The sequence below is a fragment of the Cydia fagiglandana genome, chromosome 12 (genome assembly GCF_963556715.1).
Source record: "Cydia fagiglandana chromosome 12, ilCydFagi1.1, whole genome shotgun sequence".
Lineage (NCBI taxonomy): Eukaryota > Metazoa > Arthropoda > Insecta > Lepidoptera > Tortricidae > Cydia > Cydia fagiglandana.
This window is the reverse complement of record NC_085943.1, coordinates 13,551,431-14,128,146: the sequence shown is the minus strand read 5'-3', so window position 1 is coordinate 14,128,146 and position 576,716 is coordinate 13,551,431. Positions and strand designations below refer to the sequence as shown.

The window sequence follows — 576,716 nt, the reverse complement described above, 5'->3', positions numbered from 1 at the left end:
TCTGTGCGGAAAGTAAAGAGTCTTGAAATGTATGGGGTTCAATACATTCTACGACTCTTCTCTTTTCGCACAGACTCTAGAAGATCTAAAGGTTTTGTAATACGTGATACATGTCTGTACCTATGTATGATAATGATAACGGATCCTGACAGAATGTTTGTCTTCGTTTTGCATATTTTTCGAAAATTTATTTTTCTGCCAGGTCTAGGTAAGTATAGCACTATGTAAGGTAGAAGTACTAGTGCTCGACGCTGCACATGGGCACTTTATGTCAAAGTAATATAGGTTAAATTTGAACGGCGAAGATTTTTCTGTATTCAAATTTAATCCTTGTCATTTTGACATAAAGTGCCCATGTCGAATACTAGTGCAGCGTCGAGCTCTAGTACTTCTACCTTACAGCACAACCGAGATTTAAAGCCACCATTTTTGGACACACACTAATAAATTTAGCTATGACAAACCGGTATTCGACTTGGTGAAACTTGAACCTTGGTCTTGAGTCTCGGTCCCAATTAATTCGGATAAATGAGGTTCTAGGTACTGCAGCTGTAGTCTGTAGACGATGGTAGAATATAAACTTTTATGTACCTATTACCAAAACGGACAATAATAATTCTCCGATTCCCCCTTCAACCACGATCGAGATAAATTGAGTCACGATTTATGACAAATCTTTCATTTAACAAATTGCTGAATAGTGATTTGCAAGAAAAATAAGACACCGTGAAACCTCGGTAGCACGAATCATAAGGGAAATGACAAAAGTTTTCATTAGGTACTTATTGACTATTTGTCATAATTTAGAATTTTAAATCCTAAATCGCAAAGCGCCACTGCGTTTTTGACTGCACTAAACAGGAACAATGTTTTTAGAGTCATAATAGGTAGGTAGTAAGGATGCCAGTTAGGACGACTGAATTAAGTACCTAAGGGAGACCTAAGGCTTCGAGCAACACCGGCTTCCGACACGTCGGAAGGGAGGGGCCCAAGCGACATCTCGCCGTACAAATCTTTCTGTCATTTTTCGCGGGGGGAAAGGTGCACACAGTCGCATTTTTCACACACTTACATACAAAATCCAATCTGTAATGACGACACAAATACATAGAAAATGACACACGTCAAAGACAAATCTTGCAAACCTCGATCTCTTTTTGTGTACGGACGAGTGACTTAGTGTCACAACACGCACACTAACACATTTTCGTTGAAGTATGTCATTGTATTCTGAGAGATGAGAAGTCGGATTTGTCGCTCGACCGATCCGCAATTTGTAGCGAGCAAAATCGATAAATCCAACAATTACTTGAGACTAAAATATAATAATTGTATTTAAATGTAATTTAACGTATGATATGTAAAAAAATATTACATGTGAAATGTAATACTTTCTTTTTGTAAATTTGATGTCCCCGACCTCTTTTTATAACAAAAAACCGAGCAAACAGGCATTTTTGTGCAGCAGTGTTCACGCGCGCGTCTGGACTCGGTCTAGTGAAAAATCCAAGTGCAACTAGTTTTATTACCCGCGCTAGATTAGATTGACGCGCTAATCTTGTACCTCGGCAGAGGGGAAATAGTGCGAATGCCGCCTCCCTTCCGTGTTGCTCGAAGACCTAAGGTGTGTGAAGCGTTTTAGATTTATCCCATTTTTTTAGACATGGCGTCTCCATTGGTTATATCCTCCAAGTTACCTACCGTCGAAAACGAAAAGTAGGTATAGGTCACTACTATAGGTATACTGCATCATAAAGAGAGGCCAGGAGGGAGGCCATGGGGAGGCCACACTGGTGTACCACAACTGAATGAAACCATATGAAAGTTAATAAAGGCCAGTCCAGACAGAAAAAGTAATGCGCATAATCTGATTAAATTGTCAATTTAATCGTAAAGAGTTTATTTATTGATAAAAACAAAGAAAGGAATAAACAAACATTAAACAACTGTACCGCTATTCGGAACCTAATAATAATATTGAGAGTGGCAACACTGTTGTCGGTCGTATTGTCCTTTTCTAGCATATACGTCCCTCTCTCTCCCACACTCCCACCACAGCAGTTTGCTTTTTGGCGGTTGTCGCAAAAACAAATTTCCAACTCATTGGCTTGCTGTTTTTCCATCTGGAAGGTCGTGAAGCTAAACTGCTGGTGAGTTTTTGAATTTGTACCCCAGTTTAGCTGACTATATTGAAAAACAGTTTCTAACGGCTTTTGCCGTTCGAAATAAATATTTAAATTTAGTGTCCGTTAAACTATCTAGCAAATAAAAACGATCCGGAATAGTAATGTGTAAGTTTTCAAAGGCTGCCTGCGCGCACCGTGGCTATGCTAATGAAAATACTAAAACACATAATGTTAGAAAACACATCGAGCTGGTAAAGCGTGCACTTGTCACCATTAGAATTTAATTAATATTATACCTACATTAAGTCTCTTCTGAGTCTTATTACTTATTTACTTTAAATCTTTGTGTGTCTATAATAACGGTTGAAATTAGGTATAACACTTAACTAAATGGTGATGTGTGGAGGCATACCCTTCAGTTTTCAAGTGATTTGTGTTTTCGAATACGAAAGGATCGGATAGTTAATACGTGTTACGTAGAACCTACGTATTAAGGTAGAAGCTTATAGACGTGTAGGGTTTATCTGTCCAAGTATCTATCAGCAACTTGTCGGTTTATCCCGTTCCGGGTTAAATATAATATTGCAAAATATTTTTTTTGGTAATATACTTGCTGATAAATAACGTGTACCCGCTTAGGAGTCGATGAAGCCCCGCTTCGCGGGGCTTCTATTTCCGCTCTGAGGGACACAAGGTAACGAACAAACCTACATCGCAAGCATTGCATTTATTTTTGTGGAAAGTGAGTACTTCGGCAGTACGTAAACTTAAGTCTGACTAGATAAAGAGAGAGATTAGCATGGCTCTGCGCAAGAATGACATGGAAATCCTTAAGTATTTCACTCCTTATCTACCAATTTATATCTCTCCAACTAGATCTTTGAATAAAAAAAAAAAAAAAAAAGATGGTTAAAATGTAGGTAGATAGGTATCTCTTTAAAAAAATAACAGGTACTAACAGCTTAAAAGAACTCTTGCATGTAGTTGCTATATGTGCTTGTATTATTTTGGATTTGAATAACTTGATTATTCATTCTATATGTAACTATAGGTACATACAAGACGGTCAATCTTTAAGCCTACCTACCTACCTACATAAATAGTACCTACACTTGTAAACGTTTTAAATAAAATCGGAAGCCTGTGACTTGAAAGGGCATTAACGATATGGGAATGTTTAGATTGATTCATTGACGAAGACGCATGGTTTGCTTCATAATTTCAAATTATTTTCGCTAACTGTAGAGTTAAAGTTTAGTTATGGCAAATCTCGTCACCGTGAATGACACTTTCTAAAAGTGCCTATTAAAGTAAATCCTTTCCCCTTGTCGAGCGAAGAACTCTCAACTAAGGGAATATTACCCATAAACTTCATTTGAATGATATTCTTAAGCTATGTCTGTTATGTTTCCACCTGCGTAAGGTGTGCCTAAGAGAATCTTTTATTCAGGCACAAACTAACGTCAAGTTATTTGTGATGAAACCAATATGTTGTGTACCTATTTAAGCCTGCGCAAGGCTGCCATGTTTCCACCTGCGTAAGGTGTGCCAAATAATCTTTGATTCATTCACAAACTGATATCAAGTTATTGATGATGATATTACAACCTATAAATATAAGCCTGCGCAAGGCATGTCAGAAATTAAATGATATGGTCATAACACAGGCGAGCGAGTAGGCCACAATCATAAAAATATAACAAAGATGAATATGTAAATACATCCTTTTGGACAAAGGACAAGTGAAAAGGGTTCTAACAAAATAATGTTCTGGGTAAAAATCAGTCGAAATAGGCTTCGTTATTCGAGGTTTCATTTTTGTTTACCAATCTATTTTAAGGGTCCCGGACACCCTATTGGCTAAACCCAAAATTGGACTAATTAACATTTCTAAAATTATAATATAATAGGTATAAAATAACCTAAGATTCCAGGCCTATCTCGACTCATTTTTATTTTAAAGATGAAAAAATCTTTGCACCCTAATATAAAATTGTGGTCTGGAGACGCTAAGCCTCATAACGTGGGTGGCATGGATAATACTAAGAGATTTAGTCACCTAAATTCGACCATAAGCCCAGGCAGAATATTGATATTTAGAATAAGGTGTGGTCAATCCTCCAAGGTCCAGATAATCTGTGGACTCTAATTAAATCAGGCTCACTTAAGCTCACGACACAACATAGCTTACGGTTCAATTCTGAAATAAGCTATGTTTAATATCACTCATGGTGTGAAAATAAAATTACAAGAGCACAAACAGCCTGCTCAAGGTGTACAAAGGGTTCCGTTTAGCGGCCCTATGAATATCTAAAAACCTTTGAAGTCTATGCCTGCTATGACAGACTCGAAATTAATATAAATTATATTTGCCTCGAGAGCACTAGTCTTTCAGTTAACATTTTTACGAGTACCTACCTATGTAGGTACACGACATAACCAAGGTTACCTATTTAATTATTATATCCCTGACTGGCATGGTATAGGAAAATTGTCATGTGCTGCACAAGCATGTTGGAAATAAAAATATACAAAACTGACCAAACTGGGCGTTTATGAATGCTTTATTTTACACCCTTATGTCTGCCTTGTGAACCTTGAGGATTCGAATCACCTTGATCGTAAGTGCTCCTATGCACAGATTAAGTTTATTTTAAACTACCCATGCACTAATCTCAAGGGCACGTGCTTCTATGCACGGACCAAATATTGTTATCACTTAATTCACTTATCATTATTCGTCATAGTTTGATACTATACGTTTAACAAATGTACCCACCGTAGAATGTAATGTACCCAGTCATAAGGTTTTTAATAAACAGTGACTTAATGGTTTGCACGAACGATTCTAGTATAACTTCTGGGCGGTCACGTCTAGGGCATGACCCTCTAGTTCTCAATTTATACAAAATTATAGCATTGCGATACTGTTTGCTTTGCACAATGTGAAACAGCAGCAAGCCTTGCGAAAAGGCGAAGCTATTTTGAAAGGCGAGTACTTTTCAAAAATACATTGTAATATATATAAATATGTTTTTGTCGTGGAACAAGTACACCCAAACAAATGCAGTCATTTATTATAATATGTTAGCAAAACTCTGCAAAAGAGTTATATAGTCTGTCTGTACAGTGTAACTTGAAGGCATCAATGCACATGAATCTCTTGAAACATGGTGGATCAATTAATTTACACCCCGTCTGTGTCTTGCTCCTATTACCAAATCCACAAGTTAAGGACCTCAACCTATATATAGGTACCCTTCTTGCTCGAGACCTGTAAAAAATGTACACAATAATTTCATGCAGTCAAGTGTCGGAAAACTAGGTCCACACACTTAGCGATATCGTGAATATATATCCAAGAACTCTGTATATTGCCTCCCAGGACGCGGGATGTTATTAGACTAACCTATAGTAGGTAGTAGGCCAGAGATATAGTATACAAAAGTACACTGGCCCAAATTAAGTAATATTATATTTCAGAATATAAAATAATTTACAATCTTGCTATTATTGAAATATAAACAAGTAACAATTATCCTTAGTTCATAAGGAGGATAAGTATACCTAAATATCTAATAGATTCGACAAAGTGTTGATTCTAGCATTGAATAGCATAAAATAGCTCCCTCTTAAAGGGCCTCTGCGCTGTTGGCTTTGGGGCCACAGGCGCCCGGCAAATGGTAATAGGGAACCCCCTGGTTTCCCACAGCAAATAATGTAAAATCACGAAATAAGCACATAAATTTGTATTTCGGTTAAAAGCACCTATGCGATGAGCTAGGGTTTCGAATTAAGTATCTGATTCCTTATAATTTACACACTGAATAGAGAAAACTGAATATTCAAAATTAAGCAATGTCTATGAATAGTTTACAGAAAATTAGCCACTTTAGCGGTCAGAACCAATAAAGTTTTAAGGCTTATGTCTACCAGTAGGCACCAGATAAAGTAAACCACTAAGAAACTACTCTTACTATATATATACAAATTATTGAGTAAAATTAAGGTTATGATAGCTAAACATGAATTTAATTAGAATGACTCTGCAAATATTATTGATAAAGTTCTGTAGCAATTCTACACAAGAACACCACAAAGCGTCATAACTAGTGCCACAGCGCAGTGAACACATGAGTGTTGTGGCTTAAGCTCTCATAGTAACCTTCACACTTTTAAGCAAGGTTTATTTATGTACACTGACTTGCGTTCTCGTTAGTAAAGCGTTTAAAAGGGTTAAATGCATTTTATAGCTATAACTATAACCTATAACCAAGTATATGGCTTACAGTCATTAAATAAATTTAGTGATTCCCTATGACATTTCAATAAGTACCTAATTTTATTAACTCTGTTTGTGGTGATAGTGATATAACGAATAATTAAAATATTCGTCTACTTAATCCCGAGGGATTCTGGAAATAAGAAATGTCCTGTCCTTGTTATATTCCTGCAACTGCTTACTTTACTATTATAGATAATTATTATCAAATTTGATAATAATTGCGACTTATAAATAAAAACTACTCTAGTACTTTATTATTTTTATCTTTTCATACTTGAATTACATTACTCCTTATAACAGATGTGTATGCTCCTTGAAGAGTAGACTGACTTATCACATCTTCTTTTACCTAGTTTTCACATACATTTAAGTAATTAAGTATAGCACCCTTGTGGTGACTCACTTATTCTTTTTGAACATTTATAAGTACATTAAGTACGTATATAAAATGTTAAGTTAGTATCATAATATAATGGAATATCAAATTGTATGCTTTACTAAATACCTCTCTCCTCACAGGTGTTAAAATAAAGGGTGTACTGCATAATTAATTAAACACTCATAATATAATAATATTACATATACATAATAAGTACATGTATAATCACATTGGCTTGGCGTCTTCCCACCACCAGGCGATAACAAACACGTCTCAATATTATTATTAGGTTCCGAATAGCGGTACAGTTGTTTAATGACAGCGTTTTACACAAAAATAAAACGCTAATTAAATAACTTACCCTATTCGGAACCTAAAGTTTTAATCCTGCCTGGTGTAAATATGTATAATTTTGAGACAATGAGTTGGAAATTTGTTTTTGCGACAACCGCCAAAAAGCAAACTGCTGTGGTGGGAGTGTGGGAGAGAGAGGGACGTATATGCTAGAAAAGGACAATACGACCGACAACAGTGTTGCCACTCTCAATATTATTATTAGGTTCCGAATAGGGTAAGTTATTTAATTAGCGTTTTATTTTTGTGTAAAACGCTGTCATAGTAAAACTTACAAAACTATAGATAAAAAATTTAATTCAATTTAATTGTGTGATGGGGACGCCAATATTCAAATCTTCCGGGCCATAAAATAAGGTCGCCGATCTCACTATTGTTCTGTGTCCTTTCTAAACGTCACCGATACTGAAATTGCCAATTTGATCATAAATTAATTAGCAATTTCATTGTCCCGTATGGAATTCTTTGGTATGGAATGCCATTAAGAGCGATAAAAATACGCCTCTGAAACGTCAACGTCTATTGGCTTAAAGATCTCGCATCCAGGCCATAATTGTTAAAAAAAAACTTCAACGTCAAAATGAAAACGTCAAATGTCGGCGTAGCGTGTAAAGGATAAAATAATACCGGGCTTGAATTAAGAATTTAGCCAATTTTATAAGTGAAATCCTTTTTTTTGTAAAACTACATCTTATTTTCTTGATAATCTATAAAGCTCAATTCTGTTTACTAAGAATTAACTTGTAAAACATGAATAAAAACAATGGTCATAATGCTAACACAAAATCGAATACGAAATGTGACAAAAAGATTAAAACCGAGAAAAAACGGGATAGTATCAATTCAGAGGGCTCCAATTTAGATTCAGAAGATCAAGAGGTGGAAAAATTAAATTCGGGAAAGAGAAAGCACGAAATTCTTCCTCTGCTAGTATCAAATTTCCCAGAAAATTATGGTTTGGTAAGGATGACTGATTTCTTGGTGAAAAAGGTAAGTGCTATAATCCTATTACAATTTACTACTACAAATTTGACTGTATGTGAGTTTTAGTTATAATCAAATCCCATTATCAATGTTATTAGTTTGAGAAAATATGTAAGTACCAAATTCGCCTTCATATTTGCATGTTGATTAGTTTATAAATATCTTTGCCACTAAACACAAGTAATGTATTAACTCGCAATAAACACTAATCAATGTGTAAACAGGCCCAAATGTGAAGGCCATCCATACTTTTCCAGCAGCTAGACTTATCCATATTTATGTTACATTTTCTTCAACTAATTGTTGAGGGAATGTTTTTTTTGTAATTTCTTTAACAGTGCGGGCCATGTGAAGTCAGCTTATCGGAGAATGGTGACAAGAAGGTGGTCGAGGCAATATTTGGAAGTGCAGCTCTAAGAGAGAAAGCCAAGAAGATCCTGGGTTCGCAGTCTATTGATAAAGTCCAAATACGGGTGGAATCACCAATAGCACAAGGTAACCCTTAAGTTAAGTCTTATGGCTGAGATGATGATGATGATGATGAACCCTTAAGTTTAGACTTGCTAAAAATATTCAATATTCATATTATTTAACATGTATAGGAGTAACTTTTAAATAGGGTAATTTTTTAAATAACTAATATATAGTTCGTTTTTTTTAGCATTAGAAAGAACTTGCAAGAAGTTAAGCGATCTTGACATGTCTTTTAATTGAAAAATGCTTTATAAAAATATATGTAACTATTACTTATGAAAGCAGAAGTATATAAATGATCGTATTATATTCATAATTGTTACATATTTGCCGTAACTTATTTTTAAAATGTGTTTTTCAATTAAAAGACACATCAAGATTGTTTACCTAATTTCTAATGCTAAAAAAAACGAAGTATAGTTGGTCAAACTAAATTGTCAGTAAATAAGAACAAAAAAAACTATACTCATCCTTTTCTGTTCGATGCTAGTACTAGTGTAAGACAAAGATAGTATGATTCTCTCTGTCTATGTTTGAAATGAGACAGTCCTTTGACAAATTATATCTACTGAACTAAGCGTCGCAGTAGCATACGTGTTCCCAAAGTGATTATTAAAATTACTCTACCCTACTTTGTTTAGTTTATTCAAACTGGTATATATTTATTTATTGTGTTATCCATCTTATCTCAGATATTTTTAGCGTTCCGTACAAAACTTTGTTTTGTATATGTTCACATGTTCTTATTTATACTGATACTTGTGATTTTTATTTAGTTTATGACTCAGATCTGGAAGAAAATGAGGAACCACAAGCTAAAAGGTTAGTTTAATTTTTTACTAACATTCAAAAAAAGAGGTAAGATGCAGCGGGCCAATTTTGACTGTGGTGTAATTTCACCTAATTAAAATATCTTCCAAGTTTTACATTATTAACTAGTCTCACACAACACATCTTTTTTGCTATCTGGACATATATGTCACTCTGGGTAATAATGTAAGACATGGCAGATATTTCGATTATTTGAAATTGTCCCGCTGTACAATATATATTTTTTTGGATTAGGTACAGATTTGCTGTGCTGTGCAACATCAGGCAGCCAGTGGAAATCATGCTACTGATAAACATCACCCACCGTCATTAACAGCCCAATATCAACCTTCGTGCATTCTCACAAGGTTCACATTGACGCGCCGCGCACGATAGCCGTTTTACTTATTTTACTCCCCCAGTTTTACTTTGAATTTTTTTTGTATTTCACTCTGAAGACTGATCCAATTTTTAAACAAGCATATACAGTCAAGGAATTTAAATTCCGACCCATTTCGTACTTTGTCACAGTGACAATCAATATGAAAGCCGCTAGAGACCTCATACGGTTGTCACTGTGACAAAGTACGAAATGGGTCGGAATTTAAATTCCTTGACTGTACATCTGCGAGCGATCCGCAATCCGTGCGTTAGCTCTTACCAATTGAGCTACGGAAGCCTACCAGAAACTCGCGAATCTTTCCATTCCTTCCCTTATACCGGACCCGTAAATTTTTACATTTATTCTTTTAATATAAAATTTTTGAAGACTGATAATTATTTTGATCGTAACTTTTTAATTGTCAGCAACTTTTTGTATACTTAAATAAATACAATTTTGTACAGGAAAAAAGAAGCAGATGAAAAACCATGGGGTCTTGATATGGATGTCTGGAGGCCGGACCCCAAAGGCTATTATGGGGTTAGGCCCCAGTACTTAGCTTCTTTAGGTATAGAGGGCTCACTTCAAAATTGGGTTTTGGTAAAAAATGTAAGTACCTTTGTTAGTTACCTATATTTTAGGCTTTTTCTTTTTCGAAATTTTGCATCTTTGTGGTACATTACTATTACTCAAAATTGTTCATTATGACATTTATGACTTATGACCGGACACGGCATGAAATTTAGCAAATATTTTTTTAGGGTTCCGTACCTCAAAAGGAAAAAACGGAACCCTTATAGGATCACTCGTGCGTCTGTCTGTCTGTCTGTCCGTCTATCACAGCCGATTTTCTCTGGAACTACTGGACCAATCAAGTTGAAATTTGGTACACATATGTAAGTTTGTGACCCAAATACGGACATGTAACGTAAACAAATGAATTTTAAACATGGGGGCCACTTTTGGGGGGTAAATGAAAAAATGAAAAAATTAAAATTTTCAAACTATATCATGTTACATATCAAATGAAAGAGCTTATTGTAAGGATCTTAAATATATTTTTTTTTATAATTTTCGGATAAACAGTTTAGAAGTTATTCAAGAAAACAGGCAAAAAATGACCATTCCCCCCCCTATATCTCCGAAACTACTAGGTCTAAAATTTAGAAAAAAATACATAAAATAAGTCTATACCTATAGATGACAGGAAAACCTATTAGAAATGTACAGTCAAGCGTGAGTCGGACTTAATTACAGTTTTTGATACGACCCCTACGGATTTTTTAAAGAGATTTCACTCATGTTTCACATAAAAAATACATTGTTAAAAATTGTGTAATATACGGAACCCTTGGAACGCGAGTCCAACTCGCACTTGGCCGGTTTTTTGTCATTAATGCGTGCACATTCCATTTGTTTCAGTTCCGGTGCTCCAAAGAAGACCTAAAGGAGGTTTTGACTCTGGCTGGCGAGGTAGTAGTGTGCGTGGTTACCTTTGCTAGCCCCAATTCGTATGCTCGAGTCATGTACCGGCACCCGCTCGAAGCCTTACAGGTATTTTTTTATTGCTATAGTATCAAACAAGTTTACGGTCCGATTAATGGACAAACATAACAAACATTGTAGCCAACAGCGTTGGTATGAATTGAATGACGAAAGTTATCAGACCAGCGAAATGATATACATGGAAGTATTCTGTCCGCTCAATTATGACCCAACGCAAACTACCCCGCGATAGGCGGTACTTACAAACTGCTCGATTGGCAATCTCAGTACGCGACCGAGATGACAGTCAGTGACAAATGGCTAAATTGATTTATAAAAACAACGTTTTTGTAATAAAAATATATTCATGTGTCGTGAAGTGGTGCAGAAGTTATTTTAGTTCATACCAAGGACAATGGAATCACTTTTCACTTGTAGTAAACAGATAACTCCAGTAAAATTTGGAAAAAACATGACGATTTGTTTTCAATACTACCGTGCTAAGCTAAAACGTAACAACTGCATACGACTTTCATAACAATATACGACTTTTTAAATTGCGAGGATAATAGGGATGGTGTTATGCCAAATGAAGTAGACTATTTTATTAACTTGTGTTTGGTTTAGGTATTTTCTATATAATTATAAATAAATTCCTTCTTACAGATTTGTATTTTCCTTTTTTATTTCATGAGATGGAGCTATAAAAAAACTACCTAGTTATTTCAAATTAATAATCAAATTTGGTATTGCCATTTTACATTACTTTCCATTCAGATTCCCACAAGATGCTATTCGCAGAGAACTATGGAAAAAAGCGTCCAATTAGAGAGACATGAAATTGAGTGGATGCCTGGCAAGATATCTAGAATGGTGTACTTTCGTTTGGGCCAAATACATTTCGCCAAATTTCACTTCCCAACAAACTTATCGCAATAGTTTCAGTTCCCAAAGACACCTTTAGCAAAGTTACACTTCGCATATAATTTATTTGGTCAAATTATCATTTGGCATGATTTTACTTTGTCAAATGTTATTAGGACAAAAACTTATTTAGCAAACGTTTTTTATTGTCTAATATTATATTCCAAAAAGACATTCTGCGCCGACCCCAAGTGAATGGAACAAGGGCAAGAGAATGATGATTATATTACAATGAAGTATTTGAACAAATTAAATTATAATTATAATTATTTATTATTTTTCAGTTGATGATTATATTCCAAAAAGATGTTTGGTCAAAATTGTCACTTCGCAAATTTGACAAATAAGCAAGTATTTAAAGTAATTTTTGTTATGTTAATATAGGTACGTTAAATTCTACGTAATTTGGGTGGGTTGGGTTAGGTTTGAACTGCGATCCTCACAAAACGGAACCACTATCAGAAAAGTGGGTTAGGTTAGGTTAGAACTGTGACCCTCACAGAATCGAAATGCTATTAGAAAAGTGTTTTAGGTTAGAACTGCCGTCCATACAGAAACGAAATACTGTGTACTAGAAAAAGGTCATCGAAGTGGATTAATTAATTTAATAGAATAACGAGATGTAAAAAAAATTGCATGTCATTTTAGACTAAAATGTGGTTTAAAAATTGGTAGTTATTTACAATTTTTGGGTTACAATTATTACTTTGGTGTTATTTGCTTTAATAGAATAGCAAGATGTAACAAATTTGGTTATCATTTTATATTAAAATGGAGTTTTAATTTTAGTGATCATTTACTACATATTTTTGAGGAATGTTTTTGGGAAACATAGTTTGGGATGTGATACTTTGGGAAACGTTTTTGGGCCATTCGTTAGTAAACCATCTAGAATATGTTCTATTCATGAGATATAACCCGTGAGATAATCATACCCGGTCTCCTATATGTAGAAACATTTTTCCTATCATGCTTTCACTGAATTAATTTAACAAATGCACACAGAAAAGAGCGGCAAATTTAGAAAATGTAAGCGCGCGAACGGCTGTGGTCCCATACAAAATTTTCATTTTGCACCTTTTTCTACTGACAAACTTGCTTGACCGGCTATATACATATAAAATATTCTGAACTGAAAGTGGGGATTTATTGTGACTCCGCCTGTTCAAATATTTTTGACCCGATTCTTGTACCCATGTAAATTTTGCAGACTGTATAGCCAGTCCGATTTCTAAGATCAAGTTCGCCATACATTTACTGTGGCGTACTTGATCTTAGAAAAACGGACAGACTATACCTGAACGTGACTTCGCACTGCCATACAGATAGATAATAAAATATACAAAATACTTATTATAGCGGAATACATTTATACAACAATGATATATATTTACTTATGTTGAGTTAGTCTGTCATGTCATAACAACATTTTAACTAGTTATCTTTTAATCTGCATTAAATTATTATACGTGAATTATTTGACTGGTTCTTCACTGTATGGCATAAACCTATCCCTGTCCAAGTCATATTCTAATCAAATATGAACCGCGAACTCTAAGCGGCCAGTACGTACAGCAAGAAGGTTATTAGCGGATTAATGTCGCTGATTGGTAGTTATTGACATTATATGCATTTCATCTACACTTAGCTATGTACCATTAGAGTAATAAAGATGACTCTTATTTTGTTTACCAGCTTTGATTACAGGCTCTGTAAACGCGTCGTCCTATTTGAATGTAGGCGTAATTGTGTGTGTGTGCTAATTTGGCCCGAGAATTTGAACGGTAATGTTCCTAAAGGCGGTTTCCATACTAAATATATGCGTTCACTGTATCAGACCGAACCGTTCGAATTTAATCTAATTGTCAATCGCGATAATTCAAGATGGCGGACATGTACTTCAAGATGGAGCCAGAAAAGTTCAAGGTGTCTACTGACTGAGATTTTCTGGAATGCGGCCGTGACTTTTTTGTAAAAGTCATTAAGGCAGGCGATTTCGAAGTTATTAGGGTTGCTGAGTAAGAAAATATCTGCTTCGTTATGTTCATTGTCCTACTCGTAAATAACTCAAGCTTTACTATATTTCAAAGGCACTATTATTAATTTATTATATTTTTGGTTTCAGGCTGTTTCCATGTTAAATAATCAAAAATTCCATGGTGTCCCTCTAATAGTCCGAATAATAAAAACTAGTTGCAACGGCATCTTACCAAAAGGCCTCAACAGCATCGGACCAGGTTTGGCTAAAAACGGGACACCGTTAAGAGACATCGTCAGACATTACGAAAGATTTGTCAAGGACCAAGACACTGAATTAAATAGCAGCTTATTTAGAACCCCCAAAGAACAATGCCTTCATGATGAAGGCACTTATTCAAAGATTGAAGATGATAAGAGAAAAGCGAAAGAAGCTTTAGAAACACTGGTTTCTTTGGTCGCTCAAGGAATGAAAGTAGATGATATAATGACGGTACTGAAATCAATACAAGGCAACCAAAACGTTAATTCTATAGTTGAGAGTCTGAAAGAAATTGACACGAAACCGTCCACACCTGATTCTCAAACTAGTAAAAAGGATAAACCGTTTTCGTCTTTAGAAAAGAAAAGGAATACCCAGCCCAGTCCTGTAAGCTCCAGTGAAAGCGGTTCAAGGTCACCAAGTCCAGACGCTAAAACTACTAAAAAACCGACAGAAAACGCTAAGAAATCGCAGCAAATTTCTACGATCACGAATCGATCGACAAATGCTGTTAGACCACCTGCTCCTAAACCTACGCCTCCGAAATTTACGCCTGTTAAACCTTGGTCAAAACCTGCACAGCCTCCTGCTCCAGGGACAACTTCTTTTAAAGGCGGACAGAATAAGCCGGGGCCTCGGGGACCTATGTCGGGGCCGGTGCGTCCACAGGGTCCCATGTTTAATGCGGGAATGCCGGGCCCGATAGGTCCAATGTCTGGCCCAATGTCGGGCCCCATGTCTGGTCCGATGCCTGGTCCGATGGGTCCAATGATGGGGCCCATGTCTGGCCCGATGGCTGGTCCCATGTCTGGCCCAATGCCAGGGCCTATGTCTGGGCCCATGCCTGGGCCAATGCCTGGGCCAATGCCTGGACCAATGTCTGGTCCAATGTCCGGTCCAATGTCTGGTCCCATGATTGGCCCTAATTTCTCCATGCCCGGACCCACCCAGAATTCATTTGGACCGAATGGACCGATGGGTTCTAATGGACCATCAACAGGATCAGAAGCGAAATTGCAGTTTAGTAACGTAAGTATTAGACATTTACCTAGCTTCGCTTTGCATTTATGAATTTGCTAGACTTATATGAACCCGTCAACAAGATGCATGTAACTACGTCGAAATATCGGGAGCCCAAAACAATACAAAAGGTAATCACGGTTCATATTTCGGTCGATATAAGTCTAGTGAAACTAACCGTGAATCATTTAAAACTGTTATTGTATGAATTTTATTCAAATCTAAAATAACCATAAACCTAAAGTAATAAGATAGTAATCTAAAAAAAAAGTAATTCTAATGATAATGCATTTATATTCTGACGAGCTGATCTGATGATGCAGTCGGAACTTCTCGATAGAAAAACACTCATCACATTAAGTTTAGACTTCAGGCCAGAAAAGTCTCAAGAAATCTACCATAAACAGAAGAGCAAGTACAAACAGCAACACTCTTAACCATACGTCGGACTCCAGCGGGCATTTTCGTGGCATGTCAGAATGATAGGTAAGGTTGGCAAATCAATCAATTCACTTTCGAGTATTTGTACTTAGTATTTGGTACCTAGTATTTATAATGTGAAATTCCAAATATCATAGCAACTAACTGCGTTATTTATAAACGTACTTGGACTACACATAAGTCAAAATGGCGAAAAAGTTCGTTTGGCTTTATCCGTCACTCAGACAATTGCAGCTGTGAGAAAGGAACAAAACAAATGAGTTAACTGGGCATGTCAAGTTCAATGAACACGGCTATGTTACAAATACTAGGTACATTATGATACTCGTAAGTTAAGATTTTTTTGTAAACCTTACCTTGCCCTCAAACTGCCCCCTATAGTCCGACGTATGCTCTTAACTGTCGAGTGAACGATCGGTGAACTGTATTCCTTTTGTAATAAGGTTTACGAACTGTCAGTGAACAGTGTCGGCGATGGGACAGTCAGCAATATAAGAGTATTTTTTGCTGAGATTTACTTGTTTTGCTTCAGTTGCCCCCGTCGACCACGTTCGCGCTGCTAAGTGAGAAGCTGTCTCAAGTCGGTCAGCTGTTGTCCATACAGTTCACGACGCCCGGCTGCGTGGTCGCAATGTTCGCTCACAGGGAGCACGCGGAGAGGTGTCGACGTATCCTTTATAAAAAAAAATATATATACAGTGGAAATTTTAATCCATACTCTGCATAGTGACTTTATAGGCAGGGCCCGGAACCGGTTTTGTTTAGAAAACCCGATATGGCCCAATTTTTTAAATAATTTTATGCTCTATACGTAGGATTGAATCATATTCATGTATTTAGGTAACAACTTCGTATTATTAAATTGTTCAATTGAAAATTAAATAAACCAAAGAACGAAAAAGAACATAATAATACCGGTATTTTTTGTATGAAGGAAAAACCGGTTCCGAGCCTTGTTTATAGGTCATAGGTACTGAACAACTTTTACTATGAGACCAAAGCCGAAATCGAGAATCATAATTTGGCTGTTTCATACATACCGACTAGTGGAGGCAGATCTCCGTGAGCACGGCGTCGACGAAAGCTAGACCGGCCAAAGTGGCGTGCTTTTATGTAGGAGGACAAGACTCATTTTGGGTCATCCCGCCAGCCTAATAAGTATACCTACCGGCTGATGTGATACCGCTGATTTCTATGGGACAGCCAAATTTTTTGACTGACATGACATATTTTAAATTTCACCAAACTTAACCCTTTGAACGCCACGCCTATCGTGTGCGGTGCATTATCGTTAATAACTTGATAGGTATTGGGCTGTAGCTGCGCGTGTGAGTTGACGTCGTTAAAGGGTTAATAAGAAAGTAGGACTTTAGGTGGTTATGTAAGTAGAAAAAAAAGGTTTAAACGTATATTATTAAATTCCTTAACATATTATCACAGAGCAATTCGACCAATCGCGATTGGAAGGAAACCTTATCGATGTCAGATTCATCTAAAAAATGTAAGTATGTTGTTGACGTAACGTTTTCGTCTTATACCTCTAAAAAACAAACTAATTTCAAAGTAGGACACTGACAATTCGCCGTAAGTTTTTGGATCGATACTACACAACTTCAAATAAGTAGGAATCTATCTTTTAACGGCAGGACGCCGGAGGTCTTGGGCTCCAAATCCGGTAAGCAGGTAATCGGTATTGTGTTATGGGTATTTAAGTAAGTGTATTGTGTAGCGTCGTTTAATACCTACCAAATGTAAGCATAATATGCACAGAACAATCTGTGCTCAGTTTAGGGATAGATCGATTTATAAATAAATATTAAAAATATATTTAATTCAGACTGAAAGTCGATACATGGTTAGTAAACATTATAATCTTATTACTAGTGTTAGTACGAAAAAGAATGAGAGACATAACTAAAACAAAAAAAATGTGTGTGAATGTGATTATATTCCATATTTATATTTAAATCTATTTATTAGGAGTGGCACAGACAGATAAATTATTTTGTATTTTTTCGTACACTTTTGTTTTTAAGACCGCGGACCAGAAACAGAGTTGTTAAAATTATCAGAAGTGGTTAAGAACGATGAGTTTTGACATGAACCTTCGTGGACGTCAGCTGCTGGTCCATTGGTGGCTTGAGGAACGGCTGCCATATAAACACGTAAAAATAGTCATCGCAGCGGCGGTCCGGTTTAGATCCATACGTCATTACAAGCTTTTATTTTACTCGTATCATTTTGTTATATATGTATGTGTGGGATAAAACTTGGAGGCTAGATTAGAACTCATATTAACTCACATTTATAGACGAGTGTATCGCGAATTTATTTTATTACCATTATTTACCGACCTAGCTAAAATTAGCCGCGACCTGTGTCGAAACGTCGGTAAATAAATGTAATAAAATAAATTCGCGATAGACCCGTTTATAAATGTGAGTTAATATAGATTAGAACTGCTTCAGAACGTTCGATAAAGCTGTGACAATGCAATACAGAGCTGATTGATGATGGAGACGGAAACTGGCCATCGGAAATAGGTGATAAAATACCCCAGTTTAATCAAGTTTAAGGTTAGCATACGTAGATTTCAGGATTTCCCCTGACATTCATGTAGGATTTTTGGTCCTTAGTCAGGATTGTGGTCCGAAGCTTTTGTTTGAAATCTCAACCACTAGATAGGGAAGGTTTTACTGTAATTATAGTTCGTTTTTTTTAGCATTAGAAAGAACTCCACAGAAGTAAGCGTACAGTTTTTATCAGGCTCTTTAATTGTTAATAATTATTGAATTATCTAATGTAGCACGGTCAATACATATAATTTACTTCAAATTATTACCGCTAAAAGTGCCGGATTTGGAACCACAAGCTTACTTCTGCGAAGTTCTTTCTAATGCTAAAAAAAACGAACTATAATACGAGTAGCTATAGCACATGGTGGCAAGTTAAGGGCCCACGTGACAACTACCAGCAGGCCCCGTTTTATTAGCTTCGTAAATATGCCTAAAAGTTTTATTGGCAAAAAGAAAGCTTAATAAACAACTTCAATATATGGATATCTAATTAATTAAACTGTCTAATAGGAGAGTGGTGTATTTTTGAAAAAATTACCATCCAGGAAATGTCTGAATTTTTAGGATGACGTTCGAGGGTTTTATCAATTGTATTTATTTATAATATGGCAACCCAAATTGCGTATAAAGTAGTTAAATCAATTAAAGTACAGTCAGTGATAACTTGTATTAAGTTTGCACTTAGTTGATATTATTTTTAATAAAAAAACTAAGTGCACAGTAATTTTCTGAGTCCTGTGTTAGTTGTTTTGAGGGTCTGGGTGAATTAGGTACTGAGTCGACACATTATAAATTTTCGGCGAATTGTCAGTGTAAATAGGTTGATATTTTTTTAATTGGGATATTGGCAGGATTTAATCTTGATAAGATAAGATTACTTATACATATACTTACAGATGTTTTGATGTAGAATTTTTGTTGCTAATTAATACAGTCTTTTTAATAATTTATTTTAATGTAATAAGTAAATTACATTGGTTGATTTGATACTTATGAGTGAATAAGTTTTTAAGTTGCATTAAGGTTAGCATATGGTTAAAATACCAATTAATAATATTTTAAGATATCTCTTCTAAAATTAAGAGTTTATGGTGATGATGATACCTGACATGGTACATTGAGATTTTTTTAAACCTTGATTTAACATATGCGTTATTAGTTTTTATTTAGTTTTAAGTTATACTTGAAAATGTTTTCAATAATGTTAATTTTATACAGTATCCAATCTATGGACCTGGTTATCTTAGGTTTTTTTTTATTTGATTCACATTACAATCATCATCGATTGTAACTTAACAAATAATTTTCAGATGCAGATGTTTTTGACTTTATCAACCATGGTGGAAAGCTGAGTTTATTACTTTGAACCTTTAATGAATAGATATAAAGTCGAAAGTGTATTGTGTTTCTATTAGATTGGTATAACTATCTGAGTTATAAGATTCGAAATTAAGTAGATTACCCACAATAATACATATAGTAGGTACGTTTTACACACTACAATATTTTTTTCCTAAGTTCGTCAGTGGTTCGACTATATAATATAGGTACATAAATTACATAATATACATGATATATAAGTTTTGCATAAATGTGTTTAGTGCTATTAGGTATTCTTTATTCAGGCAAACACTAAGTATAAGTTTACAGCTCCTGCCAAGACACTTATATTGTTAATAGGTAGGTACATATGTTGTCAGTATCATAAAATTAGTACCTACACTATTGTTTTACTTAGTTTATAATTTGTGTGGAATGATGGATGCTTGAAATTAGTCTTTAGTTTTGATCTAGGTAATTACTATAGGTAAGTACATACCTATAATTATTAATAACATATTGATTATAAGTTGGTTAGAGCTCGTTTGAACTTCTTATATCCTTACCTAAGTGTTTAGTTAAGGGAAAATTTATTTAATACAAGTCGATACATTTTACAATATTATGTATTTACAAAACTGTAAGTGTTTAGTGCTTAGTATTACTATGAGTTAAATATTTAGTTTTTGTGTTTAAGGCCTTCTGACACTAACCTTTTTGATCAGCGATTTTATATCGATTTTTTGAGCTGCGAATGACGAAATAGGTACCCATAATAATATGAAATGCATAATAATTTCATTGAAAGATTATCGGTAAAAAAATCGAGATTTTACTTAAATAAAGTGAATTAGAATAAATCAAAGTGGTTTCATTAAAAATACCCTCACCTAAATACCCTATTACTAAAAAATACGTAATTAGCAAAATATTATAGTCACCCAATTTGTCATGCGTAGTAGGTAGGTGACGCTGTATGACTGCCGTAACACTGATACAGTCAGCAGCAGAAGTTGCTAAGCGGACGAGGTGTTCAGAATGATGTTGACGCGACTTTATTGTTAAGAGAATAAGAGCGTGTCAAGGTAATTTTGAACACCTCACCCGCTTAGCAACTTCTGCTGCTGACTGTACCACATAATAAATAAAAATACTAGGTAAGGTTCACTCTAACAAAACGCGTCTGTTACGAGTACGACAGATATGACCGCAAGGTGGCGCAAGCGCGAGCAGGCGTCCGTTCCGTAGCGGTGCGTGGCAAACTACTGTGGCTAGACACCAAAATTGGTGCGGGCCGCATGTACTTGTAGCGACGCGATCAAATCACGTAATGAGCCACATCTGCTGAGACCTGAGATGGAGAACAGATGAGAGGTTGTAATCTAGCGGCGCTGTTATTGTAAAATAGAAAACACTAGGTATGTATTATTGAGGAGCTACGTTGTAATGTAATAAGCTTTCCATTTAAACGGGTTAAAAGGGTTCGATCCGACGGCAAATACAGACGTCGTTCGATTTTAGACCTTACTCTCCTTATATTAAAGTTTACAAGTGTAATTCGCAGTTTCGTGTTTACAAATTTACGGTTTAATTGGGAAAATGGTTAATCCAGGGACGGAGATATCTGCCAATAGTATCGGGTTTGATATCCCTTCAAATGGAAGGTACGGTATAAGATAGCGGGTTCGAACCCCGGCTCGTACTTACCTATTAATAACTTTATCTGTTAACTGTCCATCGATGGACCTTATGCCTTTTGTAATTAGGTCCACCGATGGACAGTTAAGGGTGCTGTTGTTTGTACGAAGTATTATTTAATATTTAATAATTCGGTTAAATAATAATGCTTAGTTTGTCCTCTGGGTTGGAAGACCAGATAGCAGTCACTTTTGCAAAAACTAGTGCCTACGCCAATTCTTGGGTTAAAATTTGAGATGCACCGGATATCCGGTTACTATCCGGTATCCGACCTATCCGGCCATTATTTTACTATCCGGCCGGCTACCGGATAGTGAGCTACTATCCGGCCGGATAGCGGATAGTAACTGTGCTTGATTTCGGAGTAAACAAATTGGATTTAAGAAACAGACACGGTCATAATCGTACTAGTTTATTATTTTAAAACAATGTAAACATTCCACTGACTTGCACGCGCACTCATTTCGAACCTAGAAATGAGTCCGCGCGAACGTTTACTAGGAAACAGGTCAAACCTGCAAAATGCGCACCTGAACAACCGAAATATAGGTATGGTTCCGCTGGCCGAATTTCCGGTATCCGGCCAAACAACTATCCGTTGCATCTCTAGTTAAAATACCAAAGCGGCACATTCTTTGTAATTTATGTCATAGTGATTTTCACACAATAGGCGCTTTTCATCTCAGCATGTATATTTTCGACTATTCAGGCTTCATACGTGGTACTTAAATAAATAAATGCACAGAATGATATATTATGTACAAAGTAGGCACATAGTGCTCTGAGAGAGCTCATTAGTCTCTGTCGCATCTATCTCGGCACTTAATTCTCTACTAAGATAACTGAATTAATAAATCTCACTACACACGTCATACCCTACCTATTTACTTTTTTTGCCATTTCAATTTTACTGGATTCCACTTTATGTGATTGATTTCAAGTCTATTTGTTCCAACGCACACTGACGAGATTTTTACAAGGAAGCTATATTTTATAACGCTACTACTCGCTTTCCTTACTAGCATCAAGGAACAGCACGAGTGTGATCTGTGATATAACAGCATTTTTATAGAAATCGAGGCCATACATGTAACTGGTTTGTATGAGACGAGTGCTTGGTCAACTACAATAACAGCATTTCGGATCCGGTAGCGGAATTACAACAAAAAATCTGTTCCTAATTTGATATTGATTTGATATTATTCTCGGTTTGTTAGGGTAAGTGATCCCATGGTACAGTCAGCAGCAGTACCTATATAAGTGTATGAAACAATGTGCCAAAAGTAGGTATCTCCCATCCTCGGTAACTTTTCCGAATAAAAATATAGATCGTGTCATTCACGAAGACGCGTGCCTTATTGACTCGTATTGTCATGTTATTAACCTTTTGGTACCTACGCCAATGACCGAAATATCCGCACCGCAGGTCCAACGCCTAAGACGGATTAATCGGTCACAGACCACAGAGCAGCATAGACCTACTTGCATTATGCATAAAGTTCAATTTCAGTTTTGACACTTCGGTGACGTGGCGTCCGAGTGACAGCTTTTGTGTTTGACACGGCGTCGAAAAGGTTTGACAAATCTGCGCGTTATCGTGAATGATACGAAATAAGTACCTATATATCTTTAAAGTTCTAAAGTATCTGTCGCGGTCTAATTTTTCTACATCCCCAAGATTCCAAACTTACAAATGCAATATCAAATCAAAACCACATTTTTAAAGTTCGAATGCCGCAGTGGTTTGAGAGAAAAATGGCCGACATGGCGGCTTGTTAATGTTAGCCATCAGGGAAGATTCCGCGTATCTCGCATCTAATGTCGGGAACACGTGCGAACTGTTTTCAAATACTGATGGAAACGTTGAGATAGATAAAAAGCAAGGAAAGGAAACTACACGGAATATTATAGAGCTTTTAGAAAAGGCGAGGCAGATGTTACATTTTATATTTATAAAATTACTTGTAGTTTGTATTGCTCGCAGCGCATCTCTCGCGCCATGTGGGGTAATTTGTCAATGTAGGTATATAATTTATGAAATATATCTAATACGATCATTGGAAAATATTAACGTTCACCATCTGTGTACCAAAAACGGCAACTACCACGAAAATACGCAAACAAACTTAATTATTTCTAAAATCGATCTCACAACTCCGACAAACAAAATTCCGCACCTGTCTATTATAGTTTCAAAATTTTCTTGTTCAGTCAGCAGCAGAAGTTGCTAAGCGGGCTAGGTGTTCAAAATGATCTTGACGCGACTTTATTGCTAAGAGAATAAGAGCGTGACAAGCTAATTTTGAACACCTCGCCTGCTTAGCAACTTCTGCTGCAGACTGTTTCATTTGAATGAAACACCCTGTAAACTGATCTTGATAGTTGATACTGTTCCCTTTCAATTGTTTCGCTTGTCTGCCAGTAATTGTCACTTCTGTTTTATAGATAGATCTTCCCGAAACCGATACCTATCCAAGAAGGTCACGCTATCGTTTTCACTGGACAAATTGTTGGAACATTAATCAAGTTTTTGCGAGCTGCTTATCTGAATAGAATGATCGATAGCGGGGATTGGGCTGTAGATACTGTTGTATATTAGGCCTAAAATAGGGCCAAAGGAGACAGAATTTAAACAAAATTTCAGGGGTTCAAAACTTTTACTTGCCGATTGAAAATGTAACGGAAAGAGATAATACAGTAATTTTATACATTAACCCCCTTATTCATAAACGTTTACTAAAGTTGACAAGCCGATAATAATCGTTTGTCCCTTTCCATCATACCAATACGTCGGAAAGGGACAAACGATTATTATAGGCATCGGCTTGTCAACTTTACTAAACGTTTATGAATAAGGGGGTAAACGTTTGCGTCAAATACGGTCGTTCTGATTTTTTGCAGACTTGTTTATGATGTTGGCCCAATGAATTGCATCTCGGTTTGCTCGGGAGAAACGACGTTATTTGACAATAATATGTCAACATCACAATAAGTCAATATTGTAACTTATGATATTGGGTTTGATGCTCTATATTGAACCTCTTCTAGTCTCATGTAATCATTACAATAGTGCTCAGTGATATGCTCAAATTTTTCTCGGTAAAAAAGTAGTAATGTAAAGTACCTAGTAGTAGTGTTTTGGTAGGTACTCCCGTGATGAATCTCTATAAAATTACAGAACCAGTATTTTTGCATATCAAAGTCAATTGATATGTATAAATTATATGATTTATGGGCATCAAATCAATTCAACATCATTATCCAGATACTTAGCCAAACAAGCCTATTAGAACGATAGGGCTTCTATCAATAGTAGATAATCACGAAAAACCAATATACTTTGACCTTCGATTACATATAGCTGTTAAGGATCTACAGGTCAAAGTATATTGGATAAGCTGAAAATTTTACTAGTATACCAGCGGAATAGTACCTACCACTGCATGTCATGAACGATCTAATTTACTAACGAAAGTTGATCCCAAAACGACACAACTCCAAAAGGAAAGATAATGGAAATTTCGACCGAACACTCTTGGTTTAAGGTTTATATTTAAGCAGCACTGAAAATGAATAATCAGTTGGGTCTATAGGAAGCCCGCATCCAATCAAGTAGTTAGAGTAGTGACTGGATGTTAAAATGATCGAATATATTTGAAGGCAACTCTGCAATTATTTTTAGTTGATTTAGTAAAATTGGTGCTTTTGATAGCTTGTTTCAAAACATTTTCGAACTACTACCTAGTATTTGTAAGTTTTGTAACTATTAAATGAAATTAATAACTAGCTTAAATCTAAAATAGGCCCTTGACGAGGCATTGTACCAAGGATGCTGGCGGCATTTTTATGGCGGTATTCAGTGCCGGATTTAGACATTTGGTGCCCGTAGGCTACGCAGATTTGCCGCCCCTATTCACCTCGCTTATCGCTTTTTAAAGTACTTTCCAATCTTCTTCTTCTTCTTTGTCGGTTCCTCAAGGCTGAGGGTCGTGACCATCACGAGTGCAGTTCTTCACCACCGCTCTCCAAACCCCCCTGTATTGGGCCAGCTGTATTGCCCCCTGGATGTTGACGCCCGTAGCGTCGCGTATGGCATCAGACCACCGAGTTAGAGCCCTGCCTCTACTTCTTCTCCCTTCGACGCACCCAACCAGAACAAGCTTTTCAAAACTGGACGGGTCTTGGCGGGCCACGTGGCCAAAGTAGGTCAACATTCTCTGGAAGCATGTACTTGAAAGCCGGGTGGTAATATGTAGCTCTTCGAGAATAGACGCGTTGGTGCGGCGTTGCGTCCAGGATATGCCCAACATTTTGCGCCAGCACCACATCTCGAATGCGTCTATTTTTGCTCTCACACGTGGCTTCCATATCCAAATCCATGTCTCAAAGGCGTAGAGGAATATGGAGAAGATAAGGGTGCGCATAAGTCGGACTTTCGTGTGGCGGTATATGTTCCTGTTTCTCCAAATCTTCTCCAAGCGCTTCACTGCTGCTTTTGCGATTTGTGACCTTCTTATGATCTCCTTCATGCAATCTCCGTTACTGGATATCTGCGAGCCCAAGTAGACCAAGTCTTCCACCAAGTCCAGGTCACGCAGTTCCCCCGTCCTTTGCATCTGCCCAGCTCTATCGATGAACATCAGCTTTGTCTTCTTCCGGTTGATATGGAGGCCTTATTGCGCACTGAATAATTCAACCCTGTTCAGAAATGTGGCGAGTTCTGTCTCATTGGCGCCTATTATGGTCGTGTCATCGGCGAATCGCAAGTTACTGATTAGGTGACCACCAACACGGATACCACCCTGCCAGCTTTCCAGCACTCTACGCATTATGTGTTCGCCGACCAAGTTAAATAATTGCGGGGATAGTATGCAACCCTGTCTAACGCCTCGCCCGGATTTAAAGGGCTTGGACTCCATGTCTTCCAGCCTGACACGAGATTTGCCGTCGAGGTATAGGTTTTGCACCAAAAAAGACAGATGTTCAGGAATACCCATTTCCTTTAGGACTTCAAACATCTTCTGCCAGTCTATGCAATTAATCGATGAAGCATAGGGCCATGGGTATGTTGAATTCTCTGAAACCCTGGTAATGAATGAACTCCTGAGAATGATAAATCTAAAACAAATATATGATGTACATTACCATAAATCATAAATCATAAATTATTTATTTGCGTGAATAGGGTCAGATTACAGTTGTTATATATACATAAAGTTCCTCCTAATTCAACCGTCCACAAACAGCATGCAAATATTTGTTTTATTTCTTAAGCTAAGTATTTATTACATTATATACATTATGTACTACAATATATCATTGAAATAATCGTGAAGTGAATAAAACATTTTATTTAACAGCCACTCATGTAGGGTTTTCTTAAATTTATTCATTGGCAAGCATTTAATGTCAGATGGCAACTTATTAAATATTTCTACACACATAGCAGGGCAGTTTTTGTTAAAAATAGCAGTTTTTTTTGCATTCCAACTACAAGTCGTTCACCATTTCTAGTATTTCTAGGGTATATGTCACTAGCTGTAATAAATAATTCAGGGTGTTGTTTAACAAATTTGACTACTTCAAAAACATACAGGCAAGGAAATGGCAGGACTTTAAGCTTGAGAAACATCGGCCTACATGACTCGAGAGGGCTAATACCACAGATTGCACGAATACATTTTTTTTGGGATCGCAGTACTCTTATAATATCTATCCCATTACCCCAGACCGTGAGTCCATATCTGAGAATTGATTCGACATGTCCGTAATAGGCAGCCATGGCAGTTCTGTGATCAGATGTTCTACGCAATCTATTAAGGACAAAAACAAATCTATTCAGTCTTGCGCATACAGTCTCAATATGTCCATTCCAGTTTAGCTTATTATCTAAATGTATTCCTAAAAATTTTACTATGTCACGACTCACGTTCTTGTAATAAATGTCCATTGTAGCTTATAATTATGCAAACTTCCAGCAGAAATTGGTTTGAACGAGATCTAGTAAGTAGTTTTTTTTAATACGTCATAAATCGTAAACCGCAATTTTATTATGTTACTTGCTGCTGAGGAACCCTTCTAGGCGAGTCCGACTCGCACTTGGCCGCTTTTTTAGTGCCTTTAAGCCCGTCCTGAGATATACGCCGATGCTTCCCAACCACACATTTTATATATATATGCCGACCAGCACTCCCTTTACAATTCCCCACTTTGACTTTATATTAGATTTGGCTATTGCCATGCATCTCTGATATCACGCCTAGTCTGTGCTTTCTATAAAATGTAGGTACATGTCTCCACTCTTTGCATACAATATTAAAATTGCTGATGCGACCTGCCCTGATTCTATTCCGTGAGCCGCTCGCGAAATAGCCAGCTCATCAATCTCGTACTCATACGCTACCCACACTCATTAGCAAGATTAAAATTAACGATTTCGCAAATCGCCCCAACCCTTCTAATTGTTGCCCACAAAATTGCTCAAAATATAATAGGTACACACAGTACCTCATTACGGGGTAATGTGTACCAATTTGAATCACTTTAGGATGGGATCGCGTCATTAATTTCCTCTTAAAACGCTGGGACTTAGACCGTACGGGAGTAAGGTTAGATCAAGAGCGATGTCCAGATTTTAACGCGGTTATCAAAGTGAATGGAATCCCCTTGCGACGGCAGTTTGACTGGCACTTGACCGAATTTCACTTCAATTAACAGTTGCATTAGTATGTACCTATGTCTAGCTTTGTAATTGTTAATCATCGCATGTATAGGTAGGTACTTGTGCTATTGCCTGTATTATTGAGTTACTTTTTATGCCTTACGTAAATAAGTTACCCTTACTGGTGAACAAAATTTAGTTAACATAATAGGCCTAAAATAATATGCCGTGTTCATGATAATCACACTCAAATTGTAATTTACCAGCGAACTGATATACATGGAAGTATTCTGTCCGCTCAGTTATGACCCAACGTAAACTATTCGATTGTAGGCGGTGCTTACAAACTGTTCGATTCGCAACTTCAGTTCGACCGAGATGACAGTCAGTGACGGATGGCTAAATTGATTTATAAAAACAACGTTTTTTTGTAATTAAAAATGTCTTCATGTGTCGTGAAGTGGTGCAGAAGTTATTTTAGTTCATACTAAGGACAGTGGAATCACTTTTCACTTGTAGTAAACAGATAACTTCAGTAAAATTTGGAATAAACATGACGATTTATTTTCAATACTACCGTGCTAGGCTAAAACGTAACAACTGCATACGACTTTCATAACAACATACGACTTTTTAAATTGCGAGGATAATAGGGATGGTGTTATGCCAAATAAAGTAGACGATTTTATTAACTTGTGTTTAGTTTAGGTATTTTCTATATAATTATAAATGTAGTAATAAATTCCTTCTTACAGATTTGTATTTTCCTTTTTTATTTCATGAGATGGAGCTATAAAAAAACTACCTAGTTATTTCAAATTAATAATCAAATTTGGTATTGTCATTTTACATTACTTTCCATTCAGATTCGCACAAGATGCTATTCGCAGAGAACTATGGAAAAAGCTGTCCAATTAGAGAGACATGAAATTGAGTGGATGCCTGTCAAGATATCTAGAATATGTTCTATTCACGAGATATACCCGTGAGATAATCATACCCGGTCTCCTATATGTAGATACATTTTTTTCTATCGCGCTTTCACTGGATTAATTTAACAAATACACACATTATCTGAAAATGTTGATCATTTGAATCCACCCTCTACGTCTACTGTCACATATATGTAGGTTCTCTCTCAAGCCATTTCCGTCAGTAGAAAAGAGCGGCAGATTTAGAAAATGTAAGCGCGCGAATGGCTGTGGTCCCATACAAAATTTTAATTTTGCACCTTTTTTTCTAATGACAAACTTGCTTGACCGGCTACATACATATAAAATATTTCCATTGGAACTGGAAGATTGTGACTCCGCCTGTTTAAATATTTTTGACCCGATTCGTGTACCCATGTAAATTTTGCAGACTGTATAGCCAGTCCGATTTCTAATATCAAGTTCGCCATACATTTACTTACTTTATCTTAGAAAAACGGACAGACTATACTTGAACGTAACTTCGCACTGCCATACAAATTGATACTAAAATATACAAAATACTTATTATAGCGGAATACATTTATACAACAATGATATATTTACTTATTTTGAGTTAGCCTGTCATTTCATAACAACATTTTAACTAGTTATCTTTTAATCTGCATTAAATTATTATACGTGAATTATTTGACTGGTTCTTCAATGTATGGCATAAACCTATCCCTGTCCAAGTCATATTCTAATCAAATATGAACCGCGAACTCTCAGCGGCCAGTACGTACAGCAAGAAGGTTATTAGCGGATTAATGTCGCTGATTGGTAGTTATTGACATTATATGCATTTCATCTACACTTAGCTATGTACCATTAGTATAATAAAGACAACTATTATTTCGTTTACCAGCTTTGATTACAGGCTCTGTAAGCGCGTCGTCTTATTTGAATGTAGGCGTAATTGTGTATGTGTGCTAATTGGGCCCGAGAATTTGAACGGTAATGTTCCTAAAGGCGGTTTCCATACTAAATATATGCGTTCACTGTAATTTACTCTCTATGACACTGGGAGGGTCTATTCGTTTTTTTAGCATTATTAGCATTAGAAAGAAGGTAAGCAACCTTGACATGTCTTTAAATTGAAAAACGCTTTTTAGAAATCAATAACTATTACTTACTCATGAAAGCAGAAGAATATAAATGATCGTATTAGATTGTCGCATAGGTATTTGCCGTGACTTATTTAAAAAAAGTGTTTTTCAACTAAAAGACACGTCAAGATTGTTTACCTTTTTTCTATGCTAAAACAAACGAATTGTAAAACCAGTCAAGTTGTGCTCATATGACTATTTACATCTACACACATACATAGGTACCTATACATCACTGGATATATATAAATATTACAGTTGATACATAGCTTGTGGTAGTTGAGCAATATGCCAATATTTAGCCTTAAAACTTGCACCAGGGTTCATAGTTTCCACGAAGTTAGCTTGGTAGCGCTGAGAATAGCTACATAATTGTTTGTGCTTTATTTCATGCATGGTGTAATAGATATTTGTTTTACAAGGGGGCAAAGTTGTTGTGTAACCGCTCGTGCTAATATTGATACCCGAGAAAGCGAAATATTCCAAAATTGAACCACGAGCGTAGCGAGTGGTTCGATAAATGGAATCTTGAGCGTTGCGAGGGTTTCAAAGCACGAGGGTTAAACAAAATTTGCCCCCGAGTGAAACAATAATTTTTCACAATACCAATCCTAAGCAAATATTAAATGTAAAATTTCAAACAAAATCAAACTAAATCAAATCCAAATGAATGTTATTAAATATTTATATCATCGAAAATCATCATTTAAAAGTCAATTCTACCAGCAAACATAAGAAAACTACTCAAAATTTGCATTTAATTACTTTGCCTCACATGTGAATTTTTGAGTGAGTTTTTGAAGTGCAAAGTTAGCCTTTCCGAGCTGGTATGGTGAAAAATGATTTATTTTAATTATAATACCTTATTATGGGCCAGACACTATACAGTATAATTTTCATCGATGCTAACTTTACTACACAAACTTTTAATATAATGTTAATGGCCTTTTACCAAGTTTAAAGTTCCTAGCTTGAAAGCTTGAAAAAAAGAAATGTTTGATATTCATACAAATTTTCAACTCCTTTTTGACCACGTTAGGGGATGAATTTTCAAAAACACTGAAATTACTTTTCTTGTATTTTAATTTAATACCTTTTTGCAAAGTTTAAAGTACCTAGCTTAAAATAAATATTTGGTCCCCAAGGCGAACTTTCAACCCCTTTTAGGGTTCCGTACCTCAAAAGGAAAAAACGGAACCCTTATAGGATCACTCGTGCGTCTGTCTGTCTGTCCGTCTGTTACAGCCGATTTTCTCCGGAACTACTGGACCAATCAAGTTGAAATTTGGTACACATATGTAAGTTTGTGACCCAAATACGGACATGTAACGTAAACAAATTAATTTTAAACATGGGGGCCACTTTTGGGGGGTAAATGAAAAAATTAAAAAATAAAAATTTTCAAACTATATCATGTAATGAAATCATTTATTTACAAACAATATATATACAGTGGTACAACTAAACGAAATTAATTTAACTAGCTTAAATCATGTTACATATTTTTCATTAACACCACCATGGTGTTAAAACACCATTTGCAGCATACCTATTACTGAATTTCGGGGTGTATTCTAGACGATTTTCGCGGCTTTGTTTTGTAGGTTGTAAATTTTTCCACGAAATTGTCATTCAAAAGAATTACTTCAAAAATAATTGACTGGAATTATTTGGCAGTAGGTACCATCGCCCACACATTTAATCGCACCACTTGTGCCTTGATGGACCTTATGCCTTTTGTAATAAGGTCCACCGATGTACAGTTAGGAATGTTGCTGTTAGCACGCCTCTGAGTCGTCATCTTTTTCTGCACAAGGACAAAGAAATCCTCAAAATTATTACTTTTATGTGTTTCGTTATCAACGTGTATTGTTGTTTTAATGTTGGCTCCTAAAAAGAGAAATGTCATTTAAGGTTTATTGTTTGTTTTTAATCAAGAGTTTTTAACATTGTAATTAAACGGAAATGGAGTGCTGGAAATGAAATTACGGCACGGATGAATTTTTGTACGAAATGAAAAATTTATAAGGTCAATTGGGTTTGAGGAAGACTTGTGTGAAAGGAACACAAATAGAATTTTATAGGTAGGTAATACTAAAGAGCTATGATCGATACCACATACATACATTGGCGTCAAACTTATAACACCCCTCTTTTTGCGTCGGGGGTGTGGAATAGAATGTAAACTCTTCCCTTATACGACTCTTCTCTTTCCTCACATACTCGAACAATAAAAATGTCATAAAAATTATGGCATTAAAACGTTAGCTCCAATATTTACTTGAATTCGTTATATTTAAAGTGCGAAATCCTCTGTTTATACCAATTTATGTGATCCCCGACAGGCGAAACGAAACAGCGGAAAATGGAGGCATTAATTTTTGTGACAGGCGAGAATTGAACATTTCGAGGGGATTTATGTGGCCCTTTTAACTGGGTATATCAACTTACTGGCGGCCTGGTGAGATAAATATGATGATGCATGTTGTGTTAGAATAAATAAACTCCAAATTAATACGAAGCTACCATTACAGATCAGAATCGCTCGTCCGCTAGCGCACGGGAACGACTCGCTACGCTTTCGTGCGCGATCTACCCACTAACGGTGTTTATAAATAAACGTTTATCTATAAGATTAAAAATGGTGAAATGTTCGAAGTGTGACAAATTAATCAACAAAAAAAGACCAGGATTGAGGTGTAACCAATGTACCAAGTGGCATCACGGTGATTGTGCGAACTTATCTAAAGAGGAGCTGACGTCGCTATTTGCGGCGGAGGACGTGGATTGGAGATGCCGCACCTGCGTAGGCAAGGCCAAACCAAAACGTCTGTCATTTATAATGCCAGATGCCGAACCTGCTGAAGACGAGGTGGAAACCGATGGCGAACAGCAGCCTAGCAACAGCAGCGAGAACAACATGAAGAATAAAGTAGTTTGCGACATCCGCCGAGAGATTCGCGTAATCTTACGTGAAGAGCTCCAGAATACACTTCAATTCTATTCAGATAAAATAGACGATTACGAAATTAAAATGAAACAATACGAATCACAATGTATCGACCTCAAAAACAAATGTAAAAACCTTACCCTCCGCAACGAGGCGCTCGAACAGAAGGTAATAAATATTGAACAAAGCCTTCTTAAAAATTACATCGAAGTCGATGGAATAAAAGAACAAGAGCAGGACGACCCGAGATCGGTCATCGTCAAAATATGCAACAAAATAAAGAAAAAAGAACAGGACATACTGAAGGTATACCGTAAAAAGCCAAAAAATCCGAAAAAGGACTCGAACAAGCCGTCGCCTATTGTTGTAGCACTCAGCGAGGGACAGCGGGACAGCTGGATCGAGGCAGCGAAAGATGCGAAACTGAATGCTAAGGACCTGGATTTGGAAGGAAACTCTAAAATATACGTTCGGGAGTCACTAACGCCCTACACGTCGGCACTCCTGTGGCAAGCAAAAAAGGCCCTTAAGGAGACAAACATCTGCCAATATGTGTGGTGTAAAGATGGCACGGTAAAGGCAAGAAAAACGGAAAAAGCCAAAATTTTCATAGTACGATCAGAAAGTGACATCGACAGACTCGTCTCAGAGTTATCTGAAGATTGAAAAAAAAAAACCTATATTTAGTCACTAATTACCAACGCTTAATCAAAGACAGAGGGCATCATAACATCAATCTACGAAGAAAACAGAGACAATTGGAATGAATTTACTGATAATATTCCGCATAAAAAAAGGTCATTCATTACTCTACATGTGAATATAATATCACTACTAAAGAACTTCGCACAATTGGAATATATAATAACAAATAGCTCAAGGATAGTGGACATTGTCGTGCTTACCGAAGCCAACGTGACGCACGAGTGTGTAAAACTGTTTGAGTTAGAAGAATATGAGATGTACCACGAACTAAGGAACAATAGAAAAGGAGGAGGAATTATAATCTACGTCCACAAAAACGTGAAGTTTACGAGATACCCGGTATGTACGCGTAGTTTCGAGTGTATATTAGGCGAGGTAGTAACAAATAAAAACATTAAAATAGACTTATGTGCAGTGTATAGACCACCTAGTTTAAATAAATCAGTATTTGTAACCGAAATAAAGCACCTACTAACAAAATCGAGCATACGAAACAATTTTATATTGATAGGCGATATGAATATTAATTTAAAAGATTATAATAATAATATAGTATCTGAGTATATGAACATGCTATGTGAAAAAAGTCTAGACAGTGGCATCAGTCAATACACGAGAATAGCAATGGTAAACAACAGTATTACTAAGTCGTGCATAGACCATATTTTTATACGTAATGCAAGTGTGCCGGCGGGGACGGAGCGAGTCATAAAAACAGCTGTGATAAACAATGCGCTCGCCGACCACTTCGTCACCTGCTGCGCGTTCATAGATAACAAGCCTGAATGCACTACAGCGAATCTCGTCCGTAAAATTGATAACAAGAAGGTTCAAAGTGAATTAGCCGCTATTGACTGGAGCCAAGGTCTAGCTTATAATAAACCAGAAGAGATTTTAAACTTCGTTATTAGTAAGTTTAACACTGTATATGATAAAAGTGAATATAAAATTAATGTAAATCAGAGTAAAAGAAAAACATGTAACTGGATTAACAAAAAAGCGATAACGATGTGTAAACGGCGGGACGAATTGTTTAAAATATGGTATAAGGACAAAAGTAATGCCAACAATAGACTAATATACAACCAGTATAGAAATAAAACGAGTTCTTATTTAAATACCTTAAAAAATAACTATGTAAAAAACGAAATCACACTTAATTTTCGAAACTCAAGAAAGGTATGGGCAATAGTTAATAAATTATGTGGTAGGATCTCCAAATCTGTCGATGATATTATAACCACCGCCTTCAAAAATAAAATGCCGAAGGAAATTGCTAACAACTTTGCCGGAGGATTTCGTGATAACGTAAAGAAGATATGTAGCAATTGTAATCATTCATTATTGGACGAACGGTCATATGTTAACGTCACAAAGTTGTCAATGCGATTATCGAATGCCAAGGAAGAAACAATATACTCCATAATTAGACATCTTAATGACAGAAAAAGCCCAGGTTTTGATGGTATTCGCCCAGTAGACATAAAATACGTAAACGCACAAATCACGCCGATCATTACTCACCTAATAAACGCGTGTATAAAAAATTCATACTACCCAGACGAACTAAAAATAGGAACTATAAGACCCATTCATAAAAAAGGGTCATACAGCGACATAGACAACTATAGACCGATCACATTACTACCATGTATCGATAAAGTGATTGAAAAGTATATAGGTGACGAAATTAACAAATACCTTACTAAAAACAACATAATTCACCACAAACAATACGGCTTTCAAAGAAAAAAGAATACGTCACAATTATTAAGTAAATTCACTAATGAGATTAATCAGCATTTAAATGACAAAAAGTATGTTTTAGCCATTTTTGTTGATTTTAGTAAGGCATTTGAAACTCTACGGTACGATACACTATATGCCAAACTTAAAGGAAGTGGAATACAGGGCCCTCTTCTTGATTTTTTCAAAAATTACCACCATAACCGTTATACTACAGTAAAAATAAACAATATACTAAGTGATCTAATCCCAACCGAGGAAGGCACGGCTCAAGGCTCGATTTTTGCTCCTACCGAATATTTATTGTATGTAAACGACATGTGTAACATATTTAAAGAGGGCTCGGTATACCGATTCGCAGATGACACCTGCCTCCTAGTGGCGGACAGGGACATTGAGAAGGCCAGATGTCTCATGCAAAATAACTTTGATCTCCTTTGCAAATGGGCCCACGACGTGGGTCTCGTCTTGAACTACTCAAAAACGAAACTAATGAACATTCACTCAAACTATATGCCCAAAAAAGACAAGCCGGTAATTAGAGCTCACAGTCATCAATGCTTTCATAACAACAATTGTTACAATACAAAAGGTCCATGTAACTGTGAATCACTCGAACTCGTCACCGAACACACGTACCTAGGATTAATTATTGATAATCACTTTAATTGGGGGCCACACATAAACTACGTTTGTAACAAACTAAGATCAGTGCTGGCAAAATTTGCAGTGTTAAAATTTAAAATACCTTATACGTTACTCAGAATGTTATACCTGGCGCTAGCACAATCCATTATTGACTATGGATTAAGTAGTTACGGTAGAACGTATAAAACATACATAAATAAAATATATAGACTACAGCTAAGTTTATTAAAAACGATCGTCCCAAATAATGTAAGAGGAAAAATAGAGAGCCATGAAGAATTATTACAATATTGTAAAATTATTAGTATACATAAGAAAATAGATATGGCAATAATCAATGAGGAGATTTTAAACATAGGAAGCCTAAACAAAAACTGTAGACCTCAACATTTACGAAAGTTATCCTATTTGCCTCGATTTGTCCTACCAAAGTGTGTTAATACATATGGTAAACGACGATGGGAATATTTGTTACCACATACCCTAAACAAACTACCCGAAGTAACTTATAATAATATCAATAACAACCCACATAAATGTAAACAAATATTGAAAGCCCTATATCTTAGCTAAGTAAATTATAGGTATACGTCACACTTATAGGAGTGTCTCATATCACGAAGATGGGGAATCTAGACTACAACACCTCATAATAAGAAACATGATTGCCGACTTCGTGAAATGAAATACTCCATAGTTTAATATACTTAATATTAATAGTAAATAAGAGCGATTTACAGCGGCAGTTAAGCCTCAGGGGGCTTTGTTCGCTGTCATGATTTTTTTAAATGTATTATTCTGTGTTAATAAATAAATGAAAAAAAAAAAAAAAAAAAACTGAAGTCGGTCATCGGGTACTTGCGCTGTGGTTTAATATTTGCGCATAACTGCAGGACTTTTGTACCATTCCACCAAACCGGGGTTAACCCGTTAAACCTGGTAACCATGGTTACCAGTATACCAGTACAATTTGACACCCGAGCGGCCCAATGTTAACGGTTTAACCGCTTAACCCCGGGCTAGTGCGATGATGCAAGTGGCGCTAAGAAACTTTACTGGTAAGTATTTTTCCTACTCGTTTTATTTATTTTATTTAGTATTTATTTATTTATTTATTTATTAGTCAAATAAGTAACACAGCATTACAGTTAAACCAAGGCACTGTGAAACTCCAAAATAAAATACAATATAAAGAAACTACATATAAAAACCAAAGACAAATTAAACATTAGATTTGGGCGACGACGTAACAGCGTCAAATATCATTTTTGGTTGCTACGGATTATTATACATAATTATCTTTATCTCCTTGGATTTCACGGATCATAAATCCCGGTCTTACAGACTCTTACGATTTGCCTGGAACATATTAGATAAGATAATATGTAGGTACCTACTTGAAAAAAAAAAAACTGGTCAAGTGCGAGTTCGGACTCGCGTTTCAAGGGTTCCGTACATCACACAATTTTCAAAAATTTTTTTTGTACATCAAACGTGACGTGAGTGAAACGTCTTGAAAAACCAGATGTAACATGAAGTTTTCTTAGATAGGAAGATTAAATGCCGAACAGTAGTACAAGGTGTCCAAATGCTAAGACTGAAGACCGAGCTCCGCCTAGGGCTGATAGCTCGGAGCGTCCGACGAGTCACGCTTCCTACAACTTCCGCAAGTGTTTTAAAAGGCCGAAGAGAGATAATACCTACAGGGTGGCCAAAAAATAAGTGTATTCCCGTAGCCGGGGAGGTTTTCGGATTATACTGAGCTTTACAACTTTTACTATGGGACCCCAACCCCGAAATCGCGAAAAAAAATGTATCCTCCCGTAGAAAACGGACCAGCCAAAATGAATGAAACAGCCAAATTTTTCCTCGCAATTTCGGGGTTGCACGTTGGCAACGGGAATACACTTAGTTAATTTTTGGCCACCCTGTTTAGTGCTTTTTAAAACACGTAACAATAGTAACCTAATCAATCAGTACTACACTTGTACCAATGCGGCTGTGTGCCAGATACAGCCTATAGTCACACCAATAAAAGTCTGCAGCGGATATGATAGCCCACGCAGTGTAAGTGTTATTAATACGTCATAATTTCATAGAAGTTTGACGTTTAATATGACACTTGCACTGCGTGGGCTATCAAAATCGCTGCAGACTTTTTACGGTCTAACTATAGTCGCATTTTTTGTCGTCATTCCGACTCATGCTTGAAGTTAGCTTCAAGCGTGAGTCGGAATGGCACGCCTCTTCGGGACGCTTCGGGCCTTCGGCCTAATGCGGATATCGGCCTAGGGCCTTCGCAAATAGCTATCTACATCACGTTTCACTTAAACCATTGCGGCTGTGTCCCTAAAAAACCTAAACCGCATTTTTGTTCTTAAATCCGACTCACGCTTGACTGTAGATTTCTAACAGGTTTTCCTGTCATCGTTAGGTAAAGGACTATTATGAGTAAGTTTTTCAGAATTTTAGACCCTGTAGTTTCGGAGATAGAGGGGGGGGAATGGTCATTTTTTGTCTTATTTCTTGAATAACTTCTAAATTTTTTATTGTAAATTTATAAAAAAAATAATTGAGATTCTCACAATGAGCTCTTTCGTTTGATATGTAACACGACATAGTTTGCAAAACTTTGTTTTTAAATTTTATCTTTTACCCCCCAAAAGTAGCCCTTATGTTTAAAATTCATTTGTTGACGTTACATATTCGTCTTTGGGTCACAGACTTACATATGTGTACCAAATTTCAACTTAATTGGTCCAGTAGTTTCGGAGCAAATTGGCTGTGACAGACGGACGGACAGACAGACGCACGAGTGATCCTATAAGGGTTCCGTTTTTTCCTTTTGAGGTACGGAACCCTAAAAACGGTAATAGTAGGTACAAATTTGGTAAATGGCTATTGCAGTCGCTCCGGATTTGCCAAGGAGTTATTACAAAATTACCACCTAAGGAACAAACCTAAATATGTCAGCAGAATTCATTGATATAATGCCACCAACTGGATTATGCGGCCGGAAAACTCTTGGTTCAGCGTTTTTTCCTAACATTTTTAACTGTAGGTAATCTTAAATTTTATAACGTGTATTTTCGGCAAATGTAAGGTTGTGGGTTTGTAAATGTGTTTTCTTTTGTAATATCTGGGGTCCAATGTACAATATAAAGTTACCTACTTATGTATTTTTATTTAGGAATTCAGAGCTCCATTACGTTCGTTCCTTTTTGCTTCAGGCTATCCTCTAACACGGTTTTTTCAATTAGTGCTAATAATATAGAAATATGAAGTGTTATATAACTAATGATTTGAAATTCTAATTAGTCCATATAATGTTTGTCAGGCCACCTGAAGATTTTGAACTGGTTTTGACCCAGTTTTGGTTTATGATGACCTTGACAATCGTCTTGGTGATTGGCCTGCATCTCACATCTCACTTCATTTCGGATGCACCATTCAGCGTGAGCGATCTTCATGGTGGTATCAAAATGAAATAAAAACCGTATCAAGTTGTTACGGTCTGAATTTGAATCGGGCCCAATACCGCAGACACAGCTGAACTCAGTCAGACCCAGTCCCGGTATAAATATCTAGAGACTTTTAAAAATTCAGTCTTATTTACTGTTACAGAGAGAGCAAATTTTCTACGGTCAAGGAATTCTATTTGGTAGATTTCCTTGCCACATACAGATCTAAATTTATCACAGCAAAAACATTCAGGCTCTGAATTCAGGCGCATTACGTTATGATAATTTTAAAGCCACTCTTTATATGGACGTCGACACAAAACGCAAAAAGACTAAGCTGTTCTAACTCGTACTCGCTCCAAATTGCTTGCTATTCAGTCGTTCTAGTCAAACACTAATCTTCGTCTCTACAAAGCGAAAACTCACTAGAATTGCGGAGAATTTCACAAAATTTTAATTCAAAAAGGATACCTCTGCCGCCAGCTACTTCGATCCATTTAAACTGAGACCCGAAAGCAGGAGATAATTATCTAAATAAACAGACTACATTTCCCTTTGTACTCCACAAAGACGAAGACAATCAAAGGCAAAAATTTCTCTCATTAAAACTGTTTTAGATATTCCCTTTTTAAATAGCTGACGGCCATTCATTGGATGTATTTTTCTGGAACGTTTTGTCGAAAGCGTTTTGGAATTTTTACTTGAGTCAATACGAATGTCCTCAAGAAGGGATCATTGAATTTTTTCCGTTTGATCAACCTAAATTGTTCTATTTCCTTGTTCTTCCCGTATTTTCTAGGACCGACTTGCAATAACAAGTTTAAAATTGTTTTTGAAATTTTTGCGAACCTCAATTCTATGGTAAATACTTTGACAATTCTTAGACAATGGTTCCTACTTAAAAATAGTTTTGGTTGTTTGGTCAGGTAATCAAAATTATTTGCATAGGTATTTCACGTTAGTTGACTTCATCATAAGATAATTAAACAACATTAATGAGCAAAGAATAAAGGGGCCACTGATTAACAGTCCGCCGGACGATATCGGCCTGTCAGTTGTTCGGAACTGTCAAAATTTTGTTCTAACTGACAGGGCGATACCGTCGGGCGGAGTGTTAAACAGTGGGCCCCTTAAATTTGTCAGGTAGTTAGTCCGAAGTTCAATTATTCCATTGTTCCAGTGTCTGTCTTTAAGTAGCTGTTAGTATTTAGGTACAACCAGCTCGGAGTTGCTCTAAACTAGCAAGCCACGCTCCAAAGTTTCGCGCAAAGATTTGTTCTCGGTCATGTTACTGTTATGCTTTATTTTGCGGGGTAATGTTTGCAAACACAAGGCATGAGCGGATAGCGGAATTTATTTCATTATTATTATTTAAACTTTATTGTACAGTAAAAAATATACAGTGACGGAACCCTAACAGTTCTGTACTGGGGGAAAAAATGAAGTTTAGTAATAATTATAGACGTTTCACTATTTCTGTAAAGTTTATTTATTTCTACAAACAGCTCAGTAATCCTAAATCTAATTTCAACAAACAGATAATAGAAATAGCAAGAACTAATAGATTTTGCAAAAGTCAATTTGTTCCTATTAGTTGACTCTCCTTGTCCCCGGATGAAGTTTATTTTTGTAATTCTAAGTGTGTTTTTGTTATCCTTTTCTCTCAGTGTGTACCTTAACAGAGTACTCTCTCCATGCGGGTGTTATGCCTGGGGATCGAAGTCCATTGAGAGTTGGTCGGAAGTTATATATATATAGAAACTGACACTATAACTCCGTAAGCGCGATGTAGGTCTCACATACTAATTGCGTTCTAGACGTAGTATCTTCTTAGCAGTTTGTGCGTTCTAGCTCCCTAACGCCATCTGTTAGATTATTATGGCACGACGTTGGCAGTGACAGCTAGAGGAGACGCCACAAACATAGGTATCGTTTAATAACGCTCGTCGCCTGCCAGCGAGTCCCCTCCGCAGAGCGATGTTCGCATGAAGTTTGCATAAGTGTCACGCTCGAATCAACGGTGTAGTTTGCACAAACACATGTAGAATCCTCTCTTCTAACTCTGAGAGAGGATGCATTAAAAGGGATTTAATGTATTTTTTTTATGTAACCTAAGGTGGATATTTTTTTGTGAATGTAAGTTGTTTGTTTAGATTTTGAGTAGTTTAACAAATATATTTCAATATTCTATACAACTAAAAAAATCACCTGATCAGGTAAACACTTAATAAAGCCTCTTATAAATACTTAAAGGGGCCCACTGAAGTGATCACCAGTCCGCCGGACGATATCGGCCTGTCAGTTAAACGCAAAATTTGACCGCTCCGAACAACTGACAGGCTGATATCATCCGGCGAACTGGTAATCTGTGGGCCCCTTAATAGTACTCGACTACGTCTACTCGTATTAGGAACTCCAATTAGCAGAAATAATTTCATTTCATTTCTGATGGTGTCTTTCTACACGTTAATAAATCTCAGTAGTTTTATTTACCTAGTTAAGTAAAAGTACTATAGTAAGTAAGTAGTAAAACTAGTACATTCTACGGACTAAGGATAATTTTTTAGATGCCATAAAATCTTTAGCAACACTTCTGAATATTCATGAATATATAAGTCAAACAAAGGCTTTATTTTACACGATATATTAAGACTGCATCGAGCAAAATCAGCGAAAAAGGCAGTCACCGTTTAGTCGCTAGCGTTCACATCTCTTGATAAAAAAAATTATAATAAATGTCATTATTATCCCAAAGGGTGTGTTTACAACGAATCACCCTTGAAAATCTGAAATATTTTACAATATAATAAATACACTTATGCAAAGTTGTACCTAAAACGAGATGAACGAGTGTCAGCGTTTAGTAAAATTTGTATAAAAAAATCGATGCTCATGCTATAAAATCGAGTGATTTCGAAAGCCAGATAACTGGACTACAACGAATCAGGCTTTTCCTATTTTTCCTCTTAAAGGCTACAGAGAAATTCAATCGTAAACGTAAACTTTCGTAAAATTTCCATACATCCGCCATATCTGTCAAATTCTCCTTTCAATCAGATGCCCGCTGGGCTTGGTTCGAAGCGGACGCGTACCAGGATCTCCCAGTTTGACATTTCGATTTTGAATATATATTGACAGAAATTCATATCCGTATACGAATGATGATACCAGTGAAAAACTGTGTTCAAAATAAATAGGGTAAATAAATAACGTCACACGGAGATCTAGAGTCATTAAAATTTCGATTTCTTTTTATTCACAAGTCATAATACTTAAAAAATATAACAAATTATTTAATAAAATATATGAATACAACCAAATCAGTGTAATTAGCGGCTTCCTAATTCACTTAAAATGAAAAAAGTTTGAAGATTTGTTATTTCTTATTGGAATAAATTTTCATTGTGCTGGTATTCATGTTACGTCATTTTAAAAACATATATGACATAATGTCAATATACTAGATAAACAATTTATCAACAAAATTCTTCACATTTTAGCCTAAGCAATATAAATTATTCAAATTTTATTTATGAAGACAGAGCAATGTTGTTCACATAATTTCAGCAATAAAATTCATAGTTTCAACTAGTTCTGTTGCTATACTCAGAGCTATCACGAGCTCTGAAAGTTAATTCAATGATATATCATCAAGAAATTGAAATCAAGACTCGACCTGCAGTCTCAGCGAGTTTTTGTGGCTATATTATCAGTTGAAAGAACGATATTTAAAGACAATACCAGCAGTGATCTGGTTTACGAGTTGGTTTCATGTGACGATGTTTATATAAATGTATCTATCAAACAACAACGTGCTTTTATTTCATTGATATTCGGTGCAAAACGATAACTCAGTAACGAAATAAAATTATGAGAAATGCCTTTGGTTTTTTTCAGTGAACGTTTATATTTATGAGGTCGTTTATAAGGTAATATGTCTTATCAGCGTGGCTTTGGCCTTTGGACATTTTTGTAATGCTTTGTAATAAGATAGGTGAGGTATCTACTTATATCCCTAATTGTAATAACCTTTTATGAAATGAATTACAATTTAATTATTTAAATAAAAAAGTGGTCCACAAAAATATACATCCGCTCGGTCCGCTAAAATAATATAAGTGCCCTTCATAATATTAAGTAGGTATATTTAAGATTAACAATCAGTAAACATCATTAATTACGCTCAAATGCTTATGTTTCAGTACAAATTGGGTGAGATATTTCCGACATAAAACCTAAAGGTAAAAGTACAATTTGCTAAGTAAACTGTCAATCTACATTAATTATTATAAGGTATTGGTAAGGACGGCTAAGGAATGGAATGCGCTCCCGGCATCTGTATTCCCTGAAAAATATGACCTCGGTCTCTTTAAAGCTAGAGTGAATAGGCTATTACTGAACCGGTGAGCTACATCTTAGGCTCTATCTTCACTTTCCATCAGGTGTGACTAGAGCCAATCGCCGATCAGTTTATTATTAAAAAAAAAAAAAAAAATTATAATAGATAGACTCTTAGAGGTCAGCTTACTGAAGAATATGAACAACATATAGGTACTTTCTAAATAAAATACAATTTGTTTTTCCATGACTCATGTAGGCCTTATTTTACTAGACCATTTAAATTGAAGATGAAATTAATTCATGATAAAAGGTAATAAGGCCCGGTAATATTCTCTGTTATTCTTGAACTTGTACTATGACTAAGAAGGCCCACTGACAGTGCAAGTAACAAGGCCCGGTTCCGAACCAACATGGTATGGTTTTTTTATAAAACGTGTATTTTTCAAAAGCGCCGGAATATTTTTATAACTATTTTGGTATATGAAGAAACATGAACAAATGAGAAATCTATATTGAATTGAATTGGTAATAATATCCTGATTATTTATAAAACTATTTCAGTTAAAATAAAGGTGGTTATATGCCTCACCTAACCCTATTCGTTCACATTTAGATCCTATAGCTATATTTGGTCACTTTGGCCCTCACTATCTATTTGATACCGATTGTACTAACAATTAAAAGTACAGCTCATATGTACTTTTTCCTGTACTGAAACTTATAAGGTATGCCCACCAAATACGCTCATAAGAACGATATATTCTATAGATATAGGCTATGAACTATCTAATGATATACAGGGTGTAATCGTTAAGTGTAGCCAGGCTATAATTCCGTAAATATAACAGATATCAGAAAACTTCAAATTGATATCGAAAGTGCGTTACCCAATGAGTAAAATTACATTAATAACTTTTTTTTAAATAAAAACAGAAATATCCCAGACATTAACTCTACTCTAAGACATTAACTCACAAACCCTCCCATACATTTAGTACGACGACTCACCCTTCAAAGAACGTTGGTGTCGTAAGAGATAAAACTGCTTGAGATTCATTATTTGCGATGATAAACTGTAATAAAATAATAAAACTACCGTTTATGAAATAATAGATTTATTATTTCATAAACGGTAGTTTTATTATTTTATTACAGTGAGGGATGAGTCGTCGTACTAAATGTATGGGAGGGTTTGAAGTTAATGTTTGGGATATTTCTGCTTTTATTTAAAAAAGTTATTAGGGATCATCCATTAATTACGTCACATGAATTTCTAGGTATTTTGACCCCTCCCCCCCTCCTTGTCACACTTGGTCACATTTTGCAACTCCCTCCCCACCTGATGTGACGTCACATTTTAGGTAATTTTGTTTTCAACGAAATCGGCAGTACTAACTCGGCATTACTTAAAAAAATATTTTTGGTAAAATTAATATATATAATTTTATAACACAAAACCAATTAGGAACGAAAATTACCTACATACTTCCAAAACCTCATTATTTAAATGTACTGCGAATAAAAAAATATAAATTAATTTTCGGTTACTGATGAATAGTGATGAAGTTAAAGTGACGTCACAGTGTTTGTGACTCCCCCTCCCCATGTCACAACATGTCACATTTTCTTGACCCCCTCCCCCCCCAAACGTGTGACGTAATTAATGGATGACCCCTTAATGTAATTTTACTCATTGGGTAACGCACTTTCGATAACAATTTGAAGTTTTCTGATATCTGTTATATTTACGAAATTATAGCCTGGCTACACTTAACGATTACGCCCTGTATAAGTTACTTCGGGACGCGTCATGGTCATGGCCCAGAACCCATACTATCCGGGACACAGTTCTTTAATATTATGTGGGGCTAAAAAGGCCCTCTGTCAGTGCAGGTGACAAGGCCCGGTCCCGGGCCTTATTGAACGTATGAGATGGAATAGTAAATTTAAATATTTTAATATTGGCAATTATGAGTTTTTAGATTTCCCGATAAGTTTTAAGTAAGCATCACTTACTGACTTACAAAAGTATAAGCGTAGTACCTGCATTCTATTAGATGTTTTTAAAGCCTTATTATCAATAGAGCTTTAAAAATTAAGTTATAAGTAAAATATAATAAGCGTGTTTAGTTGTAAAAAATATGTTACACGACCTATATATAACTAATGAAGGGATAATTTTAGATATAAGTAGTTCACTTCGAGTAGGTAAAATAGACGATATTCTTATATCTTTAATAATAAAACTCCTAGTTTTAATTTGGTCTATGTCTACAAACCGCATACCTACCATCGCACACCACCACACTGTTAACTGACAGTTCGTAAACCTTATTACAAAAGGCATAAGGTCTACCGATGGACAGTTAAGAGCGTCGCCGTTTGTACCTATCTTAATACAAAAGTCAACAACGAAAATAAATAATTATTACCTAATACGTCACATACCTATGACATGACATGAACAAACAAGGAAAGCTATATATAAAAAGTGTTTTTTCTCTGTCTTCTCACAAAGGAAAGTTTGACAGTTTTAATTCCTCAAAGGAGGTCAGTAGTTAACACTAAACTCGAAACAGCACCTTTAAAAAAACATTAGGGGTCACTGACCTGTCCCAGTAAATTGAGGTAGTGTGCGTGAGCTGCGTTTGTGCGTGAAATGGGGTAATTTGACAGAATCTGAAAATTTACCCTCCTCTACGCCCTCTTAAGTGTTCTGTTGCCAAAAAACATCAACCCTAAAAAGGATAACAAACGAAAGGGTTTGAGACGTGGAATAATAACCACCGTACTGGAAAGGGTATGTTTGAAATATTAGAGTAGGTGAGGCCGTGATTTTTTGTCTTCATGAAAAACCCTTTCAATCTTATCCCAACGCATCTCACCTACTTTTTTTTTCCACTAGCCTATGTGTGTGTCACCCTGCCTCCCAAAGGCTTCCATTCCAATCCTCCCTGTGCTGAGCAAGATTCCGCCAATCCCGCTGGAATGCATCCAAGTCGTCCCGCCATCTCTTTCTCGGTTTGCCTCTGCCACGACTACCCTGGGGATGCCAGCTAAATAGTTGCTACTTATTTTGGCCCATCTATCATCATGCATCCGGCAGACATGTCCAGCCCATTCCCACTTTAGCCTGGCGGTCTTCACCCCAACATCAACGACTCGGGTTTTGGAGCGAAGCTCTGTGTTCCTCACATTACCTACAATTAAGTTGTGATTATCAACTCATAGGATTCCATTCGCACATTATGCATCTCGCTGTTAATATAGGTACTCGAAGACTGAGCAAGCCCCGGAAGTCGATACCTACTAACGGCGCGATTCGGGAAATGAATTAGATATTCACTAAATATGAAATAGTAAAGATATGTGACGTTCCACGGCAAAAGGTACCTTATGGTGGCCGGCGCTTACGCTATTATTAACGCCGCTCCAATATTCAGCCGGGGCAATGGTACCTTTTGCCGTGGAACGTCACATATCTTTACTATTTCATATCTAGTGAATATCTAATTCATTACCCGAATCTCGCTGTAATTTTTTTTTATATTAAATAAAAAAAAATTTTTGCTGGTTTGGCGCGCAATTCACGCATCACTTTCACTTCATTTTTCATGCACCAATCCGCGTGAGCGATTATCAAGGCCGATCAAAATAAGATCAAAACCATAACATGTGGTTACATCTGAAGGCTTTTCGGGGAAGAAAAACATCGTGAGGAAACCGGACTAATTCCAACAAGGCCTAGTTTCCCCTCAGTATTGGAAGATCAGATCAGATGGCAGTCGCTTTCGTAAAAACTAGTGCTTACGTGGATTACTTGTCAAGCGGATAACGCAAGGAAGAAGAAGACGGCCGAAGGTTGTATCAAAAATAATATCAAAACCATAGGTCAATTTTTAACCTCGATTTTGGAAAAGTGTTTTCCAACAGTACTAATTCTGTGGCCCGCGATAGATGAGTTATAGTTGGCCGTTACGACGGACATCTCCTTTTTTACCCGACCCTTGATGTTTGGAAGAAAGTGCCCTTTAACACGCCCTGTATTGTGTCGATATAACGAGGTGGATGGCGTGGGGGCAGCTTTTGAATTTTTGAACGGTTGCCCAACAAAAAAGAGTAGGTATGTATTGTCTTTCAGGGTTCAAACATGTATGTAAGTTTCTTTTTTCCACCATTATTTTTAAATGCCATTCAAAATAAAACAATATGGCGGGCTAGAATTAAAATTTAGCTTTTTCTGTTTTTTATTTAATTTTTTTTTTATATTCGAGGTACTAACACGACAGTCCGATTACCCCAACTTCTCCGATCGAGCTGTCACTTTAGTAATAATTACTAAAAAATTGGGACAAAAGGGTGTTTGGGGAGTAAATTAGCCAATATAACAAAAAGAACAACCAATAGTCATCTATAGTTCTTTTATTTTTGCATTAGAAATAAGGCAAACAATCTTGATGTGACTTTTAATTGAAAACCACGTTTTAAAAATAAGTTACGGCAAATACTATGTATCATCAAACTGCACAACGGGACTTAATCGCGTATTTAAGTTTTAAGATTCTTCTCCGAGACCACGGGGACAACGCCGTCCTCGAAAGGTCGGAGGTAAATCTTAAAACTTAAATACGCGATTAAGTCCCGTTGTGCAGTTTGATGATGTTTAATAATCGTGAAAGTTTAAATCAAATACTATGTAATAATTATGAATCTAATAAGATCATTTATATTCTTCTGCTTTCATAAGTAATAGTTATTGATTTTTAAAAACCGTTTTTCATTTAAAAGACATGTCAAGATCGCTTACCTTCTTTCAAGTTCTTTCTAATGCTAAAAAAAACGAACTATAGACACGTGTGAGAATCAACCAATAGCATTCGTTCTCTTCTCCGCTCCGTTGGATTACAACCAATGCTATTGTTTGATTTCAAATGTTTTCTTCTCATCTCCGCTAATCTTCGCCTCAGTGGAAATGCAGCTTAATGCTTCAGTAACCGCCGATTATTCAGTACTACTCGTAGCTTCACGAGTAACCCCCTCAATTTATTTTTCATTTTAATATTCAATTTTTTATTAAGTTTCTACACACTGCTCAACTCACATTTAAATGTCGTTATATATATTAGTTTAGAGCGCTGGTGGCCTAGCGGTAAGAGCGTGCGACTTTCAATCCGGAGGTCGCGGGTTCAAACCCCGGCTCGTACCAATGAGTTTTTCGGAACTTATGTACGAAATATCATTTGATATTTGCCAGTCGCTTTTCGGTGAAGGAAAACATCGTGAGGAAACCGGACTAATCCCAATAAGCCCTCTGGGTTGGAAGGTCAGATGGCAGTCGCTTTCGTAAAAACTTAGTGCCTACGTCAAATCATGGGATTAGTTGTCAAGCGGACCCCAGGCTCCCATGAGCCGTGGCAAAATGCCGGGATAACGCCAGGAAGAAAGGATATATATTAGTTTAACTTTTGTATAATCCTTTTACTAGAAATGATGCCGAATTCCGCAAAACTAATCGACTGACTTAAGTTCGAATGTTCACTGTCTTCCTAATTGTTTTGAACTACTATTCTGCCTCACTGGTCTGCTCTTGTGTGAAATTGGCATTACGCATAATATATTAGGTATACTGCCGACGTACAAACAGCAAGACTCCTAACTGTACATCGGTGGACCTTATTACAAAATGCCTAAGGTCCACCGATGTACAGTTAACAGTGTTGGCGATGGTACTAGTCCAAAAGGCGACCGGCGACCTTTTACAACAGGACCTCACATTGAATAGTCTTTCAGACTATCACGCATGAATAACTTAACAGCAAGACGGTTACCAACTACCAAGACGCCCACGTAACAACTAATTAAACCTTCCCCGCAGATAACCTTCACACGGATATTCCGAGCACGTACAAAATGATCCCGAATCCGGGGCCATCAATCTTTCTTTGTCGGCCGCAGGTGACAGACATTCAACGTGTGAATGGCGCGTTATCGAATAAGGTAATGTCTTTAAATTCGGATTTGGGTCGTTCTTGTACTTGGGATGTGAAGCGTTATAATTTTGTTCACAAAAGAATATTGGGACGATTTTAACACGAGGGAAAAGAGGTGTTATAAGTTTCATGTGTGTAGGTGACATTTGGATGACGAGGCTCATTATAAAATAAATACATATTGTTTCCTACATTCCGGCCTACAAATTTAACAATTGCGACGTGTTTCGTTAATAAAATTAATTTCTAATTAACTTTGTTACGTACACACAATTCTTGACGTCCCAAATTGCAGACAAAATTCAAACTCAATTCAAAATTCCAAATTTCAATTATCAAGTTATAACGTGCCCTATCAAACGCGGTCTAACCTACTTCGGATAAAACAGTTAATGTTCTCTGAATAATTGAATTCCCCACCGCATCTCCACTTAAAACGATTAATGTCTGTACTTATACAAAGCTTAAGCTTAAATAATTGACTTACTTACGACTTTCTGATCAGTCAAAGGATGGAATCGAGTACGCGGGGCTCATAATTTGCAAAAGGTTTATTTTAATTTTGACCTATTGGCAGTTATAACTCTGTCGAAATGGAGTGAGTGCACCCTTCAAGGGTTGCCATTAATTAAAAGTTGCAGAGTTCTGAGCAAGGAATTTACATATCTATAAAATGGACGTTCCGTCTAAGCTATTCCGTTTGCGCGATATAACTGACATGAACATCATGAAAGCAGTATGACATGTTTTCAAAAATCATTCGTCAGAAAGTGATACAAAATACGAATACAATAGATACATATAACAAACTCTGAGTTGCAGATCCATAGGATATAGTGACGGCTTACCATCAGGCGGACCGTAAATAGTCCACAAACTATCAAATTTTATGGGTTTCCATGACAACACACTAATAATATTAGTTTAATATGGGGCCTATTTCTCGTACGATATTAGGCTAATAATATTGGTGTGTTGCCATGGTAACCCATACGACACCATACGATTTGATAGTTCGTGGACTAATAATATTAGTCTAATATCGTTCGAGAAATGGGCCTCAGTTTGATTGTAAGGTCCTCGGCTCTAAACAGTCTAAACAAATAGAAGTATTGGGCTGAGCTGTTTTGGGGCTTTTCGTGATATATCGGTCTCGCTTTGTGTGAACTTTTTCAGTGTTAAAACGGGACCCGACGTATTAATTTGAACGGGTTAAGTGCGGTGAGATGGATTACGGTCGCGATTGGCTTGTAAAGTAAAGCCATTGAAAAGCCGTAGATAGGTCCCTTGCGTAGACATTTTCTAATTTCCTCTTCAAACTGAGCTAGGTACGTTCTAAGCCGTTTTAGAGTTTATTGTTTATAAGCAGGCAGGCAGCATAAGAGGTTCCCAAAGTGGTCCAAGTGGCTCCACCTAGGGGTCCATGGAAGAGCAGACAGGGGTCCACGTTGGCGTGAACAAAAATGGGGTTAGATGAAAAGATTTGGGAATATATTATATTAGAAATAGAAATGTAGTAGCAGGTGGTCTATCGCAAGCTGTAACACTTTTAAAGTGGTCCTCGAGAAAAAAGTTTGGGAACCTCTGTTTTAAAGGGTCTTCACAGGTTGATTCATTGTCATCTGGTATGATATGAATAAAATTATCATTCCTTCATTTCATTCCAATCCCTACACTGTCACTACTGTCAGTAGTAATATCATTACTTAAAAAAAATGATATTATTAGTGATAGTGCCTGGTCCGCAAAATGCCATCCAGCCAGCCATGCCCTACTCTAAGGATAAAAATATTAACGAAGGTCGTAATTTAGTCCGAGCCTGAGAATTACATAAAGGTATATTGCTGTCAAACTCACATAGTAACATTGACAACAGGCATAGGCATCATGGGCGGGACAGCTATATAATTATGCAAGTGTGCAAGAAAGCGTTTGGTTTCCAACAAAACAAAATACAGTGAATAATTTTAAAATGAATGGGTATAGCTGTCTGCTGGTAAGAGCTCGACAGTATCTAAATACAAATCTCAAGGCTAAACTCCGAAATACCTCAGACGGCTGAGATAATTCGGATTTATGGAAATAACTGATCCACTTAAAAGAGGGTAATCCGGAATAACGATTCCGGCTCAGTTTCGTTTAAATTATACATTTATTGGTTGTCTCTTGAATGTTAGAAAGTATTTAAAATGTTTTTTATTACGCCATAAAAATTCACTGATGTTATTTAATGATTGCTCAAAATGAAAACGATTTTTGATATTAAAATAAAACATAATAAGTATTTGAAGTCAAATCTAACATTATGGTTTTTTGTTACCTACAATTTTAATGTTGGAATTCGTGTTTCTGCCAATTTACTCTGGCGTTTAAATAAGAAGTATTTAAAGGTGATATTCGGATGGCAACAACGGCTGTTTTTAAATTACTAATGTGATAACTGCCGCGGCGTTGACGCGGGCGCCTGTCATTGTAATTTCCCTTGATAAAATAAGTGACGGTCGGTGGCGCATTACTTCTGCGTTCAATCTGTCACTCTTTTTATCAAGGGATTTGACAGTGACAGCGCCCGCGTCAAATTCGCGACGGGGTACCCTTTTACCATTTGACATTTCTTACTAGTCATTCGATTTCGAACCGTAATTCTTATAGTAGAGATGCGTTGCCGTGTTTGTTTTACAGATGATGGCAAGTATTTTGCCGCTACGGACTAAAGGGTTAAGGCAGTGGGGAGACACTCCTGACTTCGGTCGAATTCGGCTCCGTTCGTTTCAGCATTGCTCCGAGCAATTATTAGGGTTGACACCACTTGACTTCCTTTTGCGTGCACGACCACAGATAAGATAATTAATTAATTACTTGAATTATGACAACCCGAAAGGGATAGTGCCATATACCGGATGTGGCCTGTAACATGAGCAAATAATTAAAACATAGATTGTACTCCTCAAACGGTGACACTTTTGTTCAACAACTTTAAAAAATTATGAAGTATTTATACTCCCTATTTTTCATACAAAATAAATATTATCTTCATGGACGCTATCGCCACGCCATATCTTTGTGATTGACGTTGCATGTCAAGCCCTAAACATAACAAAATTCGCAATACATTGCGTCTTTGAATAACCTTTAAAGAGTATTAAAAATCAAACTACAAGTTATTTTCAAAAGTCGCTGAACAAATGTTGATCAGTATGAGGAGTACAGCCTACAGTTAATTTTTTTGCTCATATTACAGGCCACACCCGGTATTTTTGGGACTCTTCTCTTTCCGCACAGACTCATGTAGGTATGTACCCCGAGTTTAATTATTATCTATTTCTAATTGTCGAGGTTTCACAACAAACAAAGCGTAAACAATCTTACGAATTATGATACAATAATGAAATTATACAGCCCGGTCTTCTTAATTATCTTTATTACCTTACAAATTATCATGACAAAAGAAACTTCGCCTTTGTCGGCGTAATCTTTTGGGCGGAGGTACCGTAAAATGGGGTGAGTAGGGTCAAAACTGAAATTCAAACCTCGATAACATTTTATTTTTACATATGAAAACTGAATGGTGTATATAATAAGTGTTCCGGACGTTTGTATTTTAGTTTTTAATTTATTTTGGGTAGCTCCATTTCATAACTTTGACGATAAAGAGGAAAACCCACCTCACCCCGTAGTGCCTCGTATTTGGGGTGAGAGGGGTTTTCATACAGAGGTGATTTTGGAAGATTGTTGGATCGATTTTTTTTATTATGCGTATTACTATAGCTCCATTTTAAATAGGAATACATTAATTTTGTAGCAGTAGCCTTAAAATCCCTTCTCACCCCCTCTCAAACCTTCTCTCCCCATTCATAACCCACCTCTCCCCGCGAAACCTACTCACCCCGTTTTACGGTATTTGAATTTTATACCCTTTACTTTTGGGGTTCATATGGAGTATTTTAAGGAAAATGTAAACGTTTCTTCCATGTTTTTACCTTTTTATTCACCAACGGAACGGTGACGGTATAATAATTTGGTGTGAGTTTCTTTGTGTGTTTGTGCCCACAAATAGCAAGCAGCACAGATCCCGATTACATATTTCAGAACGTAGTTTTAGTTTTACGAAAGCGGCTGCCGTTTGACCTTCCAACCCAGAGGGTAAACTAGGCCTTATTGGGATTAGTCCGGTTTTCTCAAGATATTTTTTTTTCACCGAAAAGCGACTGGCAAATATCAAAATGATATTTCCTTAAGCTCCGAAAAACTCATTGGACGAGCCGCGAGCCGAGGTTTAAACCAGCGATCTCCGGATTGAAAGTCACACGCTCTTAAATACCGCTAGGCCACCAGCGCTTCGCAGTGCTTAAAAATAACAAATAACATTTGTATTTAATTGATACTATTACTGGAACGACCATAATCACAATATTGGACTATAAATGGGTGGTTTACGTTACGTGTATAGAGACGTATGAGATTGCGCCACTAAATTAGCCCCGTGATCCCGGCGGGTTGCATGTTGGCAGTTCAGCAATTTAATCACGTCAATGCGCTGCTATGCAGTTGGTAACCACATTGGCAAAGCTATCCTGTTAATATTCTGTGTGAGTGGAATATTAAACACGTTGTTATGGCTCTACAAACAAAATCGTGTCAGATATTTTTGCGGCCTTCGTTGTGTAACATATTATTGCAGGTGACTGTCATCTAGGGATGGGACTAAAATTAAAAATTAAAACAAAAATATTACTTTGCTAATTGCGAAATAATTAAGTGCTAGTCAAACGCACGCACGTTATTATTACGCGGATTAGCAAAGTCATATTTTTGTTGAAATTAATATGGATTTCCGCAAAGTAATGGGCGATTCTATTAGTAACTCTGTCTGTCTGTGAAACGATTTAGATGAAATTTGGTATGGAGATAGTTTGAGGCCCGCCGCGCTTAAAATACCTAAACTCGCTCAGCGCCGAAACGTTAGAGGGCTCTTAATATAAAAAAAGTTTTAGGCAAAAATTCCATTTTTGGTTCAAGCTTTTATCGCTGACTGTACTGTTCTTTCCACAGACAACTAATACTCATCGAGACCATTCTAACAACCCCAAACACAATTGGGTTTCGTTGTTTTATCACAGAGTTCTTATGGCCTCCTCCTGTCTCCATCATCAGATTAGCTCGATGGTACCATAATATTGCATTGTCACCCGACTTACATATCTATGCAAATTTTCAGCTTCATTAGAAGTCGGAAAATGGGTCAAATTTAGCTTGCAAGATTTGACCCGTACAAACACAGTTACATATTTACATAGGTACATTGCAAGTTAAATAAAAGCTTGTAAAAATAAACTTGCGTAAATTGGCGAGAAAACCGTGATTAGATGTTCTTTTTTAAAATTTTACTCCAAGCCTTTTGACTTTGAGACAAGCAACTTTAATATAATAGGATGTAATTAAAAACTTTCGCCCTACATGAAGATTAGAGCTTACTTCAAGTTCAATACAAGGTTTCTGTTCAAAAGGCTTTGTTTTAATGTTTAATAAGGTTAAAGCTAAGGTTAAGGTATTGATTTCGATGCTCAACAGGCTTCTATAATGAATTTAGTTACACCTAGAACATCTAGATTAAACCTGTCTTGTTTCTAGGACGCTGATTAAGTGTTACTTGACGCCTGAATTAGAACATAATGAAATTTGAGGGTAGATATTAAACTGGCTTCCATTAAACCTACAGACACAAACTCTATCTTGTTGTTAAATCCCAGAATAGGGTCCAGCCAAAATGTTTATCGAAAAATCCCAATCGAATAAGTAAAACAAAATTTATGTAGGTAATGTGAAACCAACACAACATTTTTGAAGTAAAAATTCTTTAGCGGCACTGGGCACTTTTTGAGGTGGGGAAAAAATGATAAACTCGAGACAGCGTAACGCGATCACGTGACCGTAACGTTTAGATGGCCACTCATTTAGATGGCATTTAAATCAATAAAGAAAAACTCAATGACATTACAAGAAAAAGGTTCTAATCTTGTACGGGTTGAAATACGAGGATCTTACAGTTACATTCTAACTTTATATCACTCAAATATAATTCAATAAAGCTACATCTTGATGAAATCGCTAATAAAAGTGAACTCTAGTACTGGTGAATAAAACTCAAAATATCATGCCCAAATATATTTAGATGCGAGGTTTACAATCTATCTATGTATATATCTAGTCTTACAATGTCTATTCGAATTTTAAACAATTAACGCTACAAATTTGAATCTCGGAACTAAAGTTTTTCAACAGAAAGGAGGATGGGTCAATTATACATAGTGCTGCAGACATTTTGGACTAGTCATTGAGTTTTCACTTCTGTCTGCACTCCCGGAGTGCAACCCGTTGTTTTTTTTCATCATACTTCGGCGAGGTAAATACTAAATGCAAAATTTAATATTACAAACCAAATAAAAAAATTAGAACAGGGCAAAAGGGCGTCTAAGCTAAATAAGAGCCCCCATGATGGATATGGTTAAACATTTAGTATTAGGTAATTATTAGGTAAGTTGTACTTTGCCAGACGCGTGGATATAATCTAACTTTCTTATCAGGTTTCGACAAATAAATAGAGAATTTATGGGCTGGTGTGGCAAAAATTACTATTTAATGTAGCAGTGTAAGTACCGTCTACCTTTACTCACCTCCACAAGTTTAAATAATTTTTGGGGTAGGTATTCTTTTTGGTTTGTCAAAATGAAGATAAAATACACAATGAAATGAAAGGTGTTTTATAGGCTCTGGGCAACTAAAGGATAGAATATGAAGTCAATTTAACAAATTAATACCGGAATCTACCTGCGGTAATAAATCGGTAGAAAAGACAAATGGACACCGTTTGAAATCCTTTTAAGCACAAACTTGGAGCAATTATCGCCGGTAGAGGGTTTTGTAATAATTACAATATTTCCTGGTTCATTATTAAAAAGGATTAAACGTGGACGTGTTTGGAGGCGCTGTCGACCTTTCTATAGTATTATTTGGATTAAATATCCCTTGATATCTACTTACAAAAGGTTTAAGTTTAAATGTTTCGTTGCTGTACCTATTGTTAAAGCAACTAAGCAAAATGCAGATACGTATTTGTTATAATACCATATTGTAGGTAATGATCTAATAGAGCTGATAAGTATAGTTTAAATTTAAAATGTTTGTTCAATTTCGAGCGAACCTTTACCGTTTATTATGACTTCTGTTTTTTATGAAGGATATTTTTCAAAACCGTTGGGCCTCAAAATCTAACCCCCTTATCCATCATACCAATATTACCAATACGTCGGAAAGGGACAAACGATTATTATCGGTTAAGTTAACAAACCGATACACGGCTCGATTCGGAAAACGAATTAGATTTCTACTAGACTTCAACAAGTTACGATATGGATAATTTAAAGATATTTGTAAGATAGATATGTCAAATTTGACGTTTCCGCGATTCTGGAGGTCCTCTTGAACGATTTCGACAAGTTACTACTTAGATATCCAAGTCACATCTAGTCGATATCTAATGTAGATCTAGTTGATCTCTAAATCGTCTCTAGATCTTGTGATTATCTCGAAATCGGAATAGGCCTGATGGTACCGTAAACCGAGATAGTAAACGTTTATGAATACCTAAGTGGGTAAACGATTTCACGATAGTGTAGTCCTTAGGTTAGCGGAAACCGTTGTCCAGGATAGAGCGAAGTGGAAGGAGAAAAGTAGGAAAGCGGACCCCGTCACAGTACGGGACAAATGCTAGGATGATGATGAGGATGATGATGATGATGATGTAGTCCTTAGTCCTTGCAAATAGGTACTCACTGTCATTAAACTTTGTCCCCAAAAATCCAATCTCTTCCATAAACACCTAAGTTTGCCTCAACGGAAAAGATACAATCATACAACAGAACTCATTAGTCTCCATATCGCATTGAGCTGTAATGCGCGTAACATTTCAAGAGGGTAATGTTACTTGATACATTTGTGGCTTCTGCATTTCTTAATTGCATTCACGGAACACGAAATCCCGTTTCACTCATTCTATCTGCGGCCGTTAAAGATAATGTGACAGGTTAAATCTTGCTAAGCCTCGAGATCTGCTCCCATTTCCAAATATTCTCAACCTCGTAACTCGCATACAACGCCATCAAAAGCCAACCTTCATTTTGTAACTTTAAGGTCGCTTTTTGTATAGTTGATTAGTAGAGGTACGAATGTGGGAGAATAATTGTGTAAATCCGCGATTTGTTCCCTAAATCGGCTTACGCGGAATCCAACCTAGCGCTAGATGCTGAGGTTGAACAACCCTAATAATCTGGACAAAAATCATGATGACGTACAATTTCATTTCGTTCCGTGTTTTACTTTGCAAAATGCGTTCATACAATAGGTAAGATTTTGCTCAAAAAAAATCATTTTTGATTTAAAGCTTTAGGTACTTGCCACATACAACTAGGTAATACTCATCAAGATAATTCTAACAATTCCAAACACGATTAGGTTGCGTTGTTTTATCACAGAGTTCCAATGGCCACCTCCTGTCTCCATCATCAGATCATATCGGTGGTACCATATATTGTATTGTCATCCAACTTACATAATGTATTGCAAATTTTCAGCTTCATTGGAAACCTAGAAGTGGGTCAATTTTAACTTGCAAGATTACAGACAGACAACGGGACAGGGGAAACTAAATAAAGGCTTCTAATAAAAGGGTTCTCGGATGGCCACGTAATTAAGTATTATGTGGTGCTGCAAATGCCGAAAATCCGGGCGTCAACATTGATCTTGATATTGGCGATAGCAGCAATGCTGTTGATTGCATAATGTCGCGCCGCAATGTCCGCAATACTGAATTTCGTATACTGTCAACCTTCAACCAAAATCGTCACTTTTGGTTTTGACACTGAGTGCGGTTTCATAACTAAAACTCGAATTGGCCTTATAAAATCGGTAGCTTGCTGAGTTTTCCAATCAACCTAGAAAGTCAAACCAGAGTTTAGAGTTCTAGTTCGAGTCATTAGGCTACCTCTCGAGATCTCGAACTTTTTCGAATAAAGCTGGATTATCTGGAAATTCCGGTTCCTTTTGTTATTCTGGAAAGTTTTTAGATAAATCTAATGGATTCTTTGCATTCGAACTACGAGTATGAATTTTTAAATCGCCACTAGCGCTTTGCGCTTATCTTATTCTAGTATAGATAACTTTTTATCTTAGAATGATTGAGATTTAAAGTTCCCGACACGGAGGACAGTTCAATTCATGACGCTGTTTTTGCAGTTGATAAAACATAAGACTACTTTTAGGGTTCCGTTCCTCAAAAGGAGTTCCGTACGGAACTCTTATAGGATCACTTGGTTGTCCGTTCGCCGGTTCGTCCGCCTGTCTGTCTGACAAGATTCTTTATCTAGGGAACGCGTAGAGGTATCGATTAGGTGCCCAGACCTTAGTCACTTTTTCTTTCGTGTATGATATCTATTTCAGTTTATAGTTTATGACATGTTTCGCTCCCTTACGAGGAGCTTCAATGAGGAGGAGGACTGTCAACAGTAAGCATAATATGAGATTACTTAACTACCGTCAAACCTACATGGATTGTAAAATTATAATCCTCCTATGGCTGGGGAAAATACTGTTTTCAATAGGGAAACTGTATTCTTTGATGATAATATAGAAGGCATACGAGCCGACAAATCGGTGATGGTAAGCAATTACTGAAGGTCGTATCGGACCGGACCGGAAATACCGCGGGCGACAGTTTATTCCACAGTTCAGCTGTGCGAGGCAGGAAGTGTAAATGATAAAGGCGCACTGGTTCAAGATAGTACTTTATTACATGAATCCTAAGAGAAGACTGAACAAAAATATGGTGTCAAAAAGAACATAAAATTATAAGAACAAAGGAATTCAAAAATACAATAAAATTATAAAAAGTAAACGTATAAAAAGGTGCGTCGTCCACATTCCCCCCTTTTTTATTAAAGGGGGAGCTTGATCAGCTTCTTCAGGGGCCGCCGCATAACACCTCCAAGGCTGTGCACATCCGCAACTCTTATGATGCCATCAGGGCCTGGGAAGACAGCAGTAATGCGTCCACGGGGCCAGGAACCTCTCGGAGAATTACCGTCCGCAATGAGCACCAAGTCTCCGACTGCTAATTGGGGAACCTCACCTCGACCACGTCTGGGTGTTAACGTCGGAAGATATTCTTTTAACCAGCGGCGCCAAAAATGCTCTGATAATCCGACAGCCTTACGCCAGCTGGTTCGTGATAGGTCCGTTTCTGATGATGTGACTGGAAGTGGGCGTCCCGAAGACGAACCCAACAGAAAATGCATGGGTGTTAGTGATTCCTCACTCTGAGGGTCAACGGAAACATGAGTTAGTGGCCGCGAATTTACCAAGGCCTCCGCCTCAGCCAAAAGTGTACGTAGCACCTCGTCAGTTGGGGCTCGCTCAGTGAGAGTCACCTTGAGTGCAGTTTTCACGCTCTTCACAAGCCTCTCCCAGCAGCCACCCATAAACGGCGCCGCCGGTGGGATGAAACGCCAGTTGATTCTCTGCGCGGCAACGAACTGGGACGTAGCGTCGTCGTATAAGCGTCGAAGCTCCCGGCTGGCACCCACGAAAGCAGTTCCATTGTCCGACCACAGCTCGGATGAGGTCCCTCTGTGAGCAGTGAATCTGCGGAGGCTCATAATCGCTGAAACGGCTGGTGCGTGGCATAAGCTGTGCGGGATGGCTGTAGATGTAGGCTGGCCATCTCGTTTGGGAATGTGTTCAACTGTGACTGGCGCAGGATGTGAACTTCGGCTAGGCGAAGATCTGTGGCGGTCAGGCCCGCGGCAGATTCGCACATAGAGCGCGGAGCAGCGAACTGTTGCCATTGGTTGGCTGGCTGAAACACAAAACTACACAAGCCCCCCTCTAAGCGGACTAAATTGTTTACACCTAGACCCCTTCTAGCTAGGCAACGGATTCTACGTAACGTCAAATACTTATGAGCTATGGCTGTTGCGCGTACCAGCCTCACCCAAGAACTGAACCGTTTAGGATCGGCTGAGACTGGCTCGTGCCTTTCAACGTCACTAATGAGATGAACTAAATCAGGACGCGCTGCACGTTTGCTCTCTTCTTCCATGCCTGGATATTCAGGTGAACTGGGCTCGCTGGGCCACTCCGAAGAGAGCAAAAATTCAGGACCCGAAATCCAGCGCGATTCTGGAGATAACGTCACTCGCTTGATGCGTGTAGCATCATCAGCTACGTTGAGTTGACTTGGCACCCATCGCCATTCTTTTAGGTCGGTTATTTCCATAATCTCGGCTACTCTGTGAGAAACAAATAGTTTAAATAAGCGCGCCTCGCTTCGAAGCCACCCCAAAACGGTCATAGAATCGCACCAGAATACGCGATTTATAGGCTTGAATCTGTGTGCTTCGCAAATCGTAGAAGCGAGACGGGCTGCGATCAACGCTCCTTGGAGCTCTAAGCGATTTATGGAGATTTGTTTTAAAGGAGCTACGCGGACTTTGCTGCATATAAGAGCCAGCTTCACTTCACCATTTTCTAAGACGAACCGCCAATATGCAACCGTAGCGAAAGCAGACTCGCTCGCGTCACAAAATAAATGAAGCTCGCACTTATCAATTTTTAATTCGCTAAGTAAGTAACAGCGTGGAATCTGTAAACCAGAAATTGCGATTAAATCGTCAAACTATTGTAACTCCTTTTTTTGCAAATAAATATTATGAATTATTATTATTATTATTAAACCAGAGTCTCCATGCTGCACTGTCACTTTGCGACAGCTCCTCGTCCCAATCGATCCCCTTACGCCACGCATTTTGGAACATGATGCTACCCGTAATCACAACTGGCGCCAGGATACCGAGTGGATCGAAAACCCGCATAACGTGAGCTAACACTTCGCGCTTAGTGAGCCTATTCGGCAACGAACGTTCTCCTTTTATTCCGATATTAAACCCAATCATATCAGAAACGGGTTGCCAAATAAGTCCCAGTGTGCGCACAGGAGCAGTGAGGCGTCCAAGATCAACATCTACGTCATTTCTAGCTACTGAGACTTCAGCCAAGCTCTCTTTGGGCAGTAGACGCAGCGCAGAGGGATTGTTTGAGGTCCAAGAACGCATCTCAAAGCCAGCATGTTTATGGATGTTGGTGATCTCGGCGGCAAGTTTTGCGGCCTTGTCAACACAATTTAAGCTAACTATACAGTCATCCATATAGTGGTCAGCTATGATGGCTTGAGCTGCGTCTGGAAAGCGCTCCTGCCATTCCACTGCGTTCTTGTTTTTTATATAAATGGCAGTGAAAGGGCTGGAAGCGGCACCGAAAATCATGGATGACATACGGTATGTCATGATAGGGTCTTTGGGCGAGTCGCGCCACAAAAACCTCTGAGCGTCGCGATCCTCTGCTCGGATCTTAACTTGAGGAAACATCTCGCGAATATCACCAGTCAGGGCAATTTTTCCCTCTCTAAATCGCAATAAGATTCCGAGCAGGGGCTGCAACAAATCTGGGCCGGTTAATAGAAGTGAATTTAGCGAAACACCGTGACTTTTAGCAGCAGCATCGTGCACGACTCTTAATTTCTTCGGTTTGTTTGGATTGGTTACGCCGAAATGTGGCAAAATCCAAACGGGCGACTTGGCGCTAGGCTCTTTGGTGCACAGTTCAGCATAACCTTTCCGAAACATGTCGTGTATGTTTTCACGGTAACGCTCTGCATACTGAAAATCACGGGCCATCTTTTTCTCGAGAGTAAGAAACCTAGATAAGGCAAGCTTGCGACTATCAGGCACAGATAAATTGTCCGATTTCCAAAGTAAACCGACTTCAAAATGCCCGTTAGGCAGGTGACGCGCAGTACGTTCGAGAATTTGGATAGCGCGATCATCATCAACGCTGCGCGCTTCGTGTTTCGAAATGCCGATTGAGTCTAAACTATATTGCTCGCGAATCAACTGCTCTAAAACTGCGCGATCGCTGACATCCGCGGCCGCGGGCTCGCTCACTATAGCGTGGTTGACAGTTTCGGCAGGAGCGGTTTTACTGCAACCAAAGGCGAATAGGACCCAACCTAACGCGGTGTTAATCGCGACTGGTTCTGCCCTAGTGCCCTCGCGTATAGCCCTGGGTATAGTGAGGTGCCAGTTATCGAGACCGACTATAATCGACGGCTGAATGTTTCCATAACAAAACTCATCCGCGATGTCTGCAAGGTGAGGAAATTTAAGTACGCTCGACCTGTCGGGGGTTTGAGTAGCAAGACCTAAACCTTTCATAGCCCGCGCTTTGCTAATATAGTGCGTATCCTTACCATGGCGACCTTTCATTTGGAAATCGACATATTGCACGGACGTATGCTTTCCTAACCCGCCGACACAGTCTAACCTCATGCGTCGCTCGGGTCCACAGGCACCTATTTGCGCGGCGATATCTTGCTCAATAAACGAACCTGTGGCCCCGTCGTCTAACATAGCGTACGTATTCACGGAACCTAACGGGCCGGACACGGTTACGGCTACGATCTTCAAAAGCGGGCGAGCAGGCAACGTCTGAGCTGGAGATCCCGTGGCAACCGATGTCGATGTGTGGGTCAGAATCTCCTTTGATTCGACATCACACGCGGAGTCGCTCACAACAGTAGATGCCGCGGCGTTGTCAGCAGAAGATCGCGGTGCAGTGCCAGAAGTTCCCGCTACCGGCTCATCATCTTCCACCTCAAAATGCGTAGCTGCGGAACGCTCGTAATTCGGGTTGTGCAGTAATACGTGGTGACGGAACGTACATCCGTCAACGTCACAAACTTTCTTCGCCTTACAAAAATTAAACCTATGCCAACCTACTTTGAGACATCGATGACAGACTCTTTTCTTTTTAATCAAATTCCATCTGTCATCGACAGACATTGACTTAAATTTGTCACATTGAATTAAATCATGCGATTTTTCACACACGACGCATGATTTAATTTTAGGTGCAGTCGCCGATGAATTCAATTTAGCGTTATTTCGCGATGTAGAATTTGAATTCACAGAATGATTTTCAGCGGCAACGTGCACATTATCCCTGGCCCGCCTACTATCTACCGCTTGTGACGCAGTAGCCGGCTCAGGTATTATGCCGAACCGAGACTGCAGGTCGACTTCGTTAGCGAGGAAACCAGCTAGGTTTTCTAGCTTTGACAGACCGGTAGCCTCATAACGAACGGCATAGTCTAGCCATTTAGCTCGCAACAGTGGAGATATTTTAGTAATTAAGGCCTGAAATAGTTCAGGCGAGGCCAAATATTCCGTATGACCCAATAAACGTATTATTTCGACACAGTTGCGAACTCGACTGGCAAACACAGCTAAATCCTTACCTTCAGCGCTTACGCGCGGCAATGCGCGCACCGCAGCTACTTCGTGCGCCACCACCATCTCGGGGCGGCCGAAGCGCGCGTCGAGAGCGCGCACCACGACGCCGGGGTCGCGCGCAGACACAAGCAGCGCGGCGACTGCCTCGCGCGCCGCGCCCGTTAGCGCAGTATTCAGTCTTGATAGATTATTCGCGGGTGTGTAGGAACCTTGTGTGTTTTCAAAGGCTTTTTTCAAACTAAGCCAATCTAAATGCGACCTGCCATCGAAACGGGGTAACGGAACACGATTTATTGCGTGGCCAATGCCTTTATTTACACTGTCAACTAAAACACCCAGACTCTTAACCAACTGTGGAACTTCTCCGCTCTCGGGCCGCTCGGGATGGGCCGCAGTCATCGCAGCACCATAGTCGCGGCGTTCAGGAATTACCGCTGACATCGCGACACCACAGTCGCGGCGCTCGAGAGGAGCCGCCGTTATCGCGGCACCACAGTCGCGGTGCACAGTCACAGTCCGCACAGGGGACACGACATGCGCGCGAGGGGCTTTAGCTTCCAGATCCCTGAAAAAATCATTGTTCGTTAATGTTTCTTCATGGTTAAAAACAGCTTCAGACTTACTGAGCCATTGGTCTATATTAATATGGCTGCTCCTAGAGCTGTGACGACTCGCGTCTACGTCGATGGCGGCGATTTCCGCTTTTAACTCTAGGTCGGCGGTCACTCGTTCCAAATCGGCCAGCCGGCGTGCATCTAGCTCGGCCGCTTCAGCAGCCTCGCGCTCACGCTCACGGCGGCGTCGTATTTGCTGTGTCTCTAGCTCGACGAGGCGACGCGCGTGCTGCGCTTCAGCCGCCAACCTCCTGGCCACTACCGTGGATGAAGAGCGAGATGACATACTTACGGGACGGGATTGTGAAGGCGCCGGTGTTGCGGTTGTCGGGTCGACCAGAGGGGTTGAGGGCACGGTCGACGGCCCAGCCTCACTCTCCGCAACGGTCTTACCTTCATTACCATCCTTACCCGCTTTCACCGATCGTGTGACGACCATATTTACCAATAATAATACAGCTTGCACTTAATGTTGATTCATGTTTCACTATCAGACTATCACTTTTAAATCCACGAAGGATCACAATGTAAATGATAAAGGCGCACTGGTTCAAGATAGTACTTTATTACATGAATCCTAAGAGAAGACTGAACAAAAATATGGTGTCAAAAAGAACATAAAATTATAAGAACAAAGGAATTCAAAAATACAATAATAGTACATTACTACAGAGGCCGGGACAAAAGGGGTTGCCGGCCGAAGACATATAGACGGCCGAGCGAAGCGAGGCCGGATAGGTCTGAGCGCGGGCAACCCCATTTCCCGCCGAGGTATGTATAGTGCTTTTCTCAAACATGCAATGAAATAAATAAAATAAAAAATCCACGAAACCCAAGTTTTATTTATAGAAAAAACTAAAAGTAAACTACACCCAAAATATAACCAACACGTACCTATATCATTATCACGCGTATGTTTTACACGAGTCGTGTATTTTTACTACCCGTATATTTTCATGTATCTTTGATTTTTTCGCCTTGTATCCGTCTGACTGTCGTTTTCGTCACAAAGGTTTACATAGTCTTTCATGTTGATATCATGTTTCACATACATCGTTGCTTTATGCATGGAGTAAATAAGTATAATTTTCACAGTGTTGACGAATTTGTAGTTACATTCATTTAAAATATGCCACAAAACTGTTTCTAATAAACTGTAAGCCATTTTTCTTAGTTTCTCAAATAATAAAATTGCCATAAGCAACCATATAATACTTCGTCTTTGACTTGGCGGCAGAGGCAGCAAGTTATTTAAAATCAATTCTGCTTACGCTGCCAATTCCAACACATACGATTACAATTAATATTAATTTAATTATTTCGTCGGAACTCATATTAAAGTCAAAAAATCAACAACGCACCATAAATCCAATAAAACAGAATGAATATTTTTCAACTTTACCTCCATAACAATTTAAAAAAATCACTACGCGTGTTTGAGTAGACCTTTTTACCGCTAACGTTTAGATGAAAATATATGTTAAATATTTTTATTTGTGTAGTTAAATTTATAATTTAAAATTATAGAATCTATTATTTATTAAGTTCATGTTGATTTTATACAAATAAAACTGCAAATTATAGCAAACATTGTTTTTTGTTTTTTTTTTATAGGTGTAGTGGCAGAGTGTCATTACGAACCATAAAGCAATAACTGCCTCTAGTTTTTTTTAATGGATGAATGCCACGATGCTGTGTCACAAATATCTGTGAAATGAAAATTAAAAAAGAGGACTTTGCCGGCCTAGGCCTGCAAGATGTGTATGAAATTCCATTAACGACCTTTTGTCCTAGCCGCACCTGAAACGTCATACTTCGCAGCCTATTATAAAGAACATAACATCAATATTTCATTGCATGTTTGAGAAAAATTATAAAAAGTAAACGTATAAAAAGGTGCGTCGTCCACAGGAAGTTTATGGAGAAACGAACAGTTAAGGACGGCCAACCATCTAAATGATGAATATGGAAACTATTCTGCATACCTAGATATTGAGGTCGGTTAAAACACTAAATAGTTAGTCTGTTACTTGCTTGTTACTTTTAGCGAAAGATATAAGTAGTAAGTACACACCTCATTTGGAAAGCGTGACTGTAGTTGTAAAACTTGGCTTCGTTAAACAGTCTCAGTACCAATCCTCTTAATAACTACCGAAACGAGACCAGTAACTTGCTTAAGAGTAACTTGTACATACAAACTCACCAACAAATCTAGTTAGCGAAAGTTGCGAGCAATTGTTGCGGGCTCTATAAGGAACTTTGACGGAGATTTACTTATCTCACAGATTAATCTTTTCCGGTTTGTTTTCAATTAACTAACGGATATTAATTATGATCAATGTCTTTAAATTACTAACATGTCAGGCTTAATGGATGACTCACGATAGACTGGGCCCGGGATTAGGCGTCCGACACGTCTTTTTTCTATGATAGTTGATCGGTGACCACGTGGTGCTTTCCATAGAAAACGAAGCGTCTTCTACGAGCGCCCCTACATACAAACTTTGCCCCCATTTTTCGCCCTGGATATTATTTATTTATTTAGTCAAATAAGTAACACAGCATTACATATACAGTAAAACCAAGGCACTGTGAAACTATGTACAAAATAAATTACAATACAAAGAAACTACAAATAATAACCAATGACAAAATAAACATTAGGTAGATTTGAGCGACGACATAACAGCGTGGCTCCGTTGCGTCGTCTGACTTGGTGTGGGATACTTGGTGTTGGCAGGCCTATGGAACTCTCCGCGCGAGCTCGGATTAATACCTACGAATCTGCTCCCGTTCACGGTAGAAAAGCAAGCCAGTTGGTTGCCACACGCGCTCACGTACGCACGTCTCCGCGCGCCGCACTGTCAATTTTTACGATAGTTACAAGCTACGTAGTAGGTACCTACCTACTATTGAATTTCTTTGATTAAACATGTAATATTTATTATGTATGACAAATGTATAGTTTTAGATATCTTTCTATTTGAAATAGGTAGCAAATATTTTAATTTATTTTGGTAAATGTTTATTTTAACGACAGTAAGTTAACTTTACACCGGAAAGTGCCTACTTATTTTTGCTCTGGTTAACTTATAATTAATTACCTGTATTCATGGTGTTTCTATTATTTTTCTTTATTGTGTAACATTAATCTCTATCTGGTTTTAAATTACACGAAGTTTTAAAACTAATTCTTGCTGTGATTATTGCGCGGTTTATAAAACGGCGTAAATACTGCGGTTACTGCAGGGACATATGACCTTTTAAAATGACTATTTCGCAAACACTAAAGCATAATCGGAATATCAGGTATAATTTAAGATTTAGCTTTCCTTTTATTTTACTCCGCTGTTTAAGTAGGTATTTATTTATCATTTCTAAGCGTCGGCAACCCTAGCGTTGTGCCGGTGCGCGCGGTGCGGGGAGCGGCGCGTTGAAGGTCACTCCATTGTATTTTTGTGTAGGTATCCAAACGGTAGGTATTTGCGTTTTGTTTGAGAGATAAGTATCTGTTCGTAAGAACTATTATATAATCTGTGGTGTTGGTTACTTGGTGACATAATGGAAAATATTTTACACAATTTCTTATTGAGCTTACTGTGGGACTAGGTCGAGCTGTGTAAAATTGTGCTAATAATTATTTATTTTTTTACCATAATATATCTTGCTTCTTCGTTTAACTCTTTTAGATTTTTTGATTCATATAGGCAGGAACTTAGGAGCGAAACACAAACTTTAAAAACTTTCAAACTCCTCCAATAATTAAAAATTGAATCTGTATAAACTGTGTTTTCGGTAGGGCGCCGGCAGGTTTCGACATAAAAAATTAAAATATCAAGTTTCAGTCGTAAGTGCGGTTTTGGGTGATGCTAGAGCGAAACCGACACTTCGATTTCGGTATCGAAAAATAATCAGGTCTCGGTCGGACACGACAAATCAATGCACAAACGTGAGACACGTGTAATTTTCTTAATTAGTACCTAAGTTTGCACCTGGAAATGGAAACGGCTCAATCCACTCTCCCCTCTTATAATATAATATTCAGAAAATGTAATTAGGCGTGTACCTATAATTTTACATTAATGCAGAAGTTAAGGTTTAATCTGACGTTAAAGTTATTCTTTCATACATATACCGGGTGTGGCCTGTAATATTTGAGCAAAAAATTTAACTGTAGGCTGTACTCCTCATACTGACTAACATTTGTTCAGCGACTTTTAAAAATAACTTGTGGCTTGATTTTTAATACACTTTACAGTTTATTCTAAGACGCAATGTATTGCGAATTTTGTTTTTGTTTAAGGCGTGACAAGCAACGTCAATCACAATTGATATGGCGTGGCGATGGTGTCCATTGAAGATAATATTTATTTTTTATGAAAAATAGGGAGTCTAAATAATACATAATTTTTAAAAGTTGTCAGTTGTAGTTGTTTTTAAAAAGTGTCACCGTTTGAAAAGTACAATCTATGTTTTAATTATTTGCTCATGTTACAGGCCACACCCGGTATAAGTACGATTGTATACAACGTACTCAGAAATGTCTAATTATGTAATGGAACTTAAGGATATTTTAGAAATTGGGTTGATTCATAATCAACAAAGAATTACATTTTAATGAAATCTTGAAAAAATGGGTGGATTCGATTTCCAATCAGTCTGGAGGTATTAAAACGTGTAATGTGTAGTGTAATGTAGTTTGTCATAAAATTTATATAATACATTTGGAAGGGATAAGCTAGTAGATGTTTAAAGTGACGAACGATGTAAACGTGACCATAATTTGAAATTTGAACAATCCATTACATCACTTCGTTTAAGCATATTTGTCCATACATTACGACCTAAGTTTCCAACCCCGCCAAATACCGGGTGTGGCCTGTAACACGAGCAAATAATTTAAACATAGATTTGTACTCCTCAAACGGTGATACCTTTGTTCAACAACTTTTAAAAATTATGAAGTATTTAGACTCCCTATTGTTCATACAAAATAAATATTATCTTCAATGGACGCCATTGCCATGCCATACCATTGTGATTGACGTTGCTTGTCACGCCTTAAACATAACAAAATTCGCAATACATTGCGTCTTAGAAAAAACTTTAAAGTGTATTAAAAATCAAACCACAAGTTATTATTAAAAGTCGCTGAACAAATGTTGATCAGTATGAGTACTGTAGCCTACAGCTAAATTTTTTGCTCATATTACAGGCCACACCCGGTATATTTGCTACGCAATTTATGTATTGTCATATAAAGCCTAAACACACATTCGATTATTAAGAAAGGAAATAACCGCTTCTACATACAAACGTAGACCCTATTTTCCTCTCTGAATAAATTATGGAAAATATTTTTACAGTACATATGTAGCTACCTTACCGCCCTAAGGCGGGATTAAGGTTAATATACGTGCCTATGTCAAAAATTGAAAGGGCGATAAGTACCTATAGTAAAACGTTGTACAAAGCACGTGTGAAAAAGTAATTCGCAACTCATGTCGATTTAAAACACTCCCTTCGGTCGTGTTTCAATTTATTGCCACTCGTTGCGAATTTTGAACCATTCGCACGTGTATCCTAATGTACCATGTATTTGTATAACATAACTTGATGTATATTAACAATAGCTATGGCCCTACTTTTGAATTTTATATTTTTGATTTATTGTAAAAATTACAAAAACAGATTTCATAAAAAATTTAAATGCTCCTAAGATTTATAACAATAAAAATTCTGCGTAGATGTGGTTGATATATTCAGCTACAACAAATTGTGTCAAAATAGTTATTTACGATACAAGTGCGTAAAAGAGGAAATTCGAAACGAGTGGCGATAAATCGTACGTTTTACAGTACATAATGGCCCTTTAAACTTTTGACATCGCACGAAAAGTGCTATTTTACGCACTAGTGCGGGAAAATAGGACCATATGTACTGTAATATGTATTTTCAATAATGTTAATATCCAGACCTATAAATAAAATAAATAAAAATAAAAATCATTTATTGCAGATCAAAGATCCATATAGTGTTAGTAACAATTTTGACTTAATAACTAAGTTAGTAGGTACAGAAAATATCAAAAACAAAACATGACAAATTGGCCCACGATTGGTCGCGGCCTCATCCTATTTGGCCCTGCCGATGGCCACTTCGACCCAGTATTTAGTTATAGGGCAGTCAAGGCTCTCCGACAATACTTTGAGGAGGCCGTTGCCGCTGCCACGCACTCGCCTGAGTAGTGATCCCACACGCTTGCGTCTGATTGCGTAAAAGTCGTCCGTACGTACTTCTGCAAACATGTTCGACGCACTACAGTGCTTCGGCAGCCGCAACAGCATCCTCAAAATATTGTTATATTGGACTCTTAGTGCGTTGTATGCCCTCTGTGTAAAACCTACCCACAGACTGCAAGTGTAGAACGTCTGACAGTAGGCTTTGAAAAGCGTCAATTTGACTTGTTCATTACACCTTGCAAATCTGCGGGCAAGCATATTACCGCGCACCGCCATCGCCCTTCTCTCCCTCTCTATATCCAGGTCATCCTTTAGGTCTTCTGTAAGGATATGCCCCAGGTATTTGAACCTCTCAACTCTCTTCAAGGGCACGCCGCACAGCATGATCCTAGGTATTGTTGTAGGGTTGTATTTACTGGCTTTGAAGAGTACAAACTCGCTCTTGCTTGTGTTATATCTAAGACCATGCTGCTCAGCATACCCCTCACACACAGAAATGAGTTGCCGTAACGAGTCGCTCGACGGACCCAGCAATACCATGTCGTCTGCATAACTGATGTTGTTAAAACACGTTTTATCTATATGACATCCGACATGTGTATTGCTGAGCCCCTCAATCAACTCATTCACATAGAGGTTGAACAGCACGGGAGATGTTAGTCCACCCTGACGTACCCCACATTTTAAACTATACTCCTCCGAGTCCTCACCAGCCCATCTCACGCAATTGACCTGGCTGCTGTACCAGTACTTTAATAAATCAACGCACTCACTCGGTATACCCGTTTTCTCTAGCTTGTCCCACAGTACGTCGTACACAACCAGGTCAAATGCTTTCGACAGGTCCAGAAAACACGCATATATGGGTGTGTTCCTGTCTTTATAGTACCTGATAGCCCTCTTAACACACAATATTGCAGTCTCTGTGGACACTCCTGGCCTGAAACCGAATTGTGCATCGTGCAGCTTAATGTACTTACAAAGTTGCTCATTAAGAAGGCTATCAAGCACTTTAGCTAGAACAGTTGCTAAAGAGATGGGCCGGTAATTTCCCAGATCCGACAAATCCCCCGTTCTGTTCTTTACCAGTGGCACCACCACTGTCCTAGTGAGCTTCTTAGGGAGATAAGCGTGTCTTAAGCACATCGTGTAAAACATCGCCAGCACCCGCGGCAAGTGTACTCCCGCATACTTGAGATGCTCTATGCTGAGCCCGTCATGACCCGGTGATTTACCCCTCTGCATGTTTTTGATCACAGTGTCAACTTGCTTCGCTGTGAAACTAAGGGTACTCTCGCCCATAACGGCCTCAGCACATCGCACCTCTTTTGTAGGTTTATGCAGGATTGGTTCTACAGAAAACACACGTCTGAAACTATTCGCGATGTGCTTCTTGTCGCTAACTCCCCCCACACTCACAGGGACACTAGGTCTCACATTAAGTTTGTTTGTGCTTTTCCAGAAGGCCTTAAAGTCATTTGCTGCCCGTTTGGTGGCAAGAATATCGGCTTTAATTTGTTCCTGCCTATCTTGGCACCATTTTAATTTTGACTTGAAGACTCTCCTAGAATCACACATATCCTCATATACCGGGCCCCGCCTAGGTTTATTCACCGACACCCAGACCAGAAACTTTTCTCTCGCAAGTCTATGCGCGCCTGCGACGTACTTGTTCCATCCCGCTACGATATTCCGCTTGGCGGGCCCTCTCCGGCTAGACTTTCTCGCCGCATCCGTCAAAGTGTCAATTATGTCGTCATACATTCTGTCTAAAATTTCTGAATGATTACGCTCCATACATAATTTATCAGCACACGACGTTAGCTCGGCCGGAAAGTCCAGCATTCTCAGCCTATCACTACACAGTGCTAGATACAATTCTATTTGAGAAGGTTGCCTTTCACCCCACATTACCCCCTCGTTACGTAACCTGCCAGTACTACATTTAATCTGTAACTTATTTAGTTTACATTCAATTATGAGTGGCAGGTGGTCGGACCAATACGCGTCATATTTTACCCTAACGTTGCAAACAGTTTGTCGCGCTGCATCAGTGACTACACAGTGATCCAACCACCTGTTACATCCATGCGCTTCACTCGTAAATGTAAACGCCCCAGAGTCGGAACCTAACATTTCCAAGTCCACGCACCTCCACATCTGCGTTTCACAGAACTGCAGCAATTCGTGGTAAAAAAGTTCATTCGGGTGCGCATTAAAGTCCCCCAAGACGTATATCGCCTCAACGTCCGTGTTATCCGCACTGATCGCACTAATCTCACCTAAGCATTCCGTGAACAGCGGCACATTTTCAGGAGCATTTACCGGCATATATACGCTAAACACCAAAAATGAAGACTCCCGCACTTTCACCTTTATTGCCGCTAACCGCACATTTTTACACTCCACCACTTTGACTTCCGAAAACGCAGATTTTCTCCATAACAACCCGACGCCCCCGTGAGGCCGCCCCATGAGTATACCGGCCCCTGTGTCTACTGCAGATGATCCCGTATACGCGAAGTCCTCATGTATTGTCCCGAGAAGCGCCAAGTCGTGCGGCAACAGCCAGGTCTCCTGTAATGCAACAATGTCTCCTTCCTTGCATAGCTCCCTAACTCCTTCTATCGACCTCTTCAGGCATTTACAGTTGAAACTTATTAATCGACTAATTTGTGTGTCTGACATTTTGTTCGCTCTCTATAATATTTCCATTCTCAACATTTGGCTTGAGCGCCTCCTCTCGCCGATCCCTCAAAGAGACGAACCGCCTGTAGTAAACTCCCTCTGGCCATAGTGCGTCATCCATGAACATATTTAATTTATCCGACGCAACAAACAGTTTATACGAGTGATAGGCCCTCTGTTTTCTCATTTTAATTTTTACCAAGGGTACATTTTCACCGGTTTTTTGCAGTAAATATTCCCGTATGTCATTCTCTGACACATCTCTATGCACATTATAGATAAACAGTGGCACTTTGACCTCCGCGGCCTTAAATTTCATGTTTGAGCCCAGCTCGGCTTTTCCTTTATTTCCGATAAACTTATATTTTTGTTTTCTATATTGCACAGTCTTCCATCCCTCATCCTCATTGTGTTGTTTCCATGCATCCCCATTTTGTACCATATTCGCAAAAGATAACTTCTTTCCAGCCGAGCCGCTACCTATTGTGTTTACCACCTGACTTGTCTTGTTAACAACATTGTCAGCCCGCTGCATCAAAGAACTTTCAACCTTATTACCTTTTGTGACGGTCGACTGCACGCGCTCTATACCGCCTTGCTGTGACGTATAATCATCCTCCGCACTCGATATCACTACATTCTGACTAGTTGACTCGTGTGAGGGAGAAAATACTTGTTTGTTACTCACGCGCGAAAGGGACGGCGAATCTCGCTGCGGCCAGAGGATTTGCGCGGGCGCCTCGGCCTGCGATTTCAAGGTAAACGACTCACAGCGGTCATTGCCCTGCCGCTCGCTCATTGACCCGACGCACGGTGATAAGAAACCCATCGGCCCGCTATTTAAAACGCACGCACCTCTTCTTTTATTAACGTTCATTTCCCCGTTCACAAAAGATGCATATTTATCCTGTTGCCATTTGTATTCTAGTTCTTCCACCTGCTTATTAGTCGCATAGTTATTTTTTATATCCTGTACTTCTTGTTTCAACCTCACAATATCTCTTAATAATGAAGATGCATCCAAAAAATCAAATGTGACTGCTGGTAGTTTATTCAAGTCTCTGGCTACAAAAATTGGCAGCAGCTCACGATCCACTTCATTAAATACCAACATAATGTCCTCTAGCTCTCTAAGCTTTTTTCCCTCCATTCTTCTCGCAATATTTCTTCTTGTTTTCTCACTCATGGATTCAAAAAGCATTTTTTTCGCCTCACTTATTTCCTTTTCGTTAAAGGCAGATAAACAGATCCTCAACATACTTTCATTGTCCATCACACCTGATTTATTTTGAACATACGCTAATAGTTCACATATTACAATATTGCAATTCGCGCACTTAACAGTCTGTGACGCCGACATTTTTTCTAAACGCGCTTGGAGTGCACCTCACACGCACGCCCGTACTTAACCGCGGTCGCACGCACACTGTACTATACCTGCATACATCTGCGAAGAAATTCAAAGGTATAGTTATGTGAAGTCCCCAAAATCCGCAATATATGGGGCTTCCGTGGGCAGTGGGCACCATAGCCCAAGCCCTCTCACACATGAGAGGGAACTGTTCCCAGCTGTGGGTATCATATAGGCTGAACTCTTTTATTTATTTATTATTAGGTACAAGCTTTTATTTAGTTTCACCTGTCCCGTTGTCTGTCGGTCCGTAATCAAATCTTGCAAGGTAAATTTTATCCACTTCCCGGTTTCCGATTGAGCTGAAATTTTGCATGCATGTATAAATCGGATTACAATGCAATATTATGGTACCATCGAGCTAATCTAATGATGGAGACAGGAGGTGGCCATAGGAACTCTGTGATGAAACAACGCAACCTAATTGTGTTAGGGGTTTTTAGATGTCTCGATGAGTACTAGTTGTTTGTCATAAGAAAACGAAATTTTTGCCAAAACTTATTTTTAATATCCAGAGAGGAAACTGATAATACGTTTGTATAAAAAGGCGATTTCGAGCGGGACCTCCACTTTCGCATTAATGGCCGATCCATGGCAGATCTAATGGGTAGGGCAGTGAAGCAAGTGGCCTGCGTTAGACATTCCCCATGTTCAAGTTCCGACGTTTTAATGACAGCTCCCGACCATGGTCGATTAGGTATTTACGATTCACATTAAGACGAACGTAAATGTTCATGCCAATTTCATGTAATTTGAGACGAAATTGGAAGACCCGCGCGAATTCGCCTTTTTTTACACGACTGCTCAGAAAAGAGTGTATCGTTTTCAGCGTTCATGTTTGTATGTGAATGTGAGTTTCTTTATTTACAAACGTAGTAGACCTCGTTTTCCTCCCTGGATATTAACAATATTGAAAATATTTTTTTGTATATCAACCACAACTACACCATTTGATGTACATATATCAACCACAAGTATGCCTCTTCGTTTGGTTTATTTCGAATTTTTAACTATTTTAAGATTTAGGGGCATTTAAAATTTGTATGAAATATGTTTTCTGCTCCTAATTCTTATCATACTCGTATAATAACGAAAAAAAAAAGAAAAATTACAACCTTAGCGGCATAGCTATGGTTATTATACATTAAATTATGTAAAAATCCATAACGCTAATATCCGAGAGAGAAAGAGGAATTAAAAGGACTGCGTTTGTACGGAGATACGATCGTCCCCTTTCCTCTTAAGCATGTAGTTTGAAAAAAAAAATGGTACCTCTATATACAATTGAATAATAGATGGTTAAGGCCCCTCTTCACGTTGGGCCAACGCCAACGCCAACGAGGTACGCAGCCATGCGGTAGAATGAGATAGCAATATCACTTGCTCCCTCTAACGCATAAATGCATCCCTCGTTGGCGTTGGCGTTGGCCCAACGTGAAGAGGAGCCTTTAAACTCTCCTGACGGGCTCTCCTACCATCTTTAAAAGGCATTACATTACAACACTTACTAATTAAGTCATAGTTACCGAAATTCATTAAAATAAAGTTTGTCTAGTAGACTAGTAAAAGTGGCTTCATTTTAGATGTTGGGAACAATGTTGAAACACATCTGGGTCTTAATCTATAAATACACTTAGAGACATGAAAAGGGCTACGTAAAACGAGAAAGCAAAAAAAAAACAGGAATTTAACTGGTTTACCCTAACTTAGGGCCACTCTTGCACCATTCCACTAACCCGGGGTTAACCGGTTAAATCTGGAGTTACCATGGTTACCAGTACAGTTTGACACTGGATTAACGGTTTAACCGGTTAACCTTGGATTAGTAGGACGGTGCAAGTGGCGCTTAGACAGATATAAGTTAGTGTTCATTAAACACATGTGAAAAATCCCCTCAAGATGTTGCTGAGGATCAGAGTAAATAAGCAAAGCACTTACCAATACTCCGACAATCGTAAAAAATTACTAAATTTAAATTGTTTTCCTGGCCTCTTGACCTAGTCGGTTGAGTGACACTAGTGACGCTGCCATTGAAACCGATGGTCCTGGTTTCGAAACCGGGTACTTAAATGCATTTATTTGTGTGATAAGCACCAATAGGGTATTTTACTACTAGTCAAATCAGTTACGTTTTTAGAACCGTCATAACGATTTGCTAATATGGAATTTATATGAAACAGTATATCGTGACGTCACGTACATTATCTGGTGCTTTATTTCAAGCATGGTGTAAAATAGTTTATTTTAAATACAGTGGTATACCCTATATTAGACACGAAAGACATAAGTAAGTACATACCGGGTGTGGCCTGTAACACGAGCAAATAATTAAAACATAGATTGTACTCCTCAAACGTTGACACTTTTGTTCAATAACTTTTAAAAATTATGAAGTATTTAGAGTCCCTATTTTTCATACAAAATAAATATTATCTTCAATGGACGCCATCGACACGCCATACCATTGTGATTGACGTTGCTTGTCATGCCTTAAACATAACAAAATTTGCAATACATTGCGTTTTAGAATAAACTTTAAAGTGTATTAAAAATCAAACCACAAGTTGTTTTTAAAAGTTGCTGAACAAATGTTGGTCAGAATGAGTAGTATAGCCTACAGTTAAATTTTTTGCTCATATTACAGGCCACACCCGGTATAAGTAGGTAAGTAAGAGAGATCTATTGTACTGTCCGCAAGTGTAGCCCAGTTTATTGGAAACCGCGTGTTCCATCGGCAGCGGAGCGCGCGTAATGTAAAAACTTTAGGCGGTGCCGGCGCGTCGCCGCCGCCGCAGTCAACCGCAGAGAAACAGTAGGTTTATAAAATAAGTATTTATAGGTAAAACTTATCTGGAGAGAGGGCTCTCAAGTGCGTGAAGTTGAGTTACGTTTTCAAAAATGCATTGAAAGGTTTAGTGGACGACCCGGTTCTCCAAACAAATGTAGATAGTACACGTTTTCTTCCCTGGATATTTATATTAATATTTTTGTTAATAATTTGTGTATAGGTATTAATTTAGCTATGCCTCTTCGTTTGGCTTTTATGGATATTTTATTATTGTAACTGTTAGAAGCGAAATACTAATTTCATATATACATTTTGAATTGAAAAAAAAAGAAAGGGCATAGCTGTGGTTAATACACATCGGCGAGTAGTGGCAAGCGTTTTTGAGCGGTGGTCCACTTCGTCTTAATCTTCTTAATCAAACCGTTGGGACTGAATTTGCTAATGTAATAAAATTAATAACCAAAAAATTGTAGCATTATTTTTCACTTTTAAGAAAATAAAAGGCAATGCCAATTTTTAGGTACTTGTCTGCGTACAACGGTAAGCATTATCAGAACTGAACAAAAATCACATCATCAAATGTCTTATTTAAATAAAATACATAAAACTAAAATACTACTTACAGTCATTTAACAAACTTAAGTTGGCTGCAGTAGGATTCGTCGCTATCGTGTTACATAAGTTGTTCAAAACGAATGTTAGATTACTGTTATAGTTGATTACTATGACACCACTGACCATTTGCGAACTTTTCGAACGTGTAATATTAGTCAAATCTGTGGTAGTCAACTTCTGCAGACAATTTATACAAGCAGTCATTTCAGTGCTGAATTTGTGAGTGATAATTTTCGCTAGCCTCATAGAGTCCAACCGAAACGGGATGTTTTACCGAAACCGAAAGTTCGGCTTTGCTCTAGTTTCGGCTGGACCTATGGCCTACAAACGAAAATAATATAATGACCTAGATGGTGATGCTAGATGGTAAGGTGCTAGCTATTAAATTACCTCGAAAACCACGAAACTTTTACTAGACCTAGTAGGGATAAGGGCATTTTCTGGACCAGCCTGTGTCGGTGGTTAGAAGGTTATCCATTAATTACCGCGCACCCGGTATAATAAATACAGTTTCGGACCGGTCGAAACAATACACTTTCGGCACGGCCAAAACGTTCGGCACGGCCAAAACGTTCGTCAGTTTTTTAGCCGAAACCGGACCTTTGGCCGAAACATGATTACGATGAAACTTATAATTAAACCTACCGAAACCGAAACTTCGGTCGAAATATAGTAAACAAAAACAATTAGTAGAATAAGTAGGTACAAGAGAACAGTATATCGGTTGGAAGAAGCTCATTATTTCCTTGATATTTGAAGACATTTAAAAGGCCTTCACTAGCCAAAAGTAATATCAAACTCATGCCTATAATATTACTAAAGAGGAAACTTGCTCGTAATTACGTTTTTAGTAGAAATACGAGCTGCAAAAAAACCTCAATCAAAACGAGAATGAAAGGAAAGTAGGAAGGAAGCCAGCGTCATCGTTAAAGTTAATTCATTTAAGTGAGGAAAGAAGGCTCGTTTGTTTTAAGGTACTGTTTGAATTCGGTCTACACCAGCATTACTGCAGCTGTAATGCGGTAGGTCATTGTTGCCGACTGCATTGCTGCCGTAAATGTCAAAATCCAGCTGACTGCATTATTGTACGAACGAAAATCATATTTTATACAATTTCAATTCAATTTATTATAAGTATGTAGACATCATTTTTGCCGCTAATCTCAAAAGACTGCAGTAATGCGTGTAGTCAGAATCGGAAAGGTGCCTATAAAGTTACATTCAGATTGAGGTTGCAACAGCAACGCGGCGGTGCTGATGCAGGCTAAATCATGATGCTGTTGCGATTAGAACATTCAGAGGAAAGTTACAGGAAAGTTACACATCGCTTACGTTTAATGTTCATATTGTTCATTCCATTTCTGACCGCAGCTGCACTGCTAATAACTGCTCCGACACGTCGATGTTATTGTCAATTTCCATAGTAAAATGAATGACAAGACGCAACAGTTGTGCAGCTGTCGTTGCAAATGGACTATCACCTTTATACTGCTCCAGTAGCGACGGCAACAACGACGCCGCAACAGTAATGCACTTGCAGTTGTTGACATTAGAACGTCACCTTAACTCTGTGCGTTATGCCTTACTGTGAAAATAACAATAATGCTTTTTTTAATAACCTCTTTGACGTTTTCAAAAGGTTTTCAATGTCTTTGAAGTTTCTAGCTGAAATGTTGCACAACAACGTTTCAGCAGTATTGCCGCTGCAGTCGTGATCCGAACGTCACCTATACTGAGAAGTTGTAGGCGTTTCGTGGGTGTTATAGGGTCCTAATTTTAAGAGACCCTTACATAGGCGCTGACAGGCGAAATATATACATAGACAAGCATTATTGGTACTTATTAATGGAACGGCGCGTATTTTAAGGAAAATCTTTGTTTAGTTTGAGTAAATTTTGGAGCAATTACGTTTGTGTTTTAGGCAATTCGGTTTTTCGGTAGCAAACACGTACCAGTGTCAGTAATTTAAGACTTCGCTGTCAGTCTATCCGTCTATCTGTCACCAGACTGTATCTCAATGAACCGTGATAGTTGAAATTTTCACAGATGATGTATTTCTGTTGCCGCTATAACAACAAATATGTACTAAAAAGTACGGAACCCTCGGTGGGCGAGTCCGACTCGCACTTGGTCAGTTTTTATTAATCTATTACTTAATTTTGATCACAGCTAAACTAGGTAGCTACATTAAATTTTCTATGCAATCCAAAACAAAGTTGCGATAACCTCCGTTTCACGTAACTCGAGCTTCAAACAAAGTAACAAATTAATACTTATTAAATAATTCCACTTCCATTCTAACGTTTAAGTCGCAGTGACGAACTACAATTACAATTTAATGGAACTAAATTACAAAGTAACAAAGAAAATTAACCTTAATTGTCGCAGTACTTGTGTCACTAACTATTACTGTTCGGGGTACAGTCAGCATGAGAAAACCATTAAAGAGGTGGGAGTTAGAAAACTATTGTGAAGGAGGCTTTAGCGGGAGTTGCGGTGATAAAAACGCGACGGTAGCACCAATTAAAAAATCCTTATTGTATATTAAAGGAAAAAAAATCGAAATTATTACGCTTCCGGCAGAACATTAACCCGCAACGTCCGCAATCCGTGAGTTTGCTCTTAACTAATTAAGCTACGGAAGCCTACGAGAACCTCATGAATCTTTCTATTCCTTCTCTTATGTATGTATATGTCGCAGTCAAAAGTGTGAACTGGTCAAAAGAACTTTTAACCGACAAAAACAGGCAAAACTGCTTTTGACTGAGCATGTTGGTCAAAAGTAGTTTTACCTGGTTACTTTTATATTTTTATATGTACTATACTTTTTTATTTTTCCCGGTAATCATAGGCCGACTGTACAAGCTGGTGGTTAAGCGAAGTTCATTAAGCCACTAGATAAAGGAGACCTTAAGTGCCTCAGACATGTACAGTTTCTTAAGGCGAGGTGGCTTTGTGGTTTTTCCACACAGTTGGAAAAACTCAAACCAATTTTGTAACTATCTTCAAGGATGACTTGTTCGGATTTAGGTACTTACACTACCTACATCATCAATAATCATAAAATTTCATCATCTTCACTCACGTTATTCCGCCATTTTTGCCACGGCTCATTCAGATCACTACTTTTTACGAAAGCGACTGACAATCGGCCTTCCAACCCAGAGGGTAAAGCCTTAACGGGATTAAGTCCGGTTTCCTCACGCTGTTTTCCTTCACCGAAAAGCGACTGGAAAATATCAAATGATATCATACTTACTCCGTTGGCTCAGCGACCTAAAATGGGACTTTGCCTCCGACACAAGACAGCGCCACTTTTCTCAGTCCTGTGCGACCTCTCCCCAATTGTTCCGACACAATAAGCACATAAGTTCCGAAAAAGTCATTGGTATAAATCGGGGTTTGAACCCGCGACCTTCGGACTGGAAGTCGCGTGCTCTTACCGCCAGGCCACCACGCTCAATAATCACAATAAATAAAGTATTTCGCTACTTAATATTTATATTTAAACTTTATCGGGTAATTCTTCTTAAACTCTGTAGGTATGTATTGAAATTGTGTACCAAAGCGTTCTGATCTACTAGACTTATTGCATTTTCCGTGAACAAAGTAGAGTAGAGGAACCATTTGGTAATGGATCCTCGTAATTCGATCCAAGAAACAGCTTTTATAGCTTGTAAGGTTTCTGAGTAAAATGCATAACGCCAGCAATTCTCAATACCAGGATTGAAATCCGATATTGGTCCTTAACCCTTTATAGGGCAAAGGTCTCAAAAAAGACCACCCTGTAACATCATCTTTTTGTATTTATTTCTTGTACAGAATTTTTTGGACTTGTGATTGGCGATGAGGCTTGAATTGAGGATTTTTTTCAGTCTTGCCCGTTAAAGGGTTAATACCGGAATTCCGGTAATCATACCGGAATTGATTTTGATCGCGTAAAAGTCTTTTCCTACTCGTCGACTATAATTCTTGAATTAAGATTTCTTATACCAAACTTCAATTGGGTATTTTTAATGTATGGGCTCCCAACTCAACTATAATATTCATATCGATACAGTTTAGTCAACTATAATGAAATTGACCAATCACAGCTCTCCGCGATCAACAGGACGAAACCAAACCAAAGCTCAAATTAATTATTTATTTTAGGTTGTATAGTAGAAACAATTGGTTCATAAATCAGAAACGCGCATGTGACACCCTTAAATTAGCAACATCCATAGACTCCGAAAACCACTTAGTGTTGCTTGTTAGTCTCCATAGGCTACGGTGGCCAAAATCGAGAAAACAACTGTCTAAAAATTTAACTTAGCGCGAAGCAAGTACCAGGGCCTCATGAGTTACGAGAAGATGTCGTTGACCAACGCGCCGGGCGCGGCGGCGGGGGCGCGTACCAGTATGAAGGTATCGCGGGGGCTTGCGTATCTTAGCTGTGTATACTTTTGGTTTGGTTTGTTTGTATGATTCTACTAGTTTAAAGTATTATTTATGTTGGCTCGTAGAAAAAGTATTGTATACAATAGTGATATAATCAAGCTTTTCAATCTCGTACCTGACTTAGGCAACTCAGCAAGCTTCGTTGCCTAAACACGGTACTCGACTGAAAAGCTCTCTATTATATCACGATTGTATAAAATACTATTTTTTTCTGTTTATATAATATTTATTATTTCTTGTGTTTCATAAAATACTTGTTATTAAAATTTTTGTTTCAATAAATCGTTTTATTGAATAAAAAAGAAAATGGGTAGGTATATATCGTTATTTGATTTTTAACCGACTTCCAAATCTCAAAGAAGGAGGTTATCAATTCGGTTGTATGTTTTTCTTTATTTTTTTTTTATTTTTTTTTATTTTTTTTTATGTTTGTTACTCCATATCTCCGTCATTACTAGATCGATTTTGAAAATTCTTTTTTTGATTGAATGTATATGCATACAGATTGGTCCCGTTTTTGTCAAAACCCAGTTCTGATGATGGGATCCATGATGAATCGAGGGAACTCCTCAAATCTTAAAGGCATACATATAGTGATTTTTGGGTTTTTATCAACAAATCAAGCATATACACCCAAAAAAGTGACAATTGATGAAGTGGAACTGCTGATGATGATCAGAACGGAACTCTTTATCGACGCATAGTTCACGGTTGGCGATTTGTCCTCTTCGTTATGTTTGTTAAGCAATTTAAGTTTTTATGCCACATTTTTGTCAAGCTCGAGTTCTGATGATGGGATCCATGAGGAATCAAGGGAACTCCTCAAATCTTAAAGGCATGCGTATAGAGATTTTTGTATTTACATCAGAAAATCAAGCACTTTCATTAAAAACTGTTGCATTTGATAAAGTGGAACTGCTGATGATGATCAGTACAGAACTCTTCAACGACGCATAGTTCACGGTTGGCGATTTGTCCTCGTCGTTATGTTTGTTAAGCAAGTTAAGTTTTTAAGCCACATTTTTGTCAAGCTCGAGTTCTGATAATGGGATCCATGAGGAATCAAGGGAACTCCTCAAATCTTAAAGGCATGCGTATAGAGATTTTTGTATTTACATCAGAAAATCAAGCATTTTCATTAAAGACTGTTGCATTTGATGAAGTGGAACTGCTGATGATGATCAGAACAGAACTCTTAAACGACGCATAGTTCACGTTTGGCGATTTTTCCTTTTCGTTATGTTCGTTAAGCAAGTTAAGTTTTTAAGCCACATTTTTGTCAAGCTCGAGTTCTGATGATGGGATCCATAAGGAATCGAGAGAACTCCTCAAATATTAAAGGCATACGTATAGATTTTTTTGTATTTTCATCATAAAATCAAGCATTTACATTAAAAACTGTCGCATTTGATGATGTGGAACTGCTAATGATGACCAGAACAGAACTCTTCAATGACGCATGGTACACGTTTGGTGATTACAAATTTCGATTTTGACTTGGACTGGGACCCGGACTCGGACTCATACCCGGATCCGGTTCGGACCCGGATCCGGTTCGGACCCGGACCTGGACCTGGACTCGGACCCGGATTCGGACCCGGACTCGGAACAGGACTCGGACCCGGACTCGGATCCGGACCCGGTCTCGGACCCGGACACGGACCCGGACTCGGACCCGGACTCGGACCCGGACCTTGACCCAGAAAACCACCATGATACCTTAACTAAATAAACAACTATGATTACCTACCATAAAATTAATGTAGGTATAAAGTACGATGATGCCAATCTTACTAGCCCCTCCCGCTTAAACCCCCGTACACCGCACGGCATGCGCCATTAAGTGGGTTAGGTTAGGTTTGAACTGCGATCCTCACAGAACCGAACAAGGATTAGGTTAGGTTAGAACTGCGAGCCTTACAGAAACGAAATGCTACTTGAAAAGTGGGTTTGATTAGGTTCGAACTGCGATCCGCACAGAACCGAACTGCTATCTGAGGAGTGGGTTAGGTTAGGCTAGAACTACGACCCTCATGGCTCCTCTTCACGATGGGCCAACGCCGGCCACTCCAAGGGACGCATTTATGCGTTAGAGGGAGCAAGTGATAGTGCATGGCTGCGTCCCTTGGAGTGGCCGGCGTTGGCCCATCCTGTAGAGGAGCCATTATACAGAAGCGAAATACTAGTAGAAAAGTGGGTGGTTTTACCTCCTTTTCTACATAGTGTACCATCTACAATAATCTTTCATCGGTCCCCATGGAAGTCGGTTTTTTTTTCTTAAAAATTATGTTTTTATAAATCGAATCTATTTATAATAGGTACTTCCCATTTTTCGATGTTGCTCCTCTTTATTACCGGTATTGCAATATCTTAAAATCGGTTCGATGTTCCGCTATTTCGAGATTCCGGAATTTTGGTATTGCCCTAGTCGAGGAACTGTCATTTCTGGCCTTGTAATTGTTCCGAGGATAAGTAGTCTTGAATGTTTTATGACCTCTTTTACTCCCCTTCATAAGTTTCACGCTTGCTACTTAACAGAAGTGTTTTATGGCGTAACTATCGCTGTACGGATATGATGGTCGTATTTGTCTACGTGACAGCGTGATAAAACGGTGTCCGTCTCTTTCTATCCCGCAGGGTTAAAAAGTGACAGTTGTTTTATCACGTGGATAAATGTGGATAAAGCGATCCATAATAGGCTTGCTGAACGAGTATGTAAAGGATGTTAGCTTGCGGTGGTTGTTGAAAGTCCGGAGAGTCTCAGTAAAAATGTTTATTGATCTACAATGTTACATAAGTTAACTCTAAAATGTTAATGTTAATGTTAAATAAATGTTACTAAAATAGTTATTTGTTTTGAATGCACCCGGTCGTTAAGACTCCGAAATGTACACTGATTTGTGCAGCCGGCCGCATCGCCAAACTAAACTGGGTCGCGGGCGCCTGTCACGTGTTCGGTGCATGTGCACTGAACATCTTGCCGAGGGCAAAAGATAGAAATTACAATAGAAAATTAAATTACAAAAATCCTAAAATGAAAGTAAATCAAAGAAACTTGTACAAATGTTGTATAAATGTTACAAATAAAATTGTATATAACTTAAAGTCCTAGTAATTGTTACGTTCACATAGAATCGTCACTAAACGCTATTTTTCTTATTAACACTGGGGTCGTGCCCCTTTCTGTGTAGAGAACACTATCACGGTCATTTATTTGCACTCGCGCACTTTCACTAGGCTCACTAGCTTTAACACAGTCGGTGTTGCGCCTGGTGGGCGGCGGCTGTGGTCCAGCCTCCGGACTGTCGATCACCTCTGCCGCTTGTCTTGAAGTTGCTGCTACAGTCTCACGTTGCGACTGTATCCTTCGCCAGCCGAGAAATATAATAATGATCACTCCAACTATCAAAATACCGTAGATGAGGGTATAGTGGTGTATATCGTGGATCGATATCTCATTTGTTAAGGGTTGTTCTTCTTTCATAGTCTTAATTTTCTGCTCTATGCTCTCCCTTAATAATGCTGTACTGCCATCTGTTGTCATTTCTATTTCCATATTCTGAATTGTTATGTTAATTACATGATTAATTGGGGCAATATTCGGAACTTCGACATCAGGGGTTATGTTGATTGTGCTCTCCTTCTTTTTGTGGGTGTATACAGTCAAATTCTCCATTTTTATTATGCAGCCTTCGGGAATGTTTATTATGTTCGCGCCAGTCAGCTGATGTGCGGTAACTTGATCTTTGCACAAATTTCGTAGGTTGCACTTATCGCAACAAAAAGATAGATATTGGTTTGCACTAGACAAGTTTATCCATTTGTTTTGGCATGTAATAAGATTAGTTTTACACCGATCTATGGTGTTAACTTCTCTCACACAAAAGTCAAGGTCGCTCTTCATTTTATAGATAGGGCTGTTCAATTGACATAAATATGTTGTTGAGTCACGTGATAGACAACGTTCTAACTCGTTTGTTGTTATAGGCAAGTAGGAGTCCTTTTGAAGGTTCATTGCAATATGGCTTTCAATAGGTATGACTACTAACATGTTTTTTCCTACTTGTCGGGGTATGGCTTGAATGTTATATAAATCGTAGTTATCCCTGCTAATTAACGGGACACGAATTTCTAAAAGAATGTATCGTTTTGTCATGACACCTTTGATTCGCAGTAAATGGTAAATGTTTGTTAAGTCAAGTTGAATGTTATCGATAGGTAGTGTAAGTTCTTTATCCAGTTGTCCCGATATGATACTTAATTCATTTTGGAGTTGCTGCGGGCTTATCAAGTTAACGTTGATGTGTCCATTGTGTATATCTGTAATTGTATCCAGTAGTGACATTTGAATACCTTTTAAATGGGTCAGTATGTTAGTCGCGGCCATTGCTATTAAGGTGAATTCTGATGTGACATCAAGTTCATTGACTTGTTTTGTTATTGCAAATGAATTCATTTCTATACGTGTTAAGTGGTTGTTTATGATCTTATGTTGTCTTTGTATGGTGTTTTCTGTTCTTTGGAGCAAATTGTACTCTGCTTCAACGACAGAGGTTTGATTTTTCCATAACTGGGCCAAATGTCTTTGATTCTCGCGTACTAACGCAATGTCTCGTTCGTACTGTTCTGCGAATCGACTGTCTAATACTCCGAACAGAGTGTTTGCGATGTTCCCGACGCCGTTTACGAGGCCGCGCCTCCTTCGGGCTCGAGTGCGCATTTGTTGTTTCAGCAAAACTTTGTTGTTATGTTCCAACTCTTCGAAACCGTGACGTAGTTGTAACATGATGAGTTCACAATGTGACATAGGTTTTATTTGAGTGCATATGTTATCTAAATGTTGGTAATATTTCGTAAACGCTACCGCGCCTTCCCAGTAAGGGTCTAAGTTGTAGTAGGCTATTATCTTCCACTCATCTCTGATTATCTGCATGTCGGCAACTTTGTCAAAGTAAAGCGCTTGATTTTTTGTTAACTGAGTTGTTTGCATGCACGTTCCTTGTGTCGCTATGGTCAGGATATAGAGAAACATCATAAGTAGAGATAGGACATAAGGTCGTTGTTTGTTTGTTGAGGTGCGTTGTTTCTTCTTGTTTTTCGGTTCTGAAGTTTCAGTGCTCTCTGACGTTTGTTTGTCGATAGGGAGAAGGGATAATTTTGTTATTGGCCTTTTTAATTCTCCGCTTTTTGTTTTTAGGGTAACCACTCGAACATGACCGTCCTTGCCGGGATGTACGTCGATCACTCGTCCCATAGCCCATTTTCCGGGTGGAAGGTTGTCTTCGTGGATTACAACCATGTTTCCGATCTCAATGTTTTGTTGGGGTTCTTGCCATTTTGTTCTCGCTGTCAGTTGTGTTAAATATTCTGTTTTCCACCTTTTAAAAATGTCTTGAAATATTTTTTGGCTCAAATGCCACCTGGTGCGTGCATCTTCTGCTGTGTCTATTACTGTTACATCGGGCCTTCCCGGCGACAGGAAGTGGTTTGGCGTTAAGAAGTCGAGATTGTTGATGTCGTCGTTGAGGGCGCACAATGGCCGAGAGTTAAGGCAACCTTCTATTAATGTCAAAATTGTTGAGTACTCTTCGAATGTTAATTTTTGTTCTCCTACTACCCGTTTTAAATGATGTTTGAGGCTTCGTACGGCTCTCTCCCAGATGCCACCCGCGCTTGGCCATGAAGGTGCATTAAAATGCCATTCAATGTTCATTCCGGTAATTTCTGCTAAAAAGTTGTTATCAGTTATGTGCTGTAAATGTTGATATCCCTCTTGCAGTTTCCTGTTTCCACCAACAAAGTTTTTTCCATTGTCGCTGTACATGTGGGCTGGAGCTCCTCTTCGAGCTGCCATTCTCCGGAGAGCCGCCAAAAACGCTGAACTTGTTAAGTCGGTTACCAATTCTAGATGTACAGCCTTCGTCACCATACATATAAAAATGGCTATGTAGCCTTTTAATGTTCTTGCTCCTCGCCCTTTGCTGGCCTTTATGTCTACTGCTCCCGTATAATCCACCCCCGTATGATAAAAGGGTTTGGCGGGGTTGCACCTGGCTGCGGGTAAATCTCCCATGAGTTGAACTTGTTTCTTTCCCTCTTGTTTCCGGCACGTTACGCATTTGAGTAGCTCTCTTTTCACCGTGTTATATCCTCCTGTTATCCAGTATTCCTGACGTAGAGAACTCAAAGTTAGCGTCGCTCCCCCATGCAAGGTTAGCTTATGTGCCTGGTCTATAAGTAGAGTTGCCAGGCGGGACTCTCTTGGGATAATTTTTGGGTGTTTCATCTCTTCACTCATCAAGGCTTGATCTAGGCGTCCTTTAACCCTTAAAATTTGTTGTTGATCAAGAAACGGATTTAATTGTTTTAACTTACTTTGTTTTTGTACACATTCGTGCTTGCGCAAATGTTCTATTTCCTCTCCAAACTCACGTTGCTGTACATGTTTTATTATTGTTAATTTCGCTTTCCGTATTTCTTGCAGTGTCAGGTAACTCGGCCGCTGTTTACGTTTAGGTGTCAATGCTCTCTGTATCCATGCTAATATGTGTATTATCTTTTGTAATGAGCTATATTTATTTAATAACTGTTCTATAATGTTTTGATCAGGATTTGACTGTTGTATGACGTTTGAATGAAATGTTTTTTCCTCGTGATCTGTTGTGAATGTTTCTTGTTCAATGTTTTCTGGCCGGAATGTAGTTAGCCACGTCGGTCCAGTTTTCCATAAGGATTGATCGCTTAGCAGTTGAGATGCATACCATCCTCTACTTGCCGCGTCAGCTGGATTCTCCTTTGTGTTTACGTAATGCCATTGTTTCGAGGGCATGACTTCCGTGATCTGTTTGACTCTGTTCGCAACGAAGGGTTTCCAGCGATTTGGTTCTCCTTGAAGCCATCCTAACGCCACCTTTGAGTCTGTCCACCCGTAGGTATTGATCTCACGATTTTCGAAGGCTCGTTTAACTTTACTCATAAGTTTTGCTAGTAAATGCGCACTGCTCAATTCAAGTTTCGGTAATGTTATTTTTGATTTTAATGGTACTAGCTTTGTTTTGGCTGCCACGAGCACTACCTTCTCCTGGTTCTTGACGCGTGCATATATGACACCTGCGTACGCGGCTATAGATGCGTCGCAGAATCCATGTAGTTCTATGACGTCATGTTCGCGGCTATTCAGCCATCTCGGAATCTCATATTCATTAAGCTTGTTGAGGTCTGTTTGCACTTTGTTCCATTCTTTATAAATGTCTTCTGGCACTTCGGTGTTCCATTCCATTTTTGATTTCCACACACTTTGGAATAGTAATTTCATTTTTGTTACTACTGGCGCTACCCACCCCAATGGGTCGAAGACTTTCGAGATTTCCGACAAAAGGATCCTCTTTGTTATTTTGTTGTGTTGTGTCGTCTCATATCGGAATGTAAAAGTGTCCTTTGTGGGATTCCAGCATATCCCTAGAGTTTTGGGAACGACGTCTGACTTAAAATTAAAAATAACGCTGTTTTGTTGGCCGGTCATATCTGTTAATAACTCTGTACTGTTGGCGGACCACTTGCGTAGGTTGAACCCTCCAGTTTTTAATAACTGGTCTAGGTTTTTAATAATTTTCTTCCCTTGTTCTATAGAGTGTACTCCATGGACTAAGTCGTCCATATAGAAGGATTGTTCTAAGATTCTGGAGGCTTCCGGGAAGTTGTCCCGTTCGTCCTCCGCCAGCTTCTTTAGCGTCATCATTGCCAGAAATGGACCCGCTTTCATCCCATATGTAATTGTTTTAAGTTCAAATGTTTGTAGGGGTTGTTTAGTGGATTCCCTCCAGATTATCCTTTGTAAACATGCATCGTCTTCGTGAATCAAAATTTGCCGGTACATTTTTTCTATGTCGGCGGTGAACGCATACCGATACTGCCTCCATCTGAGTAGTAAAAATTGTAAGTCTTGTTGTAAGTTGGGACCTTTGTACATTAGGTCGTTGAGGGAATATCCTGTCGATGTTTTTGCTGATGCATTAAATACGACTCTATATCGTGTAGTTGATGACTCGACTCGCTCAATTCCATGATGTCCTAAGTAACATTCCAGACTCTTGTTACCGTCAGCTGGCATCATATGTTGTAGTTCAGCGTATTCATTCATAAATGTTTTATAATCCGATGCTAATTTTGGTTGTTTCTCAAACTTTTGTTCTAAATTTCGAAATTGAGCTATGGCTTTTTGTTTAGACGCTCCGAGGTTGTTCTCGAAATTGGGTTTCATGGGGAGCCGCACCTGGTATCTTCCATCTTGTTTTCTAACTGTTGTTTCCTGAAAATATTGTATACATGTTACGTCTTCCGCAGATAAATCTTCCTCTTCTGTTACATCTTCTACCTCCCAAAATTGTTGTAAGTCCTCTAAGTTGTCTATCACCACGTTACAGTAGAATGTGTTGTTTGTTTGTTTCGGCTTCCCACTCAAAAGCCATCCGATCCGAGATTGTTGTGCCAGAGGCTGTGTAGCATCTTTGCCTCCAAAATTTTTAATTCCTTCCAAAATAATGTTAGCGTAAACTTCTGCTCCAAATATCATGTCCACCTTTCTGCTAATGTAGAACTCCGGATCCGCTAACTCAATGTTATTAATTATGGGCCATGATGGTTTACTAAATGTTTTGTTAGGCAGCTCCTTAATAAGGTTGTTTACAATTATTACCTCTGCAATGAATGTGTCGTCGCTATAGTTTGACTTGCATGTTATGTTTATTTTCCCTTTAAAGTTATTTTCTCTCTCGCATACGCCGAAGATCGTTCCTCTGTGTTTCTCTCTCTTGCTTCTCAGTAATTGAGCGGCCTGTTCTGTTATTAAAGAAAGCTGACTCCCTGGGTCCACCATCACCCTCATGTTGTAATAAGATCCGTCAGCACCCATCACTTTTAAATCAGCCGTCGCTAGAAGAGTTTCTAAATGTTCATTTTGTGTTTGTGCCACATGCGCGTTGCTACCTACATGCTCCTTATTTGCTGACGTCGTGGCCGTGTTGTTTGTAGACTTACTTAATGCGTCATGTAAAATAGTGCTGTGCGCAGCTTGACAGTTGCGACATCTTTTTGTAGAGTTACATGTTTTTCCATTATGCGAAAACAAGCAATTAATGCATAATGATAACCTATTTACTGCATTTAATTTTTTGTCGTTTGGCATTTGTAGAAAAATTTTGCAATTATAGATTCCGTGGTCACCTTTGCACAATGGGCACCTGAAACCAGATCCGATTGGTTTCGCAATCGCTGCGTAATTCCCATTGCTTTTGTAATTGTTTGATGTATGTACTGGTTTTCGATAAGATGAAGAATGTTGTTGAATGTTTGTTGAATGTTGTGTGTTAGGTTTTTGTTGTCCGTCTTGCCTTCTCCGAGCTGACGTTTCCAGTGTTGTAAATTTGCTCTCTAGGAAGTCCAAAAGTTCTTGTAATACTGGCATATCTCTTGTATTTTTGAGGGATTCTAAATAATCCGTATATGTTTCTGAGTCTAGTTTTTGGCCCAAGATATGAACCAAAATTGGATCCCAGGTTGTTATATCGATTCCTAGATTCTTGATGGCATTAAAAGTTTCCATAGATACATCATGCAGTCTCTTAATTTGCGCCATAGAATTTTGTTGAATGTTTGGTAACCCGAATAAAATGTTCATATGCGATGTAAAAATCATTCTCTTGTTATTGTAGCGATGATTGAGTATCTCCCAGCAGGTCGTATAGTTGTCAGATGTTATCGGTAAATGTTGGATGAGTCGTTCAGCCTCGCCTCTAAGTTTTGCCTTTAAGAATTGCATTTTCTGCGCATTCGACAATGCGGGATTCGCATGTATAGCCTCTACAAATAAATCTTTAAACGATACCCACTGATTATAATTTCCGCTGAAGATTGGTATTTCCAGCTTGGGCGTCGTCTTCTCCCTATGCGATACTGACCACATCTTAGTGTTTATTGTCTTCTTTAAGGTGTTATATTGTTTTTCGTAGGAAGCAAAATTCTCATCGTATGTTATGTTGTCACCATTTAGCTCACTATCGATTTCTAAGTGAAGGGTATCGATTGCTTCCCACCTCGCGTTTAATGTCTTAAGAGCGTCTTCATACTCCCATTTCGCTGTCAAAGCTTCTATGTCAATGTTAGCCACTGTTCTTTGGAATGCCCTAAAATTCGCCTCCTGCTTTCGTAGCGTCTCATCTATCCGACTGTATACCCCATGACTCTTGTACTCTTGTTCGACAGGTCCCTTAGCCGAATCTCTGTTTCGCGAGTCTAGCAACTGTTTACTAGTACCCGCTAGTCCGTTCCCTACCTCCTTCGTTGGCTCCGCCCTTACAGGAGTAGAGGGCATGTTCTTCCACAACTCTTCATTCATTAAGCTCTTACACTCTTTATATTGTTCTTCCGTTGTTTCGTATATTTGTTTCGTAAAATAGGGATCCGTCCTAGGTGTCTCCGTATACAACCGATCGTGGTTAAATTGAAATTCTTTCCATAATTCCTCCAACTTTTTTAACTTCCTCCTAACATACTCCGCGTTGCTTTTCCTGTCCGCTCCATCTTTCTTAAAATTGGTTAAAACAGACTTAATTTCTTCTGCTAAAAGTACCTGATTCTTCACGTCCGTCATGTTTCCCCAGTAATATCGCCCAAAGATTAAATATGGAAAGATCTTACTTGAATGTCTCCTGTTGTCAGTGTCACCTGGCCGACCGCTATTGCTGCAATTCTGCTCATCTGCTGTTGCTGCTTCCACTGCAAACTGCACCACTCAAATGTTCTGCTAGTTCTTTTCACTTCACTCGCGTATCCGTAGCCCGATGGTCCAAGTACAGACGCGCGCGAAGTACTTTGTTCGAAGGACCATATGTAAAGGATGCTAGCTTGCGGTGGTTGTTGAAAGTCCGGAGAGTCTCAGTAAAAATGTTTATTGATCTACAATGTTACATAAGTTAACTCTAAAATGTTAATGTTAATGTTAAATAAATGTTACTAAAATAGTTATTTGTTTTGAATGCACCCGGTCGTTAAGACTCCGAAATGTACACTGATTTGTGCAGCCGGCCGCATCGCCAAACTAAACTGGGTCGCGGGCGCCTGTCACGTGTTCGGTGCATGTGCACTGAACAGAGTATGAGAGAGTATTTGCAAGTGTAGACGTACCTAACTAAATTTTATTGTTTCTTGGAAATGTCTCCTTAAATCACAAAGATTTGAACAGAAACTATTCAAACTTCAATCTTTATCATTTATTCAGCAAATAGGCCACAAGGGCACTTTTACACGTCAACATTGAATTTACATACAAGCAAAAATAGTAATAATACATCAACAATTATAAAATACAACCAACTGCTACTACCAATTCAAACTAACGTATTGCAATTAGGTACAGCAACTTTGAACTTTAATTGAATAGAAGGTAAAATCAATTATTTACAAATACAAATACAAATAAATAAATACAAATACAAATACAAATGCGTTTATTTCATTACTTTTTACATAAGTTCTTAGGTATAGTGTATAAGGGTTAGGTAGGTAATTAGTCCATCTTAGGTATAAGGAGTAAGTAGGTAAGTATTAATCTAAACATTGTGCAACAAATTGTGTAAGTAATGAAAAAGGTGCGGGTACAGCTTGCTGAATTTAAACCCGCCCTTGGTCAGCTAATTGGAATGGTATTAAGATTACATAATATTTAAATTATGAAATTCACATAAAAAACAAAACATTAGTATTTGACAATAGTTTCCTTACGGGGTATTTAATACAGAAACAGTATTTAATAGCATATGTTTCGTGTGGTTAGTATTTACCTAAAAGTTAACTTTATGAACGCATCCCTCACGGGGCTGGTCACGTGTATATTCTCAAACTCTTTTTGATTATTCATGTACAACTTTTTAAGTCTAGATTTGAACTGTTGGATACTCTTTGCCTCACGCACAGGAGGGGGGATATCGTTCCAACATTTGGTGGCAGCGTAACGAAATGACCCCCTGAACGCGGCCGCACGATACTCGGGCGGTACCAGCAGCAGCGCGTGGAGGGCTCGGCGCGGGCGCGCGGAGTCGGCCGCGGCCGCGCGCCGCAACTTGTCGGCCAGTGCGCGCGACGTTTGCCGTGCTAACACGCGGAAGGTCGCGCACGCGAGGTGGAGCCGCCGCCGCGCGGACATTTTCAGCGAATTTAATTGATTGAGCGCTGGAGTTATACGATCGCGACGCCCAAGCCGCTCACTAAATCTTGCGCAAGAATTTTGAACTTTTTGTATACGATGACTTGTTTTCTGTAATATACACGGGCCGTAGACTGTGTCGCAATAATTAAATTGGGACAAAATTACAGATTCAACTAGCATTCGCCTCACTTCGGCGCTAAGGAATTCATTTATTTTATACAAGGACTTGAGCTTGTACATCGCTGCTTTTATCTTCAAATTTATATGTTTCTCGAATTTAAGTCCCGAATCCATGTACAAGCCCAGGTTCCTAGCACAATCCACAAAAGGTATGTCTGTTCCGCCTAGGCGTACGGGAAGACCGAGCGACTGCACGCGTCTAACAGAATTCCTCGCCCCAAACATGATTGCATTGGTTTTCCCCGGGTTGAGGCAGAGCGCGTTGTCCCGCGCCCACTCCCACACTCGCTGCAGATCCTCGTTGAGCCGACGCACGGCTCCTGCGGCATCCTCCGGCGCGAACGATAGCAGCAACTGCGTGTCGTCCGCGAACATCTCGCAGTGCGCGTGCTGCGCGGCGTGCGGCAACTCCGCCGTGTACACTGCGTAGAGCAGAGGCGAGATACACGCTCCCTGAGGGCACCCACGGGTCACAGCTGCGAAAGATGAGTAAGTGGGTCTTCCGTCTTTATTCAGACACTTTACCATCTGCTTCCGGCCTGTTAAGTAGTTCTTCATGAGCCTCAGCGCCACACTGTCTAGCCCATAGTAACGAAGTTTGCAAAGCAGAAGCTCTATATCTAAAGAATCGAACGCTCTTGAGAAATCTAATAAAACCAGTATAGATACTAACCCTCTGTCTGTGGCGTGAACTATCTCGTCTACGACATTTAACAAGGTAGTCTCAGGACTGCGCCCTGCTCGGAAACCTGACTGATTATCCGGAATTACACCAGACCCCTCAAGATACGAAGATAACTGCTTGGTCATTGCCTTCTCTAATATTTTCGACATAGCTGGTAGGATGCTAATTGGTCGGAGATCGCGGTAGTCATTAACTTGATCTTTTTTTGGCAGTGGTGTGACGACCGCTCACTTCCAACCAGTAGGAAAACAACCCTCAAGCAGACAAGTGTTAATAATATGGAGAAGCACTGGAATAGTTCTGGGCATTGTGAGCTTTAGCATGTCTATGGAAATAGCATCTGTTCCCTCGGCGTTAGTTTTTATAGTCCCCATGATCTTCAGCAGCTCCTTCTCGTCAATATCCTTGAATGTAAACTTACCACCACTCGCGCCGTCCGACAATGCAAAATGTTCTAACAGATGTTTAGGTACTGGCGAAGTAGGTGGCAGCTTAAGAAAACTGCTGTTTATCTTGTCTGGATCGTTGAGAAACTGGGGTATTTCGTTACTAGCCTTTTTGGTAGCTATGCATTTCCGCACGCCGTTCCACATTCTTTTTGAGTTAGTAATATGCGAGTTAATCTCACGTGTGAACGCCGCCTGCTTCTCCGCTCTCACCATCTCGGTGACTTGGTTCCTCAGCTGGCGGTAGTAGCAGTGCGCGGCGGAGTCGCGCGGCTGGGCGGCAGCGCGCGCGCCGGCTCGCTCGCGCAGCAGCATGGCGCGGCGCACGGTGCCAGTGAGCCAGGGCCGCGGCGCCGCTCCCGCCCGCCGCGAGACTACCGGCGCATGGCGATCCCACAACTGCAATATCATATTAACGAAACCATGTACTTTTTTATCTATCGAGTTTTCATACACGATATGTTCCCAGTCAACTACATTTAGGTCATGTTCGAAAGATTCTCGGTTTACACAATCCAGTTTTCTATAAGTTATTATTCGCGAAAGTGGCCTTAATATTGGAATATTGAACCGCGATATTACCAATCCGTGGTCGCTAATAACGGGATTATGACGCACAGTTGTTTGTTTACAGAGACTATAGGCGTTCGTCAATAATATGTCCAGCAATGTACGTGACTCTGTAGTAATCCGAGTAGGAGTGGTTACTAACTGGCTTAATCCAAATTGACTACATAAATTGTCGATTTTACGACTATTAGTTAATAAATCGATATTGAAATCGCTAAGGAAAAACACATAATCCACGGTTGGTAGGTACTCCATTAACACATCGGCCACCGAGCCAAGCGCCGCGTCCACGGGTACTTGTGGCGGCCGGTACGCTGTACCTATAACGCACGTGTGCCTCGCCACCGTGAGATGGAGCCACAGCTGCTCGAGACCCGCGGCGGCGGCGGTAGGCAGTGCCAGCGGGCGCACGGCAAGCCGTGCGCGCACATAAAACCCCACCCCTCCGCCGCGCCGTCCCCCCTCACGCCGCTTATGTATCAGCTGGTACCCTGGGATGTCATATGATAACAAATTGTCACCCGCCCAAGTCTCGTTTAACGCTAGCACATCCAAATTTTCTGCCGTTAGTGTTGATGTAATATTATCGAATTCCGTATTTAGACTCCTTACATTATAAAGACCCAAAGACAGTTTATGCAACGTACCCATGTTCCTAAGGAATGCGTTCAATCAGAGATATGCTTAGAATATTCAACAAAACATAGACATTTAGAACAAGCCGAGTATTAGTCATAAACAATAGGCAAGTGTTAAGAGATAACCATTTTATATTCCTGAGATTATCATTATAAAAACTAAATTCTAAAAATAACATAGTCAGTAATAAATGTAGGAGAACACAAAAACTTGCTTGCGCTATAAGTATACAAGTAAATATTATGAAAACCTCAAAATATCCGTTATTTAAGGCTATGATCATTAAGATGTATAATTTTGTATGCAAGATGTTTGAGTTTAAATAGTTAATTTCCAGATGGCTTAGGTCATACAGTATGTATAGTATGTAATATTGTATATAAGTAACTGATGGTGCAGTAACACTATTCAGTATTGACAGGCTAGAAAAAACTAAGTTAAACATTCGATAGTAATGATTTGTAAACAAACCATGCATTGTTGTTATTTTGCCTAAACTAATCCAAATATACTTAATACAAATATGGAAGTTTACGGTCCTTGGAAAGAAAAACAAGATAATTACTTACTATTATTATTGTTCAACGCACTTTACTCACTAAGCTCTGAAATTCATTTTCCGTCTTGATACCTATAATAGGTGAGCTGCCGTCTTTGCGTATCATTATTTTCCCGTCCTGCACCCACACATACGCATAGTTTAGCTGGTTTTTGTAATGCTGTTTCACCATATATAGTAGGTTTTTCTTGGCGCTTGATAAGTACTCATTCACGTATATACGAGTATTCCTTAGTGCTCCTTGGTACCCAAGTATCGCTGCAGATGTCAAGGGATTCGCTTTATCGGTACGTGCACTACGCAGGAACTGGTCTCGCTTCCTCTTATGTACAAATCTGACAACTATGGGCTGAGACGACTGCTGCGCCTTACCGGCTACATTAACGACGCGCGTACGCCTGCAGATGGATAGGTCCTCTCGCACCAGGGTGGTTCCGACCGCAGCTCCCAGTTGCTGCACACGCTCGTATAAGTCCTCGTTCTCCGTTACCGGAACACCACGGATCTCCACAGCGCAGTCGCGAGCCTGGTCGTCCGCCTGCTCCAGGCGCGCCTCCAGCTCCGCGATCCTACGCTGGTCTTCTTCGTGCTGGTTTTGAAGTTCCTTAACCTGCTGATGTAATACCTTCATTTCGGCTGTATTTTTTTCAATTGCCGACAGACGTTTTAGTATCTCGTTATTGCTTTGCACAAGGTCTTGGATTGACGCCTGCAGTGTAGTGTGCGTGCGTCCAGCTGAAGGTGACGATGATGATTTGGGTCCTTTTGATGCCGCCTGACTCGCCTGAGAGTCCATGCTATTGTCCAACAAGCTGTTCTGCATACACCTTGGACACGTCCAAGCGATCTTCAGTTTTTTTAAGTCCTTTATTTGCTCTTCGCTTAGGTCCAAACACCGATAATGATAGCTTAGATGGCAAGTAGCCACATCACAAGTACGTCCTGTAGATTTAGTTACAGATTTGGCCTCACAATTATGACACACTTTGTTCGCCATGACTTAGCAACCGGCCTTTGTTAACGGTCACTTTGACTACGACGAAATAACAATGTCGTATTTTTGCCTAAAACTGCACTGCAATCACAACGCGAACATTAACCGTGAATATTTGTTATATTGTCACACTCCGTATCACATAATTATCGTGTTTATATGCGTAAAACTATTTATAACAGATTAAAACTCGCAGAGCCAAACCGCTCGTATTCTAGGTCTACCCTCCAATTCATACAATTTATACGAGTATACTGTGGTACTACTAAACGAAATTAATAATAACTAGCTTAAATTTAAAATAGGCCCCTGAGGCATTGTACCAAGGATGCTGGCGGCATTTTCTCGCTGTGTCGCAATGCTGATATGTTGCGTTGTGCGAGGTAGCCGCCAGCTCTTCAGCGATTACTTATATGTATATAGAGATGTTCTTATGAATACCCAGTCAGTACCTATTACGAGTAGGTACTAATTTTGAGTATCTACGAGTACCTTTAAATAGCTTGAAACTGTACGCAGTTGGTTTTAATTTCGAACTCTGCCGGTTCGTACTTACCAAGGAAAATGACAGATATAGAGGCGGCAACGACGACGCCGCAACAGTAATGCAGCTGCAGTTGACTTCCGAACGTCACTTAAACGCAGCAGGTCTCAGAGCCACTCCACACTAGCGTCTTCGGTGCGTCGGTCTCACAGAAAACGTCGGCCTCTAGTCAACTCATTGCTGCTGCTCGACGCAACGTTAGCGCAACTGCGCAGCGACGCCATTTCCCATAGCGCTGACTAGACGCCGACGCTCAAAAAACGCTAGTTTGGAGTCTGCTTCCGCAGCACCGTTTTGATTATTTTCAGGTCAAAATAACTTCCATTCAATAGATGGCACTGAAAATTGGAGAACCCAACTTTGTATAGACACGGCCAGTCTTGTACGGCCGCGCATCGACTAGAGGCAGCCTCGGGTCGAACGGCTGCCTCACTCCGAGGCCGCACAAGTGGAGACACTGCCTCAACCGCGTGCCTAAGGTTGAAGCAGCGTCTGCGCGGCCTCGGAGCGAGGCCCGAGGCTTCCTCTAGTGGATTCTTCTTCTTCCTCGGTTGCTCATTGCTGAGGATCGCGACCATGTATGCTCCGTCTCAGTCTGACACGACACTCACGGAGACACGACACACGTATCCACTAGAGAGTGGATACGCGGGTTTTTATTAGTTCGTGCTTGAAATCCTTACCCCCGTTTGTTTTATCCAGGCCTTGCATAGCCTACCCCGGTCACGGAAACTGCGCTCCCCAGAAACACCGCGTAAATTAGATAGCCGCGCCCGGAACGAATACAAGTAATTGCTATTTAGCCTCCTTTGTTCTGATTATATAAATAAAGGGTAAGTATTTATGCTGTTATTCACCGACTTAAAGATTTTGAAGGTTTACAGTTCGTTGTGATCTTTTTAAGCCTCCGTACAAAACTTTGTTCAGGAGATGCATGGGATTGGAAATCGAAAGCTTGGGGCGTAGCCAAGATGACAATCGTACATCGATAAACGCCGATCGAAAAAGAATCGAATTACAGATGGTAAAGAAAAGTCACGTGATCATTTCCTTTCATTATTTCACTTACGATTGGCGTTTTCTTTCAATGATTGTCGTTTCTCGGATATTTGTATGATTATAGTTTTGCTCCTAGAGAAATACCCCATCAGGTCAGGATTTAATGATGGGATTCTGAAGGCTTGGTTTTTTTTTAAAACGATATTGCTGAAAACTATAAAATGATGGCGGTACTTACTATATTTGTGAGATATTTCTTATCATTATGGCTTAACTTACTCAAATTACTGAACCTATATTGAACAGGCTTATTTTCATATGAAAGAAATCATGCTTTAACTTTTCACGTCTTTTCATTGTGGCAAAGTAACCAATAACAATTGAAACTATTATTTAACTTAATAGCATTGTAATATTAATCCATTTCTATAATAATTGGCATTTCTTTTGTGTCGATGAGCACTTTAGATATAATTGAATGCCCCCTGGCATTCAATTTCATTGCGGTTTTTTATCAGCCGCCGTTACCTCGAGAGGTAGTGCTTTGATAATTCTTGTAATGATAATTGTTACACTCATCGATATTAAACTTTCGTGAGACATATTTTAAATTGTTTATACGACAACGGTTTCACTCACTTGAATTTTTAATATTTTCATTTTATTATTTTTTTTATTTTTTGAGCCTGAGGAAGGATCCCCGACGGGCCCGAAACATGTCGCCAATAGCGACTAAAAATTCAAGTGAGTGAAACCGTTGTCGTATAAACAATTGTTACACTCATTTGGACTAAGTATATTACCCATTACTACGAACGCTCAACGAGCTATGGAGAGGGCTATGCTCGGAGTTTCTCTGCGTGATCGAATCAGAAATGAGGAGATCCGTAGACGAACTAAAGTCACCGACATAGCCCACCGGATTAGCAAGCTGAAGTGGCAATGGGCAGGCCACTTTGCGCGCAGAGAAGTGGAGACCACGGACTAGCAAGCGCAGCGTAGGACGTCCACCCACAAGATGGACAGACGACCTTGTTAAGGCCGCCGGAAGACGCTGGATGCGGGTCGCTTCCAACCGGTACGAATGGAGGTCCAAGGGGGAGGCCTATGTTCAGCAGTGGACGTCTTATGGCTATGGCTGAGATAATGATGATGACCCATTACTACGGGGGCATCGTTCGTCCAGTTGGCACTCTCATGGGGGGAATTGTGTTTTCTAATAATTATTATTATATTATCATTGTTGTCCTACTGATTCCCCAACTTTTGGTCTTTGTTACATAGTTTTATTTCGCTTATTTTTTGCCTTATCAACTTAAAGGCAAATGGTGGCCACATTTTTCCGTTTAAACGATTTTGTTATCCGAACGGTATCTCGATATGGGAACTGACCACGGAACATTGTCCAGCAAGCCACTGCACTGTCCCATGTAATCCGGCCATAACTCTCGGTTACTCATGGCCCTAACGATGTAATCTCTGTAATTAAACTGTAAACATGTTAGGCGGTGAGCACACTGATGTCTCAAGCAGCTTACGAGATGTGTAGCTTGATAATAATGAATAAAGGTGACATTCGGATGACTACTGGATCAGAATAGGTTACCTTTATTCCCGTACCCGTACCCGTTCGGATTTCGATTACACTAGTATTACTGCAGCAGTATTGCTGCGTGAGATTACTGCCGACTGCATTACTGACTCAAATGTCAAAAATCCGGAGAGCAACATCAATTTGAACTGCAGGAATTTGAAGTAGGTGCAGGCTAAATAGGTACATAATCTACCTACAAAACTATCGATAGTTCGTTGAAAAATATTCGTTGAAAACACTCACTAGCGCATTTTACCTTCTACGTATACATAGGTACATAACTATGAATTACTAATTCATCTTCAAAAAAGGTTGACAAGTACTGCCTAAAGCCTTTCACAGGGTCACATAAGATCCGCCGCTGCCGTAAAATCCCTTAACACGGCTACCGGACAAAAGAGCAATATTTGCAGGGGACCGCAACCTTTCGGGGGCTAAAATAATATGCTTGTGATATTAATGCAGGTCGCACAGGCCGAGCGTGACTTGAACGGGAATAGAACCCAATCACGGCGGCTAATAGAGCTTTCCGGTCTGTGTGATGTATGCTCGACAGACTATCGATGAATGACCAACTAGATGAGGAAGCGTCGCTCCGCGCTCGTACGAGTAGTAATAGTTAGGAAGTTTTGGTGGCCTGACTGGTGACTGGGATAATGAGTATGAGTGTAGCTTAATGCTTAAAAAGTGGCCATAATTATGCGTTTGGATCAAATACATTTTAAGAAGGTAACCTCGATTGTGGGTCAAACAGATCACTGTGTTACGTTCTTTCCTGTGGACATACACAAAGTTAAGGGCTATAAAGGTTAATTTTCTTATTGAACCCTTATCCACGTAAAAAGGTCCTCCTTTTATTTAGAGAACTATGATTAAATCATTACTTACATGCCCACAAGCTGTTAACTATTGCCCACAGGAGAGAAAACTAGCGTGTTCGCGCGAACTGTACATTTTTCTCCCCTGTGGGCAATAGTTAACAGCTTGTGGGCATGTAAGTAATGATTTAATCATAGTTCTGTAAATAAAAGGAGGACCTTTTTACGTGGATAAGGGTTCAATAAGAAAATTAACCTTTATAGCCCTTAACTTTGTGTATGTCCACAGGAAAGAACGTAACACAGTGATCTGTTTGACCCTTGTATGAAAGCAGCTTTTTGGCGGCCGGTTGGTGTGAATCTTAACCCGCTCGGACTATAAGCCATAAAACATATCCGAGATCTTTTTCCCATTTCCCTCCATTGCGCGTCATATATTACTAATATTACAATAAAGTGCCTACGTCCAAGTACGAGGTAAATATCCTTATCCACTCCTTACATTACAGCTAGCATATTATCTTATTCGAAAAAGGTCGTAAGTGACATAATTCTTAATAGAAAAGTGCCTTTTTTGTCTATGAAGAAAGGACAAACCAGAGGATAAATCATTTAAGTGGCCCCTGTGGCTACGTTATTTATTTATTGTAGGTTAGGTGTAGGGTTGCCAGATCCAAATTTTGAATTGCCTGACAAAATTCCTGGTTTACAAATATTTTTCCTGACGCTCATATCGGTGAGGATGATGGAGGGTCTAGCCGTAAGCGATATCTATGTATGCTTGAGTTGAGATATATATAGAATATTATAGTAAGGTAAGATAATATATAGAAGTTATTGATTAAGTTGTTTAATTCTTTATTATTTTACATTGTTTAAAGTTTTGGATTAATGTTTAAGTGAATCTTAATTTAATATTTGTTTTATAATGTACCTTTTCAGGTACCTAATAAGAAAAGTCTGTCAATTAATTAAAATACATTTTTCTGACAAACTGCCAAAATTCCTGAAATGTCAGGAAAAATCCTGACGTCTGGTACCTACCCTAGTTAGGAGAGGATGACAATAAATACAAAATTGGGTCACAATGGCACGTATATGGGTAAAAAAGCTTTTGTTTGGGAGACATTAGGAAGTCGTTCGATTTTTTGTGCTTTCAAATCGGCTTATATATTTTATTATCTTCGGTGGGCGGAATGTTTAACCGTTGTAAGCATAGCGTCAGATAAATCACATTTTAAGTTGTGTATCTATTCACCACAGCTTTCCCTATTCACCCCGGTTGACGGTACTTAATGTAGCCATGATACTGAATTTATATGCACAGTCAAACATTTCTCAACATATGTATTGGGATTCACGTAACAACTGGCGCGCTAGAATCGACTCTGCTTTACCGCAGCAGTAATGGAGTGTGACATTACTGCCGACTGCATTAATTGGACTGGATTTATTGGACTGCATTAATGTCAAAAACGATGTTTTTTTACATTTGCGGCACTAATACAGTCGGCAGTAATGTCACGCTGCAATACTGCAGCAGTATCTAATAATGGTGATGTCTGAATCCGAACGGTACCTTAACGGGAGTTTGTCATGCCCCCAACTGTCAGGAAACGACGCGACGATAGACTGTCCCTGATAACAGTTTCCTCATCTCAATAATATTAAGTAATAAAATCACTGCGAAAGCTAAATCATGTACCGAATACCAAACACAACTGGAATATTTCTGAATGCGACTTTTGTCTTGGAGACGGCCTGGAGGCCAATTCTGATTTAACGATTTACTACGGCTTTTATTTAATATTGATACGACGATAGCTTACGCTAATAATTGGTGCGAGCGAAATTCACTGGAAGTTGTGTCATTAGACATCTCACTCGCGCTTAAGCAGGCCATTGACGAGCCTTCCAAATGGATGCCGTTACAATGGATTCATCCAAATGGACGGCATCCTAATATTAAACATTGTACGATTTTGGATTGCAGCCACGCTATTTGGACTGTTGGAAGGCTCGTCAGTGGCCACCTTTAAGTGACATTTGGCTGTCAACTGCGCTGCATTACTACATTTACTACATTAAGCGCCTTTTAGACAGTTCAAGGACTTGCATGCAATATTCGATAAGTACATTGCTATTTAGAATTCAGTACTTGGATCAAATACCGCGATGGTTATCTCTTGACGTAAAAATGTCGAGGTTCTACCGCGAACTACGTTCGACGTGTTGACTCCCTGTCACACTTACGTACGAATTTACAAGTGCGACAGAGAGGCAACACGTCGAACGTGGTTCGTGATAGGCCCTCTGGAACTAGTTTACGTTGCTCATTTTATAGCTGCGGCATCAATACTGCCGCAGTATTTAATGTCGCAACAGTAATGCAATTGTAGTTGACATCCCAACGTCACCTTTATTAGTTCGGCCGAGATGCACTGTGAGTCGTGTTACGATCGTATCACAAGAAGATCAAAACCATGAAAAATTAGTAAAACATAAGCGGCCTCCTGAATATTACGTTTGTTGGTGAGAAATTGGCGTATTCGTCAAATTGACAGAGTGAACTCCAATTTGGAGGGTTATGTTATGAAAGCTTAGTGGAAAGACAGTAAAAGGCACTAAACATATATCTATAATTAGATAGATAGAGTATAGATATAGAAGTAGAAATTATTGATGTGCTGAAGAGAACTTTCTAACATTTGGAAATTTGGCACGGAAAAATAATCGAAAAACTCACATTTTGGTATGAAGGAAAATTGATTTTTTTAATCCAATTGTTTGGAAACGTAGCTATCATTTGTGATTATTGTGTTGTAATTGAATTACTGTAATGATTACAAATTTATAACACAACTGTTTTAAATAATTATATAATAATATCATACAAATGTTATGTTATTAAGTATTCCATTATCAACGAATAAGTTTTTATGTTATTAATATGAATACTAGCCTATGATTATGAAAGTCTGTTTAACCATTGAAAGTTTTTGTAGATTTAAATTCTTGAAATTTTTTACTTCAATTGTACATTCGAACAGTGGCGTAGCGTGAGCTAATTTAGCTGTGGACGAAACCACATCTGCGAGGCCCTTTTCAATGTGTGATCCCAAGGTAATAAAAAGGTTGGTTTTGCGAGGCTCCTCTCAGTGCGGTGTGGGCGAAGGCCCCATTCGCCTACGCCCAGCTTACTTACTTACTACTTACTCCGTTGGCTCAGCGACCCAAAATGAGACTTGGCCTCCGACACAAGACAGCGCCACTTTTCTCGGTCCTGAGCATCCTCTCGCCAATTGCTGACTCGAAGTTCGCGCAGGTCCGCCTCCACCATGTCGCACCAGCGATATCTGGGGCGTCCGATAAGACGTCTTCCTACTGGACGGCCCAGGAAAGCTCTTTTCACGTTCCGATCTTCATCCATTCTCTCAAGGTGGCCCAACCAACGAAGTCTGTGAGCTTTAGTCTCTCCCATGATGTTAGGTTCAGCCACTAGGCCCAGCTACGCCACTGAATTTGAGAAAACAACCTGTAAAGCACAAACTACTCGCAATCGATCGCTGCATTCGAAACGGCTCCATTCATCGCAAATAGCTCGCAGGCAATTTTCCAATTTGCCAAGAAAATGATGTTTCTAGAATCTGGAGCGATTTCTTAAGTAATACTAGACCGATATCGTTGCGGAATAAAGACTGATGATATCCACCAAATGTTGGAACATCGGGTAAATTTAATAGCCTATGTTTTTGATGCCTCATACGCGTCATTTATTTTCATGTCACTCGCTAACGCAAAATTGTAAATTTCGCGAATTTTCCCTCGCAGATTTCGCGAGACGTGCCCAATCTTTTGTTTCTTTCTAATTTACTTCCTTTACAACTCCCGATTAATGTTGCGAATTGGCCTGGTGTTGTTGTGGTATATATGTAAAACTTCTACTTGCTTACAAATTCTAGCAATGAAAACTAGTACCAGATATTATATATGTTATTAATATAATCCAGATATATAGATATAATCCAGTCTTTACTGTTCACTGGTCTCTAGTAATACGTCAGTGCAGACACAATAGTATGTGGACTGTTGGATTGAGATTGGTTCTAGTTACGCGGAAAGCGGCTGGTTTAGAGAAACGAGATGAGAATTTGATGAAATGGAGTAGGATTAGTTTCATGACTATAATTTGACGTAAATCCATCTTAAAGGCTGGGAACGCCCTTACAAATCCTTTGGCGTCCATGGGCAACGGTACTTAACCCGTCGACTACCTTGTCCCGTATACGTCACAGACAATTTGAACTTTAATTTACAATTTCAGGGTTATTAATTCAATACCAAATCTTTGACACGGGTGTTCGAGGGGTTAATCGCTTACCATCAGGTGATCCGTGTGCTCGTTTGCCTCCATATATAATAAAAATGTAGTTTAACGAAAAGAATGCATTTTTCTCTAAAATTTGACATTCAAATGCATGACTTTTATTTTTGACAGAAAGTTTCACTTAATTTCGTATGATCAGCATAAACAATCTTCAAGTCATATCAAAATTAGGTCAAAACGGTAACAAGTTGTTATATCTGAATGGGGCTCCTAGGAGTAAAAATTAAAGTTACAAATTTTGAAGAATGAAAATAAGCGAAGCTAAGTAAAAGTGTGTAAAAACGCTTCAAATATTGAAAACGCTATAGATATATATAAGGAAATACTTAGAAACCGTATGTAACATTCAAATCAATCTCAAATTGATACCCGCGAGCGTACCTTGCAATCAGGCCAAGAAGGAAATATCCGCGGAATTACCAGTGATTGGTAAAAAACAAAGGAATTGGATTCTCAAGTGTCAAAGAACGCTCATGAATCCGTAACGAAGCTTCGAGAACATTCCACGCTGGATGTGGCCTGAGGAATCTCACTGTACCTTACCTTACCGTACCTTATTATAAAAGGCATAAGGTCCACCGATGGACAGTTAAGAGTTGCTGCTTGTACAGTACAAAATAGCAATTATATTACTTATGTTATGACTCATTTTTATTGGGCTTTTAATCTAATCTTGTCTCCTTCTCTGAGTATGTCACTAAGGCTGTTGATACTAATAAGCAGATCGATGTTATCTACACTGACTTTAGTAAGGCCTTTGATCGAGTTTCTCATACGGTCTTGATTCAGAAGCTTTCTTCCTACGGCGTTACGGGTCCCCTACTAAAATGGATTGACTCATATCTCCATAACCGATCATTTTATGTAGTTATTAATGGTTTTTCGTCTCGGACTTATAATATTCCTTCCGGCGTTCCACAAGGCTCCCACCTTGGCCCTATATTATTCAATATATTTATAAATGATTTGCCCGTCCAACTTCATCACTCCATCCCGTTCATGTATGCAGACGACCTCAAATTCGCTAGAGTGGTAAATTGTCCTTCTGATGTCGTCCTTCTCCAGGCTGACATTGACAGACTTAACAAATGGTGTTCAGAAAATGGTATGTCTCTCAATGCCAAAAAATGCTCGTCTATTAGTTTTACTCGTAAAATCAATACAGTTTCTTCATCATATCATATTGCTGGCGAATGTCTTCCTAAAGTGCAAACCATACGTGACCTGGGAATTATTTTTGACACAAAACTCACGTTCGTTCCTCACATCGATGCAATAGTAAAAAAAGCTTCATGTATGTTAGGATTTGTCATAAGAAACGGAAAGGTATTTCGTAAGATACAAACCAAAAAACTTCTCTATTATAGTCTAGTACGCAGTCACTTAGAGTATGGTAGTATCGTCTGGCGACCACATTATGCAACTCATTGTCTTCGGATTGAAAGATTGCAAAAAAGATTTATGTGGCACTTGTCTCGATCGGTAGGTCTTGCGAATAGATCTTTCTCTTATAAGGATAGGTTAAAACATTTTAAAATGTTATCCCTTGAGAACCGTAGAGATCTACTGGATTTAAAATTTCTCACTAAGCTTTTAAGAAATAACATAGATTGTCCACAACTTTTGAGTAGCTTTCGATTCTCAGTGCCTAGAAGAACACCGCGTTTTGCTATCAAACCACTGTGTCGCCCTAAGCGCCGAACTGTGTTAGGGTCAAACTCCCCGGTACCACGCCTGAGCAATTTAATCAATAAATATAGCAACAGATTCGATATTCACTTTGACTCTCTGACCAAAATTAGAAATTTATTCACTAGTAATTAATATATTTAGTTTTAATTCCATATTTATCTAGTTTATTCACTTAACCAGTTGACATCATGGTTGGGCTTTGCTCCTTATTCTACAATAATAAGGTGTTTAAATGTGCCGGCTCTGTTGTTGACTTTGCTTTTTTTAATTACTTGCATGTGGTGTTTACCAGTAATTAGTTATACATTCAGCATGTTGTCATTGTTTGTATAGATGTAAGCTTCAATGTAATAACTGTTGGTGAACCTATAAATAAATAAATAAATAAATAATTCATCATTCCAGCGGTGGTAGAATTTTTATCGCCTGTCACTATGCCTGTCACTTTCGCACATACATACTTGTTAGAACGTGACAGGCATGGTGACATGCGATATGAAATACGACCGCGCTACCGCCGCTGGTTTCAATATAAGTGACGTAATAGTACCTACCTAAAATAGGTAATCGGATTTGTACTGTTTCTATATAACAAGCTCATTAGTTATTTAATCAGAAACCGAAATTTCAATCATAATTGATAATTCATTTCTATCATTAAAACCAATAGAAGATCACGTCTAAAGGTTCGCGCACACTCAACTGGTGCTCAATACAAGTACTTAATTACATCCCCTTGAACCATACGGTGGATTTGTTGGTTATAGATGAAGTCTTGGTGGCTCAGTTGGCAGGGTACTGGAGTATCTATCCAGAGGCTGTGAGTTCAAGTCTTACCCTAGATAGTAATTTTTCCACTTTTAAATTTATTCTAAGTTTCTTGTTGACCGCCGCTCAACGTTAAATAAATAAAATATAAAATAAAATGATAAACCTTTATTTCAGTCAATGGTGCCTAATATCCATAAATATATAAGTAACATATTAGCGTGCAGTGTTTTTTAAGGAAATTAATTAAGATAAAGTAGTGAATAATATGTCATGTACCATACTCATACCTACATATTATAATAATACAGGCCCCTAACGAAAAGAAAATGAAAAAGAGAATGTACTTAATATTAAATTTTTATGGAAATCGTTTCAGTTTGGAACTATAGTGCGACATAAAATAGTAGAAAATTAAATTAAATGGAACTAAAAAAAATCGATCCTAAATTGTTGCCACGTTTAAGCATTTACGTCAAAAATGTGACAGTTACATATGAAGTGGCGCCCTCAATAATTTTCTGCAATTTCTTGTCGGACTTTAGCTTTCAATGCTTATATTTTTAAGGTCCGGTTTGGGAGGTATGCATTTAAAAGTATGTGCGTTTAATGGTGCGTCAACGTTTTGTGCGTGTGACGTACGACGTGTACGGTGTAAGTGCGACAGCTTGATAATAACAGTGTTATAAAGATAAATCGCTTTATCCACGTGATAAAATAAGTGTCGCTTTTTAATACCGCGGGATAGAAAGTGACGTAAACTGCTTTATCACGCTGTCACGTAGACAAGTAAGACCATCCTAATATATCCTTAGGCACTGGTGGTGAAAGTACTCGTTAAACGAGTAATATTTAAATAAACATAAAAAAATTGCGCAGTCTGCGTCTACGGTGCGACTTTTGAGCAACGCTGCGATGTGGACGAACCTTTAAGGCAATAATCGGCATCAATCAAGTCAGACTTAATATTGACTTTGGAATGACTGAACGGCTTAATTTGTGTGTTTTGGGACATTTCCTATAGAATATCGTTGGGAATGGAATATAATTGATTCTTATTTTTAGCCGACTGGGGAGGAACAGGTAATGTTCTTTAGGAATACAGACTACACCTACCAGAATCAGCATCAGCACCTGGCCGAGGCCAGAGTACCGAGTACCAAAATTTCTTAGTTGGGAAAAAGGAATGCTAGGTGCCTAGTTCACCAACTTGACAATTGACATTTGACACTGAGCTAACAATTTCCTGTACATTTCTAGATTGATAAGCAATGAGCATTGACGCTAGCGTACGTACTACGTAGGTAGGTACGTAGTCATCATCATTTGTCCTTTTGTTTCTCCAGGCGACAATAGTCAGCGTAGTGAAACAGGGGCCAGGCAGCATACCGGTTTCGTTGCTCATGAAATGATGTACCATTTTCCGGGGCCCGCTCCGATACTAATAACGTGTCCATTCAGTTAGAAACACGCTTTTAAGCTAAACTTAGTTCCTAACAAAGTTTTCTTCAAGCTTTGCGGTAATTCTTGTGCTGTACTTGTGAGTTCACGCTAAGTTTAGAATAAGCGTGAGCAATCGCGTGCTCAATTCAATTAAGAAAATAGCTGGCAAACCAATAGGACTGTGTAAACTTTCCTTAGCGGATTTTAAATTGATTGAAAGAAATTGATGTTGATATTTGTTGCACGTGAGATTCACTGCGAGTGAGCCGTGTCAACGTGGTATCATAACAATATCAATTTTAACAAATTATAAAATCAGAATAGCACTCCTATTATCCTTTATTTATATACACAATGAGATACGCTAAAGTCTGTAAAAACCTATTCCTATGGAAATACGGGCCATTAAAAAAAAACAAATCAAAAGCTTTCGCCCATCCCATCCTGCAAATAGGTTTTCAACATCCATAAGCTTCCAGGTATTTACTATGGCTCCATTGGTTAGAGGCATAAACGGTGCAAAATCACCTTTTACCTAAGGCTGGCATCCGTAGCTTCCGAGTCAAAGGTGGCATACCTTGTGTTCAAAGGATATTCGATCCCAAAATATCGTTCGCTATTTCACATTCCTGACGAACGTAAACATGGTAGTTAGTAGCTTCATTGGACAGGTTGATCTTTGTAAACAGGGTTGCCAACTCCAATTTTTTTTACCCCTGAGCTCAACTTAAAAACCCCTAAAACTGTACTATTATTTTGGAAAACCCACTAAATAAAAAATAAAAGAAATTATTATAGATTTTCCAAATTTAGAACATTATTATGATTTTCAACCGGTTCGAAATTTTAATGATCATACATATGAACGTTATACATAGATGGTCAAGAGAATCTTGTCAGTAGAAAACGGCGCGAAATTAAAATTTTCCATGAGATGATATCCCTTCGCGCCTACATTTTTTCAAATTTACCGCACGTTTCTACTCTAAAAAAAAACCCTAAAAAAACCACTAAAAATATTTAGCCCCTAAAAAAACCCCTAGCTGGTTTATTTCCCCCTAAATCTAGTGGTAAAACCACTAAGTTGGCATCCCTGTTTGTAAATCTGACCTGCTTTCGAGATTGATGGATGAAATATGTTGTGCTGAGTCCGAATAAAGTTGATTTGGAAAGATATTTTGAGATTAATGGTAACATTTCTAACCGCAGCTTCACTACCGGTACTGAACGCGTCGCTGTCATTGTCAATTTCCATAGTAAAATGAACAGTAGTGCAGCTGTCGTTGGAAATGGACTGTCACCTTAAAACTTCGTTTAAATGTACACTTTAATTTATTGATGGTATTATCACTTGCGACAGAGTCCAAGCCTTACTGGTCGTTAGTGACCTTGCGAAGCAGGAGTTCTCGGGTTCAAATCATGGTAAGGGCATTTATTTGTGTGTTCATCACAGGTTTTTGTTACTTAAGTATTTGCTATGCAAGTCGAGACACAGTGACGTTCGGCGTAATGTACTTTGTGAAATCATCCGGAAAGCCTAGTCATGTGCACTGGCCTCATGAATGCACCCGGCTCATTTCAATATCATTATCTCGTACTCATCGAAAACAGTTTTAATTTTATGTTAATAATTTGGAAAATAATGATTATAACGTCCCAGGTAAGAATTATTTCCTCCTGGTTATGTCGTATTAAGGAAGGTTTTAATATTATTTTGTAATATACCACATAAGTGCTTTGGTGTCATACTGTTAATTTATGTGTAAAGTTTATTAAATAAATAAATAAAAGCATAAAGCACGTTTAGCTTGTTTGTAGAAGCTGTATTTGTATCGAACTAATCACTGTATTTACACAACTAAATAATTATTTGTGTATTTATGGAAAAATATTTATACTTTAGTTTATTTGACATAAGGTTAATGTGAGGAAGACCGTCTATTGCTTCTGATTCTTGGGCTTGTAAGTACACATAACTATACCTACCTACTCCTTACTCACAGACGGTCGGTAGGGTAGAAGGAGCGAAGCTTTTCCTTTTAGAAAGGAAAAGCTTCGCCCTTTTTTTCTGGCTATGTCTGAGCGAAGTACCTACGTATACAAAACGAGAGGACTTACCCTACGACAATCTTCCCAGCCAAAAAATATATATGTTCGGTCTTTCGCACAGCCAAGTGACTTAAATAGTAACAGTTTCGTTCCCAACTATTTTGTTAACTCAGCGTCTGATAAACTTCCCGACAAATCTCCCTAAAGTCCCAACTAACCACTAATTTTTCAAAGGCATTCTACAAAACGCTGACTCACCAAGTATATAGGTCGTAACGCGTCGAACTCCCTCAAATGCCTACTCAATTTGGCGCAGACTGCGCAAATTTAGTCGCAATCATTCAAGCAATAAGGGATATAATGGCCTGGGCAAAGTTCCCGTTTAATGGGAAAAGTTAAAACAATTTACGAGTCGTGAAGTGCGCTAATGGTCATGACGTTTTAATTTCTCGCGTTGCTTGATTTCGATTTCGAATTTGCAGGCGTGGTGCTAGGGGGAAATTTTAGAGTTCCACGCATGAACATCGATAAGGCCCTTGGTATACAAACATTTAATAAGTATTTATTTATAATTAGATAAGATAAGATAAGATAATCATTTATTGCATAATTATAGGTTTTACAGAAAGGTGGATTACATGATATGTACATATTTTAGTTGATTCATTATAATTTGCCTGTCAGGCGTACAATATTTGTTTACTTAAAATCTATATTAAGTATAACTATACTTAATCTATAAGTATTAACTATTTACAATGTTTGAATTAAGGGGAAGTTACACTTACTTTTAAAACTAACTCGTCTTTTATATTTCTAGACATTTTTTTCGTTCTTCAAAGTCCGAAAGAAGCAATTCTGATGTGATGTTGCTTATGTCCATGGGTGACGATGACCGCTCGTCTGCTCGTTTGCTGACTATCAAATTAAAAAAAATTATATCTTCTATTCCAGCGTCAAATTCTAATTTGAAAATTGAGTCTTGAGAAATTCATGTCAAAATTGGTCGTCAAATGCAGCAACGGTACAAGTTAGCGAGTCTGCTCAAAGGCGAGGCAGTCTTGCAGCAAATGTTTAACCACTTTGGTCTGGACTTCTAAACACAGCGACGATTGCATGACCGATTCACAGACATATATCTGGTTTACGTGACGATACAGACTGTCCTGAACTGATAGGAAGAGTTGTTAGACTCGCTTATCTATCTGTGCCCAAAAATGTCCTTTAGGCCGCGAAGTCACAACCTTTTCGCAGTACCAATTACACGTACTGCAGAACATAAAAACTCACCAGCTGTGCGGGCTCTAAGGCTGTTGAACTCGCTTCTGTCATGGGCACCAGAATGTGATATTATGTTTGCAACTTTGGAAGTCGATTGATGGTTGTGTGTCAGATCTGATGTGTCTGCGGTACTGTGAGATGATGGACGTAAGTTGATTGTGATCTGATTTTCCTAAATTGTGTACATATATTACGTATTCTATATTCTGATGTGTACAGTGATTTGGTTTCGACTGTAATGCTGTATATTATGTTTTCAAATAAAATAATTCTGAATAGAAGATATTACCAAGATGGGACCAAGATGACTGCCGTACAAGTACTTAAAGTGAAATGATGAAACGGCAATGTGTTTTCTACAAGTATTTAACTTTATATGTTCACGAACAAAGTACCCGTTTTTGTGGCTATTAATTACGAACTATGGTGAAATTACGTGGTCTACTATATAAGATAAATATCAGTGGACGGACTCGACCGCACGGTTTGCGGGCCATCCGCATCCGACCGTGTCAAACCGCATTACATTCCTCGGAAGTGCTAGTTTATTCGGAGTAAAATAATATTTTGTCAAATCTATTTATTTCAAGATGCGACTCAACTGTTGGTAAGATTAATAGAGCATTTTACGTACCCCTCCTTCGCCAAGGCGTCTCCAGTTACTAAATGCTCTAAGCCTGTAAAGAGTAATGTGTGTGGAATTAGACTATACTTCGTTTATTTTAGCATTAGAAATTAGGTAAACAATCTTGATGTGTCTTTTAATTGAAAAACACATTTTAAAAATAAGTTACGGCAAATATGTAACAATTATGAATCTAATACGATCATTTATATTCTTCTGCTTTAATAAGTAATAGTTATTGATTTTTAAAAAGCGTTTTTCAATTAAAAGACATGCCAAGATCGCTTACCTTCTTTGAAGTTCTTTCTAATGCTAAAAAAAACGAACTATAGGTACATACTATGGATAATTTAAAATATATTTATTTCATAACATTTTTAAAACTTAATAATAACACTTAAATTAAAAACTGCTAGCCTATTATGCTTATGATAGCCTATTATATTATTATGTAGGTACGTTTAAAGGCCGAGGCATTTAGTACGTAACACGCAATTTTAATAATTTATAAAAAAAATGTTATATTAATTTTCCTTTCTTTATATTTAAACAACTACTGTGCGTAGGTATATTTTGAAAATCAAATCTTTACGTAATCAAAACAGATTATTTAAACAAAGTTCACACATGTTCATTATTCATCGTGTAGGTATCTAGACACGCGGCAGCGTGTCAAGCCAAGTTCAAGCAAAGGAACTGGCTAGCCAGCGCCGAGTGTAATATTACACGAACCACTTGGTGCCACTTTTGACCCTTCTATAACTCAAAACATCTTTGACGTAAACACATAAAACTACGTGTGTTTAATTATATCCATAAGGATATCTAGAAGCCCAAATTTCATGAAGCTAGCTCAAACGGTTATAAAGGTATGAAGGTCAAAAAGTCGTAAATTTTAAGACTGACTTATGACTTATAGTACCTAAACCTAACCTACTTCCAGATGACCTAGAAGGATGAAATTTGGAATCCAGCTTGGTTATTGTGTGTAACCGTAGGAAAAAATCTAAAAATAAAATAAAGTTAAAAAATAGGGGGGGTCCCCATACAAAAAAACCACTTTTTATTGGGACTGACATATAAGTACCTAAACCTAACCTACTTCCAGATGACCTAGAAGGATGAAATTTGGAATCCAGCTTGGTTATTGTGTGTAACCGTAGGAAAAAATCTAAAAATAAAATAAAGTTAAAAAATAGGGGGGGTCCCCATACAAAAAAACCACTTTTTATTGGGACTGACATATAAGTACCTAAACCTAACCTACTTCCAGATGACCTAGAAGGATGAAATTTGGAATCCAGCTCGGTTATTGTGTGTAACCGTAGGAAAAAATCTAAAAATAGAATAAAGTTTAAAAATAGGGGGGGTCCCCATACAAAAAAAACCATTTTTTATTGTGACTGACATATAAGTACCTAAACCTAACCTACTTCCAGATGACCTAGAAGGATGAAATTTGGAATCCAGCTCGGTTATTGTGTGTAAGCGTAGGAAAAAATCTAAAAATAAAAAAAAGTTAAAAAATAGGGGGGGGGGTCCCCATACAAAAAAATATTTTTTTATTGTAGCGTTGGAACCGTTACAAGCAGATATTTGAAACTACCCCAATATATGTATTATTATATTTGCTATATATATTAAAATAAAGTTTAGTCAAAAAATAAGTGGTGTCCCCATACAAAAACCTTGTAATACGCTCTAAACAACCGGCCAACGGTGTGTCGTCGGCGGCGCGCGGCACCACATAATTATACAAAGAACAGAAGTAAAAACCATACAGCGGAAACACAAGAAAAAACATTAAATCTCAATACCTGCCTAGTTTTCTTTACAAAAAGTATTGATATCCCACCAAAAACATAAATGTAAAAAAGGAGAGCCAAGTTCAATACAAAAATTATGCTTGGCTGTGGGGCTCGCCGCAAAAAGAATGGAGATCTAAATGAGTGCCACTGCCAAGTTCTATGCAAAATCCAAATATGTATTTATAGGAACAAAATAACATTATAAACAAGTATTAAACTCTATTTCTTGGATGCTTTATTGGATACCTATAACAATTGCTGTTATTTAAAAAAAATGTGAGAATCTTAAAGTAGGTTAGATTTGGCTTGGCCAGGTTTTATCAGAATTACAATATATATAAAATGATTGATATAATGAAAACTGGCCAAGTCAAATCTAACCTACTTTAAGATCTCACATTTTTTTTAAATAACAGCAATTGTTATAGGTATCCAATAAAGCATCCAAGAAATAGAGTTTAATACTTGTTTATAATGTTATTTTGTTCCTATAAATACATATTTGGATTTTGCATAGAACTTGGCAGTGGCACTCATTTAGATCTCCATTCTTTTTGCGGCGAGCCCCACAGCCAAGCATAATTTTTGTATTGAACTTGGCTCTCCTTTTTTACATTTATGTTTTTGGTGGGATCATACTAACGGCAACACACTAACAATTGATAGACTTTATATCTTTGTAATACGGTTCACAATGAATTTGTCAATGTCATTGGCGCTTCCATCCATCAAGCCAGTTTTTAAAAAGAGATTAACCCGAAGTTCTTTTAACCCTTTGTCCTTTGTATAGTCGATTAGGATTAAAAGGGATAATACACTTCGCATGAAATTGTTTAAATAAATAGTCGATACTTAGGGCATACTGAAAATTTCTGGACTGGCCACTTGTATTGTATTGTATTGTAGCTCGGGCGATTTTCCGCAACTCGACGTCTTGCGCCTATTTTGCGTGATAGGGGGTGGGCTAGTCTTGCCAGCCCAGCTCCTCGAGGAATCCTATCAAACCTTTGATGTTGAGTAGGACCTCGGGGAGGTCACTCGGGGATCCGAGATGTTTTGCCCTGTATGGGGCCAATCCGCTGCATTCCAACACCACGTGAGAGGCTGTTTCTTCTTCCTCCATGCATCCACGGCATAGGGGACTGTCTGTGACACCTGTTATAAAAAGATGTTTGTTAAAAAGTCCATGACCTGTTATGACACTGGTTACCATACTCAGTCGAACCTTTCCTAGTTGAAGGAGCGCCCTTGTGAGCTTACCGTTCATGCTAGGCATGGCCTGCTTGGCCTGTCTGCATCCAGTTTGGTTTAGCCAGTGTTCTGTGTGTAGTTTCCCTGTACGTGCCAGCAGCATTGAGCGTACCTTACTAAACGGTATCGGGAGGATCGGTTCCGGGCCTATCGCCCCCGCACCCGATCCTTGTCTGGCGAGCTCGTCCGCGGCGTCGTTACCTCGGGATCCACTGTGTCCTTTGATCCATTGTAAGGTGATCTTATTGTTCTGACATACCTCCATTAGTCGTTCGTGGCATTCGTGTATAAGTTTGGATGTGACTATATGGCTTTTTAGGGCCATTAAGACTGCTCTGCTGTCGGAGAGTATGCGGATGGAGGATCCTACTACCTTCCTTGCAGTGATGGCAGCCGCCGCGTTAATGATGCCCATGCACTCAGCCTGGAATACCGAGTTATGGGCTCCTAGCGGAGTGGTGATTGACATGTTCAGGTCTTCTGAAAAGGTTCCAGAGCCTGATCCGCTGTCTGTTTTGGACCCATCAGTAATGTTCTCAGCTCCCGGGGATTGAGTCCTTCGTAGTTGTCGTCCTCAAATAATTGTATTTTGTACCTTTTGTCAAAGATGGCTTGTTTGTGAATTCGATCCGTGCCCGCCATGAGCACTGGAAATTCGCTGTATACTTTTTCCAGGCATGCTGTGTGAAGAGCTCCTGTGGTGTTAGACCATATATTGAGGGTTCGTAACCTTACCGCTGAGAGACTGGCCTCTTGTTGTATGTGTAGGTGCAGCGGTGAAAGGTTTAGCATGACCTCCATGGCTGCAGTCGGAGTGGACCTCGTGCAGCCAGTGGTGGCCGCGCATGCGAGCCTCTGGAGTCTTTGTAGCTTGTCTCGTACGTTGCCTAGGTTTGTTCTTGGCCACCAAACCAGAGCACCGTAGCAGAGTAGGGGGCGGATTATAGTCTTATAGAGCCAAAGGGTAATTTTCGGGTTGAGTCCCCACCTCTTACCAATCATCCTTCTGCACTGCCAGAAGACTACTCCCGCCTTGTCTATGCGTTTGTTGATGTGATTGTTCCAGTTGAGTTTACTGTCGAGCGTTAGCCCTAAGTACTTAACTTCGTCGGTCAGCTGTAGCTCAGTCTGGAAGAGTGTTGGTCTGGTAAAGTTGCCAAGTGCCCTTTTATTGGTGAACATTACCATTTCTGTTTTTGTGGGGTTAACTGATAGGTCAAAATCTCTACACCAGCGTTCTACGATCCGAAGAGCTGCCTGGGTGAGGTCGCATACTGTACTGGCAAATTTACCTGATATTAATATTGCCAGATCATCAGCGTAGCCTATTGTGTAGAAGTGTTCCTCGTTCAGTTTGGTTATGAGGTTGTTGACTACTAGTAGTACTAGTAGACTGGCCACTTAGAAAAAACCGGGCAAGTGCGAGTCGGACTCGCGCACGAAGGGTTCCGTACCATAATGCAAAAAAAAAAAACAAAAAAAAAACGGTCACCCATCCAAGTACTGACCACTCCCGACGTTGCTTAACTTTGGTCAAAATTCACGTTTGTTGTATGGGAGCCCCATTTAAATCTTTATTTTATTCTGTTTTTAGTATTTGTTGTTATAGCGGCAACAGAAATACATCATCTGTGAAAATTTCAACTGTCTATCACGGTTCGTGAGATACAGCCTAGTGACAGACGGACAGACGGACGGACAGCGAAGTCTTAGTAATAGGGTCCCGTTTTGCCCTTTGGGTACGGAACCCTAAAAACAAGTCGTCTCATATAGGTACATATCAGAATCCAGAAATTTTCAGTACCCACGTATTTGTAACCACTTTTTTAATAGTTGACGGTACTTCTACGCAGACGAAATCAAGACTAAATATTTTTTTTTGAAACGGAACATGTAAAATTCGCTCAGCAGAGTACTGAAGAGCTGGAAAGCCTCATTTCCGTCTACACTGCAGCTCGGGGAGTGCGGAAGTGGAGGTGAACCATGGAGTATGGAAGTCTCCCAGAATGAAGTTAGTTAGTTCTGGGTCCAGGCAGAAGCGGCATAGCCACAATACTTAATAGTGTTTTATGTTGAGCACGTTGCAATCCCCGCTCGGCGGGTGGTTGGCTAAAGACTGACTGCAACTTACGGCCGTATTCGAACAATGCTTCCACGAGATCAGTGCGGTACGATAGCGATCTGTCAGTGTCAAAAGTGACATTTCTTCAACCAAAAACGTCACTTTTGACACTGACAGATCGGTATCGTACCGCAGTGTTATACTAAGGCCTTTTGTTGGATTAAGTGCGATGACAGAAAGGATTTGTTTTTATAATTTAAACCCACAGAAGTTATTAATTCAAAGGCAATCAAATCCATATACAGGGTGCTTCCTGTAACAGGAGCAATAAATTAAACTAAAGGCTGTACTCCTTAAACTGACCAACATTTGTTCAGCAACTTTTAAAAATTATGAATCCTTTTAGACTTCCTCTTTTTCATACAAAATAAATATTGCCTTATATTATAATAATGTTTTCTCCGCTCCCTTTTCTACTCCTTGCTTCAAGCTAGCGAATGGTACGCGTGCTACTACGAATCTAGGAGGAAATCTTGGCTTTATACCTAGAGCGGCATTCTAACTTTAGAATCCGTTCTTGATATGACAATCATTTAGTTTCACTCGAACTGCATCTCACTCATACTTAATTGGCGCGAGAGTGAATACGTTATTATATTTAGCGCATACTGAAAGTTCGTAGACTGGTCACTTAGAAAAAATAAGTCGTCTCATATATCATAATCCAGAAACTTTCAGTATGGCCCACGTATCAAATCAATATAAGATTTATAAAGTTGGAATAATGCAAGGTGGTTCTCCCATTCTTGCAAGAAATTAAGTTGGATTCATAAGGACGCCGACGAGGTAACTATATTAAAGTCGTAATTTATTGTAAGCGTATATTGAAAATTTAAGGATTAAAAAAAATTGCTAATCCGCGAAATAATAACATTATAATCTTTGGTACTACATATAGTCAGTCAGTGCTAACCGGTTATACCTACTTGAGTATTTTACATGCAATTAACGTTCCCAGATTGATGGTGGGTTATCTATGTATACATTATGTACATAAATATGTGGGTATACTATCGTTGCTTAGTACCCATAGTACAAGCTTAGGTAAGTAGGTCCCTATATAATTAGTTTAGGGCCAAAATCTCTCCACCCCCCCCCTCTCGCCAGGAGAGGAGAAAGGATCGGCGAGTCCACACACCGTGCGGAAATGCATTCCCACTCCGTCAAAAAAAATCTGTGTAAGATTGTTCCCAAAAAAATAAATGAAGGCTTTAGAGATTACTGGCCTTCTCCTTGCAAGCACACTTAAATGTGTCGGCGGCAGATCGTAAAATCGGCCATATCGAGATATTCATAGGCATATCATGAAAGGCCGCCATTTCATGATCTGCCTTATATAAGAGGCGGCAGATCGATCAGACCAATGCATTCGTCGATATTCCTAGGTTCATACCTGAATAAATTGATCGAGATATTCTTAAGCATATCATGAAACGCCGCCATTTCAAATCTGACTAACGCTACGTCTTACGTAGGCGAACAACGCGCGAACGCGGCGCGGCGCGGCGCGGCGAAATCAATCCTTTGATGCCCATAGAAGTGTCCTACGTAAGCGATCTCGTTGCGAACGCGGTGCGGCGCGATTTGCACGCGAATGTCAGGCGGCGCGGCGCGGCGCGGCGCGGCGGCGGCCGCTTTCGCCGCGCCGCGCCGCGCCGCGTTCGCGCGTTGTTCGCCTACGTAAGACGTAGCGTAAGATTAAACCAGGCATATCGTTGCTTATCAGTGAGTTATGATCAGTGGCATAAAACAAAAAAAATATTTTGAATCTTACCATTAAAAGATATAATTGCATCTCTGCAGCTGACTATGTATGCATTTAGAAATATATATGCGCTAAATTATATTGCTTTTTGTGCTTCTTACTCGCTGTGGTACGGAAATTAAGCCAAGGTTTGCCGGCAGCTCTACCGCTCTGAGCAAAAAAGCCATATTTCCAAACGAGTCTATGACATATTGCTATTTGCCTTAGAAAGGCTGACATCAAACGCTAAGGATATGAGGTTTTCTGCTCCAAGGCATGCGTGATTATTAAAAGACTTGAAAAATATAAGCCACCAAGCTTTCCTAAGGAGCAGTGCATTCAGTAAGTTGAGTTTTTGAAAAATCTCCGCTGTTTTGGATTATAAAGGATGACTCACGCTAGACCGGGCCGTGCCCGGGCCGAGGCGTCCGCATGGTCATTTTCTATGACGGCTGATCGGTGATCACGTGATACTTTCCATAGAAAACGAAGCGCTGGAAGCTCCGGCCCGGCCCCGACCCGGTCTAGCGTGAGTCATCCTTAACACGATTGGTGACGGTTGCCAAAAAAATAAAGCAATCAAGATGCCTTTCTTTAGTGTAACTGCATCGATTCGAAACCTGATTAATCAACTTTTTTTAAATTTATTGTTATATAAAAACACAAACATAAACAGTAACAAAAATTTCGCCAAACTGTACAACAGTTTGTTGGCGGTGCGCTCTTATCTTTTATCTTAAATTAACAGTTAACAAACTCAAATTGAAATAGAAGTGCAAAGAAATGATAGAAAAAATATTTCACTTGATAGAAAAAAAAAAGAAAATAGGTCTAAAACGCGCTATCATATTTTTTTTCACTATTCTTTCAAAAAAGCTGTTAAAATATCAATTCAATAATAACAATTAAATCCGGGTCTAAAATAAGTTTTCAATTACCAATCATTTGATGAGGCGAATATTTTATTAAAGTATATACTATTATTATTAATTTGTTACATACAGTAAATATGGTCCTACTTTTTTGAAAACAGCACTTTCCGTGCGTAGGTATTAGGTATGTCAAAAGTTTAAAGGGCCATATGTACTGTAAAACCTTGTACGATACACTTGCAAATAACATAAGTAATGGTAACATTCCATTTCTAACCGCAGCTGCACTACCGGTACTGAAGGCGTCGCTGTCATTGTCAATTTCCATAGTAAAATGAACAGTAATGCAGCTGTCGTTGGAAATGGACTGTCACCTTAATTCGTAACTCTGTCGATTTAAAACACTCCTTTCGGTCGTGTTTTTTTTTATCGCCACTCATTTCGAATTTCCTCCTTTCCGCATTTGTATCGCAAATAACTATTATTTCCTTGTGTCAAAGCTGCTCGTAGTTTAATTTGTCCGCCCTTATCCACTGGATATATCCAGGGTACATACAATTCCATGCATGAGAAAGTATGTAACCCGGAATAACATTATGGCGTAGCGGTCAAGGTTTGTGAATATGAAAATGTGATATTACTCAACTTGTTTCCACTGCCAAACGATAACATATCATGCTTAGAGATTCAATTTATTATACACTTCCAATAAAACAACCTATTTCCATAGGATTTGCACTGCTTTAAGCTCTTTTAGAATACACTATACATATTTCTTGGCATTATTGCAATGTGTGGGATGCCGCTGGCGCCTTGGCTATTCTTACCAATAATATAACATAAACAACCTCGTATTACACTTGATTACGTTACTGAAATTACGACTTAAAGTTTGAATTCCGATACAAATAATAAGTGCAGTATGCGGCTTAGAAAGCGTGCCTTCCATGTTGCATCGCAAAGTTATATTTACCGTTAGCCTAGACGCTGTCGTCATTTGTTATACATAAAGACAGTATGTAGTTGCAAGCTTTGTCACCTGTAAATAATATATTTGGAATTACTGGATACAAAGTACCTAAATATTATTCTACAGATTGAGGTTTGTACTCTTCAGGCTATAAAATTATTTATACCTACCTACTCTACACTTTTCCCCTGAGGTTCGCGAGGTCTTCAATCCGTCCCTTGAATTAGGTGAAAGGTCTTTTAAGGGCATTCCAGGACAATATGTTCTGCTTAGGGTTATCGCTGAGGACTGAGGGGAGTCACACCAGCCCCATTTATGCCAATTGTAGGCTGAGTTTCCAACGCGTGTGCGTCAGTTTTCAACTGTAATGCCATTCTATAAATAAATATAACCAAAATACATCGAGAAATTGCCACTTCTATCAAACATCATATTCGACAGAAAGCAACAACTTGAAACTTTTATTCGCGAATTGGCTATCATAGAGGTAAAGTGGCAAACATAATATAAAGTTTCTTGAAGACTAACTCAAGTCTGAAGGAATTAAATTCAAATGGCATCAAAACATGGGCGGAATAAAACAGTTGCGGAGTTCTCGGCCCGCTGGCAAGGGAAAGCGGCGTGGCCACTGCCCAAGGCAGGAGGGACTGGCAGACCAAGTTTCATTTAAATTGGAGGAAATTAAATAAATACAGATAACTTAATTTATAGGTTGAATTCACATCTTTCAACAGCAGCAAGGTCAACTTTATCCACCTGAGTGACGGCTCGACGAGAGGAGCCGCGCATCTTACGACCTTCAAGATAACATTCGGATGACAACTTTACTATACCTATCTGCGGCGGTATCATGCTCGCCTTTTTATCACTTATCATGTCATGCGTCAATTTTGCACTTATACACTTGTTAGAAGGTGACAAGCATGATGACAGATGATAAAAAACCGACCATCTTAGCCCTATAGCATCTTTACGATTTCAACGTTACCTGTGCTTGATAAAATGACTGACGGAGTGAATGTTCTAATTCCGACAGTAATGTGGCAACATTTAGCCAATTTACCAAGGATTGTCAGTAATGATGTAGAAGCGACGCTGCAGCAGAGTTACTGCTGCAGATACCTGTGCAAATGTCACCTTTTAATAAACAACTCGACCAAAACCAAAAGTGACGGCTCGACGAGACGAGACGTGCATCTTACGTCCTTCAACGTAACATTTTGGATGACCAATTTACATACTATATCATCATTACGATTTCTATGTTACTTACCTGTCAATATCCTTGATAAAATCACTGATAGATTGAATGTTCTAATCCTGATAGTAATGTGGCATCGACATCAAGTCAATTTACCAAGGAGATAGTCTGTCACTTATTACTAGCAAACAACTCGACCAAAACCTCCGTCGTGATCTTACTTTCTTCTTTGACTCACGCTGCCTCCCGTCACATCCACCAAGCGCTGTCGCCACCCGCTTGGACCGACTCCAACGTTGACCGATTATAAAATCTATAAAACGTGTTCAAGTTAGTCCCGAACTATTTGGACGTTAGCTATTTGTGCATTGTTTGAACAATCGGAATTGATGCCAAGATTGCCTTGCTGAGTCTGCCAGGTAGATTAAAACTTACGTGAATCAGATTTTTATTGTTCTGGAGGAAATTTTTGGCTGCTGTGTTTTAGCGGACACGTTATGGCTATCGAATTATTTTTAGGGCCAGGCCGCGTAGCCAAGATGCCAATCGCTTACGCTCCTTAGCGATCGAAACGCAACTGTCACTGTCGCGCTAATATGGAAGAGTGATAGAGAGACATAATGCTTTTCGATGTCGAAGCGATAGCGATTGTAACCTTGGCTAGGCCGGCAGTTCCTCAACCAGAATTTGCGGACTGATTAAGATTACTCAGTAAATAATCAAATAAACACTTTATTGTACGAAATAGGGGAATAAATACCTTTAAGATAGAACATAAATGTAGTACAAGGGCGAACTTATCCCGTAGCAGGAGGTATACTATGAAATTTCTCATACCAAAATTTTGGAAACGCTTTAATGGTGACATATGATTTGGTGCAATCATCCTTTATTTCACAATTTTAACTATTCACATAATAACACTAAAGAGCGACCCTTATTCAATCAAAAGGCACCCCTTATTTCGAAATAATTCAACAGGCAAAATCGTTTTATTCTCAAAACAAAATCATTTGACGACACGTGCCTCCAACACCATATGATTACATAAAACCGGAAATGAAGTAACATTTGAAATTTCATAATAATATTTCACTGGTTCGGGCATAAAATTAAAGTACCTTAGGATTCTCATCTAGTGATGGGACTTACAGGGTATATTTCCAGGGAAATATAAATTGAAAGTTTTACCCTATACCCAAAGTACGCTCAATACTGATAACAAATGCATGAAGTTGCTTTTACCTATTGAAAACTTTTACAACACTTATTCGTGCTAGTGAATACAATCAGGCGTTACTTTGCGCAAATCCATATTAATTAAAACTAAAATATTACTTTTCTAAACCGCGAAAAGAAAACGTGCTATACAATCAGTGTTAACCCGTTATATTTACTTGCGTGTTTTTACATGCTATGAATGTTACCACCCTCCACCCTCCCACCGCAAAAATAAATCCTCCATAAAATAAAATAAATCCATGCTTTCTGGTTACTTCTTCGGAGACAATAGTGTCTTTCAACTCGTTAGAGTAACAGCGGCGACGTGTCCAGTTTTATCATTATTCTATTTATTTCGCAAAAAATCCTAGGCTTTGACGAAGGGGCAGACGGCAGACCTACTGTAGTAGCTCTAGCCCAGAACTCCACCATTAACCAACTCTCCTCATAAATGTATTTTTTTTCTCGTTTTAGTTATTAGTTTAGATGGGTCAAACAGATCACTGTGTTACGTTCTTTCCTGTAGACATACACAAGAGTTAAGGGCTATAAAGGTTAATTTTCTTATTTAACACTTACCCACGTAAAAAGGTCCTCCTTTTATTTACAGAACTATGATAAAATCATTAATTACATGCCCACAAGCTGTTAACTATTGCCCACAGGAGAGAAAAATTTACAGTTCGCGCGAACACGCTAGTTTACGTGGGTAAGGGTTAAATAAGAAAATTAATCTTTATAGCCCTTAACTCTTGTGTATGTCTACAGGAAAGAACGTAACACAGTCATCTGTTTGACCCAGATAAACTGATTTATTTCGTAATACGAGTACCATTAAAATAATTTATAAAAATTCTGTAAATACGAGTACGTAGATGCAGGTTTAATGAAACATAATAATTCGTGTCCAATACAATTATTTATTTTCTTGAATGCAACCTGCAATAGATAGTTAATAATGTCAATTGTCTTTTAGATCGAGAGTTTTCGGGAATTTCGTAATATTTCCGGCATGGGAACATCACTAATAAACCCTCGGGAGTGATTGTTCCTTATTCGGACCGTTTTATTTGTTTTACTGTGTACTTTACGATCCGCTGTGCAGAGAGATTAATTAATGAAAATTATGACTGCCCGGATATTGTTTACATTAAATAGGTTTGTTCAGGATTATTAAAATGTTGGATGTAATTAAATAAATCATTATTGATTTCACCATTTTATTTATGCTGCGGTAATTAAAGGTGCAATTCGGATTCAGGTCGCCCCAGCATTACTGGAATGGCAGCGCAACAATACCGCCGACTGCATTACTGCCGCCAATAAATGGAAGAAAAAACTCAAGCCAATTCAGAAACAACTTAAATACCGTAACATCGGGGTACTTTGTCCCAAAATCAAGATACTTTTTACTTTTCGTTTGAGCACTTCTATTTTAATCGCATTATGACACTTTTATAGTCATAGGTATTTAATTGTGGGTATAATCAACTCATGCACATACGTAAAACTTAATAAATCAACTAAATATATAAATATTTTTTAATTTTTCGCAAAATTTGAGCCAAAGTTGCGCTTTCAAGCGGGTTTCTTTGGCCATCGATTTTTCATTGAGTACAACGTAACGGTTTGGAATAAAAGCGCAAAGAAAGCTGTTTAAATTTATTACACAATACACATGTATATCAACTAAGGACATAGTAGTAAGACTCATTTGTTTTTATTACACTAAAAAAGAAAACTAATCAACACAAAGTAATAAATCTATTAAAATGGTTTTTTTAATAAAAACTTTGCCAAAACAATCAGAAAAACCTTCTAAACTTATCGATCATAATCATTAGAAATAGTTAACGTGTATAACTATAATTATCATATGAAAAATTAGTTTTCCTATAGAATTATTTTACTAGGTAGGCACCTAGTTAACAGTCGACTGTAACTAATCAGTCTTAAAAATTGATAATCATTTTATAAGATATTAAACTTATGCGGCAGATGTTCTTTATCTTTGTTTTCATTAATTCCATTACAATCTAGAGAATCTGTCTTTGAAACCTGAGCCTGTGGTTCATCCAGTGCTCCAGCACAGGACGAACCACTGGCTGCTGCTCCTGGGATCGCGATTTATAACCTGCCTCGATAGTAAATTGTCTTCTTAGTTAGCAGATTGATTTCGTGCCGTTATGAGAGCTTCAGTAGATGAAGCGAGACTATATCTGCGTCGCTGTTCTCTCTGAAGGAAATGTTTTCCCATGGGTCAAAGAAACCCGAAAACGATAGCCAAAGAGTACTTTGATTTTCAATAACATATACTTCTCACAATAATGTCTTAAATTCTATGATTTATATCACATTAGGATCCTAGATACATATCTGTTACGATTAATAACAATCAAACACTTAAACTTATTTGCTTTCTTTGTTTCGAGAAAAAGTTTGCACATTATAGAATCGCGTAGTTTATAGGTAACAACTTGTGACCGAAATTATGGACTGACCAATCAGCGTTGTTAACGTGAAATTGTTTCTACCCACCGCCCATACGGTCATCTATCGATGAATAGCGCGAAATACATCGATAGGTCCTGACGTACAGCGTGACGGGAAGTTCAATCTTTTTTTCGTTTTGGGACAAAGTAACCCCCATGGGCTAAAGTACCCCGATGTTACGGTACGTATTGATACTTGTTTAAATTACGAAACTTTATTAATTAGCTATGCTTCCTCGATGTTATTTTGAAATAGCTCACACTTTGTTCAGTGATAAGTTCGCCATTGTATGATACACAAATATATGTGACGTCCCACGGGTAAAGGTACCTTATGACCGCCATAAGGTACCTTTTGACGTGGAACGTCACATATTTTGTTTCATTGTAATTTAACCTGTCTTATGTACGATAAAGTGTTTACATACATACATAATAGTATATAATCAGACGAGGAATACGTAGCTACCTACTTGATCCTGAATGATTGCAAACTCTAAACGCTAGTCGTCAATTTCCTGAGATATTATTATAGTATCCTCTCGCAATTTTGTCTGAGAAGGTAAAATGCCGCTACTCAAAAAACAATACAATCTTTAACAAAATATACCGGGTGTGGCCTGTAATATGAGCAAAAAATTAAACCGTAGGCTGTACTCCTCATATTGACCAACGTTTGTTCAGCGACTTTTAAAAATTACTTGTGGTTTGATTTTTAATACACTTTAAAGTTTATTCTAAGACGCAATGTATTGCGAATTTTGTTAGGTTTAATTTAAGGCGTCACAAGCAACGTCAATCACAATGATAATGGCGTGGCGATGGCTCCCATTGAAGGTAATATTTATTTTGTATGAAAAGTAGGGAGTCTAAATATTTCATAATTTTTAAAAGTTGTTGAACAAAAGTGTCACCGTTTGAGCAGTACAATCTATGTTTTAATTGTTTGCTCGTGTTACAGGACACACCCGGTATACTTACAAAAGGCACACCTTTAAAATTTAACGTTTACGAGTAACATTGAACATTCGTACTCATATCAGTCTCGCTCGCACACCGAACGCGTCACTATTGCGCTCAAGCTAATTTGTGAAATTATTAAAACAACATGTCTAAATTGGACAGTGAAAGTGTGAAAATTGCTATAATAGAAGCTATAGAACCGCTGAAAAGTGAAATCAGTCGTTTAGTTAAAAAATTCGATGAAATATCCAGTGAAATACGCGAATTGAAATCCGTTATTTCCAGTAACAAATCAAGCAACACAAAAAATTTAGCCGGGTTAAACAATAACAGTGTTTCCACGACACCCGCCGTGTCAAGCTGCGCATCAACTCCTACTAGCCGTCCCGCTCTGACTCAGGCGCCAGTGCGCCCTAAACGAATCACGGCAACGCGCACGAGAGAGAAGATCACTGCGCACAGCCAACAGCGCCGTATTACCCGACCAAATAAGCAAGCGCTCTCGCGCAACCCGACCGCCACCACTGATTTTAAATCACAAACCGACAAACACGATGACGAGACAACTCAAGAACAAAGTAATCAACCTCAGCCAATTACCACGATAAGCGAGCGACTATCAAACGATCAAAACGATGAAACAGCAAGAAATTACACCGACGACGGCCATAAGGCTCAGAACCCTGACGAAAACAATGAAATATGCGAAAATGAGTGGAAGACAGTGCATTACAAACAGCGCCGCCGCAGCCTTAAGCCCAACATAATAAAGGGAACCGCAATCAACACCAGCCTTAAGGGTGTGGAAGTGTTAAAATATCTCCATGGGTGCTTCTTCGAGAAAAATACTACCCCGGAAGAAATTATATCACACCTAAAATCCATTCAAGCTGACCCACGGTACACCGTTGACCAAATTAAATCAAAACATGACACATACAATTCTTTTAAAATTGGAATACCAGCGGCATTATACGACAATTTCCTGTCGGCCGCAGCTTGGCCCGTAAACGTGAGTGTTTCTGAATGGCAACCCTTTCTACGCCCACGACGAAACCATACCGAATAACTTAAATAACATCTCGCCCAAGAAGACCGAAGATAAATTAAATATCCTGCATCTCAACATAAATAGACTCGAAAACAAAACATATAGACTAGAATGTGAACTTCAAATTCAAGACTCCTTCGACGTGCTGTGCTTCACCGAACATTGGCTTCAACAAACACAGCTTTCTACGATCAACATCCTAAACTACAACCTCCGCGCCCAGTACTCGAGACAGACAAAGAAAGGTGGTGGAGCCTGTATCTACACGAAGTCTGATATAATCACAATGGAACGCAGGGAGATCTCCGAGTTATCCATCGAGGCCCACTTCGAAGCCTGTGCCATCGAGTGCATTGGACTGGACCTTATCATTGTGTGTATCTACCGCCCGCCCAATGGTGATGTACCTTTATATCTTACAAAGTTAGATGAATTGTTAAACCTAGAAAGTATACAGAATAATAATGTTATACTTGTAGGAGACATTAATATTGATCTCTTAACTAAATGTTCTAACACCCGAAGTCTCCTGAATACAATTAAACAGCATAATTTTAGACAACTTGTAACCGTACCTACTAGAATAACTGCATCATCAGAAACTTGTATCGACCATGCATATACAAACATACACAAGAGCATGATTTGTGATGTATCTTGTAAAGAAATGTACCTGTCTGATCACTTAAGTGTAAATGTCATTATAAATATTAATCATTCAGATTCTCCTATTAAGTACATAAGTAAACAAATTTTTTCAAGTCAAAACAAATACAATTTTACTCAGAGTCTCGAGTTATATGACTGGGATTGCGTTTTATTAAAAAATCAATGCCCCAATAAAATAACTACATCAGTAATGAATATTCTTAAACACTATTATGATATTCACTTTCCTAAGCGAAAACAACCTATTAAAAAGATTGTAAACACATGGGTGAATGACCTCTTACGTAATCTACGCCATAAATTGCGTGCAACTAAAGTTAAATTATCTAAACAACCTAATGACATCGAGTTACATTCGATCTTATTAAAATTGGAAACAGCGTATTGGGCTACTTTACGTAATGACCGTGTAGACTTTATAAATAGCAAAATAGTGTGTAGTACAGGTGGCAGTGTTTGTCGGGCTATGTGGAGCGTCATCTCGTCAGAGACATGCCGGCGCAGTAGCAGCAGGAGCGGACCCCTGGACGTGCTCGTGAGCCGTGCGCCGGGCGACTGCGAGGCTGCGCGCGCCGCGGCTGCCGCTGCCCAGCTTAACCACTACTACACTCACACGAACAATGACTCGCGCCCGTGCCTAGATGATGCACTCGCATATCTCGACAGATATCTGCCACAGGTACCATCTGCTTTCTTATTTAAACCGTTCACTCTTGAGGAAATGGTGAAGACATGTAAGGCCATTAAACGTAAACAATCTAAGGACATCAATGATATGACGACCTATGTCATTGATCTCCTCCCACCGAATGTCCTATCCCTACTGCTTTTTGTATTTAATAAATGTGTTAATGCGGGTGTATATCCTGACACGTTAAAATTAGTTAAAATTCAGCCCATCTATAAGGGCAAGGGTGAAATGCATATACCTAAATTCTACAGGCCGATATCCCTTATACCTACGATATCCAAGGTCTTTGAGCGCCTATTAAGTACGCGAATGATGAATCATATTACATCAAATAATCTTTTAAATAGCCAACAGTATGCCTACCAGACAGGTCGTTCGACGACGGACGCGGCGCGCGATGTGGTCGCGCGAGTGATGGTGCATCTCGAGGGCGGGCGGCAGGTCGCAGCTATATTCTGTGACCTTTCGCGCGCCTTCGAGATGATCGATCACTCATTGCTCCTCTCGAAACTGGCACGCTACGGCTTTGAGGGTAGCTTTCTCAACACGATCGCCTCTTTTCTCAGCAATCGACAACAAAGCACTAGCGTTCTGGGCGTGAAGTCGAACCTCGAACCCGTAGGGGCTTGTGCGGTACCGCAGGGATCGATGATGGGCAATAACCTTTTTTTGATACTAGTTAACGACATTATGACGGCGTGCCCTGAGCCTGAATATATTATGTTCGCAGATGACACGTGCATAATAGTTAATGCAGATAATTTTAACAACTTAAAAATAAAAACTCATAAAGTAATTAATAACATTGCCAAGTGGTTCTCGTCTAACGGCATGCTTCTTAATATTGAAAAAACAAATATTATGCATTTTCAACTTCGTAAAACTGGTGTATGTCCACTAGATATAGTCGTAAACAATGTAAAACTCCCCCAGGTCGAGAAAGCAAAATATCTGGGTTTTACTATAGACTCGGGACTAACCTGGACCCCCCATATAGATGTGGTCTCTGACAGGCTAGCGTCGGCGTGCTTCGCCCTTTCTAGACTCGCGCCATCTCTAACGCCTCAAAACCTCAGAATAGCATACTATGGGTACTTCCACTCAATTTTAACTCAAGGTGTAGAACTATGGGCTACTGCAGCTGAATGCAATAGACTATTTAGATTACAAAAACGTGCCCTTAGGATAATTTCAAAGAAACCCTATGATTATCCAGCGCAGTCATTATTTATAGAACACAAAATACTTACGCTGCCATGTGTTTATATACTAACAGCCTGCAAATATGTAAGGTCTAATCTGGGGCTATATACAACTCGTGGGCAGAACCACGGTCGCAACACGCGCGGCGAGCACCTCCTGCTGGTCCCGCGCTGCCGACTGGCCAAGGCTCGGAAGTCACTCGGTGTCATGGGTGTAAAAATTTACAACACACTTCCGAAAGAGGTCATTAACTCAGCTAGTGAGGCAATATTTGTAAGTAAACTTAAGAAAATGTTAATTAGTTTAGCTTGTTATACAATAAGTGAATTTATGTTGAGAACTGCTGATGTCATTGTAACTAATAACTTAAATAAGTGATAACTATGTATATATTCTGCTGTGTGACGTGTAAAATTATTTATAATTTTATCAATAAATATCTCAATCTCTCAATCTCTCAATCAAAATATTATTTTGGCTACGGGACCCTAAGCCCCACTTGCACCATCTCACTAACCTGGCGTTAACCGGTTAAACCGTTAACCTAGCGTCAAATTGTACTGGTAACCATGGTAACTCCAGGTTTAACCGGTTAACCCGGGTTAGTGAGATGGTGAAAGTGGCCTTAAGAATGATAAAAATACATCTTAGATAGAGTTAGACCAAGATAAGTCCGCAACGATTTTGATAGCATACGCAGTGCAAGTGTTATTTATACGTCATAATTTCATAGATTTAAAATAACACTTGCACTGCGTGTGCTATCAAAATCGTGGCAGACAGTCTAACTTTACATAGAAAATATCCGGCCTCCTATTATAGCCTAGTCGGTAGTGACCCCGCCTACGAAGCAGGAGGTCCCGGGTTCGAATACTAGTAAGGGCATTTATTTGTGTGTTCATCCCAAATATTTGTTCCTGATTTATGGATGTTTTCTATGTATATAAGTATTATATATGTGTATATTATATATATCGTCGTCTAGTACCCACAACACAAGCCTTATGGGACTAGGTTGATCTGTGTAAAATTGTCCTATAATATTCATTTATTTATTTGTCTATTTATCCATAAAACATCAACAAATATTCGTGATAAATGCCCTCACTGAGATTCGAACCCAAGACCTCAAACTTCGTGTTTTACTCGAGAGCATCATATTATCGCCGCAAAAGCAATAAAGTTAACCCGTTCCCAGTCACTTGACGTAATATTAATTAATTAACGCTTAACACTTCCTAACAATAACGCCGTGATAAATCGACGGAGCTGATGTTATCAATTTCAAATTAAATGGCCGTGTCAGTAGGACTGACACTAGTTACTTGATTTTAATTGATTTTGAGAAACTGTTAACTTCCAATTTGGGGAAAATATTTCACATTTAAGAAGTTTTATCTACATTCTACATATATATATCATAAACCACTTAGGGCTACATGCACTCCATCCACTAACCCGGAGTTAACCGCTTAAACCTGGGGTTACCATGGTTACCGATACAATTTGACACTGAATTTAATTTGAAATTAAATGGCCGTGTCAGTAGGACTGACACTAGTTACTTGATTTTAATTGATTTTGAGAGACTGTTGAATTCCATTTTGGGAAAATATTTCACTTTAACGAAGTTTTATCTACATGCTACATACATACAATAATCATAAACCACTTAGGGCTACTTGCACTCCATACACTAACCCCGAGTTAACCGCTTGAAAAACCATACAATTTGACACTGGGTTTACGGCTTAAGCGGTTAACCCCAGGTTAGTGGGATGGTGCAAGTATAGTGTTGTGTTCCTGCCGGTGAGTAAGGTTGCCAACGAGGGTGCGGAGTGTAGGAGCAACGCGCATGTTAATCTCTGGAGTTGCAGGCCATAGGCTACGGCGACTAAGTAATTTTCTGGCGGGCCGTATTCGTGTTTGGAGTTCAGAATTCTAATTACTTTACTTTAATAATGTCACCGTACGATTACCGCAAACCTAGCACTTGTAAAACTCCGCGCACTTTGTTTAGGTAACTTTAAGAACTTTTGGAACTTTCTTTGCAAAGTGAGCACGTGCGACACCTTCCAAACACAAATCCAATAAGACTTATAGTAAAAAAGTGCTAATGACATTCAAATTTAACGCACTTGTCTTAAAGTTGAAAATTCACTGCAGCCTTTTAGCGACTTACTCGCATTTCAGTTTGCACTTTCAATATCAGCCGCTATTTCATGTTGCTCGTATCTTTTTGAACTGCTCATTGTGAAATAATCTTCAGCGGTTATAATAATAAAGTCCATATTGCAACAGACATTTTTATCTTTGAGTGTCGACATATGCGTGGCCGAATTGTTATTCTGTTTTCGTTTGAAATATTTTGTAGCAGCTGGAGTAATGTTGAAATCCGTGCTACCCTAGCAAAGAAGCCTACATGTGCGCTATTATTCATTGTGGTTAATTTAAACGGCCAAAACGGTATATAGTCTAGTGTTGTGTTCAAGGTAGCATTTTTTACATACATGTTTGTGTTATCATTGTCAATCTGCTTTATGAGTGACAGATTGAACGTTCTAATCCTTCGAGCAACACGGAAGGGAGGCGGCATTCGCACTATTTCCCCTCTGCCGAGGTACAAGATTAGCGTGTCAATCTAATCTAGCGCGGCTAATAAAACTAGTTGCACTTGGATTTTGCACTAGACCGAGTCCAGACGCGCGCGTGAACACTGTTGCACAAAAATGCCTGTTTGCTCGGTTTTTTGTTATAAAAAGAGGTCGGGGCATCAAATTTACAAAAAGAAAGTGTTACATTTCACATGTAACATTTTTTTTACATATCATACGTTTAATTACATTTAAATACAATTATTATATTTTAGTCTTTAGTAATTGTTGGATTTATCGATTTTGCTCGCTCAGTACAAATTGCGGATCGGTCGAGTGACAAATCCGACTTATCATCGCTCAGAATACAATGACATACTTCAACGAAAATGTGTTAGTGTGCGTGTTGTGACACTAGTCACTCGTCCGTACACAAAGAGATCGAGGTTTGCAAGATTTGTCTTTGACGTGTGTCATTTTCTATGTATTTGTGTCGTCATTACAGATTGGATTTTGTATGTAAGTGTGTGAGAAGTGCGACTGTGTGCACCTTTCCCCCCGCGAAAAATGGCAGACAGATTTGTACGGTGAGATATCGCTTGGGCCCCTCCCTTCCGACGTGTCGGAAGCCGGTGTTGCTCGAAGTTCTTATCACAACAGCGCGAAATTCACAACGACATCTCCCGCGTCAACGCCGAAACAGTAACGTAACGCAGCTGCAGTTATAATTGGAACGTTACCTTTACGGTCTGAGACGTTACGTAACTAAATAAAATTAGGGGCGTCGTCTATCAGGGCTATAGTTAACGCTAAGTGTTTGTTTATCCTTGTTTAGACCTACGACATGTTTGTTCACTTTACTCATTTCCTTGGCAATTAAGGGAAGCTGTTGTGAGGTAATTACGTAAATACTTAGAATTGACGTCCCTGGAATGATTTTCCAAACAGTACTTTTTATTCCGTTCATTCATATTGCTTACTACTTTTCATTCATTCATAGTACTTTTCTTTTCCTAATATAAATGGTTTATCTATCTAATCTATATATTATGTATTATTGTGTTGTGTACATTTCGTTGGTTGTCTTTGGATGTTCGGAACGTCCGGAAGTTAACACGCAGTGCAAGTGTTATTTATACGTCATAATTTCTTAGAAGTTTGACGTTTAAAATGATTCGACTTTTCTTGGTCTATTCGGGACAAGGGCCCAACGTTTTCTGTTCTCTTTCACGACGCAGCAACTAGTATCATTTCTCTATCCTCGCTCTTTTAAAATGCCGTTTGTCAAAAAAGGACAACAATACTGTTGACAAGGTGGACTTCAAATCAAGTGTTGCCTTTCTTGATGCGCCCAGGCTGTGTATGTGTGCGTAAAAGCGTATATGTGTGCTCTTTTAGGGATGTGAAAAGTCGATTTTAATCATGTTATATATCTGTCGCAGTCGGATCGTATAATCCGCCGTATTACATTACGGCTAGCCGTTTTCAAAAACAGGGGCGTTTTGAAATGCGGCGGTTTAACGATTAGCCGTATTGAATGCGGCTGAATGAGAATCCGCCGGAATGTATTCGGCGCCATACGTTCTTCAACACGGCTAGCCGTAATGTAATACAGCGAGTCATTAGCCGCCGCTTTGACAGTTTTTAGTTCCCATTTTTAACACTCGTGGCGCTGCCTGACAAACGCTGGGGTGTCCATCAAATCTGGAGTTTGTCGGACTGTTTCTTTTCAAAAAAATTTTTCCGTCGCAAATTAACTAGACGGAGCCCCGCTTCGCGGGGCTCCTATTTCTGAGCGGTTTGCCCTTCGGGCATCTGAAGCTACCTAACGAACCTAACCTACCTACCTACCTATTGATTAAGTGAGACGTCCGTGAAAACATTACACTTTGGGGAAAAAAGCGTAGGTAGGTAATTAGGTTAGGTTCGTTAGGTAACTTCAGATGCCCGAAGGGCAAACCGCCCAGAAATAGGAGCCCCGCTTGCGGGGCTCCGTCTATTTAAGTTGTGAAGGAAATGTTTTGGAAAAGAAACACATGTAGTGCGGTGGGACCATGGTAGAAATAAATTAAATTGCAAACATTGCCAAACTCCGGTTACGTAGGCGACCGAAAGAACTGGTCACTCTACAATGTACGATGCGGCTAAACGTGGGCCGCCTTATTGAAGAACGTATCGCAGTGACAATCCGGCTAATCGTCGAACCGCCGCATTTCAAAACGCCCCTGTTTTTGAAAACGGCTAGCCGTAATGTAATACGGCGGATTATACGATCTGACTACGACATATCGATAAACGCTACACAGCGGAACGAAATAGCGATTAATTGAAGCTTCAATATCTTCGTTAAACATAAACATAATTGAAATGCTAATGGATAATGAATATATTATAATATAATAATATAATTCAATTATTGCGGAACACCTATTTTAGGAGGTATTTATGTATTTTAATTAAATATCTGAACTTTCCCTTGGTTCCCTGCTGGGGCGTGACTATAAACTTGTGATCTGATAACCACAATAAAGAATAAAAGCGTTTTTGGTCATTTTAGGTATCGTTAAGCCTTTGAAGTAAAATTAAAATTGCAAGAAATGTCGATAGTTTATCGATATAACTTTATCGACATGGCTACAGCAACGTGGGCCTCATTGTTAATCGTACACTAAACAAAAGTGGCAACAGTGACAGCTCGCTGAGACACCGTCTTTATATATTATAAGTCTATGATTCGGGACACTCTTGACAGAGCGGTCGTGCCCTATAGTAGCAGTAAAAATAGGTATATTGTCTGCAGAAAGGTGTGCAGTGGAATAAGAAAATATTAACGATGAATTTTGTATTAAACATTAAAAAAAGATGTAAAAAATATTCAAATTACATGTTTCCTTGTATCCAATTGAGATATGCCGTGACTCTGCTAAATACCGACGGATATCCCCCTTGGCAGCGATCGCCAATGCCAAATGACGTCACACCGATCTAGAAAAAAAAGAATATTTATTTATTTAAACTTTATTGCACTAAATATATACAACAATGTACAAATGGGGGACTTAATGCCAAATGACATTGTCTGCCAGTCAATCATGGGGCCAAACAAATATCATTCTCGGGTGGTTTAAACGTCAAAGGATCAAATCTCTGCTGGCAAAAAACACTGTTGGCGATCACTAGCAGTCACGTGTTGTAAGAAAAGTTGTTACACTATTGTAAAACTTAATTCCTTTAGCATACGAACCAGAATCCTTTGATTATTCCACACAGCAGTCAGCGGGCCGCCAGAATCTCCGTCACATGTTCCAACCCCATTGGCTCCGTTCGTACAAAGATGGCTGCCATGTATGGCCACATCGAAACTCTGCTGGCAAATGCTGTTGGTGATGACTTGCAGGGTCACGTGATGGAGAGAGGTTGTGGTTGGGAAGTTGTTTTGAGCTGGAAAAGATAAGGAAATTGCAGAAAGCACGTTTCTATCTTTTCTAAAATAAATTTAGGTCAACAGCACACTAAACCGGCGAGCGTGTATGAGGAATGTTATGAAAGTGAAGGAAGCGAAAGAGGTATGTCAGGATCGTAGCAAGTGGAAATCCGTGGTCTCTGCCTACCCCGCCAGGAAATATGTACTGTGGGTAGGCACATGACGTGATGAGTATTACAGTCAATACGTCATGTGACATTTAAGAAATATAATATATATTTTATTAAAATGAACAATAATTATAATTACATTTATGTAAAGTTCACCTAAATACCACTCACGTAGACCACTAGTATATAAGCCCGATTTTACTTAATAAATATGTTCAGTAATCAGCAGACCTGCTAGCCTTCCCTTACCACCACTCATATTGTAAATAAGTCAAAACTGCTTATTAATCACTAATCAGTATGTGTCCAGAGCTGGCAATTTAGCTACAGATGCATGTTTGCTTTACATTTCGCGCCTAATAATTAGTGTAGGTAACTCATGCATGGCTTAAAATACATAAAGAGCATAATCTGCAGCATATTTTTTAGGGTTCCGTACACAAAGGGTAAAACGGGACCCTATTACTAAGACTTCGCTGTCCGTCCGTCCGTCCGTCTGTCACCAGGCTGCATCTCACGAACCGTGATAGCTAGACAGTTGAAATTTTCACAGATGATGTATTTCTGTTGCCGCTATAACAAGAAATACTAAAAACAGAATAAAATAAAGATTTAAATGGGGCTCTCATACAACAAACGTGATTTTTGACCAAAGTTAAGCAACGTCGGGAGTGGCCAGTACTTGGATGGGTGACCGTTTTTGTTTTGCTTTTTTTTTGTTTTTTTTTGCATTATGGTACGGAACCCTTCGTGCGCGAGTCCGACTCGCACTTGCCCGGTTTTATTTGGACGCAAATTATATTTGTAATTGAAGTAAGAATTTCAGACGTGATACCTATGTATAAACACATTTAGTGATTGAGATTAATACGACTTAAAAAAGCGTCCAAGCTCCCCAAGAGCGGTACATTACAAAAATGTTGTTTTTCACCACACCAGCTCGGAAAGGCTTACTTTGCACTTCAAAAACTGATAGCAAAGGTGCATTTTATTCACATGTGAGGCATAGTAATCAAATGCAAATTTTGAGTTGTTCTCATATGTTTACTGGTAGAATTGACTCTTAAATGATGATTTTGGATTAAAAATATTTAATAACATTTATTTGGATTTGATTTGGTTTGATTTTGTTTGATATTTTACATTTAATATTTGCTTCGGGTTGGTGTGGTGAAAAATTTCGTGTCTCACACGGGGGCAAATTTTGTTTAGCCCTTGTGCTCTGAAACCCTCGCAACGCTCGAGATTCCATTTTTCGAACGCTACGCTCCTCTCTCTCTTTCTCTCTCTTTCGCTACGCTACGCTCGTGGTTCAATTTTGGAATCTTTTGCTTGCTCGGGTATCAATATTAGCACGAGCGGTTAAACAATAACTTTGCCCCCTTGTAAAACAAATAACTATTTCTTGTATTAAGGTACAGTCAACAACAGAGCTATGAATACAGGCAAAGTGCCAAAAATATGTATACACGACCTTAATGTACAGGCAATAAAGTATGTATACATATTTTTGACACTTTGCCTGTATTCATAGCTCATAATCATAATCATGACCCACCCACCAACCCACGACCGCTCTGTCAAGAGTGTCCCGATCAAGAAGAAGAGAGAATCATAATCATAACTTTCAATTTACTTATTCATGGACTAAAAGCACTGCTTAATTATTTATCACTCACCGTCGCTGGTCTTGCCATAACCGGAGGCGACGGCGGTAACGCCGGCAAAATCTTGGTTTACGTCTGCTGCTGACGGCAGTGGAATTGGTTGGATGTTATCTGTGGATTACGTTACGTGGATATCAGAGAATTTCGCAAATATTTGGTAAAGTTTATTTTAATCACAATTCCATTGTAATTTTCTCGATGCGAATAACTACCCCATATTTATAGGGTGTTGCTTATTTCGTCGAAATTGAAATTTTCTATGTCTCACCCCCTTAAATTGTTCTCTTTCACTAAAAAACAAATGTGGATTTTTTCAGAATTTTCAATTACGTTTTAGGGGTTGCTACCGAATTTTGAAAATTTGGACGCTCCATACAAGATTTTTTTTTCTCGTTTTGTTTAGCAGCTACTATTATTGATGCAGACTGTACCCAGTGTGTACAGCTGGTTAAATATCGTGTTAGTTCGTAATTTATGAGCACAAACAGACGGCGCTGAATTTCTGTTGCTAACTGTTTTTGTACGTTTGTTTGTTGATTGCCGTTGCAAATTTATTCGTGCCCAATTCCGTTATAAAATTGTGATTTATATAATATTTATGTAGGTACCTATAATTAATTATAACATAAGGAATCTAACAAAAGTATATATGTGGGTAATAATTTATATGTTTTAATTTGCGTTTTTAAACTAGAATACCTATACAAAAATGTTTATATAATTAAATAATTAAAAAATCTTTAAATACATATCATTTTTTAACAAATATTTGAGTATTAAAGTGCAAAATTTTAATGACTTTTTTTGTGAAAACATACCTATTTCATTACAGTTTCTTAAGTTACAATGAAAAGAAAACACTTGGTCAGCCAATTACTAACTACCTACCTCATCTTATATTATAAGTGAATTTTAAGAGCATTTCAGGTAAATATTTTTCTTTAATTACACGAAAACACTCCGTACAAAAACAAGCGACTTAATGTAAATGGCTCAACTTCGTCAAAGCTTTTGTTCTGTAATAATTATAAAGTCTGGAATACTGACAGGTATTCGGATATTGACCTTGAACACGTTTTAAGCAACCGTAAACCACCCAACTATTACTCAAAAAGTTCCATTTATGGTCGAAAATAATTTCAATATAATGTAATGTCAGCAGTCAAAAACAAATGGGCTCTATTTCCTGTTTGAAAAAAAAAAAACGATCGTTTACAGAGTTCCCCGTAGACGGATTTGTCCGCATTGACTTTACATAATTATACTCACTGTTAAAACTAACGCTACCAATCTTCACCATGGCAACATCGAACAAAATATCATTAGGATTCCACGAAGCATGAACGGTCACGTCAGTGGAATCCACCCTGGTTCCGCCTGAGAACAGCGTCAAAGAACCCAGGACTATAGTGAAGGTTCTTGCTTGGTTTTGGCCATCCCACCAGCAATGAGCTGCTGTGAGCACTCTGGTGTCTGAGAGGAGAGAGCCACCGCATACTGACGTCCAGCCGGAGGTTAGAGTTACTACGATACCAGCCTGGAAATAGATTAATAGCGATATTCATAAACGCTCCCGTATTATAGCTATGAATCGTTTGTCTTTCTTTATCTGTCATTTTGACTTATACGATCTGTATAGTGTGTTTACTGTATACTGTAAAACGAACTTAAATTAACTAAAACAGTCCCATAAAGTTTTATGAATAAGGGGGTAAGAGGATAATGGAAGACCGCGCTTCCATACAAACAGAGTCCCCATTTTTCTGCCTGGATATTGTCATTTTTTACACAATATTTTTTTTATAATCTTCACATAGGTACACTTTACCGTTCATTACGATAACTACATGGTCTCGTACAGTCAGCTGCAATAATATGTCACACAAGAAAGGCCACAAAAATATCTGACACGATCTTATTTGTAGAGCCATAAGAGCGTGTCACATATTTTTGCGGCCTTCGAAGAGTAACATATTATTGCCGGTGACTGTACCTTTTAAAGGTCAAACCATTTTTATGGATCCCAATTCCCAGTTGCCGATGCCGCATGTTCAGTTCAATTCAATTCTTCTGGACACTTTACAGAATTGAAAAGTCTATTCTTGCTCGGTTAGAAGTTAGTTGGGGCAAAGTTTCCGAATACGTTCGAAACTTTCAGTACAGCTCCAGTTGCATGTGCCACTGTGTCCTAATACTAGAGATAAGTAGCGTGACATTAAAAAGCAAAAAAATCGACATATTATAATAACTGTTAAACTAACTATTATTAACTTTAATAACAAAACCCCTGATGACACTCCTCGGTACGGAGTGAACATGTCGAGCGTTTTTCGACTTAAAATACGTGAGTGACCCGTTTTTAATATATTTAATATATTATTAACTGTAATTATTTCTATCATCAACATCGTCATTTTATACAATAACAATATTACATTGTGTTTGAAATCTTAAATCTAGGCACATAAGTCATAATCATCGTCATTACCTATTACATAGAAATTTTTTTTTTAATTTTACGCGACTTTATTTTTAATATTTGTTAATTGGGTAAGACCTACATATTCAATAAAATATCTTTAACCTACTCGAGTTTTGAAACACTCCCCGTTTTTACAAGGTTTTATTTAGTTTCACCTGACCGTTGTCTGTAATCAAATCTTGCAAGTTAAATTTGATCCACTTCCCGGTTTCCGATAGAGCTGAAATTTTGCATACATACGTAAGTCGGGTGACAATGCAATATTATGGTGTCATTGAGCTGAACTGATGATGGAGACCAGAGGTGGCCATAGAAACTCTGTGATAAAACAACGAAACTTTGGGGTTTTTAGAATTGTCTCGATGATGATGGAAAGAAAAGTACAGTCAGCGATAAAAGCTTGTACCCAAAATGAAATTTTTGACAAAAACTTATTTAGTCACATGAATTAAGCGCATATCTGTCTTTTCTAATGTAAATTATCTAGCCCACGAAATATTGTACAAACACAATTTACATTATTTTATAATATGTAACACCAATTAGTAATAGGGTCCCGTTTTACCCTTTGGGTACGGAACCCTAAAAACTAACCTTATACGGATATGCATCAGTCGTGGCTGTCTGCGAGCCCCCCACTATCCTCCCCACCACACTCTCAGACCGCAAGATCGCATCTGCCTTCGACACTCCCACTCTGCTATGATACCCGAAAGCACTCAATCCTGTTAACTGACCTAACACTATGTTACTCGACAAGTTCGATAGGTAAAATAATAAAAAACAAATGAGCATCTTTAGTGTTTGAAAACAGACGAATGGGGAATATCAAAGCGGTATTTATTGATCGGTATTTAATGAATTTAACGAAATGAAGAAAGGTGTGAAGTAGAAAAATTGACTTTTAAAATTATGTCGTTTCACTATATCTATAAGAATGGTCTTTCTAATTTAAAGATAATGCAATGCCTTTTCAATGTTAATTGTTAATGAGTAATCTATAGATACATATCTTATCAAATAATTGCGGTTGATAACTGGAAATCAAAATATCACTTATGAATCTTATGATGTTATCTTCACATACACGCAATTGAACTATTGAAGTGTTTTTAATGAGTCAAATTAATTCTCTTTTTAAACACTTGAAGACGCGTAAAGCCAGGTAATTAAAAAGAAACCAAAGATATATTATTATACCTATGGCGCGCCGCCGCCGCACGAAACTTGCAATGGCAGATATGGCAGTCGCGCGTGCTTTTACCTTCTCTGAAAAAATAATTCAGTTTCTAATTTTGCTCATCAGATCCCTCGGCTATAATATTACTAGCTACTTTATACTCAAATTATACTGCTAACTGTTTTTTGTTTATAATTATGTTCTATCGAACCAACTTTATTCTTTTAAGGTTTTGGTTGGAGTCTGCCATTGCAGATATATCTAGATATAGTCTAGATTCTGTGTGATTATATTCATGGTCAGACATAGAACTTTTGGTGGCACGAATAAAATTTAGCTAGGGACTTCCACACGATATTATTTTATCGATAAATTGTACTTTCTTATGCCAGTAGTTATGTTATGATTATGTTAGTAGGTATACAGGGTGAAATTTAAATCACTGGCCATATTCATTCCCGGCACTAGGTTACACTTAAGGAATCTATTTAGCGAAAAAAAGGAGTACACTTTTTTTTAATTTTAATTTTTCAATTTTTAAATATTTTCCACGAGTCGTGGTCACCCTATTACCACAAATGTAAACAAACCTAATAGTAGGTTTTAACAACAACATCAGCAAAACCCTTATCTGACCTTCACTAAACCTTATAATCGTTGCAATAGGGTCCACCCAGTTAGTGTTGGCGATGGTAGGCAAGTTTATCAATTTCGAGGGTAGTCTAAACTAAACCATTCCGCGCTAGCGGTAAACATAACGGTAAGCATAAATGATTAGTCACTCGTCACTCGCCAACCTTAAAATAATAATCGCGCGCGTACTAAGGTTAAAAAAAATGTTAATTGCGTCGATTTTTAATCAAATGTACGTAAGTTGATTAAATTTTTTAAATACGCCTGAATGCAAAGATTCCTGACCTAGTTTTTACTCATTGTTTTTAAGCCACGGACGTTTTGTTAATAATCATTAGTCAGAAATAACATTTTAGATTAAAAATGGGTTGCCTTTGCATTTTGACGGTTCTAAGCCCGTTAATATGAAAGGAAAAATTAGCGACTTATGTAGGTAATCTCGCTGCAATAGGGTTCATAATTGGTGACGCCATTGCAAACAGCGGGAGGGGCGGGGTGTCAATGACCTTAACCGATAATAGAGAAGCGGGTGTAGTGGGTAGTTGTCGGTTCACCATAACGTACGAGGTTTTTAGGACAACTTGATGATGAGTTATTTCGAAAAAAATGTACTGAGCGGTATTAAAAGAAAAAACACGTGTTTAATATTTTTTCGAGTTCTTTCGGTTGTTTCAATTTGGCCAGTTAAATTTCACCCTGTATTATGAATATGCAACTTGTATACCTATTATACAGCATGAAGTCCGTATAAGTCGATTAACCCTTATCTTGGCATCGTAACACCCGTGATACATGGAACTTAAAAAAATCTAGCAAGTTCACTTTATTACCTAACAAAATAATTCTGCCATCAATATGTCGAGCTACCCTCCTTACTTATAGAAAAAAATAATGGACACGAGTCTCCTTGTAAATTAATTAGTAATAATCAACATGGCGCCGCGGAAACAATAGATTTCGGTTCGTACTGGAAGTTGTGCATTTATTTCTTATGTTTGTATATATTTTTCCATAATCTACATTTTGATATCTTTACTGTCCCTTAGTGCATACATATTTACAATGCCTTCGAATTTAAAAACATTTAATACACAGAACCTTACATCAAACTGTTATGTATTATATTTGATACACTGCCAGGAACTCAGAAATGTACATATCGAAAGAATTGTATTACATTTAATACATTGCCAAGTTATCGTCAAAATAGTTTTACATGATTTTTTTATTTCTTTATTTTTGTGGGGTTACAAAACATGCTTCAATTATTTAATATTAGTTGTTGTATTATTTAGTTATTAAACTTTATTTTTTTTTAAGTACTAGATGTTATTTAACTATATATTCGTACGCTGTAGCATTACTGCTACGCCGTAGCCCGTAGCACGGAAAAATATGTGTATGGCAAAAAATGGCCCCAAAGTATAAAAAAAAATTATTTTTTTTACTTTTAAATATTTGTTTACTTTTCATATTTTACTCAACTTTTTGCTGACGACTTTTTTGAAAGTTTACGGGATCAAATTTTCCGCCCATGTGATCAGGTATTCGTAGATATAATTTATTTTTACAGGTTTAATAGTCATCTGATGCTTTAGATTGTGTTTAATTAGCAGTAAATGCTAATTTCTGTTGCATTACATGTTTTATTTTTATTAAAAACTACATTTTTCTTCTACAAAGTAGGTAACTATTTTGTAGAGTTATTGGCATTGTATCAAATATGATACATATGATTTTCCGAAATTGGAAAAACCTGGATTTTTTTTCCTTATTTTTTAATAGTCTAGTATGCTCAATAGGTGACAAAAAACTAAAAAAAATTATATTTTTAAGATATTTTGAGCCTTGCCAAGATAAGGGTTAAAGAAGATAACGGTTTTCATACTTTATAGGTAAATAAGACGTTGGATTCGGTTTACTTTGCATGGAAATCGATTGAATATCATTAAAATATTTGTGTAAGAAAATCGTTAATTAAAAAAAAACGTGTTCATGTTGATTTTTAAAATTCTTTAAAACTATATAGGTAACATTGATGGGTAGTAATCAGCATATTTTAGTTAATTTCTATTTTATCCGATGAACTTAATAGTTAATATGAAATGTCATTTCGAAATAAGTATTCAGTTGTCGATAAATTTTATATCGGAAGGAAGTCCCTAGTTAATTGACGTTATTGCCACCAAAACTTCTATGCCTGTTCATGGTATTTGCCCTTGTTTAAAATGTGTAAAATTCAATATAAAACTTAAAGGGATAAGTTCGCATTTGTACAAACTGATGTGAGTTTTCCCGTTTTATATTTATTCATTCTTGTACAATCAAGTGTTTAGTACTACTATAAAAAAACCGGGCAAGTGCGAGTCGGACTCGCGCACGAAGGGTTCCGTACCATAATGCAAAAAAAAAAACAAAAAAAATAGCAAAAAAAAACGGTCGCCCATCCAAGTACTGACCACTCCCGTCGTTGCTTAACTTTGGTCAAAAATCACGTTTGTTGTATGGGAGCCCCATTGAAATCTTTATTTTATTCTGTTTTTAGTATTTGTTGTTATAGCGGCAACAGAAATACATCATCTGTGAAAATTTCAACTGTCTAGCTATCACGGTTCGTGAGATACAGCCTGGTGACAGACGGACGGACGGACGGACGGACGGACGGACAGCGAAGTCTTAGTAATAGGGTCCCGTTTTACCCTTTGGGTACGGAACCCTAAAAACTAAAAATTTACGTAAGCCCTTTCTTAATTCATCACGTTTTAAAGTCTCCGTATAATAAATTTAATCTGTTGTTCGCGGAGTTTGTCAGACTTCGCCGTGTATGGCTCTCAGCAGTACATGCCACTCTAATTATAGGAGTTACGTGAATGTTTTGTTTACATGTAAGAGCACTGCGAAGTTAGATGGTTATGCTAATAAAGTAGATAAGGATTACCTGGGCCCCGATTCAGATGTAAAATCTTGTTACGGCTTTTAAATGGTTTTGATACGATCGTCTTGGCACGCATCTCACGCACTACCTTTTCTTAATTTCGCATGCACCAATCAACGTGAGCGGTCTTTAAGGTCGTATCAATATAAACAAACAAACCATCATCTAAATCCATCTTCTCTAGGGGGTATTGCACAAATTAAAGGTCCCTATGGGTCGAAGTGTATCCAAGGGCCCCCAAAAACAATAAGATAACATAAGATCATCTAAATCCACAGCGACTTAAACAAATTTTTACCCAGCAGTCTTTTAACGTCAATTTGTGTAAAAAAAATATCCTATAATATTTATATTATTTATATATATAATATTTAACGTCTGCGAGCGATATAATTTTTTTTAATATTAAAGGAAAAATATATACTCGTACATTCACCGCGTCCGTCAAGACACAAACTTGCGACCTTTATAGCTCACCAAACGAAAACCGTCAGTGATAAAAAAGAGCAAAATTAATATAAACCTCAATAGGTTATAATAATTCGAAAATCGTGCAACTTTTGTTGAAGTAATTTTAAGCTGGTTTGGATGATCCTCTTAGGGTGTCCTGCCTCCAGTGCCAGTGTCAGCTTGACGTGCATTTTTGGACAGCCTGTAAATATATTTTGTAGGAAATTTTATACAGAATATACGAAAAACTATAAAAAGGGACGTAAACCCCCCTACCCTATCCGTTAGCTTCATCCCCACCCCCCGGTACTTAAAGTATGTGGTTTAATACACCATTTCCTACAATTATGCCAAAATATAGGTACGCTTATACGCGAATTATTTCCCCCATTTTTCCTTTAGAGGCTTATTAAGAACACCGGTCTGATCGATACTACCAACTGAGGCCTATTGCATAATAGATCACAAGGTAATGCTATAAGTGATTTTACATACAAATTCACTAACTAATAGTATTACCTTTTCTTTTCTTCTTTTTTTCTTTTTTACCTTGCCTTTTATTATGCAGTATGCCCCAGATCTACAGAAGCTTATCAGAGACGTGTGCATGTTTCCATTCATTCTTTCCTTACGACCCGATTCGAACTTTAAGATACGACAGTTAATATATCTAGAAACGATATGGATTAGATATGTCAGTGTCTATGTCAAATGTGACGTTTCGTTTCTTCAAACAAAAGCGTCATCGAATCGGGCAGTTATTCTAGTAAGTTACCACAGCCACAGAATAATTAATGGTACTACCGTACAGAAAGGAAACTTCCTACAAAAACGAAGTTCGACAGCGGTTCAGGGTCGAATCATGCTGTCTTTTTAAAATATGGCTAAAATATGGCACTATCCCTTTCGGCTATTTAGGGTTGTCAAAAATCAAGTGATTATCTTATCTGTGGTCGTGCACGCAAAAGGAAGACAAGTGGTGCCAACCCTAATAATTGCTCGGAGCAATGCTTATCCGAGCGGAGCCGAGTTTGACCGAAGTTAGGAGTTTCGCACCCCTGCCACAGCTCAGTTGGTAGTAGCTATCTGATCGGTGTTTTGATAGGTCCTGTCCTGCTGGAAGCGGCGAAATTTTCCATTTTTCCTTGAACATAAAAACTGTCGTACCTAAATAAGATCAGAAACGTAACAGAGCGTTTCTTTTGTTTTTTGCCATTTTATTTATTGTGACCTTTTTTGACACGTTTTTGTTATTTCTAGTCAGGATCGCGAGCGCTTTTCATCCGTATAGGAGAAAAAAAGTGTCCTAAAATTTCCATACATTTTTCAAACTTTCCTTTGTGTCAGTGATATAATCATCTCAAACCAAGTAACAAGTTGTTGTCAAACGCTCCGGCATTAAAAATGGATTTAAAACTATCTAAAGTGAAGTTCAACAGCAGTGATAGGGCTAATTAGGACGATAAATTACTAAACTTTAGCAGTGTGTAATAATCCAAGACAATTAGTGCTAAATAACAAGACAATTTCATTGAATCTATTGCAAATCATTGAACGCGATTTTGTAAGTTACCCGACATAATAGAATTTGACCGTCTCGACCCGAACTCGTAAGTACGCGCTATATACGGCGGTTAAGGCTTATCGTCCGCGAAGGTGGCGTCGAGTGCGGTACTGGGAGCATTTATTACTGGACAACTACAACGAGTTTTATAAGCTGATACTGGCGGTCTCCAGTGCGTGCGCATTTATTACAGTGCATGGTAATTATATTAAAGAAAATAAAATAAACTTTTTTTTTCGCGCTGTCTTACCAACGCTGAACTATGGCCGATCAAGTTGTGGAATGGGCCTGCTGTCCATCGACTGACACAAATGAAGAATTCGTACAATGTTGTCAGTGTAAAAAAGGCTTTCATAATATATGCCTAGCTCTTGATTTGTCTTCTGAACTGACGGACTGGACATGCCCAATATGCACTGCATTAACGTCTAAAGTAAAAAAAGACGACCAAACTCCGATAAGATTCAACACCAGCGCTAGCCTGCGCGCCGGCAAAAGACCTGCATTACAGTCTCCACCGGATGTATCAGTGGCACCGGTTACAGAGCAGGGCATACGTACAATCGTAGAGGAGGTAATGGAGAACCAATTTGAGATATTAATGGCAAAATTTACGTTGAGCATGGGAGCGATTCTAAACAGAGAATTAAAAACAATGCGAGATGAGATAAAAGGGATTAATGAATCTGTAACTTTTATGAACCTTCAGTACGAGGACATAAAAAAAGAGAACAAAGAAGATAAAAAAAGAATTAAGGAACTGCAAGACCAGAACAATAAAATGTCAACTACCTTGCAAGATATGACAGGCCGTCTCAATTATTTAGAACAACAGAGTCGGGCCAGCAACGTCGAAATACAGTGTGTACCCCAAAAAAGTAATGAAAATTTGATTAAAATTGTTATGGACTTGGGGAAGGTTGTAAAAAGCGAGGTAAAAGAAGCTGACGTTTCTCACTGCACGCGCGTTATGAAGTCAAATAACAACAATAACCGGCCTAAATCCATTATTGTGCAATTTAATACACCCAGACTTCGAGACTCATTCTTAGCTGCTGCTATTAACTTCAACAAATCTAGACCTGTTTCCGAAAAATTGAACACGTCACACTTGGGGTTTGTGGGTGAGAAAACCCCGATATACGTTATGGAACATTTGAGCCTCGCAAACAAGGCACTTCATGCGGCAACACGAATAAAAGCAAAAGAGAAGGGATATAAGCATGTCTGGGTGAGAGGAGGCCGCGTCTTCGTGAGAAAATCTGACGTTTCCGAATATATACTTATTAGAGATATGGACTCTTTAAATAAGATAGTTTAAGATACCTAGCAAGCGGATATGTTACAAATATTTTAAAATTCTCGAACCTTAATATATATTATCAAAACATAGGTGGTCTTAGAACCAAAACTCATAGTATTTATACCAAAGTTTGCTGTTCTAATTATGATGTTATAGTTTGGACTGAAACCTGGCTAAACAAAAGTGTTTCGTCACATGAGCTTTTCGATGACCGTTACACTGTATTCAGGAGGGATCGAGAGTCAACCGGCTTTGATAGTTGTAAGGAGGGTGGTGGTGTTCTTGTAGCAGTATTGAAAAGGTTCGCGCCTGTAAGAATGTATAGTTGGGAAACAAACTGTGAAGATCTATGGGTCACTCTCGATCTCCCCATGCATAACTCATGTGCCAGGACTAAAATTGCCTTATGTGCTGTATACTTACCTCCTCCTGTTGTGAAAACTACCTTAGACTATTTCCTCTCAAACTGTAATGAGGTCATGGAGTCAATTGATAGCTCGACTATTCTTATAGGAGACTTTAATCTAGGACGGATAAACTGGGCACAACCGAATAATCAGCAATCACTTAACGTTAGATTGTCAGTAACAGAAGAGATGTTAGTCGATTTTGCAAATTTAAATAACCTTGTTCAGCGTAATGTCATTCTTAATAATTTCGGCAAAACACTCGATCTGGTTTTGACAGATATTATAACTACATCTGTTTCCAATGCTAGTGAGATTCTTTCTAATCCTGGCTCTCATCATCCGCCCATTGTTATCACTATTCCCTTAATCGAGACCAATAATTTAAAGAGCAACAATCTTCCCTTGATTCCAAACTTTCGTAAGGCTGATTATGAAAGCATAAATAAACATTTAGATCGTCAAAACTGGGATGAATTATTTGGTCAATGCGAAGATGTTAATGAAATGGTATCAACGTTCTATGAAGTACTTAAGGAAGCAATTATGTTACTGGTCCCTTTTTCTAAAAAAAAACACTCGAATATATATCCTATCTGGTTTAATTGTACTCTTATAAAACTATTAAAAGAAAAGAATAGTGCAAGAAAACGTTACAAAAAATTTAATAATCCGCGTGACCTAATTGAATTAAAATTACTTAGAAAAAGATGTGATGCATACGCAATTTCTTGCTATAACTCCTATATTTCTCACGTTGAAAATAACATACATAATAATCCAAAATATTTCTGGTCCTTCATAAAAGCAAAACGAGGAGGTGCTAGTAGCTTTCCTGCTTCGATGACAGATGGGGTTACAGTAAGGTCGGAAGGACCTGAGATCTGTAATTTATTTGCTCAATACTTTTCATCAGTTTACGGGGAGGGTGATAGCAATAACCTCAATATGGCCAGTATCACAAGATCATCTGAATGTCTTAATAACGTACCTTTAAATCTTGACTCGATTAATAAAAAACTGAAACACCTAGATGCTGCTAAAGGAGCTGGCCCTGACGGCATCCCCCCATTTTTTATATCTAATTGTTCAAAAACATTATCTTATCCGCTATATATTATTTACCGTGAATCGCTTGAAACTGGTATTTTTCCGGATATATGGAAAAGGGCTAAAGTTACCCCAATACACAAGGCCGATGATATTAGTGTAGTAAAGAATTATAGACCGATATCTATACTTTGCACTTTTGCCAAGATCTTTGAATCCCTTATTTGTCCCTTTATTCAATGTCACTTCAAACAGTATATAACCGAACACCAACATGGTTTCGTCACTTCACGGTCAACTTCCACCAATCTTGTCTCCTTCTCTGAGTATGTCACTAAGGCTGTTGATACTAATAAGCAGATCGATGTTATCTACACTGACTTTAGTAAGGCCTTTGATCGAGTTTCTCATACGGTCTTGATTCAGAAGCTTTCTTCCTACGGCGTTACGGGTCCCCTACTAAAATGGATTGACTCATATCTCCATAACCGATCATTTTATGTAGTTATTAATGGTTTTTCGTCTCGGACTTATAATATTCCTTCCGGCGTTCCACAAGGCTCCCACCTTGGCCCTATATTATTCAATATATTTATAAATGATTTGCCCGTCCAACTTCATCACTCCATCCCGTTCATGTATGCAGACGACCTCAAATTCGCTAGAGTGGTAAATTGTCCTTCTGATGTCGTCCTTCTCCAGGCTGACATTGACAGACTTAACAAATGGTGTTCAGAAAATGGTATGTCTCTCAATGCCAAAAAATGCTCGTCTATTAGTTTTACTCGTAAAATCAATACAGTTTCTTCATCATATCATATTGCTGGCGAATGTCTTCCTAAAGTGGAAACCATACGTGACCTGGGAATTATTTTTGACACAAAACTCACGTTCGTTCCTCACATCGATGCAATAGTAAAAAAAGCTTCATGTATGTTAGGATTTGTCATAAGAAACGGAAAGGTATTTCGTAAGATACAAACCAAAAAACTTCTCTATTATAGTCTAGTACGCAGTCACTTAGAGTATGGTAGTATCGTCTGGCGACCACATTATGCAACTCATTGTCTTCGGATTGAAAGATTGCAAAAAAGATTTATGTGGCACTTGTCTCGATCGGTAGGTCTTGCGAATAGATCTTTCTCTTATAAGGATAGGTTAAAACATTTTAAAATGTTATCCCTTGAGAACCGTAGAGATCTACTGGATTTAAAATTTCTCACTAAGCTTTTAAGAAATAACATAGATTGTCCACAACTTTTGAGTAGCTTTCGATTCTCAGTGCCTAGAAGAACACCGCGTTTTGCTATCAAACCACTGTCTCGCCCTAAGCGCCGAACTGTGTTAGGGTCAAACTCCCCGGTACCACGCCTGAGCAATTTAATCAATAAATATAGCAACAGATTCGATATTCACTTTGACTCTCTGACCAAAATTAGAAATTTATTCACTAGTAATTAATATATTTAGTTTTAATTCCATATTTATCTAGTTTATTCACTTAACCAGTTGACATCATGGTTGGGCTTTGATCCTTATTCTACAATAATAAGGTGTTTAAATGTGCCGGCTCTGTTGTTGACTTTGCTTTTTTTAATTACTTGCATGTGGTGTTTACCAGTAATTAGTTATACATTCAGCATGTTGTCATTGTTTGTATAGATGTAAGCTTCAATGTAATAACTGTTGGTGAACCTATAAATAAATAAATAAATAAATAAAAAAATAAATAAATAAAAAATAAAAGTTACCGCCATACAAAGTGTATGGGGAAATGGTAACACAATAGGAATAAAAACTCGGGGCATTTTTTTATTCCAATAGGATCGAAAGAGCTCGTGATTCTGAGTAGAAATAACACAAATGTGGCAAAAAAGGACACAAAAAATAAAAAAGGCATAAAAAAAAAAACGCTCAACAAATTGTTAAAACTGAATCGGTCTCCTGGAATCTTGGCGCGTCTTAGTTCGCTCGAGTCAAACGTTTTTGTTATCCCACGATTATCGCTACGATCAAACTAGACTCGTTTTTGTAACAAGTTTACAGAAAATGTTAATTTAGAGCATTATTATAGAGAAAAATAAATTACATAATTATAACAAAAACCGGGCAAGTGCGAGTCGGACTCGCGCACGAAGGGTTCCGTACCATAATGCAAAAAAAAAACAAAAAAAAAGCAAAAAAAAACGGTCACCCATCCAAGTACTGACCACTCCCGACGTTGCTTAACTTTGGTCAAAAATCACGTTTGTTGTATGGGAGCCCCATTTAAATCTTTATTTTATTCTGTTTTTAGTATTTGTTGTTATATCGGCAACAGAAATACATCATCTGTGAAAATTTCAACTGTCTAGCTATCACGGTTCGTGAGATACAGCCTGGTGACAGACGGACGGACAGCGAAGTCTTAGTAATAGGGTCCCGTTTTACCCTTTGGGTACGGAACCCTAATTACCCTTTGGGTACGGAACCCTAAAAACTACGGCAAACTACAGCAGTAACTACGGCAGGATTATATTGAGGGTTATCTACTCTACGTATTGTAACTTTCATCCATGTGGAGATTGAAACAACGAATATACTGATCATTCTAATTGTATAAAACCCGGTAAACCAAAAAAAAACATACATATCATTGAAATTTGTTGAAAATGTATCTTGGACTATAATAACAATAACAATATTTTTATTCACAATAAAAGTTTAACAGGCACGTTATAATGAACCCCGCACTAGGCATGGCCTGTATCGCGGGGTCATGATCATCGCGAGATACCAATATAATAAACATAAGAATAGGAATTATATTAAACATAAGAATAGGAATTATATTAAACATAAGAATAGGAATTAGGAAAGAAAGAGGAGTGTGAACTTGTGTGTTTGTAAGCTTGTAGTGAGAAGGGAGTGAAAAGTGTCTGAATGAAATCTAAGAACGTAATGACTGTAGAAGTTTGTTAGATTTAAGTGTAATTATTTTATCATAATTGTTATTATGATAAAATAGTCGAAATAGCGAAAATAATAATGAATTCGTATTATCCTTGTTTTTTCATTTTTGGGGAAATATCGGTATTTATTTAAGTGTCTTCCCTTGAACCTGAGAAAAACATCGCTGCCGACCGAAAAATATCAGTAAACATAAAATTGGAGCTAAAATATTATGAAAATCGGGATGTTAAAGAATTCGCTCTGCCAATTTTCTTATCTAAACAACCCTCAGGAAAGTTTCGAAGCAAGGATGGGCTCCGTTGAACGGTTGACAAGGGCCTATCGGGTCACTTATTCCTATAGCGAACTTTCGTAACTGGTATAAGTTGAGCTCTGCTTAGTGCAAATTTAATTTAGTTTTCGCGATATACAAATAAAAATTCGCGAAGCGTCTGGTTGACGTAACTGGTGACCGAAGAGCTGGCGGCTACCTCGCATAACGTATCAGCATTGCGATACAGCGAGGAAATGCCGCCAGCATCCTTGGTACAATGCCTCAGGGGCCTATTTAAGATTTAAGCTTGTTATTAATTTCGTTTAGTAGTGCCACTGTATATATTTACACATTGTATGTAAATAAATGATAAAAAAAATCAATTAGAACTATTCTGGTTTAAAACTAAAGAAACCTATAGTAGGTATACTATAGTATCTTGCTTGATACAATTGGGTAAAGATGCTGGTAGCATTTTGTTGATTTATGTTTCTGCCAGCCTTTCGATATCCAGTGGCATCTTAGCCAACCATGTCAATCGCTTACGCTCCGTAGCGATCGAAACGCAACTGTCACTGTCGCACTAATATGGAAGAGTGATAGAGAGACAGCGTTTCGTTGTTGTATTTAGTGATAGCGATTGTCACATTGGTTAGGCCGGCTGATTCTTTTCGCAGGGATTTTGGAATCTTCGCAATGGAACAAAATTGTTACAAATGTATATTACAACCTATCCTTTATTGACCGCCTTTATTATTATAATTACGACTTATTATTTATTATTATAATATTATGTGTAAAATCAATTTAGATTAAGAAAAAAGTTACCATGGCCTCTCCAAGAGTTCAATATATTTTTAACATGGTGCAATGTAAGATAAATAGTTTAATCATGATTTTTATGGTTATTCGTTATCTGAAGATTACGAGTGGGCAATATAACACTTTAAACTCTCGCGTTTTGTACACATCTTTAATTACACAAACGGGTCTACCGCGATATAATTTCATTGTTTTTACCTTGAATTCCGAAGTTTCAGCTGAGTTGCACCAGCTGTGGTCACGGAAAGACTCAACAACTCAGCTGAAACGTCGGGATTAAAAGTAACAACAATGAAATTATATCGCGGTAGACCCGTTTGTGTAATTAAATATGTGTACGAGTAGGCAGCAGCAACGGCGCGTCCATAAAAGCCGATTCCCATCGGCTTGCCTGTTTTTGGCGTTTCAGCAGAGTTGTAAAGTAAATATGTAAGCCTAATTAGCCCCGGCTTGCCTATGGATATGTTTGACGCGCCGCCACTGGTAGGTAGGTACATTTACATTGGTTTTGTGGAACACCAGTCAACGTTATAATATGTGAGAGTAAGAATACAGGGCCTTTTGGGCCCGGAAGGGTCCAGGACTATTCTATAGAGCATCCACAAGCACTTTAAAGTAAAATGCCTCATAATGGTGACGGAAGAGTGTAAAAATTGCATGATAACCTTTTGAGGCGGGCTTAGCCGACAAAGTGGATTCTTTGAGGGGTTTTGTGATATTTGCCTTTATGACATTGACAATAATGTGGGTTATCCCGTGACTATCATATCGTATTGTGTGGCAGGGTTATGTTAAATTAGCTTTTGTTATTTTAAAAGCCGCTTTAAGGATGTCTCACGCCTGGCGGCGACCGGCCGGGCCCGAGCTGAGGCTTCCGACATGTAATTTTTTATGACGGCTGATCGGTGATCACGAGGTGCTTTCCATAGAAAACGAAGCGCCGGAAGCTCCGGCCCGGCCCCGGCCCAGTCTAGCGTGAGTCATCCTTTAGCCTGGTTAGTAGCCTTGCTTGATTAAGTTGGTAGTCTTGTTTTCGAATCCCGGGTAGAAATTATATTACCTATGTATGTGACTAGAACGGATATTAGGCCCTCAGTTATTGATGTTTTCTAGCCAAAGGGTCATAGCCGCAATCCTATAGTGAAACTGCCCCTGGCTGAAATGTATACCTTTCTTAGGCGCGTTTTACCAAATTTCAAGCCTAGAATCCCCTTGGTTTGGCAAAAAATAATATTTTTTTATAAATCGTTTTTATTTTTTTGTAGTTAAATTCATTTTCAAAAAAAAAATCAAGATTGTAACTTATTTATAAGATTAAAAATAAATTTTTAATTTTATAAACTTTTTTTTTAAATACTTGTGAGATAGCGACAAGTGGAGTGGATTTTTTCACAAAAAATATATTTTATGCAATAGTAGGTATATTCTGCATTAAATAACAAAAAAATGAGGTTGTCGCTATCTCACAAGTATTAAAAAAAAGTTTAAAAATTTAAAAATATATTTTTAAGTTACAATCTTGATATATGATTATCTTGATATCTAGGTGTTGTAAAAAACTTGCTAAGCTCTTTGTAAGTGCTACATGGATTGACGAGTCACTGTACAACATACATGGACCTAAGATCTCTCAAACACTGACAGGCTGAAGGTCAAACTTTGGGGCTACTCTGAATCGCGGGGTAAAATTGGTCATCGATTTGAGGAATAGCGAATTGATTTATTCTGAACGCGAGCCTAAGAATTTTCTGATGTGGTTGGCAACCAATGATGAAAGCATTCAGAAACAAATCACTTTTAAAGTTTCAAAATCGAGGTTCAATCATTTTATGTCATTAATGGGTCGATCGCGATTAAATTTCATTATTTTACCTTTTTTCCGACGTTTCAGCCAGGTTGAACTAGTTGTGGAAGACTGACGTCCCAGCAAAATATCAATGGAGATATTGGTAAACAAATATAAACGACTCGATGATCAATGTTACCCCATGAATCAAAGTAACCCCCAGTTTACCGGTAGTCTTTATTACTTACTTAGCCCCGATAAAACTTATAAGAAAGGACCCTCATTCCACTTTTACGATAACCTATAACTATGTCATATGCACTTACCTGACCCGTTATATAAAATTTATTTTTCATTGTCTCCTTTTTTAATAAAGCTTGGCTCATGCGGCTTTATGGCTCGGTCTGTGAGGAACGTTATCATAGATCGCTAGTTACCACTAGATTGAGCATGCAAATTCTGCTAATAATTATTTTATTTATTATTAATATCACAAGAACGGTTACAGTAATACTTATACCAATTACACTTGCTACTACTTATACAAGTTATACAATTATATTAATAGAATTAAAAAAAAACTTAACCACATTATAACATCATTAAAAATTAAGTATACAATTATAACAATAAATTCTCACATTACAAGTTTTCCATTCATCATCTATTCATTCACTCTCACAATAAGCGAGGCACCTGGACATTAGTTTAGGCCACTTATCTATGAAAATATCCACTTGTGGATTCGTGCGCAGGAGCCCGTTGAGTGAGTTGATCATGTCGCACAGCGGCGAGTTGCGACGCGCAGCGGTTGCGCGCGGTCCTGTACCGTCCCACAGCTGTAGGTATGGTCGCCGGCGAGAGTTATTCGGAGGCACGACTATGCAGTTGAGAACATTGTGTAACTCCATGCTGTTAATTTTGTTACTAAGCACCTTACACACTGTTACCAACCGCTCGCATCCTCTACGAACCTCCAAAGAGTTAAGACCTAGAACGCCAAGTAAAAACTTAGTCGGATACATAAATGGGTAACATCCATAGAGCTTTTTGTAGAAAAAGCGCAGGAAAGCTTTTTGAACCTTTTCTAAAATAAGTTTATACTTGGCCTCACTAGGACTCCAGACACAGGCGCCAGCCTCCAGCTTGCAACGAACTAGAGCCGTATAGAGGAGTTTGATGACGCCGGCATTGTGAAAGTCCCTAACGTTCCTCATCACGAAACCTAACCTACGATACGACTCTTTGGCGAGGCTATTAATGTGCTCATGGAATGTGAGCTCGCGGTCAAACTTGACTCCAAGGTCTTTAACTGAAACTACACGATTTATGAGAGAGAGTAGCCCACGCAGTGCAAGTGTTATTTATACGTTTATACGTCATATTTTCATAGAAGTTTGATAGCATGGGCTATCAAAACCGCTGCAGACTTTTCTTGGTCTAAATCTATCACCTTTATGAAATTTTAAGGTTTAACACGCCTGAATCACGCGAAGTATTAATAAAAAAAAATAAGTTTAAAAACTAAAACCCGACTACTGCAAATCGCGCTCTAAAAAGTATGAAACAAGATAGAATTCTTATCTAAAATTATCAAGCAGGAAATATTATATGTTACCATTTTTTTTTTATAAAAATATAACGTAATATAATTTACTGAATTTTGTATATATTTACAGAGATTCAGAGGATAGCCGTGGTCGTATGCCACATTACTTTTAAGTTTATAATCGTGGCATACGACCACGGCGATCCTCTGAATCTCTGTAAATATATAAAAAATTCAGTAAATTATATTAGGTTATATTTTTATAAAAAAAAAATGATAACATTTATAATATTTCCTGCTTGATAATTTTAGATAAGAATTCTATCTTGTTTCATACTTTTTAGAGCGCGATTTGCAGTAGTCGGGTTTTAGTTTTTAAACTTATTTTTTTTTATTTAATTAATTTTGGGGTCATGATTTCGTTACTAACTTTTTGAAGTCACTTTATATTACTTTTGCGAGGGCGTCCTCAGTACAGAAATGCACGCAGAGCGCCGCCTATATCGGGCTACGCCCGACTCCTTTAGTGCCTATGAGAGCGCCGATGGCGGCCGTCTTTGGAACGCGTACGTCGGGCTACGCCCGACTCTTTTAGTATGAGGGCGCCCGGCTTTGGAACGCGTACGTCGGGTTACGCTCGACACTTTTAGTATGAGGGCGCCTTCGGCGCCCGGCTTTGGAACGCGTGCGTCGGGCTACGCCCGACTCTTTTAGTATGAGGGCGCCGAAGGCGCCCGGCTTTGGAACGCGTACGTCGGGTTACGCTTGACACTTTTAGTATGAGGGCGCCGAAGGCGCCCGGCTTTGGAACGCGTGCGTCGGGCTACGCCCGACTCTTTTAGTATGAGGGCGCCGAAGGCGCCCGGCTTCGGAACGCGTACGTCGGGCTACGCCCGACACATTTAGTATGAGGGCGCCGAAGGCGCCCGGCTTTGGAACGCGTATGTCGAGCTACGCCCGACTCTTTTAGTATGAGGGCGCCGAAGGCGCCCGGCTTTGGAACGCGTATGTCGGGCTACGCCCGACTCTTTTAGTCTGGGGGCGAAGGTGCCCGGCTTTGGAACGCGTACGTCGGGCTACGCCCGACACTTTTAGTATGAGGGCGCCGAAGGCGCCCGGCTTTGGAACGCGTACGTCGGGCTACGCCCGACACATTTAGTATGAGGACGCCGAAGGCACCCGGCTTTGGAACGCGTATGTCGGGCTACGCCCGACTCTTTTAGTCTGGGGGCGAAGAAGGTGCCCGGCTTTGGAACGCGTACGTCGGGCTACGCCCGACACTTTTAGTATGAGGGCGCCGAAGGCGCCCGGCTTTGGAACGCGTACGTCGGGCTACGCCCGACACATTTAGTATGAGGGCGCCGAAGGCGCCCGCCTTTGGAACGCGTACGTCGGGTTACGCTCGACACTTTTAGTATGAGGGCGCCGAAGGCGCCCGGCTTTGGAACGCGTACGTCGGGCTACGCCCGACACATTTAGTATGAGGGCGCCAAAGGCGCCCGGCTTTGGAACGCGTATGTCGAGCTACGCCCGATTCTTTTAGTATGAGGGCGCCGAAGGCGCCCGGCTTTGGAACGCGTATGTCGGGCTACGCCCGACTCTTTTAGTCTGGGGGCGGAGAAGGTGCCCGGCTTTGGAACGCGTACGTCGGGCTACGCCCGACACTTTTAGTATGAGGGCCGCCTTCGGCGCCCGGCTTTGGAACGCGTATGTCGGGCTACGCCCGACTCTTTTAGTATGAGGGCGCCGAAGGCGCCCGGCTTTGCAACGCGTACGTCGGGCTCCGCCCGACTCTTTTAGTATGAGGGCGCCGAAGGCGCCCGGCTTTGGAACGCGTGCGTCGGGGTACGCCCGACTCTTTTAGTATGAGGGCGCCGAAGGCGCCCAGCTTTGGAACGCGTATGTCGGGCTACGCCCGACTCTTTTAGTCTGGGGGTGAAGAAGGTGCCCGGCTTTGGAACGCGTATGTCGGGCTACGCCCGACTGTTTTAGTATGAGGGCGCCGAAGGCGCCCGGCTTTGGAACGCGTACGTCGGGCTACGCCCGACACTTTTAGTATGAGGGCGCCGAAGGCGCCCGGCTTCGCAACGCGTACGTCGGGCTCCGCCCGACTCTTTTAGTATGAGGGCGCCGAAGGCGCCCGGCTTCGGAACGCGTACGTATCTTGTAAAAAAATTGACTGTTTCATACATTTTGGCTGATCAGGACTTCTATACCTATTCACGTTATAAAATGTTGCAGGACATTAAAAAAACACCATGTATAGCGGCCAAACAAATTTCTTTTGCAAAAACCTTCTTGTATCGCCGTAGTCGCGTAACACGCGGATAGAAACCAGAGCGCTTGTAGCTAACCGAAAATTTAATGTTTTATCTGGCGCATGCAAGCAAAGCCGGGTGCAAACGCTAACAATATTTATATATTTGAAATGTGCTAATTGAGCTCTTTCCAATAATGTATAACACATCATCATTACTTAATTTTAGTTTTTTGGTTCGTGACTTTATGACCTCTAGAGGGCGCAGTGTTCATTTTTTTGGGACGCCATATAGCCTATAACCAGCGGACGATTAAGACGATTCGAATGACACATCGTTTGTTAAATAATAATAAGTACTTTAGAAGTTATGAGGGAACAGATGAACATACATACATACATACATACATACATACATACATACCCACATACATACCGGTCAAAATCATAACCCTCCTTTTGCGTTGCCGTAGTCGGGTAAAAAGTTACAAAAAAACAACACGTAAGAGAGAGAGAGAGAGTAAATGTTTTCCTTTATTCTGAGGTGAATGCGTTATATTTATACAGAACTAACCCTGAAACGGTGGCATACCGTGAAGTGAACAAAACTATATACCTATTTTAATGCAACAGTGAAATAAGTTACGTATTTCTGAATATAACTACCTAGTTATTTATCTGCGACGATGATTTTTATAGAGTTAGGCCAAGAAAAGTTTGCAGCGATTTTAATAGCCCGTGCAAGTGTTATTTTAAACGTCAAACGACTATGAAATTATGACATATAATAACATTTGCACGCCGTGGGCTATCAAAACCGAAACTAAATATCTACCTTCCTACTAACTTTTATGTTTTAGCGGGGTCTAGTGAGAGGTAATCAATACACGTTATTAAACTAGGTTCAACTGGGTGTTCTTTGTTTGAGTCCTTTGTGTGGGACAATAAGAAGATAAATTGTACATATAGCATAATAACATAAAAGGTTACGTTGCAGGTGTGAAATTGAATTTTATCAACGTGAAAAGGATAAGATTCTTACACGAATACACCACATAAATTAACACGAATAAAGGATGACTCACGATACACCGTGCACCGGGCCAAGCCCGGGCCGAGGCGTCCGACATGTAATTTTCTATGATGGACGATCGGTGATAACGTGGTGTTTTCCATAGTAGTAGAGGGTGGAAGCCCTAAACCACGGCGTTGCATGAACAAAAGATTTCCTTCGGCAGGATTGGTTCTTAGGACCCAAGGATGGATTTAAGAAGTGGAGCCACCGAGATTTTTGATGTAAATTTTTAGGGGGGGGGGGGGGCTCTCAACTTTATCTTGATATCTATATCATTTTAGTTACTAGGCCAAGTTTGGTATCGTTTTCGTATAAATCGGGGGTGCCGAATTCATTTATGATATCATTCCGGCACCATTCCGATGTAAAAACACATAAACTATGAAAAAAAAATACTTTTTTCTTTATTCCTCTTCACGCTTAAACTGCTGAACCAATTTAGTTGAAATTTGGTATAGAGATAGTTTAAGTCCCAGGAAAGAAAATAGGATAATTTTTATTAAAAAAAAATCCCTTAATAATCAAAGGTAAGGTGTAGGATTGTATGAGAAATCAATAAACGCTGAGCCGATTTCGATGAAATGATACTAAACTTGACTTCCTAAACGCAGACGCTTAAACCCCCCCGCTGGGTGGCTCCATTTCTTTAATCCTGCCAAAGGAAATCTCTTGTTCATGCAACGCCGTGGTTGACCTTTTTATGCTCTGAGCACCATCAACTATAGAAAACAAAGCTCCGTATTCTCCGGTCCGGCCACGGCCTGGTCTAACGTGATTACGCGAGTGATCTGCTCACAAAATTTCGCGAGAATCGGTTGGGAAATAATATCTGTAGCTAGTGGAGAACAGTTGGACAGACATACGAAAGCATTTTTACCCGAGCTGAAGCGGAGACCATCGCTTTCACTCGGTCAATAAAAGCTCAGGAACAATTAGTTTTACAATGATAATGAAAACAAAATCCAATAAAGATAAAGATAATTTATTATTCAAGTAGGCATATTAATTAACAATGCACTTTATGAACGTCAAGTAATCCTACACCGGCTCCGGAAAATATAATTACTACATCGTAAAATTTAACTCTCATATAATTGAATTCAGTAAAACACTCCACCTCTCCCAATGGACTACTACAAACATTACTAAGCCTTCAAAAAATAAAATAAAACTACCTGTTGAGGGTTAACCGGGGTAAATCCGTATGTAAATGACCCTAGACGGCATTGCAGACGTCCGTGCGACCCTTGCTCCCCTTTCCTACAGAGTAAAGCAACACATGAATTTTATTCGCATCTTTCTATGAATAAATTGAGACGATGTTTATATTTTGTCTGGAATCTATGGTTATATCGTGCTGGGCATTGTGATATTCTGCAAGTATGTTGGTTTAAGTTTTCGCAATACTCATGTGTAATTTCAAGATATTTTTTCGTGGCAGATGATAAAATACAAATACAAATAAAATACAAAATACAAAATAAAATACAAATAAAATCTTTTGGTATATTTATTTACGGGCCTCAGACGTACGAAATATGCCTTCTTTTTTGAAAGTAATTTTTCCTAGAACATCAAATCAATTTGTATGATTTTAGGTTCACATAATTTCGTGTACGTGCACTTCTTAAATTGCTGGTAAAATCTTGCTTTGGACGGAACTATAGATAATGACACTAATGACTTTATCTAAACGCCCTAAATCATAATTGTTTTCTGTTTCATATTTATAGTTAAGTCAAAATCCTTATTAATGTTCTAGTAAATGAAACACTCCAACGTATTTCATTACTTTTAGTATTTTTCTTCTAGGTAGCGTTGCCATTACATACATAATTATTTTATTAATATTCTGCTACTTTAATCACACAGCACGTCAACTCTGCAATAAAGTATTATTTGTTTCAACTGTAAATAATTGCCAGTTGAAGAAAATAACAGACCAAGACTTACAGGCGCAGTGCACTTTAATATTGAATAACACTTAGTTTTGCCTTGCAAGCAGTTGTTGTAACACATTTTTCTAAACGCACAGCAATGGATATTCGATTTGACAATATATTCAAATTATCTTCTACGGCTTTGTATTTGAACTTAGGCCATCCTTCATTAACAAGGAATCTACAATGGGCGATAAAAATATTTATATTATATGCCTTCTACACACCAAGTTTTATATCTTTGATATACAGTAGCATCTTCTTCGATACCTTCACTAAAATTTGCACGAACCTCAGTATAGCAATAATTTACTGTGTAAACATGTTCAACTATGGCCTTTTAATTATTTACAAGAAACGTTTCATCGATATTATCGAAATAGTGGAAGAAGACTTGCGTGATTCGAGAGAACTTATTGATGAAGATGAAAAGGCGGTTAAAGAATTTACTGCTAAAGGGATACAGGCTTCAAAGTTTTGGACTGCCTGCTGTGTTCTCTGTGGTGTTACGTTCTTTTGCAAAGGCTTCGTCGGTACCTCTTATTCTGCCCTTACGAGGAATTTTAAACCGGTCGCTATACATGAACTAACGTATCCTACTTGTATAGAAGAAAGGAAAAATGGTTTTCTCGTGTACATTGTTATTTTTGGTTTGCATACTTTTTACATCGTGTTCACGGTTCTCATGTATGCTGGGTTTAATACACTTGGTCCAATATTCATAATGCATGCATGTGGACAAATACAAGTAGCCATTCAGCAACTTGACAGACTTTTTTTAGATAATGACATTGATGACGATGATATCCTAAAGGAACTGAAAAATATAACACGTCGGCTTCAGCATATTTACAGGTAATTTTGAAAAAAAGATTATTTTAGAATTTAGAATATTAAAAATATTTAGTTACTTACACTTTTATCGTTTTTTCTTAGTTTTGTAGATAAAATACAGCATACTCATCGACTCCTATATGAAATGAGTCTCAAAACAAGTGTCATTTGTGTTGCGATTTCCTCGTTTGCTATTATCGAGGTAAGGCTTAAATATTTATCTTATAACATTATCATTACTTGTGTTGACATTTGTTTAGTTTCATTTAAGTTCTGATGAACGACAGTAAAATTATGTGACCACGTTTTGTTTGTTTGTCCTTCTTTAATGTAAGATATTATTAATCATATCTTATCGTTCCCTTTGTGTTAATTAATTTATATCAGTAACGTCAGCGTCTGGCCAGTCACCTTCAGAGCTTATGAAAAAAGTTTAGTGACGAATATGATTTATGCGCAGTAGCACCACCGATCGTAATTCGCTTTTGCTCACTTAATTATTTCTTCGTTTACAGTCTTACAACGAAGGCAGTCTAAACGTTCACTTAATTTGCTTCTCCTTTGCTGCTCTTATGCAAAGCGCAATTCCGTGCTATTATTGCGAAGTTCTCTTGGGCAAAGTAAGTTTTTATGTAACATTCTACCGTAGCTAGCCAAATAACATTCAGTTGTATGTATAAATCTTGTAATATTAATTTCTGAAATAAATATATTTTGATTTTTTGTATATAGAGTTAGACCAAGAAAAGTGCTATTCTAAACGTCAACTTTTATGAAATTATGAAGTATAAATAACACTCACACTGCGTGTGCTGACAAAACCTCTGCAGATTTTTCTAGGTCTAACTCTAAATTAAATCAGCCTCGAGATGAATCATTACGATTGTCAGCTACATAGACTATTTAACCAACCGGAGAAGATACGCGCACTAAATTATATCCGAAAAGTCTGCTATTTTCGGCGTGGGTGGATGAGGCGACGCACACAATTAGTGTTAACACTAATGCATTTTTCCAATGACGTCACTACACTCGCACACGAAAAAATGGGCTTACTTAATGCATGAAAAATATCTTCTACTTTTTGTTCGATAAACACGTTTAACAACACTGTTATTAGTTGACTCCCCAAATCTCCACCCCGCTCCGCCTCCGTGGACAGGCAGCTTAAAGGGGAATCATATCTTCTAACTAACCAATCTTTTATATCAGGGCGAGGAGCTCCGAGGCGCCATATACGAGTGCGGCTGGGAGAGGTTTTGGGTTCCGAGGAGTCGCTCCATAATTCTGGTGTTGCTGGCCAGGACCGTGCGCCCTCTAGGAATCTATTCCGTATTTTCTACAGTCTCTTTGAAGGCGTTTGGCGACGTAAGTTGAAATATTAAAAAAGTAGCATGTCTTAACCGGGGGCGTATTACATTAGATCTATATAACCCATTAGATTTTTCGCGGCATTAGATAGAATCGCGGTGGTAAACAAGTAAATGGTTCGCCTGAACGTAAGCTGTCACTGTAGCTTCTAGATGGCTGCAACTCCTAAGGTGTTACATGCCCGTTGCCGACCGTTTAAAAACCTGTAGGGTCAAGGCGGAAACTGGCTCAGCTCGACCAGTGGCTCAGTCGCCAAATATCACCTGTCTCGTTTTGAAATTAGGTTGAGTGAACCACTGTACCCGGCCTGTAGACCCTCGGGGAAACCTGGGTTCTACAAAAATCGTTTTTTTTTGTTTCAGGTAGTAAATCAGGTGTACAAAATTTTTAATGTTATGAACGCCGCTTTTAACTGAATGGCTTGGGATAACCAATAAGTTTCTGTTTTTATATAAATTTACATTTTTGATGAATAAATATATTCATATATTTATTCATATAAAAATACTGTGTAGCAATAATCCATTTATTGTCGAAGATCGGGAAGTAAGGGATTACAAGGCAGATACAAGGCAAGCCAATTCAAACGTGAATTCATTAAAACGATATTTGAATCATCATCATCATCTCAGCCATAAGACGTCCACTGCTGAACATAGGCCTCCCCCTTGGACCTCCATACGTGCCGGATGGGGGGTGAATGCCATAATCGCCACGCTTGGCAGGAGGGTTGGCGATCGCAGTCGAGTACACCGAATTTGAGGGACGCCGCTGCCCGTCCACCGGTGGTTTTGGACGTAATTTAAGGATATACCCGGGTCCATTTGAATCATCATTTGAATCATATTGGAAATATATCAGTTAGCTGTCATTCGCGTGTTCATTTCGCTATCAGTTTTAACTGATTCCATTAAAGATTACATAGTTATTTTCTCAAATAATGCAACGAAATATAGGTAATAAGGCTAAATACATTGCAAATAACTTGTATCCTTAGTGCTTATTAATTACCTGTAAGGCATCACTTATAAGACTTCTTTTAAAACTAAGTAATAGTTAACATTCTTAAGTAGGCTACACATGCTTTGCTTATTACCGACTTATTGTAAGGTTGATGTTATTTTGTCTGTAATACAACTCTTAATGATAAATCTTTTACTTTGGTAGGTATTGACATTTTCACAGAAGGAAGGACGTAGCTCGAGAAATTTCGTATATATGGCCTGTTTCTGTCACTATTGTACGCGCATAATCTCAGCGTATAATATATCTATATTGCTATTCCGCTCGCACAGAGTCATTGACCGCCGTCATCATGAGCGGGACAGCAATGTAAAAACGCGGGAGTGATTGAGATTAGGATAAGGCGGGGTAGGAGGGCGGGCAGACGAAATTCTTTGTGCTAAGAGTCCTTTCTTTAGACTCTTTTTCTATTCCAGCACTTAAATGTGTCAATTAAATGACTGACAGTGATATCTATAGTTCGTTTTTTTAGCATTAGAGAGAACTTGCAAGAAGGTAAGCGATCTTGACATGTCTTTTAATTGAAAAACGCTTTACAAAAATATAAAACTATTACTTATGAAAGCAGAAGTATATAAATGATCGTATTAGATTAATAATTGTTACATATTTGCCGTAACTTATTTTTAAAATGTGTTTTTCAATTAAGAGACACATCAAGATTGTTTACCTAATTTCTAATGCTAAAAAAAACGAAGTATAAAGCAATGTCATTCGAATGATGGCTATGAAGTCTATTTGTCTATAGGCTCATAAGGTGACTGCTAGCAATCATCTTATGAATATAATACAAATGCTTTATTTTTTTTAAAGATACAACTTCTGATCATCTTGATTGAAAGAGGTATGTTTTCATTTACAATAATAACTCATTTTTCAAATTAATATAAAAAATAGGTAAATATCTTGAATAAAGATTGAATAAAACATAATTGTGTCTTAGTATTTTAAATGTTTACGAAATACATAAAAAAAAAACATTATTCTATCAACTTCATTTTACATTTTGACATTTAGATTTACTTGAACGCGACCACATTTTTCGTAATCGAGAACTGTCTTATTATATCTTGTCTAAGATGCTATTGAGTTGATGTTCCGATCAAGGCCCCTACCTTTTCTGTTCTCTTTGACGGCGCAGCAACTAGTATCATTTCTCTCTCCTCGCTCTTTTAAAATGCCATTTGTCAAAAAGGACAATCATACTGTTGACAAGGTGAACTTCAAATCAAGTGTTGCCTTTTTTGATGCATCCAGGCCGTGTATGTGTGCGTAAAAACGTGTATGTGTGCTCTTTTAGGGATTTGAAAAGTCGATTTTAATCATGTTATATATCGATAAATGCTACACAGTGGAACGAAATAGCAATTAATTGAAGCTTCAATATCTTTGTTAAACATATACATAAATTGAAATGCTAATGAATAATAAATATATTAGAATATAATAAAATATTTCAATTATTGCGGAACACATATCTTAGTAGGTGTTATGTATTTTAATTAAATATCTGAACTTTCCCTTGGTTCCCTGCTGGGGCGTGACGATAAAATTGTGATCTGATAACCACAATAAAGAATAAAAGCGTTTTTGTTCATTTTAGATATCGTCAAACCTTTGAAGTAAAATTAAAATTGTAAGAAATGTCGATAGTTTATCGATATGACTTTATCGACATGGCGACAGCAAGGTGGTGTTAAATTGTTAATCGTACACTAAACAAAAGTGGCAACAGTGACAGCTCGCTGAGACCCCGTCTCTATCTATATACTGTAAGTCTACGGTTCCGATTGTTCCGTGTTCGAAATTGAAAAAGTTTAGCAAAACTGATTATTGTTGCGTTTTTAACCGGATTTAATGTGAAAATAACTTTCTATGTACAAAAAACTTGACTTTAAACAGTTAAAATGAGTGCAAGTGAGAGTGACAACTGTACTCCAGAAGAAATAAAGGCTTTGGTCCTGATAGCGACCGACAATTTGTTACCCGAAATGTCGAAGAAAGCCTACCAAAAGAGCTATGATACTTTCATTACATGGAAACTACAAAAAAGTGTCGGGTGCAGCTGTCATAGAATAATTTTTAAGAAAAAACTGGTCAAGTGCGAGTTCGGACTCGCGTTTCAAGGGTTCCGTACATCACACAATTTTCAACAATTTTTTTTGTACATCAAACGTGACGTGAGTGAAACGTCTTGAAAAACCCGAATGGGTCAATCAAAAACCAGATGTAACATGAAGTTTTCTGGCGTGGTGGCTTATATTATCTCTGCAACTATGCAAAGTAGCTTAGATAGGAAGATTAAATGCTGAACAGTAGTACAAGGTGTCCAAATGCGAAGACTGATGACCGAGCTCCGCCTAGGGCTGATAGCTCGGAGCGTCCGACGAGTCACGCTTCCTACAACTTCCGCGAGTGTTTTAAAAGGCCGAAGAGAGATAATACCTACAGGGTGGCCAAAAAATAAGTGCATTCCCGTAGCCGGGGAGGTTTTCGGATTATACTGAGCTTTACAACTTTTACTATGGGACCCCAACCCCGAAATCGCGAAAAAAAATGTATTCTCCCGTAGAAAACGGACCAGCCAAATTTTTCCTCGCAATTTCGGGGTTGCACGTTGGCAACGGGAATACACTTAGTTAATTTTTGGCCACCCTGTTTAGTGCGTTTTAAAACACGTAACAATAGTAACCTAATCAATCAGTACTACACTTGTACCAATGCGGCTGTGTGCCAGATACAGCCTATAGTCACACCAATAAAAGTCTGCAGCGGATATGATAGCCCACGCAGTGTAAGTGTTATTAATACGTCATAATTTCATAGAAGTTTGACGTTTAATATGACACTTGCACTGCGTGGGCTATCAAAATCGCTGCAGACTTTTTACGGTCTAACTATAGTCGCATTTTTTGTCGTCATTCCGACTCATGCTTGAAGTTAGCTTCAAGCGTGAGTCGGAATGGCACGCCTCTTCGGGACGCTTCGGGCCTTCGGCCTTATGCGGATATCGGCCTAGGGCCTTCGCAAATAGCTGTCTACATCACGTTTCACTTAAACCATTGCGGCTGTGTCCCTAAAAAACCTAAACCGCATTTTTGTTCTTAAATCCGACTCACGCTTGACTGTAGATTTCTAACAGGTTTTCCTGTCATCGTTAGGTAAAGGACTATTATGAGTATTTTTTTCAGAATTTTAGACCCTGTAGTTTCGGAGATAGAGGGGGGGGAATGGTCATTTTTTGTCTTATTTCTTGAATAACTTCTAAATTTTTTGTTGTAAATTTATTAAAAAAAATATATTTGAGATTCTCACAATGAGCTCTTTCGTTTGATATGTAACACGACATAGTTTGCAAAACTTTGTTTTTAAATTTTATCTTTTACCCCCCAAAAGTAGCCCTTATGTTTAAAATTCATTTGTTGACGTTACATATTCGTCTTTGGGTCACAGACTTACATATGTGTACCAAATTTCAACTTAATTGGTCCAGTAGTTTCGGAGCAAATTGGCTGTGACAGACGGACGGACAGACAGACGCACGAGTGATCCTATAAGGGTTCCGTTTTTTCCTTTTGAGGTACGGAACCCTAAAAAAACCGACTTCTATGGGGCCCGGTGAAAGATTTTGGTAGATGGTGCACTATGTAGAAAAGGAGGTAAAACGAGTACTTTCTAGTAGCATTTCGTTTCCGTAAGGGTCGTAGTTCTAGCCTAACCTAACCCACTTCTCTGATAGCAGTTCGGTTCTGTGAGGATCGCAGTTCGAACCTAATAAAACCCACTTTTCTAGTAGCATTTCGTTTCTGTAAGACTCGCAGTTCTAACCAAACCTAACCCACTTTTGTTCGGTTCTGTGAGGATCGCAGTTCAAACCTAACCTAACCCACTTAACGGCGCATGCGGTGCGGTGTACGGGAGTTTGAGCGGGAGGGGTTTGGCATCATCATACCCACATTTTATGGTAGGTAATCATAGTGGTTTATTTAGTTTAGGTATCATAGTGGTTTTCCGGGTTAAGGTCCGGTTCTCTGAGTCAGAGTCCGGGTCCGAGTCCCGGTCCGAGTCCGGGTCCGAGTCCGGGTCCGAGTCCGGGCCCGAGTCCGGATCCGAGTCCGGGTCCGAGTCCGGGTCCGAGTCCGAGTCCGAGTCCGGGTCCGAACCGGATCAGGGTATGAGTCCGGGTCCCAGTCCAAGTCAAAACCGAAATTCGAAATCACCAAACATGTACTATGCGTCGTTGAAGAGTTCCGTTCTGATCATCATCAGCAGTTCCACTTCATCATATGTCACTTTTTTGGATGTATATGCTTGATTTGTTGATAAAAACCCAAAAATCACTATATGTATGCCTTTAAGATTTGAGGAGTTCCCTCGATCCCTCATGGATCCCATCATCAGAACTGAGTTTTGACAAAAACGGGACCAATCTGTATGCATATACATTCAATCAAAAAAAGAATTTTCAAAATCGGTCCAGTAATGACGGAGATATGGAGTAACAAACATAAAAAACAAAAATTACTAAAAAAAATAAAAATAAAAATAAAATAATTTTTAAGAAAAAAAAACCGACTTCTTTGGGGGCCGGTGAAAGATTATACTAGATAGTACACTATGTAGAAAAGGAGGTAAAACCACCCATTTTTCTACTAGCATTTCGCTTCTGTAATGGCTCCTCTACAGGATGGGCCAACGCCGGCCACTCCAAGGGACGCAGCCATGCGGTAGAAAGAGATAGCAATATTACTTGCTCCCTCTAACGCATAAATGCGTCCCTTGGAGTGGCCGGCGTTGGCCCATCCTGTAGAGGAGCCATAAGGGTCGTAGTTCTAGCCTAACCTAACCCACTTCTCAGATAGCAGTTCGGTTCTGTGAGGATCGCAGTTCGAACCTAATCAAACCCACTTTTCAAGTAGCATTCCGTTTCTGTAAGGCTCGCAGTTTCAACCTAACCTAACCCTTGTTCGGTTCTGTGAGGATCGCAGTTCAAACCTAACCTAACCCACTTAATGGCGCATGCGGTGCGGTGTACGGGGGTTTAAGCGGGAGGGGTTAGTAAGATTGGCATCATTATACTTTATACCTACATTTTATGGTAGGTAATCATAGTGGTTTATTTAGTTAAGGTATCATAGTGGTTTTCCGGGCCAAGGTCCGGGTCTGAGTCCGAGTCCGAGTCCGAGTCCGAGTCCGAGTCCGAGTCCGGGTCCGGTTTCGAGTCCAGGTCCGAGTCCGGGTCCGAGTCCGAGTCCGGGTCCGAGTCTGGGTTCGAGTCCGGGTCCGAGGCCGGGTCCGTGTCCGTGTCCGGATCCCAGACCGGATCCGAGTCCGGTTCCGAGTCAGGATCCGAGTCCGGGTCCGAGTCCGGGTCCGAATCTGGATCCGAGTCCAGGTCCAGGTCCGGGTATGAGTCCGAGTCCGGGTCCCAGTCCAAAATCGAAATTCGTAATCACCAGACGTGTACCATGCGTCGTTGAAGAGTTCTGTTCTGGTCATCATCAGCAGTTCCACTTCATCAAATGCGACAGTTTTTAATGTAAATGCTTGATTTAATGATGAAAATACAGAAAATTCTATACGTATGCCTTTAAGATTTGAGGAGTTCCCTCGATTCCTTATGGATCCCATCATCAGAACTCGAGCTTGACAAAAGTGTGGCTTAAAAACTTAACTTGCTTAACGAACATAACGAAGAGGAAAAATCGCCAAACGTGAACTATGCGTCGTTGAAGAGTTCTGTTCTGATCATCATCAGCAGTTCCACTTCATCAAATGCGACAGTTTTTAATGAAAATGCTTGATTTTCTGATGTAAATACAAAAATCTCTATACGCATGCCTTTAAGATTTGAGGAGTTCCCTTGATTCCTCATGGATCCCATCATCAGAACTCGAGCTTGACAAAAATGTGGCTTAAAAACTTAACTTGCTTAACAAACATAACGAAGAGGACAAATCGCCAACCGTGAACTATGCGTCGTTGAAGAGTTCCGTTCTGATCATCATCAGCAGTTCCACTTCATCAAATGTCACTTTTTTGGATGTATATGCTTGATTCGTTGATAAAAAACCAAAAATCACTATGTGTATGCCTTTTAGATTTGAGGAGTTCCCTCGATTCCTCATGGATCCCATCATCAGAACTGGGTTTTGACAAAAACGGGACCAATCTGTATGCATATACATTCAATCAAAAAAAGAATTTTCAAAATCGGTCCAGTAATGACGGAGTTATGGAGTAACAAACATAAAAAAAAAAAAAATAAATAAAAAAAAACATACAACCGAATTGATAACCTCCTTCTTTGAGATTTGGAAGTCGGTTAAAAACATACAACCGAATTGATAACCTCCTCCTTTGGGATTTGGAAGTCGGTTAAAAAGTAATGTATGCTGAGCTCATAATTGGTTCTTAAAATTCAAGGGTCGAAGTTAGGGTAAGAAAAGACCCTTATTATATCACTGTTGCATAAACTACTATTAGAGGATAGTCTGGTAAAAAAAAGTTGGTCAAACGAATTTGTTAGTTAGGAAGAACCAGGAAAACTACACTTATCCTTTTCTTTTGTGTGCTAGTACTAGTGTAAGACAAAGATAGTATGATTCGCTTGCCCAGACATAGCTACGCGGGGCTCCGTCAACTCAGGGAACGAGTCAAAGATTTTCACATTTCACGATATGCCTAGGAATTTCACGATATGCCTGATCTTACGATCAGCCGCCGACATATACACGATTTTTCACACTCATGAGATTGACAAAATGGTCGGAAATAAATGGTGGCTCAATTCTATTTCCGTGAAAAATGGGAAATATTTTGTACTGTATTGAGCTAAAGAGAATTGACGCAGCTAATACGTGCACCTAAAGACTCAGCACGTGCAACTATTTTTACACCCGAGTGAGTCAAAAAACGGCCTTATTTATACCGCATTAAGAGCTCCATCGGATGCCTGATAAGCTTGTAAGTCTCTGCTGAAACTATCGAAGAATAGGACTTAGGTTATTTATAATTATAACGTTGTATGTTAATAGACAAAAGGTGGCGTTTACGACGTTTTAGAGACGAAGTTGGTAGCTCGCGCAGTTGCACACCGTCGGGCAACAAATGTGTTCTATTTTTCTTTCATCTCGACAAGGAATTTCAACGAAGTCAGTGATAAATCGCAATTTTTAGAGCTATTTATTTGTCTTCTGCGGGCTCTTAAACAGATTAAGTATAGGCATTTAATATAGAAGTATATTTAGAGAATGAAACTTGGTGAGATGTCGCAGTTAATTTCATTATTGTTACGTAGACAAGTGCGACCATCATAATCATAACATCAAATGTTATATTTAATCTACATCTCTACTTATTAAAAATTTTAAAGAATGTGTTTTTTTTCGGCTCGGATCCTAATCTAACGTGTTGTGAATTACCTAGTCGCGCTTTTTTTATACACCGTTTTACAGCAATCATGTAGATGGCCCTTTAAATTTTTGATGTACATAGTTACTAATATGCTTATTATATCACCTGATGTCGTAATGTAGCACCAAATGTAGGGGAGACCAAGGTGAGTTGTGACAGAGGAGAGTTGTGACATTGTCGATTTTTTGGAACCTATTAACTAAAAACTAGGTCGCAATAGCGCGCGTTTCTTAGTTCAAGTTGCGAGCTAACAAACGCGCGCTATTGCGATCTAGTTTTTAGTTAATACATTCCAAAAAATCGACAATTTCACAAGTCTCCTCTGTTACAACTCACCTCAGTCTCCCTTACTGTAACTAACTATTATAATCTGGATATCACTGAAAACGATACGAGCTAATAAAGGCAGGTAGCTCATACAAAAAGCAAGATAAGTGGAGTTGTCTAGAAAACTCGAGGCACGTACATGTACTATGCAATGTCTGTAAACTCTGATATAACACGGTATAACGTAGCGCGTGGCGAAAGCTAGCTTCCTCATAAGTTGCGGGTAAGCCCTCCATTTTTCATACCGTGGCTAACACCCCGTTCTCAGTTTACATAGCTTAGATATTTCAGCGTAAATAGTTCTGGTAATATATGTTCTACTTTGAAGCAAAGATACATTGATTGAGTAAAATGCGTAAAATCTAAGACAATTTCGTGCTTCGAATTTGACAGGTAAACGAAACGGCGCTGTACAGCTCCATACGCTTGGTAGCAAAAAAATCAACAAGTCTCATTTTAAAATTTTTGTCGTGTTTTTCGAAAACGGTGAACATTTTAGTAAAAGTGAGATTGCAATATTATTGTTAAATCGGTTTTTATGGCTCTCAAAGGGGCGTTACTTACGTCGGGGCTATTAGCAGTAAGCATTATAACCACTGCATAAAGCTCGCTTTTATATTAAATGCTTTTTCACCACACCAGCTCGGAAAGGCTTACTTTGCACTTTGAAAACGAATAGCAAAGTTGCATTTTATCCACATGTGAGGCAAGTAATCAAATGCAAATTTTGAGTTGTTTTCTTATGTTTGCTGGTAGAATTGACTTTTAAATGATGATTTTGGATGATACATATTTAATAACATTCATTTGGATTTGATTTGGTTTGATATTGTTTGATATTTTACATTTAATATTTGCTTCGGGTTGGTGAGGTGAAAATTTTTGTGTTTCACTCGGGGGTAAATTTTGTTTAACCCTCGTGCTTTGAAACCCTCGCAACGCTCAAGATTTCATTTTTCGAACCACTCGCTACGCTCGTGGTTCAATTTTGGAATCTTTCGCTTGCTCGGTTATCAATATTAGCACGAGCGGTTAAACAACAACTTTGCCCCCTTGTCAAACAAATAACTATTGTTTAACAGATTAGGGTCCGAGCCCGAAAAAATCACCTGAGATAATTCATACTATACCTGAAAACTACCTAACCGATTTTATGGGTTATTAATGTTTTTGATAGCTTAATAAATAAACATTAAAATTGCAATCACACTTTAACTAAAATAAGTATTCACCGTTTTCGAAAAACACGACCAAAACTAAAAAATGCGACTTGAGTCGATTTTTTTGCTCCTGAGTGTACATTTTGCGGTAACTCTGATTGTTAAAACTTGACGTTTGACAATTCAGTGACCGGAAAACATGTGCCATCTGTTTTGGATATCAAACTAAGGAGCACGTTTTTTTCTAAAACTTTGCTTCTCTATTACAATCAATGAAATTCTCTTTGTTTGGAGTAAAAAGTTGTTTGAATTATGCAGCCGTCTTCTTATAATTATGAGAAGACCGAAGCAAGCGATGTAAGGAAGCAGTCGTGTTTGTTTTTTAATTTTTTAATTATTTTGATTTTTAGATGCTCATATTAAATAAATCCAAATTTAATATTTTTTTAGGTATATCAAGAAGTCACTTGTAGTTTTTGATTAACTAGCATCTAACCGCAACTTCCGTGGAATGATAATGATTGATTAAAACTATCATATGTCCTTCCCATGGCCTCAAACAATAATCCATAACAAATTTAATATTTTATTATTTGCCTAATTTGTAATTCATTTATTTATTAAGTTTTGGGGTCAACTGTAAGCCCGCAAGAGTTTTTTTTTTTACAAATAAATAAAACTAAAACGGATCAGTGGTTTAATAACAGACAGACAGACAAAATTACTTTTGCATTTATACATTATATACATTAGTAGGAACTAGTAGGGACTTATACCGAGCCTGTCGTATAAACGCCTCGCTGTTATAAGCTGCGGTCACACGCTGTCAGACAAAAGAGTTCGTGTGGACAGTGCTTTTATTCATTTTGCCTGCACTGTGCAACCAACTAATGAGGAACTAGAATGCGACGCTATTCCCTCAGTCACAAAGTTGAATATCGCGTGGCAGTTTATCAAAGGAGTAGTTTAAAATGTCGGCAAAATTACGCTTTTCATTTACAAATGTCAGAATTCATTTATGGTTCATTCATTGAAACTTTTGAAATGCTAATTTCCTTTGAGGATAAAGATTTGAATTCGATTTTAAAGATTAATTGGTGGGAGTTTTGAATTGGTTCAGTGATGATGTGAATGAAAATTAAAATGTATTAGGTATTACTGATTATATTTAAACTTTCAGAAGGTCTGAAAGTTTTAGACTCGCAGGTTTCGCAGAATACCTTGTCGAACCAAGAAATTGGTACCATAAAATGTGCTTATTTTGCTCCAAGATTTGCTCAAAAATTCTAAATTTAAACTAATTTTTAAACTAATTCTATTTTGGTAGGCATCTTGTTATGAATCCGCTTAATATAACATATGAAAATAAAAAAGAATACAATACCGCAAAGTTCCTAAATTTAAGTTTTTTTAATTTACAAAAAGGAAAAAAAAAGATATTTAAGTACCATTCGATTTCTTAACATTTTATTAAAAATATATTGTATAACAACTATAGTATACTATGCTGTAGATAAATATTTAGGTATTATTATTAGATTTAAGTAACGGTAAAAACCTTCCTAAAACCTTGCACGTGGAAAATCTTAAAACCTATACATAATTATTATCAAAACATTACTTTTAAAGGTACGAGTAAGCGTAAGCCATGCAAATAAAGGGCCTGATTCGGATTTTGAAATAGACATCTATTAGATATCTTTTAGACATCACCAAGATACGATAACGATATGTTTAAGATCTAACCTGTCAAATTTGACATTTGCGCGATTCTGGAGATAGTCTTGAACGATTTCCACAGGATATGACTTAGAGATCCAATTCACATCTAATAGATATCTTACTCTATCTAACGTAAAAGTGACATTGGTTGCCCGAATTGCGCTGCAAAAGAGAACTAGTTGATATCTAAATTATAACGTATCTAGAATGGATCTAGTACGTGTCGTCTCTTGTGAATATCTTGAAGTTCGAATACGGCAGAAAGTTTCATGCTTATCGGGAAACGATACTGTCTTCGGGGAATTCTACGTAGGACGGCGTCGGCGTCGAGTCTCTGACCTTTCACATATTATTTTTAGTTTTTCCTGTTAATATGGCAGAATTTTTGGATTCTCAAAGGAATAGTAAGTTTTTTGTAGGTATTTATTCATAAACAGAGAGCGAAACTTTGGTGCCTATGACGTCATTATGACGTTAAGTCGCTTATAGGGTGTTTTTTTAAAACAACATTGTAACACCTCAGTGCTTCTTAATAATGATAATATAAATATAATTTGTTTAACTATAAAAATGCTTGGTAATTTACACAAAAAATAATGTATGTAATTGCTTACTTTTGCTGATACATTTTGTTCACAGCAGGAGCAGTACATTTTTTCATTTTTTACAATCAGAAAAGGAAATTTCTGCAAGTACGGCTGCATAGACTCCATAGCGACTTCAAACAATAAAATTTCGGTTATATTTTACTAATTAAAAAATAAGTAAACAGAAATTGGTTGTAATTTCCAACAATCTTATTTTTAACATGACAAAGACAGTTAGTTATATTTTTATACGTGGCCAGTACGTATAAAAACTCTCAACTCAAGTTTGAATATCAGTAAACTAAAGAGGCTAATAAGTTTTTATTTGATTAAGTATATGTAATCTAGATAACATTACTCTGTATTCAGCTTGACGTCATACGTCTGTCATCGGCACCAAAGTTTCGCTCTCTGTTCATAAACGTCTGTCGGACTTTCGAATGATTCATGGAACATGGCGGATCGTGCTCCAGACTTTTATCTTTATTTTTCGCATTCTGCTGTTTAATGTATACTTTAGATTTAGATAGATATTATGCAGTGAATGGCAAGTGTGACGGTTGCAGTTAATGAAGAATTCTTCTGGAAATGCGAACAACAAATTCTTGGACATCATTTGGCAGTTCGTGGTCTCAGCCGCCATTACGCTTTGTAATGATGCTCCAGCTATCCTCCAGTGCATCGTGAAGGCTTATCACCGTACATCATGCATTAATAATACTTTGTATTGTGAAATATTTTACTTGTAATCTACATTTACCGTATTTTGGCAAGGGCCTATGAGGCTGCCACTTCTCCAATAAATAATAAACGTCTGTCAAATTCAAGATACGATTTTCTTAAACACATCCATATCAGTATGCAGCATACATAGTCATTTAATGTATAATTTATGAGACCATATGCTTCGATAGTTTTTGTTGGGTGAGTTTTATTTATATACCTACCCACAAAGGTCTAGACTTGCCAAAGTAAACCTTAATAATGGAAAGGTCTTTTGACTTATGTAGGTACTTTGAGAAGACGTACGTGACTTTGTTCTGGGGTCAGACTGAGAACTTTATTAATGTATGTATGTAATCCAAGAATCCCATTTGGTCTTCGATTGATTATTTGATATTTAATGTTACCCTAGATCAGCGGTCGGCAACCTGCGGCACTCGGGCCGCATGCGGCTCGTGAGGGTGCCCCTTAATACGCCTAACATTAATTGTCATAATATGAATTCGCATAGCAGATTTGGCATAAAATAATTGTTCATAACATTAAACAGGCATAATAATAAAAAAGCATAACACTTATTGCGCATAATAATGACTCCGCATAATTTAAATATGCATAACATTAATAACTATAACTGTAACTGTCATAAAATGAATTAGCATAATTTTATAATGTAAAAGGATCAGGACGAAACCAACTTAACCAACTCGGTTAGGTTAGGTTCAGAAGCTATACTTTATGTAGGTTAGCTGAGAGTTCAACTCCTCCATACTCAGTTAAGACGATTGGAATTACGTTTGCAAGTGGAGGAATAACAAAACGCAGCCATTTGTATTCGGCCTGCGTTTCGTTCTGCAGGATGCAGCGGGAATACTTCAATATCATTGAGTCATATTTTTATCTCCGAGCTGTATTTGGTACCTTTTGATGATCTAGTAAGTCTATTCTATGAGATTTTATACGGATTTTATTATGAAGTTTTTCTTATTAGGTACATGACCAGTTTTCCACATACGAATGATGTTGCTTTTTAATCATAGCTCTAGCGAGTGACAGAACGCAATGCGACAAAGTTAAAAACACGTTTCTTCTTCTTTCCAACATTCTTCCCAACATACCAAAAACAACCTACGTAATTTGGTCGGGTTATTTGTTACCCACCATAAAGCATACTAAATTACGTTGGGGAATAAAATAAGTTTTTGGCAAAAATTTCATTTTTGGTACAAGCTTTTATCGCTGACTGTACTTTTCTTACGACAGACAACTACTACTCATCGAGACAATTCTAAAAACCCCTAACACAATTAGGTTGCGTTGTTACTTCACAGAGTTCCTATGGCCACCTCCTGTCTCCATCATCAGATCAGTTCGACAGTACCATATTATTGTATTGTCACCAGAACTACATCCAGCTGCCAATTTTCATGACGCTACGATCCTTGGAAGATGGTTAAATTAGTTTCCTTAGATTCCATTACATAGTTACATACAGGTCGAGAGTTCATGGCCACCTCCTGTCTCCATCATCAGATCAGTTCGACAGTACCATATTATTGTATTGTCATCAAAACTACATACAGCTGCCAATTTTCAGGACGCTACGATCCTTGGAAGATGGTTAAATTAGTTACCTTAGATTCCATTACATAGTTAGTTACATACAGGTCGACCTAATAAAAGCTTGTTAAAAATGTCAGACTGTGAAAAGGACAAACAATAATAACGCTTACTCTACTACTCGTACTGAAAGTTCCATAAGAGCATCTCGTTCCATCATCGCCCGGATCGTTACTGTTGTACCTTTATGTTTTTAAATAAACTGCCTGTTATTTGGCGTATTAACACTATTAACCTTTCCTATTAACTTTTTCTAGCTATCCAAGTACCCACGTAATATTTTAGAATAATAATTAGAGTTAGACTAAAAGAAGTCTGCAACGATTTTGACAGCACTCGCAGTGCAAGTGTTATTTTAAACGTCCACTATCGTCTTAAGGTCGTATCAAATTAGACTTAAAACTATATCAAATTGTTAAATCAGAATAAGCCTCCATCTCAAGACCAATCACAAGACAAGGCTAGAATTGTCGCAATCTGGATTCTTCCTTATTAGACACGCTTGAGGCGTTTCTTTTACAAGCGAACAAATTAAGGATTCGAACAGAACTGTTCCGATTAAAGAAATGCAAAGACACTTAGCTATTCGAGAATGCACGTTATTCGTTCTGTCTTAGAGTCTCTTTTTCATTTTTTTTATTAGGTGGCGGTAAATCACTTAATGAATGTTCTTAAATGTGTCAGTAGAAATGACGTTGTGCCGTCATTAAAATTAAGGTGCGTTTATATACACTATAAACAATATTTGGGATATTTACAAATTATACACTGTTTCTGAAACATTATGCAGATTTACAGAAACAATGTTTTAAATAGCTCACACAGTGTGGATGATCTGAGATACAATGAACTTGGCGATAAACAATAGCGTTTACCGCAACTATGCAACTGTATCTGTGTTTCAGAAACACGAGGATTTCTGTTTCTGAAACCATGTTTCTAAACAAAATAGTGGGTTCGATCCTGATATGGGCATTTAATTGTGTATTTATTACTGATATTTTATTCTTGAGCTATGGGATGTTTTATATGTATTTAAATATTTATCTAAAAATAATAATATTATTCATCGGTTAACATGAACTATGATAATAAACATTTTTTTTCTTCATTTTATGACTTCATAAAACTGAATGCAAGAAACATTTGCCATTAAATGGATAGGATAGAATTAATTCGCTGCAGACTTTTCTTGGTTTTCTTGGTCTTGATTATTTTGGTCTAATTGTGTTTTGTGTCCCTATCACAACATGTTCTGATGATTATGTTTAATTATTAATTAGATTGTTTAATTAGTTATGTACCTCGCTACTCTCGAATTTCCGTTATTATATCCGCTGCTTCATTTCTCTATTCAATACATTCCAATTAAGCATAAATGAAAGGAACCTATTGATGTCATATAATGTTTATTAATACTTCAGTCAAAACGAGCCCCTTATTGACAGCCTGACAGAGTGCCATTTGAAGCTCGGAAGAGATCATTTTTCCCTGTGAAAGAAACATTACAATGCACTTAAAATTATTTCAATTATTTTGAAGGCTTTAGTAGTGGTGTTCTCCGTTGTATCTAAAATGGGAATTTACTTTTGCAAGAAATGCTTAAAAAAGTTATGTTCAATTTAAGAAATTTTATAAAATTTCCTACAGGAAAACTATGTCAGCATCTTATAGGTACCTACCTACACAGCACAAAATATAATATATTGTAAATACTGTTTTCTCATAATATCAAACATTTAACCTAATTTGGATTATATGGATAGTAATTTATAGAAATAACATTATACCTAATACCTGAAATCGTTTCACGTAATGTTAAAATTCCTATGGTCGGTATAAATATTACTATCTTGTCTTAAAATACAAATAATGAGAATTGTATTTTTGAATTAGGTAATGAATCAAGGAACTCATAAAATAGACAAAGTTGGTACTCAAAGTTCTTAAAAATATCTTGGCAGCAGAAATAAGCTTGTTTTCCTATACTGTACTCTGAAAAGGATAAAAAGTTACTTATAATACCCCGATTTTTTTTCCCTTATATTGTTATTTAACCGTGCAAACGGCCCAATCTGCCAGCCTCGTAAATTAATGGTTTCACATTTATTTGAAGGCTCCAACTTTTGTGCTTACCTTAAGTATTAAAGGGTTTAACCCTTTGAATTTATCAATAGACATTCAATGAGTTAAGGCGCCGTTGATGCTTTCTTACTTAGCGGGATGGATTAAGGCTTGTTATAAGTACATTCAGCAGCAGAAGTTGCTAAGCGGGCGAGGTGTTAAAAATTACCTTGACACGCTCTTATTGTCTTAACTCTTAACAATAAAGTAGCGTCAATATCATTTTGAACACCTCGCCAGCTTAGCAACTTCTGCTGCTGACTGTTAGGTACCTGCATAGTTATAAAATATTTTTTTATCAAAATTCTAAACAAAATATTAAATTTTTGTATAATTCATCATTACACGCTTTGATAAATTCTTCCCTTATTCTCGGGTTGGATTTATACAATATAAAGAATATAGCAAAAGTCTTAAAATTTGCATCCATTTCTTGACAATCTAAATGTGTTTTTGCATATCTAATGTATAGAAATACAAAAAAACAATGAAGTGAATGATATTCTGTATATTTACGTTTCCAAGAAACGCGACTATTAGTGACACAATCGGCAGCATAAGTAAATGACGGTTTTGAAAATGACAATGCATACCCTCCAAATCACAAAGCTGTGTTCAGATAATTTTGAATATCTCGCTCGCTTAGATATCCCTGAATGTCACTTATATTATTGATATTGCTGTTTTTAGCAGTTTTACTTTGTCACTTGATTTACTGAAAAAAAAATCCTTCTAATTTACATTTGCGTGTAAACTTTACCCTATATTTCCGTTTAGTCAAATTGAAAAGACTCACTAAAAGCCTTAAACAGATTGGCTTGCTTAGCCCAGTTTAGCTGAATCATGGAGGCGAACATGGCGTCTACCCATCTATCAAGCTTGGGAGATCTTAATTTGAACTTTGTTTTCCTTTGGGTCGGGAATTTATTGTTAAACTTTACTTTATATTAACAGGACACTTCGAGGCAATTTCAAGATAAACATTCTGAATTATAACAACAATTTGAATTAGGAATTTCTTGAGTTTTTGACAGTCTTGGGGATAAAACATGTTTGAAGTTGAACATGTTCAAATAAACACTTTCTTGGTCGCAAATTAGTTGAAAAATGTTTATTAAGCAAGTAGGTACATGACTTAACCGTACGTATGCGGCCTGTCAAATTTGACCATTAAAAAGGTGACCTTGATATTTAAAACAATATATTTAAATTCCCACGCACGGATCCGTGTCTAAGCTATCTCAGTATACGAGGGGTTAATGATGTTCTATCCTATCGGAATAGTGCACTGGCTTTAACAAGTAGCTTTGATAGGAACTGGTGGAAGACGGGTCAAGATATACGCGAAAAGGGAGGAGGGGAGCTTTTGTGTAGCAGCGGAAAATCTAGGAAACGCACAACTAAACTACAAGATCCGAGCCGGTCAACTTGTGAGTCTTGTGACCAGCGGTGGCAGTATGGTTGCATTTTTATCGCCTGTCATTATGCCTGTCACTTTCGTACTTGCATACTTGTTAGAACGTGATAGGCGATACAAATGCGATCGTGCTTAGCCCGCTGTGTATAACATTTTTTAATCTAATGCACTTCTTTTTTGACCAATGTACTTACCTACCTTATACATATACATACCTAATTTGTTCTTACGTTTTTATTTCACATAGGTACTTAGTAATTATTATCTAATCTTTTTAATAGTACCTATATTTATTCTTGTTAAATTTACTTGCCTATTATCTGGATGTTCGTGTATATGTTAGTACAAGGATCGTTTCCGCTTCCAGTTTCGCTCTCAATCTGTGACCGGAAATTACTAAGTACTTACCGCAATCAACCGCATAGCGAATAATTAATCAAAACACTACTACAACTATATTTTGGCCCCCAGTTTCTTCACAAATATACTCAAAATGAGGTCTGGTTGCTGGCTTGTCAAAATCAAAATTAATAACGGTATGACTTAGCACTATTTTGATAAATTTGAAGACCTTAGTTTGAGATCAGGTTAAGTAAATGACTTATAGAAATTCATTTGCATAACGGATGACTCACGTTAGACCGGGCCGTGCCCGGGCCAGAGTTTCATTTTCTATGGAAAGCACCAGGTGATCACCGATCAGTCGTCATAAAAAATGACATATATGTCGACCCGGACACGGCCCGGTCTAGCGTGAGTTATCCTGTTCATCGTCAAGTAGTCCAAATGTTACAATGCCCTGCAGTGGTATCAAGGTCGCGTTACTATCACCTGTCATATCATGCGTCACCTTCGCACTTAGGTACATACTTGTTAGAACGTGACAGTCATGGTGACTAATGAAGACCCGGCCGTCTTAGCCCTTTTAAAGTCAGAAAATCCAGATGAAACAATACCCATTAGTCCAGATCAGAATGTCTAGGTGTCACATTGCCCAAAATCTCATATTTCCGTTTATGTTCAGTTTAAGTACCAAGCCTAGAAGTTCTAGAACGTCTTCTTTAGAAGAATAGCTACCGTAAAACGGGGTGATTAGGTTTCGCGGGGAGAGTTGGGTTATGAATGGGGAGAGAAGGTTTGAGACGGTGAGAAGGGTTTTTAAGGCTACTGCTACAAAAATAATGTATTCCAATTTAAAATGGAGCTATAGTAATACGCATAGTAAAAACAATGGATTCCATAATCTTCCAAAATCACCTTTGTATGAAAAACCCTCTCACCCCAAATACGAGGCACTACGGGGTGAGGTGGGTTTTCTTCTTTATCGTCAAAGTTATGAAATGGAACTACCCAAAATAAAATACAAACTAAAATACAAACGTTCGAACCACTTATTATATACACCATTCAGTTTTCACATGTAAAAATAAAATTTTATCGAGGTTTGAAAGTCAAATTTCACCCAACTCACCCCATTTTACGGTACCTAACTTTTTACTCCCAGCACCGTTAGTCTGCGATATTACCTCAGTGTTTTCTTTATAATTGAATTATAATACTCACTTAAGTAAATCAACGTAATTTTTAAGGATTCGTTGCCAAAAAAGAAAAAAAAAAACTCTTTACCTACCTGATGTCGTTGCGTGCGTTTGCATTCTGTTCACGGGTACTTATTATGTCTCTGCAGGGGATATCACAGTCACTGATCAACTGATCATTCCTCTTATTCTATACGTAATAAATAATAAAATATTGTTATTATTATTATAAGCATATACAGTGTCCCACTGCTGGGCAAAGACCTCCCCGCTACATTTGCATTCGTCTCGGTTTTCAGCAATCTCCAGCCAGTAGTTGAGATACCTATGCGTCGTCGTCCCGTCGTCATCGTCGTTCAACTATCTAGCTATCACGGTTCACGAGAAACAGCCTGGTGACAGATAGACAGACGGACAGAGGAGTAGGGTCTCGTTTTTGCCCTCCGGGTACGGAACCCTAAAAACAGTTTTTGGCTACAGATATATAAGGTTAGTTAAATTAACGGAAATTGACGGTGATAGCGATCGACATCCGAATGCAACCGTTAGTGCCTCAAATATACTCAATTTATCTCTACGTTTTCGTTTTACCTTTTCTCGTCTTAATAAACTTGAACCATCCCGAACCCTTCATACTTCTGTCATTATTCTGGGTTTCTTCTTGAAAAAATTATTTAGTACTTTAATAATCCTTATTTATGCGTCTAATTGGTCTAATGTATAATCTTGGAACAACGCTTGACTGCTAAGTTTAGGATTGGACTAGGCTTTTGCGTTTTTGAAACGGTCAGTTAGAGATATTCCAAAGTAAGCTGATTAAGGTCATGGATATGGACATTGATATTTGCGACAATAATGCAGTCAGCAGTAATATCGCACTACAATACTGCTGCAGTAATGCTGGTTGTGTATGTAGTCTGAAAGTCATTTACAATAGAATACACGACATAAATACTCACTCACATACATTCACAATTGTAACCATTTGGCTAAGTATATTACTATACACGTACAAAAAAAAATTGATAAAATTTAAATCTTATTCTAGCTTTGTGTATTATATTTTGTTGGTAGTAGTATCACCGTCCACTATCTCTCTGTTTTGCTTTAAGGTTGACTGGTAGGAAATGCCTTTTGGCATTAAGTTCGCCTTTTGTACGATTACTTTTTTTTGTGTGTAATAAAGATTAAATAAAATAAACACTGTAGTCAAATAAAATAATAAGTATTAATAAGCAATAGGTTCCCGTTATTACCTTTTTGACAGAATAATTAATTATAAAATAAAATAATTCAGCCTATACGTCCCACTCCTGGACACAAGCCTCCTCTCATGCAGCGAGAGGGCTTGGGCTATAGTCCCCACGCTCGCCTAATGCGGATTGTAGACTTCACCCATTTGAATTTGAAATTGCAAAATGCGCAGTTGTATGCTGGTTTCCTCAAGATGTTTTCCTATTTCAAGACACGATTATTACATAATTTATTTTATGACATAATTATTTCAAGGAAATAAAAACGCCGTCATTTTACCGTGCGACAGTGATAAATAAAATTAAGCCTCTCAAGATTCCCGCCCTCCAGCACTAATGAAGTTAACTCCAGCCCCGTTACATTTACCAGGCCGCAAAACGGGGATTTACTGCTTCTTTGAGATTAAATTAAAAGTTTTATTTTGCTGTAGCGCCTGTAGCGTTTTAAAACGGCATGTGAAAATCTTTTAAAGTGTAGGTTCAGCCAACAGAGTTTTTGGTAAGTCGTACCGCTTTTTTTAGATATTCCTATTATAGCGATCTTCAGAGACCTTTCTCATATACTGCTGCTGCTCTGTTGTCTGCTGACCTGATAGACACAGCAGATGGCCTGGCTATAGAATTCTGTGATAAAACAACGCAACCTAATTGTACTTATTTTAGTTGGTCAGATTTGTCTCGATGAGTATTAGTTGCCTGTTGAAAAATAAGTACAGTCAGCGGTAAAAACTGTTATCAATATAAATAGTGAATGGGCCTAATTTAGTTTGCGAGGTTTAACCCGAACTGTATTTACTTAATACAGTCGTACATCCAAAATTTGCAACTTAAATAAAAAAGGTCCAAATTTACATACGTTAACTTTCTAATTAAAATAACATTCAGCTGATGGCGTATTTAATACAAATACATGCGAGTAATGGAGTAAACAATTGAACACGTGTTTGCGATCGTCCGTAACGTTGGGCGGTTAAGTTGGCATATTGCCGGAATTCGGGAAAAGTCTGTGACAATATTATCAAATCACGATTAGTAAGGGACTGATATACAGGCTGGCTAAAAAATAACTGCAGTCCCGTTGCCAGGGAGGTTTTGAGATTATACTGAGCAACTATTACTATGGGACCAACCTAGAAATCGTTTAATGTAGGTACCTTTTATGTGCCTTCACCGAATGGGCCCTATGAAATACCAGCGCTTGTTTCATTATGCTGAGTTGGACCAGTGTCGTGATGCGCACTTTAACGTAACGACGCAGCACCAGTTATTAATCAGCAGTTGACATCCGAACGTCACATTTCATTCTAATAGTAATGCTTGCTGCTATAATCGCCATCCGAATGTAACCCTTAAATTCCATCCATGGCAATATTGTTAAAATTTCAACGGCAACATCACGCACATCCCTACCAACCTAATGGTCCGCCCGATTACAACTAGGTTTCAATTCGGCTGGATTGTTCCACAAACAACGCTGGATAAACAGAGACTAGCGCTTACATCGAAATCGGAAATGAAAAGTTTTTAATTGTTACTGATATTGAATTGGGGGATTGGGTTTGGCAGCAATTTGGTATTAAGATTTTATTGAATTGCAAATTTTACCGCGATGTACAGATGATATTCTATACGTTGGGGAGAACATCCGGACATACGAAAGCATTTCTGTCCAAGCTGAAGCAGATTCCGATCGGTCAATCAGAATTGCTTTGTTTTTGTTGCATATTAAGTCTGAGTAAAATTTTAACTACCATAACGGCTTACGTACCTATCCATCTAAAGTTCAATCTGCCACCACAAACAAAGCTACAAAATTGAATACAAATCGAATGTTTACTTATCATTGCTCGAATCAAGGTTACGATTTCACCCGAATAATTGTTTCACTAATCCTTAGTGATCCATAAATAAATAAACACAGCCTCGAATTTGAATAGTGTGTTCAGTTACAAAGACAAACAAATGATTGTTATTGAACATAAACATAAGTATTGAATTGCGGCGGAGGTTGCCGTCTGATTTGTGGAAGGGTTAAGGAATACAATCATCGTGTATCAAAAAGTGTCCGTCAAAAAACCATAAAGTTATTGCCACGGTTCAAGTGGAAGCCTGGGATTCGCTTGGCAACTTATGACAAAAATTGGCGTATGTTTACTAGTTTTAACGACATCGACTGCCATCTGACCTAACAACCCAGAGGAGAAACTAGACCTTATCGGGATTAGTCGTGGTTCCTCACGATATTTTCCTTTACCGAAAAGCGATTGGTGAATATCAAATGATATGGATCGTGTTTGTGGATATGAATCGTACATAAGTCGTTCATAAGTAAGCCGGGGTTTGAAGCTGCAATCCCCGCATTGAAAGTCGCATGATCTTACCGCTAGAGTAACAGCGGTAGTCCTACATTTAGTTAAATTTAATTAACATCTCGTCTAAACGCATCTCATTCCAGAGGAAATTGCTTCCGCGAACACTACTGTAGAATTCGCTTCGCGGTGTTTCCACAAAAGATTACAGGCGTTCATTGAGGAAATGTTTCCAAGTTTTAAATGTGTACAGTCATTTTCACAAACAACTTTACAAGCGAACGTTCCAAAATATATTTACACGCCTCTCAAACGCTTACAATAAATCTGGAGGTACATGTATAGATACTATCATAGTGTGTATAAAATGTATATAAGTTCGTCTAAGTGATGAGCAGAACAAAGTGAGAACAAAGTTTCATTTTCATTTTCATTGACATAGCCGCACTTTCCTATTGAAAATGCCTTCCAAAGTCAGATTGATCGGACTATTATCATTGAGAGGACTAATGAGGTGAGGTGTGTTGAATGATCTTATTGAGGTGTCTTAAAGGCTCCTAAATACAAGGTACCTGTTCACACTCAGGACTATCGATATTGTGTCAGTTATCTACATGCGACCAAGCAAAGCGATTTCACGTTTATCCTCAGAAAGCCGTTCGTCTGTAAACGCATTAGAGTAGGGGCTTTCAATAAAATTCGGTGGATGAATTAGATCCTAAATATTCTGGATGAGACAAAATATAAGTACTTATAAAGTATTTTTTTTATGATATCGTAGTTAATAGGTACTCGTTGGTACTAGGTACATTATAACATTTATCCTGACTAGACCAGCTCGTGCGGTAAATTTTATTCACGTGTGATGTTTTTATGGCAAAAATTCAATTGGAATAAAAACTAAGGAGCCATCGCACAAAATATCCCGATGGGCCGAAGTGTCCTCGAAATAATATATTAAGATAAGGTAGAGATTTATCTGGAAACAACATCAGTCTATTATCTGCATACTATTTTTACTTGTGTGATTCCATTCGTTTCATTCACCTCCAAGTTTCGAGATCTATAATTTTATCAAGCGAGCCCTAAATAAAGTCTCGTTGAAATGCAACCCGCTATCGGGACCCATCTTGTGTGAGTGCAGCGATTTACAACCCTGTCACGACTGCATCTCAGATCAAGATGTGTTTCCATCGGTTACAGAGTTGATTTCTCGAAAAAACGACTGTATCGTGATCTCCAGAGTGACGAGAGATCAACAATGCTAAACAGGCAACGCTGTAGCAGTGACGCTGCTGCTGTTGTCTCAATCCAAATGTAACTTTTGTCATCTCGGCACTACACGGCAACGGCATAAAAAAATCAAAAAGATAAATAAATGAATTAATCGATCAGTCAATGAATCTCAATGATCAGTGATCGGCCCAGATGAGCAAGTGCGTTGACTGCCTTTAAGATGAGTATAATCTTTTCTTCAAGGTTTGGTGGTCGTATCGGTTCGGAAATACTGCGAGCCACAGTTCATTTTACAGCTTAGTTGTGCGAGGCAGGAAGTTTCTGGAGAAACGTACAGTTGAGGACTGGTAACCATCTAAGCTAAGTGGTGAAGATGGAAATATGTATTGTCGCGTAGAGGGTTGGCAGAAAGGAGCAGCAGGGATTAATCCGTATTTACTTACTTTAACTTTAGCTATCGCTTTGGTGGCGATTGGAATGCCTTGAGTACGTAGGAGTTAGATTTTGGCACCGTTTCTGAATAACATAACAACACGAGTATATACTATACATAGTTTATTTCGTACGTATAGTTCGTTTTTTTAGCATTAGAAAGAACTCCGCAGAAGTAAGCGTGCAGTTTTTATCAGACTCGTTAATTGTTAATAATTATTGAATTATCTAATGTAGCATGGTCAATACATATAATTTACTTCAAATTGTTACCGCTAAAAGTGCCAGATTTAGAACCACAAGCGAACTTCTGCGAAGTTCTTTCTAATGCTAAAAAAACGGACTATAGCAGAGGAACCACTATTTAAAGCCACTTTGGTGCAAACAACAAATGTTTATTATATGGAAACAATATGAAAAGATGACATTCGGATGGCCACTGTAGCAGTGCAACTGTTTTTGTTACGAAATTACTGCTGCGAGGTTGACGTTGGTGCTAAGTCACCGATTGAACGTTTTAATCGAGACAGTAATGCAGCCACGAACGTATTTTATCAAGGAAATTGATAATAATACCGCAACAGAAATCCAGCTACAGTTGTCATCCGAACCGAATGTAGATGACAGTAATTATAATTCATTTATTATAATCCATTTTAAGGGGCCGACGATATCAGTCTGTCAGTTAATCGCAAAACTGTCACGTTCTGAAAAACTGACAGGCTGATATTATCCGGTGAACTGGTAATTTGTGGGTCCCTATAATGTTCTTTGCAGTGATACTTTTTTAGAAACTACATGCAAATGATTCTGCCACATCCAGCTCAATATACAATCACAAATACTGAAATCAAGTCCCATTGAACTCGTTATCGGCGACAACAGAACGGCGCCAATAGGGATTAAGGGCTTCGGCTTGTGGCAGCTGTAAGCTGACAAACACAGATTGTACAAAGAAGTTAAACAGATATTATGCCACTAATTAAAACAAAAATATTACTTTGCTAACCTGCGAAATATGGATTTTTGCAAAGTAACGCCTGAATCTATTAACTGTTTAGATATGCCACTCTTAATGCAATCAACGCGTTGATTGCATTGTACGTTGCAACGTACCGACGGCGGCGCGGCGAAAACAGAACGGTGCCAATAGGGATTAGGGACTGTGTGTGGCAGTTGTCAGCTGCGAGACACAGATTACACATAGTAGTTAGACAGATGTGCCAAAATGATGTAAGACAGTACCTAACTATTCGGATGGCAACTATAGCTTCATAACTGTTGCAACATTACTAATGCGATCTCGAATCTGGCGCTGTTTGCTTGATACGTTAAGTGACGTTCGCACGTATTACAGCCGCGATTATGTCCTTCTATTCGTCACTCATTTTGTGAAGGAAATTGACAGATACAGCGGCGGCAACAACGACGCCGCAACTTAATGAAGCTGCGGTTGACATCCGAACCCACCTTTAGAGTGGAGTAAATTATGCAATGGTTAACTACTCTTACAAATGGTATAATTGAATGTTACTGCAGCCATGAGAGTTGATTAATACATAAAAAAACCGCTAAACCCAGACATGAAATATACATTTTTGAAGACAACATTAAGACATATTCTGCCCTAAAACTGGCGGGTTTGAATGGAGCTCACTGCGACTGAATATCAAAGCATTGTTGCCAGGCTGTTAACGCTCCCACGCATTTTGATGTACACAGCAACCTTTTGCCAAAAACATGGTTTACAGATTTCTAGCGAGCTTCTCTGGAAACCAAGTTTACAGAGATATTGCCAGGCAGAGTGGTGTGAACCAAAATGTTGACCGATTTGTGGCCGCCTTCGGATGAAAGCTGTCGCCGTTGGCTAGCTGGGTAGCTGGATAGTAAATCGCGGGGCACTTCTGGATGAGACTAGCCCAAGAGTCCCAAGACCGTCATAAGTTTAGTGGCGTACACGTTTCTTAGTGGTGTACACGTTGGCGTTGTTTTGCTAAAAAGCTATTTAGTATACGTAGCAGTGTACGAAAACCTTAGATTAACTCCTCTCTCCTCTCTTGGCTATATTTCAAAGGAGAATTTTGAAGAAACAACCAACGTCGTATTTTGCATCTAACAATGAAAATGGCATTTGACGCCCGTATTTTTGATTAGGCAGAAAACCAACAGTGATTAAAGGCAACGGCAAATGAATTTAAAATCTAATCAAATATAATTACATTTTCGACAACAAAATGCTCATGGTGGAATACGACGCAAAATTCGAAAATAATGTAAAAACTTAGGATACGTTATGAATATATTATTTATCACATAATAAATACATGTATGAAATAAAAAAAGATTAAGTTTATATTTTCATTTGCTTTATTTGTTACTAATACTAATAAATATGTCGGTACCTAAGTGTCTTAATTTTCAACCAAATTTTCATTGTCTTAAGATCTGGTTTCCTAGGATATTTAGCAATGCCGTCATATAGTGGCCGTCTCCATACTGTCATCATCATCATCATCTCAGCCATAAGACGTCCACTGCTGAACATAGGCCTCCCCCTTATGGGGGGTGAATGCCATAATTGCCACGCCTGGCAGGCGGGTTGGCGATCGCAGTCGAGTACACTGAATTTGAGGGACGCTGCTGCCCGTCCACCGGTGGTCTTGGACGTAGTTTAAGAACATACCCGGGTCCATATAGCATACTAAGTACCCCTTTCTTATTTATATACGATACGGCCGCTACGAGTATATGACGGCACCGCTACCCCAGGAAAATCCTTTTTAAAAGAAGAATTTATTAAAAAAAAAACTGGTCAAGTGCGAGTTCGGACTCGCGTTTCAAGGGTTCCGTACATCACACAATTTAAAAAATTTTTTTTGTACATCAAACGTGACGTGAGTGAAACGTCTTGAAAAACCAGATGTAACATGAAGTTTTCTGGCGTGGTGGCTTATATTATCTCTGCAACTATGCAAAGTAGCTTAGATAGGAAGATTAAATGCCGAACAGTAGTACAGTCACGCTCCGTGATTGTTATGCCATTTAGGGTTCTAGCTAAATTGGATATTCCATAGCGTAAGTATAAAACAACCAATGTAGCTAGGACTCTAAATGGCTCAACAATCGCGGAGCGTGATGGTACAAGGTGTCCAAATGCTAAGACTGAAGACCGAGCTCCGCCTAGGGCTGATAGCTCGGAGCGTCCGACGAGTCACGCTTCCTACAACTTCCGCAAGTGTTTTAAAAGGCCGAAGAGAGATAATACCTACAGGGTAGCCAAAAAATAAGTGTATTCCCGTAGCCGGGGAGGTTTTCGGATTATACTGAGCTTTACAACTTTTACTATGGGACCCCAACCCCGAAATCGCGAAAAAAAATGTATCCTCCCGTAGAAAACGGACCAGCCAAAATGAATGAAACAGCCAAATTTTTCCTCGCAATTTCGGGGTTGCACGTTGGCAACGGGAATACACTTAGTTAATTTTTGGCGTTTAGTGCTTTTTAAAACACGTAACAATAGTAACCTAATCAATCAGTACTACACTTGTACCAATGCGGCTGTGTGCCAGATACAGCCTATAGTCACACCAATAAAAGTCTGCAGCGGATATGATAGCCCACGCAGTGCGTGTAAGTGTTATTAATACGTCATAATTTCATAGAAGTTTGACGTTTAATATGACACTTGCACTGCGTGGGCTATCAAAATCGCTGCAGACTTTTTACGGTCTAACTATAGTCGCATTTTTTGTCGTCATTCCGACTCATGCTTGAAGTTAGCTTCAAGCGTGAGTCGGAATGGCACGCCTCTTCGGGACGCTTCGGGCCTTCGGCCTAACGGATATCGGCCTAGGGCCTTCGCAAATAGCTATCTACATCACGTTTCACTTAAACCATTGCGGCTGTGTCCCTAAAAAACCTAAACCGCATTTTTGTTCTTAAATCCGACTCACGCTTGACTGTAGATTTCTAACAGGTTTTCCTGTCATCGTTAGGTAAAGGACTATTATGAGTAATTTTTTCAGAATTTAAGACCCTGTAGTTTCGGAGATAGAGGGGGGGAATGGTCATTTTTTGTCTTATTTCTTGAATAACTTCTAAATTTTTTATTGTAAATTTATAAAAAAAAAATATTTGAGATTCTCACAATAAGCTCTTTCGTTTGATATGTAACACGACATAGTTTGCAAAACTTTGTTTTTAAATTTTATCTTTTACCCCCCAAAAGTAGCCCTTATGTTTAAAATTCATTTGTTGACGTTACATATTCGTCTTTGGGTCACAGACTTACATATGTGTACCAAATTTAAACTTAATTGGTCCAGTAGTTTCGGAGCAAATTGGCTGTGACAGACGGACGGACAGACAGACGCACGAGTGATCCTATAAGGGTTCCGTTTTTTCCTTTTGAGGTACGGAACCCTAAAAATGCATAATATTATTAATTATTCTCCTTTATTTTATGCTTTTCCCAGCCATTATGGAATAGGTACTTTTCTGCCGTCTGTACATTTTTCTATACCTTCATTTCACGACAAAAAAAAACATTTTCCTTTTCATTATATACGAAATAAATGTCCAAGAGAAATGATATAACATTTTATCAAAACCATTTCTTGGGTCCGAATTGCAGCGGAAAGCAAATAAATTTATTTTAACGTGTGCCATATATAGATGATATCTACGCCGTGAAAAATGTTGCCTCGGACTTTCTCTAATATTAGGTTGTAAAGACTGGAATTTTGTACAATAATATGAAATATATTCAGAGCAACGTGAAATCATATAAGCAGCAATGTAGCTCCACAGATAAAGTGCCTCGTGACGTACCTACAGTACCGTTGACAGCAAATATAAGTATCTTTACGTTTTTCGCCTTACTGCAAAGGAGTAAGGTGCAAAACTGTCCACATATCAATGACTTTGACAGCTGTATTTTGGACTTTAGATACTGAACAGTGGCACCAACTGGTGAACACAAACGGTAACCCTCATTGGAGAATGCAGCCAAAGAAAACCCTCATCAAGTAAGACCGATTAAATGGCCAAGATGCCATTAAATCGTTGGACCAGATCAGGATTCAACCGATCCAATTGATGTCGTGGTTCTAGGAAGAGGCCTATCTTCCGTATAGCCGATAATGATGATGGTAAGCGAATTTGAAGCGCGTACAAATCTTAGTTTCGTATTTAAGTCTATTTTTTTAAATTTGTTAAGAGCTACTACTAATTTATGAATGCAAGTGCTATGCATAGAGACGAAAAAATAAAACTGGAATCATTATTTACAATTTTATATTTAACTTATTGACAGAGTAATTATTTATATCATGTGCCAGTGAATATACCTCTACATATTATTATTGTCACTACATTAGCTACCACATAACAACATAAGCCATTAAACAACCTTTCTAAAACCCTAATATCTATCACACCCTGAAGGAAATTTGTTTTTTCATGCCCACTTTATAGAAGACAATCTCAACTAAGTATCCATTACGCCCTATGTATCTCTATAATCTACAAAATCGCCCGGTCGTGCGACGTCAATTTTTTCGGCCTTTTTTCGCCGGCGTTACGTTACTGCCATTTGTCAACGCGACATTATCGTTTGTCTTACCGCTTTTAGAATAGGACACCGGTGATGTTTAGTGTTTTGATATAGTGGGTAGTTACCCTGCCTGCGAAGCCGATGGTCCTGGGTTCGAATCCCAGTAAGGGCATTTATTTGTGTGATGAACACAAATATTTGTTCCTGAGTCATGGGTGTTTTCTATGTACATAAGTATGTATTTATCTATATAAGTATGTATATCGTCGCCTAGCACCCATATTACAAGCTTTGCTTAGTTTGGGACTAGGTTGATCTGTGTAAGATGTCCCCAATAATATTTGTATTTATTTATTTAGTTAGACCGAACAAGTTTTGATATAGTTAGACCAAAATTCTGCATCGATTTTGATAGCCCACTCAGTACAAGTGTTAGGTAATTATACGTCATAATTTCATAGAAGTTTGACGTTTAAAATAACAATTGCTATGCGTGAGGTATCAAAATCGCTGCAGACTTTTCTTGATCTAACTCTAGTAATGACTTCATCGCAGAATAACATTCTAATTTAAAAACCCGTTAAGGATTTGAACTGGCTTTGATAAGACCTTGAACATTGTCGTGCTGCTTGGCGCGCATCTTACGCATGATTTTCAGTTCATTTCGCATGCACCAATCAGCGTGAGCGATCTTCAAGTCGTGTCAAAATAAGATCAATTTGTAACAAGTCGTTCAAACAGAATCAGGTTAATTACTATTATTTACCTTTAAAAACCGGCCAAGTGCGAGTTGGACTCGCATTTCTAGGGTTCCGTACATAAGTTCGACTCACGCTTGACTGCACATTTCTAATAGTATTTCCTGTCATCTATAGGCAAAGAACTATTTGTGTATTTTTTTCAAAATTTTAGACCCACTGCCATAATCGAACTTCAAGATATTCACAAGAGACGACACGTACTAGATCCATTCTAGATACGTTATAGTTTAGATATCAACTAGTTCTCTTTTGCAGCGCAATTCGGACAACCAAGGTCACTTTTACGTTAGATAGAGTAAGATATCTTTTAGATGTGAATTGGATCTCTAAGTCATATCCTGTGGAAATCGTTTAAGAGTATCTCCAGGATCTCGCAAATGTCAAATTTGACAGATTAGATCTTAAACACATCGTTATCGTATCTTGACTTGTCTTATAAAAAAAACATGTCCATCTTTGGGTCACTAATTTACATACGTGTACTTACCGAACTTCAACTTAATTGGTCCAGTAGTTTCCGAGAAAATAGGCTGTGACAGACGCGCAGACAGACCAACGCACGAGTGATCCTATAAGGGTTCCGTTTTTTAAACATAAACATAAACATCTCTTATTCTTATTCTTATTCTTTCCTTTTGACTTTTGAGGTACGGAACCCTAAAAACAAAAATTGCAAGATGAAATAATTGCTTCGTTATACTACTACATGCTTTGTTGACGTTACATGATAAATGATAAATGACAAATGATATGATATGATATGATATGATATGATATGATATGATATGATATGATATGATATGATATGATATGATACAGAAACAAATGTAAAGCAAAAACGAATTTTCTTAAAAATATTTCGGTACATCCACGTGTACAAATCGTAAGTATCGTGTACAAATAAGTATTTTCTGTAATGTAAAATATCCAGAGAGGAAAATGGAGATTACGTTTGCGTGTAAAGGTTCCACTGTTCTCTTAACACATCAATGCTAGATCACGCGTTATAGCCTTATAGCTTATACAACAAAGGCGTTCATAACCATTAGCCGATAACAATGCCGAGTCAAGATACAGTCTGGGGACATTATTGTCTGAGTTTCCGCAACAGATTGTAGATCATATCAACTAATGTGTAGGTCTATCTAAAATCTAGTTCCCTGAGTGGGTGTTATTGCATCGTGTGTTCTACTCAATGAACTAGAATAACGTGAGAATAACTATAGAAATCGGACTAATAATATGTATGTATATGTACTTAATCGAACTTATAATACATATGTGTATAATAAATAAAGCAGTGTACCTATCCAATAAGCAATTAAAATACTTGTGTAATGTAATCTATTAAAGTCGCTTTCATCTCATTTCATAAACGCACACTCGTATTTTAATGCTTTTCATTATGTAACAGTCACATAAACTACTACTATAACGCTGCAGGGCTAAAGTTAATTTATTACTTATAAAATTATACATACGATCACATCCATTTCGAAAGATTTCAGTCTAAATGAGACAACCAAATAATTTTCGCTATCTATATAGCGTTGTTACACGTTGTTACAATTACACTATTGTAATTTCATGAACAACGTTCGTCCCTAAAATTACCGCCACCCATTTCGCTACTCTCGGCTATTTCTCATTCTGCGTAATGTGTAATTTTTCGAGTGCTTTCCTAAGCGCGTGCGTCCATTGTTGAGGGACAACCTGAATGCTATATTTTGGCACATTCTGACTTCTTAAATACATGTTAGGTATTTATGCCAGGGATAAGCGGGCATCACGCTCGTTTATTACTAGAACGAGCGAGTTACCTTTTGAGATACCGTAAAATCGGGTATTTTAGTCCACAGTTTACAGTCATAGTCCAAATTCAAATGTGGCTCCTTTGGGATGGCGCCGAGGATGCTGGCAGCATTTCGCGGTTGTATTGCAATGCTAATACTTTGCGCGAGAAAGCTGCCAGCTCTTCGGTCACCAGTGAAGTCTACTATAGTCTTTTAGATAGTTTTTTAAAAAGCTGTACTTAGAGCATTAGGACTCCACAGGCCAACCTCCTCGTCCTTCCTCACATGAAACCGGAATTTATTAGAAAATTTTCATACAAAGTGACCAGTCGACTTTGCTCTCTAATGTACCTATATGTATAGCTTTAAATTTATATCGTGTCTGTCAATGGTCGCGCGACTTCCCCGTCGACTTGTGTTCTAGCTAAATTAAATAAACCGGGGTCTATTCCGACGCGATATGAGAATAAGAATAACTCCCACAAAGGCTTAACACGTACAATTGCTTTTTTCATCGCGTTTCTGCCGCGGTACATTTCAAGTGTAAGTAATTTGGCCTTTGGTGAGTTGTTTAACATAATAGAAATGTTGAAAGACCAGATATTGACAGACGGCAGATATGGAACACTTTTGTTCGGGTTTCTTATTTTATTTTAGCTTTTCTTTTGTTGACGCAAATAGTTGAGTGTGCTCAGAGCATAAAAAGGTCAACCACGGCGTTGCATGAATAAGAGATTTTCTTTGGCAAGATTGGTCCTTAGTACCCAATGATGGATTTAAGAAGTGGAGCCACCCAGATTTTTGATACAGGTGGGGGGTGGAGGGGTTTTTAAGCGTCTGCGACATCTGAGGTTAATAATTCTTTAAGTTTAGGTTCTAAGTCAAGTTTAGTATCATTTTCAACTAAATCAAAGATGTAGACATAGATTTCGTCGAAATCGGTTCAGCGTTTATTGATGTCCCATACAATCCTACACCTTACCTTTCATTTTTAAGGCATTTTTATGGAATAAAAACTATTCTATGTTCTTTCCAGGGACGCAAACTATCTTTATACCAAATTTTATCTAAATCGGTTCAGCGGTTATTGAATCCCCATACAAATTTCCTCCTCCCCTTTCACATCCTTAAGGGATGATTTTTGAGATTAAAAGTATGCTATGTTATTCCCTGGGGCTCAAACTATCTCTGTACCTAATTTTAACTAAATTGGTTCAACAGTTTAAGCGTGAAGAGGAATTTAAAAAAAGTATTTTTTTTCATATTTTATGTGTTTTTACTTCGGAATGGTGTGATATCAGAAATGAATTCGGCACCCCCGATTAATACGAAAACGATACCAATCTTGCACTAGTAGCTTAAATGATACAGATATCAAGATCAAGTTGAGAGCCCCCCCCCCCCTAAAAATTTACATCAAAAATCTCGGTGGCTCCACTTCTTGAATCCATCCTTGGATCCTAAGGACCAATCCTGCCAAAGGAAATCTCTTGTTCATGCAACGCCGTATGTAAGGCCCAGCACCGCTAAAACAGTTCTTTTCAGTTTCACGTGTACGACGTGTTTAAAAGTATACGTTTCATTGTTCAGCAACCTTATTCCAAGACTCCACGTGTATAAGCTATTTCTATGACGATGATAAGTAAATCTAAAAATATCGATGGACCACAATTTATACTAATTGTTTAAATAAGAAAACAAGTAGTATAACAGAGTTATTTATTTTACGAAAACTACTATTATCTAACCGTACACAAATGAAATTTGTTTTATGTTAAATCTAGCACAATAACGAAAACTAGCGCGTTGTTTTCATAACTTTATAATATCACTTACGGATCGGACAATGTGAAAACGCTCTAACACTAATAGAGTTGTAGTTTACTCATACACACTACCAAGTGATTTCACCCACAAATGGCTCGAAAGTTTGGGGTGTTCTAAATAACGTGTACTAAAACCCGTTTAAATAAACTATTTAAATTAAAACGAATCGACGCTCCAGACTTTGCACATAAATTCTGAGCATTTTGCTGAGCTGACTCAACTACATTTTTAGGGTTCCGTACCCAAAGGGTAAAACGGGACCCTATTACTAAGACTTTGCTGTCCGTCCGTCCGTCCGTCCGTCCGTCTGTCTGTCTGTCACCAGGCTGTATCTCACGAACTGTGATAGCTAGACAGTTGAAATTTTCACAGATGATGTATTTCTATTGCCGCTATAACAACAAATACTAAAAACAGAATAAAATAAAGATTTAAGTGGGGCTCCCATACAGCAAACGTGATTTTTGACCAAAGTTAAGCAACGTCGGGCGTGGTCAGTACTTGGATGGGTGACCGTTTTCTTTTTGCATTTTTTTCCGTTTTTTTTTTGCTTTATGGTACGGAACCCTTCGTGCGCGAGTCCGACTCGCACTTGCCCGGTTTTACATTTTAGTCACTTCGTAATCGGATAGCTAAAAGTGGTAAAACATACCTAATTTGTTGCCAGAATCTTCATTGGCCACAGCATCTTTGTAGATGATAGTTGCAGCTACTAAAGAGGTATTTTGAGGAGGTAGTCTACAACTTACATCGATTGCGATGTCTGGACACTGACAATCTGTGATCCCAGAATAAAATCGTTAATATTAGTTTATTTATATCATTTAAATTTATTGTTATTTATTTACACTAAAATTGACACGACACTTAATAATTTATTAGCATCAAAATGTAGGTTATTGTGGTATTTTCTACAAAAATGAATACTGACACGTTTCAAGAACTTTCATTAATAGAAAATCTATTCCTAAAATCTACGAATCGGCCTAATTGGGTTATCTAAATAATTAGACGACTGATGTGTGGTTGGCGGTGGTGTTAATATTATACAAAGCCAATCAACCTTCAGACGGTCGACGATTAAGACAGGTATGCCAAGTAAAAATAAACACGTGTAGGAGGTAGTCAATTACGACAGAATTAACAATAATGGAGGCGCTATTAACGCGCAAAATCAATTTAATGGGGAGCGAACAAACGACACGCTTCGTACTGACTGAACTGGGTATCGTTAAAAGGGGCACGAGCAGGGTTATGAAAAGTTAAAATTAAAGTTAATAATGCATCGTATCTCTTGTATCGTAATATTGTATGAGAATCGTATAGGAGGTGAAAGCACGTACTGCTCGCCGGTCGATCTGAGAGTTGGTCAAAGAATCGTGTCAATAGTTGTGAATTTCCTATTTTTCGCACTTATACTATTAGAATGTATTATTTCGTCATAAACGGTCGTATCTTCTATTACCTACTTACGTCAACTTAGAAGTTTAATTTTTTTCACAGTTTCAAGGGACTGTAGACTTGAGTTTAATTTCAACTTGATTCTTCCCTACTACTTAAAGGATCTTGACAGACAGTCAGAGAAACTGACAACAAAGTGATCCGATAAGGGTTCCGTTTTTTCTTTTGAGGTACGGAACTCTTACAACATCTTGTCTTACGCTCGTAGCAAAATAGAATTTTGCTCGCTGTTTTTAAGCATCAAAACACATGGATGTTTTTAAATTTAAGCGTAGAGCCAACCCTACATCACCTTTAATATTATTATGTTTACTTCACGTTTCAATAACACGTTGCTTCAGTAGACGATCTCGACAACAATCAATCAATCTTTGGGTAATATGGCTCCATCGATACTGTCGATGATTTCGCCAACGTCAAAGTGGATCCCACGTGGGATCGAATTAATATTATTTGTAATAAATAAACTTTAGCCAGTGTACGGTATAAAACTATCAAATTATGGCCTCTAGGGCTCTAGCCAGCCACGGTTAGAGGTAGAAATACCAAATGCTCGTAGAGCACGACGTTGTTCGGTATTAGGGTTATGAGCTCTTGTAAGGTGATAGCTGGACTTTACAAGGACCCTCGTGGGCTACCCGGCGTTGACGCCAGAATGGTGGTTAAACGCGTTTCATGATTAATTTTTCATTATCTGCACACTTCCACATTAATTTACTGCATAATACGCTATCAATATTACACTTTAAACAACATTAATGAGCAAAAACAAAGAAATGAATCACGAGGCGATGTTACCAATATGGCGGTCGACGAATAACCGATCTCGACAACAATTTTCCGTCAAAATTTTGACAGTTGACAGGTTAAATTAATCAAATCAATCGGCCATGAAAATATTAACGCGTGTGGCTTTAAAAACAAGTAATATTAAGAAAATATTAACAAGACAATTTTAACGTCTTTTGTAAAGACGTCAGTGAAAAGACAAATTTAATACATACCTATTGAAATAGAGCTTTAGTAGACTATTGTAGTAATGCTGGCAATATTAATAACAAAACTACAGAAAACGTAAAATTTAGTATAATATATCTTGATATAATGACCCTTTTAATGTAACATACCTTAGTGAGGGTATGAATAAAAGTATTAATAGTAATAAAGAGCTTTATTGTAACGAAGGGATGTGACGTAGTATTTTTACCCCCATTACCGGCCCGCCCCGATATGACACGGCAATTAGGCGTGTAACATCGTGTTGGGCCACATAAACGGCGATGTTTTGAGGAAGGGGCGTAAAGTAAACCAGTACGGATATCATGGTCATTCTTGTCTACGTGACAGCGTGATAAAACGGTGTCAGTCACTTTCTAACCCATGGTATTAAAAAGTGACAGTTGTTTTATCACGTGGATAAAGATGGATAAAGCCATCCATAATACGCCGGCAGGTAATTAGAAGGACCCAAAATACATGGTGTGTCTGACCATGGGGCTTTAAATCCAGGGCTTGATTTTACTCGCTAAACTCAGCTACTTTTACTATGGGACCAACCCTAAAATCGGGGAATTTTTTTGGCTTTTCCATAGAAAACGTCGACATCTGATCAGCCAAAATGTATGAAAAAGTTAAAAAAAATTTTCGGAATTTGGGAGTTGGTGCCATAATAAAAGTAGCTCAGTTTAGCGAGTAGAATCGAGCCCTGGATTTAAAGCCCCATGGTCAGACACATCCTGTATATGGATCGCCGCGCGATACTTGCGTCGGAGGTAATAGTATGTATATGGGTTATGGTACTCTGAAAATATGCTTCTATTTAAAATTTTACTCGATGACTATGCTAGGAGGCCGTCTTTAAAAAGACACTTTTCCTCTCGCATTCTCGCGTCGAATAATGTTTGTAGTCATATTTTGGATGTTTGGTACATTAATTTATTTTGAAATATAACACCTAACCCCCTTATTCATAAACATCTACTAAAGCTGACAAGCCGATAATAATCATTTGTCCTTTTCCGACGTATTGGTATGATGGAAAGGGACAAGCGATTATTATCGGCTTGTCAACTTTAGTAGACGTTTATGAATAAGGTAAATAAAATACGGTAAAAACATATTTTTTCAATTATGTATTTCTTGATTTAAGTCCAAACTGAAGAAACTTAGAGGTGTCATACTTGTCATAGGGATCATCATTCGACGCACGAGGTACAGTCGATGTCAAAGACATTTTTACACTTCTGCACCTTATTCCGCTGCAATAAGATGCAAAACTGTAAACATATTTTTGACGTCCACTGTACACGTTCTCGCTAGTTTTGTAGCCCGCCCACTTAAGCACCCCGCACACGTCCCGGCCATGTCTCCAACCTCATCAGATAGGTGATTGTCTTCACGGACGGTAATCCCGTTAATTTGGGTCAATATCGTCCGGCTTTTAGCCGTTAATGGCTTTGACTGGACTGCGGTGCTTGTTAGTAACAGGTTTAGAGGTAACGGTTTTCAACTTTGAAGTTAAATTTAACCCTAATTTTCTTTTTTTGAATATTCATCCAATTACAAAATGCCCATGTTCGAATCGAAAGTGCCTTTGTGTGACGTCCGTGTATTTGAACGGACCAACTCGCTCACCTCGTCCCGCGCTCCCCCGCATTTTTGGCTTCATCGGTCGCATAAAACAATTTAAACAATTGCTCTAAACTCGGTCTAGAGGATTCCTAGTCTATGGCTTATGCTAATAACACTCAGATTTCATTTATATTTACTTCTTAACGTAACTTATCTTAAAATACGTTTGTTACGGTTATTAATATGTTGCTTGAGCGACAGGCAAATAGGCGGAACTTCAATTTTCGTCGGTCGCGGTAGCCCCTAGAACACACCCTACTACTACTATTCACACTGTTAATTTACACCTTGTATCAAAGGAATAAGGTCTACCGATGGTACGTTACGTGATGCTATTAGTATATCCATAGTTAATGCCGAAAAATGACCCATTTACATCAATTTCCTGAACACACCGACATTGATGCCCGAAGGTTAGAGTGAGATATCTTTATTCAGTTGAACTATTAATTTTTAATAACTTTGAATGGATGATACTTCGCTATGAATTGCATTATTAATTAAACTTAAACGGGAAAGCAAAGTAGCTGCTTATGTTATGTTCTTACAAAAAAGTAGATATTTACATATACCTATCAATAATTTCCATTTTACAAACTTTTCTTCCTATTTCCGTATTTACGATGTTCGGCATATGAAAAGAATGTTTACAAAGCAGCAAAATCATTGGGCCACTTTCTTCCCGTTAACTTGGGAAAAGTTTGTAATTCTAAGGCCCACTTGCACCATTTCCCTAACCCGGGGTTAATCGGTTAAACCGTTAACCCAGTGTCAAATTGTACTGGTAATCATGGTAACTCCATAGTTTAACCGGTTAACCCCGGGTTAGTGGATGGTGCAAGTGGCCCTAAGTAAATTAATTAATTAGATAATATAATTAGGTAAAAAGAATAGTACATTATTGTCGAGGCTCGGAAGTAGCTACTTGCAGGCTGAGGATTCGTTTTAAACGGACGACCTTGGGAGTCCGTTTAATTGAATCCGAAGCCAGCAAGTAGCCTTCCAGCCGAGTCATATATAGTGCTTTTCTCAAAAATGGTGCAAGAAATATAATATCATAGAAATATTTTACAAAAGCAACGTTCGTACATATATATTTTGACAAAAAAAGCCCTTTCCGCCTTTTTACTTTTTTTAATAAAAAAATAGAAGTGTATTTTTCTGCCAAAAATACGCCAACCTATTTGAGACATCTAAATAGTCGCGGTACTAATCATCTGTTTGGCTGTTTAATGGACCTGTGCCTTCATTTGGTATGGTCATTTCAACGTTTAAAAAGTTTGGAACTCGACAAATAATGGAATTTGTATGCAACATTGCAGTCCCAAAATCGAGACTGCAATGTTTTTAACTTTTTAATTTTTGACTGACCATAAACTACGCGCTTCGCGACCTATTTTTTAGACGGCAAAGTCGACTTTGCCGTCCATTTTTGAGAAAAAACATTTTTGCATGCATCCGTTTTGTAAAATATTTACACACACATCACACACACATTTGTAATACACATTTTCTCAAAAATGGACGGCAAAGTCGACTTTGCCGTCTAAAAAATAGGTCGAGAAGCGCGTAGTTTATGGTCAGTCAAAAATTAAAAAGTTAAAAACATTGCAGTCTCGATTTTGGGACTGCAATGTTGCATACAAATTCCATTATTTGTCGAGTTCCAAACTTTTTAAAAGTTGAAATGGCCATATCAAATGAAGGCACAGGCCCATTAAACAGCCAAACAGATGATTAGTACCGCGACTATTTAGGTGTCTCAAATAGGTTGGCGCATTTTCGGCAGAAAAATACACTTCTATTTTTTTATTAAAAAAATAAAAAGGCGGCAAGGGCTTTTTTCTGTGAAAATATATACGTAAGAACGTTGCTTTTGTAAAATATTTCTATAATATTTATATGTCTTGCACCATTTTTGAGAAAAGCACTATATATGACTCGGCTGGAAGGCTACTTGCTGGCTTCGGATTCAATTAAACGGACTCCCAAGGTCGTCCGTTTAAAACGAATCCTCAGCCTGCAAGTAGCTACTTCCGAGCCTCGACAATAATGTACTATTAAATATGTACTTACCAACAATATTTGCGGTTGGATTATGTACGACACGCCGGTAAACCCAGGAATGTAATAAAAGCAACCTCCGCCGTAATATCGCATATTTTGATATGCCTGCCGCCTGCCATACAAGGTACCATCGCCCTCACTGTTAACTGACAGTTCGTAAACCTTATTATAAAAGGCATAGGGTCCAACTATTGACATTTAAGTAAGAGTGTCGCTGTTGTACTTACCTAAAAGTGCCTAATGTCAGTGAAAGCAAGTTCAAAGTTTATACACGATTTTCCGGTTGCACTTAAAAATTATGAAGATTTTTTTGTGCTCTGCTCGTTAATATTGTTTATAACTAACTAAACTAAACTAACTTTTTTGGCTCAGCGATCCAAAGAAAATCTTGGCCTCCGAAACGAGAGCGTGCCACCTGTCCCGATCCTGCGCAACTTCCTGCCAGTTACTGACGCGAAGCTGAAGCAGATCCGCCGCCACACTGTCTTCCCAGCGATACCTGGGCCGACCCACCGGACGGCTACCAGTCGGTCGTCCCAAGAACGCCTTCTTGACCGCTCGATCCTCTCCCATTCTGAGTAGGTGACCGAACCAGCGAAGTCTGTGCGCTTGCAATATAATATTGTTTATAGTGTAAAAAATAATTTCGTTGTTCACATCACACAGTTCCCATGGCCACCTCCTGTCTCCATCATCCGATCAGTTCGATGGTACCATTATACTCTTAGGTATTATACATAGGTAGATTGCAAGTTAGTAAAAAGCTTGTAAAAAACGGCTACATTCTTATGGCTCTTAAATCTCTTTAGTATTTTACCCTCTATCCTAACCTCTGAAAACTACATCAGAGCTTACAGGTACGTATTAAGACAACATTTGTAGGTACCTAACCCACAGACCACCTCAACTACCAGACAGAGCACATAGGAAAATCGAGGTCACCACACATAAGCGCTCTTGTACAACTTTAGTATTGGGGCTCGCTTACTTTAGTTGCGCCAACAACTGCAAGCGCTACTCGTGTAAATTAAAAATATTTACAAAAATTAAACGAAACAGGAGCTGAGTTTTAAGTATTTTAGGTAAATATACCCGTCTCGCTAACGGAAGCGGCACCTAAAAGTAGTGCGATAAGGACAAGGCGAAAAACCCTGCGTAAAAATCTCAAAAATCGAAGTTTCGTACCTGGAGGTTCCTCCTCCAAAACTTAACCAATCGTAACCAAATTTGGAAATCTAAATGATTATGAAATTATCTGTGTCGGACCGTTTTGCTTTTGTGGCTAATTGATATCAGTTTTGAATGCCACGCCTCTCATTGCGGCATAGTCAATTAGGCCATTTTGGCCATTTTTGAAGGGCTCTAGCGCCTTAAAAACCAAATATATCAAAAAAAGCAAAACAGTCCGACACAGATATTGACAATATTAATCTGTGTTGAAAAAATCATTGCTCTAGCTTCAAAAACCACGGAGGAAAACGAGGAGTACGTTTGTATGGAGAAATGACCACTCCTGTTGGCTCTTAAGAGTGTACTTGGGCTATTATACCCGTACTGTAAAATGGTGAAGAATACAAGTTGAGTTGCATGAATCTTAGTATTTTACTTACTGTGATTACATTGCACTTAATCGAATTTCATCTGTCGTGGTCGTGAGCCAGACTAAATTCTATAGTCTGTATCTTTAGATATTTGAATAAAAGTAAATAAAATCTACCCTCAAATAGCTCCTTAAACCAGTTGAGGGTAGATGAAAACTTTCATGATCAAATAATGTAGGTCGTTCAGTGATCGGCCCTGGCGGATTTGTATTTGGTTGATTAAATAATAAACGTTATAACTACCCGAAAATGTACAAATTATTTGTTTGCTTTTATTTAAACACCTAAAGATACAAATTATAAGCAAGGTTATAATACAGTTTCACTCGCGGTTTAAATTTCTGAAGCCAGACTAAGATGGTACGGCCACATAATGAGAAGACCAGACGATCACGTGGTTAAAAAGTGTCTTTCCATCGTTACAAAAAAGAGGGGAATTGGAAGACCCCAAACAACCTGGATGACGAATGTCCGAAAGAACATGAAGGTATTGGGACTTCACGAGCAAGACACCCAAGAATAGTTATTTGTTTTACAAGGGGGCAAAGTTGTTGTTTAACCGCTCGTGCTAATATTGATACCCGAGCAAGCGAAAGATTCCAAAATTGAACCACGAGCGTAGCGAGGGGTTCGAAAGATGGAATCTTGAGCGTTGCGAGGGTTAAACAAAATTAGCCCCCGAGTGAAACACAAAATTTTTCACCACACCAACCCGAAGCAACTATTAAATGTAAAATATCAAACAAAATCAAGCCAAATCAATATCAAATTAATGTTATTAAATATTTATCATCCAAAATCATCATTTAAAAGTCAATTTTACCAGCAAACATAAGAAAACAACTCAAAAATTGCATTTGAATACTTTGCCTCACATGTGAATAAAATGCAACTTTGCTATCAGTTTTTGAAGTGCAAAGTAAGCCTTTCCGAGCTGGTGTGGTGAAAAGAAATAAATGGCGTCGCATGATTGGGAAAGCCGACACCGCGTAACGGGACAAAGGCGAGGCAGAAGAAGGAGGAGAGACTCGCGGCCATGGTTACCGCTACTTTATACACTGTTAGTGCTTGAAAATGGAGACCTAGGCTCTCCGAAATACATTGCGCGAGCGACTAAAAATACGTGAGTGACAGCACCCCCCCTATTGATAGCTTTAAATGCTCTTACGTGTGGTGACCACGTGCTCTTAGTAAACGTTTCATAATGCGGCTGTGTAGTCTGTGAGCTCTAAAGTCCATATACCTACCACATTTGTATTCAACCCTCGCCCGCCGCGCGGCCAGTGCCAACAGATTGGGTCCATTATACCCGAACAATGCGGTCTTCACAAAATTCAATGTCAAAGGAGGGTTAGGTTTTTCTGATCCCATATTTTCTTTAGCGTGTTCAAGGGTGAATGTGGTGTGATTTCAAGGTTTTTCATAGTCGGAAAGGATGAATTACTTGGTAATTTTCTATACGTAGGTATAATTTTTCTGTTTAGCTTATTTGGTGTCATGAACGTTGTGATTTTTATTTTTGGCACCTATTTGGCTTTTATTTTCTATTATCGAAGTCATCATTTTGTTACAAGTAAGTAAGTACAGTCACCATCTCACAAAGATAGTAGCAGTATTGTTTGCAAACGTTTTTAGGGTTCCGTACCCAAAGGGTAAAACGGGACCCTATTACTAAGACTCTGCTGTCCGTCCGTCTGTCACCAGGCTGTATCTCACGAACCGTGATAACTAGACAGTTGAAATTTTCACAGATGATGTATTTCTTTTGCCGCTATAAAAACAAATACTAAAAATAGAATAAATTAAGATTTAAGTGGGGCTCCCATACAAAAAACGTGATTTTTGACCGAAGTTAAGCAACGTCGGGCGGGGTCAGTACTTGGATGGGTGACCGTTTTTTTTGCCTTGTTTTGCATTATGGTACGGAACCCTTCGTACGCGAGTCCGACTCGCACTTGCCCGGTTTTTTATTGTTTAATACAAAGTGATGGAAGTGATGCGTTTACGGAATTGGTCCGGTCTTTTACGGTGTAAACCTTTATTAGAATATATTTTTTCACATCACTGTCGGTAAAAGATCGTATCCTTTAAAAAATGTCAAATCATATTCTTTTGCCTTTATCTCAGCAACGCATATTAAATTCGGAACTTTGATAAAACCTGGTCTGCATTCTGATCTTCAATAACTGACGTATTTATTATCCGATTTGATTTGTTTGTTAGTGTTCGTTTCTTCTCTTCTCGCTACGCTCACATTTTAAAAACTCGTTTAAGAGTCGCCGCTAAAAAGCCGCACTCACACATTCGTTACGCTCTCATTTAAAAAAAAAACATGCTTAAATTGTTATTCTTAACGACGGGACTTAATCTTTGGAAAACATCATCACGTGATCGCCTGTCATGTCATAGAAAAGTAAGCGCCAGAAGCTCCGACCCGAACACTGCCCAATGTGCCCAACAATGTCTAACGTGAGTCATCCTTAAATTCGTATCAGATTGAGATTATATTTTTTACCGCTGCATGAAGCTTCAGAGATTAAAAATCACAGTTGGATTCATCTGTTTTTTACCGAAAAGGTACGAGTTGCTAAACCGTGACGAAAAAATTCCGCTGTAAAATTCCCATGTAGACGCTGACCCGAATCTTTTTGTAATGTTCTCCTTTTAAAAGCCTTTGGAATCACAATGTCGTAAGTGTATAAACAATTAAACCTTTGACGACCTTTTCAATATAATGCTACATCATCTGCTGGAAGATTAGTGAGACCGTTATTAGGTACTCAACTCTATTCTATTACGGATATATTTAGCAAAATAATTAGTAAGCAAGAAAATTTGTACAACTCCATAAAGAAGAAGTGATTTAAGAATTTGTTGAAAAATTCGTACTCAAATTGGGAAAACTGGATGTAATTTCAGTTTTAGAAATTTTTGACTTGAGATATATAATATATAATTAGGTCAGGAAATGAATGCTCAAAAAACGTTGTAGAGGGAAATGCTAGGAACACAATTTTTGACTCCATAACTTTGTTTGGACTAGTTAGGAGGTGAACATATCAAAAGTCCCCGGCTGTAGCCCCGCTGCTGGGGGGTAGAGGGGGGTAAGAAGGTCGAATTTTTCGGTTTTTCATTGATATCTTGGAAACTTTGCGTCTTAGCGACATGACTACTAAGACAAACCGAAAGCTGATAAAATTAGTTACAAGTTTTATCCAGTCAAGTTTTTCGATATCATGAATAGTTTTTGAGATACCCGCTCTTGAAAGTTTATTTAGGGATTTTAATTTTATCTTGATATCTACGTCAGTGCAGCTGTTAGGCCATGTTTGGTATCATTTTCGTATAAATCGGGGGTGCTGAATTCATTTATGGTATCATATTGACACTATTCCGAAGTAAAACCAAAATTTAAAAAAACATATTTTTTTTTAATCCCTCTTCACGCTTAAACTGCTGAACCAATTTCTTTGAAATTTGGTATAGAAATAGTTTCAGTCTCGACACAGAACATAGGATAGTTTTAATAACCAAAAGCATATTTTGAGGGTGTGAAAAGTGGGGTGGAAGTTTGCATGGGGAGTCAATAACCGCTAAACCGGTTTAGATGAAATTTAGGACGGAATACATCTGTGATTTAGATGAAAATGATACCAAACATGACTTCAAACCTTACCTTGAGCAGTATTAACCTCAGGAATCCAGTTTCGTCGACGAAGTTGAATTCCCCCCATACTCCATTTCACAACTTTAAAAGATGATTATAGAGATAAAAAGTATTTTATGTCCTGTCTTGGGACTCGAAATATCTGTATACCAAATTTCAATTAAATCGGTTGAGTGGTTTAAGCGTGAAGAGGAATTTTTAAAAAAAGGTATTTGTTTAAAGTTTATATGTTTTTTCGTAGGAATAGTGTCAATGTGATACCAAAACTGAATTCAGCACCCCCGATTTATACGAAAATGATACCAAACACGGTCTAGCAGCGTCACTAATGTAGATATCAAGATAAAATTGAAAGCCCTAAATAAACTTTCAAGAGCGGATATCTCAAAAACTATTCAAGATATCGAAAAACTTGACTGAATAAAACTTGTAACAAATTTTATCAGCTTTTGGTTTGTCTTAGTAGTCATGTCGCTAAGACGCAAAGTTTCCAAGATATAAGTGAAAAACCGAAAAATGAGACCTTCTTTCCCCCCTCTACCCCCCAGCACCGGGGCTACGGCCGGGGACTTTTGATATGTTCACCTCCTAACTAGTCCAAACAAAGTTACGTAGTCAAAAATTGTGTTCCTAGCATTTCCCTCTATAACTTCTTATTGCTTGGGCTAAATAGATATATATTGGTTTGAGATATTGTAGATCTACCTATCTTTATACCATATAATATATGGTATAGCTAATAGGTAGATGAGGTATAGGAGTGTTGCCCTAAGACATCGGCGGACCTAATTACAAAAGGCATAAGGTCCACCGATGCACAGTTAACAGTGTGGGCGATGGTACTGATGGGACATACTGAGCTTTTTGTATGGAGTGGTATGATATTTAACACTTTAAACTCTCGCGTTTTGTACACATATTCAATTACACAAACGGTAAAGGTAATTAAAGGTAAAAACAATGAAATTATATCGCGGTAGACCCGTTTGTGTAATTGAATATGTGGTATGATATTTACCATTGGCAGCAATTGACATAGGTACATGTTTTTATTTTCGCTGTGACAAAAAATGATAGGTTTAAATTTAATGTGTGATGCGTGTTATAACTTAATTTAAAATTATAATCTAAATACTTATCGACATTTGAGTTGTCACGAGAAGATAGCGCGAAATATTGAATTTTTTTTTTCGTATGATATCTTGATATCATACTACATGATATCATTGATATCATTCAACAGCTAACCGCAAAAAGTTTCTTCAATATATCGTAAAGATAAAAATTTTTGAACTGATCTTGTTCACTTACCTGTACTAACAATGGCATTGTTTTATTACAATGCTATTATCTGCTTTTGTTCTCGTAGGCACCAACCAAATTACTTACAAAATAAGTTAGAAGTCTACCGATTGCATGTACATTGAATTTTAAACCTTATTTCTTGTTGAATGGGGTTAATAAAATGGTCTCAAAAGATAATATCATATTCAATCTTTTGGAAAGAGTGCATTTTTTTTAGTGTCGATGGTCGTTAAATGCAAAAAAAGTTAGGTTAGCCGTTATTTAGTTAGTGTATTTTGTAGTCTATTGTTTAAAGATATAGAGTCGTTAATCTATACTAACATTTCAAGGCGGTTATAATCTGCGTTTACTACGAGGTGATTATCCTAATTTGTGGTTTACCACTCAATGGTATTGTATTCTTGAGACTCTTTGAGTAAACGAGCTCAGATCATTCAATTCACACTATACAACACGGTACACCTCCAATCACATTCTCTCTTTCGCTCATTCAGTAGCTGTGTGCGTGATCATTCACCTCTACATCGATACCCTGCTAATATGCTGCATGGACTAGGAACCCTCTAGACTGAGTTTAGAGCAATTATTTCATGCAACCGATGATGCCAAAAATGCGGGGGTGCGCGGGACGAGGTGAGCGAAGTCCCGTGCCGCGATTGGTCCGTTCAAAGACACGATCGTCACACAAAGACATTTTCGACTCGAACATGGAGTAAAATTACCGTATGCGTGGCAGAGGGGGTAGCGCGACTATGCTCAGTCTAGAGGATGTCTGTCTGTGCCTGCTAATGACATAAAGAGTAGAGATTGAAACGTCACCTGACACGAGGGTACATTCAGATTGATGAATGATCTAATACGATGCCACGGACGCGTTTCATCGATTTTACGTTTCTTGCTTCCTACGTGGAATCGGCAGTTTTGTAAATATTTTCAAAATTGAAAAATGATCATACTTTGGCAACTTTGAGAACAAAACAAATTATTATACCAAACATTTTATGAATTTCCATAATAATCACCCATTTTCATTGCTTATGAGTCTCAATTCGCTTTAACGAACCAATTTAACGTCTACGTAACATTATACGCTCATTTCATAGAATCAATCGAAACCGTACTAACTTCGTCCCCATGAGACAGCTCGGATTCGGATGAAACAATTTAATATTGAAACACACATCGATTGAAACCAATTTTCTACCCTACCCACATATGTATTACCTAACCCTTTGCCTATGTACTTATGATTGTTTTAATGTAATAAATTTTTGTTGGATGCTTAAAAAAAAAAACAATTTAATATTCGCTACTCTCTTGGGCCTGGATGGATGTCAATTCGAAAAAAACATTTTGATATAAATATGACGTCATTCTGTCTTTCACGCGTGCACTTCGCTCGTACTTGTTCGTATAAATGTATTGGCGCGAGAAGGACGCACGGGCGAATGATAACATTTTGACATCAAATGTAAGTTAGAATCGACCTTCTGGGTTTCTAAACAGTATTATAACGCCTTAAGTGACTACGCGTTTTTGTTAAAAATAAGTCTTTTTTGATACATATATTATTGAAGAGAAAACTTCTTTAGCGGCGCTGAGCACTTTTTGAGGTGGGGAAAAAATGATAAACTCGATACAGCGTAACGCGTAACGTAACGCTGACGTCATGTGTCACGGGCAATGTTATTCACCAAAGAACTTTAGTCATAGCGTATCATAATCAGGTATTTAAAACTGGACTTTTATATTAAGCAATAAAGCTCAATGTTCTAATCTTGTACGGGCTGAAATATAATTCAATAAAGCTACATCTTGATGAAATCGCTAATAAAAGTGAACTCTAGTAGGTACTGGTGATTAAAACTCAAAATATCATGACCAAGTATATTTAGATGCGAGGTCTGCAAGGTAACTTTACAATTTATATTCGAATTTTAAACAATTAACGCTACACATTTAAGCTCACTGGCCAGCAATTTCGGAACTAAAGTTTTTCAATAGAAAGGAGGATGGGTCAATTATACATAGTGCTGCAGACATTTTGGACTAGTCATTGAGTTTTCACTTCTGTCGGCAACCCGTTGTTTTTTTTAAATGCTTATAAGCTTTGGAGAACCGTGACAACGCGCTGATCTCGCTTAAAATTTGAATAGACTTTTATTTTCAATAATATTGTACAAAATACAGACTCTTAAACTTTTATTAAGTCCGTCCATATCAAAATCCGTCATTTTAATGTCCCAAAATTCCTTTAATAGGGATGTTCTAGTTATTTAGGTAAGAATTAGCTTTTAATTTTCGGGGACTGATAAAGAATTGCTGATCTCACCGAGACTCCTTAAAATTGATATTATTTGCTTACTTTATTTACTGATGTTATAGGTACTTAAATCTAAGTTAATGAACATAGTAGGATATATTTATTTATTTTAAGATAAGTTTGTTACCCTTATTATGTAAGATTTTAGTTCGGAAATTAAATAGTTCATATTAAACAAAAAACCATAGTAGCATCGCAAAATTATACGGGTAGTTGTAATACAAAACTTTGCATAAACTCAGCAAGAGATAGGGAATAGCGCAAATGTAGTAGACCGTGTCGTGTGTTGAAGCTAGCGTAGACGAAATATTTTTATAAACATATTTTTGTTTCGGTGAAATTGACTTCCACGAAACATTTGTAAATAAAATACCTTTCAACCAATGTTAGTCTCTTGAGAATATTCTTATATTTTCTTTTAAGTATAATTTCTATATTTGATTGAATTGCTATAGTAGCTTTAGAATTATTTTCTTTGATTTGTGATTTGTGACTGTTCCCTTATAATATATATAATAGACATAGTTACTTATAGTATTTTTGTATTTATTTCGACAACAGTCTTGGTTGAACCATATTTAATTTACCACCCCTGCTTAAAGTGGCGAGAAACGGCACAGGACCGGGATCAGTGGCGAGCAGTCGTGTTGGAGATCAAGACACACTTTGGGTCGCTGCGCCAGAGGAGTAAGTAAGTATGCTTAAGTAATTTAATAGTAAGTACATATATCATCAGATTAGGGTAACCCGTGCACAAGATGCATGTAACTGCGTCGACATATCGGGAGCTCGAAAATAATACAAAGGGTAATCACGGTCCATAATATATCTCGGTCGATATGGACCGGGATGGTGAAACTAACCGTAAATAATTCAAAACAGTTAAAACAGTAAGTATATCACTTGGAATTTTAACTTTAACTGTCTGCGTTCGTATTCGTAATGTCACAGTTTCCATCTTCGTTTGGAATACGAATCTGGCCGCTGTCCAGTGACGTTATTCCAATCGCTATCATCAGGTGAAGTTGAGTACGAAATGAACCAGAATAAGAGATTGATAGCGGTATTGTTTTAATTGGAGCCTGCGCCTATTACTGAGAAAAAAATATCTCATTTGATTTGAGTTACTGCCAGTCGTCATTCTTATTATCGGGATAATAGAAAGCATTACTAAATACATGGTGTCATTGGTATTCACTCACTACATTATTATACTGCTATGCAATTGACTATAATTATTGATTACTTGTCAATTCAGTAGGTACATACTTTAATCGCGAAGTGGTGGATAGAACAGCGCCATTTATCATACAGTTTGGCAACTAAACATTATGGCTCCTCTACACGATGGGCCAACGCCGGCCACTCCAAGGGACGCAGCCATGCCAGCAGCAATATCACTTGCTCCCTCTAACGCATAAATGCATCCCTTGGAGTGGCCGGCGTTGGCCCATCGTGTAGAGGAGCCATTACTATTTAACAACAGATTCAAGTGGCTGGCTGTCTCGCTTGAATATAATGACCAAATTAACATTTCACTTTAATAACTTATATACCTATTCGAAATTTGACTACCTTATATGGGGCATAAAAATCTTCATTGCGTGATGTAGCTGATAAAACAGCGCCATCTACCACCAAACTGGGGAACTAAGCAACACAATTTAGTACAACAACTGGTCCACCTGGCCGGTCGTCTCGCTTCTCACTCAGTGATCGCAACATCAATCCAGGCCAGTCCAAGTCCGACCCGCGCCGAGTTGCGAATACTTGCAAAGTTTCGAAATTGTTACGAGCCACAACTTTGTCCCCTCCGTAAGTAAACGCTCCTTAGTAATATGGTAATATTTAAGTTGGGTTAGGATTGAATGGAAAAGTTTTCGTATCGTGAATGAGTTTGATAGTTGTTTTGAGTTGCAACGACAAATTGAAATTGTGTTTTGTTTGATTTTAGATATGTTTTAGTGCGTTAGTTTGCTTGGTCAGTTTATTTATTGTACTTCGTTTACTTACACTATTTTATTAAGTTCAAACACAACAATAACGCAGCGTTATCATGAGCTTTATGGCAACCTTCCATTTCTAACAGCAGCTGCACTACCGGTACTAAACGCGTCGCTGTCATTGTCAATTTCCATAGTAAAATGAACAGTAGTGCAGCTGTCGTTGGAAATGGACTGTCACCTTAAGGCAAATTCTTACAGGCCATTGAGCATCTACAGGCAAAACGCATGCATAGTATGAGACGAGCAGATGAATCGCTTGATGGTAATCCATTACCGTCGCCCATGGACACCTGCAATACCAGACGATGGGAGTCCGTTTTTCTAGACATGGTTGACCCCGCTGTATAGTCAACGGTAAAAATATGGGTGTACAAATAATTTCAAAAATATGTCCCATAACTCTTATGTCAGTGAATTAAGAACTATGGGACATATTTTTGAGTAATTCAATTTAATTTATTTATTTTGCGTGAACATACACAGTTGTCATGGTTACATGTCATTGGGGTATTATAGGTACATATTGTAGCTATTGTGTACATGCATGTATGGTCTACCACAATATGGCATGCAAAATCTTACACTAACTTAAATTAAAATAATAATCTAATTAAGTACAATTAAAATGTCAAATTATCAAAATATTCATTCAAACTATAAAATGGTCTTATTATTAGAAATGATTTTAATTTTTTGCAGAAGTCAATAATATTATCACATTGTCTAATGTCCTCATTTAAAAAATTATAAATTTTAATTCCCATGTATTCCAGACTTTTTTTGAAATGTATATAATTTTTAGATTCTGGTAATGGTATGTCAAATTTATGCCTTAATCTAGGGTGTCTATTTTTATTTTTACATGCAATTCGGTTCTTATTTTTATATACAAAAATACAGACTAAGTATATGTACAGTGATATCACTGTCAATATTTTATGCTTCACAAATAGAGGACGGCAATGTTCAAGTGGCCTCGCCTTATCAACATATCTCACAGCTTTTTTTTGTAAAATTAAAACAGATTTCACATGGACACTGTTACCCCAGACCTCAAGGCCATATCTCATTAGGCTTTCAAAATATGCAAAGTAAACTGTTTTAAGTGCAGATGAGCTTATTATTTTAGAGAGGCTTTTTAAGGTGTAACAGGCTGAGGCTAATTTTTTTCTTAGTACTTCTATATGACTGGACCAGCGCAATTGTGTGTCTAAATGTATACCTAAGAACTTAACATCATCGGCTTTTGCTACAGGTAGAGGCAAATCATACGATATGCTATTTGTGTGTCTGAGAAAAGGAAAATATACAGTTTTATCTAAATTTATTTTAAGACCATTGCATTCAAACCAATACGATAATTCCTCCCAAGTTTCGCCTATTTGAGTTTCAAGTAAATCAATATTTTCATTACCTAGTAAGTTGTCTACACCCATATTTTTACCGTTGACTGTACGCAAAATTCTACGAACGAAAATTATTGATCCTACGTACAGTCACCTGCAATAATATGTTACTCTTCGAAGGCCGCAAAAATATGTGACACGCTCTTGGCTCTACAAATAAGATATTTTTGCGGTGTTACTCAAGTTTTAGTTGTTTGATCTATTTCCGATATGATACTGATCTGTCAGTGTCAAAAGTGACATTTCTTCAACAAATAACGTTACTTGGTACATCGTGGCATCAACACATACATATAGCTTGCGCCAAGTTCGAGCGAAATGCACGCGATGTCATAATGTAAGTTTGAATTGCCCTCCTAGAAATTGACGCCCAACTTGGCAACTGAAATCAGATTAAAACCCCAATAAAGAAAGTGCATTCAGATTAAGAACGAATCACATTTTCTGATGCTGGCCGGCGCCCCGCAGTCGAGACAAATAAATTTTAAATTTCGAACATATCACTACAAACTTAGATTTGCGGGTGGACAAGTATAAAACTAAAGCGTTGCATATAAAATATACCTAAAGCAGAATGACAACGCCGTTTTTGGTGGTTTAGATAAATTTGTAACGCAACCTGTGTATAATGTTGGAAAAGTCGTATCGTGCACCAATGTATTCGGAATATGAACCTTAAATCTAAAGCAAGAGGATTACGTTTCCAGTATAGTTACTTTTTGTCTTACATATCTGTATAAGAAAGTCTTTTGTACCTGGCTCTAGCGTGGCTGGATCACATCCAGAATTCCTATCGAAAGTTGGAGATTGTTCAAGATTATGCTAGAGCGTTCGACACAGTAACGAACCAATTTAAAATTCGAATGAATGAAATCCGGGAAGATGGTTATGACTTCGATACCTATTCAACTTTAAAAAATCTTAACTCGATCTATTACCTGTAGGACGATATGAATCTATTAGGATGATAGGATCTCATGAACAGCAAAAAGTATGAAAAATGCAATGCGAGTAAAGCCAATAGATATCAAATCCAGTTGAGAATTTATAAATTCAAATTGGTCTTATTTGTCTGTACAAGTCGTCGGATGCAGATAAATTCATAAAGTTTCTGCAGCGAAGAAATCTTGGCAGAAAATATGAATTTAGAATAAAGACTCTTGTGACAATGTACCTAACCCAATATTAGCTAATCTACTTTAATAAAACTCATCCAGAATTAATTATAAATAAATAAAAATAAATAAATTTGGCCATGTGATCGTCTAGTGAAATTAATACGTTGTGAACCTTAGTACCCTTCGTCTTTTATGTGCAGACTGATTAGATTTGGATTTAAAATACTACCCCTAAAATACCCTATGTAATTGTAAATATTTCTACTGTATTTCTATATTATAACACTATCATATGAAAAAAATTAAATAATAAATTATATTTTTTAGAATTTATCTTCTACCGAGCCCTACCGTGACCAGTTACCATGAACAGTAGTGTAAGCCCTTGTTGTTTGTAATTATATTTTCCTTTTATATCCATTCGCTAATCTAGCTAGCTAAAGGAAAATATGCATATGTAAATGTTGCAAAAATTAATACGTACAAACATACTTTATCTACTGTCACGCCTCGGATGAAGTCGGGTCTCTAAACTAAATAATACCTATTTTATTTTGTTTTGTTTTTAATAGGTATTCCTAAACACTATGTAATATTTACTTTTATCTGCGTTTCGGAACCTATTTTCAGACAAGAAGAAACGCCAAGAAACTTATCTGAATATACTATAAATGTATGGAATACTGAAGCGATCGTCTAATAAACATGACTTTTTAACCCTTAGATACCCAATATAGAAAAGCTCAAATTGTCACTAGTGAACTGCTTCGCCTGTCACTAGCTCCCTATAACAAAATTATTTAGTATGTCCTCAAATAACTTTGTTCCCCTATCTCACCAAATATAAAAATGTATTACCTTTAAATCATATTTAATATACGAGCCTCAGTAACCCATCCATATGCTACTAAAACTAGACTTTAATTTATTCTGTATTTTAAAACAATTAACTCTCTAATGATTTTAACACTGTATGTAACTAAAATACATGTGAAAGAATAAATAATAATAAAGAAAGAAATAATAATTAACCCTAACACCCAAATAATGACTCTACCCTAACTCTACCCCAATTTCACCTATTCTAATGTGTAAGACTAGAAGCGAACCTCTAGTATTACAGGGGGGAAGTGTGTGAGAGGGACCCTAATTTAAGCTGTAAACGTTCGGCCGACAAAACCGAGGTATTGCAAACCCTAGTGTCTGTGTAATTTGCCTCCCTCCGCAGTATAGGCCGTAGCCAAGGGTACTGACGAATAAGGCGCCCTATTCCAAATATAAAATGTGAATATATAAATATATATAACAAGACCACGCTTCTTCAATTACCAACAGATTTCAGTGAGTAAAGATTACTCTTAATGATCCACACGTGAGATCCTCACATCCCTCTGTCAGACCTTGAAGAGAACGTAAGAGGTATAATCGTCACCTGTGTAGGTAAAAAGGTTGACGCCAGGCCCCTCTCGCGACCTGGACCTAACACTCTACTGGATTCCCGGAAAAGCCTGCTTATCACCGCTAGGTTAGGCGTTTTCGGTTGATTGACCGTGCAATCAGACACTAATCTGGCTCTAAAACACAAAAACACCAAAACACACGTAAGTATTTACACTGAACTAGCAATTGAACAGTCTGACAAAAAGCAGCATAGTAGCTACGTAATGTCAAACATTCAACCGTAAAAATAACACCTTTGTTTTAACGTCTACGGGCGAGCCAGAGATCGTGACAATCCGACGGACAAAAATAGAATAAACCGTTCCCAGCTTGGCGTGGGGGTATTTATAACTATAAAAGACATTAACGAAACGCGTTTGACGCATTTGACGCGTTAGGCGCACTTCAAAATAAAAACTTTGTTATTTATTTCCTTTAAACTCGAGTTCCAATCTTGAGTAGTTTTAGCAAAGAGATGTGAATCCCATAAGACAAGCAAAGTCAAAAGAAACCCCTTGCCTCGGAAATCAAGACAAAGCCACTCTCTAACAGATGGCGCCACTCTCTTGATATTCAAAAATTCTAATGCACATCAATGTAAAAAAACATGGATCAAAACACATGGCGTTCCAAAATTAATAAAAATCATTTATGTCTATATGTAAATATATATGTTTTATTGATATTTTTATACATTTTCATCTTTAACTTCAATACTGCGTCAACAGATGGCAGCATAATCTTCGTGACTACAAAATTCACCGACAGTAATTCTCTATACACATTCCATTCTCTTTGGATTCAGCGAATCAGTTTTTCTGATTAATGGCCCACTACAAACTTGACTCAGTTAAGTTTTTGTTTGTTGTTTCGAATTTCTCGTGAGAATGTTTTGCTGTTATTTAAAATTAATTTACTGAATGCATATATTATAGTTACTTACATGTATTTATTTTAATTAACATTTGTATATAATAATTGAGGTTTTAAAGTTTATGAAAATAATATAGATCGATTGATCAGCTGTGTCAATCATTATTTATGTTAACTAGATCAGCTAGTGCGTCTAGTTACAATATGATAGTTATGAATACTAACTAGACGAATACATGATTACTACCCACCCTTCTTGATAGTTATTTATTTAGATATACAAAACGTACTACTTCTAATTTAACTTTGTGTGCTTACATTGGCTGCGAGATAAATGTGGCTAGTATTCACCTGTTTACACATTGATTACTCGATTCGTGTTTAATGCGAGTTTAGACATTGCCACTTGTGTGTAAACCAAAGTGTAAACGGGCCCCGATATGAAGGCCAAGTCACACTTAACCCGTAGACAGAAAATAATTTTGCCACTTGAGCATAAAATCATAGATCCCACAGCCACAACGCTGGAGGGTAATTTTTGAGATCTGCCTTATTTATAATTATACAGTATATCTTCTTCTTCCTCGCGTTATCCCGGCATTTTGCCACGGCTCATGGGAGCCTGTGGTCCGCTTGACAACTAATCCCATGATTTGACGTAGGCACTAGATTTTACGAAAGCGACTGCCATCTGACCTTCCAACCCAGAGGGTAAACTAGGCCTTATTGGGATTAGTCCGGTTTCCTCACGATGTTTTCCTTCACCGAAAAGCGACTGGTAAATAGCAAATGATATTTCGTACGTAACTTCCGAAAAACTCATTGGTACGAGCCGGTGTTTAGAACCCGCGATCTCCGGATTGAAAGTCGCACGCTCTTACCGCTAGGCCACCAGCTTCATAATTACATAGTATATAAACTTACTAAAACCATTTACTCAAGCCTCTAAATGAATGGGTAACACTGAGCAACTTTTACTATGGCACCGACCCCTAAAGCGTGAAATAAAATTTTGTTGTTTCATACATTTTGATGGTCTAGCATTGAATAATATTCCATGGGAGAGTCAATTTTTTTTCACGATTTCGGAGTTGGTTGGTTGGTTTGGGCGAAATCAATAAAAAATCCTTATTGAAGCTCCGAAAACTACCAAAGCCTTTATTAAGCCTAAGGGCTTGGACAAGCTCAAAGCTTGGGGTTGCTCAAGGAGCCTGGTTGACTAGGGAGAGAGTGTTTTAGATCTACTTTATATTCTATACAAAAATATTGAATACCTAAGTTTTACTCGCACATAGTCGTTTCTTTGTTCTGCCATATTTGTACTAGACAATAATTAAATATGAAATAGAATATTTTTTTTCGTTAACATACAGCACACAGACAAAAGACATACATAAAAAGTGTCACGATGTAAATAAATATTTGAATAAATCCTACTTTCTCATCCTACTTGCACATAACAGTTGTTTTAAGTTCTTTTATTTTCCTTGTTCTCGTATCGGTCAAAACAAAGACAATAAGGATACAATGAAGCAAAAGGTTAAAATAGCGAAATAAACACGATCACATTCTTAAGGAACCAGCTATTTCTTTTGCCCTGATTTTCTTTTGTTAACAAAATACATTATTCGCTTTGACCGCCAATAAAGTAGATCCTGGACTGATCCAACTCTAAGCCAAATTTTGCGAGGTCATTATATAGGTCATACTAAGCAACTTTTGCAATAGATCTAACACCGAAATCGTGAAAATATTAGGAAGCTCCCATAGAAAACATCGATATCATCATTATCTTCCTCGCGTTGTCCCGGCTTTTTTGCCACGGCTCATGGGAGCCTAGAGTCCGCATCACAACCAATCCCGTGAATTGACGTATGCACTCGTTTTTACGAAAGCGACTGCAACTGACCTTCCAACCCAGAGGGTAAACTAGGCCCTTGGGATTAGTCCGGTTTCCTCACGATGTTTTCTTTAGCGACTGGTAAATATCAAATGATAATTTCGTACATAAGTTCCAAAAAACTCAACGAGTCGACGTTTGAACCTGCAACCTCCGATTGAAAGTCGCACTCTCATTAATTACCGCTGGGCCACCAGTGCTTTTCCTTTTCACCTTGCAAAATAAGGCTATACAAAATCCTACTTATACCTACCCTAACCATTTTCATCTCGAATTAAATGCTTTTGAGATCTTTATTTATCTTCGGCAGTCTCTGCTTGTATTTTGAGTGCTATTACGCCTACGCTCAAATATCAACTCTCAAGCCAAGACATTTCACTATTAAAGCCCTATTAAGGGAAAATGTATTCAAAGGACGCTTTTAGCCCTAGATCCCGGTCACACTACAATCTGCATCATTAGTCCGATAAGCCTTGATGTTGGGAACAGACCTCTCATATTTCAAAGAGATTTTGGGGTACAGTGAATTTATATATTGGCTTGCACATGTTGTCTAGAGTTTTTCAGTGAATAATAAGTAGATACCTAACTAATATTATGTATTTACCTACCCTAACATATACCGGGTGTGGCCTGTAATATGAGCAAAAAATCAAACTGTAGGCTGTACTCCTCATACTGACCAACATTTGTTCAGCGACTTTTAAAAATAACTTGTGGTTTGATTGATGATACACTTTAAAGTTTTTTCTAAGACGCAATTTACTGCGAATTTTGTTATGTTTAAGGCGTGACAAGCAACGTCAATCACAATGATATGGCGTGGCGATAGCGTCCATTGAATATAATATTTATTTTGTATGAAAAATAGCGAGTCTAAATACGTCATAATTTTTAAAAGTTGCTGAACAAAAGTGTCACCGTTTGAGGAGTACAATCTATGTTTTAATTATTTGCTCGTGTTACAGGCCACACCCAGTATATAAAACTGTGAAAAAGTTCCTAGACAGTCATTCGTCACAAACTAAATCAATTAATTTCGGAATTAAAGTCGTACACCTGATAATAAAATAAAAATTAGCCCTGCTTTTGTGATTGTTTTCTATAGAGCCATCTTTAATCTTTTTGACAGGTCTTGGTTGGAGTCTGCCCCTCACAAATAAGTCTTTTCTGTGTTTTTGGGCATTTTCTCTTGATTAATATTGAAATTTCAATATAAAAACTAAATTTTTTCGTTAGAGACAATTTAGAAGTAAATAGTAGTATGTACATAATTATTATGTTTTATTACATTTCCGATATTCCGACTAAAGCGAACATGATATCTTTTCATCGGAAAGTTAATGAATAAGTTTGGTTTGACTTCATTTGACTTGTATTTATGCGATACTGACCCCATTCTTCATCCTAATGTGATAGCTAAGCAATAAAAGTTAGTTCACTGTGAAGTTTTTGTTACTTATGACTTACAAAAAAAGTTAAACTATTTATACCTACCCGTTTATCGCAAAGATATACAAAATTGAAATGAAATTTTTTGCTGTGTCGAATTAAGTAGGTATATACATATTTTCATCACAAACAACAAAAAAAGTGATCAGGTTTTGTTTTATCTCTGCTACAAATTGTAAATGAGCAAGCAGATACTTCTTTTACACCACGGCGGTGGCAATCGAGCCTGTGACCCGCCTGATGTTAAGCAGCTACCGCAGTCTCTGGGCGCCACCGGATTGAACTGCATGGCATCTTCAGCTTACTCGACTAACGCCCTGGACCCCTGGACCACTCTAGGCTACCCCCCGTAGGCCACGGCCACCTTCACAGTCGCTATTATACATGACACCTATTTCAGTTTATATAATAGAATTATTGAAATTTCGCGAGTTCGCGAGTATCGAGTAGAGTGCGCCATAACTTTAATTGTCTCCTCTGTCTCTCCGTAAGCTGTGACTTATCTGCAAGGGCTATCCCTCCACTTACAAGAATTGCTGTCGTTTTGGGAGTATTTCAGGGGCTCCGCAGATAAATTACTTTGGAACTTAGTAAGTGCTTTGTGAAAAGATCCAAGGATTATTGTGTAAAATAATAACAACATTTTTTATGTTTTGGCGGTTACGGAAGAGGAATTAACTGCTTGCTTTTGTTTTGTTACCTGGTTTTAGTTTATAAAACCGTATTAGATTTTACTTTTTTAAAATTAAATTAACCTCCTGCCTACCAGAGGTACTTTTTTTGGAATATCTTTTTGACATATTCAGAAAACATTTCTTAGGGTTAGAGATGTCTAGGAAAAATGCAGAAAAAAATCTCCCGTTTTTCCTACTAGTTTTTCCTTACGTCCTTTACAAAGGACATCAGTGCCCAATTAAGTTGTCCTGTGCAAAGGACATAATACTTTGATGACCATTAAAAGTAAAAAAACTGAGGTATTATAAAAAATAATAATACGAAACATTTAGAAACAAATCAACCTTTATTAAAAAAGGAGGACATTAACAAAGGAGGATATATTTTTTATTTATTGACCGTTGTTTACAGCGTTAGACGCTGCGTTAGCGATAGACATCGAGGACGACCCTATGTTTCTCCCATCAGAAATGGTAAGAACGGCCAGTATCCAGACTCAGACTGAGTATTCAGACTGAGTCTGGATACTGGCCGTTCTTACCATTTCTGACGGGAGACACATAGGGTCGTCGTCTGAATCATCTCCCGAGAAGTCAAATTCTGAGTCATTTAGGACGTCCTCGATATCTATGTCTGCTAACGCTGAAAACAACGGTCAATAAATAAAAAATATACCCTCCTTTGTTAATGTCCTGTGCAAAGTACATATATAGTCTCAATTTCTTAAACTCAATTGCCTACATTTGTACTCCGCAAAGGACATACATACATTTCAACATGGTATCACAAAATATTTTGAATAGTTAAAGAAAATAACTGTCTAATACGTAAATATATCATTTGATTATCGATAAATTACACGTCTTACGAGATAATTGTTATTAAAAAACGAGATTAATCACGATTAGACTTACCTTTGCGCGGGCGCAGGCCGGCGCGTCCACTTGCCGTCGCCATTTTTGAAAAATGACAGCTTGACATTGACATTTCTATTTTTTTCTATAAACTTTGACAGTTGTATAATGAGTTACAAGGAATGTATTAGGGTTACCATTGAGAAATACTCCACAGCATTTTTTTATTTCTTATGTCCTTTCCAAAGGAAGGATGTAGGCAGGAGGTTAAATTAAATTTATTTAAGACCAACAAAGGATCAATTTTAGCAGTCAATAAATAACTACCAAACACTAAAAACTAAATACTAAAAATGTATCTACTGTTTACAATCTATTGTAAACCGTACCGTAAAACTTTTCACTTACGAGTATGTTCTCAACATATAATATGATTTATTTATTTATTTATTTATATGAGCCTAGAGTGTCCCACTGCTGGGCAAAGGCCTCCCTCCTCCCTTTCCACGTATCCCGGTTTTGACCCGTCTCCCACCAGTTCCTATCAAAGGCGTCAAGGTCATCTCGCCAACGCCGTAGAGGTTTGCCGTGACCCCGGGTTTGATGTGATTGTGTTCTTAATATTCGCCTAGTATCCTTTTATTTATAAATATGACAAAGGCAATAAATATGAAGTTTCCTTGATTTTTTCAAGGACCTTGACCTGATGGGAATGGAATTATATTCATAGCTTTAGGAACTGAAATCGTCTTTCGCAAATAAGATAACGTGGTGTCCCTTTGAGATAACAACGTTAGGTCTCGATTTTATTATTATATGTATGGTTGAGCTAAAACCGATATAAGAAGAATCTTATTTCCGAAGTATGTATTTGACTAAAAAACGTATAATATTTATTTCAGATGAATAATATTTTATTTCAGAAAATCATTTTGAAACGCAAAGAAGCCTGAGAAGTGTGTAGGACTGTGTCGAGCAAATATACCTATTTATTTTAAACATAGGAATGAGACACGCCTCTACTATATCTCTTGTTGTCAGCCATCTATTGGCTATGTGGCTATGCGAAGTCAGACGCAACTTTCAGCACAATTTACAAAACTCTTCCACAAACTAAAGCTACTAAAGCGAAATTTTCCAGGCCGCTAGTTCGTTCAATTTGCGCAAAGTTTCGAGTTGGGCCGAGTTGTGATTAATTGCACCCTGCTAACGGGCTCTATCTGGACCCAAATCAGTCAACTATACTGCCGACACTCAATACTAGTCACCCTTACTATGAGGCCGTTTACGTTAAAGTAAGGACGCACGGAGAATTTCGTACATTTCCTATCTCTATCGCACGTTATAACATTGCTGTTCTGCCGATGATGCCATCGGTTAATGTCACTGTGTGGCTGGGACGGCAATATATTTGTGCGTGCGATAGTGATAGGAAATTGCGGGTCAATGTACGAAATTCTTCGCGCTTAGCGTCCTAACTTTAGCAACGTAACTGGCAATGGAAATTTTGCGACGCATTAATGCAGCAGTAATGCTGAGATACTCTGAATCTAAACAGTATTGCACTAACTCTACCAAACATAGCCGTTTTAAAGATAAAAGTGGCATTGAAAAAAACATTTTAAAGTGTATACAAAAAAAGAATTATAAAATTTCGTAGTTTCGGAATTAATTTGGTAGGTTAATCAACTTAAGCAAAAAATTTTTTTGAGAACATATATTATGAAATGAATTTCGTGTCATGAACAAACATTGATTTAACTCGTATGAGTTCATGAGTAGAGAGAAAGAAATTTGAAATAATTATTACGTAAATAAAAGTGGTAAAAAGTATTTATTTCCCGTAATTTAGGAAATTATTTAATATTTAAAACCGCTTCCAAATCTAATTGGTATTCTATTACATCGGTATTTATTTTAACAACATTTGAAATTGGATATTTTCCTTAAAGAATTAAGTAAAATTTCTTGGCGAGAATTCATATTAATAATATTTTTTATGAAATAAGAAGTAGAAAAATATATGTATGAAAAATAAGTCAATCAAAATGAAAGCCAACATAATTTCTGTAACTATAGTCTGTCAAACAACTCTGTCAGTAGAAAAAGGCCAAACATTTTTTACAGCATTTTTTTTAATTGCCGCCTTTTTCTAAAGTCGGAAAGGGCTTGACAGACTATAACTTTATTTTTATCGAGAGCATTTTGCGCTTTTGCATCTTCCCCCAAATATTGACAGAGAAAAAAAAAAAATTAATCCAAGTTAGCTGATTAGATACCGGGCGTATTAGCCAGCCGTAGAAATTAGAAAAGTTCCCTGTCATTATTCAGAGAGCAACTCGCAACTGCCCGTAAATATTTAACTTGGGAGATGGCTAAAAAATGAGGCAGGTCTGAGTTTGGATTGGCCGACGGGTTCCCATGGATAACTCCTTCACTTCAATTTCGTCTCAGAATTGTTTTACTTAATTCTTTTTCGTCGTCTTAGCTGGTAATAAGTTTACTCAGGTACCTCTTATGTTTGTTTAAATGATTATACAGAAATCCGTTTGCTTTGGTTATTGTTCTTGTCGAGTATCTCAAAGAACTGCGGGTTAGGGTATTCACGACTATTAAAATTCATATTAAAAGACGCTATGAGAAAGAGTTTCCATGTTTTTGTTATTTATGAGGCCAATACATTTATTATTTCCACAATTGCAAACAAGCGTATGGTCTACATTAGAAAACAAGAAATAACATGGAATATTTCTGAGTATTGGTCCCGCCCGTCTTCACGGTATCGGCGTAGGTACATAGATACCGTAAACTGTATCCAACTTTGCATTCCACCGGGCAACAAACTTGTACTCCAACAGTCTGTATACCAGTATTGGCCGAAACCGAATCGTAAACCGTAATCGTCCGTTACGGTTTAAGGTTCAATTTATAATGGTTAATGGCCAACATTTTCAATTGCATTAACGTTTCAGCCAACACTGCTGTATGAAAACTAAAACACGACCTTATTTAAGTGCTCCAACATGATATTAGTAATGGCCTGCTTTAAATCAGGATATAAGGGATATAATAAATTAAAAACTTAAATTAAGTTTCTAATTCTGAAGAAAATTTTGGAGAAAAGTTATTTTAAGCATTGTGAACTTGATTAAAGGTCTAATTATTGATTTTCATTATAATTTTATGAAGCAGGCTGGCTATTGAGCAATTTAGGTACATTTATTTACAGTTTAAGCACAGCATAAAACTGTAACATAGATTGCATACTACCATCGCCTACACTGTTAACTGTACATTGGTGGACCTTAAGCCTTTTGTAATAAGGTCCACCGATGTACAATTTTTTGTAGTTAACCTTTAAGGATCCTTATCCTAAGATAGTCTTAAGAATAAAGTGTCATGCATATTAAAGCGAGCGGCGCCGGGAGGGTTATTTAATTCTGTAAACCAATTTCGTTGGTCGCTGTTATGGGTAGTGATTACAAGTAGTTGCTACTGGGAACGTTCGACTCGTTTTAATGACAGCTCATGACATTGCGAAACTAACGGCGCGATTCGGGAGATGAATTAGACATTCACTAGATATGAAATAGTAACGATATGTGACGTTCCATGGTAAAAGGTACCCTATGGCGGTTGGCGCTTACGCTATTATTAACACGCCGCTCCAATATTATTGCGGCCATAAGGTACCTTTTGCCGTGGAACGTCACGTATCGTTACTATTTCATATCTATTTCATTTCCCGAATCGCGCCGTAAGGTTGCGAACTGTAAATTTGCTTGCCTTCTGGGCAATTAATGATTTTGACTTCGAAAGTAAAGCAGGAGGTAAAGAATTGGAGGCTGATTTCAACTTTAACAGTATTTTTATACATATATTGTTCATATCTGTACATCTCACCAGCACTTATGAATGAGAACGAGATACACAGATATATTAAGGTGAGGTAACTAAGGTGAGTGATAGATTAAGGTGAGGTTTTCTAAGCTGGAGTAGGCCTTTAGTCAACAAAATAAACAATAGATCATTACGAAACTTGTTGACTAATGAAAAATAATAGGTATTTAAGTTAAGTTCAACAAGCTGCAAATGTGCATGCTCATTTTATGAATGAATTAGATTCATATAATGGGTAATACACATTTGCAGCTGTGTTGTTTCTGCTGTTTCTTGAATATAAAATTTTCTCCTAAACCTAAGTTACTCGTATTAGTTGAGTGTGCTCAGAGCATAAAAAGGTCAACCACGGCGTTGCATGAACAAGAGATTTCCTTTGGCAGGATTGGTCCTTAGGACCCAAGGATGGATTTAAGAAGTGGAGCCACCCAGATTTTTGATGCAGGTGGGGTTGGGGGGGTTTTTAAGCGTCTGCGACGTCTGAGGTTAATAATTCGAAATCGGTTCAGCGTTTATTGATTTCCCATAAAATCCTACAACTTACCTTCCATTTTTAAGGTATTTTTTTTTTGAATAAAAAATATCCTATGTTCTTCCACGGGACTTAAACTATATCTATACCAGATTTTATCTAAATCGGTTCAGTGGTTATTGAATCCCCATACAAAATTCCTCCTCCCTTTTCACACCCTTAAGGGATGATTTTTAAGATTAAAAGTATGCATGTTATTTACTGGGACTCAAACTATCTTTGTACGAAATTTTAACTAAATTGGTTCAGCAGTTTAAGCGAGAAGAGGAATTAAAAAAAAAGTATTTTTTTCATATTTTATGTGTTTTTACTTCGGAATGGTGTCATTGTGATATCAGAAATGTATTCGGCACCCCCGATTTATATAAAAACGATACCAAACTTGGCCTAGTAGCTTAAATGATATAGATATCAAGACCAAATTGAGAGCCCCCCCCCTAAAAATTTACATCAAAAATCTCGGTGGCTCCACTTCTTGAATCCATCCTTGGGTCCTAAGGACCAATCCTGCCAAAGGAAATCACTTGTTCATGCAACGCCGTATGTTAGACCCAGCACCATCCGCTATATTTACTGAACACACATACCAATATTAAATTAAGTTTGTACCCCATCAGCAATTCAAATTCACTTTGCGATCTCTTATGTTCGTCGTAAGAAGTGAAAGTTATTAGCTATTACGAATACGTCCTGTCTTATTTTTGTCTAGACCCATAAATATAATACATTATTATAGTGCAGTGTGAAGATCTCAGTCTTTTTGTAAGGAACCTGCACCTAAAAAGGTCCATCTCTTCTTCTTCCTGGCGTTATCCCGGCATTTTTGCCACGGCTCATGGGAGCCTGGGGTCCGCTTGACAACTAATCCCAAGATTTGACGTAGGTACTAGTTTTTACGAAAGCGACTGCCATCTGACCTTCCATCCCAGAGGGGAAACTAGGCCTAAAAAGGTCCATCATTATTTTTATTTTTTGACGCACGCCATGAATTTACAACATGAATCTAGAATAAGCAACTGCAGCAGCAATGAGAAAGACTCACGCCAGTTAGAATGATCCTAGTCCATGCCATTAGTTATGCCGAGCATTTTCCGTAAATCGACATCCTAATCGACTGCTTCCTTCAGTGTGCACGGATTCCCTAGGTATTTGCTCCTGTATACTTCTACCTGTTTATAGGTCTAAGAGAATATGTTTTGTTGTTGCCGAGGCGCCCGACACTTCAGTTTTCCACAGAAAACATCCATCATAGAAAACACAGTGTCGGACGCCTTAGCCAGGACCCGGACCGTTCTAGCTTTAGTCACCCTTAATAGTTGCCCTCTAATTTCTGTCTAGACCAATAAAATGACGACGTTCGTAGTTAAGGAACCGTAGGAAGCAATAATCACACAATTGTAAATATTTCAGGAAACCCAATAGTCGTTACAACCTTCTTACAGACACAAATAGCCTTCCATACAAATAGCGATGGGATTCTGAGGCTAATGACGCATTGGACTTGAATAGCGGTTTTGGATGTTATTGCGTCGACATTGAATACATTCGTAAAATCTATGGACTGAAAAGCGATGGTAAAGATTTGGTATCGGTAAAAGATGGAATAGACAACCGGCCACATTCGAACAGTGCTTATAAGATGTCACAGCGATACGATACCGGTTGCATTTACAATATATTTATATAAGTATAAGTAATTAGAGTTTTTAGAACCAATAGATGGTACACTTTTTTCTGAAATGCCTATAAACGAAGAGACTTGATCATTGATATTAAACAAGATATTTCAGGTAGATAACGTCAAAAGATTTTCTCTGAAAAATGTTTATGATCATCCAATTCTCTTCAATCCAGGCAAGGCCCTTTTGTATTTGATCATCAATCTCAAGATTGAACTGCTTTACGATTTAAAAATCTGTAAAAGTTTTGATATTGATATGTAAGGATCTTATGAACTTATTGGTGTGGACGAGACGCATTGCCAAGGTCGTGTCTTAACAATATCAAAACTTTAACAAATTGTGATACCAGAATCCCGCACCTTATTATTTTGTGAGTGCCGCCCTAAATATCTACAACTGCTTAATATTGCTACGAACCGTCTGAAGAAATAAATATCTTACTTAGCACAATAAAGCATATTTGGATGTGTAATGGGAATTTATTAAGGGTGCTTGAACGCGTGCGTTTTGATCGCAGACGGATATAATGAAATAAGGAGAAATTCGATAAAGGTCTACGCCTCGGCTAGTCTGTAGCCATAAAAAAAAGGTTTCGGATGACAACTGCTGCAGCGTTGATGCGAGCGATCTTTCCGATTTCATTAATATTTTTATTGCCCAAGCAAAGAAAATTGTAGGTACATTTGGCGGTCTTAATGTCAAAAACGATTTTTTTACCATTGAACCATTGGGACAAACAGAGAAAGACATATGTTGCTGCAGGAGAAATTTATAACTTATTAGGAAAGAATCTTATTATAATTATCTGAAACTACGGTATGACCTGTCTACATTTCTTTCTGTTTGGCCCAACAAGAATCTTTCTCCGGACAACAAGATACCATTTACCAAAGGAAATAACCATCAAAACATAATCCTCGCATGTAATCAACCCTAATATTAAGCTGGATTGATGGACTAACCAGGCGGAATACAAATGAGTGTGTTCCCTAATAAATTACTACATAAAAATTGCTTTATTGGTCCACATGTTGGTAGTATTGACTTTTATTATGTTGGCGCAATTGGGATGGATGCCTTGTTTTGTGTAATACAATATGGCGGATTAACAGAAGCGTTTAGGAAGATGTATGTTTGCGACGTTTACTCGGGTAAAGGTGAACGGAACTATTACTTGTTCTTTGTGATGAAGAAACAAAGAAAATACATTTTTATTTAACGCGACAATATATAACGTAAAGAAAAAGAAGGCGCGCAGACATAAAAATCACTGGACGATATAATAGGATCCCTACTAAGCATAATGGCCGACAGTAGGTATATATACCAACCCAATAGGTTCACAACAGTGTAGTTTCAATACAGGAGCTGGAGTAATACCGTAAACCCACCCAAATATAGTCAAATACTATAACTATATGGTCCACAGTTTCAATACGTAATTAATGTTACGTATTACTTACTTACTTACTGCTGTGACGTAACGACCCGAAGTGTATCTTGGCCTCCGACACCAAAAACTCCAGATGGTACTCGGTCCAAAACCGCTTCTGTCCAGTCGACGTCGCCGAGTTCGCTAAGTAATTAATGTTAGTCTGAGTTATTTCTCTCATTTATGAAAATATATTGCATAAAACTATGCCATTCAAATACTATAGTCATGCCTAGACAAAGATATTCGATTAATTTTCATCCATAGTCGGGACATTTTGAACCATAATTGTGTGATTTTAAGATACTTAAAAAAAGTGGGGCCAAACTTGTTCCTTGAGAAACTGGTACTCTTTAAATTATATGGACAGTTTTAAATCTTACAACTAAACTCCATACTACACGTACAGTCCTACAGCTGTAGAGTTTATCCCCCCCCCTTCTGCAAACAAACTTCTATGCAGGGGTCAACCATCTCAGCAGCTGTACTTATAAATATGGAGATAAAAATGTAGTAGTAATCGCTAGCTCGACGAGATGACAATCCTCTTATCGGAACAAAACCGTATTAAAGACGACTCAGCGGTTTTTTCACAGATTAGCATGACAAAGCGTTTGAACATCAACGTGTTTCCTTGCCGTGATAGTACTTGCATCACGGCATAAAAGTGAATACTGCAACTTGTTAACTATGTTAACAAACCTCCATATTGAAATTGTCTAGGGACTTTTGTTGACATAGTCAGCAAGTTCCATAGTATTCCATAGAAGGGTATCTAAATGATGTTTTTGTTATCTTTTGCGCATGCATTTCGCTGATGATTGTTTGACTGTTGTCACAACTACAAAAATATAATGTAATTGTTTGTACATGTACAGTCATCACACGGGATTGTTATCCCATGTAGGGTTCTTGCTAAATTGGAAATTCTACAGCGTTAGTATTGAACAAGCAATTTAGGTAGGATCCAAAATGGCTCAACATCCGCGGAGCGTGATGGCACTATTACAAGCGAGACGCACGAGCAAATGATAACAAAATGACATCATTTAGAAAATTATTTTCACATTAAAATGTAAGTTTGGATTGGCCTCAGAGCTCAAACAAACTTTTATGACAGGTATTGCAGAACATAAAACTATATGTAAATGTGTGATATCACCGTTATTAAACTAAGCCTCGCTTTGATATATATTGTTTACAGGAAGGCCTCATACAAATGGTTTGTACAAAGAATACCAGTTCGTGATTAAAACCATTTGAATAGGCCTCCTGTAAACAATCAAATTAAATATCAAAGCGATTTAATTATAATATTATTAAAATTAACTTGAGATTCTCATTAAATCTTATTAAAATTAACCTACAATTTAGAATCTTATTAAGGAACTGACAAAAGGAATATTTTATAAATAACACGCTCTATAATATTGAACAATGCAGGAAAACTCGTGATATTACAGTCGAATGGAATCGTAAATACAAAACATGGTATTCTGATAATTATGAATTATTTAGAATACAATCCATAATTGGCCATAGCAATCCAGCGCGGGAACGCTGCCTGCGTGATGGGCACCTTACCAAGGGCGCAAAATTTTGATAGGTATTTTTTAGCTTTAGTTTTTAGATGTAGTTAATTTTAGTTTTGTATTCATTTTATAACACTTATAATATGAGTATTACTTATGAGTTTTCCCCATTCACAATTAACGTTCACTAAGATCCGGTTACAATTGAATACGAATTCATAAATGGAATTGTAATAATGCCGTTAATAACCGTTGGACCGGAAGTCCCACTCCGCTGGAGGAAGCGGAAATGTATCGACTAGAAGAAAACAGTTTCTGAGGGCGGTTTGCGCACACGCCGCCGGTATTGAACTTCCTGCACAATATCGAGATTGAAAACAGTATGACAACATACTCGTAAAAGCAGAGGCTACTAAATCTGGAAAATTCCTTATCGCTATTACCTCTCTTTATTAACTTGTAAGTTGTAAGGCATGTATGTAAGTTCGGGTAAAATTTTGCGAGTTAGATCAGACCCACTTTCCATTATTCTATTGAGCTGAAACATAGCATTATTATTTGTATGTCTTTGCTATATCTCGGGACCATGGGGTCCCGGACCTTTGGGAGGCGTACGTGGGGCCGAAGCCAACAGCGCAGAGGCCGTTTAAGACACTTTAATCTAAAAGCAAGGGATACACGTGGCGGATACCATCCCCGAACGCACGCATTATTATTATTATTAAAGCCTTTCTTATACGAACTGTTAACATTTCATTTAACAATTATAATTTTATGTATGTATATTTCTATATGCATGTTCGTAAGGTCTTTTTGACCTAGGCCTCTTCCGAATCGCCTTTTTCTAATATATTTAAGTATTTGTCCAACATTTTCTTCCATTTTTGTCTATCTATTGCCATTTCATACATACATAGCATACCTACATATAAAAAAATTGGGTGACAATACAATTTTATGGTACCATTGAGCTGATATAATGATGGACACAGGAGATGGCCATAGGAACAGTAATGAAACAATGCAACCTAATTGGATTTATTGTAATAGTTTGGATGTTATTGAAAAATCATTTAAAGTGTTCTAAAAGTTTCTTATTTGATGGAAATATTGATTATACCTAATTGCCCATGGGTTCATTCCACAATGAGTCCATGAGTCTGGATGAGTATTACTCGTAACTGCTTCGAGAGAAAAGTATAGTCGACGATGAAAGCTTTTTTTTTTTGACAAATTTTCGAAACGTCAGGGCTTGCTTTGCTGTTATAGGCACAAAAATATTATGGGTCGGAATTTAAATTCCTTGACTGTACCAGGACTGTAAATAGTAATTTGTAAGTTTTTATTAGGATAGGACTAGGATAAACTAACATAGATATAAGTAAATAGTACTGTACATAACTAACAAATATGGACTGTAATTTTGGTCTGAAATAAATATATATTGAATTGAATTGAATTGAAACACAATTTAAGGAAGGCTGTGGGAAAGGTTACCTACTGTGGTATATTCTCCTCACTGAGCATCTGACCTAGAATGCTCGGCAGTTTTCACAATTTGCTAGACATTGGCGGGCCTCCAGGGCCCGGCTACTCTGTATCCCTTTCCGGTGGCGCGACCTTGAGCCGCATTTTTATGAAACGACCCACTGGGCGTCGAGACAAATCTCCGAATGGTGTATGTCTCCAGTATTTTATAGTTTCCGGTTAGTGATAAAAGTCGGGGGCTTTCATAGTTTCTAACATCCATTAATATAACAAATGTGTCGCTTAACTTCAAACTCGGGTAAATCAATTCGACCCTTTCAGCAAATATCTACCAAATAATACCAAAATCGCATAATCTGACAGATGGATTAACCCGATTTTGAGTTAACCCCTGGAGCGCCCCAGAATTACCGTAGTATGGAACTCCTATACTAGTTACCAGCACACGTGTCTGTGTAGGGCGCTCCACGGGTTAAGCGACTCAAATGCTGAACCTGACTATAAAAATATATTTTTAGTAACACTTCGGCGGCAAACAAGCGTGCTATACGCCTGGTTAGCGGCTGCCGTAGCCAATAAACTATCAACATCAGCAACTCGGATGTTTAATTATTTATTTAAAAATTTAAATCAGGCAATAACCTTACAGACTAACATAGTACATATATGTATCGTATAAACTTACAACTAAATTCTATCGAGGCGACAAAACGGTGTGGCTCCGTTGCATCGGCAACAGGGTTTCATCCGAATGTCCTATCCAAAAGTAGCCGCATGACCGCCGCGATTAGAAGATCTCTCCGTCACTCATTAGGGTTCCGTAGCCAAATGGCAAAAAACGGAACCCTTATAGATTCGTCATGTCTGTCCGTCTTTCCGTGTATGTCACAGCCACTTTTTACCGAAACTATAAGAACTACACTGTTGAAACTTGGTAAGTAGATGTATTCTGTGAACCGCGTTAAGATTTTCACACAAAAAAACAATAAATTTTACTTACTTACTTAGAACTGAAACTCAAATTTTTTTTCATCAAACCCATACGTGTGGGGTATCTATGGATAGGTCTTCAAAAATGATATTGAGGTTTCTGATATAATTTTTTTCTAAACTGAATAGTTTGCGCGAGAGACACTTCCAAAGTGGTCACATTTTACCACTTTGGAAGTGTCAGGAGAAGTTACAGGGTTGTAACTTCTAAAATGAGAGAATGATAAAACTAAAAAAAATATATGATGTACATTACTTACCATGCAACCTTCCACCGAAAATTGGTTTGAACGAGATCTAGTAAGTAGGTTTTTTTTAATAAGTACGTCATAAATCGTTAACCGCAATTTTATTATGTTACTTGCTGCTACGGAACCCTTCATGGGCGAGTCCGACTCGCACTTGGCCGCTTTTTTTATCAAGGAAATTGGCCGTGACAGCGCTCGTGTAAAGACCGCGGCAGTAATATTCGCTACGTACACGACTGTCACGCAACCTAGCATCCGCAAATCTAGCGGAAAACGTCAATTCACTACATCTTAGAAAACTACTCCAAACTCCAAAACTACTTAACGGATTTTCACACGTTTTTCATCTATAGGTATCAATATACTGCCGTATTCGAACTTCAAGATATTCACAAGAGACGATACGTACTATATCCAATCTAGATACGTTATAGTTCAGATATCAACTAGTTCTCTTTTGCAGCGCAATTCGGGCAACCAATCTCACTTTTATGTCAGAATAAGATATCTATTAGATGTGAATTGGATCTCTAAGTAATATCCTGTGGAAATCGTTCAAGAGTATCTCCAGAATCGCGCAAATGTCAAATTTGACAGATTAGATCTTAAACATATCGTATCGTATCTTGGTGATGTCTAAAAGATATCTAATAGATGTCTATTTAAAAATCCGAATCGGGCTCAGAGGGATTCGTGAGGAAGGTTTACGTATATAACTTGTTAAGGTTTTGTATAAATTGGTTGAAATATGACGATGTTGTCGGAAAAAATCACGCTGTCTAGGAGCTTTAATCGAAAATGCTGCTTAATCCGTTGAAGTAATAACACCACAATGTATGGTGAGATTGTCTCTCTTTTATTGGTCTACAAAAAAGTCTAAGACGGTGTATGTCTATCTTTTAAGGATAACTTACTATACCCATTCTTATCTTCTACAATCACATTTTATAGTATGTGGTTTTTGCGAAGCTATTTACACGGATACATGATGAATAATTATCAAATTAAATACATTAGTTAAATTAAGCATTTCATGCAGATTACAATGGTCCCTTATGGCATCAGTTTAAATGAATATCTCAGGAGTAATCGTAAATTAAAGTTACATTTCGAGTCATATAACTTGTATGAAATGTTAAAGACGCTATCCGATGTTAGTTCCAATTTTCACCACCTCATGCGCTGCGATCGCTTTGCCTTACCCCACCATGTACTTCGCACATAGCCAATAACAACAGTAGTGCAGCTGCCATCCGAATGTCACCTTTATCGATGTAACGTCTTTGCAGCAGCATTAACGTGGGCCATTACACTGTATTTTTTTTAGGGTTCCGTACCCAAAGGGTAAAACGGGACCCTATTACTAAGACTTCGCTGTCCGTCCGTCCGTCCGTCCGTCTGTCTGTCACCAGGCTGTATCTCACGAACCGTGATAGCTAGACAGTTGAAATTTTCACAGATGATGTATTTCTGTTGCCGCTATAACAACAAATACTAAAAACAGAATAAAATAAAGATTTAACTGGGGCTCCCATACAGCAAACGTGATTTTTGACCAAAGTTAAGCAACGTCGGGCGTGGTCAGTACTTGGATGGGTGACCGTTTTCGTTTTGCATTTTTTTCCGTTTTTTTTTTTACTTTATGGTACGGAACCCTTCGTGCGCGAGTCCGATTCGCACTTGCCCGGTTTTTTAATTTACGTGGTTGTTGTTGCTAAAACAAACCAATAAGAATTTATTATCAGGAATCTAGGTATTGGGAAATCTAGGCATTCATCTCGAATAAATCTTAATACATTATTGAATGACATTTCCACAGTCCCAAACGTCTCGGAGACCTAATACCTACACGATTGTTATTGCATCTACGCAAATGTTACCATGTTTGAACAACGGAATATCAAGTAGTATGCTTGGTCAACTGCACTGGGATTTGTGTAAAATCATCTATGTACTTGATTTGATATTGTTTTGACATGATGTGCCCAGCAGGCTTATTATGGATGGCTTTAATATCTGTCATTTTTCCCCCCAAATCCGTCAAAGTCCCCCGCAGTCTGTCTGTTTGTATATTTGTTCGCGATAAACTCAAAAAATTACTGTATGGATTTTCATGCGGTTTTCATCTACCAATAGAGTGGTTCTTGGCGAAGTTTCAGGTGTATCATTAGTTAACCCATGCGAAGCCAAGGCCGGTGGCTAGTAAAATACACGGTGGCCAAAACATAATTGCATTCCCGTTGCCAGGGAGGTTTTGCAATTATACTGAGCAAAAGCTGCTTTTACTATGGGACCAATCTAGAAATCGCGAAATAAAACATTTACCCTCCCATAGAAAAATGACCAGCCAAAATGTATGAAATAGCCAAATTGTTTTTAGCGATTTCGAGGTTGGTCCCATAGTAAAAGTAAATCCCAAAACCTCCCTGGCAACAGGAATGCAGTTATTTTTTAGCCACCGTGTATAGTATTAAATAAATTTTCAAGAAGCATCTAACTAGGAAAAAGAAGTTTTAAGTCTTGAATAGTGAAAAGTAGTAGTTAATGATTAATAATATTATAATAAATTTTGTAAGATGTCTATTTTATAAATGTAAAATGATATTTTTGATGAAAAGACGAATTTCTTGAACTTTCAAAAGATTTATTTCAAAAGCGGTTATTCGTTTTTTTTTTTTATTTTTTTTTTATTTTTTTTTTTATTATGAATGGGCTTACTCATGGCCACAGACTAGCCGAGGCGTAGACGTGGCCTACGATGGAGCGAGCTCGCCCAGAAGGTGCCTGTTCACTCTTGATTTGGAGGTTGCCGGGTTATAAGAACACGGAAATATAGACGCCGGCAAGGAATTCCATTCCTTGGCAGTGCGCATAAGGAAAGTAGAAGCAAAGCGCTTCGTGCGAATTGGTGGAATATCTACCAAGTAAGGATGGAAACCGGCCGTGCGTCTAAAAGTCCGATGGTAGAATGGGGACGGTGGAATAAGCTCGTGTAGCTCTTGGGCACACTCCCCGAAGTGCAACCTGTAGAATACCGACAGGCTGGCGACTTTCCGCCGATGGGCCAAAGACTGAAGCTCAGCCGTTAGCTTCTTGTCGCCAATCATCCTCCTGGCTCTGCGCTCCACTGAGTCCAAAGCGGCGAGTTGGTATTTAGCTGAGCCATCCCACAGGTGGCTGCAATACTCCATACACGACCGGACTTGAGCTTTGTAAAGTGTTAGAAGCTGTCCAGGTGTGAAGTATCGCTTCACCTTATTTAGGACGCCCAGCTTTCTGGCCGCAGTTTGTGCTTTAGACTCAATGAAGCTGCCGAAGCTGAGGACTGAACTCAGCTCCATGCCGAGGAGTTCCAGGCTGTCGGCAATAGGTACAGATGCACCCCGGAAAGAAGGAGTCAGGTCGAATGGACTCCGTTTTGCGGAAAATAGACACGTCTGCGTTTTGGAGGCATTGAACGTGACCAGATTGTCATCACCCCACTGGGAAACGAGACTAAGGGTCAAGTTCATTCGCTCAACCATGGCCTCTCTCTGTGAACGTATATCCTCCCTGCTGTCCCCTGCACTAGCCAAATATCTCTCAACAACCGTACTGTCATCTGCATAACCTACAATGCTGGGTTGCAGCATGTCGTTAATGTGGAGCAGGAAAAGGGTTGCGGAGAGAACAGACCCCTGAGGAACACCGGCGTCAATGGCCATGAGGTCTGAAGAGCAGCCATCAATAACTACTCTGATCGACCGTTCACTCAAGAAATCAGATAGCCAGCTACAAAAGTCAGCAGGGATGCCGTATGCAGGAAGCTTGCTAAGGAGACTTGCGTGCCAAACCCTGTCAAAGGCCTTCGAGATGTCCAGTGAAACAGCAAGCGCTTCACCGTTCCTCTCGATGGCCTCGCCGCAGCAGTGCGTGACATACGCTAAAAGATCCCCAGTAGACCGACCTCGGCGAAAGCCATATTGACGGTCACTGAGCAGATCATTTGCTTCGAGGTATGCCAGCAGCTTGCCGTTAAGTACCCTTTCCATGACTTTACAGAGCATGGAGGTAATGGCGATTGGTCGGTAATTGCAGGGATCAGCACGACTACCCTTCTTGGGTACTGGCTGCACGTTTGCAAGCTTCCAGGATTTCGGCACCGTTCTTGTTTGGAGAGAGAGGCGGTACAGGCGTGTCAGTACAGAAGACAACTCAGGCGCACACTGCTTTAGTACACGTGCAGGTATACCGTCTGGTCCACTGGCCTTATTCACGTCAAGATTCTGCAGAGCTCGGCGTACCTCTTTTTGATGAATAGCAATTCTCTGCATAGAGGAACTGCATTGAGGTAGCGTAGGTGGAAGTTTTGAGCCTGCGTCTAGACGTGAATTGCTCGCAAACAGAGAAGCAAACAAGTTTGCTTTCTCTGTCGCAGAGTGGGCCAGTGTCCCATCAGGTTTCTGCAGAGGTGGCAATGTGGGTCGGCAGAAGTTGGATTCGACCGCTTTCGACAGGGACCAGAACCGCTTGCTACCAGGAGGGTAGGAGGCGAGTTTGGCCCCTATTCGACTGACGTGGTCGAATCGAGCCTTTCGAAGCACCCGTTTGCAGGACTTGGCAGCTGAGTTAAAGGCTTTTTTCCTCGCGCGAACCCTCTGTGCTCCAGCTTTGGTATCGCGGGCTAATACCCAAGCCTGGTATGCAGACTGCTTAAGGGCCTCGGCTCGAGCACAGTCCGAATTGTACCATGCTCGGGTCTTGTGATCGAGCGATAGGTCGGAGAACGGAATGAAATATTCCATTCCCTGCCGAATCACATCCGCAACAGCCTCAGCAGAACACGAGGGGTCACCCGAAGAAAAACGCCAGGGGAAAGACGCAAAGAAATGCCGCATCTCATCCCAGTCCGCTGACTCGTATCGCCATACTCTCCTCGTGCCCCTAGGGCAGAGATCAGGAGGAGAGTGGATCGACACGGATTTCACTAGACAGTGATCGGACGATCCTAGCGGAGCTGAGACCGAAACCGAGTGCCTGTCTGGATCAGTTGTCAGCAGAAGGTCAAGGCAATTGGGTGTATGGTCAGTAACATCCGGTATCCGCGTCGCAACATTTACCAGCTGGGTAAGGTTTAGGGATACAGCAAATTTGCGCGCTTCCCTCCCAGCGTGGCAAGTATTCTTGAACGGGAACAGCCACTCCTCGTGGTGGGCGTTAAAGTCCCCAAGGAATACGAGTTGAGCTGCAGGGTACCGCTGTTGGGCTTTATCTGCCGTAAACACAACTTGTAATAAGGTGGTGGTACTGTTGCTCGACGCGGTCCCAGTACATGTATTGTCATCTTGAAACTTCAAAGTCATTGTCAATAAAGGTGACAGCAGGGTGTCATCTATTGGGTTAGTACCACCATAAATAAGATGTGAACTCAAATCTTGATTGTACAATCAAGATTTGATCATGAAAAAAAAAATACAAATGGCCAACAAGGGGTAACACATACACAGAAATCCTTAGACCCATATGAACCCGATTAAATGGATAAGTCCCGGGTTAATTTAATCTGAGATTCAAGGTCAAAATAGTGTGACATAACGTTGGGATGAATTGTCACTTAAGCTAGAGTTTGGCTTATCTTAGACACAGAGCAAGCATTGAAGCATTTAAATTAACTATCCCAATTAAACTGTAGGATGTTCTAAAATCTCAACTTGGTTTGTAATTAATATATGACACTAATTTGCTACAAAATATTAAATACATTGTGAGTAGGTAGGTATTGCAAAGTTTGTATGAAACGTGTTCAGCCTCTTTGAAGGTACTTACGAGGTTGAGTTAGTTGAGGTATAGCATCGATATGTTCCTACTATGCCACATGTATCTTTAGCTAAGTATAGGTTTTGATTTGTTCTCGGTTATGTTCAAGGACATCTTAGTCCATGTTGTTAACTAGTTTTTTACGCGGAAAGTACGTTCCCCCTGGACAACTACCTTATCACACTCGGTTACGAATGTGGAAGAACAATTCCACTCAGACAACTAGTTTTCTTCGCAGAAGATACTTTCCCCCTAGACAACTAGTAGCTAAATTCGGTTAAGAAAATGGAATTAGACTTCCTCTCACATAACTGGTTATCTCCGCGGAAGAAATAGTGCGTCTAGTTAACCAGTTATCAAACTTGGTTGTCTGGGTGGAACAAAGGCTATCGGCAACTAATCGTATGTTTACCGTACTATGCGTATGTTCTCGTATAGTCAGAGCATTTTCTGAGGTTCCCCATTTGTTTATAAATAATAGACAGACGGACAGTGGAGTCTTAGGGTCCCATTTTTACAATTTGGGTACGGAACCCCAAAAAAGAAAGCGCATAACCTCAAAACAACTAACGTTGTCTTATCTTAACGTCTGCTTGATATTCCGACGGCGCGTTGTCGTGCTCATTTGTAAAGCATATCTGACGCGGCGGCCATTTTTATAACGCCGATAGATATTGCTATCCGGTTCGAAGGACCAGACGATGTGTTGCAGTGAATGCTACTTTTTAAATTTGTATGAGGTGGCTGTGGTATATTTTGTGATGACAATGATATAGTTAAGGTGGAATGTGGTCAGGTCCTTTTCCAAACGTAGCTCGCTGGGCACTGACCGGACGGCCGTGCGTGCGTGCCTAGGATAGCGGAAATATTAACATTATTATAAAAGTATTATTTTAGTTATTTAAAACATAAATATAAAGAAGTAATCCACGATTTCGTTTCATGTCATTGTCATTAGGTATACATAGGTTCTATAAGCACTTTTTATGTTAATAGCTTTTGTGCATAAATATGTAGTTACACACTTTTTAATGATGCACTTTTAGGCCTATGTATGTTCGTAATTTTTTTTTGTCGAGTGAAATTAAGCTACAAATGTTGCGAATCAATGAAGTAAACAGAGAAATGCCTCAATATTGCTATTTATGTTTTTTGACAACCGTATTAAATATTACCCTGCTGGCTGACCTACCTGAATGCTTAAATCTACAAACATTGTTGCAGTACCAAGCAATACACATTTTTATTGTTTTATAGGTCGGAAATTAACAAGCTAATACACGAGCGCTGTCTTCTGTTTTGTCGTTATGATGATCACATTTGACGCTTCATAAAATATTTGCTAGCTGTAGAGACACTCTAAAAACAAAAAAAAGCATTAATGAGCATAAAAGAGCCTCGGCTTTGAAACATTACACTTATGTCTCTCTATGTAACCAAAAACGCCAGCCGCACCTGACAACAACATATAACCATAAAATATGCGTTTTTGTCCGCGGCAGACGTGACCAACCCATCGCGACATAATACCAATTACAGTACAAAAAACGACGTGCAAAATGTCGCACACATGAATCATAGCTTCAACAACATCCTATCTTCCCTGTTCATGATTTTGAAATGTCAACCGTCGACTCTAGGACACTGAATTGAAATTCCAAAAACTTTTTCGGAGTTGTGGGAATTTTCGAAAATGTTTTATTCAAGGGCGTTGTTAATCAAATTGTTTTTCCTCCCTAAAGTGGAATCGTGTTAATGACATTAAGCTTGATGGGAGCTTGAAACAAGGCCACTTAAGAAGGGACACTGTCCGTCGTAGAGGTGTTTACGTTTTATAATTACCAGGACGATAATCTCGTTACGCTTTTTAATACCAAACAATGTAATCTAATTGACGATAAAAATGTTTTGTTTTGTTATTTGTTCCTTTCCCATGTAAATGGGTATTTTAAAATTAATCTAATTCACATTTAAGGCCGTTCCCTGAGCCAGAAATGTAAAAATACCCCAATTGTTATCCTATTTTTCTAAGAAACGTTGATATTTGTAGACGTGGGAAAAATATATATAATTCTTGATTATATTATCTTTAATAACACAGCTTTCGATACACGATTCATAACACTTCGCTCGATACAATTTATTCCCAAAGTAACCTCCAATTCGAATTTATACTCCAACTTTACTTGTTTCTTTACTATGTGACACTATGAAACAAAAAAAGGAGAAAAATCAATCATAACTATAACAATAATTTGACAGCTTTAGAAAAACGATAATTAGAGGCAATATTTTTAAAATAAATAAACATCAACTAATTCTATCGTAACAAAATATTGACTTCGGCCTGCATGCTCTATCTCCGTCCGTCTTTCGAAATGAGACAGTGATGGCTGAGCGCTCGTGCCAGACGGACCTGTACTACGTGTCCCCAAAACAAATATAAGATTTACTTATAAAAACTGTGCTGTGTTGTGTGTCCTAGTGATATACCGTGTGCACCAAAACCTTTAAGTTATAATGGGTAACAAGCAATTGAATAAAAAGAAGACATCTCGAAAAAGACAACTCGGAAGATTCCAACAAACAATGGAACTAACGTAAGTAAAAATGTATATTTATTACACAGTGAAATAAGTAATTATTACTTAATTTAATATATACTCGATCGTACTAATTAGTAATCCATATAACTTAAAACATTCTAAAATTTAATAATCGCTCCATCTACCGGTTAAACATTGTCATCAATTCATCATCTAAATAGCTTAAAAGGATATTGCGATTCGCGACGTTTACACCACGCAGCACTAGCGCCACGGCAAAGACAGAAAACATTGCCGTCTATACTTCGTTTTTTTTAGCATTAGAAATTAGGTAAACAATCTTGACGTGTCTTTTAATTGAAAAACACATTTTAAAAATAAGTTACGGCAAATTTGTAACAATTATGAATCTAATACGATCATTTATATTCGTCTGCTTTCATAAGTAATAGTTATAGATTTTTAAAAAGCGTTTTTCAATTAAAAGACATGTCAAGATCGCTTACTTCTTGCAAGTTCTTTCTAATGCTAAAAAAAACGAACTATAAGTATGTGTGCGTCTCCGTGAGTCGTAGTTACGCGGTTGCGGTGTAGTGGGCCTTCCTATAAATACGAGCACACAGTGATACACGTAACGCACACAATTAGACGCATAAAGCGTTCTTTTAGCAATCCATCCACCTATCGAGGGTTCGAACCTCAGCTCGTGATTTGTCATGCGTCTAAACTTTTTACTTTTTTGTCTTTCTAGGAAAAGAAGAAAATTGGATAATTTCACAGCCGAACATGATACTACATCTTTAGACTACATCGAGTGAGTATAATTATTTGACTTGTGCTTTTTAAAAAGCCCTACCTACGTAACACAATACACTACTACAATTTATCTTTATTTACAGACTGCAAAATATGGAAATGGAATCTCCGATTTCATCAACCACTGACATTCAAAGTAACGAGTAAGTTCTAATTCTAATTGTGGCATTATCTATGAAAAGGGACCTTATTGTCTATGGCGCTTACGACGCACATGTCGCGCGGCGTGGTATTTATATCAGAACATCGTTGATAATGGCGGAAGCGCCATCGACAATAAGGTCCCTTTTCATAGATAACGTCGCATATGTAGGTACCTATGTCGCGCGTAACTTCGTGCGTTGCGATAAATACCTACCTACTCACAGCGGCGGCGTACGAAAAGAACTTAGTTAGATTTAGATACCTACTGTTTTCCTATCAGTGCAGATGCTTATATCTTTTTATGCTTTGAATTGATATTCTCAATTATTTGGACATATTTTGTACTTATTTTCCTAGATGGCTATTAGTACTACCTAGTCTACCTACTTAGCAAATGTTCGCCGAAAACTAAATAAAATGTCGCCAATCAATAATATCGTACGAGATACATTGCCCTCATCAGTTATTTGATATTCTACAAGAGGTACTTAATTTAAAAAAACCGGCCAAGTGCAAGTTGGACTCGCACACGCAGGGTTCCGTACCATTATGCAAAAAACGGCAAAAATCACGTTTGTTGTATAACTATTTATTTTATTCTGTTTTTAGTATTTGTTGTTATAGCGGCGATAGAAATTCAATCATCTGTGAAAATTTAAACTGTCTAGCTACCACGGTTCATGAGATACAGCCTGATGACAGACGGACAGACGGACGGACGGACAGCGAAGTCTTAGTAATAGGGTCCCGTTTTTACCCTTTGGGTACGGAACCCTAAAAATGTACACTGATAGAATGTAATAGGGTTGCCTGAGTAAGTCCCGGAAATTAAAATCCCGGGATTTACCGATTGTCCGTACTTTCGTTATTCTTTTACGTATTTTTTAATGAACTGATAGTTATTTTATATTATACCTTTGACATGAGTTGCGTACTCGTATTACCTATTATCACATGTATACAACGTTTTACAGTACATAATAGCCCTTTAAATATTTGACATAGTTACGTAATGTGTGTGTGCATTATCGCACTAGTGCGGTAAAGTCCATATGTGCTGTAAAACATCATACATTTATTTAATTTTGGTTTTGACAGTGAGGCGACCGGCTCAAACATTTTGAACCCACACATTGCACAGGTGGATGACACTTATCGGGTTCCTAGTCTATTAGAGGAAGAAGATACCCATGAGGTAGGTGATTCATGCTAATTATGCTTATTGATCGTATGCAGAGAACAATTTTACCTTTTGTACTAACTACCTAGCTAGAATAACATTGTTTCAACTTCGTGTGCCAGAATTCCATCGTAAATTGATTTATCACACGATTCGTAGTCTATTATACAGGGTCTTACTTCTATTTCTCTCGTTGGTTCTTTACCACCGGTGCTTTATATGTACAGTCGACGTCAAATATATGTATACATTTTTCACCTTATTACAAAGGAGTAAGGTGCAATAGGTACATATCTTTGACGTCGACTGTACATGATGTGACAAATTGTAAATGCTAACACGTACAATATATTTTATTTTCAGTTACAAATATCGTTCAATGTGGAAGAAGAGCTTCCTGACAAAACCGTCGGTCGAAGAATTGTCGCAGTTAGTTACCATTCGATTCGATTCCTCACATTTTATTCAATAAAAGATTGTATGGAAACTATATACATAAACGCAATATTTCACTGAACACCGACAAAATCGCAATTTTCTTGTTTTGTTCATACTTCAAGATGGACTCTTTGTGACCTTGACGTCACGGTCACATATCGTTTTGTTCGGGGCGTTTCGCGAGTGAAGTACGACTGTCGGACTTTGACTATCATTTCTGACTTTTGTATTCCTTTAATGCAATGGATCCCATATAGACTTTTGATCCTAAAGCCAAACCTGATCGATTGATACCATAAATGAAAATTAGTCATCTAGCCTATTATCGATAAGTATATATGTTTTTCTTCATCAAATTATCAATAATTTTCAGTTTTTAGATTGTTCCCTCTATTAACTCCTAATAGTCTACCTTGGTGCCAAATTTCAAGTTTCTAGGTCAGCTGGAAGTGGGTTAGGTTTTTGATCTATTAGTCAGTCAGTCACAAAAATGCCGGTTTTAAAACGTTAATTTATGAATAACTGTTAGAGCTACGTTTACGAAATTTTGTATTCTAGACAAGATAAGGGGCTTGAATAAATGTGCAAAATTGCATGTGAGTAGGTAAAATTGGTTTCAAGTTGTGAAGTGGTTTGTGTAACCCTCGTGCCTTGAAACCCTCGCAAAGCTCAAGATTCCATTTTCGGTATTGAGAAGGACCAATATCGAAATATCCGGATCCCGGGATTTATTATTCGTTGTTAGGTTGAAACTTGGTTAGGGCATGCAATATCGGAACATTCTCAATCCCGGGATTGATATCCGATATTGCATGTCAATCCCGGGATTTCAATATTAATACCGGTATTTTGATATTAATTCGGATTTTTGCGATATACGAGAAAAAAAGTTAATATATTTGACAATAGAGTAGATCCGAGTACCTATTTGATACAATTTCAATTTAAGACCTCTACACGTTCCTGAGAAAAAAGGTCTTGACTCTTCAGTGATTCCACGAACCTATGGAACCCTGTAAAATGAATAAATTTGATTTACAGTCATATGGTGCTATTTTACAGCACTAGTGCGATAATTAGCAATTACGTGACTATGTCAAAAATTGAAGCGGCCATATGTATGGTAGTAGGGACTAGGGATTGCAGAACCGGTACTGTTAAAAAGAACCGGGATTTCCCGGTATTTTCGGTACTTTCGGGACTGCCTTCAAAAATCAGTTTTTATCACAATTTTCGTTAAATAATCCTAAAACGATCATGAATCTTTCTCTAAACATTAGTACAGTATAAAAAGTACCATAAGGAAGGCACACACACTTCTTTTTTACTATAATAATTATGTGTCTTCAAGCCACACAATTATTGTATATATTAACTGTGATATTGATATGTACTGCCTCTGCTTACTATACTAGGTACTAAATAATAATAAAAAAAAAAAGGTACTAAATAATATGATTTGGTTTAATCCTAAATTACATTTGATATTTTTACTATCTTTGTTGAAAAACATCGACAAAAACTGAATAGTGGCTCAGATAATATCATCATTATTTTTTTTCTTGCCGTTTCGTGAAAATTTTTAATTAAGTAATCATTTTCACATACGTTCAAAATGGGTTAGGGCAGGGATAGTTTACCTACATACATATAATAATAAAACTATTAATAGGAAGGATCAAGAAGTTATTGCAGCCAGAATTAAGAATTTACCAAGGAGAGGACATGTCACTATAACATTTTAATTCATTTTAAAATGTCATTCAGATTATCAATAAGAGTTTCTTATACCGTATTCAAATTAAAAGAAATATTTTATTAATTACACAATTCTCTCTAGTTTTTGCTCGTATTTAGTATACAACTAACTAATTATTCGTATAAAATTATTTATCGTAGAAACACTCGTTTCTACGATAAATAATAAGCTATTTTATTTTGTTGGCATTGTCAAACCCATTGACTATTTTTGTTTTGCTTTAATATATGGTCAGCCGTAAAAGTATAAGCGTCAGCAATGGATTTATATAATGTATTTCTTTAAAAAACATGACAGTTCATGCTAAGTAACAGAAAACAGTCAAATATTGTACCGGAAATATTAGTCCCGAAAATCCCGAAAGTACCAGGAATTTAATTTTGAAATCCCGGTTCTTTGCTTGGCTCTAAATCCCGGGAATTCCCGGTACTTTCGGTACCAGTATTTCCTTGGAGCAAACCCTATGTAGGTACTGTAAAACGTTGTACGATACATGTGCCAATAGGTAATTCGCAACTCGTGTCGATTCAAAACACTCGAATTTATCGCCACTCGTTTCGAATTTCCTATTTGCCGCACTTGTAAACGTAATGTAGGTACTATTACAATATGGTGCTACTTTACCGCATTAGTGCGATAATTAGCACATTACGTAACTATGTCGAAAATTTAAAGGGCCATATTATGTACTGTAAAACGTTGTACGATACATGTGCGAATTACCTATTTTTCGCACTTGTATCGGTATGCCCTAACTTTTTAGGGTTCCGTACCCAAAGGGTAAAACGGGACCCTATTACTAAGACTTTGCTGTCCGTCCGTCCGTCCGTCGGTCACCAGGCTGTATCTCACGAACCGTGATAGCTAGACAGTTGAAATTTTCACAGATGATGTATTTCTGTTGCCGCTATAACAAACAAATACTAAAAACAGAATAAAATAAAGATTTAAATGGGGCTCCCATACAACAAACGTGATTTTTGACCAAAGTTAAGCAATGTCGGGAGTGGTCAGTACTTGGATGGGTGACCGTTTTTTTGCTTTTTTTTTGTTTTTTTTTTTTGCATTATGGTACGGAACCCTTCGTGCGCGAGTCCGACTCGCACTTGCCCGGTTTTTTTTAATAAATATCGATGAAATACCTGCACAGTATACCTAATAAATAATGATATTATAGAAAACTTGCAGTCATTAATTTGTTTAAATATAAACTGTATTTACCCTTATAATTAAATATTATTGAAATAAGAGTTGACTTCATTAAAATGAATATTTAATTTACACTATGTTTCATTTATTTTTCCATTTTAACTTTTAACGCCATCTATGAGATGCAGCATGCTTTTTCAGTATTAAGTAATACGTTTTACAAATCAGTGTCCTGTTAGTTCATTTCAAGTCGCTACTTCTTGCGTGGCGCTGTTGTATCGTCATTGTATCTAGGGGCGGGACGGGTGGCGTGAGGGGAGCCTCGATTGTAGATTTCATTTGGGTACGGGAACGGCCTTAAGAAGATATCTACGGGAACCTGGCTGGTAAAACTTTTAAGTTAGATCCCTTAACTTCCAACAATGAAGAAAGACTAGAAAAGAAAATTGTATTTCAAAATCATTATCTATATAAACATAAATGTATTTTAAAAACAAATTAGAACTGGTTAAGTTATGAAAATTTAGTCACTTATTTCATTCGTACAATAATTCATTCAAAAAAGGCAAAATACTACAAAACTTACATTATTTCTTGTTAGTTGAAATTGTGAGGAATGAATTAGGTATCCTGCGACCGATGTGTTATGTCCATTAATACATTTTCATTGAATAGCGATTCAACATGACTTTAATCCGTTAATCTTCCAATTACTGGGGTAAGTCCGTGTTTTATCATATTTACGGGATTAATTTTAAAGAATTTTCCAACTTTTCGGTACCACCTACCCTTTGATACCGATGATAAGATCCGGTACAGATGGACTGCAACTTGAATGGGAACTGCACGCCGACGTTGCAGTTGGCGTGCGGTTTCCATACAAATTGCAGTCGGATTGCAGTCCGTCTGTATCGGCCCTAAGACCAAATTAACTATGCACGAAATTTTAAATAACAGATTTTGGGGATTGGGTGGTTATCAAGGATATTGTCAGTGACAACGCCTTTGTAACCGACTCAGTACTTAGTAATTCCGCAACAGTAATTATTATGCTGAAGTTGCCATTCGAATACCACCTTAAACGTCTTTGTGTAACGTTATTACACTGAAGTGTAAAATATGGGTGCACACATCACACTCAAAAATATGTCCCACAGCTCTTACGGCGCGATTCAATATTCAGCCGGAGCAATGGTACCTTTTGCCGCGGAACGTTACATATCTTTACTATTTCATATCTAGTGAATCTCTAATTCATTTCCCGAATTACGCCGTTAATTAGCGAATTAAGAACTATGGGACAAATTTTTCGAGTAAGTTATGTGTACCCATATTGTTACACTTGAGTGTACCTACACAAAGTTTTCAATACCGTCCAATTTTATTCTCCTTAGGATTTACCTATAAGTACAAAAATTCTTAAACAACACCAAATAAGCATGTCCTTTTAACAAGGTTCAAAGTTCGTAATCTACCGACAACCTTTGGGTGAAATTAGAAAAGTTCCTACCTTATTTCGAGAGAAACGTCCGCTGTTACTATAGCAAGTATTTAAATATTAAATTTGTTTATCAAGCCATGGCCTTATTTTTAAATTAAAGGGCGATACTTTACTTTCACAACCGGTGGAGTTAATTAAAAAGTGAAACAAGGGAGTTCGAAGTTAAAGTGTAAAATGCTAATGCGGTCGTGTTTCTAGAATATTAATGCCACTGACTGGCAATTAACGATATCGGATGACACTCGATGATATCTATAATAATTACGAGCATTGGTAACACGGCCATCAGCTTATCCAAAATAATATTTGGATATTAACTGCAGCTAGGGTTGCCATCTTTAATAATTTGAATAACTTGACAAAATTTTGGACGATTTTTTATCATTAGAAAAAAGGTAAATAATCTTGATGTGTTTCATAATTGAAAAGCACGTTTTAAAAATAAGCCATGGCAAACATGTAAAAATATTATGTATCTAATATAATCATTTATATTCTTCTGCTTTCATAAGAAAGAGTTACAAATTTTTTAAAAGCGTTATTCAATTAAAAGACATGTGAAGATTGCTTATCTTCTTTCTAATGCTAAATAAACGAACTATAAAAATCCTGACTTACCTAGATGGTAATTTCTTCAAAAGTTTATATCCCTTATTCCAAAACCATTCGTTTGCCACGACTGCCACGAGCCATTAACGCTGTAGATACATAGTAACATAGGTTTTATTCTATTGCCTTAGTCACAGAATAAATAATAGTACTAGGTACAGAAGACTCACTCTCTAACAAAACACGTCTGTCACGATCAGCACAGATATGACCGCTAGGTGGCGACAGCGCCACGCGCGGCTTATGGCACAGAATAATTAATAGTACTACCGTACAGAAAGGAAACTTCCTACAAAAACGAAGTTTGACAGCGGTTCAGGGTCGAATCATGCTGTCCCTTTCTAATATATGGCACTATCCCTTTCGGCTATTTAGGGTTGTCAAAAATCAAGTGATTATCTGTGGTCGTGCACGCAAAAGGAAGTCAAGTGGTGCCAACCCTAATAATTTCTCGGAGCAATGCTAAGCCGAGCGGAGCCGAGTTTGACCGAAGTTAGGAGTTTCGCACCCCTGCTTATTATGGCAAACTCCTAATTGGGGTCGAACGGATGGACCTGTAGCAAAGCGACGAAATCGCGGAGTGAGCCACGCCTGCCTTAGCATTAAACGAAAGCGTTAAATAAATTGCTAGAAAAGTCATACATATTATTAAATTAGCAAGTATAAATGGTTAAACTAGCCGAGATTTAATGAAGTGAATTTATGGAACTGTTTCTTGACTTCATGAATATACATCTCAACGCCTCCAAAACGAGGCTGTTTTATTCATAGCACCGGATAGTTTTGAACTGTAATTGCTTTCATAGAAGGTAATTAAGGTTCAATCAATTTAAACATAAGAAGTAGGATTTATACGGAATCATGATCATACACATGTCTATTTTTATCTTTCACCCGTGCATCTCGCTCGCGCCAGTGCATGTATGGAAAAGTACGAGCGAAATGAACGCATGAACGATAACTTAAATTACATCATGTAGACATCATCCGACCGACGACCGGTCTGGCCTAGTGGGTAGTGACCCTGCCTGCGAAGCCGATGGTCCTGGGTTCGAATGCGGTGCGCACCGCCAACAAACTGTTGTACAGTTTGGCGAAATTTTTGTTACTGTTTATGTTTGTGTTTTTATATAACAATAAATGAAAAAAAAAAACCCAGTAAGGGCATTTATTTGTATGATGATACAGATATTTGTTCCTGAGTCATGGGTGTTTTCTATGTATTTAAGTATTTGTATATTATATATATCGTTGTCTGAGTAGGTACCCACAACACAAGCTTTCTTGAGCTTACTGTGGGACTTAGTCAATCTGTGTAAGAATGTCCTATAATATTTATTTATTTATTTATTTATTTATTTATCATGTTGATTCTCAAATGAGTGCACGTTTGAATTGCACACCTGGTTTTAATCTTATTTCTATCACAATGGTCTACATTCAGTAGTTATTCAAACATCTAAACTTTATTATTATAAATAAAAACAAACAAAAATACCGGCCAAGTGCGAGTCGGACTCGCGCACGAAAGATTTCGTACCATTACGCAAAAATCACGTTTTTTGTATGGAAGCCCCACTTAAATATTTATTATATTCTGTTTTAGGTAGTGTTTGTTGTTACAGCGGCAACAGAAATACACATCATATGCGAAAATTCCAACTGTTACGGTTCATGAGATACATCCTGGTAACAGACAGACGGACAGCGGAGTCTTAGTAATAGGGTCCCATTTTTACCCTTTGGTTGTCGGTCTAATATGGGATGGTGATCGTCTACCTAATTTGACATTTGACAAATTTTGTTGTAGACTACGAAAAAACTATACATCTTATCTTTTCACAAGTGTACGGACAAATACGAACAAAATTCACACGCGACTGACATCATTTAGATATCATAAGGTAAGTGTTGAATCGTTGGTAAACAACTGATGAACAATTAAGACAAATTTTAAAACCACCATGATGATGATATCCTGTTATCCCTCATCAAGGACATAGGGCTCTCAGAAGGGATTTCCATTCTTCGCGGTCCAGCGCGGCCTCCTCCAGCTCCGCCCAGCGGAGGCCAACTGGTGCAGCCTCTTTTTCCACTGTGCGCCTCCAGGTGGTACGTGGGCGACATTGTCCTCTCATTCCGGGAATTTTCAAAGTCAGCCCTTGCTTGGATAGGTGGTTATTTGGCCTTCGTAAAACATGGTCTATCTAGCGCCATTTCCGCAGAAGTATCTCCTAAATAAGTTTTTGGCAAAAATTTCATTTTTGGTACAACTTACAACAGACAACTAATACTTACTCATCGAGACAATTCTAAAAACCGCTAACACAATTAGGTTGCGTTGTTTCATTACAGAGTTCCTATCTCCATCATCTCATCTCCTGTCTCCATCATCAGATCAGCTCGATGGTACCACAATATTGCATTGTCATCCGATTTATACATGCATGCATAATTTCAACTCAACCGGAAATCGGGAAGTGGATCAAATTTAACTTGCAATATTTCATTACACACAGACAGACAGACAACGGTCAGATGAAACTAAATAAAAGCTTGTAAAATCACCATGGGTAGAGGCATCCCTAAAGGAAACTACAGTTATACCTACAGCAGCCCTATAGCAGATCACACGTGAGATTACAGCATAGCCACCGACACCTATAGGAAAAGTTTTAATGCGATTTCTTTAAGAACCTTCGGAGAGATTAAGCTAACCTACATCTTAGAATTTTCCTGAATAATAAGTACTGATATGCGAGAACGGAGGCTTTCCGGGGGATATTAATACAAACTTTCTAAGAAAATGGCTAGAAGACTAAATTACAGACTAAATTGTTTATTTAAAAATGTGCCCGTATGTAATAACACTTCGCTCCACTCCCTAGTTTTACTTCTACGGTCTTGTAATACACTTATAAATTGCATCTTTATTTTTAACTAGGTATCCTTGGTACCTTGGTTGGTGGTGGGCTAAAAAATAAACCGATCAAAGACCAAAATTATGATCGTGGATCGCGTCAACGACAATTCGCCCGAAGTGACACAGATTGCGAACTGTAACGTGGTTCAGACCTACGTTTACCTCGGGGCTTTAATCTCAAACAACGGCGGCTGCGTAGATGAAGTGAAACGGCGCATGGCTATTACCAGAACTGCGATGGAGAAGTTAAAGAAAGTATGGAGGAATCGCAACATTACCAAAACCACTAAGGTCAGGCTCGTGCGAACACTCGTATTTCCCATTTTTCTTTACGCCGCAGAGACGTGGACAGTGCGCGAGTTGGAAAAGGGGAAGATAGATGCCCTGGAGATGTGGTGCTGGAGGAAAATGCTTGGGATATCGTGGACGGATTTCCGCACCAACGTGTCCATACTCCAGGAGCTCGGCATCACACAGCGTTTATCGACCGTAGTACAGTCGCGCATACTACAGTACTTTGGCCATGTCTCTAGGCGAGATAACGACTCCATAGAGCGACTGGTCGTACAAGGAAGAGTGGAGGGAACCAGATCGCGCGGCAGATCACCTATGCGCTGGACTGACCAAATAAAATCCGCAGTGGGAAACCGCGTATCTGACTGTGCCAGACAGTCTGCCAACAGGGAGAGATGGCGGGAGATCGTGCGAAGAGCTGTGTCCGCCTCTACTACCGATGCGGACGCCTCAACGTGACCACGACCGCTCTGTCAAGAGCGATACGACAGAGAAGAAGATCCTTGGTACATTACTTTTTTTAACTCCCGACGCAAAAAGAGGGGTGTTCAATGTTTGTCTGTCTGTCTGTCTCTAGTGTGTGATGCAGCTGAGCAGTTTGAAGATTATCAGCTCTTTTCCATAATTACGTGGAAAAGTTATTTAAATTTTCAATTCATTAGTTATTGATTAGTCATTACCTACCTTACAAAAATGTTGAACTGGCAATTATCGTAACCAGAATTGTTAGAGTAATTTACTTCTTGAATGCACCAATGAGTAGTATAAAAACCGATAACACGAAAATCACAGTTTTTTTTATTGTATATACTCGTAAGCTTCTGTCCATAATTTTGGTTTAGGGTGTACTTTTATTATGACATTCAAAATTACCGCAATAAATATATAAGTGTAAAACTTATATTTATGCATAGATACCTACATTTTTCAATAAACGCCATGAATTTCATCACATCTTTATGTCGTCTTCAAACGATTTTACAATTCCAGCGCCTCAGTTGGCTCATCTCATCTGAACTATGATTTCATACGTGTGAAATATTCTGCGAAATAAAACTGTCTAGTGCAGTTCGCTTGAGCAGGTGTGTATAAAATTTGTATAATGCCGGGTGCGCACGTATTAATATAGTTACCTAGAGGTATGTAGCTAGTAGTAGACATGAATATTTACGAGTTTATATGAATATTGGGGTTAAAATAGGTTTTTAGGCCATAGGCCACGACTTATTATTCCATAAAATTTTACACAAATATAGTTTATTTTGATCGGGGCAAGAGTAACAGTATGAGGATTCCCTAGTTTGTCTTGCCTCAGTGGTCTTCTTAAACCACCTAACCTTATTTGGTTCAAAGCTTCATGAAAGCTACTTCTATGTCAAAAATATTAATGATTTTATAAAATACACGAGTATAAAATTTCGTTATCATTTTCTAAAAACGTAATAATTATGTAAAACAGAAGAGAGATAGTATGTTTTTGTTTTGTATTAATTATATTGATGTCTGGATGTTTGACATTTGCAACAGTAAAGCAGTCGGTAACAATCTCACGTCGCAATACTGCAGCAGTAATGAATCCGAACGCTACTTTTAATGGTTTTACACCCGGGGGTAAATTTTGATTGATTTTCTAAGGTTGACGAAATATAAAATGGGCAAAAAAACAAGTTTGAACAAGATCGGCTCACTTTATATTCCTTCAACTTTACCTGTTCTCAGAAAATCCCAGTGTAGACGCAGCATAATGATACTTCAGATAAATTCATGAATTATGTTTGGTTTGAGCCTTTTCTATTATTCACGACGACGCTGCTCTTACGAGAAAAGGGGTACATAACAAGCTGTTTTTCCTTAATATCATGGACTTTCTTAGAAATCTTGTCTTGAGATTTCTTTTATTGCAATGTTTTTCTAAATAATTTTTATATTATATGGCTTTTCAATAGCAATTATAATATTGCTATTAGAAACGAAAAATATTATAGACTACTACTTTACTATTACTTTACTTATACATTTATGAAAATAAAATAGAATGTACCTACAATTTGGCAACAGTTCCGAAATATAGGAAACCTTACATTATTTCTTTATCATAATTGAATATTAAATTATCTAAGTAAGAATCGCTACATTGAAAAGTGATTGATTATTCAGATTAGCGCTAAATGAATTGCTTCTAGAATTATTTTTATCCCAGATATTTTACTCAGGAAAACCCGCACTATATTATCAAGGAAAAAGATGTTCTCAGCTAATGATTGACATTTGAAAAGATTAATGACAGGCGTAATTTAAATTTCAGGCCTGGTGAAAATAATTTCATCCAGCTCTCGTGTCAATTCCCTTCTGGGTAGCTTTTAATATCGCTTTGGGGGTGAGAGCTTTTCGCCTAATTGCAAAAAAAATGCGCGAGTTTCATGCAACTTACACGCGATTCCGTAGGAATTACAAGTAAGGAGAAGTACTACAAATCACTAAACATATTATTAAGCTTATCAAATTAAGTATTTACGTTTTTAAATTCACATTTATTTTAATTAAATATTTTAACCTGTACTAGTGCAATAACATGTTACACAACGAAGGCCGCAAAAATATATGACACGATCTTATTTGTAGAGCCATAAGAGTGTGTCACATATTTTTGCGGCCTTCGAAGAGTAACATATTTGCAGGTGACTGTACCTACTTAAATTGACGTACATTAGATGAATGTAATAATAATATGATTGTGTTATTTAATTTATTTGCAAATATTTTTATAAATGTTCAAGTTGATATTGTATACCTACTATCTCGTGAGAATTTTGGGATCATCTTTAAGTCCGCAAGAGTTTTTATTACAAATAATAAGTTCGTTGTACCCTGTATATTTAAATTGTCAAAAGGGCCTCTATGTGTTGGTTTCTCTGAGCTTTTTCCCAAATGTCCGGGACATTATTGTTTCGTTACAAGAAAGATTTACAGTAATTTTTCCATAAAACGTCACATTTGCAGAACCCTAAAAATGCAGGTGTAGCCGAGGTCAGCAAAAAAATTGAGACTTCTTTTAGTTTTTTAGCTTGCCAGACCCCATTCAGGAAGACTTTAGGGTATCGCGAAAACATTTGATTTTTTTTAGGGTTCCGTACCCAAAGGGTAAAACGGGACCCTATTACTAAGACTTCGCTGTCCGTCCGTCCGTCCGTCCGTCCGTCTGTCACCAGGCTGTATCTCACGAACCGTGATAGCTAGACAGTTGAAATTTTCACAGATGATGTATTTCTGTTGCCGCTATAACAACAAATACTAAAAACAGAATAAAATAAAGATTTAAATGGGGCTCCCATACAACTTTGACCAAAGTTAAGCAACGTCGGGAGTGGTCAGTACTTGGATGGGTGACCGTTTTTTTTTTTTTTTGAATAGAATAGAATAGAATAGAAATAATTTTATTCGTAAGCACAAACACAAAATAAAAACTTATACTAAACAGAGAAACATAAAAAAGAGAAAGTGCCACGAAATGGTCTCACCTCAGCATGTTGCTGGCGACTTCCAGCGCTGATCTTCCGATAAGACCATCCGGTGAAACAATCACGACAGGTAACATGAATAACAAGAGAATTAACAACAAAATTAATACATACACAAGACAAAGATAGTAATAAGAATACAAAAGACAAAGATAGCAATTAGTCAAGAATACATTACAATAAATTACTATGTATAGTTTTACTACGTACAGCTGTTACATTATCAGGTCAAACTCATCTTGGCCGTACATTACGCCTGACATTACATCTAGCGCCATGCGGCAGCTGCGCAAACTAAACTAAAATGACAAATAAAACAGGTCGATTTGTTACGAACAAAAGCATTGTGGTACGGAACCCTTCGTGCGCGAGTCCGACTCGCACTTGCCCGGTGTATTGTAAAAACACACTATTTAGATTCTGTGCAGAAAGAGAATAGTCGTTTCTAGTTCACCTTTAAAGGTTTTGGCTGAAATCTGCCCTTGCATATATACCTAGTCTAGTTTCTATGTTATTCTAATATGCAATTTGCCCTTGGTAAAATAAAATTGTATATAAAAACTATCTACAATTTTGCGTTAATAAAATAATAAAAATACAAAATAGGTAGGTTTAATTCAAGAAATTAACGGAACCCAGTTAAGTACGAAGTGACGAATATTTCATCTGCATTTTGTAATGCAGGTACTCAGACCGAAGCCAACAGACTAAAGGCTTCTACAGGAAATTCTTTCTTGCCGTAGCTTTGGAGCGTTCCACAGAAATGTACGTTTGAAAAACCGTTTTATTTTTATGTCGATAGGGTTTATTTTTAAGTGACAACAAAAGATGTAATTCCTCATTTGCACTAAAGCTTTTGAACGTGGATAAGTTACGAGACTTACGAGTTTAAGTATGTGTACAATATACCTATTTACTTTAGCATAATTTTTTGCTTCAGCAAATTGTTCACAATGTTAACAAACGTTTATGTTTGTGTATCAAAGCTAAAGGAGAATGTTTTGATGATGATACACTTTTAGTTAAATGAATGTGATTTTAAATGTAAATGACTTTTTGCAAGAGGCGTAGACGTGTAAATTAAAAAAATATTCCTGAAAAATGTTTGTCAACGTATTTTTGGGCCATCTTTTATTTTAAAATAATAAATAATAAATAAATAAATATTATAGGACATTTTTACACAAATTGACTAAGCCCCACGGTAAGCTCAAGAAGGCTTGTGTTGTGGGTACCCAGACAACGATATATGTAATATATAAATACTTAAATACATAGAAAACAACCATGACTCAGGAACAAATATCTGTATCATCATACAAATAAATGCCCTTACCAGGATTCGAACCCGGGACCATCGGCTTCATAGGCAGGGTCACTACCCACTAGGCCAGACCGGTCGTCTTAAATAAAAATGTTACTGGCACGTATTACATTGTGCATGTGACAAATGTAACTATTTAAAATATATGTCGGAGAACGGCTGAAATGTGGCATCTATCGCCCTCAAGAGGCGTTTTATCATGCAAACCTTGACAAATAGAGCAAACTAGGGTGTTACGTACATCTGAGTGGCGTTCGACGCAGTTCCGCTAAGACGTCATAGAGTGCGCTATTAAAACAATTGAAGTCGAGAACAATTGAAGTTATGCTGTCAATCAATCTTCAGAGGAAGCACGATGAGAACGAACGGGAGAAGATGACGTCTGTGGCGGCTCCTGGGTCAAATCCACTGGTTTGCTTAAGATAAGAAACGAATCGCGTGCTGTGATTTATAATGAGTCTTGTGCAGTAAAGATTGTGAGTTGAACATAGTATTTCATTGAAGGCCCTCGTCATCCACGATTGAAGGTTCTGATGTGCTGCAGATAGTATGATACGCCCACAATTCCCGACTTATATATGTTTTATTTTAGGTTATTTATTGCCTTAATAATGACAAAATTTTTTAAGATAAAGTTTAAGTACTAAGATTAGCACTAGATCTATCAGGGAAATAAAAAGGCCCACTGATTAACAGTCCGCCGGACGGTATCAGCCTGTCAGTTGTTCGGAACTGTCAAAATTTTGTTCTAACTGACAGGCCGATGTTGAATTAATAAAGCATATCGCTTCTTATAGTTATATCCAAAATGTGGTCTCACTTTTACTAATAGCTACTATCAAATTTATTTTATGCATTGTTACCTACTTATCATAGAATATTTTTTTTTTGGTACGAGTACCTACCTATCTCAATCAGTTGCATGAAAATGCTATTCATCAAATGCTATACTAACAACTCCTCACTTCATAAAAAAAATTCACATAACATGAGCACACAAATATGTGCAGTATCCCCAGAGCCTAAGTCCTACTCTCCTACACAACAAAAAAGATACGACATCTAAAAAGTAATTAGTTAACTCCTTGTTTTGTTAATGAAGATCGGTGCGGGGCTTAAGAAGTTCCTCTGACGGCTTATCTCGCCTCTGGAACCACTTAGCCAATTACAGAACTGAGCGTTGTGGAAGGTGCTCGTAGAATAAGGAGCTACATTTAAATAACTTGTTTTAATATAAGATTATAGTTTAAGTACGAAGATACATGGATGGTATTTGTTGGTAAAGACGATAGTGAGGTACTACTCCATACTCCGTAGTCCCGATTTTCCACATGACAGGAAGAATTTTTGCACATTTTAATTTACCTGCTTATTAGGTATGTTAAATAGGTACTAGGTACCTAATAACGTTACCTGAAAAGCCTTTATGAAAATAATTTATTTGGATATAAAAACTTGTTAATAAATAAAATCGTAAAGAAGCGATAGTAATTGTCCGAGTAGACTAACTTTTCGGTTAAAGAAAACATCATAAGGAAACCTGTCAGATGAATCTGCGGAGAAATTCAAAAGGTTACATATGTGAAGTCCCCAATCCGCATTGGGCTAGCGTGGGGACTATAGTCCAAGCCCTCTCGCGCACGAAAGGAGGCCTGTACCCAGCAGTGGGACGTATATAGCTGAATGATTATGAAATAACAGGTATCTAATGTTACCAAGGGGGAGGCTTATGTTCAGCAGTGGACGTCTTATGGCTGAGATGATGATGATAGTAGTAGTAGTAGTAGTAAAACACTTTATTGTACAAAAAAACAAAACAAAACAGGAAAAATAACATTCGTCATTAGTACAAAGGCGAACTTATCCCTTTGAGGGATCTCTTCCAGTTAACCTTTGAGCAATTGAGGGAGAATTGGAGACGGTAGACATCCGTACTGTATCCGTACTGTATGATGATGATCTAACTTCACAACAATTTCATTCAAGTTACTGAGATTCATTTGCCTCCTGATTTCCGAATAGTAATTTAATTCCAAGTTCGTGGACAGTTTTGTCCGAGTAATCGTTGGCCTGAAAAGTGGAGAGCATTGAACCGTGGTTCGGATGACTTTTATATTGCCACGGACGAGAAATAAAAATGAAGCGTGTTGGTGAGATAAGGCTGCTGACAGTTCACAAATTTTAATGTAAGGTCGTATTTCCCTTGGATTTCTATTTGCAAAGTTACATTGATTGTATATCCAAGACAAACTTGTGCTTCGAAATTGTTACCCGACGAAAATCAGAATCATGTTTCAAACCTAAGTTCTACTATCTATGTTTTAGATGTAGCCTGTGGTTTTAGGTTTATCTGCCCGATTCGAACTTTAAGATAAGTCAATTAATAGATGTAGAAACGATATGGATTAGATGTGTCAGTTTCAAAGTGTAGTAATAAAGTTTATATTAAATATTTATTACTACTCGTTTTTTATAACTAGTTTCGAGTTCAGACCATACACGTTTGTCAGTCAGGTAGTCCTCGACTCTGTAATACCAACTTTAAAGGCAGCTTCGTCGTTTTCTGTCATCCTTGTCAGTGCCGTCTCGATGCAGTTCGCAGCATCTCAGTTCTTGAGTCCCCCGACGGCCATGCACTTTATCGTTACAACAATATATTCGGGTTTATCACATAACTTTATTGCCACTTTAATAGTTATTCATTGCTATTGAGTCTGGTTTCTGATATTCTTTGTAAAAGATTTATTATACAAAGTTTTAAGTTCAACAATTTCCTTCAGTGAGAAATACTACTAGATATTTTTTTCAGATAACGGTTAGGATTTCAAAGGTTTTGTTTTGAGCAGTCTATGTAAGGTATATGATTTCACAGTTGGCCGATTTTTTTAAACGCTTTGCTTGTTGAATTGCGAGTGTGTGAACTAAACTTCATTTATTTATTTATTGAAACTTGATTGCACGATATAAAATTGTACAAATGGCGGACATAATGCCTAGAGGCATTCTCTACCAGCCGACCATTGGGTTCATTGTGAATTCGTTAGTTCGCACATTTGTGGGACACCAGTTTGCGCCACTTGTTCTTGACAAGGTCTCGGGTTTGTCCCCTCCGGGCACAGATGGGAATAGTCACTTCATATAAATCATTTCCATTTTTCCCCGACTCATGTATGGCGGCGGTCACATTAGGGCACAAATTGGAATACACCAGGTCCTTTCATTTGTGAATCGGGACGTTAAATGCGTGTTTAAACGGGAAATGCAAATAAGGTGTTGAATATCCGTAGGGCGCTTCACATAAACATGCAAAATTACGTACGTCGTACATACTTGTATAAAATATCGGATGACGTTCTCTGTGACACCTACATCCTTTATTGAATACATCAACCAGACGTGATGTCTGATTTCATTAATAAAGTAGGTCGGCTGACTGTGGAAATTCATATCCGGAGAAACGTTTGTTCGTCTCTGTCGCTCTTACATTGTTCAAGTGACAGGGACGCAGATAGATAGTTTCTGACTGTCGATATTCTCAGTAGCTTTCGGCTTCGACGAAATTAAATACCTATGTTGATGCTTGTGTATCATTAATTTAAAATGGAATTAATAACATGCCAAATATCGTTCGTAGACGTATCTGCATGATAGCTTTTTGTAAAAGTTAAATATTTTGCCTGACCCCTATTCTATGCCCCAGACCTTATCGGCCGGGTGTATAATTATTCCACACCGTGTATGCCGCGTATAAAAGGCGAACTCAAGCGATCCGAGGCTGCCGGAAGCCGCAAACATTGAGCAAAGAGCCAGGAAGGTTAAGAATTGCCTTTACTGGTTCAATACCAAAGAGAATTTAGTATAGAGGTAGATTGTCAAAGTATATTTGTAGCCACAGCTGATTTACTGCGCCATCTTTAAAGATACCACCATACCTTTACGTCATACCTTTGGCCTATGCTCGTGTTGATGGCGATATTTTTTGACATTTAACAAATATAACATCATATATCAGTGAAAGAACAAGGAATGGCGTTCCAAAAGTTCTAATTTAATCAATTATCGAACGATGGCAGTAAATTTACTGTGGCTACAAAAATTACTTTGACAATCCGCCTCTATATTTTATCAAATTCTTTATAATTATGAAGTAAAAATATCGATACTTGCCAGCAACTAAGCCAACGTTTGGAAAAGTCATTGTAAGCTTGTAGGGTCGGTAATGCGAGTGTAGGTAACTCCACTAGAATCGCAAGCGCCCACAGGCTGCCATAGCTGCTTAAATCAGGCGGGCTTCACGCTTGCTTTCCATCGTCGTGATAATAAAACTAAAGAAACTGAGAAAGAATAATTACCAAACACTTTTGTTTGGTGCCACCTCTATCATCCCCCTAAAGCCGGTAAGATACAATACACCTATACTCGTACGTCATAACCGGCTATTATTGCAGCCCGCAATTTGCTCTAAATAAATCACCACCGAGCCGAGCCGGGCTGCCGGTGTTTATATTCCCTATCTCGGCAATATCAAAGGCCGTATCGAACCGAACATCATATTTCTTTGATTATGGAACGGAAGAGTTGATGTTTTTGGTACAGGGATTTAGATGGAAAATACTGGTGGAAGAAATATTGATACACTTGATTATTCTGTTTGCTCAAAGAAAGACATTTCTGATAAAAAGACTATGAAGTGGTGGGAGAGAATTACGATTGGTGCCGTGACCAGGATAAAGTATAATACATATATATAATCCATAGCTTTCCAACATAGCTGTTATATTATGTATTATAATATATGGTAAGGAGTTTAAAATATATAAACCCGTTATAAAAATGAACAGTCAGTCATTGCTTGATCTTGTTGTTTGATTGAAGTGTTCCCTTTGCGTGGTAATGCCTCTACAGTGTTATTGGCTCTTTTAAATCTGAAATGGAAAATAGCGCCCCGTATGTAATACTAATTGTTTTGTTGTTTTACTTACATGTACCTACATGTTACTTTTATTCGACTATAAGCACACAATTGCGATGGAAAGAAATTAAAATCGGGTTTTAACTAGCTTCAGTTATTTGTCCATCTCACGCACGACTTTTGCTCCTATTCCCATGCGCCAACCAGTGCCAGAGATCTTAAAGTCCTATCAAAATAAGATTAAAACCGTAAAATTTTGCTTAGTCTGAATAGGGTTCCTGTAGGAATAGATTGATTTTCATTTGTCATGTTTATTCTGAAAAACAAGATTTAACAAAAGAAGGCCAAGAGGAGATCCAGTTGTAAATAAATATTTATCACGGGAATCTAACCCGGAACCATTTGCCTGGCAGGTTTATATTCCCTATCTCGGCAATATCAAAGGCCGTATCGAACCGAACATCATATTTCTTTGATTATGGAACGGAAGAGTTGATGTTTTTGGTACAGGGATTTAGATGGAAAATACTGGTGGAAGAAATATTGATACACTTGATTATTCTGTTTGCTCAAAGAAAGACATTTCTGATAAAAAGACTATGAAGTGGTGGGAGAGAATTACGATTGGTGCCGTGACCAGGATAAAGTATAATACATATATATAATCCATAGCTTTCCAACATAGCTGTTATATTATGTATTATAATATATGGTAAGGAGTTTAAAATATATAAACCCGTTATAAAAATAAACAGTCAGTCATTGCTTGATCTTGTTGTTTGATTGAAGTGTTCCCTTTGCGTGGTAATGCCTCTACAGTGTTATTGGCTCTTTTAAATCTGAAATGGAAAATAGCGCCCCGTATGTAATACTAATTGTTTTGTTGTTTTACTTACATGTACCTACATGTTACTTTTATTCGACTATAAGCACACAATTGCGATGGAAAGAAATTAAAATCGGGTTTTAACTAGCTTCAGTTATTTGTCCATCTCACGCACGACTTTTGCTCCTATTCCCATGCGCCAACCAGTGCCAGAGATCTTAAAGTCCTATCAAAATAAGATTAAAACCGTAAAATTTTGCTTAGTCTGAATAGGGTTCCTGTAGGAATAGATTGATTTTCATTTGTCATGTTTATTCTGAAAAACAAGATTTAACAAAAGAAGGCCAAGAGGAGATCCAGTTGTAAATAAATATTTATCACGGGAATCTAACCCGGAACCATTTGCCTGGCAGGTTTATATTCCCTATCTCGGCAATATCAAAGGCCGTATCGAACCGAACATCATATTTCTTTGATTATGGAACGGAAGAGTTGATGTTTTTGGTACAGGGATTTAGATGGAAAATACTAGTGGAAGAAATATTGATACACTTGATTATTCTGTTTGCTCAAAGAAAGACATTTCTGATAAAAAGACTATGAAGTGGTGGGAGAGAATTACGATTGGTGCCGTGACCAGGATAAAGTATAATACATATATATAATCCATAGCTTTCCAACATAGCTGTTATATTATGTATTATAATATATGGTAAGGAGTTTAAAATATATAAACCCGTTATAAAAAAAAACAGTCAGTCATTGCTTGATCTTGTTGTTTGATTGAAGTGTTCCCTTTGCGTGGTAATGCCTCTACAGTGTTATTGGCTCTTTTAAATCTGAAATGGAAAATAGCGCCCCGTATGTAATACTAATTGTTTTGTTGTTTTACTTACATGTACCTACATGTTACTTTTATTCGACTATAAGCACACAATTGCGATGGAAAGAAATTAAAATCGGGTTTTAACTAGCTTCAGTTATTTGTCCATCTCACGCACGACTTTTGCTCCTATTCCCATGCGCCAACCAGTGCCAGAGATCTTAAAGTCCTATCAAAATAAGATTAAAACCGTAAAATTTTGCTTAGTCTGAATAGGGTTCCTGTAGGAATAGATTGATTTTCATTTGTCATGTTTATTCTGAAAAACAAGATTTAACAAAAAAAGGCCAAGAGGAGATCCAGTTGTAAATAAATATTTATCACGGGAATCTAACCCGGAACCATTTGCCTGGCAGGCCGCCAAATGAATCGCATCTCTGGAGTATATTTCAATTGTGTGGAGTAACTTTCCATTACAGTATGTGCTGGGCGCTTGTGTAAAGAATGTAATGTACGATGCCGGGAGGTCTAGGTCAAAAGTAGCTTTTCTTGTTTCAATGTGAAATATTATAATACTAGCGACCCGCCCCGCCTTTGCACTTTAAAAATTGTACATCTAAACCTTCCTTGAGTTGATTGCGAACATACAGACAGACAGACAGACACGCAACGGGGGACTTTTTTGTATTGATTGATACACGGAATGTGCAGAATGTGGTATATGTAGGAATTATTTCAATTAAGGAACTAATCAAATCATTGCCGACCGCGTGACTGTGTGGCCTAGAGGTAGGTGCCGTGCGCGTTAGAGGGTCCATCTTGTGATCTGAACAGGAAATATAAACAAAAACATGTACATTGCCAAAGCAAGTGCTACCATCTACCATTCTCATACATTTTCTTGTGCATACAAGATCTGACGGCTCCTATACTGCCCCCTACCCTATTACCCTATTATTGTGCCTATGCACACTCCCAATAAGCCGCGTAAGCTGAAGACCCCGGTTCGATTTCCGGCCTCGGTCACCATCACAGATTATGTAATTCCCGTGACTGGCTTTCCCTTTTACTAAAGTAAGACGTCCATTTCAGTTTATAATTATTATTTCACATAAATTCAAAAACTTAAAGTACAAAAACATGACAAAAACAATGAATAAAATAAAACTTAAGATTACAATTTATCTAAATGCACACTATTCAAAAATAAAGTAAAACTGGAAAAAATAAAGGTATGATCTGAACGAGGATTTAATAAATGTTAAATATCACACTGTTAACTCAACTTGACGTTTTTACGAAGAAACACTTTCTCTTCTCTATTATTACTTGTATGAAGTAAAAATTACTGTCTACCAGCCAGCCAACTGAATCTAAAATACGTACTTACCTATCAAAAGAAATCTTAAATGTTCATCGTACTGTATAGTGAAAAAAATTGATGTGAATAATAGTATATCCTTGTGTGGAGTTTATTTTTGTGTAAGCGAAATTTAGATGTAAAAATAAAAGTAAAATAAACAAAAATTACGTCTGTTGGTATTCCTGTCTATTTATACTTTCTTTGTGTTTTGAAAGCGTTAAGAAAAAATGAACGCAAAATATTTAAGTAGCCACTTACTGCGTAGAAATTTCTAACGATGTTACGACCTCTAGAATGACTCATTATACTCTGCATATTATGATTCCATTATTTCGATTATCCTTACCTCTAAGGTATTATCTTAAGTATTTTTTTTTGGACTAGACTTTATAATTTACTTTCTTTCTTTAATTATAAACATAATTTCGTTGTCGTCTTTCGTCCCTGAATTTGAACATTTAAATAAAATGCAGATTTACCTGATATTTACCAGATTTAACAAACTTGCTTAAGTCATGATCAATTCAAGACAATTCCTTACTTACGTGTATACACATTTGCACCAAGAAAAGCATCTTACCACTTCACCTTTTTGCATTTCCTGATTAGAAAAGCCACCTTCAACAATACAGCACTCAGAGCAGTCATTTGCCCTCATTTACCACAAAGAACCTCTCAGAAACCTATTCTGTTTAAAAAAAATGATAAGCCTTTTATTTAGATCCTATTCATGTCTTAAGGCATCTGATGCGCACCAATAAACAGGAGCAAGATGTCTCATGATACCATTCCTGATTGCATCTTTTGAGGACCAATCAGCTTTAGTTTGGTGGTATCAACGATTCAAGGTTGTGTCAAAAGGGTGTCATTCTGAATCCCTAACAACGTTTGTCCCCAAATTCACTTGCCCTAACTAGTTTGTCTTAATGGGCACATGCCCTAACGATCATATCATAACGATCATTTTCCATAATGTAAGGTTCTGAATAATGGTTAGGTATTAGAACTTGCTGCCACAAAAGTGGGTTAGGTTAGGGGTTAGAACTGCGACCCTCGCAAAAAAGAAAATATGCTTAATAACATTAAGATAAGTAAGTATCAATAATCAGGAAAAACGAAATAAGGGTTTTTAGTGTTAGGATAACTTTACTGATCATTATGACAAACAATATTAGGGAATGCAAAGATAGGAGAAAATACTTTAGGGATTCAGATATAGATCCTGTCAAAATACAAGGAAAATGATATCAAATTGTCAAAACAGAATCCGGCCAACATTCAACTTTTATTCTCGTGGTTTCCAGTGTTGTTTTAGCGGCCACAAAGGCTGTTTGAGATAAAATGCAACTATTTTATCAGGCTTCACGTGTACTATGCAGTTGCAACGGAAAGGGGACAGGTTTTGAATTGACACTGCAATTGTTTTAGACGGGGTGCCTTGTGTAGTGCAGAAAAATAAATATTATATTTAGTTAGGAGAACAAAAATATGATTTGGATATCAAAAATTTACAGTCATGACATGTAGGTAATAATTGTAGGGAATAAAATTTGTGACAAGTTATATTACAGACATTTCTCTGCCATGTACTTTATGTGACTTTTTTCAACTACATACTCAGATGTATGTGCAGGATGTGTAACATCGTTGTGGTAATCGCATCGTGTTTTTGTTGCAACTCTTTTCTTCCTTTCTTTATTTGTACTACTTGTTTTTAGGGTTCCGTACCCAAAGGGTAAAACGGGACCCTATTACTAAGACTGCTGTCCGTCCGTCCGTCCGTCCGTCTGTCCGTCCGTCCGTCCGTCTGTCACCAGGCTGTATCTCACGAACCGTGATAGCTAGACAGTTGAAATTTTCACAGATGATGTATTTCTGTTGCCGCTATAACAACAAATACTAAAAACAGAATAAAATAAAGATTTAAGTGGGGCTCCCATACAATAAACGTGATTTAGACCGAAGTTAAGCAACGTCGGGCGGGGTCAGTACTTGGATGGGTGACCGTTTTTTTTTGCCTTTTTTTGCATTATGGTACGGAGCCCTTCGTGCGCGAGTCCGACTCGCACTTGCCCGGTTTTTTTTTATTCCCTTAAGCCTGATCCAGATTTAACAACTTGTTATCTATAGTTCAAAACCTTCGCTGATTGGTGCATACGAAATTGCAAGTCGTGCTTCAGATGTGCGCCAATCACCGAGGTAATCATCAAGGTCGTATCGAAACCAGTTCAAAACCATAACTAATTGTTAAAAATTAGAATGGGCTTTCTGGAAAATGCAAAGATTGTGAAGGAGCAAACAACCACTAAAATAATCAACAAGATACCACCCTGTTTTGAACTTCAAAGAACGTTTTTGTTTGAAGAAACGTCACTTTTGACACTGACTTATTATCCGATACATGTCGTATCTTTAGCAAATTTTTGACGCATTTTAACGTTCGTATCAGGCCTTACGTTAAACTTGCTTACAAAACTGCCAAAAAGATAACAATATCCGAAATGTTTCCTCATAAAATTTTACGTAAACAAATCGTAACCTCAAATTCCGTAAAGCCGAAACGAGGGCTCATTACATTAAATAATTCTATGACATAATAAAATGATGTTTAGTCACGGCTATTTCATATTTTATGAGTGGCCTATAAATAAAGTTATCCGTAAGGGCTGTGTCACGGGGATGATATATCTGGGACAAGGGGGAGGGTAACCACTGTAACCAGGGTTGGTGGTCAAACATCTGTTAAGGGTTTGGATTTGCTAATTTATTTATAAAGAACATATATTGTTGTACAAGCACTGTTGTATTCAAACGAATGATGTAGTACGTACATTACGCAAACGCGAACGCTCATCACGCTATCGAATGAAATTTACACTAGGGGTTCTGTAGAAAATGATGTTCCTAAATTTTATAGGATACCTCTATAAAATTTAGGAACATCATTTTCTACTGTACTGTACCTATATTTTTTTGTACGTAATTTTGAACAGCGCGGCAAGCGGGACGTTTTGGAAATTCAAAATCCCACACAAAATGTCACTTAATGCAAACGCGTACGTCACGGTCGGTACGTCACGCTATGATGACATTAAGCTATGTTAAATCCGAATTAAGTCCGAATCTCTTTTGGATGTAGATTTCTAATAGGTTTTCCTGTGATCTATTCGTTTTTTAGAGAATTATTTTGTGTAAGTATTGGTTCAAAATTTTAGACCGGGTAGTTTTATTTTATTATGATCGGGGTAATTTTATGCCAATTTTCTTAAAAAACTTCCAAACTATTTATCTTAAAATTAAAAAAATATATATATATTTTCGATTTCGACAATGACTTATTTCATTTGTTATTTTTATTTTTTTCATCAACCCCATAAAAGTGGCCCCTGCCTTGGGTTCCGCTTTTATTTTTGAGATATGTAACCCTAAAAGTATACACAATTTTTTTATGCGAATGCGTTGCATTTACCGAAAAGGGAGCGTGCCATAAGTTTTTTCGACATTCATTTGAATTGCAGGTGATCGCTAAACAATCGTTATGTACGTACAATAAGGGCATCTAGTTTTACCTTAGGTCAACAATAGCTCGTAATACCTAACCAGCTACCTAGCATTTTCTATTCTTCCTTTTGTAATTTGTATTCTTTTGAAGAACACAATAAGAAAACGTCATTGAAACGGTGAAAGAAATAATATTTTTCATTTTTAAACATTTTTCCTTAAAACCTTCTAAAGCTTTTTCCAATTCCTGACGATACGCGGTTGAGGTCGGAATTAGCAAGGGAGGCAAAATGTCTTTGCAAGTGTTGAAAACGGGGTGAATTTAAATAGGAGTCTGTTTCGAACTTATTATTACTGAAATATACTGGTTATTACAAAAGCCGATCATTTACGCAGTCATCTAGCATAAGTTGCGTTCACGCGCAAGGCTCCATATTCCATCTAGCGCGACTTCAAGTACGGACTCGCGCGCGAGAACAAAACTCACACTAACCGGTCATATATTTTTTCTCAATATAATACTTTTAATGACACTTGACATCATTCTGAGTTAAGCCGCACTTTTAACATAATATTTGACAGGCAATCTTGTATAAATCCCGTTATAACAACACCCGAAGGCTCACACGTGGAACGCTCCAAGACCGTACAAAACTTATCAAGGGTTTTCCAAAGGGTGGCTTAAGCAGCTTAGTCTCAAGGTTAAGTCCAAGACTCAAGGTCACCGGTCACATTGCAATCGGGCTTGTCCCTCCCTAGATATATTGTCTCGGCCTTGACATTAGGTACTCTAGCTCTTAACGGATATCTTTATTTATGGGCTGCAGGGTATTAAAGTTGGGTGAGGAAGGCCCTTTTTACGTTATTGAGATAATCTTGGCGTTTCTTGCGCTAGTTGCTTGGGTCAGAAAATAGTAAATCTCATGCCAGTTCGCAAGGCATTACTAGAGTTAGGCCAAGAAAAGTCTGCAGCGATTTTGATAGCCCACGCAGTTTAAGTGATATTTTTATACGTTATAGTTTCATAGAAGGTTGACGTTTAAAATAACACTTGCACTGAGTGGAGTGCGTGGGCTATCAAAATCTCTGCAGACTTTTCTTGGTCTAACTCAAGCAACCCTTAGTTATTTACTACATTGTCTCGTTGTCAAAGATATACTAGTTATACCGGTAGTTATACCGTACAAAATAAATATTATCTTCAATGGACGCCATCAATTCAATGGATGGATGGATTGGATGGATAGAGTGGAGGCAGATCTCCGTGAGCTCGGCGTCGGCGAAAGCTGGCGGGATACCGCTCTGGACCGACCAAAGTGGCGTGCTCTTGTGTTGGAGGCCAAGACTCATTTTGGGTCACCGCGCCAACAAAGTAAGTAGTAGTAGTAGTAAGTAATGGACGCCATCGCGACGCCATATCATTGTGATTGACGTTGCTTGTCACGCCTTAAACATAACAAAATTCGCAATCCATTGTGTCTTAGAATAAACTTTAAAGTGTATTAAAAATCAAACCCAAAGGTTTTTTTAAAAGTCGCTGAACATAATTATGTTGGTCAGTATGAGGAGTACAGCCTACAGTTTAATTTATTGCTCATATTACAGGCCACACCCGGTATATAAAAAAAACTTTGTATGCAATAACTTGAACACGTGCAATTCATCGAAAGTTTTAACTTTAATACAAATATCGTTCTTAACTCCGAATTGGAACTATTTGGTTAGAATGAATTTATAAATAAAGGTTACACCTACCTACTCTGTTCATACTGAAAAGGAGTCCAATAAACATCCAATCCCTATTACAAGTTCTGACATGGGCTACGAAATCACGATTTATTATGTATTTACTATGATTAGGTACTCTTCTGTTTTTATTGCTAATAATTCAAAGCTCTTTACTATTTTCTGTGAATTTGTTTGTTTAGAAATACTTAGTTTCAAATCTTTCTATTACAATAAAAGCTATCAGCAAGCTTTATTTTATTAAAACTAGGCCGAATATTTAGATACGGAAGATAATTGAGAACCGACACAAATTCCAAAATACTATTATTTACGAGTATACAACCGAAAATGTAAATAGACTTTTACTACTCCGACCCATGTAATCCCTTGTCATAAAATTCCAAATAGACCTTATGTGTTCAAGAAAAAGGTTCTTATTTGAGTGTTCGTTTGATAGAAACAAATGAAACTGGTGACATAAACAAGACAAAGATAGCTTCCATGGCATTTTACGACGCGTTGGATAATATAGACACTTCCTCATATCATCACGCGTTTATATTATTTTGACATCTAGTATGGGATGACATTGGCGGTCTATCGGCGCGATTCGGGATATGAATTGGAGATTCACTAGATATGAAATAGTAAAGATATGTGACGTTCCATGTCCTTATCTTACGGCGGCTAACTTTATGGCGGCTACGCTATTATTAACGCTGCTCCTATATTCAGCGTGGGCAATGGTACCTGTTGCCGTGAAACGTCAGGTATCTTTACTATTTCATATCCAGTGAATCTCTATTTCATTCCCCGAATCGCGTCGTATGATTTATATTCATCTAGCAAATCCAAGAGCCTTCTTAAAGGTTCGACCCTCTAACTCGTTCAACTATTGGTCACTTTCTAGCCTCTTCAACAAACTACAATTAGGTACTACTACTGGGCTGGCCCAGAGGTAATTACACAAATTCATTTTGAACATATTGAATATGAAGTAAACATTAAAAGTAATTATTTTTGTTGAAAGTTGTAACGAGTTGTAACATTTCTCTGTGACGGAATTTATAAAGAAGTCTTATAAAAATCGATTCAACTTATTTCATATTTCGAGGCACCGTGATTGTATAGCGTTTTGTCTTGCTTTTTCTTGAAAAAAGTGCTGTACTGTGTTCTTTTATAATGAGACTCGCTAAATAGAATAATTCTATTAAAAAAATGCTTCATAATTCATAATACTGGACGCTTCGTTTTGAAACACTATTATGCAATAACAAAATTCCTGCTTCAAATGAAAGATAATACAACCATAGAATAAAAGACCCCAAAACTTTTGTTTTTAAATAAAACTTTGAAAATTGTCTCATTACTTCTGGGCCATACTTTATTCGGTGAAAAGCAAGTGAGGTAAACCAAGAGAAGTCTGCAACGATTTTGATAGCACACGAAGTGCATGTGTTATTTATACGTGATAATTTTATTAAGTTTGACATTTAAAATAACACTTGCACTGCGTGTGCTATCAAAATTGTTGCAGAATTCTCTTGGTCTAACTCTAACTACCTATTTAATACCAGTCATTTTACTCGTTTCTGCTAGACTAGTAATCTGTATAATGTTTTATTCATCATCATCATCATCTCAGCCATAAGACGTCCACTGCTGAACATAGGCCTCCCCCTTGGACCTCCATTCGTAACGGTTGGAAACGACCCGCATCCAGCGTCCTCCGGCGACCTTAACAAGGTCGTCTGTCCATCTTGTGGGTGGACGTCCTACGCTGCGCTTGCTAGTCCGTGGTCACCACTCGAGCACTTTTTGACCTCATCGGCCATCTTTTCTGTGTGCAATGTGGCCCGCCCATTGCCACTTCAGCTTGCTAATCCGGTGGGCTATGTCGGTGACTTTAGTTCGTCTACGGATCATTTCTGATTCGACCACGCAGAGAAACTCCGAGCAAAGCCCTCACTAATATTTTATTGCGGCTCGTTAAATAAAACTGTGCATTTTGTAGACAACGACCACTATTCTAAACCCGCGTAATTGTTGTTTTTATAGTTTCTAACTCTTCTTTATCTACTCGCTATGAGCTTGGTGAATTTTAATGATAGAATTTCATGTATTCGTGATAATTCAGAAAAAAACTATAGTGATATAGATAACATATTTGTAATTTCATTTTGTATTACAATGCCCAGCATTAATATTAACTGTAATGTAATATTAAATTAGGTTATTTATACAAACAAAATTAATATTATATTAAAATTTAGCACAGAATGTTAAAAGTACTAGTATTAAGATCTTGCGATGCTAGAGGCTATAGTTCCAGCTACACCATTTAAAAAGTAAATAAGACTCAAACGATATACAAAAGAACTCCATACATAACGTGGAAATTATCAAAACCCTATAAAAACGCCCGTTCCAAACTCCAACGTTCAATATCTGTGACTGCGTCAAAACTTTTTGTTGAAATTCTGAAAGTCATTGAACATTTTATTTATTCAATACGTCATGTGGGAATAACCCTTCGACACTTCGACAGCGACGAAGTTTTTGGTTGGATTCTGACAATTGTTTACATTTATTTTCAATCTGAATCTGACAATGGGCCCGCTTACAAAACTGTCCGTCTATCTTTCAACAGGATGAATTCCATGAATACGTAATAAAACATGAAATACACGAGTACACATAAAGGGTGACACGCTAGACCTGGCCAGGCCCGGGCCGAGGCGTCCGACATGTCATTTTCTATGACGGCTGATCGGTGATCACGTGGTTCCATAGAAAACGGAGCACCAGAAGCTCTGGCCCGGCCCCGGCCCGGTCTAGCGTGAGTCATCCTTAAGGCGACCGGTTTTTAAGTTTGCCTACTTTCATAATTTCATAGTTTTATGAGTGAGTGGGTTCAAATTTTACGTTCATATTAAACATAAGAAAAAAATCAAAATAACGATGGGTCTTCTTTGGTGTGTCTTTAGGCGAATTAAAAATTTTGAAATAGCCTGTTCCTAAAGGAATAAAGACTACCTACAAATATAATAAAGTTAAAGATTAAACAGGCAGCAGGGTGTAGCCCCCTCTTAAAAGAAGCATATTTTCCATCTTAAATGAATAAATATTTTAAAACATAATATTATTTAAAAATTGTTTAATATACCTTGTAACAGAATAGGTACATGTGATGTAAACGAGTAAAATCACGTTTTATCGTAGCTTCCGAAATAACCCTTCAAATGAATTTCTTTCGAAACGAGCTTAGAGAATAGCACTTTGTCAGGATTTACGGCTCGATTCTGAAAATGTATTAGATCTCTACTAGACCTCAGCAAGTTACGATATGGATAATTTAAAGATATTTGTAAGGTAGATATGTCAAATTTGACGTTTGCGCGATTCTGGAGGTCCTCTTGAACGATTTCGACAAGATAGATATGTCAAATTTGACGTTTCCGCGATTCTGGAGGTCCTCTTGAACGATTTCGACAAGTTATGACTTAGATATCCAAGTCACATCTAGTCGATATCTAATGTAAATCTAGTTGATCTCTATATCGTTTCTAGATCTTGTGATTATCTCGTTTCCCGAATATGCGTGTTAGATCTAAAAATGGATGGATGTTTGTAACTTACCCTAAAATATGCGTACACGTCTCCAATCTAACATTGTCATGCTCAATTGCCATGTACTACTAAAAACCGGCCAAGTGCGAGTCGGACTCGCGCAGTAAGGGTTCCATACCATTACGCAAAAAACGGCAAAAAAATTAAGTTTTTTGTATTGGAGCCCCACTTAAATATATATTATATTCTGTTTTTAGCATTTGTTGCGGCCTGGCCACGACATTAAGCGACCAGCGGTGCGGCGGGCGGCGCGGCAAGGTAGAGCGGTGCGGCGAGCATGCCACGACTTCGCAGCAGCGGCGGCGGCGTCGAGCGAATGGGACGTACTTACTCAAGTGTTTAAAAATGTCTTTAGTGCCCCGACAGCAGCTCATATTTCACGAGAGATATATTAAATATAAGAGAAGGTGTGCAGGAACATAATAGACGCCGTTATACGTTAGGTGAATTTAGAGTGTTGTACGAAGAATATAGAAAAGCATCCCGCAAAATTTTATGAGTAGGCACACTTACACTACAATGAGTATAGAAACATTTGATTATAATTATACTCCAAAACTTTCTTTTATTTCTTCCCACAACCTTTGCCGCAACGTGCAACGTATATTTAGGATGTATCGACATCCAAATTGCAGGCCTAATTAATATTTCCGTGATTTTAAACACTTCGTGTCATTTTCACGCACGAATATTATAAAAAAATTTGTTCTACGGTTCACCGCGCCCGATGCGTACCACCGCTAAGACCAGTCGCGCCGCGCTGTGAGTCGTGGCCACGTTCCTCGCGCCCGTGTATTTGTTTCCATCGCCCGCCGCGCCGCGCCTCGCCGCCGCCGGTCGCTCGAGTAAGAGTGACATTCAATTTCCAACTGCAGCTGCAATACTCTTCATTTTACTATGGAAACGCGTCGCTGTCATTGTCAATTACCCGAAAAAACGGGGAATTAAGGAAACGAGAAAATAAGTCAGTTTAAATACAATACTCTGTTTTAAGTCAGGAACAACGAGAATTCCTTGAACTACAGTCGGCAGCATTGCTGCAGCAGTAACGGCTACTCCTGATGAGAAAGTAACTTTAAGACCCATTTCATAATTAAGCTATGAACTCAGCTGTTACAGGCTTACCTTTAAAACTTATTTAGATAAAATAAAGCTACTCCAGATAAGATTAAATAATTAAATATTCTCCGTAAACGTAACGTAAACTAGGTCTGCTAAGAGAATAAGATTGACACAACCGACAGCAAAAAAAAAATATATATTCTTTTGGTCGAAGAAGAAAAGAATACTTGATCCCCATAATTTATAACGAGTACCCTCTTTTACTTGAAACACCTAAATGAAACATAGGTAGATTGAAGTCTGAATTTAAACAGACTTTGCTACATAAATATGAAAACTTAACCTAGCTACCTACTTTCTTTTGTTAACAAAGCGTTTGTGCCGCTATATAAATTCTTCTTGTTATGTTCGTGCTATGAAAATAATGTCATTATTAGTACTATGTTAGGTTATTTCTCTAACGGAATCAAATCAAATCCTACTAAACTGTCAAGTGTAATTTGAATACATAATACATAATTATAAGTAATTAGCAACGCTTAATACAATTTAGTGTGGTTGGCTGGCCGTGCGTGGACCTTATCTCAACGAGATAAGATCTACGCCTGGCCAGTATAGTGTGATGCTGTCTCGCAAGATAGATTTAGGATACATACATATAGGTAAATTTATATGTTCTTAATTACAACGTAACTTGTTACTTAATAATTAGTGTACCTATTTAGCTTAAGCTTAGTTTAGAGCGCACCGCCAACAAACTATCTCACAGTTTGGCGAAACATTAGATGTGGAGTGGAGGCAGATCTCCGTGAGCTCGGCGTTGGCGAAAGCTGGCGGGATACCGCTCTGGACCGATCAAAGTGGCGTGCGCTTGTGTTGGAGGCCAAGACTCATTTTGGGTCACCGCGCCAACAAAGTAAGTAAGTAGTTAGATTAAGGTACTAAATATTGTATATATTCTGTAAAATTTTCAATAAAAAAAAAATGTATTTGATAACGGACGTAAGAAACGAACAATAAATATAAAGGTGACGTTCGGATGTCAACTGCACGTGCATTACTGTTGCGTCGTTGTTGCTGCCACTGTATCTGTCAATTTCCTTGAACTGCTGCAGCAATGCTGCTGACTGAAATGGTAACATTCCATTTCTAACCGCAGTTGCACTACCGGTACTGAAAGCGTCGCTGTCATTGTCAATTTCCATAGTAAAATTGACAGTAGTGCAGCTGTCGTTGGAAATGGAATGTTACCCAAAGAGTGACATTCCATTTCCAACTGCAGCTGCAATACTGTTCATTTTACTATGGAAATTGACAATGACAGCGACGCGTTTCCATAGTAAAATGAACAGTATTGCAGCTGCAGTTGGAAATGGAATGTCACTCTAACGCTCCTGCAATCTTTATCCGAAACTAACCTTAACACTCAACGAAACGTTTCTGGAACGTCATGAGGAAACATTTATTTGAATTTATGGAGATGAACGGCGGAATTACGTTGAGTTTGTAAGCCTCTGATTAGTGCTCAGTAAAGTAATGTTTTAGTGCTCGTATCTCATAATGTTCGTTTCTTCGTCCGAAAAGAACGTGAGACTTGAGTCAAAATTAAGTAATTATTCAACGTATATCGTCAACTGTTAAAAGCATTAGAACAAAATTAAATTATTTTCAGACACCTGCTGCGATAGCAGAGGACGCCCGCTGGTTCGATTCCAGCCTGGGGCACTGGAGGCCTTGGTCACTTTTTAGGGTTCCGTACCCAAAAGGTAAAACGGGACCCTATTACTAAGACTTCGCTGTCCGTCCGTCCGTCCGTCCGTCCGTCTGTCACCAGGCTGTATCTCACGAACCGTGATAGCTAGACAGTTGAAAGTTTCACAGATTATGTATTTCTGTTGCCGCTATAACAACAAATACTAAAAACAGAATAAAATAAAGATTTAAATGGGGCTCCCATACAACAAACGTGATTTTTGACCAAAGTTAAGCAACATCGGGAGTGGTCAGTACTTGGATGGGTGACCGTTTTTTTTTATTTATTTTTTTTGCTTTATGGTACGGAACCCTTCGTGCGCGAGTCCGACTCGCACTTGCCCGGTTTTTCTTAGTATATGACATCTATTCTTCTTTCTATTCTAGTTTATGTTTTTCACTATCTGGATAAATAATATTGCATTTTATAATATAAAACATGGAAGATACTTTGATTAGTTGAAATTTCCCGCAGTCGAAATTGACCCCCTTCACTTTACTTCACATTTTTTTTTTCTTCTGTCGCCCTTCAATAAAAGTAACAAAAACCATTTATTCTTCATCGCTAGCCGAATCCATTTTACATCTCGCACGAGTTCCAAACGCTCCTTACGACGAAAAATTACGTCAGTAATTCACACGACGTGATCCGTATAATGCGATGTGTGATAAGTATGCGGAACTATGGAAATATCGGCCATACGATGGCTGTAAATCACTTTTGTCTTACCGAAATTTGTGAGGCCAGGGGCTGCTACCGCGCTTACAGAGACTCTCAGACACGCTAACTGCAAAACTTGGCAGTAATATCGCATCCCTATAAGCCTCACACTTAGTGACAATTCCTTGTCTTGGAAGCACTGGTGGCCTAGCGTAGCGGTGAGAGCGTGCGACTTGCAATCTGGAGGTCGCGGGTTCAAAACCCGGCTCGTACCAATGAGTTTTTCGGAACTTATGTACGAAATATCATTTGATATTTACCAGTCGTTTTTTGGTGAAGGAAAACATCGTGAGGAAACCGGACTAATACCAATAAGGCCTAGTTTACCCTCTGGGTTGGAAGGTAAGATGGCAGTCGCTTTCGTAAAAACTAGTGCCTACGTCAAATCATGGGATTAGTTGTCAAGCGGACCCCAGGCTCTCGAGCCGTGGTGAAATGCCGGGATAACGCGAGGAAGAAGTGACAATTCCTTGTCCTTACAATTTTCAACAGCAGCGTCCGATTTCAAGTAATACGTCACAAACATTATACCATTACCAGACGCCGAACTCAATTTGAACGCAATTATTCTTAAAACCTTTTTATCCGTAAAAAATAGGTTACGAGCAAATCCAGGGTCAGGAAATTAGTTAAATTTGGCTCGCTCGGCGAACTGATTGTCTTTTATGAAAGCTTGGCCGGTTGCCTAATTCGTTGCATAGCCTAGGAATCCTCTAGACCGAGCATAGTCGCGCTACCCCCTCTGCCACGCATATGGTAATTATACTCCGTGTTCGAGTCGAAAGTGTCTTTGTGTGACGTCCGTGTCTTTGAACGGACCAATCACGGCACGGGACTTCGCTCACCTCGTCCCGCGCACCCCCGCATTTTTGGCATCCTCGGTTTCATGAAATAATTGCTCTAAACTCGGTCTAGAGGATTCCTAGTCTATGATTCGCTGCCTTTTAAAACAAAAGTGTACAGCGGTTTATTGTAGATTGGTATTTGCGAGTTTTTGTTAATATTCATGTTTTTGAATTGGAATTAATTATTTCCCAGTATTTTGTCCCAGTAGCGGTTGACTGGTAGAGAATGCCTCAATGCATTAAGTCCGCCTTTTGGACTTTTTACTTGTTCTTGTGCAATAAAGTTTGAAATAAAAATAATCAAATGAATAAATAATGCTCGAATAATAACGAAATAACATCATTTAAATATTATTTTGATGTCAAAGTGTACATTCGTATTGGCCTCAAGGCAAACAGCTGATCTCGAAGCCAATTTTTAAAAATGTTTTATAAAAAAATTAATTAGAGTAAAATATTGCACAAGAAATACAAAAATAAAAACTTAATAATATTAAGCTTTATAGTGAGTAGGTACTACGTTTCAAGTAATTTATTCAAGCTAATTAAAGTATTATTTCACGTTTCGTACGTGGGCGGAGAGCAAAAGGATTAATTTTAGGGTCCAGTTACCCTTTCCAGTTTTAATTACATGTTACTAAAGAAAAAAATTGTCAATTTGTCACCATTGAAAAAAATGTAAGCTAGCTAATATAATATAAATAATTATCGTCGCTGCGCTCGTAAATTCCACTATGTTCAAAAACCCAAATTTACTGGAGACACAAAAAACATGTCAATTTATCAACTGTATTAAGAACGCGAAAACTATTATACAACACAATTCATAAAACTTTCAAAAAAGACCGCTTTAAAAGCCGTAAACCTTAAAATTTAACCTCTGATATTCCAATATCCTAGATTTCCTAGAAGAATGTTCTGTTAAACTTTTCGAGCTATTTACAAGATTAACTTTCTACAGTTCAACCGCAAACTCTACAGATATTTATTTAATAACAGTAAAGACACCCAACGATCCTTACAGTGATCTCCTAAATAAAGATGCGGGTTTTCTACCGAGTTGCGCTACTGTTTTTTACGTAGCTGTGCCTGCGCGCTCCATAGCCGCGTAGACCTCAGTCTTGCTACGCCAACCGCCTCGGCTGCTACGACGCGTAGCGGTCACGGATGGCCGTTTGCTACGAATGCTACGGAACTAAAACTTTAGCTCGACTCGGCTAAAAAGTGTGTGTAATTTAGTAAAAAAATAGATTGTTAGTGCACTAATTTTAGTGTTTGTGTTTGGTGAGTGTGAACACGGACCGGTGTCCAAATTGCAAAAGCAACGAACGATGACTTCTTTATTTTGCAGGTTAGTTGTTTTTTTTTAATTAAGAGCAAATGGCCCGTAAAGTCTCTTGCTTGAATAGATGGATGTAGCGTTAGTGCAAAAGGGTTTTGTAGGACTGTTATTTAAAATTTCATTAGCTCTTAAAAAGTGTGTTTGAAGTGTCTTTGTAATTAAATTGAGCACCGTTTTGTTCCTTTGGTTTTGTAGGTAATTCGTCATTATTTTTTACCTAATACTGTCTAAAGGGAAATAATGCGGTGAATTTTAATCAATTGCTTAGTTCTCAAGGGGTAACTTTATAATTAATAAATTTTGAAGGCTTGATACGAGTATACACCTCTTGAATTTGTGACCAATTTCGAATTTTGAAAGAATTTAAGCATATCCTTTAATTATTAAAAAATAGTTAAGACAGCAAACTACGATATCATTTTAACGATAGAACCTAAGGTAATTTAATCGACTCATTTAATATAATTCATCAGTTCCTAATGAGGTTAAAATGATATTTAATGTTTATTTTCAGTAATTTCCCATTTTACACACACATTATTACTGCTATCGAAAAAATAAAATCATTTTAAGATAAGATTTGTGATGTTGATGGTTGACTGGTAGAGAATGCCATGTAGCGTTAAGTCCGACTTTTGTCACTGTATATTTTTTACTGTGCAATAAAGTAAAAAAAAAAGATTTAAGGAAAATGAATTTTCATCTTATTCCTCAGATTGCCACTTTTCAAAATAAAATTAACGACTAACGAGCAGACGAGCCTCAGGGGAAGCAAGCAGCTATCCAATATAGTAATTGAAATAAGCAAAATCAGAAACCCTAGCCAAGATGACAATCGTTTGATAGAAAAAGGCTAATCAAAACTATAATGTATGGAAATACGAGTAGTCACGTGACTTTTCTTAGCATCTGTCATCCCAATACATTTTTTTTCGCTTGGCGCTTGGCGGTTATTATCTAATTGGCTAGACCCCCAGCAGTCACTTACTGCCGTATTCGAACTTCAAGATATTCACAAGAGACTACACGTACTAGATCCATTCTAGATACGTTATAGTTTAGATATCAACTAGTTCTCTTTTGCAGCGCAATTCGGGCAACCAATGTCACTTTTACGTTAGTTAGAGTAAGATATCTATTAGATGTGAATTGGATTTCTAACTGCCCTATTCGAACTTTAAGATACGTCAGCTAATAGATCTTGAAACGATATGGATTAGATGTGTCAGTGTCAAAAGTGACATTTTTCTTTGAAGAAACGTCACATTTGACACTGACATATCTAATCCATATCGTTTCAAGATCTATTAGCTGACGTATCTTAAAGTTCGAATAGGGCCGTTAATTATGTCAACTATTGAGTACCTATTATCTTTTTCTTCCTGTTCTTTTCCCATTATATTGGGTCGGCTCTCATATTTCATCAGGCTTCACGGTCCTGGGTCGTCTCAGGTATGATTTGGGCTTTTCCTACCTGAGTACTTACTCTCTTACTTTGAATAATTTACTTTTCTCCAATATGCTCGGAAATGTTCACCTTACTGTAGCAAAAATACTACGGGAAGTTCTTCGTTAATGTCAAACTCTAATTAAAAAACATCAAACTATCGCCGTCCTGTTCTAGCGGACGGGAAGTAAAAAAACACTACAGTAATAACTTATTAATAACTTATTACTGTAGGGTTTTTTACTTTTTAATAATAAAAAACGCAAACGGCCAATTATTATTGCCGCGAGCCGCTTCTACACGACCCGATCAGCTATCATTTCACGTGTATGATCGTGCGAATACTGCTTAATAAAATCAAAGATTATTATTATTTTTTTTAATCTCATCCGTGTTCATAAAGCTTATATAGTTTGTCAAAGGACTTTCTCATTTCAAACATAGACAAAGAGAATCATACTATCTTTGTCTTACACTAGTACTAGCACCCAAAAGAAAAGGATGGGTATAGTTTTCCTGGTTCTTACTGACTGAAAAGTTGGTTTGACCAACTATATTGCACAATTATATTGAATGAACGAATACTTAATGGCAGAATAAGTTTGTAACTTTAACTTTTAAAAATTAATTAAAGAGGGAAATTGTTTTTGACATTTTGGATGTGAAGGTTTGATTTGAGTGATGCTTGATGGTTAAATAATAATTATTTTAGCTTATTTCCTCGCATGTTTGGAGAAAAGCACTATATATGCCTCGGCAGGAATAGCAATTCGTGGATTCGTCTTCTTTGTCGGCTCCGCTTCGCGTCGTCCGACAAAATCGAAACTCATCCACGAATTGCCCTTTCCCGGCCTCTGCAATAATGTTCTATATTTAGTGTGACGTCAATTTGACAGCATTCAGTTTTCAAATAAGGCATTTTGTGATTAAGAGTGATATTCCATATCCAACTGCAGCTGCAATACTGTTCATTTTGCTATGGAAATTGACAATGACAGCGATGCGTTTCCATAGTAAAATGAACAGTATTGCAGCTGCAGTTGGAAATGGAATGTCACTCTAATACACAACGAGGTTATTAATTATCTTATCTTCTCTTCCTAGTTGTTCCCTTACGATTACGACGAGTACGAGGATCGTGACCACATGCAATTGCTCAAGTCTTTATACAGCTCGGGGTTTTGACAAATGGATCGCCTGGTAGACTACATTTAGCAACTTATTGATTGTGGCTATTAATAGGTTTATTGCCCTTTATATAATACATTTCAAGATTAATGATATCCCTTATTCAAGCGGGCCTGGCAGCAAATAGGATAGTTATTTCGCTACAAATCTTAAATTTGAATTCGTGTTATAGTGTTCGCTGTAGGTACCTATAATAATAATTATCATTGTTAATGAAATTTCAGACACTGTAGCTCAGGTCAAATTTTATGTTGTAATTTTATTCTTAAATGCTGAAGCGCTATACAGATGTTAAATTTTTAGATTTTTACTATAAGATCGTCACACATAAATAACTATGTACTTATAAAAAAGTAAGAAACAAAATTTTAAGTAAAGGTCCAGTGATAGAATTGTAAGCAAATTGTTTTTTAAAATAATTAGCAAACAGTTCCTTAGAGGCGTACTTATTATTGTTAATATACACTCTTTAAAAACCATAACCCATCCTTGCGTCGCATTCGGGTAAAAAGTACCAAACTTTCCAATAAATTCTGTAAAGGCAGGGAAATTTCGTAAATTCAGGCAGTTTTTTAAATTTCCATTACGTGGAACGACGTCTTTATACCTAAGTTCGGACGTCAGACTAAATCTGTAAGGCCCACTTGCACCATTCCACTAACCCAGGGTTAACTGCTTAAAACTGGAGTTGCCATGGTTACCCATACAATTTGACACTAGGTTAACGGTTTAACTGCTTAACCCCGGGTTAGTGGGATGGTGCAAGTGGGCCTAAAGGTTTTTACGGCCGATAGGGTTAAAATACAGGCTTAATTGAAATAATCAAGACAGTGGAGTGTCTGTAATAATGTTCTCTCCGCTGCTAATTGCAGTCTGGGCCATTTCTTTTTATTAGTTTCGCTGGCGTGGCAGAGTGTATTTCTTTTTAAGTTCCAAGCGTAATAACTATGTATATATATCCTAGCCGATGGACTTTTGCAATTTGATCAGTGTAGCATGAAATTTGCCGACTCCTTTAAATAATAATGTTTCTGCTGGTAGCTCATTTCAAAGCTCGCGAAGATCACGGGATGAAATATATCTAAAACCGCAGTGACATTGAGGTATCAGGGTGTGGCGATGAACGCCCGTATTGCGCGCAAGCGGTTTGGTGGTAAAAGACAGCTTTAAGTATAATTTTATCTATTATTACATTACTATTCGCTAAAGATACACTGCCAAACAAACTGTCTTCAGTTTGGGAAAAATATAAAATAATATTTTTTGGTACAAAAAAAATGTTAAAACATAAACATAAACACACAAGTTGAAAACAAAAGGGTGATTTAAAATCTGTGGGTTAGGTTAATTTACTAAAATGAAGTTTAACACGTTTCAATTAATTTTGTAATCTGCCATAAATGTGTTTTTCTGTATGGATCAAATGTCTACAGAACTAACTACAACTACTTAGTGAAGATGTTCGTGGAGAAAGATTACGAAGTTAAGTTTTAAACATTACATTTAAACTGAAATTTTACGAAAAGTTTGCAAACCGTAAAATGCGTTTGAACTAGTTTTGACTCAAAAAGTAGTTAAACATGTTAAAAAAAAAATAAGTAAGGAAACCACGTTTGCACTAAATCGGAGACAGATTATTTTCTATCGAGTTTAATAGTTTATGTAATAAGGTTACTTATTTTTTATATCATAATAATTATATATCTCACTCGTATACATATTAAGGCTCCAAGACATATTTATGTAAGGCGTTTAATTTTATTTAGCACTGTTTGTAGTTACACTTATTTAATTTGATAACAATAAATCAAAAACAAAAAAAATATGTATAGTAATTAGTAATATCAATGCCGCTTAATTTTAATAAATTTCAAAGTAAAAGTAAGTAATTAATAACTAATTCATCTTAATTCAGTCACCGTTCGAATGCAAACTACATCAGCATCACTGCTACAGTAATGCGGCGCAGCATTGATGTCGTGAATATAAATATTGGAGCGGCCAAGGTGTTCACAATATCTGAACACGCACTGTAACGCCCTGACAATAGAGGCGTGTTCAGCTATTTGTGAACACCTTGGCCGCTCCGATATATCTGATGGCGACTGTACTAGTGTACTACATTTGCATTTAGCTTACTAAACGAACTAACGGCGCGATTTGGGAAATTAATAATAGCTTCACTAGATATGAAATAGAAAAGATATGTGACGTTCCACGGCAAAAGGTACCTTATGGCGGCTGGCGCTTACGCTATTATTAACGCCACTCCAATATTCAGCCGGGGCAATGGTACCTTTTGCCGTGGAACATCACATATAATTACTATTTCATATCTAGTGAATCTCTAATTCATTTCCCGAATCGCGCCGTAAGTATAGGTATAAAACAACCTGTCTGGCCCCAATTTCACCACGGTGACAGGTGCAACAATTGTAAAACAGCACTGTTGCTGACGTCACAGGCATCCATGGGATACGGTTACCGCTTACCATCGGGCGGGCCGTATTCCTGTTTGCCACCATTATTGTATTATTAAAAAAAACTTTATTATATCGGAATAAAACAGCTACTTCTCTTGCTAAGATTATGACAATTGTCACAAGAAACACGACAATTGTCACGACATATAACTCATTTCCTGTCAAGATTCACCAACAATTCTACAAATATGTCGACTAGAAAAAATAATTCTTGTTTCACAACATAATTGTAAATATTGTAATACATAAAATTGTAGCAAAATGCCTGTCATGTTTGTAAGTATTTCTATAGAAAATATTTCATAAAATTGTAATATGTCACCTGTCGCTTGACAATTGTCGCTCGACATATGTCACTGACAATTGTAGCCGTGGTGAAACTGGGGCCTGGTATAAAACAAATGTCGTTTAATACGGCACCCTTACAAATTTTAAAACGTGTAATTATTTGATCACATGTGAAAACTGTTTCAGTTCACATGTGTAATGGGTGGGTGCAATTAAACAATTGGGCACTTCAATGCTTAATTGTTTGTAACTCAATGATTTCGATGGCTTGATAATTTCTAGCCATCGACACTTTTCTTTTTCTGTACTCTTCCGATTTTTCGTAAGTATAAGAGTCAGAACAATATTAAACATGCAGTTTTGATTTCGTGGTTTCATCGTTAAATATAGATTAGATTATGTTCATAGTGAATGACAAGTTTGGCACTGACACACTGAGAGAAAAGTACAACAAAAATACACTTAGAACAGTGAACGCATATATTTAGTATGGAAACCGCCTTTAGGAACATTACCGTTCAAATTCTCGGGCCAAATTAGCACACATACAAAATTACGCCTACATTTAAATAAGACGACGCGTTTACAGAGCCTGTAATCAAAGCTGGTAAACAAAATAATAGTCATCTTTTTTACACTAATGGTACATAGCTAAGTGTAGATGAAATGCATATAATGTCAATAACTACCAATCAGCGACATTAATCCGCTAATAACCTTCTTGCTGTACGTACTGGCCGCTGAGAGTTTGCGGTTCACATTTGATTAGAATATGACTTGGACAGGGATAGGTTTATGCCATACATTGAAGAACCAGTCAAATAATTCACGTATTATAATTTAATGCAGATTAAAAGATAACTAGTTAAAATGTTGTTATGAAATGACAGACTAACTCAACATAAGTAAATATATCATTGTTGTATAAATGTATTCCGCTATAATAAGTATTTTGTATATTTTATTATAAATTTGTATGGCAGTGCGAAGTCACGTTCAGGTATAGTCTGTCCGTTTTTCTAAGATCAAGTACGCCATTGTAAATGTATGGTAAACTTGATCTTAGAATTCGGACTGGCTATACAGCCTGCAAAATTTACATGGGTACACGAATCGGGTCAAAAATATTTGAATAGGCGGAGTCACAATAAATCCCCACTTTCAGTTCCAATGGAAATATTTTATATGTATATAGCCGGTCAAGCAAGTTTGTCAGTAGAAAAAGGTGCAAAATTAAAATTTTGTATGGGACCACACCCATTCGCGCGCTTACATTTTCTAAATTTGCCGCTCTTTTATACTGACGGAAATGGCTTGAGAGAGAACCTACATATATGTGACGGTAGAGGGTGGATTCGAATGATCAACATTTTCAGATAATGTGTGTATTTGTTAAATTAATTCAGTGGAAGTGTATCTACATATAGGAGACCGGGTATGATTATCCCACGAGTTATATCTCATGAATAGAACATATTCTAGATATCTTTCCAGGCATCCACTTAATTTCATGTCTCTATAATTGGACAGCTTTTTTCCATAGTTCTCTATGAATAGCATGTTGTGGGAATCTGAATGGAAAGTAATGTAAAATGATAATATCAAATTTGATTATGAATTTGAAAGAATGAGGTAGTTTTTTTACAGCTCCGTCTCATGAAATAAAAAAGGAAAATACAAATCTGTAAGAAATAATTCATTACCTACTACATTTATAATTATATAGAAAATACCTAAACCAAGTACAAGTTAATAAAATAGTCTACTTCATTTGGCATAACACCATCCCTATTATCCTCGCAATTTAAAAAGTCGTATGTTGTTATGAAAGTCGTATACAGTTGTTACGTTTTAGCTTAGCACGGTAGTATTGAAAACAAATCGTCATGTTTATTCCAAATTTTACTGAAGTTATCTGTTTACTACAAGTGAAAAGTGATTCCACTATCCTTGGTATGAACTAAAATAACTTCTGCACCACTTCACGACACATGAAGACATTTTTAATTACAAAAAAACGTTGTTTTTATAAATCAATTTGGCCATCCGTCACTGACTGTCATCTCGGACGAACTGAAGTTGCGAATCGAATAGTTTGTAAACACCGCCTACAATCGAATAGTTTACGTTGGGTCATAACTGAGCGGACAGAATACTTCCATGTATATCAGTTCGCTGACTTAGAATTACAAAAATAAACTTAATCCGGGGACAAGGAGAGTTAACTAATAGGAACAAATTGACTTTTGCAATTTCTATTAGTTCTTGCAATTTCTATTAGGTATCTGTTTGTTGAAATTATATTTGGGATTACTGAGCTGTTTGTAGAAATAAATAAACTTTACAGAAATAGTGAAACGTCCATAATTATTACTAAAACTTTATTTTTCCCCCAGTACAGAACTGTTTTTTAATTCCTGGTGATGATTTTTCTCTCAGTGCACAGTGGATATTCCCTAACGTCTGCGTAACTTACTTTCTATACATCTCGCTGTCACTGATAAGCCAGTACGAGCGAGATGCAGCATAGAAAGTAAGTTACACATACGCTAGCGAATATGTCAAATTCGTATTCGTATAAAGTAGGTACCATTATGCTATGCCTTTTGTAATAAGGCCCACCGATGTACATTTGGGAGCGTTGTCGTTTGTACCACCTCTGTCCAAATCAAAACACGATACCGAATATGCCCTAAAACGGATCTCAACTATTTTTGTTACATTCTGCATAGTAACAATAAGGAAATATAATACACTACCTCAAAATGACGGCGCAAAATTCGGAAAATGAATTAGAGATTCACTAGATATGAAATAGTAACCATATGTGACGTTCCACGGCAAAAGGTACCATTGCCCCGGCTGAATATTGGAGCGGCATTAATAATAGCGTAAGCGCCAGCCGCCATAAGGTACTTTTTGCCGTGAAACGTCACATATCTTTACTATTTCATCTCTAGTGAATCTCTAATTCATTTCCCGAATCGCGCCGTGAAACAATTAATTGATGCCGACGCCCGCGATCAAGGATATCAGTATCAATGGTTTCAATATGGCGTTGGTGATAATATTAGACCATTGTTCGCTTCAAACTCTGCAAAACTATATATATTTACGTGTACTACCCGTTAATAATCCGTGTAACATATATTATGGGAACAGAAACAGGCGATAGTGACATTCGGTGAAAATATTATAATCGTGTTATGGAATGACAAATCAATTGATTGATAATCTAGAATTTAGATAATCTTTTGAGTAACGGCCCAATTCTAATAATGCTTATAATTAAATATAAGCTGTCCCAGCAATATTACACCGATCTGTCAACTTCAAAAATGACGATTTTGGTTGTAAACATATCGCTATCATATCACATCTTATAAGCATTCATTGAATTGGGCCGATAGTGGTGGTGGCATCATGCAACAGTTTCGGCAAAAGTGATGAGATAAAACACTGTCATTATTTTAGTCATTTTACTAGTTATGGATTCTGTGGCATTAGTTTATAAGACTGTTAGCTTAACAGTACTGACGCGAAGGACAATTAACTTTTATTTTGACGCTTGGAGAGCATTAAAACCTTCAAATCTTATTAGTAGGTATATCTTAAATCTCCAAATTCAACGTACCGTAAAATGGGGCGAGTTGGGTGAAATTTGACTTTCAAACCTCGATAAAATTTTATTTTAACATGTGAAAACTGAATGGTGTATATAATAAGTGGTTCGGACGTTTGTATTTTATTTTGGGTAGTTCCATTTCATAACTTTGACGATAAAGAGGAAAACCCACCTCACCCCGTAGTGACTCGTATTTGGTGTGAGAGGGTTTTTCATACAAAGATGATCTTGGAAGATTGTTGGATCGATTTTTTGTTATTATGCATATTACTATAGCCCCATTTTAAATTGGAATACATTATTTTTGTAGCAGTAGCCTTAAAATCCCTTCTCACCCCCCTCTTAAACCTTCTCTCGTTTTACGGTATTGTTACAACGAGACTGCTTTATTTTTAAATTATTATAATATTGTAGGTAATAAGTAGTTACCCAGGTACTTGCTGTTGTATTTATAACAGTTGCTGTTTTCATGTCACTGTAAATGTTTTAATGACTCGTGAAAGAGCCCTATATAGCGAGTATATTTAGAATATTAAATACTTTTCAGGTAATCATAAAAATATTCGCCTCCAACCTCCAACGTCGTCATACAATCCATTTGCGTGTAACATTACATGTTCGTCATTACATGTCGATGGGATAACGACGTGTGGTCTCAGCGTTGTTATTACCGTGCTTAATGATTGGCACCAGCGGGTAGTAATGGTTCACAATGACTAGTCACAATTACTTGATGATAACTTTGCAGCCGGTATCATGCATTTTAAAGTAACATCGATTTTGACATTTGCAGCAGCAATGCATTCGGCAGTAATGTCACGCTTAAATACCGCTGCAGTAATGCTGCCGACTGCTTTACTGCACGAAACGTCAATTAGGTCATAAGTCGTAAGCAGAATTCGTAAAAGAAATAAGGCGCGACATTATGTACCTTAACCCACTATTAGCTAATCTACTTTAATAAAACTCATCCAGAATTAATTATAAATAAATAAAAATAAATAAATTTGGCCATGTGATCGTCTAGTGAAATTAATACGTTGTGAACCTTAGAACCCTTCGTCTTTTATGTGCAGACTGATTAGATTTGGATTTAAAATACTACCCCTAAAATACCCTATGTAATTGTAAATATTTCTACTGTATTTCTATATTATAACACTATCATATGAAAAAAATTAAATAATAAATTATATTTTTTAGAATTTATCTTCTACCGAGCCCTACCGTGACCAGTTACCATGAACAGTAGTGTAAGCCCTTGTTGTTTGTAATTATATTTTCCTTTTATATCCATTCGCTAATCTAGCTAGCTAAAGGAAAATATGCATATGTAAATGTTGCAAAAATTAATACGTACAAACATACTTTATCTACTGTCACGCCTCGGATGAAGTCGGGTCTCTAAACTAAATAATACCTATTTTATTTTGTTTTGTTTTTAATAGGTATTCCTAAACACTATGTAATATTTACTTTTATCTGCGTTTCGGAACCTATTTTCAGACAAGAAGAAACGCCAAGAAACTTATCTGAATATACTATAAATGTATGAAATACTGAAGCGATCGTCTAATAAACATGACTTTTTAACCCTTAGATACCCAATATAGAAAAGCTCAAATTGTCACTAGTGAACTGCTTCGCCTGTCACTAGCTCCCTATAACAAAATTATTTAGTATGTCCTCAAATAACTTTGTTCCCCTATCTCACCAAATATAAAAATGTATTACCTTTAAATCATATTTAATATACGAGCCTCAGTAACCCATCCATATGCTACTAAAACTAGACTTTAATTTATTCTGTATTTTAAAACAATTAACACTCTAATGATTTTAACACTGTATGTAACCAAAATACATGTGAAAGAATAAATAATAATAAAGAAAGAAATAATAATTAACCCTAACACCCAAATAATGACTAACACCCCAAACCCCTAACCCCTAACTCTACCCCAATTTCACCTATTCTAATGTGTAAGACTAGAAGCGAACCTCTAGTATTACAGGGGGGGGGAAGTGTGTGAGAGGGACCCTAATTTAAGCTGTAAACGTTCGGCCGACAAAACCGAGGTATTGCAAACCCTAGTGTCTGTGTAATTTGCCTCCCTCCGCAGTATAGGCCGTAGCCAAGGGTACTGACGAATAAGGCGCCCTATTCCAAATATAAAATGTGAATATATAAATATATATAACAAGACCACGCTTCTTCAATTACCAACAGATTTCAGTGAGTAAAGATTACTCTTAATGATCCACACGTGAGATCCTCACATCCCTCTGTCAGACCTTGAAGATAACGTAAGAGGTATAATCGTCACCTGTGTAGGTAAAAAGGTTGACGCCAGGCCCCTCTCGCGACCTGGACCTAACACTCTACTGGATTCCCGGAAAAGCCTGCTTATCACCGCTAGGTTAGGCGTTTTCGGTTGATTGACCGTGCAATCAGACACTAATCTGGCTCTAAAACACAAAAACACCAAAACACACGTAAGTATTTACACTGAACTAGCAATTGAACAGTCTGACAAAAAGCAGCATAGTAGCTACGTAATGTCAAACATTCAACCGTAAAAATAACACCTTTGTTTTAACGTCTACGGGCGAGCCAGAGATCGTGACAATCCGACGGACAAAAATAGAATAATCCGTTCCCAGCTTGGCGTGGGGGTATTTATAACCATAAAAGACATTAACGAAACGCGTTTGACGCATTTGACGCGTTAGGCGCACTTCAAAATAAAAACTTTGTTATTTATTTCCTTTAAACTCGAGTTCCAATCTTGAGTAGTTTTAGCAAAGAGATGTGAATCCCATAAGACAAGCAAAGTCAAAAGAAACCCCTTGCCTCGGAAATCAAGACAAAGCCACTCTCTAACAGATGGCGCCACTCTCTTGATATTCAACAATTCTAATGCACATCAATGTAAAAAAACATGGATCAAAACACATGGCGTTCCAAAATTAATAAAAATCATTTATGTCTATATGTAAATATATATGTTTTATTGATATTTTTATACATTTTCATCTTTAGTTTCAATACTGCGTCAACAGATGGCAGCATAATCTTCGTGACTACAAAATTCACTGACAGTAATTCTCTATACACATTCCATTCTCTTTGGATTCAGCGAATCAGTTTTTCTGATTAATGGCCCACTACAAACTTGACTCAGTTAAGTTTTTGTTTGTTGTTTCGAATTTCTCGTGAGAATGTTTTGCTGTTATTTAAAATTAATTTACTGAATGCATATATTATAGTTACTTACATGTATTTATTTTAATTAACATTTGTATATAATAATTGAGGTTTTAAAGTTTATGAAAATAATATAGATCGATTGATCAGCTGTGTCAATCATTATTTATGTTAACTAGATCAGCTAGTGCGTCTAGTTACAATTACTCCTAACTAGCTATACACTGCAGGAATGAAGTTGGCAGTAAAGTTATGCTGCAATGCTGCTGCAGTAATGCTCTCTATCGTATAAAAATGCCGATTTTAGTGTAAGACGAATTCGCCTTCAACGTCGTCAAACTGAATCCAATTGCGTGTAACGTACATGTTCGTGCGAGTAATGTCGATGGGATAACGACGTATGCTCTCAGCGTTGCTTTTACCGTGCTTAATGATCAGCGCCGGCGGTTACTAATGGTTCTAGAGATGCTAGAGATGTCATTGAACTATGACTTTCAGCTGATCGTCCAATTTTTTTGAAAAGTTTTATACTATATTCAACCTAATTATTTATATTTTGAATATAGTGTTAAACACGAAATAATTTTTTTTTTCTTAATTGCCATTTCCGTGTTTGATGAGTACCTAAATGTTAAATGTAAGTACTATGTATGACATGGACATGAGACATGACATGACACAAAGTTTTGGATATTTATGTCACAATTTTTATGATAATTTTCTGTAAGGCGCACTTGCACCATCCCACTAACCCGGGGTTAAGCGGTTTAACCGTTAACCAAGTGTCAAATTGTACTGGTAACCATGGTAACTCCAGGTTTAACCGGTTAATTCCGGGTTAGTGGAATGGTGCAAGTGGGCTTAAAAGTGTACAATTTGCCAGGAATCGAACCCCTGATCTCCTGCTTAACAGGATCACTGACGACTAGGTGGGAAGGCCTAATTTAACCTACCTATCTTTAACTGGAGACATGAACATATCCCATCGTGAATGTCAGCATTTTATAAATACTATTGGCAATAAAACAATCCAGAAAGGAAAACTGGTAAAATAAGTAAATAAAAGTATCTGCGTGATTATATGTATGTATGTAACTACGTATAAGTTTTTATGACAAGGAAACCATTACCAATATTGAATATACTTATCTAGTAAAAATGGCTCATCTACCAAAATATCGTCATAAAATAAGCCTACGCTTATAAGATTGATGGATCTTGCATAAGTATGTTTTAACACCAAAATACGCTCACAATTTTATTTTGAAGCAGAGTTGAATATAAAAGCACTCTTTGTACACTTGAATGCGGTATTACTAAATAATAAAAGGTAACTTTTGTATTGTATTATTTTTCTTGAATACCTTGAAAACTGGCACCACTTTTATTTTATACAAATACAAATGCATTTATTTCATTCCTTTTTTTAGAGCTCTTCTTGTTTGTAAGGTTAGGTAGGTAATTGGTCCATTTAAGATAACTATAAAAAGTAAGTAGGTAAGTATAGTTTAGAAAAACATTGTGAAAATTAAATTGGAAATCAAACAGTTTAAAAATATTTAATTCACTTATTTTGATTCACTTATAAATTGTATTAAAAGGGCAAGTACCTATATTATGTACATAGTTACTTTTTAGTTAGTGCAAGGGCCCTTATTGGGATTAGTCCGGTTTCCTCACGATGTTTTCCTGTACCGAATAACAACTGCTAAATGTCAAATGACCAGAAAAGTCCAGATTCCGGATTGAGAGTCGCACGCACGCTCTAAGCGCCGGGCTACCAAAGCATTTCCTAACTAGGTACTCGTCATTAGGCTCAGTCGTAACACATGTAATGTTTTTTTGGGTCATTAAACTTCCACAATACAATCACTTTCCTTGTTTATTGCTGGCTAAAGAGGAAAAAATTCTTCGGGGAAACTGGAAACCGCATTGTCACGGTCTAAGATTTTTTCATCGAAAGAAAAGGCATCCGTGGCAACATTTATAGCATCGATTGTAGCTATAAAAAGGTCGTTTGCCAACCAACGAGCCGGCTCGGCAGGGATCTTTAAAGCCAGGTACATTTATTGGAACAATTGCAAAATGCCTCCTTTAACGCAATCCTAACAACTTGGTGACTGAGGCTCGAGTACTTTTAAACTAAATTACGCAGGCCGTTGTTGTTTTTATTGGCAATAGGTGCCTACCTTTTACTTTATTTTGGCATATTCTAATAAAACTTACTTTCTAGGTTGAGCTAATATTATTTCTGGGCCAATTATTATTTAGTTGATAGATTTATTTTCATCAGTATTCGATAAATTTTGGTGTATGGAGAGTGGGAACTCTCCATACACCAAAATTCACTGAGTTACGTAAAAACGATACCTACGTTTTTTTTAATGAAATATTTTTAGAACATGAGGTGAAATTGTGTTTATCATAGTACTTACAAAATAGGGATATTTTGTAAGTACTATGATAAACACAATTTCACCTCATGTTCTAAAAATATTTCATTAAAAAAAACGTAGGTATCGTTTTTACGTAACTCAGTGGTAAACTTCAATACGTCATATTTGGTCGCGAATTGGGATTTTGTATTTATTCTAAACAGAATGAGGAGCTATTTAAACCAGACAAATTTTGTCCAAATGTAACGAAAAAAAAATCGACAACCAAATAAATGTAGACTTAATATTATGCGGCTAGGCGCTAAAGAACAAATACTAAAACTCCAAGATATTAAATCGCGTTTCAATATGAAAAAGCAGTCTTTTTTATTTTCTCATGCTTGCAATTTAGAATTACTTATTGAGATATTTTTCGTTATAGATCGAACATCAAGACTTATATCAATATATCTTATATAGACTTATATCAAGACTTATATATTTATATCAATATTGGTTTTTGAATCTTTTACGTGTGATAATTGTCATGGCGATTTTTTTTAGTTTTGTAGAGTGCCACCAATTTACTAATTGTTCTTCTTCTTCCTCGCGTTATTCCGGCATTTTGCCACGGCTCATGGGAGCCTGGGGTCCGCTTGACAACTAAACCCATGATTTGACGTAGACACTAGTTTTTACGAAAGCGACTGCCATCTGACCTTCCAACCCAGAGGGGAAACTAGGCCTTACTGGGATTAGTCCGGTTTCCTCACGATGTTTTCCTTCACCGAAAAGCGACTGGCAAATATCAAATGATATTTCGTACATAAGTTTCGAAAAACTCATTGGTACGAGCTGGGGTTTGAACCCGCGACCTCCAGATTGCAAGTCACACGCTCTTACCGCTAGGCCACCAGCGCTTCTGCCAATTTACTAATTGTTATACTTAGTAAATTGGTTTTATTTCTTTCGCTTTCTGAAACCAACCAAAAAATGGGCGCTGTGCTATAATAAAATATGCCACCAATATTAAGTTGACGTTACATTATATGATACACACAGTCACACATAAAAGTAAAGGTTAAAATCCACCGACTGTTGACCTCGAAACGCGATGGATCCAGTTCTGTAGATTTCCCCTGTGCCTGTAGGTGCGAACGATATCGTTGCCAATATGTAATAACACCGGTTTATGAATATATTGATGTACTAACACAATATCTGTCACTCTGTGATGAGATGTTGATTTGGTAGTTGCAGGTAGCTGCATGCATGAATGGATTATATCGCGTATTTTAAATTCATTATACGCGAATCGTTTTATTTCATGAGCAACTATCGCGGCAACCGAAGATTATCTTCGGTTTACTAAAAAACCGGTCAAGTGCGAGTCGAACTCGCGTCTCAAGGGTTCCGTACTGCACTCATTTTAGAACAAGCGAATAAAGCGAAATTCGTACATTCAACTAGGATCACACGGCTGGCTAGTTGCACGGCCAGGCATTTCCATGTTTTTAACTGAGCTCTCAGAGTATAGTTAGTTATGCAATAACTTAAGTATTTTTGTTCTAATTTAACCAAAACGTTGTTCGAAGATTATGTTAAGCATACCTAGCCCTAAAATATTATTTTTGCGTTGGTTAAGCGTATCTCTGTTATTCCAAGATAGCAGATATACGTCTGACACGGTAGTTCGGCGTTCTCATTTAGCTACTTAAACCATACAATTATTTATTCTATGTTTGAGTACTAAACTCCTACAACTCAACCTTCTACCTTACGTGGAGGTACAGTGACGTACACCTCTCTCGGATGCTTCAGGCCTACGACCCCAGGCAGAGCTTGGCCTTCGACCAAAATTTTTCAAAATTTACGCCCAGTAGTTTCAGATGATTGTACACTTAATACGATACGACCAGTTCTTTAAAACTATCCCGGAGGGGCGGATATGATTCAAGCTGGGTAGAAGAAAACCCAGACGCAGCTCTTTGGAACAAGTGGAAGAAAATGTAGGTGTCGTGTCGAATCAAAAAGTTCAAGAGCTGGCAAGATAGGGAAAGCTGGAAGATACTCCACCGACAAAAAAAGATCTATTAAGTTAATAATGATGAGTTTCAGACACTTGTACTTATTTTGTACCGTGTTTGAGCACTAACTAACCTCCCGCAACTCGGCCTTCGGCCGAGCGTTTCAAATAGCCTCTGACGACGCTTCGGGCGTTCAGCCATATGTGTAGCTCGGCCTTTGGCCTTCGCAATAGCTGTCCACACCCCGTTTTACGTAAACCATTATATATTACATTATTATATTACCTAATAACCTAAATATAAATATAATAAATACCTAAAAACAGTTTATCTTAGTCGTACATTGCGATTTTTGAACGCATCTAAGAGGGTTTATGATATGTGCAATTGTGCATTGTGCAGTTAAACATTATTGCTTGTTTTATCTAAAATATTATTTTTGTTACAAAAGTGAATACAGATGTATTTTCTATCGTATTTTCGCGGAAGCGTTCGTATTTGTTATGCTTCAACCTCAGTACTTTTTGTCCGAGACTGACTGAAACAGCAAGACACGTTTGTACGTTTCCGTGAAAATACGATGGAAAATAATTATGCACTTCATCTATATCTGTACCTAATTCAGAAAATGCTCTGACTAGACGAGACGACGAATATGTGTATCGGGGCCAGTAGTTTTTTTTTTTTATTATGAATGGGCTTACTCATGGCCACAGACTAGCCGAGGCGTAGACGTGGCCTATATATAGAATAGAATAGAATAGAATAGAAATACATTTATTTATGACAAACAAACACAGATGACAAAAACATGTTGACAAATATACAATGTATAACATTTAGTGAAAAATGCCATAAAAGAGTCAAAACTCAGCATGTTGCTGGCAAAGCCAGCGCTGTTCTTCCGTTGTAACCCAGGCGTACGCCGTTCGACGACGAGGCGGTTATGCTATAATTTACTAAACTAATTAAAAACTAGAACTATACCTAAAACATAAAATTGAAACTAAAACTATTTAATATACAACTTCAACATTGCGGCAATTGCCGTATCTGGAACAACAGGCCTGACAGCCAAGTGACAGCTGGCCGCCACGCCATGGCCACATCATACGGCACGACACCAGCACGCCACACGGCCATATTTGTGCTATGACATAGCTATCCACGTGTACATTTTGTGCAGAAAACTTAAAAACTTCTAGTCGTAAAAGCTTTAAACAAACCAAACTATATCACTAAGTTAATTATTTGGAAAAGACGAACAAATTAAAATAAAGTGACAAAAAATAGTGCAGAAATGGTTGGCCCATGGGACATAACTACAGGTATGTGAAAAAAAAAGGCTTCTTAGATAAAACTAGTATCACATCTTAAACTTTCCTGTCTTTGCTGATGTTCATATATCTCTTTTTTTAGCGTAACTTTGAAACTATGCACACTTTTCAGGTTCCTCAAAGGCGGAGACAGATTGTTCCAGCATTTTGTTGCCAAATATCTAAAACTTCCGCGGAATGCAGCTGAACAGTGACGGTGCGTTAACAACTGCAACCCACATTGTCGAGCTACTCGCGTCTTACGGAAGGAAAGTTTCTCAAAGAGATACGCAGGAGACCGCTGGTGTACTACCTCAAAAAGAAGACTTGCCAGATGAAGCTTACGTCGGTGTAGCATTTTAAGCATGTTGCATTTGTTTAAAAATGGGGTTACATGTGCTCTTAACGGAATATTGAAGCAAAAACGGGCACAAGCGATATATATATATATATATAGATTCCTATTGTTTGTCAACGACTTAACAAAAGAGCTTGTATGTGAGCGTCATTCAATGCTGAATGGAGTTAGATAGATAAATAATGGATGTGGGTTGATGCAGGATGTACTGATGGATGTGCATTTGTGTGAATCCATGACAGATCTACAATAACGCTTAGACGGATAAATTGGAGTTCACAAAAGAGAATCTATCACGTATAATGAAGGTTTCATGAATGCGAAAGAGACAAACTACAAATGAAAATAAACTTGACCATTTTGAGGCTATACAGGGTGATTCAGGAGACGTGAGCAGGACTAACACTGCGCATTTTGTAAATTATAAGCAACTGTTTCGTATCAGTATTAGTGAGATTAACGTTAATTTTCTACAAGTGTTGAAAAAAAAATTCATAAATTTATTTACGACATGCATGGTCACCCTACAATTAGAATACTAAAACTATCGATATTCTGTGTCAAATTGAATGTCATCACGATCTGGTTACTTTTGTTACTAAAATTCGTATCTCACTCAAGTTTGACAGTTTATTTTCTTCGTAATCAAAATACTGTCATTACGGTTAAAGAGGTTTTATGTTTATTAATTAGGTCTTGTAGGGTAACCATGATTGTAGAGAGTTAAATTTGCCCTCACCAAAAAGTTAAAAATAGGAAAAAGTGTCGTTGTTTCACCTAAATACGACAGTGATCGATCAATTATCAGTTACTGAGTGTGCAGGATTAGTCCTGCTCACGTCTCATGAATCACCCTGTAGAAGTGTAAAACAAGACGCTTGGAGAGACTTTACTCCAAATCTTCTTAGTACTCGTTCTCTGATAGTTTTACATCTCCAAATGCAATGTTTTTAACCATAAAAACTATACATCTCTGTTATATATTTTTAAGATTATTATAATGTAATTTTTACCCAGGTATTGGCCGTTGCATTTATAAATTTTACTATCTATTTTTCAATACACTATATGATGTCACTGTAAATTTACTTGTAAAGCAGCCCTTGAGGCCTACTGGCAGAATAAGTTTTTGAATTTTTGAGACACCTTAGGTACCTAGTATTAAGGAATTGATCAATACCTTTTTCTTAAAAACACATGCCATCCAATAAGCGGGTATTATGACAATCCAAAATCATAAATATTTTTCGATATCCATATTCGTAATTTATTCGTCGTTTTCAGAGGATGAGGTTTAACATTATGTTTATGCAAGAACTACAGTTAAACAAGTGTCATTAGCCTTTCTCATTATCTAGCAAATACACCGTTTAAACCCAGACAGCTCCCTCAACCCCCCATCGCTATCCATGCATTTGACAACAGGTTGACAACCGCATTACTGCATATTGTCCCCGCTCTTTCATGTACTCCGAAACTCACAGGTCAATTCGAACGAACATGACATCAGAAAGATATTTGAATGATGCCATGTATTGTAGTTAACGTGCATTTCGCTCGTACTTGTTCGTACATGCGACGACGTTTTTGTCATTTCTTTTTGTAGAACAAACTAGTCTCGTAAGGTTTTGGTTGGAGCCCTTGCAATAATTAGTGTAGATTCCGTGTGAATTTTTTTCATGGCAATTATCCATGAATAAAATGTGTAATATTTTGATATAAGAACTACAATTTTGTGTTAGCATCTATTCGTTATCCTTATTGCAAAGGCATATTTAAGACAGTGAGGCTAATTTAAACTTATGTCAGTCGCGCATGCATTATGCTCGTAGGTACCTATATACGAGTATGTAGGTATTGGCGCGAGCGAGAAGCACGCACGGGCGACTGATATAATTTAGGTATCATTCTGATTTAAGTTTGAATTGGCCTCAGGGTTGCTGTTATTACAATCTACATTACATCCAAAATTAACATTACCGCGATGACAATGTGCATCGTCAGAAATGCATTACCCGTTCTGTGTGTCAGAGGTGAAAAGGGCGTATGTGCTTGTTCGGGCGCAGCAAAAACATCACATAGGTTATTTATTATCGAAATTTTATATAGAATTTCATGCCTGCAGTAACGTAGTCGACAGCAATTACTGCAGCATTATTGCAGCGCAACATTACAGCGGATTTCATTACCGATCGATGTTGTTGTTTGGATTTTAGACATTTATTGTGGCAGCAATGCAGTCTGCAGTGATGTCGCGCTGCATTAACGCCATTTCTTCTTGCTCTTCTTGCTGCATTTTCTTCTCTGTTTTGATTGATAGTTGTTTTTTTATTTATTTATATGTATAGTATAATGCTATATCAGATTTTTATATGTACTTATTTTAATTTTTTTTTACAGGCTGTTTTTTTTTTTAACACATGTTTATATTTATAAACATACTATGTGTCCAAGGACCTCCATGCAAGGTAACTCGACCCTATCATGATGTCTCAAGGATTCAGTGCTTGTAAAAGAAAAATATTATTCTGATGTGTTATAATGTGTATTATTTTCCCTGGGGTTTTTCATTTATTTCAATTTAATTTTTCATCAGAATTATTGCTCGTGATTTGTGGAAAATTATTTATTATTGTAATAATTAATCGCCAATGAGCCATTTTGTAATGTCTGCATTGTGTAATAATTGATCGCCAATGAGCCATTTTGTAATGTCTGCATTGTGACCTAATAATTGTAAGCTGACTTTGTGATACTTGTCACCTGTCTTTTAAAAAGTACACAGCGCTCAAAGCTCAAAGCTTTTAATAGTTAGCGCTCTCGGTCGGCCGACCTTTTTTTTTACATAAAACATATTTATTAAGGATACAAAAATCAACATGCAATTGTTTGCATGGACATTATTTATTATAGCGCGCTAATACATATTACGCGTTAATATGTATTGCCAGACAGTTGTTTTCACACATCGGAACAGCAAAAAAAACTTTTCCGTGTGCCCAAGGAGTCTCCACGATTGATGCTCGATCGAATCATGGTCAGGTTTCAAGGGTTATTGCCTGGTTGTATCCTGGTGTACCTTGCTTACATTATTTAATTCCACGAGCTACCCCATTTTGAAAGGAAATCGTCATTTTGAAAACTCAAAGCATATAAGAGTCACAATAAATTTTAGTTGATCAGGCTAATGGTTGCAACACTTATGTGATTTAGCTCTCTCAATGTGATATTTATATTTTTCCTTCCCTTTTATTTTATTTATTTGTCTTTCCTTATATTCATTTTATACCTACTCGTATATTAATTGACGCCTTAATTTTCATATTATATGTCGTAAACTATTTTTTAGTTGGAACTCTAATAATGCGTCAAGTGTATGAACTGTTTATGGTTATTTATTTTTCTTCTTTCTCTGTAGGTAGGTACTCGAAATTTGAGATGACATAGCATGTGTTGCTTGTTCATCCGTATTGGGTGACGTGTGACGAGCACGCGTGACGCGGCCTTCACGAGTCTGGTGCATCCCATTAATCATATCATATGTTTAAGTTGATTAGTAGCTAGTGTTGATATGTTTGTGTTACTTTGTATGTTTTGTTTTTATTGGTAATTTGTTGGATGTGAATATTGATTTTCTTAATTAAATTTTTGTATTTTCCCTTATATTTGGTTATTATGAGAGTGGGGACTGGCTGATGGCATTTTCTTATTTTTATGCAATTTCTAATTAGTTGAGTAATAGATCCGTGGACTGAATATTATTGATATATAAATGTAAGTTAACGTAAGATTGTTATTTATTTACTTTAGATTTAAAAACAAAATATTTATTCTGATTGACTACATGTCATAGAAATAAGTTATACCGTTATTTAAAAAAAATTGAAATCAAATTTGCAAATTGAACAGATAATAATAAAAAAAAATATAGAGTTTATAATTCGCATTAAAGGTATTAAAGTCGAATATGTAAGTTGAAATTATTTGATCTAAAATAATAATAATATTCTGTGTAAGTAATGTTTTCATGTATAAAATAATAATGTGTTTTGTAATTGTAATAAAGTGTTGACATGTAAAATACTTTTATCTACGCACATATCATTACTGCTCTAAAATGCATTCAGAAACCGTAGGAAATGACCAGCATTATCACAACCAATTTTACTATGAGAACTTTCTTATCTGTGGTAGTAGGTAAAATTTGTACTTTAAAGTTATAACTTTACAGATTTTTGTAAGGTTATGAGTTTTAAATTTGGAACAGCTGTCAAAACTCAAGTGGGTGTCTATTCTAGTATCCATAGATATTAAAACAATTATCGATACGAAACGTCAATTCGGTATATTTTTTAATATAAACCGTACGACATTTGATCTCGAGTGGCATGAGAATAGGGACTTCATTCTTTTGTCTATGAATTAAAAAAAACTACGGATGCGTGACATTTGTGAAAAAAAGTTTTCATTTACCGCCATTTGACTTACAGTTTCATCTTTTAATTAGTTTTAGGTTATAAAATTGATTTGATAGTTGTTTTTAAACAAACTTTAAGCAAAAGTATCGTGTAAAACGAGTGATAAAAAGATATTTAGGAGCCGCCACCTCTCAAATCTGCGAGTTAAGTCAGACAGCAACGATGGATGTCGGTTGAAATATGAGGTTAGTGAATATATAATAAAGGTAATAATATGTGTGTAGATAAAGTAGTGTATGTAACTGTACATAATTAGGCATTAAAACACTCGTGTGATCCTTTTAAGAAACTCACTTCGTTCGTTTCTTAAACCCACACTCGTATTTTAATGCCTTTCATTATGTAGCAGTCACATAAACTACTATTAATTTACCAATAAAAGTTTGATTGATTGATTGTAATAGCGAAATGATTTGATTGGGGTTTTTTTTTTGCTTTTCTTTTGGAAAACATGAAATTAATTTGTAACTGGTTAAGAGGGCCTTTGCAAAAATATATTAAATATGTTACGTATTGAAAACCAAATGGTGTGAAAGCTAAGTTTTTGAACGTTAAATTGGATAATAATTTGTAAAGATAATAAGTGATGCCGTTTTATGTGTGGAATAATAGATTCTAGTGTTTGTCAGTTAGTCCAAGTTAATGTTGGGTTAGTGTGATAGTGGTTTTGTCTTTACGTTGGGAAATGGGTTTGTTATGTTTTAATCGATGCTAAATAATATTATTGTTGAGGTGTTTTTTTTTTATTGTGGTGTTTTAGATACCTATATGAAGATATATATGTTAAGTTAATTGTAAAGATGGAAATAATGGAATGCACCCCCGTCTCAGTTATTAAAAATTGCTGATTGTATAAAGCTGTTTGAGTTAACCATGCGACGCCTTATATGTGTTTTGTTTGTTTTAATTTTGTTTATGTGTTTTAAAATTTAACGAATGATGCCTCGGTTAAATTTATTGATGGTTATTAGAAAATGTTTTTGTGTTATTAATTGTTTTATCTTTGCAAGTTTTTGGTATTTAATTTTATCTATATGTATGTTTTATTACTTGTTTTATTTTAATAAGTTGTTGATATTTAATTTTATCTAGATGTATGTTTTATTACTTGTTTTATTTTAATAATTATTATTTATCGTCAACTGGTGAATATATATATTTTTTTAACATATATTCATGTCTTGTTTTTCGTCATCAAGTAGTAATCGCAAACTAATTATAATTTTATTAATAGATAAATAGATAGTAGAAATTGAAATATCGCTCGCAGATGGATCTGCATGTTTAAAGAATAGATTATACATAATTATGATTATAGATCTATCTTTACATAGATAGATAGATTATGAATTTGATTAATATTATCCTTAATGATAATTTTAACTGATAATTTTAATAAGACGAGAAAAAAAAAATCCTTAAGTAGTTGGTGTGCTTGCTTACTTGTTAGGTTTGCGTTTGGCTGCGGTATACGTGACGGCTTCGGTATTGTCTCCTGGAAGTGTGGGCTCTGCCATGTCCATGAGGTGGCTGGTGATCCGGCCGAGTTGGTAGTTGGGGTCGACGGTGAATACCTGGTGTTTTTGTGGCCCACTGGACTGTTCTTGTTGTGGCTTTCTGTCCCGTGGTATCCACCGTTATTATTATTGTTATCATTGCCCCTGTGCCGCTGTGAGCTTGGCTAGTGCTTGCGCTGTTGGACGCTTTGTTCGGAGCAATGATGACTTTTCCTTTTTGGCTGCTCATGACCTTCTGGACGTAATCTTCTCCCTTGACGAGCTGAACGTACGCGCACCGGTCGAACCAACGCGCGTGCTGCTCCCATGGGACGTCGTCCTCCTCCCAGTCCTTGAGTCCTCCGTCGCAGTAGAAGCACTTGGTCTTGTCGCTCTGGCCGGTGTAGTAGAAGCCGGCCTCGGCGAGCTCCTCGGGTTTCTGCTTCATGCTCTTGGGCCAGTCTTTGAAGGTGCGGAGCCGGGCGGCCTTGTTGTTGTAGCGCGGGTGCGGGTGGGGTTTGGGGAGCACACTGGCGCCGGTGGCGGGCGGCGCGCACATGCCGCACTCGTCCTGGCCTGTAGTCATCTGGTGTTTGCTGTTGGGCACAGGCGGTGTTGGTAGAGGCGGCGGGTCTGGTTGGCTGGTTGGCTGGCTGGCTGGCTGGCTTACTGGCTGGCTGGGCGGCTGGGCGGCGTCTAAGCCGGGGCTGCCTCGAGCAGCCCGACTGGCAGGGTCGCCATGAAGTGAAGTGAAGGGGTTATAATGATAACACAAGAGTCGAGTAAATACTGCCTCTATTGGTAGAAAGCGCTGGCCTTATATACTAAGGTTTTAACAGGTTTAATCGAGTGGAAGTTATGGCAATGGTCATTAACCATTGTATAGCAAATTACAGTAAGTCAAGGTTTGTGGCATCGTTAACTTAATGTTCTGTAAAGTAGTAAAATACATATGTGGGAGATAGGCATCAAGTATCAGCTGTATCAGCTGATAGCAGCTGTGTATGATCTGACTACACTACAGCGGTAAAGCTGGTGTAGACTGAATCCGAACGGTAGCTTCATAATGTTAGGTTTATTTCTGCAATATTAAATTTCTATGAAACTTTTCAATTATATTATTTATCTGGTGAAGTACTGAATGGTTTGAATAAACACGAAGTTCTTTTTATTTTCCTGTATTTCGATATTGATGGCCTCCCATCAAAATAAAAATAACTTCTAATATTTTACTCAATACGTCTTCATTCGAGTTTCCTGGTAAAGTATTTCCATAAATAAATTATTCAATCGGGAGCGTTTAAAATTAGAAAATCAATGCGTCTTTCCAGTTTTTAGTGAAAACGTAGTATTTCTCCAAAGTTGTGCGGGCTCGTCAAATATTAAGCATCATGAATAATATAAGGAGCGGCGCAAGTAATCGACGACAGCCAAGAGAAAACGGGCCTCACGTGGGTGTATTACGAGCCTTATCTAAAAACACGTATGTGTCTATGAAGTACTGGTACAGATACGACTTTTTAGCTAACCATTAAAACTTTGTGCCGGATTTTTTGGCAGTAGTACTAAATGTTGACTGTTTGCTCGAAATATAAATAGAGGTATGTATGCAAGTAAATGAACCTTTTGCTATGTTGATGTTAGGCAACAATTGACGATGTGTGTATAGTAGGTAAACTTTTGAGATTTTGTTGAGTTTGGTAAGTACTGAATTATGATAAACCTGGATTTGAGTGCTTGGGTGGAAAACGCGCGGGAGATAGTGAGTTTTTTTGGTGGACAATAGGTATAGTTTTAGTGTTATATCATACAGTTATTAAAATCAAAGGTTTGAAGAGAGGATATTTAATTAGAAAATGATTAAATTTTAGAAGTCCATTCGTTGAATATATCGCCGTGTGCCTGCTACACTGCCACATCTCAAAAAACCGTTTTTTCGAGAAATCGCGTCTCAAAGTTTTGAGAGTATAGTTCAGGGTGTTTAATAGGATCTTACTCCTTTAGTTTTAGGTCTATGAATTTAAAATTTAGCTTTTTTTACTCGGAATGATATAACCCTCCTTATTACCACGCCACTTTTTAAAAGAAATGTATATTTTTTAAGACACAAGGCCCGAAAGACAGGTATTTAGAGTTGTGGCCGTATTGCAGAAACGATTTTTAAAGATTTTGAGATGCGGCCAAATTTAAACACAAAATTATTGGATAAAGGTTACCATGAAAATATAAATAAAAACACCAAAATAGTTAAAATCCCTTTATTTTTACCCGACTACGGCAACGCAAAAGGAGGGTTATGATTTTGACCGGTATGTATGTGGGTATGTATGTATGTATGTATGTATGTTCATTTGTTCCCTCATAACTTCTAAAGTACACATTATAATTTGACAAACGACATGTCATTCGAATTATCTTAATCGTCCGCTGGTTATAGGCTATATGAAGTCACAAAAAAATGAACAAGGCGTCCTCTAGAGGTCATAAAGTCACGAACGAAAAAAATAAAAATAAGTAATGATTACGTGATGTATATCATTTGAAAGAGCTCAGTTAGCACATTTTAAATATATAAATATTGTTAGCTTTTGCAACCGGCTTTGCTTGCATGCACCCGATGAAACATTAATTTATCGGGTAGGTAATTCGAACTACGAATCTACAAGCGCTCTGGATTCTATCCGCATATTACCCGACTACGGCGATACAAGAAGGTATTTGCAAAATAAATTTGTTTGGCCGCTATAAACATAGTGTTTTTTTTAATGACCTGCAATATTTTATAACGTGAATAGGTATAGAAGTCCAGATCAGCCAAAATGTATGAAACAGCCGTACAAGAGACGTAGGAAGCTCGCTGTACGCGTTCCAAAGCCGGGCGCCTTCGGCGCCCTCATACTAGAGGAGTCGGGCGTAGCCTGACGTACGTGGCGCGCTGCAAGCAGTCCAAAGCCAGGCGACTTCGACTTTCTCATACTACAAGTGTCGACATACGTGACACGCTGGACGCTTACCAAATCCGGGCAAATGCATGAAACAGCCGTACAAAAGACGTGCGGGCACGCTGTACGTGTTCCAAAGCCGGGCGCCTTGGGCGCTCTTATACTAAAAGAGTCGGGCGTAGCCCGACGTACGAAGCTCGCTGTACGCGTTCCAAAGCCGGGCGCCGAAGGCGCCCTCATACTAAAAGAGTCGGGCGTAGCCCGACGTACGAAGCTCGCTCTACGCGTTCCAAAGCTGGGCGCCTTTGGCGCCCTTATACTAAAAGAGTCAGGCGTAGCCCGACGTACAAGACACGCTCTACGCGTTCCAAAGCCGGGCGCCTTCGGCGCCCTCATAGTAATAGAGTCGGGCGTAGCCCGACGTAGGAGGCGCACTGTACACGTTCCAAAGCTGGGCGCCGAAAGCGCCTCCATGCCAAAGGATAGCGCAGCCCGATATATGTGGCGCTCTGCGTGTATTTCTGTACTGGGGATGCCCTCGAAAAAGTAATATAAAGTGACTTCGAATAGGTAGTTAGTAACGAAGTCATGACCCCAAAATTAATTAAATAAAAAATAAGTTCAAAAACTAAAACCCGACTACTGCAAATCGCGCTCTAAAAGTATGAAACAAGATAGAATTCTTATCTGAAGTTATCAAACAGGAAATATTATGAATGTTATAATTTTTTTAATAAAAAAATACAACGTAATATGTATAATTTACTACATTATTTATATTTTTACAGAGATTCAGAGGATAGCTGTGGTCGTATGCCACTTTACCTTAAAGTTTATAATCGTGGCATACGACCATGCACGGCGATCCTTTGAATATCTCTGTAAATATATCAAAAATGTAATACATTTTATTACGTTGTATTTTTTTATTAAAAAAAATATAACATTTATAATATTTCCTGTTTGATAACTTCAGATAAGAATTCTATCTTGTTTCATACTTTTTAGAGCGCGATTTGCAGTAGTCGGGTTTTAGTTTTTGAACTTATATCAACTTTGATAGGAACAAGATCACTGTACGCGACAATAATAATATGTGTAACTCAGCTAATTATTATTTTCTAGGACGCAACTCAAAAGCTTCATTTAAAACGTGTGCTTTATAGCCACAACTCAAAAGTGGCTGTATTGCAGGGAATTGTCTGACAATTTATGGTCAAATGCATAAGGCCACTTGTGAGAAAAAGGCTCTTAAAGACCTTTTTTGCTATGGCTCTCGAAATAAGGTCGTAAATTGAACAATTTTGAATACGAATCTGCAATAATCCAGAAAATCAAAAATTTTGAATTGTGGCAGTATAGCAGGCACACGGCGATATATAATATAACTCTAACTCAAAATAAGAAAATCGGAACCATCTATTACACTTACACAGGTAGTTAGTTTACTGAAAACAATTATGTATTATAGTATTTATAGGGGTTATTAACTATTCCAAACTATTAACTAAAATACTTCTAATCAAGTTAATGCAAATTAATATCCTGAATTAAGTTCTGATCTTAGTGAAATTAAAATAAAATGAATAGGTATGTACCTACAAGGACGATAAGATTATTGTGCATTACAATAATTAGGATACAAAATAACCTTCATTAAAGAACATTTCTCTCTAAATTGTCCGCTGGTGTTTGTAATGGGCTTAAATAATGATTTTTCCAGTAATTCGACGAAGCATTTAGGGAACCACAATCCGGTAATTTATTTTTACGTTATAGCCAAAGGATTACACTATTACAAGGGTAAATTGATAATTAAACACAGCTTTGGCATCTGCGCAGTATTACACCAGCATTATATTTTTACTCTCCGATCTCTTTATATTATAGCTCCAGCGCCATCCGCTACTTTTCCACAATAAGGTTATGACATAAAGACAAAGATGTAAGAGATTGTTCTTTAGCGATAAGGTCGCCTGTTGTCTGCCTCTATCTTTAATGAATTGTTTCATTTAATTACTAAATTTCCGGTTCCGGTACTATATTTGTTTAGAAAACTAGTACCGGGAGCACTCCCTAGCGTATAGCAATAACCAAGAGCGATTATATATTATCAATATCATCTTCATCTTCCTCGCCTTGTTGCATTTTGCCACGGCTCATGGGAGCTTGGGGTCCGCTTGGCAACTAATCCCAGGAGTTGACGTAGCCACTAGTTTCTACGAAAGCGACTGCCATCTGACGTTCCAACCCATCTTAACAATCGAAAATATTTCAAAATCTGAATACCCCTCCACCATTATATTACAATATAAACTAAAACAGTTAAAGCGACATTTAATATTAATCCTAGCCTTATGTTAATACCGAACCGGTGCAAACCCTAACAAGCACAAACAAATGACGAGCAAGCTTATACATGTATGTAATTACGTAGTTTGCTTATCGCTGGGTCCCTAAACTTTAACACTTAAACTAAATTTACCTAGCATTACATAGACGTATACTAGAAGGTATATTTACTAGGACGGAGCTAATATGTAAAAATCTTTTCAACACACTTGATCGTAACGTGGAAGTTATTGAACCGCTTTTATGCTCATAATCCTAAATATAATACACACGCGTGTTTAAAAAAAAATCTAAATTTGAATTATCAAATTCTAAGACTTAACAATTAGTATCATGTACATTAAAATAAAACCAACTTACACAATAAAAAACAAAAACAATCACATATGTATCTAATTAAAAACCAACTAACGACAACAGACGCAAAAAAAAATACACAATCACCCAAAATAATAATCCCCAGATCCCCAGATCCCCAGATGATGTCTCCTAATTCGCTTTCCAACGGAGTTCCCTTAAAGGATGACTCATGTTAGACCGGGCCGTGGCCGGGCCGAAGCTTCCGGAGCTTCGTTTTCTATGGAAAGCACCACGTGGTCATCGATTAGCCTTCATAGAAAATGACATGTCGGACGCCTCAGTCCGGGCACGGCCCGGTCTAGCGTGATTCAACCTTAATACGGGCTACATTCCCCACTGAATGGCTTTATCCAATTATACATACTCGTACTTATTACATAATCATTTCAAACATTTGGAGCATCCTCAAGCGCAATGAACACGTCCTTATCAAAGTGTGTGAGTGTATAACAAACGATCCCTAATTGTATTATGTCCCTCTATTACTTAAGTTTCTGAACAAGCGTTCCTTAATTTATTCAGAAGGTCGGTTCTGTTGAAATAATTTGATATCGCTCCTTGAGAATCATATTTGTATTTATAAAACAAAATAAGAATCATTCAAAGGGATTCTATTTTTCTAAGGTTGGCACAAATAATTTTGTATATCGGCGCCATGCCGCTATGTAAAGGGGCCCACTGATTAACAGTCCGCCGGACGGCATCGGCCTGTCAGTTGTTCGGAACTGTCAAAATTTGGTTCTAACTGACAGGCCGATACCGTCCGGCGGACTGTTAGTCAGTGGGCCCCTTTAAGGTTCTTAAAGAGCTATTTATATTATTATAGTCACTTCATTGTGATGCGGCCTTGATTAAATTTGTGTCATGATCTCATGAAGCATCTCGCGAAAACCAATAAGTGCAAGCGAAATGCTTTATGAGATCCGGATTGCATTTCGTCAGGATTAATCGTGTGCCACTAACGCTGGTGCTTACGGCGAATGTCGTATCAAAATAAGATAAAAACCATATCAAAATGCTAATACAGAATCAGGCTCATAGGTTAATATCTAGTTAGAGGAATGAAGAGGGTTATGTGATGACGAAGATATTAAGTTTGCGTCTACGACATAAACTAGTGACAGTATTAATAGTAGTAAACTTTTTACTGTACAAAAACAAAATTAAATAGAAGTAACTTATAATTAGAAAAAGGTAGGTAAGTATAAAACAGGATCTTTTCCAATTACTTTTGAGCACATAATAGGAGATAGAGAAGAAGAAAAATACCTACTTACTTTCCGTAGTCGGATAAACATGCCAATTTGAACATAAACTGATAACAGAATGATATAAAAATGATATAATTTATTCATCGTAGATGTGGCTCGGGTACCTAAGTATTACGAGCGAGATGCACTATAACTAAATGTCATCGTTTAGATATAATTCTGCTGTCAATGTACGTTCGGATGGCCTGAGAAATAAAAGTAAAAAATAGCAATCTCCATATTTTTGAAATCCTTTAAAATTTTAAGCCAAACGCACAGAATCCTATTTGCAGTTAAATCCTATTACCTGGAAAATGCAAGCGAATTTATTCCTATATACGGCTACAATACACAATGTTATTTGAAAATTAACTCAAGGGTACTTATATCAGTCAGTTGGGTCTTTTGCTTTTATAATGATGATTTTCGAAAGTAAGTATTTATTTGAAAGTATATAAATATTTTTAATTTCTCTTCGATATGAGCCATCTAGGTCTTCAAAAGCCAAAGCGCCAGCTTTATATGTCTGAAAGAACTTTGTTAATATTTTTCTAACCAATATTTTAATCAACAATAACTCAAAACCTAACCTGCATAACCTACATTATTACTTGACAAATAACAAAATCCTCGTTAATTATAAAAAACATCCATTGGATCCTTTTGTTAACAGCGGTTACTTAATTAAAATCTGTCAAAACAGTGTAATTTTTTCATTATTGGTTTAGAAAAGTAGGTTAACCTTGGCTTAGTGCGCATTAGGGTTCTGTATTTTCCTGTCACTTTGTTTGATATTTTAGCATTTATCATCCCGCATGTTTTACATCGTGCAAACATTTGTGAAATAATTTATTTATACTGTCAAAAGGTACCCTTAGTTCGAATTCTGACTACACCAGCATTAGGTACTGCAGCAGAAGTGTTTTGTATAGCATTAATGCAGTCAGTACTGTCGGTATAGTCTAATCGTAAAGAAGAGTCATGGAATTTATTGGGCCCCATACATTCCACGACTGTTATCTTTCCGGACAATCTAGTGGCGCAAATGTCATAGTAATCGTTTTATCCAACCATGAAATTGTTACAGTGTGTACTTTTATAGGGTTTCCTACACAAACGGTTAAAACGGGACCCTATTTCTAAGACTCTACTGTCCGCCTGTTCGTCTGTCTGTCACCAGGCTGTATCTCATGAACCGTGATAGCTAGACAGTTGAAATTTTCACAGACGATATGTCTGTTGCCGCTATAATAACAAATACTAAAAAGTACGAAACCCTCGATGGGCGGTTAGTATGTATTTGTTTAATATACTCCGACTTCACATGTAAAACAGCGATCACATCTCCCACGAGAAAACCAAACTCATCTTTAGCCATTTCATCGTTACTCAATTTACCTCTGTTCGAACAAGAAAAAAATACCGATCATGTATTTGAACACGTATTACAGCACCGATGGAATAAATTGGATTACGTATACCACACAAATTTCAACCGTAAATTGGGGACAAAGGGGCTAATTTCGTTTCCGCGACGTTTTCAGAAATTCTTTGTAAGCACTTGCCTCCTAATGAGTAACTGGCAACATTCTTTTATAAAGGCTCCATTGTTTTTCAACAACGCAACAGAATTTACGTGTGACGTACCACAAATTACTTTGTTTGAAAACTTTTCGGCAGGCTCGTGTCGTTTTTGATGTGTTTTTGAGCGTGTTTATTATTCGAGGCTGGATAAAGTAAATGAACATATGTTTTTATTTAAAGGCTTATGGTTTTCAGGTTAGTACCTATTCTCTCCAGTCTACGAAACGAAACATTTATCTCAAAGAAAATTTCTGAATTGTTTTATACCTACAGGGACTAGAAAAAGCATAATGGCGTGGAAAAGATTAAGCTCCCAGTCAAGGGCACCCGCTGCGCTTAATGATTTTATGTTTAGTTCGTTTGCTTGGTCTCGATTTTAGATTTCAATGTCAAGGGTGCCAGTCGTTAGTGTTAATTAAACAAAGCTTAAGTTTAGTATGTTAAAAGATAATTATACCGGCGCAATTCGGGAAATGAATTAGAGATTAACCAGATACGGTATAGTAAAGATATGTGACGTTCCAAGACAAAAGGTACCTTATGGCGGCTGGCGCCGCATTAGATAATAGATATGAAATAGTAAAGATAATATCTTTACTATATCGTATCTAGTTAATCTCTAATTCATTTCCCGAATTGCGCCATATGTTACTAAAAAAATTAGATTGACAGACCGGTACAATTTTTTTTATGCATCGGTACTCCATTTTACTTCTTTAGTCTCCCTTTTGTAATGTAAAACATAACCTTGTTTGCCGATCCTGCTGCTGAAGACAGTACTTAATACTTTAGCTTAAGACTAATTCGGCGCGATTCGGGAAATGAATAAGAGATTCACTAGATATGAAATAGTAAAGATATGTGACGTTCCACGGCAAAAGCTACCATTGCCGCGGCTGAATATTGGAGCAGCGTTAATAACAGTGTAAGCGCCAGCCGCCATAAGATACCTTTTGCCGTGGAACGTCACATACCTTTACTATTTCATATCTAGTGAATCTCTAAATCATTTCCCGAATCGCGCCGATTGCAATTTCCTAAAATACATGTTATAAGAATATTTACGGTAATTTAGTACTAGGTATTATTGGGATCAAACTTGAAGCGTCTTCTACATTCACAGCAAACAGAAATCGTTCCTCTTAAATAGTACCAAAGTCTTAACTCCTTTAACCCAATTGCAAACCCGACTGGTAATTGCGGAGAGCATCACATCTTTTAGTTCTTTTGTAGTTCTGTTGTTCTCGAGTTTCAAGATCTTTTTATTAGGGATTGTTTTTGTTTTTAGTGTTGGCGACTTCCTTTGGTTTTCTTTGTTGAGTTTTGGTAGTTTTCTTGCTGCTAATGTCAACTGTTATTGTCTTTAAAGAAAGTGTAGATGGAACGTAAAATTTTGCTGTACAGTATGTTTACAGCATAAAGTAAGTAAACATTAATATCATGTTAAATTGAAGCCTACAAAGAAGTATTCAGATTTTACAATTTGTTAAATTTTCGAATTTTTGTAACTGGCAGTGCAACAGGCATTACATTTTCTGACAGCCATTTAACTTTAAAATTTTAAATGAATCTTCTCAGCACAGAAAATGCAAACAATTTTGTTTAAACATACATTTAATTCGGTTCCAGTTGGGTTGAAGCTATGTTTGGTGTGCAATAAAGAGTTAGTTATCTACAGCATTATATTAAACCCAAAATGTCATAAAATACCTGTTTAGTTTGATATTCAAATTTCCTAAGAGATGGCGCTGTTACAAACGCAAACTAGATAACAGTAGTCCATCATAGAAAATACATATATAATGTCAAATATGTCAATAAATGATTGGTAATTGGTATTGGTATTGGTAACTAAGCAACTTATTCAAACAAAGTGGTCCTTCGAGTTGAGAAGTGAAACGACTTAAGTGACATAGACAGTGCATTCAAAAGTGAACTTTAATCACAGGACAATAGAATCTAAAATCGAACTTAAGTGTCAGTGAGTTAGAACATTTAGAAATATTTCGAGAAGCCGTCAGTCAAAATTGTCATCAAAATTACAAAATTATAATTAAAGATTTCGGGAAGATAAGATAAATAAAATATATGTTAAGACCTACGAGTAAACTCAGAAAATTCGCCGCTATAAATCAGTGCTATTTACAAGATAAGAATTTGTTGAGTTGGAAAAAACAAGATTTCAGAAATAGAACAATAGAACACGTCAAAAATTTTTCCATGTCAAAAAAAACAATCATGATTTCGGTGTGAATTTTCATAGTTTCAAAGAATAGTTATCTCAAAAATCTCAAAATGTCTCAAGAATTACCTGGTTTATTAGCTGAGCAAGAAAATATTTGTGGACTAATACTCAAAGCGCAAGCGAACTTCAAGAAAACACCAAAAGCGAGATTAACAAGAGGATACATCAAGACAAGAAAAGAATCCATAGAACAATATTTCAGTCAGTTCGTAGAAAACAATCGAGCCTTGGTAAAAATATCAACATCGTCAGACAAAGCGAAGTACGAATATTTCAAAGACGATGTATATTCAGCGTGCGAAGAAATGTTCCTAGATTTGAAAGCAGAGATGACAGATATGCTTGAGAGTTCGACGACGGGTTATACGAGCAGCAATAATCCAACACCAAGCAAAAGCAGGGATGACGTGAAGCTACCGAAAATAGATATAGCGAAGTTTACCGGTAACTATCAAGATTGGACTTCGTTTTACGACATGTTTACATCACTCATCCACAACAAAGAGAACTTGAGCAGCGTCCAAAAGATGCATTATTTAAAAAGCTACTTGTCTGGAGAACCTGCTCAACTGTTGGATCATCTAGCCGTCACTGAAACAAACTACGAATTGGCATGGCTCACGCTGCAGAACAGGTACAACAACAAGAGAGTTATAGTTAATTCCATCTTAAGCAAGTTGATGAATAAAAAGAAAATTCACACAGGCACTGCTAAAGCGATTCGAGAGATATTAGATACAACTATGGAGTGCCTTAACAAGCTGAAAGTACAAAACATTAATACAAGTTCATGGGATACACTTATTATACACATCATTGTTGAGAAGTTAGACACCGAGACACATAAAGAGTGGGAGGAAGAAGCAAGTAACCTGAACCTCACGGAGTTACCTACAATGGTCATGTTCAACAAGTTTTTAGAAAAGAGATTCCGAGTTTTAGAGATGATGCAACCTAGTCAAACAACGAACATGAACATGAAGAGTACCTATCGAAGCACCCAGAGAGAACCTAACGTCACTGTCGAGTCTAAGTCATTTCACGTGTCACCAGCTATCAAGTGTGGTTTTTGCAAGCTAAACCATCATTTGAACCAATGTAAAGAGTTTCAAGAGCTAACTAACTACACTAGAAAAGAAAACAGAGTTCATTCAAAACCAACAACTCTGCTTTAACTGCCTAATCCATGGTCATGCTGTCCGCTTCTGTAAGAGCAAGTTTTCATGTCAAAAGTGCGGAAGAAGACATCACACACTGTTGCACAACAATACATGCCAATCCAAAGAGAAAGAGCACAAAGAAGAAACAAAACAAGAGAGAGAACCCAAAGATTTCAAGCGAGAGAGAGAAACTAAACTAGAACCCAAGCAAGACATGAAGAATAAGAGAGAGATAGTTGCCCATCTAACAACAGGAAGCATGACAGGATTATTATCTACAGCACAAATTAACGTGACGAACCATCAAGGAAGAGAATTCGTTTTAAGAGCCTTGTTGGATCCATGTTCTCAAGAGTCTTTCCTGAACGAGTCTGCAGCCCAAACTATGGGGCTTAAGAGACAACGTGTAAACGGAAACGTATCGGGTCTTGATCAGATGAGCACACCCATCCGATTTGCTTCAGATATCGAGATTTCATCACGTCATAATCCTGAAAAGAAAATGAGTATAACAACCTACATAGTAAAGCGGGTCACAAACATCATGCCTTCAGAGAAACTTACCATCGACAACTGGGTTCACCTAAGAGACTTACAACTAGCTGATCCGACTTATTACCAACCAAGTTCTATAGATATTCTTTTGGGAGTAGAAGTTTACAACGAGATGATACAGCCTGGTTTGATCAAAGGCGTTCCAGGCTCTCCCATAGCTTTACAAACACATTTGGGTTGGATAATATCAGGAAAAGTCACAGTCGGAACAGAACAAGAGCGAGAAGAGAAACCATTCATTAGCATGCATTTAAATGTCGAGTTGAACCATATGCTAAAGAGATTCTGGGAGCTAGAGACAATAGATGAAGAGAAACACAAGCTAACAGCAGAAGAGATCAAAGTAGAAGAAATATACGAAAAAACTACCACTAGAGACGAAGACGGACGTTACATAGTAGATCTGCCAATGAGACATGACCCACCAGTTCTACCATCTAACAGCCGAGAGATTGCACTGAAACGCTGGAAGTCTACAGAGAACAGACTTAAGAGTAAACCACACCTATTAGAAGAATAGAACAAAGTTCTAGAAGAGTACATAACGCTAAACCACATGAAGAAAATAGAAAACAAAGATGAAGATAATGGTGTGTGGCTACCTCAATTTGCTGTGATTAAAATGGAGCGAGAAACTAGCAAATTAAGAGTAGTTTATGACGCGTCATGCAAAGGAAGCAACGGGGTATCCTTAAATGACGAGTTACTAATCGGACCCCCTTTGCTAGAAGATTTAAGAGCCATTCTCATTAGATGGAGAACATACAAGATAGCATTTGTCGCCGACGTAGAGAAGATGTATAGACAGATACGGGTAAAAGATGAACACACGAATTACCAGAAAATTGTATGGAGACCAGATCCAAAAGGACCCATTGAAGACTTCAAACTCTTAACTGTTACATTTGGAACATCCTGTGCGCCTTATCTCGCAATAAAAACTTTGAGGCAAACAGCAAAAGATGAAGGAGCTGACTATCCAAAAGCTCAGAAGATGATATTACGAGATTTCTATATGGATGATTTGCTCTCCGGTACAGACGAAGAAAAAGATGCTATAGAAATTCAAAAACAAGTTACACCAATTTTAAGTTCCGGAGGATTCCCACTAAAGAAATGGTGTTCAAATAGCGAAGAGTTTATGACAGCATTAGACAAACAAGAAAAGAGAGAAGAAACACAGACAGTCGAAATAAAACGCAAAGAGAGCGTGAAAACATTAGGTATAACATGGGAAGTTAAGAAAGACAAGTTACTCATACCTAATCATATCAAAGATGTAGAAGACACACCTATGACTAAAAGAAGCGTTTTATCAGAGATAGCATCAATATTCGATCCAATGAGATGGATCGCTCCTAGCGTCATACTAGCAAAAATATTTATGCAAGTTTTGTGGAAGAAAGGCATTTCGTGGGATGAAGAACTTCCAGCAGAACTACAAAAAGAGTGGTTGCAGTATAAGAGAGAACTGCCAGCCTTGAAAGATGTCAGCTTAGATCGGTGGATGCACACTACGAGTAAATCAACTCTTGAACTGCATGGCTATGCAGACGCTTCAGCATTAGCATATGCAGCAGTTATTTACTCGAGAGTTATAGACGAAGAAGGAGAAATCAGAGTATCCCTCGTGACAGCAAAAACAAAAGTCTCGCCGATTCGGAAAGTTTCCTTGCCGCGATTGGAGCTACTGGCTGCTACATTATTGAGTAAACTTCTGAAACAAGTCGCTGATACACTAGAAGTTCATGTTGACAACGTATACGCTTATTCAGATAGTCAAGTGACTTTGGCTTGGATACATGGAGATCCATTGAAATGGAAGCCTTTTGTAAAGAATAGAGTCATAGAAATCACAGAGATACTGGATGCTAATCACTGGTTCTACGTAAACACTAAGCAAAATCCTGCTGATCCTGCTTCAAGAGGAGTGATGCCTTCAAAACTTATGTCCACAGAGATATGGTGGAACGGACCTGAAATGCTGAAAGAGAAAGAAATAAGATTAGAAAAAGGAACTCCACTAGACACAGCAATAGAAAAGAGAAAGAATATAGTAACGATGGTAGTAACAAATGAGAATGAGGAACAACTTACCTTATTGAAGAAGTTTTCATCACTGGAGAAACTTACCCGTGTTATTGCATACTGCAGACGCTGGCTAAAAATTATAGATAGAGAGAAAAGTAACTTACCTTCTTACCTGACGTACGAAGAAAGAAACGATGCACTTACAATATGTATAAGGATGTCACAAGAAGTGGAATTTTCAGAAGAGATAGAAGACCTGAAAGAAAACAAAAACTTAAAACCTAAGAGTAACCTACTAGCTCTATCCCCTTTCCTTGACGACAAGAATGTTCTAAGAGTCGGTGGTCGATTGAAGCACGCAGATATGGAATTCATACGAAAACACCCGATCATCATTTCGAAGAACAATGTACTACTACCGTTAATATTGAGAGATGCTCATGTCAAAACACTACACGGCCCTCCGCAAATGATGATTACATACTTACGAGGCAAATATTGGCTGATTAACGCAGCGAGCCGCGTTAAACGTTTTGTGCGGGAGTGCGTTACATGTATAAGACAGAATGCGAAGAACAGAGAACAAAAAATGGGAGATTTACCTGATTCTAGAGTCAAGCCATGTAGACCATTCTTGATCACCGGAACGGACTTTGCGGGACCAATAAATGTCAGAATGAGCAAGGGTAGAGGTGCCAAATCCTACAAGGCCTACATATGTTTATTCGTTTGTATGTGCACGAAGGCACTACATATAGAGGTATTAAGTGACATGACGACACAAGCCTTTCTGGCAGCATTTAAAAGATTCGTTTCAAGGCGAGGCCATGTGGCAGAAATGTGGAGTGATCACGGAACTTCATTCATTGGCGCTGAGAAAGAGTTACTAGAGATGTGGAGACAAGGGAAATCCAGTGTACCAGATGAGTTTATTTCGATGCTAGATAGAGAAGGGACGAAATGGAAATATATCCCTCCAGGCGCTCCCAATTTCGGCGGATTATGGGAGGCAGGTGTCAAGTCGACCAAATACCACCTGAAACGTATAGTTGGAGATACTACACTTACATTTGAGCAATTAAGCACGGTCCTGGCAGAAATTGAAGCTTGTCTAAATTCTAGACCCATTTCACCCATCAGCGATCATCCGGACGATTTGAACCCCTTAACTCCTGGCCATTTTCTCATCGGAGAACCCACTAATGTTATACCATCTGAATACCTAGGAGATGTAAAGATGAATAGACTCGATCAATGGCAAGTGACAACCAGAATGGTACAAGATTTTTGGCGAAGATGGCAATCCGAATATTTAAGTAGAATGCAACAGAGACCTAAATGGAGAAAGTCTACTCGAGAATTCCAAGAAGGAGATTTAGTTCTAATAAAGGACCAGAGGCTACCTCCTGGTCGTTGGCCTATGGGAAGAATTATAAAGAAGTACCCTGGAAAAGACCAACTTACCAGAATGTATGACCTGCGAACCTCGTCAGGAGTGTTACAACGTTCAATTTCAAAATTGTGTCCTTTATTATGTGATGTAGAAAATTAGTTTGCGTCCGTAACAAGCTATTAATTTATGATTGATTATGTGCAAGATTGAACTTTAATTTATTTTATTATTTTATAATGACGTCACGTCATTAAAGGCGGGAGTATGTTTAGTTTGATATTCAAATTTCCTAAGAGATGGCGCTGTTACAAACGCAAACTAGATAACAGTAGTAATGTCAAATATGTCAATAAATGATTGGTAATTGGTATTGGTATTGGTAACTAAGCAACTTATTACAACTCTAAGGTTAATATCTAAATTCAGACTCATATCGTGTGTGGCCTGTAATACGAGCAAAAAATTTAACTGTAGGCTGTACCTATACTCCTCATACTGTACAACATTTGTTCAGCAACTTTTAAAAATAACTTGTGGTTTGATTTTTAAGACAATTTAAAGTTTATTCTAAGACGCAATGTATTGCGAATTTTGTTAAGTTTAAGGCATGACAAGCAACGCAAAGCAACAGATAGGGCATGGCGATGGCGTCCATTGAAGATAATATTTATTTTGTATGAAAAATAGGAAGTCTAAATACTTCATAATTTTTAAAAGTTGTTGAACCAAAGTGTCACCGTTTGAGGCGTACAATCCATGTTTTACGGCGCGATTCGGGAAATGAATTAGACATTCACTAGATATGAAATAGTAAAGATATGTGACGTTCCACGGCAAAACGTACCTTATGGCGGCTGGCGCTTACGCTATTATTAACGCCGCTCTAATATTCAACTGGGGACATGGTACCTTTTGCCGTGGAACGTCACATATCTTTACTATTTCATATCTAGTGAATCTCTAAATCATTTCCCGAATCGCGCCGTTATTATTTGCTCGTGTCACACACACAGGCCACACCCGATATAATACTCAACTTGGAACTTTCAAAACTTTACAAGGTTACATCGCTCAATAGAGCCTTTCAGCCCGTGAAAGCCTCCCTAATTTACTATTTCCGTTTCCGACGTTAATCCGTCCGGTTAGAGCCTGCGCATATTTTTCGGCGATTCGATAACTTCGGCCGAAAATATGCTAATGTTATTCAACAAAACGAGCACAGGATCCGGCGATTTGTTATAAATCTAAAATGTGAATGTTTACTTTGTAAAATAAATATAAAGCACAAAAACATCCTAACGCATTATCAATAAGCAAAACTCACTTCTACATATAAAAAATAAATAAATAAGCCATTTATTCAGGCGAAATAAACCCTATTTTGTACAGTTTTTTCTTCTGCCCAACTGCAGGAAAGTTTGTTAGCAGAAGGAACATACATGGGTAGACTTAGCTAATTTTACTGCTTATGGTGGTAGTTTTATTAGATGTTTAATATAAAAAAAACTTAAGAGTAGTTGTTTATAGTTTAATCAACAAGAATTTTAATTTTATATATAAGGTTGCAAAAAATTAAGACTCGCAAATTTTCCGACTGAGGAAACGTCTCTCGGTTCACAACTTTATGTACATAAATTAATGTTTGCTTTAAAATATTCTCGGTCCCTTAGTCCAGAGTTGTAAACAGTTGTTTGTTGATGTTGATTTTTTTAACGAAGAACGTACTGTCGTAATTGTGATTTTCAGCGAATAACTAGATGATGTTTAAAAATATAATCTTAATTATTTCTTTTCATTACTTTCATGACTTGATTTTTATGAATGAATGAATGAATATTTTTATTTCAGGCAACTAATGGCCCATACCCCATACATAAATACCTTAACTAGCATAAATACATATTATAAAAGTATATTTTAAAACTAAATACATCAAATCACATTATGGGTGCCTGCATTTATGGGGTTTACGATTCACTTGTAATCAAATTATTTAAAATATATCCGGTAAGAGGGGCCTAACGAAAAAAATATAGTTTTAATATTGAATTTTTACACGTTTTAATCAAGGGCAAATGCATTAAATCTCACGGAATCTAGATTTGCAAATGAAATGAAATTTGTCTCGGTAGGAAAAAACAGAAAACGCGCGATGTCCATTTCTACCGTTGCAAGTTTCGCGTGGCGAGTCATCTTTTATCCCTTTCTAAATTCCTGGCTTTACTAAAAGATTCTCTCCACGCCTCTCTTAACCCTTATCTTGGCAAGACTCAAAATATCTTAAATATAAACATTTTTGTAGTTTTTCGTCACCTTTTGAGCATATTAGACTATTAAAAAATAAGGAAAAAAATCCAGGATTTTCCAGTTTCGGAAAATCATATGTATCATATTTGATACAATGCCAATCCCTCGACAAAATAGTTACCTACTTTTTAAAAGAAAAATGTGGATTATAGTAAAAATAAAACATGTAATGCAACAGAAATTAACATTTATTGCTAATTAAACGCAATCTAAAGCATCGGATGACTATTGCACCTGTAAAAATGAATTATATCTACGAATACCTGATCACATGGGCGGAAAATTTGATCCCGTAAAGTTGCAAAAAAGTCGTCAGCAAAAAGTTGAGTAAAATATGAAAAGTAAACAAATAAAGTGAAAGTAAAAAAAAAAGTTTTTTTACTTTGGGGCCATTTTTTGCAATTCATATATTTTTCCGTGCTACGTGCTACGGCGTAGCAAAAAGGCTACGGCGTCCTAATATACTGTTTTAATAACATCCATTACTTAAAAAAAAAACTTCACTAACTAAATACTATGATGACTAATATGACGTATTGAAAACATATATTTCAACCCCTCACAAATATAAAAAAAAATATATAAAATAAATCATCTACAGCTATTTTGACGACAACTTGGCAATATATTAAATATAATACACATGTACTTTTATGAGTTCTTGGCAATGTATCAAATATGATACGTAATAGTTTTATGTAAATATTTTATGTGTTAAATGTTTTTAAATGGGACCACTATGTGAATCCTAATACACTAACAGATAGTAAGTGTATTAAAATGTAGATCTTGCAAAAATATATACTAATCTAAGAAATAAGTGCAAAACTTACAGCACGAAACAAGATCTGTTGTTTCCGAGGCGCCATGTTGATAATTATTAATTAATTTACAATGACACTTGTATGTATTATTTTTTGCTATAATAAAGCAGGGTAGATCGACATATCTATAGCAGAATTATTTTGTTAAGTAATAAAGTGAACCTGCTAGATTTTTTTATGTTCCATGTATCACGGGTGTTACGATGCCAAGATAAGGGTTAACGTTCTAAAGTCCGTGTAATTGTGACTCGGATTTTTTTATTATTGTACAAGTAATCTGTCAAATTTTTGCATAAGTCTTAGTTATGCAAAAATTATTAGTACTAATTGCGCCTGATCAGGTACGGAATCTGAAGTATATTTTACCAATTTTTCGGCCAATTTTTTGCCGAATCCTGTACGACGCACCTCCACTAACGACTTCGTAACTCAACTTGACTGACGGGTGACTCGCCCGTTTTGCAGAGTTTGTGGGTTGCGCTTAAATGGCTGTTAAGGTGTTTCCTGTTAGGGAGGTCATTTGTATGGCCCAATGCGGTGTACCGCAGGGAGCTACACTTGGCCCTATTGTTTAGACCTTAATCAGTTGTCATAAACATTAAGTTGATCAGTTGTATAAGTTTCGTGATAATTGCTTATATAGTTTTATTAATTGCTTATATTAAATAAAAAAGAGTGTTCCGTAAGTAACATATGCATAATTTGGAGGATTTGAAGTAAGTGGCACAATTGAGTTCAGTTTAAAAAAGAAATCCTTATGAATTCGTGAATATATATTTTAATATTTAAATACAGTAAAGACACTCGCAGTATTTTAGGTTTATTTTTTTATAACCTACTACAAAATAAGTACTTAATCACCTAAAGACATTCTGTTTGTCAAATGACTCAACACTTCAATAGTATTACATCGGATTTCTTCATTTTCTTTGCAGTAACCTCGTCTTTCATGTTTTATATACCTACTCATATTTCATGTGCGGTTTGGCTTCGTATTTCCAATTTCTTGTGAGCTTGGCGCGCTTTAATTTCCTTTTAAGATCTGGATTCAGTGAAACTTGAACTCGAAGTTTGTATATTCATTACCAATAAAAATAAATCAGATTTCATATTTTTATCAATTCCACGGAAATCTTCGCAGATGGCTTTTAGATAAGTGAAAATTATGTCTTTATAGTACCAGATTTCATTGCGAACTGACATCACAACATAATTAAGCAAGTAAACGTCAGTGTATAAATATATGGAATACTAGAAAAAGAACTTAAACTAAACAGACAATAATAAAACAGTTTTGAATTTTGTGAAGATATAAAAATTTACATTAAATTCGTAGATTACCAACTAAAATATTAAAGATATATAGTTTTAAGGCCTACTGTTTAACTGAGGTGGTTGGTAAGAATAACTTCTTGTAGTAAGTGGCACTCCTTGCCGGTCATTAAATGCTAAATATCTGTAAATGGACATGCGCATTGGTAGGTCTTTGAGTTCGTCTATCATTAGCCACTTACGATACGTGGCCATTATGCCGGTGTTTAGATAATAGTATGTGGTAACTGAAACGTTAATAATTTAATGGCGTAATAATCGCGTAATAGCTTGTCAATGGTTGGTTAATAGATCAAAAGCAACGCCGTAGATTAATTATACCTACTTGTCTAAGAGCTAAGTACAGATGTAGTGCTTGTTTTCCATCGTATTTTCTCGGAAACGTTCGTATTTATAATGCTACTTCAGTCAACCTCAGTACTTTTTGTACCGAGACTGACTGAAATAGCAAGACACTCGTGCGTTTCCGTAGAAATACGATGGAATACAATTAGGCACTACACCTGTATTATCTAACTTATGTATTTTTTCTACTCCAGTACTTCTATTTGTCAATCAAATAACTGCCAGTGATATAATTATAACAACTTCATTAGAAGCGCGGTGCGTGGAGCCAGCCAGCGCTTGTCTATATGATCATATATAATATTAGCAGTGTTAAGTTTAATAAAATATTCATAATTTCATACAATAATAATATAGTAGAAGTGTCGTACATCATTTTTTAATGCTAACTTTTAAGCAAATACCTAGGTATGTACAAACCATATTGATTTACTATTATCTCTTTAAACCTAAAAGCCAAGTCCTGAGTTCTTTTCACACTTATTTAAAAATGACTGTCTTTAACCTTAAGTATAATTTATTCATTGCACGCGACCCGGAGCGTGACTACCAAGGTGTTGCCAATAATTGCTCTATTACTGGAAAATGATTTACTGAACTAACAGGGAAAAATGTGCAGTTTTAAGAACATTTCTGTGGCATAATGAACTATAAGCGTTTGATGTATGGCTTGCATTAGGTTTTATGGTACGGCAAGGTATGATCACATATTTTAAGCTTTTAATTGTTGTAAGTTGTTGTGAGTTAGGTAGACTTTAATTGTTCATGTGGAATTAACATTCCTGCAATAAATGTCAATTCTTCTGGATTGCTGCAAGAAATGTCAATTATCCAGAACATTGATATTAGATTTGTCAATTTCTGCATTCGGTATATTGCTGTATGAAAAAGCCATTTAGTAATTTAGAGTTTCCGTAATTTACAAAATCTAATCCCGGATATTACAAAATCTAACCCCACATTTTTCAAACCGGCACTACAAATACCAATTTGTGACAGTCCACGTTGAAAAGTACTTTATGCCATTAAGGAACTTTAAGCCAAAAACCATTAAAAGTACCTACTTTCTAAAAATACTTACCATGTATATTTGATCGCAGCACTTAGAACTGGCTTTGTTATATGACACTCCAACAAAAACTTGATTGATGGCCTAGGCCGTTTGACTTTACGAGTATATCCCAACGTAGGCGTATCCCACAAAAAGACAGAGCCGTACGATATTCACGTTATAATGATTGGTGCGACTTTCCCGCACTCGTGCGGGAATAAGCACTTTGCGTGTCTAAGTCTAAATTTTTAAAGGCCGTGCCATAACGTGCTATAAAACGTTCACTTGCGAATATTTAGGTAGTTCTAACTCCCTTCGGTCGTGTTTTAATTTCTGTTCCTACTTGTGACCGTAAATAACTAATGCTTATCGATCTACTAGTACAGGTCAGGCATAAATAGCTGCGAGAAATTCTAGAAAAATAGTTCAATAAGTACGTACTTATTAAATTGTAGTTCGAATCAAATACCTAGTGTAGATTATACCAGGGAGGCCAATTCTAAATGACATCATCATCATCTAACTAAATGATTAGTCGGAGAGACGCAAGATAACTAAATAATAATATATAATTCATATATCATTCTTATGTCAAATGTACGTTCGAACCCTGTTACTTTAAAAATTAGCTCTCAGTTACCTGAAATTATGAACGATCAAATGCAGGCTGAGACAAGGTTGTAGTGCCTAGTTCAAGTTTGAAATAATTGTCTTAATAATTAGGTAGTTATATATAAAGAAAAAATTAAAAATGTTATTGTCACGGTTGAGACTGTAATAATTATTTCGCTCAATTACGTAGAAATATCTTAAAGTCCGTACCGTACCGTTTCACAACACGAATTCAAGTAATAACATAGTACGATCATTACAGGCCAATTCGAACCTGTCCCTGTTATCAAACCAATATTTGAATCATTTATATTAGTTAGATTCGCGCAGGGGTCTCGCTCGCAGTAACACATGTGCCTACGGACAAGTGCGAAATGAACTTACGAATGACAGCTAAATTATATGATTCCAACATGATTAAAATATTGGTTTGATGTCAAGTCCACGTTCGAATTGGCCTGTTATCCTAAATAAACTTAGAATTTTATAACAAGTCCAACCCGTCCTTGGAAACGCCCCACGCGCCCATGTGAGATTATATATTTATGCGAAGAACCTTTTTAGTAGGTTGAGCTATAGGGGAACGCGTATAATTTAATTTTGATCCTGAAAGATTAGGTTAAAGCCGGTATAGTTACGTACTCAAGTTTAGCAGCAACTGAAAGTAGGTATAAGTAATACATTTTTAACGCGTTGGCTAATAATGTTCGTTACTGGGCAGTTTTCTAAAGTTATCTGGTTTTTATTGCATACCAGTTATTGCCCGCGACTTTGTTCGTGTATATTGTTATACTGACGAACCGCACTTGTATTTTCACATACATCAACTGCTGAAATTATAATTAATAGTTTTAAATAACCCAAAAAAAGACTTGTCACTCTTTACTCTGTCTTAAAATGTAGCTTTATTGAATACCAACAAAATGATAATAAAAACAACATTAAAATAAGACTAAAATTTAACATATCTTAAATTAACTTATAGGTAAAAAATGCTCCCCAGGTCACCTTCGTTTGTTATGGTGCCCAGGAGGCTGGCAGCGTTTCCTTTTTGGATGGCCAGGCTTATTCTCTGACCGAGGTAGCTGCCAGCCCTCACCTGTGGTGTCGATGAGACGCTGGGATATTTCCTTAAATAAGGCTTTACTAAAAAAAAAAACAAATAGCCCCCCATTTGAATTGATTGCGCTAGGTCCCAGCAGTGCCCGGCGCCTCCTTCAGGGACTTACGAAATACGCTAATTAAACAATACACCTTGTTCACCACGGTAACAATAGGCTCATCGACCCTTTTCTATTGTTCGATCTCGACTCGGGCGCGCTATTGTGTTACCGAGCATACTACCTGCCTGGACCCTTTCCTTAACCCACCGACGTCTCCATTCATGCCTTCTTTATGTGTGTATACAGTAGGTGTTTGTGATAGGTATTAGAGATAGGTATTTTGCAATATGTATTAGCAATAGCTATTTGCAATAGGTATTAGCGATAGGTACTTATTTGTGATGCATAGGTACTCTAACTATCAACTCTAATAACCCGCATTGTCTTATTACCTCTTGGAGCTATTTCGATTTATAAGGAATACAGTTCTAACCTTCTTCTGACGTAGAATTTACACTAGTAATCCTTTGGCAGCCTAAAATAACCTTAACCTTTTACCAAACCTAACTTATTCTTCGAAAACCTAACCTAAACCTAACTTGACCAAACCTAACTAAAATCAACCTAACTCATTTCAAACTAACCTGCTTTCACCTAGTCTTCCGATATAAAGTAAACTCGTAGTTACTTGTTTCTTTCTATTATTTAAAAAAATAACGAGGCGTGTGAGGCATTTCTTGTGCACTTGTGTTCATTGTTATAATAGCTTAATTTTTTTATTGATAGACGTCTATTATATTTTATACTGACAATGGATTTATTGTTTCCTATACCTATTCTTTTATAATTTGGGTTTGAGTAAAGAGAACGTCTGTTTAGATGAACTTGTTGAGACATGTTACTCTGTGTGATTAAAAAAAAAGAACGAGACGTGTCAACTGGTTTCAACATGATTTAGTCTAATACGTCAACATTTCTTGTGCGTTGCTATTCATTGTTACAACAGCATAATTGATTTATTGGAAGACATCTATTATATTTTATACCGACAATGGATTTATTGTTTCCTATTATGCTTTTGAATTTGGGTTTTAGTAAAGAGAGCGTATGTATTAGATGAACTTGTTGAGACATGATTTTAACGGTACTGTACCCTGGTCATAGTGACACAGTATAAAAGCCGAAGAGAAATGAGTTTGAGTAAGTATTACCGTCGTGGCAGTCCACTGTATCAGAGCTCCTTGTATCTATTATTGCAGTATATAGAAATATAGTGTTAATTCAACAGTGAAGTGTTTAAGTGTTTATAGAAAGACCCAACAATGGATGTAAGTATGTCTTTTATTACCGTAACTTACTTTGTTTTGTTTTCACTTGTGTTCTTTGTGTTTTAATTATAAAGATTGTAGACAGTGTGTAAATTATTGTTTTATATTGTTTCAGTTCACTGAAAATACTTTCAAGAACTATTACTACCCGGATAATAATAAAGACGAATCAAGCGATGAAGAGGGTACGCTTGGTTTCAAAGTTAAACAAGCCATCGCAAAGAAACGTTCAGGAAACAATATCGATAGTTTCTTTGAACGACCTAAAAAGCAACCCAAAATTGTGAAACGGTCTTCGAATGTGAGCAAAAGTTCACCAGACGGTGTTGCAAACTTATCATCCGGACAAGACGACGGGGCATATGCATCACATTTGATTAAAATCGAGATATATGATATGCAAACAATTAAAAACATCCCACCCATGGAACACTGGAAGCATGCGGACTTCAGATTGAAATATTTTGCGCTGGAAGACGATTTGGAGCTACAAAATACGCGAAATATTATTTATAACATAACAAAGCAATTAGCTTCTAAGGACAGTAGTGTGAAATATTTTATAGATAATAAGAAACAGTGATAGTTATAATTATTAATGATAGTAGTAGCTTAATGATTGTGTTAACGTATTTCTCATTTTTTACCTCTCCTTAAGTACATTTTCCATGTAACAGATTATTTTTATTGTATAACATTACAACAAGTTTTAATTTAAACTTCTCACTTGTAAAGGTTACAGTCCCCACTCTTAGAAATCTTATACGTGTAGTCAACTATTTAAATGAAAGAAAGCACTGTATGATTTCTCATTTCATAATGGACTCTTTGAGCTGTGATGTCTACGATCTTGAACTTATCAGACTCTGTGAAGAAATAGAAGAAAATGAAGATCTATGCGAGGCTGCCCGTCTTGTGAGCCAACTTCATCGAGAGGCGTAAGTAAAAATATTCCTGTTCATACATGTTTATAACTCTTAACCGGTACCTGTTTAACAAAGGATGGGTCCCTAACTTGTTGTGACCTGAACTAATTGTTAGGATAAACGTGGGGTGGGAGAGGACTGGTTATATAAGCGGGGTATCTCGAGTTCATATCATTCAGTGTTTTGGTGCCGTGCTTGTATTGTGATATCCTTTTCCATAATGGTGTTTACTTATTATCATATTGGTCTCACCTTACCTCGTGATAAGATTGAGGAATTAAGTAAAGAATTTATTGTATCATATTTTCATAGAAATATTAGAATGTGGTACATTTCAAACAAATTACCTCACACGTTACTGGAAGATTCTGATATTATACCGTATTATACACCATGTGATGGGCATATAAAAAATTCCAAGGGGAATACTGAGTCATCAGATGTGATTGATGGAGTTTTGATGATGCAGGCCTATTGTCAGCAGTGTCGAAAAGACTTACGTTAGTATATACAACCAACCATTTTAGTAATTATTTTTATTTTATCTGACATTACGATATTTATGTTTATTTTGTATTGTTATAGATCTTCTCAAATAGGACGGGGAGTAAAAAGAACAGCTGCAGTTTTGGAGACTGAAGAAGTCTTGTCGAAGAAAAACCGTCCAGCAGCTGCTGAACCTGTTGCATCAACATCATCCGAACCAGTTCCCGATATCATTGTGAGTACAAATAATAATCATGAAATTGAATGTTCTGTGTGTAATAAGTTTGTCTCTAAAAGATATTTTAAAAATCATTTAAATAGTAATCTTCACAAAAATAATGTTTTAAGGGCTGACATTGAATGGGTTAATGTTCAGTTAATTGAAAATGCTTTTAAGAATAGGGTGGCCACTTACAGAATACTATTAAATGAAAATGTTCACCAACCATTTACTCCCGAATCTATTTTACTAGGAAATAAAGATAAAATCTTTGCATTATTGGATCGTTCCCTCACTGATCACCATGCTTTAAAAGTAAACTTTATTTTAAATGCGGATTTTACTCAAGAGAGCAAACAAGTAAATAATACATTTGATTTCCAATTATGTAACAATGTAGTTGATGTTAGTAGCGACAAAGATGAGATTTTCGAGTCAGTTGTTAAAGATATATTAACAAAATTATTTAACTTTGAGAGAAAAGATAGTGGATGGAGTTTAGTAAAATTTAACTATCTAGATGTCAATGTAAACAAATTTAATCCATTGCGTGGTTCTTCCTATATCGAATTACCACGTGATATTCAGAACAGAAAAGCAGTTATTAATGTAAAAAATAGTGATCATGAATGTTTTAGATGGGCTGTATTGTCAGGCTTGTATCCACCTACAAGTCATCGTTCAAACACTACGAAATCGTATATAGCGCATAAAAATAAATTAAATTTTGGAAATTTAACTTTCCCACTTAAAGTTGGAGATATTCAGAAATTTGAAAAAATGAATGATATAAGTATAAACGTTTTTGGTCTTGAATACAATTCGAAAAGTAAAATACATGACGTAGTAGGCCCATTACACTTAACAAAGTGCAAAAAAGCTACCCACTTGAACTTATTGTACATATCCAAAGACAGTAAGGGGCATTATTGCTATATCAAAAATTTATCTAGGTTAGTATCCAAACAATTATCAAATACACAGCATGCCGCACATATTTGTGATGGGTGTTTGACGAACTTTACAACTCGTAACAATTTAATGAATCATCAAAGAAACGATTGTTTCCATGTTTGTACACATTTACCTTCAGAACAGGATAAAAAGAAAAACTGGTTCAATGAAAACGTTTCCTCCAATATACTTACTTTCGATAATTATGAACGTAAATTAAGGGTACCTTTTGTTATTTATGCTGATTTCGAGGCCTTTCTAAACCCGATTCAAACAGGTAAAATTAATCCTACTACATCCTCAACAACAAATATACAAAAACATGAGGTATATAGTTTTGGATACTATATTAAATGTTCTTATAATGATAAATTGTCAGTGTACAGAACATATAAAGGCAAAAATTGCACCCAGGAATTTATGAAGTATATGGAACAAGACTTAAAGGCCATTTGTAGGAGAAATACTTTTGTAAAAACTCCATTGCCTTTATCTAATGCAAATAATGTGCATATTTCTCAGAGTAGTACATGTTATATTTGTGATAAAAATTTAAACGAGGATTCAGTCATTTCCTATAATTACCATACTGGTCTTTATGAAGGAGTGGCACATAAATTTTGTTCTGAAAAATACAGGGCACCTAATTTTGTACCTGTATTTTTCCATAATTTGTGTAACTATGATAGTCATTTTATAGTGCATGGGCTTGGTTTGATGGAAGGCGACATTGAACTGATTCCAGAGAACAAAGAGAAATACATTTCATTTTCTAAGAATTTGCAAATAAATAATCGCACAGTTAAATTGAGATTTGTTGATTCACTTAAATTTATGTCCAGTGGTCTTGACAAATTGGCAAAAAACTTGTTGCCTGAACAATTTCATGAATTAAAATTGAATTTTTCATGCGAGGAGGATTTTAAACGCTTATTACGAAAGGGTGTATATCCCTATGAACACATGTCATCATACGATTCTTTAAACTTAACAGCTCTTCCCTCTAAAGATGATTTCTTTAGTTCCTTGTCTGATAGTCACATCTCAGAGGAGGATTATGATCACGCAAAAGATGTTTGGTCTCATTTTCAATGCAAAAATATGGGTGATTATTCTGATTTATATTTAAAAACTGATGTTTTATTACTAACTGATATATTTGAAAATTTTAGAAACCTTTGTCTTAAGACGTATGGATTAGACCCCGCTCATTATTATACTGCTCCGGGATTAAGTTGGGATGCAATGTTAAGAACTACAAAAATAAAACTAGAACTCCTAACTGATATCGATAAAATAGCTTTTATAGCGAAAAATATTCGAGGTGGCATATCACAATGTAGTAATAGATATGCGAAGGCTAATAATATTTTTTTGTCAGATTATAATCAAAATATCCCATCGTCATTTCTTATGTACTTTGATGCAAATAACCTTTACGGGTGGGCTATGTCTCAATGTCTTCCTACCGGTAAATTTGAATGGGTAAATACAGATACTGACTTTAATATATCTGATGACGCTGATCATGGTTTAATTTTAGAAGTTGATCTCGAATACCCTAACGAGTTGCATGACTCTCATTCAGATTTGCCATTCTGTCCTGAAAACGTTTGTTTGGGTAATTCCAAAGAAAAAAAATTAATTCCTAATTTAAATAAAAAAACGAATTATGTCATTCACTATAGAAATCTAAAACAGTGTTTAAAAAATGGTTTGAAATTGAGTAAAATCCATCGCATTCTTAAATTTCAGCAGTCTATGTGGTTAAAAAGTTACATAGATTTGAACACCCACATGCGATCACAGGCATCATCCGATTTTGAAAAAGATTTCTTTAAACTAATGAATAATTCAGTGTTCGGTAAGACCATGGAAAATGTTGCAAAACGTGTAAATGTCAAATTATTAAATAACTGGGAAAATCGAGGAAAAACGCAGGGGGTTCAATCTTTGATAGCGAAACCCGAGTTCCATAGTTTATCCATATTCTCTGAGAATTTAGTGGCCGTTCAGTTGAAAAAAACTAGAATATTTTATAATAAACCGATTTATTTGGGATTTTGCGTATTAGATATATCAAAAACTTTGATGTATGACTTTCACTACAGCTACATGAAAACCAAATATCCAGACAATCTTAAGCTTCTTTATACAGATACTGATAGCTTAGTATATCAAATTTTCACGGAAAATTATTACGCAGATATAAAATCAGACCTTAATTTATATTTTGATACATCTGACTATCCTCCTAACAATAAATATGATTTGCCGTTAATTAATAAAAAGCGATTAGGGTTTTTCAAAGATGAAAATAATGGTAGAATTTTAAAAGAATTCGTAGGTCTGAGATCTAAAATGTATACCTTAGATGTTGAAAAATATGACGAGAATGATGAAAAAACTGAAAAATACGGTGTTTTATCAAAAGCCAAAGGAGTCAATAAATGTGTTACAAAAAAATTTACTCTTGACAATTACAAAACGTGTTTATTTAATAAAAATTTGCAACGCGCTCAAATGCTAAGATTTAAATCTATAAAACATATAATATTCACTCAAAAAATAAATAAAATATCATTATCGCATGAAGATACAAAACGATACTTATTAGAAAACTCTTCTGACACTCTTGCGTGGGGTCATTATAAAATACCGCAATAATTAAAAAGTTTCAAAGTTGTAATTTAATCACACAGAACATTCGAATTCCAAATTATTGTTTGTACATTGTATATTTTTAAGATATTACTTGTAAACATGTAAAAAAAAAAATGCATGAATTTTATTTTATTGTATCTTTTAAGGTAGTTTTGTAAATAAGAAACAAAAAAAAAAATTAATGTTAAAAGTGTGATCATATATAATAAATTTATTTTTTTACGTAATCCTTTTGTTTTTTTCTACTATATCTGAGTTGTTTAAATAGTAATCTTCTTTCTGAATATTACCATTTAAAGTCCATCCGTTAACATATCAACACTCACCCACACACACACACACACACATACACATAGATTACGATATTTAATAATGATTCACTTTTATCATCCTTTCACCACCATTGTCGCAGGTCCTAGTGGCTGTGGTAAAACTCAATTTGTCACAAACTTTTTGAATAACTCCAAAGAGATATGTAATGTTGAATTTGATGAAATTATTTGGTGTTATGATGAAATGCAACCTCTCTACAATCTGGAAAATGTAAATTATAGTCAAGGAATACCAGATTTTTCAATTTTTGATGGGAAGAAACCTAAACTTCTTATTATAGATGATTTGATGAGAGAATCAGATGGACGAATCGTTGACATTTTTACGAAAGGTAGTCATCATAGAAACTTAAGTGTTTTTTATATTACACAAAACATATTTCATCAAGGTCGAGGTCAACGTGATATTTCATTGAATACAAGCTACATTGTATTTTTTAAAAATCCCAGGGATAAAACTCAAATACGCTACCTGTCACGACAAGTTTACCCAGAAAACTCAAAGTTTGTGGACGAAGCCTACAAAGATGCTACAAAGGAGGCTCATGGTTACCTCATGATTGACCTGAAACAAAATACAAATGACATATGCCGTTTCAAAACAAAAATATTTCCGTTCGATGGGCATTGCACAGTGTATGTACCTAAAAAGGGGTTTAAATATGATAAAAATCAGCATATTTTAGTCAGTTCTACATGATGCATGCAAGAGTAAACACATATAAACATTTACTTGAAGCATTGCAGTTGCTTAAACCCAAATATCGTACTGCGTTACTTAAATCTTGTGACGATGAAGAGATCAACATTATTTGTGAGTGTATTTATAACGTCCTAAATGGGAAAATTCCATTAGAAAAAAAAGAAAAGACGAAACTAAAAAAATATAAAGATATTTTAAGAAAATTAGTTTCGAAAGGGAAACATAAAATAAGAAAAACTGTTATAGTTCAAAAAGGAGGTGCATTTCTACCTATTATTTTAGGTGCAGTTTTAAGTGCTTTAGTGAACTCTTTATCATAGACAAAATGGAAAACACAAAAAAAATGTTATTAGTAGAATCAGATTTTATTGAAAGGCTGAAACGGAATGAGAGTCCACCCGAAAATTCCTCATCTCGGCTAGATGGAGAGATGCAAAAGATCCTTAAAAGTAAAATGAATGATCGCGAAAAGTGGACGTTATATTCTCAAGCATTACAAAGATTTCTACATTTTATTGAAACAGATCGAAAACCGTTTAGAATACCCATCGTGATGGAGGGGCTAGATCAAGTCATCAACGAAAGTAATGATATTATAAAAACAAAAGTGAACAAAAAGGAGGAGAATGAAAATAATGAGTCAGTTACAGATAATATAACTGAAGCAGCCACACCGTCATCGTTTAATACACCACCTGGTGAAATAAATCAAGAACTAATGCCAATTAGTCCATCAAAAATTATAAACATATTACCTAAATCTTATGAAAGAAAAGCTCGAACGTTGTTAGATTACATTGTTTCAAGTAAACCGAAAATTTGGTGGAAACAGACTGGTGAAGTTGTTATAAATAACCAAACCATTCAAAATAGTAATATTACTGATTTGGTAAGCGACACCGTTAGATGTCTTAAACGTCCTAAGCCAATTGGATGGGAAGTGTTTGCTTTACTTTTAAAAGATATCGAAGTTCCTAGGTCATGCATAGGTAATCCTACAAATTTAGCATTTATTAATGGTACTCCTTTGATTGAACCCTTTACCCCCTCCACATCTGTGAAGACGAGAGCCTCAACAGATAAAGATAATAATACTTCTACACCTCTTGCTACACGGGAGCAAAAGCGATCCGGAAAGAAAATAGAGTGGGAAAGATGGACTCCTTATTAGACATTAACAGAATCTACTATGATGTCTCTAATCCAGCTGGCTATAGCAGTTTAAATAATTTATCAAAGGAAATGAAAGGTCAAATGAACAAAGAGGAAGTGAAAAAATGGTTACAATCTCAAGATACGTACACGCTACATAAACCTACTCATAGACGATTTACTAGAAATAAATACATTCTCTCGAACTTTAATGAACTTTGGCAAGCCGATTTAAGTGATATGAGTACTTATAGTCAATATAATGATGGGTACAAATATATTCTTTGTGTTATTGATGTATTCAGTAAATATGCTTTTGCAAGAGCCATGAAGAAGAAGGATTCAGCAACTGTTAAACAATGTTTTGAAAGCATATTTACTGAAGCCAACTCTGTTCCCCGTCACATCCAATCTGATAAAGGTACAGAATTTGTTTCAAGAGCGGTTAGAGATTACTTTAAGAGCAAAAATATTAATTATTATACCACTAATAACCCCGACATTAAAGCAAGTATAGTAGAAAGGTTTCAAAGAACACTTAAAATGAAAATGTGGCGTTACTTCACTCATAAGAATACATATAACTACACAAATATATTACAAGATCTTTTACATTCTTACAACCATAGCTATCATTCTAGCATTAAAATGCGCCCAGTTGATGTTAGCTCTAATAATATTATGACTGTTTGGTGTAATTTATATGATCGCAAAAAAGATAGGCAAATTTCATCAGAAACTAAAAAACTAAATGTAGGTGATCATGTTAGAATCACTAAATATAAGCATGTGTTTCAAAAAGGTTATGAAAGTAATTGGAGTGATGAAATATTTATTATTGATTCGATTATTAACAGATCGCCACGAGTTGTTTATACAATAAAGGATTTAGAAGGTGAACCCATCATTGGTACATTTTATTCTAAAGAATTACAAAAAGTAACTTACCTCCCCTCCAACGAGTATAAAATTGATAAAATAATACGCTCGCGTCGAGTTGCTGGCAGAAAGGAAATACTAGTTAAGTGGCAAGGTTATCCTAATAAATTTAATTCTTGGATACCTGAATCAAACTTAAAGAAAATATGAGTGAAAATAGTTTTTATCTAACTTTGTTAAGTAATAGTTCATCAGATTACTACACTGATAACACGACTGCACATTTCTTAACTAAATTACCAAAGACCATTAAATTGGATGGAGAATGGGTAGTTGGGTTGGTGGAATTTCAATACCCTTGTTCCATGTATAATGTTCAAGAGCACGAAAACATCATTTATTTAAAGAAAACGGTGTTATCACCCACCGATAAAACTACAAAAATAGTGGATATAAAAACTCATATACCAGCCACTACATATGATAATATAGATCATTTTCTTCAAGCGTTTAATGAAAACCCACAGTTAAAAAATAACGTAAAATTTCGATATGATGGATTAACAAAACTGGTTGGAATAGCAACAACAAATAAAGAAATAACATCTATCATAACAACTCCGATACTAAGTCTGCAATTGGGTTTTAAACCGAGAACAAATTTAAAACAAAATACATTAGGAAAAAACCCCGCAAATTTATATTTAGGTTTACCATCTCAAATATTTGTTTATACTGATATAATACATCCACAAGTAGTCGGAGATGTTATTACTTCATTACTCAGAATAATACCTTTAGATCCAACTAAGTTCATTTATGGAGCTTATAAAACTCACATTTTCTCACCCGCTCATTATGTACCAGTTTTACGAAGAGAGTTCGATACAATTGAAATAGATATAAGAACAACGACTGGTGTCAGAGTACCATTTCAATTTGGATCTTCTTGCGTGAAGCTACACTTTCAACGAGTAAAATGATTTACAACAGATCGTCAGTCTCTTGTCCTTACGAACATTATTATTCACACCAAGCCGGCTCTGGGATAGGTATTGTCTATAAGGGAGTTCCATACCAACGAGGACATGGTATAGGCAGTTTTTTGGGTGGACTATTTAGATCAGTGCTCCCTTTGTTATCTAGCGGTTTAAAAACCATTGGAAAAGAAACCTTAGGGGCAGGGGTTGGTCTGTTATCTGATATGGTAAATTCTCGTCCTATGGATAGTTCAATTCGATCACGATTTAAGGAAGCGAGCGCTAACCTAAAAAGAAAGGCTGATGAAAAAATTGATTCTCTCATGTCAGGATCTGGGTATAAAATGTCGAATAAAAGAAGAGAACCGCTCATTACTCGAAAAGCATCGCGACGAAGAGGAAGTAAAAATAATAATAAAAATAACGATATATTTTCAAGTTAATAATGTCATTTCTACACAGTCATTCATGTGAATGTGCAAAATCAGAATTAGATATATTTGCCCTTCCATCAACTCAAACAAGTATTGAAAGCGGACATTGGATTCATTACAAACCAATTTCATCTTTAAGTGATGATGGCCCCATTGAATTTCAAGTACCTGGATCAGGAGATGACTACATTGATCTATCACATACAATGTTACATATTACTGCTAAAGTGTTGAATCAAGATGGGACAAAATTAAAAGCAGATGCCGGAGTTGGACCCACCAATAACTGGCTACATTCCCTTTTCAACCAACTTGATGTATATTTAAATCAAAAACTCATATCACCCCCAAACAATACATATGCTTACCGTGCTTATATGGAAAATCTTCTCAACTATGGACCGGCAGCCAAAAAAACCCATCTTACTTGTGGGTTATGGTATGAGGATACCCCAGATTTTATGGATACCGTTGACGCCAACAACAAAGGATTTCAGAAAAGACTAGAATTTATCAAAGAGAGTAAGCAAGTGGAAATGATTGGACATTTGCATGGCGATATATTTAACCAAGAGAAATTCTTGATAAATGGCGTTGAATTGCGTATTAAGTTAGTCCGATCAAAAGAATCGTTTAATTTAATTTGTCATCAAGATAAAAAATTTAAAGTACAAATAACAGATGCTAGTCTCATTGTTAGAAGAACAAAAATTAATCCTAGCGTTTTGTTAGCCCATCAAAAAGTATTGGCAACAACGACTGCGAAGTACCCCATTACGAGAGCAGAAGTTAAGGTTCTCACAATACCATCAGGGGTCCAGGGTAAAACATTGGATAATATATTTCTCGGACAAATTCCTAAACGGTGTATTATTGGATTTGTATCAAATTCAGGTTTTAATGGAAATTTAGCTTTGAATCCATTTAATTTTCAAAACTATAATATGAATTCATTTAGTTTGTTTGTAGATGGTCATGAAATTCCTTCTAAAACGTTACAACCGTCATTTAGTTCTGGTTTAATAGCGGCGGCATATCACACCTTATTTTCCGGAACTGGTATTCATTTTCACAACGAAGGTAATGGAATAAGTAGAACAGATTATGGTGGAGGTTATTGTTTGTTATGTTTTGATTTAACCCCAGATTTATCTGCTAGTTCAACTTCACATTGGAATCTTGTTAGACATGGAAGTGTTCGGATAGAAGTACGCTTTGATTCGGCTCTAACTAGCACCATTAATTGTATCGTTTATGCAGAATTTGATAACATTATTGAAATAAACAAAAACCGTGATGTATCTGTAGATTATAATAGTTGAAAAACATAATTATATAAATACAATGTTTTCTTTCGTTTACTTTATTTTGTTGTAGTCATTGTTTGCAGCATCATCAAGACAAAAATTGTTATTAATTAAGTAATTATGGATACTAATGAGATACAATTTTGTATGAAGAAATTAAACCCACTTTTTGAAACAAATGTTTTTGCTGCTAACAAAATACCTATTTGGGTCGATCTACCTGTCTTTATTGTTAGTAATTTGGACCCTGACACGAAACCAGGCTCCCACTGGGTTGCCATACACATTGATGTTACTGGTATAGGAGAATATTTTGATTCCTTCGGAAGGAAGCCTTCAGGTTACCATAACTTATTTTTAAAAAGAAACACCAGACAGTGGTATTTTAACAATAAACCTCTTCAAAACCATTTTACTTCAGTTTGTGGTGAATATTGTTTAGTTTATTTGTATTTTAAATATCATGGAAAAACTATGAAAGATATGCTAAGTTTGTTTTCTGATAATTCTGTATGTAATGACCTTATATTAAGGAATATGTTTAAAACATTTTTTGTGAAATAAAATAATACGTGTACTTAAATAAGATTTTTTATTTTTTCATATAATACAAAGACCATTCTAAACTATACATTTTTTTAAATTTTATTATTTACAAAATATTTCTTAATATTCTTTGTTACTTAAAAACGAGACGACACAAAAAAATCTGTTACATGGAAAATGTACTTAAGGAGAGGTAAAAAATGAGAAATACGTTAACACAATCATTAAGCTACTACTATCATTAATAATTATAACTATCACTGTTTCTTATTATCTATAAAATATTTCACACTACTGTCCTTAGAAGCTAATTGCTTTGTTATGTTATAAATAATATTTCGCGTATTTTGTAGCTCCAAATCGTCTTCCAGCGCAAAATATTTCAATCTGAAGTCCGCATGCTTCCAGTGTTCCATGGGTGGGATGTTTTTAATTGTTTGCATATCATATATCTCGATTTTAATCAAATGTGATGCATATGCCCCGTCGTCTTGTCCGGATGATAAGTTTGCAACACCGTCTGGTGAACTTTTGCTCACATTCGAAGACCGTTTCACAATTTTGGGTTGCTTTTTAGGTCGTTCAAAGAAACTATCGATATTGTTTCCTGAACGTTTCTTTGCGATGGCTTGTTTAACTTTGAAACCAAGCGTACCCTCTTCATCGCTTGATTCGTCTTTATTATTATCCGGGTAGTAATAGTTCTTGAAAGTATTTTCAGTGAACTGAAACAATATAAAACAATAATTTACACACTGTCTACAATCTTTATAATTAAAACACAAAGAACACAAGTGAAAACAAAACAAAGTAAGTTACGGTAATAAAAGACATACTTACATCCATTGTTGGGTCTTTCTATAAACACTTAAACACTTCACTGTTGAATTAACACTATATTTCTATATACTGCAATAATAGATACAAGGAGCTCTGATACAGTGGACTGCCACGACGGTAATACTTACTCAAACTCATTTCTCTTCGGCTTTTATACTGTGTCACTATGACCAGGGTACAGTACCGTTAAAATCATGTCTCAACAAGTTCATCTAATACATACGCTCTCTTTACTAAAACCCAAATTCAAAAGCATAATAGGAAACAATAAATCCATTGTCGGTATAAAATATAATAGATGTCTTCCAATAAATCAATTATGCTGTTGTAACAATGAATAGCAACGCACAAGAAATGTTGACGTATTAGACTAAATCATGTTGAAACCAGTTGACACGTCTCGTTCTTTTTTTTTAATCACACAGAGTAACATGTCTCAACAAGTTCATCTAAACAGACGTTCTCTTTACTCAAACCCAAATTATAAAAGAATAGGTATAGGAAACAATAAATCCATTGTCAGTATAAAATATAATAGACGTCTATCAATAAAAAAATTAAGCTATTATAACAATGAACACAAGTGCACAAGAAATGCCTCACACGCCTCGTTATTTTTTTAAATAATAGAAAGAAACAAGTAACTACGAGTTTACTTTATATCGGAAGACTAGGTGAAAGCAGGTTAGTTTGAAATGAGTTAGGTTGATTTTAGTTAGGTTTGGTCAAGTTAGGTTTAGGTTAGGTTTTCGAAGAATAAGTTAGGTTTGGTAAAAGGTTAAGGTTATTTTAGGCTGCCAAAGGATTACTAGTGTAAATTCTACGTCAGAAGAAGGTTAGAACTGTATTCCTTATAAATCGAAATAGCTCCAAGAGGTAATAAGACAATGCGGGTTATTAGAGTTGATAGTTAGAGTACCTATGCATCACAAATAAGTACCTATCGCTAATACCTATTGCAAATAGCTATTGCTAATACATATTGCAAAATACCTATCTCTAATACCTATCACAAACACCTACTGTATACACACATAAAGAAGGCATGAATGGAGACGTCGGTGGGTTAAGGAAAGGGTCCAGGCAGGTAGTATGCTCGGTAACACAATAGCGCGCCCGAGTCGAGATCGAACAATAGAAAAGGGTCGATGAGCCTATTGTTACCGTGGTGAACAAGGTGTATTGTTTAATTAGCGTATTTCGTAAGTCCCTGAAGGAGGCGCCGGGCACTGCTGGGACCTAGCGCAATCAATTCAAATGGGGGGCTATTTTTTTTTTTTTTTTTTTTTTTTTTTTTTTTTTTTTTTTTTTTTTTTTTTTTTTTTTTTTTTTTTTTTTTTTTTTTTTTTTTTTTTTTTTAGGTTCAGCATGGGCGGTGGCTCGGCCCTGGGGTCAGGATCGGGGACCACTGAGAGGCGGGGCCAGAAACGGCGAATACTTTCTACTCATAGGTGATTTTTTTAAAAGTAAAATGACGTTTTTGAACGAATCTGTTCAAACATAGTGATTTCAACAAATTCAGTTGAATGTTACTATCCATTCAAATAAAACGTATTCAGTATGTTACAATAACTAGTGTTGCAAAAAGTTTCCTCATTCAATAGACTCAGTGAAGTCTTAAGATTAGAGTTCCTTTATATCTCTTTCACACCATCCTTTCATAGCTGAAGAGTGAGCAAGCAGGCTTAATTTCGACGCGCTCTGACCCCTTTTGTCAACAGAAAGCCTTTCATCCTTGCCGCTCCAATTCACAGCGGATACGCCATTTCCCGTCCTTTTCCTTTTGATTAGTGGCAGTGGTAAAAGTGACAAAGATGCGACAAAGGTATCTCAAAGCGTGATAATTGCCACCTCTGGACAAGGCGTGGGCGCGGCGGTGTCTGGTTTCAATCAGCCAAAACGACAAAGGAAACTGACAGGCTGGTTGTGTGAATTAGAGGAGGAAAACCGGCAAAGAGCCGGCTGTGCAGAGTAAGGTTTCATAGCCACATCCTAGCGGCTAAATTTCGACCGCTCTGTTTCGTGTATTTCATTTAATAATATCTACAATACTAGGCTGTAGACGACGGACCCTACCAACCTTTGTGCTGCGTGCGTGCTGGCACTTGGCAGTCTTTAAATTCTACAAATATAATTGAAAACGAGTGGTCAATTAAGTACCACTCGATTCCCAATTTTTATCACTCGTATTTCATGATTATGATGTTAATAAAAAAATATTCCTAATACCTAATTCAAACTACCGTTATAATGAATAAGATACTTAATAAAATATGTAATATCCAAACTAATCAATTACCTATCAGTATAAAAAAATATTCCTTATATCAAATCAAACTACAATAGGTAACGTAAAAATAAGTACATACGATAAGTAGTAATATTATCCAAACAAATTAATTATCACGGAACTCGTCACGCGTCAGTTCTCCGATTCGAAACGATTCCCTCGAGTGACATTTGTTAATCATGATTAACATTTAGCATGCCATGTAGTTTATGTGTCGTATTTTTAGGTTTGATAAAATTCATACTCTAGTTAGTAGTTATCACCAAACACTCAACGGAAAGATGTATTTCGGTTACATCATCATCATCATTTTAGCCTTTAGTCGCCAACTACTGAGCATAGGGTTCTCTTAGTGTACGCCATTTATCCCGGTCCTAGGTAAGGCACATCCAAAAGTGCCTCGCGATTTTTCTAACATCATCCACCCAACGAGCCAACTGTCGCCAGGCAAGCGCTTCTTTCATCCGAACGCGGCCACAATCTGTCAACATTTTGGCCCACCTGCCATCACTCTGCCTGGCAACATGTTCCGCCCAACTCCATTTAAGTTTGGTAATGACGTCAGACACATCTCGCACCTTGGTGTGGCGTCGGATCTCGACATTCCACACTCGGTCTTGAAGTTTGATGTCGAGCATTTCGCTTTGAATTCTGACAACTCTGAAAAAGAAGACCGTTCAATATGATTTAATATTAAAATCTTTGGTCTAATCTAATAATTAAGACAATCCAATGGTTTTAACCTAAACTTTACAAAAAGTAATACGTACATATATTTGTCTGTGAAATAATCAGGGTCTAGCAAGTAGTTTTGAATGGAAACTGTAGGTAAAATAGGTCTTTTTTTACTATTAAAGAATGGCAAATACTTTTAGTAGGTACCTACCTATATGTATTATTTGCTAACCGTCCATACTTTTTACTTATATAAAAAAAAATTAGCGAACTGTACAGGAATCTACAAGTAAAAGCCAAATTTCATAAGCTGTGTGGCAGTTACTAGCAAACAAAAAGATACACAACCATATTATGACACAAATAAACAAAATGGCTTGATGTCCTCGAAATGGGCCCACAAATGTCAGCACAATATTTCACTGCCCGCGCTGGACTTTCACACAAATGATATACACAAATTTTATGAGGAAATTATTCTGATGATCGTTGTTTCTTCGCTGGTTGCTATATATCTTTCGTAATTGAGTTTCCTCATTGCTATGCATTATTAAATTTGTTTTTTGCTAATTGGCATCGGATCAAATATCGATGTTGAATATGTAGTAGTAGTATGTGTATGTAATGTTATTTGATCGTTGCTTCCACATTCTTCGAGAAAGCATAGTTTTTTTTTGCATTTCTCTGATTGCGGGAACGCAAGGATATGTAGGTTTGTGTCACGTGTTTCATTTATAGGGCTAGAACTGAAATTATATTGAGTAAAACGCGTAAGTTTACTTGATTTGCAACAACGTTTAAATTGTCTGTATTTAATCAGCAATCCACGAACTTAATACAGTTTTAAGAAACCATGTTCACGCTCAGACGGTTGTCTCCGACTTTGCAACTGAATAAACCGTAACTAAAACTTCCCAACAATAGTCCAAAAACTCCAAACTATGGTCCAAATGTAACTCTAATATCTTCGTTCAGGTTTGACTTTTATTTATATTTTTTAAAGTTGTAATGCAAAATACAATGCATAGTTTTACAAATGGAAATAAACACTCATACATAACCAAAACTAACATTAGTTTTGATACTTAATTACTTATTGAACTTGTGGACCATAGTTGCAGTATTGGACTATAGTCGGGAGCTTTCACGGTACACGAAAAGTTAGCCCATAAGCTAACTCAAAGGGAAAAACTTCTGATGGCCGATCGTATTGATGAATCCTTCATTCATGGCCTTTTTACGGCTATTCATCAAGACATGTAAGGGAAAAGGAAGAAAAGGTTTAATTATTCGTGTGGTCCGTAGTTACGGAAAACTATTAGGGTGAGAACAATAGATCCTTCTTTCGATAAGGATCGCTTCTCCATTGTTCGGTGTACGTGAATGTGGTACAAAAAATAAGACATAAATGGAGCGGATCTAACAGTTATTTTGTAAGTTCTTACTTTTTAGGGTTCCGTACTCAAAGGGTAAAAACGGGACTCTATTACTAAGACTCCGCTGTCCGTCTGTCTGTTTGTCTGTCACCAGGCTATATCTCATGAACCATGATAGCTAGGGAGTTAAAATTTTCACCGATGATGTAATTTGTTGCCGCTTTAACAACAAAAACACTAAAAACAGAATATAGTAAATATTTAAGTGGGGCTTCCATACAAAAAACGTGTTTTTTATGCCGTTTTTTGCGTGGTACGGACGGAACCCTTCGTGCGCGAGTCCGACTCGCACCTCCATCAATTTTTCCATCTTTCTCCATCAATTTTTGAACATCTATGACAAATAATTTGACACAACAAATATAACTCGTCGAGAAGGCAGTAGTTTTCTCTTCTCTTCTTACTTTGTGACCAGATTTGCAGTTTAGATTAAGAAAAATACATGTGATTGCAATAAAATTGCTAATTAAAAAAAATCTTCATTACTTTCACTTAAATATTTGTGTTTGCAGCTAAGCTGATAAAGTATAAACATTTACTACCGTGGAATGGGGTTTCTTTGATCAATTTAAAAATTAATATGTACTAAATCCCCGAATATTATTATGGAATCTAAAAATAAAAATTACAGTAGGTATCGGTTTTTGCTCCTCTATCGATTTTATAATAACTAATACCTGCATATTATTATACATACAATCATAAAAATAATCACACTCCAAATTTTTCCTTTCAACCTGACTAACGCATGTCTCACATTTACAAAGCTTTGTAACTCATAACCAGAGCTCGGATAGGGTGAGCTATTTGCCTTATAATTTGACATGTCTTATGTCATATATAAGGCAAATAGCTCACCCTATCCGAGCTCTGCTCATAACAAAATACCTGAAGAATATAACATATATTACAAAAACGACTTATGTCCATTGAAATTTGAAGATACATTTGTCGTTCTAGTTACGGTGACGGGTGTAACTGATGGCCCTTCCTACTGAGGCCGATCCAGATTAAAACTATACTCTGTACTTTTAGGTATTTAAAAAAACGTAAACAAACCATTAAAAGGGTAATTTATTGGGCAGGTTTTGGTTCCTGTTAAATTTTCAATTTTAAAAAATAACAGGTTACAGATTCGTTCCATCCTATTTCAGCAACCTGTAGTTACGCTGGATTTTATGATATATATACACATATATAAATTTACCCAATTATTTATATCACATTAAATGATTAATAATTTTTTATAGTAAATTGCCTCATAAAAAACACCCAATTTTGCAGATGTGCAAAACGCAAGGTTATAGTTATGAGGATAAAATACGACTAGATTACACAGTACCGTTTTTAGTGTAGCAACACGTACCTTGTGTCACTTTTTAACTTGGTCGGTTTGACAGCGGCCATTGCTTGACGCTTGTTGCATTGTGTTTTATAGTCGGATGCCCTTGCGATATTTGTGGTGTTTTTGAGCTGTTATTCGTTGTAAATTTTGTGGTTTTCTGTTAAGTTTTTGTTGAACTTGTTTGTTTTGTTACGGAGTTGTGTGTTTTGCGTGAACATGGATGATAACAAACCGGGAAGTAGCCGGCCTAGTTCCCTGCTTACATTTCCTTCTCCGAAGAAAAAGAGGCCTAAAACGGGACAGCTTTCGTCATCGGAGAAGACCGTACTTGTTAACGTTTATAAATACGTGGAAGAAACGTGGCCCAAGGATAAATACCCATATAAAACCGAAATCGTTCAGAAAACGGCAGAAATTGTTGGTGTCTCGACTCCTACTGTATACTCTGTTTTGAAAGAATACAAGACCCACGGTCGTGTTCAGTCTCCACCGCCACCTGCGACGAAACCAAGTTTAGTAAATGCACTGGATGAGATTGAACTGGGTGGCATTCGAAGAAAAGTGCACCAATTTTATTTTGCCAATGAAATACCAAGTATAGACAAAATGCTTGATGCAGTAAACAGTGATGAGAGTCTGCCAAACTTCTCGAGAACCTCATTTTTTAAAGTTTTAAAAAAACTGGGGTTCAAGTACTCTAAAAGAAACCGAAAAAGTATGTTGATTGATAGAAGTGATATAGCCTTATGGCGTATTAACTATCTAAACAAAATAGAAGAAGAACGAAAGGCAGGGAAAAAGATTTATTACCTGGATGAGACCTGGGTTAACGAAGGTAATTAAATTGTTTTACTTTTCTTTTTAATTTTCTTGTTTGTAATCATTTAAATAGAACTTGAGAGATGATAAATAAACTAATGCTGTAATGTATTCTTTACGTTATGTAGTATGGTAAAAATAGTATCCCGTTCAAAGATACACCTAATTCCTTAATTTGACATGTCCGCCTTCAACTAAGCACTCGCTTATAGACCTTCTTTATTTTGTGTGTCTCAGCTTTAATCCTACCAAATATTTATAAAGATTAGAAAAGCTATACTCAAGTTATCGTCTTACGTTTGATTTATGTTGTAATAATAGTGCAATAATTATTATTTTGGTTTACAGGGCACACGAAAGAAAAAGTTTGGCAAGACACAACAATCAAGAGTACCAAAGAAGCTCATCGCCAAGGGCTTTCTACAGGACTCAAAAATCCATCCGGCAAAGGAAAACGCCTCATATTAGGCCACATAGGTATGTCATATTTGTGTTCAATAATATGAATCATCCATACTAATATTATAAATGCAAAAGTCTGTCTGTCTGTTTTCTCTTCAGACAGACAAAACGCTGGCAGAAGGCAGTTTATTTATAAGTGATACCTTCTGCCAGTCACTTTGTCTGTGTAAGATTATGATGATATGTCCTTTCCCGAGAGAAACTCCATCAAGTGTCAAGAGGTTCATAATATTAGTATGGTTAATAAGTCATACACAAATTAATCTATATAATATAATATAATATATAATCTATATAATTAAGGGAGTGCATAGACTCATATAGTATAGGGTCGGCAACACGAGTGTGATATCTGTGCAGTAACAGGCATTCATAGGCTCCGGTGCCTGCTTACCATATTTGTTATTAGCATGCATTAACATGTTTCTATATTTTTGTAGGATCTTCAACCGGCTTCTTGAAGGAGGGCGAGCTGATCTTTTTAGCGGGCACAGATGATGGAGACTACCATAAAGAAATGAATGGAGCAAACTTTGAAAAATGGTTTGACGTTATTTTAAATAACGTTGAGCCAAATTCAGTAATTGTGATGGACAATGCACCATACCATTCACGCAAGCTCGAAAAAACTCCTATTTTAAAAACAAAAAAAGCTGAAATCCAGGAATGGTTACGGTCCAAAAATATTGCTTTTGGACCTAAGGAATATAAGGAGCAACTCTTGAAGAGAGTGCGAAAAGTAAAAAAAAAATACGAAAAATATGTTGTGGATGAAAAAGCAAAAGAAAGGGGCATTACTGTCATAAGGCTCCCGCCATACCACTGCGAGCTCAACCCTATTGAGCTCATTTGGGCACAGGTAAAAGGGGAGATTGCCGCAAAAAACAAAACGTTCAAATTGAAAGAGCTAAGAGATTTACTACCCGAGGCACTCGGAAATGTCACTGCTGCTAATTGGAAAAGCTGTGAAGATCATACCATAAAAGAAGAAGAAACAATGAGAGGGTTAGACAACCATATCGACAACTTGACTGACAGATTTATAATAAATGTGGGGGGGGGATTGGGATTGGAATCATCATCATCATCAAGTGATTCCGAATAAAATATTAAATTTCCTAATTGTACTGTATTGTACTAATAAATAAAAATAATATTAAATTATTGTGTCTTTTTATTTTATTTATACACTGGTCTCAGTTTTATTTATACAGTGGTCCTATTCAATATGCGTCACACTGCTGAGCACAGACAAAGGCCTCTGGCCTCCTCCCATGCAGTAGAGGGCTTGGGCTATAGTCTTCACACTGGCACTATGCTTGTATTGTAGTATGTAGCTGGAGACATCACATACACCTTTGAATTTGTTTGTGAATGTATGCAGGTTTCTTCACGGTGTTTTCTTTCATCAAAGTCAAAGACCGACTGATAAACTCAGTGGTACGGTCGGGGTTCGAATCTTCCGGATTGAAAGACATCTTACCACAGTTACCACCAGGCTACCAGTGCTTATGGGTAAGATGTCTTTCAATAGTACATTAATTACTTTAAATAATATACGTAATTATAATATTTAAGGTTATTAACATAGGTAATAATTATATCACTCGAAAAAGGTTCTAAACCCCTGAATCTGTCATTTTTGACAGCTGCTGTTTGTTTACGTTTTTTTAAATACCTAAAAGTACAGAGTATAATTGTTACGGTTTTGAACTGATTTTGATACGACCTTGACGATTGTCCTGGTGATTGAAGCCATGTCATACTTACACCCTGACATTAAAGAGAAATATATGCCTAGTTGCCAAGACGAGATTATATGGCTCGCACTGTCAAAAAGTTATCTGATCTTATGTAGAGCCAAGATTCTAACTCTACACTCCCTTACTTTACAAGCCCTATCTTCATAAGCGCTACACCTTACGGCGATTCGAATTTTAAAATAAGTCAATTAATAGAGCTATCGTTTCTAGATTTATCAGTGTCAAATGTGACGTTTCTTCAAACAAAAACGTCACTATTGACACTGCCACATTTAATCCATATCGTTTCTATCTATTATAATTTTACATATCTTAAAGTTCGAATCGGGCAGTTAGTCAAAATATGCGACTTGGTCGTTTCAGATATCGTTTTGATGTCAAGTGTAAGGTTGACGAAATATAAAATGAGCCGATCTCACGGACAAGTTTGAACAAGATCGGCTAACATTATTTCGTCAACTTTACCTACGTCTGAATTATTCTCCTGGTTTTGATTTCAGGTGCACGTTTGAATTGGCCTAATTAGCGTGCACCTCACACGGCTTTCACTTCATTCTGCATGCACCAATCAGCGTGAGCGATTTTAAGGTCATATCTAAATAAGATCAAAACCATAACAAGTCGCTCAACCAGAATCTGGCTCATGTCCGCCTCTCTCGCTTTTTGTTCGTCAGGTAATATAACGAACGTATTATAACGCTCTGAGAATGACAGGTACTGTATTTGAATGTGGGGGCGTTGTACTTGTTATGATAGGGCCAAAGAGAATTCAGACTAGAGGAATATTGTCGTTGCCATATTGCCATCTTTCGACACAAATTAAACACTTTTAGAACGCCACTTAACTTTGATTCTTATTTTTTCACTGATATGTGTTAAATGTCAAAAAGTATCGCCATCAACTCGAAAGTAGGCCAAAGATGATCATCCCTCGAAAAGATGGCACCATATCTTTACCTATCGTCGAAGTAGTGAAAATATAAAGATCAATCTCAAAGTGCGTTCTAAAAGTGTTAATCATTTGTATCGAAAGATAGCAGTTAATGTACTGACTACATATTTATTTAATTTACTTTGACATTATTCCTCTATTTCAAATTCTCTTTGATAGGGCGGATCGATTTGATCTCACGTTTTACGCTGAAGCTATATTCGTCCTGCTAATAATATGATGGTCAGTGACGAGCGAGGCGGAATCAGAAATATTAGATACACTACATTATCGCAGATACTGCGCAGATAGTATTTTATTACTGCGATAGCAATAGCAATATCGTTTTGACTGTTTACAAAACGCAGATATGTATCAAACTTTTACTAACCTACAACCAGTTTTATTTATTATAAGGGCAACTTAATGAACTATATACAGTAAGACGAAGATATATCTGCAACAATTTTTATAGCACGCGCAATGTAATTGTTAAATATACGACATAATTTCATAGAAGTTTGACGTTTAAAATAATACTTGCACTGCGTGTGCTTTCAAAATCGTCGCACACTCATCTTGGTATAACTCTAAATGCTTGGCTACTAACATATAAATAAGTTTTTGGCAAAAATTTCATTTTTGGTACAAGCTTTTATTGCCGACTGTACTTTTTTTCCATAGGCAACTAATACTCATCGAGACAGTTCTAAACACCCCAAACACAATTAGGTTTCGTTGTTTTATCACAGAGTTCCTATGGCCACCTCCGGTCTCCATCATCAGATCAGCTCGATGACACCATAATATTGCATTGTCACCCGACTTACGTAGGGGAGACCGAGGAGAGTTGTGACAGAGGAGAGTTGTGACATCGTCGATTTTTTGGAATCTATTAACTAGAAACTAGGTCGTAATAGCGCGCGTTTGTTAGTTCAAGTTACGAGCAAAATTTCAGCTCAATCGGAAACCGGAAAGTGGATCAAATTTAACTTGCAAGATTTGATTACAGACATACAGACAGACAACGGTCAGGTGTAACTAAATAAAAGCTTGTAAAATATTTTTTATCATTACTGCCTGTTACTTTACGTAAACAAAGACAAACATTTTGCACCTTTTATAGTGTCCTTAAAGTGTATTAATAGGCTTTATTTAATTGGATAGCTAACTCTAAGGGCTGATTTAGACGGCGCGCGATCTCGCATGCCATTTTAGTTACATTGCGGACTGTTTATTACGTCTAATTCAACCGACCAATTAAAACCCGCAATGGTATGAAACTCGCATGCGAGTTCTCGCATCGTGTAAATCAACTCTAACTGTACTTTTTGTTTGTTATTACAATGTACCTAAGTATCCTTTTATGTTTTTATTTAGGATGTACGAATATTTTTGTAACATCAATTTGACAACATGAATTTCCATTTAATTTAGTGCTACTTATATAAGTTACATGGTTTGTTTATTCTAATTATGGAAACTGTGGGTCTATAAGTCTGATGATTACCGTTCATTGTAATAATTTCTTATTAAAAGACACTGTTTCAAAATAAAGAAAACGAATAAATAAAATATTTACATATCCCGCTCGTTTAACTTTGTTAATAATATGCTTGTTCGCTATCAAACTGCATTTGAAATCGTGTCGATTCCAGCCTTAAGGCTCAGAACCTTTCACTCAATATCGGGTTAAACTCTGTGGTAATTCAACTTCTAAGTAGTGCATCGCATGTCACTCAAGCTCTTTGACACTTAACAAGATTAATTATCGTCGTATTTCGAATGTAAGGGAGGAATATACGTGAATTATACTCATATAGGTTCCTTTCCTATCTGATTATAGTATTAATTTAGTGCTCCTTACCTATATAAATTAGTTCACGGGGCACTATTTCAATGTAGAAATAGAGACATGAACCCAAATTAATTTAAAAGCTATATACTTGTGATGTTTTCTTTACAATAAACTCTTAAGTAGGTAGGTAACTTAAGACTGGCTTTACTGGCCACGTTGAGATTTGCAACATTAATCGCCTGAGACGAATATCCTGGCTTAGATACCTAAATATAATAATATACTTAGCAATGTTTACTTTTAGCATAGTGTTGTGTTGCTGCCGGTGAGTAAGATTGTGAGAGCTCAACTAAGTTGTGGAGTGTAAGGATTGGAAACTGTAGTTGTAGGCAGCCATAGGCTACGGGTTACCATCAGGGGGCCCGTATGCTTGTTTTATTTTAACCTATAAATAAATATTTACTCAAGGTCTAATGTGTTTTAATTTCGCGCGCTTCGGCCGGTCGTTGGCGCTCGCGCGGCTCGCGTGATGCGTGATGTTTGAAGTACTGGTTGATTTCGCGGAAAGATACGTACCTAATCCTAATGCCATATTACGCGTTCGAGAGATATCTCATTTGTGATATTACGAGCATTACTTACACATGTCTAATTGTCTATTTAATAGGCGTGCGTGGGGATACGGATCCAACACGTAGAGGCCCTTTGGAGAAGTTTGCTGTTATGTAATACACCTGCTAGAACCCATTCACGGGTACAAATAGATACCCGTAAATCGGTCCCAACCCCAATATAGCGGAGAAAAGCTGTTTGGCTGGTCAAAAGATTATTGACCAGCCAAACAGCTTTTGCTATTGCTGAGAGGTCCGGACACCTGCCACCAGGTGGTGACTCGCCGCTTACTAGATGGGCCCCTGAAACTAAATAATAACTAATAATGAAGGTTTAGTTTTGGAAGATTTTTTCTCGTTTTTTACCCAAAAGGAAATAAACCCCACAGAATAAATAATAGAAGGTTCACTTTCTATCAAAACGCATCTATTACGAGAGAAACAAGCGCAAGCGCGAGCTGAACCGCAGATGTTCGTTTCATAGCGGTGCGCGGCAACTACAACTGCTAGACACCAAAACTGGTGTGACCGCATTGTACTTGTAGCGACGCGACAAAATCGCGGAGTGAGCCACGCCTGGCCTGGCGCCTATAAACGGTTAAATATTTGCAAAAGCTATAATATCTCCGGACATTTTGACATTGTAATGATATATGTATATACAGGGTGGAAAGGCACGACGATCCTTTCCGCAAAAGGGGGATTGTTTAGCCTAAGCTCTATATTTTCTCCATAGAAACTATGTTAATATAGGCAACCGTTTCTAAATTATGGCCTTTTAAACATCCATGCAAAAAACTACTTTGTTCTAACCCTAACAGGTGACAGGGTCAATGAACTTACTTGTAAACAATCAGTATACGACAGGAAATTATGCTAATTTGTTGCCATATAACCATTCTTAGGTCTACTTACAACACGGTAAGAATCGTTGCAGGATTTTCGCTTTCCTAGTGGTTCCACTTGTTTAATACTTGAATGAAGTAGTTATGTTATTCCTTAATATTAATAATACTAACCACAACATTGTTTACAACGACAGTTCAAATTGTGACATTGACAACCACTCAAAAGTACGCAATCGTCTTATAAATATCTCTGGTTTCCTTGACTGATAAAAAGGTTTTAGTTTCTTAACACGTTTCAAAAAATTATTTTCGAATAATTGGAAACTATCTAAAATAATAAAAAATTACAAGTAGGTTGTGTTTGATTTACCAAATGAACTTGCAAAAATGAAATACTAAGAATAAATCAAGAATAAATACTTCTTAAATACCTACCTAACTAACAAACCTTCTTGCGTGGTAGGAAATAGACAAGACGTCTGATGTTTTAAATTAAATTGTCATTGAACTTTACTTCATATTTACTTTATTTCATATTCTTCAAATAAAAATGCCATTGTTAGATGCTCGTGGTTATTTAAATTTGTGGGGCTGTGTAAAAGATGTGGTGTACCAAACGGAATGTGAAACTGCGGACGAAATGAGACATTAAAGGCTAATTGCTGCTTTTGACAATCTGCGAAGGAAAAATGACGAAGAGCATAAACTATCGCATGGGCAATGTGCGCGGGCTCGGGTGCGGGCTGCGGCGTACATTATAAGACACGTAGGTACATTTGAACACCGTATGTGAAGAGAAGATAGTGTTAAATATTGTCAAAAAGTAATTATCTAGGAAAGTAATAAAATTGTTTGTAATATTTTTGCATTCATTTGATTTATTTGTCATTTATGCGTCATTCATACATCATTGCGCTTCTGTCAACGATCGGAAAAAAGCGTAAAGTCCCGAGCTTTCCCGACGGAGATCCTTAATCTAGCCGTCATGTGCACATGCTGTAGGGTTATCACCACAGTTAAAAAGTAGAAAATTTGGTATTTTTATTTTTTACTCAATTAACGATTCTTACCATTACCAATCTGCTCTGTATCACTTAAACGACCTAATACTTCCGGGAAGGATCGTCGTGCCTTTCCACCCTGTATATTATTGTGCCGTGGAAGCGTGAGGCGCCTGACAGGATGTAGGTATTAATTATTTGACAGCTGTCACACGGTTTATGCGGTCTCGCTTTACAACGCGTTGACAATAGGGATGATGACATATGTCAGAAATAATTAATAATATAGCCCTTCAAGTGGCGCCAGCGAAAACGCGAAAAGTAGTCAAGTGGCGGGTGGTCAGCGCAGATTAAGAAAATTTTACAAAATCGTCGATTTACGCTTTTCTGTGTTTGAAAGTATATTAAATCACATATTGTTAGAATCAGCGTTATATAGGCTATTGAAACATAGAAATTAAATTATTCTAATGTTTATACATTTGGCCAGACCTAATCAAACTCCGGAAGAATGACAGTTTTCCAGCTTCCTTGTTATTGGAGGTAATTGCTATTTAATTATCAAAGGATGACTTTTATCTTTAAGATTAAATCAATAAAAGGGACCTAAGATACGATTTCTTTAACAAAACAACCTCTTAAAAAACGAGACTGACCTCAGACTAGGCGGTCGCTCCCGAATCAATGGTCCTCACCAACAAATTTTATACCAAGTGTTTTTGTGTTTCTTATGGTATGCCATCCTTCTCTAACTCGCTACCTAATATTGCGCGATAGAAGAGCGTAACTATAGGGAAGACCAAGGTGAGTTGTGACAGAGGAGAGTTGTGACATTGTAGATTTTTTGGAATCTAATAACTGTTAGTGAGCTCGCAACAGTGTGCGTTTGTTAGCTCGCAACTTGAACTAACAAACGCGCGCTATTGCGACCTAGTTTTTAGTTAATAGATTCCAAAAAATCAACAATGTTACAACTCTCCTCTGTCACAACTCACCTCGGTCTCCCCTACTTAAATGCGTTCAATTTCACCTCTAAATACGTCAACACCTCATTAACCACTCACTGGTGGATGACAGTTTACTGGTTTTCGCATCGACCACTCACGGGTTGACCGCCACTTGAAGGGATAAAATAATAAAAGACTCCTCGTGCCTCAGATGCCGTTCAATTTCGAAAATTACCCATTATTATATTACCTATATTACGATATTAGAGTCCATTTTCTAAATTAACTTAATATACCAATATGATTCGGAACTACCAATGAAATACACCTTATTTAATGATAAAAATAATCCTCCAATACAAATGGATCTCTTTCACCGCTAACGAACCAATTCGAACGTACACTGACATCAGAGTGATATCTGAATGATGTCAGTTAGTTATCTTGCATAAGCTCGTACTTGTCCGTACCTACATGTACTGGTGCGAACGAGACGTGCGGTAACTAAACGACATCATCCAAGTATCATTCTGATTGGTGCAGCTACGTTCGAATGAGCCTCCAATACCCTGCACGTAATTAATCAAACCTAACCTTCTCCAGGTAATTAATATCACCCAAATTATTAATAATGTGTGATGTGTGTCAAAGGCGAGGCGTAATCGCGTCATTATGGAACCTTGCCGCTCTAACAAGCCGTCTGATATCGTTTACTAAGTTGATGAATAGGCAGAATTAGTTGAAGAGACAAGGTCCTATACGGTCATTGAATGGGTTTGATTGTCAGTTTAATTTACGAGGAAATCGGTGTGGGAAATTAATAAGGGTCGCAGTCTTTAGGATGAAGTGAAGATTGGAGACTGATACGTATTAATGCAAAATAGAGGAAAAAAATTATATAAGTATATAAAAGTACCTATATTTGGCTAGTAGGTATATAATAATAACGTTGGCAGGTATAGTGTGTAGCTTTCTAATAGAGTCTGACGGCTAATCCTATTGTCTGTTGTTAAATAAAACCGCTCGTGCCACGTGCCACAACCACCTGCATAAACTGGTTACTGAGTGCCGGCGAGTCGAACGCTACAGAACCAGTCTAAAATGTGTCATCGAGATGCGTAACAAAGGCGCGTTAACGTAGAGCGCACCTACACTGGTTTTTAAGCGTTAAACTAGCCCGCGCTCCGGTACCAAATAGAATAATTAAGACCCTTTTTTGCAGGTAAGTAGCATGTGCGGTTTTACTTAACAATAGACAATAGGATTAGCCGTCGGGCTCTATTAGAAAACTACAAACTATAAGATGGATGCACCATTATTCAAGCAATGGAACGGTCTACAATGTTGAATCAACAGAATGTTGAGATAAGGTGCATCTGGATTGCCTAGATTATACTGATTTGCTGTTTGTTTGTTATTTAATTTCATGTGTTATGTGTCTCTTAAATTATAAATTGTATGTCACTAACCTTAATTAATTTTAAGATTTGTATTAATTTTACATACTATGCAATGCGTTATGACTAGGGAGTGCTCCCGGAACTGGTTATCTATACAAATACAGTACCGGAACCGGGAATACCCGGTTCTCGCCATAAAAACTCAGTACCGGGAGCATTCCCTAGTTATGACAATCTGACCTTTGAAATTTGTATGATACAGTGTAAGTAGGTACAACAAGTCTTAAAATTAATGAATGTTAGTGACATACAATTTTAATTAAGGCCGGAAGAAACTGCACCTACCGGCCGAAGAAACCCACGTAGGTACGCAAAGTGTGCAATGCATACGTTGCAATGCAGGCAACTCACTCGCTCAAGTAGGTACGGACAAGTCAGAGCAAAATGAACGCGCGAATATAAGAATACGATATGATTCCAATATCATTCTAATATCGGTTTGATGTCGGGTGCGCGTTTGAATTGGCCTGTGTATCGAACATTGTATTCACATTGTAACTATTGTAAGAAATATTGCTGAATAAAAATAACGCAATCAAATTCCCTCGCATATGTTCCAATACTATCTGTACAATAGCTTGTCTATATCCGGGTAATAAAGGATTCCTCTGCTATAGTCACAAATACAGCTCACAATAGAATCCACAATTATATTCATTCCTATAGATGTTTTGCATTCATCGTTGCTACGTTTTATTTTCTTGTGTGTGGTGTAAGTTATAGGATTATTTTAGTGAAATGCTAGTTAGTTTATGATTAGCTTGACTTATTACATCGCAGAAAAATAGTTCTTGACCAAGGAATAGGTACTAAATACTTTTAGATCTTTTTGATTTCGATATAATGAAACTCAAAAATGTTTTCGTCCAAGAAATAAAATATTTTATTAGATCTTGGACCAACACCTACTTTCTTGTATCAATTATTTAAAGTCAGTTTTGATTACATTTGTGTATCTTGACTATCTTGACCCAAGTAATAAAATTTTAAGACGAAACAGGAACTGAGCCCGTTCTCAATTTTGAGATTTCAAGGTTGAACCGTTAGTAGTTACGTACAGTCAGCGTCAGAGAAACGTGACCCCCCTGATTTTAAAACTATAGCTCACACGGCAACGTCGAAACATTAGTTCAACATCGCCACAGCTGTATCAAGCATCATATTATTTCAAAAAGTCATTTTTCCCTTTTGTCTCCAACCGTTGTTGGGAATCGATCCTCGGACCTCGCGGCTGTTATTAAGACTACATCATGTTCTTACATTAGTCCGTCACTTATACCATTGAGCCACCGAACACATATTATTACTTGCGAAAATATGAATCACTATCGTCAAATCGTAGAGGTGGAAGTTACTCGTATGTCGATGCGTCCTTGTCTTAGTCATAGATACTTAATATAGTCTTGTCTTTGTTTATTATTATTTCTCTACCCTCATATCCGAATCCGAAAGTGAGTAATAACATCTTTAACTAAATATGTGTTTAGGTTGAATTTAGTATGATTATCCCGTTTCGCATTTTTTTAAATTACAATTGAGTTTTAGGGTAACTTTGTAATAATTCGCATCCGCCGCAAATCATTACCGTCATCGTTACGTCTATTCTAGGTGTGCCGAAGTAGTAACGTTGTTACATATTATTCTCGACTTGTCCGAAAACTTGTGTCAACTGAGTTTTAAAATGGTTCGATTAAACTCTTTTATGAGATCGAAAATTGTAGTGCTTCGGGAACAAAACCAGAGTATTAAAAAAATTGCACGAGAAATGAAAATAGCGGTGAGTTATTTAGAGTTTACTCCATTTCATTGGCCATGTTTTGTTAATAGACCTATTAAGTTTAAATTGTGTTTTTTTATTTGCAGAGGAACACGGTTCGCAAATTGGCTAAGGCGGTATGAAAGAACGGGTGACTTTAAAGAAGATCGGCAAGGCCCTCGTCCTTCTGCCTACACAGAGGAATCTCAGCGGCACCGTAGTATTGTGCAAATTCATACCGACGCTCCATTTACTACAACTCGCTCAACAGCTGAGACATTTGGGGTCATCTCTTAGCACTGTCAGAAGACATTTGCACGCTGCCCAGATACACCATTATAAACCAGCAAAAAAAATAAGTTTGTTTAATAAGCATCGCGACGATCGTCTTAGTTTTGCCAAAAAATATTAGGATTTCGATTGGGAGAAGCATTTAACGTGTCTTTACATTTAAAACACTTTTTGAAAAATAGGTTATAGTTAGTAAATATGTTACAGTTATGTAGCAAGGATATATAGGTATTACATTACTTTGGTTTCATAAATAATAGTTACTTTTTGTTAGAAGCGTTATTCCATAACAAGACTTGTCAAGATTGTTAACCCTTTTTCTAATGCTAAAAACAAGGTATACGAGTAGGTAAGTGTTGTGTTTCCTAAAATTGTGGTAACGTGACAGGAGATGAATATTGTTATCGCTGGCCGATAACATGCTGTTTCTCTCTGAAACGTAGTTAATGGCTCGCAAGGTTAGAATATCTTCGCGTTTTATACATACCCATTATTAATCAAACCCAATATTTATATATAGTTATCTGTTATGCAACTGCATAATCGCAGCCTATGTAACATACCACAATTTTAATTAACTCACACTATAATATTGTTGTTTACAATGCAGCTGTTATGCAAAGATAAAATACCAATAAAATACAGTGTTTTTAAGATTGTTTTTATTTTATTTTTTCCTTTTTCTACTATAATATTTGATATTACCCGTATTTAGTTTCCAATAGTTCTGAACTTAACAAAACAAAGAAAAAACCAAAAAGATTCTAAACGCTTTGGATCGGTCTCGAACCCGATTTCTTAGGATCTTAAGTCCGCTTATGAAACCACACAGCTACGCAAACATTACGTGTGATGACGAAATTATTGTACAGTTTCTATACTGATACTAGGGGGGTCACGTCTCTCTGACGCCCTAACATTATCAAAGTCCAAGGTATTTATATCTTGGCTGCTCAAGATACCTATATCCCATCAAAAACATAAATGTAAAAAAGGAGAGCCAAGTTCAATACAAAAATTATGCTTGGCTGTGGGGTTCGCCGCAAAAAGAATGGAGATTTAAATGAGTGCCAAGTTCTATGCAAAATCCAAATATGTATTTATAGGAACAAAATAACATTATAAACAAGTATTAAACTCTATTTCTTTGCTTTATTGGATACCTATAACAATTGCTGTTATTTTAAAAAAATGCGAGATCTTAAAGCAGGTTAGATTTGACTTGGCCAGTTTTCATTACATCAGTCATTTTATAAAGTTATTCAACATATATATTTTGTAATTCTGATAAAAACTGGCCAAGCCAAATCTAACCTACTTTAAGATCTCACATTTTTTTTAAATAACAGCAATTGTTATAGGTATCCAATAAAGCAAAGAAATAGAGTTTAATACTTGTTTATAATGTTATTTTGTTCCTATAAATACATATTTGGATTTTGCATAGAACTTGGCACTCATTTAAATCTCCATTCTTTTTGCGGCGAACCCCACAGCCAAGCATAATTTTTGTATTGAACTTGGCTCTCCTTTTTTACATTTATGTTTTTGATGGGATATCAATACTTTTTGTAAAGAAAACTAGGCAGGTATTGAGATTTAATGTTTTTTCTTGTGTTTCCGCTGCATGTTTTTTACTTCTGTTCTTTGTATTAATTATGTGGTGCCGCGCGCCGCCAACGACACATCGTTGGCCGGTTGTTTAGCGCGTATTACAGGTTTTTTGTATGGGGACCCCCCTATGGGAAAATCTAAAAATAAATAAAAGTTAAAAAATAGGGATTTTTTAACTTTTATTTATTTTTAGATTTTTTCCTACCCTTACACACAATTACCGAGCTGGATTCCAAATTTCATCCTTCTAGGTCATCTGGAAGTAGGTTAGGTTTAGGTACTATATGTCAGTCATAATAAAAAAGAAATTTGTATGGGAACCCCCCCTATTTATTAACTTTTTTTTGTTTTTAGATTTTTTCCTACGCTTACACACAATAACCGAGCTGGATTCCAAATTTCATCCTTCTAGGTCATCTGGAAGTAGGTTAGGTTTAGGTACTTATATGTCAGTCACAATAAAAAATGGTTTTTTTGTATGGGGACCCCCCCTATTTTATAACTTTTTTTAATTTTTAGATTTTTTTCTACGCTTTCACACAATAACTGAGCTGGATTCCAAATTTCATCCTTTTAGGTCATCTGGAAGTAGGTTAGGTTTAGGTACTTATATGTCAGTCACAATAAAAAATGGTTTTTTTTGTATGGGGACCCCCCCTATTTTATAACTTTTTTTAATTTTTAGATTTTTTCCTACGCTTTCACACAATAACTGAGCTGGATTCCAAATTTCATCCTTCTAGGTCATCTGGAAGTAGGTTAGGTTTAGGTACTATAGGTATGTCAGTCAGTCTTAAAATTTACGACTTTTTGACCTTCATATCTTTATAACCGTTTGAGCTAGCTTCATGAAATTTGGGCTTCTAGATGTCCTTATGGATATAATTAAACACACGTAGTTTTATGTGTTTACGTTAAAGATGTTTTGAGTTATAGAAGGGTCAAAAGTGGCACCAAGTGGTTCGTGTAATATTACACTTGGCGCTGGCTAGCCAGTTCCTTTGCTTGAACTTGGCTTGACACGCTGCCGCGTGTCTAGATGTAGGTATCAGGTGAGACATATCAAGTTCTTATTTTAATTTAAACTTTGTTTTAATTTAGCGAGAAAACAGAGAACACGTCAGTTATTTTAAATACAAGATAATAAGTAGGTATAGAAGATACTAGTAGACACCTATTTAGTTGACAGAGTTTCAGTTTCGAATTTAGTTAATTGATAATTACGTCATCGTCTTTCTCCGTGCTCAGCGTCCTTACTTTAGACCTTCAGTTATCGCTACATCCTGTAACTCGCAAACCACATTCATTCGTTTATCTCCCATGACTCGGCAAATGTGCCAGTGAATGGCATTCAAGCTCGCGTCATCGTTACGCTGTCATTACCTGCGGAGCGGGAATGACTAACCGTAATGACGGAGACGGCGAATGAGCGAATCGCTCGAGTACAACATTCGAATTTTGGAAATATGATTTTGCTTACAATAAATTTTAAAGTGGAATAAATTACAATACAATACAATACAAATACCCATTATTGCACACCTCAATAAAAGAAGACAATACAAAAGAAAACAGAAATACAAGCAGAGGTAAACAACAGGCAATAGGTAAGTTACTGTCTTAGGTAAGACTTGAACACACGTCCCAGATTCAGATTCAGAGGCCGTCTCACCCGGACAATAATTATTCCACTTTTGAATTTATTCTAAGTTTAATAGCATCGTTGATAGACGGTTCTGCTTGTTAAAAATTTTACTATGATTTTGATGTGTTAGAACTTGCAACGCATCTTGCGCACTAATTTATAGATTCTTCGGCTAAATGACAGATCAAGTGATCTATGCGGTAAGGTATACTTTGTAACCGCCGCCGGCGTTGTCACTGGATTTAGCATTTAACACATTCATTGCCACTAAGTGGTACTTCTTTTATTCAGATGTTCTGTAACAAAGTGGCGCCCTCTCTTGTTTATTGAGATCAAATGAATAATAATGTGCAAGTTCGAATCTGCCCCTCATCTGCGGCAATTGCGGCGTCACTCCATTTGATCGGGAAATTGCACTGAGTGCTTTTATGTTTATTCATGCTTCAGTAAATAAAGATGATATTACGTATAGTTCGTTTTTTTTTAGCATTAGAAAAAACTTGCTAGAAGGTAAGCGATCTTGACATGTCTTTTTATTGAAAAACGCTTTTTAAAAATCAAAAACTATTACTTATGAAAGCAGAAGAATATAAATGATCGTATTAGATTCATAATTGTTACATATTTGCCGTAACTTATTTTTAAAATGTGTTTTTCAATTAAAATACACATCGAGATTGTTTACCTTTTTTCTAATGCTAAAAAAAACGAACTATAGGTACATGACGTATGTTTCGATCAATAGGAGATTTTGTTTGAAAAAATTAAGAGTTGATTCTCAGACAAACTTTGAACTATCGACATTGTTATTTGTTTTATTAATAGTCTTTTCAAAAATTAAATGTGAGTTTAAAATTATAAAACATAATTTCGTTGCACCGTCAAGACAATCGGTTCCCTAAGTTGAGGAGTGATTGAGATTACAATTAAGGTCTGTGCACACCGGATGCGTGTGCGTGACGTGTTGTAGTATACAGATTCTAATGAGAGACGGCACACCGCTTGCGTGACGTGTGCGTGTGCGGCTCCAACATTTTAGCGCACGCACACGTGCACGTCACGCACACGCAAGCCGGTGTGCACAGGCCTTTAATAGCAAGAGGAAACAGAAAAAGGAAAAAAAAAGGAAGGGTAAAAAAAGAAAAAGAAAGAAAAAGGAAATGAAGGGAAAGAGAAGGGGGAAGGGGAAGGTAGGTATAATAACAAGAGGAGACAAGTTAAATTAATATTAACATTTAATATTCAATTCAACTATAAAACTGCCGTGAGACTATAAATGTTTATCTAGCATATTGACATTATGTCAGATATGGGTTAAAATTTATTACAACACTATTAAATATATATAAAACATTAAATTAGCTTAAAAATAATAATACAAACTATCTCTAAACTAAATAAACTTAAAATAAAAAGCCTATAAATAAAAAACGTCCCCCAAGTCACTGCCGATGGGCAGAGTGCCCAGTGGCTGGCCGCATTGCCACGTTGTATGGCAATACTAAATGCATTTAGCAAAATTATTATATTATTGACTATAAATTAAAATTATTAAGTCAAGTATAATAAATAAACTAATAAACACTCGACATGTTTCGATCCAGTTTTAGTCGGTCAGGATTCAAATCGCTGAAGCCCCTAGAGAATGTCCTCAAGATTTATCGAAACCGTATTTTGATCTAAAAGCCCTACGACATTTAAAAACTCCATTATCTGAACCTACTGCACCTTTACGCTCTGTGCATTTGTGTTTCATAATAGACGGAAAATGTAGCACAATGCTACATACCCGTTGAAGCATCGTTAAAGTTGGATAGTTAGAATTACATTCTAGTCTAACTCCTCTCTAAGTCCCACTATCTGGAAACTCTGTGCTAACACTCCGTTGCGCCTTTATTAAGTTATACCGCGATCATGGCATAAGTTGGAGAAGCTGTGACGCTTAGCTTTAGCTCATAATGTGTACCTATCACTTAGATGGCAATCTACATGCAAAATTAGAGGTTAGATCTTAAGACGTAATTGGAGATCCCGCGTGGAAACGCCTTTTCATACAAACGTGGTCCTCATATTTTTTCTGGATATTAACATTATTGAATATATTTTGATACAATTGGTTGTATATTAACCACAGCTATGCCCCTACTTTTGATTTTTTTGGAATTTTCAATTATTATAAAAGTAAGGAGCATTAAAAAAAATATGAAATCTGTTTTCCGATCCTAATTTTTAAAATAGTCAAACAAAGGATAGCTGTGGTTAATTAATTTATTCATGTACCTACTATATGACATATTAAATTTTGTAAAAATATTTTTCATAATGTCAATATCCAGAAGGGAAAATTCCTGTACCCTTTCAGATTTATTGGCATTCTATCAGTGGCGGCGCGTCAAACATATCCATAGGCTAGCCGAGGCTAATTTGGCTTATATGTTTCCTTTACAACTCTGCTCAAACGTCCAAAAACAGGCAAGCCGGTGGGAATCGGCTTTTATGCACGCGCAGCCACTGCAACCTATTCAATCTGTACAATATTATCATAATCTCATACAAATTGGTTTTACGTTACTAAGGCATAGCCCTTGATAATGTGTGTGAACGCAATGACAATTATATTCTTATAGGAAGGAATAAAATGTAACCTTACACTCAGTGTCATAATTCACAAAAAAAATATCTAAATGTATTATAAAATAACAAAGAACTGTCATAATCATAACCAGGTTATTTTTTGTGTTAATCCAAGCGCACAAATGTAGTGCATGATTATTTTCACGGAAACGTTCGTATTGTCTTGCTATTTCAGTCAGTCTCGGTACAAAAAATACTGAGGTTGACTGAAGTAGCGTGACAAATACGAACGTTTTCGAGAAAATATAAAGAAAAACAATTATGCACTACATCTGTAGCTATGACTAGCAATGCACGCACGAGAACTTTCCAAAGTTGCGAAACTTTCCACATGAGAAATTCTCGGTAACTTCTGAGAATGTTCTCGAGAACGAGAATTTATTTATTTATCGTAGTTTATACCTTGAATATTCACGATAGTTTAGGTGTAGTCCTTACCCCCAGAAAATTCCGACTTTTGGTCGTCCGCTTCCGGTCAGAAAAATGTATGACGGCCCGGCCAAACGGTCAGACTTAGGTGGGGGGTGCTCGACCAAATGTCATAGAGGCACCCTGGTAGTTTTTGACGCCGCCATTTTTTTTCAATATGGCCGACTTTTTTTTTAAACTTTTTTAATTTTGTCCTAGCGCGCTGAAATTTTGGTCACGGAATCTCGGGGTCCCCTAGATACTTACGAAAAATTTTTTTATGGAAAAATGCTACAATTGCGGGAAAACTGGCCACTTTTATTTTGTATGGCAACTTTTAAACGGTGCGTGATAGATGGAGGGTGCTCGATCAAATGTCATAGAGGGTCCCGAGACAAAACAATCTGCATTAAAAAAAACAAAATGGCCGACTTTTTTTTTTATTTTTTTCAAGTTGGTCCGAGCGCGCTGAGATTGTGCTGTGCATGGCGGGAGATAGAGGCCTCTAGATTCTAAGGAAACAAAAAAAAAATTTTGGAAAATATTGTCGAAAGCCGAAATGTTCTCTGATATAAAGTGAGAATTTAAGCAACTTATTGGTAAATTTATCACATCAACAAAATAGCTAACTGTAATAGACAATAATATATGCATAATAACATTTAGTTTTAAGTTATGCTTATTTAAACTTTATTTCAAGTATATTCTCTTGTTTAAACAATAATTTCCATGTTGCAGGAATGTTCTGAGAACATTCTCGAGAACGTTTCCGCTTTTTGGGAATGTTCTGCAATTTGTACATTGCTAGCTATGACTCGTATTCCAATACATTTCCAATCCAATTTCTGTGCCCAAAACTTTCAGGACACAATGGACAGTTCAAACTAATACTGAAATTAATGGATACCTTTTTGATGGCACTCGTGTGGAAGGGCAAGGCCGTTTTACTCCTATTTGACCCTCCATTAGGGGAGCCTAAACATTTCAAGTATTTCGGTAAAGATGTAGGCGGAAACAAAGTCACGAATACGTGAAAAAAAAAATACCATCAATAGATGGTATTTTTATAGATAGACCATCAATAGATGTTATTTTTTTATCGATCAAAAATCACTTGTGATACTTGTACTTGTGAATGTAAAGGTTTATGGATTATTTCCTCTAAATTAAGAAAAAGACAAGGTTAACAAGGGTGTATTATCATCGCTCGTCTCATTAGTTTTTCGTTTATGTCTTTAAAATAAATAAATATTAATAGGACATTCTTACACAGATTGACTTAGTCCCACAGTAAGCTCAAGAAGGCTTGTGTTGTGGGTACTCAGACAACGATATATATAATATATAAATATGTACTTAAATACATAGAAAATAACCATGACTCAGGAACAAATATCTGTGTCATCACACAAATAAATGCCCTTACTGGGATTCGAACCCAGGACCATCGGCTTCACATTCACAGGCAGGGTCACTACCCACTAGGCCAGACTGGTCGTCAAACAACAAATACAAAAAAATTACAAAAATTATTAAATTTCTTTACATACAAAAACTCAAAAAACGCGCGTTTATCGCCCCCTAACACACTCATATATAGCAAATTTCATCGGAATCCTTAGAGCCTTTCCCGAGAGAGATTGCTCGTTAAAAGATATTAGACGGATAAATTTCGTAACATTCTGTATTTTTGGTCTTTTTCGGTATCTGTCTTTGTCTTCCTTGGTCAAATACTGTATTTGGACTCTCCCTTAACACGGTTTTATCTCTTAATAAATCTTATTAATTTATCGTCACAGTCATTCGATAGAGTTACATTCGTCGTTCGTCTCTTTTGTTTGTTATCTCACTAACTTATTGGGGAAAAAAATCTTTGATAAGTGGGTCGTGATATTCGTTATCAATCTTTTACTTTCCTGATCGTATTCTCAGTCCGCCATTTTTCTTCCTTGTTTCATTTGCTATTCGTAATTTTTTCATATCACACTAAAATTATCACCAACAGAACTGACGAATATCATTTTCCTGAGTATTTTATACTAATTAGTACAATATGCTCCCTGGAAATATCTTATAGTCTAGAAGTTTTGTACAAAACGTCTAAGGGTGAGTCACGTTAGAAAGGCCAAAGCATCTCACACTTCGTTTTGGAAATAAGAGATTTGTTGACAGCGTTTGATCCAAAAAATATAATATATGTACCATGTCTTTTAGTTCAATTCCCAACACGCTTATTTTCATATATTTTTTTAATAAATGGTATGTAAAAAAAGAAGTTATCTTAATAAAGAAAAATACAGTCGACGACATAACTTTAGCCACGCAGCACAAAGCAACATTTTTTTATTGAAAGACAAAAGTACAAAATAAAAGATCAAACAAGTTTCAGAAGTACTGAAGTTACAGATTTTTAACAACCTTATATATCAGCTGTTTTCAAAGATACCTACTCGTTATAACTTCAAAGATTATTTATATCTCATTAAATATCAGTAATTATCTAATATCAGTGTACGGTCTAATTGGCCTGATTGTATTATATTATCCATTTTTACACCGAATAAATAAAGTGGTTTTATTATTATTTATACTTATCGTTTATATTTCTAAAGAAGTTTTGAATCTTTTTCGTTTTACATTGGAATGCTAATTTTGTGCAAAACTGAAACTGAAATGATTAACAAATAAATACATAATTAAAAAACATAAATTTAACAACTTATCCATTTCAATATCACTACATATAATGGTTCCAAATTGTATAAGGAAGCTAAAATTGTGAATGTACCTACCTATACAGTCAGTAAAACTATTTACTTAACAACCCTGCATATAAATATGTATTTGCTACCTTATATTTGTATGCATACAGTCGCGATGAGGTATTTACCAGTGGCGGCGCGTCCATAAAAGCCGAGTCCCACCGGCTTGCCTGTTATTGGACGTTTGAACAGAGTTGTAAAGGAAATATGTAAGCCAAATTAGCTCCGGCTTGCCTATGGTTATGTTTGACGCGCCGCCACTGGTATTTACCTTAGTTTTAGGTAAGTACTCTATCTATAAGAACCTTCCATTTCCATTACATATCAAATTAATTAGTAATGTAATTCCAATGCGTCATCAAATGTGAGAATATTCTATTTCCTCATTTCACATACCCACAAAACGAGGAAACGCTCCATCAAATAACCGAATAAAATGGGCGTCCCATGGGAAAAGGCATATATTTGTTTTTCCTCTCATATTTTTCCGCTCGCTTGCCATTTCTTGTAAAAATAAAAAGAATCACGGTATGTCGAAAAGTCACTTATTATTTAAACGCATTTTCCCGTTAACATCACATTTCATCATATGAATGAAATGAATTAAATAAAATATGAATGTAATGCGTTCGTTGCGTAGAAGTCCATAGAAATGTGTATAAAAAACGCTAAAAAATGTTGATGATATTTATTAAGTATTTTGTCGTTTATTTTCTCGACAGATTTCGATAAAAATTTGGTGGATAGGTAAAGTTCTCTAACTATTCTGTAGGAACAATATAAGCGTAATTTTACCGTAATATTATGTCCTAAAAATCATCCAATAACTTACGAAAAATTATGGTATTTTTCGTACCATTTCGTACCTTATCACAGTACTATTGGCACAGTATCAAAGTACGAAATGTTGCTGATTTTTTTATTAATAATAATCAACAATAAAATAATAATCAGCCCACTTATGGAGTAGGTATTTAATTTTTTAACTAAAAAACTAGCAAATCTTTTTCAATGTTTTTCCATCAAATTGGGCTTTGACCGGTTGTTAAATCCATTACAAAGTTAGTTCATTATCGAGAGCGCCATCTACAGTAAGTTTCTACCGTATTCCATTAAGATGTTACTAATTACTTAACTTGGTTGGCACAACACTTACTGCCGTATTCGAACTTCAAGATATTCACAAGAGACGACACGTACTAGATCCATTCTAGATACGTTATAGTTTAGATATCAGCTAGTTCTCTTTTGCAGCGCAATTCGGGCAACCAATGTCAATTTTACGTTAGATAGGTAGAGTAAGATATCTATTAGATGTGAAATTGGATCTCTAAGTCATATCCTGTGGAAATCGTTCAAGAGTATCGCCAGAATCGCGCAAATGTCAAATTTGACAGGTTAGATCTTAAACATATCGTTATCGTATCTTGGTGATGTCTAAAAGATGTGTAATAGACGTCTATTTCAAAATCCGAATCGGGTCCATAAACGCTCCGACATTTAAATGTAACGGTTGATTTCGATCCAACAATAATTTTGAGCGCCACAATAACCATTCCTGGCCCCAATAACCCGTCTGACCTTCCCAAACTTCGTCATCAATATTACAAGCATTATGGCCCATAAACAGGCATGTGCGTATAAAAATGCAATCAAATAGCGATCGGTGGCCGTTGCGGGCAAATGACCGCGGACGGAACGACCAGTCATTGACTGACGGACTATGGCCCTGTTCACTAAATTACGTTGGAAGTTTGAGATACACATGGGAAAATTATACGACATCTATAAAAAAACCAGACATGTGCGAGTCGGACTCACGTGCTTTTTAGTATTTGTTACTATAGCGGCAACACTGTATAGCTATCACGATTCATGAGATACAGCCTGGTGAGAGACAGACAGGATGGACAGACATACAGAAGGACAGACGGACGGTGAAGTCTTATTAGTAATAGGGTCCTGTTTTCACCCTTTGGGTACAGAACCCTAAAAAGGTATTTTTTTTAATAAACATTTTGCTTGTCTTGTCCTCTTGGTAAGCGGTTGCCGTAACCTATACTCGTAGATTGCAATTGCTGATAACCTATGTCAATTTGGAAAAGTACTGTTGAAGCTGACTGTACTGTACTGATAAAAACCGGGACACATACTCATCATACTCATCATTATTAACATTTATCAATAAATAACAGTTTTTTTTGTTTCAGGTAATACACGACAGTTGTTACTATCGGCTATTCCTAACTTTGAAGCAAAGAGGTACCTAGATAAGCTAGTAAGCTAATTACACTTTAAGGAACCAAGTGAAATATCGTAATATCGAACTACTTGGTTCCTGGCCCAGTGTTAAACCTACTGCAGTCTTTGGAATTACATTGATTTAAAAAATAAATTATTATGACACTTACATACTGTAAAAACGTTATATGTCAGGTCAAAAATCAGTTTGTTCGATTGTATAGTCGGCTGCCACGTCACAGGCTTAGCCTAGTGTGGGGCCACAGGATACCTATCGATATTTGTAAACAAGGTTCTTTTCAAATAAATATTATTCTTATTCTTATTCTATTCTTATTCATAGTCGCCATGAGAGGTAAGGTGTTCACAGTATCTGAACACGCACTATAGCGCTTTGATAATAGAGGAACGGAGCGTTCAGATATTTGTGAGCGCCTTGACCGCTCTGATATATCTGATGGCGACTATACAATCGAACAAACTGATTGTATGTACATTTAAAGCCTTTAGCGACTTACGGCAAATAGGCTGGCCTGTAGGTTTTAAGAATAATTTAATTTATTTTTACTAACATAGTATTTAAGTTAGCTTAAGATTTATTTGTTTTGTAACTAACACAATATGGATGATTTATCTGAAATAAAGAAATTGAATTGAATTGAATTTTCAATTTCTTTAAAACTACTCATAACTCAAGTGTATAGTTATATGTAGTAGGTAAGTACTTGTTTCCCAATTTACACTAAACCGATTAATATTAACACATTTCCAACTCTCGCACTATAATAAATCACCAATAAAAAAAGAACCAGTTGAAATTTAACAAGGGAGTTTTATATTCCACGAATTAGGGAACAATAAAAACTAACTTTGTCGGCCTTGCGCGGTAATATGCATTTTATGGGTAAGTGTGAGTTATGGTTGTACTTATCTCCGCGTAGGCATATTTTAGGAGCTTTTTGATCAACTACGGGGAATTTGTGGAAGCTGAGGGACCATTTTTGTCCTGATTTCGGTATATTAAAAGAGAAGCGTAGCGCGCAGCTCGCGTGTAGATTAATACTTTATTTTTCCGCTACGTAGCGAAACGCGTCTACGAACAGTGAACCCGCCTAACGGTTTATAATTCAATAGTAAGTGATTCGGAACTCATAAAGTCTGATTTATTTTTTTAGTACCTACTCTTGCTTTTGGTACTTAATAAAATAATAGGTAGTTAGTATAGTCCGTTTTTTTAGCATTAGAAAGAACTTGCAAGAAGGTAAGCGATCTTGACATGTCTTTTAATTGAAAAACGCTTTTTAAAAATCAGTAGCTATTACTAATGTAAGCAGAAGAATATAAATTATCGTATTAGATTCTTAATTGTTACATATTTGCCGTGACTTGTTTTTTAAACGTGTTTTTCAATAAAAAGACTCATCAAGATTGTTTCCCTTATTTCTAATGCTAAAATACGAAGTATAGTTAGGTACTAACTATAGTATGACCGTAGACAGTACCAGACCTCATACTGAAAGAACAATGAACTAATTTATCAAGTTAACTTGCATATACTTAGGGCTCATGACTAATCTACTTTTTTTTCTGCAATTGCAAACCTAGAAATAAATACCTTCATACAGCTCCTAGTATACCCCTTTCGGCCCATTGGAAGGGCGTACTTATGTAAGATAGTCGTCCATACTAATGACCGGCCGTCGTTATGGCCCGCGGGCGGAGCTCGGAGTAGCGATACGAGCAATCAACATGGACGTAGTCTGCAAGTAGGACGGAGAGTTAATTTAATTTTAGCCTAGATTCAGATATATGTATGTTGGAAAGTAACGGCCCGATTCGACAAAAGTATCAAAAATGACGTTTCTTCAAAAAGAAAAGTCACTTTTCACACTGACATATCTGATCCATATCGTATCTAGCCGTAATATTTTAACCTATCTTAAAGTTCAGATCGGGACGTAAGTACCTATCTCGAATAATACGTTGGCCACAGAATAAATAATAGTATTAGGTACAGAAGACTCACTCTCTAACAAAACGCGTCTGTTACGATCAGCACAGATATGGCCGCTAGGTGGCAACAGCGCCACGCGCGGCTTATGGCTTTCCCCAAAATTGCGGAGGAACGGATGTACTTTTAGCTACTTGTAGCAAAGCGACGAAATCGCGGAGTGAGCCACGCCTGACAATACGTCTCTCAAGCCTCAGACTATTTTTTATTTCCCTTCTACGCTTCTAACATACAAAAGTCCCTGACAATTGTCAGTCCTCATGGCACAATGAACCAACTTGATATTCCAGATGATATTTCATTTCATTACGCTGCCGCGTCGTTAGCAGAATCCTTTTAGGGAATTGCGGTATAAAAAGAATAACTGCACAACGGGACTTAATCGCGTATTTAAGTTTTAAGATTTACCTCCGACGTTTCGAGGACGGCGTTGTCCCCGTGGTCTCGGAGAAGACTGGCTCAAGTTGACATCAACATCTTCTAGCCGCGCGAGTTTTTCGAACTACCCGCACTTGGTCTTGTTTATCAGTTTGAACGTTTTGCGCACTAGGGATGTCACTCTGTCGACACACAACACTAACGATATTCGATTTATCGACTGTCGATATTCGTTTCCGCTTACATTTACTAATGACTGGATTCCATGTGGATGAGATCTTAAAACCCTCGTCCCGATTAAAATTGCAATGTTTTTTGATTTCAATGGCTTCCCGCACTTTTCTACTGTAGAAATGGCGATCCGTGGAGAGGATTTTAGGGTTATGCAGCTCAATCCAGTGGTTTGGTCCTGACTCCAGCAAATGCTCAGCCACCGCAGACTTGTTGACCTGACGATTTTTGACAGCTGCGATATGTTCCTTAACTCTTTTGATAATGTTGAATAATCGTGAAAGTTTAAATCAGTGTAAAAAGAATAAGTTGGTTACGGGATAGATATACGTAAAACGTATGCTTGGTAAAAGTAAATTTATGTAGCTTTTGTTTAGGTTCAGTTTACATTTGGCTTTTAGGCATTGTGGTGGCGTTGACGCATTAAGATTGTTTTCGAGGTGAAGAGCGGAAGACATTCTTGGGAATTAATGGCTGCCGTAAGCGGTTAAGTGAGTGGTAAATAAGAACGAGCTAAAAGAAGTAAGAAATTGTGGCTTTAAGTACCAAGAGGGGAATAAGGGAGGTTTAAATAGTAATGTGTCTCTTGAAATAACAGATTAAATATTTTCATAGTAAGTTATTTAATTTGTTCTTAAATGATGACTTACGTTAGACCGGGCCGTGTCCAGGCCGGAGCTTCCGGGGCTTACTTTCCTATGACATGACAGGTGATCACGTGATGCTTTCCATAGAAAACGATGCGCCAGAAGCTCCGGCCCGGACACGGCCCGGTCAAACGTGAGTCATCCTTAAAATACAAAGTTATAAAATAATCTTCATCATCATCATCATCATTTCAGCCTATATACGTCCCACTGCTGAGAGCACAATAAAATAATCTTAGTGGTTTAAAAATCGCAAAATTATTTCCCATGACGTACACATTACACAAGGCTTCATTATACACTTTCCTTTACCACTTTACGATGTCTCGTCTAGGAAGAACTATTTAGGTCATAAAAATCTGTTACTAGCTATCTCATGGTCCACTATTAAAGCTCATAAGAGTAAGCTTAATAACTGTCACCTAGATAGCTTAATATCCTTTAATAGCGGTATACCAGCTCCTTAAAACTCCAGAACCTCGTAAAGCTTATGATATAAAACCTGTTTTCCGCCATGATGGTAACGATGACCTAAATGGAAGGAGTTAAATTAGCTGCATAATATTATGGTGTAACTGACCGCTTTTAAAAGGTCGTATAAAAGTCGTTTATAGACTATTTATGCATCTTTTTTTTGTTTTTTACGACAATGAAGTCTAAGTTCTCATGGTATTAAAATGTTGAAATTACTTTGCACCCTTTAAAGCCAATCAGGATGTGTTAAAGGATAATTAGTTTAGCAGTGTGCTAGTGATGCTACCAAATTAATAGTTTCATAATTTATCGTAGTAAGTAGAGATTACCTAATGAATTACTAATTTTTAAGTCACTTTATACTTGTGTTCAATATTTTACTACGACCAACGCAACGCTACAAGATTGATTACACATTTTTTTTTTGTAGATATATTCATACATTTATTGGTACATATTGACACACTTAAATAAAGTAGGTAGGTAATGGTAATACTACCTACTCGTAGTCATTCACGGATTTTTTTCTCTCGGATCGGATCTTCGGGAATAGAATTAAATTTTGCAAGTGTTATACAGGTTGGAACACTTCTAGAGACTAAGCTGAAAGGATAATATTGTCTAAGTGATCTACAATCGAGTTATTATAATCATAAGCTGGATTAAAAAGTAAAACAAAATCATTAAAATGAAATATTTTTATATCAGTCCAACAGTCAACCCTACAAAGTTATTTACATTTTAAATAGGATCTATTGTTAATGACATGACATGTGATAATGACACTCGCTAGGGTTTTTGCACTAATGTTTAACAAACTGTATCTCAAAAACGGTTAGAAATATTAACGTGATTAATAAGTGAAAAATAAATTACGTAGCCTAAACAACTCCTCGTTTGCGTAAAAGAAATATAATAAAAATATCAAAATATCCCCTACACGTGTCGGCGTATAGTCTCACGAATGCTTTGGCTTTGGGAAAATAAACTTTATTCATTAGGCCTAGGGGTTATTTTGGTGTACCTATTGAGTTTGTATCGATGCCTGAAAGCATTTGATTTACGAAGGGTCGTAAAAATGTGACAAAACTGTACCAGCCCGGGACAGATACGATGTTATGGGCGTATGTCGTTTGATCTATTGCTTCGGTCTTTAAATATATCTGTAACTGTCTAGCTTACACAAAAGGTCAAATGTTATTACGAGAGTATAGGCTGAATAAAGTAATACAAGTAGGTACAAGTAGCACATTCCTATTAATTAAGTAACTATTATATTGTTATTTCTCCCAAAATTAGGGCACGCCACCCATCTTGATCCCACGTGAATTAATGCTTTTAATAGGTTGTAAGCTGATACAGAGTCGCCTGTCTATTTTCTCGCCAGTAAGCCTGAGCATGCCTGAGTGGCCCGACAGTATCTCGCTTACGAGATAAACCCTCTCCATCTCTAAATAATGCAATGAGAAAATGACGGGTCTATCTTGGGACGAGATACAACTGTCGCGCCGCTTCTGTGCTAGGTAGACAGCAATTCCTATAGTTCGTTTTTTTTTAGCATTAGAAAGAACTTGCAAGAAGGTAAGCGATCTTGACATGTCTTTTATTTGAAAAACGCTTTTTAAAAATCAATAACAATTACCTATGAAAGCAAAAGAATACAAATGATCGTATTAGATTCATATTTGCCATAACTTATTTATAAAATGTTTTTTTCAATTAAAAGACACATCAAGATTGTTTACCTTATTCCTAATGCTAAAAAAACGAACTATAGGCGAACCGACTAGTCCGAGATCAGTCCATAGTCCCAAATACGCTCGTTTGAGTGCTTGATATTTTCACGTTATACCTACATAGTTAACGAAATCTTAGGAATTTTGCTAAATGCTGGAGGGTAATCGCTGTACACCGATTCCTCAGACTTCATGTGAATTTTAGCAGCGAATTATGACAAGTATGTGCCTTTCCATTTTGCCAATAATACCCTACTTACATAAATTCCTAGTACTTCATGGTGTTACAAATTAAACAATTTTTTTAGCTTTGCTTCATAAAGTAATAGACCGCTATTTTACGATATAAGTGACTTTTGTTGTGGTTTGATGGAGTTTTGTTATAATATTCAATAAAGTATGTTTTGTATTTGCTGGACATTGTCGCAAATATTATAGAAAATTAAGCATCAAAATAACTTTTCATGCTTACACGAAAAGTCATAATCTATTATTATTATGACTTAAGTAACAAGCATCGTCAAAAGATTTTATTAAATATCCCGATTCCTACGATCCATCCTTGGGGAGTCAATAGCTAGTAAGCTATGATTGCCTACGCAAGTCCCAGAAGTAAGAAATCAAATTATATCGAGTTGGTTCATGGAAAATAACTCAATTACACGGTTCAAACAGTAACTTAAATTACGAGTAATACGGGAATTAATTTTGTATATTGTACTGAGGTAATATAATTTTGTAGATTGTAAACAATATTTTTATCGCTCTTTGCTCTTTTGTCAAGACTGTTTTTAGGAAAAATATTTTAATCTACTTAAATGTATTGTTGTTTTTGACTGACTTAAGCCGACCACTGACTAACAGTCCGCCGGATGATATCGGCTGGTCAGTTGTTCGGAACTGTCAAATTTTTGTTCTAACTGACAGGCCGATATCGTCCGGCGGCCTGTTAGTCAGTGGTCGGCTTTATGGTTTTATCCATCGCGTTTCCAAATTTTTTACCAAGTTCCCTGACCTTGCCTGACTTTTTGCCTTGAATTTTATTCTTATAAATGTTGGATAGTAAACCTAAACTTGTGACGAGGGTGCGCGCTCCGGGCAAAGCCAAAGTTAGTGCAGTCTTACTCATTTTGACGGGCACACCTGCAAGTAAAACGGGTATGTACATTATACATATACAGGGTGTCCCAGAATTCGACGTCAAGCCGTAAACGGATGAAAGACCAAGTCATAACAGTTATCATAAAAATACAAAAAAAAAATACAACTCATGTTTTTTTTAAATTATGGTCACTTTAAAAATTCACTAAAAATCCACACCCTGTAATGGTTCTTTAACTCTTGTTACTACAAATTCCATAATTTTTTTTATTATTGTGTAAACTTGAATAATTACAGGGTGTGGATTTTTAGTGAATTTTTAAAGTGACCATAATTTTTAAAGAACATGAGTTGAATTTTTTTTTTGTATTTTTATTATAACTGTTATGACTTGGTCTATCATCCGTTTACGGCTTGACGTCGAATTCTGGGACACCCTGTATATATATAGGAGTATTATATGGCAGCTTAGTTACGTAAATCGTTTTCAAGCACTTCATTTTTCAAACGTTTTGCATAACAGTAATTTAAGGGGACGAGCACAAAACTATTATACTTAGATACCTACATAATAACATTATGTAGGTATCTAAGTATAATTAAAGGGAGAGGAAAATCGAAGAAGAGGTGGATGGACTGTGTGAGAGATGATATGAAACGAACGCAAGTGAATGATGAGATGACGGGCGACAGAAAGGTACATGGAAGAAAAAGACATGCTGCGCCGACCCCAAATGAATGGGATAAGGGCAAGCGAATGATGATGATCAAAGTATATCACCATCTAATGTAATGTATTTGCGAAGATTAACAGTAGTTCGCCTTTTACTTATATACAAGTAAGTATCTATAAAAGTTGGTGATACTTGACATGCTGTCTTTGTTTTTTTATTTTGTGAATTTGCTTTTACATAATATTTTGTACATACTCACTCTCGATAGGTAGTTCATAAATCCTGCCGATTTTTCTCTTTATTCCAGTAATAAGGAAAGACTGACTGGGTGATGGATGGTCGGCTGTAAAACAAAAGTTTTTTCCGAGACTTTTTGCGGATAAACACGGCCTGGATTTGTGAGCGCTATTTAATGATGCTGTCGAAAATATTTAGGCTACAGATTAACAAACGATTATTTTTAATTTATTTGTGGCTTAGTGTTTAGGATATTTAATTTACCTAGATCTAAAATAAGTTGGTGCATAGAAATAGGTAAGCGAGTGCCTTGCACTTGCTGCAAGAGTTGCTCCATTTGATGATCCTCGAAATGGATCGAACATTATGTACAATTGTACATGCGCATTGTAATCTACTAAAATTAATTAAAAACACCGTTTTAAAGCTCATCATCTCATCTTTATGACATTCATCATGCAACTAAGGCTCTACTAACAATCTATCATACTAGTTATAACACCATTATTTTGTCAAATATAAATATTAATTAGCTTCAGAGATAGGGGTTTAAAGGCCTCATCTCATTCTACAATAAGCTTAGTTAGCAAATATTAATCGCGATTTCTCAGAATAAAGTTACGAAAGATTGTAACGATAAAGAATCCAAAGCCTTCCTCGAAGCGACTACAATAGTAAAATCACCGACCATACTCTTTCAAATCCTCATCGTATCTGCTTATAATGCAAATGTCCTGGTTAAGCGTAAATTCCGTTCGGTCTGATTGTTTTCGAGAGAGATAAATTTTAATGGCTGCGACACAATAAGCAATTAACAGGATTCAAATCACAATCGGTGTTAATTCTTTTGTATTATTCTGGTTACTGCCGATTACAGTGAATTTTAACACTTCAGAGGTCAATTGGAGGTCATTACCCTTTTTTATAAGCCTAGTCATTACCCACGACTTTGTTATCTTTTACCCGCTAATTCTTAAAATGTTCGTAATTTTTAAGGTTCCATAGATATAATAACAGCTACTTATAAGGACACTTTAATAGTAATAAATAAACAAATTAGGGTGGTTCACGTTTAGTATGGAAAAAATTCAAACTCTCGCCGGAAGAACCGGTACCTCCTTATTTTGGTACGCTTGTTATGTTGATAAAATACGTCAAGTTGTGTAACCTTATCTCAACTACAAGGCATGCTCACCTTTTTCTGTAAATAGTGTATTTCCACATAAGAAATATAAACCTATTTTTGAAACAGTGCTTTCAAACTAAGTAAGAACACAAAACTGGGAAAGATGTCTCGATCTCGTGTTGTGCCTGGGGACCGAAGTTAGAACTCGGAACTCAAACACCCGACTTAAGAACTAGTAACGTGATTAGTGGTACCGAAACTCATCGACACGGGAATGCTCGCGAGGATTTTTGCTGCTACTCTGTCCCTGAATCTCTTCTCGTGCCAATAACTTTTAATGTACCTACAGAAAATTATTTATTTTACTGGCAACTATTGGCCCATAGATAAATAATATTACAAAATACATCTTATAAATTAATAAGCAAATAGTTATGTCTGCGATACATTTTTTCGCAGTGTCTGGGAGCCGGCCGCGGACCGGTGCAAGTTGACACCCTTCGGCCTAAACTCCTACTTGGTGAAGGTGTCCAGACGTTCAGTCGGAACGTTCACCACAAAATAATTTAAATTCACATTGTATCAAGATTTTACCTCTGAAGTCAGGGCTTGTAGAGTTAGAAGCTTGTCTCTACATGAGATTTGATAACTTTTTGACAATACGAGCGTCTACGTCTTCACAACATTTATTTTTACATGAAAATATTTTTGGTGAGATTAATATTTAACTTAGTAGAGCTATTCCTGGTTGTTTCATGAGTCACTCTGGGCCCTATTCGGATTTTGAAATAGACATCTATTAGATATCTTTTAGTGCTTGTAGACTTCACCAAGATACGATGACGATATGTTAAGATCGACCCCTGTCAAATTTGACATTTGCGCGATTCTGGAGATACTCTTGAACGAATTCCACAGGATATGACTTAGAGATCCAATTCACATCTAATAGATATCTTACGCTATCTAACGTAAAAGTGACATTGGTTGTCCGAATCGCGCTGCAAAAGAGAATTAGTTGATATCTAAACTATAACGTATCTAGAATGGATTTAATACGTGTCATCTCTTGTGAATATCTTGAAGTTCGAATACGGCAGTCTGTATGTATTAGGCGGGATATTTACAGCCTAGATTCAGCTTAGAAACAATGAATTACTAACACCATCTGCATATAATATTACACTTTACATAAACTATCGTTAAACTTTTAATTATATCGCGGTAGACCCGTTTGATTAATTAAATATGTGCACATAATACTACTGCAATATCAAATGGAATTTAAATTCCACCATGATTTTACAAAATTAATTTCTACTTCAAGTTCAGAATTATGAAACGTTAAATATTTTATGAAGGCCTTTGTTTGATCTAATTGAAATATTCGTATATGCAATCAATTTAATTCAGTGAGCATTGTTGTTTGTTAATATATTTCATATTCACAATAATATATGTAAAATATAACTTCAATGAATGTTGGACGCTGGTATTTCAATAATGTCGAAAAATGAAAAAAAATTGAGAGTTTATTGATTCCTATTTTGAAAAAGGGTATAACATTTGCCCGTAATGTGGAACTCATTGAACCGATTTTAGACTCATAATTCTGGATATGAAACCCGGGTGCTTTTTTATTTATAATTATCGAACTAGTGCCCTAATATAAGTGACATTTTTTTAACAATTGCCATTGTATAACTACTGTACTAACTGTTTTAACAATTACTTTCGTATGAAACACTTTGGTTATTACATTACACACACCGACTTTCTTATTTTGCAAAATATCGTATCGAGTGTTGTATGTACTCCTAACCTTACCAAAAAAGCGGCCAAGTGCGAGTCGGACTCGCCCATGAAGGGTTCCGTAACAGCAAGTAACAATAAAATTGCGGTTTACCAATTTCCGGTGGAAGTTTGCATTGTAATGTAGGTACATCATATATTTTTTTTAGTTTTATTATTCTCTTATTTTAGAAGTTACAGGGGGGGGGGGGGACACACAATTTACCACTTTGGAAGTGTCCCTCGCGCAAACTATTCAGTTTAGAAAAAAATGTTAGATATTAGAAACCTTAAACCTATGATATTTTCTATTTTTGTGTGAAAATTTTAATGCGGTTTACAGAATACATCTACTTACCAAGTTTCAACAGTATAGTTCTTATAGTTTCGGAAAAAAGTGGCTGTGACATACGGACGGACAGACAGACTGACAGACATGACGAATCCATAAGGGTTCCGTTTTTTGCCATTTGGCTACGGAACCCTAAAAGGGCGTTCTTTACCAATGAAGGATTGACTATGAAAATAAACAACCAGTCACAATTAAAGCCAATATATCAAAAATAATTCCAAACCCTTATATATCGACGCCGTAGAGCGAAAAGTCACCAATCGTTCATTGGTCATTTTTGAGTTATGAGGGTTTAAAGAAAAAATAATTAAAAAATTTTTTACTGAAATTGTCTTAAGATGAAATTGTGGTTTTATATGTGTTTATTCATTGGAAACTGCTATTCTTTGGACTCAAAATGGATTTATATTATTCACACTAACGATTTAGGAGCTATAGGCGATAATTAATTTTTGCCCTTAAATATTACACCTTAATTATGACTTAGTGATTTTTTGAACGAAGTTATTGATTTTTTGCCCACATTTTAGTGCGTCTAGATTTAACTAAGTAAAGTTAGTCGTATTATGACTGCTATGATAAAGTGAAAATACGTGTTAGTTAAAAACTACTCACTATAATATTTTTTTGGATTCTGCTTAATTTAAGGATCAAATGAAATCACGTCATTTAAAATTCTGCGGACACTTTATTAAAATAAAATGAACAACAAATCAAATTAAAATGGACTACAAATCAAATAAAGTTGACCTACAAATCAAATTAAAAGGACTGAACACAGCAGATGCTGGAGCTGACTCATACAAATATTTCTCCTGAAATAAGTCCTCAATTTCCAATGTCTATGTTGCTTCTTTGTCTTCCAGGGTAGCTAAAACATTCTGAAATAGATGCAACTAATTAGTTACTAAGCCAATTTGCGGTTAAGTTGGATAAGTTACGTTTAAGGGATGATCACGTTAGAACGAGGGCTTAACGAGTCCAGGCCGTTAACAATGCGCAATGAAGAAAATACCACCCTATTACAATCGCATGTCGTCGGCCTGGACCGTTCCCGGCCCGGACACAGCACGTTACCGTTCTAGCGTGAGTCATCTTTAAACCAGTACGGTTACCATCAGTTTGTCACTGACATAAACGCCGTCGAGAACGTAATTTACTTTCTATACATCCCGTTTGCACTAATATGCGAGTGCGACTGATGGAAACCGTACTGGACCTCATTTAGCATGATGCGTAATATCAAGTGGTGCATGACATGCTCTTATGTATGCGAAATGATTGTTCATTTATATATGTACATCACTTTAATGATGATGCACCTCAGACTCTCACCTTTATGTGTTTATTTTATTGTATGCTTCTTTAAAAATTAACAGCTATTATATTTATATATTATGTTCGCGTGCAAAGAGAGTTGAAACGCATGCTAGCATTACACAGCACCACATAGCTTCCATACGGCTAAAATAGTCGAATTAAGAATAGTGCTTCCGTGGTACATATGTAATGACAATGACATTATTTTTAAATAAAGTATTCACCGTTTTCAGCACTATGACAAAATTCGGTAATCGGTTAGTGATATTGATGATAAAAACACAGGCTTGTTAAACACACAACACAATGCAGGCAACACCAAGTACGGTCACGAAATTTAATTTACAGTACATATGGTGCTACATTACCGCACTAGTGCGATAATAAGCACATTACGTAACTATGTCAAAAATTTGACGGGCCATATTATGTACTGTAAAACGTTATACGATACACGTGCGAAAAGGTAATTCGCAACTCGTGTTGATTTAAAACACTCCCTTCGGTCTTGTTTTAATTTATCGCCACTCGTTTCGCATTTCCTCTTTTCTGCACGTGTAGCGTAATGTACTATTCTTCCACACTTCGTACCTTTGTCACAGTGACAACCAATAATGAAGCCGCCAGAAATTTCATGTTGTTCTCACTGTGACAAGGTACGAAGTGTGGAAGGAATTAAATTTCGTGACCGTACAATCATCTTAAATACGGATTATTATATTTGAGTAAATAATTGAGTAAACATGTAATGGTTATTGTAGTATGTAAAAAAGCATTTTGTTATTAGGCACACACACCCACAATCTTTAGTCATCACACCGATATAACAAAATTTTACTTGTTTCGTTCCACATTAACTTCCTTTTGGCTTACCCCATACAAGTACTTCTAAACTTGAACCTATGAAATAGCATTTCATTTTATAAACAGTTTTTGATAAAAAAAATTACAATAAAATAACAAACCGACACCAAAAACACTTACCTCGTTATCCAAATCATCTTTCTTTTTTATCAAATCCAAAATTAACTTAGCGCGTTTCATACTTAATCTCGGTACACGCAATTATTATGTAGCAAACAGTAACTACACGTAACTAGCAAGCTACTGTTACATATGCTCTAAAGTAGCATGCTAAAAAGCGTGCTATTGAGTATGCTCAATACGAGCATGCTTATGAGCAGTTTACATTTGCTAGCAATAGGTATGCTAGTTTTAAGTTTGCTCCTGAATAAGCATGCTCAAAGCAAACACTCCAATACACATGCCATTTTATAGCGTGCTCTCTCGCTCTCTGTCGGTTCAAATAAAGCCATGGACAATCAAACAGCTATCCGTATGGAGCTGAATAAGATCATCCTTTTGCTGACGATGCAATGCATCCAGAAGCTTATATATAGCTCGACAAAAAAAGAAAAGAAATAGAAAGATTTGGGTCCGTGATTGGATATCTAGCAGACAGGACTTTGGAGCAAGTGCTCAGTTGCTTACAGAAATGCGAATAGAAGATGCTGCGGGTTATAAAAATTATTTGCGGATGCTACCGCATCAATTTGACTTTTTACTCTCTCAAGTTGAAAGCGCTATACAAGATACTAGCATGATCAATAAGCAAACTTGTTCACACGCGCTAAAAGCACTCCCTCCTCCCCCCCTCCACCCGCGCTACAGGTAGCATGACCAAAAATCGCACGACCGTTGATTTTTGAGCAAACTCAAAATGAACATGCTCATTATTAGCAATGTTTCGACACACATACTACTAAGTAGCAATAGTAGCAATAGTGGCATGCTTTCGTGCTAGTAATCAGCATGTGTAACAGTAGCTTCACTGTCGGCTTATGCGCAACTACTTACTGGCAGGTCGACGCGGCGGAGGGAGTCGCAGCGGTCGGTATCGGTGCGGAGGCCTGCGGTACTGGGCGAAAAGTCACTAACTTGCGAGCGAAATTCAATCAAATCACGTTGACGTACAGTACAGTCTTTATTGTAAAATTCATTAAATATGATTAATTATTGTATTATTTATTTTTTTGCAGGGCAAAACTCATTAAAATTGTATAATTAATTATCGCTTTGGTTAAATGATATACATCGCCTTACAACTATGAATAAAAAATAACTAAATAGAGTTAGTTAATTTTCGCCTTCACACTTTTGACATACCAGGTATTCAAAAAGTAACTAAGTAAATTAAGTGACTTTTTGAATGAGGTTCTTCGTGGTTAAATAGTTTAGTAATACTTAGGGAAAAAATAACTAAAATGACTTAGGTACGCTCCTAAATAAGTTACAAGAAGTTTAAAAATGTATAACGGAATTAGGTATTTTTCGACTAAAATATGGAATCTCAAGTGAGTTTTTAGTTAGTTCTTTAATTTTGTAAAATTGATACTATGATTGCTATTGCTACCGCAATAAGACTGAAATTTGGAGAAAAAAAATGCGATTTTGATGACATTATTTAGTCAATTTTGGCCATTTTGTGATTTGGTGACTTTTCGCTCTACGGCGACGTATGTACAATCCCCGTAAACTTCTCAATAGCGCGATGTAGAAATCGCCACTTACGGTACAGCGCCATCTCGCGTGATATTTAATGAACATTTTTCTATGAAAGGTACTTTACGGAAGTACGGACGCGGACAAGTGTAATGACCAACGTAGCATACTTGTATCATAATGTCAGTCAAAGATACAGCTTCAGGAGAAATAAAATTAAGGTAAAAAAGTTTTGAGTTAAACGGTTTTATTTTAATCAGAAAGTGTACCAAAATCTAGAAAAATATTTTATAATGTGGCACCAATAAAAGTCTGCCAGCGGATTTGATAGCCCACGCAGTGTAAGCGTTATTTATGGGTCCATATTGGGTCGCATAATAATTGATTGTCCTAATATAATGTTATGCATAAAACTCATTTCGCATAATTGTTATTGTGCTGGAAATATTTACATTTCTGAGAAATTATATCACAAACCTAACCTAACCTAACCTAGGGTACTCTACACAACCTGTGCAAAATATTTTAGACAAATACTTTCTGTTTCAGCTGGAGAAAAAATATGCGAAAAGAGTTTTATGCCTAACATTACATTATGATGACAGTCAATTATAATTATGCGATGAGATAGGATCCCGTTATTTATACGTCATAATTTCATAGAAGTTTGACGTTTAAAATGACACTTGCACTGCGTGGGCTATCAAAATCGCTGCAGACCTTTTACGGTCTAACTCTAAGTAATTCAGTGATTATTAATCATTTTCTGAATAATATTTACTATGTTGTTTCTATTATAATCACTACTACCTGTCGAGTTTGATAACTATTTTAATTAAACATCGGAATAAAATTAATTCAAATCCTGTTTGTTAATTTAATTTTCGGAAAATTCCAGTTCACGCTAAACTAACATCTGATTAATTTTAAACTGGCGGTGGTTTTGTTATAATGTCAGGTGATAGTTAAATAATTTCAATCCAAAGTAACGAGTATAAAACCGCTGTAGGTAGGGGAGACCGAGGTGAGTTGTGACAAAGGAGAGTTGTGACATTGTCGATTTTTTTGAATCTAATAACTGTTAGCTAGCTCGCAACAGTGTGCGTTTGTTAGCTCGTAAATTGACTAACAAACGCGCATTATTGCGACCTAGTTTTTAGTTAATAGATTCCAAAAAATCGATGATGTCACAACTCTCCTCTGTCACAACTCACCTCGGTCTCCCCTACTGCCGCTAAATATTTTACGTAACAATATGACAGTGTGTGTGTGTGTGTGTGTAAACACACTCGTGTTTGTGTAACCGCTGGTGGACTAGATATGTACGAAATATCATTGGATATTTACCAATTGCTTTTCGGTGAATGAAAACATCGTGAGGAAACCGGGCTAATCCCAATAAGGCCTAGTTTAGCATCTGGGTTGGAAGGTAAGATGGGAGTCACTATCGTAAGAACAGTAGTCGTCAATTCTTGGGATTCGTTGTCAAGCGGAGCGGATCCTAGGCTCCCATTAGCCGTCGCAAAAATGCCGTGATAACGAGAGGAAGAAGAAGACAATAATACAAGAGTGTGCTACGTTTGAGACCTTATAAAGACCTGCAAAGTAAGGTAGTATACTGTGTTCCCTAGAGGAAACACTTTAAATTAATTTCTATTAATCAATTTTACTTTTACTGCTAATATACAACAATGGCGTTATTCATAAACTGGCATGAATCGTTTGTTTTTATCTGTCATTTTGACTTATGTATTTGTAAAAAAGCAGCCAAGTGCCAGTCGGACTCGCCCATGAAGGGTTCCGTAGCAGCAAGTAACATAATAAAATTGCGGTTTACGATATATGACGATAAAAAAAAAACTACTTACTAGATTCCGTTCAAACCAATTTTCGGTAGAAGTTTGCATGGTAATGTATAGGTATATCATATTTTTTTTTAGTTTTATCATTCTCTTATTTTAGAAGTTACAGGGGGGGGGGGGGGGCACACATTTTACCACTTTGGAAGTGTCTCTCGCGCAAAGTATTCAGTTTAGAAAAAAAATGATATTAATAGAAACCTCAATATCATTTTTGAAGACCTATCAATAGAAACCCACACGTATGGGTTTGATGAAAAAAAATTTTTAAGTTTCAGTTTTAAGTATGGGGGACCCCCAAAATTTATCGTTTTTATTTCTATTTTTGTGTGAAAATCTTAATGCGGTTCACAGAATACATCTATTTACCAAGTTTCAACAGTATAGTTCTTATAGTTTCGGAAAAAAGTGGCTGTGACATACGGACGGACAGACAGACAAACAGACATGACGAATCTATAAGGGTTCCGTTTTTTGCCATTTGGCTACGGAACCCTAAACAGGGATAAAAAATAACTTAACTAAAAAAGGCGCGTAAAGTTTTATGAACAAAGGGGTAAGTATAAACGGGTCTCTCTGTATCAAAATTTCCTTAAACACTGACTTTATTTCTTTTGTGAGAACTTCCTGTAGGAAGTAATAAAATATCGGCTCAGTACACTCAGGATCTGAAAGGCTCTAGATCTAAAAGTATCTCAAGCCTTACAACGAGATACATACATCGTTGAGTCGTAAATCGAATCTTGGAGATCATATGTTATAATTTTCGATACGAAAGCCTGTAGAATTTATATGACTTCTATATGTAACTTACCTATGGAAGTCGTATAGATTTCACTTAAGTCACAGTTGAAAATTCGCTTTCCCTTTATTAAACGTTGTATTTTTTTTAATGTTATTTATTTAACCTACAGTGAACAACTGTCAGACGCCCAGACTAGAGGATTTTAGACGTTCTCAAAAATAATATACTTGTGCAATATTTTTGTCCAATTTTAATGTTTCTAAGAAACCTTATAAAAATGATACAATATTTTCTTAAAGCCAGCCTTTGAACTTTTCAAATATGCCACTGTTTGTGAGACGTCTCAAACAATGCTGTTTGTCTTCCACAATATTGTCTTTGGTTATTTCAAGCTCTTGACAATGGGGTGATTTCACATTCTCAAAATTGTTTTAAATTTATTGCTTCACTGCTCTTATTTGCTTACTTTACTCGTTGTTGAAAATTCTTGTAGTCATGTGCCGGGAAAGGTATTACGAATGAATGTGGAGGGACGTAACGGAAGAGGAAAACCGAGGAAAAGGTGGATGGACTATGTGAGAGTTGATATGAAACGAACGGGAGTGAATGATGAGATGACGGGCGAGAGAGAGGTATGGAAGAAAAAGACATGCTGCGCCGACCCCAAATGAATGAGATAAGGGCAAGCGAATGATGATGATGAGTTGAAAATTCCAAAAAATGGAATGTGAAAAATAAACCTATTAGAGTGACATTCCATTTCCAACTGCAGCTGCAATACTGTTCATTTTACTATGGAAATTGACAATGACAGCGACGCGTTTCCATAGTAAAATGAACAGTATTGCAGCTGCAGTTGGAAATGGAATGTCACTCTTACAGTACCCGGCGATAAATATTGCACATCGGTCTTTAGAAAGGGAATATTGGAGACAACGAGAGAGAAAGAGACAACACTCTACGAAGCCGAAATTCCGATGTGCAATATTTATCGCCGGATACCGTACCTATCACCTATTACTTATCACATTCAGTAAAAACGTCTGAATAAAATAAACATTTTGACGTTTCCTACAGCGATTCAGTCGGCAGCATTACTGCAGCAGTATTGCAGCGTGACATTACTTCAGCAAATGTCAAAATCGATGTTACTGTGCTTCATGTGGCGCTGAAGTGGATAGCCTCGGCCACCACGGGCTCGCCTGCTCTTCGGGTGCCGGCCGCCTGTCTCGCCATTCCGCCCTCAATGACATCCTGAGAAGGGCGCTCGTCAGTGCCGGCGTTCCCGCCGCTCTGGAGCCCCAAATAGTGCGGAACGACGGTAAGCGCCCTGACGGGATGTCACTGATTCCCTGGAAGATGGGTCGTGCGTTGGTATGGGACGCCACTTGCGCTGACACGCTAGCGGCGTCCTACGTCCCATCGACCAGCAGGCGTGCTGGCGCGGCGGTGGACACCCGGGAGCGTCTAAAGGTAGCCAAGTACAGCTGTCTCGGCGCCCAATACGAATTCGTTGCATTTGGCGTCGAGACACTTGGTTCGTGGGGCAGAGGCGCACACATGCTCCTTAAGGAGCTTGGGAAAAGGTTGAGGGAGGCAACGGGTGACCCCCGCGCGGGCAGCTTTCTCGCACAGCGAATTGCCATCGCAATCCAGCGCGGGAACGCTGCCTGCGTGTTGGGCACCCTCCCGAGGGCACCAAATTTTGATAGGTATTTTTAATTTTTAGTTTTAATTATTTTAACCGTAGTTAGTTTTAGTTTTATATTCCTATTTATGTCTTTTAGTAATTTATGTAATTTAATATTTCTTATAATGTTGTACATACATTGTTACTGCGCGGATGTATATATGACATTTTGTAGTCGGACCGCATTACCATAGGAGTAAATAATGCTAGTGTAGTTTTCGTCCATACGATACCTTAACTGTAGCGCTGTATCGTCAACACTGTAGCAGGAACTTTGCAACAGTAATGCTGCTGCAGTCGCCAGCCGACAGTCACATTTATAGAAAATATAAACCATCCTAAATATATAAGTAGGTACAAATATAATATACATACCACAACGTTTATCACGTTTCTATGACACTTCTAGTCCCTTCTAGATACAAAGGCATTTAAGCATGAATTGTTCAAATATGTTCAGTTTCAATTTTCTGGCTCAGAGACTCTTTAGATGTTCCACTTGGCACAGTTCATGTACAAAACATGTTCAAACGAAATCAAATCTTAACTCGAAGGAATAAGAGCCACTTATTGGAGCAATATTTACAGCATCTTTAATGTGGATCCTTTTGTTGAATACGAGGAAACAGTTTATTGTTAATACTTAGATAGTTCGTGAAACTGAAATGATAAGGAAGACAATAGTCAGGTTAGAAATAGAAGTAAAAGGTTAGAAGTGAGATAGGTAGGCGTCCTCTATTAATGGTTAAGTGGAAGATGGGTAACATAATGTAGGTACTATAAAACTATAGTGCCATTTCGTGGCACTTTATTCCTTCTGTTGTTCTTATAAATGTAATTGGTCTCGATTGTGTTTACGAATAATAAAAATATTCTGTTGTATAAATATTTGGATTAATAGAGTGAAAACATTACACTCTATTACATTACAATGATCTTGATTTGGAAATAGGTCCAAGAAATGTTTTTGTTTAGTTATAGAACAACAAGATAGTTTTTTTATGTATACGATTTGTTTTTAAACTCAGTTGTAGTTTTTTAATGTTCAATCAATTTCAAAAATTAAAAATAATATGACATAGGTATGGTGCGAGGAAACTTCAAGAATTTTTAAACAATTATGGCGTTATTCACAGTCGTCTGTCGAATCTACCGAACCGTGGATAATCGTTTATCCCATTCGTCATTTTCACACTTTTGTTTGTTAGATAAAATTAATTTTGTATTCAAATTTAACAAAGTTTGTACTTAGGCTGTTGCTAAGTTTTATGAACAAGTTTTTTTATATCCTTTAAGTATTAACCAATACTGAATGGTTTTACAAAAGAATATAAGATAAGACAAATCTTTTGTCATTTACCAATAAATTATCTAAAATTAGGCCAAATTCATTAAGAAGCTACTTTGAATCCGAATGTTTATAAACGAGGAGAGTCCGATACACAAAACAAAAGAAACTTGTGATAATCTGCAAAATTAATACATTTCTATGCGAATACATTCCGAACCATGAGTATCATGAACGGCAGCCATCTTGAATTATCATAGAAATCTCGTGACCTTATGCGTCACCGATCCGAAAAACTGTGCTAACAGAATCTGTTTCTATACTAAAACGAATGGCCGTTGTTGTTGTTTGTATTTCTTCAGGCTCGGTACAGTAAAGATGTACTACATAATTGTTTTACATCGTATTTTCTCGGAAACGTTCGTATTTGTCATGCTACTTCAGTCAACCTCAGTACTTTTTGTACCGAAACAGAATGAAATAGCAAGAAACGTTCGTACGTTTCTGTAAAATTACAATCGAAAATACGTCTGTATATAGGTACGTGTTCACTATACATTATTGATGATTTTGAAGAGCGGAGGAGGGTAGACCTTGATAATAAACGAGATGCTCTAAAGGCCCGACCACCAGCCTTAACCTATCACTACGTTGACGGAGTCCTGACATGCCCTCGGTGTGGACGAGCACTGCAGTCGAAGATTGAGTACGGCAGTCACATGAGGGCGCACGAGCGAGCGGACCAGCTCAGTTCCCGCTCCTAGGCATAATATAATGCAGTCGCTCTAGCCGAAATCGGCCGGGAAGAAGAGAGAGAGATACATTATTGTACATCAAAAGAAGAATAACGGTACAATTCAAACCACGGCAACGTTGAATTTATCATTTGCGGCAACATTGCAGCAGTAATGCTGCTACAGTTTGAATCCGAACGTTAGCTTAAAATACAAGCAAGTTAAAAGTCCGTTATTGAGATTTCAAAAAAACGTATAAATTCCAAAATTATATTTTGTAATCCGTTGACTGTTGGACAAAGACTTGCAACATTTGCTGAACCTCGAACAAAGCAAAACCATTTTCCCTCACCCTAACGATCCATCGATGAACATGGACTATTTCACATAGACTGCGCATTATAAAGTGGGTAATAAGATTCACAGTCGCCCCTCGTAAAGTTTGAGCATCTAGTCTGCGGTATTTTGAACTAAGATAGCATTATGAAGTTGATACTGTGTTATGACGATCTGTCTGGCTTAGTTGGTTGTTGTTTACCTCTATTATTAATCTATTATTTTTCTTAAAGATGTATTTTTTTCGGAGGTATGCCAATAAAGTGTATTCTAACTGGATAAGATAATTATATGAACCCGATGGTTCTTACCACAGAAATACGGTCCTTACCTTTAAAACGCTCGAAATTGATTTTGTACGGCAAGTTTCATACCTTCCTAAAACGCAGTTTTTAGCGATTTCAAGGGTGGCCCCATAGTCAAAGTTGTTTAATATGACCTACATGTTCACCCGTAAAAGTATGGTCATACATAAAATATACTGTATGCACCATCTATATAGAAAGACGTTTATGTCGATGACTTTGGAAGTTAACGTCGTTAATAATAAATAATTTCCCAGTAGGATCTCAACAGAAGTGATCATTTGCGACGGGGGAAATCAGTCGGGATAAATATACACGTGACATGAAATCTGAAGGCTTAGCGCCGACATAATACATATTTTCAGAGTTTCGGATGAAAGGTTCTAGAGTATTTGAATGCTTACTTAGATAATATAGAATAATACTAATAATAATGTCTTTAATTATTACAATTTTATTGTATATATCCTTTAATAGGGTATTTGACTTATTTAAAGTAAATTACTTTACACCATGCATGAAATAAAGCATCACAAGATTAATAGAAAAACGTAGAGAGCAGTTATTTTTAGACACAATTTCTATTTTAAAACATGTATACCTACAACTTTAATGAGTACGTAATTTGATTGTGACGTCACATGCCAGTATTTCATAAAAATTCCATAGTAGGAAAATCGTTTTGATAAAATCTAGTAGTCAAATACCCAATAATTGCAATTGTTTATTTCCTTTAATTATTGCAATTATTAATTTCCTTTACTTGTATTGAAAGAAAATAAACATAAGTTATTTTAATGTTACGATAGTTAATCTTAACGTTCACGATTTTATAATTTATCGGCGCGATTCGGGAAATGAATTAGAGATTCACTAGATATGAAATAGTAAAGATATGTGACGTTCCACGGCGAAAGGTACCATTGCCCCGGCTGAATATTGGAGCGGCGTTAATAATAGCGTAAGCGCCAGCCACCATAAAGTACCTTTTGCCGTGGAACGTCACATATCTTTACTATTTCATACCTAGTGAATCTCTAATTCGTTTCCCAAATCGCGCCGTATATGCCTTTCAATGTGCCGCGAAGAACACGGAAGTTATATGAAGGTTGTATGTGTTGAATATTTACTAGTCTGTGTTAAGTTATTATTCGTAAATATTATTATATTTCTTTTACTTCTTCCGTCATATCGTTGCACCGCTTACAATATGTTTGGAATGGTAGGAAATGCCTCATGGTGTCAAGGTCACCGTTAGTAAGTTTTAGTTTTATAAAATACCTAAACCAATAATATTTATTACAATTGAATACATTGTTAAATAACATTTCGTGGTTGACATAAAAATAATATTGACTTACTAGGTATAAAAGTACGTCATTTGAATTTTTAATTGAATATACGAGTAAAAATATTCACGAGTATGCCACATTGCCGAGTGATAAATAATCTAAATCTCTTGAGTGTAAAAGAAATGAGCGATCCTCTTCAATATACAGGAATAGAAAAATCGAGACTAACTTGAAAGTAGAAACTCATTCCTTAATAAATTTATATCGAGTATGACGTTCCTTTCAGATAAAGTTATAATGAACCGAACCACATTTAATTTTCCATTAATTAAAGCCATGCAGTCGTGTTCAAAGTTTGTTAGTTCTGTCTTATTCCCAGGTGCTTGTGTTGAAAGTTCTGCATGTGATCATGTAATTTTGATATTCATTCGAACACAAGGAGTTTTGTAGAAGTTGTGCTTTTGAAAATTGTCAGTAAAATTTTGAAAATTGTCATTTAAATTTTGAAAATTGTCATTTAAATCTTGAAAATTGTCATTTAAATTTTGAAAATTCTCAGTTAAATTTTGAAAATTGTCATTTAAATTTTAAAGAATTCCCACAAGTTAGACTGTTATATTATACTATTTTTTGTACGGCGACAGGCAAAGCATGAAGGACAACTTTATACAATCACATCTCTAAATTACTTTACTCATGTTTGACAAATACATTATCTTTATCTTATGTTTGTCTTTAAAAATGCATTATATGTAAATCATCAGTTTGATTTTATCCTTTGGTATCGCTTATTGTATAATGTCCTAGACTACTGGGATTGTGATTTACAATTTCAAGGTTATTAATAAAATTCAGTAGCATATTTTTGACAAGGGTATCCGAAGGGTTAGATGGATTTTACGGAATAACCCATTGGAGTTATTCGGCTAACGAGCATTTCTTTAAAAAAAGTCTACATACACCTTCCTCCTCCTTCCTTTCCTTCCTTTCGATCAAAATTTTTTGTGATAAAATTATTCTTAGGTAAAACGTTCAATCTCTAATTTGGTACCGGACTGCCGCTTCATAAAACATGCAAAGTCCAATCAAGTTGGATTTATTTTCGATATATGAATACAGTTCACACGTACCTATTACCTTTATTTCAAAGGATTAAGGTTTAGAATTGTAAGCAGAGCCTTACTTACATAATTAAATTTATTCGGATATCGGCACAGATATTTTCACTAATGGCTAATACCGTTCGGGTTGAATAAAAGGCTTATAATATCACAAACTGCATGTCGGTTAGGACCTTCCGCTGTCGGTCGTAATAAATAATTTTGCTTCACGACCGTTCAGAGTCCCGATTACTCAGATAGGAAAGTTTGTGTATCATTGAAAATGTACAATTTGTGTTCGTTATTTACTGTGTTTATCTGGTAGGGATAAATCCCTAAGTGACTTTATCCTGATTAGAATAGGACGGAAGGGCTCGGAAACCGTTTTATTTTTCAAACCGGTTTCATTAATTCAGACGGGAACGAAAAGGATTTCGTTTCCGTTTGCGGTTACCGGTTAAAGAACTGTTATTTTGAGATAACGACTTATGCCAAATACGTTCTCATTTCGTTCTTCAGAAACAAAATTACCCGTTTAAATTGACAACAATTTAAACGGGTAATTTTGAGTTAGTATTGATGTATCTTTCACGTATTTCAAGAGTCTTCGAGAGATTAAGTAACCGGTATCATATCGTTCCCCGCGAACCATAAAATTCCGTTCCCTGATTTTACCGGTTAGAAGATAGAACATTTTTTTTAAGTTCGCGTTCCATCAATTAATCAGAATCTAATGAACGAAATAAAATGACGGTTTTGGAAGGATATTAACAAAAAAAAAACTTAAATACCTTAATCACGTTTCATGACAGGTTTTTCATTAACTGCATACTTACACGTTAGTTTATTCATAATAAAAATAAGCTGTCAATTTAAAAAGCAATAAGCAAAAAGATATCTACTCTCGAGAGGATAGATAGAGAGATATCTACTTTCAAATGTTCAACCGGAAATCCTCGTCAACCGTCTTGTAAAGGCTTGTTTGAAGTACGTTAGTAATTTAGTCGAGTATTTTAGGTAAGTAGGTACTAAAATTGTTCAACTGATCAAAAAAACGTTCACACTACAGACGAGTGAGTTACAAGTGAGCAGTGTTTTAAAATTAAATGCTGGTTCGGACTACGTTTATTTAGTCAAGTAGCGAGTATTTTAGTTAAGAAACGTTTCTGAACACCAAACATTTAGTCGAGTAGATTAGTAACAGCGGTTGGAGCATAAATAATATAATAAAATGGATTCACTCGACTAAATCACTGACTATAATCTAAAATATAGGAATGTGTGAATTATATATAAGTGTTTCTATATTAAAACACGAGTTAGATATTTCCATTAAATATTTGAATTTGCGTCTCAAAGTATAAAATCACTGACTAATCTACTCGACAAAATTTTTGGTGTTCACGTTCAGACACTAGAATAACTAAGGCATGGTTTAGACGGTGCGCGAACTCGCATGCGATTTTAGTTACATTGCGGACTGTTGGTTACGTCCAATTCAACTGACCGATAAAAAACCTCAATGTAATGAAACTCGCATGCGAGTTCTCGCACCGTCTATATGAGTCCTAAAATACTCGCTTCTCGACTAAATTAACGTAGTCCGAACAAGCCTTATGAGACAAACGCGCGGCATTTCCCAAGATGACAGTTGCGGCGCGTAGAACCGAGATTACCCTCTAAATCAGACATAAATTCTCCGAATCGTGTACTTCCCCCTCAGGGTTGCCAGATCTAAGCGTGAAATACCCATTTCAATGTAGCAAATCTATTTCGGTGCGTGCGGCTTGTGCTGATTACTGTTACGTGAGACATACTCGTATATTATTGGGAATGGTGGTAGATTTTTAGAGGTTTTGCTTTATTTAGTAGTGGAAGTATTTTTTTATGTTCATGAGAGTAATATTCCTAACTATAGCCGGCAAAATGAGTTTGTCAGTATAAAAATATCGAGACGACTTTGCCATTTTGAAGTTTAACACGATATCATTTATATTTACAATTATAAAGTCTGTCAAGCCATTTCCCTAACTAGAAAAAAGCGGCTATAAAATTATTGTTTGTTTAATGTTTATTATTGATAGCTTATTAGTGGACTAAGTATATTTGAGCAGCTAATGAAGAATTAATCTAACAACGCGCCATCCTTTTATGTGAGTGTGTGCAAAGAGAAGAAATAAGTAATCTAAAAACATAATCAAACCTTTCTTACCCTTTACATAAATAGTCAGTAAGATACTAACGAGAAAAGAAATGAGTTTTTCTCACTCTAAAGCACTAAGTGTAAACCTTTTGCATAGCCGAGCACAAAAAAACTTTTAATTTCCTCTCTCACAGTAGTCACAATACGGTGTTTATCCACAAAATGTTCCTCAAAGCCCCTTTGCTTAAGCTTAAACGCATTTGAACATTTCCAACTTGCTTATGCACGTATGTGTTTATTTACTACATTTTCTATGTTCAAGAAAATGAAGCTTACAAGTAGGTACTGTATGTTAAAATAACCATAATTATTTATTTACCTAAACATTGCCAAATAAATTAACAAATTGGTGTCTTAATTTTTGATTAATTCGCAAAACTAGCTTAGTTAGCAGCTTAGCTAGATTTGTAGTTATACTATTTTCAATTTCATGTGGAAAACAAATTGCGATGTTGAGTTTATTGTCTCGCTGAAACAAAGAACCTTCTGTAACATTCTTAAAACTAAAAACGATTTTAACGAAAATATAACCTAATAAAATTGTACATTGCACACAATGCTTTACTATCTCAAATATTTTCAAATTCTATATCCTATCCATTCCCGCAAACCGCTAAAGAATGGAAGGCACCTGCATAAGGCGTCTTCGCCTAATCTTTCCTCGTTTGAGATATTTTGAAAACCTCCTTATCGCCGGGATTCTCTGTTGAAAAACGCTTTTGTACGAGCCAGCCATATTTTTTATAGATAACGACAGTTTTGGGAAACGTTTTTCAATGGTTTATAAGAATGGAATACTTTTTACGTACCTATCACTGGCATTATGCTGCAGTTAGGTTTTCGATGTTTTCTTACGATTTATATCAAGTTTATCCTTTGTTGTCGTAAGTGCTTCAGAAATGTTATGTTAATAGTTAAAGGTATTTCACAGAGAGAATGCCTTCGCCTGCTGAATAATAACGTCGGAATATTCAGCCCACGACTCAAATTACAAGTGACGCTGAGGGACTTTATTTTGAAGGTTCTTGAAGTTTTCGATCATTATAACATGGTAATAGAATTAGTTTTATGACAATGATAAATAAGCTTTAAAAAATGCCAGATGTTTATAAAATACTTTTCACCACGCCAGCTCGGAAAGACTTACTTTGCACTTCAAAAACTGATAGCAAAGTTGCATTTTATTCACATGTGAGGCAAAGTAATCAAATGTTTTGTTGTTTTCTAATGTTTGCCGGTAGAATTTTGTTCAATTTTGTAATCTTTCTCATGCTCGGGTATCAATATTAACACGAGCGGTTAAACAACATCTTTGCCCCCTTGTAAAAAAAAAAGCTATTGTTCGTTTTTAGCACTGATTGGATTGTTTAACGCGCCAGGGTAGGCACTAGGCAGTTACCACAGTGCTTCTATGCGTAAAGAAATATTCCTAAGCTTTATAATGAACTACACATTACGTAACAGATGACAGAAAAAGTAGTCGGTGATAGATTTTTATGTGATTTTTTCAATAGTATATTGTTGTCGAGGGATGGAATGAAAGGCATTTTCTGACGAGGTACCTAAATGCGATTTTAGAATTGATCACTTCATGACATGATTAGGTTAGGTTTGACTTTTTCATGATGTTGCAATCGTTTCATGATATTATTATCAATTCTATGACCATGACATTTATACAAGGACAAAATAATCCTCAGATAAATTCGCACCACTTCGATTCGCCAACATTCTACAACATTAAACCGGTATCAGACGATTGGAATTTTAATTCGGTTGCAAACTTCAGCTTGCGACTCTAGGTAGTTCAGCAAGCTTTTAGTAGCTTGCTAGCTTTGGACATAAAATACCTAAAATGGAATGCTAGTTCCTATACCTAGAATCCTGTCCTTATTAGAGCTGGCTCGTTTCGAGTTTTCCGTGAAACGAAACTGTTATTTTTAATCACAGAACTGTTTAGAACATAATTAGTTGCCACAGAGAAACGTCAAAGGAAGGGCGTCTTATTCAATTTCAATTTATTTAAACAAAATGTCTTATGGCGGGATTCCACTAGCATGCAGCACAATAATTTTGTACTGAATAAAATATATGACTGGGCCGCACGGTGCCGCACTCTGGTGGAATCCCGGCTTTACCTTACGAAACGAAAATGCGTTCAAATAATGAAACGTCAGGTACGTTTTTTCATTTTGTAATTTCGTTTTCTATTGATGCATTGCGAATTACGACCTTTGCGTTGCGTGGGAGTGAAAGGATCGTTTTACGTTGCCTCCTTTGTCACAGTTTTTATAAAAACAATTTCTCTCACTTCAATGTATGGGTGCTCGCACTGGTATATTTTTTGCAATAGAGAGGAAATGCGATAGAGTTCAAGCAGCCGCTAACGTAAATGTCAATTCCCACTCATGGTAGCCGTGCCGTGCAGGTGACTAGAAACTAACTAGTTTACACTCTTTCGACCGCACAGCTTCTAGAAGCCAACATTGTTAATGTTATGTGCCATCTGTATATGTAAATGCCTGAGTGAGGTTTATAATACACGTATCAAGCTAGGTCTTACTTGTATCTCTTAGAAAACACGCATTTTTGAATTTTTATAATAAATATGACTCCCAGGTGAATATTTGTTTATTAAAAAATACTTTCTATAATAGTGGTCCAAATGGCGGGAAAGAGGGGAGGTCTTTGCCCAGCAGTGGGACACTCCTACAGGCTAATAAAAAAAATAGTGGTCATTCTTTCAACATAAGTTTTACATAAATACATTTTGTTTCCGTGGCTTTTTAAGATTTATACCTACTGAAAGAAAGGCCTGCCTTCTTTATCTTTAGTACAAACACATCCAAATCTCGTGGATATTAGAAATTTTATTTAACTTGCATTGTTTAGGTACTATTGATATTTTTAGACGTTATTAGCAGTAAGGACATTTAAATGGAGTTTTAATGAAAACTTATAAATAAATTAAAATTTAAATGTCCTTACTGCTACCTAATCAGACTGGGCGCGGCACGCGTGTCTCCCGCGGGTTATAAATCCCGTCCCGCTCGGAATAATGATGGCACGACGCCGAACTATTACGTAAAACAAGGATTTGATGGCCGCGGGGGCTCCAAGGAGGCTTACGAGTACATCTAACATCGCGGCTTTGCGAACGTAAGTGGGAAATTATTTGTGACCTAGTTTTTTGGGGTACCGTAGGTACGAGTCTTGAGAACAACACTTATCTGACGTATACTAAATGGCGGTTTAGTATTAGCTAGGTTGGCTGGTAGATTGGTGGTCTGGTCTGGTATAGCAGCGGTAAAAATACGCTGCAACAGTAATTCAGCTGCTTAAGAGCCAACAGGAGTGGTCATTTCTCCATACAAACGTAATCGACTGTTTCCTCCATGTGTTTTGATGCTAGAGCAATGATTTTTTCAACACAGATTAATATTGACAATATCTGTGTCGAACCGTTTTGCTTTTTTTGATATTTTTGTTTTTTAAGGCACTATAGCTCTTCAAAAATGGCCAAAATGGCCTAATTGACTATGCCGCAATGAGAGGCGTAGTATTCCAAACTGATATCAATTAGCCAAAAAAAGCAAAACGTTCCGACACAGATAATTTCATAATTATTTAGATTTACAAGTTTGGTTAGGATTGGTTGAGCTTTGGAGGAGGAAACAGTCGAGTACGAAACCTCGATTTTTGAGATTTTTATGCAGGATTTTCGCGCTTGTCCTTATCGCACTAGTTTTAGGAGCCGCTTCCGTTAGCAAGACGGGTATATTTACCTAAAATATTTAAAACTCAGCTCCTGTTTCATCTTAATGCTTAAGGTCGGGTTTACGTTAAAGATTTTGCGGCATAAACGGTTCGTCAATGTCTTTTGAGCGTAAGTGTACAACCATCTAATATTACTTTAAAAGCGTACTCACTGCTAAGAAAATCCTCCATTCCTACATATAATACATGGTATTAATCGTCCCAAAAATGCCAGTTTAACGTCAGATCGTCACGCGATACAGTCGTTTTGAGGATGAAGCGTTTCCAATACGCTTTTTTGAGCAACTACCTAGGCTTTAGGCCGTCAAGTTGTGTACTTTATCGAGAAATTGATGGGCTTTTATATCTTATAATAGTTATGGGAGGCATTAAGGTTTATAATATTGCAAAAATACGTGACCGAAGAAATTTCGAATACAACCAATTAATTGATGCTATATAATTATAATTAGTTCGTTTTTTTAGCATTAGAAATAAGGTAAACAATTTTGATGTGTCTTTTAATTGAAAAACACATTTTAAAAATAAGTTACGGCAAATATGTAACAATAATGAATCTAATACGATCATTTATATTCTGCTGCTTTCATAAGTAGGTAATTAGGTTTTGATTTTTAAAAAGCGTTTTTCAATTAAAAGACATGTCAAGATCGCTTGCATTCTTGCAAGTTCTTTCTAATGCTAAAAAAACGAACTATAGTACGAGTATAGGTTGTTGCTGAAGTTGCAGGCGTCCCACTGTAGTTGCAAGTGTCTCTCTAAAGTTACAGGCGACCATAGGCTATGGTGACTGCTTACCATCAGGCGGGCCGCATGCTTGTTTGCCTCCGACGTGGTATAAAAAAAGGGTTTTGAATAACCGTTACCTATTTTTTAAGAGTGCTGCATGCTGTACCTAAGAGAAGAGAGATACAAGAAAGGAAGAGGTTCACTCCTGAATTAATCTGCCCTACCACCTTCTTGTAAGTGGAGTATGTGTACAACCCCAAGAGTTAAAAGCGACAAAAAAAACATACAACCGAATTGATAACCTCCTCCTTTGGGATTTGGAAGTCGGTTAAAAAGAGCATGTAGACGGTCTTTCCTTATAGACGATATTTTTCACATTTATCTTATTTTTGCTTCAAGGCAAACTGCAACATACCCTCCAAAGGTACTTTATTTTATTTTTAAATTAATTTATTTCACTGTCGTTGAGTCGTAAAAGCGCGTCATAAAATGAAATTACGCCCAAAGGACGTATTTTTCTCATCATTATCATCATCTCAGCCATAAGACGTCCACTGCTGAACATAGGCCTCCCCCTTATGGGGGGTGAATGCCATAATCGCCACGCTTGGCAGGCGGATTGGCGATCGCAGTCGAGTACACCGAATTTGAGGGACGCTGCTGCCCGTCCACCGGTGGTCTTGGACGTAGTTTAAAGACATACCCGGGTCCGGGTAAAGGGCGTATTTTTCAAATTACCTACAAATAACAATTAATCCCAACCTAATTACTTTAACGATGGAACTTATTTCGTTAACTACATTCGCACTTGACCTCGAAATCTCATCAAATCCGCAGCAAAATGGTAGGGTAGTAAAAAGATGTAATAAAATTCGAAATTCCTCTTTACTTGATTAGGTAGGGCCGAGGTTGTTTTTAGCTGCTTTCTTCATAAGATTTCTCAAGAGAAAGCTCTGAACTTAGGGCACATTTAGACGATCCAAGAATTCGTATGCGAGTTTCATTACATTGCGGTTTTTGATCGGTCGGTCGAATTGGACGTCACCAGCAGTCCGCAATGTAACTAAAATGTAACTTGCAGTCCGCAATGTAACTTTGCGCGCCGTCTAAATCAGCCCTACACGAGATGCTCTTTGGAGATAACGGTTTTCTCTTTTGAAAACGAAATCGTTATTAGAAAATTTTAAATATATCTTAAAGTCAATTTTTTTATTCGGTAGACTAAAATTACATTTCATAGTATGAACATAAAATATCTGATACCTTTTCAATGCTAAAGTACCTAGTAAATCTCCACCTACTCTGAAACTGACACAGACAGAATTCCACGCGGCCTAAGTTGTGAAACTAGTCTAGTAGCTATAAATAAAATTGATCTCATAAAACAGGTAACCTTTGATATTTACTAAAACTAAAATTTAGGTATAGGTACTTACAGATAATAAAACGGGTTCTTACTTTCCAATTTACCCACTTGTGGGTAAAACTTTTGTAGGTGCATTTATCTGTAAATATCTTATTAGAATGATAAAGAAATCCGGAAATAAAATTATAAATAATAATGTTTTGCGCAACTGTATATTGACTGGGCTATAACACATTTTCCCGCTGCTAAAAATAACAAAAATCTATTGTGATACAATTTCCATCCCAGAATAAGTGCGCTTTAAGCTTCGTCGAACCCACTCGATACATCGGAACCACGAAAGGGCAATTCAATTTTCAATTTCAAGCAATTTCAAGTAATTTCAAGCGCCTCTCGTAACTGGGAAAACATTTCATTTAAGTACTATTTATTGAGACGACTCCGGTAGATCGTTTCGCTTAACCCTCATGTTCTGGATAATAAAAGGTAGTAACTGATGCCAATTTGCTGTCGTTTCCGACCATTGGTGTCAAGAATATTAGGATTCCAGAAGTTTCAAACTCGAGAACAGGATATATTGTTTGAGACTTTATCGACTTGACGGATTTGAATGTTTCAATATTTGATTCGGGAAAATGGGGTTTTGCGACTTGGTTGGATAAATAGGTATTATATTTGTGTCGATGTTTTTGCTCACTAATTAGTATTAGCCAGTAGAGCTTTTTAAGAAAAAATCCATATGTATGGCCGAAACTAAGTAATCTGTATATTATTAATTCTTACACTGTCATTTTTCACACACTAGACTTAATTTTGTGACTTTATAGTACTAATGTCAGTGACGACGGACGAAGGAGTAGAGGGCGTGCACCCAGTAGATGGTCACATGTGGTCCAAAATATTACCCAGACTTCGCTCCAGGCAACGATGCAGATGGCCGAAGATCGAGAGGCCTGGAGAGAAGTGGTAGGAAGAATAACCTATAGGAGTCACGTCCCTCAGACATGAGGTCACGATCACGAAGAAGAAGTAATGTCACCTGGATGAGCTGCACCTAGCATGAACTAATGAAACCTAATACATAAATAATAAATAATAAATTTGTTTAATAATTAGGAATTAGGTGCATAACGAAAGCGCTGGCGGCCTGGCGGTAAGAGCGTGCGACTTGCAATCCGGAGGTCGCGGGTTCAAACCCTGGCTCGTACCAATGAGTTTTTCGGAACTTATGTACGAAATATCATTTGATATTTACTAGTCGCTTTTCGGTGAAGGAAAACATCGTGAGGAAACCGGACTAATCCCAATAAAGCCTAGTTTCCCCTCTGGGTTGGAAGGTCAGATGGCAGTCGCTTTCGTAAAAACTAGTGCCTACGTCAAATCATGGGATTAGTTGTCAAGCGGACCCCAGGCTCCTATGTGAGCCGTGGCAAAATGCCGGGATAACGCGAGGAAGAAGAGAGGTGCATAACGATCGTTACTGTCAATTTAAGTTTCTCCTTACGATTTTATAAATTATCTTTTCATCGATAAGCCTTTAAAGTGAAATACAATTACACAATTCAATGATGCTCCCACATTGCCTGTTATAAAATGTTATACAAGATCGTGTGATAGGCACAACATAATAAAACACAATCAATACTTTCGTACTGACCCTGTCATACGATGTTATACAACATTGATTTACAACAGCTAATGTGAGCACAAGACGAAAAAAGCATTTTTGGAAGACATGGTATTGAGCCTTCGATGCCATGAAAAGCATCACGTGATCACCTGTCACGATAGAAAAGTAAGCGCCGGGAGCTCCGGCCCAGACCACGGCCCGGTCTTAGGGTGAAATCACATCTGTCAGCATCGAGCCGCATTTTATATATGAGAAATTGCTCGTTAGTATGAAGATGCGTACGCATGCTTTCACCTTCCCGCATTCGTACGCATCTTCATCCTTTATGGTAACATTCCATTTCTAACCGCAGCTGCACTACCGGTACTGAATGCGTCGCTGTCATTGTCAATTTCCATAGAAAAATGAATAGTAATGCAGCTGTCGTTGGAAATGGACTGTCACCTTTATGGATACCTAGTAAATATATTGGCTATCAAATAATATAAATGAATCGAAAGATAATTACATACCTAACATAATTGGAAAAGATAAGTCTAATAAATGGGAACTCTCTGGCGGCTATTTGGCACTCAAGTTGCCGAAAGTTGTCGAAACTTGTATAGATGCAAATGGTCCAATAAACTTCGAAACCGATCTAGCCCATGTCAGACTTAGTCTGGGAATAGATTTAGGTATTGCCTGGGGTGTTGTGGGTAATTGGGGTGTCTAAAACAAGTAAGTGCTCAATAAGTACTAGTGGGGAGACACCCTTGCCTTCGGATATTCTCGGCCCCGTTCGTTAGTATTAGATTGTAGACATAATTTACAAAGCTTTCAAGTAAATAGTGGTACTTTTAAAAAACTATTGACTTGAAATGCTTTTTTTCATGTGATAGTCAGCAAACGAGCTGCAGACGAGTTACCTGATGGGAAGCGGTCATCGTCGCCCGTCGGCATAATAATGTTTTATGCCTCGGCCATATAAAAGAGATTTTTGTGCGCCTCTGATTATAATAATATGTCGACAACACTCATTAGGTATGAAATGAAAAGTAAATACATAATTATAGCATTCGTTTCTACTATTACATTTTTCTTTTATTTTGACTTATACAGCGAGTTCCAAAAGATAATATCCTCTTTATGAATTGCATTATTATTCCAAAAAGCTAAATAATCGATTGAATCATTTCAATATAAGTAAGTACAATTATGTAAATCATAAAAAAAACAAATAAGGTTAATGAAAAACAAAATACATCACATTCTTTGTATCAAAATAACATACTCAATTTCGAACTGAATACAAGCAAACGAAAAAGCTTCCAAAATCGGATACTTCGCCATCAAGCGGGTAATGGCTACAAACACTACGGAGTGTACTGTACAAAAGGTAGTGTGTCGTGCATTATCGAGTCACTTTGCTCACAAATGGCAACACTCGGGTAAATGTAACTGATACTGACGGGCGTTGTGATCGGATACTGCAGTTGAATTATGTATTCTGCTTTTGAATCCTTTAGCAATTCGTTTCTTTATTGACCTATTTTATGACGTTTGAAGAGCCTTTATATCTCGAAATTTAATGTATTAATAACGATAGAAAGTACACCTCTTTTAGTATGTATTTATATTGTAGAGAGTTGTAAAAAACCGGGCAAGTGCAAGTCAGACTCGCGCACGAAGGGTTCCGTACCATAATGCAAAAAATTGGCAAAAAAAAACGGTCACCCGTCCAAGTACTGACCCCGCCCGACGTTGCTTAACTTCGGTCAAAAATCACGTTTGTTGTATGGGAGCCCCACTTAAATCTTTGTTTTATTCTGTTTTTAGTATTTGTTGTTATAGCGGCAACAGAAATACATCATCTGTGAAAATTTCAACTGTCTAGCTATCACGGTTCGTGAGATACAGCCTGGTGACAGACGGACGGACGGACGGACGGACGGACGGACAGCAGAGTCTTAGTAATAGGGTCCCGTAGGGTCCCTTTGGGTACGGAACCCTAAAAAGATCTTGAGGCCTACTTGCAGACAAACATTCTGAATGTTGGCATTTGCATTAAAAACTAAAACATTCATTTTATAAAAGGAAAACATGACTCTTCGAAATATCTTGTTACGGTTATAATCTATTTTAATGAGTGTTCATTAAAACTTCTTTCATTCGAGAGTTTTGTACGCGACGCGCAGCCGTTTCTATCACTTTTTAGTATATATATATATATATATATATATATATATATATATATATATATATATATATAGTCCTCCTCATCGTTTTCGATGACGGCGACCCCAGATAAACATCATGGACGCTGTCTAGCGTGAGCCCTTATGTGACTGGCCAGGCCGAACTTGGTCTTAAACACTCTATTGCACGTGTGACAATACAGTTGGCCAGCTTCGTTGAGCGTTACTTGAGCACTTTTTAGTACTAACTGTAAGACACTATTTTTAAGACTTTATCTAGATTTAGCCCAAGAAAAGTCTGCAGCGATTGTAGCATTTACCTTGGAATGACCTCCTTCCTCTGTTTATTGTATCCTAATTCCTTCATTTAGCTTTCCAAGTCCGATCGTTCTGACTTGCTTATTATGGCTCCGATCACATTATGATACTTCTTGAATTGTATCTGAAATTTACAGACTCTAATAAGACTCCTTAAAGTCCTTTTCAACCCTCAGGATGCATGGGAAGACTGGGACTTCTGCCTGGCTTACTTTGGGCTATTATTTTTATAACTTTCCATATGCAATGCGGCCCTAAGCCACCTAAATACATACCTTTAGGTTTTTCCCAGTATTTTATATGAATCTAGGGGAATTTTGTTAATAATATCGCTGTATTTTTCGGGATTCTTTCATTGTTTACATTTTGTAAGATGATTGACGTAACCCGTCAATCGGCTTTCAACTGTTCGGATTTCACCACTAAAAAGACTAGTATGTATACTTTCGGCAAAGGTTATTCAAAATTTTGGTAAAATCATAACTGGTACTCGACTATTTTTAAATTTCAAATCTTGTAAATCTGATTCTTTAGATGTTCTAAAGAATCAGGTATAAAAGCGGAACAACCGTCATTCTGTTCAGTTCTTCGTCAGCTCTCATCCGAGCATTTTCGAAATTAAGGGTCCGTGCGGGGCCAAGTGAGGCCCCGCACCTTCAAGAAACCCTCCTCTTCCTGGCGTAACTTACTATATAAATACTTTCACTATAAATTACAAACGCAAATCTACTACAAGCCTCTGATTTGGTGACCCTCGCTGAACGCCTGTGCGCGCCCTCCTTGACGCCGCGCGCCCTCTTCGACGCCGCGCGCCTGTGCGTGCCTGTGCGCGCCCTCCTCGACGCCGCGCGCCTGTGCGCGCCCTCCTCGACGCCGCGCGCCTGTGCGCGCCCTCCTTGACGCCGCGCGCCTGTGCGTGCCTGTGCGCGCCCTCCTCGACGCCGCGCGCCTGTGCGCGCCCTCCTCGACGCCGCGCGCCTGTGCGCGCCCTCCTTGACGCCGCGCGCCTGTTCGCGCCCTCTTCGATGCCGCGCGCCTGTGCGCGCCCTCCTCGACGCCGCGCGCCTGTGCGCGCCCTCCTTGACGCCGCGCGCCTGATCGCGCCCTCCTTGACGCCGCGCGCCTGTGCGTGGGAACGCGTTTCCCAGGCGCTGCACCCCGGAGCACCGTGCTACCACGCTACTACAACTTCCCGGTGTTGTTGGACAATTTAAGTTCCCAGCCGTGCCATATTGACCCACCACTTATACCTGGAAAAATAAACGTTACCTACCCCTGAGTCTTTACTTTTCATTTCTTCACCCTTCATCCTTCCAGCTGCTCAGTTGCGTGCTCTACCAATTCATTGGCAGAGCACGTAACGCGACACGATTTTGATACCCAACGCAGTACAAGTAATAAGTAATAAGTATCAAAATCGCTGCAGACTATTCTTGGTCTAACTCTATAAATTCAGCTCTGTTGCTAATACAGGTAGCATTCAAATTTATATCTGCTGCTCATGCAACAGTAACGATAATTCGTTACTGCTGCACTGCTGCCGATTGCATTCCTGCTGCAAATCGAATGTCGAAATCTGGGTGTCAGCACTGAACCACGTTCGACGTGGTCCACGTCTCCCTGTCACACTTACGTACGAATTTACAAGTGCGACAGACAGGCAACACGTCGAACGTGGTTCGCGGTAGGCCCTCTGCATTGATTTTGACTCAGCAGCAATATCACGCTGCTATCTATATTGCGACAGTAATGACGAAACGTCAAATTTAATGTAATTTTTTTTTAACTTACCTTTTTGGGCGTTATGGGCAGTTACCCGTGTCAACGATTAGTTTGTGTAACGCGTATCTAGTATTAACTAAAATGATAAAATATTCAACATTAAACTTTTTCATTCTGTAATAACATAATCCCCTCGTTTTTTCGAGTGGAGAGCCCTTTGCCACCTAAGTAGGCTAAGAAAAAAAAGCATAATCAACTAGTACCTCAGTTGGGTGATAACTACTGATAACTTAGGCTAGGCTGGTTATAATTTGAGCACAATTGATCTGTTAAATATAAGACGAAGAGCGTGTGTACATATTTTCGATCACCTTGCCCTCTTAGTAACTTTTGTTACTAACTGTACTTACACTGACATAAAAAGGAAATGTAAATTGATACATATCTCACTTCCATACACGGTGAGAAGAAGTTGATAACTGGCGGGAAAAATAGAAGAAATTTGAACCTTACGTTATCCTATTTTAAGTTCAAATTTCTTCAATTCTATATCTCGATTTATCAACTTAACCACCGTGCGTGTACCAACTTACCCATATCGACTATAATGGTTGACATTTCCTGAATAAATAAAGGTATTACCTTTCATTACTTTCACTGAGCCTCAACCAACAGTGGTGTAAGTACTCGAGTAGTTTCCTATTATATTTAGTGCACAAATACAGATACAGATTATGTAGATAAGATTTTCTGTGTTATTATGATTAGTATTCCTTACGAAACTAGGTTCACGAAACATTAAGATTATTTTTCAAGTCTGCATAGGTATTATAATGTACTTTTATGACGTCTAATGGGATGAAAATTAAACACTAATGTAATCGTATCAGTATCTCTCCTTTTAGGATTTTATCTCAGACTTTTTTAGATATTCGTTTTATATTAATGATATTACTGCATTGGTGCCGCAAATGTCAAAAAACCGGACAGTAACATCGATTTTGTAACAACAGTCGGCAGTAATTATATGTTACTACAATGCTGCTGATGTACTCTGGATCCAACCGATACTTTTATTTTGCGTTTATAGTACCTTCAACACAGCAATTGTAACCAAGTTTGTTTCTGGTAACCTCGTTTTAAAATTCATTGTTTTCCGACGCTCTCCACCAAATATAGTCAATAATTATGTAGGGAACAATAACGAAACGGGTAACGTAAAACCGAGCATTGCTGTACATATTTTATGGAGTTTATTTTACTGTATTTCTTTACATGCTAATGGATATTTCGGAGTGTGCATTTTTATGATAGGCGTAAAATTGTTTATAAAATTACAGTACCGTAAGACTGAAGCTTTATATCCGCTATAAAAGTCCCAACAATATTGTAAGTATCTACCTATCGACTAAAAATATCCATATTTTTCCAGGCTGTGAAAAAAAAGCCTCTTGAAAATGCTCGAATGTGGATAACATTCCGTAGCCACTTTGCCTACAATACACTTCCACAAAATCGTATCTACTGAAGTGGTATTATGGCACTGTAACGTAAGGCTTGGACAAACAATAACCTTGGCCACACACCTCAGAGCCACTTCCTCACGGACAGAGCCTGAACCACTATAATTCGTGTTCGTCTGGGACGAAAGTAATTAATTCTCGGTCGGTATCGCGTCCGACGCCGGCGGAGGCGCGGAACAGTTCTTCCTGAGCGTAAGTGGAAAGTACTGGTCACGGCAGTCTCTGAGATACCAAAGCTTCTAGGACTGATTCCGTTTGCGCTACCCACGTAGAGGCCTGTGTCTACTATGTGTGTAAGCTAGCTAGCATTTCGTATGGAGGGTTAGCAGGTGCACAGGTGCACTATGTGATGTCGGATTTATTTGGTGTTAAGCGGTATACCTTTAGTATTACTTGTGAGTGGCCACTAAGCTAACCCTCGGCGCCTCGTATAAGGTAGACACAGGTTGTTCTACGCAAGTCGTATAACCTTGATGTGTACTAGTAATTAATCTAGTCCCTAGACCTGCGGTCACAATGGTAACGGCTTATTCCCCGTAATTTAATAGCAAATAAACCCTTGATCAAAACGAGTGACAGAAATTAGATATTTTGTAAGTTATAATGAGCCCAATCGACGGCTAGAGGCCGTCAACAGTCAGGCCGATTGGCGTCGTCGTTTATTTCCTCTAGCCGCGTCAAAACTACCAATACACATCAAAGCTTTTCTGCCTGAAATCGGTTCTAGTTGCTTATTAAAGCCAGGTATGTAAGGTATGATGGATATTACCTCAGTCTCTAACTAAATACCTTCTTGTCTGTCCAACCTAACTACAGGGTAACTATGAAGGCTTAGGGCCAAACTAGAGTGTGAGAGGAAACACTGAATTAAAAGCAAGTCAAATTTATAGATATTTATTTGTACCAGCGATTCGGAAAGGTGGACACTGTAAAGAGGAAGAACCGGCTAAGAAACCCCTTCAGGTTATTCTTTTGGTCTCTTTTCAAACAAAGGTTAACAAAGTTACTTATAAAGAACCTTAATCAGATCTATATTACCAATATAGCTAACCTAGCCAACTAACATACGCTGTCTTTATTAAGGTTGAACGAGAGTATAGCTAAATTTCCACAAGACAAATACACAATCAGAATATATTAGCCTAGTATTGGTTGATATGTTTCGGCAATAACAAGGGTGAAGCGAAGTGATAGCGAAAGAACCCGCGGTCTATAGAGAAGAACGTAATTACTACTTTATTTCTTCTCAACCAATACGTCAGCCCAACACAGTATAGTAGTACACACAATGAGGTCAATCTTCAGTGACTAATCGGATACGTGTCTACAAAGATTATTCTACAAAGCCCTACGGCTTTGCTCTACAACGCTATGAAAATATCCCTCCGGCCGTTTTGGCAACCAAGTTTCGCAACCAGTTGTTGAAAAATAAGAAATAATCTTGTTACGCAACTAGTTGCCCAAAAAGAAATTCTATTCCTGATCCACAACTACCGTAGATGACAGTGGAGTTTCGCAACCAGTTGTCGGAAAGGAATTAAATGTCTTTGTTTACAACTGGTTACCAAATAAGACTTTCATATCTCATTTCACAGCTAGACATTACTTGACATCAAGAATATCCTAAAATCACGTTTATTCACTGAAAGTAAGTGAAAAATACTCTGCCAACTGATGGTAGAGCTACTGATCTGCTTAGGTTCTCGTTAGAGATGGTGAATTCCGTGGTGTCAAATATGTTAAGCATTGTTGTGGGCTAAAATAATGTTTTATAAAATATTAACCTGTACGCGTTATTTTGTATTTTTTGTGAAATTTAGTAAATCGCAGCCATGGTATTTGTACTACCACTCAACTAGGGGGCTGTCCATAAATTACGTCATCGATTTTTGACGATTTTTGAGCCCCCCCCTAAAATCATCCAAAAATCATGCTTCGAATGGCCCCGTTTCCTCCTACGTCATGCTACCATCATCCGATGTCCAGATCCCACCGCCCTAATTTGAAATGACGTAATTTATGAATAGCCCCTAGGTAAGCTTTATAGCTTACCAAGAATAGCTTATTTATCTGACTTTAATTATTAAAGTCAGATATATAGCTATTTTTAGCTAAATTAGCTAAAAAATCATGATATTTTTATTTGACTAAGAATAACTTATTCCCATTAAATTTTCTCATCTACGAATTATTCCAGACAAAATTATTCCGGACGAATTCTTATTCAAATAATGATTTTATTCTTGAATGCCCAACACTGTATGTAAGTACTTTTATATGTACATTTGTTTTTGAAGCCTTGGAAACTAGCCACATTTTCTCTAAGTGTCTGAGCTCTATTCTTCGTTGGCAACTGGATGTCAAACAGGAATAGAATTTCTTTTTAGGCAACTAGTTGCCTACCACGATGATATATTCTTTTTTGACAACTGGTTACGAAACTTGGTTGCCAAAACGGCCGGAGGGGAAAATATGATGAGCAGGCCTCGGAGTATTTTTAGCACGGTAAGACTAAGGAGAGCTATGGAGTCTTTGTTAACATTAAAATTAAATTCATACTCATACTCATCCTCATTAATTAAGTTCGTCCGAATCGTTTTATAAATACTTAGACTACTTATATGTAATTAATTCTGTTTACATATATTTAATTAAATGTTATATTATAAAAAAGTAATAATATGTATATGTGTATGTTAATATTATTATATTACCCATATTGCAGTGTCATCGCTCCAATATTTTATTTAAGTACTTAACGTACCTACATACTATAATTACTGTTAAGATAAGGAACTATACGTTGTCACTGGCCGCTTTAGATAATGCACTTAATGACATCATATGTCATGTATCAACATATTAAGACGTATGATTTGTTACTTCAATATATTCATTTAAGGCAAATTTCGGAATAAATTGCTGATTTCATTATGACGGATCCACAAATATCTGAAATTTTGCACTGGATTGAACCGTACAAAGATCTTATATACGATCACGAAAAATGTGTAGTAATGTGTGTGTCTTGTGACGTACATCTCACGCAATTAAGACACACTTTTATATTAAAGCATGTCAACAGCATTCTACACAATACAAAATCTCGCCAACGTTCTTCGTTTATACAGCGCTGGATAGAACCCTATGAAGAGTTAGAGTATAATACCGATCAAGCAGTTATATACTGCACTGTGTGTGAAAGTTCTATAACTAGATTGAAAAAGGACAACGTTCTGAAACATGTTAATTCTGACAAGCACCAAAAGAAATGTGGAGCTATAAGCGACTTCTATATTGATCTCTGCTTGTTCCTGGTTACCTGCAACATTCCTTGGAACAGACTTAATCATCCCGAATTCCGAAAATTCATGGAAAAATATTGCTGCCCAATAACGAATAAAAGACTTCCACACGAATCAACTTTGAGAAAATTTTATCTCCAAAAAATTTACAACCCAGTTATGGACAAAATAAGGAACTCATTTAAAGATTGTTACCTGTGGCTTTCCGTGGACGAAACAGTAGATGTTATTGGTAATTGCGTTGTCAATGTTATAGTAAAGTCATTACAAGGATCCTCGTGTCGACCCTTCTTACTATCATGTAAGGTATTAGAAAAAGTCAATGGAAACTCGATCGCTGAAGTGGTAGAAAATAGTCTTATGTTTTTGTGGCAAGGTAATTTCGAAGGTAACATTGGCAAATTTTTAATATTTTGCACGGACAGCGCTGCATATATGCTTCTCGCAGGCAAAATTTTAAAACGGAAATTTATCAACATGAAACATGTTACTTGTTTAGCGCATGCCCTAAATCGTGTTGCTGAACAAATAAGATCAGAACATGAAGGAGTCAACGCCTTAATATCAAATGTAAAAAAGATATTTCTGAAATCGCCACAGAGAACACGAATATTTAAGACGATGGCCCCTGATGTGCCCCTACCGCCGCGGCCTGTAATAACCAGATGGGGGACATGGTTGAATGCTGCATTTTACTACGCGGATCATTATGAGCAAATAAAAAGTATTATTTTTGAATTTTCAAGAAAAGAAGCCATCTCTATAGCAAACGCCCAAACCGCATTGATGGATATGAACATGCCAAATGAGCTTAGTTTTATTAAAGACAATTATCAGGTTATTGTTGAATCTATTACAAAATTACAGTGTACAAATATTCCATTAAAGCAAGCGTTTCAAGTAATAGACGACATTACACAATTTTTTACATGTTTCGGCCCTGACACGATTAGAGATAAATTTGTAAAAGTTCTCCAAAGGAACCCAGATATTAATGAAATACGAACGATGGCAAGCTCACAACAATTTGAGGAAGTTCTAAAACATGTTACTTTAACTTCAGTCGATGTGGAAAGATCTTTTTCGTGTCATAAGTGGATTTTTGACCAACATAGAACATGTTTCACTCCAGAGAACATGGAAAAAGTCTCAATTATTTACACATTTTACAACTGGACTGATGAAATAAACAACGTACACGTACCATGTGAAGATTTTGAAGAACTCATTCCTATAGCTACGTGTTCTATGGATATTGATTGTTAATTCTATGGGGTTGTTTACCTTCATATTATTTGTTACTCGTCAATGAAGATGGTGGTGTATTTTTTATAGCTATTATTTATTTTATGAACTTTAATGAGGATGAGTATGAGTATGAACTTAATTTTAATGTTAACAAAGACTCCATAGCTCTCCTTAGTCTTACCGTGCTAAAAAAACTCCGAGGCCTGATGATGAGATAATGGTTGGTGTTTATATCCGATTTGTCACCTCACATTAACAGAGTACTTAGCTTTGTATTAGCTGCTCGCCTGCCACTCGACACTGACTCTACAACTCTCTATTTGGTACAGTAAGTATTGTTGATGAAATACTTGTTGATCGTCAAAATGGTGAATTAAGTCAGACAACCTCTCTCTTCTGCGTCTTTCAAATAAGTGCCTTCAACTTCCTTCTACAACCTTAACCAAGCTTAATTACTACAACTTTATTATTTACATATTATCTTAACCTAAATACAATGTAGCAGGGAATATTTTCGCTCGTCTCTGGTCCAGTATCTTTGCAGCCCCTCCTCGCAAATGCTCTGTCTCGCTCCTTCACACTGCGCTGTCTCGCTCGCTCCCCTAGCGGCGCCGGAGTTCGTGGAAGATGCGTTGTCGCCTTTAAGTGACAACCCGCTGACTTGCACGTGTTGACTTATTCTGCAATGATTTGAAAAACCCAGAGTAGTTGCCTGCATTGTATAATCGCTCGTATATGTCAGAGGTAGGCTTCATATTAGGTCGTATTCAACTTTAAGAGTTAATAAATTTCTTTATTCCTTTCCTTGCACCGTCCCATCGCACACTTGTCCATATTGTATTTTTTTTACTTCCTTAGAACCTAACTAGAAACCAATAGTATTGTTTTTATATTTCTTTGTTTTATTAATTTATTACTTCGAGCGTTTGGTTTCCTCGTTCTCAGAATACGTTCGTTTAAATTTATTACTCTCTCCTGTCGTTCATAGTTCCGTCTCGAATTACTTAACAAGGTCTTTTAAATCGAATAATATTTATGATGCAATACTATGTTACCATCTCACTACGCACAATTCAAATCCCATCTGAAACTACTAAACCATGTTTTTTCAAACGGTACAGTAATGAAATTTAATTCTACTAAAATAAAAAAAAATAAAAAGAAAGAAGAATGAGAAAAAAAAGCAGGAAAAGGAGCATTCCACGAAATTGCCTAGATATGGGAGTTTTTTTCTGCCACAATAAATGAGAATAATGCCCATTAAAGTAATCATCGACTTAAAACATTTAATAAAAATTTTGGTAATATAAGAAATCTAATGTTTCTATGGTACTAAAATATAACGAATTTAGAGTGCCATTATTCTTAGCTTTTATTGACTACCAGAAAGCTTTCGACTCAATTGATCATGTAGCAATATGGAAAGCTTTGACAGAAGCAGAAATACATCCTACTTATATTAAAATTATTAAGAACATCTATAGAAACTGCAGGAGCAGGGTGAAGCTCGAGAGTACCGGTAGAGAAATTAAAATAAAACGAGGGGTGAGACAAGGAGACCCGCTCTCTCCAACTCTATTTATAGCGGTCTTACAATACGTACTGAAAAATCTTAACTGGTCAGGAAGAGGAATAAACATAAAGAACAGAAATTTGACACATCTCTGCTTCGCTGACGACGTGGTCCTTGTTTCAGACGACTCTATTAATTTACAATTTATGTTGAACTCTTTAAGTAACGCTAGTAAAAAAATTGGTTTAGAAATTAACTTGCAAAAAACAAAAATCATGACAAATGTTAAAGACGAACATATTTATCTAGGCAATGAAAGAATCGAAAAAGTCGAATCATTCGTTTATCTCGGCAAACAGCTTTCATTCAATCAAAATAATAATTTAGACGAAATAGAGCGAAGAGTTAAAAAGACTTGGAACAAGTTTTGGAGTATGAAAGAAATCTTAAAAAGTGATATACCACTAAAGCTAAAGAAAAGAGTAATAGATTCGTGTTTACTCCCTACACTTACATACGGGAGTCAGACTTGGAAGTTTACATACAAGGCTAAAGAAAAAATTGGTAAATGTCAGAGAGCCATAGAAAGAAATATATTAAATATAAAATTAATACAGAAAATTAGACATGACCATATACGACAAAAAACAAAATGCATCGATGCTCTAGAATACGCATTAAGATCAAAATGGAAGTGGGCTGGTCACGTGGCAAGAATGCACGAAGAGAAATGGACTAAGATCGTCACGCTGTGGACTAGACCAAAAGGAACGAGAAGACAGGGCAAACCAAACGCTCGTTGGGCAGACGACTTACAACGAAAAGTAAACAACTGGCAGGAAGTAGCTCAAGACAGAGATATATGGCATGATTTGGAGGAGGCCTTTACCCGAGAGGGGTCCAAACCTACTTAGTTTTAAGTTATGTGGATTTAATCTATTATTTGTTAGCTAATTAGTTGAAAATTTATAACTGTATTATTTTTTGTGTACCTAACTATAGCTTAAGTTGGTTATGGAATAAATGGGCTTTTTATTTTTATTTATTTATTTAATGTTACTATGGAAAAAGCTCGTTGAGTGCCCCTAAACATAAAAATTGTATGATCGATTTTCAATACAATTTAATTTCACGTCTTTTGCCACTAACAGATAGATTTGTCAGCTACAGTTAGCGCTAAAAGAAACTAAATTACTTTCCGCGCAGGAATTTCGCAGCGTTTCTAAGGGATTTAACTAAATTCAACGCCTGGAAGCCACGAACAAAAGCGAGTATGAAATAAATTATGAAAGCGGCAGAGTACGCCAGAAGTGCAAATGCTCTGTACAGAATTTACGTTATTTTCACAAAGTAACCTTGTCAGTACATACATTTTAAAGTAACCTTCCTGCTGGAACAATACTCTGAATTAGGGTTTGCACGACGGATCCGAAATATATGGGAAGATCCGCGGATCCGGATCCAGATCCGGATAATTTCATACATTTTGGATCCGGATTGCAAACCCTACTCTGAATCGAAGCTCAAATTTCATTAATTAATGAAATTAATCTTACATAATTGGATATGATATATAGGTATTAAGTTCATAAGAAAATTCTCGTATTTTCAAAGCTTTTAAATATGAACATACGGACAAAATTAATGAATTCAGTAAATGACCTTAATCCAAGATTACAAAAGTGATTGTACTGCACTATAATTTCGAGTTAAGATTTAAGAGTAGAAATCAGAAATTAAGTGTCTGAGGGTTATTAAGGAAAAAACGGAAAGTTGGAATTGTTTAAATTTAATTACTTAAGGATGTAAAAACGAAAGAAACATAATGTGTATAAAATATATCTATGAAAAGTATTATTAAATTTTTCGAGTTTTTTTAAATAGGGCACATTCTAACTGATGTGTTAATTTCAACACTGTGTTTTATGTCAACATGTTCAGTTATTACACGGACATTTAATTTATTTTTACATCATTATCTTCTAATAGCTTGTAAAAATGCTCCATCTTTCGCTCTAAAAGGGACAAGGCACAACTGCCATATGCCAAACGAATTGTGTGTAAACTATCGAGTGAACATCAAATATTATAGTGCGCGGCCCGGCGGACTTCGAAGGAGATGGCGTCACGAGCTTGACGTCTTTCGAGAAGACTTTCCTAATATTTCAATTGGGAAGAGATGCGTAGAAAAAAAACCGGGCAAGTGGGAGTCGGACTCGCGCACGAAGGGTTCCGTACCATAAAGCAATAAAAACGGAAAAAAATGCAAAAAGAAAACGGTCACCCATCCAAGTACTGACCACGCCCGACGTTGCTTAACTTTGGTCAAAAATCACGTTTGCTGTATGGGACCCCACTTAAATCTTTATTTTATTCTGTTTTTAGTATTTGTTGTTAGAGTCTGGCTACTGAAATTTTACCTAAATTATTGGCGGGAAATTCAAAAAATCTTGGGCTGGTCACACTTTGTGTAGTAGGAATTATAGTTTTGATACTAGACAATATCTTTGATATTCTGTGCACAAATAAGGTACCTAAGGAAATAAGCTAAATAAACGTTTAAGTGCACTCAAAGTCAGCTCACATAATTTCTACCACTATTTAAAGTACAGTCAACGACAAACACACATGTTTACGTTCCAATATTTAGATTTTATAGATATTTTTCAGAACTTTTAATTTATCCGTTTCTTTATACACTTGTCCTATTTATGAGATTCAGGCATTAATAAATTCACGTACTTAATCAAAGTAATCGGCAAATGTTAGAACTAGTACTTAAAGTATCAAAATATTTATAGAGCACCAACCTCGTATTTTGTTTACATTTGGTTAGAAGTTGTAAACATTGCACTTTTTCATTATACAACGCTACACGTCGACTTCGCACATTGTCGTAATTATTTACGAGCTTAAATAATAGTTTGTGAACCTCACTCAGCATAGAAATTATTAATATTATTTAAAATAAACCCCATAAAAACCGCAAACAATTTGAATGAATGACATAAATCGACAACTGACTTTTAGCTTTTTTCCAAATCATAGACAATTGGTGATACAACAACGAAATATCTGTCAACAATTTTTGGCTAGCCAGACTCTATAGCGGCAACAGAAATACATCATCTGTGAAAATTTCAACTGTCTAGCTATCACGGTTCGTGAGATACAGCCTGGTGACAGACAGACGGACGGACGGACGGACGGACGGACAGCGAAGTCTTAGTAATAGGGTCCCGTTTTACCCTTTGGGTACGGAAGCCTAAAAATGAGAGGGAGATCTTTTTCTAACAATGGGACACAGCAAACAAATAAAAAAAGAATTGTAAATAATGATAATTCTTCGGTAATCTTGTAAATACGCTTTATAAACAAAGGAAAATCTCAGCAAAGTCGAAGCGAGCAACAATTTGAATTTCAATTTGAGATTTTATCGCGTAATTGTAGGTTGCTCATCCGAATTCTATTCAGAATATTTAACTTTTATTTTCTTGATCGCATTTTATGGGTGAAAAAGAGGCAAATTTATTTACACTGTTATTTATTGGATAGGTACAGTCAGCCAAGAAAGTTGTCTACCACTTTTTTGACTCTATCAGATAGATAGATGATAGAGTCGAAAAGTGGTAGACCACTTTCTTGGCTGACTGTACTTAAATATACGAGAACGCGATTTATAAAATATAATGAAAGGTTCTGTTATGAAATTTCAATTATTAGGTAATTAAAAAGTTTAATTTACTCGTTATAAATTATTACCTACACAATGTTATTGAAAACATTCCAACGCTTCAATGTAACACAAAATTACCTAAATTTCTCATAATTACGAATACTGAACAATGATATACTATCGGTAAATTCATATAAGTACCGTTTGGAACTAAGCACTCAAAATTATACAATATATGTGTATTCGAAACGTAAATATACAGAAAATATATATATTAATAACTCAAAGTAAATATTTACCTAACTAAATTGTAATTTACATACCTTTAGTTTGATACCTAATTATAATTCAACGACAAAACAAAATAGAAAATTACTAGAAACTTTCGGTTCCCTATTGTTTTCTGTTAGTTAATCCTTTATTAAGTCTTTAGAAATATTCAAATTGCCAACTGTCTGTTACAAAACTCAAACTTATTTGAATTCTATATTATCATTTAAAATGTAAATGTAACATGCGTGGACTTTGCGCCGTCCCATCTTCCAGGAACATCTATCAGAGCTGGTGCGGTCGCCAACGCGGCTGAACACCTCAAGCGGCGCAAATAACGCAGCCATTGATTCTGGCTGCATGTTTGAGCCGTTTGGGGTGGAAACCCTAGGGCCGTGGGGCTCTGGCGCCCACGGCATATTCGCCGAGCTGGCGAAGCGCCTCGTGGAGGCGACGGGTGACAAGAGGGCTGGCTCCTACCTTGCGCAACGCATTAGTATTGCCGTCCAGCGCGGCAATGCCGCCAGCCTTCTTGGTACCCTGCCCAAAGGCACAGAACTGGAGCCAGTTTTTTATATATAGGTTTTTTTTAGTTTACGTTGTAGGTGTAGTTTTATGTAGTTTTTAATTTTAGTTTATAATTTTTTTTTGTTTATATTACATGTAATTTATTAATAAAAAAAATGTATTCATATCATTCGTGCATTTTTTTATTTACATGTAAAAAGTTTTTTCTTAAATATTTTACGCAATTATACGAATCAGGTTATCAAATTTTTTTACCGTTACATTATAATATTTTTTCATTAAAAATACAGCAAGTATATTTTTAATGAGCCTATAAAGTATAACACTGCTGGGCTAAGGCTTCAAATCTTTCCGATTAACTGCAGCATCCGCCCAGTCCAAACAGCGAGTATAATAATGAATAATAATTATCGACGTTAAATATGACCATAATTTGTGTACAAATACCTAAGAGAATACCGCACCACCTTCACTAGATCTCTCTTCGCACCTCGCCTTCTTCTCAACCATTCCTTAATTGATCCTGACACGGCGCAAGTAACTTTGGTTGGTTATATTTCTAGTTGCCATGGGAAATTACCCAAGCAATTACTTAGCCGGATCGTGTATTGTTCGGGATAGATTTTATCCAGGATAAATCGGGGATATTGTTGCGTTAGGGAATTAGTGAAAACTGAGAAGGTCAAAGTCTAAGCTTACGATGGTTTAGGGTTGTAAATTGGTGTAGGATAATTTGCTTATGCCGACAACGTTGTTGAACAGACTGAGTAATTAAATTACCGTTTTGATCTTATTTTGATACGACCTTGAATAGCGCTCACGCTGATAATGATAATGCATACGAAATGAAGTAAGAATCGTGAGTAAGATGCGAATAAAATCGTTTCAAACCCGTAGAACAAGTTCCTAATGTGATCTTTAGACTCAAATGGTTTGTGTTTTGTTTCAGGCTATGAGGCGGCGCATACGCGGCCTCGCCCGGGCGCCATGTGGAGCGCATGCGTGATCCTGCTCGCACAGATAGTTGTATGCCAGTTTGCTACAGGTAACTAAACATAATATATGGCGACTGGTCTGACATAGTGGGTAGTGACCCTGCCTATGAAGCCGATGGTTCATATTATCATATCTTAAAAGGTAACTTCGTTATGGCGCAGGCCTTTAAACGTGGTATGAAAGTAACATTTGATCTAAGCTTAAAAATGATCGACATAAAAGTTTACTTCTGTAAGATAAACTGGGGCGACCAAGAAGTAAAGCAACGGCAGAAACTAATGCAGTTAATATTTTAAATGTTAAAATTTTAATATTCTGTTACGCTAAAGAAGTTTTAATTCTGTGCACGGCTTATGTATTAGTCACTGTCTTGATGTTTAAAGATTAGTTTAGTTTTGGTTTAATTAGTTTAAAGTAGTTTTTAAGTATTATTCCAAGCCTCAAGTAATTCTAATCTTTGGCTCGGTAATCTAATTCCACTTATTTGTTACAAAATAAAGTAGAAAATGTAATTTGCATCATTTTGATACTAATTAAAGTTAGCACAAGGCGATACCTTACCAGTTTTCACTCACTAATAAGTACTGGATAATGAAATTCACTTAATTAAAATTTATTTTCTTTTCACGTAGCACAAAATGTTCTATATGTACAATCATGGACTTGAATTGTTGAGTCATTTAAATTGGAGATTTCATGCCGTTTTAGTATTGACAGCCAAATTAGCTTGAACCTCAGATGGATCAACAATTAAAGTCTCTGACCGTACATCAAACAAGCTGCATATAGTTAGACCGTAAAAAGTCTGCAGCGATTTTGATAGCCCACAGTGTCATATTAAACGTCAAACTTCTATGAAATTATGACGTATTAATAAACTTACACTGCGTAGGCTATCAAATCCGCTGCAGACTTTTATTGGTGTGACTATAATACAAAAGTATACATATTACCTACACATAATTAACATCACTATAGAAGACTTCTGGTCAGCGGGATGAATTTTACAAAAAACACGACTTTACATAACAATCCAAATGCCAGTTTCAGAATCATCATCATCATCATCATTTCAGCCTATATACGTCCCACTGCTGAGCACAGGTTTCCTCTCATGCGCGAGAGGGCTTGGGCTATAGTCCCCACGCTAGCCCAATGTGGATTAGGGACTTCACATACACCTTTGAATTTCTTCGCAGATGTATGCAGGTTTCCTCACGATGTTTTCCTTCACCGAAAAGAAGAAGAGTTTCAGAATACTTATTGGCAATTATTACTTATTACGTTAAGAAAAGAGTGCTCATTGAAAACTCATAATTAATATTTATAATAAGACGAGACCTGTAACTGTATGTTCCCTTAATATCTCCAGGATTCCGTGATCAGATTCGTTGTTGTTAACAGTATTGATAAACTGTGAAGTATTGTAACCTTTTTTAACAAAAACCAACTTTTGACAACTCGGCGACATAAAAAGTCCCTTATAATTAAGGATTTCCAGTGAAAAATAGAATGTTAAAAAATAAACTCACTAATTTTTCTCTTTCAGATAACCCTACAACACTAACAACAGAAGAGCAAACGGTCTCATCATTCTACCCTCTCAGTTCAGTACAATCCCCTGCCCCAATAATGCTGCGCCTGGGCAAGTCCACCATCGACAGCACTAAATCTTTCAAAGTACCTCAGCCATCTCCACAGCCCACAACCCAGTCGAGCTCAGACCGGCCGGCAGCTTTAGGCAAAATTGTGGTGCCCCATGTCGTGTCAGTATCGAGAAACACGTACTTTGACCATGATCGGAGATACGGGCCGACGTTTGAAGATGTTCCTGATGGAAATGTTACTAAGATAACTGTGCAGTTGGGAGAGGATGCGCATTTGAACTGCAGGATCAGTCTGCTTCAGGATAAAACGGTGAGTGACCTATTGAACTCGAGATGGTTTCAGATAGGCAGAATTCTAGGCTTCCATTTACGGTTTGCTACATAATTATGTGATACCTATGTGATGAATTGATGGTTTAAACTAACACGATTTTTACTCATTCTTTTGTAACTAACACGGGCTTAATCGACTGCCTGAGTCTGCCTGTGACCAGGAACGTAACGTCACGTTCGAAGCGTCATGAAAAACGTAAGTTTTGCGCGAAGTCCCGTGTTAGTTATAAAAGTATGAATTGATGGTGTCACGGCGGAAATGTCACATTTTGTCAGTTGACTCTAAGACGAAATACGGCACATCAACATGTCAAAATTGTACAGTTCGAAAACGACAATGACATTTCTACCAAAATTCCAAACGAATTATTTTAAATCAAGTTAAGTTTTAATCAAAATGCTCTGAGGTCATCCGCTCATTAATGACGCCCAACGTGGGGCCATGGTTTAGTACTCAAAGACTAGCACCGCTTACACAAGATGGAGTTAAAGCCAAGTGACATGATTTAGTGTAGGTATACTAGATTGTAGCAGATTTATGATCAGCTGGTTAGTCTCAGAATAATTATACATAGTAGTATTTGATTATTTTACACTTTTTAACCTTCTTCACTTTTTGACGACCGGTCTGGCCTAGTGGGTATAGTGACCCTGCCTATGAAGCCGATGGTCCCGGGTTCGAAACCTGGTAAGGGCATTTATTTATATTATGATACAGATATTTGTTCCTGAGTCATGGTTGTTTTCTATGTATTTAAGTATTTATATATTATATATAACGACGAGTGGAGTACAGAATAGGATAGGATAAAAACAATGGTCATCATCTTTCACCATTGTACTTGTATTTTCATGAAAGTCCCTATTTGAGGGTAGATTCACAAGTGGGCCATGAAATAATAACACGTCGAGATAGCCGATAGTTCGTATTAATTAACAGTATCGATTACACATCAAAATAACTTAAGATCACTTCGATTTAAATGGATTACAAAAGTCAGTTACAAAGAAACGTAACGATCCCAGAGATGACGTCACGTCACCACCGCTCGGCTCGATCGCCTCAATCATAATGACTCCCCGGCCGGTCATTCCGCCCTCTTTATATAACAACCAACCACCTGCCACTGGCCAGGTGACAGCTCCGCAACGCCATCTCTAATTTCACCCAGGCAACTACCTGACGTTTCTTAGGTTACAAATCGATTAATCATGGTTCACTCCGACATATATATCGTTGTCTGAGTACCCACAACACAAGCCTTCTTGAGCTTACCGTGGAGCTTAGTCAATTTGTGTAAAAATGTCCTATAATATTTATTTATTTATATTTATTTTATTCACCATTTCAAATATAAAACAGCCTTGTTTTTCACTCTCTGCATTCAATAGTTTATTTATTATCTCTGTAATTTTTCCTCGTTTACATTTACTTCCTTAGGTTTTATTAGCGCCTTGGTTCGCTATAAATTATTTCTTTTGTATTTGATACACTTTATTTTACTATCAAATCTCTTTTATTTTTATTTAATTTTTATATAAGAGATTTTACCTAAATAAAAACACAACACTTATTAATTAATATAAATACATGCTGAAATATTTACTGTTTTGGACCTACTCACCGAAAAAAAAACTGGTCAAGTGCGAGTCGGACTCGCCTTTCAAGGGTTCCGTACATCACATAATTTTCAACATTTTTTTGTACGTGAAACGTCTTGAAAAACCCAAATTGGTCAATCAAAAACCAGATGTAACATGAAGTTTTCTGGCGTGGTGGCTTATATCTTTACATCTCTGAAGATTAAATGCCGAACAATAGTACAAGTTTAGTGTCCAAATGCGTAGAGCTGAAAACAGTGAAAACTCGAGCGTCCGACGGGTCGCGCTTCCTACAACTTCCGAAAGTGTTTTAAAAGCGAAGGCCGAAGAGAGATAATACCTACAGGATGGCCAAAAACAAAAGTGTATTTCCGTAGCCAGGGAGGTTTTGGGATTATACTGAGCGACTTTTAGTATGGGACCAACCCCGAAATCGCGAAAAAAGAAGTATCCTCCCATAGAAAACGGACCAGCCTAAATGTATGAAACAGCCAAATTTTTCCTCGCGATTTCAGGGTTGCACGTTGGCAACGGGAATACACTTAGTTTATTTTTTAGCCACCCTGTATACCTAGTGCTTTTTAAAACACGTAACAATAGTAACCTAATCAATCAGTACAGTCAGCAACAGAAGTTGCTAAGCTGGTGAGTGGTTCAAAATGATCTGGACGCGACTTTATAGTTAAGACAATAAGAGCATGTCAAGGTAATTTTGAACACCTCGCCCGCTTAGCAACTTCTGCTGTTGACTGTACTACAAGTACCATTGCATAGTCGCATTTTTTGTCTTCAGTCCGACTCACGCTTGAAGCTAAAGGAACGCCACTTTGGGACGCTTCGGGCCTTCGGCCTTATGCGGATATCGGCCTATGGCCTTCGCAATAGCTGTCTACATCACGTTTCACTTAAACCATTGCGGCTGTGTCCCTAAAAAAACGTTAACCGCATTTATGTTCTTAAATCCGACTCACGCTTGACTCTAGATTTCTAATAGGTTTTCCTGTCATCTTTAGGTAAAGGACTTTTTTTTTTTTATTATGAATGGGCTTACTCATGGCCACAGACTAGCCGAGGCGTAGACGTGGCCTACGATGGATCGAGCTCGCCCAGAAGGTGCCTGTTCACTCTTGATTTGAAGGTTGCCGGGTTATAAGAACACGGAAATATAGACGCCGGCAAGGAATTCCATTCCTTGGCAGTGCGCATAAGGAAAGTAGAAGCAAAGCGCTTCGTGCGAATTGGTGGAATATCTACCAAGTAAGGATGGAAACCGGCCGTGCAAACTATTTTTTATATTTTTTTCAGAATTTTAGATCCAGTAGTTTCGGAGATAGAGGGGGGGGGAATGGTCATTTTTTGTCTATATTCTTGAATAACTCCTAAAATTTTTATCCTAAATTTATAACAAAAATATATTTGAGATTCCCAAAATGAGCTCTTTCGTTTGATATGTAACACGATAAACTTTTCAAAACTTTGTTTTTTTAATTTTATCGTTTACCCCCCAAAAGTAGCCCCTATGTTTAAAATTCATTTGTTGACGTTACATATCCGTCTTTGGGTCACAGACTTACATATGTGTACCAAATTTCAACTTAATTGGTCCGGTAGTTTCGGAGCAAATTGGCTGTGACAGACGGACAGACGGACAGACAGACGCACGAGTGATCCTATAAGGGTTCCGTTTTTTCCTTTTGAGGTACGGAACCCTAAAAAAGATGTTTGTATCTAGTTAATGTATAATCTTATGTCCATAAAAACGGAGGACGGACCTTGTGTGTACAACAATACAAACATCAACATCCAATAAACCAAACTTTGACCTCACGTATTTGTACACGTATGGGAGTCGCACTTTCTTTCAGTTACGAAGTAAAAGTTTACAAACACCAATTGGATTTTGGTCCCTAGGGCACGACGTCTCTTCACACCCCTTGTATTGACGCAAATGTTTCCCATAAGTTTTTATATTGTTTTATGTTACGTATATGTCGAAAAACATGTACAATACACATGCATGCATGTGTACTATAGTAAAAAAATATACCATCATAGTGTTGAATAAAGTTTCATTCTTTTGACAGAATACTTATTTTGTCTTAAATCTTACGGTAAATTATTCAGAGTTTTTTGAAAGGGGCCTCATATTTATTTTTTGAGTTATTTCATTTATATTTCAACTAAATTTCGTGGTATTTTAAGAGATTCTCAAGATTATAAAATAAATACATCAACAACAAATTACACACCTTCAAATCTATTTAGGTACACTACATTCCATAATCGCATGTGGAGCATTCCACGGGCTGTCCCGTACAAACGCATTTTATTTCCTGTGTCGCGACTTTTTTTTTCGGAATTTAAAGCAATCAATTATTTTTCTGTGCATATTTTTGACTATTTGTCATAAAAAAGAAACTCTTATACCTGCAAATCTTCAGGAAATTCGCGTTTGTACGGGACAAACGGTAGACGATTTCATGGAATGCCCCATGTTAATTTAAACGTTAATATAATGAAATTTAGCTATACGTTCACTATCTTCAGATTTGTACGCCAAAATGTGAAGTAAAATGTGCACGGCATAATTATTAGTTATAATAGACATTTTCCACAAATTATCAACCACAATGCTGTTTGCACGTAATAATGTCAAGTTAATTAAACTTTATTATCATTACACTTTATTAAACAAAGGTTTGTGAGTATGCATGTTCGCCATAAACTTAGAAACAACAGAACGGATTGTTAAGGTTTTGTGTAACCCGTGCGAAGCCGGGACGGGTTGCTAGTTATTATGTATAAAATATGCTAGGGTTTGAGTTCCAAAATCAAAGTTTAACCATGGTTCCATGTTGGGCGCCATGTATTATAATATGAGTATTTAAAACCTAATTTATGTCACAAAGTATAATTTTTGACTAAAATCACTTAAAATTATTGCAATTGTAATATAAAAGTTAACCATTTACTCTTTCTTTCTTTTTTTATTGTAACAAATAAGACGTAAAAGTATAAACGGGTGTGTTTATCAGCTAAGATAGAGATACTGCTATGGGAGAGATAAAACTTCGCTCATTCTGTCGTCCACTTTGTTATTTGACAATGTATAAACCCTATTTCAAAGCTATAAGGTACAAAGTGGTGTATTTTGCTATCACCACACATAAACGTTTTGACCTCATAAAGCGCGCGGGTAATTTGGTTGGTTGACCGTTAATGTAGTTCGTTGCAAAATGTTATTGTGCGATATCATTATTGATCTCCATTATCAAAACAAAAAGATTGCTTAGAGATAAAAGCGCCCTAGCAAAATTAATGTAGGTATTCAAAATATTTTCAATGTCCAATGATTATATTTTATGAAGTGAAGTCTAAGTGATGATATCCAGTGGTTTTGTTCTTTCATTTCTTTGTTCTATGAATTAAAGATGCAGATCCAAATTTAAAAATAAAGCTTAATAAATCAGAACATAAGTAATGTCTGTCAGCCGTATAGGTACTTGTCTATTTTGCACGCCTCTAACGACACCAAGTCTTGGAAACTTGCAAAATTAGCCGAATTGTAACACAAAAGGCAAAAGTTTAAGTTATCCGCAGTACAGTAACAACTTGGAATTTGTCAAAACTTGAGGCGAATCTAAGCGAAAACTTCGCGTCTTGTAATTATTAAAGTTGATAATTATCTTAAATTGTTTTGGGGTTAAACGTTTTTGCAAAATAAGTTTGACAGTGATGCTTTGTAGTGTAATTTTAGTCGTGAATATATTATTTTTTGTTAAGTTTACAAAATGTTGATGAAAATGAGTACAGTTAATAATTTTATTTGTTTAATTATAATATTTATATAAAATGAAGAAATCTAATTTAAGTAATCTAATCGAATCTAATGGAAGCAGAAAAATTGCAAATCAAAGATGTTAAGTTTTTATTTGAGAGTTATGTATAATTATTAAAAAGATTAAGAAGCCTGTTATTTGCCATAAATGAATAAATTATTTATTAGCGTTCCGTACCTCAACAGGAAAAAACGGAACCCTTATAGGATCACTCGTGCGTCTGTCTCTGTATGTCTGTCCGTCTGTCACAGCCGATTTTCTCCGGAACTACTGGACCAATCAAGTTGAAATTTGGTACACATATGTAAGTTTGTGACCCAAATACGGACATATGTAACGTAAACCAATGAATTTGAAACATGGGGGCCACTTTTGGGGGGTAAATGAAAAAATTTAAAAATATATTTTTTTTAAACTATGTCATGTTACATATCAAATGAAAGAACTTATTGTAAGAATCTCAAATATAAAATATATTTTTATAATTTTCAAATACACAGTTTAGAAGTTATTCAAGAAAATAGGCAAAAAATGACCATTCCCCCTTTATCTCCGAAACTACTAAGTCTAAAATTTGAAAAAAATACATAAAATAGGTCTATACCTATAGATGATAGAAAAACCTACTAGAAATGTACAGTCAAGCGTGAGTCGGACTTAATTACAGTTTTTGATCCGACCCCTACGGATTTTTTAAAGAGATTTCACCCACGTTTCACAAAAAATACATTGTTAAAAATTGTGTAATATACGGAACCCTTGGAACGCGAGTCCCACTCGCACTTGGCCGGTTTTTTAGGGTTCCGTACCTCAAAAGGAAAAAACGGAACCCTTATAGGATCACTCGTGCGTCTGTCTGTCCGTCTGTCCGTCTGTCACAGCCAATTCGCTCCGAAACCACCGGACCAATTAAGTTGAAATTTGGTACACATATGTAAGTCTGTGACCCAAAGACGGTGTAACGTCAACAAATGAATTTTAAACATAGGGGCTACTTTTGGGGGGCAAACGATAAAATTAAAAAACAAAATTTTGCAAATAATATCGTGTTACATATCAAACGAAAGAACTCATTGTGAGAATCTCAAATATATTTTTCTTATAAATTTACGATAAAAAGTTTAGAAGTTATTCAAGAAAATAGACAAAAATGACCATTCCCCCCCCTCTATCTCCGAAACTACTGGGTCTAAAATTTTGAAAAAAATACACAAAATAGTCCTTTACCTAAACATAACAGGAAAACCTATTAAAAATCTAGAGTCAAGCGTGAGTCGGATTTAAGAACAAAAATGCGGTTAAGGTTTTTTTAGGGACACAGCCGCAATATGGTTTAAGTGAAACATGATGTATAGGTAGACAGCTATTGCGAAGGCTCTAGGCCGATATCCGCATAAGGCCGAAGGCCCGAAGCGTCCCAAAGAGGCGTGCCTTTAACTTCAAGCGTGAGTCGGACTGAAGACAATAAATGCGACTAGGCTGTATCTGGCACATGGCCGCAATGGTACTTGTAGTACAGTCAACAGCAGAAGTTACTAAGCGGGCGAGGTGTTCAAAATTACCTTGATATGCTCTTATTGTCTTAACTATAAAGTCGTGTCCAGATCATTTTAAACCACTCGCCCGCTTAGCAACTTCTGCTGCTGACTGTACTGATTGATTAGGTTACTATAATTGTTATGTGTTTTAAAAAGCACTAGGTATACAGGGCGGCTAAAAAATAAACTAACAGCCGTATTCATAAAAAATCCTTAAATGAGGAATGATCAGCTTATTAGCTAATCCACTGTTTAGGCTTAATAAGCCGTTGATAAGAACCATGATTTATAAACGTTTATTAGGGGCTTCTTAACTAATAAGCAGATTAGACGCGTTATGTTGGCATCTTGGCACATCATAGACAAAAATATGGCTGAACATTAATTTAAAAAAAAAGTTTGACAGCAGCACTAGCGGCCAATCGTAATATCATGAAAAAGTTGATTTACTATTTTGACTAATTTTCGGAATTATCTCATATTAAAATAGCTTCTGTGCCACAAAAATAAACAAAGATTGCTGCATGGCCGGTAATTTTATAAAACTTGGTAAGTAACTACGTTTACAGACAAGTATCCTATACAGCAATAAGTAATAATATGAGGTCACTGCAATGTTGATATACCTATCTCTTATTGCTTTTAGTTTCAATATTATGTGGAATGGAGTCGAAAGAAGTGGGGTTCTAGCCGAAGTGCATAATTAGCGAAAAGAAGAAGTCGAAGCCAGATACCGTACCAGGCCTCCAGTCGCCTCCGCAAGAAGAACCATTGAATAATGGTTCATGAGTTCACACTAATTTATTCTGGTTGCGGCAGAAATTCACAACGGGTCAACAAAACCAAGGTCCATTCAAACTCACTAAATCAGGTATGAACAATGTCCTATACTTTCTTGTTTACCTCATACCTGCAGTGTTTAGAGTTAGACCAAGAAAAGTCTGCAGCGATTTTGATGATAACTCTAGGTACAGTTCAAATTTTGGGCATGACCATCTATTTATAATATATTATAGACATAGGTAACTACATAAAATGTTGTATCTGAACGTGTTAACAATGACACTTGCATTGACAGCTTTGACATTATTTAAAGGTTATAAAACTTATAAATTTGGTAAATCTATCCGTGCTTTGTGGAGCTTGGTGTATTTGTTTAAAATTATGCATACCTACCTAATATAGGTATTATATTTCTTAACCATACAATGGAACCAAATGATAATTATATGTACAAGTGATGTTTTATTGTAACAAGCCTTTGTGTCGCGAGTTTACTTGTAGGTGCAACTTTTGTTAGTAATAATTTTGTAATGCTATTTATGCATGGAACAATGCAATGGTTATTATACTCGGCCACCTAGCCAACCTACTTACTACGGGGAAGGATGGTTCACAAATTAGGCAGTATTTAAATAACTGTGTACCTGCTGATTAAAAATAAGATGTTTTCTGCGTACAGTTGGTTATAATTAAGTTGGCTAATCTATATCTCATCAGACAGTTTGGACATCTATTCCAGAGAGTTTGCAAGGTCAATGTACAATGATATCATATTATAGTACCTAATAGGTAATGAATGAAGTCATATTGATCTCTGTCTATAGCTTCAAATGATACTTAGTTTACCATAACTACATCATAAGCTAAAAATTAAAGAAAATTGTTGAATACAAAAATACTTTTATTCAAATTATTGCATCTTTTCAGATCCTGAAAGTACCATCTTTAGCCACTGTTACTGTTGAATAACTCCAGGCTTTGGAAGAAAAGCTGTGGCCTGCGAACAGCTGTGAATATTGGTCGGAGAAGTGTAACTGACTCCGTACACTGCAAGTCCCAGCAGGAAATCAGCAAGAAACCTAAAAGAAAAAAAAAAACATCAAAATGGAAACCTTGATTTAGGTTGAAGTAATAAAATTGTTCTAATTTAATTGGTGTTTTATTTTACTACTTAAATATATTTTTTGACTTGTTAAGGTTTGTACAATTGTTATTAATGATGTACAGTCACCTGCAATAATATGTTACACGACAAAGGCCCATAAGAGCATGTCACATTTTTGCTGCCTTCGAAGAGTAACATATTATTGGAGGCGACTGTATCTATATTGAAATACTCAAAATTCCATTTTTCTTATTACAATGCAATAAAATCTTAAATGTATCTAGACATATCAGATGGCAGTCTAATAGGGATGTTTCCTGTACTTAAAATAAATTATGTCACACCATACCATGCATAAAATAAAACACCAGATTATTATTAGAAAATAAATGTTCATATAAATTCCATAAATAGCAAATCATTTTGAGAGTTCTAAAAAGGAAACTAAAAGGAAAGTAGGACCCTATTTTGCACATATTTATGATTTTCATGTGTTTGCAATATTGTTCTAATGAAAGTGTACAATTTTTATAAAGTAGATATTCATAGGTACATGCTATGTACCTAGTTCAAAGAAGTTCAAAAATAATATTGGTAATTAATGGTTCTTATGTAGAATAAAATTAAAAGGTATTTTTTAATACCAGACAATGACAAGACAAGTTTAGTGCTGCCCATCTGATATTAAGCACTGCAGCCTACAGGCAACTAGCGGAGTTACAAATAGCCAACAGTGCATTTTTGGGAGCACTGGAAACCTGAGCGTCAAGAACAGGTAGGTATAGAATCCAACCTGGATAACTATACTGAATAATTAGTTGACATAAATGAAACTTTCATTCTATGAAGTTCAGCTTACGTCAACTAATTATTGATAACATGATGGTGACTATAATTTAATGCAATATTTTTACCTGGAGGCCAAATCGTTATGCTCAAAGCCAATATTGAGCAAACTGCTTATGCAATGACTGCATATACCGGTGACTTCTTCAGATTTTTCATTACTTTATCAGACTGACAGAGTGCACACTTCTTTTACCTGTAAATAAGTTGATACTTTTAAGTAGTGCCTACTTACTTACCTGTGATATTTATTAAACACAGTTGTTTAAATATGTCTATAAAACAAGTTAACTGTAGTAAATATTATGATCTCATTAGGTATAATGGTAAGTTATTCAATAGCAAACTATGAACGAGATTGATGTACTCTTACAGGGTCTATAATATTATATAGGTAGGTATAAATGTGCGCCAGAAATTCAATTGAATTTAAGTTTGCGAAATGCGAACACCCTGATCTTAAATTAATAAATAGAACGCTCTAATATTACTTGCCAAGCCAAACTTGGTTTCGAAAATTAAATGCGATTGTATGGCGCGCAATGAAGCTGGCCGCCATAGATTTAAGTGAATCTGAGGGTTTACCTATTTCTCCAAACGCCTAATAGCTGTGAGGGAGGAACTAGCTCCGTTTATGATGCATTTTTCCGACTACGCGATCATAGAATTCTGTTGCCATCGATATTTTGGTTAAACGAAAATCACCATACACAAAATCACATAAACAACTTATAAAAAACGGGATATTTAGGTTTCGCGCCATTTTCGTACTATATCCAGATATCTAATACGTAATTAATTGCACATATTCAAGTTGTTTTTCATTCACATTTGGAATTTTAACCAAAACGTACTCTTTCCTCTTGCTCTTGTGACTCTTGCCAAAATCAGCTGTTTTGTGACCGCCATCTTGTAAAATAGCAGATAATAAACAGATAAAGAAGGGTCCTCGGCTCCGTAACTTTCCGAGGATTTAATAAAGAGATGATCAACTGTTTAGCGCTAAAAAGTGTTTATGAATCACGTTTTGTGACATCCGGTTATCAGCAACTGATGATCAATGCTCTAACTGTTTATGAATACGGCTGTAAGTGTATTCCCGTTGCCAACATGCAACCCTGAAATCGCGAAGAGAAATTTGGCTGTTTCATACATTTTGGCTGGTCCGTTTTCTATGGGAGGATACTTTTTTTATCGCGATTTCGGGGTCGGTCCCATACTAAAAGTTGCTCAGTATAATCCCAAAACCTCCCTGGCGGCTACGGGAACACACTTATTTTTTGGCCACCCTGTAGGTGCCTATTATCTCTCTTTGGCCTTCGCTTTTAAAACACTTTCGGAAGTTGTAGGAAGCGCGACCCGTCGGACGCTCTGAGTTTTTAGCTCTACGCGGAGCTCGGTCTTCAATCTTCGCATTTGGACACTTCTACTATTGTTCGGCATTTAATCTTCAGAGATGTAGAGATATAAGCCACCACGCCAGAAAACTTCATGTTACATCTGGTTTTTGATTGACCCATTCGGGTTTTTCAACGTCACGTTTCACGTACAAAAAAAAATGTTGAAAATTGTGTGATGTACGGAACCCTTGAAACGCGAGTCCGACTCGCACTTGACCAGTTTTTTATTTATTACTAGAACTCCCGGCTTCATCTTTGTTCTGATCAATCGCGAAAATTAATCATCGGCCGTGATTGATCACGCACACACAAATACATCGGATTACTACGAATCCTGATATCCGTTAATCGTGCCGGATCATGTTGCGATGACGGATGCTCGCACAATGGATATTTGACGTTTCTGCTTTATTTTGGGATGTGGATAAAAATAGCTTCCTTTTATTCTATCACCTCACTAATTTCAATTGTATTCCGAAATTATTAAATTTATTTGTTTTCTGACCAATCGACCATGTTTCAATCGAGTGCTATGTCGCTTTAAATTTCGTAGTCCTCTCTTGGCATATGTCTTTTTGCGAGAGGATAGTCATCGGTATGATTTAGCTGACGAGTTGGTTAAATCGTAACATCAACATTAAAATTTCATTTCTCATGTTTATTGCTTAATTACGTTTAAATAACAAATATTGATAACAAGATGAGACACCAAAATTGTACTGACACAATTAATAAATTCACTTGTCCATTTAAAGAGGTTGTATGCCAGAAAGTCATAATTATTTCAGGTATACATAGGTATTTTTTCTAATATTGAAAGGTGAATTATAAACATAAAATTAAGACAAATAAAAAACGCGTCCTTTATTAGCTTTTTATTTATTTAAACTTTAACGCACAAAAGAAAAACTTAATGTACAAAAGGCGAATTTAATGCCACGAGGCACTTTATCTTTCTTTGGGCTTTTTTTCAATTAAGATTGATATCCATTATTTACGTTAACAGGAAGTTACCCTCGTGAATGTTTAGTCACTTGTTAGCTAGTTTCTTGCGAATTCCCTAATTAATGATATCCCGAATTGACGGGGGCCGATTCTAATTAATCAATTTGTTAATATTTTGATCTGGTTTTGATACGACCTTTACGATCATCTTGGCGATTGTTTCGCACGATTTTCTTTACTGTTCGCATCCACCAATCTTGAAGGATCTTTAGGGTATCAAACAAGAACAAAACCGTAACAAATTGTCAAATTACAATTGGCCTTCTCAACAAATTAGCGAAAATAAACTTCCCACAAACACATCGTTCGCAACTAGTTCAGAATTCTTCAACAGCGGAGAAAGCCTCTTTGTTTCAGGATCCTTTTGTTATAGCGATTAAGCAAATTATTAATTACCCCCATTGTTTAAGAAATATTAACTATAGCGAAGTTTGGATGTGATTTCTTTTAGTCTTACTTATGTATACATTTTTGTCAAGCTTACACCTTTGCTTGGAATAATTATTTATGTGACAAAATGTACAAAAAAGAGTAAAAATAAAAAAAGAGTGAAAGATAGAGTAGAAGCGACAGCGAGGTAAGGTATGTATTATAAAAGAGAATATACCTGCATAGAAATATTTTTTTCTCCAAGTGACATAATTCGTATTTAGTTCTGCTAGAAAAGTATGGAATTTTGGGAGGGCTCTTTTCAACTGTTTATTACTCATAAATCAGTAGTAGTTTTATACTTTCTCAAAAATTTCCTAATGTATGGATTCAATATATGTAAATATGCCACTGTAAAAGCCCGAAGTACGGCAAAACCTAGAATTTACCGGTAAAACCTAGGTTTTACCGATGCCGATCGGTAAAAGCCCGAAATGTTAAATCTTACTAGTTTACTTCGGGCTTTTACCAACACCGATATGGTAAATCCTAGGTCTTACCACGGCGACCGGTAAAGTTTGAATCATGCACGGCATCGGTAAAAACTAGGATTTACCGGTAAAACCTAGGTTTTGCCGTACTTCGGGCTTTTACAGTAACAAATATATTTCAATAAAATCGAAGCCTATATTTTTCTTTCATTCTTTTTTTTTCACTATGCTTACAGCAGAATTTCACATTCACAATGCATGTTTTAAAAAGATTTTTTTCCACTAAATGTCTAATGATGAATACAGTTCAATGGACCTTTATGGAAAAATAAATTTATTCTCTAATCTAATACTTTACTATGAACGACCCTCGACGACAACTCGTTTATGACATCGACAGTAATAAGATTTCAGACGTGACGTGACTTCACTGCTTAGTCACTTGCGCAGGTTTATTGCATCTCATGAATAAAGGCCTGTGCACACCGGCTGCGTGTGCGTGACGTGCACGTGCGCGTGCGGCGTTGTAGTATACAGATTCTTATGAGAGACGGCACACCGCTTGCGTGACGTGTGCGTGTGCGGCTCCAACATTTAAGCGCACGCACACGCGCACGTCACGCACACGCAAGCCGGTGTGGCTCGGCCTTAATGCTTTAAATGAATTATTTCTAGATTTTGCAAGTCAATAACTTTTTGTTTTGCATTCCAAACATCTTTTTCTACTCGTCGAGTCTAATGGTTAGCATATTTTTCACTATAGATTCTCAAATCAACTATAAGGTATTTGTACAGGTTAATTAGGCAATGATTCAAGATGGAAAGATGTAGTGCTAAAGGACATGAGTGAGTGCAAGTTATCCGAGGACGATGTCGATGTCGTGGATAGGGCGAAGTGGAGAAGGTTAAGCAGGAAAGCTGACCCCATCACCATGTGGGATGGATAGCTAGGAAGAGAGAGAATTAGGCAAGGATTCAGCAAGCTCCGAAGCTAAACACTCGACTGTAAAGCTCTCTATTCTAAGACAATTGTATAAAATACTTTTTTTCAAACCGATACTACTTACTAGTAACTTTATTAACATATTCACAAGTATAAATCAACTCTAAAACAACTAATTAACCTATTTAAGCGCTAAGCAAAGGCAGAAACTAATTATGGAAGACTTAAACAAAAACGTTTACTGAGCACGGTAATATCGACGATATATTTTTTTTTGCACTGATGAAAATAATATTATACTAACTCTCATTATTATTTTATTACTCATTATATTCGTGAACGCACTGCAAAATATCATGTTGTAGGCGCTTTAGTAAGATGCGCCGGAAAGAAAGATACATATTTTCATGCAATGTTGGTCCGCTAAAGTTACCCTGATGGCTCCTCTACACGATGGGCCAACGCCGGCCACTCCCAGGGACGCAGCCATGCGGTAGAATGAGATAGCAATATCACTTGCTCCCTCTAACGCATAAATGCGTCCCTTGGAGTGGCCGGCGCTGGGCCATCGTGTAGAGGAGCCATGAACCATACGTCAGTCACAACCTAACTACACGCCGCCGCACATCACTTTTTATTATTATTATTATTGTGATTTTGTGGGCCTTTGAGTGTCGCATCAACCGTGATAGCTAGACAGTTGAGATTTTCACAGAGGATATATTTCTGTTGCCGCTATAACAAATACTAAAAACAGAATAAAATAAAGATTTAAGTGGGGCTCCCATACAACAAACGTGCTTTTTGACCGAAGTTAAGCAACGTCGGGCGGGGTCAGTACTTGGATGGGTGACCGTTTTTTTTTTGCCTTTTTTTGCATTATGGTACGGAACCCTTCGTGCGCGAGTCCGACTCGCACTTGCCCGGTTTTTTTTAAGTTACTTATAAATTTATTTCATTATCTGATACATTTTACATATTATGTAAGTATGTATAAAACTTAAGAAACTACAACCCGTTCTGAGCCATGCCGGGTTCTATGTTCTATCTATGCCATTCTTTGTTTTTATTAAATCGTGGGTATTCACGCGAATGTTCTTGTTGAGAAAAACACTACCTAAATATATCGACAAGAATAATATTGTCAGCCTATCTATATTATTTAATACATAATCATTATCTATTTTGCCGTCAATCACGACAACGACAAATATACTTTTTTAAATAATACTAAATAAATATAATAATATTCAGTTAGATTAAAGCCTTTATCTAATTAAACAGATGTTAAATTAAAAAGTTAAATAACTTAGAAATTTCAATGTAGAAAATCAAGTCAAGATTAAGCTCAAGTAGGAATTAAGCAAAACTGGGTGTTAATAATACTACCCTATTCTACAGCCATTTCGAGCTATCGCTTCACCGATGCAAATAATATTTCTTCAACTATACCATCAGGTATCCTGGGTCCGGCGCAGAGGCAAAGACGAAATGCCGGAGCTCCTCACAGTCGGCGCAGTGACATACGCGGCTGACGACCGCATCTCTGTAGCCAAGCGGTATCCTGGCAACTGGCGGCTCCTCATTAGGGAGGTGAAACCGGCGGATGAGGGAGTGTACGAGTGCCAGATATCCACGCACCCGCCAAGGGTCAGCAGGACCTATTTGCATGTTAACAGTAAGTATTAAGAAAGCTTTTAAATTAATACAACAACATCACTCAATTTTTAAACTACGTTTTTTTGGACCTAATAATATTTACCGTTGGATGCCCACTTGACTTACCTCATTATAAATAATTCAAATTGAATAAAAATCATAAATACTTTAAGAATCAAAACAGCTAATGAATATTTCAACAATGAAAATATTTTCGACGCCACCGATAGCAATAACGCGAAGCATTTCGCATTTTTCTTTTTAAAATATTTATGTAAAAATTATTGACGTTGACCTAGAAGGAAAATATTCGCAACAAGGTGAAGCATTCTAGTCAGGCGTGACTTAAATTCGTTATGCCGAAGGAGCAACGTTGCCTTTTCCGAAATAATCGGCTTGACATACGCCAATTTACGTCTGAAGGCAAAAATTTTACGGTCGCTACCCACTGAATGCCAAAAAGATCGTAAAACCGTTTTTAGGGTTCCGTACCCACAGGGTAAAACGGGACCCTATTACTAAGACTTCGCTGTCCGTCCGTCCGTCCGTCCGTCTGTGTCTCACGAACCGTGATAGCTAGACAGTTGAAATTTTCACAGATGATGTATTTCTGTTGCCGCTATAACAACAAATACTAAAAACAGAATAAAATAAAGATTTAAATGGGGCTCCCATACAACAAACGTGATTTTTGACCAAAGTTAAGCAACGTCGGGCGTGGTCAGTACTTGGATGGGTGACCGTTTTTTTTGCATTTTTTTTCGTTTTTTTTTTCAATTTTAGGTACAAAACCCTTCGTGCGCGAGTCCGACTCGCACTTGCCCGGTTTTTTACTAAATGTCCGAATGAGAATTCCTCTACGAAATTGCTCTAGACGCTTAATTCCATTTTGCTTTCGACGACTTCTGACATTGTAAACATTGTAATAAGGTGTTAAGAACCATATTTTTTTGCCATCTTATGTCATTATTACCTTTCTTTGACTAAAATAGTAAAGCTGAAAAATTTTACAGTTAGCTGATGACGTCCCCACTTTTCATAAAATTCTAATGCTGCCTGATTACAAGCCTTTATTTAGTTTCACCTGTCCCGTTGTCTGTCTGTAATCAAATCTAACAAGTTAAATTTGACCTGCTTTCCGGTCGCCAATGAAGCTGTAAATTTGCATACATACATTATGTAAGTTGGGTGACACTGACAATGCAATAGTACCATCGAGCTGATCTGATCATGGAGACAGGAGGTGGCCATAAATTGGAGGGTACAATTTTTCCTACTAAAGACTTATGTTACGGTAAAACTCGCTAATAATAAAAATAAGCCAAATTTGGTCTACATACAAGCGTCTTGAGACAAAGCCGCTCAAAGTTGCTTTATTTTTTTAAATCGTCGGGTGACAAGCAAAAGTCACTAAGTACTATCAAAAAATTTAAGTAACAATGCTGTGCACTTTATTGCACTTGTAACACGGTTTATTGTCCAATAAATTCAATGGTGTTAGTTAGTGATTTTTGCTTGTCACCCGACGAAATGCTAGTAGTAATGTGCGATACCAGATTAAACATAAAACAGACCTGGTAACCATCAATACCTACTTTTAATATTTTTGGTATAATATTTAAAAAACCAGTCGACCCATTTACAGCCATATTCGAACTCTAAGATATGTCAAACAATAGATATGGAAACGATATAGATTAGATATGACAGTGTCAAACAAGTGTCAAAAGTGACGTTTTTGTTTGAAGAAATGTCGCTTTTGACACTGACATATCTAATCCATATCTTTTCTAGATCTACAGTTCGTTTTTTTAGCATTAGAAATAAGGTAAACAATCTTGATGTGTCTTTTAATTGAAAAACACATTTTAAAAATAAGTTATGGCAAATATGAAACAATTATGAATCAAATACGATCATTTATATTCTTCTGCTTTCATAAGAAATACTTACTGATTTTTAAAAAGCGGGTTTCAATTAAAAGACATGTCAAGATCGCTTACCTTCTTGCAAGTTCTTTCTAATGCTAAAAAAACGAACTATATTAACTGACGTATCTTAAAGTTCGAATTGGGCCGTTAATCATTTACAAATACACAATATTGATTGATTGATTGAATGCCACGCAGAATGGAGCAATTAATAAACTAATTTACAAAAACTCAATCAATTCAAGTACAGTTTGTTGAAACGAGTTTTGATTACATTCGAAGGCGACTTCGTTAAAGCTATTGAAATACAGTTTCAGGTTGTTTGTGCTATTAAACACAATGTGGAGTGTGAAACTGAATAAAAACTGAAGCGGTGCAATTTCAGAATAAATCACATCTGCATATTTTAAAAGGTTTCAATACGAAATCGTAAAGTTAATATTGAAATGATTTAATGTTTAATCGTAAAGGTTTTGTGAATATTAAGGAATTTATCATGGCTCTTTTTGTAAGTAGGTATAAATGTATTAACTTATAACAATTATAATTCTATATTAATTCAATTAAAAATACCTTCATAATTACATTGAAAATGTTTCACCAAATTTTTAAACCAGTTTTAGCTTTACTTTTAAACACAGTTGTCTAATTTCATTACAAACATCTTAATAAAACAGTCGATACAATGAAACAAAGCAATTTAACACAGAGTAAATAAATTAATTACCGAACAAAATTCAATTCTGTTAATTTGATAATACTGTTCAACAGATTGGAGCGACCCTTGTGACTTTTAAGTACCTACAGAAAAGTTGTCAAGAGACTCGAATGTTCTATTAAGAGGGAGATATAGCACGTACTCGTCCATACAAAAAGATGAAACGTTTTTGCGCTTCTAAATATATTCCATACTCCATGATTTTGTAGTATGTTATTGACACAATGAAAAAGTTTGCAATTCATTTTTTTTAAAGCAAAACCTATAGAAAATATTATGCTGAAGCGATCGACATCTAAATCAAAGTGAAGTGTTAAGATTTAGTTAATGGAAACCGTTTTCTCCCGAAATGGAAATTGTATGAAAAAAATTACCTTTAGTCAGTGGCTATACTTCCCTCTTAACACATACGTTTTTCTACCTGAACGCTAAGACCTACGTGTTATTTGATTTTAATAAGATCATTTAAAGTAATTTGAAGGATGGAGATAAAAGAGCCCGCTAAAAAAAGTTGAAGTCTGATACCTAATGGAAAAAAGATAACGAGAGTCTTAATTACTGCTTAAAAAATTTACGGTTTTTTTATTGCTTACGCTCAGCTCCTAAAAAGGTTTCTTTTAGCCAATTAACATTGAAGCCTGTCAATTCAAAAAAATTACGGCCAGATTAAGAAGTTTACTTTGACTTTTTACTAAGAGCGAATTTTTCGAAGTATTTAATGAATCGATACGAACATCAGAAAATTTACCTCACGGTTCTGAGTACTTAAGAACAATTAAATCGACTATTCGAGGATTTTGAGGGCGTCCTCGACTATTCGACTTTGTATGTATGAGAGCGAATTTTTGGCTTGGGTTTGTAAGACTCAACTCCAATGTGTGTTTATTTTTGATCGGCGTTTATCGCTAAACCATTGTCATCTTAGCTACAGACCCAGATAAACAACATGTAAATGTTTTAAATAATAGCTACCTATATGTAGTACCCAGTAGCTAACAGAAGGGGCAAGATGGTTGACCACCTGATACGGCACGATAGATTCTTTTTAAACATCCTGGAGGGCAAGATTGAGGGGAAAAGACGCAGAGGAAGGCCCAGGCTCACATATCTCAGCCAAATAAAAGATAAAGTTTCTGTCGTGTCGTACGAGGTAGTTAAAAGGCTGGCCCAGCAATAAGAAGAGTGGTGATTACTCCACGGACAAGAGCATAGCTCTTAAATACTGATCATGACCAGTGTTCGGCAAACTTGGTGCCGCACGGGGTTAATGACCTCAATAATTATGCTAATACATATATGCCGTGGGAATTCACGGGATTCGTGTTGGTATTACTTCCTTCTAGAATGTTTCTAATTTTAATAAGTTAATGAAATAAAATTATATTACAGTATAATAAATATAATTTAAATGAACAGGGATGAAGGTTTTATACCTTAGGTAAACACTAAGCAAATAAACTTTATATGCGAATCACAATATGCGAACTTAATGGTCTAAGGAATAAAAAACAAAATATTTTGAAATGGGTTCTCAACCAATTCCTTATCATTAAACTAGAAAAGGATAGAATTAACTAATAAAGGGACACTGTTTGCCGTCTCTTTCGTCCTAGTTTAGATGCAAACAATAGAAAATCCAACTGTGACCTTCGACAAGCCAGGTAGTCGGGTAAATGGTTGTTTATTACTTTAGATAAGTATATTTTAAACAATACTATATTTAACATGGGTGCAAAAAATAAGAAGTATGACTTACAATTTATACGGGAAATTGAAATAATACTCGGTTAAATTGTATCAAATTGTATTGGTTGTATTGTGTGTGTTTTTAAATAATAATGATACAATTTATGCATTTATTCAGTGTTTAAACGTCTATTAAATAACACTTAATATTTATAAATGACACTTAATATTCTAATAATCATCACTCACTTAATATTAAATTACTTTTTCGACCAAGATCGCGGCGTTTGAGTCATGTCCATATTAAGATTTCTAGTAGGAGTCCCACGGCGTGATACCAAGTTTGCCGAACACTGATGATAACCTATATGTACATAATAAAAACCCAATTTCTTATAATAGTTACAACATAACTTACGTCCCGCAGCTCCACAAGTATGGGTTGTCGACGAGGCCGGCAACCCGCTCCTAGAGAAGTTTTACGAGGCCGAATCCACTTTGGCACTGGTCTGCCGAGCGAGACACGTGGACACCCCAGCGGTGCTGATCTGGCTCCATGAAGGAAGGGCACTGAATGCTGATACTACTAGAGGAGGAATCAGGTAAGATACAATTTGCTTACTCTGAAAACAAATTAAAACCGTTTTGAAAATGTAGTTTTAATTTAATTAGCACAAGGGGTCAGCGGCTATCGACTATTTCGAACTACAACGAGTTACGAGCTATTATATGAATTAGTGAATCCTACCAAAAAGGTTGGGATCAGAAAGTATTTTCAGCTGCAGTCAGATTACTAATCTCATAATGGCAAGCTGCGAATTGCTTACTTACTTACTCCGTTGGCTCAGCGACCCAAAATGAGACTTGGCCTCCGACACAAGACAGCGCCATTTTTCTCGGTCCTGTGCGACCTCTCGCCAATTGCTGACTCGAAGTTCGCGCAGGTCCGCCTCCACCATGTCGCACCAGCGATATCTGGGGCGTCCGATAGGACGTCTTCCTGCTGGACGGCCCAGGTATGCTCTTTTCACGTTCCGATCTTCATCCATTCTCTCAAGGTGGCCCAACCAACGGAGTCTGTGAGCTTTAGTCTCTCCTATAAAAGACCCTCAAAAGACCGGACGGAAGCTGGTCAGTCCTTACGAACCGTGAGATCGAAAACCTAGTGGCGAATTGCTAATTGACGATGGATGGATTACTAGGGATTACTACCTACTAACTTATGAGCACTGCTAATACATAGTATAATGATTATATATCCACCTCCAACTAAGTGAGGTGGCAAAGCGGCTCATGAGTAAATGATCTTCAAAGAGAAATTCTAAATATTAACGCGCGTACCAATGCTTCACACCGCTCCACTAATCTTAGGAGTATTCTCTCCCCAAATTTACATTTGGAACTACCCTAAAACCAAATACTTAAATAAAAGAAGAGCCTCGGTAGAGAGTACCATTTGGAGTTAAAACTCTAGGTTCATGGGGTCCCAGCGCTCACAGAAATCGCGGAGCCTCTGGTTGACGTTACTGGTGCCGAAGAGCTAGCGGCTTTTTCGCACAACGTATCACTATAGCCATACCACGAGGAAATACCACCAGCATCCTTGGTACAATGCCTCAAATGCCTATTTTAGATTTAAGCTAGTTATTAATTTAGTTTAGTAGTACCACTGTATGTCTATATAGCTATCAATTATGTAAAATGTAGAGATGCCCCGAATAGTGGTTTTGGCCGAATACCGAATATTCGGCCCTTCTCTCGGCCGAAGCGCCGAATATACGGCGACCGAATATTTGGCATGACATGTGATTGCGAACATTTTGGGTCACAATTACTATGACAACTTTACTGTTAGCCAAAAAAGTACAACGTTTTCTGAGATATATTTACAACACAAGTATCCTTGAGCTTATAGTGGGACTTAGTCAATCTGTGTAAGAATGTCCTATAATATTTATTTTATTTATTTATTTATTTATATTATTTGTTGAACAGATTTTAATGGATTAATGTAGGTATTTAGAGTCAATCAAATCAGACCCATGATAAAAATAAAATATTTTGTAATTAACAAATGCTCAAAAAAAGGTCTTCGTAATTAACAACTTTCCAAGAAAACATATTAAATATTAAGTATACTTTGTTTTTGTTTATTTTTATTGTGTAATTTTTCTTTTTAGGTAGGTGCAACAAATATTCGGTATTCGGCCGAATAGTAGGCAACATTTGGCCGAATACCGAATATTCGACATAGTGGCCGAATAGGCCGTACCTATACCGAATAGTTACCGAATTTTCGTGGCATCTCTAGTAATAAAATCAACCCCGCACTGCGCAATTTCCTTAGCTAGTTTCAATGTTACTCTCCTAACATTACTCGGTCCATTTAATGTTCCAAATATTAAAAAAATATCGCTTATAATCTGGTACACAAAGGGCTGGCTGTGAGCCAATCTATCTCCACTATCGCGTTAACCGGAGTTTATAGAGCGCAATGGAGACTTCCGTGATATACGATTGTACAAATGTACCGAATGTCAGAATCAATAGTAACTAGCGGATGGCACTACGCATCAAAATGATCTTATACTCGTACTAGCCTTTGGCTACAACTTCGGCTGTGTGAGATGATGTTGATTATTGAAGGCTCCTTCATATTGACGGAAGCGTTTCGTAGCGGTCGAGAAGCGCCAGTCGGGCCGCACTGTAGCGCATTTTCAATGTGCCTAAGATACAAACATTATGTATGGCAGAAGCGTTAGAATTCGTCTAGAGCCGTCGGCATCCACGAGGAGCCGACGACCGGCTTGCGGCCGTACTAAATGTGAAATAATTAAAAAAAAACCGGGTAAGTGCGAGTCGGACTCGCGCACGAAGGGTTCCGTACCATAATGCAAAAAAAAACAAAAAAAGCAAAAAAATACGGTCACCCATCCAAGTACTGACCACTCCCGACGTTGCTTAACTTTGGTCAAAAATCACGTTTGTTGTATGGGAGCCCCATTTAAATCTTTATTTTATTCTGTTTTTAGTATTTGTTGTTATAGCGGCAACAGAAATACATCATCTGTGAAAATTTCAACTGTCTAGCTATCACGGTTCGTGAGATACAGCCTGGTGACAGACGGACGGACAGCGAAGTCTTAGTAATAGGTCTCCAACTCCGCCTGTTCGATGGGAATCGTACTTTCGCTTCATTATAACTACGAGTATTTATATACTTACTAGCTGTGCCCGCGGCTCCGCCCGCGTGGAATTCAGTCTGCGTCAGTAAGCGGCTTTGGTAGGCGTACACTGCGTACAGCGTGGCACGTACCGTACGTCGGTCTATACCCGACTCTTTTAGTATATGAGGGCGCCGAAGGTGCCCGGCTTTGGAACGCGTACAGCGAGCCACGTACGTCGGATTACGCCCGACGCTTTGGGTATGAGGGCGCCGAAGGCGCCCGGCTATGGGACGAGTACAGCGCGCCACGTACGTCGGGCTACGACCGCCACTTTGAGTATGAGGACGCCGAAGGCGCCCGGCTTTGGAACACGTACAGCAAGCCACGTACGTCGGATTACGCCCGACGCTTTGAGTATGAGGGCGCCGAAGGCCCCCGGCTTTGGTAGGCATACAGCGTGGCACGTACGTCGGTCTACGTCCGACTCTTTTAGTTGAGGGCGCCGAAGGCGCCCGGCTTTGGAAAGCGTACAGCGCGCCACGTACGTCGGGCTACGCCCGACGCTTTGGGTATGAGGGCGCCAAAGGCGCCTGGCTTTGGGACACGTACAGCAAGCCACGTACGTCGGGTTACGCCCGACGCTTTGAGTATGAGGGCGCCGAAGGCCCCCGGCTTTGGTAAGCGTACAGCGTGGCACGTACGTCGGTCTACGCCCGACTCTTTTAGTATGAGGGCGCCGAAGGCGCCCAGCTATGGAACGCGTACAGTGCGCCACCTACGTCAGGCTACGCCCGCCGCTTTGAGTATGAGTGCATCGGGCTACGCCCGACTCTTTTAGTATGAGGGCTCGAAGGCTCCCAGCTTTGAAACTGGTACAGCGCGCCACGTGCGTCGGGTCACCCCCGATGCTTTGAGTATGAGGGCGCCGAAGGCGCCCGGATTAGGTAGGCGTATAGCGTGGCACGTACGTCGGTCTACGCCCGACTCTTTGAGTATGAGTGCATCGGGCTATGCCCGACTCTCTTAGTATGAGGGCTCCGAAGGCGCCCGGCTTTGGAACTGGCACAGCGCGCCGCGTGCTTCGGGTTACGCCCGATGCTTTGAGTATGAGGGCGCCGAAGGCGCCCGGCTTTGGTAAACGTACAGCGTGACACGTACGTCGGCCTACGCCTGGCACTTTTAGTATGAGGGCGCCTAAGGCGGCCGGCTTTGGAACTGGTACAGCGCGCCACGTGCATCGGGTTACGCCCGATGCTTCGAGTATGAGGGCGCTGAAGGCGTAACGGCGGACGTAAGTACTCTTATGATGTATCGTACGTCTAAATCGGTTAAGGCATTCAGAAGTTAAGGCGGAATAAAGAAACTCACCCGGACCCGGTATGTCCTTAAACTACGTCCAAGACTACCGGTGGACGGGCAGCAGCGTCCCACAAATTCGGTGTACTCGACTGCGATCGCCAACCCGCCTGCCAAGCGTGGCGATTATGGCATTCACCCCCCAAAAAGGGGGAGGCCTATGTTCAGCAGTGGACGTCTTATGGCTGAGATGATGATGATGATGAAAGAAACTCACATAAATAAATATATATATAAATACCTACATACAGTCGTGTTTCTTTTGGGCAGTCGTGAAGTGTAAAAAGACGGCACTGTGCAATTAGGGGCAATTAATTTGTTTAATTTTGTTGTATTATTAAATCAACATAATTATTCAATTAAATTTGTTGATACCCGGTCTTCTAAACATAGAGTTAATTTGGCAAAATCCTTCCTCGGTGGCTTATTCGTGTCACTTCGTATTAAATTCAGCGCCATCTGTTAGTTTTCCAGGCTACTCAATAGTGGTAGCACGTATTTGAAAAAAGTTTGCCCCTCCTTCCTAAGTAGTGCCATAAGATTCAGGGGCAAACTTAAATCAAGCGGGTGTTGTGGCTACCCCCCCTTTTAGGGGTTGAATTTTTGTTAGCCTATAACCTGGCCGGAGATTTTCTCGACAGATGAGTAAAGTTTGCATCAGAATCCGTTCAGCCGTTTTCACGTGATGCGCGTTCAAATAAACAGACAAACAGATAAACAGATAAACAGACAAACAGACAAAAATTCTAAAAACTGTTGGAACGTGTTCTGTTATCGATTCTAAGTATCCCCAGCCAACTTTTTTTCAAATATCTTCCATGTACAGACTTTCGACCGTCTTCAGCTTTATTATATGTACTAGCTGTGCCCGCGGCTTCGCCCGCGTGGAATTCGGTTTGTGTCAGTAAGCTGCTAAATATATAAAAAATATTAAATTACATTACGCTGTATTTATTTATTTAAAAAATTATAACAATTATAATTTCCTGCATGCTAATTTCTGATAAGAATTCTATCTTATTGCCCGACTCTTTTAGTATGAGAAAGTCGAAGTCGCCTAGCTTTGGACCGCGTGCAGTGCGCCACATACGTCGGGCTACGCTCGACTCTTTTAGTATGAGGGTGCCTTCGGCGCCCAACTTTGGCAAGCGTACAGCGTGTCACGTACGTCGGTCTACGTCCGACTCTTTTAGTATGAGGGCGCCGAAGGCGCCCGGGTTTGGAACGCGTACAGCGCGCCACGTGCGTCGGGCTACTCCCGACGTTTTGAGGATGAGGGCGCCGAAAGCGACCGGCTTTGGAACGCGTTCAGTGTGTCACGTACGTCGGTCTACGCCCGACTCCTTGAGTACGAAGGCGTCCGGCTTTGGTAACCATATAGCGTGTCACGTACGTCTCTTTTAGTATGAGATAGTCGAAGTCGCCTGGCTTTGGAACGCGTACAGCATGTCACGTACGTCGGTCTACGCCCGACACTTTTAGTATGAGGGCGCCGAAGGCGCCCGGCTTTGGAACGCGTAAAGCGTGCCACGTACGTCGAGTTACGTCCGAAGGTTTGACTATGAGGGCGCCGAAGGCGCCCGGCTTTGGAACGCGTTCATTGTGTCACGTACGTCGGTATACGCCCGACTCCTTGAGTATAAGAATTTCGTAACGTGTAGTGGCTTTGGTAACCATACAGCGTGTCACGTACGTCTCTTTTAGTATGAGAAATTCGCCTGGCTTTGGTCCGCGTGCAGCGCGCCACGTAAGTCGGGCTACGCCAGATTCTTTTAATATGAGAAAGTCGAAGTCGCCTCGCTTTGGACCGCGTGCAGTGCGCCACATTACGTCGGGCTACGCTCGACTCTTTTAGTATGAGAGTGCCTTCGGCACCCAACTTTGGCAAGCGTACAGCGTGTCACGTACATCGGTCTACGTCTGACTCTTTTAGTATGAGGGCGCCGAAGGCGCCCGGCTTTGGAACGCGTACAGCGCGCCACGTGCGTCGGGCTACTCCCGACGTTTTGAGTATGAGGGCGCCGAAGGCGCCCGGCTTTGGAACGCGTTCAGTGTGTCACGTACGTCGGTCTACGCCCGACTCCTTGAGTATGAGGGCGCCGAAGGCATCTGGCTTTGGTAACCATACAGCGTGTCACGTACGTCTCTTTTAGTATGAGAAAGTCTAAGTCGCCTGGCTTTGGACCGCGTGCAGCGCGCCACGTAAGTCGGGCTACGCCAGATTCTTTTAGTATGAGAAAGTCGAAGTCGCCTAGCTTTGGACCGCGTGCAGTGCGCCACATACGTCGGGCTACGCTCGACTCTTTTAGTATGAGGGTGCCTTCGGCGCCCAACTTTGGCAAGCGTACAGCGTGTCACGTACGTCGGTCTACGTCCGACTCTTTTAGTATGAGGGCGCCGAAGGCGCCCGGCTTTGGAACGCGTACAGCGCGCCACGTGCGTCGGGCTACTCCCGACGTTTTGAGGATGAGGGAGCCGAAAGCGACCGGCTTTGGAACGCGTTCAGTGTGTCACGTACGTCGGTCTACGCCCGACTCCTTGAGTATGAGGGCGCCGCGGGCGCCCGGCTTTGGTAACCATACAGCGTGTCACGTACGTCTCTTTTAGTATGAGAAAGTCGAAGTCGCCTGGCTTTGGAAAGCGTACAGCATGTCACGTACGTCGGTCTACGCCCGACACTTTTAGTATGAGGGCGCCGAAGGCGCCCGGCTTTGAAACGCGTTCATTGTGTCACGTACGTCGGTATACCCCCGACTCCTTGAGTATAAGAATTTCGTAACGTGTAGTGGCTTTGGTAACCATACAGCGTGTCACTTACGTCTCTTTTAGTATGAGAAAGTCTAAGTCGCCTGGCTTTGGACCGCGTGCAGCGCGCCACGTAAGTCGGGCTACGCCAGATTCTTTTAGTATGAGAAAGTCGAAGTCGCCTTGCTTTGGACCGCGTGCAGTGCGCCACATACGTCGGGCTACTCTCGACTCTGTTAGTTTGAGGGTGCCGAAAACTTTGGCAAGCGTACAGCGTGTCACGTACATCGGTCTACGTCCGACTCTTTTAGTATGAGGGCGCCGAAGGCGCCCGGCTTTGTAACGCGTACAGCGCGCCACGTGCGTCGGGCTACTCCCGACGTTTTGAGTATGAGGGCGCCGAGGGCGCCCGGCTTTGGAATGCGTTCAGTGTGTCACGTACGTCGGTCTACGCCCGACTCCTTGAGTATGAGGGCGCCGAAGGCGCCTGGCTTTGGTAACCATACAGGCCCGACACTTTTAGTATGAGGGCGCCGAAGGCGCCCGGCTTTGGAACGCGTAAAGCGTGCCACGTACGTCGAGTTACGTCCGAAGGTTTGACTATGAGGGCGCCGAAGGCGCCCGGCTTTGGAACGCGTTCAGTGTGTCACGTACGTTGGTCTACGCCCGACTCTTTGAGTATGAGGGCGCCGAAGGCGCCCGGCTTTGGTAACCATACAGCGTGTTACGTACGTCTCTTTTAGTATGAGAATGTCTAAGTCGCCTGGCTTTGGACCGCGTGCAGCGCGCCACGTACGTCGGGCTACACAAGATTCTTTTAGTTTGAGAAAGTCGAAGGCGCCCGGCTTTGGAACGCGTACAGCGCGTACAGCGTGACACGTACATCGGGCTACGCCCCTCAACACTTTCAAGTACCTATGAGAAAGTCGAATTCACCCGGCTTTGGAACGCGAACAGGGGGCCGATTTTTGAAATTCGATCACACGATTTCGTCACTCGAAAATCGGTGGAAAACGGCGAAATGCTAATTTTTGAAATACGAGCGATCGAAATTTGGAATCTAGTGGTATTGACCACACGATTTCTGTTTTATTAGTAGAATTTAAACGCCTAGTAGTGGAGATATCATTTAACGAAATACACGAAATCGAGTGGTCGAATTTCAAAAATCGGCCCCCTGTGCGTCACGTACATCGGGCTACGCCCGACACTTTAATATGTGAAAGTCGAGGGCGCCTGGCTTTGAACTGCGTGCAGCGCGCCACGTACATCAGGCCTTCTTTGTATTTTAATAATTATCCCATTCAATAATAATATTTGGTTTAATGAGATTAGCTTCTCTTAACATTTTTTGTCAATTCGTACTTTCTTAAACTCAAATTTGAACCCACATGTTGGATATATATTATTAATCGGCTTTCACAACCCTTTATTTTGTTACCCTACTCGATGCTTTGCACGATATTTTTTCTAAAGGTTGCGTAATGTGGCGTATTAAGTCCGCAATATTGGTTTGATAATGTCGTCACATGTTCTCTCATCATCTCACCCGGGATGACGTAAGGATTCTGATGATGTATCGTACGTCTAAATCGGTTAAGGCATTCAGAAGTTAAGGTGGAATAAAGAAACTCACATAAATAAATATATACCTACATACAAACACGAACGCTGAAAACACAATACACACTCTCTCTCTCTCTCTCTCTCTCTTTTTGGGCAGTCGTGAAAAAGATGGCACTGTGCAATGAGGGGTAATTGATTTACTGTCGTTTAATTTTGTTGTGTTATTAAATCAACATAATTATTCAATTATGTTGATATCCGTACCCCCTCATCTAAACTTAGAGCTGCTTAGAGTTAATTTGGCAAAATCCTTCCTCGGTGGCTATGCATGTCACGACGTATTAAATTCAGCGCCATCTGTTAGTTTACCAGGGTACTCAATAGTGGTGACTTTTAGTATGAGGGCGCCTAAGGCGGCCGGCTTTGGAACTGGTACAGCGCGCCACGTGCATCGGGTTACGCCCGATGCTTCGAGTATGAGGGCGCTGAAGGCGTAACGGCGGACGTAAGTACTCTTATGATGTATCGTACGTCTAAATCGGTTAAGGCATTCAGAAGTTAAGGCGGAATAAAGAAACTCACCCGGACCCGGTATGTCCTTAAACTACGTCCAAGACTACCGGTGGACGGGCAGCAGCGTCCCACAAATTCGGTGTACTCGACTGCGATCGCCAACCCGCCTGCCAAGCGTGGCGATTATGGCATTCACCCCCCAAAAAGGGGGAGGCCTATGTTCAGCAGTGGACGTCTTATGGCTGAGATGATGATGATGATGAAAGAAACTCACATAAATAAATATATATATAAATACCTACATACAGTCGTGTTTCTTTTGGGCAGTCGTGAAGTGTAAAAAGACGGCACTGTGCAATTAGGGGCAATTAATTTGTTTAATTTTGTTGTATTATTAAATCAACATAATTATTCAATTAAATTTGTTGATACCCGGTCTTCTAAACATAGAGTTAATTTGGCAAAATCCTTCCTCGGTGGCTTATTCGTGTCACTTCGTATTAAATTCAGCGCCATCTGTTAGTTTTCCAGGCTACTCAATAGTGGTAGCACGTATTTGAAAAAAGTTTGCCCCTCCTTCCTAAGTAGCGCCATAAGATTCAGGGGCAAACTTAAATCAAGCGAGTGTTGTGGCTACCCCCCCTTTTAGGGGTTAAATTTTTATAGCCTATAACCTGGCCGGAGATTTTCTCGACAGATTAGTAAAGTTTGTATCAAAATCCGTTCAGCCGTTTTCACGTGATGCGCGTTCAAATAAACAGACAAACAGATAAACAGACAAACAGACAAAAATTCTAAAAACTGTTGGAAGGTGTTCTGTTATCGATTCTAAGTATCCCCAGCCATCTTTTTTTCAAATATCTTCCATGTACAGACTTTCGACCCTCTACAGCTTTATTATATGTATAGATAGATATAGAAGGAATCTAAGGATCAATTCATAACTGTCAAAAAAATGTTTAGGTTTTTCCGACAATAATATATTTTTTTGGAATTTGAGTTGATATTTTAAGTGAAGCACATTAATTTACTTAGAGTTCGAAACATACGTACAGTCAGCAGCAGAAGTTGCTAAGCGGGCCAGGTGTTCAAAATGATCTTGACGCGCGCGTCTTTATTGTTAAGAAAATAAAAGCGTGTCAAGGTAATTTTGAACATCTTGCCTGCCTAGCAACTTCTGCTGCTGACTGTACGGGTACGTACGATATAACCCTTTTATATAGTTTTATTTCATAAGTTACTTAGGTGTTGACAACTACTGTCAGTCACATTTCCAAGTATTACCTTCTTAATGTGTTTTTTCCACCGAGAAATCTAAGACTAAAATATCAAATTATGTGCTGTGGGTGAATTTCAAGAAACTTTCAAGTGAAAACTTGATTTATTACCCTTTCAAAGTTGAAAGAATCGTTAGGCTCCTCTATTCAATTCAAATGTTAGTAATAAATATTTATTTTCTTTATATATTTCTTTTTGTGAAGATGTAACCGGCACCGATGAGAAAGTATAGGTATATGAAAAGAAAATGTTTCCACAGAGAATCAGTGACTCTAAATAAATAGTTTATGTTTATTCTGAGACAAATTTTATATATAGGCATGAAGAATATCGTTCATTGACCCGCCCTATTTCCTATCATTGACCTATTTCTATTGCACGCGAATTATCGCTGTCCTGCCCATTATGCCGGCGGTTAATGACACTGCGAGCAGCGATATAATTATGCGCGTGCAATACAGATAGGAACAGACAGATCAATATACGAGATTCTTCGTATTTATCATCCTTACTTTATCAAGAATATTTATATTTCAATTTATTTGTTTAAACCTCGGAGCATTTCTATTTTTCCTAAAATGTGTAACAAAAATCATTCATATAATATGGTGATCAGAAAAGGTCTCATGATTATTTAAATAAACTGTATTTAAGTGGTTGTTTGTTTTGTATAATATCAATAACCCAACGCTTTAGGCTGTGAGTTGTATTTAAGTAGGTAAGTATCTAAGAACTCAACCGAAGTCTGATTCGGATTTCAATTCAATTTATTTATTTAAAGAAAACAATGGCCCAAAATGGTTACTCACAATTAAGATTAAAGACTAAGATTTAACATTTTGGTTTTGATCTTATTTTGACACGACCTTGAAGATGGCTCACGCTGATTGGTGCATGCGATGCAAATGAAAATCGTGCGTGAGATGCTCACCAATTACCAAGACGATCGTCAAGGTCGTATCAAAACTATTTCAAACCGTAGCAAGTTGTTAAATCTGAATTCTGCTCCTGTTTTTTTTATATTTCTAGAGATAATACTATATTAAGTGACACTGGTATTATATTACACGCAAAAATGTCATTGACACCCAAAGTATTCAATCAGCCTGTCAGAGTGAAACCTAGCCGTAAATAATTTCGATTGCCCCTAAAGGGACCCAAGTCTACAGACATCCCGGTCATTGACCTTTCAGATACGTTTTTGTATCGTAGGATCATTGATTTATCAGAAATTGAAGTCTCTTCGCACTTTCGTTTGAAAGCTTTTGAATATATATTATGTATTTCAATATGATTAATCTACAAACGTTTATAGCGGTTCACATCAATGCGAATTGTTTGCGGCGTTAAAGTTTATAGCCTAAGCAAATTAGAAAAATCTGCGGAAATAATTCGTGTAGTTTTGAAAATTGGTACAGGTATACCTTGTGGTGTCCAGATAAACATACTAAAAGTCCTCGAGGGTAGGGGGTGTGCTGGGGGTGTAGAGGGGGTTTGAAGGTACTTTTTTTCATATTTTTGCTCATATCTCGAATATCTGTACGAATAGCATTATAATTATTTAAGACAAAAGTTTTAACATAAAATTTACTACAAATTTGGTTATGTTTATTTTTACTCTGCGATTAATACTCTAGGGGCTACATGCTGTTAAAGTTAAATAAGTAATAAAAAATAGACGGTTTAAGAAAACGTCGTTTTTTTGTAATTGTTTATCACAAATAAAAAAAATTAGCTTAGAGTAAGCAAGCTAAGCAACCTGCTGATAAAATATAAAAAAATAGGCCATATGCATGTCGGGCCATGCTCAGTGTAGGGTTCCGTAGTTACCCGTCTGTCAAAATAGACTAATTTGCCATAACTCAAAAACAGCTGTACCGATTAGGTTCGCTATATTTTTCCTTGAAAGTATTTACTAAGTTATGATTTCACGATTTTTTTCATATTTTTTGGACCCATGGTTCAAAAGTTAGGGGAACTAAGGGGTAAATCACAACTTTTTTTCTTTCAGATCGATTATTTCCGAAAATATTAAGTTGATCAAAAAATAGTTCTTGAAGACCCTTATTCGTTTTAAAAGACCTATCCAACGACACCCCACACTATAGGGTGGAAGCGAAAAAAAATTTCATCCCCACTTTAATGTAGGGCAACCACCATAAAAATTTTTTTTTTCTAGTTTTCATGTTTAATTTTGACACGAATATATAAATCAGTTACGCTGACAAAGTTGTAAAATATAAATTAGAAAAAATATTTTTTTAGGGTGGCTGCCGTATATTAAAAAAGGGATGATATTTTTTTTCGCTTCCACCCTATAGTGTGGGGTGTCGTTGGATAGGTCTTTTAAAACTAATACGGGTCTTCGAGAACCATTTTTTGATCTGCTTAATATTTTCGGAAATAATCGATCTGAAAGAAAAAAAGTTGTGTTTTCCACTTTAGTTCTCCTAACATTCGAACCATGGGTCCAAAAAATATGAAAAAAATCGTGAAAGTAAAGCTTAGTAAAGACTTTCAGAGAAAAATATAGCGAACCTAATCGATTAAGCAGTTTTTGAGTTTTTGCAAATAGTCTATTTTGACGGACGGGTAACTACGGAACCCTACACTGAGCATGGCCCGACATGCTCTTGGCCGGTTTTTTTTATATTTTATCAGCAGGTCATTTAGCTTGCTTATTCTCAATTAAAATTTTTATTTATGATGAACAATTATGAAAATACGACGTTTTTTTAAACCGTCTATTTTTTATCTCTTATTTAACTTTAGTAGCCTGTAGCTCCTAAAGTACTGATCGCAGAGTAAAAATAAACATAACCAAATTTGTAGTAAATTTTATGTTAAAACTTTTGTCCGAAGTAATTATAATGCAATTCGTACACATTTTCGAGATATGAGCAAAAATATGAAAAAAGGTACCTTCAACCCCCCTCTACACCCCCAGCACACCCCCTACCCTCGAGGACTTTTAGTATGTTTATCTAGACACCACAAGGTATGCCTGTACCAATTTTCAAAACTACACGAATTATTTCCGCAGCTTGCCCAAATTCGGCTTAATTTGACGTGGCTTAAATTGCACCAAAACATTAAGCTAAACTTGTTTAGTGAGTGTTTCTTTTATTTTTTGCCACTTTTATATTGTGACCTTTTTTGCCACTTTTGTGTTATTTCTAGTCAGGATCACCTTTTTCATATTTATAGGAGAAAAAAAGTGTCCTAAAATTTCACTACATTTCACAAATTTTCCTTTTAGTTACACCGACATACAAAGTATATGGGGAAATGGTAACACAATAGGAAAAAACTCTGGGACAGTTTTTTATCCCATTAGGATTGAAAGAGCTCGTTATTCTGAGCAGAAATAACACAAAAGTGGCAAAAAAGGTCACAGTATATAAAACTGGCAGAAAATAAAAGAAACACTCTAATAAATTAACATCTAGTTTTATTTATTTAAAATATTGCACAAAATATAATATAATAATGAACAAATGGCAAACTTAAAGCTAACTGCCATTATCTCCCTGTCAACCATAGGACTGGGCAGATTCATACATAAAATTTGTGCAGAGAGAAAATTTTATTGAATAAAGAAAAAACGAACTATATGTACACTTAAGAACCACAATATACGTACATAAATAAATAAAATCTATGTTTATGTGAACTATCGCACAGTCACCAAACCCGTAGTCTAAACAACAATAAATCGTCTGCAATTAAATAGACGCAAAAGCCTGTGATGATAAGCTATCGCATATAAAATACCACAGATTATCCACCATAGTTAAATATAATACCACTGAATTCTCGTTTTAGCAAATGCTTACGTAACAGCCGCTCGAAATATAACTTACTCGGAGCTTGTCTATTATTTTATCCAGTTTAATATTAGACAGTACCTAAACGTTTATTTATAACCTTCCCACGAATGTTAAAGCCTAGCCCTTTAGCAGTTCTTTTGATACCCTTTTGTAAGAAATAAGTCTGGAAAATATTTTCCAAATAAAATATATTTGTGTTTGACACTTCCCCTAATTCGTTACATGACTGACAGCCCAATTGTACAGAAGATACTTTGTCTGGCAATATTGTTGATTAAATTCTTTGCTCAGTCGTTTTACTCAACAGATCGTATTTTGGATCTGCTTAACAGACTGAAAGTTACACAAAGGGTATTATAAAATAAAAGGATTGTACCGTACCTAAGTATTTATAATAAGGTGTCAGTACCTAGCCCCTAGCCTAGTGTAAAGATTTGAAAGCATGACGTGCGTTTGCGTTAAGTGTCATTTTTTATGGGACATTGAATTTCCAAAACGTCCCGCTTAGCACGCTATTAAAATCCCATACGTTCCGTCAGTTATTGGGATTAGTCCTCTTTCCTTACAACATTTTCCTTTACAGATAAACCGCTGATAAATTATAAAAAGATACTTCGTCCATATCAAAAAAACTTAATGGTATGTGCTGGGATCGAGCACACCACCAGTTTTGTACAGTCAGCAACAAAAATAGCTGATGAGACTACACGTCAAAAATATCTACCGTTCTCTAAATTAAGTGTTACACAAAGAGATAATATTTGTCTACATGTAGAATATATGAACGGTGGCAGATACTTTTGGTGTTGTATTTGATTCACTGCTATTGATGCGGACTTTAGGTTATACCGTAATATCAAGGCCGTGATATGATATTATGACCTCATGCAACGTTTATATCCACAGCGTCAAAACCGAGCAAGTCCCAGGCGGCGCGGACAGCCTGCTTCGCCTCGCACGAGTGAACAGCAGTGACGCCGGGAACTACACGTGCGCCGTGCGAGGAGCTCGCCCCCACACCGTGTCCGTGCACGTGCTCAATGGTACGGTCTAACTCACAGCGTCAAGACCTAGCAAATCCCAGGCGGCGCGGACAGCCTGCTTCGCCTCGCACGAGTGAACAGCAGTGACGCCGGGAACTACACGTGCGCCGTGCGAGGAGCTCGCCCCCACACCGTGTCCGTGCACGTGCTCAATGGTACGGTCTAACTCACAGCGTCAAGGCCTAGCAAATCCCAGGACGCCGGGAACTACACGTGCGCCGTGCGAGTAGCTCGCCCTCACACGGTGTCCGTGCACGTGCTCAATGATATCTCACTCAGTCATATAGCGCTTGAACGAGACATATAACACAAGCACAGCAGGGCAACTAAATTAAGTACCTGCCTAACCTGCCTGTTCCTATTGCACGCGCATAATTATATCGCTGTTCTGCTCGTGATGCCGGCGTTCAATACTACTGTGCGAGCGGGACAGCAATATAATTTCGCAAGTGCTAATATAGATTGGCGGGTCAAAACGCGAAATCTTCGTATAGCGTCCTAACTTTAGAACGAGAAGCTTATTTAACAGTAAATATAACACCTCATTAAATTCAAAACTTTCGCGTACACACTTCAAAATTTCAACGTTTAAATAACCGTGCAATATGAACATGTCGAAATCGTTTACCATTAACCCATTACGACGTGAACTTGTTCTAACTTGTTTACTAGGAGTGCAGTTTGAATAGTAGTGTTCAGGAAAATTCAATATTAGCAAAATAAACGCCGCCGAGAGACGATCGATCGGCCTCATGTTGAATGAGTATCTTTGACGTACCTAATAGGTCTTTACATATTAGGTACGTCAAAGATACGGCATGGATCGGATATGTCAGTGTCAAAAGTGACTTTTCTTCAAACAAAAACGTCAGATATCCGGTCCATACCGTATCTTTAGCAAAATTTTGACGTAAGGTCAATATGGGTAAGTCCGTCTACAAGGCAAGGCCGTCAACACGTTATAACTTTTGAATTTGAAGGCGTATGCGACTTCGGAGTCCAGTCGATTAACCAGCGCTAGTTCCGTCACTGTAAAACAGATGGCGCTGTGACAACCAACTTCAGAGCAATCCGCCTCAACAAGTCATTTCGTGTTTTGAACTCGAAGTCATAGTGCGACAGCCATTCGAAAAAAAATTGTTAAAAATAGTTTTTGAAAAGATTGTGCATCAGAAAGTAACTACGTAGGTAGCATAAAAACCAGCTGTCTTTATTCTATTTTTAAAATATCAGAAATTAGCTTAGTTTTGTAATTATACGTTCCACAATTTATCATATTAAAATTTGACTAAGTTGGAAAGTCCGTCTATTATGTTCAAGGCAAGTCCGTCATATGCCTTCGTTAAATCAGAGATTACCAACTGTTTTTGCGACTTGAATATTATAACGATTTCATAAGGTATCAAAAAATCCTCCTGACTTTGCGCATGATGTTACTTTATTACATTTTGATCTCAGTACATTAAAAGAAACGATTAAAATTCATTTTAAAATCACTATTGATCTTTTATTTCGGAAATCAAAAAAATAATTATGTTTAATTATTTGGCAAAAAAGGTTTACCACCCCATTTTTCTAGTATATGCCGACTTGCCTTTGTTTTAGAAAAATGGTGTTTATTTCGAATCTGAACCGTATATTAACAAGTTTAAAGTACACTTTTCATCGTCTTGATCCGTTCTTTTTAGGAATTTGACTACGAACATATACGCACCCATAGATTGGCTGATATCATAACTAGACGGACTTCTCTTAAACTGCACGGGAAGTCCGTCTACTCGCCGAATTTTAAAAAATGCCATTGTTTTTGCTTAATTTCTGCCTTTAAATGATCTGTGACTAAGGCTAAACTATTAATTATTAAATTCTTCATCGTATGCGATTACAAGCAGTAACATAGGTGAATAATTAACGGAACTAGATCACTCCAAAGTCAAAAAAAAAGTATGCCGGACTTAGCCACATTGACCTTATCTTAAAGTTCGAATCAGGCCGGATGGCAAAAAACCCAACGTGAAGAAATAAAGCAAGTTGTTGCAGACACCAGACAGTGACCAGGGTGCGTAGACAACATGCCAATTATTAACGCTCTGTAGCATAGCGTAGTCTCTCTCTATCACTCTTCTATATTAGTGCGACAGGGATAGTTGGGTTTCGTTCGCTACGGAGTGTCGTAAGCAAATGGAATCTTGTATACGCACCCAGTCATGACACCTGTCAACCAGAGTTGCCTCTACCTCTATAGCTATTTTACGGAAATCTTCGTTAATATTTGAGTCGGACCAAGAAAAGTCTGCAGCGGATTTGATAGCCCACGCAGTGCAAATGTTATTTTTACGTCATAATTCTATAGAAGTTTGACGTTTAAAATAACACTTGCACTGCGTGGGCCATCATATCCGCTGCAGACATTTTTTGGTCCGACTCTACTTATACTCAAGCAAAATTAAGCTTTTCCCCGAATGAGTCAATTGGTAGGCTTCTAAATTCGTTTTTTCCAATATACACTTGTACATACATATATATTATGTATTGGCTTCTATAAAATGTTACTAGAGGTACGACGAGCTGTAGTTTATTTCATAATTTTATACCTAACTTCTAAATAATGATGCATTCCACTCTATACTCTATCGTCAATATATTAAGGTATAAAGTTGCAAGCTGGCTAAAATGAAATTCTACTTGCAGTCAATGTTATGCTGCCATGCATCGTTGAGCGGTAGTGGTCAGTTTCCTCCATAGACTAGGAATTGTCTAGACCGAGTTTAGAGCAATTATTTCATGCAACCGATGATGCCAAAAATGCGGGGGTGCGCGGGACGAGATAAGCGAAATCCCGTGCCGTGATTGGTCCGTTCAAAGACACGGATGTCACACAAAGACACTTTCGACTCGAACATGGAGTAAAATTACCGTATGCGTGGCAGAGGGGGTAGCGCGACTATGCTTAGTCTAGAGGATGTTTTTGTCTGTGGTTTCCTCGCGCAATTTGTATAAATTGACGATCGCGTACTGTTCCGGCTTGCTACCATAGCAGGAACAATTCATAATAACAAAGATATAGTGCGACATACCCAGTGTGGCCTGTAATATGAGCAAGAAATTAAACTGTAGGCTGTACTCCTCATACTGACCAACATTTGTGAAGCGACTTTTAAAAATAACTTGTGGTTTGATTTTTAATACACTTGAAAGTTTATTCTAAGACGCAATGTATTGCGAATTTTGTTATGATTAAGGCGTGACAAGCATCGTCAATCACAATGATATGGCGTGGCGATGGCGTCCATTGAAGATAATATTTATTTTGTATGAAAAATAGGGAGTCTAAATACTTCATAATTTTAAAAAGTTGTTGAACAAAAGTGTCACTGTTTGAGGAATACAATCTATGTTTTAATTATTTGCTCGTGTTACAGGCCACACCCGGTATAATAGTAGAAATTAAATGCAATTTCCAATTTTCAAAATGACCCCGCTTTCGAAGTTATCTCAATACACCTTATCTTTTACAATGTATCATCTGGGGGCACGGTAGTGCCCCCGCCAAGTCGAGCAAAACAAAGACGCACGGCCGTACCATCCCTTTCCCGAAGCGATTCAGGCGATTTTCGACGTTTTTCCATTTTCTAACACAATTTACCTTGTTCCAGAAGAAAGCCTAGCCGAGCTGCACGCCGGGTCAGCACACCACCCGGTTTCCGCAACCACAATAACGATAGCGTTAATAACGTTAACCGTTATAACGTACGACATAACGTCGTTAACGCCGTTGCTCGTCGCATCACTAGTCTGCGTGACGGAGGGCCCATCGAACGAAAATGTTATGGTACTACCCACGTGATAAATAATATTGTGTAAATAAATTAAGAGATTATTTAATAAATATTATAATTAACGGTTACGGGGAAATAAAATTTCATTATAACTACGTTTTGTTGTTTTATTTTAGTGTGGTAACCTAATAACTTATGTTTGAGTCTTACCTTACCTTAACTTTAGGATAAGTCAATTAATAGATCTGGAAACGATATGGATTAGATATGTCAGTGTCAAACAAGTGTCAAAATTGACGTTTCTTCAAACAAAAACGTCAATTTTGACACTTGTTTGACACTGACATATCCAATCCATATCGTTTCAATATCTAAGTATTTGACGTATCTCATTGTTCGAATACGGCTGTTACAGCATTTAGTAACTGGAGACGTCATGGCTGTAATTTTCTGTACGAAACAGTCTGCCGATTTTTGCGGGGGAGGGGATGTCAAATGTATTGCTATTTCTACATGATTTGTACGTAACGTACAAATACCTAGCCATGTCAGTCCATACAAAAGTTTGCACAATTGTGCAAGTTTTTCGGCAGAGGGGTAAGCTCTTAAAGGCGAATCCAGTTATTAAATGCTCTTAGGTTTGAGTAGGTTATTAGAAAGTGGGTCAATTAAATCAGACCCAGAAAAGCGTTTTGTGTACTGAATTCTCAGTAAGCTGGAAACCGTTTTATTAGCTTAATTTGGTCATAAGTGCATGTAATCCGAGTTTGCGCAATACCAGGAGGCATGCATAAATTTTGGGAGCCAACATCTGCCAGCCATCAACCACCAACGCCAGCAAAACAAAGACGCATGGTCGTACCATCCTTTTCCCGAAGCGATATTTTTTTCTTGGACCGCTACACCATTCGATATATGTAGATAGAAGGAACCCACCATTAATTAATTTATTTTTATTTAATTGAGATAATGTACTAACTTTTTATTTTTTGGGTAGGAAAAATAATAAACAGCAGCATTAATTGGGAATGTAATAATATAATTTGCTAAGTTGGTAGTTATTTTATTCTTGTAGTACTAAAAGAAAAGTATAAATTAGCATTACACATAAGGAAGCGAAAATTCCATTTCAAGACAACATTTTACAGAAATTTAAATATAATTTCTATATTTTCTGTACCTAATTGCAATGCTTATTCCACTCTGAAGCCACTCCGCTCAATAACTGAATGCTCACAAACTCGACTACAAGCGTGTAAATTAAATTCAAAATGTAAATTTACTAAACCGTTATACTGTGCTGCATAGTTAATTGAGTTTTTTTACAGAACGCTGGGTTTGGCTTGCTAATTAAATTTAGTTTATTGCTAAAAATATTCGTGACAAATGTTGCTGTTATAAAACAACTCTTTATTCAATAATATAATTTTAGCTAATAGATACAAAATTTGACTTGAGTCCGTCTTTAAGCTAAGATTGCATCGATTTCAACAGAATTAAGTGAAAATGGTGTGACTAACGTCATATTTTTTTAGAAATTTGACTTTGCTACATTGCTACAATTTGTCATTGCAAATGTCATGCCGAAGTTATTAACTTGGTGGACAACTCTAATATTATTACTTACACGATTTTTTGAACTTCATGTGACTTTCATTGAGATTTTATCGTATTCCAAGTACAAGTGATAGCAGTTCTAACAATATACATAAATAAATAATAATAAATAAATATTATAGGACATTTTTACACAAATTGACTAAGCCCCACGGTAAGCTCTAATATCATATATTATCATTTACCATTAGGCATTAAGTCCGCCATTTGTACATTATTTTTATGTTTTGTGCAATAAAGTTTAAATAAATCATTAAAAAACAGGCGATAAAATACTCTAGGTAAGGAAGACCGGGTATCGTTGTCACAGAGGTTGGTTGTCACAGCGGACATAATAAACCACTAAAGGAACGAAAAAGTTCATCGACTTATTAATTAATTATGTACGTAATTTTAAGGTGGCCTCTTGCGATCTTTTGACACCGGTAGATGAATTTGTTCGTACGTTTAATTGTTTCTTATGGCTGCTGTGACAACCAACCCCTGAGACAACCATACCCGGTGTCCATACATAGGTAGGCTATGTAATATAGGGGCATTCCAGAGACTGTCGCTTACATAACGCTTTTGCCTTGTATGGCAGCTACCTCAATAAAATACGTGAATCTCGAGAATATACTGCCAATTTGTTAGCCACGTCATGAAATATTACCTGACCCAATATCGCTTACTCAGCATTTCCAGAAGTATTAGAAGAATTGCGTTATGTAAGCGACAGTCTCGTGGAATGCCCCTATACTACCTTATAGGTATCATCATCTTCCTCGCGTTGTCCCGGCATTTTTCAACGGCTCATGGGAGTCCGCTTGGCAACTAATCCCAAGAATTGGCGTAGGCACTAGTCTTTACGAAAGCGACTGCCATCTGACCTTCCAACCCAGAGGGTAAACTAGGCCTTATTGGGATTAGTCCGGTTTCCTCACGATGTTTTCCTTCACCGAAAAGCGACTGGTAAATATCAAATGATATTTCGTACATAAATAAGTTCCGAAAAACTCATTGGTACGAGCCGGGGTTTGAACCCGCGACCTCCAAATTGAAAGTCGCACGCTCTTACCGCTAGGCCACCAGAGCTCTACCTATAGGTATGTATTTTTTATATTAACAAACAAACAAATTATTTATTTGCAAAAAAGGGTATGTATTTGTATTTTTACAGTTACCAAATTGAATAGGACGAGTTTCGATTCGACAGTTGGTATATTTTAGGTAAGTACGTGAATTTATGCTATGATTTCTACACAAAGCGCATATTTATAATTGTGATTACCTTACTTAAAGCTGAATGAATAATCGCAAGATCACAGCAAGACTAAACCCTGAGCATAAACAGCATTCTAAATAATAAACGGAGCTACCTCGACTCCATTAAAACTGTAGTAAACTCGCTCCGTACTCCGACTATTTAATAATGTTCATCGTACCAACCCCGAGTACCAACCTAATGTCGCAGAGTATTGTGAAAAGTGACTGGAATCAGGTGGTCCATACAAAGGTTTAATTGGGTTTTGTATTAATTTTAATCATATCTACAAACGTCACTATTGATACTGACAGATTCGCTAAATTTATCACTACATCTTATAAAACAAAGTCCCCCACCGCGTCTGTCTGTTGTTTGAACGGTTCCTCATGCGTTTTTCAGCTATCAATAGAGAAATTATTGAGGAACGTTTAAGTACAAAATTTGTTAAGGTTTACCCGTGCGAAGCCGGGGCGGGTGATGGCTAGTCAACTGTTAAACACGATTAGTTATACCTACTTGTATCACTCGTTCACTTCTAAACTATTTGCGACTTTACAAAAACTGACTTTTTTTATACGAACTTAAGCTTTATGATAGTCCTTCAAGGTCCAAATTACAATAAAGTGATATTAAAAAAAATAAAACGCGCATCAGGTAAGTATGTGTCTTCTCACAGAGGATAACTTTTATGTGTCTGGTCTGTCGTTCCGGAATCGTTCTTAGAATTTACAAAGTTTTGGAATATTTGACCAAGATGTGGGTTCAAATCCCACGTTAGCTTGCAATAATATCTTACATTTACACAAAGAATGCCAACGTACTAGGTGACTGTACAATAACCAATAACAAATTAAGCCACCTTTTGTAGACCAGCCGGCAGTGGCGAAGCCTCTTAAGATGAAGTCACGAACTGAAATCAAAGTGAGGAGGGAATTATTGTGTTACCGCATTTGTATTCAGCGCGGCGACACAGGTGACAGTCATGAACGTGGTTTTTAAGGGGTATGGCACACTGCGTCCGATGCGCACCTCGCTTCGAAGTTTGATTGAGGCAACGCTATGCGCGTATTATATGTGCCATGTCCCCATATATGTCAATCATCAACATCTCTGCCATGAGACGTTGATGATTGACATATTGCTGAACATAGGCCTCGCCTTTATGGGGGGTGAATGCCATAATCGCCACGCTTGGCAGGCGGGTTGGCGCTCGCAGTCGAGTACACCGAATTTGAGGGACACTGCTGCCCGTCCACCGGTGGTCTTGGACGTAGTTTAAGGACATACCCGGGTCTACATGATTATACCTATATATGTATAATGGATAAACATAATATATCTGTGTCCATTGACATTATACCGGGTGGAAAGATAAGTCGGGCCCTAGAGGGAAACTACCTTAAATCCTTAAGCTGGTTCATTTTACTCAAAGGAGACATTCCTTTATTTTTAAAAAGAAACAAAATTGAATTCAAAGATTTTCTAAAACTCGCTTGCCTCGCCCGGGACTCGAATCGACTTTTTAGTTTTTGATATTTTTATCAAAAAAATAAAAACTCGCAATTTTATTCTATTAGTCGATACAGTTAATGTTAATGATAACATTTCTCCAAGAAACATTAGGTCTTACACTCGTCTGTCGTACAAAATATCCACAAAATCTAATATTTTGTACTTAAGATTTTTTTAGACTAGCCAAAATGAAGAAAAAAAGAAAAATACTTTGAATGCAGTTTTGTTTCTTTTTAAAAATAAAGGAATGTTTCCTTTAAGTAAAATGAGCCAGCTTAAGGATTTAAGGATGCTTCCCCCGAGGGCCCGGTTTATCTTTCCACCCTGTATAGGGGCATATAATTCATGGCGCTTACGTTTCGCTTCTATGGTTTAATGTCAAAACAACATCAACTCATGGCGTAAAATACTGGTTCTCTGTGCCGATTCTGAACGTAAGTAATAATAGTTCAATATTTTTCAATAACCTTTACTTTGACCGGGAGACAGAAATTATGTTTAATTAATATTTCATTTCCAACTATTATTTAAAGTGATTCTACTCGTAATCCAATTTTAAAAACCGGGCAAGTGCGAGTTGGACTCGCGCACGAAGGGTTCCGTACCATAATGCAAAAAAAAAGCATAAAAAAAATGGTCACCCATCCAAGTACGACCCCTCCCGACGTTGCTTAACTTTGGTCAAAAATCACGTTTGTTGTATGGGAGCCCCATTTAAATCTTTATTTTATTCTGTTTTTAGTATTTGTTGTTATAGCGGCAACAGAAATACATCATCTGTGAAAATTTCAACTGTTCACGTTGTATCACGGTTCGTGAGATACAGCCTGGTGACAGACGGACGGACGGACGGACGGACGGACAGCGAAGTCTTAGTAATAGGGTCCCGTTTTACGCTTTGGGTACGGAACCCTAAAAAGGATCTAACCGTCTGTAATTTTGGTAATTAGATTGAGCCTATGAATATTTAATGCTCTGAGTTCGAACGATCGCGTAGAATAGTCAAAGATAAAACAAAGTAGGTAGGTACCTAGTAATTAGACTTTTAATAAAAAATAACGTAATGGTATGACATTTCGGGTATTAAATCCTTTATTTCCTTTACACCACAATTATAGTTAGATAGTTTACTTTTATATTAGTTACTGATTTTTTTATATATTTCGTTTAATAGTCACACGAACGTATTAGCCACCGCGAACTAGTTTTCATGATTGATTCCTAGAAATTGTAATAAAAAAAATAGAGCGAGTAAACCTTCTGCATAAAAAAAACAACGGGTTGCACTCCGGGAATGCCGATAGAAGTGAAAACTCAATGACTAGTCCAAAATGTCTGCAGCATGTATAATTGACCCATCCTCCTTTCTATTGAAAAACTTTAGTTCCGAAATTGCTGGTCAGTGAGGTTAAATTTGTAGCGTTATTGTTTAAAATTCGAATAGAAATTGTAAAGTTACCTTGCAGACGTCGCATCTAAATATATTTGGTCATGATATTTTGAGTTTTATTCACCAGTACTAGAGTTCACTTTTATTAGCGATTTCATCAAGATGTAGCTTTATTGAACTATATTTGAGTGATATAAAGTTAGAATGTAACTGTGAGATCCTCGTATTTCAGCCCGTACAAGATTAGAACATTGAGCTTTATTACTTAATATAAAAGTTCAGTTTTAAATAATTGACCTGATTATGATACGTTGTGACTAAAGTTCTTTGGTGAATAACATTGTCCGTCACACATGACGCCAGCGTTACGTTACGCGTTACGCTGAATCGAGTTTATTATTTTTTCCCCGCCTCAAAAAGTGCTCAGCGCCGCTAAAGAAGTTTTCACTTCAAAAATCCGCACGCTCTATTTTATTTATATTACAATTTTTAGCAAGAAAATCTAATACCAGACATAGATATATCTATTATACTTAAATATCCGTACGAAGTTCCATGTTCTTTTAGCTTTTCGTTATAAATAAATAAATATTATACGACATTATTGCACAAATTGACTAAGTCCCACAGTAAGCTCAATAAAGGCTCGTGTTGTGGGTACTTAGACTACGATATATATATAATATTTTTAAATACTTAAATACATATAAAAAACCCATGACTCAGGAACAAATATCTGTGTACATCAAACAAATAAATGCCCTTACCGGGATTCGAACCCAGGACCATCGGCTTCACTACCCACTAGGCCAGAAGAAAGAGTTCGTGAGACTCTTAACGCGGCATACAAACAAATACATTCATATACAGGATGATTCAGGAGACGTGAGCAGGGCTAACACTGCGCATTTCGTAAATTATAAGCAACTGTTTCGTACCTATCAGTATTAGTGAGGTTAACGTTAATTTTCTAGTCGTGTTGAAAAAAAAGTTATTAATTTATTTGCGACATGCATGGTCACCCTACAATTAGAATACTAAACTACCGATATTCTGTGTCAAATTGAATGTCATCACGGTCTGGTTACTTTTGAAAACTCGTATCTCACTCAAGTTTGACAGTTTATTTTTTTCGTAATCATAATGCTGTCATTACGGTTAAAGAGGTTTTATGTTTATTAATTAGGTCTTGTAGGGTGACCATGATTGTAAAGAATTAAAATAGCCCTAGCCAAAAATTAAAAAAATAGGTAAAAGTGTGGTTGTTTCACCTAAATACGACGGTGATCGATCAATTATCAGTTACTGAGTGTGCAGGATTAGTCCTGCTCACGTCTCATGAATCTTTCTGTATAATTTATTATTATAAATTAAACACAGAGTAGGTAGCATTTTTCATTATTTCTTAGCACTGCAGTAGGTAAGTACACTAGCCTATAATACACCTGCTTTCTAACTAAAGTAATTAACAATTACGGGACGGTTGTTTTGCGCTATTCGTTAGTACTAAAGCCACAGCAACTAAGTGGGCTCAACACAATGCTTTGATGCTCGCTAGGTAGGAGCCACTCTCTTGTAGTGTGGTGCAAGCAGAAGCAGAAGGCGATCCTCGTACTAAATATAATTATCTGCAATGTACGGTCACCACACGGGATTTTATGCCATTTAGGGTTCTTGCTAAATTGGAAAAGCTATAGCGTAAGTATTTAATAGCCAATATAGTTAGGTCCCTAAATGGCGCAACAATCGCAGAGCGTTATGGTACAAAATTGCTTGCTGATATCAGTAGTGCGACCAAAATTGGAATGATACCAAGTGCCATTGATAGAATTGAATACCCTGACGCAAAAAGAGGGTTGTTATAAGTTTGATGCCAATGTCTGTTTGTGTGTCTGACTGTGGCATTGTAGCTCTCAAACAGATGGATTTTTTTACATTAAAGCAAGTCGCTTTGCAGTAGTGGTTATTAGTTATGTATGATAAAATTCGATCCAGCAGTTTGAAAAGTATACGCTCCTTTTACCCGACTACGGCAACGCAAAAGGAGAGTTATTGCCAAAATTATGTCAAGGCTTGTTTTGAAATAAAATTGTTAAACATCTTATGATAAGCTTAAATTTTTAATTTAATAGTTTCTAGCGACCCGCCCCGGCTTCAAACGGGTTGATTTGATAGGTGAAAATGGCATGTAAATCCATTCAGTAGTTTTTGAGTTTATAGCCAACATACAAACACAAAAACAGACAAGCGCGGCGAGAAACTTTGTTTTATAAGGTGTAGTGATTTTGCAAATCGTTTGTGCCTTGAGGCGTCTCAATTTCTCGTCTGCTGTGTACTTTACAGTAAATTTAAGGCTTACTTCACAGACCGTGGCATTCTCGTGTTTCGCTGTCAACATAAATTGGCTTTATACTGACTTCGATGTAATATTTAGTTTCAGATTATCCTTGGATATTACCTACTCTTGAGAAATTCATAACAGCATCTAGTGTTTATATTATAGTGTGGAACGAAGCTGTGATATTAAAACTTAAACCGATATACTTATGGTTTAATAAATCTTTGTGAAATTAGGGCTTAGAGCATTTAATAACCGGCGTCGCCTTTAAGAGCTTACTTTTCTGCCGAAAACCTTGCACAACGTGTATACATGTATGGACTGACGTTTATATCTGACATGACTAAGTACGTTACGATTCCAGTCCAGTTATTTAAATGCTCTAAGGACTAGGTGGGGTGGGGTCACACCCCATCGATATAATGATTATGCCAAGGACAAGGTTGGAGAAGATACGAGAAATATGAAGCGAGAATGCATAAAATAATTTAACCTCCTAGCCATTCAAATGAAAATTCCAATATTTGCCACTGAAATTTGAACCTATAGTGCAGGAAATAGAAATGATTCTAATTTGCTTGAAAAACGAAACAAAATAAATGCAACTTTGTTCCAAGTGAATACGGTTTAAATATCGGGAAGTAATTAAATGACTCGCAAAAAATATCTTTAAATAATTTGGACAGCACACCTACAAATGTACTGACAATAATAAAACTCGAGCTCTGCAACTCTCTTGTTCAGCAATCAATTCACAAACGGTCAACATTATGACCAATATCGATCTGCTCCTGTTATAATTTTATCTGTTTCCCCTTATTCATAAACGTAGACGTTTATCAGCTTGTCAACTTTAGTAGCTGATAATAATCGTTTGTCCCTTTCCATCATACCAATACGTCGGGAAGGGACAAACGATTACTATCCGCTTGTCAACTTTAGTAGACGTTTATGAAGTAGAGCTGCAAAATAATTACTTGGTCAGAAAGATTTAAGAATTGGTGAGCACAAGCCACATTCCAAATTTCTAATTTGTCTCGAAATTTCCAAGAGTTAATTTAAAATCTAAAAGACGAAAGTCAATTGAAACCGCAACTTTACCTACTCAATTATTTCGAACTAAATAATGAATTTGTTGAAATAGATCTCACTTGAAGCATTTGACAAGACACAGAAATTAAATAACAGATGCGGTAATATTTGTAATTACATTGAAGTGTATGTAACTGCAAGGTTTGCGGGATCAATCAAACGCAAAGAAGACGGAGTGCTATTTATAAAATGCGAAGTTAATGAGGTTATGTAAATTATCAAGTCTCCCAAAGGAATTCAACTTAGCATTGGTGTCAGACAATAACAGCAAAATTCAAGGCACATACTTAAGGCGCTCGATATAATATATCGCTAATATTAGAGAATATTGTATGCAGTAGGAAAATTATTCATTAATCCTATCAGTCTTGTTTTCATTTTGCACTAATTGGCTACTGTACTTGTTATTCCTTTCAATAAGCACCTGCGAAACATACTTAAAATAAAGGGTACCTAAATACCACTCTTTCCCCTGCCCTTATCCCACGTTATGTGGGGTCGGCACAACATGTTTTTCTCTTCCATGTCTGTCTTTCGTGTCCTCAGCACTCACTCCTTTCATTCTCATATCCTCGTTGACACAATCCATCCATCGTTTTTTGGGTCTACCATGCCTTCTCCGTCCATCAACTTTCATCCCTAACATTCTTTTGCTATGTGGCATTCATCCCTCTTCATTACATACCCATACCATGCTATCCTAGTACTCCTCATTTTCTCCGTTACTGGAGCTACATACAAACTTCCTCTTATATACTCATTCTTAATCCGATTCTTTCTTGTCACTCCACACATCCATCTCAGCATTCTCATTTCCGCTGCGTGCACTCTTCTTTCATCCGCTACTTTCGTCGCTCAGCATTCTGATCCATACATTACATCAGGTCTCTCGATCGTTCTGTATATTTTCTTCTTCTTCACTAATTACAAATGTAGGTACCATTAAGTCGTTCATTAACCTTTACATAATAACTACAAACACTGATGTATCTGTTCCGCCGTCTGTGTCACAGCCCTTTACGTAGGTCACGTCTTGTCGATAACGGTTCAATCTACATTTAGGGAACTCGGCAATCATTAGCAAGGGTTCTGCACAGTTCCCATTAATTTTCATATTACAATCTAGTTGGAGTAATTAAATGTTAATTAACATTGATAATATGTAGATTACAAAGATATATACCGGGTGTGCCTCATACTGACGTGTGGTTTGATTTTTAATACACTTTAAAGTTTATTGTAAGACGCAATGTATTGCGAATTTTGTTATGTTTAAGACGTGACAAGCAACGTCAATCACAATGATATGGCGTGGCGATGGCGTCCATTGAAGATAATATTTATTTTGTATGAAAAATAGGGAGTCTAAATTCTTCATAATTTTTAAAAGTTGTTGAATAAAAGTGTCACCGTTTGAGGAGTACAATCTATGTTTTAATTATTTGCTCGTCTTACAGGCCACACTCGGTATAGAAGTTCGATCAAGAAAAGTCTGCAGCGATATTGATAGACCACGCAGTGCAAGTGTTATTTTAAACGACAAACTTCTATGAAATTATGACGTATTTAAATAACGCTATCAAAAACGCTGCAGACTTTTCTAGGTCTAACTTATACCTTAATATTATTATTGAGTATATATATATGTAGTACTTATGAAACAAAACTATTTTCCGGGTTATACCAGAATAATGAACGTAATAATACATCACGACGTTTCGGACCCTTTGCAGCATTCGTGGTCAGCGTTGGTTGATATTAAGATATATCCTAACTTGAAGGGCCGGCACAGACGGACTGCAACCCGACTGCAACTTGTACGGGAACTGCACGCCGACGTATAGGGGCCCACTGATTAATACAGTCCGCCGGACGGTATAGGCCTGCTTTAGAACAAAAATTTTGACAGCTCCGAACAACTGACAGGCCGATACAGTAGGTGGCCCGAAATAGGGAATATGACTTTTCTCTATCACCAGCTTTGGATCCAGTAGTCCATCTGAATAATGGAACCAGCAAGACATAGGAACGTGAATCTGAGACTATTATCTTGATAGTGCAACGGGCAATTCGTACAAACTCGTCTCATTACAAAGTTGATGTGACTGGACAATATACTACATACTAACAAGTGGTATTGTTGACATGACTTGATCACTTGTCACTGATGACTTTCCATTCTTTATCTGAATGATGAGAATTGTGGATCGCCACAGATACCGCTGAAATCGGAATTTGAAGAACGAACTTGGAATTTTCGAGTGGTAGGGACGAACATAGTAAATTTTTGAAATTTCAGCCTTATTTCCGTTCCGCCAGCGATTCCGATTCTCGGCAGCTCTGACAATATTGAATTGATGTTGACTGAGGCGTGGAAAATTTCTGTCCTTACTTATTGGGCTCTTGTTCTATAATGTCAATAAGTTTTGGACAATTTCTGGCTGCAGGTGACAAGTTTTTAGAGGTTTTCATCTATTTGCGGGCCATGTAGCCAATTTTGAGTAACGCTGCTGCTGTGATGTCGTAATCTGAATGTCACCTTAATCTACCAAACGAAGCTGACACAACCACACTACCCGACCTAACTCAACCCACGAAATAAGTCATGGTCATCTTTTTTTTCTAAAGCCTTTCTTATTATGACGTATTTTTTTCTTGGAGTGTCGTTTATCGTCAATCTTCCATGACATTTTCTCAGGGACATGAGAAGTGCTAGCGCGACAAATATCATTTGTCACAACTGTCAGCTCAGCTGTCGTGTGGGGATACATTTTGTCGAATTAAGAGAGAAGGATATAAGGTTTATTGGAAAAACGCATTCACTGAATGAGTGATGTGATATGGCTACTCTGTTATACGTACTCGTAGATTTAATTATTATTTATATATAAATAAGGTAGTTGTTGGTAAGGTAAGGTGTGTAGAAAGACACTAAAATTTAATAATAAGGAAATCGTTAGGGATTTGGGTCGGCGGCCGAGGACAGGGGGTGCGACCCTCGATCTGGACCGTACCTGGTCCAATACTGATCTCGCTGGCCATTCATCGTGGTAACGCTGCAAGTGTGATATGATGGGGATATTTAAGCTAGGTAGGATTTGTGACGGTTATTTTTATTTAGCTTAAAAAAATTGAATACTATTTATTTTAAGGTTGGATTTTTGCAATACATTTTGAGGAGGAAAACAATTTGAACATCTTAAAAACTATTTAAAAAAAATTGCAAAAATCTTACAGCAAGCAAACTGCTGATTTGCATTTGTGGCCATCTGACTAAGTTTTGTTTTGGTTATCGAAATTTTGAATTAAATATTGGTTACTAATGGTACTTCACTGACATGTTTCAGAGTGAAAGCACATAAAAAGTTCCATCCAGAAAACCTATTCCGGAGCCCAGGTGCGCTGCCGTAACTCGATACGGCCGGCAATTTGTTCATTGCGATACACTGTGGGCCGCGGATTATGCGGATCATGCGGCTCATATATTGAAGTGAAGGTTGTTGAGAATAAAAAGGCCTTTCGGTCAATCACCTGGGGGACTAGCCAAGATGACAATGGTTGATGAAAAACGCCGATTGAAACTTCATTATAATGTATGGAAATATTCACGTGATTTTTCGCAGCTTTAGTCTATCAACTGTAACGGCCGCTTATATATTATGAACCCAAATGTATGGATAGTGGATCGATAAATAAAACTATGGGACTGTGAGTGATTATATCTTAGAATATACTGTTACAAAAACTAATAATTTACGCAATCACATTATATTTCTGAATTCAATACTTCCAATGACATGTTTTAATGTTTATTTGGGCACAGACGGTACAATACTATAATACTTACAGTACGGTACAATACATGAACCAATGAAGTTGCCACTAACTACTAACGCGTATACAAAAAAAATAACATCATTCCAATTTTGGTCGCATATTTTCGTCGGTCGATTTGATATGTGACAGGCAATGTTGTACATTCTAGGCCTGTGGTTTGTATCCACCATCCTTTTGTTCTGTCATACTCTAAATGTCAAACTTAAAAATATTGCCACAGTTTCGAAACACGAAAAATATAGCAGGAGCATTTTGTTGAACAGTCGTTTATCAAATGTAACAATCGACACGAATAAAACAGAAACTAAAATGTAACTGCTGTTGTGATGCCGAAACTATACAAAATAAATTACCTTGCTGTGTTGTTCTATTAGTTTTGGTGTAAAATTAATAAATGGACCGGCTGTTCGCTATAAAATTCATACAAAGCTGATTTTAAGGGTTCGCAGCAAGCTCGGTTCTCCATACAAACGTATTTACGCTCTTATTTTAAAACGACTAGCTAGATTGCTCTAATACATACAGCGTATTAAATTTTTTCATACAAAACTTCTTTTTGCTCTTTTTTGTTTGTTTCATAAGCTAAAGTTATATAAACTAATTACAGGCATAAATATACCTCATGTCATTAAATATTAATTATACAAAGATCCACCATCCAATACGTAGTTTTAAAATGAGAATGAAACTTTGTTTGCATGGGAATGTGAAATTTGGCCGAGCTTGCTCCGGACTCTTACGGGTCACACAAATCCGCCGCTTAAAAGCCGCTCCTATACAATCGAAGCTACATAGGTTTGTGTGTGACTGTTTTTTATTATTGTTGTTTTGTGTTCGCTCGTCTCTCAATAATTAGCATTTCTTGTCCACAATATTCCTCTTATTATATATTATAGTGAATATTCTGTATTTATAGCATAATGGCATGCTTTGTGCATAATAACGAGAATATTATGGCGCATAATTCACGAGTGCTTGCTCCCGAAACTGCTTGATCGACTTAGCTGATAATAGCTTTATTACATTCAGAATATGCATGAGCTCTAGGGGGCAGCACAGGAGCCGTAATTTTTTTGTCGCGAGGCGTAAATGAGAAGTATATGCTTCCGACGTCTCCCAAAAGATGGCAGATCCTACTATGCACAATAAACGTACGAGAACGGTAGATGGTAGCACTTGCTTTGGAAATGTACATGTTTATGTTTCCGATTCAGGCCACACAAGATGGCAGACCTTCCAACGCGCACGGTCCCTATAAGTAGTAGTCTGGTCGCCTAGCGTCGAGACATCAAAAACATCGTACGAGTACTAGACTAATCCTATGGCTTAGTTTCCTCTGGGATGGAAGGTCAGATGGCAGTCTATGTCTAATTTTGGGATTAGATTGCGGACCCCAGGCTCCTAAGTGAGCCGTGGCAATAATGCTGGGACAACGCTAGGAGGATAATGACAGTATAATTATTGATTAATTGTGAGTCATAATTATGAGGGTGTAGAATAGAACACGGGTTATTTTTTTAATAAAGTAGGTATACTAGAAAGCTGAAACTTTAAATTAATAATAACTTATTGTTATTGCTCCTAATTTTAAATGCGTATATCAAAAAAGACGCAATACAAATTCTAAACCAACATTTACTTCTAACTTAAACACTTTTAATAAAAAGGAAAACTAAAATAAAATCCTTACAAAAACTCTTTAAGTAAAAGAAAAAAAACTTAAAATAAACTAATTTAAGCAATCTATTTGTATTAGAACAATAGATTGGTAACAGACGTAGAATGTCCAAAGTAAGCAGAAAATAATATCCAATAAGCCAGAGAGTTTCGGAGGCCAATTCGGACTTACATTGTGACATCAAAATTATATCTAAATGATAGTCAGTCAGGTGGCGAGGGCTGGATCGCGCGCACCCGAGCTGCATACATACATCGCCATTAGCTAATAATAATTACATTACAGTAGCTCGGTACTACTTACAGGGCTAGCGTATCTTATTTGAAATGTTTGTAATTTTTGGGCAGTTGTGTCAAAGTCTGTGACAACTTGTGTTCTTGTGCGGTGTCAGCATTTATGCAAACATCAAAGGCGTCGGTCCACTGTTACTTTTTACACTGTGGTTACGGTTTGATGATAATACCGTTGTTTCGCTCGTTAAACACATCATTTTCTGCCCTTGTTCGCTAACTAGCAAAAAGGGATACAAACTTTCCTCATTCTTGCGGAACCAATGAATGATGTAATGTGCTGTTTTGTGTAGAGCTGAGGAAAAAGACATTCGCTTAATAAAAGCACTTATGTGATGGCGCTTAACTATCATTGACAAGGGATGGTGTCACGTTAAATACAAATTATGTAGTTACATAAAACTTAATAATAAATTGATCCTTACAATAACTAAATTAAATAAAACTACGCTAACACTAAAACCATATAGCTAAAAACCTTAATTTGAAATCTATGAGGTCTTCTATTTTTTAATATTTTTTTTGTATGCAAATATTGTGATTTTGCTCATTTACCTTACATTTATTTATTTAACTAGGTTTGATTTATTTACCAATAACAAATAAAGTGATAATAAAAACAACATTAAAATTAAAATTTAACAGAACTTATAAATAAAAAATGCTCCCCAGGTCACCTTCGTTTGTTATGGTGCCCAGGAGGCTGGCAGCGTTTCCTTTTTGGATGGCCAGGCTTATTCTCTGGCCGAGGTAGCTGCCAGCCCTCTGGTCACCTGTGGTGTCGATGAGACGCTGGGACATTTCCTTAAATAAGGCTTTTGCGCTAGGCCCCCACGGTCCCAGAGTCTCTACGCCAAATGGCGCAAATATGTATCACTCACCGAAGACAGCATATTTGCGCGCGACTAGGTTTTGGTTATAACATATTGTGTCCAATATTATTCATACCTAACATATAACTATATCTACCTATACTAGGCCTACACGAATAAAGTAGGTACATTTGAATTGAATTGAATATATACCTACCTCTATAACTCGATCTAGAAGTAAATTGCTATTCATCTTATTTATTTACATTATATTAGCATTTTGTATGTCAAAACAGCTTTCAAATTCTCCTATTCTCGTTACCTCACATGTCATATGCTAACAAGTCAATTATCTGCTCCGCCGGTTCGAGGCTCATTGAAAAGTGCTCGAAGTAAAAACCACTTAGCATTTCGGGTTAACGATTCACAATTAAAATCGTATTAATATGTAAGTAATTAATAAAAGTGTCTAGTACAGAATTGTGTGTTTAAATTAGAATTGATAAAACAAGAGAATTAATATTTATACAGAATTGTACGCTCAATATTTTTCGTACATTGCGAACTTAAATGTATGCATTAATAGTTAGTTATTTTACGATACAAGTGCGATAATGTAGGATAATTGATACCTAATACACATGAATAATTATTATGTTCTTCATGTTTGGTAGTAACAAGACAATTTTTAACTACAAGTACTCTCTGCAAAGGGTATATTGAGTTTGGAAATAAGTATCGTCAATTTGTAAAGTTCATCAAAAGATTGACAATTTGATGATGTCGGTCTGTTTCTGAATTTCTGGAATAAAATTGCTCACAAAATAATCTTTGTTATATCATTTCACACGGTTTTATTCTTAAAAAATAAACCTACTACTTATTATTATAAGGATCATTTACGACCATTAGGTACGTGACTGTTTACTAAAGCTACGTAAGCAAAGGGTTGTGTTTCACAACTCGAATCGTTCAAAACTCTAGCAAACTGAGACTCTGGCCTCAACGTTCGTAGCAGCTTTGTGTAAGCTAATGCAACACTTACTTTGGTTTTCGAGTCGACAGGAAATCCGTTGAACTCGAAAATCATTGGAATACCAACAAGGCCAGGGATTTGCTGAATTCCGTAGTCATGCACGGTGTGTAAAGTGTAAATACACGGCGTTGTTTTGTAGACGTCGCCGCACCGAAATGTGCCAAGGTATTGTGACTTGAATACGCAATTCAGTGGCTCGTTTGAGTTTCATCGGTGCACTGTGGCTAGCATTGAAAGCATTGATGTTTGACAGAACGGCATCGGTATACAGAACGGAAGAATTTATTAGGCTCTGCCGGTCCCTGGTCACATGGTCTAAAATTTTTGAGATAATTTAGTTTGCTGGAATGAATCATCTTATTTTTTCCCTAAGCTCCACAGTTTTTGTGGTTCGTGTGGGCGCAGCCAGAGAAGGTCCGTAATATTTAAGGTGGTCCAGTGATCTTGTCAAAACTTGGTAAGCAATTACCCTAGCCCATGGACACCCGCAAACCAGTGGGGTTGTAAGTGCGTTGCCAGCCTATAGGTACGCTCTTTTCTTGAAGGTCGTGACTGTCCGGAAATACCGTGAAACTTCGTGCGAGACAGAAAGTTTGAAGATTGCAAGAAACCGTTGGATAGCAACCGCATGTTGTGGTGATCCTTGGGGTAGGTCCAGTAGCGAAGCAGAACCGTCTCAGTTTAATAACCCTGTATCGTTACGCATGGAACGTGTGTCGTGTGACACGCGAACTAAACTCTTTTGAAGAGTTAGGACTTACGTTACGAACAAACGAACGAAGGTATGCGGGGCGTGCCTAACAGAATCCTTATTTTTATTTGCAGTACCGTCAAGTAGGCTAACTGGAGACAGAAGAAGGGTAACATTAGAGAAAGGAAATATTCTCCAATCATAATACTGTTCAAAATAATAAACATCCTATTTTGCCATAGTCGGGTAAAAACAATATAATACGCATTTATAATACAAATAGATATCTTACTCTATCTAACGTAAAAGTGACATTGGTTGCCCGAATTGCGCTGCAAAAAAGAACTAGTTGATATCTAAACTATAACGTATCTAGAATGGATCTAGTACGTGAATATGTTTAAGTTAGAATACGGCAGTAGATCTTAAACATATCTTCATCGTATCTTGGTGATGTCTAAAATATATCTAATAGATATCTATTTCAAAATCCGAATCGGGCCCCGAGTGTAACAAGAACTCTGAGCATCTGATCTCGAACCGTATCTGTGACAATACGTATTCAAATAAATTGATGTATGCATTATTTTCGTTTACTGGGACCCTAAAGCATTGTATGGCGATATCACTTTGTATTGATGACTTCAATCATGTAATGTGTTTGGGATTGATCGGAAAACGGATATAATGATTGTATTGCTTTTATGATTTATCCTGTTGTAAAAAGATTGCCTCGCGAGAACCGTATTATAACAAGGCGTCAAATAAAACATTCATTAATGGAAAATGCCATGTTGTCTACCATAATATTGTCCCGTAATAACAACGCAAATTTTCTAATTTTATTCTAAAAGTTTTAAAATCCTTTTTGCATTTGAGTGACACCATAGGTTATTACGCACACACAACAACACACAAGGTGGACTGACGACCTGGTAAAGGTCGCTGGAGTCCGCTGGATGCGGGTAGCGCAAGACCGGTCATTGTGTCACTCTTTGGGGGAGGCCTATGTCCAGCAGTGGACTTCCTCTGGCTGATATGATGATGATGATAGGTAATTATATGTAACCCGCTCACCCGCTCCGTGCAACCGCGCGCCAGCTAGCGGACGTCCATAGGTATTTATTTATCCTGGCATTGTCACATCACCATGTAAAATAATCCTTCCATAAAATATGCGTGATGCGGTGTCCCGATCTGCTCGACGGTTAACGTGACGTGCATACAATTTAAATAATATTACACCCTTTGGCTTCCGAACGCGGAAAGGAGTTTAATGGGAAAATTGATGATAAAACATTAAAATTATCAGATCACAATCACAATCTTATTTTCTCGTAAAATTGAACATTTAATCAATTGTACTTTTTTTTGTATCTTTTTACTGAGGTGTGTCAATAAAGAGTATTCTATCTGTCTATCCTGAAATGCATTTCGCTTATATAGGCTATTTCTCTAATTTGTGAACTATTGGTCTAACTAAAACTATGAAACAATTCATGAATAGGTATAACGCTTTTTTAGATCATAATACGATCGCCAAAAATATGAATAGCAATATGTTTTAGGCCTTTCTCTATTAACTTTATCGATTTGAAACCTGATTACAGTGATTATTCAAATTTTGTTCAATAGAAAAAACTTTACAAGATCTAAAGTGAAAGCTATTAACGTGAAAATTTCTTCTAAAAGGGCATAGCTATTGTTCTTTTTGATCGAACTTATCTATTACTATACAATAATAATGATATCTGTCATCTCGGGCACGCACGGCCAACGTCCAGTGCTCAGCTAGTTGCGTTCGGAGAAGGACTTGAACGAATTGCACCTAAAAGGACCTACCGGCGGCGCGTGGAGTCGTTTAAGTTTAAAAATTTGAAAATATTTTTTTTTACCTTATCTAAAAAGTCACAAAAGATGAAAGAGGAGTCACCAACCCGATTATACGAGATTATCAGATTAAAACTTCAATAAAATTGTGACTGAACCTTTTATAAATTTATGGTATTACAAGCGCATTGACCGCAGCTCAACCCTCGCTTATTACACCGGCCAGACGAGACGGAATATAAAAAATGGAATTTTTTGGCAAATCAGCACTTAAGATATAAGATGCTTTTGATGTCCCAGTCTGTTTGTAATATTACAATCAGATATACCGGCGAATAGAAATAGATGTCGCACTAATGAGATACTTGGTATGGTTTAGTGTAAAAGGACGACTGATGTGTTAACAATATGCATGCTAAACATATACAAATAATTATAATTATAACAGAACAGTGCGGGTTACATAGTGCGCACGTCACGTTAGCTTGCGACGTCGAAATCAAAGGGATCAAAAGAGCGCGTGCTGTTCGCACGAGGGCGTACCCTGTAACCTAACGCTACCTGTAACCGTAAATTTAACGCACAGAGAACGTTCAAACCTCTTATCAACTAAGCCAATTTGAACGTGCACCTGAGATCAAAACGATTTCTAAATGAGTTATTTGGAGCTTGACACATATGGATCCAGGATGAGGCATACTCATACCTACCTATTCATCGTTCCACACAATTCACGAATAAGTACTAAAAGAAAAAAAAAATACTTAGCCGAATTACAACCCCGTTTTGAAACCGATAACCGAAAATTTTACTTTTTAACAATTAATTACATAAATCCCGTTCTAATCTAAAGCTATTAAAATTTTACAGTAGCCCATTTCCCAATAGCTCGATGTTATCAAAATTGTTGATAACCCTAAAGGTCTGTGTGAGAGATAATAAAGCGGGGGGTAATTGGAGCCTGATCTCTAGAGCTACCTACCCCACACTAGCGTCTTTTGAGCGTCGACGTCTAGTGAGCGCTATGGAAAATAGCGTCACTGCGCAGTAAGTAGTTGCGCTGACGCTAAGACGAGAAAAAGAATAACAAATTACCTACATTAATCCTATTCTGATTAAAAGCTTTTTAATGTTCACTGCACTCCTGTTGCTACTGCAACATAACTGAACTGTTGAGCCGATAGTGGAATCGAAGCTAAAAGATTCCGACGAATTGAGAACCTACTCTTTGTAGGGTTCCGTACCCAAAGGGTAAAACGGGACCCTATTACTAAGACTTCGCTGTCCGTCCGTCCGTCCGTCCGTCTGTCACCAGGTTGTATCTCACGAACCGTGATAGCTAGACAGTTGAAATTTTCACAGATGATGTATTTCTGTTGCCGCTATAACAACAAATACTAAAAACAGAATAAAATAAAGATTTAAGTGGGGCTCCCATACAACAAACGTGATTTTTGACCGAAGTTAAGCAACGTCGGGCGGGGTCAGTACTTGGATGGGTGACCGTTTTTTTTTTTTGCCGTTTTTTGCATTAGGGTCTCCCCAAATATATCGACGCGCATTCGGCAAAAGCTGATAGGAAAAAGCTTTATGTCCGCGCAATAAGAGCGAAAAAGTCGTCGTTCGGGTCGGCTCGCATCGGCCGGCGCCGGCCGACGCGTCGTCGGCTTCTTCGCTCTTATTGCGTGGACATAAAGCTTTTTCCTATCGGCTTTTGCCGAATGCGCGTCGATATATTTGGGGAGACCCTTATGGTACGGGACCCTTCGTGCGCGAGTCCGACTCGCACTTGCCCGGTTTTTTTTTGTAATCGGTTAATAACTCTCAATTCATTAATTAAATTTTAGAAACTGGTTTCAAACGTTTAAGTTATTCGTTAAAATTAAAAATACCTGATCGTAATTAAGGTGTCCAACGAATTTAAACCGTCCATTTTTAATTTAATACATTTTTGCTAAAATTACTACGAGATAGAAATGTTAAATTTCTAAATCTATCAATTGCGAGATTTGACTTAAAGAATTACTCAGGATTCTAGATTTTTTTTTTCTGATTATACATTAATTCTTTATTTTCAATAATAATATGTACATATTGAATAAAAAATAACTTTTAAAATAAACTAAAACTACAAACAAAATAAAATTAATACTAAAATTAAAAAAAAAACTTACCTATAAAATAAAAAACCTAATTATAAAAAGAATACCCCCTCTAGTAGGTCCGCCTGTGGCATGGTACCCATGACGCTGGCGGCGTTTACTCGCTGAACCGCCAGGGCGATTCGTTGCGAGAAATACGCGCCAGCTCTGGGGTCCTCACAAAGGCCTGCATGTTGGCTGACTAAGGGCCCAGTGTCTCTACCGCGAGCGCCGCAAACTCGTAGTCCTTAAGTAAGGACGAATATTTGCGGCGCTTGAGAACCTGGGCCTGGTCAGCCGCGCCGCCGGCCTGGGTGCGGGTCGCCTGGATATGGGACTGTGCGAAGGTATCTACGCACGTTGCGTCCCACACCAGGGCCCTACCTAGTTTCCACGGCACCAATGTGACCCCGTCGGGGCGCTTGCCATCGTCCCTCGCCATGCCCGCGGGTTCTAGATTAATTAATTAAAGATAGCATACAGCAGAGAATTTGGGACGGGGACCATCGCCGCGCGCCGCGCCGCGCCGTGGCCACCGGTCTAGTGGTCAGGACATCAGCCGCGTAAGCTGAAGACGCGGGTTCGATTCCCGCCTCGGACACTGGTGAACTTCGTCACTATTTTCTTATGTATTGATAATATAAATTTCAGTTCATTATTTAATTACTTATATTCTATCCCATATTTAGGGTTCTCCAAACTTACCATTTCAATTTACGTCAGATGTTTTAAAATCTGCCCTAGTTGGTATATCATATGGAATATTCTCATCGAAGGCTGCGTTTGACAACAAAGCGCTTTCCATTACGAGGGTTCACATGTTTAAAATGTTTTGAAATTCCGTCAATTGGCAGTTGCTAAAATATTGAGTATTCTATAGGATATTTTTGTTAGGATTAGGGCTGCAAACAGGAAAGAATGCTTGTTTTTACACCAAATAAATGTTTATTAGGTAATCCCAAGCAAGACTACATAGTAATGGCATCTCAATAAGAAGGAACACCTAATATATCTTTTTATAGTGATAAATAATCAAATTTTATATCATAGTCTATTCTCTTCTTTTTAGGGTTCCGTAGCCAAATGGCAAAAAACGGAACCCTTATAGATTTGTCATGTCTGTCCGTCTGTCTGTCTGTCTGTCCGTGTATGGCACAGCCACTTTTTTCCGAAACTATAAGAACTATACTCTTGAAACTTGGTAAGTAGATGTATTCTGTGAACCGCATTAAGATTTTCACACAAAAATAGAAAAAAAAACAATAAATTTTGGGGGTTCCCCATACTTACAACTGAATCTCAAAAATGTTTTTTTTAATACACTTGCTCAAAAAGTGCTACTTTACGTAGCTGTTTAGCGTGCGGAAAGTTGGTTATCTCGAACTAGTGCTTTTTACTTTTCCAATTTTTTTAAATTTATACTTGTTCCAATTCACGACTACTTATTGATGAGTGTTAATATTAGTTTCCTTTAAACGTCGTAAGCAGCATAAACACCTACCGTTAATGTAAGAATACGAAAAATATTACATATTTCATATTTAATTACTTACCTCTACATCATTATAACACGTTTATTTTTTAATATTCAATATTGAAAATTCCGTTCTTAATAAGTTGACTGAATGGAACGGAATAGCTGCCAAACGCCCATAGATATAATATACTTAAAGACGACGTCTAAGCGAGCTGTCACTGTTACCACTTTTGTTTAGTGTACGATTAACAATGTTTTTCTTATTTTTTCGCAACTGTATTAAAAAACGTCGTTCGATACACGTGCGGAAATGTCATTCTTCACTCGTCCCGAGTCTTGCCACTCGCCTGCGGCTCGTGGCAAGATATCTCGGTACTCGTGAAGTAATGACATACCTTCCGCACTAGCATCGAAATGTACTATTTCACCTTTTTTTTTTTTATGAATGGGCTTACTCATGGCCACAGACTAGCCGAGGCGTAGACGTGGCCTACGATGGAGCGAGCTCGCCCAGAAGGTGCCTGTTCACTCTTGATTTGAAGGTTGCCGGGTGGGTTACCTAACCCATACGTGTGGGATGTCTATGGATAGATCTTTAAAAATGATATTGAGGTTTCTAATATATTTTTTTCTAAACTGAATAGTTTGCGCGAGAGACACTTCCAAAGTGGTAAAATGAGTCCCCCCCCCCCTCTGTAACTTCTAAAATAAGAGAATGAAAAATCTAAAAAAAATATATGATGTACATTACCATGCAAACTTCCACCGGAAATTGGTTTGAACGAGATCTGGTAAGTAGTTTTTTTTTAATACGTCACCAGCAAGTAACATAATAAAATTTACGATTTACGTAAACCGCAATTTTATTATGTTACTTGCTGGTAAGGAACCCTTCACGAGCGAGTCCGACTCGCACTTGGCCGCTTTTTGTTGTTGACATTAATAATATGTTGTAACATTTTTTCTGCAGTTCCTGCAGTAGGTAAATATAAATTTAAGCTGGCTACGAAGATTTAAATATTCCAATCTTTTAGTACCTTCTTTGTTTTACTATAATTAATCCACGACGCTAGTAGTAGTAGTAACTGTCTTAACATTTTCATAACAAGAAATACAAACAAACATTATTTATGTAAGTAAAATATTTTAAAGCAACTCTAAACTACCCACCTTAATGTATTCAGTTCGTCACTAGGACAGGCGGCTAGAAGTATTTTCCGAGCGTGAAACACAAAGAAAGACCGCTTGAAAAGTCTGCATTTTCCTGGAAAAACTATGCAAGTTTGCTTAAAACATTTTAACTGCAAAGCCACTTTGTAAGGACGAGGACAAACGGTCGCCTGTAGGTGTTGTAGAATCGCCAAGGCTCGGAAGAACGGCCGTGTTTTTGAAAGCATAGCTAAATGGGTACTAAATTATGGGAATTTATATCAATATATGTCGTCTGTCGCAGGGTTGACGACCGATGGGGCCAGCGAGTACAGTTCTGGAGACCTCGACTGGGCAGCCGAAGGGACGCAACATCACGAGGCAGATGGTGGGACGGCATTAGAAAGATGGCAGGGCCGACCTAGCATAGAACCGCCGCATACAGAACAACATGTTTATCAATGGATGCAAATATGCTGAGAAGAGCAATTTTTACTATGGGACCAACCCCGATATCGCGAAAATATTTAGTATCCTTACTTCGTAAAAATACGCCATTTACTATAGTTCTGTTTTCTCTAATATTTAAAGAGTTCGCTCAGTTTCTCGATTTATCGAAAGTAAACAGAAAATCGAAATAGGTGCTTTGAGGCACAAATCAGATGCAAACAGCTCCGTCACTCGGTGCATAAACCGTACTTTAAATCCAAATAAGTAAACTGGAAATTGATGCGCTGCGATATGCTGTGTTCTTCTTGTGCCTGAAAATTTACCTATGTAGTATTTAGTTGTGTGGCAAAATGTTTATCAATGGAAGAAATTCAAACAAATCCAAAAAAGAACATTGATAATGATAACTATTTATATTTTATTATTATGTATTGAACTTGTGGGCCATAATTGCAAAAGAATTAAAAGTATTCATATTTATTGTACTAGTTTATATTATAAAGACATATCTTTCCGTAAAGGTATTAAAGCGCGGTAGACATTTTCGACACGTAATGCACTCGCTATTATTGTCTGCGCAGTAGTTTTGAAACGTAGGCATTAATGATTTTGCAATAGTTACCATAATATCACATGTAAAATGAACTATTTGAGAAAGATACAAATATGCGCCAGCTTTTTATATGTCTTTTCTTTTTATTGTCATCAAACCGCTTGGAGAGTCACGATCTCACGATATATCCAATCCCATCTCGCGCGTTGAAAACCGTTAAAGTCAAACCAAAATACAGCCAACAGAACTCCATTAACAAAAGCAGTCACCGAAGGAAGAATCTGGAATATAAAATGTCAGCTATCTCTTCTCACATTGGATATTTGCTTAAGAAAATGTGTTGCCAATATGCAGTATACCCCATCGGGGCTCGACACGGCTATAAAGTGGGATACGCATACCCGGTTTATACCCGGCATACCCAGATATACTCCGATGTGGTTTATCCGTTGGCGCGTTTCCATTGTTGAGATCGGAGATTATGTTGAAGGGATGTAGATAGCGATATTTCAAGTCCGATAAGTTATGTATTGTACAGATAATATAGGGTCGATCAACTCTTTTTCTCTGAAAAAGACATATTTTCTCAAAAATCTTTTTAATTTGTATAGATAGGTGTAATACGGAACTTTTGATAGAAAGGTCGTTATTGCACATGAAGCATAAAGACCCTTCTCTCTTTGAAATCCACTTTTTTCAGGACCTTCATACATTGCACATTATCGGCCCTATCAAATTTCATTTTGGAAATGGAAAAGTTCCCGCCGCTCTGGAGCCCCAAATAGTGCGGAACGACGGTAAGCGCCCTGACGGGATGTCACTGATTCCCTGGAAGATGGGTCGTGCGTTGGTATGGGACGCCACTTGCGCTGACACGCTAGCGGCGTCCTACGTCCCATCGACCAGCAGGCGTGCTGGCGCGGCGGCGGACACCCGGGAGCGTCTAAAGGTAGCCAAGTACAGCTGTCTCGGCGCCCAATACGAATTCGTTGCATTTGGCGTCGAGACACTTGGTTCGTGGGGCAGAGGCGCACATATGCTCCTTAAGGCGCTTGGGAAAAGGTTGAGGGAGGCAACGGGTGACCCCCGCGCGGGCAGCTTTCTCGCGCAGCGAATTGCCATCGCAATCCAGCGCGGGAACGCTGCCTGCGTGTTGGGCACCCTCCCGAGGGCACCAAATTTTGATAGGTATTTTTAATTTTTAGTTTTAATTATTTTAACTGTAGTTCGTTTTAGTTTTATATTCCTATTTATGTCTTTTAGTAATTTATGTAATTTAATATTTTGTCCATGTATTACACAGTAATAAAGTTTACTAATATTTATTGATTTAATATAAATAAATCATTTATTCAGGAGAAATGTAAATCTAATTTCTATATTTTTTTCTTGTGACGAACTTCAGGACAGCTCTGTTTGTTGTCAGAGGGAACTCCCTTAAACATATGTATATGTGTGACTATCTTCTATGTTTAATAAATTTGAAATAAACATATTTTACAACAGCATTGATTATAATTATGTATGAACAATTTTATTGAACATTAACCTCTCCTATGCGAAGGTGGATCCGCGCAATATCTAGTTATGTACGAGTATAGAATGTAATCATTATTATTTAATTAGAGCTCAATATCTAACTAACGAGGGTTCGTGTTCTGGTATATGAAACTGTAAAATAAATACATATAAAAATCAACCACAGTAAGGCCCCCCCCCCACATCTAGCGTCTTTCGAGCGTCGGCGTCTGTCGGCGTCTGGTCAGCGCTATGGAAAATGAGGTCGCTGCGCTGTTGCGTCGACGCTGCGTCGAGCAGCGGCCATAAAATTGTAGACGCCGACGCTGGAAAGACGCCAAATGTGGGGGGCCCTAACTGACCAAAGATATATGATTATGAAACACAACATTTATTTTAGTAATCGAAATACCAGTATTGCGTTAATATTATGTATTTAATCATTAATTTAAATTTTCCATCGTATTATATTATTTTAAACTTCAGAATTTCAGCATTTGTGATTACGGCAAGGCTTAAATTATGTTTTAATTATATTGCGTTATTGTTTAATTTTAAATTAAGTTCCTAACAAAGCCTCATTGAAATACTCCATTATGATATAAAACGAAATAATAAGGGGAAAGGGGACGGACGCTTCACCATACAAACGTAGACTCCGTTTTCCTCTCTGGATACTGATGGCGACTGTCACTCTTAGAGGATATAACAATGTCTATAATTTTCGGTACAAAATAGTCTGCCGTTTTTTGCGGGGGAAGGGCACATCAAATGTATACGTAACGTAAACATAGCCATGTCAGATAAACGTCAGTCCATACATGTGGTTGACATGTCGTTGACCATTGGCCGCCTATTTTCGACAGAGGGGAACGCCTAGCTGTTAATAACCACTCCCTTGGTTATATTCTCTAAGCTGTCACTAGGTAATCCACATTTTCCTTGCTGGATTTTAACTTTGTGAAAAATATTTCTACACAATTTATGATATATTGACTATAGCTATACTTCGTTTTACTCTTATCCTTTTTTATTATTATAAATGTATGGAATGAGCAATAATCGAATTCCATACATTTTTTAAAAGCTATTATAATATAATAAATAAAAAATCTATAAATCAAACGAAGGTGCATAGGCTATGGTTACACCAAACCAAATGTTAGATTATATGATATTTATTTATGTATGGTAGTGTATGTAGTTTATACTTTTTGCTATTTATGTATGTGTATTATTAGGTATTTTTATCACTCACTGCATCACCTACTCACATTACTCGTTTTTTTTTCCGCATTTCCACTACCCTAAGGTTGTCTGGAAGAGATCGCTCTTTAGCGATAAGACCGCCTATTGTCTATCATAGTTTAAGTTAAATATGCTTAATTTGTATACCACGTTCTTTTTCATATTGGTGAGCAATAAATAATATTTGTACTGTATTGAATTATCCAGGGCGAAAATTGGGGACTATGTTTGTATGGAGAACCGGCCGTTTCCTTTTTACTTATTTAATTAAATTCTGTTCATATTAGGTACACGTGCTAAAGTTTTTATGTCTGGATATTGTTTGGCGATTAACCGTTTGGGTGACATTTGGCATATTATTAAAGTAAGGTAAGGTATACCTAGGTAACAATTCAGTTTAGGTCTTTTTTACTGGGTTCTCGTGCATCTTAATTTTTATCAAGCAAATTATACAAATTAACTCAATTACTTACAATTTAGTACCCACCGGGCTACCACGAAATCTCGTTCAAAGTAATTATTTTAAAAATGAACCCTACTTGTCATTAAGGTGCCGTTTTGAGAAATTTAAAAACATAATATGCAAATGTATCTGAAAAAATATGATTCCGCTGCTTTAGCTGCCGCAAGTTTCGTGGGAATACTGAAATAAATGGAAATACCCATTCAGTGGTACGCTAGAGCTTGTAAATGGTCTCCGGCTAATTAAAAGCCATCTCTACTGTGCAACACACAACCTTTTTATATATGTTTACCTTTTTTACGTATATTTTGTTTATGGTTTTTGCTACTATTTTTGTCTATTTATTACTGTCACATTATATTTTGTTTTACCATCGAAACCAGTGCCTTATTATTTTTACAGTCGTATATAAAATTGGTTCTTCTACCGTAAAGCTCAATGATAACTCGCTCAAAAAGTGCAATGAGTGAGACGGCTCATAAGGGAGACGGTGAAGCCGTCGGGAGGGACACTGCTCCGCTCGCGCAGCAAGGCGCGGGCCCTGCCCCTCACGAACCAAGGCCGACACCTTCCCGCGCGGCGAGCGGCGCCTCGTCGCGCTCCTCCGCCACCATTGTGGCGCGCCAGCTGCAGGCGAGGGCGCAACATGCGCGCCGTCTGGCTGAGATAGATAAAGAACGAGAGCGGCAGGCCACTGAGCGCGAACTGAGCATCGTCGCGGCTGAACGCGAACGCAAAGTTGCTGATCTCGAACTGGAAGCCAATCTCGCCGCCATAGAGGCGCGGGGCTCAAGCCGACATGGAAGCCATGGCACGCGCAGTCGTGCAAGCGTACAGGAATGGTTGAATAATACGATTCCTAACACCACTGAGCAACATTTATTAAGTGCCAACCCACCTTTCAGGTCCGACGATATTGCGGCCCAGCGCGAGCCACTGGGACCGAGAGTGCCGCACGGCGCGAGTGCCGCGGCATATGAAAACTCTCCTGAGCAAAATCGCCCTGAAGACGGAGGAGTGACTCGCTTAGTAAATTTGCTCGATAAGTTAATAAATAAAGTGAACCAAACGAAGACGGAGCTGCCGACCTTTGACGGCAAGTCATATTTAGATTGGTTAGCTTTAAAAAGAGTGTACGAAAATAAAGCAGATAGTTTCTCGCCTACTGAAAATTTAGCTAGGTTATCACGCGCCCTACGAGGGGCGGCGTGCGAGGCCGTGGCAGGCCTGCTAGCGGCGGCCCGCGACCCCGGCGCGGTAGTGGCCGCGCTGGACGCGCGTTTCGGCCGTCCCGAGCTCGTCGTCATGCATGAGGTGACAGCGGTGCGTGCCCTACCTAAGGTAAGCTACGACGGTAAGGATCTAGTGATTTTTGCAAGTCGTATTCGTAACTGCGTAGAGGTTATCCGCATGTTAAATAAGCCCGACCATTTACGCTCGCCTGAGCTGTTTCAAGCACTATGGAGCAAGCTGCCTGCGCTGCTGCATCCACGGTGGCTAGATTATGCTCATTCGTGCAATGGTAGTGCTTCAAAAATTGAAATGTTTGCCGATTTCCTCTCGCGCGAAGTCGATCTGCAATGCCGATTTGGAGGCGCTGTTGACTATGCGCCGGCCCTAAATTCCCGGCCGATCGGTAGTAGGGACAGAGTAAACATTATTGCTGAAAATAATCATTCGTCCGGTAGCATTCCAAAATCAGTAAATACTAATGATTCTGGTAATAATTGTTCATTATGCAAACAAAACCATGACTTATCTGATTGTGACAAGTTTGTCAAACTGTCAATTAATGATAGGTGGCAATTTATCAAAAAGAATAAAGTATGTCATAGGTGTTTGAAAAAAGGTTTCCATAAGAACAAAACTTCATGTATGAAAAAAGTATGTAGCGTAGAAGGTTGCGAAATGCGTCATCATAATTTGTTACACGGGTCTAAATTTGAACGCGTCGTTACTGCGCACATCGACGTGAGTAGTGTGTTTATGCCGCTCCGAGATCAGAACTTTTCCGCCAGAGGGCGACAGTATGTATGCGTAAGGTAGTGACAATTTAGTTCACCCTACTCCCCGCTAGATGGCGCCACTGTCTATGCGCAACGTTAGTTCCAAAGGTCTCCGCTAGATGGCGCCACTGGTTAGTTCACTCTACTCCCCGCTAGATGGCGCCACTGTGTATGCGCAGCGTTAGTTCCAAAGGTCTCCGCTAGATGGCGCCACTGGTTAGTTCACCCTACTCCCCGCTAGAGGCGCCACTGTCTATGCGCAACGTTAGTTCCGAAAATATCCGCCAGCCCCGCCGGAGGGCGACAGTATGTATGCGCAACGTTAGTTCCAAAAATCCCCGCCAGCCCTGCCTGGGGGCGACAGTATGTATGCGCAACGTTAGTTCCAAAAATCACCACCAGCCCTGCGTGGGGGCGACAGTATGTATGCGCAAGGTTAGTTCTAAAAATCCCCACCAGCCCTGCCTGGGGGCGACAGTATGTATGCGCAAGGTTAGTTCTAAAAATCCCCACCAGCCCTGCCTGGGGGCGACAGTATGTATGCGCAACGTTAGTTCCAAAAATCCCCACCAGCCCTGCGTGGGGGCGACAGTATGTATGCGCAACGTTAGTTCCAAAAATCCCCGCCAGCCCTGCCTGAGGGCGACAGTATGTATGCGTAACGTTAGTTCCAAAATTATCCGCCAGCCCTGCCTGGGGGCGACAGTATGTATGCGCAACGTTAGTTCTAAAAATCCCCACCAGCCCTGCCTGAAGGCGACAGTATGTATGCGCAACGTTAGTTCTAAAATTCTCCTGCCAGAGGGCGACAGTATGTATGCGCAACGTTAGTTCCTAAAATTTCCGCCAGCCCCGCTGGAGGGCGACAGTATGTATGCGCAAGGTTAGTTCTAAAAAGCCCCCGCCAGAGGGCGACAGTATGTATGCGCAACGTTAGTTCCAAAAATCCCCACCAGCCCTGCCTGAGGGCGACAGTATGTATGCGCAACGTTAGTTCTAAAATTCTCCTGCCAGAGGGCGACAGTATGTATGCACAACGTTAGTTCCAAAAATCCCCGCTAGCCCCGCCTGAGGGCGACAGTATGTATGCGCAACGTTAGTTCACTCTACTCCCCGCTAGTGGCGCCTTCGTCGGTGGACACCGCTAGTTAGTTCCAAAAATCCCCGCCAGGCCCGCCAGAGGGCGACAGTATGTATGCGCAACGTTAGTTCCAAAAATCCCCGCTAGCCCCGCCTGAGGGCGACAGTATGTATGCGCAACGTTAGTTCTAAACTTTCCCCGCCAGAGGGCGACTGTATGTATGCGCAACGTTAGTTCTAAAACCATCCGCTATGATATGTATAGATGAGCAGCCGTCTGAGTATTTCTAAAAAAGTCCGCAGAGTCAGAGGGGGTTCATGGTAAGTTAATTAATCTTGGTCAAGCAAATCTAGTCAGTAGAAAAAGGCGGCAAATTTGAAAAATCGTGGGCTACCAACACTACGTTTGAATAGTTCGAAAATCGTGTGTCATTTATATCTTATCTGTGGAACTGTTTTGTTTACATTTCATCGCTGTTCGATGTACATTCCTGCCTTTTGTTCGTTTCCTAGGGTTACCATACTTTAGTTTGCTTTACATTGCTTCTGACATATCCGGCTTGACAGACTATCGATTCGCTTAACAATATAGATGTCGTTAGTGGCGCCTCGTCAGTGGACACCGCTAGTTAGTTCCAAAAACATCCGCTATGAAATTGCAAAAAGGCCCATCATGTTTGTTTTAAAATATGAGGCTTATATCGGCGTTTTTTTTTAATACCACGTCAGTGGCAAACAAGCAGACGACCCCGCCTGACAGTAAGCAGTCACCGTAGCCCATGGACGCCTGCGAATTCAATAGTTTACACGGATGCACTTTTATTTGCGGTTGGTTTTGTCGCTTGTGCTTATCAAATGTATGGAGTTTGTAGTTTACCAACCGTAAAGGGGTTTTTCTTTTATTTTACCACATTGGTGGCAAATAAGCATACAGTCCGTCTGATGGTAAGTTGTTACCGTAGCCTTTGGACGCCTGCAACTCCAGGGTGGATACAAGCGCGCTGCCGACTGCCCAAAGATTCAATAACTTTGTTTTAAAATATGAGACATATATCGGCGTTTTTTGTTAATACCACGTCAGTGGCAAACAAGCAGACGACCCCGCCTGGCAGTAAGCAGTCACCGTAGCCTATGAACGCCTGCGAATTCTATAGTTTACACGGATGCACTTTTATTTGCGGTTGGTTTTGTCGCTTGTGCTTATCAAATGTATGGAGTTTGTAGTTTACCAACCGTAAAGGGGTTTTTATTTTATTATACCACATTGGTGACAAATAAGCATACAGTCCGTCTGATGGTAAGTTGTTACCGTAGCCTTTGGACGCCTGCAACTCCAGGGTGGATACAAGCGCGCTGCCGACTGCCCAAAGATTCAATAACTTTGTTTTAAAATATGAGGCTTATATCGGCGTTTTTTTTAATACCACGTCAGTGGCAAACAAGCAGACGACCTCGCCTGACAGTAAGCAGTCACCGTAGCCCATGGACGCCTGCGAATTCAATAGTTTACACGGATGCACTTTTATTTGCGGTTGGTTTTGTCGCTTGTGCTTATCAAATGTATGGAGTTTGTAGTTTACCAACCGTAAAGGGGTTTTTCTTTTATTATACCACATTGGTGACAAATAAGCATACAGTCCGTCTGATGGTAAGTTGTTACCGTAGCCTTTGGACGCCTGCAACTCCAGGGTGGATACAAGCGCGCTGCCGACTGCCCAAAGATTCAATAACTTTGTTTTAAAATATGAGGCTTATATCGGCGTTTTTTTTAATACCACGTCAGTGGCAAATAAGCAGACGACCTCGCCTGACAGTAAGCAGTCACCGTAGCCCATGGACGCCTGCGAATTCTTTTGTTACCACGGATGCATTTTTATTTGCGGTTGGTTTTGTCGCTTGTGCTTATCAAATGTATGGAGTTTGTAGTTTACCGACCGCAAAAAGATCCAGATTTTTTTTTTTTATATACTACGTCGGTGGCAAACAAGCATCCGGCTCACCTGATGGTAAGCAGCCACCGTAGCCTTTGGACGCTTGCAAGTTCAGACTTTTGAAACCTATACATCATCATCATCATCATTATTATCATTAGACCCTCAGGAAAACCTCGACAGGGGACACCTCCGGCCCCCCTGCTCATGTAGTATTTAGGGTTTCTAGCACACTTATTTACGGTTGATTTTGTCTCTTTTGGTTATCAAATGTAGTTTGTAGTTTGCAGACTGCAAAAAGGCCCAGACTTTTTTTTTTAATAATACGTCGGTGGCAAACAAGCATCCGGCTCACTTGATGGTAAGCAGTCAACGTAGCCTATGGATGCCTGCAACTTTAGAGTTGTTACATGCGCGTTGCCGACTGCAAAAAGGTTCAATAAGTTTTTTTCTTTTTTTATATACCACGTCGGTGGCAAACAAGCACACGGCCCGTCTGGTAGTGAGCAGTCACCGTAGCCTATGGACGCCTGCAATTTCGAGATGTTACATGCGCGTTGCCGATCGTTGAGATGTAGACCGTGACGTTCGAAAACAAAAAGTCGTATGTGACTGTAAACTTCCATTCACCGTAGAATTTGACAGATAGAGAGAGTTTGAATTAAGTATTGTAACCTTAGTCAGATAATGAAGCTTATTTGAAAGATTATTAACTCTAAGTACTAGAAATAAAGTAGATTTTACTAATGCTGTAATTCTGTAATGCGACATGGTCATGAAACTCATGCGATGTTGGGGGTATACTCTTCAATCTTTTCAATCGGAATGGTCAGAGGTCAGAGTTCAGAGGTCAGAAAGTCCGTGAGGGACAGAACATACGCAAAGTGAAGAAATTGAAAACACGTTTTAATATACCTGACAACATATCAAGCATAACCTACGTAACTTGGTCGGGTTATTTGTTACCTAACATAAACCATACTAAATTCACTGTGGGGAATTAAAAAAAAATGTGAGTGTGTGACAAGGACAAACAATAATAACGCTTTCTCTGCTACTCCTACTGAAAGATTACATAAGACTATCTCGTTTGGTCATTTCCCCCTCCCAGTCCCTCCCCCCACCAGTTCCAATTATAATATCATAAATGAGATCACAATACCTGCAACCTGTAACTGACGCATACGCTTTCTAAAATTAATTAAAAAATAATTGGCCAAGCACGAAGTCAAGACTACGGTGTTCAGAGCACCGTACGACACATCCCTAGGTGGTTTTAAGTTTGGATACTAATACTAATTTATCCCATAAGTACATTTTATTGACTAGGAAATAAGAAGGTAATGTCTGGGAGCTCTGGGACCTTGGAGTTTGGACTTTTATTAAAGTCCTCTGGGCTAGTATAGGTAATGTAGAAGTTACAAAGCTTCTACCTTAGATATATTTTTTAGAGATTAAAGATTTTATTTACCACCTTGTCGGGTTGATTGTATGTATATCCATACCAAATTACAGCTTTCTAACACTAACAATCAACGTCATCTTGGAGGTGAAAAGAGGAAAAATCGTAAGTCCCATTTTGGCCAACCGAAATCAAGAACGTTTATATAATATAGGCCTAATACCGTTTATCTAAAACGTTTGGTGAAGGCACATTTCTAGTAGAAACAAATTATTATGAATTTCTCTGTAATTTGTACAAACCATTTCGTAAACTGACATTCCGCTAAACTGTTGTTTTTACATCTTACTAGCATCCATAACATATTGAAGTATGATATTCTTCCACTTGTCTGAACATTTTCATTATTATTGATTCTTTTTTGTGAGAATGGCTTTTTCTGCCACGGCATTTTGCCAATTATTGATTCTTTCAAACACCAAAATAGTTGACAATTTAATATACGTCAGAGTTGACAGGCAACTTCGAGCATGAAAAACTAAATCCGTCAAAAATACTGGGTATACATACAACCTCATAATCTTTGATATAGTCGCAATTGTTGTATTTTAAACTTGTAGACTGGGCAGGCACGACTCAAAAAGGAATAATATTACAATTAAGTCTGTGATTCGGCATTTCTCGGTTTTTTGACGTTAGGCTTGTTTCTGACTCAAAATATAATTAACGTAAAGTATTAATCAATTTGCTCATGTTTCATATAAGTCACAGAAATAAGTACCTAATAATAAATGTCTAAGTTTTAGTACAAGTAGGGTAACTGCGTCAGGTTGCCGTCCAGTACCTGTTTCCGTCCACTTGGCGGAGTTGCTACAAAGAATTGCGTATAATTTGAATATAAACGTAACTTACCGGACAATTTTGGACTTATTGTACATCAGTTTTTAAAAGCAAAAATATTTTAGTAGAACTGGAATTCAAGAGTACCAAATCTTAACTGACATTTTTGTCACTCAAACAAGTTTGATCAAGATCGGCTTACTTTATATTTCGTCAACTTTACCTTTGTTTCCAAAAACTGTGAATTGTGAATTTTAATTTTTTTTTTCGTAACAGAATAGTATCTAGTTGCTGCTCTCACCGATCGGTTCAAAAATATACATACTTTATACAATTAATACATAAATGTAATGGTACTTAATGAAAAGGAATAGGTACTGTTTTCGACGAATCAGATACTCTCAGTAAAATCTATAGGTAGATGACGCCATAGCTGTTAATAAATATTGAATGACTTTATTATCTCTATTCTATCGCTTTACTAACTCTATGTGCTCTAATGTGAAAAAAAAACACAACGACAGTGAAGAACGGAATTCTTAATTTAAATTTGAACTGATAAACTCCAAAAATAAATATGATTCTTATTGACCACACTGCGATAGTCCATTGGTTGGAAAGCCCGTTCGAAATTTAAACTTATTTGCTTTATAATAAGGTTGCATTTTGCAGATCTTTTACTCTCTCATACTTATAGTAGGCTATTCAGAAAAAAAAATGAAATATCTCACAAAAGTAAGTAAGTAGAATTAAACTTTGTATCAAAGACATAAGTCATAAATTTCAATGTCAAAGTTTTAAGTAAGGATCTTTCTTACTAAATTACTTCTTAATATGAATGACCAGTGTAAGCATCAGTTAGCTAGCCCTAAGCAACCAAAGATCAGGCTGCAGTTTAAAAACTAATAAAGTTAGAGTTAACCTGATAATTTTCCCGCCGTCTCCATACTCGTTTTAGTTGGTTATTGACTGGTCAGCTGCCTGTTAGCTATAGTTTTCCCGAAAATCGCCAGGACAGAGGTGAAATATTTTGTATGAAAACTTGCAACTTTAAATGCATTTTTTATCGAAATTATTGCATTCTAAAATGAAGTCAAAATCAGTCCATCGACTCAATTTTTTACAAGCTTTCTAATGGTACCTCACACGACTCTTACAATTGAAAATAAAATTCAGCCTACCCCTCTTAACCCCTAAATTTCCCCCTAAAATCAGAAATAAGCAGTTTCGATTTATTTACAGTGTTAGTGATGGTACTTCCCATAACTATTCCAAATTTCAGGTACCTACATCAAACGGTCTTTGAGAAAAACGCATTTAACCGATTTGCAAGACCGAAGTGATCCCATAAGAGCACCGTGAACAAAGTTTTGTACGGTGCTCTAATCAGAAAATAACAATGGAGTACGTCATTGAACTCGTTGCGAGGCTGTGGTTTAGTAACAAGGGGTTAGGGTACAATTATAAATGTGGAGATAGCGACGAAACAAATATTGCATTCATCTCATCAATCGAGGCGCTGGCACCTGACGTGGACATTTACAAGTGGGAGGCGGCCCGGATCGATCTCAAGAAGCTGATCAAAGAACTTTTGGAGGAGAGGAGCGTCCTTCAGTTACACTCGGGATACCATGCGGAGGGGCTTTTGCTGGAGGTGCTAAGAAAACACAACATTAGATCATTCCTCTCCGTGCCTCTTAAACAGAAAACTTTAATCTGGAAAGACGCGGGGGTGTGGTTCGTAGAGGTGACCAACCCGAAAATCATCAAGAGAACTTATGTGTTTTTTGACTTCGAATAAGTGTACGTCTGTGTATGTCTGAAATAAAAAAATGTTTAAAAGTGAATGACTATTTATTTATTTACCAATCATTTAGGTATTTTATAATGTTCCCAATGCGAGTACAAAAAAAATGCAAAAGCTGGTTTTTCAAAATTCGTTGTTAAGGGGCTCCTTGGCGCTAATGACATTCGATCTGAATCCTTTAGTTTTCTAATGTTTTTAAAGTGAGAACTTCTTTAGCGGCGTTGGGCACTTTCTGAGACAGCGATCACGTGATCGTAACGTTTAGATGGCCACTCAAATAGATGGCAATTAAATGAATAAAGAAAAACTCAATGACATTACATGAAAAAGGTTCTAATCTTGTACGGGTTGAAATACGAGGATCTCACAGTTACATTCAAACTTTATATCACTCAAATATAATTCAATAAAGCTACATCTTGATGAAATCGCTAATAAAAGTGAACTCTAGTAATGGTGAATAAAACTCAAAATATCATGATCAAATATATTTAGATGCGAGATCTGCAAGGTAACTTTACAATTTCTATTCGAATTTTAAAGAATTAACTGTACAAATTTGAATTTTAAACAAGCTCACTGACCAGCAATTTCGGACTAAAGTTTTTCAATAGAAAGGAGGATACATAGTGCTGCAGACATTTTGGCCTAGTCATTGAGTTTTCACTTCTGTCGGCACTCCCGGAGTGCAATCCGTTGTTTTTTGTAGCTATAATAGCAACGACTTTTAGCAATATAGTATGCCATATTTACTTCAAAGTTCATTGTCTTCGAGATATTCGACATCAAGTTGAACAATTTTAGGCCAACAACCTGGTTTTCAGGCCATAGCTTTTGTGTTAATTATTTTAAAATTTACATCTCTGACCAGTTTTTAGAGACGTCAAAGACAAACCCAAATATGCAGATTTCGTACATGTAAGATCCTTCACAGCAATCCAGCTACGAAAAAAGTGTTATTTTTAGACAATGTTTAAAAAAATCATAAAAAAATAAGTATTCATTAGTTTCAAAATCCGGTAGACAAGAATGGAGATTAAAGATTGAAGAATCGGTAGCCATTTGTCTTATAATTCTATCTGAAGTGTAAATGTAGAAGTAACGGCTCAAACCTTGTCAAATATCGATGAAAACCGCGGGGAGCCCCTTGAGGTGAGGTTGTGTAGAGCAATGTTTCAGAGTTACTAAGCGTGTGTCATCATCGTCGTTAAAAATATACCAACTTCGATTCCAAACAAAAACAAGACCTAACCTAATCAAAGCAAGTGCTATACCATCTACATATTATGCATAGTAGGTTCTGCCATCTTGTGGGTCCCATTGGAAGTATAAACGTCACATTTACGTCTCGCGCCAAAAATCAGATGGCTCCTATGCTGTATAGTTCATGCATGCTCCCTATTGTCAGTTCAGTACGGTGGCGCTTAAGCAATGTCAATGTGAAAACAAAATATCCGTTTAAAATTACAAGGAGGGATTTCATATCATCGCTAAGTAGGCGAAAGTGTGTCTGTCTGTCTGTTTGTCTGTTACCTCTTCACGCTTAAGCCGCTGAACCGATTTAGTTGAAATTTGGTATAGAGATAGTTCGAGTCCTGGGGAAAATCGGGGATATCATTCCTGAAGAGAGTGCAAAGGCGGGTGGAATTGAAAGGGTTAATGGCATTGCCTAATGATTGAAGTAAGCAATGAGCATATTGAATGATTGCTATTAGCATTATCCAGGCGCTATACCTACTTTAGCTGCTGTCACTAATTCCACGCAGACGAAGTCGCGGGCAAAAGCTAGTATTTCAATATTTTCGCTAGGATTTTTTGATTGTTTAGTACAAAAATCAACTTTACTTAAATGTAATAAGGTTGACATCTGTTGCGGGGTAGCAGAACTTCTGTGATTGTAGCTCAACTATGCGACGCTAGATGGGCTACTCGTATCTTCAAAAATAAAAATCGTAGATGCAATTTCGACATAATTTCCTTTACTGTAAAGTTCAAATTATTGTAATGGGCTAGGGCTCATAGGATAATCTCTTTCGAAATAAGAAAATATGGTCAATCATCCTTTAGATAGCGTTGCGTTTGTAGTAGTGTGCATGTTGACGACATAGGTTTCCAGACCGCAGGGAAGCATCATATATTTGTTAATGCCTGGAAGATTGAGGCCTGTCTGCCCATGCTGATGCTAGCTCTGAGCTTATTGAATTGCCTTTCTTGGAACTCTTCAACGTACTTTCGGTCATTGGTTCATTTGTCTTAGAGTTTGGTAAAATGACATTCGGTGTATATGTTCAGTGGGCATGCTAAGGGTTATATTTGCAAAAACCCAGGTGTTGAGTTTGGTTAATGCTTGAGAGCTCCATGTGCATTTGGCCTGTTTAGTGTCCATATTATACAGACGCACTGCTTGCCACCATTTGAATATTGTCTTTAGAGCTCTTTGCATTAGGTTGGATATCGTGTGGAAGAAGAAGTTTTGGGTAGAAACGATGTTAGACTAATAATGGACTGACGGATATAGGCTGTCAGTAGTCCTTTTTCCCTGCTTTTGCTATGAAGTTTACCTTGACCCGAGTCCAATTATCTGGTACGATTCACCACGCGAAACTTGCTCTGAATATTATGGCCAGATGCAGATTGCTGTAAAAGCGCCGCTGATTTAAATCAAAAAGTTTGGTCTAAAGATGTTTCTTGCTATATTCCAGTCGATATTGCGTGCCACTGTGGATTCGAGGATTCCTATGGGCGCAAAGCTGTGTTTATTACTGGTTGAGTATGAACCGGGGAAGTGGGTGTCTCTGAGCAAGTTCCTCTTCCGTGTTCATAAATGTGCCATCTAGTGTTTAAGGAGACCGAGATAGTTGGTTGGTGTCTTGGAGAGTATTATGTAAGTTCATGCTCCTTTATGAGTTTGGGCAATATCAGGAGGCACCCCGTACGATTGCCCTGTCTAGACGGAACCTTCTCCATTATCTTATTTTTGCCTCCCATATTTGTTTATTATATTCAGTCAATGCTCTATGATACGCGTAGTACCATACCCATTCTGTTAACAATTAAAACAGATCAATTCCAAAACCTGTTCTGTTGTGATCTGTTCTGTTCTGTTCTATCTTGTTCTGTTCTGTTCTATCTTTTTCTGTTCTAACCTGTTCTGTTGAGAGCTGTTCTGTTGTGACTTGTTCTGTTGCCGCGCGCACCCGAGTTGCATACATTGCCATTGTTAGTAGCTCGGTACCACTTACAGGGCTAGCGGGTCTTATTTGAAATGTTCTTTGTCTTATGGGCAGTTGTGTTAAAGTCTGTCACAACCCTACTGTGTTCTTATGCGGTGTCTGCATTAACGCATATATCAAAGGCGTCGGTTCACTGTTACTTTTTATACTGTGGTTCCGTCTAGACAGGGCAATCGTACGGGGTGCCTCCTGATATTGCCCAAACTCATAAAGGAGCATGAACTTACATAATACTCTCCAAGACACCAACCAACTATCTCGGTCTCCTTAAACACTAGATGGCACATTTATGAACACGGAAGAGGAACTTGCTCAGAGACACCCACTTCCCCGGTTCATACTCAACCAGTAATAAACACAGCTTTGCGCCCATAGGAATCCTCGAATCCACAGTGGCACGCAATATCGACTGGAATATAGCAAGGAACATCTTTAGACCAAACTTTTTGATTTAAATCAGCGGCGCTTTTACAGCAATCTGCATCTGGCCATAATATTCAGAGCAAGTTTCGCGTGGTGAATCGTACCAGATAATTGGACTCGGGTCAAGGTAAACTTCATAGCAAAAGCAGGGAAAAAGGACTACTGACAGCCTATATCCGTCAGTCCATTATTAGTCTAACATCGTTTCTACCCAAAACTTCTTCTTCCACACGATATCCAACCTAATGCAAAGAGCTCTAAAGACAATATTCAAATGGTGGCAAGCAGTGCGTCTGCATAATATGGACACTAAACAGGCCAAATGCACATGGAGCTCTCAAGCATTAACCAAACTCAACACCTGGGTTTTTGCAAATATAACCCTTAGCATGCCCACTGAACATATACACCGAATGTCATTTTACCAAACTCTAAGACAAATGAACCAATGACCGAAAGTACGTTGAAGAGTTCCAAGAAAGGCAATTCAATAAGCTCAGAGCTAGCATCAGCATGGGCAGACAGGCCTCAATCTTCCAGGCATTAACAAATATATGATGCTTCCCTGCGGTCTGGAAACCTATGTCGTCAACATGCACACTACTACAAACGCAACGCTATCTAAAGGATGATTGACCATATTTTCTTATTTCGAAAGAGATTATCCTATGAGCCCTAGCCCATTACAATAATTTGAACTTTACAGTAAAGGAAATTATGTCGAAATTGCATCTACGATTTTTATTTTTGAAGATACGAGTAGCCCATCTAGCGTCGCATAGTTGAGCTACAATCACAGAAGTTCTGCTACCCCGCAACAGATGTCAACCTTATTACATTTAAGTAAAGTTGATTTTTGTACTAAACAATCAAAAAATCCTAGCGAAAATATTGAAATACTAGCTTTTGCCCGCGACTTCGTCTGCGTGGAATTAGTGACAGCAGCTAAAGTAGGTATAGCGCCTGGATAATGCTAATAGCAATCATTCAATATGCTCATTGCTTACTTCAATTATTAGGCAATGCCATTAACCCTTTCAATTCCACCCACCTTTGCACTCTCTTCAGGAATGATATCCCTGATTTTCCCCCAGGACTCGAACTATCTCTATACCAAATTTCAACTAAATCGGTTCAGCGGCTTAAGCGTGAAGAGGTAACAGACAAACAGACAGACAGACACACTTTCGCCTACTTAGCGATGATATGAAATCCCTCCTTGTAATTTTAAACGGATTTGTTTTCACATTGACATTGCTTAAGCGCCACCGTACTGAACTGACAATAGGGAGCATGCATGAACTATACAGCATAGGAGCCATCTGATTTTTGGCGCGAGACGTAAATGTGACGTTTATACTTCCAATGGGACCCACAAGATGGCAGAACCTACTATGCATAATATGTAGATGGTATAGCACTTGCTTTGATTAGGTTAGGTCTTGTTTTTGTTTGAAATCGAACTTGATATATTTTTAACGACGATGATGATACACGCTTAGTAACTCTGAAACATTGCTCTACACAACCTCACCTTAAGGGGCTCCCCGCGGTTTTCATCGATATTTGACAAGGTTTGAGCCGTTACTTCTACATTTACACTTCAGATAGAATTATAAGACAAATGGCTACCGATTCTTCAATCTTTAATCTCCATTCTTGTCTACCGGATTTTGAAACTAATGAATACTTATTTTTTTATGATTTTTTTAAACATTGTCTAAAAATAACACTTTTTTCGTAGCTGGATTGCTGTGAAGGATCTTACATGTACGAAATCTGCATATTTGGGTTTGTCTTTGACGTCTCTAAAAACTGGTCAGAGATGTAAATTTTAAAATCATTAACACAAAAGCTATGGCCTGAAAACCAGGTTGTTGGCCTAAAATTGTTCAACTTGATGTCGAATATCTCGAAGACAATGAACTTTGAAGTAAATATGGCATACTATATTGCTAAAAGTCGTTGCTATTATAGCTAAAAAAAAAAACAACAGATTGCACTCCGGGAGTGCCGACAGAAGTGAAAACTCAATGACTAGGCCAAAATGTCTGCAGCACTATGTATCCTCCTTTCTATTGAAAAACTTTAGTCCGAAATTGCTGGTCAGTGAGCTTGTTTAAAATTCAAATTTGTACAGTTAATTCTTTAAAATTCGAATAGAAATTGTAAAGTTACCTTGCAGATCTCGCATCTAAATATATTTGATCATGATATTTTGAGTTTTATTCACCATTACTAGAGTTCACTTTTATTAGCGATTTCATCAAGATGTAGCTTTATTGAATTATATTTGAGTGATATAAAGTTTGAATGTAACTGTGAGATCCTCGTATTTCAACCCGTACAAGATTAGAACCTTTTTCATGTAATGTCATTGAGTTTTTCTTTATTGATTTAATTGCCATCTATTTGAGTGGCCATCTAAACGTTACGATCACGTGATCGCTGTCTCAGAAAGTGCCCAACGCCGCTAAAGAAGTTCTCACTTTAAAAACATTAGAAAACTAAAGGATTCAGATCGAATGTCATTAGCGCCAAGGAGCCCCTTAACAACGAATTTTGAAAAACCAGCTTTTGCATTTTTTTTGTACTCGCATTTGGAACATTATAAAATACCTAAATGATTGGTAAATAAATAAATAGTCATTCACTTTTAAACATTTTTTTATTTCAGACATACACAGACGTACACTTATTCGAAGTCAAAAAACACATAAGTTCTCTTGATGATTTTCGGGTTGGTCACCTCTACGAACCACACCCCCGCGTCTTTCCAGATTAAAGTTTTCTGTTTAAGAGGCACGGAGAGGAATGATCTAATGTTGTGTTTTCTTAGTACCTCCAGCAAAAGCCCCTCCGCATGGTATCCCGAGTGTAACTGAAGGATGCTCCTCTCCTCCAGAAGTTCTTTGATCAGCTTCTTGAGATCGATCCGGGCCGCCTCCCACTTGTAAATGTCCACGTCAGGTGCCAGCGCCTCGATTGATGAGATGAATGCAATATTTGTTTCGTCGCTATCTCCACATTTATAATTGTACCCTAACCCCTTGTTACTAAACCACAGCCTCGCAACGAGTTCAATGACGTACTCCATTGTTATTTTCTGATTTTTTAATTAATTTTAGAAAGCGTATGCGTCAGTTACAGGTTGCAGGTATTGTGATCTCATTTATGATATTATAATTGGAACTGGTGGGGGGAGGGACTGGGAGGGGGAAATGACCAAACGAGATAGTCTTATGTAATCTTTCAGTAGGAGTAGCAGAGAAAGCGTTATTATTGTTTGTCCTTGTCACACACTCACATTTTTTTTAATTCCCCACAGTGAATTTAGTATGGTTTATGTTAGGTAACAAATAACCCGACCAAGTTACGTAGGTTATGCTTGATATGTTGTCAGGTATATTAAAACGTGTTTTCAATTTCTTCACTTTGCGTATGTTCTGTCCCTCACGGACTTTCTGACCTCTGAACTCTGACCTCTGACCATTCCGATTGAAAAGATTGAAGAGTATACCCCCAACATCGCATGAGTTTCATGACCATGTCGCATTACAGAATTACAGCATTAGTAAAATCTACTTTATTTCTAGTACTTAGAGTGTGCTAATTGAGCTCTTTCAAATGATATACATCACGTAATCATTACTTATTTTAAATATAAATATAAACTAAATAATAATGACGAACAAAAATTAATTAAACTTAGAGTTAATAATCTTTCAAATAAGCTTCATTATCTGACTAAGGTTACAATACTTAATTCAAACTCTCTCTATCTGTCAAATTCTACGGTGAATGGAAGTTTACAGTCACATACGACTTTTTGTTTTCGAACGTCACGGTCTACATCTCAACGATCGGCAACGCGCATGTAACATCTCGAAATTGCAGGCGTCCATAGGCTACGGTGACTGCTCACTACCAGACGGGCCGTGTGCTTGTTTGCCACCGACGTGGTATATAAAAAAAGAAAAAAACTTATTGAACCTTTTTGCAGTCGGCAACGCGCATGTAACAACTCTAAAGTTGCAGGCATCCATAGGCTACGTTGACTGCTTACCATCAAGTGAGCCGGATGCTTGTTTGCCACCGACGTATTATTAAAAAAAAAAGTCTGGGCCTTTTTGCAGTCTGCAAACTACAAACTACATTTGATAACCAAAAGAGACAAAATCAACCGTAAATAAGTGTGCTAGAAACCCTAAATACTACATGAGCAGGGGGGCCGGAGGTGTCCCCTGTCGAGGTTTTCCTGAGGGTCTAATGATAATAATGATGATGATGATGATGTATAGGTTTCAAAAGTCTGAACTTGCAAGCGTCCAAAGGCTACGGTGGCTGCTTACCATCAGGTGAGCCGGATGCTTGTTTGCCACCGACGTAGTACATAAAAAAAAAAATCTGGATCTTTTTGCGGTCGGTAAACTACAAACTCCATACATTTGATAAGCACAAGCGACAAAACCAACCGCAAATAAAAATGCATCCGTGGTAACAATAGAATTCGCAGGCGTCCATGGGCTACGGTGACTGCTTACTGTCAGGCGAGGTCGTCTGCTTGTTTGCCACTGACGTGGTATTAAAAAAAACGCCGATATAAGCCTCATATTTTAAAACAAAGTTATTGAATCTTTGGGCAGTCGGCAGCGCGCTTGTATCCACCCTGGAGTTGCAGGCGTCCAAAGGCTACGGTAACAACTTACCATCAGACGGACTGTATGCTTATTTGCCACCAATGTGGTATAATAAAAGAAAAACCCCTTTACAGTTGGTAAACTACAAACTCCATACATTTGATAAGCACAAGCGACAAAACCAACCGCAAATAAAAGTGCATCCGTGTAAACTATTGAATTCGCAGGCGTCCATGGGCTACGGTGACTGCTTACTGTCAGGTGGGGTCGTCTGCTTGTTTGCCACTGACGTGGTATTAAAAAAAACGCCGATATAAGCCTCATATTTGAAAACAAAGTTATTGAATCTTTGGGCAGTCGGCAGCGCGCTTGTATCCACCCTGGAGTTGCAGGCGTCCAAAGGCTACGGTAACAACTTACCATCAGACGGACTGTATGCTTATTTACCACCAATGTGGTATAATAAAAGAAAAACCCCTTTACGGTTGGTAAACTACAAACTCCATACATTTGATAAGCACAAGCGACAAAACCAACCGCAAATAAAAGTGCATCCGTGTAAACTATTGAATTCGCAGGCGTCCATGGGCTACGGTGACTGCTTACTGTCAGGTGGGGTCGTCTGCTTGTTTGCCACTGACGTGGTATTAAAAAAAACGCCGATATATGTCTCATATTTTAAAACAAACATGATGGGCCTTTTTGCAATTTCATAGCGGATGTTTTTGGAACTAACTAGCGGTGTCCACTGACGAGGCGCCACTAGCGACATCTATATTGTTAAGCGAATCGATAGTCTGTCAAGCCGGATATGTCAGAAGCAATGTAAAGCAAACTAAAGTATGGTAACCCTAGGAAACGAACAAAAGGCAGGAATGTACATCGAACAGCGATGAAATGTAAACAAAACAGTTCCACAGATAAGATATAAATGACACACGATTTTCGAACTATTCAAACGTAGTGTTGGTAGCCCACGATTTTTCAAATTTGCCGCCTTTTTCTACTGACTAGATTTGCTTGACCAAGATTAATTAACTTACCATGAACCCCCTCTGACTCTGCGGACTTTTTTAGAAATACTCAGACGGCTGCTCATCTATACATATCATAGCGGATGGTTTTAGAACTAACGTTGCGCATACATACAGTCGCCCTCTGGCGGGGAAAGTTTAGAACTAACGTTGCGCATACATACTGTCGCCCTCAGGCGGGGCTAGCGGGGATTTTTGGAACTAACGTTGCGCATACATACTGTCGCCCTCTGGCGGGCCTGGCGGGGATTTTTGGAACTAACTAGCGGTGTCCACCGACGAAGGCGCCACTAGGGATATCTATTCATTTAAGCGATTCAACAACTCACATACAAAGTGGAGACATCTATTCATTTCATAGCGGATGGTTTTGAAACTAACGTTGCGCATACATACTGTCGCCCTCTGGCAGGAGAATTTTAGAACTAACGTTGCGCATACATACTGTCGCCCTCAGGCAGGGCTGGTGGGGATTTTTGGAACTAACGTTGCGCATACATACTGTCGCCCTCTGGCGGGGGCTTTTTAGAACTAACCTTGCGCATACATACTGTCGCCCTCCAGCGGGGCTGGCGGAAATTTTAGGAACTAACGTTGCGCATACATACTGTCGCCCCCAGGCAGGGCTGGTGGGGATTTTTGGAACTAACGTTGCGCATACATACTGTCGCCCTCTGGCAGGAGAATTTTAGAACTAACGTTGCGCATACATACTGTCGCCCCCAGGCAGGGCTGGCGGATAATTTTGGAACTAACGTTACGCATACATACTGTCGCCCTCAGGCAGGGCTGGCGGGGATTTTTGGAACTAACGTTGTGCATACATACTGTCGCCCCCAGGCAGGGCTGGTGAGGATTTTTGGAACTAACGTTGCGCATACATACTGTCGCCCTCTGGCGGGAGAATTTTAGAACTAACGTTGCGCATACATACTGTCGCCCCCAGGCAGGGCTGGCGGATAATTTTGGAACTAACGTTACGCATACATACTGTCGCCCCCAGGCAGGGCTGGTGGGGATTTTAGGAACTAACCTTGCGCATACATACTGTCGCCCCCAGGCAGGGCTGGTGGGGATTTTTAGAACTAACCTTACGCATACATACTGTCGCCCCCAGGCAGGGCTGGTGGGGATTTTTGGAACTAACGTTGCGCATACACAGTGGCGCCTCTAGCGGGGAGTAGAGTGAACTAACCAGCGGCGCATACATACTGTCGCCCTCCGGCGGGGCTGGCGGATATTTTCGGAACTAACGTTGCGCATAGACAGTGGCGCCTCTAGCGGGGAGTAGGGTGAACTAACCAGTGGCGCCATCTAGCGGCGACCTTTGGAACTAACGTTGCGCATAGACAGTGGCGCCATCTAGCGGGGAGTAGGGTGAACTAAATTGTCACTACCTTACGCATACATACTGTCGCCCTCTGGCGGAAAAGTTCTGATCTCGGAGCGGCATAAACACACTACTGACGTGGAGGACAACGACGGCACCGCCGACGGCGACTCCGACGACGACGACGACGAGCAAGTGCCATCGACGTCTAGTGTGACCGCGCCCCCGGCCGGCAGCCTGCCCGAGGCGCCCGCTGCAGCTCCACTGCCTGACGACTCGGAACACGATATTCTGACGCACGCGACCTCTTCATTGCCCAAAGAGCCTTCTGAACGGCCGTTGTTAAAAATTGTTGCCGTTACTGTGTCTGGACCCTCTGGTAGCGTTGACACATTCGCGTTATTGGACGATGGGTCCTCAGGCACGTATATTGACTCTGAAATTACTTCTCGAATTGGAGCGAAAACCTCCGATAGGGTAATTCACGTAGATTGCGTACTTGGTTTAAGCAAGGATGTTAAAGTGCAGTATGTCAATTTTAATATACAGGGTCGTCATTCAACCGAAGTTCACTCTATTAAAAAGGCTAGATCGACTAATAGTTTAGGTGCTGCGCGGCAGTGTGCGCATCAAGATAGTGTGCGTAAGTACCCTTATTTAGCTGATATAGCCGATGAATTTTGCTACGGGGACATAAAGCCCATGCTGATTATAGGACTTGACAATTGGCATTTGTCATTCGCTAAAGACGTGCGCAAAGGAACCAGGACACAACCTGCAGCTATTTTAACAGCTCTTGGCTGGGTTTTGTTTGGTTTCGGTTGCAGCAAGACTAAACGGGTTGACGTTGTCAACCATATCGCAGTAAGCGAATTTGAATCCGATAGCGATTATTTTACTGTATAGCGACTTATTAGGGACCAATTTAAGATCGATTCAATTGGTATATCGAAAAAAGAGGCCCGCAACGCTGATGATGAGCGTGCCATACAAGTACTAGAGAGCACAGCTCACCGTCTGCCGGGTGGTCGTTTTGAGGTAGGATTGCTATGGAAGGCTGATAATCTGGACATTCCTGACAGTTACAAGTTAGCACTGTCCAGATTCCTAAGCTTAGAAAAGAAAATGATTAAAGATCCTTGCTATGCTGAACGTTATCGTCGCAATATTCATGACATGCTATCCAAAGAATACGCTGAACAATGTTCTTCTCGCCCTGCTTCTGGACGTCCCGTTTGGTATCTACCGCACTTTGGCGTGATTAATCCGAATAAACCCAATAAGTTGCGAACGGTACACGACGCGGCTGCAAAATCTCACGGCGTGTCATTAAACTCTTTGTTATTGACTGGCCCTGATCTTTTGCAACCTTTGCTGGGTGTTTTGATGCGTTTTCGCGAGGGTGCCGTCGCTTTAAATGCTGACATTCGTGAAATGTTTCCGCAGATCAAAATTATTGAAAAAGACAGAGACGCGCAAAGGTTTTTGTGGCGAGATACCCCGGGTGAACCGATTAGAACGTACCGCATGTCATCCATGATTTTTGGCGCCGCGTCGAGCCCATTTACTGCCATACACATAAAAAATAAAAATGCTTTAGAATGGCAGGAAACTTACCCTGACGCGGCTCGAGTAATCATCGACGACCATTACATGGACGATTGCATTACTAGCTTAGACGACGTCGGCAAGGCTGCCAAGCTGGCAGCCGATATTTACACCGTACACGCTCACGCCGGTTTTGAAATGCGCGGCTGGACGTCGAATAACTCTAGTGCGCTTTCGTTGTTACCTAAAGAATCATTGCTTGAGGTCCCTCACTCTAATAATGTTGACGTTGAATTAGGTCGTCTGGCTACGCCGGTTCGCACGCTAGGTCTTATCTGGCAACCCGGAAACGACCTGATTGGTTTTAATACTGGTATTAGGAAAGATACCGCGTTGCCAGAGAAGTTAACAAAGCGAGAGGTTCTAGTGCACGTAATGAGAATTTATGACCCGCTAGGAATCCTTGCACCAATCGTCGTTCGTGGTCGTATTATGTTTCAAGACGCTTGGCGCAAGGGTTTGAACTGGGACCAAGAGCTTTCTCAATGTGACAGCGCCGCGTGGAAGTTATGGTTTCAAGACCTGATCTCCACTTCCAGTTTACGGATACCACGCCGCTATAACTTGAGCGATCTCGAGGTAGTAGAGTGCCAATTGCACGTGTTTTCGGATGCAAGTGAGTCCGCATTCGCCGCTGTGGCCTATTGGCGCTTTCTTTATGTAAATGGCGATGTAGGGCTGTCCCTCATCTGCAGTAAAGTCCGCGTGTCCCCAATTAGGCCTGTCTCCATTCCTCGTTTAGAACTTCAAGGTGCTCTAATGGCCGCGCGTCTTGCCACGTCGATATGCGAATCCCATCGACTGAAGCCAATGAGACGTGTTTTCTGGTGCGACTCAATGACTGCGCTGGGTTGGCTTCGTAGTGATTCGCGCACCCTTAAACCCTTTGTATCTCATAGAGTTGGCGAGATACTGGAGCTTACTAACATCAGCGAGTGGCATTGGGTGCCGAGCGACCTAAACGTAGCCGATGATGCCACCCGTGTCAAACGTTTTGTGCTCTCTCCAGAATCTCGCTGGATCTCAGGGCCTACCTTTCTCTTTTCCTCGGACTGGCCTGCTGAACCTCAAATTGATGTCAGCGGACTAGGCCGCGAAGAGTATAAAAATATCATTCATCTTATCACCGAGACTGATCTGCCCGCACCAGTCTCTGCGGATCCAAGTCGATTCAGCTCATGGCTGAGAATGGTGCGAGCAACGGCAAAAGCGCATCAATTCATATCACTATTGCGAATGCGTAGTATAAGAAGACGAGACGTCAACTTCAATCTTCCTCGTCTTGAAGGACTCTTATGTTCCTTCCATCCAAGTTGCACATCCTCTCCTGGTACCTCTAATCCCCCTAACATCCTACCAAGAATAACCGCGACCGATTTACACCTTGCCGAGCGCCATATTTTGCGGCAAAGCCAACTGGATTCTTTCAAAGAGGATATTTTGCGGATAAAGAATCGAGACCCGTTGCCACGAAGCAGCCGCCTTTTCACACTGTCCCCCTTCATAGATGACAACGAACAACTTCGAATGTCCAGTCGTATAGTCGCAGCACCAGGCGTCACCGATGAAGTTAAACGACCGCTGATTTTAGACGGGAAACATCCAACAGTACGCCTACTAATAGCCAGATATCATCAAAAAGCTGGTCATGCGAACAAAGAAAAAGTCTTGAACGACCTCCACCAAAGATTTTGGATTTTAGGCCTTAGAAATGCTGTCCGTGTAGTGGCCCATGACTGCCAGTTTTGCAAACTTCACCGTGCCAGAACTTTCCAACCACCGATGGGAGATCTACCGGAGGCTCGTTTGGCTCATCATCAAAGACCGTTCTCTTTCGTCGGCCTGGACTACTTTGGACCCATACTTGTTTCGGTTGGTCGAAGAAGGGAGAAGCGCTACGTTGCCCTATTTACGTGCCTCGTCATCCGCGCCGTACACCTTGAAGTGGTACACAGTTTATCGACGGACGCAGCCATAATGTGTCTACGCCGTTTTATTTCTCGTCGAGGAACACCACATGAGATCTGGTCAGACAACGGAACAGCCTTTGTTGGGGCAAACAGGGAGTTACGAGCTCTTTACGGTGACTCTGTTGAAGATTTTGCCGCCAACGAATCAATCAATTGGCGGTTCATTCCTCCCGCAGCACCTTTTATGGGTGGAGCGTGGGAGCGGTTAGTTCGCAGTGTTAAAGAAGCTTTAAAAGTGACCCTCAGAGAACAGGCTCCCTCAGACGAAGTTTTGAGCACACTATTGGCGGAGGCTGAAGCCCTGGTAAATACGCGTCCGCTTACGCATGTGTCGCTTGATCCCGAAGCTGATGAGGCTCTAACACCGGCCCACTTCATACTCACATCTCCATCTGGCCGCCCCATACCCGCTACCCTGACCGAGGCGGATCTACTTAGTCCAAGCAAGTGGCGCAGAGCGGTGAGACTGGCTGACCATTTTTGGCAGCGCTGGGTAAAGGAATACCTACCCTACTTGGCACCACGTGCGGGGGGAGGGTCGCCGCCTAATGTCGCAGTAGGCGATATCGTGATAGTTTGCGATCCTAACCTACCAAGAGGCTCGTGGCCCAAGGGTCGCATTACCGCCCTTTACCCTGGTAGAGACGGGATAACAAGAGTGGCGGATGTTGTTACCGCCGTCGGAGTGCTGCGCAGACCCCTAAGAAAACTAGCGAAGGTCCTCGTCTCTCTCTAAAAAAGGGGAGAATGTGCAACACACAACCTTTTTATATATGTTTACCTTTTTTACGTATATTTTGTTTATGGTTTTTGCTACTATTTTTGTCTATTTATTACTGTCACATTATATTTTGTTTTACCATCGAAACCAGTGCCTTATTATTTTTACAGTCGTATATAAAATCTACTTTGAAAAGCATCGCGCAGCTCACTTTGCTTTTCAAATTTGAAAAGCAGTAATTTGGAATAAGACAGAAACACAGTTTACTGGTAGTTAATTTTCTTTCGTTTTATTTCCGAAGTCGTGATGCGTTAAGGTAGTGGTATTCGTACTCGACGCGGTCCCAGTACATGTCATCTTGAAACTTAAGTAATTGTCAATAGAGGGGACAGCGGGTGTCATCTATTGGGCATTAGCATGTCGAGCACTAGTACCACCACCTTATCTAGATTTTGCTTTAAAATTCAACTCATGTATCATCATCCCTATTACAGCACAATACTTAATTCATAAACAAATGCATAATACTTATAACTTTATTATCTTTAGTCTTTTGACACCCGGCCGTAGGTATTCGAACAATGCTTATAAGATGTCACAGTGATACGATACCGATCTGTCTGTGTTAAAAGTGTCATTTCTTCAACCAACTCTCACTTTTTACACTGATAGATCGGTATCGTGCTGTGACATCTTCTTAGCATTGTTCGAATACGGCCGACCGTCGTCTGTAGTACGCGACCTAGCTCGAGACAATGTGACGACATGTCTTTACATGTAATATATGTGCACATTTATCGCTGGTATGTCAAGACATTAGCGATATGATACAACATGGAATAAGGTTGCGAGATGTACCGCGTGTGGCTTGTAACAAGAGCAAATAATTAAAACATAGATTGTACTCCTCAAACGGTGACACTTTTGTTCAACAACTTTTAAAAATTATGAAGTATTTAGACTCCCTACTTTTCATACAAAATAAATATTATTTTCAATGGACGCCATCGCCACGCCATATCATTGCGATTGACGTTGCTTGTCACGCCTTAAACATAACAAAATTCGCAATACATTGCGGATGGCGAATCTATCAGGATGGCGTTTACATGCAAAAAATATGTAGATCAACCAATAATTTTTATCGGCATAACAATTTAACTGCGCTGCTGATATTTAGGTACTATCAGTTACGATATAGTTACATAACCCCAGTTTAATTTTTTTTCACATAAGATCCCAAAATTATGTAATCAATATATTTTAGTTGAAGATAGCTCTAATTTAAAACAGGAGGCTATGCATGCTATGCTAATACCCAATATTCTGTAAATCAGCCATCGTAGACAAAGTTCAGCCAACTTGGGACAAGTTATGAATAGTCTAGAGTGACACCATGACCTATTCCTATTGCTATTGACGGCACAAGTCTTACCGAACAATTGTAGAATGTAGCCAAACTATCTAAGTTTTTCAAAATAAAATGACTGTTTTAATAAGAAACATTTTACAACATGGGAACCATATTTATTTTTATTAAATACCTTTTATAAAATTAGCTGCAGGAAAGTCGCTTTCGATGGTAATGAATGAGGGTATGGCCATATAAGCTGTAGACTGGTAGACTACGTCGGAAATAGATGCCGCAACCTCTCTGTCCAGGGTCCTAGATCACGCGGCCGCGGTCGGCCTAAGCGCTGGCTGGACGTCGTCACACCTGAGGATGCCGAAGACCGGGCAAAGTGGAGTGGGTTGAGTAGGAAAGCGGACCCTGGCGCTAGGCCGGGAAAACGCCAAGTTGAAGAAGAAGACCTATTTTGATTTGTACATATTATATAGAAATTATAAACTGAACTAGATATCTTATACTAAAACTAATATCACATCCAGCCGTGCTATTTCGGACCGACTCCAGATTTTTGATTCTTCTTTTAATTTTTAGTACTTAGCGTTGTTACTTTATGCTGGCTAGTGGCTACCATAAAGTATGACGCTACTGCTCTTTATTAGCAATAGGAATTCGCCTTCAGTGCAATTGCATTAGACCGTGTCGTTGCCAATAGCCTTCGGGTGTTGCCAACTCCTTACAATCGAGCAATCAAGCTCTAAAGCTTAGAGCGTATCGTATCGAGACTCTTGTACTTTGTAGTATGTATAATATTTGTTGAAGTTGTGTGAATGTTTCTTTATTTTACAAGACAACATCAAGGTAAGTAAAACACTAAATGGGATCTGCGGGAAATTCCGAACACGAGCATTTTTTTTCAACAGGCTAGACTCCAAAATCATCACGTACTTTGGATTACTGGAACCAAAAGTTAACAGTTGTTTAAAAAGTCACACGTGTGAGTACACGTGTACGAATTTTGCCTCATTGACCTTAAACATTTCGTCCTAGGAAGTAAATATTAAAATTTGAAATTATGTTCAGCAAACACGCTTTGAACGAACCTAATTAAATCATCTTCGCCTTTGAAGACTCATCACTGCGAAATATACAAATAAAGGATGAATATTTTGGGTCACTGGGGCAGGTTTAATCAGAGGCAATAATCAGGGCTGATTTCTTCACGTTGAAGTAAAACTTGGCTACAAAGCAATATCATCAGTTAATTTAAAGAAGAAAGAAGTATTTTTTACAAGCTTTTACTCGTATTTAACTTGCAATGTTTGTATGTATGTATGTTTGAGTATAATTTTGCAAATTAAATAAAGCGCACTTCCCATTATTAAATGAGCTGTAATAATGTTGCATTTTCACCTAACGAACACACATATTATTATATTATGTTAGGTATTATGCTACCATCGAGCCATATAAACTCTGTGATAAAATAAAGTCAACTAATTGTGTCTGGGTTTGTTAGAATTGTCTCGATGAGTAGGTATTAGTTGCCTATTTAAAAAAAGTACAGTCAGCGATGAAAACTTGTATCAAAAATGAAATTTTTGGCAAAAAAATATATTATCGGCTGGAAGTCCATTTTGTAAGCAGAGGCATAAAGTATTGGTAGCTGACTGATATAACATTAAGTTGCAGAGAGTTCAGGTCCTTCTCTGAACGCAATTCGCTGAGTACTGAGTGGACGGCCAGGCGTGCCCTGGATTTTTATCATTTTTATTGAATTGCCATTTCTTTTAGTTATTAAAGCACTACGTATAGAGTACTAGCTGTTGCCCGCGACTTCGTCCGCGTGGAATCTTATCTTCAACATTTTACATCTTTAGTACCTATAATTTTCATATCCAAGCAATGTTGAAATTAAGTACTTTTCTTTTTTAGCAAGTTGTATGAAGTTTTAAGTCAAGTGGATTTTGATGTTGGTTGCTGAAATTACTTTTCTTGTATTCTCATAATAGGTACCTATGCCCTTATACAAAGATTCAAGTTCCGCATTCCGCACTCACAAAATATCTGATCTCCATACAAACTTTCAACCCCTTTCTCACCACCTTGGGGGATGATTTTCAGAAATGCTTGAATTAGTTTTCATGTTTTTAAATGTATTACCTTTTTCCAAAAAGTTAAACTTCCTAGCTTAAAATTAAATTTACACCCCAAGACGAATTTTCATCCCCTTTTTAACCCCCTTAGGGGTTGAATTTCCAAGAAAGTTGCAATTACTTTTTTTTGTAATCGGCTATTATGCCCTAGCATTTGTAATGGATTTAAACTTTGAAACCCATTTTAACCCTGTTACGGGATGAATTTTACAAAACGCTGAAATTACTTTTATTGTCTTTTAATAGTATCCCCAAATACAAAGATTCAAGTCCCGCGCTTGAAAAAATGTTTGATATCCATACAAACTTTCAACCCCTTTTTCACCACCTTAGGGGATGAATTTTCAAAAACGCTGAAATGAGTTTTCTTGTATTTCAATTTAAAACGTTTTTACAAAGTTTCAAGTTCCTTGCTTAAAACAAAATTTGCACCCGCAGACGGACTTCCATCCCCTTTTTAACCCCCTTAGGGGTTGAAATTCCAAAAACGTTGCAAACAATTTTTTTTTGTAATCGGCTATTATGCCGTTCTAAGAAGTTTCAAAACCATTTGTAATGGATTCAAACTTTCAACCCCTTTTTAAGAGACCCCTTGTTAGGGGATGAATTTTACAAAACGCTGAAATTACTTTTCCTGTCTTCTAATAATATCCCTAAATACAAAGATTCAAGTCCCACACTCGAAAAAATGTTTGATATCCATACAAACTTTCAACCCCTTTTTCACCATCTTAGGGGTTGAATTTTCAAAAACGCTGAAATTAGTTTTCTTGTATTTTAATAATATATCTTTTAACGAAGTTTAAAATTCGTAGCTCAAAGGAAAACTTTAACCCCATACAAACTTTCATCCCCTTTTTAACCCTGTTACGGGATGAATTTTACAAAACGCTTAAATTACTTTTATTGTCTTCTAATAATATCTCCAAATACAAAGATTCAAGTCCCGCACTCGAAAATTTTTTTGATATCCATACAAACTTTCAACCCCTTTTTCACCACCTTGGGGGATGAATTTTCTAAAACGCTGAAATTAATTTTCTTGTATTTGAATTTGATACTTTTTTACAACGTTTCAAGTTCCTAACTTAAAATAAAATTTGCACCCGAAGACGAACTTTCATCCCCTTTTTAACCCCCTTAGGGGTTGAATTTCCAAAAACGTTGCAATCACTTTTTTTGTAATCGGCTATTATGCCTTTCTACGAAGTTTCAAAGCATTTATAATGGATTAAAATTTTCAACCCCATTTTAACCCTGTTAGGGGATGAATTTTACAAAACGCTGAAATTACTTTTCCTGTCTTCTAATAATATTCCTAAATACAAAGATTCAAGTCCACCACTTGAAATTTTTTTTGATATCCATACAAACTTTCAACCCCTTTTTCACCACCTTAGGGGATGATTTTTCAAAAACGCTGAAATTAGTTTTCTTGTATTTTAATATTATATCTTTTTACGAAGTTTCAAATTCCTAGCTTAAAAGAAAACTTTAACCCCATACAAACTTTCATCCCCCTTTTAACCCCCTTCGGGGTTGAATTTCTCAAAATCGCTTCTTATCTCTTGTACACTTTATAAGTGCAATCTGGTGTGCAAATTTCAACTTTCTGGCTTTTGTAGTTTCGGCTCTGCGTTGATGAATCAGTCAGTCAGTCAGTCAGTCAGTCAGTCAGTCAGTCAGGACACTTGCATTTATATATATAGATAGATAGATGACTACTTCGCCGGCGATCCATTATTTCCCGGCCAATGCAATGTAGCTACCTACTATTCTAAAAGACTAACATAGAAATAGAGGTTTTAGTGGTACCTATTCATGTCGAAAAAAAAGGAAATGTTTTTTCATCGCATTTGTTCGAAAAAACTAGCCATTAAGCAGCTTTATATGCAACTACCAACTGGGCTAGGAGGTCGTACATCTCATACTTACTGCATTTTTCTTATAACGTATGGTTTACAACGAACTGTACGGATATGATGGTCGTATTTGTCTACGTGACAGCGTGATAAAACGGAGTCCGTCTCTTTCTATCCCGCAGAGTTAAAAAGTGACAGTTGTTTTATCACGTGGATAAATGTGGATAAAGCGATCCATAATAGGCTTGCTGCTGGTCTGTTATTGATTTCCAGTCACCGGTGCTGAAGAATCAATATTTGTACAGTTGACGAGAAACTGAAATCCTGGGCAGCGTTAACAAACAACAAACAGTGTTGGAGGCGAAATGAATAAATAGGATGATGAATAAATGGAATAATGTACATTTTATTAAAATTAAAACCTCAATATTTTATTGATTTATTTTATATTACCTACGAGTAGGAGTATAGTACTACGAGTATAGTACCTCGAGTGTCGACCATACGTACCGGAAGGCGCAGCGTGGGTAGACCCCCCACATGGTGGACTGATGACCTGGTGAAGGTCGCGGGAGTCCGCTGGATGCGGGTGGCGGAAGACCGGTCGTTGTGGCACTCTTTGGGGGAGGCCTATGTCCAGCAGTGGACGTCCTCTGGCTAATATGATGATGATGATGATGATGATGATAGTACCTACAAATTAGTTACATATCAGCATTAAGTACAGTATTCTGTACCACTAAAGCACTGAGATCGACTTTGCAATGTTTAATAAGCATATATTTTCGGGTCAAATCTTGAAAACCAAATTACATCCATTTTCCATTATTGGGTTGACTTGAAACTTTACATACATAAGGTAAACGTACTAGTGCTCGACATGGTAATGCCCAATAGATGTCACCTTGCTGTCATCTCTATTGACAATGACTTAAGTTTCAAGATGACATGTACTGGGACCGCGTCGACCACCAGTACGTTTACCTTACATACTCGTATATGTAAAGGGTTAAAATGTATGTGTTGGTTGACAAATGGTCAGTTAAAATCATTACTCCACACAAGGGTCCATTATACTTACCTAAAGTTACGATTTTCCTTATTAACAACGTAGCAACCACCAAGCATCGTAACGAATAAGCCCAAATAAACAAGTAACTGGGCAAACCGCTAACTCTATTTCAGTAGGTAGCCCCATAATATATTCAACACGCAGTATATTGACGCGTGCCAGCGTAAATCGAATTAGTTTTTGTTAACTACATATGTTACGTCCTATCGGCTGTTCTAGTTTGTTATTTTCAGATAAAAATTAGTTTATATAAATACTCGTAGATATGAACAATACGGGTATGTCCTTAAACCACGTCCAAGACCACCGGTGGACGGGCAGCAGCGTCCCTCAAATTCGGTGTACTCGACTGCGATCGTCAACCTGCCTGCCTAGCGTGGCGATTATGGCATTCACCCCCCAAAAAAGGGGGAGGCCTGTGTTCAGCAGTGGACGTCTTATGGCTGAGATGATGATGATGATGAACAATAATGATTTTCTACCTTATATAATATAAGGTTTAAAACGGCTCGAAAGAAAAAAGTTAAGATGTGCGATTTTTTTGACGCTGAGTGTAGATAGGATAAAGTAGATATTTGCCAAGTTGTTTGATACGCTGCAACATAAATTTTATTGTGATTAAAATGATTAGCTACATGTTTTTGAATGACTAGATTATCAAATGTATAAGCCACCTAATGCATATTTTGTATACAGGGGTTCTCAGCTAATTAAACCTACTTGAAAGTACATATGCCTTCAACTTTTTAGACTATTAGATATGACAAACAACTCAATGATATGACATTCAATAACAAACAACTTAATTGACCGCTTGCACGATATAGGTAAATGAGCGTCGAGCAAAATTAACAGCGTAAGAACTACCTACCTTTTTTTAACGTTGGGGAAATACGTTTACGCGTGCCACCTGGCCCAGGGGAAAAAGGAGCGATGACAAAACTACCAACGAATACCGACTCTGCCTTGTATTTACAGGAGCGCCGCAAGATCACTATCAGAATTCGACTGTGTACGCCCCCGGCAGCAAGAACTACCTACCTGATGATTGTTACTCCGCGGCATCGAGGAGCACGCCAGAGGATACCGCGGCGGTAGGCGGCGGCATGCCGCGGCATTCCGCGGTATGCACCGAGGCCTCCCGAGTGAGCCGGAGTAGCGCCTGGACGACGGGGGAGAACTCGTGCACACTAGTCACTAATCCCTTGTGATAGAGTACACGCGGCGGCATGCGCCTGCGCCGAAGTGCTCCCTGGTGCGCCGACCGCCATAATATCCATCATTATTATATTTACGAGTATCGTATGTATTGTATAAATATGTGGTAGTTTATATATATTTTATTTATTTATGTAATTTATATGTATAGTTTGCTTTTTTTTTAATTTACTCAATAGATATTTCTCTCTCTGCACCGTTATAGATATCTCTGTTTGGCCCTATGGTTGACTGGTAGAGAATGCCATTTGGCATTAAGTCCGCCATTTGTACATTGTTGGATATATTTTGTGCAATAAAGTTTAAATAAATAAATAGGTACTGTTGATATAAACTGCACTGTGTCATCACGGTTGAAACCTTTTTATCAATCCCTATTTGCCGTAGATTAAGCCCGTGCGAGTCCGTTTGCTCACCTGTGTCTATACCCGCCATGTTTTATTTATCTTGGGTGCAGTTCTAAATAAACAAGAAAGGGTTATTTAAAGGTTTACCAGTTTATCTACTTAGGGACTATTGTTTGTAATCATCTGTTTGTAGGTCTGTTGGAAGATTTATAAGGAAAGTTTATGAGGGACTGTTTATATCTGTCGCTGGCGCTACAAATAGCAACAAACCTAACTGTACATCGGTGGACCTTATTACAAAAGGTATAACGTCCACCGATGCACAGTAACAGTGTGGACGATGGTATTTATAATAACACAGCCAGCGCAGCGTGGGAGATCGCGAAACTAGTTTCAACTCAATTCGATGCATTTAACTGAATAAATGTTTATTTTATAGATGTAATTTGAGTTACAAACGATCGACTTTGGAGAAAATTTTTCAATCTTTGCTGGAGAAACGTAAGAACATAACGTTAGGTCGAGAGAGAATCACAAGTCGTTAATGCTTGTTAATACAATACAATATTAAAATTATGCGAGCGTTTAATGCCATCATTTCTATAAACACACTTTTATAATTACAAAAGCATTTATTTTATTATTTTTTACAACTGTTCTTAGTTATAAGGGTTAGGTAAACTTTTGACGAAATATTGTACCTATCTACCTACTTATACAGTCATATATTATTTAAGAGGCATTTCAGATTTTTTAACAAGGTACAGTTCCCGTATTTCTTACAGATAACATAAAGTCATGATAATCTTTTTTTAGATATCCACAAAATGTGATTTCTAACAATTAATGTTCAAATGCGACCCATATTTACGCTCATCTTATGTTTAGTCTTAATACTTTAATGTGCTTTTAGTACAATAATTAGACAATCAGTAGATGCTTCAAGCCAACCACTATAAGTGGCACATTTCAAGTTGCATACGTCATTTTTGAGTTGTTAGAATTTCGATTTTATTGTAATTACTTAATCAAATTTCATATTTAAGAGCCGGTTCCTACCACTTCAAGGAATAAAATAAAAACATTTCAAAACCTAAATCCACAAGTTAGGGACAGTTTTGGCCGGGTTCTAGGCTAAAGTTACTCGACAGTTATATATCAGACTAAATTTCAATACTGCCTCTGTAACATGTACCTTTTTTTTTTATTATGAATGGGCTTACTCATAGCCATAGACTAGCCGAGGCGTAGACGTGGCCTACGATGGAGCGAGCTCGCCCAGAAGGTGCCTGTTCACTCTTGATTTGACCTACAGCCAAATAAGAAATATCAACTAGTGCCAATGGAAAAGCCTTGGTTACCAAAGGTCAGGACAAATCGCAAGGATATAATAAAATCGTATTGTTCTACCGTATCCAACATGAACCTTTGCTCTTTGGAACATATTTGAAACAAAATCGTAACCCAATCATCAATGTGATTAGAAAAGTAACTATACGTATAAACACATGTAAATAAAGGTTGAATTTGACAAACTGTAAGTTCAGATATGAGTTTCTAAAAACCATACGGTGTTGTTTCCTCGATTGAAAGTTGCTCGATCAAATTGAAAATTGAATTGATTGGAGTTTGTAACATATTTGTTTCATAAAGTGGTTTTTGAGTACGTTAAAATATATAGTCAGAATTTCTTTCTTAATTGCATGACTGCTTAGGACATTTTTATAACAGATAATTATAAAATTACTTCGTAAAAAAGTATGGTTCATAGTCGTACATTTGTGTATATTAGTTTTTTATTGACTGTTTAAATCAGGCAACCATAACTACATAAAAGCTCACCCTCTCCGCTGGCTCGGCCACCTTTTGAGAATGGAGGAGGATCACGGCGCTAAAAGGGCATACCTGGGATGCTCAGTAGGGCGGAGGCCGATCGGACGTCTCAGATATCGCTGGGACGATGCTGTTGAAGCGGACTTGCTCGATCTCCATGCCGATACCTGACAGGAGATGGCACAGGATCGAGACAACTGTCGTGTACTCGTGTCGGAGGCAGAGTCATTTTGGGTCGCTGCTCCATTAAGTAAGTACATATAATTCGATATCGATAAATGAATAATGACAGCTTAATCCACGTTTTAATCCGAAACTAGTTTTAGTACTTATAATAATTATGTTTTTCATTTTCAATAAAGGTTCGGGTTCATATAATACCAGCATTACAGCTGCAGTATTCCGGTGCGACATTACTGCCAACTGCATTGCTGCTACTAATGTGAATATTGATGTTGCTGCCCTGAATTTTTGACTTTTGCTGTCTTACTTGTGAACGTCATTAGGGATTAAACACCGTGTCGTGTTCTGTTCAAAAATGAACAATAAAATACCTACTTAGAAAGTTACTCTGTAATCAATACATATACCTATACATACATACATACAATCACGCCTATTTCCCGGAGGGGTAGGCAGAGACCACGGATTTCCACTTGCTACAATCCTGACATACCTACATTAATAGTCAACATTAAACAAAGTTAAAAAAATTATATTCCAACGCGTGTTGAGAAATAAAAAGTTTTAATCGGCTAAGTGTATATTTATTTAGTCCGAATATTTTCTCTTCGCACAAAGTGGCCTCCGGGGATGTTTTAATACGGTTTTATTATTTCACGCTGAAATGAATTAAAATTTTACCGCCGAAGTAATGAGAAATTTATTTAGGTTAAAATTAATATTTTGTAGCTTATCCATTGAAATTTAAATGTTAAATTTCGAATTCAGTGACATATACATATAATCACGTATTATATATATCAGATGTGTTCTGCTCTAAAACATAATTGTTGCTAAATCAAAATCGTTTGACAGTCGCCATCAGATATATTGAAGCGGCCGAAGTCCTCAAAAATATATGAACACACACTTTCACTATAGTGACAGACCAAAAAATCATGATTTTTAGGGTTCCGTACCCAAAGAGTAAAACGGGACCCTATTACTAAGACTCTGCCGTCCGTCCGTCCGTCCGTCTGTCACCAGGCTGTATCTCACGAACCGTGATAGCTAGATAGTTGAAATTTTCACAGATGATGTATTTCTGTTGCCGCTATAACAACAAATACTAAAAACAGAATAAAATAAAGATTTAAGCGGGGCTCCCATACAACAAACGTGATTTTTGACCGAAGTTAAGCAACGTCGGGCGGGGTCAGTACTTGGATGGGTGACCGTTTTTTTTTGCCTTTTTTTACATTATGGTACGGAACCCATCGTGCGCGAGTCCGACTCGCACTTGCCCGGTTTTTTTTCATTCAAGGCAGCCTATTATGACAACAGAGTGACTTTACACTGAGCGTGACTTGACAAGCTCTTGGCCGCTTTTTTCTTAATCAGGAAAAGCCAAAAGGAGTTAATATTTCAAAAGTCAAAAGCAGACTTTACAAAATTAAGTGAGCGATGGTACTAAGGACCCCCCCAAGGGTGCTTTCGGGCTCCCTAATTACTTAACCGAAGAATGGATCGTTAACTTGATTATTTCAAGGTCATTGTACTTATACCTTCCTTTAAAAAAACTGAACGGATGGAATGTTATTTTATGCTGGACTATAGAATTTTTCAATCGGCATGGGCACGGTAATAAATGTCATCGCAATAAAATTTTGCGAGATTTTACGTTTTGAGGTTATAAATTGTATGGAAATTACCAAATATGTCACCGCACTTATATGCTGTTTGAAAAAATATTTGCAGTGCAATTTTAGTTGTAATTTTTTTTTGTTAAATCTTTACTTAATATTACATTACCGGAATTCCCTTTCGATATTGGTCCTCTTCCAATCCGGTATTGTAATATAGTACAATTTGGTCCGATTTTCCTGTATTTCCGGATTCCAGAATACCGGTATGAATGCCCTAGTTCTAACAACTTAAAAAAGCATTTTAAAAACATCTCGGTTGTCCCGCGCGCTGCCAAGTTGGCACGGGATCTCACGGGAAATACGACTCTGCTTAACCTATGAAATGTGCTAAAACACGAGTTTTTAAACGGTCGAATTTTGTTTTATCTGTGACAATGATATATGAGAGCGAGCATTGGTAGCCTGACGGTAAGGGCGTGCAACTTTCAATCGAAGTTCCGGGTCAAAACCCGGCCCGTGACCAATAAGTTTTTTGAGACTTATGTACAAGATATAATATGATATTTTAACATTTTTAGAAAAAAATCGTCAAAAATGGTACACATTCCCTTTTTTTTCGAAAAACCACCAGCTTTTGGGTTATTTCTAATCAGCGAATCAAGAAGATGTTCGATTTAAAAAGAAAAAAAGTGTCGGAAATAAGTCGACAGTTTGTGACGCATTTTCTTATACATTTTATATGGACCGTTAAAAACTGACATAAAAATTGTATGAAAAACTGGTTTTTTCCTGTGTTTTATTCAAGGTACAAATAGTAGTTGTACCGATGGACAAAAATATCAATTTTAACATTATCATTTATATCTTCGGTTCCTATTTAGCTAACGTAATAAAACTATTCCGCGATTGTAGACCGATTTAGAAAATAAGATCAAAATCTGTAAAATGTCCATGGGTAGAGCACTTTGCCCCTCCCTATATATCCTACCACGTTAAACATTGAATGGCTTTAAGAAATAATGATGTTATATAAAACGGCGGTCTATATCCACCTATTGTATTTATATAATTTTTTGAACGGAGCCAGTGCACTTACTTGTACTAACAATGGCATTGTATTATTACAATCCTAATATCTGCTTTTGTTCTCGTAGCCCTTTACGGCCAGGAAAAATATTTTGCAAAAACTAATGAAAAATGCATGTAAACCGTTTTCATTTGTTATAAAATACACGTAAAAAATGTTTAAAAAAATCCAATGACCCTTCATCATAAAAAAAATCGCATGCACAAAAGTGACGTTCAGGATTTATCTGTAAATGCACAAACGTGCAAATTCATTTGGATTTGTAAAATGATATGAAAAAAACGCAACATTTTCCACAACAATACACTAGTATAATAATAAGTCTTTAACTTTACATAATCATAACAGTTCTCTTTAAGAATCAACACCGAAACGATTATAGAATGATTGAAAACAATAATCAACAATTATTAAGTAATCTCAATTCAACTACCTACATCATATGGAAATCCTTGAAAAAGTTTTCATAAAATGAATACTGATTCATTCACAAGTAAAAAGAAAGTATTTACATGTGTTTAATATAGTTTAGTTATAACTAATTCTGGAGCTTTTACATCAACGATTTGATCGAATCTTTTTCTTTCATCTTTTCACAACCCTAATATTTATTGTGCCTGAAAACTTGAACAGTTAGAAGTCGAGGAACATAATTTACTGTCTTTCCACTTAACTAGAATGTTACTTACTCTATCATCATCAGCCGACTCTTTCCACGTCACATATCATTGTCGACTTTGAATGTCAAACTCGATCTATCAGGAATTCGATTCACCATTACTTTACCCGTACTGTGTCATCTGCTATTATCGAGTTTTACAGCAAATAATATAGTTGTAAAGAATCTATGATGATATAAATTAACTACCTTGGCATATACTTCGAGAAAAGATCGAGTATAGACCAACAGCTGGACCTAACCCCAGTGACATAATATCACAGCCAAACTGCTTTATATGGATGTACCGAAATCAAGCATAAATCCGGCAGAATTATAATCACCATGCTTTTAACCCTACTGGACGGGTTTTATGCACCACGACCTGACGCAGCGAAGCTAGAACATCGTCTGATTCTTGGCTTTCGTAATGAATCCATTCCAAAAGCGAATAAGGGGAATGAGGTCGTTGTGAAATTCTTCAATATTTGATACCTATATCACCATAACACAAAATTCAAAGAATTTGTCTGGCTCCTAATGGACGTCTTAAGAAATACAAACCTAAGAAACATATGCTATCTATTGTGATTTATGTTTTTGCGCAAAAGCCGGATACTCACAAACTTGCAAATAGTTATGACAATTGGTTCACGGGCTACGGCCGAACCCACAAATTCGTGCACTTATTTTTTACGAGCATGTACTTTTTCCCTAAATAACATATTTTTGCTCTAATTTGTGCTTAATAAACTCATTTAACTCTTTTACTGTAATAATTAAGTATTAAATAGCAACTTCGATGCCAAAATTATACGAAATTATGAACTTACGTGTGTCACTACTCACACCGAAATACGCCACCATCTTCAACACTGTCTTGAGACCGACTGATGCCATTGACCTACAGTATTTAGTACTCAAACGTGTGTCTAATATCTGCAGTTTAGATCGGAATAGGTTTGAGCTCGAAAAGACGATTTGCTTGCGGACAGGATTTTTTAAAAGTAGTTTGCAGGATTATATCGAACCGGTCGGAAAGGGGTAGGCGCCAAACAGTTTACTTACAAAATAAGTTAGAAGTACATTGTATGTATATTGAATACATGGGTAATGAACAACCATAAAACTTGCGAACGAGCGGAACTAAAACATTATTGCTCCAACTTCGCCACATTCATTCATTCATCAAAATGCGTCATTAACGCTGGACAAGGCGAAGTTTCGCGAATTTAGCGCCAACAAAGTTAACTAGGTCGCTCTTACAGATTTTTACTGAATAGATACCGCGAAGAGAGTCGCTTACCGTTAAAAAAAACACCGCGAAGAAATTTTATTAATCCCAATAAGACCTAGTAGTATCCTCTGTGATGGCAATCGTTTTCGTAAAAATTTGGGTCAAATCTTGGGATTATTTGCAAACCGGACCTCAGGATTCCATATGAGTCGTCACAAACAGCTGATGGAACCAGGCTAGGAAAATAACTCCGCAAAGAGACTGCGGGAGAGGAAATTTGATGAAGTTTTTAATCAGAAAAACATTGCAGAAATGGATTACCGAATTTTTTTCGCCTGAATTTCATATCCCAAACAGTCTATTCCAAAAATATACAAGCCAACTAATCATTTCCCAACTAAACAAGTCGCAAAATAATGTTTTCACATATCCTTACTTTGGCAACATTTATTTTACCAAATTTTAATTACTCGAAATTATCAGTTGCCAAAGAATACAAATACCATAACAAAACTCATACTCATAGGTAACTAAATATGTACTGTAGTGTTTTTTTTTCAATGCTTCGCCCCTCGAACTCCATCTTGGTAGCTTTCGTGTGGTTTAGACTAACGCAACATATTCAAAAGTATGACTTAAGTAATTACTATAAAACAATTGTAGCATATAACAAACAAGTGACACTCGGCAACCTGTCGACGAAGCCCCGCTTCGCGAGGTTTATAATTTTCTGCCCTGAGGAACACAAGGTAACTATCGAACCTATCTAGGTAAAAATATAGGTAGTCCTGTAGTGTTTTTTTCAATGCGAGGGCTCCGATAACAATCCCTTTTTTAAAGCAAGTGAGACTCGGAAGCCGGTCGACGAAGCCCCGCTTCGTGGAGCTTCTATTTTCTGCTCTGAGGAACAAAAGGTTACTAACGAACCTATCTAGGTAAAAATAAGGTAGGTAAATACTGTAGTGTGTTTTTCAATGCGGGGGGGGCTTCGCCCCTCGAGCCCCCTTCTTGGTAGCTTTCGTGTGGTTTAGACTTTTAGACTAAAGCAACATATTCAAAAGTATGACTTAATTGATAAAAAAAAACAATTGTAGCAGATAACAATCCCTTTTTTAAAGCAAGTGAGACCCGTGCAACCACTCAAAGGAACACAAGGTAACTAACGAACCTACCTAGGTACAAATATAGGTAATACTGTAGTGGTTTTTATTGTAGCTTTCGGGCAGTTTAATAGTTTACCAAACCAAACTAAGCACCTTATTTACCTAACCTAGCCGTAACACATTTTTAATAACATAATGTTTTGGATAGACATAATTTGTCATGTAGTGGTTTTGCAATAAATTTATTTGAACAAACATTTTACAATACCTATATTTTTAAACAAAATTATTTTGTCCAGTGATTTATTTGACAAAAATAAATTTGAGCGAACATTTATAGTCTAAGTAAAACATTTGGGAAAAAACAGTTGGTCTTAAAAAGTTGCAAAGTAACAGTTTGGGAAACGAACATTCGTCGGAATTTAAGTTTGTTAAATGTTCATATGGGAAAGATTGAGTTGACAAACGTGCAGTTGGTAAAATTTGGTTGGGAAACGAAATATGGTCAAAAGAGTTTCGGTAAATTAGAAGGATCCCACCTAAATAATAGACGATTACCATCGTAACATCGTCGTTGGTTATTTATCTGCTTGGTTATTTATACGTATACCTTTGAATACTTTTAAAAAGTTTAGAGCAGGCCTGAAGCCATTTTCGAGGTAATTCCGTTCCCCGACTGTAGCAAAGGCTAAAAACAAAAACAGCAAGTTAATAGCCCTAAAGATGATACTATATTTGGCGGGAGATGCTACTTTGTGCTATTAATGTGCTCCATAAGTAAATATAGGAAGATAAGCGATTTCATTATATCGAAGTGGAATAATGGAGAACGAGATCAAAAGCGTAATCGTGTTATTTTATGTTGTGGCGCTACCACAGATAAAATATATCGAACAGACTGATAAAACTATCGATTTAATGTTAAAAACTAATGTAGAAAACATGAAAATTTATTATCATCATATCAATCGAAAGACGTCCACTGCTGAACCTGCCTGCGATGTTAATTAGATCATCTGACCTGACATGACAAAGTGATAAATAAAAATGCGACCATGTGAAATATCTACATATCAATAGATAATATCAACAAATACGTATTATGTTATGTAACAATATACCTAGCTACATACTTAGCAACTGTGCAGTGTGCAAGTTAAAAAAAGTTAAAAATAGCTACTTGGCTTATCTATTCACCACGAGTCCTCGGCTCCGCTATCTCAGGCCACAGACTCCACCGACCGGCCATTCATCTCAATAAAAGTTCACACCTGCTCTGGTAAAGTAACAGCCAAGTCACTTACCGCGATATAAGGGCAGGTAAGAGGGTAGGTGAATGAAAAATAGCTGCGTTGAGACATGTGAACACACTCTAAAATATAATTCAGGGAGCCTACTAAGACACCTGTGCTTAGGTAGGCACATAAAACTGGGTGCTTAGCCAACGTGCCAATCGTGCACGCTCCATGGCCTAGCGTAGTAATTTCTCTCTACCACTCTTAAATATTAGTGCGAGAGTGACAGTACTTTGCGTTTCGTTCGCTACGAAGTGTTATCGATTGGCATGTTGGCTACGCAGCCTGAGCTATATGGCGATAATTATGAAAGGTTTTCTATCATATTATTTTAAGTCGGTTTTTTTAAAAGGTTAGTTTTATTTTTCCATTTTTAGTTTTAAGTTTTTGTTTTGAGTGACGCAGCATTTTGCAGGACTCGTTCCTGGCCGCGTAGCCAAGATGCCAATCGTTTACGCTCTGTAGCGATCGAAACGCAACTGTCACTGTCGCGGTAATATGGAAGAGTGATAGGGAGACATAATTATTTTCGTTGTCGAAGCGATAGCGATTGTAACCTTGGCTAGGCCAGCTGCCTGGCTAAATATTCACATCATTAACAAGTTTTGCACCTCGGGTACAATTCATGTATAAAGTTGTGGATCTGAATGCATAAAAAATTGAGGGGTTCCCTCAATTTTTCGTAGAACTTATTATCAGAACTGGACCTTTGAAAACATGTTTCTTAGAATCTTATTTGCTTACCCAGAGGGGAAACTAGGCCTTATTAGGTTTAGTCTGGTTTCCTCACGATGTTTTAACGTTTAATAAAAAGCGAGTGGGAAATATCAAATGATATTTTAACATAAGTTCCGAAAATCTCATTGGTACGAGCCGAGGTTTGAACCCGTAATATTCTACGGATTGAATGTCGCACGCTCTTATAGTTTATCCGCCTTCTTTATACCTACAGTAAACAGCAAAACAACTTATTTTTACGCTCTTTTTTACAATAGATAACAAATTAGCTTATTTTTATGTTTTTGAGGCTCCTTAAAATTAAATCGCCGGACGAACTTTACCTCTATGCTACCAGCGCTCCACAAGCGAGCGAGATCAATTAGGGATAAATGCACCTGTAGTTGCCACAAAGCGGCGCTCAAACAAGAAAACGATCGATTGAACCTCTGAAACCTCTCACGAACAGACTAGAGGTTGAGGGCGGAACTACGCACTGTTTTAGCAAACTTTGGGGATAGGGCGAAATACGTCAAAATTAGGCTCTCCACCCAACGTGTGTGCACCCAACGTGTACTTAATTTCTTCAGCCCTCTGAGCAGAATAGTCGGACCAGGTAATCACTGGTCGCATGGCAAGAAAGCGTCGGGATAGATATAATTATAATATATGACCACGTTAGACTAAAGTTATATTACAGGCTAGCTAAAACAAAAGGTGTAGGTAATATAACGGTAACGTCCAGATGTCAACGGCAGCCGCGTTAGGGTAACATTCCATTTTTGACCGCAGCTGCAGCTACTAGTACGAATGCGTCGGTGTTATTTTCAATTGCCATAGTAAAACGAATGGTAGTGTTGCTGTCGTTGAAAATGGACTTTCCAACTGTCGCGTCGTCGTTGCCGCCGCTGTATCTGTTTTCCCTATTAAAATGAATGACGTTCGCCGCTGTAAGTATTCATGCCGCTGTTGTGACGTTCATTCCGTCACTCATTTAATCAAGGAAATTGACAGATACAGAGGCTTCATTGATAACGATGAGGCAACAGTAATTCACCTGAAATTGATATCCGACCGTCACTTTTAGGTGACGTTTTCTACATCCTAACCTGTAATATGTCAAAAATTTAATATTATCATTAAATACAGTATATTTTGTTGGGGTCCATATTGGGTCGCATAATAATAATTGATTGTCCTAATGTAATGTTACGCATAAAACTCATTTCGCATAATTGTTATTGTGCTGGAAATATTAACATTTCTGAAAAATTATAACACAAACCTAACCTAACCTACCCTATTCTACACAACCTATGCAAACTATTTTCAAAAATACTTTCTGTTTCAGCTGGAGAAAAAATATGCGAAAAGAAATTTATGCGTAACATTACATTATGACAATCAATTATTATGCGATGAGATGATTAGATAGGATCCCATTTTGTTGCTATAACGTGATTACCTAAATCTCCCGTACCTAAATTTTGATTACAATTCACTCCACTTTACCAGAATGGCGAATACTAAAATATTTCGCTAAGCCGGTCATTCATGTTGCTCAGAATAGCTTTACTAAGCACTAAACTAAGCATGGTATAAAAGGGAACGCGAACGTGCTGAAATGGCCAGTAGTGTAGTGACGTGCGGTATCATTTCAAATCACCTTAAATGTTAGTTATAGTTAAACTCCTGATAAACATACCTGTGCTACCTCGGGGCACGTTCTAGGGATTTGGTTGTCGATAAATAAGATATCGATACCTGTACTATACATATATCGATGTATATGTGCTCTCTAAGAAATCCTCGATTACTATGAAGAGGTTCGATATATGTAACGTTCCACGGGTAAAGGTAGGTACCTTATGGCGGTTAACGCCGCTCCAATATCGTTACGGCGCTATGCGACGTAAGCGCCGGCCGCCATATGGTACCTTTTCTGTGGAACGTCACATAATTATCATTGAGATATTGATATATTATTATTATTCACTAACGTCTACGCAACTTACTTTCTATACCTACATCTCGATTGCACTATTTAATATACCAATACGAGAGATAAATAGAAAGTACTTTACGCACTCGCTACTGAATATTATCAAATGACACTATTGTGACTAAGAGTCACAACAGTAAGGATACATACAGATTCTGTATTTCTGAACTTTACAGATGTCACAACAAATTTGAGAAAAATTAAGTACATAAACTTTATAATTTGCTAAATGTCCTATATCTACGCAAGCCGAAAAGTTTCGAGCTCCATAAGCATGTAAAATGGCAGCACTTTATAAGAGTCGTGTTAACATTAGAGGGTGTCTCGGCGTGTTCTTTAGATTTACGGCCGATTTCTGCTGAGCATCGTTCAAAGCAATAAGTTAAGACTAAAAGATAAGTGTCATTGTATTTTGGGCCAACTTGTTGTGAAAATTGGTGCTGTAGGGCAAACTGCCTTTTTTTAAAGTACATATTTTTATAACATATACTTCGATCTGCTTCTAGAATATTTATCTTGAGCCTTTTGAAATATAATAAAATACTTAAAAATTAAAAACTTAACAAATGATCTGGACCCGGGTATGTCCTTAAACTAGGTCCAAGACCCGGGTATGTCCTTAAACTAGGTCCAGGACCCGGGTATGTCCTTAAACTAGGTCCAGGACCCGGATATGTCCTTAAACCACGTCCAAGACCACCGGTGGATGGGCAGCAGCGTCCCTCAAATTCGGTGTACTCGACTGCGATGGCTGAGAAGATGATGAACAAATGCTCTAAGTCATGATCGCTTGATAGGGTGCCCAGAAGGCTGACCGCATTGCCCCTCTGGATAGCATAATATTGGCCAGCCCTCTGGTCACCCGAAATTTCTATATAGGTTAAACATACAGACGTTTGAAACTCCTTACAGAGGCGATTCGAAAGTTGATAAGGCAGACATTTGAAAAATGCGTCGCCGGTACTGGACCGTGCAATCTGCAAAGGTTATCCAGATTCATCAAAATGTTACGATGGTTCTAATGGCTCATCTACACGATGGGCCAGCGCCGGCCACTCCAAGGGACGCAGCCATGCGGTAGAATGAGATAGCTATATCACTTGCTCCCTCTAACGCATAAATGCGTCCGTCCCTTGGAGTGGCCAGCGTTGGCCCATCGTGTAGAGGAGCCATAAGGAACGAAAACTGATATATTGCTCGCTAGGCCCCCGTGTTTCAACCTGCCGCTGATATAATAAGATAAGGCTGCCATACCTACTTGCGATGTTTGAGGAATTTTTGCTAGTTTTGGTTTTTTTCCCATGACCTCCCACGTACGTGGCGGACGTCGTAAATCCTAATTACATAAAGCTTTCAAGCGCTCATATCTAAGTCTCGGGTCATTACCCCACTTCGTGTGAAGAAAGCATTAATGGCATCGTGTGTTCGTGGTGGCAAACAGTTGGCAATTAGGTATGAGTACGCTCTTTCTCCTAGGTGAGAGAAAGATGATGGGATGCGACCTATAAATAAAAAATATGGTTATCTGTTAAGTCGGTATACGGACGATAATTTTGCGTGATTACATCATAAGAAAACATTACCATTACATTACGTAACGTTACCATGGAGATCTGTCCACAACGTTACCTACCATGGATATCCGTCCACAACGTGACACTTTTTCGTACATGCTACCGGTGTTCATCGATTTATAAGACGTTATGACGTCAGTAATGATAGGACAATTTTACACAGATTGACCTAGTCTCACAGTAAGTGAGTAACAACCAAAAGTATTTGCCACCCGGATTTAGAACTTTATTAATCAGGTATAAATGTCTACAGCTCGTATTTAAAAGAATCTGTTACAATCTAATACAATTGTTCTATAGATATATTTAGCTTAATCCATTATAATATTTTATAAATGTGTCATAGTAATTAAGGTGGCTTCGTGAGTGTAGCAATCAGGAACTTTTATACAAGAACGGGACAAAATTAATTAAACTTATATGAAAATTAGGACGCGAGGATCCATCTCAATATAAAAGTTTCAAAATAACTTTGTTTGAAATTATTTTATTATTAAAAAACTTTTTATTATGGAATAAATATTAAAGGAACATACCTCGCACTAACTTTTAATTTTACATTAAACAATGTTTGATTGATAGATTATTAATAATGATTACATCATTTGTGCTTATCTACCAACTCGTATTGCACAATAAATATGAAATAAATTTGGTAATAATGATATTAATTAAGTAATCAAATTGAATTACTTGCTTTAGGTTATCGGTTGCAAAGAAAAAAATGATTCCCGCTTCAAGTTGCTCCTAGTTTGTTCATCGCGATAGAACGCTGCATGCGTGATGATGGACACCTTTGCACCGGGACGGCAGCGTGATAGGGCAAGTTATTCCAATAGGTAATTTTACTGTCGCTTTTATTTTTTCAACATTTATTAACTCAAGTTTCAACTTCTCGTGCGCCGCGAGTCGTGGACAATGTATAATTAGATGCTTCTGAACAAAAATGTTTTCTTACATCGTGAAACGTTACCCGTACAAAATTACACGAAATCCGTTTTCCATTCATTTTCGTATATTTCATCCCATTACTTTCTCATGTTACAAAGACGTTTTGGTAGGTACCTAACGACGTACGGCCCAGGCCGAGCCTAAATTACTTGAGACCCTCTTTATTTATTTTTCTTTTATCTGTAATAATGTGAAATTATTTTGGCGTAAAGTTTTGCTTGTTATTTATGGATTACATTACGTAACAGTGTAAGGGGGATCTCATAGCACTGAGATTTTTACAGGTATTTTTACAACTTTGGGAATTCATGAAATTATTTTGTTTTATATTTATTTAATAATTTTGTTATATATTATATATTTTAATGTTTCGTGGTACAGTTTTTTATGTCCGGCCTCCGCCACTGGAGGGTTTAGATATTTTTAGATCATTTGTAAATCTAATGTGAAAATATATTTATGTATCTCAAAATCGTAAATTTTCAGTTCGTATCACCCTAATATCGTTATAACTCTAACCTAGATCCTATCTAACTTCGTAAAGATTTTATCTACATAAGTTTAGTAGGTATTTACACTGGCAAAGGTCTGTACCTATAACTTGTTTGGCTTTGTTGCCTGAGTTTTAGTTTTTTCTATTGAAAATTTTCATGTAAATTTAAATCTTCCATAAAGAGTGATTTCTTAATTTTTCCGTAGAATGTCTCTGCCGTAAAAGCTTTATTGATATTTGAAAGAGCCCTGAAGCCTGCTCGCAAAATATTCTTATTGGATTTTAAGTTATTCTACCCCACATCATGCTCTTGCTTAATACGCAAAAGCCCAGACTTATTATTAAAAGTGACTACACCCAGTAGCTTGTGAGCACACTTTTGAGACTTTTTCTGCGTCCCTAGACTTTTTCACCGTTTTTGCGTCCGAAATCACGACTCTGGACGAGGCGTGCTTATCTTCTCGTTGGCTTTCTTTTGTGCTAAAATGAAAAGTTATATTTGGACAATAATTTCACGTAGTAATATATCCAGTATGTTAAATGTTTTTCATGATACAGGGGTAAAAGGATTAAGTATAAGTTAAGCAATATTTTGAAGTGAATCATGTTTTACTTACTATCAGAATTTTCTCTTCTGTCTAGTAAGACGAGTAACCTGACAATCGTCATTGGTAAACAGTGTAGTGTAGACTTTTATCGACCGTGACCAAGATGCATGTAACTGGTCCATATCCCGGTCGATATAAATTTAGTGAAACTAATCGTGAATCAGTCAAGTGTTAGTATTTTCACGACGCCTGTATTTATTATTAAGCTTCAGTTCTGAAGCCTCTAAGCTTGACCTTACAATATGAACAACATTACAGCTTGGCTTTGGAAATCCCAGCAATCTCTCATTCGGAAAAATAAGCAACACTTAACAGCGCACTAATATCCACACTTTTCCGAGCGGCCGAAACGGAGTGGCAACGTAAGGACCATCGACTCGAGGGTTCTCGGCGTCGAGAGAGTGATGAGAATTCTTCAAGCACGCTAAGACGCAGGTGTGTACGCTCTGCCGTATTGGTAGGGGGGCCCATGAGGGGATTTTTGTTCCACGTTTCACACTAAGATACTTACATTGTATTAAATATTTTTTGAAGTGAAAACTTCTTTAGCGGCGCTGTGCACTTTTTGAGGTGGGGAAAAAATGTTAAACTCGCGACAGGTCCGACAGATTCGACAGATTAAAAATTCGTAAAGCGGACACGTGACCTTATCGAAAAACTGCTACAATGTCATTGAGTTTTCACTTCTGCCGGCACTCCTGGAGTGCAACCCGTTGTTTTTTAGTGTAAATTGACATGTCTACACGTGTAGCCTACTAATTTGTAGAATAAATGTTTGAATTTGAATTTAAAAATATACTGGTAGTTTCCACGGCTAGGTATCGAGTTAAATCGAAAAATTCTATTAAAGCCCCGAAAATTCTTACCTACTTTGTTTCATTCAATTTGCCCGGTAATAGCCTAAATAGAATAGAAAACATCCTGTTTACATTTTTAATGATCTAAAAACCCCGCCTTTTCCTCGTCTGTGAGTTGTCAGTAAAAAATACTCGGAAAAAATAGTCAGTAAAATACTGAGTAAAGGTGAGGTCATTATTTGATCCCTCATGTTGTTACCGCTGTTGAAGAAAGATAATTGGAGAGAAGACTGTAAAGATTTGAAGGAATATGTGATGAATGTTGCTTTTTTCTCGTAGTCGCAATAATTGAGGTCAACTATAAAAATAACACAGTAAAAATTGTACATAAGGCGAACTTAATGCCAGAAGGCATTTTCTCTACCAGTTAACCCTCGGGCCAAACAGAGAACAAATATATAGGTAGTAATATGTGCAAGAAAAATTCAAAGTATGAAAAATTTTATATTAAGCATAAATTTTTATGTTGAACAACATACTATTTCAAATACACATATTGCTACAATATACTTACTTATACATACATAATATGTACGTATGTATAATACACACAGATCTTAGACGTGTATTGCACTTTATCCTATAATAAAGATGTTTAATTCTATTTGCCAATTCCGGCCCGTGCCGGTTCGCAAACACTGTTTCAAACATTTTTCGCGATTTTCGCGCATTGTCTTCTTTGTAAACATCATGTTATTTTTAAACCACTTTTAACAAAGAACAGGGTTTTTATTTGTCAAACAAAGCGGAAATCCTAGTCAAGTGCCGCTCGACAGTGTCAGTGAGCTCTCAACGCCTAAAACGAGTGGTTCATGACGCACAAATTTATTTGTAGGGAGTTATAAATTATAATGGAACTCGGGTAACATATACATATTATGTGATGTTACACTACGCTTTATGATGACACCATATTTGGATTTGCTTGACGTAGATAACCTGTGTTTTTTGTGAGATAACACTGCAGCAATTTTTAGAACAAAAAACGTGCAATTGTTATTTAATTTAAAGTTCATAGGTAATTTCATAGTAGTTTGACGTTTAAAATAACACTTAGCACAAACGGTTATAAATACCGCTGCAGAGTTATTTAGGTCTCACTCGTTATTACTAAAGCGAGACCTAAAGAATGACCGGGAGGTCGATTCTAACTATACAATTAGTTACGGGTTTGAACTGGTTTTGATACGACCTTGACGATCGTCTTTGTGATTGGCGCGCATCTCACGTACGACTTTCATTTCGTTTTGCATGCAGGCTAAAGGCCTTTTTGCTGGATCGTGAGTGCAATGTCGTGCTAAAAACGTTGGACTATAACAACGTATAATTTTCAATTTATATTTTAACTACATACGCCATTAAGTCATAATTCAGAATAAATCTACCTACGTTTAAATATCGAGAAAGAGAATCAGTGTACGCAGATCACGAAAAAAATGCGTCTATTTGAATTCCATTTGCAACTCTGATTTTTTTGCAAATTTTATTTTGCCAACAACAGGTTATCCAGCAAAATGAAAAAGATTAAAAGCCTTCAGAGCAATTTTATTTTATAACACGGAAACAATGATAAAACATGTTATTGTAAATAACAGTGCAATCCTGATTGAAAAATACGAGTATAACTGAATGTAATTTTTTTATTTGTGGAGCCATGATCAGATGTATTTATTGAACAGCCAAATTTTTTTTTAGAAAATTTAAAATTTTGATGCGGTATTCAATATTTACGCGGATAACAAAGTGACATCGTGATGATTACAAGGTGCGATGAAAAACGTTACTTTGTGGATAGACGTCGCTTGCAGAGTACATGAAATGAGTAGGTACCATCGCCCACCCTGTTAACTGTACATCGATGGACCTTGTCGTCGGTGCGAATAAAAAAATCGCTATGTGTTTTTTTACGATTTTTGGATTTTGGCATATTTGAATACCTTTTTAAATTTCCCGTCAACACACATAAATATTTTTGTTATATCTTTACTAGTTTTGAAAAAAAATTTCCGCTATGTGAACACAGAACAACATTTGTCCAAAAAAATAACAGAACAGAAACAAAAAAATAGCTATGTGATTTTTAGCACATAACGATATTTAATGCCTTGTTTTCCGTCGAGGGTGATGGCGATAATGTTGCACATGGCGATTTATTGTAGAATGGATTACCCGACATAGACCCTAAAATCCGCTATGTATCATCTATTGTAGAATGGATTACCCGACATAGACCCTAAAATCCGCTATGTATCATCTCTCGTACTGTTACTTTGGCAACAAATCGCTATGTGTACAAACTTCACACATGACGATTTTACTGAACCAAATTGAAGTCGCTATGTAGCAAAATTTGGTTAAAATAATAATATTGTAAAAAATTACATATAAATCTGGTTATTTTCTTCATGAGTATCATGTAAAAAACATTGATCTATCAGAAAAAAAATACAGGCGCAACAAATATATTACAAACAGGAAAATAAACAGTTATTTTTGTCTCCTGAAAAGTAGCTTAAAAATACATGGCGATTTTTTTATTCGCACCGACGTTGTGCCTTTTGTGCCTTTAACCATCGAAGCACAACGGGATCTAGACGTCACAAAATCATAATATGGAAGTCATGCAATGTTTTACCGTTTTCTCACGCAACAAAATTGAAATTTAAACAAGTTTTCTACTTATTGTGGCGATGTATGGTCCCCACCGTGCATATTTTACATTTATCTTATGGTTATACAGTGTGGGAACAAAATATGGGCCCTACAGGGAAAGTGCTTTAAAACCATAAGCATAAAGGAAACATTCTTTTATTTATAAAACGGAACAAAACTGCAGATATGCATGTAACGTTAACTTCAAAGGCTATTTGACAATCGCTTATGCTATAAATGGTCCTGGGAATAAATTTACTAATCATTCGAGCATTCACGAGAACAATACCTTACATGTAAATTATTCCCAAAAGCATGTTCCCCGCGACATTTAGGCAAACATTCTCATAATACACGGAGGTAAATAAGCTCCTAATAGCTTCGTGAATGGATGTTGGAATATAACATGGCAGCCATTATAACTGATAGCTAAGAATAAGCGAGATTGTTTACAACACAATATAGGTGTTTACCGCAACATAGTGGAATTCACTATACAGTACAATAAAGACAAAGATGAATTCGTTTTTTTGAAGTCGGTTAGTAATAATTAAGTAAAAAAATAAAAATCTGAAAAATGTGGGAACGAGAATAGGAAGGAGTTCAGGTCTTACTCAAATAATGATGATGATTTTATTTTAATCCCTATTGCAAAGACTTGAATCTAGAACTGTGTCGTATGCATAATTAACCCCAGTTTGACATCTGTTCAATGTAGAAGCTCCCGGGCTTCAAGAGACTTAATGTTGCCAGGCTGAAAAGTGGTGCCGTTACTCCCACTTTCCCCGTTAGGCCAATCAAATTAGATCCAAAAACGTTTTGAGGAAAATATATTTTAATTTACAGTAAGCTCTTTTTTTAATATCTTAATTTGGTCCTAAATGCCTGTAATCCGTGTTTGCGTAATCGCAGGATGTGTGCATAATTTTTTGCCCTTTTTCGGTTATTTGCTTGTAGTTAGAAAACTGTACGTTCGTCGAAAAATTACAGTTTGTTCAATGATTTCTAGCTTGTTGGTAATTAATAATTTGAAAAAAATAACGAATTTAACTACCCTACCTTATAATTTAACTGCGTTCATGTTGTACTGTTGAATATTGATTTGCTGTGTCCTAAACCCAAGCCCTGCGACACGTTACGACAATACAAATTACAATCTCTCGCACGTATATTGCTGACCCATGTCACTTACACGTCACTTTTGACACTTTCTTCGTCGTCAATATGACGACCTTTGTCTCTCTTACCCTTCTACAAACTTATCTTTACCGCTCTAAAACTCTTAATAATTTTAAACTCGCGCGAATCGGAGCTTAAACAACTGTAACGTTAAGTTTGCATGTACCGTATGATGATATTTGGACAAGCATTGGACCGAACACAGAAATTAATTTGAGGAATGATGGGTACTTTGGCTCGCAATTTGGTAAATTATTTTATGGACATACAACTCTATTGTGACAAGTTAACCATTAGTGTAAAGCACTTTACTATTAATATAAAATGTATCTTTACGTAGTACCATAAGTACCATTATTGATATAGCCTGCATTGTGTCTGCCTATGACCAATGGACTATCAAACGTCAACCTCTGACAACCAGAGTTACCGCATATGTACAATGAACAGAGATCAGGATTCGAAGCACGAAATCGGCCTTGGCTTTCAGGTACTTTTTTTGGAGCACTAGTCAGACTTCTACGAGTATACCTAGTCATTCTAGTTCGTTGAACCCAATCAATGAATCTTTACTAATACCAGGCCTATGGAACTCTCCGCGCGAGCTCGGATTAATACCTACGAGTCGGCTCCCGTTCACGGTAGATAGGCAAGCCAGCTGGTTGCCACACGCGCTCACGTACGCACGTCACCGCGCGCCGCACTGTAATTTTTTACGATAGTTACAATACAAGCTACGTAGTAGGTGCCTACCTACTATTGAATTTCTTTAATTAAACATGTAGTGTTTATTATGTATGACAAATGTATAGTTTTAGATATCTATCTATTTGAAATAGGTAGCAATTTTTTAATTTATTTTGGTAAATGTTTATTTTAACGACAGTAAGTTAACTTTACACCGGAAAGTGCCTACTCATTTTTGCTCTGGTTAACTTATAATTAATTAACTGTATTGATGGGGTTTCTATTATTTTTCTTTATAGTATAACATTTATCTCTATCTGGTTTTAAATTACACGAATTTTTAAAACTAATTCTTGCTGGGATTATTGCGCGGCTTATAAAACGGCGTAAACACTGCGGTTACTGCAGGAACATATGACCTTTTAAAAATACTATTTCGCAAACACTAACCCATAATTGGAATATTAGGTATAATTTAAGATTTAGCTTTCCTTTTATTTCACTCCGCTGTTTACGTAGGTATTTATTTATCATTTCTAAGCGTCAGCAACCCTAGCGTTGTGCCGGTGCGCGCGGTGCGGGGAGCGGCGCGCTGAAGGTCACTCCATTGTATTTTTGTGTAGGTATCAAAACGGTAGGTATTTGCGTTTTGTTTGAGAGATAAGTATCTGTTCGTAAGAACTATTATATAATCTGTGCTAATACTAATTGCCCTTCTTAATGTGGCGCTTAACTCTGGTAAATCCATTCAACCCTCTCAGCAAATTCTAGCTTTTCTTAATACCAAAAATACGCATAATCTGACAGATGGATTTACTCGAGTTTGAAGTTAAGCGACTCTTATGTCTTTTTAGATAGCAGCAGATCTATATCCTGTAAACTACGATCAAACTATCGAATCGGCCGGGCCTGTTAGGTATTCGAAAACTATTTTTATAATTGAGTTCGAGCTAACTGAACGTATTGCGCATCACCGGACACTGGACAAAAAGGCCTTTCGTTCGGCTGGTACCATCGTCCACATTGTTAACTGAAAATCGGTGAACCTTATGCCTTTTGTAATAAGGTCCACCGATGTACAGTTTTGCTGTTTGTACGTCCAAACATGAACATATGAACACTGCAAGAAAGAAATACACGCTTCTGCGTATAGGAATACAAATCGATATTCAAAAACCCGCTCTGAAACAAATATTTTCAGTGGAATACGTATAGGCACAGTGTTATTTTTAGGTGCTATCACAACTTTACATGTGAGTACACTGAGGCCAATACTTACTTACATTTTGATGTCATTTTGTTATCATTCGCCCGTGTGTCTCATTACATCTACGAACATTTAAGTCAAGTACAAGCGAAATGCATGCGCGAATGCATTCTTTCAAGATGCGAAAAAATCAAATTTCTTTTTTAACGTTACAATATGGCCGCTGCCGCAAAAAACGTATATTTTGACACTCTCTAGGTCTACACAATCAAAATTTATAGGTTAGTTCTTTCCGTTGACAAATAGGTATGGAGAAAAATCTGAAATCTATAAATTTGGAAAATATAAAATTAATAAAAACAAGTTAAATTTACGAACGAATTAACGAACCCTCGATGGGCGAGTCCGAATCACATTTGTAAGGTTTTTTTTCGCAATAGATTTCAAATTCAAATGGCTGTAGTAAATGCGTGGTGCTGTGTAAAAATTACCATATTACACTTTGGTTCAGTTTATACAAAAGCGGATCAACTAGTGGATTTACATTCGCTTCTGTCCATGGTGATCGTACTGTTTAATAGTTATTAGATACCAAGTTAGCTTTATAATATCATTTAAAAATTGTATTTCATGAGATTGCTATATAATCAAAGGCATTCAAATACAAGTGTGTGTATAATATAAGCCGAAAGCGAGTTTCATGAAATATCACACGAGTGTCATAAAAACATCACATGAAAAATTATTTCTAACCTATCTGGGCCAGAATTTTAGTTTGTTGATGATTTTTTCTGAGATTTGGATGCAATTGGCTGATTTGAAGACCTCCTCACTCCACGCGGTATAAATACGAAATCACATCGTACCCCGAAAAAAACAAAAACGTAGGTATTTAATTTTGCGTTCTGTTACTCTACGTTTTCATAACTCAGAGAAAGCTTTTTTAGGACATACGATGTAAAATGCTTGTATTGTACAGAATATAGAATTTATCTGTTTACCTTTCTTTCAAAATCTGAGTAACAGAAAAATTAGGCCTATGTCACTTTTTCTTAGTGGGTAGATGACATTTAATTTAGTTTATAACAGACAAATTCGACAACAAAATATTAACTAACCCTAACTTTTATCCATGGTAAATTATGTTAAAATACTAAAGTTCTGCAAGCACATACAGAAGTTATGTTTATATTCTAGTTAAAGTATAGGTAGCCTCTCATTCCAACATAGTACTTTTATTCTGCGCAATGTACCTATTAAGTTTAGTACACTAGAAGCCACTGAAATGAATAGCGTGTATTTTTAATTCAACCGCATATACGAATCAAATAATAACTATCTTTCGAATAATATCCATCATTATTATATTTGGATGGTGTTTAGCAATAATGAGTCATCCCACATCCATATTGCAATAAAATGTCAACTTAAAGCGTCATTATTTTGAGTTGACATCTTATTGCAAAATGAATGTGGGTTGACACATTATTGCTTATCAGCATCCATTTATAGTATGTGTTCTATAAATATGTGGTACTTACTTTATGTATATTTTATTTATTTATGTAGTTTATAAGTATAGTTTGCTTTTTTTATGCACTCAATATGTTTCTCTCTCTGCACCAATTGTAGGTATTGTATTCAAAAAACCTACCTAGTTGTTGTACATAGATAGAGGATGGCCCGAAAGTAGCGAATTTATTTTGTCACCTTTATTTCCAACGTTTCGACGCAGTATTTACTGTTACATATTTGTGAAAATTATCAACGATATGCAGCAGTAAAAATTGTTTGTCAACGTATGTACATACATGGAAATCCCTGTAAACCACTAAATACCGCCTATTTCAGTATACAATGTGGTGTCCAGATAGCTTGTAAATCCAAATAAATAAAGCATACCTACCCCGGCTGTTTCAGTGGCCATAAGTGTACACTGCGGTTTCGACCGAGCAGATTACAAGCAGACGGTTGCCAAACATTTAGCAACACAGTGGACACTATTTCTGCCGGCACGTTTGTGAATTAAAATGGAAGGCAAGCCGCGCGTTTTAGTTAAAACTTATGTAAATATTTTCTAATTATGCTATATTGTACAGCCAGTTAGATTGTAACACGTCTACTACATATGATGATCGTCTTGGTGATAGGCGCGCATCTAACGCATGACTTTCTTTGGAACTCTGAGCGGCTACCGCGAAAATCGAAGTTCACAAATTGCGGGGATTTTTCTCTGTCACTCTAATGACGCCTTGATTTGAGTAAAAGAGAAATATCCCCGCAATATTCGAATTTCGGTTTTCGCGGTAGCTGCTCTGGACCGCTTCGTACAGCTTGGCAAAAAAGAGTAGAAATTAAAAAGTGGCAACACTGTAGTGTCGTCCCTTTCAAACCAATTTATATAAGAAAACGGGACGACACTACAATGTTGCCACTTTTTAATTTCTACTCTTTTTTGCCAAGCTGTAAGCACTACCGACTAGGCTAAGAGGTCGTCAAAAAAAAAAAAAAAAAACTATAACAAATTGCATAATCGGATTACCGCTTCGTATTTTCCTTTTTCCGGGATTAAAGTTGGATGTTTTTTTCATGGGCTTAATACAAATAGTGGACTCGTGAAATCGTAGGTTATTATGTAATGTAAAATGTAAATGGGTAAGTTTATTATGTAATCGCTCATTGCCACCAGTTGCTTGTGAAATTCCCTGTCCGTGGAATATGATGTGGGAAAACTGAAACGGTCGACCTTACGGAAAACCGGGAGCCCATTTCTGATTTAACAACTTGGCAAAAGACCTGACGGGCTGACACTTATTCCATGGGAAAAGGGTAAGTGTCAACTTTGGAATGCCACATGTGTTAGCACGTTTGCCGCCCCGCACATTGGCCGGACTGTCCGGATGGCAGGAGCGACAGCTGAATTAGCGACGCTTCGAAAGCGCAATAAGTAGGCACTCGGCTGACACGATATCTTTTTATTAGTGATGTACCGACTATTGATTTGGCCGACTAGCCGACTAGCCGACTAATCGGCGCTCGAATGGCCGATTAGTCGGCCGACTAGTCGGCTAGGCGGCCAGATCATTAGGTTCGTATAAGTTCAGGTGAAAAACAATAGTTTTGCTCCTTTGGTTGCGCTATTCATCATAATTTAGCTTGGCTAAAAGGTGTTCTACTTCACTAAAAGGTTCAAAGACCTATCACAAGAATCTTCGTTCAATTTCTGTCTTTAGTTCTTTTACTTTGCGATCCTGAGCATACCGTCAGTACAGTTTGTAGGAGGTATTTCCAATTTGGTATGATCTATTCCCCGTACTTAGTCGCCAGTTAAGAACCTATCCCATGTGGTCAACGTCTTTACGAGCAACGTGCCCTGACTTAAGTCTCTAAATTTTGCAATAACATTAATAGTTCTTCATGACTCCACCATTAAAAAAACAAAAACTGAATTAAAAAAAATTACTATCGAACTGGCACATGAAGTTACACGAGAATCAGTTGAGATCGACCTGTAGAGGAAGACATCAGTCCACCAACATACGATAACGATCAAACGGTCAATTATATGAAGTTTTCGTAGGTATGCACCCTGAATAGGTATTTTAGTAATATAAACATAAAACATATGGTAAATATAGATTTTTTTTTCTGTTTTTCTTTCACTAATAAAGTGCCGACTAATCGGCCATTTTTGCCGACTAGTCGCCGACTAATCGCCGACTACAAATGTGGCCGGATAGTCGGCTTTCCCGACTAGTCGGCGACTAGTCGGTACATCCCTACTTTTTATTCATTTAACAGTGGAGACGTCCGGGTGTTGGTGTGCCGAGGCCAAAATTTTCTTGGGCGAATTGGGACAGCATTTGAGGGAGGAAAGTCATGACCTTCGTTCCGGGTCATTCTTGATACAGAAGCTAGGTCTCTCGCGATCCAGTGTGGCAACGCGGTGAGCCTAATGGACACCTTTCCGTCTGGAAGAGCGTGGGACGAGTTGTTTGACTAAGTTCTTAGTTGTGGCTTTGTTTAGTTTAGTTTTAATTCAGTTTAGTTTATGGATTAATTTATTCAATTTAACAACTTGAATGCGCTTCAGTTGCACGCCAATCACATAGACAATCTTCAAGGTCGTATCAAAACCAGTTCAAGACAATAAAAAGTGGTTAGATCTGAATCCAGCTTTAGATCTCTTTTCATTCCAAAGTATTCTATACAATCAAAGAAGTGCGGAGTTGAAATGAAACTATTTTTCTTGAAATGCAAAGGACGGTAAAGTGCTGTATTCGCGAGGACATACGCCTGTTTAGAATTGAGCGTTAGAACTGCAAGCCACAATCAGATTGAGAACACCTTTCGTAGTCGAAATCACAATTAAGTCGCTCTATCTTGGTAAAGTTCGGAGTCATTCAAAATTGAACTTTATCGCTTATGACATAGAAGTTTACATAGAATTGTCGATAGAATTTGTAAGTTCTATCAATTGAAGATTGAAGAAAGCTTATGTCCTGGGAAGTACCTTAGTTCATAAAGTGTAAGATTTATTTTATACTTATATGTAGTAATGAGTTTTTCGGAACTTATGTACGAAATATAATTTGATATTTACCACTAGCTTTTCGGTGAAGGAAAACATCGTGAGGAAACCTGCATACATCTGCGAAGAAATTCAAAGGTTTATGTGAAGTCCCCAATCCGCATTGGGCTAGCGTGGGGACTATAGCCCAAACCCTCTCGCGCATGAGAGGAGGCCTGTGCTCAGCAGTGGGACGTATATAGGCTGAAATGATGATGATGATGATGTAGTAAACTTGGGTTAGTGTTATTGACAGGTCGGATTATAGAGAGCAAAATTTAATGACATGAAGCGAGTTTCTCTATCGGTAACTCAACTATCGATACTTTTCTCACATCACAGGAGAATGAATAAATTAAAAACACGTCGTTTCTAAAAACATACCAAAAAAGACTCTATGTAGTTTAGTCGAGTTCATTGTTGCCCACCAAGCTCTGGCGGGGAACAACTGTACGTCTACCGTATTGACCGAATAAGGACTTTTTAGAAGCAAGTAGCAATGAATCATTGCACTGTGATAAGGATAAACAATGGCGCTTTCTCTGCTACCTCTAGTTAAATAAGACCATCTCGTTCGGTCATCTATCCTCTTTTCCCTTGTCAACTCTACAGTAAGTACCTATGAGGACCCTAGCCAAGTCGATGTAGAATTAGCATAGACGGACTACATAAAAGCAAGCAAGTGTGAAATGTTTACCAATAAAATAAGCAAAACGATCTCAGCAGTTCTAAACCAACAGCAATGTTCAGGAAAACAAGTATATTTGAACGTTAAATTGAATATTTACAAAATCGTGCACTAGATGTAGCTGCAATATTTAGCTGGTTTACGAAGCGTACCATCATAATACTGTTGACAGTCGTATCACTATATTATGGTGCGATATTATATTAAATCTCTCTATCACACATATCAGATATTGTCTAACTAGCGACCCGCCCCGGCTTCGCACGGGTTAACAAATTATACACTTAAACCTTCCTCAAGAGTCACTCTATTGATAGGTAAAAACCGCATCTAAATCGGTTCAGTAGTTTTTGAGTTTATTGTGAACATATAGACAGACGCAGCGGGGGACTTTTTTTATAAGGTGTAGTGATATGTTTGCAATTTTTAGGTATTTATCTATGGGTCAATAGTTGCCTGAAAATAAAAAAAAATCCTTTAATTTCATTTCATATCATAAACAACAAATTTGGTCAGCATAGAGACAAACTGTTTAGTTACAACAAATTTCTTATCTGTGAAAATGTTATTATTGCTATGGGTATATCTAAAATCTCAGAAAAATATAGGAATAACAATTTGTTTTGATATTATAAAATAACTTATAAAAGTTGTAATTTGACGTGTAAGTACCTAATCCACTACTATTGATGTACTGTACCTACCACGTCATCAAACCATTTTACACAAATTAAAACACTCTGCTTTTCTCAAAAATGGTGCAAGAAATATAAATATCATAGAAATATTTTACAAAACCAACGTTCTTACGTATATATTTTCACAGAAAAAAGCCCTTGCCGCCTTTTTATTTTTTTAATAAAAAAATAGAAGTGTATTTTTCTGCCGAAAATACGCCAACCTATTTGAGACAACTAAATAGTCGCGGTACTAATCATCTGTTTGGCTGTTTAATGGGCCTGTGCCTTCATTTAATATGGCCATTTCAAATTTTAAAAAGTTTGGAACTCGACAAATAATGGAATTTGTATGCAACATTGCAGTCCCAAAAGCGAGACTGCAATGTATTTAACTTTTTAATTTTTGACTGACCATAAACTACGCGCTTTGTGACCTATTTTTTAGATGGCAAAGTCGACTTTGCCGTCCATTTTTGAGAAAATAAAATTTAACACAAAGCGCACCTTAATACTCCGAATGTGTTACAACTAAGTGCACCGGGAAGTGCATTCAGAAGTAACTTAGCGGAAACATTGGGACGGAACCCGGCTCGGGTTTGGTAACTTTTACCACATAAATAAAGGTCGTAAAAGACACAAATATCCTACTAACATACTATATTCGGGCTCGTTACACTAACTCGCGTGTTAACGTAACTGGAAAATTTAATCATTCAAACTTATCCTCGGTCAGCAGCGCGATTTCATACACACGTGGTTGACTCATTCAGAGTAATGCTGTTGCTAAGGGGCTTTTCAAATTGCAATAAATATACTTTAAATTAGTGAAATGGTTGTAGAAAAATAGTAGTCTCAGACAAAAAAACCGAAACGTAGCGGCTTGGTACTGCTGATCCTGACTGTACAAAAATAAAAAACCGGACAAGTGCGAGTCAGACTCGCCCACCGAGGGTTCCGTGCTTTTTAGTATTTGTTGTTATAGCGGCAGCAGAAATACATCATCTGTGAAAATATCAACTGTATAGCTATCACGGTTCGTGAGATACAACCTGGTGACAGTCGGACGGACGGACGGACAGCGGAGTCTTAGTAATAGGGTCCCGTTTTACCCTTTGGGTACGGAACCCTAAAAATATCACGCAACTTGCCCCAACAACTGATTAAATCAAGGAATTCAATAATCATCATCATCATCACTATTAAAATAATTTAAAAATTAGAAAAAAAAGCAAACGTAGATGCATAGCTGAGGTTGATGCATTATTATACCGGTGTGAAGTTAGCAGCCAAAGTTAGCAGCCGCCGATAACCCAACCAAATTAAGAAGTCAAAATTTTTAATGTAAAAAATGTCATAGAAAACCACTAAAAGAGCACCTGATACATGTAATTACAAAGTAACCATACCGAACAAGACCACAAGTGATGAAAAACTAAAATATGTACATTTTCGTCACAGAATTCATGCTATCTGTAATATCGCCTAATAAAACGGCAAGCTAGCTCTAGAGGTTTTTAAAACCGGTTCCATGCAGCATGCAGCAAAAGCTGCTGGGATCTATAAGTGATACTCGACCATAAACTTGGAGAAAAGGGGAGACCAAGGCAAACTGAACCCAAAATATTCTAAATAGTTCCAGTATTCAAAGATTTTTACCATGAAGGACGGCAAGCAAGGGATTTTCGACCTATGTGACAGATAGCTACTGTCATAACCTACAAACGATTGTGCGTCGCAAGTTGATACTCGATCGATAAGACTAGTCAATTAACAGAAAATTATAAAATTAAGATTTTCTTACTTAAGTGGCTGCTGAGAGCTACAAGTGCTGAAACGGCCAGCAAGAGATTTTTGAAACCTGAACTATACAGCTAGATAATCATGCTAAAGAACTGCTGAGAGCTTTAAGTGATACTCGACCGCAAACATTGTGAAAAGGGGATATCAAAGCGAAATGTACCCAAAATATTCTGAAAAGTTCCAGTATTCAAAGATTTTTACCATGAAGGACGGCAAGCAAGGGATTTTCGACCTATGTGACAGATAGCTACTGTCATAACCTACAAACGATTGTGCGTCGCAAGTTGATACTCGATCGATAAGACTAGTCAATTAACAGAAAATTATAAAATTAAGATTTTCTTACTTAAGTGGCTGCTGAGAGCTACAAGTGCTGAAACGGCCAGCAAGAGATTTTTGAAACCTGAACTATACAGCTAGATAATCATGCTAAAGAACTGCTGAGAGCTTTAAGTGATACTCGACCGCAAACATTGTGAAAAGGGGATACCAAAGCGAAATGTACCCAAAATATTCTGAAAAGTTCCAGTTTTCAAAGATTTGTAGCATGAAGGACGGCAGGCAAGGGATTTTCGACCTATGTGACAGATAGCTACTGTCATAACCTACAAACGATTGTGCGTCGCAAGTTGATACTCGATCGATAAGACTAGTCAATTAACAGAAAATTATAAAATTAAGATTTTCTTACTTAAGTGGCTGATGAGAGCTACAAGTGCTGAAACGGCCAGCAGGAGATTTTTGAAACCTGAACTATACAGCTAGATAATCATGCTAAAGAACTGCTGAGAGCTTTAAGTGATACTCGACCGCAAACATTGTGAAAAGGGGATACCAAAGCGAAATGTAACCAAAATATTCTGAAAAGTGGTAGTTTTCATAGATTTTTACCATGAAGGACGGCAAGCAAGGGATTTTCGACCTATGTGACAGATAGCTACTGTCATAACCTACAAACGATTGTGCGTCGCAAGTTGATACTCGATCGATAAGACTAGTCAATTAACAGAAAATTATAAAATTAAGATTTTCTTACTTAAGTGGCTGATGAGAGCTACAAGTGCTGAAACGGCCAGCAAGAGATTTTTGAAACCTGAACTATATAGCTAGATAATCACGCTAAGGAACTGCTGAGAGCTTTAAGTGATACTCGACCGCAAACATTGTGAAAAGGGGATACCAAAGCGAAATGTACCCAAAATATTCTGAAAAGTTGCAGTTTTCAAAGATTTGTAGCATGAAGGACGGCAAGCAAGGGATTTTCGACCTATGTGACAGATAGCTACTGTCATAACCTACAAACGATTGTGCGTCGTAAGTTGATACTCGATCGATAAGACTAGTCAATTAACAGAAAATTATAAAATTAAGATTTTCTTACTTAAGTGGCTGATGAGAGCTACAAGTGCTGAAACGGCCAGCAAGAGATTTTTGAAACCTTTTTTTTTTTTTTTTTTATTATGAATGGGCTTACTCATGGCCACAGACTAGCCGAGGCGTAGACGTGGCCTACGATGGAGCGAGCTTGCCCAGAAGGTGCCTGTTCACTCTTGATTTGAAGGTTGCCGGGTTATAAGAACACGGAAATATAGACGCCGGCAGGGAATTCCATTCCTTGGCAGTTCGCATAAGGAAAGTAGAAGCAAAGCGCTTCGTGCGAATTGGTGGAATATCTACCATGTAAGGATGGAAACCGGCAGTGCGTCTAAAAGTCCGATGGTAGAATGGGGACGGTGGTATAAGCTCGTGTAGCTCTTGGGCACACTCCCCGAAGTGCAGCCTGTAGAATACCGACAGGCTGGCGACTTTCCGCCGATGGGCCAAAGACTGAAGCTTAGCCGTTAGCTTCTTGTCGCCAATCATCCTCCTGGCTCTGCGCTCCACTGAGTCCAAAGCGGCGAGTTGGTATTTAGCTGAGCCATCCCACAGGTGGCTGCAATACTCCATACACGACCGGACTTGAGCTTTGTAAAGTGTTAGAAGCTGTCCAGGTGTGAAGTATCGCTTCACCTTATTTAGGACGCCCAGCTTTCTGGCCGCAGTTTGAGCTTTAGACTCAATGAAGCTGCCGAAGCTGAGGACTGAACTCAGCTCCATGCCGAGGAGTTCCAGACTGTCGGCAATAGGTACAGATGCACCCCGGAAAGAAGGAGTCAGGTCGAATGGACTCCGTTTTGCGGAAAATAGACACGTCTGCGTTTTGGAGGCATTGAACGCGACCAGATTGTCATCACCCCACTGGGCTATACAGCTAGATAATCATGCTAAAGAACTGCTGAGAGCTTTAAGTGATACTCGACCGCAAACATTGTGAAAAGGGGATACCAAAGAGAAATGTACCCAAAATATTCTGAAAAGTTGCAGTTTTCAAAGATTTTTACCATGAAGGACGGCAAGCAAGGGATTTTCGACCTATGTGACAGATAGCTACTGTCATAACCTACAAACGATTGAACGTCGCAAGTTGATACTCGATCGATAAGACTAGTCAATTAACAGAAAATTATAAAATTAAGATTTTCTTACTTAAGTGGCTGATGAGAGCTACAAGTGCTGAAACGGCCAGCAAGAGATTTTTGAGACATGAACTATACAGCTAGATAATCACGCTAAAGAACTGCTGAGAGCTTTAAGTGATACTCGACCGCAAACATTGTGAAAAGGGGATACCAAAGCGAAATGTACCCAAAATATTCTGAAAAGTTGCAGTTTTCAAAGATTTGTAGCATGAAGGACGGCAAGCAAGGGATTTTCGACCTATGTGACAGATAGCTACTGTCATAACCTACAAAGGATTGAACGTCGCAAGTTGATACTCGATCGATAAGACTAGTCAATTAACAGAAAATTATAAAATTAAGATTTTCTTACTTAAGTGGCTGATGAGAGCTACAAGTGCTGAAACGGCCAGCAAGAGATTTTTGAAACCTGAACTATACAGCTAGATAATCATGCTAAAGAACTGCTGAGAGCTTTATGTGATACTCTACCGCAAACAGTGTGAAAAGGGGATACCAAAGCGAAATGTACCCAAAATATTCTGAAAAGTTGCAGTTTTCAAAGATTTTTACCATGAAGGACGGCAAGCAAGGGATTTTCGACCTATGTGACAGATAGCTACTGTCATAACCTATAAACGATTGTGCGTCGCAAGTTGATACTCGATCGATAAGACTAGTCAATTAACAGAAAATTATAAAATTAAGATTTTCTTACTTAAGTGGCTGATGAGAGCTACAAGTGCTGAAACGGCCAGCAAGAGATTTTTGAGACATGAACTATACAGCTAGATAATCACGCTAAAGAACTGCTGAGAGCTTTAAGTGATACTCGACCGCAAACATTGTGAAAAGGGGATACTAAAGCGAAATGTACCCAAAATATTCTGAAAAGTTGCAGTTTTCAAAGATTTGTAGCATGTAGGACGGCAAGCAAGGGATTTTCGACCTATGTGACAGATAGCTACTGTCATAACCTACAAAGGATTGAACGTCGCAAGTTGATACTCGATCGATAAGACTAGTCAATTAACAGAAAATTATAAAATTAAGATTTTCTTACTTAAGTGGCTGATGAGAGCTACAAGTGCTGAAACGGCCAGCAAGAGATTTTTGAAACCTGAACTATACAGCTAGATAATCATGCTAAAGAACTGCTGAGAGCTTTATGTGATACTCGACCGCAAACATTGTGAAAAGGGGATACCAAAGCGAAATGTACCCAAAATATTCTGAAAAGTTGCAGTTTTCAAAGATTTTTACCATGAAGGACGGCAAGCAAGGGATTTTCGACCTATGTGACAGATAGCTACTGTCATAACCTATAAACGATTGTGCGTCGCAAGTTGATACTCGATCGATAAGACTAGTCAATTAACAGAAAATTATAAAATTAAGATTTTCTTACTTAAGTGGCTGATGAGAGCTACAAGTGCTGAAACGGCCAGCAAGAGATTTTTGAGACATGAACTATACAGCTAGATAATCACGCTAAAGAACTGCTGAGAGCTTTAAGTGATACTCGACCGCAAACATTGTGAAAAGGGGATACCAAAGCGAAATGTACCCAAAATATTCTGAAAAGTTGCAGTTTTCAAAGATTTGTAGCATGTAGGACGGCAAGCAAGGGATTTTCGACCTATGTGACAGATAGCTACTGTCATAACCTACAAAGGATTGAACGTCGCAAGTTGATACTCGATCGATAAGACTAGTCAATTAACAGAAAATTATAAAATTAAGATTTTCTTACTTAAGTGGCTGATGAGAGCTACAAGTGCTGAAACGGCCAGCAAGAGATTTTTGAAACCTGAACTATACAGCTAGATAATCATGCTAAAGAACTGCTGAGAGCTTTATGTGATACTCTACCGCAAACAGTGTGAAAAGGGGATACCAAAGCGAAATGTACCCAAAATATTCTGAAAAGTTGCAGTTTTCAAAGATTTTTACCATGAAGGACGGCAAGCAAGGGATTTTCGACCTATGTGACAGATAGCTACTGTCATAACCTACAAACGATTGTGCGTCGCAAGTTGATACTCGATCGATAAGACTAGTCAATTAACAGAAAATTATAAAATTAAGATTTTCTTACTTAAGTGGCTGCTGAGAGCTACAAGTGCTGAAACGGCCAGCAAGAGATTTTTGAAACCTGAACTATACAGCTAGATAATCATGCTAAATAACTGCTGAGAGCTTTAAGTGATACTCGACCGCAAACATTGTGAAAAGGGGATACCAAAGCGAAATGTACCCAAAATATTCTGAAAAGTTGCAGTTTTCAAAGATTTTTACCATGAAGGACGGCAAGCAAGGGATTTTCGACCTATGTGACAGATAGCTACTGTCATAACCTACAAACGATTGTGCGTCGCAAGTTGATACTCGATCGATAAGACTAGTCAATTAACAGAAAATTATAAAATTAAGATTTTCTTACTTAAGTGGCTGATGAGAGCTACAAGTGCTGAAACGGCCAGCAAGAGATTTTTGAAACCTGAACTATACAGCTAGATAATCACGCTAAAGAACTGCTGAGAGCTTTAAGTGATACTCGACCGCAAACATTGTGAAAAGGGGATACCAAAGCAAATGTACCCAAAATATTCTGAAAAGTTCCAGTTTTCAAAGATTTGTAGCATGAAGGACGGCAGGCAAGGGATTTTCGACCTATGTGACAGATAGCTACTGTCATAACCTACAAACGATTGTGCGTCGCAAGTTGATACTCGATCGATAAGACTAGTCAATTAACAGAAAATTATAAAATTAAGATTTTCTTACTTAAGTGGCTGATGAGAGCTACAAGTGCTGAAACGGCCAGCAAGAGATTTTTGAAACCTGAACTATACAGCTAGATAATCATGCTAAATAACTGCTGAGAGCTTTAAGTGATACTCGACCGCAAACATTGTGAAAAGGGGATACCAAAGCGAAATGTACCCAAAATATTCTGAAAAGTTGCAGTTTTCAAAGATTTTTACCATGAAGGACGGCAAGCAAGGGATTTTCGACCTATGTGACAGATAGCTACTGTCATAACCTACAAACGATTGTGCGTCGCAAGTTGATACTCGATCGATAAGACTAGTCAATTAACAGAAAATTATAAAATTAAGATTTTCTTACTTAAGTGGCTGCTGAGAGCTACAAGTGCTGAAACGGCCAGCAAGAGATTTTTGAAACCTGAACTATACAGCTAGATAATCATGCTAAAGAACTGCTGAGAGCTTTAAATGATACTCGACCGCAAACATTGTGAAAAGGGGATACCAAAGCGAAATGTACCCAAAATATTCTGAAAAGTTGCAGTTTTCAAAGATTTTTACCATGAAGGACGGCAAGCAAGGGATTTTCGACCTATGTGACAGATAGCTACTGACATAACCTATAAATGATTGTGCGTCGCAAGTTGATACTCGATCGATAAGACTAGTCAATTAACAGAAAATTACTAATTAAGATTTTCTTACTTAAGTGGCTGATGAGAGCTACAAGTGCTGAAACGGCAAGCAAGAGATTTTTGAAACCTGAACTATATAGCTAGATAATCATGCTAAAGAACTGCTGAGAGCTTTAAGTGATACTCGACCGCAAACATTGTGAAAAGGGGATACCAAAGCGAAATGTACCCAAAATATTCTGAAAAGTTGCAGTTTTCAAAGATTTGTAGCATGAAGGACGGCAAGCAAGGGATTTTCGACCTATGTGACAGATAGCTACTGTCATAACCTACAAACGATTGAACGTCGCAAGTTGATACTCGATCGATAAGACTAGTCAATTAACAGAAAATTATAAAATTAAGATTTTCTTACTTAAGTGGCTGATGAGAGCTACAAGTGCTGAAACGGCCAGCAAGAGATTTTTGAAACCTGAACTATACAGCTAGATAATCATGCTAAAGAACTGCTGAGAGCTTTATGTGATACTCTACCGCAAACAGTGTGAAAAGGGGATACCAAAGCGAAATGTACCCAAAATATTCTGAAAAGTTGCAGTTTTCAAAGATTTTTACCATGAAGGACGGCAAGCAAGGGATTTTCGACCTATGTGACAGATAGCTATTGTCATAACCTACAAACGATTGAACGTCGCAAGTTGATACTCGATCGATAAGACTAGTCAATTAACAGAAAATTATAAAATTAAGATTTTCTTACTTAAGTGGCTGCTGAGAGCTACAAGTGCTGAAACGGCCAGCAAGAGATTTTTGAAACCTGAACTATACAGCTAGATAATCATGCTAAAGAACTGCTGAGAGCTTTAAGTGATACTCGACCGCAAACATTGTGAAAAGGGGATACCAAAGCGAAATGTACCCAAAATATTCTGAAAAGTGGTAGTTTTCAAAGATTTTTACCATGAAGGACGGCAAGCAAGGGATTTTCGACCTATGTGACAGATAGTTACTGTCATAACCTACAAACGATTGAACGTCGCAAGTTGATACTCGATCGATAAGACTAGTCAATTAACAGAAAATTATAAAATTAAGATTTTCTTACTTAAGTGGCTGATGAGAGCTACAAGTGCTGAAACGGCCAGCAAGAGATTTTTGAAACCTGAACTATACAGCTAGATAATCATGCTAAAGAACTGCTGAGAGCTTTAAGTGATACTCGACCGCAAACATTGTGAAAAGGGGATACCAAAGCGAAATGAACCCAAAATATTCTGAAAAGTTGCAGTTTTCAAAGATTTGTAGCATGAAGGACGGCAAGCAAGGGATTTTCGACCTATGTGACAGATAGCTACTGTCATAACCTACAAACGATTGAACGTCGCAAGTTGATACTCGATCGATAAGACTAGTCAATTAACAGAAAATTATAAAATTAAGATTTTCTTACTTAAGTGGCTGCTGAGAGCTACAAGTGCTGAAACGGCCAGCAAGAGATTTTTGAAACCTGAACTATACAGCTAGATAATCATGCTAAAGAACTGCTGAGAGCTTTAAGTGATACTCGACCGCAAACATTGTGAAAAGGGGATACCAAAGCGAAATGTACCCAAAATATTCTGAAAAGTGGTAGTTTTCAAAGATTTTTACCATGAAGGACGGCAAGCAAGGGATTTTCGACCTATGTGACAGATAGCTACTGTCATAACCTACAAACGATTGAACGTCGCAAGTTGATACTCGATCGATAAGACTAGTCAATTAACAGAAAATTATAAAATTAAGATTTTCTTACTTAAGTGGCTGCTGAGAGCTACAAGTGCTGAAACGGCAAGCAAGAGATTTTTGAAACCTGAACTATAAAGCTAGATAATCATGCTAAAGAACTGCTGAGAGCTTTAAGTGATACTCGACCGCAAACATTGTGAAAAGGGGATACCAAAGCGAAATGTACCCAAAATATTCTGAAAAGTTGCAGTTTTCAAAGATTTTTACCATGAAGGACGGCAAGCAAGGGATTTTCGACCTATGTGACAGATAGCTACTGTCATAACCTACAAACGATTGTGCGTCGCAAGTTGATACTCGATCGATAAGACTAGTCAATTAACAGAAAATTATAAAATTAAGATTTTCTTACTTAAGTGGCTGCTGAGAGCTACAAGTGCTGAAACGGCCAGCAAGAGATTTTTGAAACCTGAACTATACAGCTAGATAATCATGCTAAAGAACTGCTGAGAGCTTTAAGTGATACTCGACCGCAAACATTGTGAAAAGGGGATACCAAAGCAAATGTACCCAAAATATTCTGAAAAGTTCCAGTTTTCAAAGATTTGTAGCATGAAGGACGGCAGGCAAGGGATTTTCGACCTATGTGACAGATAGCTACTGTCATAACCTACAAACAATTGTGCGTCGCAAGTTGATACTCGATCGATAAGACTAGTCAATTAACAGAAAATTATAAAATTAAGATTTTCTTACTTAAGTGGCTGATGAGAGCTACAAGTGCTGAAACGGCCAGCAGGAGATTTTTGAAACCTGAACTATACAGCTAGATAATCATGCTAAAGAACTGCTGAGAGCTTTAAGTGATACTTGACCGCAAACATTGTGAAAAGGGGATACCAAAGCGAAATGTACCCAAAATATTCTGAAAAGTGGTAGTTTTCAAAGATTTGTAGCATGAAGGACGGCAAGCAAGGGATTTTCGACCTATGTGACAGATAGCTACTGTCATAACCTACAAACGATTGTGCGTCGCAAGTTGATACTCGATCGATAAGACTAGTCAATTAACAGAAAATTATAAAATTAAGATTTTCTTACTTAAGTGGCTGCTGAGAGCTACAAGTGCTGAAACGGCCAGCAAGAGATTTTTGAAACCTGAACTATACAGCTAGATAATCATGCTAAAGAACTGCTGAGAGCTTTAAGTGATACTCGACCGCAAACATTGTGAAAAGGGGATACCAAAGCAAATGTACCCAAAATATTCTGAAAAGTTCCAGTTTTCAAAGATTTGTAGCATGAAGGACGGCAGGCAAGGGATTTTCGACCTATGTGACAGATAGCTACTGTCATAACCTACAAACAATTGTGCGTCGCAAGTTGATACTCGATCGATAAGACTAGTCAATTAACAGAAAATTATAAAATTAAGATTTTCTTACTTAAGTGGCTGATGAGAGCTACAAGTGCTGAAACGGCCAGCAGGAGATTTTTGAAACCTGAACTATACAGCTAGATAATCATGCTAAAGAACTGCTGAGAGCTTTAAGTGATACTTGACCGCAAACATTGTGAAAAGGGGATACCAAAGCGAAATGTACCCAAAATATTCTGAAAAGTGGTAGTTTTCAAAGATTTGTAGCATGAAGGACGGCAAGCAAGGGATTTTCGACCTATGTGACAGATAGCTACTGTCATAACCTACAAACGATTGAACGTCGCAAGTTGATACTCGATCGATAAGACTAGTCAATTAACAGAAAATTATAAAATTAAGATTTTCTTACTTAAGTGGCTGATGAGAGCTACAAGTGCTGAAACGGCAAGCAAGAGATTTTTGAAACCTGAACTATATAGCTAGATAATCATGCTAAAGAACTGCTGAGAGCTTTAAGTGATACTCGACCGCAAACATTGTGAAAAGGGGATACCAAAGCGAAATGTACCCAAAATATTCTGAAATGTTGCAGTTTTCAAAGATTTGTAGCATGAAGGACGGCAAGCAAGGGATTTTCGACCTATGTGACAGATAGCTACTGTCATAACCTACAAACGATTGAACGTCGCAAGTTGATACTCGATCGATAAGACTAGTCAATTAACAGAAAATTATAAAATTAAGATTTTCTTACTTAAGTGGCTGATGAGAGCTACAAGTGCTGAAACGGCCAGCAAGAGATTTTTGAAACCTGAACTATACAGCTAGATAATCATGCTAAAGAACTGCTGAGAGCTTTATGTGATACTCTACCGCAAACAGTGTGAAAAGGGGATACCAAAGCGAAATGTACCCAAAATATTCTGAAAAGTTGCAGTTTTCAAAGATTTTTACCATGAAGGACGGCAAGCAAGGGATTTTCGACCTATGTGACAGATAGCTACTGTCATAACCTACAAACGATTGTGCGTCGCAAGTTGATACTCGATCGATAAGACTAGTCAATTAACAGAAAATTATAAAATTAAGATTTTCTTACTTAAGTGGCTGCTGAGAGCTACAAGTGCTGAAACGGCCAGCAACAGATTTTTGAAACCTGAACTATACAGCTAGATAATCATGCTAAAGAACTGCTGAGAGCTTTAAGTGATACTCGACCGCAAACATTGTGAAAAGGGGATACCAAAGCGAAATGTACCCAAAATATTCTGAAAAGTTGCAGTTTTCAAAGATTTGTAGCATGAAGGACGGCAGGCAAGGGATTTTCGACCTATGTGACAGATAGCTACTGTCATAACCTACAAACGATAATGCGTCGCAAGTTGATACTCGATCGATAAGACTAGTCAATTAACAGAAAATTATAAAATTAAGATTTTCTTACTTAAGTGGCTGATGAGAGCTACAAGTGCTGAAACGGCAAGCAAGAGAAACAGATTGAAATAAATGAAAGATAAAAAATAAATACCTAAATATAGTATTAAAAAAAATTAGCGTTTAGGACAACGAAAAAAGTATGATGTACAAAACAAAAAAGGAATGAAAAACTTGTGAGACGCATGTCATTACAATAAATCACAACTAAACCAAATGTATCGTGACAATAATAAAAAACGTAAAGTAAATCAAAGAAAATAAATGAAAAAAAAACAAAATCAGATTAAAATAAATATGTAAAAAACAATATGTTAGAGTTTAGGATAGCGAGAACGATATGATGTACAAACTACTAAACTAATGTGTCGTTACAATAAAGAAACGTAAAAAAAATGAAATAAAACAAAATTTGATTTAAAAAAATAAAACGCAAAAGAATGTTATGTTAGCGAAGGGACAGACAAAAAAAAATAAAAAAGAATGTTGCACCACTGCACCATACTTAATAAATCAAAGAAAATCAATGACAAAAGCAAAATCAGATATAAAAAATAGAAAAAAAAATGTTATGTTAGCATAAAGGACTGTCAAAAAAATATAATAATCTATCTATCTATCTATACATATAATAAAGCTGAAGACGGTCGAAAGTCTGTACATGGAAGATATTTGAAAAAAAGTTGGCTGGGGATACTTAGAATCGATAACAGAACACGTTCCAAAACTTTTTAGAATTTTTGTCTGTTTATCTGTTTGTCTGTTTATTTGAACGAGCATCACGTGAAAACGGCTGAACGGATTTTGATGAAAACTTAACTAATCTGTCGAGATAATTCCCGGCCAGGTTATAGGATATAAAAATTGAACCCCTAAAAGGGGGGCTAGCCACAAAACTCGATTGACTTAAGTTTGCCCCTGGATCTTATAGCGCTACTTAGGAAGGAGGGGCAAACTTTTTTCAAATATGTGCTACCACTATTGAGTACCCTGGTAAACTAACAGATGGCGCTGAATTTAATACGTTGTGACATGAATAAGCCACCGAGGAAAGATTTTGCCAAATTAAAAATGTACTCCAACTGTCTATCAAGTTGCGTTTTTATATCGAACAATTTTCGCGCTCGCTTCGCTCGCGTTTTCAATAACTTTTTAAGTCAAATTGCATTTTTTATAACAAAAAATTTTCGCGCTCGCTTCGCTCTCGTTTTCAATAACATTATAAGATATGATATAGGTGACATTCGGATGGCGACTGCAGTAGCATTACTCTGTTGCAACGTTACTGCTGCAGCACTGTCAATTTTCGTGATAAAATGATGTGACTGATTTCCATACTAAAAGTAGAAATGTACAACTGAACTGTCTATCAAATTGCGTTTATACATATATCGAAATATTTTCGTGCTCGCTTCGCTCGCGTTTTCAGTCACTTTCTAAGATATGACGATTGCAGCAGCATTACTCTGTTGCAACGTTACTGCTGCAGCACTGTCAATGTTCGTGATAAAACTATGTGACTGATTTCCATACTAAAAGAAAAAATCTACAACTGTATATCAAATTGCGTTTTTATATCGAACAATTTTCGTGCTCGCTTCGCTCGCGTTATTAATAACTTTCTAAGCTATGACGACTGCAGCAGCATTACTCTGTTGCAAAGTTACTGCTGCAGCACTGACAATTTTCGTAATAAAATTATGTGACTGATTTCCATACTAAAAGTAGAAATGTACAACTGTCTATCAAATTGCGTTTATATATCGAAAACAGTGGGCGTGGTTTACTCGCCTGCCGTGTAAGATGCTGCAAATCTTGAATTAGAGTTTGACCAGCGAGTGGCTGCACAAAAAAAAAGCGGCAAATTCAAAAAATCTTTAACTGGTAACACGAAGCATAGTGCAAAAAAAGTAATTTGATACTTGGTAATTCATACGTAATTAATTTTTGTTTTGATTAGTGACTGACTGAAGTCTGCAACGTAGCAGACTGTAAATTTAATACAGTAAACAGACTGAGGATATCGTTGCAATGCAATTATAACCCCTGGCTTCTAATTTAGCCCACTTAAAAATTAAAAATATGATTGAATAGTTATCATTATTATCAGAGATACTAAAAAACGAAGGAACGAATTGTTAGTAGACTAATCAGTCAATCATTACAAAAATATGTAGTAAACATAAATATCTTTACTTCAACTGTACAAAAAGTAAGTTATTATATTATCCTAAGATTCCTAAGTTATAGAAAATGATACTTTGTTGTTACAAATAAATTCCAGGACTGACCATTAAACGGCACCCTTTAAATCTCATTTCTTTGGTCGTTGAAGTCAACAACCAAGGCATATGTCATAATATTGAACTTGGTTCTCATATGACATTTATATTTTTGATAGGATTAAAAATTACTTTATTTGTGTTTTATTTTGAAGTTTTGAACTCGGGTTAATTACAGGCGATTATTTATTAAGCATAAATATTTCCCTTGTGCTATTAAAGTAAACCTTCACAAGGGAAATATTTATGCTTCCCGTTGTACTTATAAAGTTAGTAATAATAAAAAGTCACATATTGTATAATGGAGCTGAACTGAAGGTAGGTGAAAGAAAACACAATTTAGTTTCAATCTACTTTTAATATTGTTAGTTTATAAAGAAGGTGCCTATTTATTTAAGAATCATAATCGAAATCGGATTCAAGAAATTCAATTCCTGACAGAGAACTATCACTGTCATTGTCACTTTCCCGAACTTCTATTATGAATGGAGCTAGTTCAGTGTCTGTAATGTTGTCCTTAGACTTGTATTTTCGTTCCACATTTATTACATGGTCTGTACTTTTTTTCCAATCTTCCGGGGTAATCATTGCAAAACATTCTCGGATCAAGTTTTCCGTATCTGAACCCGGTAGCCCCACATTTCTGCTGGCTATTTTTCGCTTTGTGAGGCTCCATATCAACTCAATAGCGTTTAGATCGCAATGGTATGGAGGCAATTTAAGGACCTCATGCCCATGCTGCTTCAATAACTCCTCTGCTGCATATATGGGACCAATTTTATTTTCCTCAACGAGGCACATCAATTCCTCCTTTTTGAAACACTCTTCATATGGGATATTATTTTCCCTTAGCCATTTTTGAATATCAGCCTTTAAGCTGTGCATGGTTGGAGGCTTATTTATTTGTGTTACATGGTAACTGGCATTGTCCATAACAATTACACTGGGCTCAGTCAAATTTGGGATTAACATTTCTCGTAGCCACTTTAAAAAATTAGAACTGTTCATGTCATCATGATAGTCAGCTGCTTTGGATTTTGTGCTAAAAACAAGCAAAGCATTGGGCACAAATCCTTGCTCTGATCCAGCATGCACTATAATATGCCGCTTACCCGAGGAAATTTTTTCAACTAAACCGGAAGTTGAAGGCCCTTGCCATGACTTCTTCGGTCTGTAATTTTGATGGACATATGTCTCATCAAGATACACAATATTTTTTCCTTCTTCCCGTTTTTTATGTATAGCTCTAAGAAACCTTTGCCTCCACCCAGATATTTCAAACTTTTCCATGAGGATGGAGCGCTCTTCTTTATTTTTTTTAAACTCAAATCCGTTCTCGTGTAGTATTTTCCTCAGTGTTTCACAACATCCTGAGAATCCTATAGATTCTTTCAAATCCGCATGTAAGGCTCTTAGAGTAGGTACCTGCTTTTTGACGCAATAAAACTCATTAATTTTATTACGGATGGCTGACACATCAAAATTGTCTAAATTTGACACAGTTGGTGGCCGGGGTCGTTTTTTCCCTGGCGTATTCCATTGGCCTTGGTTAATAGAACCCTCTTTTTTAATTGTGCGTAGTGTACGAATGCTTGCACCTGAAAAAAAAACAGTTTTAACAATAGGAATTTTAACAAAAGAACACTAAAATATTAATAAACCTAGATGTGAAAATATAGATTATTTATATTACCTGTCATAGTAGACACTTTCTCTAAATAACTTGATTCTGATGCGTTATTATCAATAACATTCTTCAGTTCGCTTGCTAGCTTTTGAATAGTTTCTCTAACATTTTCGTCATCTACGCCCGCTGTAATATAAATAAATCATAAGTTTAGTAATACAAACAAATGTTCCTATCTCGTAAATTAAATTTGGTACAAGAAGCATCAACATTGTTTGATAATGACTTACCGGTCGCCTGAATGATTTCGTCCAATATTCGCTTCTTTTCTAGTAATCTCTCATTTTCGTCGTGTCGAACTTGATTATAGTTACAGATTATCGTAAATAACATGCTCCTCAC

At 37.5% G+C, this 576,716-nt stretch overlaps 8 protein-coding genes and 3 long non-coding RNA genes across 13 annotated transcripts in view; 7 read left to right on the top strand and 4 right to left on the bottom strand.

The window, feature by feature from the left end:
• The first annotated feature begins 7,731 nt into the window (after positions 1-7,731).
• Positions 7,732-20,619, top strand: LOC134669628 (WW domain-binding protein 11-like). 2 transcript variants are annotated; one of them, XM_063527287.1, is made up of 9 exons: positions 7,732-8,134; positions 8,467-8,623; positions 9,379-9,424; positions 10,259-10,403; positions 11,217-11,348; positions 14,329-15,471; positions 16,436-16,571; positions 17,344-17,404; positions 19,790-20,619. In XM_063527287.1, exons 1-8 carry the CDS (start codon positions 7,895-7,897, stop codon positions 17,397-17,399), a joined length of 2,055 nt encoding a protein of 684 aa, XP_063383357.1. In that variant the 5' UTR covers positions 7,732-7,894; the 3' UTR covers positions 17,400-17,404; positions 19,790-20,619. The 2 variants fall into 2 exon arrangements, with proteins under 2 accessions (XP_063383357.1, XP_063383356.1); XM_063527286.1 differs by having other exon boundaries at positions 17,344-20,619.
• A 65,396-nt stretch (positions 20,620-86,015) lies between these two features.
• Positions 86,016-94,411, bottom strand: LOC134669601 (uncharacterized). The gene has a single exon (XM_063527250.1). It carries the CDS (start codon positions 93,922-93,924, stop codon positions 86,401-86,403), a length of 7,524 nt encoding a protein of 2,507 aa, XP_063383320.1. The 5' UTR covers positions 93,925-94,411; the 3' UTR covers positions 86,016-86,400.
• A 45,072-nt stretch (positions 94,412-139,483) lies between these two features.
• LOC134669256 (collagenase-like) lies at positions 139,484-145,162 on the bottom strand. The gene is made up of 5 exons (XM_063526766.1): positions 144,941-145,162; positions 143,134-143,401; positions 141,877-141,975; positions 139,848-140,044; positions 139,484-139,588 (listed from the first exon to the last, which is right to left on the bottom strand). Exons 1-5 carry the CDS (start codon positions 145,139-145,141, stop codon positions 139,484-139,486), a joined length of 870 nt encoding a protein of 289 aa, XP_063382836.1. The 5' UTR covers positions 145,142-145,162.
• A 21,373-nt stretch (positions 145,163-166,535) lies between these two features.
• LOC134669255 (uncharacterized) lies at positions 166,536-169,123 on the top strand. The gene is made up of 5 exons (XM_063526765.1): positions 166,536-167,357; positions 167,439-167,538; positions 167,852-167,956; positions 168,549-168,708; positions 169,074-169,123. The coding sequence occupies exons 1-5, from the start codon at positions 166,600-166,602 to the stop codon at positions 169,121-169,123; spliced, it is 1,173 nt and encodes a 390-aa protein (XP_063382835.1). The 5' UTR covers positions 166,536-166,599.
• A 72,551-nt stretch (positions 169,124-241,674) lies between these two features.
• Positions 241,675-495,680, top strand: LOC134669667 (uncharacterized). Its single transcript, XR_010098927.1, has 2 exons — positions 241,675-242,019; positions 495,544-495,680. It is a non-coding gene; the product is annotated as an uncharacterized LOC134669667 (long non-coding RNA).
• LOC134669254 (uncharacterized) lies at positions 249,931-253,647 on the top strand. The gene is made up of 5 exons (XM_063526764.1): positions 249,931-250,508; positions 251,206-251,268; positions 251,354-251,413; positions 252,513-252,609; positions 252,958-253,647. Exons 1-5 carry the CDS (start codon positions 250,429-250,431, stop codon positions 253,108-253,110), a joined length of 453 nt encoding a protein of 150 aa, XP_063382834.1. The 5' UTR covers positions 249,931-250,428; the 3' UTR covers positions 253,111-253,647.
• Positions 288,294-472,031, top strand: LOC134669652 (uncharacterized). 2 transcript variants are annotated; one of them, XM_063527327.1, is made up of 7 exons: positions 288,294-288,623; positions 430,698-430,793; positions 432,294-432,661; positions 448,064-448,283; positions 453,027-453,201; positions 467,961-468,097; positions 471,757-472,031. In XM_063527327.1, the coding sequence occupies exons 2-7, from the start codon at positions 430,736-430,738 to the stop codon at positions 471,942-471,944; spliced, it is 1,146 nt and encodes a 381-aa protein (XP_063383397.1). In that variant the 5' UTR covers positions 288,294-288,623; positions 430,698-430,735; the 3' UTR covers positions 471,945-472,031. The 2 variants fall into 2 exon arrangements, 1 of the variants encoding a protein (XP_063383397.1); XR_010098926.1 differs by having other exon boundaries at positions 288,299-288,623; positions 467,961-468,252.
• Positions 355,895-358,232, top strand: LOC134669294 (uncharacterized). The gene is made up of 3 exons (XM_063526798.1): positions 355,895-356,681; positions 357,014-357,142; positions 357,568-358,232. The coding sequence occupies exons 1-3, from the start codon at positions 356,063-356,065 to the stop codon at positions 358,230-358,232; spliced, it is 1,413 nt and encodes a 470-aa protein (XP_063382868.1). The 5' UTR covers positions 355,895-356,062.
• Positions 439,921-441,483, top strand: LOC134669668 (uncharacterized). The gene is made up of 3 exons (XR_010098928.1): positions 439,921-440,212; positions 440,310-440,534; positions 441,374-441,483. It is a non-coding gene; the product is annotated as an uncharacterized LOC134669668 (long non-coding RNA).
• On the bottom strand, positions 441,411-443,434 carry LOC134669669 (uncharacterized). Its single transcript, XR_010098929.1, has 3 exons — positions 442,983-443,434; positions 442,466-442,593; positions 441,411-441,525 (listed from the first exon to the last, which is right to left on the bottom strand). It is a non-coding gene; the product is annotated as an uncharacterized LOC134669669 (long non-coding RNA).
• A 79,345-nt stretch (positions 495,681-575,025) lies between the features above and the next one.
• LOC134669600 (uncharacterized) overlaps positions 575,026-576,716 on the bottom strand; it is a 2,049-nt gene continuing 358 nt past the window's right edge. Inside the window, exons 1-3 of the mRNA XM_063527249.1 lie at positions 576,605-576,716; positions 576,381-576,500; positions 575,026-576,285 (exon numbers count right to left, since the gene is read on the bottom strand). The exon at positions 576,605-576,716 is cut by the window's right edge and continues 358 nt beyond it. Coding sequence (XP_063383319.1) covers positions 575,081-576,285; positions 576,381-576,500; positions 576,605-576,716 — 1,437 coding nt within the window. The 3' untranslated portion in view covers positions 575,026-575,080. The remainder of the gene's footprint in view (positions 576,286-576,380; positions 576,501-576,604) is intronic.

Bases quoted from the DNA above. Each gene is read 5' to 3' on its own strand.
- LOC134669652 (XM_063527327.1), top strand. From the start codon at position 430,736: ATGTGGAGCGCATGCGTGATCCTGCTCGCACAGATAGTTGTATGCCAG. The intron at 453,202-467,960 runs GTAAGATACAAT...TTATATCCACAG, and splicing joins ACTACTAGAGGAGGAATCAG to CGTCAAAACCGAGCAAGTCC. The intron at 468,098-471,756 runs GTACGGTCTAAC...TTGTTCCAGAAG, and splicing joins GTCCGTGCACGTGCTCAATG to AAAGCCTAGCCGAGCTGCAC.
- LOC134669601 (XM_063527250.1), bottom strand. From the start codon at position 93,924: ATGACGGACGTGAAGAATCAGGTACTTTTAGCAGAAGAAATTAAGTCT.
- LOC134669628 (XM_063527287.1), top strand. From the start codon at position 7,895: ATGAATAAAAACAATGGTCATAATGCTAACACAAAATCGAATACGAAA. The intron at 8,135-8,466 runs GTAAGTGCTATA...TTTCTTTAACAG, and splicing joins CTGATTTCTTGGTGAAAAAG to TGCGGGCCATGTGAAGTCAG. The intron at 11,349-14,328 runs GTATTTTTTTAT...TTTTGGTTTCAG, and splicing joins ACCCGCTCGAAGCCTTACAG to GCTGTTTCCATGTTAAATAA.
- LOC134669256 (XM_063526766.1), bottom strand. From the start codon at position 145,141: ATGCTCATTTGTTTTTTATTATTTTACCTATCGAACTTGTCGAGTAAC. The intron at 141,976-143,133 runs GTGAGTATAATT...CGTAATCCACAG, and splicing joins TGGTAGCGTTAGTTTTAACA to ATAACATCCAACCAATTCCA. The intron at 139,589-139,847 runs GTTCGTATGCTA...TTTTTTTTCTAG, and splicing joins GGAATAATCAAAGGATTCTG to ATCGGTGTGACGTCATTTGG.
- LOC134669255 (XM_063526765.1), top strand. From the start codon at position 166,600: ATGGATATTCGATTTGACAATATATTCAAATTATCTTCTACGGCTTTG. The intron at 167,358-167,438 runs GTAATTTTGAAA...GTTTTTTCTTAG, and splicing joins CGGCTTCAGCATATTTACAG to TTTTGTAGATAAAATACAGC. The intron at 167,957-168,548 runs GTAAGTTTTTAT...CTTTTATATCAG, and splicing joins GCGAAGTTCTCTTGGGCAAA to GGCGAGGAGCTCCGAGGCGC.
- LOC134669254 (XM_063526764.1), top strand. From the start codon at position 250,429: ATGGGTAACAAGCAATTGAATAAAAAGAAGACATCTCGAAAAAGACAA. The intron at 251,414-252,512 runs GTAAGTTCTAAT...TGGTTTTGACAG, and splicing joins ACTGACATTCAAAGTAACGA to TGAGGCGACCGGCTCAAACA. The intron at 252,610-252,957 runs GTAGGTGATTCA...TTTTATTTTCAG, and splicing joins AGGAAGAAGATACCCATGAG to TTACAAATATCGTTCAATGT.
- LOC134669294 (XM_063526798.1), top strand. From the start codon at position 356,063: ATGGATGATAACAAACCGGGAAGTAGCCGGCCTAGTTCCCTGCTTACA. The intron at 356,682-357,013 runs GTAATTAAATTG...TTTGGTTTACAG, and splicing joins TGAGACCTGGGTTAACGAAG to GGCACACGAAAGAAAAAGTT. The intron at 357,143-357,567 runs GTATGTCATATT...ATATTTTTGTAG, and splicing joins CCTCATATTAGGCCACATAG to GATCTTCAACCGGCTTCTTG.